This window comes from Pelodiscus sinensis, chromosome 11 (genome assembly GCF_052426305.1).
Source record: "Pelodiscus sinensis isolate ZL-2025 chromosome 11, ASM5242630v1, whole genome shotgun sequence".
NCBI lineage: Eukaryota > Metazoa > Chordata > Testudines > Trionychidae > Pelodiscus > Pelodiscus sinensis.
Genome location: NC_143062.1, coordinates 11902582 through 12402290, shown reverse-complemented (window position 1 = coordinate 12402290; position 499709 = coordinate 11902582). Strand labels below are relative to the sequence as shown.

At 43.6% G+C, this 499709-nt stretch overlaps 4 protein-coding genes and 1 long non-coding RNA gene across 15 annotated transcripts; 4 read left to right on the top strand and 1 right to left on the bottom strand.

Moving 5' to 3' along the window:
- The first annotated feature begins 19026 nt into the window (after nt 1-19026).
- LOC142831022 (uncharacterized) lies at nt 19027-38627 on the top strand. Its single transcript, XM_075939752.2, has 7 exons — nt 19027-19141; nt 19990-20173; nt 23697-23739; nt 24654-24801; nt 25637-25980; nt 35732-35828; nt 38347-38627. The coding sequence occupies exons 2-7, from the start codon at nt 20004-20006 to the stop codon at nt 38385-38387; spliced, it is 843 nt and encodes a 280-aa protein (XP_075795867.2). The 5' UTR covers nt 19027-19141; nt 19990-20003; the 3' UTR covers nt 38388-38627.
- A 9902-nt stretch (nt 38628-48529) lies between these two features.
- PFKFB4 (6-phosphofructo-2-kinase/fructose-2,6-biphosphatase 4) lies at nt 48530-150664 on the top strand. 5 transcript variants are annotated; one of them, XM_075939361.2, is made up of 15 exons: nt 91677-91884; nt 100319-100435; nt 105999-106095; nt 108746-108812; nt 111393-111467; nt 112384-112440; nt 112956-113077; nt 115767-115974; nt 116790-116936; nt 118726-118830; nt 121706-121835; nt 122284-122346; nt 131392-131456; nt 135594-135679; nt 147896-150664. In XM_075939361.2, the coding sequence occupies exons 1-14, from the start codon at nt 91782-91784 to the stop codon at nt 135651-135653; spliced, it is 1416 nt and encodes a 471-aa protein (XP_075795476.1). In that variant the 5' UTR covers nt 91677-91781; the 3' UTR covers nt 135654-135679; nt 147896-150664. The 5 variants fall into 5 exon arrangements, with proteins under 5 accessions (XP_089637204.1, XP_075795476.1, XP_075795475.1 ...); XM_075939360.2 differs by having other exon boundaries at nt 135594-135684; XM_089781079.1 differs by lacking the exon at nt 91677-91884 and adding an exon at nt 92178-92190 and having other exon boundaries at nt 135594-135684.
- Nucleotides 150665-154359: 3695 nt separating this feature from the next.
- LOC149523783 (uncharacterized) lies at nt 154360-167528 on the top strand. Its single transcript, XR_016350416.1, has 3 exons — nt 154360-154907; nt 156259-156317; nt 166927-167528. It is a non-coding gene; the product is annotated as an uncharacterized LOC149523783 (long non-coding RNA).
- On the bottom strand, nt 159251-287216 carry PRKCD (protein kinase C delta). Of its 5 annotated transcripts, none has more exons than XM_075939350.2 (19): nt 287080-287208; nt 228967-229086; nt 217059-217195; nt 203708-203907; nt 195795-195855; nt 186935-187091; nt 186286-186317; nt 185418-185503; nt 184464-184593; nt 183621-183721; nt 178011-178107; nt 173431-173558; nt 172238-172411; nt 171281-171372; nt 167522-167584; nt 164573-164711; nt 161472-161660; nt 161184-161312; nt 159251-159762 (listed from the first exon to the last, which is right to left on the bottom strand). In XM_075939350.2, the coding sequence occupies exons 3-19, from the start codon at nt 217171-217173 to the stop codon at nt 159604-159606; spliced, it is 2052 nt and encodes a 683-aa protein (XP_075795465.2). In that variant the 5' UTR covers nt 217174-217195; nt 228967-229086; nt 287080-287208; the 3' UTR covers nt 159251-159603. The 5 variants fall into 5 exon arrangements, with proteins under 5 accessions (XP_075795465.2, XP_075795464.2, XP_075795468.2 ...); XM_075939349.2 differs by lacking the exon at nt 287080-287208 and adding an exon at nt 286921-287018; XM_075939353.2 differs by lacking the exon at nt 287080-287208 and adding an exon at nt 286921-287018 and having other exon boundaries at nt 173431-173555.
- A 136178-nt stretch (nt 287217-423394) lies between these two features.
- On the top strand, nt 423395-455836 carry RFT1 (RFT1 glycolipid translocator homolog). Of its 3 annotated transcripts, none has more exons than XM_075939364.2 (14): nt 423395-423558; nt 425088-425173; nt 426280-426396; nt 429282-429471; nt 429751-429852; nt 431605-431739; nt 436413-436491; nt 438318-438368; nt 439185-439315; nt 441518-441662; nt 445680-445785; nt 450548-450797; nt 452543-452733; nt 453337-455836. In XM_075939364.2, exons 1-13 carry the CDS (start codon nt 423496-423498, stop codon nt 452705-452707), a joined length of 1620 nt encoding a protein of 539 aa, XP_075795479.2. In that variant the 5' UTR covers nt 423395-423495; the 3' UTR covers nt 452708-452733; nt 453337-455836. The 3 variants fall into 3 exon arrangements, with proteins under 3 accessions (XP_075795479.2, XP_089637203.1, XP_075795480.2); XM_089781077.1 differs by having other exon boundaries at nt 452543-452756; XM_075939365.2 differs by having other exon boundaries at nt 425088-425168; nt 452543-455836.
- The last annotated feature ends 43873 nt before the right edge of the window (nt 455837-499709 follow it).

Here is a 499709-nt window from a genome sequence, read left to right as displayed (position 1 = left end):
TAGACCTGTGATGTCCAATGCACTAGCCACATGTGGCTATTTGGCAGGTTGAATGTGGCTAGTTGGCTACTGTTTCAGAACTGGTTGGAGACCAGTTCTGGACACTAGAGAGCTTTCTAGGGCAAGTACATGCCAAAGGTAACCGATTTTTATTCATTCAAATCCATGCAAGAAAGGAGTTTCATTTTGAAAAATATTGAATCAAAACTGTCATGTGTAAATGTGTTCTTTAAATAGAAGTTAACTAATCTTGTTTCAAGGTGAAGTGGGTAACTGACACCCACGCCTGCAGTCATCTGAGTTGTCTGTAGAAAGTTACAGATCATAAGACGACTATGGAAGGAGAAAAATTTGTCCAACCCAGGGGTGAGGAACCTTTTTTGAGTCAGTGGCCCACCAAAATGTTTGGGATCAAGTAAGAAGCAAACCAAAAACCCCTCGCTGATGTGACCCCCCGCCTCCGAAGCAGAAGACCCCTCACTTCACTCACACTACTCAGGGCATCAGGTTCCTCTTGCACTCCAGCCCCACAAGGGGGTAGGTTGCTGAAGTTCAGGGCTCCCCCACCCGCAGTTCTGGATTAACCCAGGGCTAATAAATTGTGGGAGCCCCCAAGCCTTGGGATAGGGCCAAGAATGAGGGGTTCATTGTGAGGGAGAGGAGGGGATTGGTGCATTTACTTGGCACAGCTCTTGGGGAGGGAACACATGGCTCTGTGCAGCTCTGTTCTTGCAGGCACTGCCTCCTCCCCACACTGGCTGCGATTCCCAGCCACTGGGGACAGCAGAGAGAAAATGCCGCAGGCCTCTGCCCTAACCTCCCTGGCCTGGGGAGAGGGGGGAAAAGACAGCAGCAAGCAGAGCTACTTCCTCCTCCTCCTCTCCTTGTCCCCCAGAGCTGGCCACACAGTGGCTTTAGCTCTTACTCCTTGCTGCTTCCCCTCACCAGGGATGTGACGTTTCGCGCATACGCACATGTGCTTCAACTATAGATTTATGTAACAGTTGGATGAGCCCCTACTGCTAAATGTAGTTTTAACAATGTTAATGCCAACTTATTTGCATGTAGAGTTTTGCTTTCCTAACAGTTTCTGTGGTCCAACAAAGTAGCCTGTAGTTAGATGTTGATACATTGTAGGAAACAGCTTAGTGCAAGGGTGGCCAGCTCACAGCTCAAGCTGCATGTGGCTCTTCCTCCCTCAAAAGTGCGACTCACGAAGCCACCCCTGCCCTCCCCAACAGCCCCCAGCTCCCCTGTGCTGCTCCCCACCCCCAAGATGAATGGTGCGCTGATGCTACCTCCAGGGACCACAGAGGTAGCGCAGGCTTCCTATGGGGTAGGGAGAGTTGTGCAGCTGTGCACCAGGTCCCCGAAGTACGTGGGCTGCTCTCCCCCACCCAATGGCTGGTGCAGTACCTAAAATGCCAGTCCATCACACACTGCGGACTTTGTTCCTCTGCTGCTTTCTTGCACACAGGGGAGAGGGTGGGGATCCAGGACCGCACCAACTCCAGCAGCACACACTGTTGTGGGGAGTGGAGGGGCAAGACGCACGATGCCTGAGCACTTGTTGCTGGAATGGTCCAGGCCCCTCTCTCCCCCCATGCAGGAAGGCATCGGGCACACGACAGACCAGCATTTCAGGTACCGCGCTGCTGTTTGGGGGACGGGGGAGCAGCCTGCGCACTTCCTGTGCCTTGGTGCACAGCTACAGGATCCCCAGGTACCAGTGCCTGTCCCCCCCCCCCCCCAATCCCCAACAAGTACCCTGCCCCAGCACCCACTGGCATCCTGGCCCCTGCCCCCACCAGCACAGTTGGGGCCATACTAGTGAGGCTTAGGGGGTTTTGGACGGGTTGTTCTTTTACATCTCACTTGTGTGGCCCTGACTGACTTTTCTGTGGGTCAGTGACCCCTGACTCAAAACAGGTTCTCCATCCCTCTCAAATAAAGACAACGCTGAAACATTTTGTGTTTGACATTTTATTTAAAAATGAAGCCTGGCCAATTGGGGCCAAGCCCCCGTCTGGCCACAGCATCATAACACTCCTGAACCCACCCAGACTCCAAACCTGAGCCTATCATACACTGGAACCCCCCGTCCTGAGCTTCTCACATCCCCAAACTCCTGCACCCCCACATCCCCAGTCTTCTGCCACAACACTCCTGCACCATCCACACACTGCAAATCTGTGTCCTGAGCCCACCAGCCTCCCTGTCCTGAGCCCCTCATGTACCCCAGCCCAAACTCCTGCATCCTCACAGCCACAAGCCTGCAGCTTGCTCAGCACCCCAACCCTCCACCTGACCCCAACACTCTCCATCCTGGAGCCCCCTCCCTCTGCCAACATCTTCTTCTCTACTTCCTCCTGCACCCAAATTCCCTCCCAGAGCTTGCACCTCTCACCCCTTCCCAGTGCTTTTTTTGGTGATGGTATGCCCCGAGACCGTGTACCAGCACCTATTTTCCCCCTGAGCAACTTTTTTTGCGCTCAATTCTCTTGCCCCCCTCTCCGGTACATGGCTTTTTGCACTCTAGCCACTGCTATTTTGGCTCTTCATCTCCAACAGGTTGGCCACCCCGGCTTAGTGGGCAAAGGACAGCTCGCTTACTTACCACATCAGCAGTAATGTGATTCGATCAGGGATTCTCAACCTGCGGTGAATGAGCTCCATTTGGGAGGTCTGCACCAGTGCCCCTTTAACATAAGTACTATCCTCTGATGTGACTAATTTATGCATATTGGATTAAAACTTATCACAGATTGTCATTCTGACCTTATTTTTTAGGATGCATCAGTGGGTTCCTGTCCTTAGGGGGAATGTTTTTGTTCCATCCTTGATATCAGAATATTCTAGTATCATTTAATATTGGAAGGTGTTTAGATAAGTACGCTGACTTGCACTTTTGTTTTTTCCTTTAAGCCCTGTTTTTTCCAAATTCTATGAGCAGGTCTTGCCTTATACCAGGCCTCTAATACAAGGGCTTATGACTCAGGCTCACTTCCTATTACGCAACCTTTGGGCTAACATCAAATCCCCCATTTCTCATTCAATTTGCTATAGTTATCTGCATCGCTTCTATATGGCAGGTGGATCAAACAGTTCTACTGATATTCTTTAGAATGGCAAAGATTTTCATATTGTTTGCTTATTTTAATATTTTGCAAATGTATACTGATTATCAACTTTTGTAGATAATTTCAGTAAGTAGTTTCCAAAAAATTGAATGGGCATTAATTGCTTTGTTTCTTAAAAGGTGAGTACAGGCAGTCCCCGGGTTGCATACAAGATAGGGACTATAGGTTTGTTCTTAAGTTGAATTTGTATGTAAGTTGGAACTGGTACATATTGTAGGGAAAACTCTAGCCAAACACTTCTCCAGAGCTCACTTTTATTCTCCCACACCTCACTTCCCTCAGTCCTTTATTCTCAAGCTGAGGTGTCTGCTGAGAAAAGCCATTCCGCGTCTCCCTAGTCTGCTGGGGGGGGGGGCGCTAGCTTCGCGTCTCCTTGGTCTGCTGGGGGGAAGCAGCTAGTGCAGGGTTGCCTCACCCCGTTTGTAAGTAGGGATCCGATGTAAGTCGGATCCATGTAACCCGGGGATTGCCTGTATACCATTTACCAGTTTGCAGCGACTTTGATGTAAAGCAATGTGGTTCATAGAATCATATGGTTGGAAGAGACATCAGGATGTCACCTAGTCCAACCTCAACTAAATCATCCCAGCCAAGGCCTTGTCAAGCCAGGACTTTAAAAGGTTGAAGAGCTAGTCATTGCAAACCCTGTTGATGAAGTAGGCAGATAGTACTCTTCCCCACCCCTAGCCTATACTGTTTCCCTTCCTCTTTTTATCTTTGTCTGTAGGAGAGAAAAGCATGGCAGCAGCTTTAAATGCTCTTTCTTTAGAAATATAATTACAAAAAAGGAAAGATCTTTGTTCCCTGTCTGAACCTCACTGTAGTTTTGTGGTTTGAAAGGTTTCAGTTCTTGCTGCCCTATCCCTGAACTCTCAGGTTCCTAACCACCTGTGTACAAGGAAATACTGATGTAATGTCAGCAATTATACCAAGTTCTATTGAGCAGGGAAGCTAACTGAATTACTTAAGATACAGACTTCTTTTACTCAACATACTGTGGTTTACATTGCTATGTAAAAACAGGGGAAAAAAATTTACAGCTTCTCTTTAAAATGGGGGAGTTTTTTTGGATGCTGTACACACAAAACAACTGACCTTTTGTATATGGAACAATAACAATCTCACGAAATCTTAATCAACTTTTGCAGCACCTTAGAGACTAGCAAAACATGTAGATGATATCATGAGCTTTCGTGGGCACAACCCACTTCTTCAGATGAATGGAGTTAAAGGTCTAGTTTCTAAATAAATAGGGGATGGGGGGAAAGAATGAAAAGGAAGAAAAAAGAGGGAAGAAAATAGTCAATTAGAGTGTCCATGCTACATGAAGCAGATAAGAAACAGTTAGTATCTTCTCTAAATACCTATGGTTTGTTTTTTATGTTATTAGGATGTGGAATGTAGCTGGCCATCCAGTCAATGTCTTTATTCATACCTCTATTATAGGAATCAAACTTGTAAATCAAGTTAAGTTCCAAGGCTTTCTGTGGACTTGACTTGTGAAATTGGCTTGAAACAATATGGTGAATTTCAGATCCATTAGTGAGTGCCTAGGCACGTTAAAATGTTCTGTGTGTTATCTTTTGAATATCTGATTTGTGTCCATTAATCCTTTGTCAAAGACAGACTGTCCAGTTTGGCCAATATACATGGCAGAGGAGCACTGCTGGCACTTGATGGCACAGAACATATTGATGGATGCACAGTTATACAAGTCGCTGATGTGGTAGTTTGTGTGTTGTGATTTCACTAGTATAGCTGTGTGGAAAAAGTTGGTACCAGACTTGATGCAGGGGTGGGTTCCTGAATGAGTATGATGGAAGTGATTACTGGAAAGAATTTGTTTGAGGTTAAGGGCTTGTCTGTAGGTGAGGTTTGGCCTGTCCCCCAAGACCTGTGAGAGTAAGGGGTCATTTTCCAGGTTAGGTTGTAGATTGCTGATAGTGCGTAGGAGGGGTTTAAGTTGTGGTCTGTAGGTGATGACAAATGATGTCCTGTTTTCTTTTGTGACCCTGTCTTGAATTAGCTGATGTCTAGGTACTCTTCTGACTCTGTTGATCTGTTTTTTCACTTCTCTGGGTAGGTATTTCAGTTTTAAGAATGCTCTATATCGGGGTGGGGAAACTTTTTTGGGTCAGGGGCTGCTGAACCACAGAAAAATCAGCCAGGGGCCACAAGTAAGAAGCAAAGAAGCACTGACTGAGAAGGAGAAAGACACTCCCCACAGTCCCTTCTCACACCAAAGCCTACAGGAGCATACGTTAATAGATTGTGTGCTCTAGCCCTGTAGATTGGTAGTAGGGGGCTGGAGCACCAGCACGGGCTCCCCAATGCTGAGGTTTGGGGGTCACATCCAGGCCCCAGGACTGAGGTTCCCCACCCCTGCTCTATATAGATCCTGTAAGTGTTTGTCTCTGTCTGTGGGATTTGAGCAAATCTGGCTGTATCTTAGGGCATGGCAGTAAACAACAGAGGCATAAAGCTAGAGGCATGAAGGTAAGTAATGGTTGGTAGGTTTCTGGTATAAAGGTGGTAGAAATGTGTCCATCATGTAATTGTACTATAGTGTCAAGGAAGTGGATCTCTCATATGGACTGGTCCAGGCTGAGGTTGATGATGGGGTGGAAGTTGTTGAAATCCCTGTGAAATTCAAGAGTCTCTTTCCCATGACTCCATATGATGAAGATGTAGTGTAAGTAGAGTAAGAGGGCAAAAGCTGAGGAAACTTTGCTGAAGGTCAGCCATAACGATGTTGGCAGGTTGTGGGGCCCATGGCTGTGCCACTCATTGAAGATATAGTCTCCAAAATGGAAATAGTTGTGGGTGAAGACAAAATTGCAGATCTCTGTAACCGCGTGTGCAGCATCATCATCAGGGATGGTGTTCAACAGCCTGTAATCCATCTTCATGTGAAACAAAATATCCTGATTAATTTGAGCTTCGGGGGTAGCCGAGTTAGTCTGTTACAGGAAAACAACAACAACAATTTGTCTGGTAGCACTTTATAGACTAACAAAATATGTAGATGGTATCATGAGCTTTTGTGGTCATCTGAAGAAGTGGGCTGTGCCCACGAAAGCTCATGATACCATCTATGTGTTTTGTTAGTCTATAAAGTGCTACCAGACCATTTGTTGTTTTTTTTCTGATTAATTTGAACATTAGAAAGGACATTACCAATGTGGTGTAATTAAGTGGCGGTGATAACAGGCCCTTTTCCTCTAGGTATATTTTTAAAGCATTGTATTACAGAGAATTAGCTGAATCAAATAGATTTTACATAATCACACTGATGACAGGTACCTAACCTCAGAGGCAGCAAGGGGGTTAGGGACGTAGGAACTGGTACTAGTGACAAGCCAGCTTTTAAGTCAGCTCCCCACAAGCACCAGATCCTGTGGAGCTGCCCGTCTCCCCTCCCCCATTGTGCTGCTGCTTCTGATAGAGAGGCAGCAGCACAGAGTGTGAGGGGGGTAGGCGGGAGCCAGTACACGTGGGAAACAGGCTTTCAAGCCAGCTCCCCGCACTTATCAGCTTACGCAGAGCTGCTTGCCTCTCCCCACCCCCAACACTGCTACCTCTGTCTCAGTAATTGGCACAGTTATAATGCTGTGAAGTATTTTAATTAGAAATTAAAGGTTCAATACTCCTTTTAACACACTTCTTTGCATGGGAAGTGCACATGTCCTGAGATACAAATACTAGGCATATTAAATTGCGGTTAATTGACTAGTTGAGTAGTCGATGGCAAGGCACCTCCATTTTTCTCCAGCAGGGGCTGTTGTACATTCCAAAGGAGGAATGCTGAACTCTGCGTACAGCCCGGGGCGAGCACGAAGTCCCGCTGACTCCGGGCTGCACGCAGGTGCCTGCTTTGAAATGTACAAGAGTTCCCAGCGGCTCTTGTGCATTTCAAAGCCATGGAGCCCGGGGTCAACAGTGGACTCCCCAGTTGACCCTGGGTTCTGGGGAAATGCCACATGGAGCCCAAGATCAGCTGGGGAGTCTCCAGCTGACCCCGGGCTCCACAGCTCCCCTTTGAAATGTGGAGGCGGCTTTTCAAAGGGGCAGCCACTGCACAGCTGATCCCGGGCTCAGCTGTGCAGTGCTGCCCCTTTGAAGTAGCCCTTCCCTCCCCACCCTTTGCCACCTCTGATAGAGGCAGCAAAGGGAAGGGGGAATCGACTAGTTGACAGATATCTGATAAGCCAATACTTATCAGATAATCGACTAGTCCTTAACATCCCTAGCAAATACCCATTATACATTATCAGGAGGGGAGGGGAAAAGTGAAGGAAAATAATTATGCTGGGCAGTACTGCCAGGGGCTCTCTGGGGAGTGGGGCCGGAGAGCACCGGCTGCCAGCCCCGCCCCGGGGACTATCAAATTATTATTAAATTAATTGATATCTAACATCCCTGCTTTGACTCCACATCCCTCCATCAGCTAGTGGAGGGCTGCTGTCTCCTTCACCATGTAATGCAATAGAGAAGCAATATATCCCCTGCTTCTCAGGCGCCTAATGGGGAGGGAGAGTAAGTCAATGACATTGTGCAATGACATAGTCCACTGGAAAATATTGGTATCATCGTGGACTAATATGATCAGTCTCAGAGCATGTATCATCAAAATATTGTCTGCAATGGTGCTTTGTCCATCATTACAGGCATGGTAGAGAATTAATGAAAAATCATTTAAGGCTCGTCTATTGCAAAAGTCTGGTGTGCTAGAGAACCGTGAATTTAATTGGCCATCCTTGTTACTGCATAGCATTACTAAATAGATGGGAGCAAGAGGGAACCATATAAAAAAATCAGTACAGACTTTTGGCATTCATGAAACCCAGCACATCTCAAAGTAATCACCACTTTTGGGTTACAGATTCAATATCCACTCCACTACTTTCCTCAGGAAGGGGATTATGGGCTTGATTTGGGCCTCCATATGCAACTCCACTGATGCTAATGGGGCTGAGGGTAGTTCATTGCAAGATTAGGCACTAATGGCCCTTATTCTTCATTGAGTATTTCTGCAGAATTTCCTAGACATCACAGGAAACTTGTGATGGTAGCTTGGCTGAAGGTTGAGACATGCACTCTCTGAAATAGAAGGATAGAAGCTTAGCAGTGAAATAGAAGCTGTCCCACTTGTCTCATACTGAATGCAACTGAATAATTAAAGCCAGTTTGTGCTGTGGTGCAGGATACCAGCAAGTGTCATTTTCAAATGGATGTACAGGAAAAAAAGAAGCTGATGACAAAGCTGGTCCAGGGGTGTCTGAAGGGCATTTTCAGAGAACTTTCTTATGTGAAGCCTTTCAAAGATAGTCAATCAACGTAAGCCATTTGATCTTATGTAGTACACACAAGTCTAATATTTAACCAAAAAACCCAAAGATGTGGAAACTGCCCTCTCCACTCTAGAAGGTTACAAAAATATAATTATCCCTGCCACTGATGTACTCCCTACCCCAGGGGATATTTTTGTAGTCTTCCCGATAAGCGCCTCAGGTCAGTGACAGTGTCCTGCAATCTGCAAGCTTTCCATCCACACCAGAACTCTTAAAAATATTCTTCCTGGAGCATTTTAACAGTAATACAGCATTTTACTAATGCTCTGCACAGGTACGGCATCTTCCAGCTGGGGATATCCTTAGCACCCTCATGAGGAATGTTACTCCACTTTAGAGGCACAGTTAAGCAATTTTCCTTCCTCACAGCAATTTATTGGTACATTGGAGAAAGTTTAACTCAATGGCTGCGTCTAGACTGGCATGATTTTGCTCAAATACTTTTAACGGAAAAGTTTTTCCATTAAAAGTATTTGTGCAAGAGAGCGTCTATACTGGCATGTGCCTTTGGGCAAAAGATTTGCTTAAGAACAAACCTACAGTCCCTATCTTGTACGTAACCCGGGGACTGCCTGTAATAAGATTGTCCTTACAAGGAGAAACTGACACAGCCTACTAAATAGATGATTCATGTTGTGTATCCCTCAATCTTTTGGGCTTGCTGATCTAGGTTCTGTGAGTACTTCCAGGGACCAGCAAGGCTCCTTTTTATTAGGCTAAATAGTGAATACATTTTTGCATATGTGCAATAATTTTTCTGGGAGATCCATCATCAGCTATAAGTGTGTGACCATGTATCCTGAGACACTCCATTTGGTGTTTTGGTACTTCACTTTGGCTCATACAGTGTTCAGAATTTCAGCATCTGCCATTTGCATCTATCCAATTTATCAAGGAGAAATCAAACTGTTTACCTACACTGGACTGGAGACTCTTCAAACAATTTTTACACTTGCCCTTAACTTTAGTGGCATTAATCCTGATTTATAGTACTTTTAGGGTATGTCTAGACTACACGCTTCTTTCAAAAAGCTTTTTCAAAAGCTTCTTTTGAAAGAGGTCATCTAGACAGCTACAACTTTTTTCAAAAAAGCGAGAGCACCCAGGCAATCTGAATGCTCTTTCGAAAAAGCCCTGTTTGTGGTCAAGAATGCCTTTTTTCAAAAGATCTTTCAAAAAAAGGCATTCTTCCTTGTACAATAAGGTTTACCACTGTTGATTTAATTTTGAAAGAACGCAGGCGGCAGTCTAAATGCAGGTGAAATTTTTTCAAAAAAACCTGTAGTCTAGACATAGCCTAAGAGATCAAATCCACTTTATAGGATCCAGTGGGGTAAGGCACTAGACAACCTCTTTAATCCTGAAGCCCATCTAAGAGGAGGAGGTTCAGCACCTCAGAGGACTGGGTCAGTATGGACCTCAAAGTGCATATTCTGTAGGAATTTAAGACAATTCAAAGATTCTGTATTAAGGAACTAGCATAACCAGATCATGTCCATGAACAGAGGAATTCTGTGAAGTCCTTCACTGAATAGGTGAAAGGTCTAAAGGTCACTACTAGAACTCAGATGTACTCAGGTTCTGGAAGAGAGCAATACAACTCATACTCTACTCACTTTCAAAGTTTCACATTTTACAAAAATCTATGTACACTGTAAGACGATGCATTAGAGTACTTGGCTTTTTTTATTATTTCAATGGCATTTTTTATTTCTGGCATTCAAAACAAGATTGAGAATTTTCTGTTCTATAAAAACATGACTGATTTTTAATTTGTAACTAGTGTCACATGGACTTATAGTTTAAGTCTAATTAATGTAAAATGATTAGATGAGTCCTATACCAGATTGTTTAGAGAAGCTATAAAGAGTTCTTTTGTCACTAGTAGTGAAATATGTTTCACTTCACTGTTGATAATTGTTTAGTACTCGATGATGCACAGTAGTGTGTAAACTTTTAGCCTTATCTCAGGCTTAGCAGGTCACAAGGAAACATTTATATGTCTGGATCTTTGAAATCATGAAAGATTTGGGGGCAGTATGAATTATTCATTAAACTGGCAACTAACAGCAATTTCCATAAGCTCTATTCCCCTTTATGGGGTATTAGAGTCCTTTTATTTGAGCTATTCATAATCCTGGTCTTTTCAGGAAAATACATATTCTAGCTGCAGTTTTTCTATTTTTGTGTATTGCACATTTTCCCCACAAGAGGCCACCATATTCCTCAAAGTCAAGACATTATGTGGCCCAGATACAGGCAGTTCCTGGGTTATGTACAAGATAGGGACTGTAGGTTTGTTCTTAAGTTGAATTTGTTTGTAAGTCGGAACTGGTACATATTGTAGGGGAAACTCTAGCCAAACATTTCTCCAGAGCTCAGTTTTATTCTCCCACGCCTCACTTCCCTCAGTCCTTTATTCTCAAGCTGAGGTGTCTGCTGAGAAAAGCCGCTCCGCGTCTCCCTGGTCTGCTGGGGGGGGAGGGGGGCGCTAGCTTCGCGTCTCCCTGGTCTGCTGGGGGGGAAGCAGCTAGTGTAGGGTTGCCTCACCCCGTTTGTAAGTAGGGATCCGATGTAAGTCAGATCCATGTAACCCGGGGACTGCCTGTATATCATATAAAATGCTGATTTGCAGATTTTTTTAAGAGCCTTTCTAAAAGCAGTTATTGCTACTCACTTTGTGAGTTAGTCACACTGAAAAACAGATGCCCTTAACTCACACTGACAGACATCTACGGTAACTACAGTAACTGCAAATTCTTTTGTAATATTTATTAAAATACATACCTTGATTAACACAATTGCACATAATACTCTAGATGTGACCTCACCAGTGCCAAATAAAGGGAAATAATTACTTTCCTAGATCTGCCGACAGTGCTCCTCCTAATGCACCCTAATATGCCAGTAGCCTTCTTGACTATAAGGGCACACTGACTCATATCAGACCAGTATGCAGGGATTTCAGTGAGGGTGGTGTGAGCTCTGGGAGGGGCTGGTGACTGCCCTGCTCCCACAGTCCCACCCCACCCATGGCTTCTCTTCTGGGGGAGTGGCACTATACGTGAAAGAAAATGTAGAATCAAATGAAGTAAAAATCTTAAGTGAGCCAAAACGTTACATAGAATCTCTATGGATAACAATTCCATGCTCCAATAATAAGAATATAGCAGTAGGGATTTATTATCTACCACCTGATCAGGATAGTGATAGCGACTATGAAGTGCTAAGGGAGATTAGAAAGGCTATCAAATTAAAACAAACAAACTTGGTAATAGTGGGGGATTTCAACTATCTCCATATGATTGCGCACATGTTACCTCAGGACAGGATACAGAGATAAATTACTTGATACAGTAGAGTCCCAATTATCCGACCTAAACAGAACCAACAGGTGGTTGGATTAAAAAAAAATGTCAGATGACAGGGCCTCTACTGTAGCCGGAGCCACTTGGTCCCCATCCCTGCCTGGCCCTGGCCCCTTCCCTCCCTGCAGCTCCCGGGGACGAAGCGGCGCTGGCAAGAGCGGCATTAGCAGCTCCAGGAGAGCAACCAGGCAGCGAGCGGGGCCATTCTCCCAGCCCGCGCCCTGGAGTCGCTGATGCCTCTCTTGCAGGTGTTGCTTTGTCCCCGGGAGCTGCAGGGTCGGATAAAGCGGAATGTCGGATTACCGAAGGTCGGATAATCTGGACTCTACTGTACCTGAAATGACTGCTTCTTGGAGCAGCTGGTTCTGGAACACAAAAGGGGAGAGGCAATTCTTGATTTAGTCCTAAGAGGAGCGCAGGATCTGGTTCAAGAGCTAACTATAACTGGACTGCTTGGAAATAGTGACCATAATATAATAAAATGTAACATCTCTATGGTGGAAAAAACTCCTCAGCAGCCCCGTGGCATTTAATTTCAGAAAGGGGAACTACACAAACATGAGGAAGTTAGTTAAACAGAAATTAGAAGCTATAGTGCCAAAGGTAAAAATCTCTGCAAGTTGCATGGAAACTTTTCAGAGACACCGTAATAGAGGCCCAACTTAAATGTATTACTGTGCTTTTTAATTTGCAGTAGAGAACCAAAAAAGTGCCACTGTGGCGTAACCAGGTAAAAAGTGGAAGTCAAATCCTAGTGAGGAAAATCGAGAGGACCATAAACTTTGTCAAATTGAGTGTAAAAATATAATAAGCCAAAAAGGAATTTGAAGAACAGCTAGCCAAAAACTCAAAAAGCAATAGTAATATGTTTTTAAAAGTACATCAGAATCAGGACGCCAGCTAAACAACCAATGGGTCCCTTGGACATTTGAGATGCTAAAGGAGCACTCAAAGATGATAAAATCATAGTGGAGAAGCTAAATGAATTCTTTGCTTCGGTCTTCACAGCTGAGGATATTGGGGAGATTCCCAAACCGGAGCCATTCTTTTTAGGTGACAAATCTGAGGAGACAAATCTGAGGAGTTGTCCCAGATTGAGGTGTAATTAGAGGAGGTTTTGGAACAAATTGATAAACTTAACAGTAACAAGTCAAGAGCTAGATAAATTCATGGAGGTTAGGTCCATCAATGGTTATTGGCCAGGATAAGTAGGAATGGTGTCTCTAGCCTCTGTTTCTCTGGAGGTGGGTGACAGGGGAGGGATCATGTGAGGGTTACCTGTTGTGATCCCTCCCTCTGAGGCATCTGGTATTGGCCACTGTCGACAGGGTTCCATGGATCTTTGGTCTGACTCAGTATGTTCTTATTTCCATGGTGTGTCTCCCTCTCCCTGACCCTTGCTCTTCAGAGAGGGGATATAGGAGCAGAAGGACACCCTGAATTCTGCACTCCCTCCCCACCCCCACACAGCTAGTAGGAAGCTCCTGGGAATAGCTCAGCTGAAGGATGGAGCAAGATGCAGGGAGGGGTAGCTGAATACATGCTGCCAGCATGCTCTGCCAATCAGCTACATGGGTTACACCAGGGGTGGGTAATACGTTTTTGAAGTGGCCCCAGACTGCACCAGAAGGGGGCAGGGCCCGGATACTTCAATGCTTCCCCACCCACAGACCATGATTGGTCTGGGAGTTGGGCAGTATCTTGCCCCGCCGACCCCCGGCAGGTTCCCCTAGATGCCCATGCCCCTGGCGGTGGGAGGAGACTTCACGTACTGCCCCTCCTATCCCCAGGCCAATCAGGGTGTGGGGAGCAAAGTTTCCTCCCACCCTGCCAGGAGCATGTGGTGCTTAAGCACTGCAAGCTCCTTGCAGGATGGGAGCAGGGAAGAGGAAACTTCATGCGCTTCCCTCCCAGGTCCTAATTGGCCTGGGGGCAGGGGAGTGGCAGGGCCTCCGCGGGCTGATCTGGCCCACAGTGGCCCTTTTGCCCACCCCTGGGCTATACAGAAATACTGGGCAGCCGGATCCAGCCCACAGGCTGTGTTTTGCCCAACCCTGATTAAGAGGTGGAATGCGTAAGAAAAATTGACCTCCCAAGAAGGACTGTTTACCAGTAGCCTCCCCAGAAATTAAAATTGCGGAGGGGGGGGAGGGTGTTCGAATTTACAAGGGTGTGTCAGGGCTGATGAGGGGTGACACCGTGAGGGTGAAAGTGAGCTGTATGACACCATAGTTTACAAAATAAGGGGTGCTGGGGAAATTCAGGGGGGTATACACCCCCATAGGGGGAGCGTAGGGAAATCCCTGCTGGTAACATATGTTTCGACAGGGTAATTAGTCTCAGAGTTGGGCAAAATTCAAGAAAAACACGTAACATTGTCAAACATCTTTCTGTGCATAATTGCTATAGCCTGTACAAAATAAGGGTCTGATCGCTTGAGGTCCAGAGACCTCTCAACTTCCATGACTTCAACAATAGAGTTAGGGTTGCTCAGCATATCACCAAGATGTCTCATCTCAAGACAAACATATCACCAAGGGCACTCAGAATTTGGCAGGCTTGAGCTAACTAGGTTATGTAAAATGTATTTCACTGCACCAGGGGCAAAGCACGTTACTAGGAGTTTGATCTCACAGCCATTGAAGTCAGCAAGAGCATTGTCATTAACTACCTTCGGAGCAGGATTGGGCTCTTGATCTTCACAACTAAAGGTTTTGAGAGCAATTAAATGTAATGAATGCTGGTGAATTACCCTCCATTTTAATAGTCATGTCAGTAATTGTTACATGATACTATAGAGTAAAGAGTGTCAGTCTTTTATGCACAAAATCACTGATACTTTCAAGTTTACTGTAAGCACCACATCATTTTTACCAATACAGATTTAAGATTATACCCTCACTCCAGAAAATCTTCTCAGATTAACATAAAAAGAAAAGTCTGCATTAAAAATCTGGAACCCAATTTATCTCGACTCTGATAGTATATCTTCAGCCCTCACTGAGGTCAATGGGATTGCATGGCTAACAAGCAGAATGCAATCCTTAGAGTAGCTAAAAGCTATACTTGACCTACACTCACATGTGGGAAGGGCATCCCTGTATTTATCAGTACTGGGATGTGCAGACCTTAATGCAATCCAAATGAGGGCAGTTAATTTCTATCAACTGTGGGGAAGCAGGATTTCCATGCAGACTCCGTCAAGGATGGTCAGCCCAAGAATTGACCTTCCTTTAAAGCAATCCCCTATGAATGTACAGATGCATGTATTTTGAAGGGATGGGGTGTGAAAACCACCCCAAAAGCAAGTGTTGCTGTTCAGAAAAAACAAAATTAAACCCTAAACCCAAGACATTGTGACTTACTGTGATATATAATAGAAACACGAGAGCACGTGCATCATCATATGCATCTCACATTTGCGGGGGGGGGGGGGGGGGGGGGGGGGGGAGAGGAGAAGAGCAGGGAGAGAGGGAAGGGAAAGCCTGAAGAATTTTTCCCCTTTCTGAATTACTGCATGAAGAACTTAGAGGTGACATTTTTATTGAATCTGTGACAAGCTAGGACAATTTCAAGCTTGCTGACCAGACACTGTCTATTTACGACTCACGAAAATATCATTATTTATGTCTCTAGTGTCAGGAAATCGATAAGCTATACTTCTGGTGCAGTAATTGTTGAGATAATTGTATGCTAATAGATTATCAATCAGGCGATTTAAATTTTCTCATTCACTTTTGCATTGTCTGACCTCAAAACAAAGAAATGTTAACATTTTCAAACTTACCTAAGAAAGGATTTTCCATATCACAGGTCAGTGTGATTAACTATTTTAATTCCTCACAAACATTGCTGAGTCCACGAAAAATTAGGCACAAAAAATTAAGTCTTGTAATAAGAAATAGTCTAGGGGCTCGTCTACACTGGCCCCTTTTCCGGAAGGGGCATGTAAATTTCATGAGTCGTCGTAGGGAAATCCGCGGGGGATTTAAATATCCCCCGCGGCATTTAAATAAAAATGTCCGCCGCTTTTTTCCGGCTTTTAAAAAAGCCGGAAAAGAGCGTCTACACTGGCCCCGATCCTCCAGAAAAGGCGCCCTTTTCCAGAGGCTCTTATTCCTACTTTGAAGTAGGAATAAGAGCCTCCGGAAAAGGGTGCTTTTTCCGGAGGATCGGGGCCAGTGTAGACGCTCTTTTCCGGCTTTTTTAAAAGCCGGAAAAAAGCGGCGGACATTTTTATTTAAATGCCGCGGGGGATATTTAAATCCCCCGCGGATTTCCCTACGACGACTCATGAAATTTACATGCCCCTTCCGGAAAAGGGGCCAGTGTAGACATAGCCTAGGTGTGAAATAATTGTCCACTAGGGATGTAAAATCCTGGTTAATCAGTTAACTAGTTAACTGATTAAACAGGGGTAGGTGCAGAGACGAGGCTGGAGCAGTCCCCCTGCCTCAGATGGGGGCTGCTCTGGGTAGGCTGGAGCACCCCTGTGCACAGCAGGCCCACAGACCTGGAGCAGCCCCCTGCCTGCAAGCACCACCCAGTAAAGGTGATGCTTACCCGTTAACATTTATTCTTAGAATGTGAATGGTTATTTCCTGTACATATATTGTTACAGAGCTTGTATAATTAAGTTAAGGAATTATATGTAGGATATGCAGCGTATAGATCTAGGATCATACGTTAGCTATTAAGTAAGATACATTAGCATTTACAGACTAAAAATTATTATTTTGCTCTCTTCAAGATACAATACAATAAGGTTGGCTTAATAGACACTCTCATTCACTTCCTGACAGTTTAGGACACTGATAGAAGCCTCTGCCTTAAGAGGAACTATAGCATCTCTGCTAAAGATGCTCAGCTGTGGCATGAATCTTAGCACTGGGAGAATGTGAGGAACATACAAGCCATTGCACAACATCTCCATAACTAGTTTCATAATTTTCAAAAGCAAGCAAAAAGGAAACAGAGAGCTATTACCACAAAGGAAAACCATTAAAGCATGAAAATAGAGACACTGGCCTTTGGAAGCAACCTGTTGTGTTTACATAGCAGCTAGATACTTGATGGATTAATGTATTAGGATACCTTAGACTAAATTATGAATGACCTATATTTTGAGTACCTTTTTAAAATATAGCATTTGATAAATTATACATAAACCACAGCACTAAAACAGTCACTTATGGGGTGAAGTTTTCAATATGCTGTTTAGATTCTCATACCTAACATAGAACACTGGTGTTTCAAATAACAGGTTAGCACAATTTTGAAAAGTCCTTCTGATCTTTTCCATACATCTGGACACCTCTGCCACACTAATGAACATATATATCTCAATAGGCATGGCAGAGAGGAAGGGTAGCAGGTGTCTAATCAGTTTCTAGGTTTTAAATTTAAAATAGGAAATGATACTAGATTATATGGGGAAATAGATACAAAACAAAGATACTAAGTTATTAACATCGAGCAAATACAGTTTCTTACCTGTTACAAAAATCTGTTGTAAATTTTCTAACTAAACATGCTTTCAGCAAATAGAACTTAGCACTTCTCACAGCCAAAGGCTTTAAAGGGTTTAAACTCTTTCTTTTATAAGGCTTTGTTTCCTAATGAGGCCCAGCTGTGAACCTCTCTTTCTGTGATTGACAATTTCAACACTGTCTTTGCAGTGTAACAAAATTATCTTCCCTCTTTTCCTGAAAATGTCAGTAACTTTTCCTTCCTCTTTTTTTTAGGTACAGAGTATATACACCCTGCTGCTGGGTCACCCCAAAGGATTAAAACAAAAAGATCCATATTCTCCACCATGGTTAATAACTTTTTCTATAATATGTTGTAAATCAAAGTGCTGACTTTTTTTTTTGTAATTTATTAGCACAAATAACTTAGTCTCATGCTTAAAGTTAATCCTGTGTGTAGCTGTAGAATCAGGAACTTGTTTTGTATTCCTCCTACACAATAAATAGTTCTTTTCCTCTCTATTGTTTCAATTATTTACTAAAGTATTTATTTGAGCAGTTTCACAGCGTAGATCTTGTCTTTACTTTGATGTCTGAGCTGTTGTAAATGCTTCCTTGAAGGCCACTCAGCTATATACAAATGTGCATGGGATTAGAGATTTTATATTGAAGTCAGAAGAAGCTACAGGTTCTTAGTGCGTCTGATAATCAGGCACAAGCTGTTTCATTTTGGGCTCCCATAAACAGAGAATCATAAGATCAGTGTCCTCTTTTGTACCTTTGGGTCCTGATCTTCCAAACATTTATGCATACCTTTGTCTTTCAGTTGACTTTTAATTGGGATCACTTTTGTGTGTTAAGTTACTCAGGTACAGAAGAGTTTGCAAGCCTGGGTCTAGTTTGGATTGTTCATTATGCTTTTTGAAGGTTATTGTTCTAATATTGTCATGGCACATGGAAATGGCCCTCTGTATTTAGATTATAAATAATAATTGCCAAGAAGTCATTGAATCATAGAATCATAGAGCTGGAAGAGAACTCTGAAGGTCATCAAGTCCAGCCCCCTGCCCTAGGCAGGACCAATCCCAACATAAGTGATCCATATGTTACTGATATGAAGCTTCAGACCCTGCTTCCAAACTAAACCAGTCCATATATCATCTGGTGAGCCCAGATCTACCTACCATACCTGCCCCTGGTTGACATCTCCATACTTGGAAAGATGTGTGACATCTAGCACATCTCTAAGTATTTATGCAAGTCAGAAGGCCTGTTTATATGAGCAAAGTTAAAAATAGCCCCTTTCAGTAGAATACTGTGGTAACTTTTAGATTGGGTTCTAAAACTGTGATTGAAAGTGAGAGTATACTTATTATGTCGTAAGCCCCAAAGAACAAATATTTTGTCCATCCATCTAATACTTTATACCACACTAATGTACTGATTTTCTAAATGGAAACCACTTGTGCATGTGTAGTTTGCACCGCTTGCATATATTGGTTAGCCTCATTCCATGGGTTTATTTTACTTTTGACACCAATGTGGTATACACCAAAACTTCAGTCCTGCAAACACACAGATGATCAACTTTAAGCATTTGATGCCAATGAACTCTTCACTTGTTTAAAATTAAGAACACGTGTAAGTGATTGCAATATTAGGGCCTAAATTAACAATAGACAGAAATTTGTTATTACAGGAAATTGGCAGATTAGCATGTTTAGTTTTTTTCTATATAATGAAAATTGGGAAATAAAATGTTTCTGTTATTATAGAAAAGTAATAGTAAAGAAAACAAGAGTTTTAGAAACTTGGTATGGATTTAATGTTGTGACTATAGCATTTTAATTTTTTTTTCTGATAATTAAAAAATAGATAATGGATCACTCTGTGCTCTTAGCTTTGAGAATTGATAATAGGAAGAATATATTTTTTTGAAATTAGCTTTAGTCATTACATCTGCTGTTAAGACTCTATGCTGTGGAGAAAAATATGGTTAAGAATTACCCCTGTCTTTCCTTATGGAATAGTAGTTGTCTCTAACAAGTGTGTATTTAAACTGGGTTTATGTTAAGAATAGGCAGATAATTTTTGTTCTCCATAAAAATAAAACTGATAAGAGGCACTGGGGGGGGGGGGAAGAAGAGGAAACGGTGCTAGACTCATAATCTCTTGTATGTGTAGATTCCCTTCTATTAGATATACAGTATAGTAGACTATTATCTAAAAATATAGCTGGTAATTAGTAATAGTAACTGGCTAACCTTTCTTTAAAAAAAGTCTCAAATACTGAAAGCTGTATAGTCCTGTTGAAAGCAAACTTTTGTTACCACTGTTTTGAATCAGGCAACCAGGAATAATATTAATGATTATTCCTCACAAATTTGTATCTATAGGAATATATAGAACTAAGGAAACAGTTGAAAACTCAACATAGGTAATCTTGTTATTTTAAAGTTGGAGGTAGTCTTTTTACTTCTTAATAGATATTTAGTAAGACTACACTGGGTAATATGCTCTCAATGTGCTACAAGATAAAAATAATTCCTTAAGCAGACTTAGCAGGGATGTTAAAAATTAACAAAATTTCTTGATGTTGTATGAGGCAAATATTTATTCTGTACAAACACATTCACTAACTTTTTTTCTTCTATTGTTTCAGTATCTGTGTCTGAGATGCCTTCACCATTATCTGTGCCTCACACAAGTCTAACTTGTCCTGACCTTGGAATTTCACCTCCTCCACTTTATGTTTCTCAAATCACCCAAGAGAAAACTAAATGGAAAGGAAAATACAAAAGCAAAAAATTAAATAAAGATGACATTAGTTATCCGTGCAACTTCAGGTGAGTGAGAAAAGATCTCTTAATTATCTATGAAATGCTAAGTTGGCTTATGTTGGTCAGTGTAGAATCCAGTGGGACAAAAATAAGTATCTAACCTGCAAATTGCTTGGGTATCAAAGTTATTCAAGGAATCGAACAATTGTTTTTCAACAACTTTTGCATTGCTAATAAACATCCAAAATTTCCTTTCTTATTCTGTACTGGTCTTATGTATCCTAGGAAAGGATTAGGAATTAGTTTGACAAATTTTCAAATATTTTCACTGGGTTGCGAAGAGCTAAATGAGTATTTTACTACTAGCACCCAGTGTCTGCTCCAGCTATAATACAAGCAATCTCTGACTAAAAGTGAACATCAGCTTTTCATTTAGCTTTCAGAGTGCTTCACCACAGAGTGATGGGTGATTATGAAACTGCTGTTAAATAAATAATGTACACATGATACAGCAGTTAGGCATCTGTATGGGGCCATGGTATAAAGGCAACAGGCCAAAAAAAATCTGAAGTTCAACAAGGACAAGTGCAGAGTCCTGCACTTGGGACAGAAGAATCCCAAGCATTGTTACAGGCTGGGGACTGAATGGCTAAGTAGCAGTTCTGCAGAAAAGGACCTGGGGATTGCAGTGGCTGAGAAGCTGGATATAAGTCAACAGTGTGCCCTTGTAGCCAAGAAGGCTAATAGCATGTTGTTGTTGTTGTTGTTGTTCGTCCATCGTATTCGAAGAGGACCTTGACATCTAACGGGTTGTGGACTGTCCACGGTGTGTCTGCAAATGGCTGATAAGGCCGATACGGGCACGGAATGTTCTGCCACATGTCGGGCAGACATGTGTGGGCACCACTGTTGCAGCTTCTGCAACTCTGGCTTTATGGAGTGCTCGCTTCTCTTGTGCTATGGTTGTCCTTCTGGCTTCAGATGTTTGACAGCCTTGGTAGATCAGCGTGTGCCATGTTGATTAGTCTTGTGCCAGGGTCTCCCAGGAGGTGGTGTCAATATCCAGAGACTTGAGAGAGGCTTTAAGCGTATCTTTGTATCGCTTCTTTTGTCTCCCGTGCGATCGCTTCCCTTGAAACAGCTCACCATAGAAGAGCTGTTCATCAGCAGGGTGTAAACTGCTCTAGAAAGGACTTCTGTGTCTGGCACCTTATCCTGCCACTGGATCCTCAGAAGTCTGCGGAGGCAAATCGTGTGGAAGTGGTTCAGTTGCCTAGCGTGCCTCCTGTATACAGTCCAAGTCTCACTGGCATACATCAGGGTAGTTAACACTACTGCTCGATAGACTTTAAGCTTTGTAGCAAGGCTTATTCCACGGTGGTCCCACACTTTGGTCAGCAGTCTGCCGAATGCAGAGCTTGCCTTGGCGACTCTGCAGTTGACCTCGATGTCAATTGTCACTGAGCGGGAGAGGGTGCTGCCAAGATATGTAAATTGGTCTGCTGCTTGCAGCTTTTGGCCCTTCACTGTGATGGTGGGCACTTGATGTTGAGCTTTCGGAGCTGGCTGGTGCATCACTTCGGTTTTCTTTGTGTTGATGAGAAGGCCGAAGTTGTCGCATGCTGCTGCGAATTTGTCCATACTGGCTTGCATTTCCTGCTCTGATCCAGCATTCAGGGCGCAGTCATCTGCAAAAAGGAGATCTCGTAGCACAGTCTCCTTTATCTTGGTGACAGCCTGGAGTCTTCGCAGGTTAAACATATTAGGGTGCATTAGGAGGAGCATTGCCAGCAGATCCAGAGATGTCATTATTCCCCTTTATTTGGCTCTGAGGCCACATCTGGAGTATTGTGTCCAGTTCTGGGCCCCCTGCTATAGAAAGGATGTGGATGCATTGGAGAGGGTCCAGCGGAAGGCGCCCAAAATGATTAGGGGTCTGGAGCACATGACCTATGAGGAGAGACTGAGGGATTTGGGTTTTAGTTCACAGGAGAGAAGAGTAGGAGGGGGATTTGATAGCAGCCTTCAACTTCCTGAAGGCAGGTTCCAAAGAGGATGGAGACAGGTTGTTCTCAGTAGTGACACATGGCAGAACAAGGAACAATGGTCTCGTTACAGTGGGGGAGGTCTAGGTTGGCTATTAGTGAAACACTTTTTCCTAGGAGGGTGGTGAAGCACTGGAATGGGTTACCTAGGGAAGTAGTGGAGTCTCCATCCCTAGAGGTTTTTAAGTCCTGGCTTGACAGAGCCCTGGCTGGGTTGATTTAGTTGGGATTGGTCCTGCCTTGGGCAGGGGGCTGGACTTGATGACCTCCTGAGGTCTCTTCCAGTTTTATGATTCTAGCTGAAGGGGGGGGGGGGAATAGAATTTAGGATTCCTGAACCACAAGGGATGGCCCATCTGAAAATTGGGCCTCTTGGTGGCTTACCAGGTTGGACACCTAGAATCTACAGTTGCTCTTCAAAATCTTGGCCCTGAATTAGTTCTGATTGGACAAGAAGTAATATTTTTCTCAATATAAGGCAAAGTTAACTAGAAGATCAAATGCTACCAATAATACAAATATCTTGCTTTTAGAGATTTTTGCTTAAATCATTGTTAACACTACTTTTTGTACAAGCCCAAAGCTACTGATGTATTAGAGGAATGGTTGAAGTTGGAATACATTAATTTGGTCAAGCTTGTCTCCCTCCCCCCACACACTTATGCAAAATGAATTATCTTTAAAGGCCAATAAATTAGTCTTTCCTCTTCAACTTTTATTGGCTTTAGTTACTTCATATGGTAGGTGGCAAATAACACATCTGACTTCTCACATGAGTCCTATGATACAGTTGTTACTGAGTTCTTGAGCCCTTTTTAAGTTCCGGTTCTCTAATAAGAACCCCCTATAGGGCCAATACTGACTTAAGAGCTCTTAAGCATCTGTTTCTTCCAAAAGAGAATAGTTACTTGAGCTATAGGCCCTGTATAACTTCTGTGAAACCCCTCCTTGATCTGAGAGGGAGAACAGGGCTGAAGTTACTGTGGCTGTTTTGAATCTTTATAGCATGAGTGGTATGCAACAATGTGTGAGGACTGGCTTTCCAGAGTATCAAATACCAGAATGCATAAACACCACAGTACATGAAGTACTGCTGTTTGGCCAAGGATTTTTGTGTGACTCCTGCAATACAAGGCTCCAACAATGGAAAGTGTGAGGAAAGAGAAGGTGGGTCGTGTCAGTTTCCTCTTGGCCAGATGTTTCAAGAGGACATGCCTTAGTTACAACTAGTCAAAGGGAAACCACTAGAGACCCAAGAGCTCCTGACGCTTTTTGAATTGTTCTTTGTTTTTTGATAATGTGCCTAGAACATTACGGGGGTGGGGAGTGAGGAACATATCCATGCATGGGGCATGTGGTGAAGCTTCCATGATCACTTCAAATAAGGTTACCTTCAACATTCTAGAATTTGAGACTGACGTCTAGTATATTTCCAATATGCCTCAAACAAGGTGTATATGGTGGTGATTTGATTTACTTACAACTGTTACTAATCTCGTATCTTATGTATGTGGTGCTCAAATGAACAAATACTTTCTCCCTAGGCATTTGAGCCATTGGGGATGGACTCAGCCAACTGGATTTGCTGTAAGTATTTTCTGTCTTAGCTAACAATAGAACTGTCAAACATAACTGATAATACTTCTGCTTGTGTGGAACAACTTTTGAATCTAGAGTTAATGTTTGTTAACACTTAACGGTTCAATATTGTGATCATTAGTCTTGTATGGAATGGTCTTCAGCACCTGTAAGGAAGCGTGTGTGTGGAAAATGAAATGGAAAGGCCTTTTCTGTCTTGCTGAAAAGTGGCCAAAATGGACTGGCCGATGGGGGGTATATTGTTAAAGAAAGCTAATCCACTTAAGAGCTTTTAACTCTTCTTAGCAACATATATTTTAAAGGTACAAGAAACAGTAGATATCTATTACAAGTTAATGCATAAGACTTCAAAAAGCTTATTTCTCATACCTGGCTTTTAATAAAGATCTCTCGAAGACTGCATAGTCACTTGCACTATTTTATCCACTAATGTTTGACTCCTATGAAGCTACGAATAAATAAAAACTTGCTTCAGCATAAAGCTGCACTTACCTATCTTTAACATGAGTAATAGTGGAATGTGAACAAACTTCATCTACTGAAGGCTTTACACTAAATGCAATACAATTTGTGAACCTGGAGATTAATTGAAAATACTCAGTTTTCAAAGCCTGGTTTTTTAACCAGGGAGCTCCCCAACTTTTCTGTTAATTAGCTTAAATTTTGACTAATTTTCTGGAATCTAAAAAAATTGGTAGTCTGTTTCCAATAGTGTTGCTGAAATTTTCTCCTCACTACACTCCTTCCCTTCCAACCTCAGGAAGGGAAACCCAGATACATTAACCCTGCACTATTTAAGATCAGTGAGTGGAAAAATATCATCTGAAATAAGCTGGTCACGTGACAGCAAAAAAACAACCAAAAAAAACAACCTAAATTGACCCTTACCGATTGTCTTGCAGGCTATCTTGAATTCAGATCTGAAGAAGCTATTTGATCAGGCTGGTGTAACAGAAGATCATCTGAAAAACAAGAGAACCTCTGAAAAGATCTTCAAAATGATAGAGAGGAAAGGAGGAATAGAAGCTATACGGAAAGAGGCTCTGAGAGGTGCAAATAAAACTTTGATATAGCTTGAGTAAGCTACTACTTTGCCAATGTTTGAGCATTCACCTCATTACAGTAATACACTGGAATGAAGTAGACTCTACAAGCTTGCCTTGTTACAAAAGCAAGTAAGACATGACTTTGTAGATAAGGCTTGGAGGTGAGGGAAGGTTCGTTCCATGTTAATAGTGATTCTGTTGAGAGGCATTGCTAGTGCACAGGTAGTGCAAGTCTCAACGGTTGGGTTTGAGCTTGGCTAAAATACAAGGGTGCTCACATCTTCAGGTTTTGCTCTGGGCCTCAAGATGCGAGCTAACTATTGTAAAGATTAATAGCTAGATATCTGACCCTTTCTTTAGGGATGTGAATGGTTAACTGGTAAGCCTCACCCTTAATGGGTGTGGCTTACTGGTTCCAGTTAACTGGTGGGGCTGGAGCAGCTCCCCACTCACTGTGGGCAGAGGGCTGCTCTCACTCTGCAGGGCCCAGTGGGGGAGGGGAGGCATGCCAACCCAGCCAGAGCAACCTCTGATGTTGGCGTGCCTGACCTGGGTGTGCTGCAAGCTGGGGATGGGGGCAGGGTGGCCCCCCTGTGCAGCCCCCCCTTTAATCAGTTCACCAATTAAATGGGATTTTACATCCCTAGTATGTCTCATCCCTGTCCCCTTGCATCATACAACATGGTATGATATAAGTGCCTCGATTCTGCTTCTTTAAGATGTCTGATGTGCTTAAACTTTGCCAAACAAAGGGTAGTTGCTGAGGGATTGGTTGCGTAGAGGAGATCAATCTGAGAGCTCTGCTCTTAGACATTAAACTTAACTCTCTTTTTCTGCAGCGACATCTTCAAGATCTAGTTCTGCTCTGCTTCATTCTACATCCTCTTCAACTATCAGTCCTAGTATTGAACTTACTTCTAGCTCATCTCAAAGAGCTGATGGACTCAAATCAATTCAACTAGCATCTCCCTCTACATCAAATGCACTGTACCCTCCATGGAATGTCCCTTCAATTGTCATTGCACCGGCACTTCCAGTACTACCTCCCCTGTCTCCTAAGAGGACATCACCAGTGGATCTGCAAAGACAGACTCTTCATAAAATAAAGACTGAAAAGACCCCAACTACTCTGCATCAAAATGATCTAATGGGTCAGATCAGAAAGGGAATCCAGCTGAAATCGGCAAGTATATATTTTTTTAACCAGTACTAATTGATACTAATGAGTTGTGTTTCCCTGGAAGCTGTGTACTTGTGCAGCCACTTAGGAGAAATCATATGCCACCATAGCTATGTTCTGTGTTTCTCTTGCACATTCGCACATGCCTTGGTATACAAATATTTATTCTGCATGTGGATGGAAAAGATCCGAAGGAACATTGCAAATGAGTTTACAGGCTTTTCAGCAATAAGAGAAGCTAAGTGTGATGTATTGATATTAAGTGTGTAGAGGGGAGTATGGAATCTAAGGATGCAATTTAATACTTGGTATAGACCTACATTCCTGTTGTGCTACAATTAGGAAACTACATGTACATTGCACCATAGACCATCTCAGAATTTTCTTTTGAAAGGGTATCCAGTTTTCTATACCTTGAAAATAAGAATGTGAAAACTGCAAATAAGAAACTAAGCGTAGTATGGCATTTTATTGTGAAGTAGATGAACCCTTCCCCAGTCTTTGCCTCTAAGTGAAACTTGCTATGGAAGGTGTTGAGTAAGGAGAGCAGTGACTCCTCAGAACCTGAGTCAATGCAATGACAAGCAGTAAACTGATGTATTGAAAAGGTATCTTAGACAGAAATATAAAGTTAAACAATGAATGTGTTAGATCTCAATTGGCTAACACACAACAAAGGCAATTTTCCCTTTTGATATTCACATCTCCACATCAAATGTTGCAAATGAGAGGTGCCCACCCTGACTTAATGAGCCTTTTTAATAGTGGTCTTACAGTTGACAGAATTTCTTTTGCTGTTTATATACTCACCCCGGATTCTATAATTTCCACTCCAACTCATCTGAGGTAGGTTTTACTCACAAAAGCTCATGACCTACTAAATCTGCCAATTTCTAAGGTGCAACAAAACTCCTTATTTAATTTATAAATTGAAAATTATCAAAAAATGCTTGATGCGGAGTGGGACATTAGTCCCATAGTAGAGAACTGTCCCTAGAGTTAAGCAGTGAATTGTCATGTCCCCTATAGGGTTCTCTTACTTTAAATAACTCATGTTGACCATAAAGAAAAAACAAGGTTCATGCTAGCCAGTCTGTATGAGTACATTAAACAGCCTCTTGAGAAATGGCACATAGAATAGCCTAGGAGGGAATGCTTCCTAGAGACATGCCTCTTTTTCTGCTAAATGCATATATTAGTGATACGTGGACTTGCAATTGGTTACTCTAGAATTTTAGAAGATTAGGACTCAAACATCGGACTAGACCTTTTCTCACCCTGTTCAAATCAGGACCATCCTCAACTGGATCATTCAGCCATGGCTTAAAAACCACTAAGGATAGAGATTCTACCACCTCCCATTCCAGTGCGTCACCATTCTCCTAGTGAAGTAGTTTCTGAATATCCAACCTAGACCTTCCATGTTGCAACTGGAGAGCACTGCTCCTTGTTCTATCACTACTGAAAACAGCCTCTCTCCATCCTCCCTGGAACCCCCTTCAGGTTACTGAAGGCTGTTATCAAATTCCCCCTCACTCTCTCTGCACACTAAATAATCCTAGCTCCCTCAGTCTCTCCTCCTAAGTTGTACCCCAGCCCCCTAATTTTTATCCCATCCCCCTGCTGGGGACTCTAATTCCCCCACATCCTTTCTGTAATGGGGGACCCCAAACTGGATACGGACGGGAGGTCCTAGGCGTCCTAAGCAAACCGTGCAATCGGCACCCCCACCGGCAAACACCTCAGTGATATTGCGCCACCATTTGGCACCCCATTTAGCTTGGTGCCCTAGGAAACCGCCTAGTTCGCCTCTGTGGATGGGCTGCCCCTGGATATGGACAGATGTGGTGTCACTAGTGTTGAATAGAGGGGAATAATCATTTTCCTTGATCTGCTGGCAGTGCTCTTATAATGCAGCCCAATAATCCTTTTTGGCAACAAGGAGACCCTGACTCATATCCAGCTTCTCATCTACTGTAATCCCTGGGTCCTTTCTTAACCAGTTAGTTCCCAGCCTGGAGCAGTGCATGGGATTCTGCTGTCCTAAGTGCAGGACTCTGCTCTTATCTCGTTGAACCTCATCAGATTTCTTCTGACTCAATCCTCAAACGTGTCTAGGTTACTCTGAGCCCTCTGTCTACTCTCTAACATCATCTTCTCCTCCCTTCCCCCCATCTTAGTGTCCTCCACAACTTGCTGAGAATGCAATTCATGCCACCATCTAGATCAGGGCTTGACAAACCCCGGCTAGAGCTACTCGCCAGCCTCGCACCGTGCATGCGCCAGACTGGCACTGCGCATGCGTGAAGCGCCGGTGAATGGGGTGCACAGAGCGACTGGTTGAAATCTACTTGCCACGGGCGAGTAGATTCAGTGGTTTGTTTAGCTCTGCAGATGATGAAGATGTTGAACAAAGCCAGTCTCAGGACAGACTCCTGGAGTAATCCGTTTGATGCCAGCTGCCAACTAAACATCAAGTCGTTGATCACTTCCCATTGAATCTGACTAGCTAGCCAGCTTTCTAGTCACCTTCTAATCCATTTATCCAATCAATACTATTTTAATTGGCTGGCAAGAATACTATGTATCAAAGCTTTGCTAAAGTAAAGATATGTCCACTGTTTCCCTCCCCGCCGCCGCCAATTTCCACAGACTGTTCTCATCATAGAAGGCAATCAGTATGGTCAGGCATGGCTTCCCCTTAGGGAATCCATATTGACTTACTGATCACCTTCCTCTCCTTGAAAGTGTTTGCAAGTGGATTCCTTGAATACCTGGTCCATGGTGTGTTTTTTTTTTTTTTTTTTTTTTTTTTTCAGAGATTGAGGCTGAGTAGTTCCCCCAGACCCCTTTTTTTAAAGATAAGCACCATATTTATTATAATATATGGAAATATACCATCTCATAGAGCTGAAAAGAGTCCTTAGACCTGCTGTGAGGGCAGGAGACTGTACCATTCCTGACAGATTTGCCCCAGATCCCTAAATGGCCCCCCTGAAGGATTGAATTCACAACCCTGGGTTTAGCAGGCTAATGCTCAAACCACTGAGCTATCCTGCCCCCCTAGCGTCAGAGACCTCTCTGATCACCACGAGTTTTCAAAGATCGTGACCAGTGGCTTTGCAATCACGTTTGCCAACTCCCTTGGCACCTTCATATGCATTAGATCTGCCTCACAGAAAAGCTGGACATGCTCAAATCCATCATTTCACCACTAAGGATTGCTCACCTCCTCCATACTGTGCTGCAGTCTAGGAACTGACCGTGTTGAAGTACTTTGGCTTTTTCCACATTGATCCCTACTGAATGGGAAAGAGCCTCACGCTTTCCCTGACGTTGGGTTGGGTTGGTTTGTTTTGGGTTGGGGTGGGTGGGAGGGTTGGTTGGTTGGTTTGACAGACATAACCCTCCTTGTTATCCTTCACATCTCTTGCTGAGTGGGTAGGCTGACTTACAAAGGCACATTCTGAGTCAGAGGCAGAAGTGAAAAGAATACAGGAGTCCAAACTTCTGTTCTGCTTTGGTCTAAAGTTGAGCTGCACTTCCAAAACTGTTAGTGGAAATCTTGCAAAAGTAGGCTTTCTGCTGGTGCGCCAGGTGACGTTTTAGTCAGTACTCAAGCCCTGTCCACCAAACAGCCTCAGGCTGAAGATGTTTGGCAATGGCTGTACTATGCAGCTTACAGCCACACAGCTGCAGTCCTACAGCTGAGTTGCTCTAAGCTTTCTAGCATGGCACTCGGAGCTGATGGAAGGGAGCTCTCCCCCTGAGCACTAGTAGCATGTCAGTTGGAGAAGCTCTGCCATTGATACAGTGCTGCTTAAACTGGCTCTCAGGTTCATGTCACAGTCCCAGCACTAGTTTCTGAATTGCCATTACAAGCCAAGTACTACCTCCTCTGCAATTAATGCCCCCTCCCCCAGCAATAGAATTACACCAATCTAACAAGCATTATTGTAACTGCTCCATGTGTGTTTTTTTTGGGGGGGAGGAGGGTTGTTTTTGGGTTTTTTTGCATACGAAGCTCTTCGTTACATGGGAAAGCTTATGGCACAGCCATGTGTCCTAGGATGCCATGAGGTACCTCTGTCCCTCAGGGCACATGAGACAAGCCAGGTCCCCAAAGCGTTATGCGGCTGTGGGCTTTGCAGGGCTGCAGTCTGGTATGTTAAGTGAGAGACTCTGAAGACTGCTCCCACATTGTAACTGGAGCCAGAAGACACTGTGTTGGTGTAGGTGGAATCTTAACCCCCCTCACCCCGTTCTCAGCCAATTTCGGGATTATTAGATCGTGGCTGAATTGTCTTGCCTATTTGTTCTGCTCATGCACACTGATCAAAGTGCTACCGCAGAACTCTTCTGGGCAGCTGGGTGTTTAATGAGCCCACAGACCAGCTACAGGGCGAGTGCACCCGTCACTGGCTAAACTGAACACTTTCTACCAGTTTCCTGAAACTCGAGGGAAATAGTTCAGCTTGGGAAACATCTCCCCCCGCCCCCTCCTCTTCCCCCTGTATGACCTCAGGTGGCATGGATGCAGACCAGAGTCTCCACCTCTGCGATGGAGTCCTTTGCCCCAGATACTCCGTGCTTTTGAAATACGCACATTGTGCTCTGAACAGAGGCTTGTCTGTATCCCCTGCCTTGCCTTCTGGGAACTACAGGCACTTAACTCCACTCTTGCTGGAAGGATTTGACTGTCAGCTGTCATGTCTCACCCACAGTCTTGTGGGAAAGACAATTTACCTTCTAGCATGGAGCATGACTGCCCTTCACAGGAAGGAGAAGGAGTGACAGTTTGCATGGATTCCTTTGGCAAAAACCTCCCGAGACAGGCTCTTGAAGCTCGCTGCTAATAATTTTACCGACCCGAAATCTGTCAGCAACATTCACTTCACGGTCAAGCATGTGTCTGGGCTGAACAGCCATGTAGCTGATGGTCTCTCATTCTCTGAAAGCCATGGAAGTGCCAGAGAAGAGGTGGGCAGCATTGAGTCTTGGGTGCTGAAAACAGGCTCTACAGCCAAAGGAGCGTGTGCACCATCCACCTTTTTAGCTTACTCAGTGGCATTTGAGTTTTGGGATGGATGTTGAAGGTCGTCTGGTGCTTCTGGGATAGGCAAGTCCCTAACCTGGGTGGTTCATGGCCTTGCACAGGTAACTGGCTATTTGTGGTGGTCTTACTGAAGGTCACCTACACCCTCTCCTGGGAATTCATGACTCCTAGGATGCAGGAGGATTGAACCTAGGCTGCTGGGGGACAGGCCAGCATTAAACCAGTGACCTTGCTGATCCTTATGCAATTAATTCAGGTTCTTCCTTGGGTCTGGAGGTGAGGCTGTAGTATTTCTTCAGGGTCAGTAAGTTATTTTCCTAGTGCCAAAGGAGACTTTGGGACCAGCTCTTGAACGTGCAGTGGAGAGATGGCACCAATCACAAATGGGTCAAATTGGGGCTGGCTCTTGCTCTGCCCTGCCTTGAGGGTAACCTGTGTCCTGTCAGTACTGCTGGCATATGGGGCTCAGTGGCCACCTGGGGAGGGTTCCCTGCTCCTGCAAGGGGCCTCGGGAAGCGCGGGGCCCAGGGCAGCCGCCCCGCTTGCCTTGCCATAAATCCGCCGCTGGCCATAATCACGACTGGCTTTTCACAATGTCTGCTTTCCCTCCCTCCATCTCTACTGTAGAAAGTATCTGTGTGTGCCCACAGCTGGGGATATGGGAGCCCAGCATTGTGCACAGGGCTTAAAAGAAAGGGAATCTCCCAGCAAAGGGCTTGTCAGGACAAACCAGACATCCTTGTCTATCTAGGATGAACTGGGAATGTGCTATGGGCTCCAATTGATCTGGGAGGCTAATTGGGTTAGTGGACTTCTGACTGACTGGTTCCCTGCTGTGGGGATAGTATGGTTGGGCATTCTAGCCAACAGGGTTGAGTGGACAGTCAACCCAGGAAGCTGGATAAGGCCTAGAGGAAAGCCAGTTTGAAAGGATCAGTATGGCTGGAGTCCTGAGGTATCAGAGGTAGAGAGCAGCCGAGACTTATCATAGGGATGGTTGTTCCTGGATAACTTCAGTTTTGGGTTGGCAGAACTCTTAGGTAAGTATGGAGTGGGGTGGAGGCATCCAAGCTGATGCTGGTGTCGTCTTGTGACCAGTACCCAGGGCAGGAACTCACGGGTGTAGACACAAGGTAACAGCATTCTGAGGGCATGAGTGTTGTCTAACCCCAGGGGCAAATGGGAGCCCCGGGCTGGGGCTGTACTTCTGAAGGACCATCCCACTTGAGTGAGGCACTGGCTGGGGGATCAAAGTCCCGTCTTGCCACAACCCCTGAAAGCAGGAGGGATGCTAGTGGGCAAGTGGGGGCTCCCAGGGCCCCTTCCAGTGCTGTGATTGCTTCCCTTTGTGGTGGAAGCCCTCCGGAATCGGCAAAGGTCAATGGAGCTTGAGTGCTGTACTTCAGCTTTCCACCTGTACTGGAATGCAGTGGAGGAGCCGTGTAACTCTTGGATTAACTGTGCAAAATTGAAACTCTGAATATGGGATGAAGTCTACAATAATTCTATTCATCCTTAAGTGTTGCGTACTGCACCAGCCTGTGGACCACACGTGACCGAGCAGGGTTATCCGCTGGTGGGCATGAGACATCTTTGCTCAAGCTGAATGCCTGAAGGCACATTCCTCCCCCCTCCATCATCCTCCTAAGAGTTGTGATTTGCCAAACCCAGCCAATGGAAGCTGCAGGAAGTGATGGGCCACAGGGATATCCTGACCACCACTTCCCACAGCTCCTAGTGGCCAGGAATGATGACCCACGGCCACTGGAAGCTGCATAAGGCTGTGTCTGGGGATGGTCAATGTAAACAAAATACCTCGAGGCCACAAATGGATAACCCCAATGGAATTTCCATCGACTACTCGATCAGTAGATAAGGGGTGGGATGGGGTGCTTGCTCTCTCTGCTGTGCCTCTGCCTTGTAAATGTAGTGAGACCAGGCGGCTCTTACTACCACATTTAAAAGGCAGAAGACCAGCAGGGGCTCAAGCAGTCCCCTCTCGCCTGGGGTTCTGCCTCTCCCTTTGAAATGTAGGCAGTGCAGGGAACCCGGAGCCCGGGGGCTCTTGCTACATTTCAAAGGGAGAGGCCCAGCAGTCAGATGGGGGCAAGTGGGGACTGCTTCAATCCTGCTCACACTGTTTCCCTGCTATGCTTCTACCCCCATGGACAAGATGCTGGGGGGGAGGGGGAGCTGGCTTTTAAGATGGCTTCCCCCAGCGTGGGCTCCTGCTACTCCCATAGCTGCGGCTCTCTGATAGGGCCAGCATGCGGGAAGCAGGGGAGGAGTGACTAATCGAGTAACTACTTGACTAACCTGATAAGCATATGCTTAATTGGAAGTTGACCAGCGGCTTACATCCCTACTCTGCACCAAGGCAATTGCCACCTAATCCTAGAAGATTGTTGATTATATATTGGCTTTGGGTAGGTTTTTGCATTTAAACATCATGCATCTGTGATGGGTTGTGTTTATGCATCAGTATTTCAGTTTTTAAACTCGACTGTAGACTATGACTGTTTTGACTTTGAAAGAAATAACTAACCTCACAGTTGTAGGAACAAAACCTAAATTGGTAACATGTGTGAGATGCCCTTTTTTACTTTACTGCTGATGCTTGCTGAGTAGTGTCCAGTGAGCTCTGATGCTCTAGCAGTTACATAGCAAACATGTCTTGGCAGCTACAAGCTTGTTTTGATTCCCTTGTGGCAGAAAAAAATACAAATAAATCCTACTAAGCCTAGTGGCTGGCAACTATCAAAGCTGCTTCCTTGGAAAAAAGCTGGTTCTTGACCTACTCACTCTAGCTAGAGTGCCTGGAGCAACTGCAGCTCCCTTTCAGAGATAAAAGGTTTCTCTGATGATCCAAGCTCTTCACTGTGGTAGACCAATCAGTCTACAAAACTAGGTGGCTTTTCATAAATGCCTTTCCTTCTGGGAGGAATTGTTCCTTCCCATTGAAAAGGCTTTGTAATACCGGGAGGGTCGATAATTTATCTGCAAGCAGATCTGCGTCCCTCTTGTTACCGCTTTCTGCAGCGTTCCCTTGTGAATTGCCTGCACCAGATTCAGGTATGTCCTAAATACAAGTTCTTAGGGGCAAAGTATGAGCCTACTGCTCAAATCCCCCCAAGTGAGTAAAGTGTTTTTTTTTTTCCATCCTGCAGTTAAATTTGGACAAATAGTCTTATCTGTAATAGCTGAGGAAGTTTCATCCCTAACATGAAAAGGGTCAGGGCTGGGTCCTGTGAACTGACTGAGGCTTTACTTAAAGCATCTCTTCCGAATTTCCCAGAGTTTTTTTAGTGTAAAACTAAATAAACAGGGATTCCAAATGCTCATACTTGCATCATTTTTTTGGCCAGGTTTTTTTTCCTGTTAATAGTTTAAAGTAAACATATGCACATAGTATAATTACTTGCTCTGAAAACAACTTGAGTATTCCCACCTCACATCTGGAGATGACTTCCTCATATTAAAGCAAAACTTTCCCTGAAAAAATCATAAGATTGTTAATTCCTAGGTAAGTTATAGTCTAATAGCCATAAACCTCGATGCTAGTTTATTTATATACTCCTGTGAGGTATCTTTAGCAGAAGCTTGCTTATCTAATTGGGAAGCTCATTCAAATAGTCCTTAGCATAAAGATTTGTTCATGTCTGTGTAGACACTGCCTCGTAACACTAACCTCTTTCATGATAACTGTTAGTAGCACCTATTGCACTGGGTCAGACAAGACAACAAAAGCCAGGAGTTGCAGTGGCTTCTGTTTCAAAGCTTCTCTGGTCTCCTTCAAGGACAGTAACAAAGACTGTCTGTAAAAGGGAGACAGGAGTGAGCACCACATGGTGTTGTGGATGGAAAGTGCAGCCTTGCCAGGTCCTAACCTGGAATTCTGTCTCTTACCAGAGTGTCCATGTTCTTCGTCCAGTGTCCATTTATAGCACAGGACTGCAGATCAGGTTGATGAATGGCTGATGGATTGTAACTGAAGTCCGTGTTCTAAGGCAAGAGTCAAAGACTTAAGTCATTTTCTCACTGCCTATGCTGTGATAAGATAAACAGGCTTGGCATATCTGCATTTATAGTGAAGCTATCCCTCCTCCCTATATTACAAAGCTTTTTGTAGAGCAGGAAACTCCTGGGAGGAGAAACACTACTTAATTTTGTAGACAGATATTCAAAATAGTGAACATGTGGCTTGGAGCATCAAACAAACTATTATCTCTTGAAGAGCTGCAGCTGCTCCAAACACTCCACCTAAACTTAGTTTCCTTCCTTCTGCCCTTGTGTGGCTATTCAGAATATATTCAGTCCTTCTAGGTGGCTTTCTAAATGCATATATCTGAAGCTGTACTGAAATCATGGAGTAGCGAGGCAGAACTAGTTCTTCCACTATTGACCTGAAATAGCCAAAGAAGGGAATAAGTTATTGGCTAATACCAGACTGGCTTGAAATATGGTACCTGGTTTCTAGCTGTAACACTCTCCAAAGTTAATGCAGAGTTGAACTAAACAGATTTAATTCCTTTTGGCCAACTAGTTCATCCTGAAAACATATTGAATCTTCAGTAAATACATTCTTGCCCCACTTTGTAACTAGTAACTTCGTATTTCTGATCATGGTAGTTCCATCACTACAGTAAGAGCTTCGTTATACAAATCAAAATGATCACTCCTGTTAATCTATTTAAACAGGTGACTCCAACATCACCGCAGTCACCCAGTGACGGAGGAATAGTAGCTGCTCTTAGGGATGTTATTCAGAAGAGACATAAGGCCCTTTACTCTTCAGGTATGCTTATAAAATATTTTCTCTTTGCTTAGAAAGCTTGTTTTATGCATCTCTTGTTAAATTAGGGAACTTTACCAACATTTATTGGTATAATTGAATGAACCACTAGTGTGCTCAGCCAAACTTGTTTAAAACCCTTTCAGCTTGGTTCTAGAAAAGTTCATAGTCTCAATTTATTCTGGATCTCTGAGAGGTGAGCATGGATTTGGAGCATTACTTGTAGACTAGAATTTAATACAAAGTTTAAAATCTTAGTCTAGTATCTCTTACAGAGGAAACTTCATGAACTGGTGAGTAATACTGGAGTAAATGCAAAAATACCTTAGACTTCGCTCTGAATTACTTATTGCTGGAATGACACTGAGAGATGATGATAGCTTGCGTGTTTATAAGGAAAGTGGTCAAAACAAACTATCAACCAAGTACAGGCAAAGGAAAAAGGGGTGCAACAGAAAAGCAATTAATTATCTGTACCAGATTAATATTTCTGTTTTAAGACTATATAGGTAGCTTGCTTAATGATAGCTGAGTCTCTTTAGGACTTGCTCATCACTGTAAACCAAAACTCCTGGTTGCCCTAGCCAGGCTGAGAATGTTGTAGTAGCAGCAGCAAAGTTACTAATGAATTTACCCCAATTACTATCTTTCACCCCAGCTGCTCCTGGAGGGGGAAGGGGTTGGTAGGCTATTTGGACCATCTAGTATAATGCCTGCAATCACACTTGTATGCAGGTTTAATTGTTCTACTTATTTATACCCAAAAGTTAGAACTAGTTAAATATTGTTCTCCCCCGCCACCCGCAGCCTATCTTACATCTATGCAGTAATCACAACTTTATCATAACAGTTTAGAATTTTTTTCAAATCTCCCATACTGATAATTTTTCCCCTGCATTTGCCCTTCATATAATAATGGGGCTGTGCAGATTGGTAGGTAGGAGGAGAGATTAAGTCCTTAATCTCAGTATTTTTTTTTTTTTTTTTAATTTTTGGGAATGCAGCAATGTTGCAAGTATTAGTCTGATTTATAGAAGGGAAACATGCATGTGCCTTTTCGGATTCAAAACAAATTGAGCTACTGCTTTTGACCTGAAAATAGACTCTTTGTAGAAAGGCCTCTAAGGCTGTGTCTAGACTGCATCTCTTTTCCAGAAAAGGGAAGCAAATTAGACACATCGCAATTGCAAATGAAGCGGGGATTTAAATCCCCCTGCTTAATTTGCATAAAAATGGCTGCCACTTTTTTCCAGCTCTGAGCTTTGCCGTAAAAAAGCGCCAGTCTAGATGCGGATCTTTCGGAAAATAAAGCCTTTTCTGAAAGATCTTATTCCTTATTTTATTTTCCCGAAAGATCCGCGTCTAGACTGGCGCATTTTTCTGGCAAAGCTCCGAGCTGGAAAAAAGCGGCAGCCATTTTTATGCAAATGAAGCAGGAGGATTTAAATCCCTGCTTCAATTGCAATTGCGATGTGTCTAATTTGCTTCCCTTTTCTGGAAAAGGGATGCAGTCTGGACACAGCCTAAGGGTATATTTACACTGCATGCTTATTTAGAAATAGCATGTCTACACTGCAGGGAAGTCTAAGGCAGGTTTCCCTAATATAGATGTGCTATCTTGCTTTAGAGCCCCAGGAAGCACAGGGGAGGAATAACTTAGAATGGCCCTGCTGAGGGGCTATTTCAGAATAGCAGCAGTGGAGCATCTACATGCACCATATTTCAGAATAAGTGTTATTCCTAACAGAACAAGGTTTACGGATTTCAGAATTATTTCAAAACAATGGAATGGCTGTGCAGATGTTCACATGGTTATTTAGAAATAACTATCTTGAAATAACGGTGAAATGTAGATGAACCCTAAGTTAGTATCCCAATTTGTGTCTTATTACCCTCCTCCTTCCCTGCCTTTTGGATTGGTAACTTGATACTGTGATAGCTTACTCCCTTAATTCTATGGAATGCCACTCTTTGATGTGACTTTCAGGCTGACTTGCAGGAAGAATCTTCTGGAGATAAACTTGAAACCCTTAAAGTCCTAAAGGCCCTACATCACTCAAATCACTAAGTTTTATAAGTAGTTACTAAATGAGGAGGTATAAACTCTAATTTGAGTTGAGAGCTATGGGGAAAAATATGCCTGTCTTGTATTGTCCGCAAGCTAATCATCAAGCACTCTTAAGTGTGTGTCTACACACACATCGTGTGTGTCTACACTCCAAGCCTTTATTTCAAAATGTCAAGCTGGATGACTTCTTACTCCTCGTAAAATGAGGGTTACCATGAGTTGGATTAAGGTAAATCGGAGTGTTCTTCCTTCAACTTCCTGTGTTGATAGCTGAAGTCCAAACACCACCAAAAGCTGAAATAAGCTATGTCAATTGTGTAGCTTAAGTTGAATAGCTTATTCCAACTTTAGCCCTGTTTTGTAGATGTGCTCTTAATGAAGCTGATAAGAGGTTTTTTAGAATTTGCTTGCCTTGTATGGGACAGCAATACATTCTACAACTGATTTTTGCAGGTGAGGAGACTGAGTCAGAGAATGAAGAATGGAAAGACTGAAAGGTTACATTTCCTTGAGATATAAGAAAATCCCAAGCAAACATGGGTACCCCCCCCCATCTCCTCCAAGTGGAGAGTGCAAGTTTTTTCCCCATTCGGTTACTTTTGTGTAAATACATCTAACATTTTGAGATTTTTTTTTTCCCCCCTCGGGATTTTAAACCACTAGCTTTCAAATGTGCTAGTATGGTGTGTTAAATAAATAAATAATCTTTTTTTAAAGTGCTTTATTTTACTACATGATTAAAACAATACAGAAAACTCCATTGGAAAACAAACCCTTAAATTATTTACTTCAAATATTTATACTTCAACAGATGACTTTAGATACGTAAAATTAGTCATGAGCATCCATGCAATAGTTCTGTTTTGTTTGTTTTGTTTTAAAAGGCATGGGGGAGGGAAACTTTTCACTTAAACTTTTAAGGACTATTTTCTGCTTCCATTGAAGTAAATGTGCTTTCCACAGTCTTCAATGGATTGGAGGCAGAATTTAGCTCCAAATTATAGCAAAATACTCAGTAAGCTGTTGAACACTAATCTTAAAATACCTGGGATCTTCAATACTCAACTTCCTCTAGCTAACATGTTGTCCAGGACTGAAAATGAAGTTGACATTATAGTCATTTTACCCCTGCCCACCTGTTAAACTAAACACTCAAATAAGGCTGGATGTTGACATTCTGAGGCCCATACCATTAAAAATACTCCTTTTAGAAGAAAGGACATTGAATATCTTAACTTGAGAGCTTAGTCTCAAAGACAACTAGAAGTCTTGTGGCACCTCCAGAGTCTAATGTATTTTGTGACTGATGCTAATAAATCTTAGAACTGAAAGGGACTTCAAGAGGTCATCAAGTCAAGTCCCCTGCCGTCATGGCAGGACAAAGCACCATCTAAATCATCCCTGATAGAGCTTTCAAACCTGCTCCTGAATATCTCCAATGATGGAGATTCCACAACCTCCCTAGGCAACTTAGTCCAGTGTTTAATCAACCTGACGGTTAGGAACCTTTTCATAATGTCCAACTTAAACCTCTTTTGCTGCAACTTAGATAATAAGACACAAAGCAGAGATCAAGGAGAACAATTTTTCTCCTTCCTCCTTGTAACACCCTTTTAGGTACATAAACTGCTATCCTGTCCCTCTGTCTTCCCTTTTCCAGACTAAACAAAGTCATTTTTTTCCGACTTCCCTTGTAGGTCATATTTTCTGGACCTTTAATAATTTTTTTGGTCTTCTCTGGACATTCTCCAATTTCACCACATTTCTTGAAATGGTGCCCAGAACTGGACACAATACTCCAGTTGAGGCCTAATTAATACAGAGTAGAGCAGAAAAATTACTTCTCGTGTCTTTCTCACAATGCTACTGTTAATGCATCCCAGAATCATACTTGCTTTGTTTGCAGCAGCGTCACACTGACTCACATTTAGCTTGTGGTCCACTTAGACCCTTAGATCTTTCTGAAGTGCTCGTTCCTATACAGTCACTTCCCATTCTGTGTGGCAACTGATTGTTCCTTCCTAAGTGGAGTACTTCGTATTTGTCCTTATTAAACTTCATCCTATTTACTTCAGACCATAAAAAGTGGAAACTAGGTCAAATTACAAAGGATGAAAATAAGCAAATAACAAAAGATGGGCAAGATTAGAAAGATGAAGGCACAAAATGAGCTCAATCTAGCTAGAGACATAAAAGGTAACAAGAAAATATTCTACAAATACAAGCAAGAAGACCAAGGACAGGATACGCCCATTGCTCAATGAAGGTGGAAACAATAAGGCTATGTCTATACTGCAGGCTTCTTGCGCAAGAAGCCTTTTATGCAAGTGTTTTTGCATAGAAACTTCTTGTGCAAGAGAACGTCCATGCCTCAAAGTGCATCGCAAAAGTGATGTGCTTTTGCACAAGAGAGCATCCACACTGCATGGATGCTCTGATGGCCATTCTGCGAATGGCCATCAGAGCACCTGTGCTTTTCTCCAGTTGCCTTTTTGTGCAATAGCTATAACACAAGAGTTATGCCTCATAGGAGGTTTACCTACACTGGCAAAAGCCCTCCATTCTGCTGTTTTACTGCTGATTTACTTGTGCAAAAGCATATTTGAGGTGTGGACGCGCCACAGGTTTTTGCGTGAAAATGGCCATTTTTGTGCAAAAACCTTGCAGTGTAGACGTAGCCAAACGGAAGATGTGGAAATGGCAGAATTACTTAACGATTTCTTTGTTTCAGCCTTCACCAAGAAAGTTGGTAGCGATTGGATGCCTAGGATAGTGAATGCTAGTGGAAATAGGTTCAGAAGTTAAATAGGAAAAGAACAAGTTAAAAATTGCTAGATTTCTGTAATGGGGGGGGGGGGGGAGGGAGAGGGGACAGGGAGGCAGAATTGGAGTAAGTCCTGTAGAACAAAAATGATTAAGGGGCTGGGGCACATGACCGAGGATTTGGGCTTGTTTAGACTGCAGAAGAGGAGTGGGTGGGTGGGAATTTAATACAGGCAGTCCCCGGGTTACGTACAAGATAGGGACTGTAGGTTTGTTCTTAAGTTGAATCTGTATGTAAGTCGGAACTGGCGTCCAGATTCAGCCGCTGCTGAAACTGATCAGCGGCTAATTCCAGGAAGCCCGGGGCAGGGGCTTCCTGTAGTCAGTCACTGGTCAGTTTCAGCAGCGGCTGACTTGGGGACGCCTGGGGCAGAGCAGCTGGGGTGCTGCTGGGTTGGTCCAGTAGCGCCATCGCTCCTCGGCGCTATTGGACCAACCCAGCAGCACCCAAGCTGCTCTGCCCCAGGCGTCCTGATTCAGCCGCTGCTGAAACTGACCAGCAGTGGCTGAATCAGGATGCCTGGGGCAGAACAGCTGGGGTGCTGCCCGGTTGGTCCAGTAGCGCCCAGAGCGGCGCTACGGGACCAACTGGCAGCGCCCCAGCTGCTGTACCACAGGTGTCCGGAGCAAAGCCACGCAGCACGGGGGCAGCGGGACAGCCCAGACGCGCCGTGGCTGTCCTGCTGCCCTCGGGCTCCGTGGCTTTGCTCTGCTTTGCTCCCCGTCCCCCTGGTCTGCAGACCAGGGGGACGGGGAGCAAAGCGGCGGAACACGCGGGCAGCGGACAGCCCGGACGCGTCTGGGCTGTCAGCTGGCCGGGCGCTCCGCGGCTTGGCTCTGCTTTGCCCCCTCCTCCCCCGCGTCCCCCTGGTCTGCTTTGCCCCCCCCCTCCCCTGGGGGGCGGGGGGGGGGGCAAAGCAGAGCAAAGCAGAGCCAAGCCTCGGAGCGCGTGGGGAGCGGACAGCCCTGTCCGCTGCCCACGTGTTCCGCCGCTTTGCTTCCTCTCCCTGGTCTGCTGGAGACCAGGGAGAGGAACGGCCCCGTTCGTAACTGCGGATCTGACTTACGTCGGATCCGCGTAACTCGGGGACTGCCTGTAGTAGCCTTCAACTTCCTGAAGGGAGGTTCCAAAGAGGATGGAGAGAGGCTGTTTGCAGTGGTGACAGAACAGGGAGCAATTGATCTCAAGTTGCAGTGGGGGAGATCTAAGTTTTTCCCAATATCCAACCATTTCACCAGGAGGGTGGTGAAGCACTGGAATGGGTTATCTAGGGAGGGGATGGAATCTCCATTCCTAAAGGTTTTTAAATCCCAGCTTGACAAAGCCCTGGTTGGGATGATTAAGTTGGGGTTGGGCCTGCTTTGGGCAGGGGATTGGACTGTGACCTCCTGAGGTCTCTTCCAGCCCTAGGATCTGAGAGGACAGGGGGTCTGCAGGGCCTTGAATATGCTGCCTTGGAGATGCCACTTAAGCAGGCTCTACAGCTAGGTATTGCTAGGATAAAAGCTTTCGATAATCATATGTGCTGTGCATGCACATTTATTGGGATGGATATGAGCAATGAATCTTAAAGAAACTGTTATGAGAAGTAGGTAACTTTTTTGGCAGTGAGATTTAAGTTATGGGGTTTTTAAATTTTGGGTATACATTTAATTTGAGACTCTTATGTTTTTAAATAGTTTCCATGGCACTTGCAGGCACTTTCCTTTTAATTTCTAATTGAGGTAGCATCTTTGTTTTTATGTATTTCCTCTTTCTGAAATTATTACTATGATGAACTTTCTTTGGTATTTCTCCCCATCCCCAGGGATGATAAATTTGATTATTATGGGCACTAGTACTGAATGTTTTTGGAACAGACCCTATGCTCCACTTAAGATGTGGCAATTCTTGATTTAATCTTGTTGGTTCCTGGACCAACTGCCCCCAGAAACAGCCATTTATGATGTCTTATAGATGTTCTCTGCAGCCCAGCCAATGGTGATAGCTGAAATCCCTTTATTAATTTTGAGTCTTCTATTTTAATAGCCTCTTTAATTTCTAGGAGTATTTCACAATCACCATCAGCATTTTAGTCAGCTGACTGGTAGTATATTTCTACTACTACGTTCTTATTTTAGAAAGTACTCCTTTTTTAAAAAAAAAAAAGTATCCCAGTACCTACAGTTTTCAGACACACAATTTACAACTTTTTTTTTCTACCATTGCAACGCATTTGTTTAAACAACTTAATCATAGGTAGGTGGGTGAGTGAAATTTTTGGGTGTAAAGTACAAAATAATCACTGAAAAACAAATTCGGTTTTCTCCAAATTTTAGTAGTGTTGATATACCCCTCCTCCCCCAGATTTCTTTCTAGCACCCCTAAGGGTACACGTACCACTGGTTGAGAAACACTAGACTACCTGATATGCATATGTTTATTGGGTAGTCAAGTGACTACTCAACTAGTTGCTTCCATCCCCTTGCTGCCTCTGAGGCAGCAGAGGGGATGGACAGGAGCCAGTGTTGGGGGGGGGGGGGGGGAGAGCTAGCTTAAAAGCCATCCCCCCCAGCACTATCTGCACAGGGGAGGAAGAGGCATGTGTCTGAGACAGGGCATGAGCTGAGACAGCTGATTCCTGGCTCACGCCCAGTCCTCTGCTGCTGTTCCTCTGCCTTTTAAATGCAGTAAGAGCCAGGTGGCTGTTACTATGTTTAAAAGTTAGAACCGCAGTGGGGTTATGTCCCAGGGCTGGGAGCTAACCCTGCTGTGGCTCTGCAGTTTCCCCTCCTTATAGACTAATTGAGTAGCTGATGGAAATTCACTGACTACTTGATTAGCTGATTAAACAAAATTTAACATCCCTACTTCAAGCATGGAATTTCTATCTATGGAGATTCTGTGGTACAAGGATTCATTTAAGATTTTTAACAGGGCTCTTGATTATCATAGTTAGCTCATGCAACTAACTCTCATCAAATTTAAAAAACTCAATCACACTTTTAATCACACTTGTGTAACAGAATGCCTATTGGAATTTATTAAATATTTTGGATTTTTTCCTTTTTCAAATGTGTACAACACAGAATGCAAATTGTACAGTCCTCATTGTGTTGTAATAAAAAAACTTGCACTGTAAAATGTTTAACAGGATAGTATTTTTCAGCTCACCTCCTACAAGTACGTTGGTGAAATCTCTTCATAAAAGTGCAATTTGCAAATGTGGTGGTGGTTTTTTGTGGGGAAGGAGGGTTTTCGGTGTGACAACTGCAATGAGAAACCAAACAATGTAAGACTTTAGATCCTACATTCCTACTTTTGGTCAAACAATAGAAAAGACAGGGAGTTTGTTTGCATTTATGGGGGAGAATACTGCCCCTTATTTACAATGTCAACTGAAAGTGAGAACCGGCATTCTCATGGCACTCTTGTAGGTGTTTATGTGCCCAATGTGCTAAACATTTGTATGCTTCTTCATACTTCAGCCACCATTCCAAAGGACATGCTGCTGATGCTCTTTAATCACAAATTTCACAATTGTTTTTAAACAAGCATTCCGAGGTCTTAAAAGAGCAACCATGCCAATGCGGAAACTACAGAACCTAAACCTCCAACAAAGAAAATCAGCTTTTGGGTTTGTATCTGACTCAGATGAAATGTATCTGACTCAGGTGAAAATGACTTATCTGTCCACTCTACTTAGGTTCTGCTCGATAATGATCCAGTCATCAGCATGGACTCCCGTCCTCTAGAATAGTGGTTGGAGCATGAAGTGCCATATGAATCTTTAGTGCATCTGGCATATAAATATCTTGCAATTCTAGCTATGACAGTACCATGTGAACACCTGTTCTCACTTCCAGTTGACACTGTCAACAAGAAACAGGCAGCATCATCTCCTGCAAATAACCAGCCTTGTTTATCTGAGGAATTGACTGAACAAGAAGTAGGATTGTTGGATTTGAAGGCTCTAAAATTTTACAATTGTTCACTTTTTATACCTAATTCTACATTTGTATTGTCAACTTTCATGATAGAGATTGCATTACCATACTTGTATTAGGTGAACTGAAAAGTCTTTTTTGTTTTTTCAGTGCTCATACTTGCAATCAAAAATAAATTTAAAGTGAGCACAGGACACTAGATTTCAGTCCCTGCACTCTGTGTGCACGTCCATCCATCTCCCAATGGTGGCTGGCATGTCCCTGAAGCCCCTAGGAGGGTAGGCCCAGGGGGTCTCCATGTGCTGTCTTTGCCTGAGGCACTGCTCCTGCCCCTTACATCAGTGATGGAGAACCATGGCCAGTGGAGGCTGTGGGGTCAGGGCCTGTTGTGGATGAGGGGTAGTGCACGGAGCCACTGCTGTGCATGCCAGGTGCTTTCAGGGTTGGTAGGGGGCCAGGGCAGGAGTGGGCCTTGACTCTGTTGCTGACTCCCTGCTGTTCCCAGGGTTGGTGGGGCTTGAACCTACCACCCTGCATCCCCAGGGGAACGCCCTATCCCCTGGGAAAATATATATAATGAAAAGGTAGAAAATATTCTAACATGGTTTAACAGAAAGACTAATCTCCATTTTTAATCCTGTGATTCAAAATTGTGATTAATCACTTGACAGCTCTTAATTTATTCTGTGCTTTCTTTCACATATAGCGCCCCTCTCCCACCACTGTGACCCTACCCTAATATCAGGCTATAAAATATATAGGAATGGTAACTAATGTCCCATTGCTTATAATCATTCCACCAAGTTTCTGTGGTGCCTATCATAGAAATATCCTCATTTAATACTAGGCACTCAAGTTCACCCATCTTAGTATTTAGACTTCTCTGGGAGAGGCATAAAGGTGTTTTTTGCACAAAACGGAAGCGGTTACACTGCTTTTTGCGCAAAAACCCCTTGCGCAAAAAGAATGGGCAGAAAATATGCTAATGACATCATGACTCATGCCAATGAGTCCCTCATTAGCCTATTTTCTGCCATAACTTGTAGTGCAGACAAAGCCTCTGAGAACAGTTACTCAGCCAGTTATGCACCAACCTTGTAGTAGCCCCATCTAAGTTATATTTGCCTAGTTTTTTTATAAGAATGTCATGCAAGACTATCAAATGCCTTACTAAAGTCTAGGTATACCATGTCCACCACTTCTCCTTTATCCACAAGACTTGTTATCCTATCAAAACTATCAGATTGGTTTGATATATGTCCTTTACAAATCCATATTGTCTGTTGCCTATTGCCTTATTTTCTTCCAGATGTTTGCAGATGAATTCCTTAATTACTTGCTCCATCTTTCCTGGCATAGAAGTTAAACTGACTGGTCTGTAGGTTCCTGGGTTGGTCTTATTTCCCTGTTTATAGATGGGCACTATAGTTCCCCTTTTCAAGTCTTCTGGAATCTCTTTGGACTTCCATGACTTTTCAGAGATGATAGTTAAAGGCTCAGATACTCAAGAAGTTTATAAAGGAGGTATTATAGGATGCATTCCATCAGGCCCTGGTGACTTGCTGACAACTAACTTTTCTAAGTAATTTTTAACTTCTTCCTTTTTTAAAAATTATCTTCTAAACCTACCCCATTTCCACTAGTATTCACTGTTAAGCATTCCTTCATCAAACTTCTTGGTGAACACAAAAATGAAATTAAGCAATTCTGCCATATCCACATCTTCTGTTAGGCTACGTCGAGATTGCATCCTTTTTTCCTAAAAGGGATGCAAATTAGACATATCGCAATTGCTAATGAAGCGGGGATTTAAATCCCCCACTTCATTAGCATAAAAACGGCTGCCGCTTTTTTCAGCATGGAGCTTTGCTATTTATAACGTTATTTCCATCTATGCACACATCTGTGGATTGAATTCCGTGCTTCAGATAGCTGGAGGTGGGGCAGTTTGAAGCATTGATTGATGCAGTGAGGATGCAACAGACAGGTACAAGTCTTCAAGCAACTAATCAAGTTGCTGCTAACTTCAGTGTTGTGTTGAAGTGCACACTCAAGTGTACTAACATGAGCTAAGGCTTGCAGTGAAGACAAGACCCTTGTTGCAGCTGATTAGCTAGAAAAGACCTGAAGTGGTTTTCTGCAAAGCCCTTCTTCCTTTCATGTAACAAGCCTCCAGAGAATAGTTCAGAGAGAGAATACATTGACAGAGTAAAATTCTGCATTCTTCTCCAAATTCTGGCAGTAATTTTCTATATGACCAGCTCCAGATCTCACTGTGCATTGTTTTCCTCTTCTGTAACATTGGGGTGATGGTATGTTTTTATGTGAAGGAATGTAAAAAGGTTAAATTGGTGTACTCCTGCTTCCATTTAAATACGGTTTTATTTTATTGCACTTTCAGTGTCGATGCTTTTCATGGGAAGATCTTGACTAATGTTTGCCAAATTGTACATAACTTTTTTTCCTTTTTGTAGAAGGCACAATACCTGTGAACTAACTTTTCTCTTTCTAGACATTCACTTTACACAGTGTCAAAGTGAACTTGTGTGATTTATTTATGAACCACTGTGCATGTAACCAAACATTCCTAATAATCTATTTCAAGCAATAGTTAGTTCTCCAGTGAAATATCTATCTTCCAATGTGATTTAATAACATCATAGCACATGATAGATACACTAATACTATGGCCATGTTTGGAGATGCCTTAACTGAAGCACAAGAAATGTAAATAGATGTGGGTTTTGTAGTGGTTGCTCTGTTTAGGTTCTTGTACTGCTTTCATCAGCATGGTATCTGAGCCCTTCCCAATAGTGCATTAAATGAGGTGACTAACATTCATCAGTGTGGTTTGTTCAATTTGGCAAGGTACAGTAGAGCTACCACCTGGAATCTTTCCCAACACCCACATATCTGAATTCCCCTTTCCATGTTTGAGAACTAGTGAGCATTTCTTAACACTAGTCTCCTCTACATTAGGATTTTTCAGCAAGTCTCCTTTGAGCTACTACTACCGGATTACCAGAGGAAAAACACAGGGTGGAGGTAGGACCCAGCTGCTTCTACCAGTGGGGGCTAGAGTGCAGCCTGAATCCATCTTGCCCCACACATTCCCTGTGCTGCAGCAACTAGGGGAGGATTGCCTGAGAACTACCGGTACACAGCATCCTCCTTTCCCTAGTGGGCTCTGAGCCACTACTGTAAATCAGCATTAACGTAGTCGTGCAGAATCAGCTCGGATGGCCCCTTCGCGGGGTAGACTGTTTATTAATAAACTTGTCCCCATGCCATGCATACTTGTGCCTAAGAATAGGCAGGAGGCTGAGATGTTTGGGGGGAGGGGGAAGCTGACCATTACCTATAAAGAGGCACTAGTGCAGCTGGCTAGGAGAGAAAACCCAGTCTCTCCCAGATTGATCTACCCCTTGCTGGGGAGGTTCACGTTAGAAATGGAAAAAACGAGCGATCTTCCTCTGGGGTGATACTGTCCTTCCATGGTTTCTTCGCCGGCCTTTCTGTGTGTAGCTCTCTGGCCGCAGGCGAACAAAATATCCCCCAGCCGGAGCTCATGCGGCTGCTCGACATCCCGTTCAGCGGGGTCGAGCTCCAGGGGCCAATGCGTTTTGCAACATTTCCGGGGTAGCCCCAGGGAGCCGGGTGGTTTGGGGGCGGTGGTGAGAAAATACCTGCCTCGAATTTGTGTCTTTTGATTCGTGCTTCTCTGCGGGGCTCCAGTCGGCCTAGAGGGTAGAACATTAAACCTCGCCAGCCCCGGGCCCACCGCCTGGCTCCCCCGCCAAGCGCTTTGGGATCCCTCGGAAGGACGGGGCGCTCCGCCTCCTTCCCGGTCCCCACCTCCTGCCCGGCTCGCCAATCAGCGCGGGCGCGGCGGGCGCCCTGTGCCGCGGGCGCGCCGGGACCCGGCCGGGCTCTGCGCCCCAGCGCGATGCCGCCGCGCCCTGCCCGTGGCCGCAGCCCGGCGCCGTGAGCGGCGGGCGCCCCGCACCCTGCCCCTCCCGGCCGGCGCGGCGAGCGGGGCCGGGCGCCCCCGCCTGGCGCAGCTCGCAGCAGGGACGCGGCCGGCGCAGATGTCGGGCTCCAGGTGCGGCGGCGGCGAGGCGCGGCGGGACTGGCGAGGTGAGGGGCCCGGCTGCTCGCGCTGCACACACGGCCGCAGGCGGGGCCCCCGGCGCTGCCGAGCCGCTCTGCTGCCCGGCCGGCTCGGCCTCGCCCGCTCCGCTTGCCCCGGGGCCCTTGCCCGGGCTCCGCTGGCACGAGGGGCGGCCACGGCTCCTGCCCGGCGTGCGGCGCCGCCTCCCGTCCCGCTCGGGGGCTGGGGGAGCCGTGTGCCCTGCCCCGGGCGTCCCCTCCCGGCTCCCTCCGCCCGCGCCGCCTTGGGCGCCTTCTCCCGCCGCGCGGGCTGCTGCTTGTTTACCAGCGTTTGGCGGGGAGGGGGCAGCTCTGGCTCTGGAGCGGGGGCTGGGCTGAGGTGCGGGACGGGCGTGTGGCCGGGCCCTCTGCAGCCGGCAGCCCAGGTGCTGCAGGAGGAAGTGGCGCTGGTGACTCAGTAGGGAGCCTGAGTCAGGGCTGAGCGAGCAGGCGTCTGGGGGTTCTGGGAGGAGGACAAAGGTCGCTGCCTCTAGGGTGCAAGCTGGCAACCCAGCTCTGACCTCTCCAGCCCTGGCTCCCTTCCCCTGTGATCCCTTGGAGGCCGAGGGAGGGTTGTCTCATCTCTAGCATCCCTTTGAAGGGACAGTAGTTGAATTAACAATGAAGTGACCTCTGCTCCTCCTGGCACAGACCTAGAGACCAGGGGATAGGAAAGACCCAAGGGGCTTTATGGTGCAGAGTGGCTCCTGAAATGCTTTAGGAGATGACCCATTCCCACTCCTCAACCTATCCCTGATTTTGGGGGGATAAGGTGGGAGAACCCCTGGATAAAAAGGGGGAAATGATAAGCACAGACTCTGTTGGAATATGAGCAAGCTTAATACTCTGCCAGAATAGGAAATGTCAAACTGTCAGTTTCTGGTATCCTTTTAAAACCAGCAATTAATTCACCAGTGGTAGTGTTGTAATGCCTAAGATACCCACCAAGATGGGGGCATTGTTTGGTGTGGTACTGTATAAACATGGAAATAGGCTATCGATTTTAGTTACTTGGAGGTTCTTCCCTCTTTATTCAGTCCTCCACGGGCTTGGAGTTTGAAGGGAAATTATAACCCAGAAATTGCAGCAGAGGTTGTCAGATGAGGGAAGGAAACTAGGGTTTACAAGTCAGCGTGCTGAAGCCTGAGGAGAGATTGCAAGGTGGAAAGAAGGCATGATGTGCACACATGTATTAGAATGCTGGAGTCTGTTGCAGGTTCCAAAGTAGTTTTTAATATTGCTTCCCTACTGAAGTGTTTTGCTGCTGGAGGTGAGATCTTTGGAACAAAATGCTTACTTGTGGTAACCATAATCATTTTGGCAAGGGCAGGTTGCTAACTGCAATGTTATGGTAATTTTTTAGGTTGGTAACTATGTTATCTTTTGTTGTTTTTCTACTCTCACAAAGAGAGGCTGTTTTAACTTTCTGCCTTAAACTGTCATGTGATGCTACTAGAATTGGTGGTGATCTTCCCCAGAAAGGGCTGAATTTCAGTAATGCATTAAGTGCTCAGTGTATAAAAAGAGCGTCAAGAGTAACAATTCAGAATGAAAGATGCCACAGAAATTTAAAAGATAGTGAATGTTTTGAATGTTGTTTCTGTGAATAAGCCCAGCTGATTAAGCCTTTTTAAAGAAAAATGTGTCCATATAGACACCCCAAAAATCACCTCTTGCTTTGATGGAGGGGTGAGAATAGATTTGAATAGTATACACCAGTGGTGAGCAACCTGTAGCCCATGGGCCACAGGGACTTCACCCGCGGCCCGTGCACTCCCTCCCCCATACAACTCTTGTACCCTGGGGCCCTGGAGCCCTACACTTCCTATGCCTCAGACCTCCCTCCTACCACTTCAGGAAGAGCCAGAAATGGTCTGACTTGCATTCCATCCCTGCTCCTCCCCCTAAATCCCAGAGTTGGAGTGCCATGAAGCAGCTGTTCACGGTGTTCCAGCTCTGGGAGGGAGAGGGAAGAGTGGGGACAGAGAGTAAATCAGGCGATTTGAGTGCTTTGAAAGTGATGGGAGGGAAGGGGAGGAACAGTAAGAGGTTGGGGGGAGGGGAGAAGCAGATTGAGAGGGGGGGTTGCAGGGCTACAGGTGGAACTCAGTGGGCTGCTGTGGCCCACAGGGGTGAAGGAGGGCCACATGTGTGGTCCACCCACTATTTGTAGTTGCCCATCCCTGGTCCACCTGTATCATAAATCTCAACCTGTTAAGGCCTAACTAGGCATCAACCCAAAATGAGGGATCCTAGGTGATTGTGTATCCTAGTTATAATGATGTTTTAAAGATATAGGTAGATATTATAATAAAGGAAAAAACTTAAAAAAGCACAAGTCTCCCATGATTTTTAATATAAACATTTTCTATTACTCTTGTGTTTAGGTCTTTGCGGGTGTATTGCATATAAACACTTGGTATTTAATACTGGATAACAACAAGTTAGTGTGGGACAAAATTAGGGTAAATTGATTTGCATTCCATGTTATGGTCATTTGTTTTTACAGTGACAAGCCTGTGTAAAAAAGCTGAAAATGGAATTGAATAATAATGATTATCAGACTTTAAACACACTTCAGTATACTATTGAGCAGTTCTAATTATTTTCCAGTAAAAATTTGCAAATACAGTCTTAAGCTGTTAGATGCTACTTAATTATAGATGCAATTAAAATAGAGATTTAATGTAAATGAGAAATAATAACTTGAACAATGTTATTACTGCATTTATGTGTTCACACAATTTGTATAAGAGGCATATACTGAAATAGGACTAATCACATAGTGATTGTTGTGTATAACTGTGTTCAGACTCTGGCCCTAGATTTATAATAAATCTAACATCACTTCAGAATTAACATCTTGACATAATTCAGAAATTGTCTTTAAATTGCTGGCAAAGCAATACAAATGTGTGTCTAACCACTTACTAATATTGAATGAGCACTTGCTTTTGACTTTTACTGTCTTGAGGGTTAAATTTTCCACATGTGAGTGTGTGTATTTTTTTTCTCTTCTGTGGTCAGGATGACCATACAACATTTTTGTCTGCTGACCCTTTTTAGAAATCAAGAGGCTGTAAAATTCTGACTCATTTTTTGGGAGCGGGAAGGGGGATAAATTTTCTTCCAAAAATAAAGTAAATGCTTAAAAAAAAAACTTAACAGTTTTTTTTATGGGAGGTGCTCATTTTGACACTAGGAGGGGGAGGAGAATTCACTTGAGGTGAATTCAATATGAGTGTTTTATATGGTGGGGTTGCTTATGGTGGTAGGGGACAGGGCTCTGCAACTCTGGAGCAAACTTCTGGTTTGTCATTATGTTCCTAGAAGCTCATAGACTAGTCAGTTTCACGTTTTGTTTTTCGCCTATTGCTCTGAACTGCTGCGATATTACTATGATCGAGCAACAGAACAGCATATAACTAGGGATGTTAGCGTGTAGTAGTTTACATGATTAACTGATAAGCCTGGGCTTATCGGTTAATTTTAATGACTGTACTCCCCTCTGCAAGCCGGTGCCCGTGGGGAGCCAGTTTTTAGGCTGGCTCCCGTAGAGCCGTCTGCTGCCTCCGCACAGGCAGCAGTGCAGTGGGGAGGTAGGCAGGAACCGGTACATACGGGAAGCCAGCTCCCTGTGTGTACTGGCTCCTGTGGAGCCCCCTGCCTCCCCCCCTCCTTTGTGGGGAAGGGAGCACCAGCTCCCACTTACCCTCATCCCCCCATGAAAACATGTAACCGCTGAAGTTACACATTTACAAAAATAAATGTTTGCTAACATCCCCACCTATAACATAAGGAAATCATAGTGTTGTTCCTGAAGATTGTGAACTTCTTAAAAAAAAAACAAAAAACAACAACCCCCAAAACAAAAACAAAAAAAAACCAATGGAGTGGACTGTGCCTGGGCCTAGTTTTAGATAGCCTTTGAAACATTTTCCCTGATTAAAGTGCTGTTTCTGGGGGCCTGTAAGATCCTGGGCTTAAATGTCTCTGTCACATATTAATGTTGATGCAAGCCCATTAACCTTGTTTCTGAGTTAAGAAGTTGCAAAATAAACTCATGATCGTATGTTCAGTAATCCCAAGAGCCAAGCATCTGAATCTGCAAACCAAAATCCATATCAAAACCTTTACAAATTTAACAGGCTCTTGGACATGCTAAACACTGGTTTAGAGAACACTTTGCAATATAGTTCTAACATGGCAGCTAGAATCTCTGCCATATTTTTCCAGGAACCCATTCAGATGTGTTCCAGAGTACATAGTATTGTGTGAACAAAATACAGGACTATGTAGCACTTTAAAGTCTAACTTTAAAGCTCATCATTTAATAAACCATCTTGTTAGTCTTTAAAGTGCTACATAGTCCTGTATTTTGTTTCAGCTACACCAGACTAACATGGCTACATTTCTATTCTATAGTATTGTGTGACAGTTAAAGTGGTATTTCTCTTGTTGTTAGTTTGCATTTACAAAATAGGAAGAATGCTACCTGGCATCCCCCATGGAATGTATTGCATTTTATTTCTGTGTAGAGCTGTACTTGGGTTTTGGTGCTATAAGTGAATCACACAGTTGAAATGATACTAAGCCCTTGGGTGGTGCTGATACATTTCATACGTAACACTAGTAAATAAAAGAGGTGTGTTATAATTAGTTTCTCAAGTGCCCATTTCCTAGTAACATTATTTTTAGTTATCTAACCCATTTCTAAAACAAACAACATTTTCTACATACATTTTTCTGCATTCACTATATTCTAGCGTGAATATAATTTCCTATCCTACTCTGTAAAGTATGTTCTTCACTTAAATAGTTGACTTGCATTGTCAAATTACCTGAGAAGACCAACAGTCGGGATTATACATAATTCTCCTTGAGGTAAAATAATTACAGCAGATGCTAACTACTAATTCCTTGTTGTGTTTGTACATAGTTCGGTAATGTAATTGAAAAGCAATTTAGAGATGCACACTGTGGACACAGCAGTATTAGTCATTCTGAAAGTGGTATGACTTTCCTTTGAAATGGATTAAAATAGGTGATGTGACCAGGCCTTCAGTCTCACTGCTTGCAGATAATCACAAACTTTGTGTTTAGGTTAATCCCTGATATAACTCAATTGATTTCAGTTGAGTTGCATCTGGAATGATTTGGTCTACAATGTGGTCTAGATGGTAAATTCAGGATAATTTCCATTAGGTAATAAGAACATTTCTGCCCTCGTGTGGATTAAATACAGTCTCTGAATGTATAGTGGAAATCAGATGTGACAGACAAGGGATGGGACATTTGTGGTGATGTATTTTTAATTGATAAAGCCAAGCTTTAATATAATACATAAAGTCTTATCACATACTAATTCTCTGAGCTCAAATCACTGGAGGATTTTAATAGGCTTCAAATATACTTCCATCGTTTATCATCACCCAACATGATATTTGGCTCAGGATTGTCTCTTCCTCTTAAATTCTCTCTGTCTTAAATTTCCCTAAAGATTGGTTGATGTGGTTAGTGTAAAACATGTTAAGTTCATAGTTCATGGGTATCCTGATTTTTGTCCTTTTCGTTCCTTGAAGTCAGAGAATTTCATGGTATTTTTCTTCTACGTTATTTGAAATTTTTTTTAGAAGAGCTTTTGCAGTTTTTTCATCATTAATGTGAAACTAGTCTTCCCAAGACAATGGGGAATTTTACAGAGGTTCGTGACCTTTCTCAGTTAAAAAATTCCAAGTGGCCTGTCTGAGCAGTCCCGTGAGAACCAGGCTAGTGAAGAATGCAGGAACGCATCGTGTTGGAGTGAAATATTCCTGTTTGCACTTGCAGTTACCCTGACCCACATATGTGCCCATATTTCACTGTAAAGCAGCCTGGCTGAGAAACACTTCCTCTCTTGGTTTGGAGAAGGACAATTTAAATAACATCCCCTAAACTCTCATGTTTAATTGAAAGTGGCCAGTTGCCTGCATTGTCATAGGCTCATGAGCCTGTCTTAATTTACACATATGGTACACATGCTTATCTGGTGTACGTGTGTGTATATTGTACATAGCAGTGTTTTTTGGGTAGTCAGAATCACTGCGGCTGAGATTGGAATATGGATACTTTACCTTCTTAGGCTGGGGTTTTCAAAGAAGTGTATGTACCATTACTGCAGTGCATTGCATGTATACAAGTTACCATTTTCCATTCTGCTTGAATAACATATCAAAATAAATTGTTTAATTCAGGTGGCCTTGATTTAAATCACTAGTCAGGAAGACTCAATTTAATCATGCTTTTCTACATAAAAGTGCATTCTTGTTGGCGGTCAAAACTTAAATCATATTCTTCACAACTCAGAAATAGATGTAGGTTACATTTTTGAACAGTGATTTATTTTGAAAACTTTTCAGATTAGTTTTACAGTTGTATCAGAAAATGAATGATTGGTTATTTGATTCATCAAAGGTAATTGAAGCAGATATGTATGAAGTCATTGGGAGGTGAACTATCTCCAATTCAACAGGCAATTCATTAATATTTGTAGCATTTTCTTGCCATGCTGTATTAGAAGAACAACATCACCAGGCAGACATGTAAATTGTTATTTTAGTTAAACAGAACAATGTTATATATTTTGGATTTTTTTCTTCAACAGCAAACATGTAATAAAACAAACATAATAGTTTTTGAATTTAGCTAAATATTTAAGTTTTAATAAAATCAGTTTTGTTTGTTGTTAACATTGTTTTTAACTAAAAGAATTAAATTGACTATGTCAGCCAGGTAAACACGAGAAACTTAAAATACTGGCTTTTATTCATTGAACTTTTCAAAACTTTGTACTTTTAGAGAGAGGTAAGGGGTTGACTCTGTGTTCACAAATTTGCAAGGGGACAATAGGGTTGAGGTATGTTATTTCTCACTTCTAGATATTTATTTTATTTTATTAAAACATTTTTGCTGTTAACAAGCATGTTATCTCTGGGGAGACAGCCCCAGTTTGAGAACTGAGAAACTAACTTCTAGACTGAGCACTGTGTCCCACTGGATAGATAAAAAATTAACCCAAATAATCTCTACAGAAGTCTCTAGAACCCCATAAAATAGGGCCCCTAATCCATGAACCCTTGGAAATCATTTACACACACCTTCTTGAACATTACATTAATTAGAATTAGAATTAATAATCCTTATTTCATGATGAGAGAGCTTTGAGCTATGAGGTATATTAATTAAAACTATCTTTACATAGTTTTTCCTCAAAAAGCATTTTATCAAAACATCAGATTTAAATAAAAAATCCAATGTTTTTGATTTTTTTTATAAAAAAATCATTGTTTTTTAATCTACGCTTGTTTAATTTATCAACAGTTTTCAGAATGACACCATTTTCATTGTTGTGTCATCTGAACTATAAAGGTCTGCTATTCTAGCCTGCCTTGAGTTTGTATATTATAATTTGTGATATTGCAGTCGTTTCCATGTTCCAGAGAGATCTTTAATAGCAGAAGCAAAATGAAAGTTTGGTTCCTAGGATAAACAATAAGAAGTCCTGTGGCACCTTATAGACCAACAGGTTTATTGGAGCATAAGCTTTCGTGGGCAAAGATCCACTTCGTCCGATGCAAGTGGGTCTTTGCCTACAAAAGCTTATGCTCCAATAAATCTGTTAGTCTATAAGATGCCTCAGGACTTCTCTTTGTTTATGCAGATTAAGACTAACACGGTTACCCCTCTGATACTTGGTTCTTAGGAATTAGTCTTGTATTCAAACCAAAAAAATATTTTCAGTAGTAGTGAGAAAAATGCAGGGATATTATTGCTAGTATAGTCATTTGTCTAATTTTTGTTTGTTTTAGGTTTATTTTATAGTACTGTATCTCTTTGGGTAAATGTTTGCATTTGTCACAGCTCTGCTAATGTTATTGCTCTTGGTTAGTTTATCTGTGCTTGGTAAATTAGATTATTTTGGATTTTATAATTTTATTGTCCTTCCTTATTAAACTTATTCATCTTCTATATTGTGTTTTTGAAGAATTTCAGAAAGCTATATAGCTAGTCAGTGGGCTATGCTTGAAAAACACAGAAAGATGGAAAAAAATTTACCGTAAAGGCCATGAGAACAAGATTCCCAATCAGACCATGGTTTCTCAGCAGCTGTCTAGTCTAGTCATGTTTTCATGTTTTTTCATTGTGAAACTAGGTCTTAATAAAATACACGTTAGCATTACACCTCTTTAAATTCAGATTAAGTAAACTTCTCTTCAGAAACTGCAAATTGAAGAACGGGGTTCTGTTGAAATGTGAAAAACACAATGGTTAGAAAACCACCAGGATTTTAAAAATTATGATTCCTATGTGAATAGACTATTTTTCCTTTAACTTACTTTATTTTAAAAATATGTCCATGTAAGCCCACTGATGTTACTTTCCTTATGCTGTGTCTTATCTACTATTAAAATAACTAGGAAGTCAGCCTTGAAAACAGAAGCCATCTTTCTGTCTCAACTTCTTGTGAGGTACACATGATATTTGCCCCACAACAAGGATAGCCTATCTACACCTAAGAACTTAGAACTAATGGTTCCAATCCCTGGGGGCAGGTAACATTTGGCACTTCCATTGCCCCTGAGCTTACTCATTTTCTCAATTTCTTGTTGTCCTATGGCTCCTTCCCTATACAACGTGTGTACAAGATGTCATGGTGTATCCTACCCTGCAATACTTTTCCTTTAATGCCACCTGCATCTCCATCTCCCTCTTCTTCATTATGGAGTGTAGTGTTTCTCAAGCTCTCCATCTAAATGTTATCTTGGATCCCTTCCAATTTGGTTTCCTGTATCTCCAAGAAAGCCTGCTCTTGCTGAAACTGCTCTCGCTACAGTCTATGCTGCATTCTTATCCGTGGTGTATCTGTACTGCATTTGGCACTGTCAGTCATCCTCTTCTCCTTTCTAGTCTGTCATCAGTCTTTCATGATACAGTCCTCTCTTTCCTACTCTCCTTTCTCACTGTCTTTGTCACCCTTCTGATCTCATGGCTGTCAAATTCTTTGTCTGAGACAACTCCCAGATTTACGCTCCATCCTGGTCTGTCTCCTTCCCATCCGTCCTACATCTTGGTTTGTCTCTTCAGCTTCTATTCTTGCATGTTCTATCATCAGATCTAACTTACTATGTCCCGAACCAAACTCCTTCATCTTCTTTCTCAGTCCTCCCAAGTAGGCTTCCTTCTTGGGCCTCCCATCTGCAAGTTATTCTTCAGCTCTTCCTCTCAGCCTGCACCGCAAGTCCAGGCTATGTCTAAGTCCTGCATCATGTTCCTTCTCCTGAGTCTCTCGAGGGCCCACACTATGATCTTCCTAGCATCCTTTTTTACCTTTCTAAAGTCCACATTTTCCTTTTCAGTCTGTGCAAAAGTCTTTTTCCTTCTAGTTTTGGTCATGTCCCTCCCTTTTTCTGTTGCTCCTCTTGCACCTCATCAGCTGTTGCATCATGTCAGCTTCTTGTCACCCTTAAAGCTTTATATAACTCTGATGCTTCCTTCTTATATGAGCTTGTCCTATTACGAATCATACTCCGCTCTCTGGGTATGTCCATTCTTGACAGCCTCAATCAATTTTATATTTTTTACAGTGCTGTCCTTTTGTATGTAATGGCATTCCAGGGCTCTACTCTCTGCATATTAAAAGTCCTCCTTGAAGATCCACTTCTGCCATGATGACTACATTAAATCTTGACATTCATATTAAGTAAAAAGAAGCAGCATATTTTACTTTCCATTTCCTCTCAGCTCAATTTACTTGTCTGCCAGTTCCTAGATTGTCACTTCCTTAGGGAGCTAGTTGGTCTGGAAAATATCAAACACACAAAACCTCACCACCATAAATAACTAGAATTCTAGCTTGGGAAGCAATGCAACAGTCTTCATCTTCAAATTGGGTTGAATAAGTTTTAAAATGGATACGCTTTATTACTTGGAGAAGACATACAGATGGAATGTTATTATGGAAGGAAGAATGTGCGTCCTTTTGATACACATTCAATCTGTATTCTTGGTTTAGATGTGTTTGCTCTGAAATTAATGTCACCGAGGTCACATTTTCTTCTTTTTTTTTCTAATTAGTCATAGGTAGTTTTATTAAAAGCAGATCTTTTATTGTAAAAACGAATAAAAAGTGACCCTCTGTGACTTGATTGGCGAGAATTGGAATGTATGTTACGGTATCAAGATTTTGGGTATCTGTTGCATGACCCCCACAGCGAGGCTTCAACTTTGGGCTTTGTTAATCCATAAGTAGAAGGTTTATTGCCTCAAGTGTTTGGGATGCATATTGAATGTGTTATGTTTGGAAGTGAGTCTATTTGATATATCTCATTACTCCAAGAAGCAGCACGTGCTGAGATGTTTTATATGTTCTGCAGAAACAGTTTTTCAGGTCTGAAAGAATCTTACGGAAGCCTATTGCAGATCTCAGACTGCTACAGAGATGTTTATTTGTGATGTCGCATAAGAGATAAAACTGAAAAGAGATTAAAGAGAATCCTTCTAGAAATCCTTGCCCTTGACTTCCTACCATATGATGCTGTGATTAAGAAACTAGAATGATATAAAATCATGAGTCAGCTGACAAGGGATGGGTGTTTCTTTGCAAGGCCAGAGGGAACTGTTTATCATCTAGTTCAATTTCCTCTACAACGCAGCCCACAGAATGTCCCCGTAATTAGAAAAACATTCAGTCTGGATTTAAGAATTACCAGTGATGGAGAATCCACCACAACCCTTGAAAAATTGTTCCAATGGTTAATTACTCTCAACATCATAAATGTCTGTTTTATTTCTGGCCTGATTTTGTTTAGCTTCAGCTTCCAGACTTGAACAATGTTGTTATGCCTTTCTCTGCTGGACTAAAGGTAGGTCTGCACAACAATCTACGAATCATGTGGCCTGTCAGTCCTAAGGCTCTCGTTGTTGGTAAAGCCAATGGAGCTGAGCATGTTGGCAAGAGTAGGAAGTTTGAAAAATATGTAACAGAAAAAAATGTATAGGAGAACCCACTGTGTATTCAGGGTATACAGCAGGGGTGGCAATAATTTTTGATTGGGAGGGGAAGGCAATCCAAGAATTTGGAAAGTGGTTGAGGGCCGCACTCTTTCATGATATTAATGGAGGAGGTGCGGGGTCTGGGATGGAAGTGAAACCGCCCCACAACCGCATTTCTGAGTGGCATGCGGGTGGGGCAAGGCAAGCAGGGACCCTGCCTGGGTCTCCCCGCAGCATCCACAGGCCGGAGCCAGTGGCTTGGTGGGCTGAATGTGGCCTGCAGGCCATATTTTGCCCAGGCCTGGTAAAGAAGGCAGATTTCAATAACAATCCCAATCTCCGCATTCTTGCTGAAGCGAGAAGAGTATTGAAATTTTGGCGATTTGATGATCCTTTTCAATGTAATGTCCATAAATATAATATTTAGGTAGAGGATAATATTTGAGCTGATGGTGAATGATGGTTTCTTGACTGGTGTGTACATCCTCTAAGGTAAGGCACTGACAGTCAAAATCAGAAGTAGATGCTGTGCTTCTTCGCCACTGAGGAAGGACAGAACTCCAAAGCACAGGCTGTAGAACCAAGTGCTGCTAGCCCTACAGTCACTCCCTGAGCAATACTTGCCAAGATGCAAATGCGAAAACATAGGAAATAAAAATGCTCTGATTCTTGCTGTGTCAGAACTTTGAAGGAGTGACTTTTTAAAACATATTTTGATCACCAAAGAAGTTATATGTCCAGCAGGGATGTAAGCCAGTTGTTGCCTGCTCGCTTCCCTCCTCCCCCTTGCTGCCTATGTCAGAGGCAGTAAAGTTGGGGGGAGGAGACAGGAGCCTGTGCTGAGGGGAGCTGGCTTAAAAGCCAGTTCCCCACAGCACTGTCTCCGTGGTGTCACCTGCCCCCTCCACGTTGCTGCCTCTATCAAAGGCAGCGTGTGTGTGGGGGAGGGGGGGTGGTCGAGGGGAGGGAGGAGGCTGCTCCAAAGGTCTCTTCTGTTTCTTCTGCATTTTGTTGGTATTTAGGAAGTGAAGGTGGAAGGCAATTTGCAACCATCTTTCAGTCACAGAGGTCAGTCAGCATTGATAAACTAATATCAGCAGCTTTTGTGCAGGGCAGTGAAATAACTGTAGTTCACATGCCTACAGTCCCTGGCTTTTTAACAACAGGAGTTCTTCTAGTTTGTCCAGATGCAACAAGGTATACAAAGAAAGAGAAACAGTAGAAGTGGCTCTGAATTCATCCCTTGTAACTATTAGACTCTTACTATGTTGTGGCCATCCAGATCCATTAACTAGTGAGTTTCTAAATCAGAAACATGCAAATGGGGGGGTTAATTATTTCAAAGATTAAAAAAGAAATGTTTTACTTGACTGTCATGATGCTAATATCTTTAGCCCTAATCAATTTTTCCACAATTTAGCGTACTTCAAATGCCAACCCAAAAGGTGTGAAATTATTGCCTATCTTTGTCAACAAAAATCTAAGCAATGACTATCGACTGAAGCTGGGATTTTCAAAGGAGCCTAAGATGTTTACCTCCTGTTGAAACTGAATGGGACTGCATATGTGACTCCCATGGGGTCCTTTGAAAATCCATTGCTCAGTGTACCACAGATTAGTATGTTATGCTTAAAAGAAGCACACGGGACCTTTTTCAGGGAGATAAGGGAACGTGCTGCATTCATTGATAATATAACAAAGTAGCACACGCACACGCTGATGGACTAGTTACCAGTTTGTTGCTTGGCCCGACCTATTGGCCAGATAGGTCGGGTGCAAGGAAGCAACCAGGTTCTTGTCAGTCTGGACTGATGATCCATTTGGTCTTAGCAGGACAGAACCCGAGGAACCATATAAGATACCCTATCCTTTATAGGGGTTTTCTCCCATGCAAGTCTATGCATTTTGCCTTGTCAGGCCTTGATTAGTCACTCAGCATCACAATCAATCTTCCTATGACATATGCTTATCAGGAAGAAGTTGTTCTCACAGTCACTTGATATCCATATGCTGACAACCCCTCGTGGGTGTTGTCTTTCTGGTGAAAGTTGTTATCGATTCCCTGTCAAGGGGTGCTTGCCACTAACTTCAGAGTTCATCAGTCTGCCTCCGGTAATCTGCATCTTCAGTGTGCTTTCACTTAGTTGTTGATAATTATTTGGTGCTTCTGAATCTCTGGCCTCTCCTCTGACACTTGAGCATGAAGTGGCCTTCACACTTGTCTCTCCTAAAACATTCTCTCTCTCGTTCACACATACAATATGTTTACAGAATTGCAGCATGGAACAAAGGGTACTTCTAGTCACTTAAAAAAAGTTACAAAGTCTTTCAACATTAAACTTCTTTCTATCTACTACAAGGCCTTGCCTAATATCAACATCACTATGTATTATACCATTCCATTTCTTTACTTCAGTATGCTAACATCAAACAGAGCTGGAGCTAAGTTAGCAAAGCTGCCTGGCCTGTCTCAAAATGCAGGACAATGTAGCACTTTAAAGACTAACAAGATGGTTTATTAGATGATGAGCTTTCGTGGGCCAGACCCACTTCCTCAGATCAAATAGTGGAAGAAAGTAGTCACAACCATATATACCAAAGGATACAATTAAAAAAAATGAACAAATATGAAAAGGACAAATCACATTGCAGAACAGGAGGGGGATGCGGGGGCGGGGGGGGGGAAGGAAGGAAGGTAAGTGTCTGTGAATTGATATTAGAGGTAGGGAGAGTGGGATGTTTGTGAGTTAATGGTATTAGAGGTGATAATTGGGGAAACAGTTCAAATGTTTAAGTCCTTGTTGGAAAGTGTCGAATTTTAACATGAATGACAGTTCAGAGGATTCCCTTTCAAGTGCAGATGTAAAAGGTCTTTGTAGCAGAATGCAGGTGGTTAAGTCATTGAGAGAGTGTCCTTTCTGGTTAAAATGGCAAGAAACTGTTTTCTCTTTGTGATCTTGTCTGATATCTGTTTTGTTGGCATTAATCCTTTGGCGAAGTGTCTGAGATGTTTGTACAATGTACATAGCAGACGGACACTTTCGGCACATGATAGCATAGATTATATTTCTGGATGCGCAGGAATATGTGTTCTTGATCTTATAACTCACTTGGTTAGGTCCAATAATGGTATCAGCAGAATGAATATGTGGACAAAGCTGGCAACGGGGTTTGTTGCAAGGGAAGGTACCAGGGTTGGTATTAGTGTGGCCTGTCTCAGACCTACATCTTGTATTTAAGTTTAATCCAAACCTTTTGCTATAACATACATTTATTATAACTGACTTACTAGTTACAAAATTCCAATTTTAGTGCTACAAGTATGAACAAGCAACAAATATCAGTCCCCACAAGAAATGGCATTCAAAAACGGCATTCATTATATTTGAGCCAGAGCAGGAGTTCTCAAACTTTATTACAACAACACCTCCTTTTGATCGGGGCTGGCTCTAGGTTTTTTGCCGCCCCAAGCAAAAAAATTTTTGGCTGCCCTCTCCCCCCTTTTTTGTTGGAAGTGACCTGGGCCCGGAGCAGGTGCGGCTGCAGCTTAGGCCCCCTGGTGCAGAGGGAGGGGGCATTCTGCTCTGCGCTCTTGGCCCAGGCCGCAGGATCTAGCCCGGCATGGGGATAAGAGCTCGGCCTGAGACTAGGACCAGCCCCGAATGACCCAGAGTGCCAGTCGGGAGCCTGGATGCCTGGGTTCTGTCCCCGGCACTGCTGCTGGCTTGCCTGGGGAAAGTCGCTTCCCTGCTGCCTCAGTTTCCCCTTCAGGAGCCGGGGAGACGCTGCTGCCCTGAGCAGCCAAGCATGGTGACTGGGTGGGGAGGGGCTGGGGCTCCCTGGCCACCCCCTCCAGATGGATGCCTGCGCACCACAACCCCCCCACAGGGCCCCATGCCCCTTCCCCTCCTATTCCCTCCACAGGGCCCCGCCAGGTCCTGTGGATAACAGGAGAGGAATCACTTGATGATTCTTTGTTCTGTCCACTGCTTCTGAGGCATCTAGCATTGGACACTGTTGGAAGAGAGGACACTGGGCTAGATGGACCTTTGGTCTGACCAGTCTGGCCGTTCTTAGGTTCCTTTGGACAGGCTCCAGGGCTCCAGAACCCTGCCCTCCTTCACCAGCTGCAAGATGGGGGCCAGCTGAAGGCCAGGGTTGGCCCTTGGAGCCCTGCTCACCCCAGACAAACTTGAGGCCAGGCGCAGCCTATGCAGGAGCTGCTGACAGGAAAGCGAAGCTCTGTCTGCCCGGGAGAAGTCGTCAGCACAGCACTGTCACCCTCGTAAGCCTCGTAATCTCTTCCAGCTCCCTCCTCTGAGTTCTGCACTCTCTACCTCCTGCCCCACCTCCCTACTCTGAGCCCCCCCTCCACCAGACCCTGTGCCCTGAATCCACCCCTCCTGCCCTCACTCTATCACCTTCTGCCCTGAGCTGCCCCCATAGACCTTCCAGCCCCCTGCCCAAACATCTTAAACCCTACCCCTTACCAAGAGTCCCCCATATCTCTGCCCTGACTCCAGCCCTGCAGCCTTATACTCCTGCCCTAACTCCCTGCACCAAACCCTGTGCCCTCAGCCCCCCGGTCTCCTGCCTTCACTCCAGCACCCTTCAACCTCTGCCCCGAGTTTCCCAACTCTCCCAGCCCCCTGCCCTCACTCCTGTACCCTCACCCCTTTGTATTCTAGCAAAAGACAGAAAACGTGCAAATACTGTCCACCAAAAAACTATAGCTGAGTATGCACATAAGTGTAGCAGTTCATATGAGAGGAGTGATGATTAATCTTTGTCTTAATGACATTGCTGAAGTTAGATGCATGTTCCTATGCCTTGCATTAAAGCCACACGTATACTGGCAGAGATAGTGTAGTTTATTCAAGAAAAAATGTTTTTGTCTCTATAGCAAATTCCAGCCTCCTCTCTCCCTTTTCTACTGGATGAAGTAAGATAAACTGAGTCTAAGGCCTTCTGCTAGTACAGCTATGTCATTCAGGGATCACACCTCTTCAAATTCTGAACTGACTTTGTTACACTGGCAGTTGTGTAGTTTAGATATGGCCTAGTTAGCTAAAATTATCTCTTTTGCCTTAAGTCTACTGTTTTTAAGAAATCTGAGTTTCCTTTACTATAAATTCTATTGGAAACCAACTGCTTATTTGAGTAAGAATAAATCTGAGGATATGGTAGACGGAGCTGGAAAATGTAGATCTAATTCATGGTGATGATGATTGTTGTTTGTACTTTTGTAGCTTACTGAAGTCTTTACAACAAACTGACGATCTCATTGAGGATTTTTTAAAGCACTTTCTTTGTGAGCAGTTGGTAACAAAGATTCTAGATTTCAAATTATGAGTTAATCCTACTTTACATGTTGCAGTAGTTTTCTCTTTCAGGTTGAAAGGTGTGTGTGTGGGGGGGGGGTTGATAATTAAATGGCTGTCTTTTTTGGGGGGGATTGTGTGGGTGGCGGGGGGAAAGGGTAACTGAAAGGTCCACAGTAGTAAGAGAACAATCAGTAATATGTGCATAATGAGGTATGTATATATGCTTGCATATCATGACTTCAGAACTGATCACAGAAGAGTTGTTGAGGTATGTCCGATAGTATTACAGAAGCATTTGCAACTGCACCGAGTTGGAAAGAGTAACTTTTCATTTGTTTTATAAATCCGTTATGCAACAGTCTAGCGTGTATGTGCTGATATGCCTATTTAGATGAGATTTATAGAAGTTGATATTCAGAAGTGTTAAAATATCATGTTTTTCTCGCTACTTTTATAGGCATAAGAGAACGATATGTATAAGAACTGCCCAAGTGTATATATTACATACCTGCTGCATGCTTGTTTGTTAAATTACCCAAGGAAGTAGGCACTGAAACTAATGTGGCAGATATTTGCCTGAGGTGGAAAGATATTTTTGGACAAAGAGATTCAGATGATACCCTCCACATGCAAACAGGTGCAAAGGTATATTGAGAGGTCGGGCGGAGGAATGGAAATATGTCAGATCTGTAGGTCATTTATCATTTCAAGGTGTAGTTAGATTCTTGTGGAACTGTTACAAAGAATCAAGTAAGACCGATCTGAACAAATACAATCGTGTAAACTGTCAAAGGGAGTTGGTTGAGAAAGCTACCATTATGTACAAATATCGCTAGGGATAATATAGCTCAGACCTTTCAGAAAGTTCCATGTCACAAGTATCTAGAGGTATGGGAATATAAGGGTACTCAAACAACCTTAACTATGCTTTATAGAGCATACACTATCGATCCAAATGGTCAAAAATCCCTGAGTCTGCCTTTCTGAAATTATGATTAAAAATAATTAGTGGGGGGAGGTGGTTCTACTGGCCTCTCTGAGGCATGGGATTTACCTTCGAAGATTTTCTCTTTAACCATGAAGCTTAGAAATATTTGTAGAAAATGGAGAGTGTCACGTAGTAACAGGACTGCAGGAGCTGAGGATTTATGGACCCAGGGCTTCCCTCGCCCCAAAAACAACCACCCCCCAATGCAAATTGACAACAGGGCAGGGGCAGCCTTCTTCCCTCCCCCGCTCCTTAGTACTGGGGGGAGAGTCGCTGCGCAGCTACCCCAACTGTGCCCATCCCCGCGTTGCCCTGCAGGGTTCCCTCCCCTTGAGCCGGCACCTCCCACCATAACGTGCCCAGCACTGCCTTTGTGACCAGCTGACAGCCAAATGGTGCGACAGCTGCAGGGGACGGCCCCAGCCAGCAGCGGTGGAGGCGGCGGCAGAGCGCTGCCAGGGCCAAGCGAGGAGGAGCCAGGACAGGGCAGGGCAGGGCAGTGGGGCTTGGGCGGGCGACCAGCCGGAGAGCACAGCGCCCACGCCGACCCCCATGAGAGGGGGGTGCTTGCCCCGCCCGGATCCCCCAGCCTCCCACCCGGGCTGAGCGCTCAGCACCTCCTCCCCTAGATCGCTCCGGCCCCTCACCCGCCTCTCTCCCCTCCCCGGAGGCAGTGTCCAAGTGCAGAGTTCAACACGAGATTCCTCTGCATGGGGGGTGCATGGAAGGGGCAGCTGCTGGCAGGTGACGGTGGATCGGGGGCACAGTACACACAAGTTTGGCCGGAATGCCGCCCCTGGAAATGTGGGGCCCCAAGCACATGCTTGGTTTGCTGGTGCCTAGCGCCGGCCCTGCTTTTGATAACAAAAAGTTCTTCATGACCTGAGGGGGCGGGAAGGCACTGAAGCCTGAGCCCATCCAAACCCCATTGCCCTGGGTGAGAGGGGACAAAGTCTGAATCCTGCACTTGGGGCATTGGCCTCAGATAGGGGGAGCCTGTGCCCCACCCCTCAGGGCAGAAACCCTTGAGTTTTGCCTTTGGCCCTGGGCAGTGGGGCTCAGACTTCAGCCCCGCAGAGCCCCCAGCTGCTCCACCCACTGTCCCCCCTCCTCTCCTGATCCCCACATGTCACTGCCCCCACCCCCAGCACCTCACTCCCTACAAACCCTGGGTGTTGGCAGCAGCTTCCCTCTGTCCCAGGTGGGGACTCTCAGCCCTGGGGGAGCAGACTGGGGCAGTCCCTGCCCTGCGTACAGGCTGCCCAGGGAGCAGCGCTTCCTGTGGAAGCATGTCTCCCCTTCTCCTCATGGGGGGGGGGGGCGCTACCTGGGAGAGTCTCTTGGGGAGCAGTGCCACTGGCGGGTGCCACAGTGGTGCACAGCCAAACAAGCGCACGTGGCCTCGTTGTTGGCACACAAGATAACTCACTCCGCTCGTGGATGGAACATCTTAAGGGGAATGTTGCTGGCACAGAGGCCCGAGAGGGGCAACAGCTGGGTTTGGTGCCCGGTGTGCGCGCTCCAATAAACTCACCGGTGTGGAGAAGCAAAAAGAGTTTATTTGAACGCTCAAATAGGTGCCAGGAGACTAGACATCTCAGATCAAGCACACCAACGTAAGCAGTTTTCCCTCCTTATATACCCAGGTTGTTTACTTGCAGGAAAATAGTGAACTGTAGCAAGGTTCCCACGCTGGGACATCCTCCTCCTCCCCTCTACAGAAACGCATCTGAATTCTTCTTCTATACCACTGATAGTAACTAGGCTACCTCAAGGTCTGTCTGTCTTGTTCTTCCCAGCTATTAGCGAGCCAGAGAAAAGTTATGCCTGGGGGGAAGAGGCGGAAGCGGGGGGGGGCTTTTAGGGTGCTTGGGCCTAGAGCCCGGGGGCTTCATCGATCCTTGTGATCTTCCACTCCCCCAAGTTACCTAGGATCATGCCCAGTGACCCCAACAGGAACACTGGTCATGGCCCACTGTGGTGTCCCAGCCTGCAGTTTGAGAACTGCTGTCCTAGAGCCAGATTCCACTGTACATACTATACAGAATCTTGCATGATAGATCTGTTTCCAACACTCTCCTTGTGTTGTTGCATGAGCTCATGACATCTTACGACAAGCGGTTTGCATATCACTTGCATATTTTGTGCGATTGCAAAACAAGAGCTATATTTTCTATTATATTCACAGGCTTTTATGTGGATCATTATCTCCCCTCCCCCAAATACATGTAGGATTTTACAGTAGGTAAAAAGGAACATAGGACAGTCCGGTTGAAAAACAAATTCAATGTAAATATTTACACCAGGCACATAAGGCCAACACAGTGTTTTGGAACAATGCGTCTACGTCCTTTCTGTGATAGGGGGCCCAGAATGGCTTTTGCAGAAAAAGACTCCCCTAAGCCCTGCAACAGATATCTGTGGAAAAATTAAAATGCTGCTCATGCTAGATCTTTTAAGCAGTGGATCAGATGTAAACTTAAAATAATCTTTCTGTAGAAACAAAGGTCCTCGGCTAAATTAAATTCCAACATTTCTTTGTTTTCTTTCAGAAAAGTCAATGAATTTTCTTTCCTGATCAGTAGAAAATCTAGTCAGATGGAGACAGTGAGCTCTGATGTGAATTTTTCTACAAGTTTCATGTGTCTTTCCACCTTACTGAGTGGTTTGTTTTTACAAACAACTACTGTGTTTGGACCATGCATAGGAACCTTGTTCTCATCTCCCTCTTACAAAATCTTAGGGGCTTGCCACCAAATATACATCAGAGATTCATTCTAGTGCAGACCTTCTACTTCACAGGTTGGTAATGTAGGCTGTCCTATCTTTGCTATTATCCTTCAGGAAAGGACTCATTATTTAATTACATCTTCACATATGTCCTAAATAGTCCAGACTCTTGCTTTCTCTCCCCAACTCTGCATTTCCTCCCTCTCCCAAGCTGTACTTTACTCTGGACTGGTCTGTGCACCATTAGCAGTATAAATGTTTTGCTAATTTCTCACCTTTGTCTTGTGGTTCCTGAGGCACTGTTTTACTTCTTTTTCTCTGTCCAAATACATGTAATAAATCCTAATTATCACTCAGATTCCTGATCATAGCTTTGTTTTCTTTACAAAGGATTATTTTAGGAAGACCACATGAATAGAATTCCAAGACCACATAATTTCCTCATGCTTTTTTTAATATAGTAATGAAGAATTTTCCATTTTATTAGAAAAATTATTAGCGTGCCAAAAAATAAGTTTGGCCATGTTTGTACTTGCATTAAACTATACCCAGGCCACTGAATAATGTAGTAAATAAGACTGGGGATGAATATCTTAGTTATCTGATAGATAGTAGAGCTTCTATGATTTTTTTTTCTTGAAGCTTAACATTTTTGAGACCAAGAGATTCATTTTGTCCCTTGTACTATGCAAGCATCTTTCCATATATATATTTTTTTGACTTCATTCACGTGTGAGGCTTCCATGCTGGGGATGGAAAAAGTTTTATAGTGCTACAAAATCTGAAATGTGGGCCCCATAATGCAAGCTGCTGTGTGGTTTCAAATACCACAGAAGTTAGTGAAGGATGAAAATGTATTCATTACTTTGCTGGTCTTGAACTGAATTCTCAAATAAAATTCCTTCGTGTATTTATTTGAGTAGCTCTAGTTCTATAATCTGTTATAACTTTAGGTTTCAAAGAGATTTGTTTTTAGCATTTTTTAAAATATTATTTGATGTTGATCATTTTATGAACTTTTCTAATATTTATATCGCAGCCATGCATAGGGACCACCTGAGAATGTAGTGCTCTAGTATGTTAGGCACTTCACAAATGGAGAATAAGAGATGTTCTCTGCCCGGAAGTTCCTTCTATACAGAGATCTCAAAACATAACTCCACTTTAGGGATGTAATAGTGTAGTTGATTAACCGATAAGAAAAAAGCTGATAGGTCAATGCTATAGACTACATACATTTCCCTCCTCCTCCCTTGCTAGTAAATTTTTTAGCAGATTTACCCCTGCTGTGGCTCTGCATTTAAAGTGTATTTGGAGCCAGCTGGGCAGGCAGCCTGGCTCAGTTCCAGCTCGTGCCGGGTCAGGGAGCTCAGACCCTTCCTGGACACGGGATGCTGCCATCCCACACTGCTGCCTATGCATCAGAGGCAGCAGCACAGGGTGACAGGCTGGTCTGCACGGGGAGCTGGTTTTTAAACTGGCTCACCTCATGGACCATCTTTTGCCTGGCACCCCATGCTGCTGCCTCTGGTACAGAGGCAGCAGCATGGAGTAGCAGGGGGCTCCCTGGGAGTGGGGCCAGAGCGCACTGGGCTGCCAGCCTTGCCTCTAGGGACTGTAGAATAGTCACTGATAAGAATTCATGAGGTCAATCAACTAATATTTAATATTTCTACTCCTCTTATAAGTAATCAATTATTTACCACTATTTTTTTGTGATCACATCTTACATTTACAGCATCTTGGATGCATGGAATAAAGAGTATATGGAGCATGTGTGCTGAAAACTCATATTATATAATTTGTCAATTGAAAAAATTTCAAATGATGTTAACTGGATTTATTTAAAACCCTGTACGTTAAGGATGTAAGTGACTAGTCGACTATCCGATGAGCAAAAGCTTATCAGATAGTCGACACACTAGTCGACCAGTCACTTCCCCCCACTTGCTGCCTCTATTAGAAAGAGGCTTTCCCGCAAGGGGCAGGAAGAGGAGGGAGTGCTGGGGGAAGCCAGCTTAAAAGCAGTTCCCTCCAGCTATGTGGGAGGAGGTAGGGGTGCAGCGGTGGGGTTCCAACTTTGAAATGTACAAGAGTCTCCGCTGGGGCTTCAGTACATAGCAAAGTGGAAGTGCCGCATGGAGCCTGGGGCCAGCGAGGGAATCTCCACCGGCCCTGGGCTCCACACAGCATTTCAAAATGCCGCACTAGTCCTTATCGACTAATCGAAATTTCACAAGTAAAACCTGACTCTGAATTGTGGAAACCTCTTCTATCAAACATATCTTACCCGAATGGAATAACAATAAGAACATTTTCCAGGTCATAGGAGTTGATGTTGTTGTCATTTTAATCTGCCCAGAAAAGATGGAAACATCACAGTGACTAGGAGATTCCTCCTCTTCCACCCCCTTCTCTCTCCCCACTCCTCCTTCCTCAAATTTAATGAATGTTTTTAAGCACCAGGCCTTCTGACTTGCATCACAATTTCCAAACAGCTGAACCAACTGGCAAGTGAAACTGACAGCATTGTATCATAATTCCATGAAGGACAAAGAATGTTGTAAATGTTTCACAACACACCCACAGGCAGCCCAGAGATTGCATAATTTAGTACGTGCCGTTGCTGTAGTAACATGATTGGTTGCTACCCGAACAAGGCGTAGGTATGACAGTCCTCAACAGATTTACCATGCTGGAAATGGAGAGCATGTCCCTTAAAGAAATTGGGTAACTTCTGTAAATGTGATGTCATTTCTCTTTACTGTATGTTGGTACTTCTCTATATGCATGCCCCCACAGACATGTGCACACATCCCCACCCACACAAACCCATATTTAATTTGAACTCCTAAGTCTGTACAAAGTTATAGTTACAGGATTTAAACACTTAGATTTATAGAAACCTACACAATGAAAATCTTGTAATCAGCATGTGCTTTGGTCTAGTCTTCATCATATAATTGGCAGATTTAAACCAATATCCTACAGAAATTTATAAAATGTTGGATGGAAATCAGTTGAAGATATGGACTATTGTTTCCTCATTATGCATGAACTTGTTACAATGTTGTGCATGGGTTTTTGGGGGTGGGGTCTTGCCTGATCAGATTGCAAAATAGCTGTTGTTCTAACACTATTTCAACTTTAAAAGAAGGAGATGAGCTCAAGTGGACCAGCATATGTTTGTACAATATCTTATGCCTCTGTGAACATTAAAACTAAGATATTTTTATGAGTGCTTCAGCAGCTAATTGGTATACTTCCCTGTCTCCCCTCCCCCCTCAATATTTTATTGCTCTCTTTAGACATAAGTGCTGTTTCATTAAACTCTAAACCTGATTAACTGGAGTGCTCACTACCTGACTTTTTCATATATTAAAAAGGTGTTGAGCAGTAAAACTTAAGGTGAAGTTTCTGAGAATAGATGTGGGTTTACATAATCATCTCCTCCTTGGTTATCTTTGTGATAGTACAGCAATGAGTGACTCTTCATCTCTTTAAAAAATGAAAATATTCTTTGCTGTGTTGTGCTTCAACCACCTGGCTGTGCTTGAGAATCTCATGTAGTATCTATGCTGCTTTGCTATTACTCTTTTCTGATGAGGTGTACCCCAATCACGTTGATTGATTTATAATGCTTTCTTCTAGATTTTCAGTGGTCCCAAGAGACACATGCTCCAAATGGGCATTTCCAATCTGTTTTGGCATAATTTTCTTCTGTAATAACAATAAGCAAATCTTAAAGGCGGAGATGCAATGAATATTCCAATGTCCTGTTATCATTAGCTCTGATCGTAATTATGTAATTTGTTATACTGCACCTAATCATGAGCATCAACCCAGACATTCACAAAAGCTCCTTTTAAGGGCTACACCTCCATGGCCCGTCACTCATTGTCTGGGCAAGACGTGTCAGGATGTTTCCGTGAATGATTCTGGGAAACAACACACATGCAAATTCATTGGGCATTTACTTATAAGAGGTGTTGGGATGAGGTAATTGGATGAATAAACCCTGTCAACTCTTCCTTCATCAGCTATTGAGATGAGTTTTATTAGTGAGGATGTGAATGAGTTTCTCACTGGATGTATCTGCTACCAGTGTTTTACTGAGTACAGACTGAGAATAAGACCAATCTTGCTGTGAGGGAATGGAGAAAGGAGGGCCCAGCACCCCAAGGGAAAAGAAGGCTCCACTCTGATTTATCCGCAACCAATGCCAGGCCTGGAGGGGGGAGAACAGGACGGATCCTGGCTCAGTTTAGGGCTGACTGGCGAGGAGCCAGGAGCTTAGTTTGCCAGTTTGAGGGCACGAACCAAAGCCCAGCAGCTTTGGAAGAAGTCCTTATGCCACTCCTCTGGGGAAAAAAGGAGAAACCCCCAGTTAAGGGGAATCTGGACTCTTGGGGCCACACCCCAAATTTAAGGGCTGAAATAGGGAGTGGCTCAGAGTCCCTGAGCCAGGAACATGGGCACAAGATCCCAGCCTCCTCCCTCCATTCCTGCCCACCTACTCAGTGACCTAGCCACTAGGCTACTCAGCCTCCAGGGACCCGGTCACACTTGGCTTCAAATTTAAATAATGGACTACGAGCTAAATATGAATCAGTCGTGTGACACTGTTGCCAAAAATGCGAATGCCATTCTGAGATGCAGAAGCAGGAATATTGTAAGCAGGACATGAGAAGTAATTCTTCTGCTCTACTCCACACTGGTTAGGCTTCAACAGGGGAACAGTTTCCAGTTCTGAACACCACAGTTCAGAAAAGATGTGGCCAAATTGGAGGGTCCAGGGAAGAGCCACAAAAATAATGAAAAGTCTAGAAAATATGACCTATGATGGAAGATTGAAAGCACTGAATTTGTTTAGTCTGGAAAAAAGAAGACCGAGAGGGGACAGAATAACCGTTTTCAGGAACCTAAAAGTTTGTTACAAAGAGGAGGGAGAAAAATTATTCTCCTTAACGTTCTCAGGGTGGGAGAAGAAGCAAAGGGCTTCAATAGCAGCAAGGGAGATTTAGGTTGAACATTAGGGAAAACTTCCTGATTGTCAGGTAGGTTAACTACTAGGTTAGAATGCCTAGGGAAGTTGAGGAATCTCCATCGTTAGAGATTTTTAAAAGCAGGTTAGGCAAAGCCCGGTCAGGTGTGGTGTCTGGGGACTGGATGTGATGACCTCTCATGGTCCCCTCCAGTCCTGTGATTGTCTGAAAACAGATGATTTAGTTGTGCGAAACAGTATTATTATAATACAGGTTGGGACTCTCCTTACATTGTGCATTTGCGCAGCTTTGTGGATGCGTAGACTCTAGGCTGCTACAGGTTGAACCTTTGTAGTCTGGCACCCTCAGGACCTGACCAGTGCTGAACCAGAGAATTTGCCATACGACGGGCTGTCGATATTGTCTAGCACAGGGGTGGACAAAAGGGCCTTCGCAGGCCAGATCCAGCTCACGGAGGTCCTGCTGCTTCCCTGCCCCCAGGCTGGTCAGTGCCTAGGGACGGGGGAGCGTGCGGTGCTTTGAGTCAACCTTGAGTCTAAGTGCTGTGCGCCAGAGGGCAGGGAGTGAGAGACTGCGCTCTTCCCCCCCACCCCCAGGCCAATCAGGGCATGTGGGCAAGGAGATCGCGTGAAGTCTTCTCCCACCCTGCAAGGGGCTCGGCACTTAGAGTCAACTGCCAGCTGAGCAGCAGCTCTAAGCGCGGTGCTCCCTTGTAGGGCGGGGGCAGACTTTGCGTGCTCCCCCAAGTCCTGATTGACATGGGGGAAGGGAAGGAGTGCGTGAAGTCTCCTCCCACCACCAGGGATGCAGGTGCCTAGAGGGAATCACCTGCTATTCTTAACAGCTGGCGGTTCTCTAGGAGAAGCAGGGGCAAAAACTTCTCATGCTCCCGCACCTACAGATCAGTCAGGGTCTGTGGGTGGGGAAGCATGGAAGAGTCTTGGTCCCGGGTGGCCCCTGGTCAAAAATTATTGCCCTCCCCTGGTCTAGCAGCATCAACAGCACTTTCACTGCTTACTGGGTTCTCAGAAGACATTTAGGGTAAATTAGAGCTAAATGACAGCACAGAACACTGGGAGCTAGGACTGGTGGCTGTAAACAAACTTTATGGGACCATGGGAAACTTGGCCGCACCCATGATAAGACATTTGGCTAACTCAGATAATGCTGGACCACAGATGTCGCTGAACCAAAGAGTGCCAGACTAGAGAGCCAGACCTGTACTCACTTGTTGAGCACTGGACAGAATTCTTTTTTAATGGTTGCTCATTGTCAAATAATTGTTTTTCTTGTTGATTCACCCGTGCAATAGTCTGACTGACCATTAAATGTACATTGAAAAAATGGCTTCATTTTATAAAAAGTATGAATTATGAAAAGCTTATTTTTTCATGCGCTGACTCATGTATGGCTTTTAATGTTCATGCATTAACATCAACCATCTTTTGAAACGAAAACGATTGTGCTACAAAGACATGGCGGTTTATTTCTTTCTACATCAGCAGTTCCTAACCGGGCTGTGGCACACTGCCAGGCCATGCCGCTAGCTTTTGATTAGCTCTGCCTGCTGGGGATCCCCATAAGGGAATTCCCTTCCTGCTCACTTCCCCACACAGCAGCAGGGTGAGTGGCATGGTGGGCAGCTGGATTTGCTGTGGCTGGATTTGCTCCAGCAATCGCTATGTGGCCTGGCTGGCAGGGCCGCATGGAGAGTGGCTGAGGCCGGGTGGTGGGTGGCTGCTCTGGTGGGTGGCTGGGACCTGCTGCAGCCATGAGGTGGTGGGGGGGGCCTCTTCTGCTCTGGTGGCTGGGGCCTGCTGCGTGGCAGGAGGCTAGGATCTGCTGTGGCCACATGGTGCGGGACTGGGGCCTTCTCCTGGGGTAGGGGAGGGGGGAGAGGGGATCTACCATGGTCGGGGACCGGGGTCTGCTGTGACCGCATGGCGGTGGCGGGGTTGGGGCCTGCTCTAGGTGGGTGGCTGCTCTGGCAGCCAGGGCTAACTAACACAATATGGAGGGGCCACAGGAGTCAGGTTTGGAGAGTATGTGAGGCCTAGGGCTGGGTTATAAGTTTTGGCAAACTGGAAATATTTTATTTGCATATTCATTATTTGCGTAATAAAGTTTGTGAATGGGTTTGCTGGTTCCCAGTATAAAAAAGGTTGGAAGCCACGGCTCTAGATAATTTATAAAAGAGAGAGAATCCTAGAACTGGAAGGGCAGTGGAGAGGTCATTGAGTCCAGTCCCCTGACACAGAACTCGTGGTAACAGTATTGCACTAACTTGAAGTTCAAAACATGCTACTGTATTCAGAGCCTGATTGTGAAAGCTGTTCAGGAATCCTCAGTGTCCGTGAAGTTCAGTGTAAATAAGGGCTTGATATGTGACTCCCATTAACTTCAGTTGTCTTTGAAGCAGGCCCTAAGTTTGAAGGAACTACTGGGGAAAGGTCATAAGGAGACCCCACTGAAGTGCTTGCTTCCCCTGGAGCTTGTCATATTGGTAGTTTTGGATCGGGGTGGACAAAAGGACCTACGTGGGCTGGATCTGGCCCGCGGAGGCCCTGCTGCTCCGCCGTCCCCAGACCAATTAAGGCCTGGAGGTGGGGGAGTACCCGAAGCCTTCTCTGCTCTGCCCCCGCCCTGCCAGGAGCATGTGGCCTGGGGGTGGGGAAGCCAATCAGGGCCTGGGGTCTGGGGAGCTGCGTGAAGCTTCCTTTGCCCGACCCTGCGAGGAGCCCATAGCACTTCATAGTGCCACGGGCTCTTCGCAGGGCAGGAGACGGCTTCCCGCATTCCCCTGCCCCGAGGCCCTGATTGGCCTGGGGGTGGGGAGTGTGCCAAGCCTCTTCCAGGGCATGGTTGCCTAGTGGGAAGGGGGGTCAAAGGGGCTCCCCCGCCCCCAGACCAATCGTGGTCTGGGGGTAACCCCTCCCCTTCCTGTTTAGACCCCACCCCTTCTGGGGTGGCCCCGGGCTACTTCAAAATTTTTTGAAGTGCCCCCCAGGCAAAAATTATTGCCCACCCCTGTTTTGGATGCTTAAAATGTTGGGACATTTAACTTGACTGTTACTCACTTTCGGTGGAGAGACTGTTGGATAGGGTTCAGAGGGGTAACCGAGTTAGTCTGTTACTGGAAAAACTTTAACAACAAATAGTCTAGCAGCACCTTAAAGACTGACCAAACATGTCGATGGTAACATGAGCTTTCATGGGCAAAACCCACTTCTTCAGGTGAAGGGAATTATTAAAGGTCCAGTTCCAAAATAAATAGGGGATGGAGAGGAGGAGGGAAAAGGGGGGGGGGAAGTCGGAGTACATTAGAGTCATCTATTTTATTCCTTTTCCCCTTCTTTCCTCTCCCCCCCCCTCCCCCCCGCCATCTCTTATTTATTTTGGAACTGGACCTTTAATAACTCCATTCACCTGTTGAATGGGGTTTGGGCTACGTAAGTGAAGGAACAAATGAAGGCATTTCAAAATGGTGGGATGCAGATTAGGGCATCAGAGGTATTGGGAAGAAGGGAAATAGTTATATAATCAAAATGAGTGCAGAAATCAGACATGGACTCAACTTGAACTATGTCACTTTGCTGTTATGTGGCATCTGTTCCTTCTTTGAGTGATTTGCTCTTGTGAATTCTAAGTAGGTTTGTGCATGTCGTGTGCATGACCATTGAAAGGCTTTTCCCTGCTGGTATCCGTTGAGTCAGCTGTGGAGTCCCCTGGTATAGCACCTTCATGGCAGCATGAAGGTCCCTGCCCACCCACCACCTCATCAGTTGCTCTTACCACCAGTGCTGCTTCTTTCTTGCATTACTGAGCAATTCCCTAGTGGACTCTGTTTCTTCTCTTCTATAGAGAGTTTGAAGTTGTAGTTAGTGAAGTATAGTAAGTAAGTTTTAGATGCAGCTGCCTCCCCCCCCACACACACTTTTCCGGTCCCAGGGACCAGGGCATGCCTTAGTCTCAAGGCTTCGAGCTATGTGCTTCTGCATGAAGGCCATGCCGAAGGGAGACCCATATGACTTCTGTCTCGAGTGCCTGGAATGAGGGGCACCAATCAGCAGATTCCAAATTTGGAGGAGGTTTAAGCCCAGGACAAAGAAGGAGCAGGACTTGCATCTTAAACACCTCTTAAAGGAGTTTGCCCTTTGGTTCCACCTGGCCTAGGCGGTGTCTGACCTGCTGGTAGATGCTTCAGTGTGCCGCCCTCAGCACCAAGAAAGACTCATTTAAAGAACAGCCATTCCCCGGCACCCGGGATCAGCACCAGTCTGAGGCACTGATCAGTCACTGGCATCGCACGAGAAGATCCCCTGTCAGCTTTTACTCATGAAGTGGAACGTGGGCATCAGTGACGTGCATCCTGTGTTGGGACACCTGACTTTTGTGACCAACTATACCAGCACCACTGACTCCAGCTTCTCGAGTAAGCCGTGGAGGTGGACTCCCTGCTATGGGGGGATTTGGAGGAGGACTTGGATTCTCCCTCCATGCCAGACATATTCAAAGCAGCCAGGGATTTGATTGCCGGGTTAGTTCCCTGCTCCACTGGCCCATGGACCGGCACTGGAATCAATGTCCACACCAGCACTGATTCATTGTGGGGAGAAGCCACCATGATGTGGCACCAAGTGGTGCAGCACAGCTCGCTGGCACCGTTGCAGTCTGCACCGCCTGGGTCTCCAGGATCAGACTACTCTTTGGATTCAGAGATGGACTCCTATGTGTGCGGGTGGAGCTGGCACTGCTCCTGGCACCATCCATGGCAGGACAAAGGGCAACCATTGCCTGTCATGTCCTGCCCCTTATAGTGGCAGGGGCCATTTTGGACCCCATGGACCTACCACCAAGCCAGACTCCAGAGTCCCTGTCAGAGATGCAGATCACTCCTTCAGCTATCTTGTTGGCATAGAGGTCTGCCCTTGGACAGGATGGGGAAGCCCCTGTCAGTGCCAATACCAGCACGGGGCCCAGCACCAAAATGGCTGGACAGTACTGCTGTCCCCTGTACTGTCCAAGGCATTGCCATGCAAGGGGGCCCCTGCAAACCGGAGGCTTAAGAAGACCCAGTGCCATCAAGAGCCTTGTCTTTGTTCTCCCCAGATGAGGCAATGTCAGGGACCTCCTCCATTCTGCCAAGCATGGGCACACCAGGGACCTACTCAGGAGGGTGTCCCAGAACTCGAATATGCAGGTGGAGGAGACCAATCTGATGGTGGACATTCTGTGCCCCCCATCAAGACGCTCCCGAACCCCACGGAAGTGTTGTGGCACACACCTGCCTCTATTCCACCAACGACTGTACTTTGTGCCCTCTAAGGGGTCTGAGCACCTTTTTACCCACCACAGTCAGGTATTTTGGTGGAGGAGGCAGCCAACCACAAGGAGAGGCAGTCGGGACCTGCTCCCGAATCTAATGTTGCTAAAATGCTGGAGCTCTTTGGTCAGAAAGTGTACTCCGCTGGGGAGCTCTAGCTCTGCAGTGAACCAGGGGGCGATTCTCAGCCATTACTGCTATCATTGCTAGAGTGATTGAGCTAAGTTCCAGGAACCACTTCCTCCAGCCTCCGACTGCAAATTTGAGGCCAGAAGAGTGTCATGGAGGAGAGCAAGGTGGTGGTAAGGACCTTGCTCCAAGCCACCTTGGACTTGTCAGATTCAGCTATAAACCATGAGGCACAGCTCTTGGCTTCAGGTCATGTGGCTTCTGCATAACTTTTGACTGTTGAGGTTACTCTTCAGAGCAGCCAGACACTCTCTAGGCTCCATACATGAAGGACTCATGGGCAACCCTTTTATACTGTAGGGCCACACACCCCAGTGCCGCAGAGAGAACCTTTCAATCCCTAGCTTGCCCCACGCTTCTACTCTGCTCCTCCCATGCACAGAAAGTGGGACAGGAGTAACAGGAGGTGTCCATCTCAGACCAGACTTGATCACCCAGGACCAAGGCAGTCTTCAGCCACCCAACTCCGTTTCTCCACCTCACAGCAGGTAGGTAACTCTATAACTACAGTTGCTGGAGCTTCAGTGCTCCAGTTCTGAGGCAGGTCCTCCTTGGTAGTAGGAAGCATCCACTCATGCCACTTCTCTGGCTAAATGGAAGAGGTTCTCTCTTTGGCCCTTGGAAAAAGGGGACTCTGCTGTTGCAGCCATCAGTTCTCTTCATTCTGGACTTTCTCCTATGCCTGAAGCAGCAAGGACTGGCAGTGTCATCAGTTAAGCTGTATCTGGGTGTCTTCAGTTAGGCTGTATCTGGCTATTATGTCGGCTTTCCATCCTGGCTCAGTGTTTGCTAAGCCCGTGGTTGGCTGCTTCCTCCAAGAGCTAGAGAGATGGTACTCTCACAGTACAACTGCCTGTCCCCTCAGGGGATCTTAATCTGGTTTTCTTCAGGCTCATCGTTCCTCCCTTCAAGCCCCTGGCAATGTTCTCTCTGCTTTACCTTTCTTTGAGAGTGGCATTCCTACTGGCTCGACCATCAGCCAGAAAGGTGTCTGAGCTTAAGGTTCTGACATCTAAGCTGCTCTATACTATGTTTTATAAGGACATGGTACTATTGTGACTGCACCCAGCTTTCCTCTCAAAGGTAGTTTCACAATTTGATGCAAACAGGACCTCTTTCTGGCGGTGTTCTGCCCCAGTTTGCACAGTAATGAAAGGACGGGTAGTGCATGAGCAATCATTCAAAGAAGAAAAAATGGGTTCAGGCCTTTCTTAACTGTTGTTCTTTGAGATGTGTTGCTCTGCTTATGTCCATGCCAAGACCCACCCACCTCCTCTCTGTTGGAGTATCCTGAAAGAAGGAACTGAAGAGGTGGTGGGTAGGCAGGGACCTATATACGCTGCTAAGGAGGTGCCATGCCTTGGGGCTCCACAGCTGACCCCAAAGGTACCACTAGGTGCACACCTACTGGACAGCACATCTTGAACAACATCTTAAACCATCTTTTGTCTCATTTCTCATTCTCTTCTTTTGAAGCTCTTGAGGGCAGAGAACTGGTCTCATTATAATGCAATATGATTATAATATGTATAAATTGATGTTTCCATTTTATCCATCCATCCATCGGAAGATGGCATTTCCTTACTCACAGTGTGCTTTGTCATCGTTTAAGGGTGTTGGTTCATTGCTGACCCACAGGGAAGATTCCTGTTGAATCAGCAATATCACTTCCTGCCTTCAGTGCCTGGGATTTACCTGAACTTCCCCTCCAAAAACCAGTCTGGCTCCTTACCTTATAAATAGTGTAGTGTACCTGCATGTTTATTACTAAAGACATTACCTGTTGGATTCTCTCTTTCATCTTCAGTCTTCTCAGCATCAGCACTCCCTGTGGTTGTATCCTTTTTTGTCTTGGCTACCTTTCTCCTGTCTTGCTGGGACATTGTCACCCAGTTCTTGATCAGCAGCTGCTTCTTCACCCATGTTTGGGAGGTGTATTGTTGTGACGCATCAGCCACATGCATCTCTTAAACACAAGAGATGAACATTATCTGTGTTGTACATTTCCCACAAACATGGACAAAACTGTTTCTTCCATAACTGGTCCTTATGTGAAGATGCTGGTAGGGGGAGCATGTTTTTCCTTTGCTCCTGCTAACCTAGGTTTGACATGGCAGATGGCTGTTTTGGGGTTATGTTTGAGAGTTAAACATGGAGTGCTGGGTAGCTTGTGGTCTTATGGGTTTTTTTGTGTGTGTGGTGGTTTTTGCACCTTGTCATTCCATCCCCAAATCCAAATCTTGACGTTTAGAAAGTATGGTTTTCTCAGTGAAAATGTTTTTAAAAATTGTTGCTATGTCAATCACAGTGTCCCTTTGTCTATTGACGATGTCGTGGCATTGGTCAGTCGGAAGGTTGGTGACTTTATTTTCATGCTGAGTGTTGACCAGCTAGCACAGACGTCAGCCAACGATCTGCTACAGCATTGAGAAGCTGTTTGAGCTTTGTTTTACTAGTGGGGAGCCATCAAAGATTTTCTCTGCTACCTTGGCATTATTTGCAAATACATGGCATAAAACATAGAGTAGGGATTCTCACAAGTTTTTTTTTTTTGATGGCCTCAGAGTGCAGCCACCAACTCTTGTTAATACTTATTTAACTTTAGGAAAAACAAATATGCATATAATATGTATGTCCACATCATTGTCATTTATGTAGGCTTTTTATTTTGGACTCAGTAATAAAAATTCATTACGGAACAAACAAATATCAGGTGCGTTGCGTGTTCTTGTCTTGTATCTTTTGATTTTTTTTTGTTTAAAGACTTGCTAGCTAGTAAGTCTGCCTCTGTGAAAAATGGTGTTTGTATCTTTGTTAATCACTTTTTAGAATGGACATACTCAGCCCCAGCAGTCTGGGTCAAATTAAGCCCTGGATGGGGAGGTGGGCACAGAGGCAGCAGGGTGAAGGGACGTTAGTGGGGTTAGTGAGCATGGGATTGCAGGCTGGAACCATAGCCTGCCACTGCATGGGCCCCTGGGAAAGTGGGGAATTCATCAGCTGTCTGCACCTCCAATGTTTGTGTCTCTGGAGGGGGACTAGGGCTCAATCCCTGCTGGTGGTTCTGGGAGAAGGGCCATTGCTTTGCTCTTCCCCTTCTCAAATCACAGCCCCGGAGGTTTGCAAGAAAGGACACTGGTGGCTGCATTAGAGAAAACATGAGCATGTTAATACTTCTAAATTCCTTTGAATACAGAAATCTCTAATGCTGTGTATGAATGATGTATTTTCATTTAAAGCCTCTCCCGTCCTTTAAAAACATCATGCATTATTTAACCTGTTTGAAGGTTCTTCAAATTGGAATTTCATTTCATTCAAAAATAATTTTTATAATCTATTATTCATTTTAAAGGTTCTGAAATTTGGACTCTTTTCTAGTTGAAATCTATGGAAATGAGTGTATTTCAGGAAAGGGTTATTTAAACTAACTGGTGATATCCTGGTTGACAGTAGAAGTCTGACTGCTAATTGTTTTGGAAAGCAATGAGAATTTGAGTCTGTATTTTCACTAGGCACACTGCTTTGTGTATTTTTGTGTCTGAGGACTTAAAGATTTAAAGACTAAAGTATCATTTATACTTCAGGGATTCATTCTTTTGACCTTTAAACAGAACAGAAAATGATCTGCTTCAGAAAAGTATTAATTGCTCAGGCTAAATGTAATGACAAAAACTGATAAATTAGTATTTCACATTTTGAGAGATTGGCCTACTCGACCCCTCTCAGGAGGGGTGTGTGTGTAACAGTGATCACCTAGTTTTGTCAATAAAGTGAAGCAGAATATGGCAAACTTTTTTATTATGAGTTTATGATTGCAATGGAATGGTTCAGCAAATTGAGTAGGATTAATAGATTGTTTATGGAACTCAGGTGGGTAAAGTGTGAAGGAACAGATTTGTGTCCCCCCTCCCCCACTCCTCCCTCCCCATCGGAAACTAGACTTGTATAGTCCCATGATTTTTGTACTTGCAGTTTGGTGCATTTGAACATATATGAGGCTGTTGTGGGAGACTTTAGTTCCAATATCTGCGGCTGATGCATTTAATGCTAACTGTTTGTGAAGATTTAAAAGGGCTGTGCTTGGTATCTTGCTATCCAGAATGCTGCAAACTGTTATACACAAGTTACCTCTGAGGTTACTCACATGCAAATATCCCTACATCTGTGATTTCCATTCCATGCATCTGATGAAGTGGTTCTGACCCACAAAAGCTAATAGCCAAATAAATCTGTTAGCCTTTAAGGTGCCACAGGACTCCTCATTGTTTTCACATGCAAATATTTGTGGTATTGGGACTGAAGAAAATAAAATGCATTCTCTCTCCTCATTGCCCAGGTTTGGTTTGTGTGCAGTTTTCTGTTCTAAGTGAAATTAATTGTAAGAGATCTGTGAAGTGAAAACATGAAAGGAAGAAAAGAACCAACCGGTAGGAATTACGTAGTTAATATCTTTCTTTACGAAGCTAATCAGGTCAGTTAGAATTCTGCCAATGAGACTGTCTTTTGTAGAGCATTAGTGTGTTTGGTAGTGTGGTGGTGGTGGTTTTATATAATGGTGAATAATGTGTCTGATTCTGAATCTGAGTGTTTGATCAGAATCCCCTTGATTCTGGTTTGCATGCTTTGGATCTACTTTTCTTAGAACTTTTGTAACTGTTGTACGTAGAACATCTGAATATATACTAATCTAACAGAATTACACTAGTTAGTTTTCTGTTCTGATCTTCACTTGGCAACATTTTACCCAGCTTCAAACCCTTCTTTGAATATACCATTTGATCTGGAATAGGGATATAAGAGTTTAACCAGTTAACTGGTAAGCTGATGCATATTTGTTAGCCCCACTGATTAAACTCTTAATTGGGCTACCAGCAGCCCCACAAGTCTGACAGCTAGGGATGTGAAATCCTGTTTAATTGGTTAACCAGCTAAACATTACCTTTAACTGGTTAACCAATTAAAGGGGCAGGTGGGTGGGAGGGCAGAGGGTAGGGTACTTCAGCCCAGCTAGGCTGGAGCACCACCCCCTTCTCTCCTGCCGTGGCCAGACTGGAGTAGCATTCCCCCACCAGGAACAAGCTCTGGATGGAGCTGACCCTGCCTTTGGAGGGCCCTGTGGGGCTGGAGCTGCTCCAGCCCCTACCAGTTAACCAGAACTAATAAGCCTCACCTGTTAAGGGTGAGGCTTACCAGTTAACTGGTTAACCATTCACATTCCTAGCAGCAGCCCTGGCAGTCCCACGAAGCTTATACTGCAGATCCCACAGCATAGCCAGCTCCCCTTATAAGCTGGCTTCCAGTGCGCACTGGTTCCCAGCTGCTGGCCTGGTTCCTGAGGAGCCAGCTGCTCTGTGGGCCCTGCAGTATAAAAGCTTCATGTATATGCTTTATAATGCAGAGCCCACTGTGTGTAACCACTAGGATTTTTACCGGTTACACAATTACATTTTAACCATTTTTTTTACATCTCTGGTCTGTAACCTTTATTAACATTTGGCATGATACAGCCATATTTCATATTTAAAGAAATACTCCAGCCTTGTCTGTAAACCATTGGAAGACTGAAATGCTTACATAACAGTGTGATTTTTTTTTTAAAATTAAATATTGAGGGCTAACGTAATATAGTTTGGTGTGCTGGGTTCTTTTCCTTATGCACCTTTGCAAAATGAAAGCAGAAGTGCCACCTGCTGGGCAGTGTTTGTCCCAAAGCATCTTTTTATAATTTTTCCCATTTTTCAGAACTTAATTGTTCACCCTGCAATGGAAGGTGATCGGTTAAAACAAATCATTTCTTATATTTGGATATCTTACCCCTTCCAAGAATAAAAATGAAAGATCTTTGGTGGGGGGCGGGGGGAGGGAGAGTGAGTGTAGATGTAACAAACTTAGTAATGTGTCACCTTCACACACAGATTGCGTCTTGGCTTTTATTCTCCTTGTGATTCTTAAGACACTTGCTTACCATAGTGTGTGTGTGATATTAAAAAACCCTCACCCTTAATTCCAGTAGTTTTATCAATTAAACTGTTAGGTATTACTGTGTGATCATATAACTATGATTTTATATTCGTAACTTTTAAACTTGGCTGTAGAACAGAAAGTGGATTTCAAGATCCCAATCCAGCAACCATTTAAAGATGTGCATATTAAAACATGAGCTGCTTAGTTAAGGCCTTATACCAGAGCTCTCAAGCTCCAGTAGGGAACAGTCAAGCTTTCAGAAAACCAAATAGACTTTGCCCAGTAATTCTGTCAGCAGCCCTGGAAATAATGTTCAACACTTAAACCTATTTCATAAAATTAATACTGACCTCTAGTGAGATTGTGTTGTTCAGCTTGTATAATATACTAGCGTCCCAGAGCTCTTGTAGTGGTAGAATAGTATGAGTTTGTGCCTTGTTTTGAGAAAGTATAGTTCTACAAGTGGCACATATTTGTAATGCACTACTTCTTGGAATGTTTCCCATCTTGAAAGCATGACTAACTTAAAAAAACATGTTCTTTAAAATTTGGGAGATAATGGCACTTTAAGACAAATCTTGATCTTCAAAAATGATACAAAAAGAAAAATGAGTTTTATGTTGGCATTTCTTTCTTTCCATGTTTCCTCTTCTCAACTTGCAGGCTGTAGAGAAAGCTTTCTCTTGTTCTATTGAGGGGAAACATTGGTAGCGCTTCTTAGAATAGGATTGGGCATGGTCAGGTGGCAGCAACATCAAAATGTAATGCTTCAGTTGCTGTGATCTTCAAAAGCTGGTGCAGGGGATGCTTTTGCCTCCAATGCTCAGCTGTTCGAACCCTTTCTTTATGAGACTATAGATAGGAGAGAGGCATGCACAAGCCTAGGTAAGGTACTTTAAGGATTCTCTCCAAACTAATCAGCCCTTCAGAGGGGTAGCTGAGTTAGTCTGTAACAGGAAAAACTTAAACTACAAATGGTCTAGTAGCACCTTAAAGACTAACAAAACACGTAGATGGTGGTATGAGCTTTTGTGGGCACAATCCACTTCTTCAGACGACAGTCCACGAAAGCTCATGATACCATCTACATGTTTTGTTAGTCTTTATAGTGCTACTAGACTACTGGTTGTTTTTCAATTTTTTTCTAGGATAGGTTAATTTTGCTAACTCAGCTTGTATACCTAGAATTTGTGGGGGGTGCTAATTGAACCCTAGCAGCGCTTTGGATGCAGAGGGAGCACATGGCTCTCTATCAATGTTGTGTGCAATCAGCACACACCTCACTTCACATGCCTTTGTTTTTTTACCTGTGTGTCACTTGTTTTTTTCCTACTGATATTACTTACGTGGTGGGAAGCCAGCAGAATCTGGCAAACCTGGGGGGGCGGGCAACAGTAAACAAAATGTCATACGGGCTACACATAGAAAGAACCCTGGTGAGCCTGGTGATGACGATTTAATGAGATTTTTGACAAAGCTCTTTCTTGCTTTCAGTGATGCCTGGTGTCCTGTAGGTTGTCTGCTTCCAAGACTTCCTACCTAAAGTTTTGTTTTTCTAAGTTCTTGAGAGAATCTGCTACAGATGCATTTTTGTTATCTTGGTTGGGTGTCTTTCCCCTTCTCGGTATGTGAGCAGAAACGTGAGAGTTCGTGTATGCAGCATGAGAGATAACTAAGTATCCCTACATGTGGATGAACAGAAAAAATGGTGGTTCTTGGGGACAGGTTCTGAGATTTGTCCTTGCATGATGGAAGGGGCTCCGGTCAATTTGTAGTACTCTCTGCAGAAACCTTCTATAATCCCATCTGAGACCCCCCACCAGGTACACACTTGTATTGCACCTCCATGTGTGCTAGCTCCGTGAGAGCTAGTGTATGTACACCAGCTCGGCTGCGAATTACACCTCACAGCTGCAGTGTAGACACCTTCACTGGAGTCATGTGCTTTTGCTTTACTCTGGAATTTGCCTGAACCTTCAAGAATGTCTCTAGAAGCTGTCTTAGGTCCTGTCTGCTTTGTAATCTTTTATGTTAGGGAGCCTGATTAGAACATAGTTGTGCTCCAGTAATGTTAATGTGATTGTTTTTGCTTGTTCACTTGGAATCAGACCATGTTAAGTGAACCATGTTATGGCTTGTAATATAGTGTCCTTATGTTTCTAGTTTTGAAGTCTCATTTCAGAGTAAAGAGGTTCGTTTTCACTGTCAAAAATATTCCGTGTTAAATTTTCAAAAAGTTTTTTTTTTTTTTTTTTTTTTTTTTAATCTGCCAGTTTTGTAATCTCAATTTGGGATCTGGGAGTCAAGATAAAATCTTTATATCTTATTGCTTATCAGCTGTAATCAAGGTTCCTTAGTGCTTTCTTAGCACTATTGGCTTAGCATAATCATAAAAAACAATGAAATTTAGCTTTTGGGACACATTTTCAAAGGTATTTTGGCACTTTTTGAAAACCACACAGTGCACCTATCATAATCTTTAAGAAGGACCTCATTTACATGCATCTTTAATCATCTAAATACCTTTGTAAATCTGGTCTTTTGGTACTAAAACAAGACACTGCCTCTCTGGATGCATCTGTGTTTACAAATCTGCTGAGGGCAAGGTGTTCATCTTTGAAAACTGAGTATGGAAGAGTAACTGCAAAGGACTGGTGGAGAAATGTGACTTTTTGGTATTTCATAATTGTAATTGTCAAAAAGGCCTGAAAAGCATTTTGTGGTTTTTATTTTTAAGTAAAAAATATTATTTCTGTGTATATTAGTCTTTGGAGATATCAGGAATGTCCAATCTGGACATGCTTGGCTTTGCTGTAGCACTATTTGTCAGTTTTGGAGGATGTGTGTTGTGAAATTTTGCTCCATGGTTCAAGGAGTTAGGATGGTGCTGAATCTTTCACAAAAATGTATATTTTTCCAAAATGTTGATTACTCACTGGAATTAAACGCTTTAAAGACTAGTGCTACATAGTCCTGTTTTTTGTTTCAGCTAGACTAGACTAATATGGCTACATCTCTATTGGAATCAAACAGATATTAACAAATAAATTAATAGTTTTGGGCAGTTGAAAATTTCCTTCCTTTTTCACTTGCTTAGATTTCAATTGCTTGACACTTGTGACATATTTTTAACACATTCTCCCATTGCTATCAAGTCTCCTGGGATAGAGAAGATCAAAGACAAGTATTAAAGAATATTGTGGAGAGGGAAAGATACTGAATGTGATGGACCTGCAGGGAAGCAGAGGAATGGGAAATGAGATGGAAGAGGAGAGAGAAAGTAAGCAAACACTAGTGCTAAGGAGAGAGAAAAGACATGCAGTGTTGTCAACTCTTGCAGTTTTATCACGGGTCTTGTGATTTATAGTGTTTTTCCTAAAGCCCTAGTTTTGTGGTTATGTCGGAATCCTAGAACTGGAAGGAACCTTGAGAGGTCATAAAGTCCAGTCCCCTGCACTCACCGTAGGAAGAAGCACCGTCCCTAACAGGTGTTCATTTAACCTGCTCTTAAAAATCTCCAATGATGGAGATTTCACAGCCTCCCTAAGCAATTTATTCCAGTTCTTAACCACTCTGAAAGGCAGTTTTTTTTGATGTTCAACGTAAACCTCCCTTGCTGCTGCAATGTAAGCCCATTGAGTCTTTTCCTATCCTTGGAGGCTCAGGAGAATATTTTTTTCTCCCTCCTTTTAACAACCTTAGGTACTTGAAAGTTATCATGTCCCCGCTCAGTTTTCTCTTTTCCAGACTAAACAGACCCAGTTCTTTCAATCTTCCTTCATAGAGTCTCATTTTTCACTTAAAAATGTTTCCAGCCCTTGTGGTTAGGAAAACAACCTCTAAAGGCTCAAAACCTTTAAGGCAAATAAAAAGGGCCCACCATTTTTATTTTTCAATCCTCACAATTTTTGCATTAGTCTCATAATATTTGAACACTTATTGGAAATGGAAAAAGGTTAAAATGATTGAACAAATTTTTATTGCAAGTAGGTTATAAGTTAGAGAATTTTGAATATCTTATTTTGTAGAATTTTTCTGAAATCTTAATTTTTTCCTAAAAATGCACATTTCATATACTTTTTAAAAGGGACATTGAAAACAAGGTAACTCCTTGGAATGGTTTTAGCCTTTAGTGCAGAAGATGGCATTCACACAGTTGAAAAATATTGATAAGAAATAACTTCATTTCTATTTTATTATACTGCAGATGTGCAGTATTATGTAAATAATATTCTAAGGTACAGAGCTTGACATGCAGTCTAACAAAGTCTGATTGTACCTACTTGTAAGTTTCATTTTTTGCAAATTAAACTTCCATGTTTGCATATAATATTTTGTGTGGTTGTTAATGGCTTCATCTCAGTGGCTCCCAAGATTCCCATAACTAAGACAGTTTCCCGGGATAGAGTAGTTTTTGCTACCTGTGCTTGAATACCCTAAAATTCACATGGTGTGACGATTTGAACCATAGCAGCACTTTGATTTATTGCACAGGCATGGGCAGCAGGTAACTAGGCAAAACTGCCTACACTGCCCAGTTCCCCAGGAGGGGTTGGGGCTGCACTGGGGTTGGGTGGGCTTGACTGGGGGACAGGGAAGGGTTGTTGAAAGGCCAAGGTCTCAGGGATAGGGGTGTGGTTTTGGGTGGAAGGGGCAGGGCTTGGGCTGCCTTCTCAAGCTGGGTAATCATCCATGCCCATGTGCACAGGGCTTGGTTCTCGCTGTCCATGTAGTGTGCAGTCAGTATGCATCTCATTTCACGTGCCCTTGCTTTAAGTGCATGTTACATTAGTAATACCGATAGGAAAAAACTTACCTGGATGAAAACTAGCAGAAGCTGGCAATGCTGCTTGTGAGCAACAGTAAACAAAATACCTTGCGTTCTGCACGTAGAACCCCAATGGTGCGCTGGGGCCGCAGATTGCCCACCCCTGCTGCAGACACCTTGTCTGTGTCTACACTGGTGGGTTCTTGTGCAAGAACAGCCGTTCTTCCGCAGAGCGTCCACACAGCCCGTCTGCTCTTGCGCAAAACGTTTTACAGTATGGTGTTGAAAGAGAGGGCTTCTTGCACAAGAGCTACGCTCTTTTCTAACAAGTGTAAGCCCTCTTGAGTAAGAGGGCAGTGTGGATGTGCGGCTGGGGTTTCTTGCACAAGAAAGCCCTCTGGCTAAAATGGCCATCAGAGCTTTCTTTGGCAAGAGAGCGTCCACGCTGCCATGAATGCTCTTGCGCAAAAGCAAGTGGCAGTGTGGACATGTTCTTGCGCAAGAACCCGCCAGTGTAGACACAGCCCTTGAGCGCTGTGCACAGAATGTCCATATTTGGGGTCAGGAAGGAATTTTCCTGCAGGGTAGATTAGCAGAGGCCCTGGAGGTTTTTCGCCTTCCTCTGTAGCATGGGGTACAGATCACAGCTGGAGGATTCTCTGCATCTTGGGGTCTTCAAAGTATTTGAAGGCTTCAATATCTGAGAAGATTATTCTAGGAGGGAGTGGGTGAGATTCTGTGGCCTGCACTGTGCAGGGGGTCAGACTAGATGATCATAATGGTCCCTTCTGACCTTAAAGTCTATGGCTGTGTCTACACTGGGCCACTTATTCTGGAAAATCAGCTGCTTTTCCGGAATAAGCTGCAAGCTGTCTACACTGGCCCTTGAATTTCCGGAAAAGCAACAACGCTCTACTGTACAAAAATCAGCCGCTATTCCGGAAAAGCTACGCTGCTCCCGCTCGGGCATAAGTCCTTATTCCGGAACACTGTTCTGGAAAAGGGCCAGTATAGACAGCCCAGTAGTCTTTTCCGGAAAAAAGCCCCGATCGCGAAAATGACGATTGGGGCTCTTTTCCGGAAAAGCGCGTCTACATTAGCCACAGATGCTTTTCCGGAAAAAGGGCTTTTTCCAGAAAAGCAGCCTGCTAATGTAGACGCTCTTTTTCCGGAAATACTTATAACTAAAACTATTCTGTTTTAAGCATTTCCGGAAATTCATGCCAGTGTAGACACAGCCTGTGAGTCTGAGTCCATTTTTCAAAAGCTGTTGGTTCACAGTACCAGCGAGGAGCTGGCGGGAGGGCGCCCAGGGCTGCAGGCGGAGCTCTCGGGCTTAGGCATTGAACTGAGCCGAACACGCGCCCGGCGGGGGTCGCTGTGCACTGCGAGGCTCCGGGGGCGGATTCGGGCCGTAGCGCCCCCTGCTCGCTTGCAACCCGCCCACGCGCCGCAACAAAGCCCCCAGAGGCGCGTGCAGCGCGGGCTGGCTCGGGGCCCGCTCGTCGCCGCTGCGCTGCCCCGGGCCGGCGCTGGGGGCGCGTCCGCTCCTCGCCCCCTGCCCGGCGGCTGGTTCCGGGTCTCGCCGGCCCGAGGAGGCGGAGCCGCCGCTGCAGCGCGCCCGGCTCTGCCCGCCACTGCCCGGCGCAGCGGGCCCCGTGCGAGCATGGCGGCGTCGCCGGCCCGCGAGCTCACGCAGAACCCGCTGCAGAAGACCTGGGAGCCCTACAGCAACGGGCTGCCGGCCCGGCACAGCGCGCAGCGCGGCGGTGAGCGGCGCACAAAGGGCCTGGCGCGGGGCGGGGCCCTGCTTAGGGGGCCAGTGGGGGCGCTGGGGACAACGGTGCCTGGAGCCGCGGGGGGTGGGATGGGATGGGGGTCTGGGGGGGAGGATGCTGGAAGGGAGGCGGCGGAACTGGGGGTCCGAACAAGGCTGCGGGTGAAGATGAGGTGGGGGAGGCAGGCACGAGTTGTTGGAGTGACTATTCGGGGTAGCGTGGGAAGGGGGGACAGCAGGAGGTAGGGAGCATGGGTTGAGAGACATGGCACTTGCTGAGCGGGATATCATTTTCAAGGTGAGGGACAGCAGGGCATGTCCGATCTCTGATTGTAAGCTGCGCTGGGCATGTTGAGAAATGGAGAAAAATCTCTGCATGATTCCTGTCGTTTTTCTTCTTTTAGGAAGCATAAGGTGATGCATCTGGAAGGGGTCTCTGTTTTGTGGTATGGCTATTTCCATGAGATGTAGTTGTGAGGCTTGAGGTAGAAATCTGCAGGCTCTCTTGTACTTTGCACTTTTTGCTACACTTTTGCTTATAGAATTGATCATTGTGTCTGAATAATGTCCAGTAATGTCTTGAGCCTTTTACATTTTAAGAGCATGGGTTGGCTTTAGAATTCTCCAGCTTGCACTAAGGTCCCCTTTATACAAGATGCACTAGTGTGTTGTGGGATTTGATTAGAATGTTAGTCCTTGTCAACTATTGATCTTGTGTATATGAAACCAAATTGCATTCCAGATAAGGATGTTAAAAACTAGTCGACTATCCGATAAGCATTTGCTTATCAGATAGTAATGTCAACTAGTCAATTCCCCCCCCCCCCCCCCGCTACCTCTATGAAATAGAGACAGCAAAGTGTGGCATGCCACTTTGAAACCCCAAGGCGGCAGCTGCACAGCTGACCCCAGATTCCAGGGAAGTGCTGCGTGGACCCTGGGGTCAGTGGGGGACTCCCTAACTGACCCCGGGCTCCCCTGCCTCCCTCTGAATTGCGGGGAGGTGGCAGTTTCAAAGGGGCAGTCTCCTCACAGCTGATCAGCTGTGCTGCTGCTGCTGCCCCTTTGTAACTGCTGCCTTAGTGTGATTCAAAGGGCCAGGGGAGCCCGTAGCATGGAGCCCGGAAACAGTGGGGGATTGACATTAGTTGTTCTCTTATACTTTTATATGCATGGTCACCAACCTGTCAATAGTGATCGACTGGTCGCTCACAAGGCCTCGACCAGTCGATTGCGAGGCATTCCTGGCCCCCCATTTCCTCCCACCCCCAAGAAGCCCCACCACCTACCTTCAGTGACAATGGAGGTAGTGGCAGCTTCCCGTGGGGTAGACGGAAGTCCTGCTGCTGCGCTTCTCTTCTGGGGGTTCTGGAAATGTGCTGTCTGCTTCCTTGCCCCAGGTCTGTGGCAAGCCGGGAACTTACCCGGGGAGTCCCAGAGGCGCACGCTGGGACTTCTCTGCGGGAGGAGGGAGTTGGACCCAGAGGGGGCGCATGACAGGGGCTTCCCTGCTCCATGGGAGGCTCATGCTGGCAGCTCTGCCCCTGGCTTCCCGGAGTCAGCTCTTGGTCAATTTTAGCAGCGGCTGACTTGGGGACGCTTGGGACAGAGCAGCTGGGGTGCTGCTGTGTTGGTCCCTCCCCGTCGCTCCTCGGCGCTACTGGATCAACCCGGCAGCACCCCAGCTGCTCTGCCCCAGGCATCCCCAAGTCAGCCGCTGCTGAAATTGACCAAGAGCTGACTCCAGGAAGCCAGGGGCAGAGCTGCTCTGCCTCAGGCTTCCTGGAGTCAGCTCTTGGTCAATTTCAGCAGCGGCTGACTTGGAGATGCCTGGGGCAGAGAAGCTGGGGTGGTGTTGGGGTGATCCAGTAGCACCGAGGAGTGGTGCTGCGGGACCAACCCAGCAGCACCCCAGCTGCTCTGCCCCAGGCGTCCCCAAGAGCAGTTGGGGTGCTGCCTGGTTGGTCTCGCCGCGCCAAGGGTCGGCGTTACCCCGACCAACCCGGCAGCACTCCACAGGCGTCTCCGATTCAGCCGCTGCTGGTCAGTTTCAGCAGCGGCTGAATCAGGGACGCTTGGGGCAGAGCCGGACTATCGGAAGGGGGGGGCTATGAGGGGTCTGGGGTGGCACCCCCCTCCCACCCAGACCCCTCATAGCTCCCCCTTCCGATAGTCCAGCATATCTGATAATCCGGCACCCCCTGGGTCCCAAAGGTGCCGGATTATCGGAAGTTTACTGTAGTTCCTTTCTGTTTAACTGACTCAGTGTAGTGCCATATCATAAATCGTTTCTAGCTCAGCTCAGCACATTTCTAGCTCTTTACAAAGCTGTAGTTAAGGCTGCATGGAGCATATATCTGCATCAAACACAGGTCTGTTAAATAAAAGCAGTGGTGCATAATTTTTCACCAGATAGGCTTTTTATTCAGTTGTATGTCTTAACTGCAAGAAGGGATGTAAGAGGCAGCAGGAGCCAGTGCTGGCGGGTTTCCCCAAGAACCATCTCCACCGGAGGAAGGGGAGGCAGAGATGCAGCGAGGAAAACAGTTCCGGCTTGCACCGGGTCACAGATGCCGTGGCTCTGCTTTTTAAATGTAGTAAGAGCTAGGCTCTTGCTACATTTAAAAAGCAGAGCCACAGCGAATCCCCATCTCGACTAATTCCATTGACTACTCGATTAGCTTCCTAACTGCTATTTAACATCCTTAACTGTAAGATGGGGACTGGAACACATGAAGTATAAGGAGAGGCTGGGGGATTTGGGCTTATTTAGATTGCAGAAGAGACCAGTGAGGGGGGATTTGATAGCAGCCTTTGACTACTTAAAGGGGGGTTCCAAGAGGATGGAGAGAAGCTGTTCTCAGTAGTGACAGATGGCAGGAGGAGGAGCACTGGTCTCACGTTGCAGTGGGGAAGGTCTAGATTGGAGATTAGGAAAAACTATTTAGATGGAAAGGTGGTGAAGCACTGGAATGGGTTATCTAGGGAGGTGGTAGAATCTCCATCCCTAGAGGTTTTTAAATCCTGGCTTAAAAAAAAGTCCAGATCTGAGTTGGTCCTCATTTGGGCAGGGGGCTGGACTCAATGACCTCCTGAGCTCTCTTCCAAGCCTGATTCTATGTCTTAAAACAGTGGTCTGAACTCAGAGCTGAGATAAGCAGATCTGATTCTATGAAGTTAATGGAGTTGCACCTTGCTAGGCCTAAGTTTGGCCTAAGGAGTTTAACAATTCTGCATGATTTAGGTGCATAATTAGATTATTCTAAAACAAATAATTAAACATTTCACTTTTAAAAATTTAAGTTACATGGTTTAATACATCTTTTTTTGAGGTCCAGTCACTGAATTATCAGGCATTAGGACTTCTGATTTCTGGCTTTTTAACGTTATTGTAGTCAGTTTTGTAAAAGTTTTTATCACAGAAACTTTGTCTAAGTTTGATTAAACCCGCCAAGCTTAAGTCATAGCAACCTTCTTGGGCCAGTGGGTTTCAGCAGTACAGGTACTCCCCAAGTTACAAACATCTCATTTGCGTACACCCGCACATACAAACAGGAGCTCACTTGCAGCCTCGGGAGGAGGCAAGAGGCATGGGTGCTGGTCAGCAGCACCAGTGCTGGCAGGAGGATGCTGGAGGAGCAGGGGTCAGTTGTGCAGCAAGCCGCTGAAGAGCAATGGCGCTTTGAAGGGGAAACTGTTGCATTTTCCAGCCAAAAGCTGCATGGCTGCCCCCTGCTCCTCCGGAGTCCTGTGACCCGTGCTTGCTTCATACACTGCCTCCTGGTGAGAGTGGGTTGGGTGCAGTCCACAGGGTAGGTGGGACTGGCCCTGGAGCGAGTGCAGAGCTTGCGGAGTAGGGGTTGGCAGTATCCAGGGGATGCCCAGAAGTCCCCTTCAGAATCTCGACCTACCTCCTCATCCTTCTTGAATTAAACCTGTCATTCCTCACACACCAGAATTCAAAGTTAAATAAAATACAATTTCTACGATTTTTATTGCCATTATACAATATTACAGCTACATTATGGATTAAATAGGCTTTCGTGGGCTAGCCTGGGAACCTAACTACCATTTATAACAGTGTTTCTGTGGGAAAATGTGTTCCGAGTTCCAAACAACTGATTTAACACCAACTTTTGGAACACAGCCCATTTATAGCTTGGGGACTTCCTGCACTGAATTCATGTGTGGATAGACTGCAGTTATTATGGACTTGTATGGCAAATATTTGCGATCATGTTTCCATGATCTAAAGTATTACATTTGTCCATCCATTAAAAATGCTCCTAAACATTGATTTCTCAAATTATTAAACTAATTTTTGTGTATGAAATAAAACTCTCAATTTTAAAAAAAATTTGTAATAGCAATTGAATATGGAAAAAATGCAAAAGTACCTAAATATGAATTGCTGCAGTAAAAAAGCGCTTTGGAGGACTCTGTTTTCATCAGGTGATAATTTGTTATAGAGACAGCTTTTACACAGTTTAAGTGCTTCTTAAAAAAGGCCCGATGAAACTAAAATTTAATGTATGCAATGGAAATGTATATTAGATACCTGTGAACTGATGATCTGCTTGAATCTTCTCAACAAAAATAAGTGGCTTCTGATGGTTTTAAATAATGGTAACTAGCTTAGACCTTTAACATCTTAACAGGGATGTTAAGAGGTGGGTAATTGACTAATTGTGTCGTCAATACAATTTGTATTGACTACATGATTAGTCGATAAGGGAATGTGCTCTGTCCCAGTCGCGCTGATCCAGGAGCTACCCCTGCTGCGACTTTGCAGTTTAAATGTAGTAGGAGCTGGTTTAAATGTAGCGGGAGCCTTGATCAAAGCTACTTTTAGGTTCACCTGTCAGATTGCTTTAAATTCTGTGTATCTAGGAATCAAATCCAAGCATAAGATTTAATTGAGAACAGTGAAATATATTAAAGCTAAACACTTGCTTTGGGAGAGCTGGAAGGCTGAATGCTTTAGGTTGTAAAGCCGAGATGAAAAATAAAGGCCATGTTTCCTGCAGTTAAAAATTTATTTTCCTGGAACTGTCTGCATTGGTGATGGTTGTTAAAAATAGAATTTGGACAAGTTGAGTAACTTTTTTTATGTGAGGTCCATATAGCTATCCTGGAGAACTTACTTCAGAAGTGTGTGGGGCCTTGATGTACAGTGATCTATATAACACCATAGAGGAGCTTAAATGGGAGAAAGGGATGATGATGAGCAGAGCAGCTGAGGATGACTACCGCAGTATCTTGGATAAGTGAGAGGAGGGAAAACAAATTAGTGAGAGGCAGATAGTTCAGAGAAGGGAAGGTTAAAGTAATAAAAATGTTAGATGATCAAGCTGTAGATGAGGAAAGGTTGGTGAGTTAATTTCCTTTATTGGACCAACTTCTGTTGGTGAGAGAGACAAGCTTTAGACTAGAGCTACACAGAGCTCCTCTTCAGCTCTGGGGAGGGAGCTGTCAGAGGCAGCAGCTGGAATGGGGCAAGTGACAACCAATACGCTTGGGGAGCTGACTTTGTGGGGCCGCCTGCTTCCCCCTTGCTGCTTTGAGCACTGGCCCCAGTGTGAAGTGTGTGTGGGGGGGATCGGGGAGGCTGCCACAAAGCAGCCTCTGTCCGTGGTGGGCCCAGGGTCGCTGCGGACAGAGGCTGCTTCATGGGATGCTGGCGCATCCTCTGTCCACAGGGATCTCAGGCTTCCTTTAAACGGGCTCCTTTTTCAGACCAGTTCCTGTCTGCCATCCTGCACTGTTGCTTCTGTATGGGGTGGCAGGGGGCTCCCCAGGATTGGAGCCAGGAACACACTGGATGCCAGCCCCGCCTCCGGGGACTATCGAATAGTCATGTAAGTGCTAAGATTTCATGCGGTTACATGACTCTTCGGTTATGCACTATCTAATATCCCTACCGCGATGTCTTACTGGGAGAAGCAACGGGATTTGGGAAGAGCGGCGATGGGAATGTGGGAGTTAAAAATCTGAGCAAGATTACAAGGCTGGTTCCAGAAGGATCCTGGATTAGCCAAGGCTGGCAGAGAGGAGAGGATTGAAAGCAAGGATGGGTGTTGGGTGTCCAGGAGATATCTGGCAAAGAGTTGGAAATGTAAAACCAGTTGGAAAGCAGAAATGAATTAGGAATCCCCCACACAGAGGTGATAATTGAACGTGATATGAAAGAGAACAGGCAGATGAATACACCGAAAGGCTTCCACAGATTTGGGAGCAGGGAGGGTGATCAGTAAAGTGATGAGAGAAGCGGAGGCATGAAGGAGAATGACCACAAGCATCTGTAAAGGATGCATATGGCTCTAGAACAGGGCAGAGCAGGGCTTCCTCCCCTTACTAGGTTGTTAGTCACTTTGATCAGGAGCCTTTTGATGAAATAAGAAGGGCAAAAGGACTAGACAGGAGCGAAAATACGCCTCAGCAGGAGGCATGAACAGTGCACACAAGAATTTTGGTGACAAAGGGAGGGAAAGGTGGGAGGAGAGTAGGTGATAATCAGAGACACAGATGAGGCTAAGTGAAGTTTTCTGGTTATTTGTGCTGACTGGAGACAATTGTGGTTGGAGCAGCTGTTATGTGTAAGGGAGAGGGCACAAGGTGGGTCAAAGAGCAGTATAGTGTAACCCTCTTACTTAATGTCCTGGTAATGAAAATGGAAGGCTTCAAAGACAAAGTAAGTCGTCAGAAGTGCTGGGCTGGATTAACATACACAAACTGAAGCAGCACCAGTGTATGTACAATTTTATAAAGTTTGCTGCATACCTGGCTTATCTTCTAACCTGCAGGGCACTCCTAATTTTCATTTGCTTTTCTAAGCACTTAGAGATGCAGCTACTGTGTATTGTTGGAGGAGAATCAGGCTACGGTTACTGCTTCTCTGTTCTTTGGTCTTGAAGACAATGTGAGTTTACAAAGCACTGATGCACAGGTAGTTAAATGTGACAAAATATAGGACAGGATGGGACATAATATGTAGAACCATCTTATTTGGGAGAGGTTATTTTCTCCCCTCTGGGGTTGTGTATTCTAGTTAGAGGATGGTATGGGCCTGTCTGAATTAAAGAGTACTTTAATTTCAGAGACTAAGGGCTTTATATAAAGCCCATTGAAGTTAATGGAAACTTCTTGTATTCGGTGTGCTTTGGGTGATACCCTAATTAATACTTCTGCTGAGTGCTGACCATAAAAGTTCATTTAAATACCAAATACAGATTGTACCTCCCTGGTCTGGCACCCTCGGGACCTGACTGGCCCTAGATGAGGGATTTTGCTGAAGTAGGAGAGGTCATTTCTGGCCCCCCTGCTGCTGTCCATGCCCAGCTGAGAGGCCGCCTCCCCAACCCAGCTGAGCCATGAGGCTCCCTGAGGGTACGTCTATACTTGCTCCCTAGTTCGAACTAGGGACTCAAATGTAGCCGACTGAAATTGCTAATGAAGTGGGGATTTAAATATCCCACGCTTCATTAGCATAATCTCACCCACGCGCTATTCCGCTCACCAGCTGATTCGAACCAAGAAGTGCGTTACTCCTCATTAATTATTAATATGTTTTAGGTATATGGAAGGAGAGGAACAGTTTCATATATGTAAGTGAAACATTTTTAGGCAGTGTGTAAACTTAAATTTATGGTCTTAAATTTCACAAGATCACTTGTTAAATATTCTGATCTGATGTCAAAATATTGGCAAAGCATGAGCACATTTATTGTGAAATAGTGCAAGAAATAGGAAATAAAAACATTTCTTGGTTTTTCTCAGTCTTCAGAGGTATTAACTCATTTATGCTTGCTATTGCTTTAAAAGACTAGACAATCCTGATTTTTCTTTATTGTGGGGAACCAATTTTTTTTTCCTTTTCTAAAATTTGTATGGAATCTAAAACCAAACATTTGCTAGGGAGTACCTAGTTGGTACAAACAATGTTGTTCCACGTAGTCACATTTGCTATCCTGATGAAAATTACATTTATGTTTCTCTCAGTTGTGTTGTAACTTGTGGCTCTGTGGCAATGTGTGTTGCTTGGTAGTAGGAGAATGATTTGGCAAGTTGAATACACAATACCTTTCTTGGTGTGCTTGTTTTTATAAGCTTCTGGCTATTTGGTGTCAGATGTGTAAGTTTCCTGTTTGTTATTCAAATAGCAATGATAAATGTCCAGAGTCTCACTTTTCCCACTGACTCTCACTGCTAAAGCTGTGCACAAAGTAGAACACAGTTCAGTTGCACTGCACTTGCTCAGGAACACTTGGGAAGTAGTGCAAATGGAATGCTGTAATGGAATAACACAAAGTGCATGACCTGCCTGACCAGCCACTTCCTAGAGGCTTATGCTCCTTAATTTCCTGCTGTTGAGCTTTTGCTTGGCATCATGTTAATTGTAAACATCATTTTCTTTTTCTCTCTTTCAGTCTGTATGACCAATTGCCCTACGCTGATTGTCATGGTGGGCCTCCCAGCCAGAGGGAAAACTTACATCTCCAAGAAATTGACGCGCTACTTAAACTGGATTGGAGTGCCTACAAAAGGTTCTGTTCTGTTTTCGTTTACATCACGAGGTTTCTCTTGGGATTGTTAGGGCTTTTGTGCTTCTCTATTTCTTCCAACACTCTTGTCAATGTTCTTTTGTCAGTGTATACTTTCTTTCCACTTAAATTTCACTCTACATCGTATATCTCGTCTGATCATTTCTTCTCTTTTTCTATACAGAGTCCTGAACAAACTCCCTGTGTTTATCTTCTGCGTATTGCTTTGTACAGTTGTCTGACTAGTTTGGTATCTGAGAAGAGATCTTGTTTACTGGATGGGTCTGAATTAGCACTCCTGGAACCAATTCCTAATTTTATCATTGTCTCTCGTTGTGACCTTTGAGCAAATAAATCTCTTAACTGCTCTAAGCTAGTCTTTATCCTTATTATGTAAAATGGGTGCAATGGTATCTGCTCGCTGTTGCTCATTCGATAACGTTGATAAAGCACTTTAAGAGCCCTGATAAAGGGCAGTAGGTAAAAATAAAGTCAGAGTTCCTGCCCACTCCTCAAATGAACTATTAATCTTTAGAGATGACTAAATATTTAAGGTGTGGAAGATTTAACCAACTTTTGTGGATTTTGCACCTGCATTTAGATTGCACACAAATGGTTCGTCGGGCTAGCCTGGCACTTGGGAGATCTGGATTCAGTATCTTCCTCTGCCATATATTGTGCCTTGTATCTCCATCTGTACAATGGAATAATAGTACTTCCCTGCCTCACAGAAGTTTGAGAGGATAAATACATCACTAAATGTGAAGACTCAGTATGTTACTACAGTAATGAGGGCAATATAAATACTGTAGATAAATACATGTCATGCAGTAAAACAATATAGTGAATGTGAAAGGTCAAATTGCTGACTGCGTATGTTGAGATCAAATTCTTAACTACTTTTGAAGGAGAAATATGGAAAACGTGTTCCGGGCTGTATGTAGACTGCCATTTGACTTTGTCTCAACCTTCCTATTTAGTTTAGAATGGAGCTTTAAACATTATTATTTATAAATAATTATCAAACATTATTTGCATCAGGTAGATGATTATGGAGAGGGCATGTGGCTTATTGGTGGTTGATAAAAACTAAAACAGTGAATAATCCTACAGCACCTTAGAGCAGGGCTACTCAACTTTGGAAGACCCGGGGGCCACAGTGATCATCACAGAACATGCCGAGGGCCACAACTTAAGCATGGTTGCATATATATGCAAATATGTATGCAAATAGCTGTTCACACTGATGCACACAAATACAAAGATTAATGCAAGACTACACAATATGCAGGCCTCATATAAGTCAGTTCTGCTGATATTAATAAAATGCAATATTTACCCAATTTCCAACGATTTGCACTTTTAATGAGCAATGACAGTCCAGGAATTTAAGTACTAAAATGCATATCAACAGAAGACCATTCTATTGACTTGCTGTTGTGGAGCGTGTTCCCAGGGGAGGCCACGTTCAAAGGATCCCACCTGTGGACTGCGTGTTGAGCCCTGCATCAACCCAAACTGCACCGTAGGTCACATGTTGAGTAGCCCTGCCTAAGAGACTAACAAAAAATGTAGATGGTATCATGAGCTTTCATCGGTACAACCCACTTCTTCAGCTGAAACTGGTGGTTGATAGAAGCTTAGTATTCTTATAGTGGGGCATATATATATATAGTTCTAATGTCCATTGTCCTCTTTCTAAGTGGTAGCAAAAATCCAGGGCCTTGCAATCTGGTTTTCAGCGGCAGAGAAATCATTGATTGAGGACACCTTTTAAAGTGTAACCTGCTTTATTTTAAATACACATGCAGCACTCATGAAATGAGACTGTCATGCAGGCCATTGCCTTCTTACAGGTATCTCAGACCAGCACTATTGTCTAGTTTTAAGAGAGAAGCTCTTGTCAAGAATTGTTCCTAATCAGAGCCCAAGGCAGAGAGCAAACTCTCCTGCTCATGCAATTTTTTTTCTCTCTCTCTCTGTCTCCCCATCCCTCCCCATTGCTCCCCCTGCAGCTCCTTCTAACCAAAATTAACATCCCCTTAGTATGTCTTCCTGAGAGTCAAAACTTGCACATAAAGAAAAAAGAGCTTGGAAGGCAATGGAACAGTGCCCCGGTGACATCGCCTGTTCAGAGGATGGGCACATTAGCCATTTCACCACTTCACTGACTTTTTAAAAGAAACTTTTTTTTTTAAAAGGTATCTAAGCTAAATGTCGCTCAGCAAGCTATTTCAGTAGCCTGAATTCCTCTGCTGCCTTACCACACTCCACAGTGGGATGGTTATTGAGCTCAAAGAGGTAAATGCTGGACATTCAACTTTGAGAAGCAAAAATCCTGTGTTGGACAAGAGCACTGTCTTATGTATTGTCCCAGACTTGAGGGAGTAGATTGTGGGGCTCATCCACAGGCACTGGCTTCCAGCGGCTGCTCAGTTCTGGCTCAGCCCCAGCTCTACCCCCAGTTCACCCTTTCCTCAAGCTCCTACCTTGCCTCTCCTTTCTCGCCCCCTTTCCCAAGCTTGCCTTGGCTAGGGTTGCGAGTTTTGGTTGGATGTGTTCCTGGAGGTTTCATCGCATGACACATTAGATTAAAGATTAATCTGTAATTCCAGAAAAGCCCAGGAAAATTGTGGAGGGTAGGCAACATTGCCCTGCTCTTTCCCCTTCCCAGCGCCTCCTGCACACAGCTCTTCTGTGGTGCACAGGCGAAGTTGATTGGGGCTTAGGGATGTGGGGAGCTTGGCTGGCAGTGGGTGCTAAGCACCTGTTGATTCCAGTTGCAGTAAGCAGGGACAATTGGCTTGTGTTGGGGTAAAAACTCCACAGACTGTCTTAGGTAACTGATCTGTAAATTTAGATATTTGTTTTCTAAAAAATTAAATTGTAAAACGAGCTAGATGCTCAGGAAGGTGCACTCCCCTCTGTATACACTCTAGTATAAACCTTGTACTTTGCACGGTTCAACTGCTGTCTCTAACTCCTGCCTTAGATGGTCAGTGAGGGTTGTCCGGCTTGTGGCTGCTAGGGGTTTACAGTCATAGGCCTGTAGTGTAGTCCTCTCTGCCGCTGCTGCAAAACACATCTTGCATTTAATCTTTAGCTTTAGGGTGAACACCTTGTTATGTGGTAATCATGAAGGCAATTTCATCACAGCTGAATCAGTTTAAAATACCGGTCCTGTAATCGAGTTGAGCGTCCTCACCCCATTTTCATGGAATCACCAGGGCTGGTGTTTAGACTTGCTGGGGCCTGATGCCAAAGCCTAAACTCCACCCACCTGGAGCAAAAGCTGAAACCCAACAGCTTCAGTCCTTAATGGTGGAGCTCAGGTTATAGCCCCCCCCCCCCCTTTCCAATCTGCAGCGCACATATTTTGGGCTTTGCCCTCTCCTCGCACCTGGGGTGTGGGACTTGGGTTAGCTTATGCTTTGGTCCCACCTTCTGAAGTCATGTAGTGATTTTTGTTGTGAGAATGGGGTTGTAGTGAAATGACATTTGAGAACCCCTAGAGAAGATAGATAATGCATTGTCTATTTGTCACAGGTTAACGTAGATGATCTTTTGTGTAATAAATGTCTGGCCTTGTATGCTTTTCACCCTGAGGTTTCTTAATATCATTGAAAAATAGCAGAATGTACCCAGTATAGTAAGATTTTAAAGCCTTTGATGTAGGTATTAAAGTTATTAGATTATCAAAAATCCAGAGGCTAGGTGGGTGGCATCTTCTCACGTAGAGTCTAAGAACATTGAGACAAGTAGCCGGAGGATCCCATAATGAGAATTATTTAAAGATACCTTCTCTAATTCTTTCTGATCAAATCAAATCCAAGTAGCCCAATGTTGCTGAGTGCTCATATTCAATTGAATTTCAGTGAAATTTCATTAGGCTTCTTTGGATAATCCCAAATTGTGTATCACAGTTGGAGCACAAGGTGTGAAACTAAATTGGGTTGCTTCAGTGAGATTTATGTCTTGAGTAAATACTAATCATAAAGAAAAGGGAGAAGTAAAATATAATCGTTTTTTTTCTTTTAGAAAATTTCATGTATTGCTGATCTTGCTAAACTATTTTTGGTAGTTCTGCATTTTAAAGGGCTTGGACATGAAGAAGCGGCCTGTTTCTAACCGTTCTTTTCCCTCATCAGAATATTCTTCTTTTTGGTTCTTAAATGTTTCATGGTGGCATCATGACTAGTTTGTGTGGAAAGTGTCTTGATGCCATGCAGTTGGTTACTAAAGTTTTCATCGACCATACTAGTTAATTTATTGCAATGACTGTTCAAATTCAGCTGTATGTTTTGCCAAGGATTAAACTACTATTAATTTCATAGTTTGTATCCCTTTTCAGTGCACATTTTTATGCTGTTGTCAGGACAATCTGAACATCAGCTCAGTAATTAATTTCTCCTAATTCTTTGTCTTCTGGAAATGAAGACTGGCAAGTACAGATGCTTCAGGAATGGTCTTTGTCAGTAGTTCCTCATATAGAATGTTCAATCCAGGTTACTTTAAACAATATTCTCAAGCAAAGAAAACCATAAACACAAAAGAAGTTAAACATTTGTTACTGTACTTGGATCTCTATTTTATGAACTTAATAATGGTACAATTCCATTATCTTGTTTGCAAAGTTACTGCTTACTTTGATCACCTGTGCTGTGATGCTGCTGCTGGCATAGACCTTTGTCCAGACACAAGACACTTCACCTTTGATTAGTGATACATTTTATTCAATACATGTGCAATAAATGCATTGTACTTTGTACCTCTCTCTGAGTTTTTAATATAGTATGTTTTTCAGGATGATATAAATGCCTATTACTACTTTCAGTCCATGGGGGGGGGGGGGCCTGGGGGGGAAGGGGGAGAGAAGATGGAGAGAATGTAAGGTGTATTTAGCTAAAATCTAAGATGGCTAATTCCACATATAACACTTTTCTCTTTATGTGATAATTAGTCTTTGGATATTAAATTGCAGCAAGGGAGGTTTAGGTTGGACATTAGGAAAAATTTCCTGACTGTCTGGGTTGTTAAACACTGGAATATATTGCCTACGGGGGTTGTGGAATCTCCATCACTGAAGATATTGAAGAGCAGGTTAGACAGACATCTATCAGGTATGATATAGACCGTGCTTGGGCCTGCTGTGACCTCTTGAGGTCTATTCTGGTTCTGTGATTAGGTGCTATAGAAATACAGTTTTATGAAAACAATTTATGGAAGGAAAAAACTATCTGTAAAGTGCTTACAAAAATATAAATTAACTTGCATCTCTGTGAGGAAGGAAGCAACTTACCCCACTTTAAAGGTGGAGAAACTGAGGCACAGAAAGAAGTGATTTGCCCAAAGGTGTACACTACACTGTTAAATAGAACCTATATTTTCTCACACTCAGTCCTGTTCTTCAACCACAAGGCTTTTCTTTACTGAAATGAGAAGTATAACTAGCTTTGTTGTCCTGATATAAACCAGACTGATCTGTTCCTGGAGATGAATTTGTTTCAGAATTGTCATTGAATTTGATTTTTAAAGATGCCCAACTAATAGTGACTCTTTTCCACAGAATTTAATGTTGGTCAGTACCGTCGAGATTTGGTAAAAACATACAAATCCTTTGAGTTCTTCTTGCCAGACAATGAAGAGGGCTTGAAAATAAGAAAGTAAGTTGGAATATTTTTAGCTTTACGGAATGCCTGTTTAATTCTAATGATTTGTTATAATTTTCTATTCAAAATGCTGTAAATTTTGATTTTGTATGTCCCGGAGACCTCTGTAGGGCTATGGCATCAGATAGCAAAGAAGTGAAACCTTAGAGTAAGTTCATGGATGACACTAAGCTAGGGGGAGAGGTAGATATGCTGGAGGGCAGGGAGAGGCTCAAGAGTGACCCAGACCAATTGGAGGATTGGGCCAATAGAAATCTGAGGTTTAATAAAGACAAGTGCAGCGTCTTGTACTTGGGATGAAAGAATCTCAAGCACGGTTACAGGCTGAGAACCAATTGGTTAAGCAGCAGTTCTGCCGAAAAAGACCTGGGGATTATAGTGGATGAGAAGCTGGATATGAGTCGTCAATGTGCTCTTGTAGCCAACTAGGCTAATGGTATGTTAGGGTGCATTAGGAGGAACATTGCCAGCAGATCTAGGTACGTGATTATTCCCCTTTTATTTCCCCCACTATAGAAGGGACGTGGACGCATTGGAGAGGATCCAGTGGAGGGCAACAAAAATGATTAGGGGGCTGGAGCCCATGATTTATGAGGAGAGGCTGAGGGATTTGGGCTTAGTCAGTCTGCAGAAGAGAAGAGTGAGGGGGGGATCTAATAGCAGCCTTCAGTCACATGAAGGGAGGGGGGTTTCCAAAGAGGGTGGAGAGAAGCTGTTTTTAGTGGTGAGAAATGAGGATTATTTGATGAATTTGTAATAGCTTGATAGCCCTAATTTTGAATATGTTCCAATTAGTGGTTCAGGTGAGTTGGAGCTGCTCTGTCTCCATCTGACAGTTTGAGAACTGCTTTGTACTTTGTGTGTGCAGTAAAAATCTACTGGTGAATTGCACCGATTAGCTTTCTGTTTGTTGTGTTTGGGAATTAGGCATAGGGAGTGAAGCACCAGCGGTGAATACTGTGGGCAAAGAAAGCAGATGGAATGCCTCCAAACTGCAAGGAGGGAAGGCTGCTGCTCATGCTGAGAGAACCACTGGTATGGAGTGCAGGGAGGGTTTCTGTTTCGCAGAAGCAGAGATGAGGGAGGCAGGTGGGCAGCATGAGAAGAGCGAACCAAAGTCTCTCTCTGAAATGTGTATCTTTCTTTTCTTATCACTGAAACCTTCAGTTCATAATTTTGTATTTCTCTTGCAATGAGCAATATTCTAATACCAGGAACAGGGCAGTTTGCAGAAGAACCTGCTGTATGGTCGTGGCATGAGATAGACGGTGCATTTCATTGATCTTTTACTTATAGATAAAATTCAGGCTTTGTGTGTTTCCAAAGTCTGATGGTTATTAGAATATATGGCTGGAATTACAATAGTCGATAAGCTACGTGATCAGATCAGCCTTTTTGGCTGAGAGTCAGTTATTGTAGGAGTGATTGATTCATCTTAACTTCCAAACCCTATTAAGTAGCTGTGTATGTAGAAATGTATGCAAAATATAAGTTGTAATGAAAAAAACATTTTTTTTTCTTTTAAGACACAAGTTTTTACCCAAAGCACAGAATATAGCTTTCACTTGGTGGAATTTCATTCCGGAACTTAAAGAATAGCAATATCACTAAAACCTATTGTAGGATATTGATCCAGATGTGGTTCAAATCCAGCCTGTTTGGTAGCTATTATATGTCATTTTGGCTGGTAGCAAAAATTGTTGCTATCTGATGATCCATGTAACATATGCCATTTCCTAGTAGATTACTACTCTTTGTGAAATGGACAATTTAACAGACATTATCAACAGGATTATTTAGGCATTGAAAATATTATTTCACTTTGAGATTATTACTAGATCTGGTTAAATAATTGAATGGAAGGAAATTGGTCTGAATGTTTGTCCATTTTAAATCAAAATGGCAAGGTTTTCTTTGTTTTTTTTTTTAGCTTTCTCTAAATATTGCGTAGTTTCATTTGTAATTTAGTTTTGTACTGATGGCTTTGGTCGTGCTAATTTACATTAAAATGAATGCACACTGCATTTAAGACAAAATGAATCGGACATGCTGAAGACAATAGAAAAAAAACATAAGAAATCCCAGCATAGATGTCCAAAACACGTAGACTACTGAGAAATATCTTGAAGCATATATCTGCAACAGTTATTCATTTGAACTTAAGAAAATGAGGCCACAGTTCAAAACACTGAGCAGCCGTGTCATCTTACTAGAAAAACAAGTTAAGAGTCAATCACACATGGATAAGTGTTCGGGGGGCGGGGGGGGGAGGGGAATGGGACTGGACATTCATTTTTAGTGGCATTTTAAAAAGAGTATTTATATTATGGATCTGTGAACACTGAGCTAGGGTTGTACACTAGGCAGTAGAACATTCAGAATGTTACCTGCTGACCTGGGCAGTGTTAAAAGGCCTGCTTTTGTTTTCGTCCAACGCTGTGTGGCTATGATCTATGGCCTTGGGTGAGTCAGTTGACCTTTCTACCTATTTCCCCACCTGTATTGTGGAGATAGTATAGAATAGATCTAGTATATTGATGTATGACCAATGTTTCTGCAGCACTTCGAAAGCAAAGAGCTATGTAGTTCTAAGCGCAATTATGGATGATTAAATTAAACTAGCATATGTCTTTTTCCCTTTAAGACAGTGTGCCTTAGCAGCGCTGAATGATGTCCAACAGTACCTCAGTGAAGAAAATGGGCATGTGGCTGTAAGTTTTCTGCCTTTTTGAAGGCAAAGTTTTGGGGTGTGGTCTCTGCAAAATGATCAACCTGTACTGGTTTATACATAATCATATTCCATCCACAATCATTTCATTATGTGTGTTAAGTAGCAGTGAGAAAATGTAACTGTGAAAACATTTAACTGATGAGCCTTCATGGTACCAGAAGAAGCCGCATGGGGGAGGTAGGTGGGAATCACCTGTCTCCCACCCCTCCTCCATGCTTCTGCCTCTGATACAGAGGCAGCAGTGTGGAGGTGGGGGGCAGGCGGGAGCTGGTTCATGGGGAGTCCCATGTGTAACCATTTCAGCGGTTAAGTAAACGCATTTTAACATCCCTAGCCTTAAGTTTTCTTTATAAATGGAAACTGGATTTATGTTGCTACTGCAGTGGTTGTCATGTGAAGGAAAACATGATATTTTTATAATTAAAACCTGAAACAGCCCTTAGAAATGTCTGGATGATGTCTAATGCTACCAGTCTGTGCTAGCGCTGAGGGAAATGCCTGTGTACCTATGGTAAGATATCCTATTGAATTGTAATATAGATGCATCCAGAGCCATTTGGTATCCTACTCCAATGTTTAAATCAACGTTTAAAATGTTTTTAAAATTCTCCTAAAGAAGTGTCTTTATACTAGTGTTGTTGACTCTCTAAAAATGTCTGGGAGAAGTAGTAGAACAAAATTATGTTTAACCTGCTGAACATTTTCTTCCCTAGTGAAAATAAAATCCAGTGGGGCACAATGAATAGGTTGACAAATGTGCAACGCTGGTGGCAGTACGTCAGTGTTTTAAATTTTGCTGGCATTTTTGCTGCAAACTCCCATTGGAATGCCATATAACTGTTAATGAAAAACTACACACACACACACACACACACGCCGTTTCTTTCTGCTAAGTTTATAACTTAATTGGCTTATTTTTTGAGATTTGCATCTTCAGTGCAAAATTTGGCTGTTAGAATCTCTGCTCATCTAGTGTCAAGATTGAAAACAGCTGTTCATCAAATGTCATTTTAATTCTGTTTCCTCTGGAGGGTTAAGTTTTTTGCACAACTTGAACTCTGTTTTTTAGAATCTGTTGACATGTGAAGCTGTTACTCAGCATTCAACGAGTTAGTCAAACTAGCATTTTGTTGTAAGGTTAAGCCATGCTGTCAGACTCAAAAGAACATTTTATATCTTATGTACTATTTAAATGTCAGCTTATGAAGAAATGAATGCCTGTTTCACTATTAGGAAAACCTACAATTCTTGGGTATGATTTATAAGTTATGTAGCACTCTTGCTATCTGTTTAGATCATTACACCTTACTGTACATTTTAATGTTTTGACTAATATAGTGCTTGTTTATATACAATAAGGTCTATAGTTACCTGCCAAAGAAGTTTTTCTATTAGACTATATAAGGATCTCGGTGTAAAATATGCATTTATTTCAAAACTCAATCTGTCTGTGAGCTCATAGTAGTGCAGATATCTCTTTATTTCTTAGTGTTTAGACACCTAAGACAGATCAGTAAAATAAAACATTAGAGCTAAATTTTTTCCTATTATTTGGAGTATTGAAAAATAAAGACATGTTATTTAAAGGATTCTTTTTATTTTTATGCTCAATTTTAAAAATAAAAATACATTGCAAAATGCAGTTCATTTCATAGATATTTTAACTAACACGAAAGTTTGCATAATAGAATTTGTGGCTGAAAATATTTGCATCTAGTCCCATTTTGCAATATGCCCCAGATATGTGCAGTTATTGCCCAACAGTGTTCACTTTGTACATTCTGCTTATGAATAGGAATATTATGAATGACTTCTAAAGTCACTATAAATGAAGTATAATTCTTGCCATTTATTATAGTCAGACTCTCTCATTAGCTCATGCTTCTCCATTTTTATGTGGATAATCACATACTATTATGGAGGCTTTCCCATTTTATCTAGTTTCTGAAAGCTTTTGACAGCTGAAAAACTTCTATAGAGAAATCCAATAAGTTTATCTCTTTTGTACTGGTCTGACGAGTTTGACTATATGCAGCTATTTAAATGTCTGGGAGGTACATGGCGTAATAACAAAAGAGCAAAACAGGATCTCATGAGATCATGCTCATCATGTTTGTTCTTGAAGTGAATACTACTGAGACTTTTATTTTCTAAAAGTTTGGTGTGTTAAATTAGGTGAGTTTGAAAATTCTAGCTTTAATAATCAGGAGTGCTGAACTAGTTTGTCTTTCTCTGTGGGGCATTTACTTTTTGAAAATGGAGACCACTGTAAAAATGAAACTTGATATTTTCATTGATGCATACTGCTAGGACAAGTGAAAATGCTTCAGAAAAGTAGGCTCTGAACCCAATATTAATTTATTTGTTCAGAATTCTTATGGTCATTTTTGCCATTGCTTCTGCGAATGGTTCATTCCTAGGAGTTTATGAGATTTTGTTTGTTGTTTTTTAGGTTAAAGGACATGGAAACTTTTATTGATAGTTTGATACTTTTGTCAGTATAGTATGTGGCAATATTTTAACGCTATTCTGATATGTTTTTCTCTCTCATTTGTCTTAGGTTTTTGATGCTACTAACACAACACGAGAACGCAGAGAAACAATCTTCAGATTTGGTGAGGACAATGGCTATAAGGTGAGTCAATAACTAAGATGTTTGGAATATGACTCTGGATTTGTTCGTTTTGACTTATGCTCTAGTCACTTTCTGATCAGAATTGTGCTCACACCGGCTAAGTTTTTAAATGGTGTTAGCCAATTGAGATCTAGCACATTTTTCCTGACAAGTTTAGAAAGGTGGGGGTTTTTTTCCCTGAGACTCATGCTGTTTGCACCCTATTGAAATTAATCAGTAGGCCTCTTTTATGTTATGGCTCCTGTAGACTGTTGCTTGCCATGCTATTCAGGTAGCAATAACTGTATCAAACATGGTTGTCATTAGTCCAGTTCTGATTCTGATCAAGGTTCTGTCACTGTCTTCCTTAGTAACTTTGATACATGGAGAGAGAATTTCTGTCTTGGTTAGAGTTTTGTACAGATAAGAAGTTTTATATTTGAGCATAGGAATTTTTGGCATTCGGCATTTTCCTAGCGGGCTTTGTTTTCCCTGATCTGTTTCTTCATGCATGTTTGGGAAAACATGCCATGTACATCTCATCTGTAAGAGCTGCTCTATTGGTTAGAGAACATTTTAACACCAAAATGCTTTTATCTCAAAGGCATCAGTGACTTTGAGGGGTGTTGAATTCACTTCTTTCCACCTTCCAACCATAAATTTCCTGCCACAGAAGTTCTCTGATAATGAATGTTGCTCAGGAAAAATATAGAGTCTAATGCTGCAAAGTGCAGAGCACCTTCAACTTTCAATGGAGCATTGAGCACCGTTAATAACCAATTCTTAATCAGCGTAGGAATGTTTTAAGCATGGCATAATTGCCAAAGATGGGTACATGAACTGATGGAATCTGTGTTTGTGTCAATTACTGGAGCAGTTTTAATGTCTCTTCTTTCTTCCCTCTTACTTCACATGTGATTTCCTGTTTGGATTATAGACATTCTTTGTTGAATCAGTATGCGTAGATCCGGAGGTCATTGCTGCAAACATCGTGGTGAGTTATAGGAAGGTTTTCTTAAATTGAAGATAGGAGTTATTGTTGCTTCTCTAAAATCAGCCATATTATGAAGATGGCTTTTTCTTACCTTTCATTTAGTCTCATTTTCTCTCTCCTTTCGCATTAGTCTTGCTGAAGCACAGAGCAAGAATATCTTTTCATGGCAGTAATATAAAATTGTGCCCTTTCATTTTAAGAGGAAAAATTATTAGCAGTTGGGTCATGCTTCGTATTGCTTCTGTTTTTTCTTTAATCTGCCTTTAACCAGGCTGTGCTTTGGATGGCTTATTTTACCAGGACTCCTAAAATAAAAGAAACATCAGCTCATTTTCCATTGGATTTGTTTTCTAACCCATCTATCAAATAAATATGGACTTTAGTTTTTGATTAAAAGCAGCCATCTACTGCTACACACATCTTCAATGTTCAGAAATTTAAATTTGGTTCAAATTTCTTTAAACTTTAAAATGGGAAAGAAAATGCATGTGCTTTTTTATCTTTATTTTAAATAGCAAGTGAAACTTGGCAGTCCAGATTATGTTGATTGTAGTAATGATGAAGCTACAGAAGACTTCATGAAAAGAATAGAGTGCTACAAGAACACATACGAGATGCTAGATGAAACTCTTGACAAGTAAGTGGCAGCATAATACTGTGGTCATAGCCACTTTATTTTATGACATGGCATTAGGGAATGTGTACTCAGTCTGCTTCTCAAGGAAACATCACTTTTTTTTACTTTCTCAATTTGTTGGCAATTTAGAGAAACTTTCTAATGCTCTAGCAGCTTGCCTACATGCGGAAGTGACTATCATAACTATTCCACCATAGCTGTCCCTGAGTGGACTCTCTCTCTTGAAACAGAAGTGCTTTAATTACTTGACTCACAATTTGCTAGAATCAGAATAAAGTTACTTTTATTTCAGAATACTGCCCACGTGGGAGACGTGCAGGCAGTCCCCGAGTTACGTGGATCCGACTTATGTCGGATCCCTACATGTGAACGGGGCTTTTCTCGCCGCGGAGGACGGGGGCGGCAGCACTGCCCAGATGCGCCGCAGTCCCGCCGCACGCGTCCTCTGCGGCGAGAAAAGCCGCTCCGCGTCTCCCTGGTCTGCTGGGGGGGGCCACCCCAGCAGACCAGGGAGATGCAGAGCAAAGCCGCGGAGGACACGGGCGGCGGGACCGCCCGCGTCCTCCGCGGTGAGAAAAGGGACCTACCCAGCAGCGCCCGAGCTACTCTGTCCCAGGTGTCCAGATTCAGGTGCTGATTCCAGGAAGCCCGGAGCAAAGCAGCTCTGCCCCGGACTTCCTGGAATCAGCCGCTGATCAGTTTCAGCAGCGGCTGACTTGGGAACACCTGGGAGAGAGAAGCTGGGGTGCTGCCGGGTTGGTCCCTGCAGCCCCGAGGTGTGGCGCTGCGGGGACCTACCCGGCAGCGCCCTAGCTGCTCTGTCCCAGGCGTCTAGATTCAGCCGCTGTTGAAACTGACCAGCGGCTGATTCCAGGAAGCCTGGGGCAGAGCAGCTCTGCCTCGGGCTTCCTGTAGTCAGCTGCTGGTCAGTTTCAGCAGCGGCTGAATCTGGACGCCAGTTCCGACTTACATACAAATTCAACTTAAGAACAAACCTACAGTCCCTATCTTGTACGTAACCCGGGGACTGCCTGTATTCCTGAATAGCTGATTCAAGGGTAGCTATAGAAGAATTGCTATTCCGGAATATTTTTATTAGTCAGTTTCCTGTGGGCCCACAAGGCTTAAGGGATTTAAGGACACAAGTCACGTTGACTCTTAAATCTCATGCTTCAGCCTCAGTAAATTTGACTTCCAAACTAGGGATGTAAAGGAGTAGTTGACTATATAATTAACCAATAAGCCTAGGCTTATTGGTTAATCTAGTCGAATACTCGCATCCTCCCGCCCCCGCCTCTGTATCAGAGGCAGCAAGGAGCAGGGGGAGCTGGCTTAAAAGCTGGTTCCCCCCAGCACCGGTTCTGTGGTGCCGCATGCCCCCTCCCCTGTAATACTGCCCCTATCCGAGGCAGCAGCATCATGGGGGCGGGGTATGGGAGGCTGCCGCAAAGCAGCCTCTGCCCATGGTGAACCCAGGCGGACCCAGGCTCACCGTGGGCAGAGGCTGTTGCACATCTGTAGTGAGCAGAGTGGCGTGTCGGGGCTCCCCAGGGGTGGGGCTGGAACGCACTTAGAGATTAAGGTAGGGTCTGGAAACCATGGGAAGAACTCTTCCTTTGTCATCCAAGCACCAACATTCAATGTTGTCTTCCTAGGCTTTGGTGCTGTACTCCTCCCCTAGATAAATTTCTCATTGTTTGTTTTGTGGCTCTTGCTGTGCTGAAAAATACATTTTAGTGTAATTGACCATGAGCGGCAACAAGCTGTTTGTCAGAGCCATCAGTGCATGTCGATTCTTTAAGAGCCGTGACATTTGTGCTTGTGCAGATCAGTAATGATTAACATTAGCGATGCTTGCAGAGATTAAGTGATGGTGTCTGTCTTGTTTTTTTTATCATGTGCTTTCTCAATTCAAAGTGCAAAACACAGCAAGGCTCATTTTAGGCTTAGCAGTCCCAACACACTTTTTTGCCAAGTTGAATATTGCTCAAAATTGTTAGCTTAGTTGTATAAGCTGGTGGTGATGGGAGTGGGGAGGAAAAGAACTAGACAAAACAAGTCAGATTTGCACCTTACCCTATGTTGGTGGGTAGAACAAAGGTTGGCCAAAGACAGCTTCACAATGTGGCTGGGATTGCTAACTTTTTTGATCACCATTGCCTTTTTAGAAGGGGTCAAGTGAGGCATGTGGATTTGACCGTGGCTCCAATCCCTTTTTGTATTGAACATCTGTTAGCTTTGGGAAGCAGCAGCTGCGATTTGCAGAATGATGTCAGCAAATCAGAATTTCTCCTAGGACTGCTCCTGAATCTGCTTTTCAGTAACAGGCTGTGCCTTTGAGGCATGATTTAGCTGGAGAAGAGTGCACAAGTGAAGTGGAACCATGAGAGAGGGGAGAGTTTTGTGTGTGAGGAGAAAATAAATTTGTTAGTATGAGTTCCTTGCACCTCTGCTCACAATACTCTGCTACCAGGCATCAAGGCTGAGATTCTGTAGTGAAGTTTAGTATAAATCTTCAGCTATATGATACATATATTCATATATATGAAGATTTATCCAATTTCTGGTCATTTTGGAAGTGGCCTTTTTGTTTTTTGAATGGTGATGTTTATTGGGGGTGTATGGTGCAGATTAGAGGAGAGAGGAAACCAAATGCTAACTTATGAGTCTCATTTGTTTGCCATAAAAGGGATCTTTCCTATATTAAAATCATGGATGTTGGAAGGAGTTACCTTGTGAATAGAGTAATGGACCATATCCAAAGCCGGATCGTCTACTACCTCATGAATATCCACGTAACTCCTCGCTCTATCTACCTCTGTCGACATGGAGAAAGTGAACTGAATCTGAAAGGGCGAATAGGAGGCGATACTGGACTATCCTTTAGGGGGAAAGAGGTAAGATAATTTTTATTAAGTGGCTTCAAACAATTCATTGCCTTGTGTGCATGGGTGTTGACGTTGTTCGTGGAGGATTGGTGCATCTCTGATGGGTAGCCAGTATGGTCAGGGATGCAACAGATCCAGATGTCCTTAAACCTCCGACTTCCAGAACCTGGGATTGAATGACCGGGGGATGCATCACTTAAAACTGCCCTGTTCTGCTCATTCCCTCTAAAAGCATTTGTCACTGGCCACTGTCAGACAGGATATTGGGTTAGATGAGCCCTGAGTCTGATCCAGTCTGGGTGTTATGTTGTTGACTATCTCTTACTGTTTCCTTTCTTTCTTCTATCCTTTCCTTATAACACATATAAATAGCCCTTTTCCCTGGACTGTAATTTCATGCAAATGGGTAAGAGGTTTGGGTGGGCAAGCTGGGTTGTAGTTTGATGCTAGCTTTTTATATACGACTTCTCTTTCCATTCTTCACTTTGTTTAACTTGAGCTCAAAGCACTTATTTTAAGTTGGGTTTTGGTTTTTAAAACCGGTAGGACTCCTTAGTTAATGGGTGCCTGTGAACCTTGTATTAAGGTGAAGATGGAAGAAGAAGCTATTTTGGGGCTGGCGTGGGGTACTAAAGAGGATTGTTTTCATCTTTGTATAATTTTTTTTCTTTTTCTGAACAGGAATTGTCATATTCTTAGGGAAAGTCTAAAGAGCCTTTTTAAAGTAACATAATGAATTTGTAGTGAGGGGCTTTTGGGTTCCAACTCAAGCACAGAATGTCAGCACTGGTGGTCCCTCACCCAGCCTCTAATGTGTTTTTCAGTTTGCCAAGTATTTGGCGCAGTTCATTAATGAGCAAAACATCAAGGATCTGAAAGTTTGGACCAGTCAGATGAAAAGGACAATTCAGACTGCGGAGGCTTTGGGTGTGCCTTATGAACAGTGGAAGGTTTTGAATGAAATAGATGCGGTAAGTGCTCCTGGGTTTCTTTTTTTGTAACTGTTTGAGAAAGTGATTCTGTTTTGGGTGAAGGATGGGGAGTACTTTATTGTGCAATAGTAGGCCTTGTGTGGATTAGAAAATATCTACACTACGCAACTTTTATGACAAAGGTGTGTCAACACAGCCCTGGTGCTAAAGGACAGCATGTGTGGACGCTATTTGTTGGTTGCTGACAAAATACTTCTGCTTCCAAGGAGTGGCTTTCGCTTTGTTGGCAGAAGAGTGCTTCTGCCAATGAAGTAGTGTTCACACTTGCTTTGGCGCTTTATGGGGTGGAAGAGGGTAAAGCACCCATGAACAACAAAAGTTTTGTCAATCAGGTGCAAGTGCAGACATAGCCAATTAACATTATGGTTCTGGGGATTGGAAGGTTTATGGCTTTTCCTCATTAGTGGTTTTAAATGTTTTGAAAGGTGCCCTAATGAATTTAGACCTGGTCTGTCTTCCTCATTTAAATAATATGCAACTACAGAGTTGCACATTTCATATCTTCTGTAGGCGGAGCAAGGACACTTTATTCCCCACCCTCACAAGCTCCCTCTCAGTTGATAGGGACTCTGCAGTGTTCTCTCCTCTCTCCCACCCCACTCAAACTCCTCTTCCTCCTCACCACTTTTAAAATCCCCTCTCCCCCTTTCAGGGAGATAAGTCATTTAGGGTGTCTGCATTTTGAATTGTGCAGAGCTAAGAGGTGAGGAAGAGATGAAGATGTTAATGGCTGTTCTTTGATATGTAGACAGTTGCAGTCTTTTTGAAGCTAGAAACTCTTGCGTGTTCCCTCATTTCACACTGCTGATTTTCTGACTTTCCACAAATCAATAGCATTCTGCTCATTGATATCTAGAATGTTCCCTGAATTTTTGCAGTGAATCATATGCAACATTCAAAGCTTATTTCATTATAGGCAAGCAAAGAAATGCTCCCCAGTTGTGTGTTGGACCTGGCTAATTAAAAGGATGCCCATTAGAATTCTAGGTCCAAAGTTTCAGGAGTGCTCTTAGGAGAGAGAATAATTGTTAATATTTGAGACTTCTCGCTTATTTACCTTTTGTAAGGCATATTATAAGTTTTGAATCTGCTTTGGAGACTACAGGTAGGGTCCTTGAAACTGATAGTTTTCCCGGGTGTCTGTCAACTGTATGCTGGTATGGTATTATCTGGTATGGTATTATGGTCACCATTGTGATGACAGCTAGGGGTGTGATAGTGTAGATGGTTAACTCATCAGTTAACCTTTGTGGTTACATGCAGCTTTCCCTCCCCTGCTTTGCCATATCTGTATCCGAGGCAGCAGGGTGGGGGACAGGCAGGACCTGGTGTGCTTGGGGAGCCAGTTTTCCTGCCCACCCCCATGCTTCTGCTTCCGTATCAGAGGCAACAGTGGGGTGGGAAGGGCGGCTGCTCCACAGGAGCTGGTGCAAAAACGGCTCTCCACAACACAGGGAGCCGCCTCAACCCTGTGTGTAAACATATAACCACTGAGATTTTCAGCAGGTACATGTTTACCTGAGTAAACACGTTTTAACATCCCTAATCTCTAGAAAAAAGGGATTTTATATGTAAAATGTTTCTCTACATTAGTAAGACTGACATTGTTGAAGTCTGTGTGAATGACTAGGTCACCTATAGGTTTAATAAATTACATAGATGCTTCAAGTCTGCCACTGTGGATATGGGAGATAAAGATCTACTGTTGTGCCCATGGGTCTGAGGGCTTCCTTACGTCTTCTGTGTCTTTTGTTTTTATTACCCTTAGGGAGTCTGTGAAGAAATGACATATGAAGAAATTCAGGAAAACTTTCCTCTTGAATTTGCTTTGAGAGACCAAGACAAATACAGATACAGATACCCCAAGGGGGAGGTACGTGTCTTTCTTTTTATTGAGAAGTTAAGGAAGCATCATGTTTTCTTAGGTATAGGTGCCAGCTTCATCCAGGCCCAGAGGAGGGAGGGTGCTCAACCGCCTTCTCTGCGCAATTCCACCCCACTCCAACCCCTCTCCAAGCTTCCACTCCCACTCCTACCCCACCTCTTTGCTACCCCCTCCTGAGCGGGCTTCATCCCTGCTGCTCCTCCTTCCTCCCTGAGCCTGCTGCACACAGCGAAATAGTTGATTGCAGCAGGTGCTTGGGAGGAATGGTGAGGAGTTAATCCACTGGGCTCCTGGGAGGATTGGCGGGGCATGTGTGGGGAGTGGGGGGAGGGGGAGTAGAGGGGTGCTATGCACTTGCTATTTTTTTCCATCAGTGCTCCAGGCCCGGAGCACCTTGGAGTCCGTGCTTACAATGCTAGATATCTTGAAGAAAATTAAGCAATATGTTGTTGTCCTTTTCACGCAGAAGGACTACAGGAGCTTGTCTATCTTATTTACCCAAAACATTTTAGCTGAATATTATACCCTTTGTGTACGTTTATGGGGTTTTTGATTTTTTTAATAAATGCCATATTTGGAAATATGCCTGGAAGGATTTTCTTGTTACCATGGATTTTATATTGATATTCTGGTTGTTTCACAAGGTGATTGAGCAGGTTTTATTATTATTAGACATGCAGGTGTGTGCGTATCAACAGTGCCATTTATAATTGTCCTTTTTGTGTGTGATAAATGTCACCTATAACATGCATTTTTGGTTCAGTGCTGTGCAGCACTGTAGATGTATTGGCTTCCCTTGTAAGCTAGCAAAAGTTGTCCTGCATTTCAGAAACAAGTGAACCTGCTTGCAGCTTTACGAGGAGACTAATATCAAGTCATTAAACTGAGTCAATTAATGCATAGTCACATGGTCTGTCTTTGTAGGAATCATAGTGGCAGTGAATTGAGCTAATTAGAACACCTGTTTTGATGTTTGTGCAGCGGCCTCCATTGGTGCACAAACAAACCTTTAATTCTCTCTGCCATCAATAGCGTAGTCCAGAATAGGTGAGTGATAAAATGTTTTCATGTAGTGATGACATGGTCACTAAATTGAAACGTGTTGAATGTATTCAAACAAGAATTGTTGGTTTTTTACATCAGTGCTAGCTCCAAACGATTCACACACATTTCAGACTATTCCATTGCTTGTAGTGATTTTTGTTAATTTCTCAAAATAAATATATTTGTTGGTGATGACAGCAAAGCTGAGTCATTCAGCGTTAGTGTTGTCAAATCAAAATAAATTAAGCTTTGGACCGTTCATGCCATTTATATTTTGGCTTTAACATACATGCAAGAACTATTTAAGGTTGCTTGAGAAAGCGGCAGGTACAAAGTGGGCAGTGGCAATGGAAGTTTCCTTTTAGTATCTTGTCAGTGTCCTTGAAAGTCAGCTGGAGAGACAACTTTTTGGAGTTGACAAGGTAGCCTCTGTGAAAAAGGTATATAGAGTTTGTTAGAGAATGTTACCTTCTCTGTAGCGTTTGCAAACCAATAAGCAGAATTAGGGCTGTTAAGCTGAGAAATTACTTGAAGGGTTTTTTTAGAAATTAATATAAAATCCTATTCAACTTCATATACATTTTTTGTGCAGTACCCAGGCTCTTGCTTATCTCTGTAGAGTGGAAGTTATTGCAGTAATAAAGTAAATTTACTATTTTTATTGTTGTTGTTGTGTGTAATATGGATAGCGGATAAACAGATGGACATTACATGAGGACCAGTTTTAGTAACTTTCGTGCTGAAAGCTATATGTTTTTGTTTAAATAATAATTTAGACATGGTAATCTTAAACAACAACAAAAAATGTTTAGAATCTGACCTCGATATAAAAAGTCAGTATAGAGCAGCTATCTAAATGTGAGCCCACTCACGATCATCTTGCTGAAGTTAAATAGTTGTGCATAAGATGACCCAAACAGGAAGGGTTATGGTGTTAATTGACAAATGTTAGGTCTATCCTAGAGACATGCACAGTTGTACCGTTGCAGCTGTGTCACTATAAGATCTCCCAGGTAGATGCTCTGTGCCGAGGAGAGAGTTTTCCTGTCGGCATAATTAAAACATCCCCCACAAGCAGCGTTTATGTTGGTCCTTCTGTTGGAGAAGCTTATGTTGGGCAGAGGTGTATTTTCTTTCACACCCCAATTGACAATAGTTTTCTGGACAAAAGTGCAGTATAGAAACTGCCTAAAATGGGACAATGAGTTAAGGTTTTTATTTTTTATTTAATTTTTAGTTTAATCAAGCAGGCATAATCTAGAAACTTGGAAAATAACTAAGAAACAAAAAATATCCTTAGACAAGGAAAAAAGTATGAATAAGTGATATCCGAGCATAGAAGTTTACGAAAATAAAGGAATGGCAGGCTAAATATTAATCGTATAATTGTGAGAGGGCTAAAGGATAATTGGGCTGCAGAGATGATGACTAAGGAGCAAGGCACTTCCTCTACAGAGTGTGTGTGTGTGTGTGTGTGTGTGTGTGTGTGTGTGAAGTTTATATATAATTTTTTTTAGTGTGTGCTGTACAAATGTATGACCTCCTTTCTAGTCAATATCGTGTCTTAATAAATTGTTTATAAGGTAACTAGTATTAGTTGTTTCCTCTGAATATGTAGTTGGGGCGGATATAGGGCAGGGCGAGCGGGGCGGCCGCCCCGGGCCCTGCACTTCAAAAAGCCCCGCGCGTGCGCCGTGGCAAAGGGGGGCCCCACAAGATTATGCTGCCCTGGGCCCCGCAAAACGGTCATCTTCCCCTGTATGTAGTAATTCCTGCCTAAGTGAGCCTCTGACTGCGCTGTATGCTGTTGCTTTTCCAGTCATATGAAGATCTCGTTCAGCGACTGGAGCCAGTAATTATGGAGCTGGAAAGGCAGGAAAATGTGCTTGTTATATGTCACCAAGCAGTTATGCGCTGTCTGCTTGCCTACTTTCTGGATAAGACTGCAGGTATGTGTCCATAATCAGTATTGATGTTATGATACAGTGGGACCACCTTAGCCTTGTAAATGGTCTTAGCAACTTATGAAGCCCCAAGCACAACTTATGAAGCCCCAAGCACACTCATCCCTTGACAAGATGTTAATATGACAGTAAATTCTAACGATAACTTGCTTGCACATCAAGGATTACTTCTCTTGGGTGAATGGAAAAGTAGAATTTTTTTTCATGGCTGACCTTCCTATATTTCTGCATGCCAGGTTTGTCATTTATATTTAACAGTTCCTGTCTTGGAATAAACAAATGTTATTCTGCCCAACCAAAAAACTGGTCTCTTAGGAAGAAAAGTTTTTTTTTTTTTTTTTTTTTAAATAGTTTTAATATAAAAAACATTCCAGGTAAGTGAACTTTCTTGTCCTCAGTGTTTCATATGTATTTTTGTCTTTTAATTTCTCAGAACAACTGCCTTATCTCAAGTGCCCACTCCATAGTGTCTTAAAGCTAACCCCAGTGGCTTATGGTAAGTTAATTTTGTTTTGTAAACATGGTATTATCAATGTCATCCTTAACTTTATGTACCTTTAATAAAATAAAGTCCTTTCCAATATAACTTTCCCAATATCAATACAGTTATTTAGTCAAAACACTTTTTCATTAAATATCTTTACAAAACAAATATTTAAATTGATCTAACTGCTGAGGGCCAAAATCTTGGTGTTGATTATATCAGAAAACTGTATGATAATGGAGAGAGAAAGTACCAGTTAGTGAGAGAGAATTCACTTTCTCTCATGTAGTCATTAATTTAGTCAAAATGATGTATTGCTAATTCCACCAGCAAAGGCCTCTTGATTGTGTGTGTACAGGGCCAGCTCTATGGGACCCCAATTCTGGTTGCCTCCTGTGGGCGCTGTTTTTAATACCACTGCTAATGAAAAATAATCAAGTGACATTCTGAAGGTTGTGCATAAAATGGAAGTGTGGTAATTGTCAAACTTTTACTCCCAAAGAGGCTGCTGATTGTTTTTTTCTGAAGCATTTATTTGTGGTACATCTTTTTTAAAACAATGGATTAGGTTTTTAATTTTTTTAATTAATTTTATTTCCTTTTTTCCTGGCTGTCTCCCCACTTTCTGCAAAACTTTTTATTAATAGTTATTATTGTTGGATTTGTTTTCTGTAAATGTGAATATTTAATTTGTTAGAAATCTGCAGCATACAAAAATAAAACTTTGAATACTTACTAGAATGGTTTTCACACATCATTCATAAACTCATCACTATTTAGATTCTGAAGTGCATCTAATTCAGGTGTCTTATCTTTAACATGCTTCATTGTCCTTGAATTGTTTAATTTTACACTGTGATGGTTAATCAATCTTCAGAAGGTTAACTGTAGAGGAAGACAAACATCTCATAATTTATCTGGGAATTGGTTACAAATAGCTTCTGTTCAGATCTAAATAAGACTTAGGAAATTATTGTTAAAATCTGTCGGAATGCATACCTGAAAAAAATATTTCTATAGACTTGAAATGATCTCCAGAAGTAGTCTTGCTTTTTAAACCAGCCAACAGAACTCTTCACGGTAATGACACCTGGTGTTCAAAATCATTTACAACAAGCTGGGAATTCCGGTATTTAAAAATATCTCTGAGAAGCCAGAAGATCTCCCAGTTCCAAGCTATTCTAGAGTTTCACATAGAAATTGTACTGGGATATTAAATGATTTCAAGTACTTTATAGTGTGTAGTTTGACATTGGGGCCCAAATGCCATTAACAGTATTTTAAGACATTAGATATAAAAATAGAGTTAATGAGGCCCCCTCTAACACTGATTGACTAAAACCGGGGGAGGGGAGTGTTTGTGAGGAAGGATTTTTGTATTTGTGTGATAGGTTTACACTGCAGCTACCAATTATTTAGTAATCTCATCAACTGAAACCATGACATTTGACAAAGTCGTTGTCCTCAAGAAGTTTGGCTTTAGAAGTTAAAATTTATACATATTTTAATTTGCTAATATTTCTATGAAACTCTTTAATATTGCTGTGTCACTTAGATTCATGAGACAAAAGGTGAAAAAACATGAGATATTAAATACCCATATGTGTTCCATGTGTCTGGGAGACCTGTGTCCTCTAGTCAGTTGCTATTATCTGCTGCTTTGAGCTTAACATATCTTAGTCCTTTTGTTATGCATATAACTGTTGTATTTTAGTTCCTGTAAGTATCTGCTGTGTGTCAGATTATTCCCCAAGAACCTACTTGGCAGGGTGTTCATCCTTAGTGACTGGTAGGGAAGGACAGATGGGCTCTGTTTGTTATCTTAGCACTCCCCTAGCAGCCCACGCTGAGACATCAGCTTCAGAGTTAACCCTCTGATGCTGTATAAACTTTTATATGAAACTTGTGCTTTTGGAGCTCCCCTTGAGGAGACAAGGCAAGGAGTTGGGGAAGTTTTTCTTCTAAGATTTTCCATCCATGAGCAGAGTGAGTGTTGTGTTGTGCACCAATATTGAGGTCATGTGCGCTTGTTCAGGTGTGTGACGCCCACCAGTGGTGCTGCTCCCTGAGAGACCCCAGCCCGGCCCCCATTGCTGGGACCCTGAGCCCTGCTCCCAGGCAACACCCCCATCCCTGACCTTGTGCACCGCACCACAGGCTCTGGCCCCAGCTCCTGCAGTTGCCATGCGACCTCGCTGTGGCCACAAGCTTCAGCCCTGGGAAAGGGCTAAAGCTGGGGCCGGGGCTGGGTGGTGGCGGCCTAGCTGCTTCCCCAGGTGGGGCCGCGTAGTGGGAGGCTGTCCTGTGTGCTAGGGGTGGAGCTGACCCTGGTTCTGGTCCCAGCACACAGGACAGCCGCCTGCCACGCTTCCCCGCTCTGGGGGCAGCTGGGCTTCCACCATGCAGACCTGCCCCTCTTTCCCTCTTACCACCAACAGCTTACCCGCCAGGAAGGGGAGTGCTGCTGTGTGCCTCTGCTGAGGAGGTGGGTGGGATTCAAGTTCTTTTTGCGCCTGCGCAGGCGCACACCCTAGGGGGAACCTAGGTCAGGGCCCTAAGAGACACTTTTTCAGTTAATGGCTAAGGGATAGACGGCTCAGAAGCTTGTGTGGAAATAGTTTGAGTCCAGCAGTTCCCCATTAGCTAGACAGTTTACTCAGAATAACACAGTGATCACAATACAGGACTATGTAGCACTTTAAAGACTAACAAGATGGTTTATTAGATGATGAGCTTTCGTGGGCCAGACCCACTTCCTCAGATCAAATAGTGGAAGAAAGTAGTCACAACCATATATACCAAAGGATACAATTTAAAAAAAAAATGAACACATATGAAAAGGACAAATCAAATTTCAGAACAGAAGGGGGGTGGGGGTGGGCATGTGGGCAAGATTCACCAGCCAGACACCCAGAAAGTTCTCTATAGTAACTCCTATCATCCCTCCATTGACCTATTTCCCACTGATAATGAATGGTCAATTAGTTACCAAGATCATGTTACTTCATCAAACCATCCCCTTCATAAACCCATCTAGTTTAATCTTGAAGCCAGATAGATCTTTTGCCCCCACTACTTCCCTTGGAAGGCTGTTCTAGAACCTCACTCCTCTAATGGTTAGAAACCTTCGTCTAATCTCAAGTCTAAACTTCCTACTAGCCAGCTTATATCCATTTATTCTTGTGTCCACATTGGTATTAAGCTTAAATAATTCCTCTCCCTCCCTGGTATTTATCCCTCTAATATATTTAAAGAGTGCAATCATGTCCCCCCTCAGCCTTCTTTTGGTTAAGGTAAACAAGCCAAGCTCCCTGAGTCTCCTTTCATAAGACAGGTTTTCCATTCCTCGGATCATCCTAGTGGCCCTTCTTTGTACCTGTTCCAGTTTGAATTCATCCTTCTTAAACATGGGAGACCAGAACTGCACACAGTATTCCAAATGGGGTCTCACCAATGCCTTGTGTAATGGCACTAACACCTCCTTATCCCTACTGGAAATACCTCGCCTAATACATCCCAAGATCGTATTAGCCTTTTTCACGGCCATGTCACAATGGCGGCTCATAGTCATTCTATAATCAACCAGGACTCCGAGGTCCTTTTCCTCCTCCGTTACTTCCAACTGATGTGTCCCCAGCTTATAACTAAAATTCTTGTTTTAATCCCTAAATGCATAACCTTAAACTTCTCACTATTAAATTTCATCCTATTGCTATCACTCCAATTTACAAGGTCATCCAGATCTTCCTGTATGATATCCCGATCCTTTTCTGAATTGGCAATACCTCCCAACTTTGTGTCATCCGCAGATTTTATCAGGACACTTCCACTTTTGGTGCCAAGGTCAGCGATATAAAGATTAAATAAAATTGATCCCTGAGGAACTCCACTAGTAACCTTTCTCCAACCTGATAGTTCACCTTTCAATATGACCCGCTGTAGTCTCCCCTTTAACCAGTTGCTTATCCATCTCTTAACTTTCATATTAATCCCTATCTTTTCCAATTTAACCAATAATTCCCCATGTGGTACTGTATCAAATGCCTTATTAAAGTTGAGGAAGATTAGATCCACTGCATTTCCTTTATCTAAAAAAACTGTTACTTTCTCAAAAAAGGAGATCAGGTTGGTTTGGCATGATGTACCTTTTGTAAAACCGTGTTGTAATTTGTCCCAATTGCCATTAGCCTCAATGTCTCTAACTACTTTCTCCTTCAAAATTTTTTCCAAGATCTTGCATACTACAGATGTCAAACTTAACAGGCCTATAGTTACCCAGGTCGCTTTTTTTCCCTTTCTTAAAAATAGGAACTATATTAGCAATTCTCCAGTCAAATGGTACAACCCCTGAGTTTAGAGATTTATTAAAATTTTTTGCTAATGGACTTGCAATTTCATGTGCCAGTTCCTTTAATATTCTTGGATGAAGATTATCTGGGCCCCCCGATTTACTCCCATTAAGCTGTTCAAGTTTGGCTTTTACCTCGGATATGGTAATATCTACCTCCACATCCTTAGTCCCATTTGGTATGTTACCATTATTCCTAAGGTCTTCATTAGCCACATTAAAGACTGAAGCAAAGTATTTGTTTAGATATTGGGCCATTCCTAGATTATCCTTAACCTCCACTCCATCTTTAGTAATTAGCAGTCCTACTTCTTCTTTTTTTGTTTTTTTCCTATTTATATGGCTATAAAACCTTTTATTATTGGTTTTAATTCCCTTTGCAAGGTCAAACTCCACCTGACTTTTAGCCTTTCTCACTTTGTCCCTACATGCTCTAATCTCAATAAGGTAGCTTTCTTTACTGATCCCTCCCATTTTCCACTCCTTATATGCTTTCTGCTTTTTCTTAATCACCTCTCAGATGCTTGCTCATCCAGCTTGGTCACCTGCCTATAGACACCTGCCTATAAATTTTTTCCTTTTTCTTGGGATACAGGCTTCTGACAGCTTCTGCAACTTTAATTTAAAATAATTCCAGGCCTCCTCCACCTCAAGATCCATAATTTCTTTAGTCCAATCAACTTCCCTAACTAATTTCCTTAATTTATTAAAGTTAGCCCTTTGAAATCAAAAACCTAGTCTCAGCTTTATTTTTGTTTATCCTTCCATTTAATTTGAACTGAATTAGCTCATGATCACTCGAGCCAAAGTTGTCCCCTACAACTGTTTCATCTATGAGGTCCTCGCTACTCACCAAAACCAAATCTAAAATAGCATCCCCCCTTGTTGGTTCAGCTATCACATCTAGGAAAATCTGAGCCCTATTATTATTACTAGCACTTGTTCTCCAGTCTATATCTGGAAAGTTGAAATCTCCCATGATTACGCAGTTTCCATGAGTATTTACTTAATTAAAAACATTAAAGAGGTCTCTATCCATATCCAAATTGGATCCTGGTGGTCTGTAACACACCCCAAGCACTATCCCAGGGGAGGATCTGATAGTTGTCTTTCCCAATGTGATTTTTGTCCAAACAGACTGTCTTCTCCATTCCATCACTTTTTATTTCTTTACAGTCTACCTCATCTTTGATATACAATGTGACTCCACCACCTTTACCCTTATTTCTATCTTTCCTAAACAGCACATACCCTTCAATACCTGTACTCCAGTCATGCCTAGTATTCCACCATGTTTCTGTTATTCCTATAATATCTGGTTTCACTTCCTGGACCAATAGCTCTAGTTCCTCCATTTTGTTACCTAGGCTCCTTGCATTGGTTTACAAACATCTTAATTTTTGCTGGTTGGCCTCACTCACATTCTTTACCCAATTTGGCATGGACGTTGTACCTCCAATATGACCTATTAGACTAGTATCCACCCTACCCTTCCTCATGTACATTCTCCTACCCCCAACTATATCCTTTCTTACTTCGTTTTCCTCCCTCTCAGTATTGAAATCCGGCTTAGAGATTACCTGGACATCTCCCAACCGTCTCTCCCAAATTCCTAGTTTAAAGCTCTCTTAATCAGTTGAGCCAGCCTCCATCCTAGAAGTCTATTTCCCTCCCTACTTAGGTGAAGTCCATCCCGAGAGAACAGTCCTCTGTCCATAAATGCCTCCCAGTGACCATACATCCCAAAGCCCTCCTTATAGCACCATTGCCTAAGCCATCTATTGATCATCATAATCCTGTCACATTTTAGTTGCCCTTCTCTAGGAACAGGCAGAATCCTACTACAGATCACCTGAGCCTCATTTCCTTGAGCGTCCTCCCCAGGCTAGCATAGTCTCCCTTAATTCGTTCCAGCAAGAATCTAGCCGTATCATTTGTTCCTACATGAAGGATGATCAATGGATTCCTTCCTGCTCCCTTAATAATCCTCTTCAACCTCAGTTCCACATCCCGTATCTTAGCACCTGGCAGACAACACACCTCTCATCAAGTGTGTTTGTAATAATGGGGACGACAAAAATTCAGAAATGTTTGCAGGCAAATTGACTCCTTACTAGTTCCGTTAATTCAGAACGTTAAATAATAATTCATTTGAACTGCAACACTGAAACGTGTTTTCTGCACCCTTCAGAAGCATTGTGAAGGCTTGTGGGAGTCAGGAGTAATGGAGAAGCTGATGGAGAAGGAAGTGATTGCTGGAAAGAAACCTGGGAATGAGCGTGGGGGGCTGTTGGGTGTGGGTGTGAGAAGTATGGAACAGTTCGGGTTTCGGGGGCAGAGATTTTTAGGGAGCCTCACCCATGCAGATCTTGGCTGACTTCTCATCTCTCCCATTGGCTCAGGTATATCTGCCCTATCCCCTTGTGCCCATGCATCTCTCTGTCGCCATTTGGCCTTCACCCTCACTCAGTCACCCCTCCTCATGCCCCATGTGGCCCTGCACCTTCTTTTAGCCACTCCCTCCCTGTAACCTGTGTGGCCCTGCATCCCTACTCAGCCATCCCCTTCCACACCCCTGTGTCCTTACACCAGGGTCCGGCAAAAATATGGCCTGAGGGCTGGATCCAGCTTGCCAAATGTTTGCCTCCAGCCTGCCATGGATTTCTGGGCCGCTAAAAGTCCTATGCCTGCTGTGTCCCTGGCTGCTCTGGTCCTGGAAGACGCAGATGCGAGATACAGGGTCTGACGGCGAGGTCTTTACCATAGGAAACTCCGACCATTGGGACACTCAGGCAGGCAGGCTCCCTGCTTGTCATGGTGGCCCCATGCTGCTCAAAGCAGCTGGCTGCTACTGGCAGGCAGGTCTCTGGGCACCACTTGGAGACAGAGGAGGGGAAGTTGGTCTCCACATGCCTCTCCTGCCCCAGAACTATTGTCACCTATCCCATTGGCTGATTTCTGGCCAATGGGAGCTGCAGGGGTGGTGCTTGCAGTCATGGGAAGTGCACAGACGCACTGCTCCTTTCCCCCAGTATGTGCGCACAGACATGTTTGTCAGCAGCAGCCACCCACTTTGAGCAGCGTAGGGCCACCATGAGTGTCCAGCTGTGCTCATGGTTGGGAGCTGCCTATGGTAAGTGCCTCGCAGCCAGAGCCTACATCTTGCACCCCCGTCTGCCCCTTCCCCAACACCCTGCCCCAAGCCTGGGGCTTTGAACCTTTAAGCACTGGAATGGGTTACCTAGGGAAGTAGTGGAGTCTCCATCCCTAGAGGTGTTTAAGTCTCAGCTTGACAAAGCCCTGGCCGGGTTGATTTAGTTGGAATTGGTCCTGCCTAGAGCAGGGGGCTGGACTTGATGACCTTCTGAGGTCTCTTCCAGCTCTATAATTCTATGGTTCCTGTGTACGGGGATAAGTGCCAGTGGGAAAACTAGTAGGGTTCTTCTTTAGGGACTGTTTCTCATCTCTGGGTCCCTTTTATGGGTGTGTCTGCAGGATATAGCCATCTGGTGTAGTATTTGCTCTCATTGCTAGTTGCTATTGGCTATCTCAGTCAGAAAAGATCCGCCTCTAAGGAATGTAACACACTTGTATCATCCTGACTGTTGATGTAGCTCTAATTTTCGGAAGTATGGCAGATTTCTGCTTGATTTGCATTTGGAAAAGAATGTGCGACTGATTCACAGTAATTAGTAAGTGAACTGACTAATTAGAAAACACATAATGTATCACAAATGATACTTTGCTGTAATGTCGCATGAGGTTTCAGAGCATGTACTAGTCAGTAGGTATTTTGTAGTGTACTTTATAAAAAATAATGGTGTATTAATATGAAACCTGAACTACAGCCCTTGGTTATTAAACATTGCTAAGGAGTTAGGACAGACCACCAAATTTCAGAGAATGCAGATTAGTGGCAAGTGCTTTGGATGAACTTCTTCTGTGTTTTGAGATGATGAAGAGAGGGGGGTAAATTCTTTCTCCATTCCAAGCTGTAGCAGTTTTGCACTCTGCAAACAATCATTTCATTTTAAGTGAACTGGATAGTCACTACTCTGTAAATGGATCCGCTTTTGCAGGAGGCCCCTGTTAAAGCTAAGTATAGCTTTCCTGCTTTCTCTGAGCTTGCTGACTTATCCACTGGGGAAAAAGTGGCTTCTCCCCAGAAGTTAGTTTTAGATTTTGATTTGTTAAAATGTTAGGTAAATGTTAATATCCTTACCTGTGCCAGCCTTAGTAATGGGGGATTTTAAAAATCTGAAATATACAGGTTTTTGTTCGTATTCAACATTATTAAAAATCTGAGGCCAGTACTTTCCTTCTGCATAACAATGTGGTGCTAAGGCTAAAATAGCCTACAAAACAGAAGTGGGTATGAAATATTATGATTGTGTGTATGCCCGGCATCATTTTGGTGGGTTTTTAGAAAAAGTGAATTACTTATCTTCCGAGTTTTACTGAAAGTACTGAGAATGTGAGGTTGAAGATAATGAGACCTGGATTCATCACCAAACTGAGATAAATACTGATCCCTTTGGTACTGGTACATTGTGAGGTCAACGACAGTCAGAACTTAGCAAAGCAATCCAAGTGAAAGCCAAGAGCTGAAAGGGAAAAAAAAAAAAAAAAAGGGTGATACAATATGTTGCTTTAAAAAAAAAAAAGTTACAATATAAGTGAGTGCTAATCAGGTTAATTTCTGTCGACAGGCTGTAAGGTGGAATCTATATTCCTGAATGTCGAAGCAGTAAACACGCACAGAGATAAACCAGAGGTAGGACAAGTCTTGAACACAAATATCTTACTTAACGCATTGCATTTTCCGAAGTGATTTTTTTATGATGATGTCTATTACCCAGATGTAGAATTGAATTGCTAGAAATGTTGAGCATATTTAATTTTACACACCAACTTTGTGTAACCAGTAAGTTCCTCATCTGCATACGTATTGTCTGCTAGATATGTTTGTGAAGAGAAATTTTCTGTCTGACATTTTCTAAAATGGTATGATTTCAGAAAGCCAGAATTTACCTCTTACAGAAATATAAACCATGTGTTTCTAACTCAATGTCCTTTTTATTTTTATGTTAGACAGCACAAACACCAAAGATTTAGTAACAAATAGAGCAATGAATAAGCTATTTAGTCTGTTGGGAGCTAGTTTGTATCTATTTCCTTTTACAAGTGCATAATAATGTATATTAAACTTTAGAGGAAAATTATTGAGCCCTTTTCCATTGTGGAATTGGCATAATCCACTATGCATTTCCAAAATGTGCAAGAGGTGTTGTTAGGAAGCATTAATGAAGTCTGTCTTGCTTTACGCTGCCTGCAATTACAAGGCTTTGTCTATCCTGAGAATGTTTAGCAATGCCAGCTATTGTGGGAACACTGGCTCAGAAGAGGAACAGGTGATTTTATATCTGGCTTCTAGGCCACCTCAAAGCAAGCCCAGCCAATTCAGACTTCATCTCTTCACTTCAAAAGATAGCAGTGTGTTTACACTGAGATACTGAAATACCTCAACTGTAGCTAGTCAAAGTAAACCTATACACACCCCACCTAGGGGGCCTAATGGCTTAGAAAAAAGAGATGGAATGTGTGTAAGAAGAGTTAGGAAGTCAGGCTCCTGGTAACTTACTACATTCTTGCTGTATCAGAGTATGAGATGCTGTGTGTGGTGCCACACTATTCTGTAGTAACATGAGTTTGGTTTGCCCATATTACTCCAAAAGTCTCTGCCACTCGTGTATTATAAAAGTTTGGTAAGCTTGCTTCTTGTGCCTCTAGCTTTTGTATCTACAGTCCTTAAGTCTTCCTTGAAGTGAGCTGGCTACCATTACAAAGAATAGTATGGGCAGAGTTAAAGCAAATCGATTAGTGCAGTAAAGTTAATTTATATTTTAGTGAGAAGTTGGGATTTGTGGTGGTGGCTGAAGTTGTTTGTATGAAGATACGAGTTTTTGAATGTTTGTGTGTATGAAAATGATATGGGTGTGTGTGTAAGTGTAATATGGCATATGTTTGCATATATGTGGCATTTTAACAGGGCTTTGCAAGAAGTTTATCGTCTTAGTTCAGGGATGGACAACCTAAAGCTTGCCTGGATCTGGCCCCATGGGGTGGGAGCACACACAGTCTATTAGCATGGGCCTGGCTAATTTTTCTGTGGGTCAGCAGCCCCGACCCAAAAAAGGTTCCACACCCTGTCTTAGTGTCTTAGTTATATTTAGTTGACCAAACTTTGGCTTCCATAGCGGTTATAGTCAAGTGCTTTCATTATGTGTGGGTACTTTTACTATGTTTAAACTTTATCACTTTCTTCTTTTCCTTCATACATTATATTTTGCCACATTTTTAATCGATTCCACTTAAACCCACTTAATAGGAACAGCATAAATAATGGGAAGCTTTCTGTGGGAACTTGTATCAAAGTAGTAGCCGTGTTAGTTTGTATCTGCAAAAACTATGAGTAGTCATGTGGCACCCTAAAGACTAACAAATCTATTTGGGCATAAGCTTTCATGGGTAAAAATCTACCTTGTCGGATGTGTCTACTGCTGATAAACCTGAGTTTGCCACTGTGTCTTATAGCAGGCCATGTATTTCCAGGGAATTGCTATTAGGAATATTCATTATGATGTTAGCTTATTAAAAATGTTTGTTTGGGAAGAGAACCTGTTGAGGCACTGCATTAGCTCTGAGTGTTACGCAAGCGTTACTGAGCACCTAAAGCTGTTACTTCTCACTTTTTTACCTGACGTGCGTCACAAACTGTAACATATGGCAATGCTAAAATGTAATAATGTTTGGGAAGAAAGGCAACAACTGTGTACAGTAATGGAGCTAGTTAAAAGTTTTGGCCAAGGTTAGCAGGTCAAACTCAGGTTTTTCAGGGAAGACCTATGTGGATTTTGTTACCGATAAAGAGTCACAAACGACCTGTACTGAAGATGTCTTCTGAAAGACCCACTATGAATAAACTAATGAGGCATGATGAAATGCTAAGTTGATTAGGCTAGGATTAGAGTGTGGTATTAGAGTATAAACTGTTTATTTTATACTCTGTGTGTCGATGGTAACAGCTTCTGTAAAATCTAATTTTAAAATACTCTTTATTAATGCTGAACATCTATAATATTTCATTTTTTTTAAAGTTACCAATTTATAAAATATAAATCAGACTATTTGCCTAAGAACTGTACAAGGTGTACTCATCAACATAAATTCCATCTTAATATATAAGGCACGCTACTGTCCATAGCAGAAGTTGAAAATATTGTTTTAAAATACTTTTTATGCACTCTTTAAAAAAAATCAACTATCCTTTTTACGTTGCAGAAATAAATATAAAGGAGTAGAATAACTGACCTTTCCTGTGTTTTCTATAAAAACTATAATCCATCTGAATTTGGACCACAGATCTGGCTGTTCATGTACAGTAGCATCAGATTTGTAATGACTTTAGTCTTGGGGCACGTCTAAACTACATTCCTCTTCTGAAAGAGGAATGTAAATGAGCCTGATGGAAAATGCAAATGAAGTGCAGATTTACAAATCTCGCACTTCATTTGCACAATCGCATGAGAGCGCTTTTTCGAAAAAGAAACTGCACTCTAGATGGGGTTCTTTTGGGGAAAAAAATCCTTTTTGAAAGAACCCAAACTCCTGAAAAAATGAGGTGTACGGGTTCTTTCGAAAAAGTTTTTTGTTTTTTTTTCTAATGAAACCCTGTCTAGACTGCGGTTTCTTTTTTGAAAAAGCGCGCTATGTGATTATGCAAATGAAGTACGAGATTTGTAAATCCATGTTTCATTTGCATTTTCGTTCAGGCTCATTTACATTCCTCTTTCAGAAGAGCAATCTAGTTTAGACATAGCCTTTCTAGGATGAAGGAAGGAATATCTTGGGGAATAAATCTTATGGAGCTGTTTCAACAATTATTTGAGTTCTGTCTGTGATGTTTTGAATTTTATTTCTGAAAGGAAGTTTAATGTATGACAGTAAAATATCTTTTTTTTACTACATATCGTAGTGCACACATTAGCAAAAACCTGGTCGTTCATTGCAAAAACTCATTTTAGACTGAGTTCATTCAGGTTTTTATCATAAAGAAAAGTAAAATTTGCTCACTCACACAGAATTTGGGAGGAGAACCAAGCAAAACATGTCACCCAACCCCTTTTGTGAAATGGGAAATATATTTTTGAATTGGAATGGTTTGATTTGAATAGCATTTGGCTTTGTAGAGTAATAGGTAGGGGACCAAGTTAGCAGGTATTTTGTTTGAATTTGATGGTAATATTGTAGGCCTCCAACTTGAGCTGCATGGGTTCAGCCATCATCCAGCTTAGCAGCTGTACTGTCTAACGTGTGCTGCGTTGAATGTGGTCAATACTGTGTAACTTCTGCAAACTAATCAGAGGTCTTCTCACCATTTTTAGTTTTGGAGGAGGGATTTTCTCTGGTGTAGTTTTTTTTTTTTTTAAACTATATTAGCTGTATTACAGGTAAAGTGGAGATCATGGTATATAAATGCTGTGAACGGTCCCAGTTCAGGATGGCAGAGAAAGCAGTTTATAGTCACCACCCATTGAAATCAAGTATGTGCTCAGCTGCTTTTCTCAGTAGAAATGTTTTTAGGCACATGCGAAAGAGTTCTCCTGATTGGAACCTATAATAGGCATCCTCTACAAGTGAGTAATTGCAGTATTGGCAGAAAATTGTATGTAGGATTGATAGTTGTTTTATGTAAGCTGTGTTGCTGTATGAACTAATGCACTAAAAAGCTGTTACTTCACTGAATTGGAGTGAAAAATCTTTTGTCAGAGTGCAGCTGTGTACTTGTGAAGGATGGATATTTTGTTGCTGCATGATAAATATTCTCCTCTGTATTTTTATTATTATACAGAATGTAGACATTTCCAGACCTCCTGAGGAAGCTCTTGTAACAGTCCCTGCTCACCAGTGAACCCGTGTCCAGATCAGCTATCAAACGTGTGGTGCTGTTTCATCCTATTACTTTAAAATACATTTTTAAAAAATCATTCCAATCACTTTTAAATCAATTACAAAAAAATACTTAAATCATTGTACAGCACATAACCTCAACTTGTCCGGATATAGTGAAACTGTAGCCTACTAATTTGCTGTGGATGAATTGTTGAACGTTAATTGGCTGTTTAAATACTGATTTTTTTTTTAAGATTGCTGTAATCCTGTGATCTCACATCTTTAATTTTTAAATTGATTTTTTCATAGCTTCAGTGACCACTGGACACTAGTTGAAGTCTGAAAGCAATGAGGCTTAACATACGCACAAGCAGCACTTGTTTCTCTGACCTTGGGAGTGATTGGACTGTAACTGTAGCAGAAAATAACATTTCCATAGTTAGCAAAAAAGTGTAGTTCTACTCACCCATAGTGCTAGTGTGGTACATAAGCACATTTTAATGGACGTATTTGTGGAGGAGGTGAGCAAATTGAAGTTTAATTTGTTCCAGACTTCAGATATAATTAGGAGAAGTATATGAATAGTTTAATGTGTGTGGTTTCTCTTAAAATATATTTTTTCCATTGAGTGGACGGCGGAGTTCCCTGTGTATACAGTAACAATTTTAATTTGTTTTTTTATTTAGGAATTAAGATAGAAACACAGAATCTTAAAGTTCCCTATTCATGGCTTGGCATGCAGCAGCCACACCAATTCTTAGAAGTATGCTGGTCATATGTAGATGACCTTATCAGAGCTTACTTTGGCTACAGTACAAAGAGCATTGGCCATTTCAGATTCTTCGTATTTAGATTTTAATTTGTACTTAAAAAAATAAAAGGGTTGGACAGAGGTTTTCCTGGCACACTCCACCAGAAGTGTTATTAAAACACTTGTATGAAAGACATCACAGGGTTACTACTGGTTGTCAAGCACTCGTTCACCAAGACAATGCCCTTGTCTACAATCCTTAATGCTGCGCAAAAAGAGACTGCAGCTCATTGGACAGCTGAGCATCACTTTGGCCAGCCTAATTGCTTTTGGTGATAGAGATGAAATACAATGTAGAAGTGTCTGAGTGACAGGGACAGCTTTGTTTATATTGCATTAGATCTTGGATAATTGGCTGTTTCATAAGCAATTACTTTTCATGGAAAAGAATAGCACAAGTCCCTTTCTGCTTAAATTGCTTGTTCAGTTAATGTCTGTTTCTCCAGCTTGTGTATCTTTATGAAAATTTTCATTTTGGTGAAACTAAGAATTTTGCTTTTGGATATAAAAATAACTAGAACATTTACCCGGCATCGCTCGGGTTCTTAACTCAATTAATTTTGGTCTTCTTTTCCCTTTCATTGCTCTGGGATGGAGCTGGGGATGAGGGATTCCATATGCAGGCTTCCCCAGGGAGACAGAACAACCCTCTCTCACCCAGCCCTCTCTCACTGCAGCAGCTTGGGGCCAGGTGAGAAGCACCTCTCCATGGCCACTACAGCTCCAGTGGGCAGAGCCAGGGGACAGGGGAATGTCTCCCAGTGAGGGCAGGTTCATCTATCCCCTGCGCTTCCCAGCCAGAGTGAGGAATGCAGCAAACTCTGCATATTCCCCTCACTCCCTGATGAAGGGGGAACAGCCAGCAATATCTCTGTAAGAATCAGAGGGTGATGAGGCATCAGCAAAGCCTTAAGATACAAGTGGATTTGCTCCAGTCCCTCAGAGTAAACAGCTACAAGATCCTTACCAAGCATTCTTAAAACTTAAATACCCACCTGGGGACATGAGGAAACAGATTGACAGAGCCAGACGAGTACCCAGAAATCACCTACTTCAAGACAGGCCCAGGAAGGAAAATAACAGAACACCACTGGTCATCACCTACAGTCCCCAGCTAAATCCCCTCCAGTGCATCATTGGCAATCTACAGCCTGTCCTGGAAAACGACGCCCCACTGTCTCAGATCTTGGGAGACATGCCAGTCCTCGCCTACAGACAGCCACCCCTCTCCCTGCCCAACCTGAAGAAATACTCACCAGCCGCCGCACACCACACCATAGAAACGCTTACCCAGGAACCTACCTCTGTAACAAATTCCATTACCAACTCTGTCCACAGAGTTATACTAGCGACACCAACCCAGGACCTAACCACATAAGCAGCACCATCAGGGGCTCATGCATCTGCACATCCACTAACATGATATATGCCATCAAGTGCCAACAATGCCCCTCTGCAATGTATATTGGCCAAATCAGTCAGACTCTGCACCAAAGGATAAATGGACGCAAATCAGACATCAGGAATGGTAACACACAAGCCTGAAGGGAAACATTCAGTGATGGATTTAAAAGTAGTCATTCTTTTACAAAGGAATTTTATCACCTAATTACAAAGGCAGACAGCTGAACTGCTGTTAATTTGCCAATTCAGTTCAAATTCAATTTAGGCTTAAATAAAGATCTTAACTGGTAAACATGATACAAGGGCAATTTCCCTGCCTTTGCTATTCACGTTTCCATATCAAACACTATGACTGAGACACATCCAGCCTGATTGAATTAGCAGAATTAACACTGGCCCTACAATTGACAGGTAACTTCTTTTGCAGTTATAATACCCTGGATTCTGTAATTTCCACTCCACCTCTGATGAAGTGGCTTTTTCCCACGAAAGCTCATGATCTAATAATTTGCTAGTCTCTAAGGGTATGTCTACACTACCACCCTAGTTCGAACTAGGGTGGTAATGTAGGCAACCGGAGTTGCAAATGAAGCCCGGGATTTGAATTTCCCGGGCTTCATTTGCATGAAGCTGGGCACAGCCGTGAAATGAGGAGTAACGGTAGTTCGGACTAGGAAGCCTAGTCCAAACTACCTAGTCCGTGCCGCGTGTAAATGCACTAGCGGACATTTAAAAATGGTGGCGCCCGGCTTTATGCAAATGAAGCCCGGGAAATTCAAATCCCGGGCTTCATTTGCAACTCCGGTTGCCTACATTACCACCCTAGTTCGAACTAGGATGGTAGTGTAGACATACCCTAAGGGTGTGTCTAAACTACATGGCTCCATCGATGGAGCCATGTAGATTAGACTGATCGGCAAAGGGAAATGAAGCTGCGATTTAAATAATCGTGGTTTAATTTTAATTTAAATGGCTGCTGCGCTGAGCCGACAAACAGCTGATCAGCTGTTTGTCGGCTCAGCGCGCTAGTCTGGATGCTCTCACGCCAACCTGAAAGCCCTTTATCGACCTCCCCGTTACGTCTCGTAGGATGAGGTTTACTGGAGAGGACGATAAAGGGCTTTCATATCGGCAGGGGAGCATCCAGACTGCCCCGATCTGCCGACAAACAGCTGATCGGCAGAGCGGGGCAGCCATTTAAATTTAAATGAAGCCGTGATTATTTAAATCGTGGCTTCATTTCCCTTTGCCGAACAAACAAATCTACATGGCTCCGTCGACGGAGCCATGTAGTCTAGACGTACCCTAATGTGCCACAGCACTGTTTGTTTTTAAAGTTACAGACTACCATGACTTACTTCTCTGAGACTAGTTTTTATTGTTTAGGAGTTCTTAACAGACAGACACACAAACTCAAATATATAGTAGACTGCTATCTCATTAAGAGATCCTGTATAGTACAGTGAGAGGGATTCATTGATAGCTAGCTGATTCCTGCAAATAACCTATTGTACAGATACAATTCTAGTATCAAATTTAAGGTTTCAAGTGATGTTATGTGTCACTGGACAGGACATTAGATTGGGAGTCTGTGTCTGTTGCTGCCATTGGTATTGCAGGGAAGTTGGTTATGTAAACCAGAGAAGTGGGAAAGTAACAAGATAGTGAGTAAGGCTATGTCTACACTGAGAAGGTTTGGCAGCAAAGGTGCTATTGTCATGTAAAAGTCGCCAAAGTGAAAACAAATCAGACAGGTTTTTATGACTCCTATTTTTGACATTTCATGGCTCCATTGCTAGCACCCTGTCAACAAAGCAAAGCAATGTGGGTAAGCATCCCACAGTGCAGTGTTGTGGGAAAGCAGAGCTGATCCCTGCGCACAGGGAGAAAAGCCTGTTGAGAGTCTTTGGTTTAAGTTTAGAGGCAGGAGCAACAGAGGTAGTAGGGGTGGTAGGGTGTCTGCTATAGACCACCAGATCAGGTGTATGTGGTAGATGAGACTTTCTTCAGACAATTAAGAGAAGCTTCCAGATCACAGGCCCTGGTTCTCATGGGGGACTTGAACCACCCTGACATCTGCTGGGAGACCAATACAGCAGGACACAGACAATCCAGGAAGTTTTTGGAGAATGTTGGGGATAACTTCCTGGTGCAAGTGCCGAAGGAACCGACCAGGGACCATGCAGAGCTTGACCTGCTGCTCACAAACAGGGAGGAGCTAGTAGGAGAAGAAGATGTGGATGGCACCGTGGGCAGCAGTGATCATGAGATGGTTGAGTTCAGGATCCTGACAAAAGGAGGAAAGAGAAGCAAAATACACACCCTGGATTTCAGAAAAGCAGACATTGAGTCCCTCAGAGAAATGATGGGAAGGATCTCCTGGGATGCTAACATGAAGGGGAAAAGAGTCCAGGAGAGCTGGCAGTATTTTAAAGAAGCCTTATTGAAAGCACAGGAACAAACCATCCCAATGCACAGTAAGAAAAGCAAATATGATTGCCTTACCAGGGAAATCCTTGGCAAGCTTAAGCACAAAAAGGAAGCTTATAAGAAGTGGAAACTTGGACAGATGACTAGGGAGAAGTTTAAATATATTGCTCGAGAATACAGGGGAATAATCAGGAATGCAAAAGCACAATTGGAATGGCAGCTAGCAAGGGATGTGAAGGGTAACAAGAAAGGTTTCTACCTTAGCAATTACAGGGTGATCAGAGGGAGTGTGGGGCCCTTACTGGATGAGAGAGGTAACCTAGTGACAGATGATGTTGGAAAAGCTGAAGTACTCAATGCTTTTTTGCCTTTGTCTTTGGCAGCCCTCAGTGGAGAAAGAACAGGTTAAGAACTATTTAGAAGAGCTAAACATATACAAATCCATGGGCCTGGATTTAATGCACCTGAGGTTATTGAGGGAGTTGGGCAGATGTCATTGCAGAGCCTTTGGCCATTATCTTTGAAAACTCGTGGAGATTGGGAGAGGTCCCGGATGACTGGAAAAAGGCTAATGTAGTGCCTATCTTTAAAAAAGGGAAGAAGGACAATCTAGGGAACTACAGACTCAGTCCTTGGAAAAATCATGGTGGGGCTCCTCAAGGAATCCATTTTGAAGCACTTGGAAGAGGGGAAAGTGATCAGGAATAGTCAACATGGATTCACGAAGGGCAAGTTGTGCCTGACCATTCTGATGAGCTTTTATGATGAGGTAACTGGCTCTGGACATGGGAAAGTCAGTGGATGTGATATACCTTGATTTTAGTAAAGCTTTTGTTACCATCTCCCACAGTATTTTTGCCAGAAAGTTAAGGAAGTATTGATTGGATAAATGGGCTGTAAAGCGGATAGAAAGCTGGCTAGATTGTCGGGCCCAATGGGTAGTAATCAATGGTTAAATGTCTGGCTGGCAGTTGACTTAATGAGAAATGCTCCAAGGATCTGTTCTAGGACTGGTTTTGTTCAATATCTTTATGAATTACCTGGATGAGGGGATGGATTGCACCCTCAGCAAGTTTGCAGATGACACTAAGCTAAGAGGAGAGGTATGATATGTTGGAGGGCAGGGATAAGGTCCAGAGTGACCTAGATTAATTGGAGAATTGGGCCAAAAGAAATCTGATGAGATTCAAGAAGGACAAGTGCAGAATCCTGCGCTTGGGACGGGATGGAAGAGTCCCAAGCACAGATAAAGGCTGGGGATGGAGTGTCTAAGCAGCAGTTGGGCAGTAAAGGACCTGGGGATTGCAGTGAATGAGAAGCTGGATATGAGTTAACAGTGTGTCCTTGTAGCCAAGAAGCCTAATGGCATATTGGGGTGCATTAGGAGGAGCATTTCTAGCAGATCTACACAAGTGATTATTCCCTTATATTCAGCACTGGGGAGACCACATATAGAGTATTGCATCCAGTTGTGGGCCCCCTACTATAAAAAGGATGTGGACGCATTGGAGAGGGTCCAGTGGAGGGCAACCAAAATGATTAGCGGGTTGGAGCACATGACCTACGAGGAGGGCTGTGGGCTTATTTAATCTGCAGAAGAGAAGAGTGAGGGGGGATTTGATAGCAGCCTTCAACTTCCTGAAGGGAGGTTCCAAAGAGGATGGAGAGAGGCTGTTCTCAGTGGTGACAGATGGCAGAACAAGGAGCAATGGTCTTAAGTTCTAGTGGGGGTGGTCTAGATTGGATATTATGAGAAGCTATTTCACTAGGAGGGTGGTGAAGTACTCGAATGGGTTACCTGGGGAGGTGGTGGAGTCTCCATCCCTGGAGGTTTTTAAGTCCCGGCTTGACACAGCCCTGGCTGGGATGATTTAGTTGGGGTTGGTCCTGCTTTGGGCGGGGGGGTTGGATTCGATGATCTCCTGAGATCTCTTTCAGCCTTAGAATTCTATGATCTTGGAATTCCCTCATATCCCTGTGAGCCTCTCATGCTAAGGAATGTCAAAGCAGCAGACCAGTCTCTCCAGCCCTCCCCCCTGAAGCAGCAGTCTGCCTATCACTGTGTTCCTAGCAGGACAGAACAAAAGCATTCTAATGATTTGTTCCCCAAATGGAGCTGAGTTCTATAACTTTGAAAAGGGAGGAGCACATGCCTGCAGGGCAGCAGAGATTATACAAAACTGAGCACAACCATCATGGCAGGCATTGTGGAATACTGGTGGAAGCCAATTCTTCTGACAAACAACAGAGTCCACATTGGCTCTTGTCAACCATAAAGGGAGAAGAAAAGACACAAGATTCTTGCAGGGCTGGAATTTTTTTTCGCCAAAACTGGGTGTTTTCCTAACAAAAGTTGCATTGTCATGTGTACATGCTCGCTTTTTTGTTGCCAAGAACTGCCTTTTGGTAACAAAACATGCCATTGTAGACAAGGCCTAAGTCTTAGAGAGAAAGAGACAGTGCAACCCATTGCTAAGGAGATCCCATTCAATTGTAAATATATATTCAAAGTTAATTTAAAGTTTCTTCTGCTGTCTGAGGCTCTAATACCTGTATCCTGCAGGCCTAGTAGGTAAGAGTTGGTTAGCAGTTCTAAGATGTCTCTTTCAGTTTGTGTAATTGCCTGAATGTGGCAATGGAGTAAGTGGTTCAATAACAGCTTACAGCAGTTGTAGCACTAGAGAATCCCTAGTAGAGGACAGAATGGATTTTTAACTCTGAGCTTGTTATACAGCGCCCCAAAGGAAATCTGCTAGCAATAGTGCCTCAGGTGCCAGAGGATACTGATTTATTCTTGTGTATTACATTATCTTTTTAGTTTTGAACATGAATGCTCTTCGTGAATTTAGTCTTTTGGGCAATTGGCCATGTCTGCATTCAGCATATTTAATAATTCCACATCTGGCTTCTTTCTGAAAGATACTGTCCTCCCTACTTCATTTCTTCCAGATTTGTTTTTCTTGTAAGCCAAGGGTATCCTGGAGACAGGCTGACCCCTAGTTTGGTCTTCTCAAGACTTACGCAATTCCTGTCAGTAAAAAGACACTTACTGTTAAACTCTCTCTCTTATCCTAGTTCCATCTACTCTCACAGACATGCTTGCTGTAGGTATCTGAGATTTAGGGGTGTGATCAGAACTTCTCATTACCAGACAGTGTAGTTAGGCCATCCTTCCCCTCCCTGCCCAAATCCTTTTTTCTGCATTGTACTCTTTCTGATAAGGATCTCTCTCTCCCCACTTTAGGCCTCTATCATGGCATATCGTTTATTCCCACTACTACTTGGTCTCTTACTTTCCTTGAGCTTGCCTGGAATTTGGCTTCTTGCCTTCCATCTTTTTGGATCAACAGCAAATATCCAGCTTCCCCAAGATGCTGCAGCCAATTCTGCGGGCTCTCCAAGAACCCGCATAGACAACCCTTCAATAACTCAGAGCAAGGAGCGTACTGGATTCGTTATTTTGGTCCCGGAGTTGCACAAGTTATTCTCAAAAATATGGAGAGAGAGAGAGAGAGAACAGCCACCACCACCATTGCTCCTTGTTGCCATTCAGGGCTTGGCTTGCTAAAAGCCAAATATCCATAGGTGGGTGTTGATTCCAAATCCCTTATAGTCTTTCCCAAAACAGGACCGTGACTCAACTCCAGCATTTGGCCTCTGCTGGCTTGTTGCATAAAAGATTATTGCCCCAAGAAAAAGGAGTGTCTGAAAAGATCATAAGTGCTCTCTTCAACTCTTGGAACCCTGTTGATCAGAGTTCCCTCTAAGGTGTGGGCACACATGAAAAATTTGAGTTCCACTCACTTCCTTAGCAGAGTAGCAGCCACAGTTCCAGCTGCTCCTAGGGGCAGGGTCATGTGGCGGGTGGCTGCCCTGCCCCAGGAACAGCTGGGTCACATCCTGGAAGTTGGAGGCTGGCCCGTGGTACTAAAAATAGCATCATGGCCCCAACTGTCCTATCAGCTGCCACACAGCCATAGCTGCTCCCACAGGTGGGGCCGCATGCTGGGTGGCTGCCCCATGTTCCGGGACTGTGGCTGGGGCTATGGTGTAGCTGTTCCTGTGCCACAGCAGGGGTGCTAAAAATAGCACCATGGCCCTACCCCAGTGCAGCTATCACATTTCCCAGCCATCACATGGGAGTTCCACGCTGTAGCAGGTCTGCTGGGGAGAGTCCCTGGTGGCAGAGGGGGTCAGCTTGGTGGGGGCGATGATCTGGTGGCTAGGGGCTGCTCTGGCAGCCCAGGCTGCCTGGTGGGGGGGCACCCCCTGTGCTGCAGCTGGAGCCAGGCTGCGGTGAGTCTGTGCACATGACATTAATATTGGTGCACAAGGCACAACTCACTCCACTCATGAATGGAAAGTCTGAGAGGGAACACTACTCTTGATCCCATGAAGAGTTTGAAAGACATCCTGAATTTGCTGCGTGCCCAGAGAAAATTCAGCTTTGGGTGTAATCAGAATGACCTCTTGCATATCCTCTGGAGGGATTCTATGAGGGCTGAGTCTGTGGCAGTGCAGGCTTCCAGGTTTGGTTTCAGAGTGGGGTTTCCATAATTCTCTCTCAAGGCTCAAATCTCCTGCAAGATACATTCTCTTAGCCTGGAATTTTAACCTAGTTTTAATAACATTATTGGAACCAGTTCCTTGAGCCTGTTGGCACATCCCTGATTATTCTGTCAACTCTTCAGGGCCTGCTTGCTTGCTTACTGTTTCAGCAAGGAGAGTCGGTGAGCTAACAGTCGTAACTTACCTCTCTCTTGCAGTTGTCTTCCAGCTTTATGATGGTTTCCCAAACTGAAACACCCTCCAGTAACAGGCCTGTCACCCAGTTTTATTGAAGTGAAAAGTGGTTCTGTTCTGGTTTTTCTGTTGGGTAGAGGAACAGTTTCACGGCCTGGAGGTCAAAAGGCCTGCAATGACTCATCAGTCTTCCCGCATTTAGTCTTAAGAAACCTTAGCTGTGTGTGTAAATAAAGATCTCAGGCCCGAACGCAGGAATTTCTGTGGGGGGCTCTTTTTTGTTAATGTGGACTGCAAAGGGTGTGAATCCCTCTCCCCCCACCCAAATAAGTTTGCTCTGGCCGCAGGAAGACAGGAGCAACATGCTGCCAAAGCCTCCCCACCCCACGCTCTGGCTGGCCTGGGGAAGGCTGGGACTGATTTCCCCTCCTACCTCTCTCAGGAGCGAGCCCCAGCCCTGGCCTTGCTCCTAGGAGAGGGGGGAGAAATCAGCCCCAGCCTTCCCCCTAGTGGCCGGAGCATGGGGGAGGAAGGCTTGAGCAGATCATGCTTACTGGAGAACCATGGGGGGTGGGTTTGCACCCTTCACCCCCACCCCCTACTTAGAGGCCTGGATCTCCATATTTATCCAAGGCTCTACATGCTGATTTGAAAGAAATTGAATGAATTAAAATAGAGAGGATTATCAGAAGAAAAAGCGAGGGCACCCTCAAGTGAAGAAAAATTGCAGGCTTTTTTCTACATATGATTTTCATAAGCAAGAGCTGGATTTCTGTTACAGAAATAGGGTTAAGGAAAAATGGATTTCTCTGTTTTTCAGTTACTTTTCTTTGTTTGCTTTTGACTGCACTTGATATGTAGTCAGTTTTGCTGTTTCCTCTGTGTATAAATCAGTGTATGTTGTCTTATTAATGTAGGTTTTTCCAGATCAACAAGAATATTTTTAAAGGCAAATATGAGAATAAAACCACAAAAATGAACTAGCACTTATGGTTGTGGGGCATATTGGCACGGGTAGAACCTTGAAACATGTTTAAACTTATTTTTGAAGCTAAAGTTGTTTCCAGTGACTTTATAGCATCCCATTGAATATGATAAAACCCTGAGTTGCTTGCAACTAATCATCCCAAAATAATGTTTTTAACTCACTTCTTAAATTTTTACTAAATCAAGTCATTGCCTGGTTTCTGCTGTAGAAGAGGAACTTGAGAAACTTACTAAAATGACCGGCTCTCATTATTTAATTTTTGTACTGAAGTAGCTTTGCCCCTTTATAGTGCTTCAGACCAATACAGAATCAGAAAAGAAATTCAGATTCTTTTGAGGCTACATAGAATGGTTAGGGGAGGGAGCGTTCTGGGGAAATTTTTGCAGTTCATGAAAACCTGAGGTGCAGCAATAAAAGCAAATTCTGAGAGAATTTGCAGGAAAGGCAGCTTGCAGTGTTGATAGTAAAAGAACAGTTTTGTGGTGAAAGCACAGAACTGGGAGACGGTCTGTGGCAACATCAGGAATAGATTCTGTATCTCAAGCTGGCTTTGCATCAGGCCCATTATCAACAGGAGATTTTCTTGTAATACCAATGGTCTTTGCAGCTGGGGTTTCCTCTTGTTGCTAAACAGGAACTGTGCTAGAAAGAAAGTGCTGTGCGTTCTGCAACACCCTTCTTCCCCAAGATCTGTAGACTCATTACTTCTCCGTTAATGTTTGTATGGTTTCTGAGTGAGTGAAACTAGTCTGTGATATACAGGAGGCCCCCAACTTGCAACTGCCCAACACCTCCCGCCCCTCCCCCCCGCACTGACAACCATTTTTGTAAGTGCGTAAGGGGCCGGAAACCCCTGACTTATGTCCTCAGCCCGCATGTACAATGGTGCACGGCGCCTATTGTAAATGAGGGTTCGAGTAACAATGCCCCTGACTTGCGATGCTTCCCGTGGAACCAATCGTGTTGCAAGTTGGGGGCCTCCTGTAGAAACTTCAGCTGCCATACAAGCTGGTTTGGGGTGGTATTGAGGTCAGATGGTAGAAAAGGTGGTTTTAAAATTACATCTAATGGCACCTATTCCTGTAACATGCATGCTAGACACCCTATGCCCTAACAGTAATTATGTGTGTGAAGGGAGGGGAGAATAGACCCTTCAGTTTTATTTACATTTTGCTTGTTCAAATAAACTTCAGGGTAAGTCTTTTGCTTCATTTTGAGGGACCAGAAAAGATAGTCAATGAAAAACACTTTCTCTAAGGCTGCAGAAATCAACAAAAATGAATTCTCCCCACTTCAGTCTGCTACTAGTTAATAAAACTTGAAATATGAGCAGTTAGTGTTTTGGGGACCTGATTCATGTTTGCCTTTTAGTCACGTAGGGCCTAATGCCCAGGGCTCTGTGACAGCTACTGCTCAGTACACAGGCCGCCTCATTTTCCTATGCAGTCTTTGCAAGCTGGTATCTTAGATTATGCTCGTACAAGGGGTACAGTTCCCACTAAACTGACATAGAACACAGTGCGGATAAGGAACCACATTTTAAAGATAAACTTAATAGGACTATATGAGAGTGTTTTAACAGCTGGCATAATCGACTTCCTAACTGATGCAGCAAAGAAGACCTGTGATCTGATAGTAGAGAGTTGGCTTTGTAGAGAACTTAATAGCTGGCATGAAGTTTTAATCATGGTTTCCAAGCTCTGGCTGGTGTAGGCTGAGCCTTATGTCTCATTTCAAATCTTCTGAGGAAAATGAGCATTCAAGGTGCTGTGTAAGAAAAGAAAGTTCCATCTCTTACCCTTTGTGATGTAGGCTTTTGCTCAGTCTGACGCATCAAAGCAGGGAGAAACTTTGCTTAAATCTCCTTTCTGTCTTTGGCTTACAGAATGTAGATGTAGATCGCTCGAGAGAGGAAGCCTTGAGGACAGTACCTAATCACCTATAACTCCCGTGGACCATGACAACATCCCCTGCCTGCTAGAGAAGCACTAAGGAAATACCTCAGGTACATGAGACTGGAGAAGACATCCAAGGAGATCAAGCAATGTCAAATGCACACACTTCCCCTCTCTGTAAGGCTTTTAGAATGTGCTTCAATGACTTGTGGGAAAATCCATGTTTCTGGAGGATTTTTAATGCTGCAAGATGAAATGTGCAAGTCTGGAAATATTTATGGGAAACCCAGTGAAGTTGCTTATAATTTTCCTTCTGTGAATATGCAGTTTTTCAACTGTTTTATTCTTCATCTGTGGATCATGCAAGATTAATTGCTCTTGTCAGCTTACTGTCAAGTTTTAACTGAACTTTTTACTTGTTTCAGTAGTGGCTTTTCTAAGAGTACCTCTTATTTTTACTGTGAATGCCTGCCTAGAATGAGATGACTTTTTTTAGTATGTATATATTCTTTTGAATATAATGTGAAATTCTGCATTTAATGCATTGGAAGCTCCATTTGATGTAAAACCACTTGATATGGGAGGCCCCAACGCAGTTTCTCAAGTACCCCTTTTTTCTTTCATCCTCCATCTGTGTTTTAGCATAGTTCAGGGGTTGCAAAGCACCCATGTGTGTGTATTTGGAAGTGGGGTTACTTTCCCCTTTGCCTAAAAATCTACTTGATATTATATTGACAGGGGGCTTTGCTATCACAGCAAGTTCCTTTATATTCTCTGTGCAAAATGGTATTTTTGTACCATTGTACCCTGTTGATTGTTATGGAAGGATGGTTTTAAGTACAGATAGCTGGCTTGTTAACAGTCCAAATTACTCTAGATAGCAATTATTAAAGGGTAAGATGGCAGATACCTTTCAGAATATCTCTACTGCCCAGGTTAAGCAAACTTTCCAGGAGAGGATACAACTTCCACATTCAGGGTGAAATATACTCCCATGTATTGGGCTCTCAAAAGATCCAATACATTTTACCCTAAAAATGTTTATCTATGAAGGAGCATTAAATCAATAGGGGAGAATGTTAAAATAGGATTTTAGCCTCCTGAGATTTGTATAAATACAAAAACCCTTGAGCGAATTTGGAAATTGATTTTTTTTTTTTTAAAGAATGTCATCTCTGTATTTTGATTTTAAAATCTTTACACTTCAGTGAAATTGCAAGTGCATTTATGTCTGATGCTAAAAAGTGGTAGAATTTTCTATGCATGTCAAGGCCATACACTACCTTCTTCATTGTCTCAAGCCATTATATAGTGTCCATGTTGTGTTGGAGATAGAATTTAGCTGGCAATACAATAGGTATCTCCTAATAGTTAATGAAATTAAGAAAGCTGCCCATGAGTTATCAGAGTATCTCTTTGATAACTGTATTATCTGGGTGGTTAATCCAACCCTGGTATTTATCTGTTAATACATTTTAGTTGAATCTGTCTTGAGAATTGGGTTCTGCCAAGGTAGCTTTGCAGGCAAGGGCTAAATGGTACGGTTTTAAGCAGGGTTGGGGACACCAATATAATGCACTGCGGCTGTGATTTGTTTTCTTAAGGTAATCTTAGCAATATAGTCAATGTACTGGAAGTAAGCCATATTGCTAGAGTTCATTTCAGAAAATTAATGCCTTGGATATCAAAACCACTTGCTTAGAACCTTAGCATCAAAAGCTTTTTGTCTGTAATCCATACAACCAGTAATATGCATTGAAAAGTATATAATTTATTATATCTATTAATAGTTACTGTCTAAAGTTAGAGCACAAAGCACTACTAAGACATTTGTTGGTGCACAGCAAAATAAACCCTAAAGATGTTTGTGTTGAAGAGGGAAGAGATGCTGGAAGGCAGATTCCCTTCTGACCACCTATTAGTTAATAAATCAGAAAAACAGCCCTATCCTTTAACTTGTCCTGTTTCCTCTGGACCTGGGCCACACAACATTAGGGGTTATTTATGTTTAATGATGGTAAATTGAGGAAACTTAGCTTTTATCCATAGTTATCTAAGAGCAAATTCCCAAGTATTTTTTCTTAATGTGCTTTGAAAAGCAGAGGTTTACCAAAATAGCATTTGGACTACTATAGTTTTGAGCCTGTTCTCTGTGTGTTTTTGGTCTCAGAACTTTCAGAGGTGCTGTTAAATTCTATATGGCTAAATGTTTTATGTATAGTAGATATTTTTATAGACTGCTTTTAAATATACAGTGATCAGAGCAGTTTCTCATTTGCAAGATGGCTGCATAGTAAAAAAATCATTGTGTAAAAGTATGAATAAATTGTATGTCAGTATTTAAAAATAAAAAGGAGAATCTGTAGCTGCCAATTCTGTTTTAATTTACAAATAATGTCATTGACTGCATCTGACCTGCCGAATTAGTAAAACACAAAAAGACTAGAATGTAAAAATAAGTAAATGATCACCTCCATCTCTCCTGTTAAAAAAATAATAATAGTGAGCTCTGGAAATACATTGTACAAGAATTGCTCATTACTATCTAAAAACTGTACACGTTCCCTTTGGTTTCACAAAAGTGAGTCATTATTCAGAGGGGTTAATTACTAAACATGGCTTACTATGTTTGTGTTACAGTTCTTAGATGATTTAAACTAACCTTTCTGACGTGGCTAGCTTTCAGCTTAATCTTCTAGGCAAAATGAATCTTATGTGACCTTTGAGCAAAGTAATAAAGATCAAATGCGAAAACTCAAGATGTTTGTGTTTCTTTCCTGGTCCCCTTAGACCAACTATGCTACAGGAGCATGAAGAGTTGTGTAATATCTCCTCAGGTCAACACGCTTTATGGGTTTGTCCACGTTGGAAGGCTGTGAAATACATTTCAGATGCATGAGAGTAAAGATGAGGAAGGATTAAGTTCTTCTTTGAGGAGTGTCCCTCTGGGTGCTCCACTCCAGGAATCTAAGCACTCCTCTAGTCAGAGATTTGTGGTAGTGCTGCACTCAGTAGGCTGTGCATGTGAAGCAGATGACTCGAACCATTCCAAGCAGCAGTCGTGCATGCGCAGCCACCTGTCCCCTCAGTGCCTTCTCTGTCACCTTTGGCTTTGGGTGGAACAAGAGAAGTGCCCTCAGAAAACTTTTCAGTCCCTCTTTTTGCCTACAGTTACCCTTTTTATTATTTTGCCGCCTTTTCTCCTCACCCATTTTGGCGGTCATTGGCTGGCCTCATGGCCATGCCTGGATCCCCAAGCTTTAAGCATTGGTTAACCAGCAGGTTCTTATGTATGCTCAGTTTCTACTCAGACTCAACCTGGTTACCCTTGCTACTACAGTCCGTGCATTGGACAGGTGAGATTGGCTATCGACCCTCGAACTCTAGGACTTACCAACTTGCGACTGCTAGTTAAGGAAACTGCTTCTATCTCTTCACTCGACTGGGCCTGCAACTCAACCCTCAAAAATGCAACTTAACAGCTTGAATTTATAGGCACCCATCTCCACTATACCATGGGATCAGTAATCTTGCTTCAACACTCTGACGAATCTCATTCTGTAATACAAAGTAGTTCTCAAACAACTGCCAAACATGTGGTAGATGCCATGTTTGTCCAATATGCTTGACTCCTTGAGACCCCGCTAGACTTGTCTCTGAACTGTACTCTCCACAAACAAAGGCTATCCATGCCTTTCAGAATCAGACATCCTTGACTTGATGGACAAACCCAGACAATGTCTATACCAAAATCCTTTCAAATGCAGCCCTCCATCTTTAACAATAACTACAGATGCCTCACTCATGAGGTGGGGAGCCCAGTTCTCACAACACTTTGTTCAGGGTGAATGGTTACCCACAGAGTCTACGCTGCATATCAACCTCCTGGAGCTGCGAGTGGTCTGCAATGCATGCCATCACTTCCTGCTGCACATCCGCAGCAAGATCGTTCAGATTCTCATGGACAACCTTAGATGGTGTTTTAGATTGCCTGGGTCCGGTCCATATGATGAAGACATCATCTGCATTCCCTACAACACAGAAGACCTCATAGTAGCCTATTTACTGGGCACAACGTGACCTGGTTTCCTTACCTCAGTTGCATTATCACCAAACCGCCATGGTCCTTGCCTCTGGTACCTTGCCTCCTCACGCGGGATGCGGGTCATCTCTACCATCCACACATTCAGATACTGCAGCTCAAGGCAAGGCTGTTCTCTGGCTAATGCCTGCTCTATTGAAGTCCCGGAGGTTCTGCTCAACAGCCGTCAACCATCTACACAGATAACCTACACGCATAAGTGGTAGCATTTCTGTACATGGTGTCAAATCTGTCATGTTTCCTCATGAATAGTTCCACTCCCCACGATCCTGGACTAGATGCTGTCCCTTAAGCTCTCAGGCCTCTCCCTCAGCTCTCTCCGAGACCGTCTTTCTGCAATAGCCACCATCCACACCACTATTGATGGGTTTAGTATATTTGTTCACCCAATCATGAAATGATTTCTCGGGGGTATATACAGAACTACTGACCTACCTCACATCCGAGAGCCTATACAGAACTCCTGACCTACCTCACATCCGAGAGCCTATCCAGAACTCCTGACCTACCCCACATCCGGGAGCCTACCCCCATGTGGGGCCTCAACCTAGTCATCTGCACCCTCATGGGCAAACCCTGTGAGCCCTTTGCCACTTGCTCGCTTTTGCACTTGTCTATGAAACTTGCATTTTAGTTGCAATCACTTCAGCTAGAGGAGTGGGGAAATTGGGAGCCCTCATAGTAATCCCATGTCCATGTACAAAGAAAGTACATGACATTCTTCAAGTAGCTTTGTCCACACTCAAAATTAATACTAAAGTAGCCTCCTGTTTCTACTTTAACTGACCCATATACATACTTGTATTTTCCCCCTAAACTGCATGCAGACAATAGGGAAACAGCCTTGAATAGGGATGTTAAATATCAGTTAGTCGACTATTCTATAGTCCCTGGGGACGAGGCTGTTGCCCTGTGCTGCTGCCTCTGATAAAGAGGCAGCAGCGTGGGGTGGCAGCAGCTCCTGTCTAGGGGGTGTGTCTGAGCTCCTAGAACTGGTGCAAGCAGGAACTGAGCCAGACTGCCTGCATGCCTGGCTCCCAATATGTTTTAAATGAAGAGCCACAGTGGGGTAAGTCCCGGACCCGGCGCGAGCCAGGACTGAGTCAGGTTGCTGGCCAGCCTGCTGTTAAATTCACTGGCAAGGGAGAGGGGAGGGAAAATGCATGTAGTCTATAGCATTAACCTATAAGCTTTTGCTTATCGGTTAATCGACTATACCAGTGTTTCCCAATTTTATTTGGCCATGGAACTCTTTTCAGCTTTTCAGAATTTCAAGGAACCCCTAGGTTTATCAAGCCAAAAAAAAAAAAAAAAAAAAGGGGAACCCAGCAATGCATGAAAATCACATTCCTTCCCCAAGACCCCATCCTCTCTTCCCCTCCTCTCCATCACTTGCTATTCCCAGCCCTTATACATTCTCACTGGGTTGAGACAGGAGGTGCGGGCTCTGGGGTGGGAATGAGGGATTTGGGTGTGGGAAGTGGTGAGAAGTGCAAGCTCTGGGAGAGAATGTGGATGCAGGAGAAGGGGATGCTGGCTCGGGGAGGAGGCTCCAGGCTGGGGACTGTTGGGCTCAGGTGGAAGGTTGAGGTGCCGAGCAAGTCACGGGCTTGTGGATGTGAGGGTGCAGGAGTTGGGTTGGATAAGTGAGGGACTCAAGGTAAGGAGACTGTGAGTATGATGGACTCAGGACACAGATTTGCAGTGTGTGTAAGGTGGAGGAATGTTGTGGCAGAAGACTTATTTGCAGTGTGGAGGGGATGCAGGAGTTTGGGGATGTAAGAGGCTCAGGACGGGGGTTCCAGTGTATGATAGGCTCAGGTTTGGGGTCAGGTGGTGCAGGAGTGTTATGATGCTGCAATGAAATGGGGATTTGGCCCCAATTGGGGGCTTGTTGGCCTGGCTTCATTTTTTAAATAAAATATTATTAAAACTCAAAAGGTTTTAGCATTGTCTTTATATGTGAGAGGGGTGAGGAACCTGTTTTGAGTCAAAGGTCACTGACCTGCAGAAAAGTCACACAAGTGAGATGGAAAAAAAAATCCACGCCACATGCCCAAGCCTCACTAATGTGATCCCAACTGTGCTGGTGCAGGCTGGGCACAGGGTAGTGGGTGCTGGGGCTGGGGAGAGGGTGCTGCTGGGTGGCAGGATGCTTGCATAGGTGGCAGGGTGCTGGAGCAGGATGCTGGGGTCAGGGACATGGTCCTGCTGGGCACGGTGGTGGGTGGGTGGGTGCTGCGTTGGGTGGCAGACTGCTGGGACTCGGGACAGGGTGGTGCGGGGTGCTGGGGTGAGTGGCAGGGTGCTGGGGCCAGGGCCAAGGTTCTGGGGTAGGTGGCAGGGTGCTGGGACTGGTGACAGGGTGGTGCTGGGGCTGGGACAGGGTGCTGGGGATAGTGCTGGTTGGGGCAAGGGACAGGGTACTTGTGGGGGGTCTGGGCAGGGGACAGGGGCAGCCAGGATCAGTACCTGGCAATCCTGCAGCACCTCTGGGTCCTGGGAAGTGTATGACTGCACTTCCCCTCCCCAAACAGCTGGCATGCATGTTGCCTGAGTGGCAGGGGCTCTTGCACTCCAGCAACTTAGCTTAAATGACTGCTGCTTGGAGCAGCTGGTACAGGAACCCACAAGGGGAGAGGCTCCTTGAAGTAGAAGAGATTGCTTGCCTGAGTGGTAACTGAGGTTCTTCTGAGATGGTTGCTCCCTATCGGTGCTTCCCCCCTCTCCTCCCTCCTCACTTTGGAGTATACTTGTCAATCCTCTGTGGCAGAGAAGGAACTGAGGGGGTGGTTGCATGGCTGCCCTGCCTGCACAGCCTACTGAGGGTCCTGTTACGACAAATCTCCGATGAGGCACAGAAGGGCAACCATCTTGAAGAACCTCAGTTACTGCATAAGGTGAGTCACTTTCTCTTCACTTCATTATCACCTACTTCATGGAGGTGAGGGACACGGGCTATCTTACTTGTAGTGTGTGGCAGAAGCTGAGATTTGCTCAGGTTGGCAAAAATCTTTTGCAGCTGCAAAGAAGCAGCCATAGTTTAGATTTAAAATAGAAGAGCTTATCAACATACACATGAAATTATGATTGTAAAGTGATGCTTTCTAAATTTCAATGAAAATTAACTGCTTTTGTCATTTTAAATGTTTAGAATTTATGACCTTCTAAAATATAATTTTGATTCCTTTTTTTCCTTAAAAAAAAAAAAAAAAAAAAAAAGATTAATTTTCATCTACCTGATAATCATCAGTACCAGTAGCTGCAAATTAGTAAGTAAAAGGTTGTTCTGCTATAGCGTTTGGATTTAAATGGTCCATTTGTGCAAGTATAAGTAAGCTAGATGTAACAGTGTCAGTAATGCTTTTTCTATTTATGTTGCGGTATATGAGAATGCAAACCCAGCCGTCATTAATCTAGACTAGGGGTTCTCAGACGTGTTCATATCGGGAACCACAACTTACTGTGTTGTAGACAGCCTTGCCAGGCACACGGCCTTTTTGGAAAATGTTGATTGCTAGTAGCTTTAGTTCCCCTTAGTGTGATGACTTATCTACCACAGCAATTGCGATACCCTCTTCCTCCTCAAATGTAGCACCATGGTTTATTAAAAGTAACTCATTTCCAGTTGCCTTTTTTTCTAAACGGCCTTAAAACGGCTCTTTGCAGTGAATTGTATGGCCACTTTTAGCAGCAGCTGGAACTAAGCCCTTGTGGCCAGTCCAGACCAGTTTGGATAGACTATAGCTGTAATCTGCTGTCTTCCACAAGGTGGCTCTCTCGCACAATGGTTACAGGGTTTGTATTTAATTGTTGGCTAATGGTAGTGATCAAATACTTAGTTCCATTTATCAGTGGGGAATTAGACTGTCACTTGAACAGCAGTACAGAAAATATTTGTAATGTCTAAAATCTGAAATGTGTATTGTGTTGATGCCGATAAAAATTGCAGTGTGTGTCCGGTTACTCATTGGAGGATATATTAACTCTTCCTACATGTTAAGTAAGCCTCTTGATGGACACCGATTAGCTGAGTCAGGAACTCCCAGTAAATCATTTCAGCATCCCCTACCAGCTAGAGGGATGTGCAAGCTTTGTAAAATTCCTTCTTTCTTTGGTTAAAGCAGATACACATTTTCCCTTCTTGAAGTCCTGGTCTCAAAAAGACATCTGAGTGTGTTGAGAGCCTGATTTGAAACTATATTTGTAATTACTTGTAATCTTGGAGTAATCTCTGCCATTCTATTGCAGAAGGATGAAGCATCCTTAGGCACAACAATCTCAAATGTAAAGGACAAGAGTGTAGCCAGGTAAGTCAGACCTAAGCCTTCTTAGTTCTGGTGACGTCTCCCCCTTCCCCTTTCAGCCATTGGTTGGCATCTCTGGTTAGGTTACCTTTGCTTGAAACCACAAACTGTGTGTTAATATTTATTTTTTGTTCTGCCTATGCTGAGAGTTTGCAATTAGGCAGCTGATTTTGGGGCAGATCCCCAGTGTGTAGGGACCCTTTTATCTGAAACAAAATGCCAAACTGGGTCTGCCTGTATAAACCTGAACTTACTATGAGAACACTGATGCTTCAGCTGGAGGTCCCAGCTTTATAAAGTAATGCTGCTTTTCTAAAACACAAAACCAAGAAAGTGATATGATTGAATCTACAATTTAAAAAGCCAGAGCAGTCTTCCTGACCGAGGTTTCATCTGCCTGAGGCTTACGGCATGTCTGCACTTTGAGCTAGAGATGTGAATTCCAGTTTGCGGAGACATACCCAGGCTAGAGGGCTCAAAACTACGCACCAAGCGTGTATCTGTTTCAGCTGCTACATCTGTACTGGGGGCAGCTAGCTCTCCTGCTGCTGTGGCTACATTCTTCTTAGCTTGATCAACACGAGTGCGGGTGTGTCTCCTTGAGCCATCATGTACACATCCAGGTGAAACCTCCTGTGCTATGAAGTATTCTATCAAAATTATGTTTGTCAAATTAACCAGTGTAGGTTTCGTGGTTAGTTCTTTGTGTCTGCTTACCCACTGATTTGCAAAATTAAATCTTTCTGCACTGGATTTGCCAGCGATAGCAAGGTTTTATTGTAGTTCAATGAACTATACTAACCTTCTGCCAAATATTCCATGTTTGAGCATCACACTTAGTAGAAAGTTCTTCTGAAACTAACTGGCCTTGTCTTAGCATAGATCTGTGGTTTATTTCAGTACCTCAGGAAGGATTTCAGTAGGATGTTCTCATGCTCAGAAACAACAGCTCCTAATTCTAAATTCTTAAAGAACCCCCTCAATTTTTTAGTGTACCTTGGATAAAGAAATCCCAAGAAGGAATTAATTCTCTTCTGATCTCAACATTGTAGCTTCTAGCCGTTTAAATTGTATATGCAGGGTACACTTGATTGTTGAGTTAATGAGCAATTCTGATTTATGAAATTTAAAAAATCCTCTTCTCCCCAGAAGCTAAATAAACATTAAACGTAATGGACCCTAGGATAGCAAATATTCTGAAGCAGCTACACTTAATGGTTGTGACACCCACACCCACACACCCACCCACCCACCACCTGTGTGTTGTCTTGCTGTGTAGCACCATTTGCTAGCCCACTGCCAGTTACATAGTTGTGGAATTTTCTGACCAGTTAGCAATTTAGGGCCCTATTTTATGCAGTAAACTTGTAGAACAGCAGCACTTCAGTATCATTTTTTATCTATCTATTAGTTTAAGGTGCTCAGTTGAAGTGTAAGACTAATTCCATAGTGCCAGATGGATATTTAATGTTGGTTCTGAGCCAAATAGAGATTATACTTTGAGTAAGTCAACTCTCTGTACTTGGAAGTAGGCTTGTGTAATGTAAGTGGTTTAACCTGTCCTAGATGGAATTATTTTTCTCCCTTTCAGGTACAGATGGTGTTGAACAGTATAAAGTTCACAGGTGGCTATAAGCTATTAAGTGGAAGCAGGATTTTGTTTTAGCAAGAGTTACACTGAAAAGACATGGGCTACGTCTAGACTGGCATGATTTTCCGCAAATGCTTTTAACAGAAAAGTTTTCCATTAAAAGCATTTGTGAAAAAGAGCGTCTAGATTGGCACGGACGCTTTTCCACAAAAGCGCTTTTTGCGGAAAAGCATCCGTGCCAATCTAGACATGCTTTTGTGCAAAAAAGCCCCGATCGCCATTTTCGCAATCGGGGCTTTTTTTGCGCAAAACAAATCTGAGCTGTCTACACTGGACCTTTTGCGCAAAAGGACTTTTGCCCGAACGGGAGCAGTATATTATTTTTGCAAGAAGCACTGATTTCTTACATGAGATCGTCAGTGTTCTTGCGGAAATTCAAGCGGCCAGTGTAGATAGCTGGCAAGTTTTTCTGCAAAAGCAAGTGCTTTTGCGGAAAAACTTGCCAGTCTAGACGCAGCCATGGGGTTCATAGAGTCTATTGTGAAAACTGGTGGCAGTTCAGTGGAAATGTTCTCTCTGTGACAGGTCCGGTAAGTGGATTATATTCCATATAATCGCTGAACCAGGTCATTTTTGTAAGAGGCAGTGATCTTTTTGCTCCCATGTATTAGTAAATGCATTTAATACATTATAGCAGTGGAAACTTGTCTTTCAGCCTCTAAAAATTTACTCCTAGGAAGTGGGCTGTTGCCAGATACTTGGGCCAGAACATCTGATGCTTATGTTTGCCAAGGATAAATATTTAGAGTAACCAGTGAAGCATAGCACATGGAAAAAATGTCACACAGTGAATTGAGACTAATTTCTTTTTTCATAATATAACCCCATCCCTTTAAGCTACATTGCAGGTGGAAGATTGTAACTATTACATTAGTGGCTGGAGGAGAGAAATCAGTTAAGTTTAGCAGTACTTAGTCATTCTTGTGTGTCAAAAACTAAAGAGACGCTGAGGCTAAACTTAAGAGAATAGTCACAAATAGCAGCCACAGATGGCCAACACATTTGTTAGCTGTGGCATGAAACTATTTAGCCTAGAACAATCTGGAGTCACCGCACTTATGAGAGGTCTTAAAATATTAGTTTGTAATGATGCAAAGTTGTTTGGTCAGAATGAGCAAACAGGCAAGTCTCTGACACTAAGAGAGAAACTAGTCCTGGGTGGAGTATCCTTTCAAGTCATTGCTTTTTAGATGAGGAAAGTTTCTATAATCTCAATTTCCCTTTAACAGTAGCGTGCAAGTAAATGAGTGTCATTTTGGAGGGGAAAAAATGGCTAAAGTCAAAGTTTAATATAACTTCAAATTATTTTATTGAAGATGGATAAAAGGTTCAACCATAGTTTAAAAAAGACACTGTTCTCTAATGTCTTGTTTCCAGAGCAAAATATACAGCATATATATAATTATATTCAAGTAACCAAACACAAAATTTACATTTTCCCAATTAATACACACATGATTTTTAATACCTTAAGCCTAACCATGCAAAAGACCACTGCCAGTGAATCAGCAGTAAGAAATAATTCACGCTACTGTATATTATTTTGAAGGAAAGGTATCAGGACAATATTGCTGGACCACATGTCACTTAGCATTTGGAAGCCTCTGTTCACAATGTTTAATTCCGAATGTTCAGAGACTATTTATCCAGGATCTGTTCAAACTTAGGGTTAATAAAAGAGAATCCAGCAAATGCAGACTGATCCATAGACTCAATCAAGTTTTTGTCACTGTAAGATAACCGGGCCTTCTCACTCAGAAACTCTCGGTCAAAGTTGTTGTAGTCACTTGCTGATTTCTGTTAAAGAAAGAGGGTAGAAATAGTTAGGCTGCAATGCTCTTGGATGTAGAAAGCCTCTGTCCTAACCCTTGTTCTCGCTCAGCAGCCCAGCTTCACAGGCAACTAACCAGCATGGAGCTGACTGACTTGGGGGAAGAGGGCTGATGAATCCCCTGTGAACCTGGACTGCCATGCAGCTTAGAGGGAACGCTGGTCCTAATCATGGAATATAAGTGATAAAATCACAGGGGCCTGGGTTACAAGGCTCCCCATGCTTTCCTCAGAGAACTTAACTATTAAACAGTGCATGTGAAGAAGAGAAACCCTTCCTTCCCCCTAGGGACTGAGTTGATCTGAGGTGGTGTGGAGCAGATAGGTACTTTTCTTTCCAAGATTAGGGATGGAAAAGAGATTGCCTCATTGGTTACTGTTTCATTATGGGAAAGCAGCATCTGGTGCTAAATGAAGTGCTTTACATGTGCTTCTGGAAGATTCCTAATCCAGGTGCAAATGACTGTATGCCAAGACGGATTATAGTGGAAGTTCTCTTGAAACAGATATTCAGACTTGTAATCTTCATTCAGATGGTTTGGTTTGAATGGTGGTAGTTCTCAGTGATTACATATACCGTCTTTTAGTGAATATACCCCACGGTTTTTGCTTTTGAGTTAAAAAATCTTGTATACTCACGCACGAGCATAACCCGCGGGGTATATAAGGCTGTGCTGGGGGTATATCTATGGTGCGGGGAAGGATGGGGGGGAATTCGCCAGCTACTCACTGCCCGGTTCCTGCGCAGCCACCAGCTTCCAGGCCGGGGAGCGCTCGCTGCCCGGTTCCTGTACAGCCAGATGAGCGCCCCTTCCTACGACTGCAGAGGAACCAGGCGGTGAGATGGTGTGTTAAAAATTTTTGTATGCCCCGCACCCGAGTATACCCCGCGGGGGGGTTTGTAAAAACGAATATAACCCACGGGTTATATTTGCTAAATTACGGTAAATTGCATGCTATTTGAAAGTTTCATCTCACGCAGTAGGAGTCGATTGATCACAAGATTATTAATAAATCCTACACTATGCTTGATAACATGTAAGAATAGGATGCTCTTCAATGGAAAAAGCTACAGCTAGTCCAACTCTTTCACTGAAGAATTCTTGCATCCAATTGTAGTTCATTTCCCCCAAATTAGCTTTAACTAATGAATGGTTCACATTCCTTTCCCCCTGTTGGAAATTGTCCAGCTTTTCTGACACACTGTTTCTTCAACAATCATCTTTACTAGTGGTATCCTCATAAGCAAGTACTGTCAGACAGTTAGGCTAAAGTACCACTGGTCTCTAGCTTCAGGAATGAGAATTGGGAAAATCAGAATGACAATAAGTGCTCTCTGGCTTTTACAGTAAATATGAAGCATCTGGCTGTGTCGGAAGGATACGTACCACTTTGGGTTTGAATGGAGGCTCTACCTCCTTCTTCTCTAGTGCAGTCCAGTTGATCGTTTTGAAGAAAGAGTGCTCCTTGATGTTCCCAGTAATTCCTAGTCTCTTCGTTGGGTCCCTTTCAAAGAGCTACGAAACACAACATGTATAAGAGAGAGCTCTGATTCCTTACATCTCCTCAGTGGGAAAGGGAACATGGGGCTGTAAGCTAGATCTGGGGGTATCACAACATGAGTGGAATTGAGTCACCCACTGCCACCTACCACCTGTGTCATGGCCAACATCTACCTTCTCTAATATATCTTTTGATTCCTTGGTAATCCACCGGGGGTAGTGAGGTGTGTCCATGCGGATTGACTCAAACAACTCATCCTCATCGTCACCATGGAAAGGAGACTGTCCAATAAGCATCTCATATAGCAAGACTCCAAATGACCACCAGTCCACCGAAAACGTGTACTTCAAGCCCTGAAGGATCTGTTGTCATGACAGGACGTGGACGAGAGAGAGAAACAAATTCTTACAAGGAAATGCTACTTCCAGAAGCTCACTGACCCAGGTCTTTCAAAAATAACTTTTCCGTCAAGTCTAAAAGTCTCACTTTAAAAAGTTAAATCAGGCTCCATAGCACATCATAAGTTCTTTAATCATGACCAGTGTTCTGTTTATCTGATTAAGTAGTTGCAGTGTCTCTTCCTCACAATGACAGGTGTGCCAGGCACTTCCTCTGCTGATGTCAGGGTGCCCCTCCCCCCACCCTGTATCCCATCTCCACAGAGCAGGGGTGGGAGAGAGTTTGCTGGCTGCTTTTGGGAGGGGTGCAGGGCCACCGGAGGGGTGAGTCTGCTTTCCCCCCCTAGACCACCACCCGGCAGCCACCTGTGATAAGCAGTGTTCAGCTAGAGCCCACATTCTGAACCATGGCCCCAGTCCTGCCCCCAACCTCCCTCCCAGAGCCTGCACCCCCTCCTGCACCTCAACTCCATGCCCCAGGCTCAGCTCAGAGCCCATCCCCCACTCCAAATCCTTTAGCCCAAGATCAGAGCCTGTATCCCCTTTCCCTGCATCCCAAAGTGAGTGAGGCAGGGAGGGGGAATGAAGTGATCCGTGGCGGGAAGGAGGCGGGGCAAGGGCATTTGGGTTTGAAGTAGATGCTGGATTGCACTTAAATTCAAAAAGTGATCTCATGCGTAAGAAGGTTGGAGACCCCTGAACTGGATAAATGTGTTTCTTTGATCACAATCTATTATCTGAAATCTAGTTACAGCTAATATCTATTGGTTAGCTCAGTCGGGACTGTATTAGAGATGAGTTTTTAAAAGCCCCTAGGTAACTTAAGAGCACAAGCCCTCTTGTATTTCAGTTGGATTTATGCTAAGTCACTTGATTTGAGGGTGGTCTACTAAAATGCATCTGTCACCTACACACTATCTGTGTGTGTGGTGCACTGTCCCATCGAGTGGCACTTGGACCACTTACAGAGAGAGAGAATGAGTTTGCTCTACAATCTGCACTGAGTGCCAGCTGGCTTTTAGCTCAAGCAGGAGAGGCTCATGTACTAAGCTCCAGAGGTCCCAGGTTTGATTCCAACTGTCAGCATTACAGACACAACCTAGTTTCACTTTGAATTTCACAATGCAGGAGAAGGAAAAATGACCAGCTTTGAATTTTGACCAAGTTAATGTTTTAAATAAAGAATATGATTATGCCAATAGTGTTGTAGTGGTGTCTCTGCAATCCTGACTCGTTAAATGTCAGGACAAGCCAAGATCTACACCACCCCTTTCTTTTTTTTTTTTCAATCCTTCTGTTGGAATTTTTTTTTCTGACACTTGGCTCATCTGGACTGGGCCAAATGTCAGAAACCCCCCTTTTTTTGGAAGCCCCCTTGTTCCTCATGGAACAAGGAATACAGGAGCTGCCAGAAGAGCATGTCTGCCAGAAAAACTCCTGCAGTCTAGCCTCACTGGGTTGAGACAGGAGATACAGGCACTGGGGGGTGAATGAGGGATTTAGATGTGGGAAAGAGTGAGAGGTGCAAGCTCGGGGAAGGAATTTGAATGCAGGAGGATGTGGAGAACGGGATGCTGGCTCAGGGAGGGGGCTCCAGGCTGAGGGGGAGTCCCGGACTGTGCCCGCTCCAGCAGCACACGCCTTGCTCTTTCACTCCCCACAGACCAGCGGTTTAGGTATTGTGCCAGCTGTTGGGGGCAGGGAGGAAGAGCAGCCCACACGCTTCTAGGACCTGGCTGCAGCTGCAGAACTCCCCACCACCCTACCTCCATTGTTCCTGGAGGTAGCATGAGTGCAAAGTTCATCTTGGGTATGGAGGCAGCGAGGGGGGGCCCCTGAAAGCCTTGTGATCAACTGGTTGGCCCCCCAGGATCGACCAGTCGATCGCGATCGACGGGTTGGTGACCACGGTTCTAAGGTGTCCAGTGAAAGCCTGTGTCACAATAGCACTGAAAAACCTATGTAAGCAGTTGTGTGTGTATATACCGATAATTACATTCTTGGGATCTGTGACTAGTGATTGGTCCCCACAAGGATAAAAAGCAGGGTTTTTTCAGGCACTATAAATTAAGTAGCATACGGACCTCCATTTCCTGTCTGAGCTCAATGCTAAGGAAGGATTGTGAAATCTTCCAAGTGGAAAACAGGACAAAGTTAACTAGCACTTCATAATAAGGGCAATGAACCATTTGGGGTAAAGTGTGGAACACTGAGTATATGATCCTCGTTCACTGCAGCTATGAAGGCAAGGTGATAGGAGGCTTGTTCTTATGAGACATGGTCTTAGTCCCACTGCTTGAAAATGCTGAGGAAAGAACTTGTAGGAACTAGGGGAAAGCCTTGTTAAGTTTTAGTCTGGGAGACACTTGACTGCCCAGCAGATGGCATGTGCCTACCATTGCCTGTAGAGAGAGTGGGAAGTCTGCAAGGGTAATGATTTTTAGGAGCTGATCCACAGCAGACACGGACCAGACCCCCCCCCTCACATGAAGGGCAGGCAAGTGTCAAGGTCCCTCACAATCAAGGAGACACACCTGTGTTCTTTGGGCACTAGGGCATTTTTCAGATTTAAATCTATCCAGTTAGTGAACTGATATTTCAAAAAAAAAAAAAAAACGATGCATGCGTTAGTTCTGCAGGTACTCGTAAGGCTGCAGTAGTTTTAGGGCAGTGTCTGGACTAATTTTCTAACTGGAGTACTATCGTTCAGGAATAAATATTTTTAGAATGCTAATTTAAGTACAATTCAGCCATTTCCCCTTACTCTGTGAAAGGAAGGATAATTATCTGTTGGTGTGCGCCAAAGGAGGCTTTCTAAGCAAATTCCCCAGAGCACAACTTTGCTCTTCGAAGCACTTGACTGGGTCTGTGCTTACCTCAGGGGCTATGTAATCTGGGGTACCACAGAAAGTGCTTGCCCTGTTCTCTCCAACCACATTTTCTTTGCACATCCCGAAGTCAGCGATTTTGATGTGACCTTCTTTATCAAGCATCACATTGTCCAGTTTGAGGTCTCTAGATGGGAACGGGAAAAAAATCCCCCAAATCAGTACACTGCTTTGTTGAAAACAAGTAACCGACCTTTCCTGGCAGTAATGAGTAACTATCTCTCACCCAGTTAACACTTTCAGCAAATAAGAGAAGTTTTCTCATTTACATTTCTGGAACTGTAGCAAATCGGTTTCTGTTGAAATCTCAACGGGCTGAAAATGTGAATCTAAGAGACAATTTTGTTGTGCTCCCCTCTTCTTCCCACATTGACAATACCTGCGTAGTAAGCGCGGTGAAAGGGAAGTTTTTGCAAGCTTAAACACAGGAGCCATGGCTAGGTGCTGCATTCCTATCCTTGCTTGCATCTTTTAGAATAAGTTCTCCCCTTTCCCTGAAAGCGCATGGCTAGTTACCCTCGTGTTCACCTACCCTTACCACCTGTACCTTTTGCCACTGTGATGATATCCCCTAGAAGGAAACAGACGTGTGTTCAGGACAATCACTCCTGGTCCCCATTTTCAGGGGTGGTCGAAGGGAAGACGTTAAGTAATTCTGTACCAAGGGTTTCATTCTAGATCTAAGTCCCCCCCTAAGCTGTGCAGCTTTCTATTAAGGCCCGGGCAGAGGCTCAGGGCTGCACTGGGGAGAAATCTCTGGCCCCACTATGGAGCTGCTGGGATGGCCAATGTAGAGATGCTTGCCCTAGGCTGGAACTGCCACAGCTCTGGGAAGGGGCCCTTCCTTGCTGTCCCCAGCAGTGAGCCACCTACATAACCCTGAATCCCAACCTTGAGCCTCGTCCCACGCTCCCCCCAATGTGAATTTTTTTTTTTGCGCACGCCTGTTCAGGGATGGAAGCCATAGAGGGAACGCTGTCCTAGATACTCACAATTTGCAAGAACTAAACCCCTGAAAACAGCTGCCTTTTACAAATGGCTCTCGACTGTTTTGCAAGCGTTCCTGCCAGCGCCTCAGACTTTTTCCCTTCAAGCTATGAGGGCTTTGGGACAGCAGTGTGCACCCGCCACCAAGTGCCCCCATGAGAAGCTACTGCCATGGGGCAGACACTTGCACCCTGATTAAGGGAAACATCCCAGCTCTTCCCTACCCATGTTGCAAAGATGGCATTTGTCCTGAACAAAACTAATTTCTAATTTCTTGTACTAGTATCCTCTGTGGAAATCCTTAGGTGCCAATGAACCACAGCCCAGACTTGCTGCTTCTCCTCAATTTGGATTCTACCCCTCTGTTTTGCAGCAAGTGCAAGAGTTTTTGAAAGTTGCTTGGTGATTGGGGAACCCAGTTCCTTCTGCAAGCTGAATTCTTTTCTTCAGTTGTTTTCTTTCAGGGGTAAAAATTGTTCCAATTACCCTGCCCATTGCTGCATGCAAGTGGTAGTTCATATTCTACTTGCCCAGAGTCATTTGTATTCAGTTGTGTTTTTGGAAGTTTGGCACCAACAGAATGAGATTTCATCCAAAGGTCAATCAAGTTGCACAGTCAGCTGAGACAAGATGCTAAGGCTGCGCCATTAATCCTCTCTCCAAGATTTGCCATCATGCCTGCCCCAGTAGATTTTAGTGGTTGACACAAACAGAAACGTCACCCTCATGTATAGGATTGTTTACTCCATGAAAATCAAATAACCTTTCAAAATTCACCTGGAACATGTTCATTCCAGCATCGCAACCATTTGCAAACATTTAAAGTTTCTATTGATTTTTAGGGCTTGTCTACATGGGAAAATTACAGAACTCCCTTGCAAATGGAGGCACATCCTCTAGTTTCCACCATTTGTTTGCTGGTAGATGTCCTCATGTAGGTAAATGAGGACAGTTAAACAAGAGATTTTCATTTGTCGTGTGGTTCCACTTGTGTCTTCTAAGCCAAATGTACATTAGAGCCTGTATAAAGATGCAGTGTGGGCTGCCTTTAGCAGCTCTATCCACCACCCACTTTCAGAAATTTGCTTGTAGCTGGATGTACACCAGAGGTGCACCCCAAATATTGACAGGAAAGATGTGGAACACCTGCCTCTCTAAGAAGAGAGGGCCTATCCCATCTGTTTCACACAAGGGCTAGTGTTACCAGAACTACGGAATTGCAGGACTGCAGCCAGCACCAAAGCATAGAGTTAGTGGTCTTTGTCCTAGGCACACTACTAACCATGTACATATATGCTGAGCCAGGGTAACTTAAATCTTAACTTCTGCCACCTCTGACTTTTATGTTTCAATAGGGAAAAGAACGGACAATGTTTGAGCGCAAGAACAACCAGCGATGGCATGACGCTATATTTACCCAACTGCACTAGAGATCGGAATGTGCCCTGCCAGGTCTAAACAGTGGGAAGCATTTCCATCTCTGCAAGCGCATTTCCGATTTGGAGTTACAGCCCAGGAAACAATGTGTCTCTCCTAATTTCCTACAGAAGGCAGCACCATAGAGTTTTAGCTTTTGTGCTTTTCACACAATCATCGGCAGGAATAAACACAGCCTCAGGGAACCTCTAAATCTCCATTACCACTAACCTACAGTCAAACTGTTTCAGTCTGAACACGGCGCTTGTCAATAACTAATGTGAAACAAAGACACGTCTGTGTAACACAATATTTCATTATTCTTATTGCAAAGGGGAAAACACAAGAGACGACCTATAACTGTTCTCAGGTATATACTGAATTGCATTTTAAAGCCCTTGGAATAAAATCAAATGTTTAATAAAGAATTGCTCCTTGTATGTGTCCTACTTGTAAATTATTTGCAGACTCCATTAATACAGCACAAGAAATATACCAACTCATAAAGGCCCCGTATTTGAGGCACTCACTCACCTATAAATAATGCCTTTGCTGTGAAGAAACTGTAAGCCACACACTATTTCAGCTCCATAAAACCTGAAATAAGAGCAACAACATTTCAAACTGGCTTGCTTAATTAAATGACATTTTTCTACATAGTGAATGCAACCCAGAAAGGTGTTTGTTTATTAGAGACTAATAGTATTGCAAGTTTACAAAATTGTTAGTTGTTTGGGGGGAAAATCCCATATACTTAGATGTTGCATCATTAACCCGTATTGCTTACAATATGGACATAATGCAGTGTTGAATACTACTACTTGTGAGTTATGGTATGTAGTAAGACTGCAGGTAAAATTAATCTCTCATATCCTTACTCTGCCATATCTTTCCAACGAGCGTGGCTTGGCAGTTTACAGTATCACTTTGATGCCTCTCCTGACAGCTACAAGGGATTAGTTTTGTTTAACACTCCTGTTGAGTTCTATACACAGCTCCAAGCATTCAAGGAGACAGCAGCTTTCTTTTCTTGATGCTTTGCTACCTCTACGGAACATTCTCCCAAATCTAATCTTTACTCTCCCTTTATACACTTGGGCTACGTCTACACTGGCACCCTGTTCCAGAAATGCTTAAAACGGAACAGTTTTCCGTTATAAGTATTTCCGGAAAAAGCATGTCTACATTGGCAGGATGCTTTTCCGGAAAAGCACTTTTTCTGGAAAAGCGTCCGTGGCCAATGTAGACTTGCTTTTCCGGAAAAAAGCCCCGATGGTCATTTTTGCGATCGGGGTTTTTTTGCGGAAAAGACTACTATGCTGTCTACACTGGCCCTTTTCTGGAACAGTTTTTCCGGAAAAGGACTTTTGCCTGAATGGGAGCAGCATAGTTTTTCCGGAAAAACACTGACAATTTTACAGTAGATTGTCATTGCTTTTCCGGAAAAGCAAGCAGCCAGTGTAGACAGCTGGCAAGTTATTCCGGAAAAGCAGCTACTTTTCCGGAATAAGTGGCCTAGTGTAGACACAGCCATGGGCTGTGTCTAAACTGGCGAGTTTTTCCGGAAAATCAGCCGCTTTTCCGGAAAAACTTGCCAGCTGTCTACACTGGCCACTTGAATTTCCACAAAAGCACTGACTTCCTACTGTAAGAAATCAGTGCTTTTTGCGGAAATACTATGCTGCTCCCGTTCGGGCAAAAGTCCCTTTTGCGCAAAACTTTTGCGCAAAAAGGCCAGTGTAGACAGCTGACATTTGTTTTGCACAAAAAAGCCCCGATTGCAAAAATGGCGATCGGAGCTTTTTTGCACAAAAGCGCATTTAGATTGGCCACGGACGCTTTTCCAGAAAAAGTGCTTTTGCGGAAGAGTGTCCGTGCCAATCTAGACACTCTTTTCCAAAAATGCTTTTAATGGAAAAGTTTTCCGTTAAAAGCATTTCTGAAAAATCATGCCAATCTAGACGTAGCCTTGCAGAGAGCTGCACAGCTGAGCTTCAAAAGGCAACAGTAACGGGTCAGACTACTAGGAATCTCACAGGATCATCTTAAAATGGATAGAATTCTTCGTGTCTAGAGAACATTACATCCCATCTTTTAATAGTAAACCTGACCATAGAAAAGTCAGAGACACAAAGGTAGAGCTGATCACACCTGAACACCTTCCTTCAGCATTCACCAAAGTTTACACTGAAAATCAGACGTAAGACGTTACACTACAGGCTGTGGTTTAACAGAGGTTGGTCTAACCGTAGGCTGTTCGGTGATTCCAGAGCGTGTTCTAATGCAAGTGGCCTCCTTGTAAAGATTGTTGGGAGGGATCACTGCTGTTTAGGGGAATTGGAGTCCAATCAAACTCTGCTCCGAGCACGGCTCTCTGCATCCAGACAGGAGGGAGCTGTTCCTTGCTGCCTATACGACCCTTCTGTGACAGAACCTAAACTGGGATTTTCCCGTCTGACATGGCATATTTGAAGGGGGAGGAAGGAAGTAAAGGGAACCCTTCAAATCTCCCATATCACCACCCATTTGTGAAGAGCTACACTGAAAAATGTTAAAACCCAAATGCCAGCTCGTTCCCATTCCCGGAACAAGATGCATTTGGTAAACAATCCAGAACGCCTGAAAAACATAATGTGGAGAGAGAAACTCTCCAAGTCCCCCACACTAACCTACAGTTCAAGTAAAAGTAATCTGAGAAGCTTTTTTACTGAAAGCAATACCAGAGACATGACTGGATAGCTGGCCCTCTCCTATAGCGCATGAGAGTGGATGCTGCAAGGTGGGGATTCATTTTAGACATGTTAACATTTTTCCACACTAAATTTAATGAAGACAACAAAAGGCTAGTTAGGGATGTAAGCGACTCGTTGGCCAGTCGACTACCTGAGAAGCATATGCTGTCCTGGCAGCTCTTAATACATTTAATAAGCAGAGGCTGAATCCCGGCTTGCACCCAGTCCCCCTGCTATGCCTTCCGGCTCTTAATACATTTAAAAGGCAAAGATGGACCAGGGTTAGCACCCAAGCTCATGAGCTAACCCTGCTGCAGCTCTGCAGTTTCCCCCCTTATTGACTAATCAAGTAGTCAATGGAAGTGCTTTTAAAAACTATTTCACAGAAGGCATCTTATAGCTACCAAATCCTGCTGTCTGAAGTTGAATTCCTTCTAATCACATGATTAGTTGCTCAATGTGTCCATAAATAATCCATAATCCTTACTACTAAACTTTGAACAAGTTCATTTTTTGTGATTTGTTTTATTGCTACTCTCAGCTAAGAGAAGAGGAAGCGGATCAGTCATTTTTTGCCAAACATTCAGAAAACTAATTATTTTGATAGTGTTTAAATAAAGAATAAGTATATAGTGTACTTTGATGTACCAGCCAGTTAACAAGGTGGTTTTATTCTGCTAATTTTTGGACCTTGAGAAAATAAATGAAGCTTGCACTTTAAATTTGGTTTGGACTACGAGGTAAACTATGGGAAAGTGACATCTCTTTTCACTCCAAATGAGGACAAGAAGTTGAAATTTGTTGTCAATTTTCAGAACAGGAGGTGGTTTTTTTTAATTGAATTGATTCTAAATGAACCATTGCAGGTCTGTTCAACACAACAATATTCATTTTTATGTTGAACCAACCTGAAAAGAAAACGTTTCATTTTGATTTTCCCAATGGAAATGCTTGAAGGGTTGGCAGAAAACATTTGGATTCTGATCTGCAAAATAAGTAGAGCGTCTCTGTGTACAATATCAAGACACCCTAATTTGCTGATGGTTACTCATTTTTACTATGCCAAAAAATTGGAAACCCAAGGGAAGGGAATACGTTTCTCACATCTTGGAGTTCCATATATAGAGAAGAGGGGTCAGAGTCTTGCAGAAGACATGGCTAAGAGGAAAACTCATCTCAATCACTGCTAAGAAACATTTCACGTTCTACAACTTCTTTCCTGTCTCATTAAGTTCCTCAGGCTATTTAAAGTAATCAAACCCAACCCTACAAAGGAAATGAAAACAAGGCTGAGAGAACATTTCCTTGTGTCACCCACTTCTTATTACAGAAGGTCGTGCAGTGGATGGAAGAAACGCTTTCAAATACATCTTGAATATTCAGCCAATCAAACAGATTGGCTCAACATCATTAGGTGCTTTAGGATGATGAGCAGCAAAAAGAAAGACAAAATTGACAACCTGTTCTCGCAGCACAGCTTGTCCAAGAGCCATTTTTTATGTTTAAATCTTATTTTAACCCCCCCCAAGAAAAGCAAACTGCTCACTGATTTGGGACTTACGTTGCTCTGTAGAGATCAAAGCGCCCCTTGTCCTGTATGTGGAACATCAGGTCCCCTCCATTCAAGAACTCCATCACAAAAAACAGATGATCCTATTCACAAAGCAGGAGAGAACACAAAATTAACTTGCTTTCGTAACTCTGACCCAGCGTGGGTGTGCTGCTTCCCTCTGACCAAGAAAAGGAATAAGATGAGGCGAGCGAGAGAGGAAGCTGGTAAATGGCTTTTATAAAAGGCTCTTTTGAATTTTTTAGCTTTTCTCTCCTGCTCAGACCTTCACCAAAATCAAGAGTCCCATTGCTACAGATTTCATTAGCTCAGTGACATCCTCTGTATCTTACGGTGTGTCTAGACTACATGGCTCCGTCTATGTGAAACGAGGTTTACCGGAGCGGTCGATGAAGGCTTCCCTTGTTGACCGCGCCGTGTCTAGACTACTGCGCTGTGCCAGATCAGCTGATCGTCGGCATAGCGTGGCTGCCATTTTTATTTTAATGAAGCGGGGATTATTTAAATCCCCCCTTCTTTGCCTATGCCGAGTAAACTACTTTACATGGCTCTGTCAACGGAACCATGTAGTCTAGATGTACTCTTATTGTCATGCGCTTACAAGTCAGCTGTGAATGTACATTTGAATGGATCATCCATTTGGGCTTCCCTTGTGTGAGTCGTCATAAAGATACTGTCAGCCAGGATGAAACCAGTAATTGAAATATCAACCACACCTTGCTCTGGACACAGAGTTGTAAATGTTGTTCTTTGCCAGGCTTAGTGGCATTTTGCACCCACTTTGCACAAACCAGTGCAAGGGAGGAACAATCAGAACCAGTTCCTCCAGGCAATGAAAACATATTTCAACCCATGCAAAGAAACAGTGTGTGCCTAGTCACACATCCATTTTGCTTTGCTATGGACACCAGTATTCCCATAAAGGCAAAAGTGAAATCAGTACTATACCTTTGTCTGAAATGTGCAGTAGAGGTGAGTAAGAAATGGGTTCTCCCACGCAAGTGCAAGGACCCGCTTTTCCACCATGGTACATTCCACGTCATCATCGATTAGCACCACATCCTTTTTCAGAGCTTTGATAGCAAAGTATTCATTCTTCCCTTTCAGTTCAGCCAGGAGAACCTGCAAACACAGGAAGACTTCAGGGCATTCATAAGAGAAGCTGACTTGGCTAATGCTGTAAAGCAGCAGAGGAGAATTTCAGGCCAAGGAATTGAAAGAAGGTTGCAAAGCACTACAAGAAAGTTATTCAAAAATGTGGTGATTCACACCATCCCTCAATGGCCCCCCAGCCCAAAAGCAAAGCAAAAGATTTTATGACAGGGTACAACATAGAATTTGGACCCGCCCAAACAGATGGTAAAATGTAGGACATCTGTGCAGCTCTTCGGTTGCTCATGGACTAGAAGAAAGGACATGAACCCTGTTCATCCCTTCAGGGTGATTTCAGTGCACTGGGCCACTGCTATGTCGTACATATGAGTGCACAACATCATGTTATACTTTAGAGCATAAAGGCTTTTGCGTATTAAAGGACAAAATCCAGAAAGAAAGCTACAATGGGTACGTCAATGTGGATCCTCTGAGTTCCAACTCGGCTCGTCATTCGTTGCTTTTTAATGCCTCAGGCTCAGATGATCGCATTCCATTAGCAGTAACACGTTCACAACCTGGGTTTATACAATTCTCTTCCCCATAGAGGTGTGTCTAGATTACAGGGTTTTTTCAAAAAAAGTGGCCTTTTTTTGAAAAAACTTCCCCTGCATCTAGACTGCTGCCGTGTTCTTTCGAAAGTAAATCGAAAGAAAGTGGCAGTTTTTTTTACCGCGGAAAACTTCTTTTTATGAGGAATAATGCCTTTTTTCAAAAGTGCTCTTTTGAAAAAAGGCTCTATGTAATGCAAACTGCTTTTTCGAAAGAGAGCATCCAGACAGCCTGGGTGCTCTTTCGAAAACGTGTCTTGCTTTTTTGAAAGTACTGGTTGCAGTCTAGATGCTCTTTTTCAAAAGAGGCTTTTTTGAAAGTATCTTTCGAAAAAGCCTCTTTCAAAAGAGGCTTGCAGTCTAGACGTAGCCAGAATGTTTACTTATTACTAAGAATAAAATGTAAATCAAAGTAAGCACTTCATGCTTGTTACGCACCTTTCCAAAGCTCCCTTTCCCGAGTACTTTGTGAAAGATAAAGCTGTCTATGGTGAATTTTCTCCTGGTTCGTGAAGCTGGTCGTGGTGTAGTACCCTCCCAAAGCTTATCATATTCGCTGTAATCTGCTAATGCAAGCCAGGATTTTAACATTCAGCAGAGTCAAGGAATTTTCACGTTGGAGATGGCCGTAGGCAGGGCCGGCTTTAGGCCGATTTGGCCGATTACCCGGTATGGGGCCTCGCGCTTAAGGGGGCCCCGCTCCCGGGTGCGCGACGCATGCTCAGTGCTCCCCCCCCAGGCGCGCAATGCATGCACGCTGCCATCCCGGGCACGCGACACATGCGCAGTGCTCCCCCCCAGGAGTGCGAAGCATGCGCACTGCCGTCCTGGGCGTGTAATGCAGCCGCACAGCCGTCCTGGGTGCACAGCGCACGTGCAGTGTTCCCCCGCGCGACGCATGCACAGTACTGTCCCGGGCGCATGCAGGGCCCCGCCCCCAGAATTGGGCCCCGCGCTTCTTAAAGCCAACCCTGGCTGTAGGTTGACTTGTGAGTGCTAATATGCCAAGAGTTCAGCAAATATGCTGCTGACAATGGTGACCACAAACCTGAGGACCTTATAAAACTAAATCATTGAAATGGAGTTAAAATTGTGAGCATAGCCTGCTGTAGGGGGAGGGTATGTTTTGAAGGCTGCTTTAAGCCACCTTCTCAGATCCTAGGTCAGTTGGGCGCTGGTTTAGAGCCTACTCCCTTAAGGTGTGTCTGAACTACACCCCACTGCCGACAGAGGGATGTAGATTAGGCACATCGCTATTGCAAATGAAGCTGGGATTTAAATATCCCACCTTTCATTTGAATAGAAATGGCCGCCGCTTTTTGCCAACACGGCACTTTGCCAGCAAAAAGCGGCCGTCTAGACGGGGATCGGTTGACAAGGAAAACCTTTTCCAACCAATCCCTCATGCCTCCTGCTTCATTTGCAATAGTGATGTGCCTAATCTACATCCCTCTGTTGGCAGAGGGGTGTAGTTTAGACACACCCTTACACTGGGGGAATGAAGTGGGGGTGGCAAAGGCCCATTGAAACAGCTAGGGGCTGCCAGGAGGCAAAGCAATCTTGGCTACCTCCGCTTCAGGGGGGAGCCGAGTTAGTCTGTAACAAGAAAAACTTAAAAAAACAACAAATAGTCTAGTAGCACTTTAAAGACTAACAAAACATGTAGATGGTATCATGAGCTTTTGTGGGTACAACCCACTTCTTCAGATGAATGGAATATTAAAAGTCCAGTTCTAAAATAAACAGTGTCCGGGGGAGAATAGTGAATAAGGGTATGTATACTCTACCGAGTTTTGTTGACAAAGCCTGAGTTACGTCCACACTACAGTAGCATTCTTCCAAAAGTAATTCAAAAGAACAGAGGGGTTTTTCCAGTTTTGGTAATCCTCTTTCTATGAGGAAAAAGCCTTTTTCCGCATGTGTGGACGGGGAAGAGGGAGTTCTTTCAAAAAAAAAAAAAAAAAAAAAAAAAAAAGGAAAAAGCACAGGTGCTCTGGTGGCCACTCCGCCCATAGTATTAACAGCTTAGATGCAAGATAGCGTCCATTCAGTGTGGACACTCTCTTTCGGATGTTTTCTCGGAAGATCTCTTCTAGAAAGAAGGTTCTTCTGAAAGAATCCTGCAGTCTAGCCTTAGAGCAGTGGTCTCCACCCTTTTTACACCCAAGATCACTTTTTAAATCTCATAACAGGTGAAGATCTATCGCCCGGCCCCTTCCTTGAAGCCCCGCCCTCTCTATTCTCCTCCTGTCCATCACTTGCTATCCCCAGCCCTTACTTACACACACTGATAAACAGTTTATTTTTAAATTATGCGATACATAAAATTAAAATCAGGTGTTTATAGTTATGAAATAAATGGTCTGTTTTTTATTCATGCTATTTAAATCTATATGAAGCATTTATAATTATAGATTTTGTGGGGACAGAGTTTTGCAACTAGGGGCAGGGGAGAGGGAACAGGGTGCTGGGAGGGCAGAGGACAGGGTTGTGCAGCAGGGGACAGGGTGCCAGTGGGGACAGAGTTCAGGGAGTGGGGACGGGAGTACGGACAGATTTCTGTGCCTGGGGACAGGGGAGTGGGGACAGAGTTCGGAGAGTGGGGACAGGAGAGTGGGGACAGCGTTCTGTGGCTGGGGAGTGGGGTGCCAGTGGAGGTGGAGAGTCCCCTGTATATCCCTCCTCCAAGGATTCTCCCCTCCCCCCAGGGAAACCAGCCCGTACCTGCCCCGGGTCCAGGCCCCTCCCCCCCCCGCGTAGGGAAGCCCCACCCGTGCGCGCCTGTCCAGGGGGCCGAACCCCCACCCGCGCAGAAAAACCCCGTGCACGCCTGCCCTGGGGCCAACCGCCCCGCCCCCACAGGCGTTTGTCCCAGTGCCAACCCCCCCCCGTGCAGGGAAACCCCGCATGCACCTGCCCCAGGGTCAACCAGTGTAGGGGAGCCCTGCGCGCGTGCGTGCCTGCCCAGGGGGCCGACCCCCCCGGCGCAGGGAAACCCTGCGCGTGCTTGCCCTGGCGCCAACCTCCCGCGCAGGGAAGCCCTGCGTGCACGCCTGCCCCGGGGCCAAGCCCGCCCCCTCCCATGCGCGCGTGCCGGGAAACCCCCTGTGCGCCTCCCACGGGGCTGACTCATAGGGATTACCTTACCTTGAGGTAAGTAGTGGGGCTTCTTGGGGGTGGGAGGGAAATGGGGGCGGGGCAGACAGGACGCCTCGCGAGCGACTGGTCGAGGCCTCGTGATCGACCAGTAGCTTGTGATCGACCTGTTGGTGACCATGGCCTTAGAGTGTTCATGTTACATGAAGCTGATAGAGAAGGTGCAAATTGTTCTTAAGTATCCATTGTTTGGTTGGTTAAGTCATGAGGATGTGGAAGGGAGTGTGCTAGCCAGTAATGTCTTTATTCATACCTTTGTGATGGGTCCCAAACTTGTAAATGAAGTTAAATTCCAATGCTTCCCTGTGTATTGGCTTGTGGAATTGGCCTCAAAGGACTCGGTTTCTTTGAGATCTATTAATGAGTGCCTGGGCAGGCTAAAACACTCTTGAACAGGTTTCTGTGTGTTGCCTTTTTGGATATCTGATTTATGTCCATTAATTCTTTCCCATACAGACTATCCAGTTTGGCCAATATACATGGCAGAGGGGCATTGCTGGCATTTGCTGGTTGTACCCACAAAAGCTCATGATACCATCTACATGTTTTGTTAGTCTTTAAGGTGCTGCTAGATTATCTGAAGAGAGTACCTAGATAAGCAAAATAGCTGCTATAGTGCCAGTGGCTGTAATGTAAGAAAGAATCTGATCCTATGTGCCTTTACTATATGCTTTAGATTTTCTTTTGCTAGGAATTAGTATGGGAAATTGGAAAGATATATTAGGAATGATCAAGCGATTCAATAAAATCAGCTCCATACACAAGAAAAAATACCACCTATAAACCTTGGATTATCATCTCTTACTTGATCCTAGTAGCTACTATCAGACTTCATGGAACCACCCACATTGGTATAAGACACTTTGAATTTTCCTTCCAATATTCTGATCTGTGTTACTGAAGATTTCTTCCCTCGATTACCCTATCTGTTTTCACACTCTACAAATACTATAATGATCACATTAATGGAATAATAATTACTTTGAGAGAATTGATACAACCCTGTCAATAAGATTATAGTAAATGTGTTCTAAAATGACATCCAGTTATCTTACTTTTGAACAGAACTGCATGCATGGAATTAGTGTTTGTGGGGAATTTTAAGTAGTTTTTCCATTTAGTCCCAACTCATATATTTTAGTTGATGCCAGTTTTTCAGATGAACAGCCTGCTTGTCATTTCACAAAGGTTTCGACATGCTGAGAGTCAGTCAAGCTCTTCAGACTGCGTACTGTACATTTTTCAATTACAATATGCTGAATATTTATATGCGCACCTCTCCAATGAACATTCCTTTCCCAAATTCTGTTAGGGAAATTATTCTAGAATGAGAATAGAGCAAAAGCTGCAGGAATTTGATCCTGTTCTCATTTATTTCAATACTTCTGTGGTTACTTTTGGACAGATCAACCCACACATCTTCATAAATTCACATTTTTTTTCACAATATTCTGTGTTTCTGAAGAAAAAAGTGTCTGAGGAATAAAATCTTACTAATGTTTTCGATGTTCTGGGGATAATTAGTTTCAGACAACAAACTATTAAATATAATATTTTTAAAATTAATTCAATTACTGTATTAAATGAATTATAAATTTAAATGATTAAAATAGCAAATGATGTGTTATTGATATTCAATGTTCAAAATATTTGTAAAGTTATAAATATTATTTATCTGAACATAGTCACAGAGTTGTGCAGCAATTATCTTTGTATATTAAAGCTGCCTTTGTGTTAGAAAAATAAGAAAACATTGTTTTCAAGGTATAGTAATAGCAAGTAACTGCCCATGATTAACATTTCAATATAGGTATCAGTCTGGTAATTATCTCTACATAATTAAGTGAAAATTAATTTCTTACCAGTTGTATCTCCACCCAAAGCTTTAGGTTTCTTATCAAAATCCTGGTAAATACCAACATTTTCTAATGACCCAGAATCAGATTTTCTGGTCGATTTCTGTACAGGAACAAGAGACATTTCAGGTTATTCTTGCACTGTAATTTGTAATGTTTATCACAGCAAGATATTATTCAAGCTTTTGTTACAGTAGGTATTAACTAAGAGAGTTTTATTTATTGCTTTGTCTTTATTTTAAGCAAAGCCCACTCCTGTGCGAAAGAGGAGGTTACTCACCTGTGCAGTAACTGATGTTCATCGAGTAACCCTGTGGATGTGCCATTCCATTGCTGGCGTGGCCCTGTGCCCTCACTCGGAGATTTTTACAGCAGTCTCTGTGCAGGCTGCGTATGTGTGGTGCCTGCCTTGCATACAGACAGTGCCCTAACATTGCGTGTGCATGGCCTATCTCCTCAGTTACTTCTCTACAACAGACCACAAGAAACTCTGAAGTAGAGGGGAGGAGGGTGGCAGTGGAGCACCCACAGGGATACTCATCTCAAAGAACATCAGTTATCACACAGGTGAGTAATCTCAGAGGGGGGGGGGGGGTTGCTGTGGCTGCTCCACTCCAGGTGACTAGAAAGCAGTTCATTAAGGAGGTAGGTTCTTCAGGTCTGGTAGGAAGGCTGTGGAAAGTACAGTTCTGTCCATTCTAGTATCAGACAGTGGCCCCTGAATGAGAGCATTGTGCTTAGCAAAGGTATCTTTCGAAGCCCATGTGAGAGTTTGTGCAAGAATACTGCAGAGGCAGATATCGATCTTTCGGAGTGCTCCCTACTAGAAGAATTTTTTGTTGGTGGTGGTGTTGGTAGCATGTATGAATGTAATCAGATATCCAGTGGGAAAGCCTCTGGGAAGAGACAGATTTTCCCTAGGAGTGGTCCACAACGGGTATGAAAAGTTTAAGTGATTCTCTAAATGGTTTTGTTCTATTGAGGAAAAGGAGAGAGCCCTGTGCACGTCGAGAGTGTGCATGGTGGATTCAAAGGTGTTTGCATGTGGTTTTGGGAAGAATGTTGGCAGGTGGATGGGTTCATTGCAATGGAAAGAGGAATGGACTTTTGGAAGAAATGTGGGGAGTTGCAAAAAGCGACTTTAAAAAATATAGTGCCTAGTGGGTTCACCACGAGTGCTCCAATTTTGAAAGGTTGACGCTTTAAGCAGCTAGGGCCAAGTGCAGGTCCTGTGGATGGGCAGGCGGTTTAATATCTGGGGTAGAGAGCTGGTCGTCTCTTAAGGAATCCCCATCACTGGGGGTGCAAATATGGAGGTGTCATCACTCTTGAGTTGAAATCTGTGATTGCTGCAAGGAGAACCTTTACGGAGACAAGGGAGAGGCTGGACGTTTTAAGGTGTAAGAGGTAATCAAGGATTAAGGGAAGAGGTGCAAAGGAATCAGTTTGTTAAAGCACCAGTGGGAAACCCTTGACCATTTGTGAAGATAGGTTGTGTGTGTAGACTGCATCCTACTGGGTAAAAGTAATCTTTGGACATGCTCAGAGTATTCTAGCTCCTAAGCAGAGAACCATGGAGCAGCCACGCTTGGAGGTGAAATATCTGTAGGTTGGAGTGTTGCATCTGTCTGTTGTGAATAGGTCGATTCTTGGAAACCCCCAGAGACTGAAGACTCTCTGCACTGCTTTGTTGTTTATCTCCCCCTTGTGTTCCCAGGGAAAAGGCCTGCTGAGTTTATCTGTGATAGCATTTAGTACCTGGGGAAATAAGCCCTTCAGTTTTATGACCAGGGCCTTAATAGTGTTGAATCTGTCATGTGGGAGAGCAGTGATCACAGTTTGGAGTTGAGCTGAACTCCTATAAACTCTGATTGCCAGGTAGGCATCACTGTGGATTTGCTTATGTTTATTTGCAGGCCGAGGGAACGGAAGTAGTGGATGGTTATGAATGTAATTAACAATGTGTCCTAAAGAGAATATACCTTTATTAGGTATAATCTTCCAGGTAAGGGAAGATGACGGCAACTTCCGTCCTAAGGTGTGCCATTACTACTACCAGGACCTCTGGGTGCTATGGAGAGGCCAAAAGGTAATACTCTGAATTGGTAGTGGTTGTGACCTAAGAAAACACCTGTGAGCTGGATGTATAGTTAAGTGGAAATAGGTAACTTGAGGATTGAGAGGAAAACAAATCCTCCTGCTCCAGCACTGGAATGATGGTGGTGAGGGTCACCATTTTGAATCTTTGCTTTTGATATACCTGTTCAGCCTCCTGAAGTCGAAAATGGGATGCCATCCTCCCATTTTTCTTTTGTCAGAAAGTAATGGGAATAGAATCCCTTCCCCCTCTGTTGGGCAGGTATGGTTATACTTCTCTGAGTCAAAAGAGATGCCGTACCTCTTGGTGGAGCAATTGGTCATGAGAGAGATCCCTGAAGAGGGATGAGATGGTTAAAGGGCATTGTAGGGATGGTGTAGCCCAGTCCAACGATATGCAGGACCCATCTGTCTGAGGTGACAGCTTGCAAATTATTATAAAAAGTCTGCAAGTGATGACCAAAAGGTGTAACAGAAGTTGGAAGCACTGGAGAGAGTGGAAGGTCTTCTCAATCCTCAATTCATCTCTCAAATTTGTTTATTAGATTGAGAAGGCTGGGACTCGATTGACATAAGGGGACGCTGGCACTGAGACCTGTTTCTGTGCCACTGAGATTAATGTTGCTCATATGGTCTTTGCTGCTGCTGCTCTGCGTACAAAGCATATTGTGGTTGTGGGTAAGGCTAAGTGCCAGTGTGCAGATGCCAAGGGCTCTTTGCAGTGAAGAGTTTCTCACCATCAAATGGGAGGTCCTCTACAGTGGCTTATATCGCCTGTGGAAAGGAGGTGTTGAACCATGACACGTGGCACACAATGACAGCAATACCTGTGGATCAAGTCGCAGTGTCTGCCACATCAAGAGCAGCCTAAAGTGCAGGCCAGGAGATTGCATGGTCTCCTGCGATGACAGCTTTGATTTGTCATCTTTTTACCTCAGGAATGTCATTAATAAAGTCAGTAAACTTTATGGTTGTATTGGAAAGGAGAGTTGCATAGTTGGCCACCCTAAATTGTAGGGTGGATGAGGCATAAACTTTGTGGCTGAATAGATGTGGTCTTCTGCTGTCGCAACTAGGGAAATAGACTGGAAATCATGTTTAGGTTTTTTTTTTCTTTTTGGTGCTCTGCTTACACCATGAGTGCATTTGAGGTAGGATAGCCCCTCAATGGAACACAATATTTCCAGTCCTGTCTTTTGCAAGTGGGCAGGATAGTGGCTGTGGTTTGCCGGATAGCCGTGGTGGGGGTCCAACACCACAGAGTTAATGAGAAGAGCAATCTTGGAAGATGTTGCCGATGCAAGATATCAGTGAGCTCTTGTTTGTTCTCAAAGACCTCTTCCAGGGTAATATCGAGCTCATAAGTTACGCTCATAAAGAGATCCTGAAAATGGGTAAAACCATCAGCTGACATAGGTGGAGATGACATGGTGGCCTCGTCAAATGAGGCAAAATTGGTGTTCTCTGGCAAGGTGTCTGGTGCCACTTGTTCTGTGTCTGATGGTGCCTGTTCCTCCACTGTGGCCAAGGAGTGATGGGGTTGGGTTGGAGACCCGTTGGCTACTGTGCAGGGGTGGTGTCTGTTGCAGTGATGCATGTGTTACGGGCCCCAGGGCCTTTAATACTGCCATAGGGCGTGGGTGGTCCCATCCACAGGAGACTGTACCATGAGGAGAAATCCATGGCATAAGACGACCGAGGTCAGATTGGTGGTGAGGCAGTGGGTGTATTGATGGGGGAGGAGTGCTGTGGTGAGAAGACTCCCTCTGTCGTCCTCATCCTCACTGAAAAAGTGAAGCTGGCAATAAATGATGGCACGGTGCTGATGTTCCCGGGGGATGTCGGTACGGAGCAGTAGACTATCAAGCATCAGGAGGACGATCGTCTGGTGGGAGAATCGTGGTGATATAGGACAGGGCCGGGGTGTTCTGCACAGCGGTTGACCGCAGTGCGGTCAGATTGATCAGTGCCTTGGAGAGTCGATAGGGGAGATTTCTTGAGGAATGTGGGATTCCCCCAAACAACAGACACATCAGAAATGGGAAGGATATCCTTGCACATAGTGCACCTTTTAAACCCTGGTGAGCCATGCAAAACTGAAACCTATCTGAGTAACTACAGGGAATGGCGTGAGGGAAAACTTGGGAGGGCGGGAGGAAAAAGAGGGCAACAGAAACTTATCTGAATAAACCAGAAAAACTAATCTAAAACTAATGTAACTATTGGGGATAGCAAAGAAAAAATGTTAGCAACACTGCTGAGCTCTGTCTCAGCCTGGGGACAGTAGAGAATAACAGGCTGCACATGTGCAAGACAGGTACTGTCTACGTGTGACTCATGAGGATGCTGCTGTAAAAATCACCAAAGACACACCAGCACCTGGAGTGAAGCACGCACGGGGACATCTCTCGAAGAAGAATATGAATTTACTCCTTTGCCTAGAAAGACTTTGGTAGTGGAAAGCTGAAGTATTACATACTTTCCCTTTTATAGCAGCTGAACTTTCCACTGTCATAGGTTGGAAGAAAATAAACAATTCAAAATGGTGCTAAAAATGCTTGAGTACTCTGCACTACACCACACCTCTGCCAGCGTAATCCACTGAGAATTATGGGTTCAAAATATATCTTCATTTTAATGATAGGGTGGAAGAAACAAACAAAAAACCCATGGCTGGATGGTGGTGGGAGAAGTGTGTATTATTTTAACTGACAGGTGTCCTAGACATAAAAAAGAATCACAAGTTTACTGGTGTTTATCACATGTAAAGCAACTTGTATTGCTGTTCCTTACACAACTGCAGTGTTAATTCCATGTACTAAAAATATTGTTCTATCAGCCCTAAGGGTTTTTTTAAAGCAAATATCGCATAAAAGCTTCGGAAGAGTAGCTTAAGATGGAATTCTGAGATGTATTTCATGTTGTTCAGCATGTTGTTTTTCATTTATGCTGTTCTTTCACAGCCAGTACACAGTTTTCTGCTTCTAAATGAAAGTCCGTGCTATCAAGCTGGAACAGAAGCAACCACCAGGCACAGAAGCCCAAGAAGTTAATCCTGAGCATGTGTTAGTTCCAGCACACAGAACCTCTGATCAGCTAAAAACATGGAGTACAACGTCTGTGTTTTCCACATGGTGTGAAAAGCTACAGAGATTATTAACAACAACATTTTGAAAAATCTGATTTGTTTTTCACCATTTATACCAAACACTGCAGAAGAAAGTTTTAATGCAACAAAAAAGAAAAAATGTTTTTCCTGAGATAAAACAAAAACACATTTCAGTGGAATGAGTTTGAATACATCACAGTTTTTGGGTTTTAAAAAAAAACCAAAAACTTAACATTTAAGACAACACTGACTTGCAGATTCCCTTTAAAGCCTCAAAAGGGCCTTCACCACTTACACAGAGGCCCCCAGCAGCCTATTTCACTTGATGACTGAAGGGGTAATGGAAGGAAAAACCTCCTTCCTGTGCTTGTCATACAACTAGATGGACGACAAAAATCAGTGCAACATACCTGGCTAACTTGATTTAAAGCTTCTGCTAATAGCTTCTGGTTGATTCCACAGAGATTTGCCACTTTCTTTTGACATTTGTGGTGCACATTCATCCCACACTCTAAAAGAAAGGGAAGGACAGTAATGTGAACTTTATGCAAAATCCTGTGAAACAGCAGATCCATCAGAAAGACTTTTTCATTCAATACTTCTGTTCAGAAACTTGGATAGCCTGGATTTGGGATATGAACAAATTGCTCTTTTAATTGATTACAGTCTTTAATAAAAATGCAATTCAAATTTTATCTTGTTTTCCCCAATGCACTTAAATTGCAAGTTGCCAAAATCCTGGCAGGAGAAGACAGATAAATCTCTGCTCACCTGTTTGACTCAGTTCTAATTTTGGCCCATTCTTTTACAAACTGGAAAGAATACTTTAACTTAAATTTGATCTTTCTGGTTGAAGAATTATGATGAGATGGATTTATAGTATATATAACATTTGGAAAATGCATCTTCAGTCTCAGAGTACGTACTCAGATACGGTATAACAAATACATTCAGCTGAATCGCATCCGGGAACTGCCGGTCCCTATTGGTTCCAAAGAAACAATTTTTCTTGCTCTCGACTTCTCTACAGCACCACAATAATCAAAATGCACTTTAAACAGACCAAGCCTGTTTTTGAAGTGTGATTTTTGTTACTCACAAGATGTCATATAAAACTCAAGCACACCCACAAACAAGATCTGGGCACATTTCACCACAAATTAGTTTTTCCACAGAAAATACCCTGACAAGTCTTTTTTCCCCCCATTCTCCATAAAGCAGAAACTCAAATAGCACAGAAGCTTTTAAATTACCTTCACACTTTAATCCTTGTTTAACTAATCCCCAGAGAAGACTGCCGCAATGATCACAAAAGGTGGGACTCATGTAATTGTAAATTTTAAATCGATGAGGCATGTCAATGTTGAAGCGCTCCTTCTGAAACTGAAGACAAATTTACACAAATAAATAACCTTGTCGGACATCAGGGGGCTGATTGCTCTCTCACACACAGATTTACAATTTAAAAATCACATTTAAAAAGCACTCACAAATTATCCAAAACTGAATACTTTAAGTGTACAGTCTCTGAAGATAGTTAACAGGCTGAATTTGGGTGAAATGTGAGTCTAACCAAGAGGAAATGAGATGCCAACTGGCAAATTAAAGTTATTTCAGTCAAAAAGTTGACTCTGGTCACTATTCTACCTCAGCAGACAGATCTCTCTTGTGTCACATATTTAAAAGCTATTATGGATGTGAAGCCATTGTTATATGCATTTATTTTGTTTTCAAAATGCTTGTAGGTCTAGGTACCCTGACAACAATGAAAACTTACAATCACATGAAGAATATAGCCCATCAGCTTAACAAAGTCAGAAGAATTCCCATAGTACACAGTATGCCTTGCAGGAAAATATACCCCTATAAGAGATAGGCCATGCTTCAAAACCCTTATGTTCAACAAATTGGAGCTATTTTGTATTTTAAAAGCTTGCAAAACCTGTCTCTGTTACTGCATGATTTATTACACTCTTAAAGAATTACATTTTTACTTGGGAAAAAAAATGTGTGAAGCAATTGTAACTGCTCTTCTTTCTCCAAAGTTTCACTCACGTTCCAGCTTCATACCATGTCTAATATCTAGAGGGGGCAGTATACAGTCATTTCTATGCAGCAAAGTACCTCTCAGGTGGATCCTATGGTTCCATCACAGTCTTGCTACTTTTGCAATCATACATGCTTAGAGAAAATGTTTGATTTCTTACCATTGTGTCTCTGCTGTTGGCTGCGGTACCAGTACATCTCCCAATGATTTTATCAATGCATTTCTTATGAATAGCAGCATTGCATTCTTCAAGAGAGAAATAAAAAGAAAATGACCCACCCGTTAGTTGAGGCAGAGGATTAGGTGTTCCTCTTTGGAAACGTCTAACAAGAAACATGCTTTCCCTAAAAATTACAATTGTCAATCCATATTTCTCACGTGAAAGTGTCTCTCTCTAAACAAGAGAGAGGATGCTCTAGCTTCTATTTTGGAATTGTGTGTCTTGACTTCTAAGCCACCAGTCTCTCTTGCAGGTGATGCCACTGGCATTGGAGGGTGATGTGGGGGGAGGGTAGCATTACTATAGTTGCACATTTTGGAAACAAATGTACTTTGGCATTAGCTGGTGCTACCATACAGATGTACTATGACTCCAAGGTACTGCTATCACTAACTACATAAGGGAAGCATCAAGGGTTTCTTCTGGTTGGAAAAATGGCAATTCTCAAACTCTATTTAGAAAAGATTTCCCATGTGTTCCAATATTGTTCCAAAATGGAACAACTGGGCCCAATTTTTTGCTGTTGTATATGGGTGCAGCTGTTATCTTCAAGGATGTTTCACCCATTTACACCAGCAGAGAATATGGACCATTAACTTATTACTCAATGCTCAAAGATGGGTTAGTCATTTCACACTGAATTATAGAGCCCTATGTTAGCATCAAACACTTTATAATTAACATTCTTGTTTAAAGACTGATTATGTGATGAATGTTTACACAGTGTATTATCCATGTTACATATATACCTATCGACAGAATAATATTAAAAAGTTTATCATAGTTACAAAATGCATAGTCAACTCACGTCTACATTTGTATCCTTGCTTGTTAAGTCCCCTGAAAAACAAACAATACAAAAAGAAAATCACAAATGCAGAAGGTGTAGCATTAAATGTCTGTCTTGTTCAAAACAAAATTTTTAGTTGCTTTCACATGCCAGAGATTCAAAGTTTAAATCACAAGAATATTTGTACTGATTAATATCAGTCCGGGTCCCTGTTATTCTCAATGAAGTAGATCGAAAGGTTCCTCTTTAGGGAAACCTTTCCATCATTCCACCAACCCTCCATAAAAGGTTTGAACATCACCACTTTATGCCCTCAGCAGTTATCAGACATATTCCTTTGAGAAGGTTTTGCCAGGTAAGGACCAGATCTTGCTCCCACTGAGATTGATGGAAGTTTTGCCAATTACCTTAGAAGGGTCAGGATCCATACTAAAATCATTACCATGGCATAATGTGGAAAAAATTTATATGTAGGACTTCTAAGGGCAACAGTACTGCAAAATATAATGTATTGTTCCCATCCGATGTGATGTATAACATGCAAGATCAAGGAATGAAGGCTGATTTACATTTTCCATCATTACTCAGGACATCTGAAGCAAATTGTTTTGTAATTATTGCACTCCTAAGAATATACCTGAGTTTACATATATTGTTTCCTTCTTACCAGACAAAGTCTTTACAGACAGAGCAAAATGTGGGTTGTCCAAAGAAGGTGGCAATAAATTCATGGTTTTTGATGTAGTGGATTTTAGCTTGCTTGATAGCTCCTCTCCTATTGATCGTCACAATGCCCTCATCTTCCCTCATTGACTGCTTGCAATCTAGGGGAAACAAAGAAAGAAACTGTTTTAAAGTGAAACCAAGTTGTAGTGAAAATGAATTGCTATCCCTGCCCCAAAGTTATAATTTAATCTCATTATGTGTATATATATTATTAATTCTAATTCTCTCTCACACACACACGTCTCAATCCAGTGATCAGGAGGTGCACACATTTGTGCTCATATCATGCACTTGTTAGTGTTTCTACCTGTAGGACATGGGGTGATGATGCTGGGGGGGGGGGGGGGGGGGGGGGAGGGGAGAAGGTGGATAATGAACTCCAAAGAAAAGCTGGTCTCTAAGCTTCAGAAGTCAACACATACAGTGTAGTGGGATGTATCATTTGAAACTAATGAAACAGTCACTGTCCTTAATCTTACCATTCCACTTTTGGCCTAAGAATCCTTGCACACAGTATCAATGTCAAAATCTGTGTTCCAGAATAACCCGCTTCCACGCCTGACTGCCTTATGGATCTGCACTGCTTTGGCCAAAGCCAACCAATATCTCAAACTATTATTGAAAAGAATATTTTCACCTCTGTGCCCCAGAGGAAATCATAGAGTTGGAAGAGACCTCGGCGGTCACTGAGTACAACCCCCTGCCCAAAGCAGGACCAACCCTAACTAATCAGCCACACCCGGGCTTTGTCAAGCCAGGACTTAAAAACCTCCCTGGGGAACCCATCCCAGTGCTTCACCACCTCCTTGGGAAATAGGGAAGTTTGAACAGCGGCCATTGCTTGGCTGCATCTGAGAAGCAAAGACTGCTTTCAAATGATACCGAAAGTGAATTACATTAAGATTACAAAAACAAAGAGGTGTCCTCTGCCACCTTAGGGTATGTCTACACTACCACCCTAGTTCGAACTAGGGTGGTAATGTAGGCAACCAGAGTTGCAAATGAAGGCCGGGATTTGAATTTCCCGGGCTTCATTTGCATCTTGCTGGGCGCCGACATTTTTAAATAACAGATAACAAAGGACAATAAAAGAAAGAGGGTACTTGTGTAAAGGTGCCAGAGGATTCCTTGTTGTTTTGCAGCTACAGGCTAATACAGCTTCCCCTCCGAGACTAAGATTACAGTATTTTTCATTTCCATTTTGTATACAAATGTCTACAATTTCCAGAAACCATTTCAGAAAGTGGAGCCATCATCGGGTCAAGAGGGAAGAAAGATTTTATTTTTGAGCTGAGATTCAGATGGCCTTCGGGGTTGGAATAAGCAGGCTGAGGAAATGAGTCAGAATGCCAAATAGATGGGGGCAGCACACAAGAATGGGAAACTTTGTCCTTCCCCAAAAGCGTGAAGTCATGGAAAGTTCAACAGAGATTGGCAGGATTTTTACAGACAGTTTCTTGTGCTATGCATGGTCAACACGCCTGGAAACAACACACTTGGAAATGGTAAGATAACAACTGCACAAACAACAATTATGTTGCTCACAGTGTCAGAAAATCCCCCATGGCCACAACTGTAGTTCCCATCAAGATTTTAGTCCTAGAACACAAGCTAACATTTTGCTTTTCTAAATGTTTCCTGCTTAGTAAATAACGAGAAATTTGAAAAATATTTAACACTAACTTATTATTCAAATATTTCCTTTTCTCATCCTAAAATCCAGATCCTTTTCTCAAACCTGTTCTTTTAATACATCTAAAACTTCCTCCCAATATTTATACATTAAGATAGGGGGTAAAATCAGTCTCCAAATCATGACTCTGTAATCATGACACAAGCACTGCAGCTATGTGAACATGCAGATTTTATTTAAATTCTTCAGTGCTATTCCTGCTTCTGCATGTATACAGTAATTATACAAGCAGCATTTCATACCTCTAGAACGGGGTGGGCAATAATTTTAGAAGGGGGGGCCACTTCACATATTTTTTAAGGGGCCCCAGAGCCATCCTGTAAGGGGTGGGGCCAGGATACTTCCATGCTCCCCCGTCCACAGGCCCTGATTGGCCTGGGGGATGGGGAGCAAGTGAAGTCTTTGCCCCCACCCCGCCCCGAGAGAGAACTGCAAGCTGTTCTGAACAGCTGGCGGGTGCTTGTGCCTCTGGCATCGGGAAGAGACTTTGTGTGGTCCCCCCCACCTCCAGGCCAATCAGGGCTTGAGGGCAGGGGGAAGCGTGAAGTCTCTTGCTCCCTGCCCCCAACCTGCATGGGGCGCGTGGTGCTTAGAGTGAACCGCCAGCTGCTCAGCTAGTAGTTCACTAAGCGATGTGCACCCCTGGCAGGGGAGGAGACTTTGCGCGCTCCCACACCCCCAGGCCCTGATTGGCCTGGGGCTGGGGGAGTGGCAGGGTGTCCGCAGGCCTAATCAATAAGCTTGGCAGGCCAGATGTGGTCTGTGGAGGCTCTCTTGCCCATCCCTGCTCTAGAATATATTTTATGGAGTGACCCAAACTATATTACTAGAAGTAGTCTAACCACAATGGTAACATGCCAAGAGCACTCCCTCCTTCAGCTTAATAAGCCCATTCATTCCCCACTCCTAAGGAAAAGTCTTTACCAGAAGCTGACAAACGTCTATGCATTCACAGAGAGATGCATATAAATGTGGGATCTGAACCCACAAGATATTAATTAATTTATTCAGTACACAATATGGGGCAGTTGGTTTTCTGAAAGCTTAGACAAGGGAAAGCAAATTGTGGGATCTGACTAAAAGGCGAGCTTGCCATGGCGGAGATTTGTGTGGATAGGCCAAATCCAGTTTTGTCCTAAGTGTCTGACCCACTAAAGAAACACTTGCAAAGTAAAATGAACATGTTGCAGACATACTTCCCCCCATGTTAATACCACCACTTCTGATTTTAAAATTTACTAAAGCTGAAGTTCACAGTGTCCTTTTAAATATTCTATTGCATTGCCATTAGTTTGTTAGAATGTTAACAAAGCCCTGTGGGCCAAATACAATAAAAACGTCCATCTAGACCCTTTGCACAGCAATACACATTTTCCCTAAACACGATTTCTTGCGTTGCACAGACAAAGCAGTTATTCTACCAAGCCTTACAGTTTGCATGCACGCTACAGACACGTCTCACACACACACACACACACTCACACACTCTCACTCTCACCCACACACACACACACACACACACACAAATCACCTGTATAAAAGCTACTTTAAAAGGGAAAACTTTCCAGAACTCTACATTTAATAATAAATCTAAACATATATGTGCTACTCTCAATTATTTTCTTCACTTTTGTTTACTATGTTTTTGCCAAAACAGTACATTTTGTTCACGTTTACTGCATCACCATCATGTATATTCTGTTCTGGGTATTTTAATTGTTTATTTTACTGAATTGTTTGTTCTGAGAGTATTGTGGATTTGGCTTTGATGACATATTTTAGGTTTCAATACCACTAACATTCTGCATTTGTTTACTAACATGAGTAGTACACTCTTGATAGTGATTTTGCATATAACATTCGCTCTCAAGCTACACCAACCCTAGCTAGTTATGTTAAAACCTTTTACATGAGTAACTAATCAAATATCCCTCCTCCCCATGGAACCGTTTAACAGAATACATATGTAGAAGTTTCTGCTCTTCAAACAGAGTTAGTTGTAATCGTATTTTCCTAAAGACGGCCAGGGCACCTTGCCTTATAGATGACATACTCTTCTCCTGTGTAGGGTGCTGTAAGTAAATAAATAAAATAAGTGCCAGGCCAAGAATTCAGCTGACCTACCACTGCTTTGACTTGGACATGGCATCATAGTATTACGGGACCACTATATTTACACCTGCCTTTGCGTGTGCTCTTGAGATCCTGGTTTGGTGAAAGTTAATGATGCCGAAGCACTCTTAGGACAAAGAGAAAGTAAGGACACCTGTGTTTTAGACGGGGGAGGTGGAAATTGATTCAGATGGACAACTCTGCAGATTGTGTATTGAACATCACAGCCAGCACAAGTTTCTAACACAAAAATGGTAGAGGATCACATTGAGCAAAGGAGTAAATAGATAAGCTCCTTCTCATTTAAAAAACTGCAGCTAATGCTCATTCTTGAGAGATACGACTGGCCTTTCTCTCATCACGCTATATCCTAAGTGGTCTAGGACTTTATCCTCATCATTAGAGCGAATAGAAATTTTTCCATGGACTTGACTGGGAGAAGGGTCAAGTCCTAAATTCTATTGTCCTTTTCCTGGCATACCTTGCTAAGATGCAAGGGAGGAACTCAGGATTTCCAGCTGTGATGGTCTGCTATGCATAGTGGTTGCCTGGCAAATGGCAATATAAAAAAAATGTCACCTCCCAAATCCACCCACCTACTGCCACAACAAGACACTGAGGTAGGAAGTGAGGAGAATTTGAAGGGTGAAATCTTGATCCCATTGATCTCAAAGTGAGTTTTTTCACTGATGTTAATGGAACCAAGACTTCACCCTAAATGTTTTCATAGAATTAACATGTGTGCATAGAAATGCTTGCTAGCTCTCGCTCGCTGTAAACAAAGGAACGCTGTTTTAAAGCACAAGGCGAGCCAGTTCATTGTAATATCTGTAAATGCATTATCTACCTCCTGTACATTGGGAAAACCAAATTCAGTTCCCTCTGCCTGGTGCTTTATGGTACTTGGCTGACCATTTACATTGCTAGCTTAACATCTGCAGTGTAACGTGTGGCTATATGACAGAATACAATTTAATACTTCATTTGCTTTTCAAAAAATTTCACCTTTTAAGAGTTAAGTCCACATATGTTCATGTATATAAACCATCTACTTACCTGAAGAAAACTAAAAGTTCAGTTTAGTACTGGAAACATCACAATATGGCATCTCTAAGAGATATTATTCTTCCCCTTGTTCACTGGTTTATATATATTCTCCCTCTCCCATATACATTATAGGGCCATCTTCTGACTTTAATTTGCCATTCTGATTTATTATTTGTATACGGAGACAAGAATGCCAAACATGCTTTGAACATCAGAGATTGTACTCTATTGTAATTTAGCCCTACCCAGCAGGCAGATGGTGTAAGCTGAACACCTGTAAATCTGTCTCTTAGCATGAAAATGAGCTAAGCCAGCTCTCCCCCTTTAAAAGTCTCATGCTTAGTTACCCAGCACTCCCCACACAACATGCAGAGGAAGACACACTACATATGAACAATTCATATTCCCAACCTCCAGAAAGACCAGATAATTTGCTGGAAGTGACTTGTGAAGCATTTGTCTTCTGATAGAACTGAGAACTCGGAAAAGAAAAATAATTCACTAACCCCTTTTCCTAGAAGCTGAAGTGAGCAGCATGACAAGGCAGAGTCCAGAAACAAACAAAGAAAAAAAACCCAAAACAAAATACAATCTGTTCCAACTGCTTCCAAAGCTGCTTTCACACAGAGTGAGAGGCGCTAGCGTGAACCATTCACTGTGATGCTGGGGTTTCTTACTGGATAAGGTCATTAACTACATTTGAATAAACAAGGGTAAGCCAGACATAAAATGCATTGCATCTGCACACTATTAAGCTGCAGCTGCTTTTCAAGAGCATCTCTTTATTTCCAATGACACAATATGAGAGTGGGGGAGAAAGTTCTTAACATTATAGTGTGAGGCAGAGTTCCATTTTCTGTTGCAGGAAGAAAAGTCTCTTCAGGCTCATCCCCAGTATTTCTGCTTAAAGAAGGGCAATAGGGAATGCAAGAAGAAATTTTCATTCTGGGTCAATCTGAGGCCCTAAAGTTAGGGCTCTGTAGCCACTGTTTTAAAGAGTCCCTGAGAAAGGACCTTCAAAGACCAGGAAGGAGACCTCTTTCTATGACCAAATTACCTAGCAGGCTTCCTGTCAGACCCTAACCTGCAACAAATAAACATAGGGTTGCCAGGTGTCTGAACCGGACAGTCCAGCATCTGAGCTTTCTGTTCGGGAAACAAATTGAGAAAATATAAATGTCCGGTATTTTCTAAATAAGATGTAATGTAGATTGTGATGTAACATCAAGTGTGTCCAATATTTTTGTTGAAACCATCTGGCAATCCTAAATGAACAAGAGTGAAGTGCTATTACTGTATCTCAAGACAGACATCTTAGCAATATTGTTAAAAAAAAAAACCCACAACCTGCTAGACACTTAAAATATGGAACTCTAAACTAATCCTGTTTTACGATATCTTAGAGAAATGAGCAAATAAATTTTGAAGATTTTCATAGAAATATATAAGCCTGTGAGGTAAAAAGAAAACCTTGTCTACACGGTGATGTTGCTAAATATAATCTCATTTCTCCTTTACATTGCCTGTAACTTTTATTGCAATAGCCAATGGTTATAGCACCAATAAGAAAAGTAAAGATGAGTGCACAGACATTTCTCAGATGCACTAACAAACTTTTCTGCTTCAAAAAGTTAACTGCAGTTCTACCTGTACCATTAAAATATGATAATACATTGTTCTGCAGAATACTGTTTCTGCAGAACTGAAGTTATTATGCTATTTTCCCATAAGATGACAAAATGGTTTGTTTTCTTCTATTATTTTTTAGTTTGATTCCCTCAAAAATCCCTTATTGTTTCTTATAAAACACTTCTGATATCATTTGAAATGAATTGTCAGTGCATGAATGGCCAATTCCTTTTATAAAATGTGCCTTTAAAAAAGCACTTAAGTGCAGGTCAATATTGAGCCTGTTTAAAAAACTGACCTACTTAAATTTTGAATTGTTTAGTTTATATATACGTCAAACAGATGTAATCCCATGTTCTCTCATCAAATCAGCAGCCTAAGAGCCCTCTCTCAACACAGCTAATGGGCATATACATCTTTTTTATAGCAAGGAGCATAGATTCCTATTGGTTAGAGCAAAACATTGTCTGTGTTGAACACTGAAGCCCCTTATGCAGTGTCTTCTATGCATCTACTCTCTTTTAGCTATTAATAACCAGAGCCTCTGATTTTCTGTTATGACACAGAGTTAAACTCACAAGGAAAAAACAGTAGTTAGCGCTCCTTTTTTAGAAACACACTCTGGCAGGATGGCAAAATGCCTTACCACTTAAACTGAGATTGTAAGTGAGAATTTTGTAAGTCTTTTACCATTTTTGCTTCTGAATTGATCTGTTCTGTTGAGACAAGTTCAAGAAAAAGTTGTCCGAGCTGTGATAATTAGACGCTTTGCTTTTAATTAAAACTACTGCCATCTAATAGGGCATTTAGGCATAGCTCTTATAGTGCATAGCCTTCAACGCTCAGCTTTCAAATGTTTAAATGTCAGTCTTTCTGAAATGATGGTTCTGCAATTTTCGTTCTCATTTTGGTCCTTTTGGCTATCACTCATTCCTGGCCAACACACTCAAAAGTACATAGCAATCCTGAAGATGTATTAAGCAACTCTCATGCACAGCACAAAGATAACTACAGAGCATAGCAACCTTTTGCTTTTCTTACAATAAATGGTAGCCTTTCTTTGGGTTCACAGATAGGGTGTGAATTGAAAGCAGATTAACTATTCCTGATCAACTTCCTATGTAGATGAAGAAAATCTGGAGCAAGGCACATTTATTGCAGAATAAGAGCCTCCATATATGAAGTTAATCTGGAGTAGCTATTCTGGAATAATTTTCCTATGTAGATAAGTCATCAGTATTATCCCATCGACATGAGTGAAAACCTTCTGTACTAATTCAAACTGAACACTATAAACTGATGATACTTTTAGGACACATTCCTGTCTCACGAAAGGTTTTAGGGTTCTTTGCTGTTTTTTGTATATGGGGGGGCACAAGGAGTGGTTGGCATTTACACCTATGCATATTTTATAGTCAGCCATAGGAGACCAGTGCCTGACAGCCTTAGACTCCCTACCCTCAGCTGATGCCATCACTGCATTAGTCTGTCTGAGATTTAACCAGTTTGGCTTTCAGTGATGGCACAGATTATGGATGCCTACCGCTCCATTCTACTTCCTGCAGTTTTTTTTACCTGACTCTAAAAAACTTCCCCCGAAGTACTTGACTGTCAGCTTTCCTTCCTTTCCAGTTCTCTCCTGAGCTCCAGCCTTCTACAGCGGCGTGAGCAAAGTCTGGCCCGTAGGTCATATGCAGCACAGCACATATTTTTTGTCTGGCCTTTGAACGCCCGCTGGGGAGCAGGGTTGGTGGCAAGGATGATGTTCTGTGGGAGGTCCATACACTATACTGACTCTTTCCCAATACATATACAATTTACAGCATTTAAAATGAAATGTTACAGCACTGACGTTATTCACATGCTGACACACATTCAATTACTTCACTCAATCACACGGTTTTTAGCTTCATTGGTTAAGATACTAGCATGAGACTTGGAAGATGAGCGACCAATTCTTTGCTCTGCCACTAATTTCTTTTGTGACCATGGACAAGTCACTTAACTTCCCCATGCCTCAACTCCCCAACAATGAAATGGAGAGACTAGCACTTCCTTACTTCACAGGGGTGTTATCAGCCAAGATACAGTAAAGACTGTGAGGTGCTTAAATACTACAGCAGTAGAGGCTGTAGTATAACTATCTAAGCTAGATACATTAGATTCTGATGAAGTCATAACTTCATACATTACAAGAGTCCACTGAGTATAACTTTTCCTGGAATAATGTACTTTCCACAATGTGATTTCATTTGTAGAAAACAAAATATAAGAAAATGTTACAAATGTTGGTACTTGACTAAATTAAAATTTACTTTACCTGCATCTTCTAGAAAATATTGCACAGCCATCAGTATTTTCCCTTGAGGTTGTAAGTCAAGCTGTAAGAGGAAAGATACCAAGAGTGAATTACTGGGCTGATAGGAAACATACCGTGATTTAGTTTAATTGATATTTCTCAATGGAATTAGAAAGTGTCATTTAAGTAAAATGACAGAATGACATCTTGGGAGACAGGGATCTTTCACTGCTGTGACAATGCCAACTTTATCCTTTTTTTAAAATCTCTTCTTGCCTCCTCCATTACTTTGATGTAGCAGTGTCAGCCAGACTGTGAAATGCAGTCAACTTGTTGTTGGGTTTTTTAAATTTTGTTTTATGCGCTCTCTGCTGTACTCAAGACCACTGATGGAGTGCTTACTTTTTTGTCTTAATTTTGATTTTCCCTCATCTTCCTGCTGACATAATACACCAATATGATAAACAGCGAGGGACTTCGGCCAACTCCTGGTGCAATGTGACTTAAACTTCAAAGGGACTTATTTTTCCAGAACTTGGTCTGATCGCTCTTGGTGCTATACAGAGCATGCACCATAGTTACTAAATCCTTACACTAGTGTGGGTGTCCTTTGGGTCCATGCAAGCCCATAAGCTATTCCACTGGGACTCTATTTTCCTATTCCTTGCTGAATTACAAAGATGGCACCTCATCCTTTTCTAAAGCTGAACTTTTCTTGTTCCAGGAGGGGTTCCGCCATTCATGTAATCCTGGATACTTTTCAGTATTTTCATTCCATGCAACAACAATTTTATCCCCCACTCTTTTCCACGTTAATGAATGCTTCCCTTTGTATGTATTGGGACCGGGATCAACTGGCCTCTGCCTTGAAGTATTCTCTTGTCTTGCCACATGGTTTTATGCCACTCTCGCCCAAGATTTTCACCAGATCTACAATCACTTTATCTGGTCACAGTGCCTTGCCTCTCCATTTCTGGGACAGCATTTCTGACATCTCTATTATGTCAGGGCCAGGCACCACAGTAGGATCACTAGGGAGCTGGAGGATAGAAGGAAATGTTGTGGAAGAACAGAGCTTTTCATCCCTCAGTCACTGGTTAAAACAGACAATGGCTGTTAACGACCAAAAGTCATTTGTGATGAATGCTTGCTTGTCTAGGTAAAGTTAGTGGCAAACAAGGATTCACACCATAACTGCCTTTAGTTGTCAGTACCCATAGGCAGACCTAAGACAGAGTTATGGAAACTGAACTACCTTCTTGTCCCAAGATATGGACTCTTCGAGTCAGGATTGAAGCAATATGGAGGAAGCTTGCACAGCTGATGCCTGCACTGAACCTGCTGTGTAGGTAATAGAGAACTTCAGTTTAGAACACTATCTATACAGAACCATTTGCCTGTTCTCAATTCACCCTTTGTTAATTTTTAATGTCCAAAAAACTAAACGTGCAGGCCTGAAGAACTGTAGGGAAACCAAGGTCACTATGCAAAGTTTGAAAATGTTACATTGACACACAAAGGGTGAACCAATTACCTAATATTGTATCCCAGCAATACACGTAAATTAAATCAGAATTAAGCACGTTTGAATAAAGTTGTTCTCTAAAATGTGCTTGGCCCATTATTGTCTATGCACCTGTAAGTTTTAAGTGCATACTGCTACAATGTAGGATCCATCAGGCATCATGAGATGGACTTACTTGACTTGCTGAGAGACACCCCCACTCTCTCCTTACTCCATTTTTCATGTTATCATTTGTTACTACTCATAGCATGATAGTTTTCAAAAGCCACTACCGAGATCAGAGCCTGAACAGTGGTCAGTACAGTGCAAATGCAAATACACACTGTGACAGACCCAGTGCAGCTGGCTACAATAGTTTGATGGAGGGCAGACATACCAGGAGCTGGGTGAATGCTTTTCTGTTTCCTGCAGCTGCCACATAATCAAGGCAGGCAGGCACCTGAGGTAAGTTAAGAGCCTGTCTGAAGCAACAGACTAATCAGGCACCTGCAACCAATTAAGGCCTGTGGATCTTAAAAGGCTTCCCTCAAGTAAGGGAGAGGGGAAAGAGAAGAGGAAGTGTGTTGCTGAGAGCTAAGAAGGAAAGATTTGCTCAGGTACCAGGGAGAAGTTAGTAGGAGCATTTGGGGAAGTAGCCCAGGGAAAAGGCTGCTGTATTGTAATGAGGGAAAACCCTGTCACTTCCTGCTGCCTAGAGTTCGTGGGCCGGAACCCAGAGTAGTGGGTGGGCCTGGGTCTACCCCCCCCCCCCCAGTCTTCCCCACAACACTAAAAAGTTGGTTCCTGGAAAAAAGGAGGCCCAGGATTACAGAGGGGTCACCCCCTAATCATTTGACATTGCCAGTGATGAGACTGGCTCAGTAAGCTGTGACTCTGGCCTCTAGAAAAGACAAACGGCAGTGTGGAGAGTCACAGCGAGACTCTGAGGCACAGAACCAATGCCTAGAGGCACAGGACCCACAGGGCATGGCCAGAGCTTTGACATGGTCAAGAATGTCATTTTCCTTTTCATTGCTCTTCACTGGCCTTTACTGTTTTTCTGGGTGGTCAGTCTGGGTTGGAGAAGAACCTAATGGTTAAGGCTCTCTCCTCCCTGCAGCAAGAAGAAGAGAGGCCTTCAAGTGGAGGAGCATCCAATTCTGAACATTAGTGGACCAGTACAATTAAGCGTCATCCTGTGGTGAAATATTCTGAGCTGCATGATGTAGACATTGCTATGTCTGTATTGCTGAATGCAGTTAAAATATTTGTTGCCGCACTGATTGGTATTTGCTGAGAGCCAAATCCTGCTCTGTGCTGCAGAAATGTACCTGTAAAAGGTGCAGAAGGCCTTTCCGTATCCAATGACAACCTACATTGCAGCCCGTGGCATGCACCAAGAAACGATGCACTCCATTCAATTTTTTTTTTATCAAAGCAGCAACAAGAACACTCCCCACTACGCTTCTCTACTGACTGTCCTGAGCCTTCCGGCTCTGCAACACACTGTGCAAGTTGGCACTCATTTGCCAGCTCTCCTTCTGCCAAAGCACCCACTGGCATGTTCTCTCTGAGCACCCGACCTCTGGAAAAGCAAACTATTTTGATGCACATGCTGGTTTCCTAAAAGCTTTAGGTGTCAGAATAACAGAGCTTATAAGGAGGTCAAGTTAGTCTACTCTCGTTGAACAACTTTCCTCTATGCTCACCCCACTAGCCATGGTATGAAAGGCAGAGACCTATCAAATGGATATTACACTCTATCAAGACTATCCCTAAGTGAAACTTAACTCTCCAAACTCTCCAAGGGACTACACTTCTTCTGAACCAGATACCGTACTAACATGTGGAGAGCTACAAATGTTCCTCTGTCAACTCTGCCTCAAGGAATTCTCTCTCAACAAAGACAACATCCTCCCCACAATCATGTCCCCACCGACGATCACAAGAGACAAGAACAGTTTGATTAGACCCTCCCCCCCAGCAGACAAAAGCACGACAATCACCACAATCTCTCCACCACTGACAGCACAGCTATATCATCCCTGAAATCCAGTCAGCAGATAGAGACCAAACCAGCAAACAAATTACGAGCGATTGCAGTACTTACTCAGATGGTCATGCCAATGAGGTAAACAGATACTCTCTGATCTTACCTCCTATAAAGAACTCAGACCAATCCACCCCCCACAATTTACACAGGAATTTGAAGACACCATCAAATCCTTCCCCAAACATTTTTTTTTAAAAAACCCTACCATCCTATACCCCAGGATCCACCCAAGGGACATACTACTTGCTTCTTAAGATACACAAACGAGGGAACCAGGCAGGCCCAGACCTTGCTATGGCACCCTTACACACAGCCATTTCCAAACTACTCTCCACATCCAGGGCCACTTCCTCAAAGGCACCGCAATTTCCTACAGAAACTTCATAAACTTCCATAGAACACCATCCTGGCCACAGAGATCTCCCTTTACATCAGTGTCCCTTTCCATTCCAGTACCCGTGCCTGCCTCAAATATCTCCAAGATGATGTACAAGGCTCAGAAATCCACTCTCAGCAAACATCCGTCACCAAACTCATCCATTTCATCCTTCACATTTAACAACAATTATTTTGTCCAAACCATGGGAACAGCCAGGGGTATTAGGATGGCTCCTCAATATTCCAATCTTTTCAATGGCAAGGAAGAATTTCTGGAAAAATGCACCATAAAACCAAAGACATGCCTGAGATCCATTAATGGCATCTTCATCCTCTGGAGAGACGGCTTAAACTTTCTTATAAAGTTGTGAAGGAAATCTAAACCACAACCCATCCATCCCATTCACTCTAAGATTCCCACACTAGTACTGACTCCTTGGACACCAACACCAGATTCAAAAATGTAATCCTACAATTGACTATATAGAAGAACCTCAAGGATCCCTCCAGAGATACAGTGACCGACGTACACACGCCAAGAAATTTGTTTTCTACAGCCAGGCACTCAAATACCACAGAATTTACTCCAAAGAGGAAGTCTGGGATACACTACATGCACTTGAAACTGCCTTCACTTTTCCCCAACAAAGAAATAGATTGCATCATGGAACAGGCAACCCAAATACCTTGAGAGAACCTACTTTAATACTGATAAAATACAATACAAACTGACTGCAAACCACTATTTGTCACCTACCCCTTCACACCGGAACCCATATGGGGTATCATCGAACAATTATAACCCATACTTGATGGAGACCACATCTCAGTCCCCTGATATCTGGACTTTGAACACCCACCCCCAACCTCACCAAGGTCAAATTACAAGCAAGCGCCCCATAGACCAAGATATACCATTGACTGCCAGAACAGCTGATGCAGAGTAGATGTAGCTCCACTATTTTGATGATCAATGTGCAGTACAACACACCTTTCAGGGTCAATAGGTCCCATATATACCGATCACAGCATGCAACAGTATACTTCATCCAGTACAACAAATGCCCCAACTACTGTGTGGATGCAGCAAGACGATCACTACGCTCTTGAAAGAACTCACACGGAAAAATGAGGGAAAAAAACATGATACTACCGGTGGGCGAATATTTTCCACAAAGCAACACTCCATATCTGACCCTGCAGCCCTAGTCCTGAAAAGAAACCTGCATCAGACCTTCACAAGGTGCACATGGAAACTTAAATTTATAACTCTGCTAGTTACTAAAAAAAATGGACTTTCCGGAGACACTGGTTTTATGGTTCTTATAATGTGACGCCAGCTAACCCTTAATTCCTCACTTCATTTTAAGTGGACTCCTACCACACTTGCGCACCCCTTAGGCTTCAAGAGTTGTCCTACCTTGTATTTAGTTTAGACATGTTGGTTACCTTCCCCAGACCCGAAGAAGAGCTCTGTGAAGTGCAAAAACTTGTCTCTTCCATCACCACAAGTTGAACCAATAAAAGAGATAATCTGGCATTGGCCACTGTTGGAAGACAGGATATTGGACTTGATGGAGCTTTGGTCTGACCCAGTATGGCCGCTCTTATGTTACTACTCAATTTGTCTCTCTCAAGCAGAGATGGACATTTTCCTGTGTTATCATACACAGCAGCATTCTGGTAGAGCTCTCTGGAGTCCACTTTTACATGCATATCGGTGAGGCGATATATATTCATACTTGCTTACCGGGTATGATCATAAACTGGGTGCCCCCAACCATATAAATTGAGAGACCTCATCCAAATTTTGGTAAGCATAAGCATTTCCCTCTGGTTGTAGAATTAACCATGTATTTTTGCACAGCAGACTGGTGATTTAATATGCAGAGACTCGCTAACATTTTAAACAGAGATTATACTACTGTTGTAAGTAATGAGAACAAGCACTTCAAAGTGCCATAAAATTTTATGGGATGCTGCTAAGTCATCTTGCCCTGAAGTGATACAGAAGCTCTGTTTTATGGAACAAGGATCTTGTTTACGTTAGTAAATGAGGAAAAGGGGAAAATAAAATACACCGGAAAAATATTTCTGTTTTCACTTCACGTGAATGAAGCCACGAAAGCAGAGAAGTTGACGGGGAAACAATTTTGTAATAAGACATAAGTTCGGATTTTAGTTAATGAAAAATCAATAAAGCCAAATTAATCAAGTGAAAGCATTAATATATTAAATGTCGAGATGGACCCAGGCTACAAAGGTTGAATTCTCATTTGCATTTCACCAGAGGTTTGGATGTTCAATCCAGGGTTCTGATTCTATTTCTATTGGGAACATGATTTTGAACATTTACATCAGTGGTCCCCAACCATTTGAGGCTACCGGGTAACGGGGGCATGGCCGTTCGCCTGCCGGGCGCCAGAGGGCGGGGCTCCCCCCAGAGCCGTGCCGCGCGCCCAGAGCCGCCCTCCACCCGCCCAAGCGCCGCGCGTCCAGAGCCAGCCCCCCCCTCCAAGCGCCATGCGGGCACCATGCTGGGGACCACTGATTTACATCTTTTTGTCACTGGAGGTTTTCAGTGTCTATCCAGAATAATTTCCAATGACCAATTTAGGAATGCTTAGGAAATTTGCAAAATGTCATGAAACAACTGTAACCCACACACCTAGTGTGGTTCACTGTCCCATGTAGTGGCACTTAGACCGCTTTCAGTAATAGATAAGAACAAGGGAGCTCTCCAGCTTAAGCCAAGCGCCAGCTGTCTTTCAGCACAAGTGGTAAAGACTCCTGCACTAAGCTCCAGAAGTCCCAGGTTCAAATCTGCCCAGTGGTGGTTACACAACCACAAACTTTGTACTGAATTTCATATTGCCTAATTTGAAGAGATTGTAAACACAAGGTTCCCTATGTTGTTTTCCTATGCTTGAGTCAAGGTTTTATGGGAGAGTCAAGGTAGTATGTACGGAGACCACTAGACTACCAAGACACCCTTCAGCTGTTTGAGGTAAACCCAATTCGTGTCCTGTAAGACAGGCTGTGTCTAGACTACATGCCTCTGTTGTCAGAGGCATGTAGATTTGTCGTTTTGGCAAAGGCAAATGAAGCCGCGATTTAAATGATCGCGATTTCATTTAAATTTACATGGCTGCCGCACTGAGCCGACAAACAGCTGATCAGCCGTTTGTCGGCTCAGTGCGGCAACCATGTAAATGTAAATGAAGCCGCGATCATTTAAATCGCGGCTTCATTTGCCTTTGCCAAAACAACAAATCTACATGCCTCTGACGACAGAGGCATGTAGTTTAGACGTACCCACAGAGCTGCTCTTTACTCAAGGGCAAGATGAGACAATGACACATTTTTTTATCATTTATGTCATGAGGAAGTTTTAAGAGATTTGCAAACCATATGCCATGTAAATAGAACAGGCAGAATGATAATCATTACAACAGTGAGCTTTTGTTTAGAAGCAAAGCATTCAAAACACATTTGTAAACAGAAATGTTCATGTGTCACAGGACATGAAGGCAAGAAAGGGTGATAGATGAGTAGGGGGTTAGGAAGGAAGGACGCTACATACTGAAGCACGAGTAGAAATTATTTTTGAAAAGCAAAATAAAAAAATCAAATAGACTTAGAATTAGCTTCACTTTTTTATCATGTACAAGCTAATTGTGATAATCCAGCTCTATTAACATACATGCTGACCATACTCATGTCTGCGATACTTGACACGATAAGATTTTAGTGTAATACAGGTCGTTATTTTCAGATATTGAAGTCCAGGGTTTTACTGTCAACTTTGTGGACATTGACATTCCATTATTCAATCATTAGCAATTCTAAAATAATTGTCTCACTTGGACTGCCATGCACATCAAAAGGGAGCAGACATTCTTTTTAGAAGCTACATGGCATGTCTGGTCAGCTTGAGTGAAATCTAACAAGACAAACACACAGTTGAATGATTTTGAACAGATTCCTCTTCACACTTACCCAGAATTCTGATTTGCCGTTGCCCTTCTTGCATCTCTCTGCCAAGACGGATACCCCTACGGTCACCTCGGACAGCGGCTCTTCTGCTGCCTTCATGAGCACAATTTGAATGACACGTCCTTCATAGATGTGGGCATCAAAGGAAGACTTCCATTCAGGATACATGGTGGGTTTCTTCTGAATCAAAGTTTTCCCCCTCTCTGAAAACCGCATGGAAAGTGGGATAAGTAGGAAGTGACGGCTCTACATAGGACAGTATCTGATTTGATTTCCAATGGATGAACAACATTGAGATGCCCCCCTCACTATGAAATAAGCAGGAGAGAACCTTGGAAAACCTGGGGTTGTGGTTGCCACCCAGGTGAACAGCAACATACTCAAACCTTGGTAAAGTCCCTGATCCTAGAGAGTAACATTTATCCACAATCAGTTATTGTATAGAGACCAGCTATAGCCCAGTGACAGTGTAACTGTGTACATGGTAAACTGATGAACCTGCTCATCGATTAACCATCACGATTACACACAGGTCCCCCAATACGCATGGTGCACACCGGCTCCCGGGGATCCAAGCCCTCCCTCCCCCGCACTGCTGCCTCTGTATCACAGGCAGCAGGAGAAGGCAGGCTGGAGCCAGTACACATGGGGAGCCAGCTTAAAAGCTCCTGGAGAGGGGGCAGGTGGCTCCCCTCCATGTAACCACTGCAATTTTCAGTGGTTACATAGTTAAACACATTTTAACATCTCTAGTTCATAGGGTAGTTCAGTGTCCAGGATAGTCACTAAGCTGTTTGCTGAAAATGCCTAGAGGGCACTAGGATAGAGTGTGATGGGATTAGATCACCAGCTTCTCATGTCAGGCATCCACCACTAGATAAGTTAAGAAATGTTGAATGCTGGCCTAGTTTGTATTCATACTGGTGACCTACAGCAGAACATTCTCATTAACCTGTCTCCTAACCTATGCTGACATTCTTCTTGCAGTTCTGTTGAGAGGCAGCATAGGGAAAGTCACCTGTAACATAGTTGTGGTCTGACCCAGTCATGATTTCTATAGCTTTCAACGTATTGCAAGATCTCTCTCCGGCTGTACAGCACACATGGACTTCAATGATTATCATCCTCTGTATTATCGTGTGCCATTGAGCCTGCATTACCAACCAAGACTCTCCTGTGCTAGATGCTCTACAAACCAACAAGAGCACCGCCCAGTCCCACTGGAGCGAGGCCACGATCTTTCTCCCATAGAAGTCATTGGTAGAATTTCTGTTTACTCCAATTGTCTAAACAGCTTTCTGAGGCATGAATTCCAAGGTAAGTTTATATTAACTCAATAGCCGTTTGTTTGATGCACTCTGCTCAGCGTGATGAGCTGTCCAAACAGCAGTAAAGAATAACCTGCCCGTATTTCTTTATTAGGAAATGCCTGCCGAGAACAGCGTTACAAATTACAGCTTTGACAAGTAGCTTAAGGCTGCTGGCCAAAAGGCCTTCTCAGAATGTTCACAAACAGCCCCCTGAGGATCTCCTGCATTTTGTTATGACCTTCTGATTCTTCTCCTTTCCTTGTATTACCTGGGATTCAAAGAGTCTTGTAGGAAGCAAAGGTTTCAATTACTCCAAAGTTCCTTCCAGCATTCAGCCCTCTCTATAATTACTAGGAAGGCTTTTAGATAAACAGATGGTAAGAATAACTACAGAAAGCCATAAATTAGACAGCTTCCAGATCGCAGGCCCTGGTTCTCATGGGGGACTTTAATCACCCTGACATCTGTTGGGAAACCAATACGGCAGTACACAGGCAATCCAGGAAGTTTTTGGAGAATGTTGGGGATAACTTCTTGGTACAAGTGCTGAAGGATCCGACCAGGGGCCGTGCACAGCTTGACCTTCTCCTCACAAACAGGGAGGAACTAATAGGGGACGTAGAGGTGGGTGACAACCTGGGAAGCAGTGATCATGAGATGGTAGATTTCAGGATCCTGACCAAAGGAAGGAAAGAGAGTAGTAAAATACACACCTTGGACTTCAAAAAAGCAGATTTTGACTCCCTCAGAGATCTGATGGAAAGAATCCCCTGGGAAGTTAACATGAAGGGGAAAGGAGTCCAGGACAGCTGGCAGTATTTTAAAGAAGCCTTATTGAAGGCACAGAAAGAAACCATCCCGACACGTAGCAAGAGAGGCAAACCTGGTAGGAGACCGGATTGGCTTACAGGGGAAATCCTTGGTGTACTTAAGCACAAAAAGGAAGCTTACAGAAAGTGGAAACTTGGACAAATGACTAGGGAGGAGCTTAAATGTATAGTTCGAGAATGCCGGGGGGTTATCAGGAAGGCGAAAGCGCAAATGGAGTTGCGACTGGCTAAGGATGTGAAGGATAACAAGAAAGGTTTCTACAGGCATGTCAACAAGAAGGTGATCAGAGAGGGTGTGCAGTCCCTAATGGATGAAGGAGGTAACCTAGTGACAGAGGATGTGGGGAAAGCTGAAGTACTCAATGCTTTCTTTGCCTCTGTATTCACGGACAAGGTCGGCTCCTGGACTTCTGTGCTAAGCGACGCAAGATGGGAAGAAGATGGACAGCCCTTGGTGGGTAAAGAACAGGTTAGGAACTATTTAGAAAAACTAAACGTACACAAATCTATGGGTCCAGACTTAATGCACCCAAGGGTACTGAAGGAGTTGGCAAATGTCATTGAGGAGCCTTTGGCCATTATCTTTGAAAAGTCGTGGAGATCGGGCGAAATCCCGGATGATTGGAAAAAGGCAAATGTAGTGCCCATCTTCAAAAAAGGGAAGAAGGACGATCCAGGGAACTATAGGCCGGTCAGTCTTACCTCGGTTCCTGGAAAAATCATGGAAGGGATCATAAAGGAATCCATTTTGAGACACTTGAATGAGAGGAAAGTGATCAGGAATAGTCAGCATGGATTCACAAAGGGCAAGTCGTGCTTGACCAATCTGATTAGCTTCTATGATGAGGTAACTGGCTCAGTGGACATGGGAAAGTCAGTGGATGTTATATACCTTGACTTTAGCAAGGCTTTTGATACGGTCTCCCACAATATTCTTGCCAGCAAGTTAAGGGAATGCGGATTGGATAAATGGACGGTAAGATGGATAGAAAGATGGCTAGAAGGCCGGGCCCAGCAGGTAGTGATCAACGGTTCAATGTCAGGATGGCGGTCAGTTTCTAGTGGAGTGCCCCAAGGTTCGGTTCTAGGACCGGTTTTGTTCAATATCTTTATTAATGACCTGGATGAGGGGATAGATTGCACCCTCAGCAAGTTTGCAGATGACACTAAGCTAGGGGGAGAGGTAGATACGCTTAAGGGCAGAGATAGGGTCCAGAGTGACTTAGACAAATTGGAGGATTGGGCCACTAGAAATCTCATGAGATTCAACAAAGACAAGTGTAGAGTCCTGCACTTGGGACGGAAGAATCCCAAGCATAGTTACAGGCTGGGGACCAACCAGTTAAGTAGTAGTTCTGCAGAAAAGGACCTGGGGGTTACAGTGGATGAGAAGCTAGATATGAGTCAACAGTGTGCCCTTGTAGCCAAGAAGGCTAATGGCATATTAGGATGCATTAAGAGGAGCATTGCCAGCAGATCCAGAGATGTCATTATTCCCCTTTATTCGGCTTTGGTGAGGCCACATCTGGAGTACTGTGTCCAGTTCTGGGCCCCCCACTACAAAAAGGATGCGGACGCATTGGAGAGGGTCCAGCGGAGGGCAACCAAAATGATTAGGGGTCTGGAGCATATGACCTACGAGGAGAGGCTGAGGGACTTGGGTCTGTTTAGTCTGCAGAAGCGAAGAGTGAGGGGGGACTTGATAGCAGCCTTCAACTTCCTGAAGGGAGGTTCCAAAGAGGATGGAGAGAGGCTGTTCTCAGTAGTGACAGATGGCAGAACAAGGAGCAATGGTCTCAAGTTGTGGTGGGAGAGGTCCAGATTGGATATTAGGAAAAACTATTTTACTAGGAGGGTAGTGAAGCATTGGAATGGGTTACCTAGGGAAGTAGTGGAGTCTCCATCCCTAGAGGTGTTTAAGTCTCGGCTTGACAAAGCCCTGGCCGGGTTGATTTAGATGGGATTGGTCCTGCCTAGAGCGGAGGGCTGGACTTGATGACCTTCTGAGGTCTCTTCCAGTTCTGATTCTATGATAAGGGGATGGTTGGATGAAATAACATGATCTTGGTAACTAATTGACCATTCATTTCCAGTTGGAAATAGGTCAATGGAGGGATGATAGGAGTTGCTATAGGGAACTTTCTGGGTGTCTGGCTGGTGAGTCTTGCCCACATGCTCAGGGTTTAGCTGATCGCCATATTTGGGGTCAGGAAGGAATTTTCCTCCAGGGTAGATTGGCAGAGGCCCTGGAGGTTTTTCGCCTTCCTCTGTAGCATTGGGCACAGATCACAGCTGAAGTACTCTCTGCATGTTGGGGCCTTCAAAGTATTGGAAGGCTTCAATAACTGAGACATAGGTGAGAGGATTATTCTAAGAGGGGTGGGCGAGATTCTGTGGCCTGCACTGTGCAGGGGGTCAGACTAGATGATCATAATGGTCCCTTCTGACCTTAAAGTCTATGAGTCTATGAGACAGAACTTTTATTATAATTCTAAAGGATCTTCTCCTCCCTATAAGTTTTTCTCCTCCTTCTAAATCCTCTCCTATCCCAATAATCTTTCAAAGAAAAGGCAGGAATAGCTAACTGGTGATATGACTGGACTTGATTAGTTGTGTGGGTGTCTGTTGAACCACAAGCCTATGGAATGAGTGTGCTATCTTCTCATTGCTTGAAGTGTGTTATTGCCCAGTGCAGCAGAAACAGGCCCTCAAAACCAAATCTTCTGCATGGCACAGCCACTAGACTGGCCTTGTCCTTTGATTGGTAAAAATGGACCCACAGAAAGCTACTGAATGTTGCCCTTGGAACATCAGAAAGAGTAATTAATGGAAAGCGCCTTCTACAAAAAGAGAAATATTCACATCCAATCCTGTCTTTTCATGTCTGCTATATTGGTCTTATAAACCCCATTAAAAGGTGCTCTGACCAGGCAGAAGATACAACATTATATATGGGGAAAACATTCCACAGAACAAAGAAGGTTCCCAGACGTCTAGAAACCTTTTAACTAAACAAAAGTCTATTAAGCACTAGCAGGGGTCCATTTCCTGTGGGAATCAGCATGTAAATTATAAACAAGTTTCCACTTAGAAATACATATTTTACAGACGTACCTATTCTTTAAAAATGCTCAAGACTGAAGAAACAGCCAGAGTTGCTAGAACAGATTCCACTCAGCCACACTGCTTTTATTGTTTATGCATCTATTTCAGTATAACTCATACTAGTCAGGACTTGCCACTGATCAAGTTACCTGCTTACAAATACAGACATCAATGTCCCCAAAGAACAGCGATGGAGAAGAATGTTGAAAGGTTCTCTCACTACCCTTTTAGTCATTTTGTGTATTTACGAGTACGACTTTACATTACGTTTTAATGCTTGAGAATCTGCTTAACCCCAAACCATGCACGAATTTCCTTTTCCCAGGGTTTCTATCTCTGGCCCAAGAGATGATCTTTTCCCTACTCAGGATGCAGTAGCAACAAGTTGAAACAGAATTATTGGTGACACTCTCCAGGTCAGCCATGAAAATGGGAAATGAAGGCTGTGTCAAGACCATTCCTTACTCCTGCTACAAAGGCCCCATCTCTACCATCTCTCCAAAAGACGAGGGGAAGGGAAAGCTGATACACTTCCTGCTTTCTCCCCCTTGCCTCACTAGGCTGTCTGGACTTTCTATCCCAGAAGGGGTGTGTACGTTCATGCATATTGACTGTGTGAGACTTGGCCAGAGGGCTGGGCCACTGAAGACACATCTGACAAGGGCAACAGCTGACCGGGGGTGAGAGGGCAAAGAGGGAGGGTGCATGTTTGCACTCACTGGGCAGGAGGTGCTCAGATCCCCCCATGAGCCTCGTTTCCCCAATCCCATTAAAAACAGGATTTTTAGCGTGAGGTTGCTGGATCGTGTTCTGAGCCACCTTACTGCCTGGGACCCTAAGGGCCACTCAGTGCCACATGACAAAAGGGTTCATTGCTCGGTCACTACACCCACCACATTGCTACCATAATATTTATGCAAAGACCCTCAAATGAGGTCTCTGCTAAAAGCCTGTTACATGATCCTTGTGAGATATATGCAGGGTTGATATTTACAGAACTGTACGTGTACGTACACACACACACACACACACACACACACACAGACTGAATGAGCACTGACTACCAAGCAGGTTTCTGACCAAACATCTGCCTTCATTCACATGTAAAATGAGCATCATAAGCCAACACAGTGGACACCTGTTTGCATATGACACTGACATGAGGATGTGAAGGCAATATGGGGCCATCATACATGGGACTAAACCACAAATGCCCCTCCTTCTGCGGACAAAACAATGAACTTTGGTGACACAAGGAGAGAGCAAAGAGGACGTCTCATCCTTCATGGAAGATGCTATAAGGTCAGCACTTTTTGCATGAAAGAAGGATTTTCAGCCATGCTGGCTGGGGACAGCAAGAGATTACTTCATCTGAGAAACTACTCTAGATGTTAGCTTGCTGAAGATCCATTTAGACTTTACGAAGTGCGTTATACTGTGTTTTATATACACACATTTCTGTTTCCATTGTTACCGTTACTCACTAAATCTTAGCTTTTTAATAAAAAACTTATGTTTTCACTATAAATATACCTCTGTGCTATGATGTTATAGCTCAGTCAAACAGGCTCATGTGTGCACTGTTCCTCTGGGGCAGCTTGCCTGGTAATTTCTGTGAGTGTCCAGGGCTAAGGGCTGAACATGCAGGGGACTTTGGGACTGGCATGCCTTATGCACAGCAAGAGCTGGCAGAGCCCTTAGGAAATACTTTGTTTAGGTAGCTAAAGACTCAGTACAGGGAGCCTTGTCCCAGTTCAGCACAAGCAAGTCTCTCTCTTGCTGAGGCAGGCAAGTAAATTGACTCACCGCCCTAGGCACAATGAAAAAGCAAAATACTATCCCACCGTGGTGTATCCTTACTTTGCCCTACAGCAGAGCAGCTGGGTAAGAACACACTCTGCAGAACCAGTCATTTTATCTAAAAAAAATATTGCAGAGTTAGAGAGGGTTCAAAGAGGAACATTGAGACTGACCAGGCCTGGAAAAAAAGCCATCTCATATGAAGAGAGACAGATGATTGGAACTGTTTATCTTAAAATGGAGACAAGTAAGAGGTAGGGCAATCATAAATAAAAGAAGGAACGGCGTAGAGGGAGATCAAGAGCGCCTGTTCTCCTTTTCACCGAACAGGAACAAGGGCTGTGCGAAGAACTGGAACGGCTGAGAGGGGGAAACCGTATCCTAAAGCACATGGAATTTAGTGCCACAGAAAAACACAGAGGCCAAGGATTTAGCAAGACTCCAAAAGGGACTGGATATTTATACAGGTAACAAGACTATTCAGAGTAATAGTTAGTGCTAACAGGTTTTGGGAGAGACGTAAAGGCTCATGCATCAGATCTTAAGACCATCTCTACCTATTATAGATTGGAGAGATCATCCCATGTCTGCCTACTGTAGTGTTTCTTGCTATTTGTCTGAAGCACCTGGTAAGGGCAACTGTCAGAGATAGAATAATAGCCCTTGGTCTGATATTGCATGGCAATTCCTACAATTTTACTGATCATGCAATTTCATAGGAAGAAATGGGTCTAAATTCTTGCTATGGGAAGACAATTTTTAGAAGCCTCTAAATCCTTCAAAACTGTTACTTGCTTTAGTGCAGCCATACTCTTTGAGCCTTTGTTCTTCTGATCACCCTTGATCAGCCTCAATCAACCTTGTGATCACCCTCCCCTTGTGTGGTTAAGATGGAAGAGGAGTCACATATCCCCAAGGTTGAAAGGTCTGCAGCCACCACTCCCAGGAAGACTGAGGTTGATATGCAAATAGGAGACAGATTGGTTGAGAGTCTCTGGGGTCAAAAACAAGGCTGATGTCATGCTAGGGGTCTACTAGAGACCACCTAAACAGAAGGAAGAAGTGGATGAGGCTTTTTTCAAACAGCGAAAAATGTCATCCAAAGCACAGGACTTGGTGGTGACAGGGGACTTCAAGTTTCCAGACACCTGTTGGGAAAGTAACACTGCATAGATTATCCAACGAGTTCTTGGAATACATTGGAGATAAATTTTTATTTCAGAAGCTGGAGAAAGCTACTTGGCGAGATGCTGTTCTAGATCTGATTTTAACAAATAGGGAGGAACTGGTTGAAAATTTGAAAATGAAAGTCACCATGAAATGACGGTTCATGATTCCAAGGAATGGTAGAAGGGAGAACAGGAAAATAAAGACAGTGGATTTCAAGAAGGCAGACTTTAGCAAACTCAACGAGTTAATAGGTCCGGTCCCTTTGGAAACAAGAGTAAGAGGAAAAGCAATTGAAGACAGTTGGAAGTTTTTCAAACATATTATTAAGGGCGCAAGAACAAACTATTCCATTGTGTAGAAAATATAGGAAGTCTGGCAAGAGAGCACTGTGACTTAACCAGGAGATCTTTAATGACCTAAAAATCATAAAAAAGGAATCCTACAAAAAATGGAAACTTGGTCAAATCACTAAGGATGAATATAAATAAATAACACAAGTATGTAAGGACAAAATTAGAAAGGCAAAGGCACAAAATGAGCTCCAATTCACTAGAAACAGAACGTGTAACAAGGCCACATTCTACAAATATATTAGAAGCAAGAGGAAGACCGAGGACAGGGTAGGCCCATTTCTCAATGAAGAGGGAAAAACAATAACAGAAAATGTGGAAATGGCAGAGGTGCTTAATGATTTCTTTGTTTCGGTTTTCAGCACGAAGGTTGGTGGTGATTGAATGCCTACCATAGCAAATGCTGGAGAAAATCAGGTAGGTTCAGAAGTTAAAGTTAAAAATTACTTTGAAAAGTTACATGTCTTCAAGTCACCAGGGCCTGGTCAAATGCATCCTAGAACACTCAAGGAGCTCATAGAGGAGCTATGTGAGCCATTAGCTTTCACCTTTTAAAAGTCATGGAAGACAAGAGAGATTCTAGTAGACTGGACAAGGGCATATATAGTGCCCATCTATAAAAAGGGAAATAAGGACAACCCAGGAAATTACAAACCAGTCACTTTATTTCTGTGCCAGGAAAGATCAGGGAGCAAGTAATTAACAAATCCATTTGCAAATATCTGGAAGATAACAAGGTGATAAGTAATAATCAGCATGAATTTAGCAAGAAGAAATCATGTCAAACTAACCTGATAGCTTTCTGGGATAGGATAACAAGCCTTGTGGATAAAGGGGAAATGGAAGATATGGTAACCCTAGACTTCAGTAAAGATTTGATACAGTCTTGCATAACCTTCTTATAAACAAGCTAGGGAAACACAATCTATATGGGGCTTCTATAAGATGGGTACATAACTGGTAGGACAAGCATTCTGAGAGAGTGTTATCAATGGTTCACCGTCAAACAGGAAGAATATAACGAGTGGCATTCAGCAAGGATCAGTTTTGGGACCAGTTCGATATCTTCATCAACAATTTAGATAATGGCATAGAGAGTATGCTTATAAAGTTTGCAGATGATACCAAGCTGAGAGTGTTGCAAATTCTTTGGAGGGGAGGAAGCTGGAGGGGAGGAAGAGCTGGATTGTATGTAAAAGAGCAGTAGGATTGGTCAGAGCTCCAGTATTTAGAGGGAGAAAAGACTGTTGAGAGTCTATGGGTTAAATTTAGAGGTGGAAGCAACAGGCGTGATGTTGTGGTTGGTGTGTGCTATAGACTACCGGATTAGGTGGATGAGGCAACTAAAAGAAGCTTCCAGATCACAGGCCCAGGTTCTCATGGGGGACTTTAATCACCCTGATATCTGTTGGGAGACCAATACAGCAGTACACAGACAACCCAGGAAGTTTTTGGAGAATGCTGGGGATAATTTCTTGGTACAAGTGCTGAAGGAACTGACCGGGGCCATGCACAGCTTGACCTTCTGCTCACAAACAGGGAGGAACTAGTAGGGGAAGCAGAGGTGGGTGACAACCTGGGAAGAAGTGATCATGAGATGGTAGATTTCAGGATCCTGACCAAAAGAAGAAAGGAAAGTAGCAAAATATACACCCTGGACTTCAGAAAAGCAGACTTTGACTACCTCAGAGAACTGATGGGCAGGATTCCCTGGGATGCTTACATGAAGGGGAAAGGAGTCCAGGACAGCTGGCAGTATTTTAAAGAAGCCTTATTAAAGGCACAGGAAGAAACCATCCCGATGAGCAGCAAGAAAAGCAAATATGGTAGGCGACCAGATTGGCTTACCGGAGAACAAACACAAAAAGGAAGCTTACAAGAAGTGGAAACTTGGATAGATGACTAGGGAGGAGTATAAATATATTGCTCGAGAATGCAGGGGAGTTATCAGGAAGGAGAAAGCGCAACTGGAATTGCAGCTAGCAAGGGATGTGAAGGATAACAAGAAAGGTTTCTATAGGCATGTTAGCCATAAGAGGGTGATCAGAGAGGGTGTGGGGCCCTTACTGGATGAAGGAGGTAACCTAGTGACAGATGATGTGGGAAAAGCTGAAGTACTCAATGCTTTCTTTGCCTCTGTCTTCATGGACAAGGTCAGCTTCCAGACAAATGCACTAGGCAACGAACGCAGTATGGGAAGGAGGTGGACAAACCCTGGTGGGGAAAGGACAAGTTAGGAACTATTTACAAAACCTAAACATACACAAATCCATGGGCCCAGATTTAATGCATACAAGAGTACTGGGGGAGTTGGCAAATGTCATTGTGGAGCCTTTGGCCATTAACTCTGAAAACTTGTGCAGATCGGGAGAGATCCCAGGTGATTGGAAAAAGGCAAATGTAGTGCTCATCTTTAAAAAAGGGAAGAAGGACAATCCAGGGAACAAGAGACCAGTCAGCCTTACCTTAGTCCCTGGAAACGTTATGGAGGGGATCCTCAAGGAATCCAATTTAAAGCACTTGGAAGAGGGGAAAGTGATCAGGAATAGTCAACATGGATTCACGAAGGGCAAGTCGTGCCTAACCAATCTGATTAGCTTCTATGATGAGGTAAATGTTTCTGTAACTGGATATACCTTGACTTTACAAAGCTCTTGATATAGTCTCGCACAATATTCTTGCCAGCAAGTTAAGGGAATATGGATTGGGTAAATGGACTGTAAGATGGATAGAAAGCTGGCTAGAGTGTCGCACCCAACGGGTAGTGATCAACCGCTCGATGTCAGGTTGGAGGTCGGTTTTTAGCGGAGTGCCCCAAGGATCTGTTCTAGGACCAGTTTTGTTCAACATCTCTATTAATGACCTGGATGAGGGGATGGATTGCACCTTCAGCAAGTTTGCAGATGACACTAAGCTAGGGAGTGAGGTAGATATGCTGGAGGGCAGGGATAGGGTCCAGAGTGACCTGGACAGATTAGAGGATTGGGCCACAAGAAATTTGATGAGGTTCAACAAGGACAAGTGCAGAGTCCTGCACTTGGGACGGAAGAATCCCAAGCATTGTTACAGGCTGGGGACTTAATGGCTAAGTAGCAGTTCTGCAGAAAAGGGCCTGGGGGTTACAGTGGATGAGAAGCTGGATATGAGTCAATAGTGTGCCCTTGTAGCCAAGAAGGCGAATGGCATATCAGGGTGCATTAGGAGGAGCACTGCCAGCAGATCTAGAGAAGTGATTATTCCCCTTTATTCGGCTCTAGTGAGGCCACATGTGGAGTACTGTGTCCAGTTCTGGCCCCCCAGTACAGAAAGGATGTGGATGCCTTGGAGAGGGTCCAGCGGAGGGCGACCAAAATTATTAGAGGGCTGGAGCGCATGACCTATGATGAGAGACTGCGGGATTTGGGTTTGTTTAGTCTGCAGAAGAGATTTGATAGCAGCCTTCAACTTCCTGAAGGGAGGTTCCAAAGAGGACAGAGAAAGGCTGTTCACAGTAGTGACTGATGGCAGAACAAGGAGCAATGGTCTCAAGTTACAGTGGGAGAGGTCTACGTTGGATATTAGGAAAAACTATAGCAGGGTGGTGAAGCACTGGAACGGGCTACCTAGGAAGGTGGTGGAATCTCCATCCCTAGAGGTTTTTAATTCTCGGCTGGACAAATCCCTGTCCGGGTTGATTTAGTTGGGATTGGTCCTGCCTTGGGCAGGGGGCTGGACTTGATGTCCTTCTGAGGTCTCTTCCAGCTCTATGATTCTATGAAGCTGACTAGCTACACTCAACTGGCCAAATAGCCCCCTGGGTCTAGATGGTGCTTGGTTCTGCCATGAGTGCAGGAGACTAGACTCTATGACCTCTCGAGGTTCCTTCCACTTTTAGGATTATGAGACTCCATGAATTTTATTTTGAAAAGAAGTTCAAAGAACTTGTCTCCACTGACCCCATAGGTAATTATTATTGTTTATGTTACATTAAACCCCAAGTAAATATAGTACATGCACTCATAGGGACATGTTTACTTAGAGTATAGGTTGTTCCAAACAAATTAATTGCCATCAAAAAACCTTGGTGATCATAATAAATCAAATTTCCCACTGATATATGTTTCATTTAACACAATGCAGCCATTTACTGTCCTGCAACTGAAAAAAAGTGTTCTCATCCTCAAGGCAATTTCGAATGCTTTTATAAGACACTCCAAGTTCTCCCCATGCTTTCAGATAAGCACATTTTACCAATTTAGGCAGCACATCAACAGCTGATTTACAAATGCTAACTCATCAGGCAGTTACCCCCACACCCCATGCAAATAGGACAAGTAGACAGTTTTGCCAAATGCATCTCTTTTTTGCAGAGAAAGAGGAAATTAATAAGGACGGATTTGATCCGGTAAAGCGCTGAGCAATTGGGGCTGGATCTATCAAAGCACTAATGCATGAGCTCCGTGGAATCAATGAAACTTGTCACGTTTCTTTAAGAGAAGCCAACACTATTAAGTGCTTTGCAGAATCAGGACAAGAGTCCGCAGCACCTTGCACTACAGGTAATTTGTGGTAGTGCTCAGGAGGTGCACTGCCCCATGGAACTCCTGCCAAAAGCTTCAATGCTAAATGGGATGCTGTCTCCCTGTTCCTCTGGGTGACCTTCCTTGTACTCCCTCGTTGTAGGCACCAGTTACCTATGCACTTGTAGGATGGAGTCTTGATACCTGCAATCCCGCCAGAGCATGCGGGTAGAAAAGGTAATTTCTAATAAGCACATTCCAGTCCAGAAGCATGCCAGTCATTTTTGTACCTGTTGTCAAGGCTTCTTTCATCTTTATAGCACAGAAGGGCTGCAGTTGGTCCCCTTCATTCTGCATAGGTCCAACTTCAAAGGAGTTGAAAGATATCCGTAAGAAGGGAGCCATTGCTCACCACAGTGGCACAAACCTAGGCAAACAAACAAACAAACAGATTATATATGTATACACATATATAAACCCTAAAATAAAAAAAATTGGGCCGAGACAAATACAGTAAAACTCCGATGGTCCGGCATCTGACGGTCCGGCACTCCTGATGATCCGGCACCATCAGGAACCCGGAAGTGCTCCGGGCAGCCGGACCGATGGAGCTGCTCTGCCCCCAGCTTCCCCTATTCAGTCACTGCTAAAACTGACCAGCGCCTGAATCGAGGAACCTGGAGGCAGAGCAGCTGGGACGCTGCCGGGTAGGTCCCCTAGCGCTGCCCCTCGGGGCTGCGGGACCAACCAGGCAGCACCCCAGGTGTCCCCGATTAAGCTGCTGCTGAAACTGACCAGTGGCTGACTACAGGAAGCCCGAGGCATTGATGCTCTGCCCCGGGCTTCCTGGAATCAGCCGCTCAGTTTCAGCAGCAGCTGGCTTGGGGACACCTGGGGTATAGCAGTTGGGGTGCTGCCAGGTTGGTCCCCGCAGCACCGAGGTGCGGTGCTGTGGGGACCAACCCGGCAGCGCCCCAGCTGCTCTGTCCCAGGCATCCAGATTCAGCTGCTGTTGAAACTGACCAGCAGCGGCTGACTCGGAGTCGCCTGGGGCAGAGCAGCTGTAGTGCTGCCAGGTTGGTCCGGTAGCGCCGACCCTTGGTGCGGCGGGACCAACCCGGCAGCACCCCAGCTGCTCTGCCCCAGGCGGCTCCAAGTAAGACGCTGCTGATACTGATCAGTGGCTGATTCCAGGAAGCCTGGGGCAGAGCTGCTCTGCCTCGGGCCTACTGGAGTCAGCCGCTGGTCAGTTTCAACAGCGGCTGAATCTGGATGCCTGGGACAGAGCAGCTGGGGTGCTGCCGGGTTGGTGCCCACAGTGCTGCACCTCGGCGCTGCGGGGACCAACCTGGCAGCACCCCAGCTGCTCTACCCCAGGTGTCCCCAAGTCAGCCGCTGCTGAAACTGATCAGCGGCTGATTCCAGGAAGCCCGGGGCAGAGCAGCTCTGCCTTGGGCTTCCTGTAGTCAGCCGCTGGTCAGTTTCAGCAGTGGCTGACTTGGGGACACCTGGGGTAGAGCAGCTGGGGTGCTGCCGGGTTGGTCCAGTAGCACCGAGGAGCAACCCGGCAGGACCCCAGCTGCTCTGCCCCAGGCGTCCCCAAGAGCAGCTGGGATGCTGCCGGGTTGGTCCCGCATCACCAAGGGTCGGCGCTACGGGACCAACCCAGCAGCACTCCAGCTGCTCTGCCCCAGGCGTCTCTGATTCAGCCGCTGCTGGTCAGTTTCAGCAGTGGCTGAATCAGGGCCGCCTGGGGCAGAGCCGGATTATCGGAAGGGGGGGCTATGAGGGGTCTAGGGTGGCATCCCCCCCCACCCCAGACACCTCATAGCCCCCCCTTCCGATAGTCCGGCATATTTGATAATCCGGCACCCCCTGGGTCCCAAAGGTGCCGGATTATCGGAAGTTTACTGTAAAACCAAAATCTAACATGAGTGTCCTTCAATCAAAGTGATCCCAAATCCAGTCTCTAAATTTGCCCTTACTACTTTTGCCAATGCATCTATGTCAATGTGCAAAACTCGCATGGTAAAAATGTATGGGCCATTTTTGAGAGTATGACATTACACTCTAATTTTAATGAAACCAAACTATTACGTATGACAAAGAGGATATTTTAGTCACAGACGCACGTTTGAAGAGACTATCTCCCCCAATATATCCAAATCATAGTTACAACCTCTTTGTGGCCCTTTGAAATACATAAGGCTGTGCAACATACTGTCACTTAAGTCAATAGATTAACTTTGGTGTTAAACTCCATACCAACAGAAGCCTTTAGTCGAAGGCTTCGTCTAGTCTAGACTCTCTCTTTCGAAAGAGGCTTTTTTGAAAGAATCTTTCGGAAAAGCCTCTTTCGAAAGAGAGCGTCTAGACTACAAGCAGTTTTTTCAAAAAAGTTAGCCGCTTCCTTGTAAAAGCACAATTTGCATTCAATAGCGCCTTTTTTTGAAAGAGTACTTTTGAAAAAGGCGTTATTCCTTGTAAAATGACATTTACTGCAATCAAAAAAACCTGCCGCATTCTTTCGATTTACTTTCAAAAGAACATGGCTGCAGTCTAGATGCAGGTAAAGTTTTTTTTTTTGGAAAAAAGGCTACTTTTTCAAAAAAAAACCTGTAGTCTAGACACATCCTTAGTGCTTCTAAGAGATTCGGTTGGTATGGAGTTTAACATCAAAGTGACAGAAATCATGGGAGTACAGAATGTCTTGTCTTCTATTTGCTATGAGGTCCTGCCAAGACACAGCTACATTGTCAACTCTCTGAGCAACTTCAAGAGGTAGGTAATCAAAGTAGAAAGAAACACAACTTCTGTCCTTTAATACACTGCCATTGGTTTTCAGAAGCACCTGGAGAACTACTGAATCTACAATAGATTTTTCCAAAACAATGCAGAAAATCTTGTCTTGACTAGTCAGGATAACTCCCCTCCCCCCATCAGTGTTAAGTAATCACTACATACGGGTGCATTTTCAACTTCAACAACATGCTGCTTGAAAAAGTAGCCCATACATCGCTAGTCCATGTTTGTTTACTTACTTTGTTACATGCTTAATATAGAAATATTTTCTTCACACTTTTGCTTTCATCTTTTTGAGCAATGCTCATTTGTTCATTATTATTCCAAGACTTTCCTCCTATTCAGTGATCACTATTGGCAGCTTTGCATAAGGTACTTTTAAATAGAGATGCCAGACTATCCACGCCTTTCTATCATTTTCTTTGTATCAAAGCTAGTTCTGAGGCGTTTAGAACATTGCAACTTCTTCAGTAAAAGTCTTGCCATCAGCTTAACTGCAATATGACTAAAACAGGGATTTTAATTCATCTCCTCTCTCGATCACTAGAAGCCATCATTATTTACCTGTCACTCAGGCTCATAGTCTGGGTGTAATCTTGGACTTGCACCTCTTTCTCTCTAGGCCCTCACACACAAGCAGTTTCTAAATCTTGCTGTTTCTTTCTTCATAACATTGCTACAGTACAGTCTTTTCTAGCTATCTACTCAGCTAAAACTCTAATCCAGTTTCTTATCTCATGTCACAATTATTGCTACATCCTTTTCTCTGTCCACCAACAACGTCACAACTAATCCTTGAGAACTCAATGTTTGTTTTGCCATTCACAGAGACACTGAATGCTTTTGATCCATTCTCACTGATAAAAATCAAATACAACCACGAATTGTTTGGAAATAATGGCGAGACGAAGAATCCAAAACCATAAACACTCCTCTGAATAAGAAAATAAATCTAAGATTAATTTATGGTACTGAGGTCAAAACTTTGATAATACAGTGGAATACCAGGCTATCAACAGAAGGTTCTAGCTAAGTAATTATAGAAAAGTTCTGCTTGTCTAATTCTATTGTTAAATGGGGTTTCCTTTCTAATGGGACATTTGAGAACATGACAAGAAAAGTCATTTATTGGTCTGGACTGAAGTGTCATGACATTTTAAATATTTTCTTTTAGGGAATTTAGATCTGATTTTGATCTCACCTACACTATTCTAAATTGGGAATGGCTCCATTATGTAAAACTGGAGTGAACAAGATTAGAACCACACCCTTCATATTTGAAGTCTAGAACTTTTAATGAACTAGTGAGCATTCTGACTTTCTAATTAAAACAGGGTTCTGTAGATTGTAGGTCAGGACACCTGTGTTCTATTCATGACTCTGTTGCTGACCTGTTAGATAACCTTGTGCAAGTTATTACCCCTCTCTGTGCCTTAGTTTCCCCAATATGTAAAATGGGAACAATACAGCCTTCCTTTAAAAGTGGCATATAAGCGTTCAGGGTTCTAAATTTCAGATGTCAGCTGCTCAGCTTCTGAAAAAGTCAGACATGAGAAGATTTTTTTTTCAAAACATTGAGTCGTCCAAAATTAGGTCACTTTTGAAAGTTTAGCCTAGGATTTAACAAAGCTTGGAAAATAAGGCATTGACTGAATTACCTTCTCTCACAGGTCACAGTAACTGAATAAATATGCTGGTCGATATTCACTTTATACCATCATTATATGTTGAATGGTTTCAAATCCTCAGAAATACGCTTAAATGTCAAAGTGGTTTATCTTTCTAGATTAGGAAACAACCCAATTTTTTAAAAATTGAGCAACACAGTGTTTGCCAGACAAGATCTAACAACTGTTCAAGTTTCATATCCTGTCTCAAGCAGCAGCCACTAACAGATGCCTCAGAAAAAAAAAGTGTGTATGTGTAAAAGCCATAACCCACTTAGCCAATTGGGCACGTGTGTAATGTGTGAGGGGAATTTCTTCCTGGATCATGCAATTATGAGCAGATTACTTTCATTTGCACAAGCCTACTAAAGTTATCACTCATCACGTTATCCAGTTCTTTTTTAAATTTAGCTCTAGTAGAAGAGTTTGATTTCCTGGAGCTCTAAATCTCACAGGCTGTGAAGAATTATTCCGTTATTGGCTTTAAAATTTCCCCAATATTAATTTCAGGAAGTGACTCCCTTGTTCAAGTGTGCCAGCAGAGAACTGATAATATTTCAACTATACACATACACACACCATTTTCTCACCTTTCTCTCTCCTCTCCCTTCAAAATGCATCCCACCACTCTGTTCTGCTGAGCCAGAAGTTCTGGTCTTTCCAGCCAATCCACAGAGTTGGCGTAACAGCCCCCAGCAGAGTAACACAGACACTGTTAACAGCTCAGATCTAGGAAGTCTCGGTTACAAGGATTTGATAGCACCCAGGAGCACAGCCCTCACAAGAGACTAAACCCCGAAATGAATCTATCTTACTCTGTATAAAAGTTTTACATAGAGAAAGCTCTCTATCAATGAGAGACATGCATAGCTGGTCCTCCTCCCCACCACCCCGCATGTGCACGTGCGCACACGCACACACACAAAACCAGGTGGTAATTATTTACACTAGACTTGATAATAAACACGATGATTTAATTAAATATAAAAATGTGATTTAAGTGCTTTCAAGTGATAACACACAGATTAAAGTAAATTACTAAGTTAAAATAAATAAAACACACCAGCTATGCCAAATAACATTAAAGCCAGGTCTACACTAGACCTGGAAGGTCAGCTTAAATATGCAACTCCAGCTATGTAGAATACATACGCTGGAGTTGGCATACCTTAAGCTGAGCTTGGTGGTGTCCACAGAGCAGGAGGCCCACGGGAGAAGACACTCCCATTGGCTTCTCTTACTCCTCGTGACTGCTAGACCTACTAAATTGAACACCAGGAGATCGACTTCTGGAGCGTTGATTCACCGGTAAATATAGATATGGCCTAAGCGAATTTGTTACAAATTATAATTTTTCACCCTAGTCCTTCAGGCCACAGCTGATTTTTTTTCTGACCAGAGCCCACCTGCTTCCTCTCCTCATAAGAGTTCTTTGTTTCCTAGTGTCTTCATTTGTCCTCTTGTGATGGGAGGGCAGTCTGTGAAGCCAACTAAAGAACATCATTGTTTGCTCCCCATCTCTTAAAAGAAAATTTCCCCAGGATGAAAATCCTTTTCTCAATTCTCCCCCATCTGGAAGAGTACAAAATTCAAGACTGATTCCAATACCAGGTGGCATGGTTACCGATTTTTGTAGGACCAACCATAATCCTGGTTTACTGGAAAAAACAAGACCATTCACAGATTATTGTCTTGAGCACATAGCCATTAAGTTCATTAAGTACCACTAAATGGCTTTCACTAGAAGACCTAAATTAACAAATAGGTTTCCACTTCATATTTCTAACTACACATACAAGAATGTTACATGCACACAAATAGAACATACACTGTCAGCAGACTGCAAGCTTTTCCACAAGAGGCTACATGTGGTATTTTGCATAAAGCATTTTCAAGTTATGCATACTCATATTCAAAACATATTTTCATAAAAATATGGGGGCATAGTATCACATATTTGTCTTCTCTAGTAAGGCTCTCTGCCCCTAAAACAATGGCCTGCATGCAATGTCCAATTAGCCACCCTGGCCACCTGCTAACATGCACATCTGTCCCCTTGCCTCCTCCCCTGTTGAGCTGATGTTGTAACTTTGGTGGATGCAGCATTCAGGTGCCCATTTTCCTCTTCAGTGTGACCTCCATTCTGGTCCAGACTACAGGAGCTGGGGCGCACAAGCACTGAGCCAAGCAGCTACACGAGGACCCTGGGTACTAGGGCATTTGCTGACTTGCTGTTACTGCATAGAGACAACAGTAAAGTCCATACCAGTGATACTGGCGAGCTGCAAATGGCTCTACTGAATTTCCTGCAGCTCTTTGACGCATATGATACTAAAACACTGTGTGATATAATTATCCACCAGTCTAAGTTATTAACCAATGCGATAATACTAACCAATTATTGTAGTTGATTATATATTTTATCAACTACAACTGGTTAATAACATTGTAATATACAAAAACTAAATATTTCCCCTGCCATATTGTTCAAATATGAGTATCTAGTACTATTGGAATTGGAACAATGAATTTGCACTATGGTAACTCTTTTGGGTAATTCTGATGGCTTATTTGGCTCCTCAGTCACAGCAGTCTGAGTATCACTGGCCTATACCATGTCCAGATGTTCATGGCTGCAAAGGAGAGTTCATGGCTGCAAAGGAGATGTTCATAGCTGCCTGGAGCAAGAGGCTGTCCTCTTGATTATCTGAGCTCTCAATTATCCTAATTATCTGTGTCCACCTCCTCGTCTATTTGGTTAAACAGGAGTATACTGTATTCTAAAATGCAATCACTTAGAATACTAATGATGTTTCTCCAAACCATTCCTAGATATATGGTTCTGTTAATGGAACAGTTATTATTGCCCATTACAGTATTATTTTACCAAAAAAATACTGCAACTTGCATATAATGGAATCTTGGTCATTAGCCTGCAAAATACCTCTTTGAATTATGATAGTATTTCAGTTAAGTGCAATTTGTAACCAAATAAACTCCACTGACTGATTATTTTCCACTATGGAATTTTAGCATAATTATACAATGCATATCTTTTACAACTAATGCAACCACTTCAGTTTTGCAAATTATCCTGTTTAAGTAGGATCCAAGAATCTTTTATCTCTCTGAGCCCTCATTCTCCTAATCTACTATATATTTGAGAGAGTTTGTCAGTCTGTGCTTGTCTGTCAGTCTGTACAAGAATGCCTTCTAAATGGCAAGAGCTAGGAACACCAGTTTCCATATACAGCTTCCTCCTACCATAACTTAAAGCAAGGTCAGGGTTTGGTTGTGCCAGGAAAATGGGAAGTGCCAGGAATAGGATTGCTTCTCAGAAAACCATACAGAAAAGAGACAGAATCACCAAGCAGATAAAAGGGGCTGGCTGGGGGCACCCCCACCATTTGGGACTTCCCCAGCTCAGAGCCTCCCATCTCCCAGGCATCCTTTGGGGAGAGTGGGGAGGCTGAAGCCACACTTCCTTCTGATTTAAATAGGTACATTGCTGGCTATTCCCCTGCACCAGGGAGCCAGGGGAAAGTGCACAGTTTGCTGCATTCCTCACTCTGGCTGGGGAGTACAGGAGGCAGACAAACCTGGACCTGTCACAGCTGGCAGAGATGCACCTCTCCCCCAGCTGTGCCCAATGGAGCTGCAGCAGCCATGGAGAGGTGCTTACCACCTGGCTCCAAGCGGCTGCGTTGAAAGAGGGCTGAGGTAGTCTTCTCTCCCCAGGGCAGTCTGCACACTGAACCCCTCATGCCCAGCCCCATCCCAGAACAAGGATTTAAATGAAGCATGTATTAAGGATGTGAAAGTGTAAACTTAAAAAAAATTAATCAAGTTAAGGAGCCTAGCAACGCCGGGTAAATCTTCTAGTACATTTCTAAAATGAAAATGTGGCTGATACCTTTGGCTTCACAAAGGTGACATCTCTCTTTGTCTTGGTCTGAACCTCTTGATTTAACATAAAGGTGATTATATTTCTAACAGAAGGCCCATGGTTATCACTAGCCTCATTCAATTGAAAATTTGTGTCTGTACCTTATTTGATATTTTACTGTGAAATATAATAGTCCAGAAGGTAAAAAAATGGTCAATTAATTTATTGCCTTTTCTTCAAATCAGTCAAAAATATTAACCAGTTCTTCTGAATTACTAATTTGCGCAAACAAAATGTTTCCTCTTGTAGAAACAAGCTAGTAAGCTAACACTGAAGATTCAAAATTTGTACCCAGGGGGAGGGACTCATTTTTCATATTTTGTCTGGAAAACAAAGTTAGTAAATTGAAAAGTATTACTACTAGGAGAGGAAGGATGTTTAGTTATGTTTTTACATGACAATTAGTGATTTAAGCTAGTAGCTATGGAGCTGGGAAAGTGTGAACCTGGAAGGGGGGGGGAAGTAATCAAAGATCAAAGGCACCACTCTGATACCTCACTCTCTCTTCACTTTAAAAAAGCCTGGTAAGTCATTTTGCAGCAGATTTCAATTTATAATTCTCAGTAATAAGAGCTATGAAATGATATCCAATGACTACACCAAGTGCTGTACTACATCAATTCTATTTAATTAGGCATCAAATTACTTAATAGTTAAATTAAGCAGCTATTTGGTAGTGCTGCCATTAGCTACAGAAACCGGGAAGTAATGAAGAGAATAAAAAGGAGATATGCTCTGATACAAGAAGGTGAAGGGCTAAGATAAATAGTGGGGGAAAGTAAAAGGATGATGGCACAGGAATTAAAAATGAGATCAACCTGCTTTTTACTGTAAATAGTTTTAGAAACCGCAGATGAGACAATCAACGGGTCTGTGTTCTAATCCACGACAGAGCTAAGTAAGGGAGATGCACAGGAAACCTGACTCTGCATTTGCCAGGGTAGCATCCTGGAATTAGCCCACATGAACCAGGATTTCCTAATGACAGTTTATAACCAAATTCATTGTTTACAAGCTTCTGGGATGTACAATGAACACCAGCCTTCTCATTTTGTTATTTTAACACTAGTATTTTGATATTTAATCAATCACCTTCTAACAAGGAAACAAGGCTTCAACCACACATAGTGACTCCGTTAATTTTCTTAAGTCACTGTAGGATGCCAGACTTGCCCTAGATTAACTGTTTTTGCAAGCAGGTAGCACAGGTGTGTCCCAGACTTTCCACCACCATTTTCAATAATTTATTAGATCTACCTTTGCCCTTCCTCACCTCTCCAAGCTAGCTAACCTCTCTTTTCCAAAATACAGGACTATGTAGCACTTTAAAGACTAACAAGATGGTTTATTAGATGATGTGCTTTCGTGGGCCAGACCCACTTCCTCAGATCAAATAGTGATTGATCAAATATTTGATCTGAGGAAGTGGGTCTGGCCCACAAAAGCTCATCATCCAATAAACCATCTTGTTAGTCTTTAAAGTGCTACGTAGTCCTGTATTTTGTTTCAGCTACACCAGACTAACACGGCTACATTTCTATCTCTCTTTTCCAGTGGAACATAGTTTTGCTCTTCTTTCTGGGAGAAGAGCATGGAGAACTATTCAAAATCCTTCATGGAGCCAAGACAATTTGACCGATCCAACTTCAGAGTCTCCACATCACATGACTAGCATCATTCTATGATTAGGTTCTCTTCAGAGCTTATCAGCATAGTTATTTAAATTACTCAGAAGCATCACTGTTGAGTGACAGCAAAAATTTCTCACCAACCCCTTGAGGCTTTGTGATTTAGACAAAGGATTGTGACATTTGAGACAAATCAGTGCATTGCAAGGGATATATTTGTTAGTACTCTCTTTTTGTGTGCCATACAGCTACTATAAATGGAATGCGCCCAACAACAACAACAAGAAACAGGAATATTTTACAAATCTCTAAAATAAAATAGTCTATGTTAATTTTGATCAATGGCCTGTTCCTCTCCACAACAAGAAAAAGCTGAAAGGCTATGATTTAATCAGCTTTGCAATTACCTGGTGACACTTTATTCCATTGGACAACTGAGAAGCAGCCCTATATAATGCTAATTTACACACTATGTCATCTGGTCTCTAATAAGGCAACTCTCCCCCACAGAACCTTAAGCTGATGGAGCTGAAGCTCCATTTGACCGGATTAGGGATTCAAATGACCTCCTCATGGGAAAAAAACCCTGCTTTATCAAAGAAACATTCCCCAGCCATAGCTCTCACCACCAAATGCAATGTAAATATAATGCTAATCAAAACCTATAATGAGAAACACATTCTATTGCTAGAAAGGCTCTTTGTTCACTAAGACTAGGATTCTTAAAGGACTACCCAAATCTATCAACACAAGCCCACTGATAGCAAGTAACATGCAGTACACGAGGGTAACTAGGAACCAAATGCTGTGGATTTTCACCTCTGGACAGAGGGATTCATTGGCAAGACTGGATGAAAATTTGCCCTGCATTTGCTCATGTGTCTTGTTCAAACTAGTATGAGTCCCTAAAGTGAACATTAAGTCCCATTGCATGAACTTTCAGAGAACTACTTTCATATGTACAATGTAAAGATATTGATGTAGTATGTGTTTGCTAAATGAACCAGTGCGATCTTTCCCCTTCCTGATAGTCAGGTACAAAACTGGCCTTTCAAGCTCCAGATGTAGTTACATCTTCCGAAACACTGTGGCTGTGTCTAGATTGCACCCCTTTTCTGTAAAAGGGATGCAAATTAGACACAGCACAATTGCAAATGAAGCGGGGATTTAAATCTTCCCCGCTTCATTTGCATAAACATGGCTGCCGCTTTTTTCTGGCTCGGGGCTTTGCCGACAAAAAGCACCAGTCTAGACGGGGATCTTTCGGAAAATAAAGCTTTTTCTGAAAGATCCCTTATTTCTCTTAAAATCAGGAATAAGGGATCTTTTGGAAAAGGTTTATTTTCCAAAAGATCCCCGTCTAGACTGGCGCTTTTTGCCAGCAAAGCCCCGAGCCGGAAAAAAGCAGCAGCCATGTTTATGCAAATGAAGTGGGGAAGATTTAAATCCCCGCTTCATTTGCAATTGCGCTGTGTCTAATTTGCATTCCTTTTATGGAAAAGGGGTGCAATCTAGACACAGCCTGTGGGTTTTTTCCCCTCATGACAGCTTCACTGGTGAGTTCAAACATTTACCTACATGTAACCAGCTTGCTAAAAACATACACATGGGGACAGCAAGAGTCCCCCACACTCTGATTGTGCTGGGAAGAGCTAGGTCAGTTCAAGGCTGCAGGCAAGAAAAGAATAATAGAATCATAGAGCTGGAAAAACCTCAGGTCGTCAAGTCCAGCCCCCTGCCCAAGGCAGGACCAATCACAACTACCTCTGCTTTTTTATTACCAATAAAATGAATTACTCTGGAAGTTAACTTGCTCCCACAACAACAACAACAAAAAAGCAACTCAGTTTTCCTAATGTACACAGGCTATGTCTTCAGTGCCACAAAGCATGAGTGTTTACTGCAAGGTAAGGAATATGTGTTAGCTATCTTGCTGTGAAATCAATTCAGATTCTACAGTAAGATATCTGATGTGCCTTAACTATCTTGCTGTAAAAATACCGACCTTTTTTGGCAGTGAAGACATAGCTACAGAGATTCATTCTAATCAGCAAAAATTCCTCCAAACCCCTAAAGAATAACCAGTCATCTGAAGTTCAGTCACATTTTAAAAAAACACCACCACATGCACATCTAGCCAATACACACAACTCACTCCTAGTGTTCTCAGGAACGGAGATCCTGCCAATCCCAGCTTCACAATGGATCACAAATGCTGACTCAGGCTTTTACAGGATTTCACAAGAAGTCAAAAGGTGTTGCAAAAAGCCCAGCTCTGAAATAAAAAAAGAGGATCACATTCATCTCATGAGAAATTTGTTACCTTTATGAAATATGACAGCCAAATGGCTTTCCTTAAAGCCCTTAATTTCAATCATACCTAATAGTGGGGAAATGGAGATGTAAGCCCCTAAAAACAGGACCAATGCAAGTTACAAGTTCAATAGTCCAAATAGTTAAAAGCTTCATGTTTCTCTTATCTAAAACTAAGGGGGGAAATCTTTCCCAACATCACTCTAGAGAAAATTGCACAGAAACTGCCATGCTACAGACTACAGAGCCAAACGGGGACCAGTACCACTTTTCACTGCAAAAGGAGAGCCAAAAGCAACAACTCACATGCTGTACAGCCACGTCTATGAATTCTGCAGTGCTCTGGCAGATATTCTGAAAATTCTACAGCAGCTTCAGGTTAGTTTTAGAAGTTGGAAGTTCTTAGTGAATTAAACTGGAAAGCAATCCATACAATCATTTTTGAATTATTAAACTTAAGGAGGTTGCCAAAAATCTGCTCACTAATGAGGACTGTTTGTGTGTGTTTGAAAATCCTCATAGGAAAATAAAAATAAATCGGTTCAGTCTCAAACATTCAAACCCCCAAAATATTGCTAGGTTCCTTGTTACAAAGTTCAGCTAGTGCAGAAAAGTGTCTCAACCAACAGCAGCTGGTGGGGTGAAAGACAAAGGGTTCATTTTTTATCTTCTCTCACTCCCCAAAATCTTTCACAGCTATCTGGAGCTCATAAACAGCAGCACTCAAGTCAGCGCTGCAGACTTGTTCAAGTGCCTTTGTTACTACTGAGGCAATTATTTCTTCTTGTAAAATAGTAGCCCATGTCTATAGTGATCCAAAAACAAAGACACAGTTGCATCTCTTCTGCATCAAAGTAACATCAAAGCTGTGAGATACACTATTCACAGGAAACAATGACAACAAGCCAGAAAACCAGAGCTCTGTGGTCTAGAGCAGTGTTTCTCAACCTTTTTTTTTAAGTACCCCTTTAAAAAAGAGTTTAAGTACCCCCAGTACCTACTGTTGTCAGACCCACCATTTTGTTTTCTACCATTGTGTGACAGAGTGCTGGCTAAGCCAGAGCTCTGCCACTGTATCCTGGCTGAAGAGGCTGATGGCCACAGCTGAGTAAGCCCAGGCCTGAAGGGCTATTAGAAACAGTTGTGGGCCTCACTGGGAGAGGGCTATATAAGGAAGGGGGCAAGGAGGAGCAAGAAGCCAGGGTGTGGCTGAGTGTGCTCCCAGGTAGACAGAGGAGCTGGCTGACTTGATTGTAAACTCTGTAAATAGAAGGTGTTGGGAACTGACAAAGACAGGGGTGATGGCTCCAGAAGTCCCTCGGGCTGATTTGTGGACCAGAAGGTGTCCCAGACCACAGGGCTGAGCGGGGACTCCATCACACATTGCAACATATTTGTTTAAACAACTTCATCGTGGCCAGCAGACTATGAAATTTTGGGGTGTAAAAAGTACAAAAATAATAAAGCATTGTAAAACTTTAAACAAAAATTCAGTTTTCTCCAAATTTCAGTTGTGTTGACGTATCCCCCAGACTTCTCTCAAGTACCCTTAAGGGCACTCGTACCACACTGGCCTAGAGAACCAATGGGTCCAAATAGCGGAAACAATATTCGTTCACTGACAGACACAATGTTTAAGAAAAGCTTCTGGTGTTCATATTTCTTATTTCTTAGCAGCCCCCAGAGAGGCACCTGCATTTCTGCATTTCGCAACATGGACGTAGAGCTGCACGCACTAAAAGGGTGACGATCTTTTCCATGCTGTCTGGAATGTATGAGGTTGCATAAAAAAGCTGTTTTCTCCCAACAGCAAAGAATGCCCTTTCCTTGGCTGTTAACTGGTGGTGTGCTTGCAAGGCAGCACAAAAATCAGAAGCAAAGCCCCTTTGGCACTTACTGTCTTCAGAGCTGTTTTATTATTGCTTTGTTTCCCACTCTATGTAAAATGTCTGTAAATTATAAAGAAATAACCATCTAGAAACATTTTTAAGACACTAACAAGATTAATAATTAAAAAAGGACAACTGCTTTTAAAACGGTCCCTCTTCACACGATTGGCTTTTTAAAATCCTGCTCTCTGGGGATAACTTCAGAGAGCAGCCTGAAGTACCCTCCCACCATACCCACCCCAGAAGTGAAACTTGGTTAAGGTCCTCGTGGCTCCCCAAATAGTTTTTTCTTTAACATGCATTCATCATTCTAGTAGTAGTACCTTTAAACAATGTGAATAGTCTCTCCCACGTCTTCCATTTCACATCGTCTCCCCAGTGGAGGGTTTTGTTTGGGAATTTTGTTTATGCACACACATTGTTACAGGTTTGTTAGAGAAGGCAACATTACAGTATGCACTGTGCACTCACAGGGGAAGATGGTGAGGTCTGTGATCATCATTATTTCCCAAAGGAGTTCTTTCCAAAGGCTCTGAGCAAGCCGTCTCCTGCACAGATGAGTTTTACCCTTATTGCAGAGAGTTCCATGCATAGAAAAGCTGCCAACAAATTTCCAACCCAGAGCTATCCTTTCGATACCCTTGGACCAGGGCATGGAGTGCACTGAGCATAAGGAACGTGACCTGGATCCTGAGTCAATACTCTGTCAGAAACCCGTGCAGGGAGCAGAACAGTTTTGATGTGCTCACGGTAGCTAATACTGGCAAGCAGATGCATTGCAGCATTTTGCAACAGCTGGAGTTTTAGGTGACCTACCATTACCTACCTTCCCAGTTATATTGCAAGTGCTGTAATCCAGCTGAGAGGTGATAAAGGCTTCAGTAATTGAGGGCAGAACATCATATGCCAACATGGGACAGAATTTCCTATCTAGTAGGTCTCAATCAGAGATCTGGGGCCCTTGGGAGGCTGTGAGCAGGTCTCAGGGGGTGCACCAAGGATGGCTTGCATTAGATTTGCTTCCCATGGAAGTTCAAATCAAGTTTAAAGTCTCAAACCCAGTCTTCAAAGCACTCCATGGCATGGGCCGGAGATCGGTAAAAGATCATCTAAAGCAGTGGGACAGAGATCATGGCTGAACACTTTCCTTCTCTGGCACAATGGGACTTGCAACAATAAAAATAAAGCTTGTCTGTGGGGGTGCCAGAACTTTCTCTGTGGGTGCCCAAAAAAGTGGAACAAACAAACAGCTCCAGAGATTTGGGGCCATCACAAACCGCCCTTTCCACTTCAAGGACAAGCATATTTCTTTGACACTGATTGCTCTAATAGAAACACCTAGCAACAGGTACATTTATTTAATAATAATAATAAAAAAACCTAACAAAACAAGCCATGGCACTGCACATGCCTCTTGCTCTGCAGAAAAGATTAAAGACACATGCACATACACACTACTTAATGCACAACTGGAAGAGGCTCACATACATTAGTGAGAAGCAGAATAGAAAAACCTATATAGAACAGAACTGGCCCTACCATTCCATTGCAGGTCCCATTTGTGAACGTGTCCTTTAACCTGGGCCTCAGCCACTAACAGGTTATGTGCAGGACTTCCAAAGCCCAGGACCCAATAGAAAAAATAACTGCTACTGGGTTTCACAGCAGGATGTGAAAATGTGAATGAAGGACAGGGTTTTTTTTTTTGCAGGTACAGGAAAGAAATAGTGAAGTGAATCACAAACAGGCATAGTCTCTATCCTCACAATCATTCATATTGACAGGGGAAAGGGTCTATAGGATCAGTCCCAAAATACGAAAAATTGAAGAATACATCCCTAAAACTCACATTTCAATTTTTTGAAATGTAGGATTATTTTAAAAATATGGGCTTCTCTTACACATTTAATCTTTTATTTCCAATTAAACTAGATTCTTCTGTAGAGTAATTTGCTACAGCAAATTTAAGTGTTTAATTTCCCCATTTCTGGTGAAGTACTGGAGGTGAAGGCTAATGTGTCTGCACATAAAAGATTAGTGATGCAGGGGACCTTTGTACAGTTTCAGGGATTTTGCAAAACTTTCTGAAGAACTTTTCATTTGAAAATATTAGTTCAACTTTTTCAAGCACAGTATATTTTTGAAGACCCAGGACAGGCTGTGTAATTTCCCTAAAACTTAGCTGCCATGAAATGGTTCCCTAGATTTATTTTACTCTTTAGATTTTTCTCCTTCTCCATTTTTAAGTTTGCTTTCCCAAACAGACTTAGGAATACTGTACTTCATTGTGTCAGCCAGCTTTTCCATTAGAGCCTCTGACTTAAGTATTTATTACTCAAAAGAAAAAAATTCATTCCAGCTCAAAGAATGAACATCACTGTAAGTGTAAAAAAAGACTCATTATTTAAAGAAACTATAGTTAAACTTAATAGGATTTCAGCACATTTAGATGCTACTTTCTTCTCCGAGAGTTTGATTTTCAGAGGTACTAAGAATTATAGTTTCCTGATACGTCAATGGGAGTTATTGTAGGTATGCAGCATAGCCTGGAACCAGCCCTTAAAACTTTACCTTAGTGGAGAATAAAAGTCAGGAAGATTGCTTACGTCAACTGATGATAACGAATGAATCCCATTAATATTAAAATCACTAAATAGCTGAAAAAATTAGATTAAAGCAGACAATGGCACATATAGAGTAACTACACGTGTGGGGGCTTTTAATACACACAGAGTTTCACACATGCTTTCCCTTTTTTATCCCTACTTGCAGAATTACCCAGCATTGCTCAGCTGTGTAAGGGCACACCCAGGTCCCATAAGCACATGGGGTGGGGGATCCCCAGACCCCAAAAGGAGCAGCGCGGGGGAGGGGAGGGGAGAGAGGGTGAAGGGAATCTCCATTCTCTGGGTAAAGTGTGGGGGTGGGGGAAGGGGAGAGAATTGCCCGTAGGAGCCTCACAGCAGGGGGCAGCGGGGATGGACACCACATGCCCATGTGGAGCAGTGGGGGAGGGGGAGAGTGCAGCCCCCCTGTAGCAGGATGGGTGACAATGCCCAGGCCTTGTAGCTGTTGTGGGGGAAGGGGACCTTACCAGTAGAAGGTAGCCTGGCCAGCACCATGCATGATCCATGTTGTGGAAAACAGACCCATTCCCACCACTTCCCCTGTACACAGCACAACCAAGCCCTATATATATATTCACTTCCTAATTCCCCTTTGGAAATTCCTTCAGTCTTGTCAAAGAGTGAGCTACAGACTGACCCAAGATTGTATCAATCTCTTGCACAGCAACACAGGCCGATATTAATACAGGCAAAGACAGACACTGAAGCTAAGAGTTACTGTACCAGGGTGTTGTGATGTCGATGGCGTGAGGGCCAGGACTTTAACAGGGTTCAAAAAAGAACTAGATACATTCACGGATGTTATGTCCATCGGTGGCTATTAGCCAGGATGGGTAGAGTTGGTGTCTTAGTCCTCTATCATTTTGAAGTCAACAGCCAACTTCTGTTAACTTTAACCCAATGACAGGTTTAGGGTGAGAGAAGGTAATTTTCTCTTCTGATTCTGCCTTACTCTGTCTAGTCAATTAGAAGTCCAGCATTTTGCATAAGCTTTTCCATTAAAACAAAATATCACAATGGCATGAGATTTTCCAGGACATGATATTTACAGCTGAGTCTCACATACACTTGGATTATCTATTTACATTGGACTGGATCCTAATAGCTCACAGGAACTGTGGCTATAATAATAAATAACAGTTCTGATTTACCTTAAATGTGAAACTAAAAAAGAATTGTATGCTGAAGGAGGGCAAGGATGCCGACGCAGAGTAAAATAAGAAAGGTATGACTGCCTCCTATAGACAAGTATTTATTTGCTGCAATTATTGGATTCATTTGCACCTATAAAGGGATCCTGCACTCTCAATCAGAAATATGAAGGTTTCCAAAAATAGTTTTGATAAAATGCCACATGGAGTAACTATTAGAAAGAAAGAATAAAAGATTTTCACAACTGCAGATATAAGAATAAGAGCTGCTAAATACTCACACAAACGCACTGTATCCTTGAGGAGTTTTTTTTTAAATTATTATTATGTTTTAAGAACAGAGAAGCTGGAACAACCACCACTGCATGAAAACAACAGAGAGCTGAAAAGTAAGGTCTCACCCCATACAGATACTGGTCATATATTTTCAAAAATGTACATCCATAATAATTTTACACATGGCAGAATACTAAAATGAAGGAAAGAGATAAGAAATTTAACACCACAATTTGTAAGACTTGATTGCCAGGGCCCATAGAGTTCTTCAGATTACTTTGCAATTTTCAGTTTATTCTTAGGAATTGGGGACTCTTTAAAAATGTAATGTAATTTTTAAAAAATCCAGAAGATATGAAATAACGGTAAAGGAAATTGGTCTAGAAAATTCTTGACCAAACAAAATATACCGGAAACATAACCCAAACCCTTCTGAATCTGAAAAAAAAATACTGTTCATATTTCTCTCTAATTCCACATTATTTTCGTTTGTGTATGCCTGCTTTTCCTCATTCAGGCCTAGACTAGTAACAAAAGCAACACCGTATTAAAGAGTTCTGTTATTCATTATTTGTATTACAGTAGCACTGACTGCCTCTAACTCATTCTGCTAGGTATGTCATATGTAACAGACAATTTTTAGCTCCAAAGATATTCTTGCCATACTCTTTCCAATCTAACCAGAAGCACTGGAAATGCCCCCAGCTTCTATGTTTTGCAGATCCAACATATAATGAAAGCCATCCAAAATATGGCTTCCTGTGCAGATTATTAATGTGAAACACCTCAGAACTGCTAAGAGTCAAAAGCCCTTTTCCAAAAATAAAAAACAAAAAAAACCACACACCCATCCTCCATGAGGGTGAGAACAGTAAAGAAGTTATGGATGAGTGAAGTTACTTTCATACACAAATCACAAGCAAGCAATAAAATGTCCAAGTTGTTTAAGTATTAACTCAAATTTGAATGAGCAGCCAATGACACGTGATTAGTCTAATAATCAAATTTAGCTATTTTAAAATTGCCTGAATGCAAGTGTGTGGAAGATAAGATTTTAGTCCTGAAAGTACTGACTTCCTGATAGAAATGTAGCCGTGTTAGTCTGGTGTAGCTGAAACAAAAAACGGGACTATGTAGCACTTTAAAGACTAACAAGATGGTTTACTAAGTGATGAGCTTTCGTGGGCCAGACCCACTTCCTCAGATCAAATAGTGGAAGAAAATTATCACAACCATATATACCAAAGGATACAATTTAAAAAAAATGAACACATATGAAAGGGACAGATCAAACTTCAGAACAGAAGGGAGATGGGGGGGAGGGAGGAGGGTAAATGTCTGTGAGCTAATGATATTAGACTTCCTGAGTGGGAGGCAAATCTAAGGCAGCATCTTAGGTTGGAGATGTAAAAGATCTGATAGGAACAAGGTAGAAAATACCTTGTAAACAGAATTTTTCTATTACAGGATGGTGTGGATGAAAACTGAATTTGCCAGAGTTCAACACAGAGTTCTTTAATAAGGTATTTGTTTTGCTTTGAGGGAAAAGTAATTTACCACACTTTGGGGTCTAATGAAGTCTCTCTTCGTTTTGAAAGCACAGGACTAACTGGTAGATAGAAACAATTTAGAACTATGATAGTTTCCCACTGTTGTTATAACCATGTTTGAAGCAGATGCAGAATGAAATTCTGCCTAATAACGTAAAGCATAATTCCAGATATTAAAAAGATCTTTCTGCAGCCCATGGAGTTTGCTCATTGTTTATTTTATTAGAGACTGTGCAAGCCAATGCAACTTGACAAGCAGTAAAAACACCAGCATGGAAAGATTAAAATGTCTAGTTTGACAGGACCTAAATGCAACTCTGTATTTTAACAATTCAAAATGGGACTTGTTTTTAATTAATTAAAATTCAACCCCAAACTGTCCTGAAAAATATTTCCCAAATGACATTTTCTACATTTTACAGATCAATATTACATGTTAATCCCCTGCAGTTTCAGGTTTGGTTTACTCAACCTCAGGACCACAAATAGGATGGGTATTGACAGGAATAGCCATCAGCCAAAAAAAGCCAATTAGGAGATGGGTCTGTGCTCAGCATCAGAATAGCCATACTTGGTCTGCCACCTGTTCCAGCTCTGTGGTTCATTCCTGTCTGATAGAACCCATCCCCCACCTGCTCCCACTGCACGAGCTTCTCCTGGCTGGATTCAGCTCTCTGCAGTTCAGTTTTGAAGCAATGTTCTCGTTGTAAGAAGTGTAGACCTCACGTATCCACAAATCAGACAGGAGACAAACCAAGAACCAAGGGTACCATTTATGGGGGACTAGGGTAGATTTCAAAATGATCACCAGGCAAGATACAGGCAGGTAGAATTCAGTGTTAATAAATGCAGAGTAATGCACATGGGAAAATGTAATGCCAACATTAAATACAAAAGTGATGGGGTCTAAATTAGCTGTTACCACTTTGGATCTTTGTGGTTAGTTCCCTGAGACCATCTACTCAATGTGCAGTGGCAGTCTAAAAAGCTAAAATAATTTTGAGAATCATTAGGAAAGGATAATGAAACAGAAAATATCATATTGCCTCTATATAAGTCATGGTATTCCCACATCTTGAATACTGCATGCAGATCTGGTCACCCCATCTAAAAAAATAGATATAGTGGATTTGGAAAAGGTACAGAAAGGGCAACAGAAATTATTAGAGGTAAGGAACAGCTACCCTATGAGGCGAGATTAACAAAACAGGAACTTTTCAGCTTGAAATGAAATGACTAAGGTGCGCACAGATATGTGAGAGGTCTATAAAATCATGAATGGTCTGGAAAAGCTGAATAAGGAAATGTTATTTATTACTTCACTAACATAACACAAGATGCTCACCCAATGAAATTTATAGGCAACAGATTTAAAACAAAACGAATTATTTCTTCACAGCCTCTAGAACTCTTTTCCAGGAGATGGTGAAAAGGCCCAAACCGTATCAGGATTCCAATAAGAACAAAAGATAGGTCTATCAATGGCTATTCGCCGGAAATGGGCAGGGATGGTGTCCCTAGCCTCTGTTTGCCAGAAGGTGGGAATGGGCAACAGGGGATGTATCGCTTGCTTCTTCCGTTCACGCCTTCTGAAGCGCCTGGCATTGGTCACTGTTGGAAGACAAGACACTGGGCTAGATGGACCCAGTCTGACCCCAGTATGGTAATTCTGATGTTCTTATATAGAGCCCTGCTGTAACACACTAGGCCCTACTCTTCAGAGCTGAGGTAGAGACCAGGAGTCCTCACAGTCTCTTTCTCTGCAGAGTTAGTAACAAAGTAAGAATATATAATAAAATTTTAAGGCTACCAATGTCCCGTAAATTGCTACAAGATGTCAGAATATGTTAGTATAGAGCTGAGTGGGTCTAATATTTATTTAATTTTCTCTTTTTTTATAAAGGAATTAAATGCAGAGTTTCTGTCATCTAATTGCTAAGCTATCTGTCAAAAAAGCCCTAGATTTTTCCAGTGCTTTAGGAGACCCTGGAAAGAGGTGATTATGTGCGTGTGTGGGTTGGTGAAGGGGGGAACAGCTGGGGCCAATCCTGCACAATTTGCTGCTTGACTTGTACTGAACATGCATGGGCCACTTGTTAAATAGCCCTGTTCTATACAAGTATAGATTTGGGGTGGTTTTCAGATATCCCCCCCCTTTCTCACTATGGAACTCAGCAATATCTACAGTTCATTGTCCCCCATAATTGAGACCTAGATCTCTCTTCACCAGAAGGTCAAAAAACATTATTCTTTGGAAACAGGCATATATTGCATTGGTTATGAACTGTACCAGTTTCCAGTTGTTCTGGTGCCTTGACTAATCAAAAGTAAAGGTACTGTAAGGAGCTGATTTCTTTAAACCCATCTTCACAATTCAATTATTTAAAACACTGGAGTAAACACAAATACATGGATCAACCGTACATTTTTCTAAAGCCTCAGAGGGGTAGCCAAGTTAGTCCATAACTGGAAAAACTTAAGAAACAATGAATAGTCTTGGCGCACATTAGAAACTAACAAAGCATGTAGATGGTATCATGAGCTTTCAGAAGAAGAACTGGGTTGTGCCCATGAAAGCTCATGATAACAAGTACATGTTTTGTTAGTCTCTAAGGTGCTGCAAGACTATTCATTGTTTTATAGATTTTTCTTTTCTTCATTATAGTAAATGGAGTAACAAGAAACATCACATTTACTTCCTACATGCTTCCATCACCAATTGTCCATTGTCAGCTCTACATTTTCATCAGCCTCTGTCCATAGCTAGGCACTAGGCAGAATGCCTACCTTGCACACTCAGGCTGTGTCTACACTATATGCCTCTGTCGGCAGAGGCATGTAGATTAGGGTTGTAGGCAAAGGTAAATGAAGCCGCGATTTAAATGATCGCGGCTTCATTTACATTTACATGGCTGCCGCGCTGAGCCGACAAACAGCTGATCAGCTGTTTGTCGGCTCACCGCTAGTCTGGACGTTCCCCCGTCGACATCAAAGCCCTTTGTCGGCAGCCCCGTTATTCCTCGTGGAATGAGGTTTACCGAGGCTGCCGACAAAGGGCTTTGATGTCAACAGGGGGAACGTCCAGACTAGCGGCCAGCCGACAAACAGCTGATCAGCTGTTTGTCAGCTCAGCGCGGCAGCCATGTAAATGTAAATGAAGCTGCGATCATTTAAATCGCGGCTTCATTTACCTTTGCTGAATAAACAAATCTACATGCCTCTGCCGACAGAGGCATGTAGTGTAGACGTACCCTCAGAGCCCAATAGCTCTAGGATTTGAAAATACAGCAAGATACATTTGCTGTACAACCTTTACCATTAAAAAAAGACAAGTAAAAGCCAAAGAGCTAAGGAGGCAAACAGTCAGACATTCTGAAGGAATCCATTTTGAATCCCTTGGCAGAGGGGAAAATGGTCAGGAATAGAACTATGGATTGGATAAATGGACTGTAAGATGGCTAGCTAGACTGTGAGGGTAGTGATCAACAGCTCGACGTCTGGATGGCAGTTGGTTTCAAGTGGAATACACAAAGGATCAGTTCCAAGTCTGGTTTTGTTCAAAATCTTTATTAATGACCGGAATGAGGGGATGGATTGCACCCTCAGCAAGTTTGTGGATGACACTAAGCTAGGGGGAGAGGTAGATATGCTGGAGGGCAGAGATAGGGTCCAGAGTGACCTAGATAAATTAGAGGATTGGGCCAAAAGAAATCTCATGAGGTTCAACAAGCACTAGTGCAGAGCCCTGAACTTGGGACAGAAGAATCCCAAGCATTGTTATAGGCTAGGGATCGACTGGCTAAATAGCTGTTCTGCAGAAAAGGACCTGGGGATTACAGTGGATGAGAAGCTGCATATGAGTCAACAGTGTGCCCTTGTAGCCAAGGAGGCTAATGGCATATTAGGGGTCATTAGGAGGAGCATTTCCAGCAGATCAAGTGATTATTCACCTTTATTTGGCTCTGGTGAGGTCACATCTGCAGTATTGCATCCAGTTCTGGATCCCCCACTATAGAAAGGATTTGGATGCATTGGAGAGGGCCAGTGGAGGGCAACCAAAATTATTAGTGGGCTGGAGCACATGACCTACGAGGAAAGGCTGAGGGATTTGGGCTTATTTAGTCTGCAGAAGAGAAGAGTGAGGGGGGATTTGATAGCAGCCTTCAACTTCCTGAAGGGAGGTTCCAAAGAGGACGGAGAGGGGCTGTTCTCAGTAGTGACAGATGGCAGAACCAGGAGCAATAGTCACAAGTTACAGTGGGGGAGGTCTAGGTTGGATATTAGGAAAAACTATTTCACTAGGAGGGTGGTGAAGCACTGGAATGGGTTCCCTAGGGAGGTGTTGGAATCTCCATCCTTAGAGGTTTTTAAGTGCCGACTTGACAAAGCCCTGGCTGAGATGATTTTGTTGTGGTTGGTCCTGCCTTGGGCAGGGGGCTGGACTCGATGACCTCCTGAAGTCTCTTCTGGGCCTAGGATACTATAATTCTATGATTTTGAACAAAGGCACTCCTGGGCGCTCCATGAGTTGAAGACTGAACTTAGTGCAGAGTTTCTGATAAAGTTATATTTAGGAAAGTCTATCCCACCCCTTTAACTCCATTCTCAATCAATATTTTAGGCCGAATATCTTGATATTCAGGATACAGTACACAATTCCAGATTTTGATTTTAAACAGGAACATATTTCTCAGGTGGTTGATTAAACCTCTGATTCCCGCCAAAATTCAAATATATAATTCGGAAGTCCTGGCACCAAACTTACATAAATACAACATGAAAGCATTTCAGGGCAAATATTTAAAATATCAGATGCTGATCTCTGTCTCTTTCTTTGTATTCTATGATATTTGTAATATCTTGTTGAGGAGAAAAAACCCACCTATTTCCCCTTAAAACGGAAACAATTCCACACCAGAGAGGTTGTGTGCAAATTGTTTTAATAGTGAATGCAATTGGAAATCTCCTTCATTTCCCTGTTAGGAGGCATCACCCATCCCTACGAAGGAACTAAAAGCAATAAATAAATAAAAAGAAAGAGAGAACAAAACTGACATCAAATCAACAAGAGCTAAAAACAGATCAGATGCCTTCTAAAATGTTGGAATTAAAAGGCACTTTTGAAACATACTTTCCAAAACACCAGGGCTGTGTCCAGACTCAGGGGTTTTTTCGGGAAAAGTAGCCTTTTTCCGAAAAAACTTCCCCTGCGTCCAGACTCAAGCCACGTTCTTTCGAAATTAAATCGAAAGAACACGGCTTTTCTTTCGATGGCGGTAAACCTCATTTCACGAGGAAGAACGCCTTCTTTCGAAAGTTCCTCTTTCGAAAGAAGGCGTTCTTCAATGTAAATAGGGCTTCTTCGAAAGAGAGCATCCAGACTCACTGGATGCTTTCTTTCGAAAAAGCAAACCGCTTTTTCGAAAGTTCAACGTGCAGTCTAGACGCTCTCTTTCGAAAGAGGCTCTTTCGAAAGTATCTTTCGAAAGAGCCTCTTTCGAAAGAGGCTTGCAGTCTAGACATAGCCCAGGAGACCATCCAGCTGAAGTGACTCTTCGTGAGTGTGTCCACACAGGGTTAAGAGATATGTGGCATAGCAGCAGCAGGGTCCAACACCTTGAGCTCCCTGCCCAGCCCAGGAGCCTACACTGCATCCACAAACAACGTACAGGCAGTCCCCGGGTTACGTACAAGATAGGGACTGTAGGTTTGTTCTTAAGTTGAATTTGTATGTAAGTCGGAACTGGTACATACTGTAGGGGAAACTCTAGCCAAACATTTCTCCAGAGCTCAGTTTTATTCTCCCACACCTCACTTCCCTTAGTCCTTTATTCTCAAGCTGATGTGTCTGCTGAGAAAAGCCGCTCCGCGTCTTCCTGGTCTGCTGGGGGAGGTGGGGGGACGGGCGCTAGCTTCGCATCTCCCTGGTCTGCTGGGGGGAAGCAGCTAGTGCGGGGTTGCCTCACCCCGTTTGTAAGTAGAGATCCGATGTAAGTCGGTTCCATGTAACCCGGGGACTGCCTGTACTTATGATGGCACTCAAATGAAGGAAAAAAAATAGTGCCTTGGACAGGCAAAGCTGAAAAAATAAGCCTGCAACGTGCCTTGAATATTAGCTAGTTAAAAATTTGATAGACTTGGATGGATTGAGTTTGGGACTCGATTGAAAATGTCCCTCTGAAGTCTCTAGGATTCTGGAGACCAAGAAGAAACATGACCCTTTTTCCAGGAAGAATGCCACCACATCCCCCTTGCAACGAGAAAACTGTAGAAGAGATAAATGTGAATAACACACACATACAGTTACAGAAATAAATAGAAAAATAAATTGCATACATAAGAACTCCACTTAAAAGCTTGTCCAATCTCCATTTGTTCTGCAGCTCTTCCTGATCATTTTAGTACAGGTTAGACCTCCCTAATCCGGCACTCTTGGAACCTGACCGGACCCAGATGAGGGATTTTCCAGACCAGAGGAGGTTATTTCTGGCCCCCTCTGCTACTGCCCCAGTGCTACACCGGCTGTGGGCCCTGCTGTTTTGCCGGGCCCTGCCATCATGCCAGGCAACCCAGCTCACAGCACTCAGGGCTCCTGCCCCACCGAGCAGCCAGGTGGGATGAGCTGCTCCCAAGCCCTCCAGGCAGCTCTTTGGCAGTGTGACGGGCTTCCGGCCCTTCTGGACAGCCCAGCTGGGAAGCACTGAGCAGCCTCACTGAGAAGGCCAGCTGTGGCGCGCTGGGCTCCCAACCCCACCAGGCAGCCCCCACTGGGGCACATCTGGCTTCTCAGCTGTGGCGATTTAGGCTCCTGCCACAATCCTGCCAGTCCACAGGGCTCCTAGGGACCAGCCCCTCTACCGGGATTTTCTGGTCCTGGAACATCCATGGTCCTCCCAGACCACAGATGTTGCCGGACCAGAGAGTCCCGGTTTACAGAGGTTCAACCTGTACTGTAATATGGTTTGTCTCAAAAAGAAGACAGGGTTTGCAGTATCTGTATAAAATGTATTGTTAGAATGGGAATAAGAGTAAAATAACCAACTTGCCCAAGTACTCGCACATTACCTACAAGTAAGTAAGCTAGTATCACTTCACTACAATTCGGTCTCATTGCCACCAGGCCTCCAAGACATCCACAAAAGCAGGACAGTATTAAATAGTGTCACTAGAATTTTCCTTCCTCAATGTTTCCTATACAGGCTGAATCTCTCTAGTTGGGCACACTCGGAACCTGACCGGTTCTGTACAAGAGAATTTTCTGGACCGTGGGAGGTCAGTATTGTTTAGTAGCATCACCAACACTTCCACTGTTTAGTGGGCTGTTAGAGGACATTTAGGGGTAAATTAGAGCTAAGTAACAGCACACGACACTGAGAGATAGGACTGTTGGCTGTAAACAAACTTTATGGGACCATGGGAAATTTGGCCACACCTTGAAAAGTGGATATCTGGCCAACTAAAATCATTCCGGGTGACAGATGTTTCTGGACCAGAGAATTGTGGCTTAAAGAAGTTCAACCTGTAGTTTGCTCTGCCATAAAATATTAACACAATCCCTTTCATAAATAGGCTGAAAGTCTGGATAGTTTTACTGCAACTTTTTTCAAATACTTCTGTTTCCTTTTCTACAGTGTTATTTTGTAATGATCCACAGCAATTTTCTGTAGTCCTTTAGAAATCACAACAGACTTTTTTTCCACTTATGTATCTCTTCCTGGCCTGCAGCCATGCCATTATAAGCTGTGATTCTATTGGATTTTAAGTTAAGAAGGATCGGACATCATTAGCACTGACATAAGACAGTCTTTACAGGAAAAGGTAGACACTATAAGCAACAGTGTTGGCAAATCAGTAGATGGCACCCTTCCCTCTGAATCAGTATCTGAATCTCCACAGGTGCTCTACTGCTGCTTAAGTTGCTCCTTATGATTTTTCATGCAAATCAGAAAGAGTAAGGTGCTTGGCTCCTGTGTCCCAGGCAAATTCTGTCTCAAATAATCAAAATTCCCACTGTAGTTTCAAATGAACGAAGACATTTTTTTGCCCTGCAGTGTTCTGTTTCGCTGCACTATTAAACAAGTGCACCACATCATCCCAGAAGGCAGCTGCATTTTATGTTATATTATACACACTTTTCCCTCTAACTGTTAATTTCTCCTTTTCCAATGTTCCAACATATTCTTCATAACCTCTTTGATACAAACTGATCTATAGCTGTATTTTAGCGTGCATCTGTCTGTGAGTCCATTTGTTCAAGAATTCCATTTGTTTGGTAGGCAGCTTCTTCTTCTCTTAACTTAAAGCAAGGTCAGGGTTTGGTTGTGCCAAAACAACCACAGGCCCCGGGAAAGGGACAGTGTTCTGTAACATGCACAGGGAGGAGCTGCTGTTCCAAGGGATGCAACATATGTGGCCATGGGGGGCAGTGAGCCCACAGGGGAGAGCTATATACAGAGTGTCCACTGGGGGCAGCCACACCACCAGAAGTGAGGCCAGGAGGGATGAGGCTCCATCTTCTTGCCTGCCAGCACACTGGGTAAATAGTCCCCCACTCCAAACCCCTGACCACATGGGAGGCAGGGGGGAGGCTCCGGTGGGTTGGCCCTGGGGGGATATTGGTGTGTGTGGGGGGGAGAACAGGATCCAGGCAGGCTGGAGGGGGGGGGGGGGGGAGGAGAGGCCTATCAGGAGAGAAAAAATGGCCCTGCCTCCTCCCCACATTCCGAAGGCCCCGCCCTGAAGGGCCAGAGCAATGCCGGCTTAGTCTGCTAGTATAATATATTTTGTGGACTATACCGTATATAGCATTAAATGCTAAAAGATCTGTAATTGGTTTGATTAATGTTAGCTGAGTGCTTTTTAGACAAATGACTACAGTATGGAAGTATTTTATCTTTTAATGGAAGAGCCTACATAAAAACATCTCTCTCGTATCACTTTCCCTCATACATCTACCAGAAACCACAGCGAGAAAGGAAAACAATATTCCAACTCTGAAAAGCATAGATTGCACATTATAAGAATTGCACTAACCCACGCTATATAGATAGCAAAAAGGCCTACTCACTGACTCACGATTGCAACAGGGGAACTGAAATGAGCTGTCTGTGCTGCAATATGGTTAAATGTCAAAGAAGCTTGTTGTGATGGGGTGAAATGACAATGATTGTGTATGAAGCCAGCTATACCAGAATGGAACCATAAAAGATTAGCTTTAACAGGTCATCAGTAGCATCCTTTTTCCATACCTCCCAAGTTTTCAAATCTGCCACCTTTTCATTTATTATCAACATGTGAATTTAGTGTTCACATGGGTTCCAGACACCCACATTGGGTACGTACAGATGCACCAAAATTATTCTAATGAAAGCCATGCTTTTGCATGGACCCTCTTAGCCAACGTATGGGCAAGTGATGCTACCAATGAATTCTTGAAGAAAAAAAAAAAACCACACTTGTAACCTTTACCTCAGGAAAAGACTGCAGGAAAATCCATTCATGAATGAGTCGAAACAGTATTTGCCCATGTTCTAGTGCAGTGTTTCTTAAACTTTTTAAGACCAAGGAATACCAAACAATTTTTTAAAATGAGGAACACCAAGGACTTTTTGTTGAGAAAATAAAAAGGTGGGGAGGGGAAGGGGGGGAAGTAATTGAGAAAAAAAAAAAAAAAAAAGACGGTCATTTTGAACTCTGTTGTTCTCCGCAGTACACCTCCCACTGCCTTGCGGCACACTGGTGTTCCCCAGAACACAGTTTAAGAAACACTGATCTAGAGGGCAACAGTAACTCTGCAACACTTTTAAAAAACACCGTTTAATCCTTGCATTTTGGAACATCTCCATTCCTCCAGTTAGTATCACTTTTCCTTCTCCTTTTCTATTTCTCTCGCCTCAGCTTTCATGCTTTGAACCCTGGCATAAGGAAGTCAAGTTTCTCTTAAGTTTTTGGGTGTGTGGGGAGGAATGGCCAGAACAGAAGGCTTATGTGGAAATCAACTACCATTCAACAGCCCTAATATGCAAAACTGCTAATAAGCACTTGTCTCTCTTGGGTAGACAGGTAGCTGCCAAAAGGTACCAAGCTAAAGAGTAGTCCAGATCCTCTATTCTCTGATTTAAACAAAGGAACGATTTTAAAAAACTTGAACATTTTATGATTGTGTTTCTTGTTGCTTAGCTTGTATTAGTTTATATTTAGCATCATACGGCCCTCTCCCTACTTCCCCTTCCTCACATTTAGGCTGTCAGAACCTGTTAATTTTTTTCCATAGATTTTTAAGGCCAGAAAGTATTGTTACAACATGAAGTCTGTGATACACTGGAGGTCAGACTACAGAATTCCACCCAGTTATTCCTGCCTTCAGCCCACTAATTTGAGTTTCAGAGTATATTCCAGAAAGGCATCCATCAGTCTTGATTTGAAGACTTTAAGGGATGAAGAATCCATTATTCCCCTCAGTAGGTTTCTCTGTTTAAAATTTGCAACTTATTTCTAATTTGAAAATTTCTGGCTTTAGCTACCAGGACTTTTTATGCCCCTCCTTGCTAAATTAAAGAGCCCTTTAATACTCAGTGAACCTATTTATAATATCGTAGGTAAGCCACCTCTTGGTCTTTTTGAGAAAAAGCTCAATATCTTTAAGTCGCACTCAAGGCATTGTCCCTCTCTTCTCACATCACTCTTCTTCAATCCACTATAACGTTGCTACTCCTTCCCTTGGCTTGTTCACTTGACTCCAGTCCTTTTACATCAAGAATAAATTCTGCCTCCTGATCTTTAAAGTGCAATTCTATTCTTAAAAGGGTATTTGTAACAACCCTATGTACTTCCCCGTGGATTCTCTCGTCAGTGTCCTCAGATCAAATGTGTCCACTTTTCAAGCAAAGACGAATTTGTTTTAGATTGCCACATCTGTATGACTTTGAATAGGTGCTGTCAGCCATTTAAAAAAAGTTACTCTTCAGACTAGATGTGTATTTTAAGGCTCTTCTCAACTCTCCACTCACCTGTATCTTGTTACTCCTGCAATTCCCAAACCTGTTCCACTTCTATCTTCCTCCTTTTTGCTTCGACCACCCACTCCATGCTGCCTGATAACTTGCCTGGAGTGGAAAGGCACTGTAAGTAACTTTTCCCAAATCCTTTCTTCCTCCATGTAGCCAATTTTATGGTGTCCCCTCAGATTTCAGTGAATCTCTATCCAGGTCAATCAGAGCTTTGTATACCTGAATTGCCTTGTCTTTTACACTGTAAACTCCATGGAGCATGGACTAGGTCCCTCTTTTTGTTTCATACATCAGCACCTCTCATAGTAAATCTTTGTATGTTGCTCTGGTACCTCTCGGTCTGCCCATGTAAAACCAACCATTACCACAGCATAACATCATTTGATCCAGGAAGCTTAAAGAGGGCTTCCCTATTCACAATAATCCCCAGGCACAGTGATCCCCAGCCAGGTGGTGTTGGCTGTCCTCCACATCTCCAGCTGCTTCATTGCACTAACTCTGCTGTCAGCACAATATGGAAAATGAATACAAGGGCAGAATTTAAGTAACCGCTGTGGTAGCCACAGAGATGTTATGTAATCAGGAACCTGAGGTGGTTCACATGATCAAAACGTGGTGGGAAGTGTCCATGAGAGACACTATTAAGTTATGGCCTACACTATGAAAAAGCTTCAGAATCCCTTCTTGAAGGGCACAATAAGGAAATCACTTTTTTCCACTAAGAACTAGGGATGTAAAACATCATGTTATAGGGTAATCTCAGCTGTTACATAGTTACCCGCAGCAAAGCGTCCACAGGAGCACTGCCTTTCCGGTAGCGGAGCGGGCAGCCTCTGTCTGCTGGACTCCTGGGAAGGAGGCTTCTCTGCCCAGCCACAGTGAAGCCGCCTCTCTGGGAACTGGCTGAGTGTAACCGAGACCATTAACCGATAAGCATTAGCTTATCAGTGAAATGGTTGCTCAGTAATACTCTAACATCCCTACTAAAAACGGTAATTCCGTGGAATAGTCTGTGGAAAGCTGTTGATTTTGCACTGCTGTATTTAATACTCTAGTACACAATGTTAGTTATGAGGGATTTAAAACTTTAAATCTAAATATTTACTTGGTGCTGAATCAAGACTATGTTGGAGCATTTGCTTCAGCAATTTTTATTTAGCTCCCTAAAAAGTGGTGCTGTAATTCAAAATGTGACTTCTTAAAGTGGCACAGTGGTAGATTGCCATAATCCAGAGGCCCCCAAAGAAACAGTATTTTTCTTATTGACCATCCTGAAAAGAAACCGAATTATTAAAAAAAACAAAACCCAGCAGCTGGGGGTATTTACTTCTTTCACAAAACACGAAGAAGGGGGCAGAGGAAGACTCAGAACTCAAAATGTGGCTCATGATGTACAACACAGAATAGAATCCACATCACCCTCTTAGACTGTAGCTGCTCTGGGGGATTAACAGCAGAAAAAGGAAATAAATATGGAGAAATGTATGGGTAAAATACACGTGACTGGTATGCACAAGGAGCTGATAGGCTGAACTAGAAGAGTTACACGGGATTGCCAGGGCGGGCAGGAGGGTGGTGATGTGTGTGGTGCAGGAGTCAGGGCACGGCCTTGGGGATTGGAGGGGCAGGAGTTGGAATGGTGGGCTGAGGAGGGCCTTACAGCAGGGGGTTTGGGGATGTTGGGGGGTGCAAGAGTGAGAACTGGGGGGTAAGGAGCTCAGAGCAGATTAGACCCATACAAATAGGTACACTAAGGCTACAAGAGATTAAGTCTCTGGGTTGCTCAAGGCCTTCCTAAAATTTCCCCTAGTGGAACGGAAGTGGCCAGAGTGATGGGAAATTTGGGGGCAATAATGCTCAGTGTAGCGTCACTTCCCAAGAATGACCTTTCTTCTAAATTAGATGTGAAGCTGTCAGGCTTGAGTTTCTCTCTCTCTCTCTCTTTTTTTTTTTTTAAATACATATGATGCAGAGTGAAACTTTAAACAAGAGTTAGATATTTGCAGAGTGAAACTTTAAGCAAGAATTAGACACTTCTGGAATATTCGAAAAGACCTATTCAAACGAACGAAGCAATCAAAAGCAGCACATAATGGATGCCACAATTACAATTTACACACCCCACAGCCATGTGGAAAACTTAGTAGGAACCGCATATAATGCACTGTATTGTGATTGGCTGTGGGAGACTGGTATTTTTAGTTTTGTTTTTCATGTCAGTTATTAATTATTACTACCACCACCACCTCTTGGTTGAAACAAAATACATTCTCTGCATGTTGTGCAACTCAAACTAAATTACTGTGTTCTCCAAATGTAACTTTCGCTATTATCTCATGTTAAAATACATTAGATTAAAAAAAAAGAGTCCATTCGAAGTATACTAAGAGCTGTAGAAGAGATGACAGCAGGGTAGCAGGTTCTTTCTTTTTTCATAGGCCCCCCAACACAAGAATTACAATTTACAGTGGGGTAGGAATAGCTTCTTGTTAAGTGATTAGCTTCTTGGCTTGAAAGTTTCATAGCCGCATTGCAGAAGATCATGTTTTAAAACAAAGACTTGAAAAATAGTTGTAAGTACCGATGGCCTTCAGGAGCAGATGTTACCTAGCAGAGTTACAAAGAGACAAGATCAATGGATTGTGGTACAGAGCCTCGCACAATGAGTTACTGTCTATGGTTAGATCCCCAAAGCACTGCTGCAACACAAATAATGAACACCACCAAATACACAGATCAAAAAGTGGAAGAAGAGACTTATCATTAAGGTATGTGATTGTAGTAAGAAAAGGGCCTGAAACAAAACTCCATGTAGCACAGCCTGGTTTGAGGCCTGAGGCCTAGCTAACATTGGACAAAACCTGGCTAATAAGAATCAAAGCTAAGCTGTCAGCAAGAGGCAGAAGGGCCCTGCTCACAGAAATTGGTACAAATGGGTGAGAGTATAAAACACTCATTGGGAATAGGCCCACGTGTAGAACAGTAATTGGTACTAGGTACCAACTGTAAAACAGTATTTGGTACTGGTCACAAGTGGAAAGCACATTCCCAAAGGAGGGTACCATCAGCCCATTAAAAAAGACCCTGGGACCCACATTCCACACAGATGCCCATCCAGGTTCAGGAAAGGGTAAAAAATGACAGGACGGTGGATAGAGATGTTCTAATTGAACCATGCAGTGCAGGGTGATGGGTGGTATCTAAGTAACGTCAGAAGGTGGTAACCTGATGTCAGGAGTGATGTGCAACTTGTTTGTACCTTTATATAAAGTGGTGTCTTAGAAAGGCAGCCTTTGTCTGGCATAGCAGGCAGTGATGGATTCCCGTACCATCCCATATCACTGACTGAGTCGGTCCATTGTAGGGGGTACCTAGGCATAATGGTTCAGTAGAATCTACTAACATCTATTACTGTGCTTCGTTTAACAATAAACCTGACTGGGCGCCATCAATCCTTATCTGATTTGTGGTCTATGGGGGCTCTCTCGGAGTCTGCTGTGTTGACTACTTATACAGGTCCACACAGCACACGATTGAGCACACACGCACACAGATGACTGGTTATCATCACTGCCAGAGCATGAGCTATGCCAGGACACCACGCCAGTAAATCCTGCAGCAACACTGGTTCCAATGCAATGTTAATTTCAACTGCCTTTTATACTTGTGAGCACGTACGCAACCATATAAAAAACTCATTAAAATTCTCAGAGGGAGGGGTACTAACAGCCCATGCTATTTTAAAGCAGTGGGCCTGTCTGTTAGCCCCCTGGCTTGGGGTGTAAAATTGCAAAACTGCAAAGTGCCAAGAGAAGATGCTATCAATGCATTATAAACCGTGCTGTTGACAAGCTATTGCCATTTTATTTCATATTCTTTTTGATTATTTCATCAAATCTACTGCTAGTCAATTAAAAGACTGAACATTGTACTTATAAAGGAGAGGTTAGCTCATTTTAGTAGTAATTAATCTCTCCTCTGAAAGACTGTTCCTTTATCCTTTTTAAAACCATGGGCCATGAAACTCATCATTCAAGACTCTCAGACCCTCCATAGCTGTATAGAGCCATCTAGGAGGAGGCATAGCTGGAATCAACACAATCATTTAGCAATTTTGGGAGAAGCCACATGGTGACCAAATGGACTACTCTACTTCAGCAGCTCAGAGACACTGAAAGGGATGGGATTTCTCTCATACACTACCCTCTCTTCCCCTGGAAACCGGACTTCCTTAGTCACTTATAATCCACACACTGAGACCCATATCTGAGCATCTGGATCAGGTTACTTTATTATTCTGAAGATTATTACTACCAGCATCTTGAATTTCTAAAATCGAAACTTGGGACTGTAACATTTAATATGCAATAATCTTCTCCAGCTTAAACTTGATTTAACAAATCTTTAGGGTCACTGCTCCTTTCAAAAGCTAATGACCAAGTGGCTCTGAACAATCATTAAAACGGACATTGATAACGTGACTATGGCACAAGAGCCGCTTCCCAGTCAGAGAGACTCCAGATTACTTAGAATGCGATAGGTCAAACCAACACTTCAATCACCGTTCTGAAACCCCACGGACAGCCAGTGTCGATCCCAAGTACAATGCAGTATTACTCATAGTGAGTTATCCTAATAAACAAGTGAGCTGCTGCATTCTGCATTGTAATCAGTTTCTTAAATGGGTTTAATATAAACTCCAAAATAGAGCACAATGTATGAATGCAGTCTAGAAATGCAGAGGTCCCCCAGTTTCATAACGGCGGACCAGGAAAACAGGTTACATGCCTCAGCGTGATTGAGAGGACCTGGGTGTGTGCTTTTGTGGACAATTGTATATTGGAACGGAAAGAAATTCTGCTGTAGAGCCAATAAGTATGAGTGAATTTGAACACTGTCATGTTTGGATGAGAAGTATGCAAGCTCAGCCTGGTCTTAGTGCTGCCTTAATTGGTGATTTCCTTGACTTTTAGTGATTGTGCTGATAAGTAATACACTTGATGGACCTTAGCTGTAAGTTTGGCGTATAAACACCTACACAAAAAACAATCGGTATAAGCCAGATCACATAAAAACAGCCAAACCTGCTGACTGATGAAGACTGAATGAAACAGGGAGGTAGAACTAGAAGTATCAAAAAATGTTATTCAATTCACTATATTTTCCTATAAACCTAATTGAATTTTATGATAAGAGTAATACCTCCTAACTGGATGACTAGCAGAACTTTTCTCAAAGGCAGATTTTACACAGCAAAAGTAGGAGAACAACGAGAATGTCTTTAATCTAGTCCACTTAGAAAAGGAAAGAGAATTATTTCCAACAGAAGAGCACAAACACTTTTCCAAAGCACAAAAGCAATATCTTTCTCCTTGGCTGTGTCTACACTGGCATGAATTTCTGGAAATGCTTAAAGCAGAATAGTTTTCATTATAAGTATTTCCAGAAAAAGAGCGTCTACATTGGCAGGCTGCTTTTCCGGAAAAGCCCTTTTTCCGGAAAAGCATCTGTAGCCAATGTAGAAGCGCTTTTCCGGAAAAGAGCCCCGATCGTCATTTTCGCGATGGGGGCTTTTTTCCGGAAAAGACTACTGGGCTGTCTATACTGGCCCTTTTCCGGAGCAGTGTTCCGGAATAAGGACTTATGCCCGAGCGGGAGCAGCGTAGCTTTTCCGGAATAGCGGCTGATTTTGTACAGTAGAGCGTCGTTGCTTTTCCAGAAATTCAAGGGCCAGTGTAGACAGCTCGCAGCTTATTCCGGAAAAGCGGCTGATTTTCCGGAATAAGTGGTCCAGTGTAGACACAGCCCTTCTCTCTGCAAAAACCTTTATTAATGAAGAAAAACAAAATGCACAAGTTAATGCCATGTATTCTTACTTCAATACAAAAGTGCAGCATCACACCATGATTCACAAGCACTTATAAAGGGGAAAAGTTTTACTGTCCCCAAGAAACATTTTTTTACTATAATATGAATGACTGAATTTTCCTTTTCAACAATGAAATATAATAAAGGCAAGAATAATTTAGATTTGTAACAGAAGCTGTATTGCTTGTTAAACCTGGGCAAAATTTTTCAATTTCCTTGCTGAAACATGCAGTCTGGGTCAATCTGAAACCATGAATTTGACATGAATACTTTTGCTCAAGCAGCTGTCCTTGCCCTGCCCTCTCTATTTATAATCTTTAGCCCACTCCCTGAGATGACAACCCAGGTTTGAATCCCTGCTCTGAAACAGATCCAAAATGGACCTTTTTGATTAATCAAAATTCTGAATATTTCAGATTTAGTTTGACTCAAGTGGAGTTTGAAAAACTGCCACTGAACCGAAAAATTAGTAATTCTCCTCATTCTATGCTCTATCTGTGCACATTCTGTGTGTACGACTCTAGCAGTGGGGTCTAGTAGTTAGACAAGAAAATGGGGTGAGAAGAATAGGATTCTACTCCCAACCTTGTCATTGACTATATTATGACACTGGGCTAGCCATTTAACTTTTCTGTGCTTCAGTTAACCCTGATAAATTAGGGATAGTGATATTTACCAGGTTTGATCAACTGTTCGAAATAATCTGATAAGAGGTTCAAAAAACAGCATTAAAGGCAAGGAATGGAATGTTAATCAATAGGAAAAACTGTTCTTAGACACAGATTCACACCAGAATTTGGAGCTAGGAGTTGACATTGTAGCCAACATCTAAAAAAGAAAGCAAAATAATTGGCAGGAAGGGAGCTGCACTAGGGAGCCTGCAAATTCCAATCAATATCAGCTGCAGCTGTCTCCATGGAACACGAAACATACACGAAAAGCATCAGCCACCAGATGCTACAATGTCTTTCCAGAGAGACTTCCTGGAAACAACTCTCTCTCAGAATATCATTTGACTTTAGGGCTACATCAGCCATTCACACCAACTGCTCCTATAGGCTTCTGAAAACACAGACAACTCACAGTAACACACTTGGTCGTTTAATATGCGGAAGACAAAAGTGATGAGCAGGAGCCACGGGAATGTGTGTGAGGGGTGCAACCGCTATCGCTGCACGGCACCAGCCCTTTCTCCCCCAGTGATCCTCAAAGTCATGCTCAGGAGGTGAGGTGCGGATGATGGCAGGTGCGGATGATGGCAGGTACGGGTGGGGCTGGGGGACTGGTAATGGACTCTCCTCCACAGCCCACTGAGAGTCCCGGTCTGGCCTGGCTGGGACTGGCCCACAAGCTGGGAGTTTGAGACCCTGGAACTAGATAGAAGGAGTTCTACTCCATTCTGCTGTACAAGAATGGTGATAGCGAAGCTCTAAAAACTAGCATCCAACATGCTTGCTCTCACAATCTGTTCACCAGAACAACAGCCACCAACTGACTCTCTCAGACTCTGGACCAGCAGCAGCTGAGAGAGTGTAACACTGGCAGACTCTGGTTGTCTGTGGATAAAATTGAACCTGGAACCTCCAGAGTTTAGTATGTGAGCCTGTACCACCTGAGCTAAAGCTGGTAACTAAAGATGTAGATGAGACTCATTATTCTCTCTGCTCAGTGCCACTAGATGGGACAGTACACCACACCTAGGAAGGGGGTCAGTAATAACAGCAGGCAGACTTTTCAAGGAATTTCAGCACGATGGACCATATTTTCACTATCAACGAGATATTGGAACGCTCAAGGAAATACAAATTTCCTTTATCTATTGCCTTCACTGACTATGAAAAATCATTTGACAGAGTTGAGATCAAAACAGTGTTGAGAGCTCTTGCAGAGTAGGGCATCAATACAAGCTACATCAAACTATTAAGGAAACAAATTCTGACTGTACTACAGATGTAACTTTGATACTCTGATTTGCATCACAGTTAAAGAAGGTGTGAAACAAGGGGAACGGTTTTACCGAAACTCTTTATAGCCTCTCTCAAAATGGTAGTAAGGTGGATGAAATGGAAGGGTAGAGTCAACAGAAAAGCAGTTAAACTATCTCAGATTCGCAGATCTTGTGTTGATCGCTTTAAATAATATCAAACTACAGAAAATGCTGCAAGCACTCAACACGAGAAGCAGACAACTTATGTCGTGTGACACCTTGCCAAAAGCCCAAACAACAATCAAAGGAGAAAAAAATAGAGAAAGCTGAGCAATGTCTATTTGGGCAAAGAAACTAACATGCACCTCAATCAAGAAGATGAACTCTCGTGAAGAAAGAAAGCAGGTTGGTGTGCATTCAATTATATCAAGGATGCCTTCCAAGGAAAAATCAGCAAGGCACCAGCCTCTTCAACTCAACAGCCGTGCCAGCAAAGCTCTATAGCAGTGAAGACAGAGGAGCAGCAATTGCCTGTCACAGAAAGGGCAATGGAAAGAATTTCAATCCACAACTGAGTCCGCAGTGAAGTGATCAGACAGAAGAGTGGCATTCAGTGTGGGTGTGTCTAGACTACAGGGTTTTGTCGACAAAAGTGGACTTTTGTTGACAAAACTAAACCTGCGTCTACACTACCGCTGAGTTCTGTCGACATAACGTCGACAGAACTCAGCAGTTTTGTCAACCCTGGTAAACCTCATTTTATGAGGAATAACGCCTTCTGTTGACAGAGTCCTGTCGACAGAAAGCGTTATTGCATCCAAACTGTCCTTTGCGTCTACACTGCCAAAAAGACTGTAGTCTAGACGTACCCTTAGTCATTGTTGAAGGGGGGGTGTAATAAAATGTGAAGGGCTGGGCATAGAGTGAGGCTCCCTGATAATCAACGGACTGCAGCTGCCACCGAGCAGTATGTGCAGGAACTGAAATGACCATTCAGCTGAATGAAAATACATGGCAACACATGGAGAAGAAAGGCCAGGATATGAGAAGAAAGGAAGATGTGCTGTGGCTGGTGCAATCTACATGACGGCTGAAGGACCAATCAGTCAAGGTGAAGGTGACTGCAAATGCAACCATGTCCCAATTCTAACAGTCCAGCTCCCAATTCTAACAGACATATATGCCTGGGTTCTGAGGCTATGTCTATACTGCATCATTTTTGCAGAAGAGGAAATGCAAACGCAGCGCTCTCTAGCATTTCTCACACTCTTATTTGCACAGTCTCTTCCGATCCTTTTTGCAGAAAAGGTTTTTGCAAAAAAACAAACAACCCTCAGTGTAGATGGGGTCATTTTTCGCAAAAAAAAAAAAAGAGCTTTTGTGCAAGATTCTGTAAACCTAATTTTTTGAGGAATAAGGGATCTTGTGCAAAAGGGTGGGGTTTTGTGTGGAAAAATAGCCCCGTCTACACGGTGTTTTTTCCCTCAAAAACCTCTTCTGCAAAAAGGATCAGAAGAGACTATGCAAATGAGAGCACGAGAAATGCTAATGAGTGCTTCGTTTGCATTTCCTCATCTGCAAAAATGATGCAATGTAGATGTAGCCTAAGAGGGAAGGGCAGCACACTGCCCTTTCAGAAGTTTTCTGGTGGTTACTACTATGAGCACCACAGTTTGTTTTTTCACCCTGCTGCCATCACACCTCTGTTATTTCATAAGAATGATCATACTTGGTCAGACCAATGGTCCCATCTATCCTATTTCAGACTGTGGCCAATGCCAGGTGCCTAGAAAGGAAAGAACAGAACGAGATGGAATAAACAAACAACACCAGAATACACTGCTTGGGGAGGTTGTGGAATCTCCATCTCTGGAGATATTTAAGAGCAGATTAGACAGACATCTATCAGGGATGCTCTAGAATGGCACTGGATCCTGCCAGGAGGGCAGAGGACTGGATTCAATGACCTCTCAAGGTCCCTTCCAGTTCTAGTGTTCTATGATTCTATGAAGCAATCATCAAGTGATCCATCCCTATCAACCACTCTCAGCTCCTGGCAATCACCAGTTAGGGCAGGGGTGGGCAAAAAAATGTTGGAGGTTCAGCAGGATTAGGCCCTGGTGGGCTGCTGCCGCTATATTTACCTTTGCCTCCACAGGTATGGGTAATGGCAGATCCCATTGGCCATAAATTGCCATTCCCACCCAATGGGAACTATGGGAAGCGTCACAGACCAGGACACAACTTCTCACAGCTCTCATTGGTCATGAGCCCAAATCTGCAGCCAATGGGAGCTGCAGTCACCCAAACCACAGGTAAATATGGCAGCGGTGGCCTGCCAGGGGCTAACCCTGGTGACCCTGATCCAGCCTGGCCATCTCTGGGTTAGGGACACCCATGGCACACGGTTGGCTGATGGACCTATCCTTTATGAACTTATTTAATTATTTTTTAAATTATTTTATAGTTTTGGCCTTCTCAACATTCCCTGGCAAAGAGGTCCACAGGTTGTCTATGCAGTGTATGAAGAGTGGTCATGGGTATTTTTAGTAAAGTCATGGACTGGTCCTGGGCAATCAACAAAAGTGACCTGCTCCTGACTTTTACCCCAGTTAAATCTTAGATGCTGGGGATGGAGGGTGCTCAAGTGGCTGCTGTTACTCTGGGGTCTGGCCCAAAGCCATGCCAAATCCACTCCTCCTTCAGGCGGGGGAGGGGTGTGTGATGGGGTGAGGTCACAGAACACCCCTGGGGGGTGCTTCCCGGGAGGCTGACACGGCCACTGCCACTCACCTTCCTGCACTCTGGGGCGTCTCACTACCCTGTCCTGCTGGGCTAGCTCCCTGGTCTCCCCAAACCAAAGCACAGAGCTGAAACCCCCGCTCCACAAGCAGAGTACAGACACTGAAACTCTCCAAGTCCAAGGAAAAGGCAGTTTGGGGCCCAGCTTCCCAGGATACCACTCCCCAAATGGGTTATTTAGGCAAGCAACCTCTACCAACCAAAGGAAGCTGTACACACTGATTGCTCCCCCAGGTAACAATTATTTACACTGAGTCTGACAGTAAATAGGAGTGATTTTACTACGTACCCGCAGTAGGCTTTAAGTGGTTATAAGTGAAAACAGGCAGAGCAAGGTAGATTACAAACTTAAAATAACAGAAAATGTTTAGCTACTTCTAACACTAAAACCTCATTACAAACTGATTACAAACTCACCCTAAAACTGTTCTTGTTCCAGCTCAGCCTTCAAGCCAGGGAAGTTTTCTCTTTTCTGAGGGTCTCTGGTTCACTTTCCCGGGTGTGCCAGCCCAAGACCCAGAAACTCCAAGCTCCCTGTTGCTTTATAAATTCCCACTTTGGGTGGGAATTCTCTTTCAGAAATCACCCTCAGATGGGAAGTGACCTGGCTAGCCCCTACCAATTAGGGAGGTCCCATGACTTCGCAGGACCAGCCACTGCTAAGACTTAAAGGACAAAAGGCTGTTTACATAGGATTGCCCAAACTTTGAGGCATCCCAGCATTGCAAACACCTTTGATGGCTTTCCCTTGCACATTTAAAACCATAAACCATTCCGTGCTCCATATGTCTAATTGAACACACTAGAATGATCCGCACACCAAAGTGAGATATAGAGACCCAGCGGATTAAGATGTGAAGATTGATAAGTTACATGTCCCAAGCATCTTTCTGAATTGGGTCCATAGGTCCATTTCGTAAAACATGGGAAGGGCCCCTTGACAGCCGGCATGAGACACCAGCAACGCTGCTCCTAGATTGCTGCTTCGGGATGGTGCCAACGACCAACTGCCTGGGGCTGCCTGAGCAGTGGCTGGCCTGGCTCCAGAATCAGCCGTACCAGCTGCTGCAACTGAGGAAGTCACAGAAGTTCCGGAAAGTCACAGAATCTGTGACCTCCGTGAAAGATTTGTGGCCTTAATCATACCCCTCCCGCCCCATCAGCTCTTTTCCAAGCTGGAAAGTCTCAGTCTTTTTAATCTCTTCCCTTAAGAGGCTGTTCCAGACCCTTCCGTACTTTTGTTGCCCTTCTCTGTACCTTTGCCAATGCTAATGTATCTCGTGGGAGACTGAGTCACTGAATCTGCACACAGTATTCAAGATGTGGGCATACCAGGAATCTCTGTAGTGTCATTATGATAGTCTCTGTCTTATGATCTATCCCTTTCCTAATGGTTCCTAACATGGTTAGTTTTTTGGCCCACCACTGCACATTGGACAGATTTTTCAGAGACCTACCCACAATGACTCCAAGACCTTTTTCTTGAATAGTAGCAGCTAATTTAGATCCAGTCATTTTGTATGTATTTGCATTTATCAACATGGAATTTCATCCACCGCTTTGTTGCCCCATTGTATGAGATCCCTTTAAAGCTCTTCACAGTCATCTTTGGGGTGGGAGCAGAAGCAGACTTTCTCTCCCATGCTTACATAAACGAACTGAGCATGCTCTGTAACATCTGCTGAAACCATTGCCTTTCAGCCTTCCTTCTTAGGTGTACAAAGTGTTAAAAAAACATGAACGGGGCAAATCGGAGGAGATGTATGGCCAGGGTCTGAAAAGGGGGTGGAAAATGATTGATTGCAAGGGCGGGGGGAAGGGAGTCAAGCAGATGGGGGCAGAGTTAGGGCAAGTGCTGAAGCCAGGGCAAAATGAGGTATGGGGGTGGGATTACTATCCTGAGTAATTCTATGTTGTCTACAAATTTTGCCACCTCACTTTCACCCCTTTTTCCAGATCATTTATGAATATGTTGAACAGCATTGTTACCAGTATAGCACTCTTAGGGACACTTATTTACCTCTGCATTCTGAAAACTGACCTTTATTTCTACCCTTTGGGTCCTGTTTTGATCAGTTACCAATCCATTAGAGGACTTTCACTTTTATCCCATGACTGCTTACTTTGCTTAAAAACCTTTGGTGAGAGACTTTGTCAAAGGCTTGCTGAGACCATAAGTACACTATATCCACTGGATTCCCCCTTGTGTGCATGATTGTTGAATCCTTGAAGAATTCTTATAGATTGGTAAGGCACGATTTCCCTTTACAAACACCATGTTGACTCCCCCCCCCCCCCCCCCCCCCAAGAAACTGTGTTCATCTATGTGTTTGATAATTCTGTGCTTTAGTATAAATTCCAACCAATTTGACAGGTACTAATGTTAGGCATACTGGCCTGTGATTGCCAGGCTTGATTCTGGAGCCTTTTAAAAAAATTAGCATATTAGCACTCTCCAGTCATCTTGTACAGAAATTGATTTAAGTGAGAGATTATCACAATTAGTAATTCTGCAATATCATATTTGAGTTCCTTCAGAACTCCCAGATATTCTTCATGTGAGTGGACATTTCTCCGCCCATATGAGTAAATAAACTCCTATAAATCTTTCAAACATCAAAATTGTTACTCAAATTGTTGGACCATACGGGCGCAGGCAATGCAATACAGAAATTTTATGAGGAATGAAGTAAAATAAGGCCACACATGGGTTGACAGCAAGGCTTGAAAAACATTTATTGGCACCTACTAGACCAAGTGCTAAGTCCTCTATATACGGTATAAAAACACCCTCTGACACAACCTCAATAGCCAGGAACTCCACATTGGAAAGGAACTAAGAGTTGTGAGCTGTTTGTTGTGTAATATAGTTAAATGGAATTAAGTCTCAGTTTTACGTTTATTTCAAGACTGGGGATAGATGCTGGGATTCCTATCAGGATGCAGTCCAGGGACCACTTTTCATGATAAACCCAAATATTAGAAAAGTGTCCAGATCCTGAAACAAAAGAAATGTAAAATCTTTGTTTCCCTTACTTAACTGAAGTGCCCTGCCTAATGCAATTGACTGCCATGAGGGGCTGCATACTTGTATCTAGCTGTAATACACTGAATTCTTTTCTAACAGAGCTCTGTGTAAGCTCCAAAGCCCGTCTCTTTCACCCACAGAAGTTGGCCTTCACCCACCTTGTCTATTTTGTTCTGCTCCTTCCAGTTTAAGTTTTTGAGTTCTCCCCGGCAACTAGCTCTAACACCTGTTTCTGTTGCTTTTTAGAGCTTTTGTAAGTAGCACAACATCAAAATGACCCAATTCTTGTCACTTTCGCTGCTGCCAGCAAAGTTTTGAAAAGACTTGGCAGCTTCAGAATATTGTAAATAGCAGTGAAGACTCTGGAACTATCCATCTTCAGACATGCTTAGTTCCTGGTTGGAAACATTTTCTTTATAACTAGAAAGACTAGATTTTTATTTTTATTTTTATTTTTAAACAAAGGCTTAGATGCTACACAAATTCTATGGCACTGCTCTGGGAAAATTTTCAACTCCCTTCAGGCACATAAGTAGATTTTTCCAAGCCTGTGGTGACAATTTTTCAAAATGCAGGGCCTACACATCACCAGACATGGTACAATTTACAAGGTATAGGAGCACCTGGAGAAAGCAGTGGTGGTCAGGGTCAGGGGAGCTGGAGAGGCACTCCAGCCTTTTACCTCCAAGGCTGTAGGCCAGAGTGGGGAACCTTTTTTGGGTCGGGGGCCACACACAAGTGAGAAGCTGACCTCATCACTGACGTGGTCCCTAACTGAGAAGGAGAAAGACTCTCCCCACATTACCCTCACATACCAGAGCCTATGGGGACCCAGGCTAGTAGATTTTGTGTGCTCCAGTCCTGTGGTGGGGCAGCAGGCTCCCCAATGCTGGGGCAGAGCCTTGAGACTCGGGGCCAGATCCAGGCAAGCCAGGGGCTGCATCCAGTCCCTGGGCCTGAGGATCCCCACCCCTGCTGTAGGCCTTGATACATGGGCAGAGAAGGTGCAAGGGTCCCAGGGAACATGAGCAGTAAAGGGAGAGTGAAGGAGGGCAGGACAAGGCTACTGCACGAGGGTCCCTGGGTTAGGACACAGTAGTGGAGAGCCTGGGTCCCTGCTTTCCCCTTTGTGCTCCATCTAGCCACCACAGAGAATGGCCTATACAGATTGACGCTTGCCCCGGAGGCAAGGGTCTAGACCAGTGTTTCTTAAACTTCTTAACAGTGAGGACCACCAAGGATTTTTTGTTGAGCAGAAAAAGGGGGGGGGAGGTGGCGGGGAAAGTTATTTAACACCCCCCCCCCCAAAAAAAGATCGCCTGCTCCTTTAAGGGTGGCCATTTTATTCTCTGTGGCACACCTCCGACTGCCTCACGGCACACAGTTTAAAAAACACTGGTCTAGACTTTGGCACTGCAGTTGGCTGCTATGGCAGGTGTAAGGGCTGGGGATTGCAGATACCCCCAGAAGGGAGTAAGAACGGACTAGTGGATACTGCCAGAGATTGACTTGCATCTGCAGAGAAACAGTGGAGCGGAGCGACAAGCGAGACATCAGCCAGAAGTGGGTGCCCTGCTAAGGGTCATAGCCAATTCCCAGTGTGACCAGGAGGAAGCGTGGCAGCAGCACGCCATCCGAGCTACAAGACTGATTTTAGCAGCTAAAATTGGGCACCCAAAATTAGTGGAAATTTTACTTGAATTTCTCTGAGTCTCGGTTCTCCATCTATAGAACAGAAATATATCCTACCTTACTACACAATTTTGTTGGGAAGATTAATGTTTGTAAAGCACTTTTCTAGCATTTTAGAAACGCTCATGAAGAAATTACTCTTTGTTCAGAGCCCCGTTTGAATAGTGTGTGGTAAAGAAGACTGGAACCACACACTGAACAAGGAAAACAACAAAACACAGAATAGCTGGAAAAACTGCACCGTAACACATGCGCACAAGAAAAGTAACAAAGTTGCACATGCAATCTTTATTGTGGAATCCATAACTTTTGAGTGCTTAACTTTGCAAGCTTAATGATATTCTTGTGTGCGTGCCTGGGTGATCTCTACTAAATTACTTCAGTAGAGATAAAACCAGTCCACGTGATCCTCTGCATTTTGTAGAAATGGCCTATGACTGGATATCCTATATTGCAATTTATTCGTTTCCTTCATGATCAGACACAATCATAAGTAATTATTCTATCTTTTACATGGCAGTTTGAATGTTTGCCAGCTGGTGCAGCTGCAGTTATAAGCAAGATGGTTCAACATGCAGGACTTTTCACCTACTATGATTTTAACTCCTTGAAGTGCCACTCAGGTTGCACTATGTTAGCTTTCAGCATCTAGCTACATTTACTCAGGATGTCCAACAAAACAGCTTTGGCCTTCCATTTTGAAATTAACTTGAAATAAGCTATGCAATTTGCATAGTTGAAATTGTGTAGCTTATTTTAAGATAAGGGTGCAGAGTAGACCCATCCTTCGAGTAACAAAAATATATAGCATCATGCATGAGCTTTTCTGGGGAAGACCCACTTCATCAGATGAGCTGGAATAGAAATAACAGAATCCAAGATATATAGAACAGCAAAGGTAGTACCTGTCATTTGTAGGACCCGTGTTAATGAAGCTAATTAAATGGGCTGGATATGTCCCCTTCATAGCTTTTGATGTGAAAATACGGCTTTCAAAGGCAGGGGAAATTGGCTTTGTAATGTGTTAACCTGTTAATGTCTTAGTTCAAGCCCAGGTTAACGTGTCAAATTTGTAGATGAATTCCAGTTCTGCAGTTTCTTTATAGAACAATGGCTACATTTAAATCCATGATTGAGTGACCAGGTATGTTAAAATGTCAACTTGATTTGAATTAGTACACATGATTCATAATAAAGATGAACGATTTCCAAATAATAATAAAGAGGAGAGATTCCCAGAATATTACAATTACCTAACCATGACTAGCACAACATACTGTAATGAGCTAGAACATGAACACCACCATAATTCATTCTATGAGAGAATGAGAACAATACCATTTTCTCTATATTCTGAGGGACACTGTGGAATTCTTTCAAGTGCCTTTCCTTGGCAGACAGACAGCTAAATGTTTCCTATGGTACATCTTTTCGGAAGTTAAGACCCAATTAAAACTGTTCAGAAATTTCAAAAGTTCCAAAACACCAACATTGCAATATTACATTCACAGAAATTCTTACCCCATACAGAAAAGGGAAGGTAATAGTTTCTTGTCCTAAAACAATTTCTGAGGCAGAACATAGGAACAGGTAACAATTTCCTGTCCTAAAACAGGTTTTAAGACTATACTATAAACTACAGGGAGTCTTTGGGGAAGCTATTAAATATTCTTTCTACATGATGTATTTGTGTTACATGTAGGATATAAGATTATACTGAATCAGATTGTGTTGCATGTAGGATATAAGATTATACTGTATCAGATTTCATTTTACATTTTTGGAAGTGCCTTTCTAGCCCTCATGGTTGCCAAGAAAACCTTTCAAGTGGACAGCAATGTCAGTCTGTAGGCAATAATTCAGTGGTGTAACCTCCCATACCGCTATTTATTTCATTAAATTATCAGCTCTAAAGCCTAGGGATGTTGCTTCAGCATCAAAATTAGATATTTCCTTGCTGATCATTTTAGCAGATGGACTGAAGAATCAAGCAACGGTAAAGCTCAAGGGATGCTGGAATCTGGATTTTTGACAGGAAAGGAAATGTCAGAGAAAGAACAGAGGATAAGCAAACAGGGAAGAAGGGTAAAAAAAGTAAGGAAGACGTGGGAAGGAAGAGAAATAAAGCAGTGGTGCAAAGGAATTGTTTTACTCACTTAGTGAGGACGAAAGCGACAGTGAGGTATAGAAAAAATAAAAATACCTAAAAGAAGTGTTATTACATAAAGTGAAAGTTCTCCTCGTGGTCCCTTCAGAACCTTCAGCGTTCTCAGTAGCTGACAGCTGAGGCATCAACACTTTTCACTGCACCCGGAATTTCCTTGCATTCCCCCATGCAAACCACATCGTAATACAACTGTACTTAATAGGGAAGATTTTACTGAAATGCAGCCAAAAGAGAACTTTGGTTTGTTTCTGTAAATGCACGAAAGGACCCAGCTGAGTGGTTAAAGGAAACTTATAGATGGTGAACTCTAGAACAAGGCAATTTTTGGTCACCTGTCCAAAGTGGTTTTGTGCATTTATTTATCATATGACCATGCAAAATTATATGCAAACTAGGAACAATTCTTCGATTCAGCACAGTGACCATTAAGAGATATGTCATAAAAAGGCTGGGCAATATTGTCCTTGATGTCACCTACCAAGACGATGCTATAGCTGTAGTATATACTCTGGGAGGGGTTCCAAGGACAAGCATCCATTATAGCCGCTCAGCACTGGGTCACATGGTTTTTCTTCACTGATTCTCTATCCATAAAAAGATTAATGGTTTATTTGCAGCTACCTCTGATGAAAAGAGGCATGAAAAGAGATAGTCTGACTGGTTAAGTTAAAATGTAGTTGTTGTCTTTTGCAAATGTTAGTATCCATAGATCTAAAAAAAAAATTCTTCCAAAGTTTTCATGAGAGCTGTATTTCATTTTGATTTTAATATTCCCCAACTGATTGTAATCCAAATGTAACACTTCCCTCTTGCACAAAAAAATAGGATTACTACTCTGTTTTTTTCATTGTTCTGTTCAAACCATGAAAAATAAACAGCACAAATGTTTAAAAGTTTAAAAAAGAAGGAACTTTCAACAATTTAAAATATTCCCACCACATATAGACATGTTTTTAATTTTGTTTTCCTGATAGCATCCATTTAAATTAATAATTACCAACAAAAAAATTGAAACGTTAAGTGTACGTGGTCCAATTCATGGAAAAATTGTTGGTTTTTCTGTTTGTCCCTGGAACCACTCAATACATTTTGAGGGAAAAAAAGTGTTCAGAATATCTGACAGACACCTAGTTAATCGGAGGCTTAAATTTATGACAAGACGGTAATAAAATCAAACCACTGATGGAAACAGGAGCAAGCAAAAGATACTAGATACCTTTTGCAAAAGTCAGAAGCAAGTTACATTTTCACCACTGTGTAACCCAGACAACTTTTTGTAAGATTTAAGTTGCACTCTTTCCTGAGAAAGTTTGGGCCATAGTTCAACTGTGCCTCTTCCACAGGGAAGAAAACACCATAGAAAACAAGGCTTAGTACTTACAGAGAAGTTGCAGTCATAATACGGACTACATAATCTCTGAACCATTAAATGATTACTGTTTGTTCACTATTTCCATCAGGCTGAGTGAGACAGAGATAACCAGGAACACGTTAAAGGTTCAAATTTACCAGCTGAATAAAACCCAGTCTGTTTCCATTTCTCACGACCAGGTCTGTTTTAGTTCAGAATTGCATTACACCAAGCAAATCCAAGCTAGCCACCTTCCTCTTAACAGGAAATCTTAGCCCTGTGTATCAACTGCAAGAAAAGAGCCACAGAGCACAACAAAGACTCTTTTATATGAAGGAAAAATTAGCTACAAGGACAAAACAGATTCTGTACAAGAACCAGTATTTACATACCCAAATTGTGAGACTGTAGAAGAATGCATTAGATTTCTCCACAAATTTGGCACTGATCTAATATCGGTATTGTATTACCTTTTCCTAAGCAATGTGAGTGATGACAAGCAGAATTAATTACATTAAGAACTATATGTACTCGCAGAACAGGTTTACTAAGTTATGGTATCATTCTCTAGAATTTTATGCTGAGTAGTCACATCTTTGTTGACTTCACTTTAAGAAAGTCAAAAAGAAAATGTTCACACTTTAATGAGAGTTAGATTACTGTAATCATGCAATATTAAGAGAAAATTGTTTTACTGGACTCAGAGACATTGGGAATGTGTAGTACAAGAAATGGGTGACAAAATTTAAAAGCTGTATTTATTTTTTTTAAATGAAATGATCCAGTTCAATGGACAGTACATGTTGCTGTCTTCAGTGAACAGATGAAGCGCAACAAATATAAGACAGACAGACATGACAGGTGTTTGGAAAGTCTGAGCTAAAAAACTGCATGTGGGATGGCATAGAAAGGATTCCGGGACATAGACAGATAAATAGGTAGCTTTAGTGTGATGAGAGAAAACCCTGTCCACAATAAGGCCTCTGAAGATCACAAACCTACCAGAGATTTTTCTTGTATCACTGATCATTTCTGCACGGTTTATATACTGAGATTAAGGAATGACATTGGATTCACGGCAACGTAATTTTTGACCTGGCATCCCTGACGTCAAGATGCTGATAGTGGAAACATTCACAATCAGCACTTCAGATATACCAGGAACATCAGCTTTAGAAGTGGATCACCAAGATGAGCAATTTGGTGCATTTTATATTAATTTCTGCAAACAATTCTTCAAACAGCTTTCTGCTGACATTTCCTTTAACAAACTGGGTTTTTAATAAAGTAGAACACCTACAAAGGAAAAGAAGAATATGCTGGACAAAGAGGGAAGTAAAATACATGAATTGTGTGTGTCTGGATTATATACAGTCTGAACTCTGAACCTGTGAAAAGGATAAAATGGATGAAATCCAGGAAAGTTTCTTAAAGCAGCTATTCACTAGCTGTTTATTATATCTTGTGCAGCACACAAAAACTAATTCCAAACAATTCTGGAATGTCTCGATTTAAGGATTAAATGCAACTCTTTCCACAAAAAGTCATTTGGAGAAAGAAAGGTTGATCTAAAACAATTTGGAGCTAGTTCATGCATAAGAACACAACGTTACAAAATAAAGAATGAGTGCAGTAAACACAAGGAGAATTAGAAGAGGGTTTAATACAATTTCCTAAAATAATAAACTTAAGTCTCAGCTTCTCACCAATTTAGGATGTTAATCACATGGAAAATAGAAATAGCAAAACTATATTAGCAATTACATCCATATGTTTACGTTTCTTTCTTAAATTAAAACGGACTCAGAATTGTGCTTTCCTTCTCAGTGAAACTTTCTCTACACTAGGATTTTCAGATGTGAAACTTCACCTAGGTGCTATTCCACTGACAGAAGACATCACAGCGCAGAAAAAGCACAGGTGTGTTTAACACACATTGTCATATAGTCTTAGCCTATCCATGGTGTAGGGATGTTAGCGACTAGTCGACTATCCAATAAGCACATTGGATAGTCGACTAGTCGCTTCTCCCCACCTTGCTGCCTCTATCAGCAGTCTGCAGTCCCTGCTTACGCTGCTCCCACTGCGGGTGCTTCTGCTTTTGAAATGTACAGTTTTCAAAAGCAGAAGTGCCGCAGGGAGCACGAGGCAAGCAGGCACTCAAGCATTCCCTGCTCACCCCATGCTCTCTGTGGAATGACCCCCCACCCCGCTGCCTCTATGAGAGGCAGGAGCCGGTGGAAGCCGACTTAAAACCTGGTTACCCTCAGCACCATCTCCGTGGATAGGAGGATAGGGGACACTGGCCCCCTTCGTAGACAGGGGCTGTTGCCACCAAGCAGTCCCTGTTCCTGGCTAGTGCCTATCGCTGTTCCTCTGCATTTTAAATGTAGTAAAAGCCCAGTGGCTCTTCTTCATCATCAACTACCAGGGGTTCAATACCCGTTGGTGTCTGATGCCTCCCTCACTATTTCCTTCCTTCTTTCCCTGTCCACTGTGGAGTGGCTTAGTTTGTGTAGACTAGCTCCACACCAATCTACTATATCATCTACCCATTCTCTGAGGGGTCTGCCTCTTCTATTCGGACCATCCATTATGCCGAATACCAGGGTCTTAACTTTTCGCTCGTCGTAAACGCAGAGCCGCAGCACAGGTGACTCCGGAGCCGGCAAGAGCTAGGACTGCTCATTCTCAGCTGGAGTCAGCTCCCGAAGCTACCCCTGCTGCATCTCTGCACAGCAGCGCTTATTAATTGTACAGTCGATGCAAACTGTATCGACTACACGATTAGCCAGATAATCGCATTTTAACACCCTTACCACGGTGATGAAAATACAAGCCCTGCCTTTATCACATTTTCCTCTACAATGCTGTCATGGAGCGCACCTATTGGTAATACCATACCTAAAACTGTTAGTGAAACACAGCCGTCTGGCTTGTCTAAGCACAGATTTATACCAGTTTATCTTAAGCTTTGGTATTTCAAAACTAGTTAAAACCTTCCAAGTGACTATGTGGACACGCTTATTTTGGTTTGACTCGGTTCACCAGGGTCAGCACCTCATGCGCCTCCAGATGCTTTATTTACCTGAGGATGCTCAGGTATGGCCACTTACAGTTCCTGTTGGCCATGGTTCACCATTCTCGGCCAATGGAAACTGCAAGTGTTGGCTGTGGACCTGTTAAGCCATGTGCCCATACTGATTCCTTAGTGTGCCTATCTCTAGTAGGAAAAAAAAAATTAAACATTACTAGCGGGTTGCGCCCTGTGCTCGCTATGGTCCAACATGCCCTCCTCCCCCTTCTGTGCCTTTCCTGGCCAGAGAGGGTAAGAGTGTGATTACATCATTCTGTGGCCCAGGAGAAAAACTTTTTTATATACAGGGAGAAATTAAACTCTGGTTTTGCTCAAAACTATTTTAAAAGACCTATACAACTGAGATAGATTAATTTGGGCTATGTCATTACATGCTGCCATCCAGACAGGCTGGACCAACTGGGTATTAGAATACATTTGGGCAAAAACAAAGTTTAACGAAAGAAGTTAAATTTGGCTGCATCTGCAGCTTGAATAGGGTCTCTCAAGCCTAACCGCAGGACAGAGTTATCTGGTGTTGGCTGTGCTGTGAAGTTATAAAACATTGCTTAAGACACCAATGACTTGTATACACTAGCACGCCTACTCATTAAAGGATTAGTGGATCCAAACCGGTGGTAGCAAAAATCTGAAATTTTATGAAAAAAATCTCTCTCAGACTCCTCCTTACATCCCGGGACATCCGTCCCCTTGGCTACACCACACATCCTGCTGTTCTCCACTGTCCCACTATGTAACATGATGTCATGGTTACTGATTCAGTCTCATCTGCAGGAGTCTGAAGATTTGCACAGCAAGAACACATAACCAAACATCTAAACCTTATATTTCAAAACAGATGTTTATATTCTTGGCTATTCAGCAACATCTGTGGAAAGCCTGTGAACAGACAAATTGCACAGATTGCCAGCAATCTGCTCAATATACTCAATCCAATGTCCGATTTGACAATGATAGCACAGACAGAATTAGATGCATTTTGAAACCACCACACATTAATCTGTTGAATTCAGTCAGCACCTAGATTCTAGGACTTACCTAAAAGGAACAAAAGCTACAAACTCACTCCTGTGTCCTAACATGCTCCTCACTAAGAAAACAAATTAACCACAACTCTTATTGGCTTCTATAATGAACAGATTTTCTTCCAAAGCATATTTAAAGAACATTCTCTGTTTCATGAAATAACGTTCATTACAAGAACTTTGTAAAGAACTAGAACCTGCTAATGGGTGACATTATGGGGAAGTGCCACTACAATACCGGATTTCCAGCTATGTGCAGTTCATACTGCAGATAAATTCCATCTCTGTAAACATGTGACATAGAAGGGACCATTGTGATCATCTAATTTGTCCTTTGTATAGCACAGACCATAGAAATTCCCCAAAAAAATTCCTTGACCATATCCTGGCTACTAGTTTGTGTGTATGCACAAAGAGAAACTATACATAGAAAACAAGTTAAAAACTCCTATTTCAATACAGTCTAATATCTTCTTTATGCACCATAAAGCAGCAAAAATATCCTGGAACCAACATAACTAGCTAACATTGCAAATATTTAGTAACAATATCCTTCTTAAAAGGCTTCTGCTCTAGTGACTGACGTATCTGGAAAATCCATCCAGGATTCCTGGGAAACAATAAAGTTCACCTATTTATAGATGAATTTTCTCAAACATCTGTGCCATTTAGGTGGCAAAGGTAATGTGATCTAGCATGTAATCTGACATAGCAGGTTAGAACCTTCATAGCATCCATGTGAAAAGAAAACCCGCAATTTGTTAAGCCAGTACTGCTGCAGCCTCTTATAGTGACAGCAGCTTTTGGGATGAGAACAACTGTTGTAATAAGAATTGCAACACCTTTTTATTCTGGCTGGAAGTTCAATGAATAAATGGATGACTGACACAAGGCGCTTCCAAAATCCAATGATACACCTGAATGAGCTTAATATATAACTTCGGGATGTAGGGCTAGATCTTACTCATATTGAAGTCGATAACATTTTTACTGCTAACTTCACTCAGAATAAGATCAGGCCCACAGCTGCTAACAAATAAGAGAATAAAGAAAAACAAAACACCACATACACAAACATGGGAATTACAATAAGAAGTCACAATAAACCCATGCTTTCTTTGTCCTTCCCCAGCTGGGACACCAGCGTAAATTCCAAGACTTCAGAACATGATGAGGTACAACTGCCATAAAATATTTTATCTGTGGGAATATTTTGTAACATTGTCTCTGTTTTAAAGAAATGCTTCTCTCAAGCAAAGCCACATTTCTTATCTTTGCCCACAGGAAAAGGAAATTAGATAGACCTAACCCAACTGATCAGGCAAGCAGTCCAGAAGATACATGTAATTAAAACTCTGGGATTACCTTTGGAGACTGTTAAGGACATCAGGGGCCACTTGCTCTGGCACAGGGCTCCACAGCAAGGTCCACCTCTGACTCCATAGGGTGGAAGTGCAGGGGTAGTCTCCCTGTGCACTGTGAAATAAACTACAGACTCTCCCCTACCCCAACATGCCCCCAGGGACCTGCAGCCCGGTTTTCTCACAGGATGTGCTAACACAGTTTGGGCTCTAGTGTTTTTTCTTCTGAACTTCTGCTGGGCCAGAGTGGGCATGATAGGAGTTGCCTACAGCCCCTCTGCTCCATTCATTCCCACCCCTTCCATCTGTGCTGGGTTTGGAGAAGGGATGTTAAATATCGGTGAATTGAATAATCGAGTAACTTCATGAATTCTTATTGGTTGTGCGACTAGTCTACAGTCCCCGGGGGTTGGGCTGGCAGCCAGTACACTCCAAGGAACCCCTGCCACTCCGTGCTGCTGCCTCTGAGTCAGGGGTAGCAGGACAGGGTGGCAGGCAGGAGCTGGTCTGTGAGGGGAGCCAGATACAGAGGCAGCAGCATAGGGTGGAAACAGCCTCTGTCCGGGGGTGGTGGGGTTGAGCTCCTGGACCTGGCAGGAGCCAGAACTGAACCAGGCTGCCTGCCCTCCCAGCTCCTAATACACTTTAAATGCAGAGCCGAAGCAGGGGTAAGTCCCAGATCCGGCGCGTGCCAGGAGTAAGCTGGGCTGCTGGCCAGCCTGCTAAAAAATTTACTGGCAGAGGAGAGGAAGAAATGTGTGTAGTCTATAGCATTAATTTATAAGCTTTAGCTTATCGGTTAGTTGGTTAATCGACTGCATATCCCTAATTTGGAGAAGTGGTGAGACAAAGTCCCCCTTTTTGTAGCGGTGTAATTGGGAGGGGGGAAGACCCCAGCACAGGGCTAACCCCTCCTTCTGATCCCTATACACTGGGCCGTGAGCTCACTTCCAAGTTTGGGCCAGCTCTTAGCATATCAAAGTCAGCTGAGATGTGCCCTTATGCACCTGAGCCACATAATCCTGTGTGAACCAGGATAAACTTGCTGAACGAAAATGACAGGTCAACTTCAGACAGCTGCTAAGGAATGCAAGCAAATAACAGTATTAATGAACTCTCTGAATGTCGTGATGAGATCTTATCTTAGCAAGAATTTTTTAGTACACTAAAAGTTCTCAGCCAACAGATGCATAAGCGCACAGATAAGCTTTTATGAAGCCCCTGGAAATTCTGCATTAACAGAACTCTAATGGATAAAACTAAATGATAAAGCATTAAGTGATGTGTCCACAGACCCACACATTTAAAATCTTACAGCAGTGATACACTGACTGAGGATTGCAAGCTACCAAGTGGATCTTTAACATGTCTCCTGCAGCTCTTTTCAGGGTTGGTATTGAAAACTGTGTGATTTAATTATTAATCGAAATGTTAAGCAAATAGGCTATTTTACTATATTATTAACAATTGTCATTGATAAAGCAATAGTCAGTCAACTTACTGTGAGAATATTTTACACACACACACACACACACACACACACACACACACACACACACACACACACACACACAAATTTCAGGCTGCCCTGGGGAGAGAGGACAACCCCAGCCCTCTCTCGCCTGTCCGTGATCTCTGTCACTGCAGCTGGCACAGCCAGGGGAGGGGTGCATACTCCCTAGCTGCGGGACAGACAGACACACTAACAGGTAAACTCTCTGAAATATACAGTAGATAGCTGTCCCTTTCTCCATCTCTGCCCCTGCTGGCCCAATGGGATTATAGCTGTCCTCGTCCCCATCTTTGGCCCCTTGCTGCCCCCCTGTGGTTATTCTGCAGTATAACTCCCTTCTACCAGACCCCACCCTTTCCATTGTACGAGAAACAATTGAATTCTACGCACACCCCATTATCCTGGCACAATAAAATCCTGAACTTGCTTTAAGTTATAAGGGGAAGCTCCACACTAACTCTTACTGCTTATAAGGAGTTCTTAAACAAATAGAATCACAGATGGACAGACAGATGCATATTTCTAAAATATATAGTAATCTATATAATTTCCATCATACTGTTTAAATATCAATATATAGCATATGAAAAATGAATTCTCACTGTGGTGCTTGTGTAATGCCAGTTGTTAATTTGGCCCCTGACGCACTGAAGTCTGAGTATCACCAAAAAAGAGAGTATGAGAAATGTTTTATTTTTTCAGCAACGATCTCCAGGTGCTTTTGAAGAGTTTTCTGTCACATTTAAAGCGTTTTTAGTCAAATCAACTCCTACTCTGTCACATGCACACATACTTGTATGACTGTTTGGGGTTTAGATCTTATTGTAGTAATTACAACTCAGATCTATAAAGGAAGCAAAGTTCACTGTCAAAAGCATGAGCTTTTAACAGGAAAATACATCCAGCCTACCCTGAAATAAATACATTCACTGTATTCTTTTCTTACATCTATTTAAATGAATCAGAAACTGTTAAAAATAAGCAATAAGTTCTACTTCGGCAAAAGGTTTTCAATGAAAATATCATCTGTCATTGCCACAAGTCAGCATTTACAGTAGTACAAGCCAAGTAACACTACAAAAATGTAGTTATTTCCTTCTTTAGTTACTTAGTTGAGCCAACCAAATGCAGTCACCAGGAGGCATTACAAAAGGTATCATATAATTATGAGAATCTCACCATTAAAACAGGTAGTTTAATTTTAACACAAAAATCTTTTGAAAGTCCATCTCTAACTTTTTTTTAACAGCAAATCAAAGGCATAGGGCAGAGGGTGGGAGAGAGGAATCTTCATACCTGTATTTTATGAGGATGGCACTATGGAAGAATTTAGCCCTGAGTTTCTCTGTTATTAATTTCTCATGCAGCAAGTTATCTTTAAATGAAAAAGCTTCATGCCTCACCCTGCTTCCCAACCAGTTCAAAGCAATTCCCAGACAAATGTTTCTATGCACATTTCCTGGGAAGTTTAGTTTTAAAAAACATCACCAAATTGCTCTGTTAGCAATAAACTAATTAAGCTTCATTGAAATAAGTGGGTGTTTTGAATAAGTCATAGTCTTGAAGGGTCTAGTCCATAATATTTGACTAAGGGCCAGATTTTTAAAGGTATCTAGGCATATGGAGGTATTTTCAGAGCACCTAGATGCCCAAGTCCCATTGATTTCAGTGAATTAGGTGCTTTTGAAATCCCACTAAAGCGCCTAGCTGCATCTTTAGAAATCTAGATGCCCTGAAATATATTTCTGGACTCTGGTGGCCAAATATTTAAATCAGCAAACAAAAAGATAAGTCTGATATCACAGCAAACAATAAGACTCGCCACTTTCTGTAACTCTGTCCAAATTGCATCTTGACACAAAGTGTATCAGGTGCATTGACATAAACGAGCTGCCACAGGCAAGAATAGGAGGAAACTCTGTAATCACTGAGTGTTCAGGTTTAGCAAGTTCCTTAGTTAGGCAGAAAAATGTGGTAGCAAAGATAAACTGCACTTGCACAAGAAACCGTGAATTTTAAAATGATAGGAAATGCAAAAAATCAACATTCAAAAATATTACTTTTAACAGGTTTGCAACACAAAGCTACTTGGGAAAAATTAGGTTCTAAATGAGGTTTAAGCTTGACCTTTAATACAAGTGTCCTAAAATTAAGTGTCACTTTTTTGTTCTGTCATCTGATGAAACAAACACATAATAAAAAACTAGGTTAAACCAGCACTGGACTAGATGTCTGTCTCCCAACAAACACCATGTATAACTTTTTATGTTGCAGGGGCGAAAGAGGGGAAGGGGAAAATCCATTGTTTTTGCTGGATACGCTGCAAGATATATCAGTGTTTACCATCACACAGTCAGGATTATGGTCACAGTGTGATCCCTCAATCAGCTCTGCAAACCAAGGAAGGATGATACTTTTGATTATGGTATTATAATGAAAAAAAGTGGCCTGTGCATAAACAAAGCCATTTTTAAGTTTGCTGTTAAAACAGAAACAGGACATTATTTCATGCAACCCATCTAACACACACTGATATGAATAAACACGTATATACCATCAGTGAACACATATTTCTGCTCCCAAAACAAATACTCATCTATAGTGAGCTGTTTGGGGCATATCCTAGAACAGATTTTTGCTATATGTATGTGCAATGTCTAGAATAATGGGAACTTGGTCCATGATTGGGGGGCTCACAGAAGCTACCAAATAAATAATACAACTATCAGTGAAGTATAAAAGTACTTAGGTTACATGATTAATTAGATGACATACCAACTAAGCAAACAACCTACACCATACTTTGCCCATGATTAATGCCATCCAAATTAATCTCTTGTTCTCCTTGGTACTTCGCCCATCTGCCTTGTTCTTGCATATAGGTAACATCAGAATCTACAATAATCCTTTTCTGAGCCAAATTTTTAAAGATCTGATTCTCTGTCCCCTCAGAAAGACCCCCCACAACCCTACACACACACACACACACACACACACACACACACACACACCACAACATATCTGAACGTGTACAATTTAAGGCCTAGCAACTTTGAGCATATCCCTTTCCAGTTAAATCCATTATGGTGCAGTTATTCATACTACAGTTCAGTGTTCCCTCTAAGCCAGCGTTTTCCAAACTATGGTCCGCGGCGCGTTACTGGGCCGTGGAAAAAAAATGCCGGGCCTCAGCGTGCCTGGTGGCTGCCGGCCCTTAGGCCAATTCGACCCATTTGGCCTGCCATCCATGCGCGGCGTTGCACGTGGGTGGGGAGGATGCCCGGGCGTGACGTGACGTCAAGGCCTGGGGTTTTGAAACCTGCGGGAGGCACGTTGCAGGGCCTGGCTGGCTCCGGGTTCGGCCTCCAGAGCCTGAGCGTAGACCCCGGCCCTGCAACGTGGAAGGAGAAGGTGGGGAACCTCCTCATGCAGCGGCAAAGGCGAGGCGAGGCTGCGGGGGGGGAGGAAGGGGTGGAAGGAGAAGGGGCTTGGGCGGGAGAGGGGAAGGCACCAAGGTACAGGGGTGCAGGAGAGAGAGACAAATGGCAGGGGGGGCAAGTGCAGACCATGAGGGAAAGGGCAGGAGGGGAGGTGTCAGTGGGAGGGGGGACAGGGTGATGCTGGGAGAGGAGAGGAGAGGAGAGGAGAGGAGAGGAGAGGAGAGGGGAGGGGTATTGGGAGCTAGAGGGGGAGGTGCTGGGAGAAGGCTTGAGAGAAGGGTGGGGCATGAGGAAGGTCAGGATGGAGCAAATCGTGTGTGAGGGCCCAGAGGGTCAGGAGGGGATGGGGCAGAGACTGGTGAGGGGGTGGGTGTTAGGGAAAAAGAGGGCAAAGGGAGGCACCAGGAGGGTGCAGGGCTAAGGGAAGGTGCAGGTGCCAGGGGATTCTGGGGTGAGGAGGAGAGGAGAGCTAGCCACCGGAAGCAGAACTGGATGGGGGAATCGGGGCAGGCTGGAGAGATTGGGGGGCTGGTGGAAGCAGGGCTGCCAGGGGGTGTGAGGTTGGGGGCAGGGAGCTGGCCGGGGAAGATGTGGGTGGGGTGGGAGAAGAGGCCGCTGGAAGGAGCTGGCCAAGGGAGATTGGGAGGAGAAGCGGGGGAGAACTGGATGCCTGGGAGGGGGTTGGGGGAAGTGGGGCTGGCCAGAGGCGCAGCAAGGGGAGCAGGGGGGAGGAATGAATTGGCCTGCAAGGAGTGGGACTGACCCGACTCTGTTCTCCCCTTCCCCCCCACCCACAAAGCACAAAGCACGAGTTAGTCCGGTACAGGGATTCTACTGTCGTCCCCCCCCCCACACACACACACACTCCCCTCAAGTAGTTGCGAACTGTCTGGCTGGTAGACACACTCATGCAGCCTGAGCACATTTACCAGCCAGGCAGTTCGAAACTACAAACCGATACATCTAGTAATAATACAACCTACCTACTGAGAAAATACCAGACATGTTATATGTCTGGTATTTTCTCAGTTTGTTTTTCATGTGTTTATATTTTTGGGCTGCAAAAAGCAGAACTGAAAAAAAAGGGTTCCAATTAAAGTAAAAAGTTTGGGAAACCCTGGTCTAACCAGCTTTCTGTCTGTCTTACAGCCCATTTATCCAATCCATATTCCTTAACTTGCTGGCAAGAATATTGTGAGTGACCATATCAAAAGCTTGCTAAAGCTGGCACTGGGAGATTTGGGAGGACCAGAAACAACTTATTTGACTATTCATCATTTGATTACTGAATATGCAAATGAACATTTACTGGTCCTCCAAAAGTTCGTGAATGGATTTACTGATCCCCGTGTCAAAAAGTTTGGGAACCCCTGCTCTAAGCTGCCCCCCACAGCTGATTCATCAGCCCCACCAAGTCAGAGGCTCAGGACTCCATGCAGGGAACTGAGTGGGTGGGGTTGATGAATCAGCTGCGCACCTTAGAGGGACCACTGCTACAGTTCTATGAAATGATCTGAGACAGTCACACAGAAACACACCCAACTGTTTATTAAGCAGTTATCACTGCGTGAATGCCACTCCAGTGTGCTTGAGAAAGCGTCCTTACACTTTTCAACACTCAGCAATGCTCACAACAGCAAACTACCTGAATGTTAACCCAGATTTATAGGAATTGAAATACTGGGGGCTGGAATCTTTTTTTTTTTTTTTTTATAGTGAGGGTGCTGAGACACATTGAATCAAACTGTAAATCCTGTATATAATGAAAACCACTTCCATCCAAGGGGTGCTGCAACAATCCCCCTTCCCTCCCCTGTAATTCCAGCCCTCGACTGCAATACCTAACATTATTTTCTAGTTATGTAGATTTGTTCTGAAATTGTGTTTATAGAAACTGGGTTTACATTATAGTGCCAGATACTGACCACACAAAAACAATTTTAGTTTGTCATCATGTGCTGCAGCCATATTGATACAGCATCCTCATGCTGGATGTCTTTTTGCAGCAGAACGTGTTTAAATATGTATCCTGGGATATTTAAACAAGTACTTAACTCCCATTGAATCTCAATCTTTTGAAAGCTTCAGCCTTAAGCATTAAGTGAAAATAAAATATCTTTTTATTTGAAAGGCTTGACAAATCTATCATCAGAAATACACACACACACTCACACTCCAGCCCTTCAAATCGCTCAGCACCAGTACTGTGACAATTCGTAAAGGCCCTTTATTTCTGAGATGGATCAAGGACATTCCCAAGTTTCCTGAACTTTTAACTCTTCCCATAATCCCCAAAGATTTGCATCCTATCATCATGGACCTGCTGACAAAGGAGGAATAGCTAGCTGGCTCTCTATTGCGGTTGCTGGTTGCTCAGCATGAGACATTCTCTCCAGTAAACAGAGTGTCAAGCTACTGCTTTGCTCCTTGTTCCCATTTCCACACCTACCGAAAAATACTGGACTGGGATTCAACAATGCATACTCTATCATGTATTTTGTGCAGCTGCCCTTCCCTGTAACTGAAGAAACATTTTATAAAATATTTATTTTTAGAGTCTGGCACCTCAGTTTATGCCTTTGGGTCTTTTCCTGCTTCTCCCTCTTCCTAGCTAGAACAGCATCAATTCTAAGGGTACGTCTAGACTATATGCCTCTGGCGACAGAGGCATGTAGATTAGACTACCCGGCATAGGAAAATGAAGCGGCGACTTAAATAATCGCTGCTTCATTTACATTTAAATGGCTGCCTCGCTGAGCCGATCAGCTGTTTGTCGGCTCAGCGCGCTAGTCTGGACACTCCGTGGTTGACATCAAAGGCATTTGTTGACCTCCTCATCCCAGGAGGCATACCTGGGAGGTCAACAAATGCCGCTGATGTCGACCGCGGAGCGTCCAGACTACCACGCTGAGCCGACAAACAGCTGATGGCTCAGCGCAGCAGCCATTTAAATTTAAATGTAGCGGCGATTATTTAAATCGCCTCTTCATTTTCCTATGCTGGGTAGTCTAATCTACATGCCTCTGTCGCCAGAGGCATATAGTCTAGACGTACTCTTACTGAATTTTGTCAGTTGAAAGAAAGGCAACAAGTGACAGAAAATTTGGTGCAAAAGCTAACTCGGTCTAGTGGAAAAATATATTGTCTTGCCACTGCCCGGTGGAAGCCTTTCCTGGCAAGTGGGCTTCAAAACCTCTGTTTCTGCATAACCTAACACATGTATTTAAATAAATGGCCATATTGATATGAGAACTGAGAACATTCATACTTATCAGGCATCTACTAGTCAGAAGCCAATATCCAAGATGGAAGCCCAGAGTAAAGTCCAGGGAGACCATCATTCTGGTAGGAATCCCAGCACTCATCTCAGCAGCAGCAAAGAATAGCAGGGCAGCTGGTCTTCTCATAGCAAGTGGGTTGCCCCAGGATTTCACTCTTGTTTCCCTCCTTTTCTGTCTCCTTTTCTAACTGCCCTTGATTAGTGTCTGATGTTTCAAGCCCTGGTCTACTGATTTTGTTTGTTCTTTTGGCTCAGTTGCTGCGGGACAGGTCTCAGACTACTTCACATCAGACAAACAATGACCCTATCCTGCATTTAACAACTACATTTGTCTTACTTCAACACAGCTTTGTAAAAGATGACAGTTGTCATATTAAGCCATTCATTGCCATTAAGCAGCAGTAATAACTTGACAGCTAATTTCTAGAATTAGATTGGTAGTATTAGCAGTGGTTAATCCCTTCCATTTATCATTATACAAAGCCATTTAATTCATGCTTAACTGAGTAATATTTCTCGTGTTGTAGAGAAATGCAAAATTTTGATTTAAAAGTACAGTTCCAATATGTGCATTTTTAACCCTTTTCCATCTTTTTGCCCTTTAGAAATATCAGTATTTTAAATTTTATGAAAAGGTAATACATAACTGGAGACCATCATAAAAAGATTTTGAGAGAAGACAATCACTGAACCTTCGTGTTAAGAATTTATTATAAAAAGAATAAGATATAGAGAAGGTACCGGGTTTTTTTACATTTCAGCATAAGAATACATTTGTGGAACTCAGAGATTGTTCTGTAACTAGAGCTGTCAAGTGATTAAAAAATTAATCATGTGATTAATCATGTTAAACATAATAGAATATCATTTAAGTACTTTTGGATATTTTCTACACTTTCAAATGTTGATTTCAATTACAGCATAGAATACCAAAGGGTTCACTTTATATTTTATTACTAATATTTGCACTGCAACAAATAGTATTTTCAATTCATCCAATACAAGTGCTGTAGTGCAACCTATTTATCATGCAAGCTGAACTTGCAAATGTAGAAGTAGGTACAAAAATAACTGCATTTAAAAGTAAAACAGGGTATAAAACTTTAGATACTAAAGTCCGCTCCGTCTACTTATTGTTCACTCAGACAAACACATTTTGTTACAATTTGCAGGAGATGCTGCTGCCTGCTTCTTGTTTACAATGTCACCTGAAAGCGAAAACAAGCATTCACATGGCACTGCTGCAGTCACCGACACTAGATGCCAGACATACTTTTTAGTATGTCCCTTCATGCTTCAACCACCATTCCAGAAGACCTGAATCCATGCTGATGACAAGCTCTGGTCGATAATAATCCAAAGCAGAGCAAACCAAGACATGTTCATTTTCATCAGCTGAATCAGATACCACCAGCAGAAGAAGGGTGATTTTCTTTTTTTGGAGGTTCAGGTTCCTTTGTTTCCACAGCACATTGCTCTTTTAAGACAGCTGAAAGCAAGTTCCACACTGTGTTCCTTGATTTTTGGAAGGCACTTCAGCTTCCTAAATCTTGAGCCCAGTGCTGTAGCTATTTTTAGAAATCTCATACTGGTACCTTTTTTGATTGTCAAATCTCCAGTGAATGTGTTCTTAAAACAAACATGTGCTGAGTCATCATCCAAGACTGCCAGGACATGAAACATATAGCAGAATGCGGGTAAAACAGAGCAAGAGACATACAATTCTCCTCCAATGAGTTGAGTCACAAATTTCAATAAAGCATAATTTTATTAATGAGCATCAGCAGCATGGAAGCATGTCCTCTGGCATGGTGGATGAAGCACGAAGGGGCATACAAATGTTTAATATATCTGTCAGTAAATACGTTCCAATGATGGCCACAAAAGTGCCAGGCCAACACCTGTTGTCACTTTCAGGTGACACTGCAAACAAGAAGCAGGCAGCATTACCTCTCCTGCAAATTGTAACCAAACTTGTTTGTCTGAGCAATTGGACTTGTAGGCACATTGTTAAATAACTGCATACAAAAACAAAACAATCTATCTATCTAAGTCACACTTAGATGAGAAAGAGACTGCGCTACAGTACTTGTATGAAGTAAATTGAAAAATACAATTTCTTTTGATTATCATTTTTACAGTGCAGATATTTGTAATAAAAATTATATAAAGTGACAACTGTACTGTGCTTTAATATAAACCAATGCATTTGAAAATATAGAAAACAGCCAAAATATTTAATACCTTTCGATTGATATTCTACTGTTTAACAGTGCAATTAATCACAATTACCTTTTAAGTGTGATTAAATTTTTGAGTTAATCATGTGAGTTAACTGCAATTTATCAACAGACCTACTTTGAACATATGATTCGAGGTAAGAAGAAGAAACAGAAAAAGAAGATAATGTTCTGAAGTTAGTGTGTTGCCATCTGCAGTGTTTAACTCTGTCCCAAAGTTTGTAGACTTTCCATTGTGGCTTCGGGTAACTGATAATGTATCAGGCAGAACATTAGATACTAGTTCATTATACATTTTTGTAACAGATATTTTCAGGAACTACTCTAAACAGGAAATGCTGAACATATTTTTTAATTACTGAAGTAGCTGATGGGCAGTTAAGGAACATTTCATGAAAACTACAATGTTGCTGCTGTCACTTTAAAACTCAGTGGCATTGTTTTCTTTGGTTGTTTCTTTTGATGCTGCATACAACAGACCTTACATATGAATGCATTCACTAGTAGGTTAGCATGCAGAGTGAGAGAAGCAGTTGGGTTATGCCTTCCTTGCAAATGGAGGTGTGATTTGCATTAATTGTCATGAAGGCATATCCACAGTAGCTTTAATCTAGTCAACTCACTAAAATAGCAGCGAAGATGCAGCAGCGCAGCCTTCAGTGAGGACTAGCAACCTGAATACGTAGCTGCGGGGAGATTGTGCAGACTTGAAAGGCCCATGCCTGCACTGCTATCTTAGCAGGTTAGCTAGACTAAAGCAAGCATGTGCATGCCCACAAACTGGAAATCTCACCCCTGGCTGCAGTGTAGACATGCCCTAAATGTGCACAGGGGGCCAAGAATCTACTAAATTTCAAAACAAATTGAACATTTATCTGAATAACTAGAATATCCAGAGTTATGAAAATTAAATGTTAACAGTGTTTCGTTAGAGACAGGGATGTTAAATATCGGTTAATTGAATAGTTGAGTAACCTCATCAATTCGTATTGGTTTCTCGACTATTCTATAGTCACCAGGCTTAGAGCCAGCAGCCAGCTGTGCCCCACTCCCGAGGCAGAGGCAGCAGCGCAGGGTGTCAGGTGGGAGCTGCTCTGCGAAAGGAGCCGGTTTAAAAAACAGCTTCCCTCGCAGACTGGTTGCATGTCGCCTTGTGCTGCTGCCTCAGAAGCAGCAGAGTGGGGTGGTAGCAGCCCCTGTCCATGGGAGGCACTGAGCTCCTGGACCTGGCGCGAGCCAGAACTGAGCTGGGTTACCTGCCCGTCTGGCTGTTAATGCACTTTAAATGTAGAGCCGCAGCAGGGGTAGATCCTGGACCTGGTGCATGGAAGAAATGAGCCAGCCTGCGAAAAAATGTAGTGATGGGGGAGGAGGCAGAATGCGTGTATTCTATAGCATTAATTTATACACTTTTGCTTATTTGTTAATTGACTACACCAGTGTTTCCCAAATAGTGCTCTGCAGAACCCTGTGGTTCCACAAAGTGAAAGTAAGGGTTCCGTGAGAACCCGATCACTTCCTCCCTCCTGCCCCCCACCCCACCGAGAGAGTCTTAGGAGTGGGCGAGCCAGGCGGTCTCCCGGGTCTGCCACTTTCAAGGGGCCGCCAGGCACAGTGGTGTTAGGGGAAAGCCGGTGTTTTGGTTCTTTTTTTGCTTGACAGTCGCCCCACCCCCTTTTTTTTGGTCAACCAGTTTTTCCTGGCCGTTTCTTTTAAAAGAGGGTTCCGTGGCCAAATAAAATTGGGAAACACCGGACTACACTATTACATCCCTACTTTAAACCTCATGTTTCAGATTAAACCAAACTCTTAGTTATTTGAGATTAACAAAGTGAGACAACATGGGTTGCAGATAATCTCCCCTCTGTCTTCAGTGGGATTCTTATAATTTCCCCAGGTACTGCCCACTATCAACTGAGAGTATATTAGACTAGATGAAGTTTGGGGCTTTGAAGTTCCTAGGTGCAAACCAATATTACTTTCTTTGGGCTAGCTAGGTAATTTAGGAGAGACGCTTCACAACCTGTAAATTCAGCTATGAATACAAAATGCTATATTTCAAGAATGGTAATGGCTCAAACTCCAATATAGTATTCTCATTGGGGAATCCTGACGTTTCCTGAACTCACACATATAGTAGTGATTATGTGTGTACACATATAGCATGTATATCAAAAGGGGAGATCAAACAGGTACATTCCTTAAAGTTTACTCTGTTTTCTAACTGCTTTTAAAAGATCCATTTTTGATCACATGGTGAGGAATTTTATAGCTGGACATGCTGAGCACTTACACTTCCAATTCGAATGTGCTGCATATCCAATAGTGTTTCTTGAGAAACAAAAACTGATTATATGTGTTTCTGGGCTGAAAAGATTAACTGTACCCTACTGAAGATTTACGTGCAAGTGTGACCATATCCTCTTGGCTGATGTGAAAGGATTTGAACCAACGACCTCAAAAGCTCACACCATGAGTTTGAATGAAAGGGCCAAGGCACTACAGTCAGACACTGTAATAACTCATATTCTCCATGGATCAAAACAAAGGGACCTGTGAAACCAACCAACCAACGCATGCATGCACACACACACAGTGGGTTACACATGTGCCAGATATTTGAATAAGGTCTGAAGACAAGAAGAATTACCTTGTATGTCATACAGTTACAATTTGCTTAGCTCATTAAAAACTCTGCTTTGCTCCCATTTGCTTATGGGTGGGTGAAGGTGTGAGTGTCTCATAATCAACAGAAACTAAGACTATTTTATAATCAAACTTGTAGCTGACCTATGGATAAATAGATGAGCTCATACAACTTGAGGAATGCTACTGAATAAAGTAAATTATGACTCCTCCCTGAACGCAAAGTTTCCCTGTCCAGGTTACCTATACTTCCTGGAGGTAATGAGCACTATTATTACAGTGAAACTGCAAGATATGCTAAGGACAAAGTCCACAACAAGAAGAAAAAGTCTCATTCAGGAAATGAGGCATCATACACACAGGGATACAACTACTACCAGGGAGGAGAGTCAGCCTCCTTACCTCTTAGTGCCTGGTACCTGAAACAAAAACATCACTGAAAGTCCCTAAGGAACTAAAAGCTGCATGACTTACGGTCATCATTTGTTCCAAGGACCATTTGATTGGCATCAACTGTCATGCTGACTATACTTCAGCAACAATAATGACACATTTCAATAACAAATGGTCTGGTAGTAAGAGAGATGTAGCCGTGTTAGTCTGGTCTTGATGAATCAAAAAAAAAAAAAAAAAAAAAGACTATGCGGCACTTTAAAGACTAACAAGATGGTTTATTAAGTGATGAGCTTTCGTGGGCCAGACCCACTTCCTCAGATCAAAATGTGGAAGAAAATTGGCACAACCATATATACCAAAGGGATACAATCAAAAAAGTGAACACATATAAAACTGACAAATCGGATTTTAGAACAGAGGGGAGGTGAGGGGGGGAGGTCAGTGTCTATGAGATAACGATATTAGGGGGTGATAATTGGGGAAGCTATCTTTGTCTGGTAGCACTTTATAGACTGACAAAACATGTAGATGGCATCATGAGCTTTTGTGGGCACAGCCCATTTATTCAGATGACCGGAGGTTTGAGTTTAGGATGTTCAGACCCAAAATAAATAGGAAAGGAGGAGGGGGGGGGGGGGGGGGACAGAGGGGAGGAGAGACAAGGAGCTAGAGGGAATAAGTATCTGAAGATTGGGTAGTTAAAACGAAGCAGATAAGAATCAAAGTCAATTGATAGCATCCTTCCTGACATAGGCGTCTACACACTTGTTTAAGTTTTTCCTGTTTCAATGTTTACTGACCTGACCCATAACTATTCTGTCAACGATTTCATAAATATCGCTTGCTGATTTACAAACTTTCCCACTCAAAAGTTCAGCACGTCCCCAGCGAAGGCTCCAGACAACAGGGTCAGAGGCAAGTTCAGCCAGGCAGAAAAAGAGGCTCCGCAATCAGCAAACGAAAGTGCCGAGCCAACTTGGCAGAAATCAAGAAAACTCGCGGGTCTCGCTCCTCGGGTCGCGGAGCCTCCCCCTGCCCAGAGTCACGGCGCAAAATATGGAGGCGGGCAGAACAAGGAAGCCGAGGGGAGCCCTCTCTCCGGCAAAGGATGCCAGAGGCAACCTCGGCTCACCCCAGGGGGCGGGCTCGGCTCGCGGGACAGGCAGGGCTCCCCTCGCGGCTCACACGCCGGCGCCCAGCCCAGACACCCCGCCGCCCTGGCAGGGGGAGTGAAGCGGCCGCTGGAGAGGGCGCCCAGGCGCAGGCAGCCCGAGCGCAGCGCACCCCGGCCAGGGGCCCCCAGCTCGCCCCGGGACTCCAGCGCCGGGCGGGGGCGGCAGCGCCGGTGCCGCTTCCTCCTTCGGCCGGCGGGCGGGGCAGGAACTGGGCGCGTCGCGGGGATCCCCAGCCCGGCCGCCGCAGGTACCCGCCCGGCGCGCCCCCCGCGGAGCCGCCACTCACCTCTCCCGGGCGCCGAGCCCCGCACACGGCGCGGAGCTGCCGCAGCTCCCAGGCCGAGCGCTCCCCGAGCGAGTCCCAGCCCGGCCCGCCTGCCCGCCCGCCCCGCCCCGCGCTCCGCCCCCGGCAGCCACCGAGCCCTGCGCCCCGCCTGGCGCTCACCTGCCCGCCGGCTCCGGAGCCCCTGTGCCGGCAGAGCGCGGGACAGAGCCGCCCTGCGGGCCGCTCGCTCCTTCGCCCGGGTCGCCTCCCTTCTCTCCTCCCTCCGTCCTGCCCTGCCGCCTCCCTCCCCCTCCTCCGTCCTGCCGCCTCCCTCCGTCCTGCCCCTTCTCTCCCTCCCTCCCCCGCCTGCCGCCTCCCTCCGTCCTGCCCCTTCTCTCCCTCCCTCCCCCGTCCTGCCGCCTCCCTCCGTCCTGCCCCTTCTCTCCCTCCCCCCCCCTCCCCTGCCGCCTCCCTCCGTCCTGCCCCTTCTCTCCCTCCCTCCTCCCTCCGTCCTGCCCTGCCGCCTCCCTCCGTCCTGCCCCTTCTCTCCCTCCCTCCCCCCGCCTGCCCCTCCTCCGTCCTGCCCCTTCTCTCCTCCCCCCTCCCTCCTCCGTCCTGCCGCCTCCCTCCGTCCTGCCCCTTCTCTCCCTCCCCCCTTCCTCCCTCCCCTCCCTCCCTCCTGCCCCTTCTCTCCCTCCCTCTCCCCCCCCCGCCTGCCGCCTCCCTCCTCCTCCTGCCCCTTCTCTCCCTCCCTCTCCCCCCCCCGCCTGCCGCCTCCCTCCGTCCTGCCCCTTCTCTCCCTCCCTCCTCCACCTGCCGCCTCCCTCCCCGTCCTGCCCCTTCTCTCCCTTCCTCCTCCGTCCTGCCCCTTGCTTCCCTCCCCCTACCCTCCTTCTCCGTCCTTCCCCTTCTCTCCTGCGCCTCTCTGCCTCCCCTGTCCTGCCTCTTCTCTCCCTCCCAGCGCCTACCCCTTCTGCTGCTCTGTCCTCCCTTCTCTCCTCCTCCCTACTCCTTCCCCCATGCTCCTTCTCCCTCTTTTGCTCGTCTCTCTTCCTTTGCCTTCCCTCCTCCCCTTCCTCTCCACTGTTGCCTTCCCCTTCTCTTTTACTCGCCTACCTCATGTTTGCCTTCTTCTGTGACCAGGTAGCTGGATCCAGGAGTTCAACTCCACGTCGGCATCAAAGGCAAAGGCTCCAGTATGGGACAAGCAAACTCATCCAGTCTTAGTGTATGCAGCAACTCTTTGGGAGCTTACTTTATCTGGACAGGTGGTTTTAATGTTCGCTCTAGTTATTTAATAACTCTGGCTCCATTATGGGGTTTTGGCAGCAAGGCCCCACCTCACTGTTTTTCTTGTTTGGGGCACTTATCCACCAGAAATTGGACAGAAGACTCCAAAATAATTTTAGGTGGCTTATGATGTTCAACCACTGGTGATGTACATTTGAATTCCTTCCATCTGTGCTAAAGCTTGGGATATGTTCTTAATCCTCTGGGAAAGCTTGTCTAATGTTTACAGAGTTTTTTTAAAGGGGAAAAATAGGTTTTTTTAATGGCTTTTAACATGTAAGTTGTGTTATAAAAGGATGGTAAAAACTCAGCAGTAAACACTTTCCACATGTCTAACTTTATGCATGGGAGCAGTCATTGGGACTATTCATGTGCATGATGCTAAGCATGTGCATCAAATGTCTGCAGGATCAGGGAGTTGTGTTAACTCAGGACAGAAGCTGTGTCTTCCTGCCTGGTCTTACAATGCCCTCCTGAGGGCCTGGATTTAGGCCCCTGGATGGAGTTACCCAATGTCCCTCCCTTTATCCAGTTTTAAAATATAGGCTATGAAGATGATGAATCAGTCTGGGGTTGATCTTCCTTTACTGGAAAGCAGCATTTCCAATGATAATATTAGACCTTTATTTATAATTGTTAAAAAAAAAAACATAAAACGTATGCCCAGAACAATTGATAACAGAGAAATACAAGTCTCATCCTTGGTATGGAAGAGAGAAACATTTCTAACAGAGGATGTAACAGAGGATTCTTAGCGTAGGCTATAGAATTCCCTTGTTCTTATCTCTAGTTGTAAGTGATCTAAGTGCCACTACATGGGACAGTGAACCACGCTAGGTGTGTGGGTTACAGTACCGCATAGAATTCCAATGCAATTTATAAAGAATATATGATAGCAATTTATAGATATATTTTCTGTAAAGTAAAATTGTAAGGATTAAATGGAAAGTGAAAGTGAAAATAAATTCAGGAGCCATGATTCAAATCTGTCCAAATGAGGCTTTCCTGATGTCAGAACTTCCAAAGAGCTTAATCTAAATGAGTAACATTTTATAATGGATGTCATATAATTTCTTATTAATTTGGTGTTTAAAACAGTATAAAATATACAAGGAGAATCCATTTTGTTATATGGTGGCACAAAAACTTGATTGCTATCTCTGTTAGCGTCCATGACTTTAAAATAAGTCTCTCTAAAAAAAACAGCTTCTTAAGCTTTGGACTATAAGATTTTCACAAGGGTTATAAGAGAAGAGATTTTCATGTCCCTGTGAATATAAATCTTCATGTCTTTACTCAGTCAGAGCTCTCTAAAGTCAATGGGAAGTTTGCCTACATTTGGTTCATAGAGAGTTCAGTGTAGACTCTTTCCTGCTTGATAAAGCAGAGTCTTGGCTTTAGCAACTTGATATTCCTTCCAGTCCAATCACCAATGTTTCTAAAACTCTAGTTTTGTTTTCAGCTGCCTTTTCCTAATGACTTTGGTTTGCTTCTCTCGCTTGAAACATGAGGAGCCCGACTGGTGGATCAGGATCCCATTGTCAGTGATGGGCAACCTAGGCTAGTGAGTGGGCCACCCTCCATCTCAATGGGCCGCAAGATTGTCATCACCATTGTCATCTGCTGGCCTAGAGTAATTTTGCAAACTGTGCCTGCATACCTAGAATTTGCAGGAGATATTGTGTGAACAGTAACAGCGCTGTGATTGGATGCAGAGGGAGTGTTATGTGCAATCAGTATGCACCTTACTGCATGTACCCTTTCTTTACCTGTGTGTCACTTTAGTAATACACCCATAGGAAAAAAAACCTATGTGGATGGAAACCAGAGGAATCTGGCTGCCCTGTTTATGTAGGAAAGTCATCTCTGCAACAGCACTCTGAGTGAATGTGAGTAGAGCAAGACTGCACTTGCCAAAGCTAGTGAAAAGGATTTTAAAGTAATGAAGATGCAAAAGGATGAGAGGCTGGCTGGCTGGATGGATGGACGGGTGGGAGGGAAACACTCTGTTTTAGAAATGTGACGTAGAAAGAACCAGAAAGATTTAGACATAACCTGGATGTGGGGACCGAAAGAGGTGTGAGTGGAAGTGGATGTTGAGGTTATGGAACTGAGAGACAGGTGATGTTGCCTACTGTCACTGAGAAAGGAGGTAACAGGACACGTTTGGGGACAGAACAAAACCTGTGTTTTAGCCATGTTGATTTGGGGCGATGGTAATATGTCTACAAAGTGATAACAGAGAGACAGGCCAAAATTTTAATTCAGACAGGAGATGGGCCTGGAGGAAACATAGACCCATAAATTGTTGAATTTGTGGTTATTTATGAGATTACCCACAAGTCAGGTATAGAAAGGAGACCAAGAACAGAGTCCTGAGGAACTCCCACCAAAACCTGAAAGGCAGAAGAGGAGGATCCTCCAAAGCACATGTTGGAGGAGTGATGAAAGTGGTAGGAGGAGAACACGGAGAGGACAGAGTAGATAGTGTCTCATCTGGATAGATACCTAAGCACATCATTTTGCTAACCACAGATGGCTATTCAGCTATGGTGTGAAAGCCAGTAGCTATTGAACAGTGAGTCAGCAGTCAAGCACGCTGTATATAACTGAGAATACAGGGGGAAATCAGCAAGGTAAAATGGAAACATACAAGCAGAAATTTGGTCAAGACACTGGGGCTAAATAGTTTTGCTCTTGTGAAGTATATTGTGGGACTTTCCCACCTTAAGTGGTGACAATTGTGCTTTTATATTGCTTCTGTCAGACTGCACCATAGGTAGCACAATGCCCCTCCCCACCCTGCTGAGGTATTGATTTAATACTGAAAATATTTGGGTTTTCTTTAGAGATCTCACATCTAAAATACCTTGCCTGAGGCTGCTTCGTGTGTGAAATCTGACAGGATCACAGTAGAAAGTGGTATGACTACAAGCCATTTTACAAGTAGATGAAAAGAAGTGAGCAATTAATTTAGCTACAGTGAAGTTGACAGCAAAAGATTCACAGTTGAGAAACCGAATAAAAAAAGAGTATCAATACCTAGCACTTTCCCAAGGGGTTGTGTGATTAACTTCCATGAGTTGTACTAATGCTGTACCTGTTTCACGGGAACAAGGCAGGAAGTCAAATTAAGGAAAGGTGTTTTACTGATACACGATGATACATAGACAAGCATCAATTCACAACAAAGAAATAAACAGCAGTTACAATTATACTTTTATTCACCAAGCCATGTTGCAGCTGGAGGTTGAGTGTCTGTTGATCTGTTTCCCAAGTCTAAGCAACACTTAGTCTCACTTCCCTTTTGCTCACAGAGACAGGGGAAGAGAGTGATAGAGGGAGGAGCCTGCTCAATCTAATATAAAAATTATGGGGATTTCCATTAATGAGAACAGCAAAGGTAGAGAGGCTGAATTCTGCCTGCACTAATTGGTTTCTATCTTGTCTTTCTATTTTGGAAATGTTCAGAATGTTGATTATGGTTTTAACAGCTGGCTTTAGAATGTTGGTGTCTTCCCTGGGAGCCGCCTCTTACGGCACACAAACTTTTCCTTCAGTTTCTCATATGTTTTACCTCCAGAAGCGTGTTTTTTGGTTAGTAATGAGAGTTAGATACATAATGGGCAAGATTAATTTATTTAATAAAGTCTGCCTGCCTTATCCCTTTGAGAGACTGAAGGATGCTGAACTCGGCTTTAGGGGATCTTTCCATGGCAATATGATTTTTTTAATCGTTTTAATTTTGATATTGACTTATGAAGGTGTTTTTCTTTGTATTAGTCAGCATTTCATTTTTCTGCACCTGTGACAGTCGTTTCTGTCTTTTGTAACCCTTCTGCCAGTTGGAGTCAGCAGCAGAAAGGACCAGGTTAAATATCTAGGGGTTCCTCATCCATCCATCCAACTCAGAACTGGCTCGAGTCCCCACCCAGTAACCTGGAAATTCTCCCACCACCCCGGATGCCTCTGAGAGGCAATGCTTCCCCACTCGCACACACAGAAAAGGGAAAGAAGTGACTTGACATTCATTTGGAAAAAGCACGACAAACAGAGCTCATAACCAAAACCATGAATACAAGTCCCACCCCAGCTAGACTGGGCAGTGTCCTTTTTCTCTCAGGTTTTTAATTCCAGCAACCTGAATGTCCCTTTTACATGCCCTACTCTCTGCAGTCCTCTCTGCCTTGGTCAGGGCAGACCCAGAGTTCAGAAGTCCATCCAAACAGCCACTCCACTTTTTGGCGCTCAACTGATTTCAGCTCCCACTGATTTCAACTCTTAGCAGGCGGAGTAGGAAAAAACACAAATGCAACACAATTAACATAAGGAGAGAGGCACCTACTGATGCCTGTTTAACTTTGTTCTATGAACAATTGGGAAGGGGAAAAGATCAAACTAGTCTAAGCAGGGGAAGCCAAATAGCCTTCAGACCAGAATAGCCTTCCCGTATGTCCATAGAGCTCTGGAAAGTCAAGCCCCTGCTTGATTCTTGCAAGATTCTTTCTGCTAACTGTGAGCCCTTTCATTTGGCACAACGTAGCACAGTCCTACTTTTCTGTGTTCCCACAAAATTACAAACATTGGTATCAATATTTCTGCAATCCCTGCATTTAATACAAACCTAGCTGGTGTTGGGTCACAAATTAAGTTGATTGCAATGAGCAAATTACTACTCCATTTGCTGAATATCTAACACATCTAAGCAAAGCAGGGGGAAACTGTATTTACATAGACACACCCAGGGTTTTTCTTCCATTTCGGCTAGCTGTAGTGCAAGCAGTCCTTCAGACCATGCTTACGCTTTGTAGGCCTTCTTGTGCCACGTGTAGATTGATGGCAGCTGATGTCACCATGGATCTCCATAGGTCAGTGTATCTCAAAGTGGCCCACGGACTCTCTCGGAGAAAGCTGCTTCCGGGCATCTCCAATTTGTTTATTTACCAGCTCTGCAGCCACAGAGCCTTGTGGCTTCTATTGGCTTTGGTTCACCGTTTGCGGCCAAGGGGAGCCGCGGGAAGAGCAGCCCAGGCCACGCTGCTTGCCGCAGCTCCTCTTGGTTGCAAACAGCAAACCATAGTCAATGGGAGTCACGAGGATTCAGAGCCGGTGCATAAACAAAGCACAGCTGCCCTGTAGCAGCTTTCTCAGGGTGAGTCCGTGGACCACGTTCAGAAACACTGCCATAGGTGGAGGCATGTTACGTTTTGCTACATATTTCAGAATCAGACGTAATCTTCGTATTTTAGCTTATGTTTACATACATGTTTTCAATTGTATACAGTTCAGTAGATAATGGCAAGTAAAACACTATGGCTGCATCTACACTGGCATGATTTTGCGCAAATACTTTTAATGGAAGAGTTTTTCCGTTAAAAGTATTTGTGCAAGAGAGTGTCTACACTGGCATATGCCTTTGCGCAAAAGCATCTGTGCCAGTGTAGGTACTCTTTTGCGCAAGAAAGCTCTGATGGCCATTTTAGCCATCGGACTTTCTTGCGCAAGAAATTGATCTTACCTGTCTACACTGGCCTCTTGATCTTACCTGTCTACACTGGCCTCTTGCGCAAGAACACCTGTGCAAGAGGACTTATCCCTGAGCAGGAGCGTCAGAGTATTTGTGCAAGAAGCACTGATTTTGTACATTACAACGTCAGTGTTCTTGCGCAAATACTCGTGGCCAGTGTAGACAGGCGGCAAGATTTTGTGCAAAAGAGGCTGCTTTTGCGCAAAATCTTGCCCAGGTAGACACAGCCTATAGCTTTGACTGGTCAGGTATAGAGATCAAGAGTTAAGAGATTCTTCATTTCAAATCCAAGCATTATATATGAGCATTTTTGTATTTTGGGAAACTACCTGTCTTGCCTTTGAGATTGGGGGAGGGGAAGGTCGAAAACATGACCCATGTGGATCATACAGGTTCAAAATCCAGGAAGACAATCCAAAGAACCCACAATGTTGTGTTATTTAAAAGCTGATTGTTTTAGGTTCTGTTTCATGAGCACAGAATGTTGGGGCTGGCGATAGTGCACCTGTGTTTAATCCATATTAATGAAAAAATTTTAATACGAAAAAAGACTTGCGGGTACAATTAAAACTCCCACTGGGCTTCTGCTAGGTCTGACCCTGCCAGGAGTGAATCTGTTTGTGTCTGTGATGACCAACATTGCTGTGTCACTTCCACATAGTTCAATGCTAGTTCGCAAAGAAAGTAAGAAGTGGGGAAAGTGATAGTACAACAATGAAGAGTGTGTGTGGGTGCAGTTCTGCAGTTGGCAACAGTCCTATTCCTAGTTGTCTTTACATTGCTATGACTGGTGCAGGAGGGGCTATAGTACCATGTGCAGGAATGTAAACTGTCCTCTTTTGCTTGCTTGTCTTATAACATTTCTCTTTGATCTTAATTCAGCTGAAAGGAGATGAAAAATGAATTCCTATTTATCTACAGTGAGGCTGTCTCTACACTGGGCCACTTATTTCGGAAAATCAGCCGCTTTTCCGGAATAAGCTGCGAGCTGTCTACACTAGCCCTTGAATTTCCAGAAAAGCAACGACGCTCTACTGTACAAAATCAGCCGCTATTCCGGAAAAACTATTCTGCTCCCACTTGGACATAAGTCCTTATTCCGGAACACTGTTCCGGAAAAGGGCTAGTGTAGACAGCCCAGTAGTCTTTTCCGGAAAAAAGCCCTGATCACGAAAATGGCGATCGGGGCTCTTTTCCGGAAAAGCGTGTCTACATTGGCCACAAACGCTTTCCCGGAAAAGCAGCCTGCCAATGTAGACGCTCCTTTTCCGGAAAAACTGAAAACGGAATAGTATTCTGGAAATTCATGCCAGTGTAGAGACAGCCTGAGATTTCACACTTCATGGAATCCCAGAATCCTAGGGTTGGAAGAGACCTCAGGAGGTCATCGGGTCCAGACCCCTGCCCAAAGCAGGACCAACCCCAACTCAAACAACCCAGCCAGGACTTTGTCAAGCTGGGACTTAAAAACTTTCAGAGATGGAGATTCCACAACGTCCTTATGTGCATTATGGCCTCTGTTGTCCATAGCTGATCACCAATTCCCACCCACCCTGGGTACTTTTTTTTAAATAAATTAAGAATGAACTGCCACACATCAAGGGTGCCAGCCGTCAGGGGACTGCTGCTGATTGATGATGTCCGATTAAATAATAAGGCTGTTCAAATAGCGAGAAGGAAAAAAAACCCGACACGCCAAATTTATCTAATTCACAAATTATTTTTATAGATGAGAGTTGTATTCTGTTCACTGTGATTCATGGTACCATATGTGTTGTTCATTAATATACAGACTACTACTTGGTGTTTATGAACATTTTGAGGAATCTTTGTTAATGTTAGCACAAGTTATTATTTAACTGAACATCCATCCTGGATAGTAGTCTTTTTGTCCCATTTAAAATGTTTTAGCCATTCACTCAGAATGTGGAAACAATATTAGGGACCAATCATACTCCTCAGTTTGAATAAGGGATTGTTTAAATCAGCAGTTCACAGCTGTGTAACCTTAACAAATAGTTCCGACCCTGCGTAATGCCCAGCTTAATTTATGCATCATATGCTTTCAACTGAAATGTCTTTCCTAATACTAGTTCTGTGTCCCATTTGTTTGCTATTACTTCGGGCTCTAGGCCTGACTTAAAAGGGTTGTGGGGTTAGATGTAACCACATCTTTTTCATAGCATATTTGTGACGAATAACATTGTTCTCAGTTTTTATGTTCTCTGTGCTGTCTCAGTTTAGCCTGTTCCCCAGGCAGAAACACAGTGGTAGTCTAATTTCTTTTTAGTAAATACTATTTTATGATGATGGTAGCTGAGTCATGAAAAGTATATTAGGGTTTTATTAAGCTGGCAGTAGATGTACTGATATTTAAAGCTTAGTATCAGTAAAACAAGGTAACACATGCAAAGTACATTCGAATCGGCCTATTAGTCAGCAGGAACAATGGTTTTGAAACTTCATTCTGTGTAAGTTTGCACAGTAAGAAGGGCGGGGCAGAAAGCTGGAACAGCCTGCTGTGGCCTTGTTTGAGTTTGCTGAACTTATCCCTACAAGTTCAGCTTAGCAGATGGATTTATGTGTTCAAAATGTCAGGAGTCTGTGATGGGTTTAATCACAAAGGTCCCTTTGAGGCTGTCACCCGGTGTGCTGATCATACCACTGGGGTACCTCAACACCCTGTCCTGTGGGACCAGAAACTCTTGTCTCCCCTAGCCAAGGCACAGAGTTGGGGTAACAGCCCCCCAGCAGAGCAGCATGGATACTGACAGGGCCGTCCTTAGGATTTATGGTGCCCTACGTGAGATTATTAAACTGGTGCCCCTATGACTGACTTGCTCTTCCACCCCCTACTCCCTGTCCTTCCCAGAGACCCCAGGAGCCAATCCCCTCCCTCAGACTGTGCTGCAGGCAGTGCATTAGGCTCTCTCTAGGACCCAGCCCTGCTGTTACATGCTCCACTGCTTCCCGTCGTAGGCATGCACAGCACATTTCATTAGGGTGTGCACCCAAAGCATTTTTTTAAAAGGTACTTTGACCCCCATTAGCCACAGCCCTGACCCCCATTAGCCAGGCCTGTGGAGGCAACACTCTCGGGGCAAGATGGACACATGACCAAAAGTAAAGGTGTCATGTGACCCTCCCCCACCCAAGGACTTTTCCCACCATCCTCCTACCAATAGGGATTAGTTTGGCCCCCACCAACCCCCCCTCATGCAACTATCCTGCAATTGCATTAACCCAACGTGTGTGACATTAACTCGGGGGCGGAGAGGCTGGGGGAAGTGTTCCCTCTAAGAGTTTCCTCCCGTGAGCAGAATGAATTTTGTGTTGTGCACCAGTACTGAGTTCATGGGGCTTGTTTGGACGTGCCACTGTGGCACCCAAGTTATTAATAAATATCTTATACACCTCTGCCTTTTCCCTCTGCTGCCATGTCTCCTCCCCTTGCTCCATCAGCTCCTCTGGTGCCTGCTGCCCCACAACCCTCACCCTCCTCTGCTGTCCTGACTCCTGCCCTTCTCACTGCCCTCAGCCCTCCTGAGACCTGCCCCCCTCCACCAGCCCTTCTCTCCCCCCTGTGCCCACTCCTCCAGTAGCCCCACTCTGATCATGTGAGCTACCCCTCCTCATCCCCTCTCCTAACACCTCCCTCTACACACCTGCCCTGCCTCTCTCTGCTGGTGTTGGTCCCTCCCTTGCAGGTGTCTGCCCTTCTGCTTCACCCCCAGAATCCCCTGGCACCTGCACCTTCCCTTAGCCCTGCACCCTCCTCGTGCCTCCCCCTTCCCTCACTGCCTCTGCCCCGCCCCCTTTGCCCTCTTTTCCCCTGATGCCCACCCCCTCACCACTCTCTGCCCCTGTTCCCCTCACGCTCCTCTGTGCCCTCGCACATGACTTGCTCCATCCCCACCCCTTCTTTCATGCCTTCTCCCAGCACCTCCCCCTCCCCTCTCTTGCTCCCAGTACCCTTCCCCTCTCCTCTCCTCTCCCAGCATCACCCTGTCCCCCTCCCACTGACACCTCCCCTCCTGCCCTTTTCCTCATTGTCTGCACTTGCCCCCCTCGGCATTTGTCTCTCCTCCACCCCTCCCTTGGTGCCTTCCCCTTGCTTCTCCTCCTGACCTGCCCCCCTCCCATCAGCACAAGCCCCTTCCTCTCCCACCTCTTCCCCCTATTTTCCACCTCGCCCTCGCCCTCACCTACCTTCTGCCTTCCCGTTTGCAGGGCTGGAGTCTGCTGCGATTGGGCCCCAGAAGTCCCTGCAGCCCAGGCTCCAGACCACATGCTAGAGCCGGAGCCGGAGCTGTGCTGCTCGGCACTTGCAACCCCAGCCCATCACAACACGGCCGGTCCCACCCTAGCAAGGCTCTGCTCCCCCACGCCCTGCTTGGCGCGTCTCCTGCCGAGGCACGGCTTGGCCATTTTTTAAAACAACGCCGCAACGCCAAGCCGCGCTTGACCCTGCCCCCTCCGGCTCGCTGTGCGTGACCCTACCCCCGGCGCAGCCCCGGCTCCTCCTGATGCTGCTGCCCGGGCTGACAGCGTCCCTTCCCCAGCCGGGGTCAGCTTGCCGGCCTCCTTGCCGGAGTCCTTCGGCCTGGTGGGGTCTTCTGGCAGGGCCCTAAGTGCCAGCAGTGCCCCTACTGGCTCCGTGCAGAGCGCACACCTATGCTTCCCCTCCGTACCGGGCTGGCAGAGAGATGCCCCAGAAAGCGTGGTGCCCTTCACGACTGCGTACTCCACGTATGCCTAAGGACGGCCCCGGATACTGAATCAGGTCAGCTCTGGGAGGGGTCATCTAGTAGGACTTGAGAGCATCCAAGAGCACAGCCCTCAAAAGGGACCAAAACCCCAGATAAATTCATCTCACTCTGGATAAAAGTTTTTGCAGGGTCTTTGCTTCCCCAGTGCTACTTGTACTTAGGTGAAACACAAGATTTGGATCCTCCTTTAAAACACGTGATCGTTACTGAGAGAGCTCACTGAGAAAACAGACTAGCTTTGTGAAAGACGATAAGAAGGAAGACACTTTCTTTCTAAATGTTCATTTATGGATAGGGATGAAAGGAGCCCAGAAGCAGAAGTGAGGAGGTCTACTCACCTCAAAGCCCACTTGCAGATGGCCCCTTAAATGCGGTCTATTGGTCCTAAGAGCAGAATGTAGTTAAAGCTGGTGTTTCTTATTCCCACTTTATAAATGAGGGTCCACTACTGTTGGCCACCCTCTGATTCCCCCATCCCCAAAATAATTAATTTTTCATGTTGCTCCCCTTTTGTTCATGCTTGTGTGTAACCCCACTGTTCTAAATTTTTCTCCACGTTGTGGGATTGGGGCATTACAGGCTCAGGCCCTTAACCATGGTCCTCCTGTTCTAAACACTTTTTGAAAGTTCAGCTCTGATTAAACAGAATGCGTCTACTTTGGGTGTTCGAGTTAGCGTTAAGTCTTTTGTTTAAAGGCTTTGGAGTACAGAAATGCCTTTCGGCATGGTCAAACATTGTATTTAATGCTTACAACAAAACTGCTCTTTTAAAATATGACTTTACTAGACATTTACTGGGTGTTGCTTGGGTCCTTCAGGGCAGGGGGCAGAGAGCATGGGGAGTGCAGGAGTCAGGGCAGACCACGGGGGTGGAGAGTTGTGGCAGGGAGTTGGAAGGTGTAGGGAAGCTCAGAAGAGGGGGTAGGGATTCAGGTTATGGGGTGGGGGTAGCCAGCAGCTGTTCCCTTGGTTTGGCCCAGGGCACCAGGGACCACGCTGCCCTGGGGCTGGCCCTGGACGATGAGGGCTGTGCTGTCTGGGCAGTGGTATCGCTGCCCTAGGCCCGGCCAGGTTGGCAGAGGCTGCTCTGCCTGGCTAGCAGCTGTTCCACAGCTCTTCAGGGCCATCAGGGCAGCGCTGCACGGCCGACAGCTGCTTCTCGGCTCTTTGGGGCGGTTGGGGCAGCGGAGACATGCTTGCTTGGTGCCCCCGGGGTCATTCTGGAGTATAACTGTCCCTTCTATCACCGCCCTCCCTTTCCATTTGATGAGAAACAATTGCTCTCCAGGCACATCCCATTATCCTGAGACAATCAAACCCTGACCGGGCTTTAAGTTATGCGAAGAGGAAGCTGCGTACCCAATTTGGTGGTCCTAGCTCTGACCGTTCAGGAGGAGTTCTTGAACAAACAGACTCACAGACAGAAGCACAGACTCTCTCAAATAAATAATAGATAAGAAGAGTGGTTTTCCAATAGGCACCACCACTCACTACTCCTTCGTGTGCCCTCGGATAGTAAGTACAGTCTCCAGTTCCACCAGTCAGCTTTGAACGCTGACATGATAGAAACTTGCCCAAGCACTGTTGGCATACACAGAGAATGGAAGAACTAATCCAATTTCTAAATATTAGCTAAAGTATTGCTCTTTTCACCCTCCCAACACAGCAAATAAAGTATTCCTACAAACAAAATACTTGAGCTTATATTTTAATGATCCACTTCTTTCCAAACATGTTTGCAAAACATAGAACAGAGTTTTAGATGGTGCAGTTTTTTGTTTCTCACTTCTTTCTTCGTGCCCAATCCCCTTTAAGGGTATATCTACACTTGCACTCTCTTTCGAGATAGGAATGCAAATGAAGACAATCGAAATTGAAAATGAAGCCGGGATATAAATATCTCGAGCTTCATTTGCATATTCACATTATGGCGCTATTTCGAAATAACAGACGCTGTTAAGATGTGGTTATTTCAAGAGAAAACCTTTCTTTCAAAATAACTGGTAAACCTCATTGTATGAGGAGATAGTGCTATTTCGAAATAGCACCATAACGCGATTATGCAAACGAAGCGCGGGATATTTAAATCCTGGCTTCATTTGCAATTTCGAATGTCTTCATTTGCATCCCTCTCTCAAAAGAGGGTGCAAGTATAGACATACCCTAAGTTATTAGATGCTTTGATTTACGAGTTCAAATACAAAGCTATGCAAAAGATGTAGCTGAAATTGGTGGGTTTAGTGCTCTACTGGGTAGCACCTGGTGTAGTCATTTACCCACAACCAAAGCAGTTATAAAAATCAGTCCCATTATGAGTGGGTAGCATTTTGCACACTATTTGCACAGGTGTGCATAACTGCGGAAGTGTCTGAGCTTGTTTATGCTTGTGCAACTCTCTTTGAACGCACTGGGACTTAGCATATATATCTTGAGGGCAGAGTTTAGTGCCCTGACCTCGTCATAACTAATGGCTGCAGCAAATGTGTGGCCAACCCATAGATTGATGGCCATATTGTGGCTGGAAAGATGGATATAGCCAATTTTAGAGAGTAAGAGTGACTCAAGATATTTGGAAGTGGGAAAGGATTGATAATTTTCTATTGTATTTATCTAGCCATGCTATTTTCAGCCTAGCCCTCGAATTGAGAGTCATTCTTGCTCTAAGGAGCATTCCATTCCAGCTAAGGGAGAAGAATGGCAGTTCAGAGCAAGACAGCTTTTTCTTTTAAACTTCTAATATTGCAAAAGCACCTGGAAAGGTGTGTCATTCACATTTATTTTTCCACAGAAAGAATTAGCTCATCATTAGTTGCAGAATTTTTTGAAGCAATCCTTTGGGGGTGGGGTAGGGGGGTGAAAGAAGAACCCAACAGAGATAATGTGTTGACTGTAATCTTCCTGTGCTTACAGTTAGAGCAAACAAGTCAATGTATGGAGGAAGCAGTGAATATTATCTTTTGACTGGAAGTATGATGTAAACCACCCATGTGTCCATTTTGAGGAAATGCAGCACAAAATCCAAACTGTACCATTTTAGTCAATGTGCAACCGAAACAAGTGACTGAGCAGATGCAAGCGAACATGAATTGCTTTAGCTAATCTTTTTAAAAGTAACCCCGGGTCGCCATCTACACTGCATGTTTTTCATGTCTATTTCTTGAGGATTAGGATCCAAGTAAAGCAGTTTTCTTTTTGGGTGCTTTTTGTGGTACTTGCTTATAGTCTTGGAGATGTAATAAGCTCTCTGTGCTGCAATTCCCAGCCCAATTTGGCATTGCTGAGAATAACTGATTAACATCCACATTTTGAAGCACTTATCTGAAATTGACCCGCTCACAAAGTTTTTGCATTGGGCCTCTAATAAGAAAAAAGATACTGTGGGCAAAAGGATTCTATTTTCATAGAGGTGTGCCACTTGCATTTTTCTGGTAAATGCCTGATTGGGTCTTTGCTAGGAAATTGCACTTAATTAAGTCCATTATGCAGCATGCATGAAACAGGACAATAAGCACGTTGGAGTAGGAAACCAGTTGTTCCACAGCCCTTGTTTTCTGTAATATAATATAATTGTCCTGCTTTTCTTCTCTTTTATTCATTATACATTATGGCTTTCACTTTGAAAACGCAGATTTTCCCCCTTGTTTTCTAAAGACTAGATTACCACTCAAAACAAAAAACACAAGTTTCAGTTTCTTCTGCAAAAATTGCTTGTGTAACTTGAACTCTGCACTCCAATGCATTTAAAAAGAGATTGCTTTAGAGTGGAGTCTTAACAGCATTTCCAGACATTCTAACATTATTTCTCAGAATAGATACAAAATTACCCCTGTTTACCTCTCCCTGTGAAGTGATATTTTCCCTTCCGCAAATGGTAAACGGAGGCATATGCATCAATTAGGGATTAATGCAGAGCAAACTCTAACTAATGGTTCTGAAGCAGATACCCGTGGAGCGCAATGTTCAACGAAACATTTATTTCTGTTGTTTATTCTTCTTCTTATATTTCTGTATCATTAAAAAATTTTCATTATGCCCAATTAGTTCAGTTTAGGAAAAGAGTTGATATATGAATGACTAAATCATGGGCAGAATTTTCAAAAGCACCCAAGTTCCACTGACTTTCAGTGAGACTTAGGCACCGAGGAACCTAAGTCACTTTTGGAAATGGCACTCAGGCTGAAAGTTTTGAAAGAACCCATCTGGTTACAGTGACTTCATTTGATTTCACATGACTTCTCCCATTCTTTTCTGAAAAATGTCAGAGGAAAGCGATCATTTAAAAAAAGACAGTAAAGGTGGAGGCAACTTGGACTCTATTTTTGAATCAGTTAATTTTGCAACTACATGGATAGGCCTCACCATATTGTGCAGTGCAGGAGGAAATCCATCAGAGGATTTGGAAAACCATTGAAAATAAGCGTTTCATTTATTTACAGAACAGAGCAGCAAGACCGACACAAATCATTTGTATGAACATAACATGGGTAAAAACCAAGGAGGGAAAAATTGCTATTTAAGCTACAGGACAAAAATGGCACAAGAACAAATGGGTAGAAACTTGCCATAGACACATTTATCCTGAAAATTACATAAAGATTTCTAAGCATCAGAGGAGTAGGGGCAGCCTTGCAAGAGGAGTAGGATGGGGAGCAAATAACCTAACTAGTTTAATAGTGAAATTTGTTAAGTTTCTGAATAGGATCGTATGACAGGATTACCAGTCATAGCAGGGGGCTGGTGTTAGTGTCCCAGGGGGGCCCTTCTAGTCCTATGTCAATAACATTTTATGCCTCCTATGGGTTAACTTCGTGCAAATAAAAATTCACCCTGTGGAGGAAGAGGGAGTTATCAATACAAGTTGGACCTCCCTGGTCTGGCACCCTTGGGACCTGAGTAGTCCCAAATCAGGGATCAGAAGAGGTCAAGGCTCCCCTCCCAGCTGTCTGCCCTGCTCTCAGGTGCCAGACCTGGCCGCTGGGCTCAGACAGCGCTCCCCGCCGCTGGCCTGACTGCCTCCAGCCTTGGATAGGGCTGCACTCCTGACCCTGGCCAGCCAGGGCTCTTTGGTCCAACAATCTCCTTGGTCCTGCCAGACCCCAGATGTTGCCGGACCAGAGAATCCCAAATTTTAGAGCTTCATCTTGTATTATTTTCATGATTATCATTAGCACCTTGCTTTACTTACTTGACATTACCATGCCTGATTGGAGGGTATTAAATCAAAGGGTTCAATTCTGTGCACATGAAAGGCTTGTCTGCCTATAGTTGTCCCCCTAGTTTGAAGGTGTAACTTTAAGCCTAGTGATAGAAATGTAGCCGTGTTAGTCTGGTGTAGCTGAAACAAATAACAGGACTATGTAGCACTTTAAAGACTAACAAGATGGTTTATTAGATGATGAGCTTTCGTGGGTCAGACCCACTTCCTCAGATCAAATAGTGGAAGAAAATAGTCACTATGGTATATATGGTTAGTCTTTAAAGTGCTACATAGTCCTGTATTTAGTTTTAACTTTAAGCCTGTCATTGAACAGGTGGAAATCTCTGGTATGGACACTTTTATAACAGTTTAAACCTGGTGTTTACAGGTTTAGGCAAGCACTTGTATCAGTTTGGCTTGTCCCTGTAATCTACAAGCGTCCACTCATAAAATTGTGGGTAAATACAGTGTTGGCAACACTATAGATTTTCTGGAAAATAAATAGCAGTTCTATTGGAAGCAGAGAACATATATACATTGTATCTCCCGAGCAATCATTTACACCCTGAGCTCACCATTCACTTACTGAGGGCGCGTTTTCACTTGTTGTGCCAGAGATTGACGTTATGGTGTATGATTTAGCAGGTCTAGTATAGACCCGTAAATGGAACACTGAGGGCAACTCTGGTCAGCATCTGTACTCCTTGCAGTCACATGGATTAAGGGAAGCTGATGGGAACATTTACTCCCGTTGGCCTCCTGTAGTGGATATGGTGCCAAGCTCGGCGTAAGGTAAGCCAACTCCAGCTACGTATTCTGTCTGGCTGGAGTTGTGTACCTTAAGCTGACCTTCCAAGTCTAGTGTAGACCTGGCCTGAATGTGTTAACGGGGCAGCCCGAGGAGGCTAGTGATGTATAGATGCGTGATATTCCAATGCATAATGATAAGGGTAACATTACAATAGACTCAGCTCCTGTTGAGTTTCTAGTTATAGGATGTATAAACAGCACTGGAACTGAGCTGGGTTTGGGCCAGTTTTTCTTAACTAGAGTTAGATTCAGTTTTCTGTCCTGGGGCCCAAATCCCATATTTATTAGGATCCAAACTTCACAGCCCAGGCGGATCCATTCTTGACATCCCTAGTCTGTCTCATGGCTTCAGTCCTTTCAATAAATTTGCCCTTTTCTTTCCTGTCATCCCACCTCTTCCCTTTCAATTTTCTGTACTTTTCCCTTCCCCTTCACACTCTTACCCCACTCCTCCTGCCTCATTCTCCCTTCTAACTCTGCTCCCTCTCTGCCCCCTCTCCACTCTGTATTACTATCTGTGCAATAAGTCCAGTTTCTAGTGGACAAGTAACCATATCACAAAGCCACTCTCACTAATGGGCCTTTTGAACATTCATGTCAGCAGGCTGGACAAAGCAGCCAAAGACTTACCTGTTCTCTCATCCCAAGAAATGGTCACTCCAATTCAGGGTTATCCCTTTAGCAGGATGGTGCTCGGGATGTTTGTAGTACGGCTTCCTACGGTGTACTTTACTCAGTGGGAAGGAGTCTGACTTATTCCCAATAAAGGTGTCATGAAGAAAACGTCTGCCAAATAAAAACCTAGTTCAAACATGGTAACATGGACAATATGGATATACCTAGACTACAGGGTTTTTTTTAAAAAAAGTGGCCTTTTTTCCGAAAAAAAACTAAACCTGCGTCTAGATTACCACCGTGTTCTGTCGACTGTAAATCGACCGAACACGGCAGTTATGTTGACAGTGGTAAACCTCGTTTTACGAGGAAAACACCTTTTTTACAGAGATCTGTCGACAAAAGGTGTGTGTGGCGCAGGGAGCCTGTTCTGTCGGGAAAAAAAGGCCTCCAGGAAGAAGCCCTGGTGGACAGTCCAGCCTTTCCATGTAGAGCACCTCTGTGGTTCCTGGCCACAGCCTCTTAAAGGCACAGGCACCCAGACAGGCCTTGCTGTCCAGCAGCTAGCCAGAGCACCCGTGCCAGCTGTGCTAGCCATATCCCAGCCTCAAGGCCCTCCTGGCCCTTCTCGGGACAGAGAGGAGAACCCACCCAGGGGCAGCAAAAGACGGGCACCAGCCTGGTCAGGGACAGAAATAAAAAACCTGCTAGAGCTCTGGTCCTAGGAAGAGGCCCTGCAAACACACCGCAGGAATGCAGACATATATGGGCGCATGGCCCAGAGACTGGCCACCAAAGGGCATCACCCCCACTCCATGGCACAAATGAGGGCCAAGGTCAAAGAGCTGTGGCAGGGATATGCCAAGGCCCAGGACCAGAGCTCCCGCTCCAGGGCAGCCCCAGAGAGCTTACTACCAGGAATTGGAGCAGATCCTGGGCGTGGGGGGGGGGCCCAGACTCCACTGCGTGTGGTGGAGTCCGGGTTACCCCACCACATCATGGACCGACCCCTGAGGGAGGAAGATGAGGCAGGAGAGGCGGGAGAGCTGCACCGGGAGGAGGAAGAGGAGGCAGCAGGGACCCTCTCCCAGGAGCTGGTCCTCGTGACCCCAGAGGCCTCTCAGGCGTCCGTGGACATCAGGGAGGGATCATCAGGTGAGTGCTTTGAGGGGTCACCACACAGGGGCGGGTTGGCAGTGCGGGGGGCCATCTAGTCCCATTGCCACCATGGGGCCCCTGTGAGGCTTTCAGGCTGCTGCCCAACTCACATGCGGTGTCACGTGTAACACCCCTGAGTCTCCAGTCCAAAGGAGAGTCCCTGACAGCCACAGCATGCCCTCAGGGACAGCAGGGGTGCATACAGACATTGATTGTCTCCTCTTTTCCTCCACAGCCGGACCCTCCACCCAACAAGGGAGCACCACACCCACCCCACCCCCATCCCGGACCCGTGGCACCCGCAGTCACTGGCGGGTCTACACAGATCTGCTGAGGGAAGGGCCCTGCAGGACCTGAACAGGACCCTCCAGCAGAGGACGGAGGCAGAGGCTGAGTTGCACAACAGGCTGCTGGATGAGCTGGTCCAGCAGCGCACTTCTGTCTGTGCCACAGTGCGAGAGGTCCTTGGCTTGCCTGCCCCTGTCATGGGCACCGCTCCTCCTGCACGCCAGGCTCCTGCTCCCCCTGCTCCTCCAGCCCCCTCTGCTCTTCCAGCCCCCCTTCCCCCAGCCTCTCCTTCCCCCTCAGCCCCTCCTGCTCTTCCAACTCCCCTTCCCCCCAGCCCCTCCTGCTCCTGAGCCACAACAGCTGCCCCCCTCCTGCCCAGGCCAGTTCTGACTCTCGCTCCACCCGATCCCAAGGCTGTGGCGATGCCAGGATGCAGGAAGGTGGAGGACGCTGTGATCAGGGGAGCAGTGGCCTACTTGAGCCCCCTCCTCCATCCAGGTTTTCAGTCCCCTACCATCCCAGTTAAAGGACATTTCAGTTATGGAACAAAATCTTTATTTTTGACTGACAGATTTACTTTGTTTATAAACAGTTGAGCAGTGAGAAGAGAAAGGTGCTTTATACCTGTTCTGTACTGCCAGTGTTTCTAATCAAAAAAATTCTGTTTACAAAGAAAACCGGGTCTATGTCTTCTTAATGGGAAGAGAGGGAGGGTTGTGGAGGGGAAGGTAGAGTGGGCAAGGCCAACCCCCATGGGGGAGGCCCTGGGGAGAGTGAGTGGGCTCCTTCTGAGAATCTTTACCTCAGGGCCTCTCAGATTTGGACACCAGCCTGGTGAGCCTGGCAGCCATCTGGGGCTGCTGAAATTGCCTGTCCTCGCCATCAGCACCTGTCCCCCATCCTGGCAGGAAGGCCTCCCCTTTCCTCTCCACCAGGCTATGGAGGGTGCAACATGCGACCACCATCCCAGGGTGTTGCGTTTGCCTATCTCCAGGTGTGTGAGTAGGCAACGGAATCTCCCTTTCAGCCGGCCAAAGACGCATTCCACCTGAATGCGAGCCTGGCGAACATGCGTGTTGAAAAGCTCCTTGTTCGCATCCAGGTGGCCAGTGTAGGGCTTCATGAGCCATGGCATCATGGGATAGGCCGCGTCGGCCACTATGCACACCTGCATCTGCACGTCCCCGAGTACAAGGTGCCACTGGGGGAAAAATGTTCCTGCTTGCAACCTGCGGTACAGGTAGGAGTTCCGGAATATGCGGCATCACGTGCCCGCCCCGACCAGCCGACACAAATGTCCGTAAAGTGTCCCTGGTGGTCAACCAGGGCCTGCAGCACCATGGAACAGTAGCCCTTTCTGTTTATAAGCTGGGCTGCTCGATGGGCGGTGCGCGGATTGCGATGTGTGTCCCATCGAGGGCTCCTCTGCAGTTCTGTAAGCCAAGGGCGGCAAACCCGGCAAGGATGTAGTCCAGGTCCCCGAGATGGACGAGCCTCTTCAGCAGCTCCTCACCACCTGCAGCATGAGACAAATAGACAGACAGAAACCAGGGAGTTAGACAGGTTACCTAAGCGCTTGGGAGGAGAACCCTTCCCCCCACACCCAACCCTCCCCTTGTCAGGACGCTCCCCTCCCCCGCATCAGTGCAGGGGTGGCCGAGAAGCAGCCTCCAAGTGCCACTTCATCCCCCACTCCCTCTTGCCCTTGCCTGGCAGTCCCCCTTTCTCAACACCCCTACTCAGCAGGGCCTGTCCCCTGACAGTGACTTACCTCCATCAAGACGGCCCCGACGGTAGACCTCCCCATGCCAAACTGGTGTCCCACAGAGTGGTAGCTGTCAAGGGTGACCAGCTTCCACAAGATGGTGGGCCGCAGGATGGGTGTCCTGGTGTTCCAGAACAGGGACGAGCCAGGCACACAGCTCCAGGAATGTGGCCTTCTGCATCCAGAAGTTGCGGAGCCAGTGGTTGGCATCCCAGAGCTGCATGACGAGCCGATCCCACAAGTCCGAATTCATCTCATGCCTCCAAATCTGCCTGTCTCCAAAAAAGTTTGGGGGCAAGGACAGAGCTCTTGCATCCCGGAGGAGAGTCTCCTTGGTGCGGTCTGGGTCCATATGGGGCAGGAACTTCATGACAGAGTGATGAAGCTGCAGCAGAAGCTGCAGCATGGCAGCGTGGGGCCATCGCCTGTCCAGGGGCAGTTCAGGCTCCATGTCCAAAAAGAGTGAAAAGCAGAAAAAAACCCTCAGAAAATAAACTGCTGTGATGTCCGAGGAAGCAGGGCAACCAGAGCAAAAACTGTAGCAGCTTTGCTTTCCCACTAGGAGGTAGGCAAGCCAGAAGCAGGAGCAGAGCAACGGCTGTCCAGGGGGATCCCTTTAAGCACATGTCTCTGCAAAGGGCATGCAGCAGCACCTGGAAATAAAGGCTGTCCCCATGTCCTGCCAGAAGCACTTCCGGGTGCCTTCTTTTTTCGACAGAGCAGCTGGTAGTCTGGACGCTCTTTTTCAAAAAAGCAGATTGATTTTTCGATCCGCATAATGTAATCTAGACGTTCTTTTTCGACAGAAGCTTTTTCGAAAGATACTGTCAAAAAAGCCTCTGCCAAAAAAGGCATGCAGTCGAGACGTAGCCTATGTAAGGTACCGATGAGAAATCAGGCTCTCTCAGCATACACTATGACTATGTTAAAGGCTATGTCTATACTACAGAGTTTTTTCAGAAAACAGCCATTTTTCCGAAAAAACTTCACACTGCAATCATGTTCTTTCAAAAGAAAATCGAAAGAACAGAAGGTTTTTTCCAACATTGGTAACCCTTTTTTTACAAGGAAGATGCCTTTTTCTGAAAGAGCTCTTTCGGAAAAAGGTGTGTGTGGATGGGGAAGAAAAAAAATGAGTACAGGATCTTTCGAAAAAAGCTTTTCTTTTTGAAAGAACTGCTTCTAGACCACGTTTTCACTTTCGAAATAGCATTTTTCGACAGAATGCCATGAAGCAATTATGCAAATGAAGCACGGGAAATTCAAATCCTGGCTTCATTTGCTTCCTTTGTCGTTTAGACGTATCCTTCCAGAAAAGCTTCTTCCGAAAGAAACCTGCAGTCTAGACATAGCCATGGTCTTCTGGATCTTCCGTAGTATGTGATGTTTAGCTAGGTGTGGGGAATTAGAGGTTAGTCAGTAAATAAGATGTCAGATTTCTGCTTTTAATAAAAAACTAACATGAAAATCAATTGTGAGTTAAGACATTCAAAGGGGGAAATATTTTTTATTGCAGAGTTTTATTGTTTGAAAGCAAAAACATCATTTGTGCAAGTGGGTCTACCAATGAGTTTGTTTCTCCCTCCGACTTAAATGAGGACATTTTGATTAAATATTGTAATATTCTTAGTTTCAATTTAGACAGCCAAGTCATTTTATATAACTATTAGTAACAAAATATCTAAGTAAAAATAGAAGCATATGGAAATTCAATATTAAATCAACACTTACAAAAATAAGAACAATTCTTCTTAAGTGCTTCTGAAATGGTATATAAGTTAGGTTTTCTATCTGGAACTGCTGCTTTAAGTATTAGTCAAATACTGACAGTGTAGCAAGAGTGTAGGTGCTATAGAAACTCCATGTATACCACCTGGTGAATCAAATGATGCTAAATTATAATGGTATTTTTCTGCAAGTATATATTCTACCCACATTAATGCAAAATAATTCAAAAGGATTCACAGCATTGCAGCAAATATCAAAAGTAGTAAGTACAATGTGCAATTTATTGTGAAGTATGACTTGTTAAATATGTCTAAATCATCATCATCTCGAAGTAGTCCTTTGAGATTTTATTATGTATTATGATCTGGTACACCAGCTGTTGAGTAAAAGAAGTCATTTAAAAGGTTTTCATTGCCCCGAGTGTCTAGGCTAGAAGTATTTCAGTTTAGAGTATGTGATGTGTATACAAGGGAAAACATGTTTAATGATTGCTACGTGTGATTCATGATATAATGAATCATATCTATTGCGCATGACCAGTATACACCAGGTAGTACCTTTTCCATGGTAAATGACAAAACTCAATATTTAAAAAAAAGTAAATCAGGAACAGTTTGGTGTTCAATGTGAGGACACTACAATAAAATGAAGGAAAGCTATTTTCTGCTTTGACAAAGGAGAATATATTGGTCACAGTGCCATGAGAAGCTTCTTGAAAAACAAAAGGGAATGGGAATTCTTTGTCCATGGAACTTCTCCGTTCCTATAAGATAGTGGTGTGTACACAAATAGCATGGGAATGTGAAAGGATCCAAATGGATCCAGAGGGCATATTGTTTTTGGTGAAGTGCTGTGCATAGTATAAACTTGTTACAATATATAATGTGTCATTTTAAAATAGTAATTTTGGAATAATTTCACTAGTCCCAAATTCACAGGTAACAATAGGTTAGTTTATTACCCATCAGGTTAAAACAAGAAGCTCAGTTAAAAAAAACAAAACTTATCTTCACACAATGTGATCAGCATATAAAACATAGGACATGATATATAGCTGGAGTGTCCTACATCCTAATGCAAGTGCATCACTTGTTTTCCTCTCTGACACTGCCAAAATTTACACTGGAATAAATCTAGTTTTGAAAGCAAAATTTCTTTTAGGTGTGGCTCAAAGTTAGAATCAGAATAATGCATCTCATACCATGTTCTTGAAAATGAAGTCCTATTAAAGAATAAGAGAAAGAGATTTAGGAATACATTGCTAGAAGACAAATATTCTGAATAAAATGGTAAACCATTTCCCGGTCAGTCCTATTAATAATTATATTAGACATTATCCCTACAGGATATATGCCTAGAAACTAGGTGGGAGTCCTGTAAAGCAGTAATAAGGGGATCTTTCTCATAAAAGAGAAAGGAAAAATACATCAGCAAAAAACAAGTAGACAGAAACAAGTTTGCAGTAGCAATATTATTTGAATAATAATGAAGATGTGCGCCAAAACTTTAAGAATTCAAGAACAGCATTAGAAGCACTAGAAGGAAAAAAATCAAAATAGCTCTTATTTGTGAACAAAGGTTTTTTGAATGGGGAGAAGAAATCTGACAGATGACTCACATGACTGATTTTCAGCAGAAGACCAGAACAGCCATACCAAACAAAGCAGAACATATCAAAACTAAAGGATAAAAAAACCCAGAATATTCCACAAACAAAGGGATTAAGAAAATACTAGCAGAAATTTTGAAAAGATGAATATTAGCAAATACATAAACATGGAAGAAGCGAGAGCTATACTGCAGGATTTGAAAATGCTGAGACTGGCATGTTATGTGTAAAGCAGGGACTGAAGGAATGCTTTCCTTACAGCTAGCTGGAATGGGAGAGAGAACCTGGGTGTGTCTATGTAAATATAGTTTACCCCTGCTTTGCTTAGATATGTATGGATTGGTGTTTTGCTCATTGTAATCGACTTGGCTGGTGTTGGGTCATAAATTATGTTAACACTAATTACAATGTCTGTAATTAGTGTGGAAATACAAAAGAAGAAAGTCTGTGCTTACGCTGGCATGAAGGAGAGAGACACTGGCAGTGAAAATAAACTTGGATGGACAGAAGCTCTACTTCCAGAGCCCTGTGAGGTTAAGCTGGGGAGAGTAGGACTCTGAGTCAGCAGGCTACATGCCCGCTAGGCATGAACTGTAAGACTGGTTCAATCCCCCCTGTTTCAATGACAGAGCTAGAGACAGGTTCCACAAGGAGTCTTTTTTATTATTTAAATTTACTCCAGTGGATGCTGGAATTTCTTGTGGCTGGACTCTGCTTTGTGCCAAGAGCCAAATCTACCACCAGTCAGCAGACACAGCAAGTGGATGGCAGCAGCATGATGAGCAGTAAGCAGCACAGATGCAAGTGAACTCTGCAGATGCACTGCTGAGCGCTTGGTCTGCCCTGATCAAGGGCTGCAACTGTGAGTGGGGAGCAGAGAAGGGTTGGGCTTGTGAAGGGGACGTTTACATTGCTAGACTTAAAAATCGGAGAGAAAAGGGACGTTGCCCAACCTACGTGGGGTGGGACTTTTACTTGTGGTTTTGGTTATGAACTCTGTCTGTGGTGTTTTCCCAAATTAATGCCAAGTTACTTCCCTCACCTTTTATTAAAAGTTTCTTTTCTAAGTGCTTGCACACCTGTCAGAAGCGCCCAGGGGTGTGAATTTCCCAGGTTGCTGGGTGGGGCTGGAGCCAGTTCTGTATTGGATGGATGGATGGATGGATGGAGAGGAACCCCTCGTTATTGAACCTGGGCCTGGCTGCTGCTGGCTTCTCCTGGCAAAAAGGTTACAAATGCAAGAAGTGCTAGATTGTCTGTACAGAAATGGGCTCCTCAGGGGTGGCCCCTCACAACCTCAGGACAGGGTGGCAAGTGACCCTCTCACCCAGGGGTGGCCCATGAGCATAGGCAGACTCGACGGTCACTTAGGGTGCCACCGGCCCGGGGCGCCTGATGACCGGGTGCCCGATGATTACGTCATGGCCATTAATGGCCGTGCAGGCGGGGGCACCAATCATGCCTTCCAACTGTGGCACCAGCTGCCGCAGCCGGCCTCGGGCTGCTCCTGCTCTCACCTTGTTCATTTTTAAGTCTCCACTAACCACATTCACATTTACAGTCCCAAGTTACTTCCCTCCCCTTTTATTAAAAGTTTGTTTATTAACCAAACAACCAACCATATCACTCCCAATGCACTTGATTTTTAAAACCCAACGTGGTTCTCCCCATACTTGGGCTCTTTGTCAGTCTTCCTCAGTCCCTCTGCCAGGACCACAGGCCCAGCCCTTTCTACTGGGATGAAATGCCTCTCTTCACACAGCCGCTCTGCTGGGAGCCTCCTTGCCAGGGAGTGAGCTTCCTTCACTCTCTGTGGCCCTCTCATGGCCCCTTAAGAATTCTAGCAAGGAGACAGCAGCAGATAAGCCCCTCCATAGCTCCATCGTCCAGCCCTCTCTGGACCTTGAATCCTACTCTGCAGTTTAGAGTCAGTACACGTCTCCTGCTTCCACTGCCACCTCCACTGCTGCCTTCTGCCCTGACATCTAGCATGGAACCCCAGCTAGCAACCCCCTCTTGCCAATTTCTTGCCTTCAGCCCTCTCCCAGAAATCACATTCGCTCTGTCTAGTGGCTCCTATCAGCTGCTTTGCCTAACTGAACCAGCCTCTTCTGGCTTGTGCTCTCATCAGCCTTCATAGTCCCTGGGTGCTGCCTGACCTCTTTATTGGCCCACGTGGGAGCACTTGGATTGCAACAGCTCATTCAATGAGCTAGCTGCCCTGTGACATACCCTCTTTTCCCTGTGTCATAGGGCTAATTGGGAAAAGTCCTGGATCAGCTAGCCACATCTCCAAATTATAATGTTCAAAACACAGGTAATTTTGACAGCCTACCAAATACCTTACATCAAGCAGATGGGGTTGTAACACCTAAACTAAATAATGGACTTACTAGATCCAGTGTCTTATAGGCTCATGTCATTAATAAATATAGATAATAAGATTTTAACTCAAATACTAGAATCCAAATTAAAGTCAGGAACACCTCAATTAGTGCCCCAGAACCAATCTGGCTTTGTGAAATGCAGAAGCTCCTTAATTAACATACAAAAATGTCTACATTTAGTCCAGCATTCCAAGAGTAGCCTGCATTCTAACGATAGATGCAGAAAAGGCTTTTGACGCCGTTGAATGGCCATTTTTCTTCAAATATAAGAGAAATATGGTTTGGGGATATTTTCAGAAGTAGGTTAAAATAATCTACAAAGGTCTATGTCATGTATGTGTCACATTATACAAAAGAATGAGACCAGGGTATCCCTTATCACCTCTATGATGTGATTTAATTTTCAAATTACTAGTTGAAAAGGTTAGAGATACTGAAGACATTCAGAGAATTAATGTTGGAAATAAAAAACAAAGTTTATTTTAAAGTACAAAGTTATTCTAAATTGCGTTGGGTCGAATAAAAAGAGAACATCCACTTGTGATCAGAGGCATGGCGCTACTAGATTTTGTTCATTATAAAATTATTAGCAAGCTACAACCTGTGTTCGCTACACTTGCTAATCCCCCTCTCTCTGGTGGGCTTTTGTAGCTAGAAAGCATGAGAGCGTGATGATGTCATTCTGTCACTAGCAGGAAAAACTTTTTTATATGTATGGAGAGATGTGTGGGACTCAAATCCCAGAATTCTACTCTCCATGAAATACCATCTGATAGTAGGGTTTCCAACAGCCCCATGTCACGTGGGATTTCCCTTATTTAAATAGAAAATGCCGTGACCCTTGATAATTTAGTGTGAGAGGCCTTTTTTCAGGGGGGCAATATTCGTTGGTGTATCTTTCCACTCCCATCTTGAGCAGATGGAGCTGTGCTCAAGGGCCAGGGTCAGGGGTGAGGTAGAAAGATACACCCATGAGTGCTGGTCCCCTGCTACACAAGGTCTGCTGCCTACCCCAGCCCTTGGTGTGTCTTATCTTCTTTCCTGTGCAGGCTCTCTCTGGCAGTACAAATGGTCAGGGCTGTTCATCATGGGGCTGTGTTAGGGGGCCAGTGCCAGGGAGGAGTTTTGTATGGCAGGGGGATCAGTGCTCCTAGGTGTAGCCTCCCTGCCTGCAGAGTCTCTGCCAACATCCCAGAAGGTGCACAGTGCAAGGGCAGTTTCTGACCCCATGCACATTTTGAGCAAGAGTTGCAGAGTCGTCTGCCCAGCACCTGAGGCCCTGGATTCTCTGCAGTATCCAGAGCTGGAGAGAGAGAGAATCATAGACTCATAGGGCTGGAAGAGACCTCAGGAGTCACTGAGTCCAGGCCCCTGCCCAAAGCAGGACCAATCCCAACTAAATCAACCGAGCCAGGGCTTTGTCAAGCCAGGACTTAAAATCCTCTAAGGATGGAAATGCCACCCACTTCCTAGGAAACCCATTCCAGTGCTTCACCACCCTCCAATCATTTTTCTTAATATCCAACCTAGACCTCCTCCACTGCAACTTGAGACCATTGCTCCCTGTTCTGCCATCTGTCACCACTGAGAACAACCTCTCTCAATTCTCTTTGGAACCTCTCTTTAGGTAGTTGAAACCTTATGAAACACCAGGGGGTGGGGGACAGAGAGGGAAGGGAAAGGAGAGGGCAAGGGACTTCACCCTGAAGGTTCAGTCAAGATCGGGGACATGTGAAGCCATATTGTCATCCCTACTTGCTACTTAAAAGTGCTTTTACTAACTGGGCGTATGTGAGGCACCTAACCAAACAAAAAGAGCAGATCATGCTAATTTCAAAGTACAAAATAACAGGGTCTTCAATCACAGTCTCAATACATTTTTTTTTTTGGAGCAAATATCACTATGATAAAGGGAAGCATTTCCTTAGGATTGTCCAAGCAGATGTAACTGATATAGTAAAAATTATGTGTACTATGAGTTTATAGAGATTACTTACTTTATTAAAAATGCTTTTAGTGAAGACATTAATGAATGAAATTATCAGTTTTAGAAAATAGTATGCACAGACTTGACGTTTCTGCAACCGAAAGTATGTCTAGAATATATAATCTCAGGATTATGGTTTTAAACCCCAAACTGCATAAGCGATTAATTTATGTAAACATGAAAGAACAGCAAAATAATGAAATGGGACAATGCAGAGACATATCACCTGTAAATCTAACCAACTGGTGCAAGTTCACAACTATTTAGTTTACAGAAAGTATGGTGTGTCATTTCTATGGAATAAAATGCATAATATTGCCCAAAAGATCTACATGAAATGCAACACAGCCAGACCATGCTTTGTTCACTTGATAGGTGACTGCTGTAGTAGGTGGATGGTAGCAATTTTCTGGAAAGCCACCCTGAAAGAAATTAAAAAGAGAGCGAGATCAACCAAAACTGAAAAACATGTATATTGGGATGTGTCCTGTTAAAAAGATTAAAACCAGAAATAATGCCTATTCTTGCTCTTCATAGAAAATGAAAAGAATTTTTGCTTTCCTTTCTTTCTACTTTATTATACATATAAATACAAAATCAATTATATATGTGTGTGTGTATGTGTGTGTGTATATATATATATATATATATATACAAACATACACACACACCCTATATTAAATTGTGCTTAAATAAAAAAATTTTGGGAGGGGGAAGAAAAGAAAATGTTTATGCTAGAGCAATGTATCATCAATATGCAATATGTTGCTTAATATGATTAATTCTATATTATTATATGTACCTATACATGTCAATACAATATAATTGTAATGTCTTACTCTAATATGAATAAATCAAATCTCCCTCCCCCTCATATCGTCAGAGAGAGATTTGAAAGAGATGTGCACACACATTCAGAGTAAAAACGTTCAAAGCCATTTAAGGGATTTGGATATTTACTCTCAATTCATTTTAAAATGGGACTTAGGGTAAGATTTTCAAAGTTGCATTAATGCTTTTCATGTCTACATTTGGCGATCAGCGTATGAACGCAATTCCTGTTATTAATGGGAATTATACAAAGAAATCAAAGTACAAATTTACTTTATAGTGTAAATTATTATCGGTATGGCATTTGCTTTACAGAAATTGGGTACATATTTTAGAGCATGAATACTGGATATAATGTAACATTTATCAAGTATGGTTACTGGATACAATATAACTAATGCTGATCACATAAAAGTGTAAGGGAACATCTACACCAGGCATGTCAAACTCAAAACCTACTGAGGGCGGCACAAACGAAAACTAATAGCTTTCAGGGCCACCTAGGGTTCCCAGATGGTTTATTGCAAAAAAAAAAAAAAAAAAAAAAAAAGCATTTTAGGTGCCAGGCAGAAGGCACCAATACCGGACACCTGGCAATCTTAGGGCCACCAAAGAAAATGTACTTTGTTGGAAAGTCATAGCTATTTATTATTATAGATTATGTTTTAGGTATATTTTATAATATTACAATAATTTGATGTGTAAAGTTATTTGCTCATATTACATACATTTTAAATTACTACTACATACTTTTTAATTTAAATATAAAATTAAGGTACTTTTAAATTTTGTATATGACACATAACTTGTTTTGTTGAAATAAAAACAAGTATAGACCATGGTTAATCAAATAGAACAGGCTTCTGTGAACATTTCAGATACTCTGTAAGTTTGACATTTTGCATAAAGATATAATTATTCATGCAATTGCAAAAAAATTGACATATTTATTGATATAAATGTAATATACATTTTGTGATTTTATTTAGGAAAAACAAAATATTAACAAAATAACCCCTTCCTTTCCCCCAGAGCTCAGCACTCCCATATCCCTGTTGTACCCAACCCTCCTCTGCTCTCCCACAGCCAGCCCCTCCAACCTAATGCCTCGCTTCTCCCCCAGAGCCAGCTCCCCCACAACCTAAAGCCTCCTCCCTCCCCCAGAGTCAGGCTCTCCCAGCGGCCCCCCAACCTAATACCTGGGTCCTGGAGTTGACATTGCCGCCTGAGGCACTGGGGTGGCGTGAGCACAGTGGCCAGCTGTGAGCACTTGCTGGAGTGCCCACCTGGCCGTGAGCATGTGCACAGAGTGGCCCGGCCATCTGTGAGCGCCTGCTGAAGAACCCAGTGCAGAGCAGCCCAGCCGTCCATGAGCAGTTGCTGCGGCGCAGAGCGGCCCTGGCCAGCTGTGATCTACACTCGGCCACGTGCTCCGAGCGGCCAGCAGGCCACAGTTCATTCTTTTATAACAGTGTTCTGGTGGGCCGCAATAAAATTTGATCAGGCCGCACGCAGCCCTCCAAATGCCAGTTGGACATGCCTGATCTACACAGTAGGGCCAAAGTCAAACTAAGCTACGCGACGGTACGCCAATTGCCTAGCTGAAGTCAAAATAGCTTAACTTGGCTTTTGGCACTGTCTATACAGCAAGAAGTTGAAAGAGGAACACTCTTCCTTTGGCTTCCCTTACTCCTCATAAAATGAGCGTTACCATGAGTTGGAGTAAGAACTCCTCCAGCTCGACATTAAGTCGAAATAAGGCTTGACGGGTAGACGCACATTTTGTTATTTTGGAATAACTTCAGTTATTTCAAAATAATGCTGCTATGTAGACGTACCCTAACATTGTAGCACTTTATGTAAGTAATAGTGACTACATGTAAGAGATTTTAATGCCTGAGCCTGCAAGTTGTTAAATTCTCTCAACTTAGCCCTCAACGTGGGAGCTAAAGGCACTCAGCACTCCAACATGAGATCCATTATAGTTTTGGTTAACACTGTTTTATTGGCTGGTTGAAAGCATTTCATTAGCTAACACAAGTTATTAGTAATAGCTTATTATTTCAGCACATGACGTGTGTGAATGTTAAAGGAATGTGACTTCCCATAAATTCCCGTACAAACATTTTGGTGAATGTACCAAATGCATTAACTGCAGTGGACTGGAAGGAAAATCAGTTTGCCTATTTGTTTGTTCCTGAGCAATAATAAAACTGAAAAAATCCCCAACCTTTTACAAAAAGAGTTGACAGAATATGACGTAATTCAGACTATTGTGAAAAATATGAAAGCCAATGGTCTGAATTAACGGAAGAGAGACAGATTTAAAATTGTGCTTTTCTTTTTGGTAACCTTAACACTGTTGTTTTAAACCACAAACTTCTCTTTATAAAAGAGTTTAAAGGAAGTGCAGAAAATGCGAATCTGCTCCATAAATCCATATTTAGCACCACGTCAGTCTACAGCCTGGGTAATTCAGCACCACAAAAGAGCTTGTTTTCAATGTTTTTCCATGGCAAAATAGAAACTCTCATAAGTATGTATGTCAGATGGTGAATGGGACATTGAAAACAATTCACATAGTCTGATTGACTGTCCTGGGAACCAATTCTCCTTTACAGATCAGTTGAAGCTTCTTCACCTTCTAACAGCAGTAACAATCTCTTTGTGACATGTACGTTTATGCCTGGCGGGAGACTGGGAATGAACATATTTGGAACTCAGATTTATTTATCGAAGTGGAAATAAAGTTATTCCAATGTGACATTGGTTTTTGCCTTTTTAACTTAAAAATACCAAGTTTCAGAGTAGATTATACTTGTGCAGTATAGTTATAAACCCGGAATGCTGACATTTATCATAGAAGTGTTATGGCAACTCGAAGAGTGGCCCAATTAGCAGCATTGTTATAGTGTAATGTTGTTGTAAAGAGATAGCCCCATGTGGCCAATGGCTTAGGTTGCTGAGAACCATCAAACCAATGGGGACTGTGAGCTTACAGCATCAGTGCATGGTCATTTGCTTCCCAGATTCACTTTGAACTTGCAGCTGAACGCCTTGTGTTTTAGCTGCGGTTCCTTGTGAATGTTGACAGGGAGCCATCTTCCTCCAGACACACAATTTCCAATTGTGTCTCCTGGTCCCAACTTACAGCTCCATCCCGTAAGTTTCTGAATATATGCAACCTGATGTAGCAAAGCACTTGTCCCCACCCAGAATTTCACAGCTACTTTCAGCTGAGCCTAAGTTTTTTTTGGCCATGCTGATGTTGTTCATAGTTGCAGGAAGGCTAGTTAAGACCGAGATACATAAGTAGTTAGGCACAATAAGACACTGTTCATGTTTCAGACATATGCTGATGACCTGCAAGGTCAGAAAGGATTTCTTATCTCCACCTTCTGAACTACATTATGGGCTAAGTGGATCTGGGGGGCAGGGCTCCTCTTTCTCTGAAGCGTTGGATAGTGATCACTGTTAGAAGCAGGGTGGTGGCCTAATCTAATCTAGCAGGTTGACTCTTGTGACTTTTCCAAATGCAACTTTGTCTACACTGGGAGATTTTGCACCACTGCACTGGTGTGAGAAACAACTTGCACCACTGTCCTGCCTCTGTTTACTCTGAGTTAATTCTGGTCACTTAACGCCACACGAAGGGCAAAGTACTGTTCAGCTGATTTGGAAAATTTGCAGACACAGACACAATGCTTTTTCCCTAGTGCAGATGAGGCCAATTTATCCAGGTTTATATATTTACCAATACAACTAAACCATTCTGACCCACGGCTGAGAGAAATTTAATAGACTGAGCTCATTAGTATTTCTATGAAGAGTCTAATAATGAGACTCATTAAGAAGAAGATCAGTTAAGATTTGTGGGCCAGTCTTCTATTTTACCATGTCATGGTCTAATGTGGCTTTTAGGAATTACTGGTATTGCAAAACAGGGCTAGAGGAAGACACATAAATGTCTTACTTTTACCTCTAGTTGTTTCCCAGATTCAGCAAGGGTCAGTTCAGCCTTTGATCCAGATTTTCTTTCATACCAACCGTGTAGCAGAAATTGGTTCCTCCTAAAGTCACACTGATGGCTTGGGAATGGGGAAATATAGGTACCTTTTCTAGTTTTTGTGAGCAAGTGTGTTCTGGTGGGAAGATCACAGGACTGAAAGTCAGAATAATTGCTTTGTGGCCATGGGAATTCATGGCATCTTGGTGTGACTCACTGTAAAATGGGAATAAGAAGTTATCCCTCTTTCTTAAGTGTACTAAAGTCTCTGGATTTTAAAAAGCCCTCTATTCAAGGTAATGGACTAAGTTCAGCAGGTCAAGTGAATGCAACCGGAAGTGACCACAACACCGATGAAAGAGGAGCCAAGCCCATAACTACGGTGTCTGAATTTGGCCCACCATTATCGAGTTTATTTAGTGCTGTTCTGAAAAGCTCACTTTAGAAAACAGCTAGGGCACATATACCCTATCAAATCCCACCCAAGATGGGTGCCCAGGAAGGGAATCCTTTGACTTTGCCTATTTCAGTGTTTCCCAATTGGTGCTCTGCGGAACCCTGGGCTTCCACGAAGTGAAAGGAAGGGTTCCGCGAGAAAGTGGCACTTCCCCACCCACTCTTAAAGAGACAGTTTATTTTGCTAATTTTTATTTTTTTGCTCTACAAATTCAGGCTGTTCTTTTCTTTTTTTTTTTTTTTTGCTTGACAAATGGCAACCCTAAGGGTTCCTTGAAAGTTGAAAAGGGTTCCATGGCCAAATAAAATTGTGAAACATTGGCCTATTTGATGAAGTGATTTGGCCTTTTCAGATTAGCTCAATCTGTCTATTTTAAGGCATTGCAATTTATTGTCACTGGCGACGTGTATTACATACAGACCAGCGGTTCTCAAACTGCAGGGCAGGACCCCATTTTAATGGGCTCACCATGGCTGACTCAGGCTGGCAGGGGGCCACGGCCAAAGCTGGAGCCTTACCACCTGAGGCTGAAGCAGAAGCCCCTTGGGTTGTGGGGCTTAGGTTACAGGCCTGCTTGGCACTGAAGCCCTTGGGTGTTGTCTCCCCCATGGTTGGAGGGGCTCAGGCGGGCTCATGCTCTGGTCCCTCCCCCTGAGGTATAATGTTTGATGCCAGAAGGGGGTCATGATGAAGTGAAGTTTGAGAACCCCTGATGTATATTAGAGAGCTGAAGCGATACCAGCGTTGTATGTGCCAAACGCTCTTTGGCTGGCTGCACACAAATGGTGTCCTTGATTCCCACTTGTTCCCATTGTATGCTCTGTTGTCATTCATAATGGTAGCCATTTAAAACACTGCTTTGGACCACGGATTTTCCAAACCAAAGGATGATAAAATACAGCTTGTTTCAGGTGGGGGCTTGGAATGACTTCGTCCCAGGTTTTAAGCCTGAAAGCTGCAAGATATGGAGCAAGGTTTGAAAAGCACACCAGGAGGAACAGATTTTACTAATGTGTTAGATACAAATGAGAGCTGCAGAGCACAATGCAAAGTGCCCCAAGGAAACACATGATAAAGCCCTTGAACTGGTTTACCTTTCAGTGCCTTTGTTACCCAGCACAATACGTTGTAAAGAATAGGTCAGGGTGGAGAACACTGGGCTGTATCAGTTCTCATAGTTCTTTTGAAATCATCAATTGAAAGAGTCTGGATTAAGGGAACAAGAGAAGAGCAATTGACTAAACTATTCTGGGCTGGATAATGAGACCTGAGAGACACTTATGCTCAAGGAACCTGAAGCAAATTAATTCATCTAAACTGAGGTCAGTGAACACGGGAGTGTGCACTCTGCCTGGTGAAACTTTTACCTCTAGAAACCGGGTTTGCTACAGAAGTGTAATCATCATCCAAGTGGTTTTCTTATTTTTTGTATTTAGTACCCTCTCAGACACTAGCTATCTAGTATTCACTTGGAATGTAAAAATATATATACAAATATTAACTGGGTAATGATAAAAATTCTATCGGTTACACTGCTAACCATGGGGCTAGGCCAGGGCTGGCCCTACCATGAAGTGAACTGAGGCGGCTGCATCCGGCACCAGACTGGGGGGTGGGGGAGAGGCACCACTAGGGCCCAGAGTGTAGAAAATTGTGTCTGCTGCTGGTGCATATGTAGGTGGCAGAGCGGTCCCTTGAGAGGAGTAGAACAGGAAGAAGGCAGAATTGAGACCTTTCAAAGTTTGGGCCCAAGCAAGGGGATATGGGGCCGTCATTTGAGCTCCCCGCCTCAGGTGCCAAAATGTTGTGGGCTGGCCCTGGACTAGGCTGCCAGCTACTGGCTCCCAGCCCTGCAGAGCTGCCAGTTCTTGGCCCCATGGGGCTGCCAGATGCCAGTACTGGCCCGTGACATGGCATGGTGGGCCCAGCTACACTGGAGCAGCCCCCTGCCTGAGCACCGGTTAACTGGTTACCCATTTATATCCCTAGTATTCTCCCTCAGAGCCTTTTTTCAACTGTAACTTCAAGCAACCACACTAAGATTTTTGTGATTCTTGTTTATTTTCCTGCAAAGGTAGCAATAGCTAAAATTGTATTCACTCTAGACGAACACACTTTTGTAAGATAGGGAAAGGAGAAGTATATGAACAGATCCAGATCTCACTTAATACATCTATCCACAGGGAAGTCTTAAGCACGTAGACTGGAAATAGACTACAAAATCTGGCCAGTTCTCTGATTCAGGGTCAGACCCTGTAAAGTGCTGACTTTCTGCCATTGGGACTTAAACTGGCAATGGCACGTTACACATTGTTCTCGCTTGCCTAGAAAGATTTTCTTGCAAAATAAAGACAACCTCCCCCAGGAAAACAGCTGTTAGATTGTGTGTCCCAAGAAATTACTCGAGCACATGGTTCTGTTTTCATCTCTTCCAGAGGGACAGTGTTGCATATAAGGCTGCAGGAAAAATGCTTTCAAGTTTGTCTTTGGGACAAAGTTTGCAGCAATATAACAAAAGGAACTGCAAAAGGCATTATTCCGAATTCATCAGGGTAATTGTGCACTTTGTAGTCTCATTGAAGAGGACTCACGGGATTGCAGCTAGGCATGTGCCTGAAACCTTGCTGAATCAAGCCCTTAAGTATTTCTTAAATATGTGGACTTTCTCCCACCATGAACCTTCTACCACAGCTCTGCCTGCTCTCCTTGCTGTTTTGGCTGTTTCCGTTTTCTGGGTTTTCTTCTTCCAGCCTTTTGGCAGGGCTTTCCTACACACTGAGAGTTTTTGTTAGAGTTTGGCAGATATGTGGACCAACAAAGGTTGCCAGTTTCCATGAGAAACTTACTTTTAAAATGTTGATTCCTTCTGTAGCTGTGTGGGCTTACTATTGAAACAGGTTATTTTGAGGTAGTAGGGGAAGATATGCTTCTTCTCAGTGAACTACAGTTAGTGAAGCTTTCTGTCTGTCTGTCTGTCTATCTATCTATCTATCTATCTATCTATCTATCTATCTATCTATCTATCTATCTATCTACAGGGAATCTGCCATATGTCCTGCATACAGTAAGGAACATAGTCTCATGTTCCATTCCTCTCTGACCTACTAGTGATCAGCAATTGTTGCATAAGATGCTTTCCTGAATGGGTTATGTAAAACTAAACCCCTCAGAAACTGGGAACATGGTGAATGTTTAACAAAGAGAGCTACTGTTCCTCTCAATCCTATTATAGCTTTCATAAAGTACACTGTTCCCCTCAGTGCTCACTGGGTCTTCCATGTATGTCCTTAATTTTCTTAAAAATATATCCATACCCTATGTGCTTTGTTGTAACCCAGTAAAAGGGAAAGCTGGGAGTCTGTTTGATGAGAGAAAGTTAAGGAGGTCTGTTTGGAATCTGACTTCAAGCCTAGTACACCTTGGAACAAAGCCGAGGAACAAATGACTTCATCAAGTGGCATTTCCACAGGGGATTGGAGGTAGCAGTCACTGCCAAGTGCCATAGCTACAATGTGGAAGAGCCACAGCATTACGACTACAGACAACAACTCACAGGATTACCTGTCTGGAGCATTCAAAGGTCAGGATCCCCAAAACAATGACACTGGATTAAAATGAGGTTTTGTTTTAAACTTTTTAAAATTGAGGATTTTGAACAAGGGGACTCTCCCCCTTAACAGGTATTAGGGACGAGAGGTTACTCAACCCCTGTTCCAGGGCATGTCCCTTTAAGATTCCTGCAAGGTTTGGAGTAGATGAAAGCCCAAAGAGGAAGGTGCTAGGAAAGGGAGCTGGTTCCTGGGGGACTAGTTGGTGCTTAGAGGAAAAACCCAGGCGATTGTTTCTTTAAGAAGCTAGGTCCTGGTGCCTTGGAGTATAGGTGGGACAATGCTACTGTCTGTCCTAGCAACTGGGAGGAGCCCTGAGAAGAAAGGCAGCATAGGTTCTGTCTTCTGGCTTATGACAGAGCAGACACTAGCAGGGCTGCAGGACAGCTGTCCTGCCTCAGTTCAGCAAGGCAAGCCGGTGAGTTACAAAGGAGACTAACTGGGAAGGAAGCTGGTGCAATGAACCTGGATTAGCTCAGCCCTAAGCAAGAGACGGTGGGACTCTTGAGCTCAGAAGGGGAAGACTGAGTAAATCGTTGCAGCCCCCCAGGAGGGCTGGGGACCCCTGAATAAAGAAGGAGCGGGCCTGAGGGTAAAAGTCTCTGGTTTTGGAAAGGATTAAGTAACACAAAACCCCACAACCCACGTACTGTGGCCAGAGGTTGTCATCAGGGTTGCCAGGTGTCCCTTACTGAACCAGACAGGCTGTTATTTTCGCCTCCTATCCGGTAAAAAAAATCAGAAAATACCAGACACATAAAATTCTGGTACTTTCTGGTTTTTTCCCAGCCAGGAGGTGAAAATCCCGGACTGTCCAGCTCAATATGGAAGCAGCCTGGCAACTCTAATGCTTAACAGGAGCTGTCCGGCCCGGTGCAGGGAGGCAAGATGGCTGGTGACCATGTTAGGGCCAAAAAGCCTCACCATGTGGTTTTTAAAGGGGCCACGGTGTTTGTTCAACTTTTTTTTTTGCTTAACAATTCTCGGGGGCCTGGTTTGTTTGTTTTTTATTATTTTTTTGATCAACAAACTTTTTCCTGGCGTGCTTTTATTGTTGGTGTGCAGTATTTTTTCTGAAACCATCTGGCAACCTTATATTATCATTGCAAGGAAAGGTAGAGTGGGGAATCAGCAGGGTTGTCTCAGGCCCTGAGGAGGTGGCTTAGGATGGTACCAGTCCACAGGGTTGCTTGTTATTTGACTGCTGCTTTCTGAGCTTTTAGTGTGTATTGTGGTCATGTTTTCATGCTTTCCACACAGCCATGAGGACAAGATTTTTTTTTTCTAAATAGAAAGTGAGGTTCTCATGTAATTACATGAATCTTGGAGGTGGGGCTTAAAAAATCTAACAAACATGTGTTTTGTTGTAAGTCATAAGAGTTGGCAACATTGAAGAGTATTGGTGTTTTTTAAAGGTGGATGTTTTAAAAGAATGGACTTGTGTCCTTTTCTGATTAGTTTTTCTGCACATTTTCCCCCTTTGGTAGTACCCAAAAATGTAAACTTTGGCCTTCCTGGAGAATGAACAGAATGTTCTAGAATATGTCGATTGTTAGTTCTCATGCTTTAATTGAAAGTCTGGGGTATAGAATTTTCTACAAAGACATCCTTTCTCCAGTGTGTTTACTAAACAAAGCTGACTAGGTTTTTTAAAAAAAATATTTAAAATAGTGACTAAAAATCTCTTCTGTTCACAATTACTCTGCTTTCAATCAATTCTTTTGTTACCACAGGGTTTTCCAGTAGAATACATTTGTGAAATGACCAACCAACAAACAAACAAACCTACCTTTCATTCCTGTTTTATACTTCCTGGAGAAGTAAGGGAGGGTACAAGTAGAATATTGTGCAATATTCTGAGGGTTTGGTGGCTTGTTTTGTTTTGTTTTTAATTCTGTGAGGAATTTTAAAAACAGGGAACTTAAATCGAATGAAATAAGCTCACGAGCACAGTAGAAAACTAAGGTAAAATAACTTTATAGAAGTGTGACTAACCTTTTATGGTGAAGTCATAGAATCCGATGACGTTTTCAGTGCTCATTTCCCATCCGATTGAATTGGAAAGGTGAGGCTATAACCCGGAGCAAGGGCTAGAAAATACCTTATGTGGAATGAGTTACCGGCGACTGAGTTTAATGAAATAAAAGGAGATCAAGATTTTTTTTAGAGGAGGAGACAGATTTACAAAGGGTGAGAAGTTTGAGTCATGAGGATGACCTTTTGGGTGACATTTCATGAATAAAGTCTCCAGAATTTAACACAGGTTACAGGCAGCCTAATCCATAACAACTCATCTGATGAAGTAGATTTTGCCCATGAAAGCTAATGACACTACATATATTATTGATAGTCTCTGAGGTACCACGGGACTACGGGTTGTTTTTAAAGTTACAAGCTAACACAGCTCCCCCTCTGAGATATTCCTATGAAAAAGAAGACAAAGGTCTATAGCAAAATCAGATAAATGCAGCTATGACTATGGCACTCTGAGCAAAATTCCAGGGCCTTTGAAGAGTAAGGAACAGAAGTCAACAGCAGGACTCTGACTAAGTCTCACTGCAGGCAACTGTGGACAGCACTGCTTTCCTAAATTCCTTCCCTTGAGATACCACTTGCATATTGTTGTTCAGGTCTCCAATTCTGAGTTGTGCAACATTGCTTTGGGCTGTGTAGCAGCTGGCCTATTTTACCAGAGATAGGTTGCTTCAACTACCACTGAAATGTAGCTCTCTCTCTATTTTATTCCTCATCGATTGCAGACCCTTTAGGATGAAAAGTTACATTCCTTAGGCAATTATTACTACTACCACGTTTAACTTAAGCTTTTCTGTAGCTTGTGGTGTAAAACTAGTTTAAAGGAAATTTAATGTGTCAGAATCTGAACAAATAACCACTCTGAAAGCTTGAAGTATTGCCCCTGCAGAACAGATGTTTTGCATGAGTAGTGAGCAAAGAATCACAGTCAGATACCCATAAAAAGTATCCAATGTTATTGCTATTGTTTGGACTGTATTAAAGATAGATGTAACAATGCAGTATTGGATAGTTCAGTAGCTATGAGATAGGGTTAGAGTACGTGATGTTGACTTGGCAGCGTACATTTCCCATAGAATGATATTACATTTGTTACATAAACAGTGGTTTCAGAAAGTTTCTTTGAAATGACTTGAGCAGCAAAGAAAATTACTTGAATTATTCCAAGTTAATGCAAATGAGGAAATTCCCGGTGAGAGGTGATTTATATCAATTACGCTGGGTTTCTTCTTTGACTTCCTGGTTGGTCTAGCAGTGACTCATTATGCAGGAGCATACCAGCTCAGCATGAACTTGGTGTTTTCTTGTTTTTCTTGTCACCTTGCATAACTGGAATGCTCCGTGTTTTGGTGTTTTGTGTTTTGGTGCGTGTTTGTGATTGAAGGGAGTTATTCAGGAGTCAGTTTCTGTGTTATGCAGGGTAATGTGAGCAGTATAACTACAGATAAACATTTTACGGGCGTTATGCTTTGACACACGAGAGAGTACTCAGTGTCTCAAAAGTAAACTGAGCATAAAAGTTAGCAAGGGAGACCCTTTAGAACAGGAGTGGGCGATAATTTTTAAGGGGGGGCCACTCCAAGATTTTGGCAAGTGGTCTAGGGCCACACTTCTATGGAGGGGGGTGTAGTCTGAGACGCAGATTAGGTGCAGAAGGGAACTTGAGGTAGGGGCTGGGGCACAGGAAGGGGTGAGGGGTCTGAGAAGGAGTTTGGGTGAAAGAGGGTACTGTGACCTGGGGCAAGGGTCTGGGGTGCACTCTCCAGTAGGGAGCATGGGTGCAGGAGAGTATTTTGTCTTGGAAGAGGGGCTCTAGGAGGGGGTGCAGTGTCTGGGAGGGAGTTGTGACCAGGGAGAAGGGGGTGCAGAGGGTTTGGGTGGTGACCTGAGGCAGGGGAATGTGGTGCAGGGTTGGGGGGGGGGTATGAGTGCAGGAGAGTATTCTGGCCTGTGGGAGGGGTGTAGGGGATGCGGGGTCTAGGAGGGAGTTGTGACCTGGGAGAAGTTTGAAAATGGATACAGAGAGTTTGCATAGTGGCTCGGGGCAGTAGTCAGAGGAGAGAGAGGGGCTGGGTTGCCAGAGGTAGGCTGTGGCTGGGAGGCACTTACCTGCAGAAACCTGAGGCAAACTATCTGCTGCATGCTGCTCGCTGCACCATGTGGCTCCACTTCGGGCATGATGGGGACAGGGAGGGAGGGAAAAGCCTTCCCACACTGCCCCTGCTCCAGCAAAAATTCTCAGCTTCAATTGGCTGGAGACTGAGAAATTGGCCAATGGGAGCTGAGCTAGTTTGCTGGGGGATGGGAACAGCATGAGACATCTCCCTCCTCCCTCCCCAGCCATCCAGAGTGGAGAGCAGCTTGCTTTTAAAGTGTGAGCCGCTCTCTACCTAAGGGTTCCGGGGAGGCAGCCATGGCTAGATGGTGTGGCAGGCCGGATTTGGTCCGCTGCCAGCCTCTTGCCCACCCCTGCTTTAGAAGGTCTCATTTGGGTGCTACTCTTGACTGCTTCCTGGAGACCTTAATGGAAATGAAACAACACCATGCAGACCACGTATCGTGAGCAGCTGGCATTCTCCCAGCACAGCCTGCCCTGGGGCAAGTGTTTGGTTCGGCGTGATGAGCACCCGAGAAGCAAGGCACAGCCCAACATCCATAGCAACTGAACAGAAGCCGCAGGCACAGTCCATAGCAGACTTTGTGGAGATCTCACGGCAGCTGCTAGACTTGTATCTCCAGCACTCTCCTCCCCTGGGTCCTGCTCATCTTTAGCACTCGTGTTGTGTGGAATGTAGCAATGGGTGCTGATGATATGCCTTCAGTCCAACCCAATGTTGCAACAGCCTATAGCATCTCCCTTAGATAAGCCTTTATGTTCTCCCCAAGGCCAGTCCGCTTGATACTAACTCACAGCAACGCCCCATCACTAGTCGTTGGAGGGTGATACAAGCCTGTATTTGGCATTTTCAGGTGCCACCAGCCCACTCTAGCTAAATGCACATAGAAAAGCCCTCAACCAGTAGCCTCAGTTGGGCATTCTATCATAGCATCTTCTTTCCTTTGGTCTCCTTATTATCAAACACTCTCACTAACTGCATTGCCTAAAAAGTACATTTCCCCCCATATCCATGTTTAGTCTGTCTTCTAAGCATGTTTCCCTTCTAGTTCAAGAGTCCAGTTGGTGGCCTACAGCCTAGCTCTCCAGGGCTGTGTCTAAACTACATGGCTCCATCGATGGAGCCATGTAGATTAGGGTTGTAGGCAAAGGGAAATGAAGCCGTGATTTAAATAATCGCGGCTTCATTTAAATTTACATGGCTGCCGCGCTGAGCCAACACAGCTGATCAGCTGTTTGTTGGCTCAGCGCGCTAGTCTGGATGCTCCCGCGCCGACCTGAAAGCCTTTTATCGACATCCCTGTTATGCCTCGTAGGATGAGGTTTACCGGGGATGTCGATAAAAGGCTTTCAGGTCGGTGCGGGAGCGTCCAGACTAGCACGCTGAGCCGACAAACAGCTGATCAGCTGTTTGTCGGCTCAGCGCGGCAGCCATGTAAATTTAAATGAAGCCGCGATTATTTAAATCGCGGCTTCATTTCCCTTTGCCAAAAAAAAAAAATCTACATGGCTCCATCGACGGAGCCATGTATTTTAGACTTACCCCAGGATTATGGCTCTCGGTCGGCTCTCTCTATCTAAGGGCACATGACTGCAGGAAACCCAATGAAATGCGGCTGCCAAGGCACCCCCAAGGGTTTCACCTAAGTTCCAAGCACCTCAAGCTGCCTTTGTGCTGTTTTGAAAATGCTGTGCAAAGCAGGGATAAAATCCTAGAATCCTAGAACTGGAAGGGATCTTGAGAGGTCATTGAGTCCAGTTCCCTGCCCTTGCAGCAGCACCAAACACCATCTATCCTCCCTAAACAACGAGAAGTCCTGTGGCATCTTATAGACTAACAGATTTATTGGAGCATAAGCTTTCATGAGCAAAGACCCACTTTGTCAGATGCATGTAGTAGAAACTCCAGAGGCTGGTATAAATATATAGGCACATGAAAAGAAGGGAGTACCAGTCAAGAGGAAGGCCAGAGATAATGAGGTCAATTCAGTCAGGGAGGCTGTGGCCCACTTCTAGTAGCTCATGTTGAGGTGTGAACACCAAGGGTATGTTTAGACTATGTGGCTCCATCGACAGAGCCATGTAAAATAGTTCATTCGGCATAGTCAAAGAAGCGGAGATTTAAATAATCCCCGCATCATTAAAATAAAAATGGCCGCCGTGCTGTGTCGACGATCAGCTGATCTGGCATAGCGCGGCAGTCTAGACGCGGCGCGGTCGACAAGGGAAGCCTTTGTCGACCGCTCTGGTAAACCTCATTTCATCTAGACTGCCGTGCTGTGCCGGATCAGCTGATCGTTGGCACAGCGTGGTGGCCATTTTTATTTTAATGAAGCGGGGATTATTTAAATCCCCACTTCTTTGACTATGCCAAATAAACTATTTTACATGGCTCCATCGACAGAGCCATGTAGTCTAGACGTACCCCAAGAGAGAAGAAACTGCTTTTGTAGTTGGCTAGCCATTCACAGTCTTTGTTCTATCCTAGATTGTTTATACAGATTCAGACTAACACGCCTACACCTCTGATATTAGATCCTCCCTGACAGGTGTCTGCCTAACCTGCTCTTAAATATCTTCAGTGATGGAGATTCCACAACACTCCTAGGCAATTTATTCCAGTATTTAACCACCCTGACAGATAGGAAGTTTTTCCTAATGTCCAACCTAAACCGCCCTTGCTGCAGTGCAACTCCATTGCTTCTTGTCCTATCATCAGAGGCCAAGGAGAACCATTTTTCTCCCTCCACCTTGTAACACCCTTTTAGATTCTTGAAAACTGCTATCATGTTCCCTCTCAGTCTTCTCTTTTCCAAACTAAACAAGCCCAATTCTTTCAATCTCCCTTCATAGCTCATGTTTTCTAGACCTTTAAACATTTTTTTGCTCTTCTCCCGTCCTTCTCCAAATCTTTCGTGAAATGTGGTGCCCAGAACTGAACACAATACTCCAGTTGAGGCCTAATCAGTGCAGAGTAGAGTGGAAGAATGACTTCTTGTGTCTTGCTCACAACACTTCCGTTAATGCATTCCAGAATCATATTTGCTTTTTTTGCAACAGCGTCACACTGTTGACTCATGTTTAACTTGTGGTCCACTATGACCCCTAAATCCTTTTCAGCAGTGATATGAAAGTGTAACCGGTTACACGGTTAACCAGTGAGCCTGGACCCATCAGTTAATATGCCTGGTTACACAGCGCCCCCATCCTGCACACTGCTGCCTCGGTGTTAGAGGCAGCAGCACAGGGGCATGCGGGAGCCAGGGTGTGTGGGAAGCCTTTTTTAAACTGGCCCCTCATGCTCACCAGCTCCTGTGGAGCCACCTGTCGCTTCCCCTGCTGCCTGATACAGAGGCAGCAGTGGGTGGGGGTTTGGGGGGAGAGCCAGTGCACACAGGGATCTCCTCCGTGTGTAATCCCTCCCACAACCTTCCCCCCACATGTAACCATGTAACGGCTGAAATTTTCAGCCCTTACATGATTACATAATTAAACACATTTTAACATCCCTAGTGCAGAGACCTGCATCCTTCAGAACACTTACTCCTTTGTAGTGTGTGGTTTCTGGTGTACTGTTTACACATCTGCAGCTAACCCAATTCCCAGCTTCAGAAATTCCCACGTTGCAAAAGTTATGTCCCAGCTGGACACCGTGTTATTTGAAGTGACTCCTTCTGAATCAATGTGTGATTCAGAAGTGAACCTCAGCTTGAACCGTAGGATACCAGCTTCAGGCGGTAATGGCAGAACATCAGAGGTGAGACTTTTCTCATTTGAACCAACCCACGTCTGGAATAATTAATGGAATCAATTGAGTTATTCTGGATTTACACAAATGAAAGAGAACAGTTTTGCTCCATTTCTAGTTTATCTCTAGACTGGTCCATGGCGAATCTGTATAGTTTTGATATGACGGAGATAAGGGTAAAAAGAACTGTTCTCAGAGACAGGAAAATTCCTTCTCTCCCTTTGGGGAAAGAACCTTTTCCAGCAATCTGCAATGCAGTGTAGGGTTTATCTGAGATGTTCAGCAATGCCTTTTATCAGTTGGGGACTCCTATCAATGCAATGCCTTCTATCAGAAGTGTATGGGGACTCAAGGAGTCTTTCATCACATTTCTTCACTGACCAATTCAATGCTCATGATTAAGGGTGGGTCAGGAACCAAAAAGAAACACCATTACCTGAATAAATGGTTTCCTAACATCTTCCTTTATTTTGTTTAGTAGGATAGTTTTTCTCTTTCTGCACCATACGCAGTGGACTCTGCAGTACAGAAGAAATTTACATGCCAGTGGCCTGGAGCTGTATCAAGCAAACCACATGTAGTTTGTAATTTGAATGCTAAAAGTGAGATTTGCCCAAGTGTCTGAAAACTGGACCGAGGAGCAGTGTTGAGAGGTTTTGTAAAATTTGCCCCCTCCAGCATCCTTATTTTAGAAGATTTGGGGCTTTTCTGCAAAGTATGAATTTGTTGAAAACTGTCTTTTTTTTTGTCAGAAATTGGAGCCAATTCATAACAGGAAAACTTAACATTTACTCTTCTGCACATATGATAACTCGAGAATTGCAAGTAACAAAATGTTTTGCTTTCTCATGCGCCTGCTGCACAGTGATTCTTCACTGGGATAAAAACATGTGTTTACAGAGCTGTCACCTTTTGCCCCCGAAACTATTCTCTTCTGTGGTCAGGAGGCGTTTCCTAATAGTCGGTCTGACCACAGTCCTGGAAAAGACACACCTGGTGCCCTTCAGGCAGAGAGCTGCACTCCAGAAAATCTCCATTTCAAAACATTGTTTCTCTCTGAGAGAGTCTATATAAAATTCCCAATTCATCTTCTAAGACTCAAGCAGTTGAATTAGGAATAGAGAGATGATCAGATGAAAAAACCCCAGATACCTTGCAAAGTTCATCTAGTCAGATGAATACTAAAAAAGAATCTAGAACTAGCTGGATCTCTGGTCTGGTCCAGTCCAGCAATTCCTAAACAGTTTCCAGACCTCAGATGCATTTGCCTTATTCCATGCTGATGGTCTCTCATTGTCTGTTGGAAACCCATCACATTGGTTCCCGGCCCCTTGCAAGTTCCCTTCACAGCTGTGTTATATCTTTAGGGTTTTTTTTTTTAATGTGGTTGAATGATTTTCAGCGCAAGTTGATTCCTCCCCTCCAAGCCTCAGTGATGTTCTTGGGGCTGCAGACTGTTATTGGGAGGTCAGGGAAGGGGCAAAGGGAGGGGTTGTGGTAGGGAAGGGATAGAACAGCAAGCCAGAGGCCCCTATTGGAAAGCCCTGGGGAGAGTTACTGGGGTGCTTGAGAGAATCTCTCCCTCAGGGCCTCCTGGATGCGCATCCCGGCCTGATGGACCTGCCGGATGGCAGCTGTCCACAGGTGCTGAAAGGCTCTCCCCTCGCGGCCGGTGTCTGCCCCCTACCCTGGGAAGAAGGCATTCCCCTTCCTCTCCAAAATATTGTGGAGGATACAACATGCTGCCACCACCTCAGGGATGTTGTGCTCCCCTACATCCAGGTGGGTGAAGAGGCACCGGAAACGTGCCTTGGGGTGGCTGAATGTGCACTCCTCCTGGATCCTGGCTCGGTTCGGGTGCACATTGAATTGCTCCATGCTGGGATCCAGGTGGCCGGTGTACGGTTTCATTAACCACAGCATGAGGGGGTATGCTGCATCCCGCACTATGCACAGAGACATGTGCACATCCTTGACTGCAAAGTCCCAGCGGGGGAAAAATGTGCCCACCTCCAGCTTGTGGTACAGGCTTGAATTTTGGAATACTTGGGCATAGCGTGCCCTCCCCGACCACCCTACAAAAATGTCTGTAAATTGTCCCCATGGTCCACTAGGGCCTACAGGACAATGGAAAAGTAGCCCTTTCAATTAATATATTGGGCCACTCGATGGTCCAGTGCTCAGATGGGGATGTGTGTCCCATCAATGGCTCCCCCACAGTTGAGGAACCCCAGAGCAGCAAATCCGGCCACAGTCATGTCCAGGTCTCTGAGACTGATGACCTTCTGCAGCAGGAGGGAGTTGATGGCCCTCATCAGCTGCACAAGGAGACACAGGAACACACAAAAAAAGAGAATGAGACAGAGAGGGTGCCTGAGTCCTTGGGAGGTGGCTGCCCTCCTCCCCTCCCCTGCCCCCCCAAACACCCCAGGAGCCACTCCCTATGAGCATCCCCCCACCCCCACTCCAATCTCCACAGCCCCCAGCCTCCCTTTCCCGAGGGGCCACCTTATGCAACACTCTCCCGCCCCCCACCCCTGCAGGGACTGCAGCCCGGAATTGCCTTACCTCCATGAAGAGGGCCCCGACGGTGGACTTCCCCATGCCGAACTGGTTGCCCACCGAACGGTAGCTGTTGGGGGTGGCCAGCCTCCACAGGGAGATGGCGACCTGCTTCTTCATGGGGATAGTGGGCTGCAGGTGGGTGTCGTGTCTCTGGAGGGCAGGGGTGAGCCAGGCACACAGTTTGAGAACGGAGGCCTTCTGCACGCGGAAGTTGTTGAGCCACTGCTGGTTGTCCTACCACTCCAGGACCAGCTGGTCTCACCAGTCCGAATTGGTGTTCAGCCTCCAGAACCTTCTCTTGACTGTGGGGTGCGGTAGCCAGAGTGAAGCAACCACAGCCACAGAAAGGGTCCCCGGAATGAGCTCGGGGTCCATGTCCTGCAGGACCAGGAAGGCAGCTACTGTAAGTGCTGCAAGAACTGCAGCATGGCCATGTGGGGCCATCGCATGCCCAGGGGCAGCCCCAGCACCATGGCACAAAAGAACAAAGCTGTGGCATCCAAAAAAAGAACAAGGCAACCACAGCGGGCACTGCGAGAGCTTTGCTGTCCCTCAGAGAGGTAGCAAGCACACAGCAGCAGCAGAGAAACAGCTGTCCAGCGGGGTCCCTTTAAGTACGTGTCTCTACAAGGGCTCCGGCACCAGCACTCAGAAGCAACTGGAGACCTAAAGCCCTGACTGAAGTGGTTCCGGGTGGCCTTGTATGCAAGAGAGCGTCCAATCAGTCTGGACACTCTCTTGCGCAAAAGCACATTGCTTTTCCGATGCGTTTTTGTGTGTGAGAAGCCTGCAGTCTAGATGTAACCTCAGACTCAAGCCTAACCCCGTTTCCATCCAGAGTCATATATTACGGAATATCGAGCAACTAGGAAGGACTAGGTGAGTTTCACAAATTAGAGTTAAAACTCAGTTTTGCCACATGGTCTTATTAATGAATCCTTCAGCCTGAAAGTCCGGGATTGATTCTTTTTTTCTAGTTCACCTTCTTCAGGTGTGTAGCTCACTCCCACTTGGACGCTGTAGCCTAATTAGCCACTGGTGTCATATTTCAGGGACTTCCGTTTTTCAGGAAAACCCGTATATGGACATTTTCTGTTTACACAGAGAGCATATGACATAGTGACTGAAACATTGCCACATCAGAGTATGCAAAAATGAAACTGACCTGCCACTGCCTTTCCTACAAGAGTTTTATGCGGAAAAACTGTGTCTTTGAGGGGCTGGAAAAGCATTTTAGCAATCTTAAAAGTCAATGGTTATATAGATTAATCATGTAATAATTTGCTATGATTGATCTGGTTTGCAAGGGAGATACAGTCACTTACCTGTTTATTGCTGGGCAAATAATTGCTGCAAAAACTGAGCCAATAAAGTTTCTCTGACACCAGGTGTAGTACTGTTACGTCATTCAGTAAAGCTGGTTTCAGTACGCTTTACCCGGTCCTATTTTTAGTCCTGAGGGGTGTGGTCACAGTCACACACTGATGACTAAACCGTGTAGTGTTTTGTGGAGGTATAAATACAGTGTGCACTATTTCAGTAGCAGTACCTCTCACATGAACCTGAGAGACTCAGAGAGAAAGCAAAAGGCTGCCAGGAAAAGTAGTGCTTCAGTGAGATACCTGAACCCTCTGGCTTGCTTGGCTGCTCTGCGAAGTACAGTGCTGAACTGTATTTAATCACAGTGCGCTCTCTCAAAACCTGCCAAGGTTATTTTCATTTTTAAATTGTTAGTTCTGAGGCAAATGATAGCCAGTGAGAGGTTCTAAGGAGATTCATTTGAGCCTGGAGCCAGACGGCTTATAACCAGTCCTGCTCCAAATGTTGCTGTTGTTCTCCCTGCATGATATTTGCATGGTTTCTGTTGCACTTTTAGCAGCTGCACACATCAGTTACCTTTCCCATGTTTGCAGCATGCAGAATTTGAGAACACAGAGGGAAACTGAGTTTCTTTAGATACGAGAGGGGTCTGAAAATGCTGAACAAATTGGAATAAATGTGTTTAACCCCAGGTGTAGGGATAGACTACTACCTTTTTATGGTGGTTAATTTACCAACCAATATTTTACATTACATTATCTTATTTCTCTGGATTAGCTGTACAGAAAAAAAATTAAGGGGTAGTAGTGTCTCTCTTGCTTGTTGAGCTTTCAGGTTACCACTTCAGCACAAGTGGCAGCACACTTCAGCGAAAGGCATGAGTCCTTATGTTCTCCCACTTTAATTCTCCTTTGCAGTGTTTTCCCTACCAAGGTCTTCAAAGTTCATTGCCTGCTCTTGGAGACACTCCTTTCTGGAGCTAATTAGACTTCCACCTCCCCATGTGGCCAATTTTGTAATAAACTTAGATTCATTTTGAAAGTGTGTGCTTTGGATCTTACTCTGAAACACCCACTGGTGCGCCATAGTTTCTGAAGTTAGCAGCAGAGCACATGCTGTAGTGTCAGCTAGAACTGGGAGAATAACGTGAACAGGTAATGTTCGTAAATCTCAGAGGAGTAGCCATGTTAGTCTATAACTTTAAAAACGAGTAGTCCTGTGCCACCTTAGAGACAAAGCAAAGTATATAGAATCATGATCTTTTGTGGGTAAAACCCACTTCCTCAGGTGACTATTAACTTGACATTTTAAAATAAACATGCCATGCCAATGCACGCTTTCCTGGTTGTTTTTGCTTGAACAGTCGAGTTTGACTGACTGGCAAAATATTAATGATTAGGTGAATTTCAGAGCCCTATGCACAATTAGTTGCAGAAACTAAAATTTGGTGTAAAAGTGCTTGCACACTCATTCAGTTAGGCAACAGAAACAGTAAGCCATGTGGCTTGTCTGACTAGTCATGGCAAATCGACACAATTTAAGTTTAAAATTTGCCTTGGATCAGTGGAGCAAAACATGTAGACGACAGAATGGCCATACGAGGTCAGAGCAGTGATCCATGTAGCCTAGTTCCCTGTCTTTCAACAGTGGCCAGATACTTCAGAGGGAATAAACAGAACTGGGCACTTTTGAATGGTTCAGCCTTGGCATCCAGCCTAGTGTCTGACAGTTTGAGGCTTAGGGGAAACCCTGAGCATGGGTTTGCATCCCTGATCATCTTGGCTAATAGCCATTGATGGATCTATCCATCACGAGCATGTCTAATTACTTTTTGGCCTTCACAACATCCCCTGGCAACAAGTTCCACAGGTTGGTTCTGCATTGTGTGAATAAGTACTTCCTTTTTTTGGTTTTGTTTTAAATGTGCTGCCTATTAATTTCATTGGGCAACCCCTTGTTCTTGTGTTACGTGAAGAACAAATATCACTTCCCTATTCACTTTCTTCACACTATTCATGGATTTTATACACCTCGATTGTAGTTCCCATGTAGCTGTCTCTTTCCCAAACTGAACAGTCTTAGCCTTTTCAGTCTCTCCTCTTACGGATGCTGTTCCTTGACAATAATAACAAGGAACAATGTCAATTGCTGCCCTTCTCTCTACATTTCCAAATTCTAATTTTTTAGATGGGGCCATCAGAACCATTGGCACTTCTGAGGGTGTGGGTGTACCATGGTTTTACATAGTGATACTGTCTTATTAGTGCAGACTGTTAGTTTGATTTGGTGGTGGTGTGATAACTGGACCAAGAGGTTTATCCTGTTTGTGAGCTCAGCTATAAAAAGTGAGTGTGCATTTCAAAAGAGAGCACAGTCAACCATTGCACAAGTGTTGGTGGGAAAAGGTGCAAAACTTAGTCCGAACAAAAAAAGACTGACAAGATCACTTTTTATCGGCAGGGTTCAATCCAAAGACTGTAGTAAGATCAGGCTTGGAAAATAAGGAAAGTGTGGTGCCAGAAATCAGTCTCACAATTGATTTGTTGGACAGCCATCATGCAGTTCTAGCCCCAGATCCAGCCCCCTTGCTCCAACAGAAACAAGTGGAGACAGAACTAGATCCACAAAAGGACTTAAGTGGCACAGTCAACATTCCATTGATATTATTAATCATCACATCAATGATCAATAATGTTAACTTGTATATTTGCAGTCATGCAAATGGGCATTCTTATACGGCTCTTCAATGACCATTTGTTCTGAGTTTTGCTGTAGTTTGGCTCTTTGGTTTGCAAAGGTTGCCGACCGTTGAAACAGTCCACGTCGGTACAAGTTTGCAAGGTCTTCCTCCTGCCGTGCCTGCAATTTCCCTGAAGGGAGATGGCAAGTGAGAGCCAATGCCAGCGACAGAGGCTGCATTTTCTGTCAGTCTTTTCTCTCCCCTTTTGTGTGCACTTGTCTTTTGTCTTCTAGGAAACGGGACCAGCTGCAGCCCATTTCAGCGAACTTCTCTTTTCCTCAAAAAGATAGTCATTGTCGTCGATGTCATCTAAGAGACTGTCAAACAAACAATTTTTTTTCGCTTCTAAAACCAATCTCCAGCAAAAGGGAAAAGGAACAAAGAATGTTAAAATGAAACATTTCAAATGCTTGGACTGCTTTTCCTTCTTTTCCTGTGACTGTATCGAAAGGTTAACAGGATTTTACTGAGATGTTTGCCATGGCTCTCAGCAGGCTGATCAGCAAAGCCGGATCCTTGTTTAACCCTGTTTAATGGTGGACACTTTCACGGACATGTTAACTGCTTTGACCCTTTCAGACACGTCACGTCTCGCTCACAGGGCATGAGACTTGTTCATGAGCATGCTAATTCACTCTCCCCCATGTTCCTCAACCTATCTCCCTCATTCTGAGGAAAAGGATGTGAGATTTTTTTTACTCGGAGTTGGAAGAGACAACAGTACACGCAGGGCCTCCAGCACAGGGCTTGGAAAGCTGCTTTCCAAGCTTGTGTACTGTGGTAACCATGGAGTCTCCCAGCCTGAGAGCGATAGGTGGGGGAGAGGGAAATATGTGGGATTTTTTCAGGCCTGTAAATACTTGACAGCCAAAACCCCCTGAGTTTGCCTTTTTCTGCCCATTTATGGGAAACCCTTGTGGTGGGGGGAGGAAGGCTGTGAATTTTCTGACCCTCCCTCCCACAAAGGCTTCTCCAGGGATTTTCTCCTGGATACTGGCAATTCTCTGCCCCAAAGGCCGTCAGGGAAGAGACGTCACTGAGGTTGCTGCTCAGCTCTTGTACTGAGCCTGTGAGAGTGGCAGCCGAGTGCTGGCTGGGGATGGCTGCAGGAGGGAGACCAGTGCTGAGAGAAGGCACAGCCCTGCAGTCAAGATAATTAGTCCACAGAGATACCTGGACTTGCCATGCTCATTAGCATGGACCGAGGGGGAGCTGCTGCTTGGGGAGGCAGGCTCCCGAGCCTGTGGCCCTGCCCGTACCCCACCCCTGCTCTTCCTCACTTCACCCCCCTCTTCACTGTCTCCCTCTTCTCTCTGCTCACCCATTCCAGGCACACCCCTGAACCCAAATGGTGCAAATGCCGTAAGGGGCAGGGTCGGAGGCGGGGACAACCTCTTCTAAAATTTCTTTTTAAAAGAAAATGGAGCATGTTTTGCACTGCATGCCAGATTGTAAAGACTGGGCGTGCAGAAAGAATGCTAATTAAAAACATTCACTTTGGGAATAAAACAAGTAAGTCACGGGTTTTTTGATCGACTCTGAATTTTGTCAGATTTATTTGCAAAAACTTTATAGTATGGGAAAATCAGTTGTCCTGCTGAATACAACATTAAATATTATGGAATACATGCTGCAGCCCTTCTCTGTTTCACATTTTCTTCATTAGTATTTCTAAGCTGATTTTATATTTTAAATATACTCTTAAACTTCATAAAGTCATCACTCCAGACTACTACATGTTTAAACTCACTGAAACCAAGTTATTATTGTAAATAAATCATTTAGAGCAAGTTAGTGTTGTCATAACAAAGTTCGTTGTTTTTAGAAAAAGGGAAAACTAATTTATTTTGTGTGATTTTCATAACAAGACATGTTTGTGAAATTTCACTATATGTTTGTTAAAATATGTTTCCAGAGATTTTAGGCATAACAAAGGATTTTATATCTTAGTAAGGTCCTGAGTTTGGTGGAGAAGTCTCTTAAAATAGGTTCATCAAATAGTCACAAGGAAAGGAAAACTCATTTGTTCAGCTGTCTGGAAGAAAGGGCATGTTGTCCCTTTAAGGGCTCTCTTCAACAGGGAGGTGAAAAAAGTGTAGGGATGGACAGGAAGACTTTAGAAACAAGTATTTGTACTACAGTAATTAAAATTAAAATGTGTATTTTAGATAAAGCTGGTCTTTTGAAGAATTTATCAAAAACCTATGTGTCTGAAGAGCCAAGCATTTAAGCTGAATACTCAGGTTGTGCATCTAAATAGCTGTGTGAGGATTTTTAGAGATACAATTTATAACCATCAGCAACAACTGAAATATTTAAAGCAAAATGTAAGGTCCTGGAGAGACAGGTCCTGTTTTTGTCAGTAAGTTCAAGGTTGGCACATGCTTCTTAAATGGTTTCATTACCACTGCATGGCTCTTTCACAGGTTCAATGTTATGCTAATAGGTCTGGCAAACTGGAAGGCTTTTCACTTTTAAGTTAACAGATCCACTTCCAGGCAGTCTGCAACAACTTCCTATAGGAGCCTTCAAGACTAGTCAGAAAAGAGATAGGTAGGGGGGTAAGGTTGAGCACTAAGACCCAGGGAAGGTGTTGCCTCTTATACCGGCTGCCCATGCTCATTAGAAAAGGAGATGTGGAAGGATAGCTTGAGATCACCAGGGAGAACAATGAAAACCTCCTTGACTGTGTCCTTACATAGATAGACTCTTATTTGTGCTCTCAGCCTTGTGCAGGTAGCACCCAGAATTTAGAGAGGGAACTGCCTACAGTAGAATCATGGGAGCAACTTTTCCAACACCAAATCATCTCCATCCAAGCATGGCTGTGAATGCTTGGTCTGTGCCTTTATCAGACTCCTGCAATCTGAATTAGAAAGACTTGTCTTTGTTTCTAGCCACTGCGTTGTGAAAGGTGATTTCTGGCGGTGCTGTCTTATGAGAGATGGGAGCAATTGCAAGACAGGGAAATCACCTGTAGTCTAATGCTGGCTTAAATACAACTGTGTGACTTGCTGGGCTTGACGAGGAGTCAGCCATTATTCTTTGAAGAGTGAGAGCTACAGGATATTCAAGGCACTGAGGGCCAAGGGATTGCTGGGAACGGCACTCTGGCAAATACAGCTGCATAAACATGAAGCAACATCTCCCTGAAGATTTAGAAGAAAAATGTACACTTCCTCTCATGGCAAAGCTAATGATTTGCAAATTGAAAAGGAGAGTCAAGGGAGCACCTACCCTTCCCAAGAATGCTTTTCCAAGGGACACATGTGGCAGCATATCAATTAAGCAACAGGAACCGCATATTTAAAAAAATATTCTCTTTATTTTCTGCTTGGAGAAGGTTAAGCCTGAATGGGCAGATTTTTGTCTCCTGTGGTCCAAAATGGCGACGTGGAAAAAAATGGCTAGTTTAGCAAGAGTTTACATTTCTACTCTAACCTGTGCATGAAAGACCTCCTCTCTTGAGTGCCTCAGAATCTCGGCAGCTTTCTATGGCTCACACCTGAACAGCCTCGTAATTCCAAATTTTTTGAATAAAGGAACTGGCGATTTCTGTGGTGCATAAGAGATTCAAGTGCACGCTGCCCTACAGTATCTATACCCAGTATTTTCTTCTCTTTATAACACCTAGTGCATTGTGTAAGAGACAGTGTCTATGTACCTCAGATTCCAGATCGCTTAAGTCTGTCATGTTTTACAGTTACCAGCTTTTCCAAACTTCCTGTGCCACCCTGAGCAAGTCACCAAGGCCAAAACTTTCTGAAGCCGCCAGTGATTTCAGGACCTCAACTCCATTGATCTGTACCTGGAATTATTGGTTCTCTGCTTCTGAAGAGAAATCCATAAATAAAACTGCATACAGATTAGTTCCTCACTGAAACACTCAGGGTAGCTGGGCTTGATAATACAAACGGTTTTTGTATTTGTGCCAGCTACAGTAACCTTTCCATGTATAATATTCCCACTCTCCGTGGGGAGTGGAAAAGCTGTGAATAGGGTAACTAGTCTACACTAATAGATCTAATGTACACTAACACTGGAAGTCAATCTAGAGTTACGCTACTTCAGTTACGTAAACTACATAATGAAGTCAATATAACTTTGGTTGACTTACAGTGATGTCTACATCATGCTCTGTCAAAGGGGATGCTTTCCCATTGACATAACTTCCACCTCTCAGGGAGGAGTACAGGCTTCAATGAGAGAGCACTCTCAAATCAATGTAGCATGTCTTCATTAGACCTGCTAAATCAACACTACTTCATCAATTGCAGCAGTCTAGTGTAGACGTGGCCTTAGTTAGCTATAGTCCAACTGCCATTTCCTTCTGAGGAGCAGTGTGATGGGAAACTAGGGACATTAACATTAGATCTGATAAGGGCGCTTCCACTTTGAAATGTAGCAAGAGTCTGCCTGGCTGTTGCTACATTTCAAAAGCGGAAGAGCCCTGCAGCATTCCACCTTTGAAATGTTCAAAATCCCCAGTGGGGACAATAACCTTTCAAAGGTGGAACACCGCCGCTGCACCTCTGCTCCCTCCTTTGGAGCTGGAGCTGGGGGGAACCGGCTTTTAAGCTGGCTCCCCCCAGCACTCCTCCTCTTCCCCCTACTTGCTGCCTCTTTCTGGTAGAGGCAGCGGGGGAGGCAGTGACTAGTTGGCTAGCATGTCGACTAGGGTAGCCAACTAGTCAATTAGTCGCTTACATCCCTATGGGAAACCATCAGTGCTGATGGCTTCATACACACACTCCTCAAACCCTGCATCACCCCATTGCAAGGTGCTCTTTCCTTTATACGAGGGCCAAGCACACTACCCACAAAAAAGTTTCAATGTCTGACAGATTTAATCAAGCGTCTTAAGTTCTCTTTCTGGTTAGCTTTGTCCCTGAATCTTTTCTACAAGAAAACCTGAGTTTTCTTGACTTCGTATGTAATGAAAGCAATTTTCAGCCAGTTCCATCTGCTGTTGCCACTCACAGAGCAAAACAGACTCCATTCCTAGAGGAGGAAATATAATTGAAAACAAAAGCATGCTCTCAAATTCCATAGCGTTTTGAAGCAAAGGGCCAGTGACTGAGCCACACTCAATATCATTTGTTGGAGCATCAGACTAAAAGCAAAACAAGAGACATACATTGAATAGTAGTCCTCTGACCACAGTATTATTGCAATGGTTGGTTTGGGGTTTTTAAAGGTTGGGTATGTCTACACTACAGAGTAATTTCGAAATACCTTATTTCAAAATAGGTATTTTGAAATAGCTTATTTCGAAATAATGCATCTGCACACAAAATGCATTTCAAAATAGCGCATCCACCCACACTGAGTAGACACTGAATCGCATTTAAGGCTGGCTGGAACCAGGTCCGGCAGGGCATCAGGTCAGGAGTTACATTGTGTGGCTGCTGCCTGAGGCTATCTGAGGCCTGTGCTTAAAGGGACCCCCCCAGACAGCTGGTTCTCAGGTTTCCCTGCTTGCTTACCTCGCTGAGGGACAGCAAAGCATTTTGTCTCTGCGTGTTCTGGTTGCCCTCACTTGGGGCACCACAGCACTCTGCAACATGGAGCCAGAGCTGCCCCTGGGCACTCTGGTGCTTCTAGGGGACATGTTGCTGTGCGCCTGGCTGCATTTTCTGCAGGCTGCCATCTAGGAGGTCCATTGGGGGGCTGTCAGTATCCAGGAGGCCCTGTGGGAGAGCTTCCACCCTGAGGAGCATTAAGAGCCTCCCTGGTCTGCCCTATGGGGGGCTTGTGCCTCATTCCTCCCTCATATCCTTCCCCTTACCCCTCCCTAATCCCCCTTCCTGATGGGAAAAAAAATACATGTATTTTCATGAACACAAACTCTTTATTTAACCAAACTGGGGGTGGGGGCGGAATTGAAACTCTGATGAGACTAGGGAAAGGAGATGGGAGAGAGGCTCTGGGGAGCTGGCAGACTGCTCCTGGGGAGTGGTGGAGGGCTGGCTGCCAGTGGGTTGCTGGCTCATGTTTGGGGCCACTGGGTCGGGGCAGTGACTGCTGGCTCTGGGCTGGCAGGCTTGGAGCTAGCACAGGCACTGTGTCCAGAGCCAAACCCTTTAAGGGCTCTAGGGAGGGGGGAGGGAGAGGAGAGTTCTTGGTTGAGGCTGGAGTAACCACCAGGGCACCCTGGGAAAGCTGGAGTCCCCCTATTTCCAGAAGACTGGAAAAGGGCAAATATTGTGCCCATCTATAAAAAGGGGAATAAGAACCCAGGAAACTACAGACCGGTCAGTTTAACGTCTGTCCCAGGGAAGATAATGGAGCAGGTAATTAAGGAAATCATATGCAAACACTTGGAAGGTAATAAAGTGATAGGGAATAGCCAGCATGGGTTTGTGAAGAACAAGTCATGCCAAACTAATCTGATAGCTTTCTTTGATAGGATAACGAGCCTTGTGGATAAGGGAGAAGCGGTGGATGTCATATACCTAGACTTTAGTAAGGCATTTGATACGGTCTCGCATGATATTCTTATTGATAAACTAGGCAAATATAACTTAGATTGGGCCACGATAAGGTGGGTGCATAATTGGCTGGATAACCGTAGTCAGAGAGTTGTTGTTAACGGTGCTAAATCCTGCTGGAAAGGGATAACAAGTGGAGTTCCGCAAGGGTCTGTTTTGGGACCCGTACTGTTCAATATCTTCATCAATGATTTAGATATTGGGCTAGAGAGTACGCTTATTAAGTTTGCAGATGATACCAAACTGGGTGGGGTTGCAACTTCTTTGGAGGATAGGGACATAATTCAAAATGACCTTAGCAAGTTAGAGAAATGGTCAGAGGTAAACAGGATGAAGATTAATAAAGAGAAATGCAAAGTGCTCCACTTAAGAAGGAACACTCGGTTCCATACATACAAGATGGGAAGCGACTGTCTAGGAAGGAGCATGGCGGAAAGGGATCTAGGGGTCATAGTGGACCACAAGTTGAATATGAGTCAACAGGGTGATGCTGTTGCAAAAGAGCAAATATGTTTCTAGGTTGTATCAACAGGTGTTTTGTAAGCAAAACTCGTGAAGTCATTCTGCTGCTCTACTCTGCACTAGTTAGGCTTCAGCTGGAATACTGTGTCCAGTTCTGGGCACCACATTTCAAGAAAGATGTGGAGAAATTGGAAAGGGTACAGAGAAGAGCGACAAGAATGATTAAAGGTCTAGAGAACATGACCTATAGAGCCAGGCTTCATGAACTGGGCTTGTTTAGTTTGGAAAAAAGATTAAGGGGGGACATGATAGCGGTTTTCAAATATCTAAAAGGGTGTCACAAGGAGGAAGGCGAAAATTTGTTCCTCTTGGTTTCTGAGGACAGGACAAGGAGTAATGGGCTTAAAGTGCAGCAAGGGAGGTTTAGATTGGACATTAGGAAAAAATTCCTAACTGTCAGGGTGGTCAAATATTGGAATAAATTGCCAAGGGAGGTGGTGGAATCTCCCTCTCTGGAGGTATTTAAGAACAGGTTAGATAGACATCTGTCAGGGATGGTGTAGACAGAGCTTGGTCCTGCCTTGAGGGCGGGGGGCTGGACTTGATGACCTCTTGAGGTCCCTTCCAGTCCTATAATTCTATTTCGATGTAAGTGTCTACACAGCACTTATTTCGAAATAGCTATTTCAGATTTGGCTTTATTCCTCGTGGAATGAGGTTTACCAAATTCGAAATAAGCACTCCGCTATTTTGAATTAATTTTGAAATAGCCGTTTGGCTGTGTAGATGCTAGGAAAGTTATTTCAAAATAACTTTGCTGTGTAGACATACCTGTAGGGATTAAGAGATTATTTTTATGGCACTGGGATTTTTCTCAAACACCAAGGTCCCCACTTGGGGATGGTTTCTCTATGATTAACAGTGAACCTATTTTTTTTTTTTAAATATATTATTAATGGATCCATTCTTTATAATTTTCTGCTTTGGATTGCCTTTTAATGGGGATAGATTGCAAAAGGTCTCTTATTAGGGTTGATGTTATACAGTACAGTAAATATCTGATCTGACTAGCTTGATGGTAGTGCTTGGTGAAGCTAGTTCTTTCCCCATGGCCTTTGAAACCCTAGGTATCTCATTTTCCCAAATTTCCATTGATCCTAGGACTAAAATCAGGAGTGTTTGGAAAAGGAAATGAATTTTGGGTAACAAATTTCAAGCTCTGAAAATATGCAGCTTAAGTAGAAATATAATAAATACATGGATGATAACTGGATCCGCACTTCTTACACTTCTCCAGGAGCATGACATGAAAGGGTAGCAGCAGTTGTTATATGCACCTTTCCAATTAAAGAATATATAGGTCTATCCTTTGAGTGGGTACTAATGTAGACTTTGTGTCTTTGAGTAGGAGCCCCAAAGGACTGACCTAATCAAAGGCATCTGTTGAGCCACCATGTGGTCCTTGGTCCACACAGTCATGTCTCACTGTACCATCACTGAGTAGGCCAGAAACAATGCTGGGTTTGACAGAGCTGTACTTCAGTCAACATGGCCACGAACTCTTATCTGCCTCCGTGGATACTGCTTGGAGAGATCTACTGTGGAATGGACATGAGCAATCACTCGAAGGAGAAAGGACAGTCACCTGTTCCACAGCTGAGGTTCAAGATGGGTTGTTCATGTCCATTCCATGACCCATCCTCCTTCCCTGCTATTGGAGATTCTGGCAAGAAGGAACTGCCCGAGCATGCAACACCCCTTATGCCTCATTATGGAAGCACCACTCCAGGGGTTGCCAGAGCCACTCCCTTACGGATAGTGCTGAGGGAAAAACTTCTAGCACAGGTGCATGTGGTGAGCACACACACCTATTTTTTTTTTTAATGTGAAATGGACAGGACCACCACATCTCACAGAACACAAGTTACAGAAACAGATGACTGTCTTCTCTCTCACACGCTGCTTTCCAAGCCACTCACTCTAACCCTTCACTGAGATCTGCCTCGATTCATCCAATTTGGCATCTATAATGCCAACATTTTTAGAGCACTAAATTTGCTCCTCAAAATGTACTGCAGACACAGGGATCCCTTTCTCTTTCTCCCTTCTTCCCATGAGGCACCTAGACCCAGCAGCTGCCATCTTGGCTTTTTCTAGCTCAGCCTTTTCTTGCTGCCTCTTGAGTTCTTCTTCTGGAAATAATTCTTCAGAATGATCTCTTTATATGGCATATCCACCTAAAAAGACCCCCCTTTCTTTGGGAGTCATGGAGGGCCAGGAACCAGCCATGTCTACAGATTCTGCCAGCTTCAACATAACTAAAGATAAAGCAGCCGTTCAGCTCTGGTGATTTTTCTCCCCCTCATATGCATTGTTCTTATGCTATTGGCCAGAATTGGGACTGCAGACCACAGGCTGTTAACCACTAACTAATCAATAGGCTGCATCAGTTCAGTATTTCTTCATATATAGAAAGGGCATTTCACAATACTTCCTGTTTTGCCATCCACTGTGTATCTCAGTGTATAGCTGTTTAAAATGCAACAAAGGCTCACAAAGAAGGAACACTGAGGCAGCAGAGAGTGAAGCCTTTTTTTAAAGGCAAAAGATAGATTTCAGACATGACTATTGCAGATTGGCCAAAGACCTAATCTTGGTCAGCAATAGTAGCATTAGCACTGCAGTGATACTCTAGACAAGCCCTTCCTGTTCCCAATACTACTGCTGCATTCAGTTTGCTTGGCTGCTCTATGCTATTATACTAACTATAGGTACTATCTGCAGCATACATGTCTGTCTGTCCGCCCATCTGTCCGTTTGGGTGTCTGTTCAAGAACTCCTCCTAAACTGTATGAGCTAGGACCACCAAATTCGGTACACAGCTTCCTCTTATAACTTAAAGCAACATAAGCTTTGGTTGTGCCAGGAAAATGGGATGTGCCCAGATTGAGATTGCTTCTCATAAAACCAAATGGACAAGAGAGAATCAAGCCAGTGAAAGGTAAGGATATTAGATAGCATGTAACTGAATAATTGCGTAACTGCATCAAATTTTAGCAGTTTCATGACTATTCAATAGTCTGCAGGGATGGGCTGGCAGCCAATGGGTCCCAGTCCTACTGTCAGGGACCCTTCGCCACCCTGTTCTGCTGCTGCTGTATCAGAAACAGCAGCGCGGGGTGGCAGGTGGGAACCGGTCTGTGAAAGAAGGTAGTTTAACAACAGAGGCATGATACAGAGGCAGCAGTGGGGGTGGAGGCAGTAGCCCCTGTCTGTGAGGGGCCGGAGCTCTCCATGGTCAGAGGCTGCACCTGCATTCTATGGAGCAGCCTCTGTCCATGGCGAGCCTGGGCCCACTGCAGACAGAGGCTGCTTCATGGCAGCTTCCCCGCTCCCTGCTCTGTGCTGTTATCTCTGATAGAGGCAGCAGCATGGGGGCGGGAAGCCAGTTCTCTGTGGGAGGCAGCAAGAGAGGGACAAGCAGTTTATGTGGGCTCATACATGTGGGGAGCCAGCTTGAAAGCCAGCTTTCTGTGTGTACTGACTTCGACTGCCTTCCCTCACCCTCCATGCTGCTGCCTCTCTATCAGAGGCTTATCGGTTAATTGTGTAGGCAACTGCACACTGACATCCCTAATGAAAGGGGCTGGCTGGGGGCATGCTGTCTATCCAAGAGTATACCGGCCTTGAGGTAACCCTTTAGGGGAACTGAAGATCCTTCCCTAATTCATATGGGGACGTTGCTGGCTGTTCATCAGGGAGCAAGGGGAAAATGCACAGTTTGAACAGTTTCCTCACTGTGGCTGGGAGTGCGGGGGGCAGACAAAGCTGTCCTTGCACTGGCTGGCGTACACGCACCCCGCCCCCGGCTCTGCCCGCTGGAGCTGCAGTAGCTATGGAGAGGCGCTTCTCACCTGGTCCCAATAAGCGGCAGTGAGAGAGGGCTGAGGTAGTCCTCTCTCCCAAGGGCAGCCTGCAAATTGGACCCCTCATCCCCAGCCGCACTCTGCAGCAATGATTTAAATGAAGCATGGACATTTTCATTTTATTTTAAAAACATCGAGTTAAAGAAAGGAGTAACACTGGGTAAATCTTCTAGTTCATGTATAAAGCACAAATAGCATTAGGCATCAAAACTACAACAGTTATATAGCCTAAATTGGCCTGTACCTTTACTATACTTCTATTCGCTTATGCCAAGTATCCCGTAACACCTTGCATCAGCTGAAGTACGCTTTGTCTTAAATAGAATGGAAAGGGTTCAAGATCTGGAGTAGGGACAGGTAGGTTGTTCTTTTCACATTCCAGTAGTGGACTGAGCGTCCCAAAGGAAAAGGAGAAGACATAGGACTGTTTTATTGCACTACACATTGCTGAGGTACCTTCGTGTCCTTTGGTACCTGGAATTCATGTTTTCAGAACAAAGATAAAGGGAATATCGTGGTGCCAGAAAAGCGACTGGTTAACTCAAGTTTTGGATGATGTACAGAGTATCTTTTACTCGTAAACAGGTAGGCTACGTCTACACTGGCACCTTTTTCCGGAAATGCTTAAAGCGGAACAGTTTTCCGTGATAAGTATTTCCGGAAAAAGAGCGTCTACATTGGCAGGATGCTTTTCCAGAAAAGCCCTTTTCCGGAAAAGCGTCCGTGGCCAATGTAGACGCGCTTTTCCGGAAAAAAGCCCTGATTGTCATTTTCACGATCAGGGCTTTTTTGCGGAAAAGACTACTGTGCTGTCTACATTGGCCCTTTTCTGGAACAGTTTTCTGGAAAAAGGACTTTTGCCCGAGCGGGAGCAGCATAGTTTTTTGCGATCAGGGCTTTTTTTGCGGAAAAGACTACTGTGCTGTCTACACTGGCCCTTTTCTGGAACAGTTTTCTGGAAAAAGGACTTTTGCCCGAGCGGGAGCAGCATAGTTTTTCCGGAAAAGCAGCTGATTTCTTACAGTAAATTGTCACTGCTTTTCCGGAAATTCAAGGAGCCAGTGTAGACAGCTCGCAGCTTATTCTGGAAAAGCGGCTGATTTTCCAGAATAAGTGGCCCAGTGTAGACACAGCTGTAGGGTATTAAAAGGTGGCTTGAGGAGAATATCTCTTGGAGCATTGCTGGATAAGATGCCTGGAACAACTCTGCATGCGACAGCTTCAGAGACTGATATTGTATGGAAGTTTCTTCCTGTTACACATTATTACTGGTTAATAGCAATTAACCTGACTGATACTGGTTAAAAACAATGAGTAGTCCTGTGGCACTTTAGAAGGGTGTGTCGACACTGCACCTGTAACTCAAAATAAGATATGCAATTTGCACAGCTTATTTCAATCTTATTTCAAAATAGCTTATTTAGAATGACAGTGCCACATTTTGAAATAAAGTGCTATCCTGAAACGTCCCTTAATCCTCATGCAGTGAGGGTTACAGGGATGCTGAAATAGTGAGCCTGTGATATTTCAATATAATGGACCTGCTCTTAGGATGTGGAATAGCTATTTCGGGATACCGGAGGTATCCCAAAATGGTTCTGCAGTGTAGACGTAGCCTTAGAGACTAAAAAAAGATACATAGAACCATGAGAGAGTGCATGATATTATCTATATATTTGTTAGTCTCTTGGGTGCCATAGGACGTCTTGTTGTTTTAAGAGTTGCAGACTAACACGATGACCTATCTGATATTGGTTATTTGGTCTGTGAATATATTTCCTAATGAACTGAAGTGGTCAAGCAACTGATCAACAGTTTGCTATTTAAGAGCTTGTTTTAGTCCACAGGCTTAGCAAATAGGGTTTTTTCTGGTCTTAACAATACATATTGTTAATCAAGCAGAAGACACAAGCCACAGGCTAGGGGTGTCAGTAGTAGCAGGGCTCACTTCTGCAATAAAATGACCAAAATTCCTACAGTTGCTTTTCTGTGGCACACTTAAAATGTCACTGGAATTGCCCGCAGCTTTATGGTTTTACAGTTTTCTGAAATGTTTACTCAGATGAGCAGATCCCACTCAGCTCGCAGTATGAGATTTCAAAATAAACAACGTGCAGCTGCTTTTGTGGCACTGAAACTCTCCCCACCCATAGGCAGACTTATATCCACTTCACAGGATTGGCATCTAGTTCTGATAAAACCAGGCACCCTAGCAGCCATTCCCTGGACTGGAAGTGGTGATGCCAAGCGTTCTGCACAGGTTGCTGGTCAGTGCTTTTGTTCCCGCATCTGATCTGACGCAATGTTCTTTGGTCAGCCACTTGCAGCGGGGGAAGCTTCCTTTGAAGAGCTAGTTTACATTGACAAACCAGGAGAACTAACAACATTTGAAGAGAACCTGGTGCAAGGGACTGAAAGGGGTAGTGGGAGAAAAAAATCGTTCATCTGCTAATTTTTTTTATAAATGTGACTTTTCCTGGCCTGCAGTAAGTTTGGTCATCCACATGAGGGAATACTAGAGAGCATGCATCTCAGCTTTTGAGCTGATTGGAAGTTGCAATATACTTTTGCAAAGTATATTAGATGCTTCTATTCTAGAAAAAAAAAGGATTCTTACACAAATGGAGAACAGCAACCACCACAAAGCCTTAACCACACATCTGTTTCCGGAGATAAACTACTGAAGAGGTTTCCATCATTATTGGCTTTTATACACCTACTAGATTAGATTAAAAAGATACTTTAACAATGTCAATGCGTTTGGCTTTTTTAGTACTTTTAAAACAGGGAGAATTAGGGGTTGTTTTCTGGTGGTTTTCAACTGCTCTCGTGCTGCAACATACTCCCTCTATAAAAGGCAACATGATCATAGTAGTGTGGGGCAAGCTATACCATATTTGACCTTTAGTCCAGCATTTCTCAAACTGTGGGTCCCGACCCCCTGGGGGGTTGTGACCAACTGACAGGGTGGTTGCAACAATGGAGAGGGGGGTTGTGAGCAACTGAGAGGTGGGTTGCGATATCACAAGTTTGAGAACCCCTGCTTTAGTCTATAGAATCTGGTACCTTGTTTTAAATAGTAGCCAGTAACATATACTTCCAGGACCTTTCATGGACAATTATGAAATACCCTGTCCACAGAAGAAGTGTCTTCATAATATCAAGTAGTTAGTAGTGACAGTTTTGCCAATCCCAAATAGTTTAAAAAAAAATTAACCCCCGCCCCCAAACCTTGAGCTCTTTGTATTTATTGTCTGGTTTCTAGTTTTAGGATACACAAGGTTTAGCTGATCGCCATATTTGGGGTTGGGAAGGAATTTTCCTCCAGGGTAGATTGGCAGAGGCTCTGGAGGTTTTTTGCCTTCCTCTGTAGCATGGGGTACAGATCACAGCTGGAGGATTCTCTGCATCTTGGGGTCTTCAAAGTATTTGAAGGCTTCAATATCTGAGATATAGGCGAGAGGATTATTCTAGAAGGGGGTGGGTGACATTCTGCGGCCTGCGTTGTGCAGGGGGTCAGACTAGATGATCATAATGGTCCCTTCTGACCTTAAAGTCTATGAGTCATGTTTTCAAATATTTCTCTGAAAGTGCAGGGGCTAGGATCTTATTTTGAAATGAAAGCTGAGAAAGGGATGTATTCATGTGCCTTTAGCACCTGGACCTTTAAGAAATTTACTAATCACTGAAAGACACCCAATCAAATTGCAAGAGTTGGCAACACTTTGGATGCCTCTGACGTGACAGAAGCTGTTGCCCAATATGCTAGAGATGACATTTGCAAGTTGATATGTTACTCTAGAACATCAGTGCTTGAAAATTGATGAACGTAGCAGCAGTACAGAAACCTCAAATGGAATTCCTTAAAAGAGAAATATAACAAGCTTCATGGGCTATTCCTGCCACTGGGCTCCAGCCCTGAGCAAACAAGCTGAGACAAAAATAGATTAGACTAGGAAGCATTAGGCATTATTGCAGCTGGACTAGTATTCAGGCAGGAGAAAGGAAAAGATACTGCAACATACCACTTTGTCCTGGTTCACTCAGGCACAACTTACTATGGCACGAGTGATTAACAGAGTGCATCTGACCAGGGTCAGGAATTGACTGGAACCTATATAATATATGAGCATTGGTACTGCAGTTGCTGCTAATACTAACCAATGAAGGAGAGTTACTTTTAAGTTACATGATTGCTTTTATTGCACATTTTGTTTTTAGCATTATTTTCATACAATCATAGAATATTAGCACTGGAAGGGACCATCAAGGGGTCACCAAGTCCAGTTCCCTGCCCTGACAGCAGGACCGAGAACCATTTAGCTCATCCCTGACAGATGTTTATCTAATCTGCTCTTAAATGTCTCCAATTATGGAGATTCCATAATCTTCCAAAGAGGCTGGAGAGAGGCTGTTCTCAGTAGTGACGGATGGCAGAACAAGGAGCAATGGTCTTAAATTGCAGTGTGGGCGGTTTAGGTTGGATTTCAGGAAAAACGAGTTCCCTAGGAGAGTGGTGAAGCACTGGGATGGGTTCCTTAGGGAAGGGGTGGAATCTCCAGCCCTAGAGGTTTTTAAGTCCCGCCTTGACAAAGCCCTGGCTAGGATGATTTCGTTTGGGTTGGTCCTGCTTTGGGCAGGGAGCTGGACTTGATGACTCCTGAGGTCTCCCCCAGCTCTGATTCTATGATTCCCTAGGCAATTTATTCTAGGGCTTACTTCCTGACTATCAGGAAGGTTTTTCTCTAATGTCCAGCCTAAACTCCCTTGCTGCAATTTATGCATACATTAACATTTTGGTTTCCTGTCTTCTACTGGAGATAAGCAATTCTTTCACAATCCCAAAGCAAGGGGAGGGCTTGGAGCTGCTTCAAGTGTGGGGAAACTGGCCAACCATAGGGGAATCCTTGCCATCCCCAAAGTGATGGAGAGGACGGTCGAGAACTTTGAGTCTTGACGATTGTTGAGAGGTTTTTCTGCATGGGTGCACTTGTATTCATCCTGCCACCCTCCCCAAACACAACTTAAGGTTCTAAGAAACGGAATCTTATTCTACTTTTGAGGAATGGTAAAAACCACCCAGACAACTCATTAGCATGCCTATTTCTCAGGACCAGAAAGAGCCTTTGATAATTGAAAACCTCTGTCAGGAAGAACCAAAAGGAAAGTCAGGGCTGTAATATTAAAGTGCAACAATGTTGCCCCTAGACTGTCTCAAACATTGCTCTGTGAACTCGTGAAAGGCAAACCCACATGTGAAGCATTTGCTGAGGTATTGTGCATAAAGGAAGCTACCACTAATAGTTTTCACACAGAGCAAATAGTTTTGCAAATAGTTTCAGAACTGTTTAGTTTAAGGATAAACAAAACCTAACCCCCCCCAAAGCAAAATCTCCCTCCCTACATCTGTCCCTCCTGATAGCAGGCTCCATGAAATTTCAAGATTCAATACGTCAACATTCCTATGTTACAGACAAATGTACACTTCAATTGTACCCTACAATTACCTTGAACACTGGCGAGACTGTACAAACTTAAATTAAACATCTAATTAAATTCTAGCCTTGAAACTATAAATACAGAGCAGAGTACCTATTATTGGTTGAAACTAAAATTTCAAGATGGGTTCCAATGTGTTAGGCGTTATCCTCCTTGAACTTCAGGGAAATTCATATTTGAATGAGACGCTGAGGGTATGTCTACACTAGCCACCCTAATTCGAACTAGGGTGGCTAATGTAGTCATTCGAACTAGCAAGTGAGGCCCGGGATTAAAATATCCCGGGTTTTATTTGCATGTTCCCGGGCGCCGCCATTTTTAAATGCCCGGTAGTTCGGACTCCCTGCCCGCGGCGACACGCGGCACGGGCTAGGTAGTTCAAACTAAAGCCCCTAATTCGGATTACCGTTACTCCTCATTGCAGGAGGAGTAACGTCAGTCCGAATTAGGGGCTTTAGTTCGAACTACCTAGGCCATGTAGCCGCGGGCAGGGAGTCCGAACTACTGGGCATTTAAAAATGGCGGCACGCGGGAACATGCAAATAAAACCCGGGATATTTTAATCCTGGGCTTCATTTGTAAGTTCGAATGACTACATTAGCCACTCTAGTTCGAACTAGGGTGGCTAGTGTAGACATACCCTGAGTCTGTTAGCGTGCATTGAAACCTACCTCTAGTTAAGACTGAGTTTTAACTAAAGGACAAATAGGTTATATTTTCAGAATTTGCGTTTGTCTGGTCCTAGCCTCTTCTAATCCATCACTCTACCCTTCATATGTTGAATTTACATAGGCTGCCCCCAACACTTCCCAATGCTATCAGTCTGTAAGTTAACACCTTGTTTTACAATACATCTGAATCTGTCAAGAGAGACATCTGGTACCCTTCAAATTAGTGGCCTGAAAATCATGGTAAAGCAGCATGAAATTCAATTCTAGTACAATGCAAACAGTATGCTTGCAGCATGACATATAAGTAAACTTTTCTTTAAATCTACCTATTTAAACTTGTCAAAGCAGTTCTCCACTTAGGCACTGGTTACAAAAGCTTCCCCGCAAAATCCTAATACCCAGATTTGGCATTTGCTGTAGACAGCACCAAATGATGAAATAAGCTATTTCGAAATAGCCTCAAAACAAGATATGCAATTTGAGCTACCCAAATTGTGTATCTTATTTTGAGTTACAGTGCAGTGTAGATGCACCCTTGATGAGCCAAATTTAGCTACATCAAATCCAGTTTAGGTGGGCTGCTTAGTCCATGGTCCAGTTTGTCCCTCATGTGTATAGTGTGTATTTATTCAACTACAAATTATATGCATTACTGTTAATAGCCCAAAGTATCTTCAATCTACCTTTCTAAACCTGAAGAGACACAACACAGTTGCAAAGAAGAAGATACAAGAGGTGATGTGCAGGCTATTGAATAGAAACAAGTTAATTCTTGGCATGAGACAGAAATAGCCCCCAGATATGTTCAAACTGCGCTTTGTGATTTTATTTCTACTACTCTTTTGAAATAAGTGTCATTCATTAGTGAGGAGACCTACTCTAAGAAAAGGATTTTGGTTACATTTCAAGTGTCTTAAAATATGTTTTGCTAGCACAATGATGCTACCACACATTGAGACTTCATTCCTTGGGACACCTCCTGACTTCAATATTTAAGCCTGTCTCACGCCAAACAATTCTGGGGTCACGTAGTACATGGCTGAAAACGGACCCTGCCCCTTCATACAGATTTCATGACTATTTAATATGACTCTTTAACTAGCCCTTGACCCTAGGAAGGGCTAATTGGCAGAAGCTGGGTAAACTGGCCGAACCGTAGGAGCTGGGTTGGAAATGCAGCTCCCTCTGCCCCCAATGAACTCTGATCTACCAGCTCCACTGTAGTGCTATACATGAAACACCTTAGCATGGTGCTATGACCCCCTCCTACAAATACTTGCTTTGCTGCTACCACAAATTACAGGGTCCCAACTGACCAAGATGGGCAGGGCTTGGTTTCTTGGGCCTTTTTATGGCATTGTAAATAGCTATGCAGTTCTCCTGCAGTGACCATGCAAATTACAGAGTAACTCAGCATATCAGTGTCTCCGTCTAGGGCCTCGCTGTTTATTATAGACTCCCAATTTTAATCAGATGACAAAAGGCAGCTGGATATCGAGGGAATGTTCAAGTGTCCAATAAGATACCTCACGCTTAGATAGGGCCTTTCTTCTTAAAATAGCTTATGAAACTGTCAAACTACACATAGACTAGACATCACTGCAACCACCCATAACACAACCCACCCAGGAGTAACTTGGCAACGTAACAGGTCAGGCGGGGAGTGGGAGGTCCCCGATGCTATGGAAACTGCAGCATAAATATAGAGAGATCAGGATCAGAGCTGGAGTCTGGGCAGTGCACAGGAACACCTTATGCATGCAGACATTGCCACAGACATTCACCGGCAAATCCAGAGAAAAGACAAGAATTACATCTGTCTTGCTAGGCTCCCCATGTGCACTGAACGTCCCCTGCAGTCCCCTGAAGGCCCTGAATAAAGGAGTTGCAGGCCACCTCCCCTTAGTCTGCACTAGTGAAAGGATTAATCTGGACCAGAGCATGAGACTGAATGTGAAGTCCATTTGTTACCAGTTTATCCTTAATCTCTGGCCACCTGGATTACGCCGTGCAATGGCCATTGCCAATGTAGATTGTCATTTGAGTGTAACACTTTAGAAATGTTATTACTCTTAGCAATTGTAGAACAATAATATTTGTGTGTTCTGCCTCCCTAAGCAACCCTGTCAATCTCCTGGCTGAAAACATTTATTCCATCTGCTGAAAAATCTGCCTTCTCTCAGCTCCTGCTTTAACGTGGGTTTGACAGGTTCTGCATCCCAGCATTGCTCTGCTGCACTTCAATTTTTTTTGGAAGTGGCAAGAAAGCAGGTCCCACGGAAATCATTTAGGTGGCAGCTAGCCAAGTTTTCTTTCCTGATGGTACTAGCTATGGTCTAGGGTGCCCATTCTTGCTGTATGGAAATAAGGGGAAAACAGATGAAAAAGAAGGGGCAATGCTTTATTTTAAGGGACATTTTAGGGAAACACCATTTTCCTATGCATGGGACTTTTTGAAAAAAATAGCCTTTTTTTGAAAAATCTTTACCTGCGTCTAGACTGCTGCTGCGTTCGGTCACTAGTAAATCGACAGAATGCAGCAGTAAACCTCGTTTTACGAGGAATAATGCTATTTTCGACAGAGATCTGTTGAAAAAAGGGAAGTGTGGACGCATGTGTTGGGGGCTTCCCCCTGACTTGGGGTTGCCACCCCCATCCAGGGTCTAGTTCGGCCCACCTGAGCCTAGCCCTCAAAGTACAATGCCCCCCTCTCAGGGGAAATATGGCCCACTGGCCTAGTTCCAAAGTATAATGTCCCTCTCTTAGGGGAAATACAGCCTCCTGGCCTAGTCCTCCGGCTGAGCTTCCCACTCGCCGGGGGTCAGGGAAGGACGGGTGGGGGGCCCGGGCCCTCCCTCTCCACCAGGCCCTGACCCAGGGCCCTGTCAGTGGCAGGTGGCTCCCACCACTGGCTCGGCAGGGGGTCCTCCCCGCAACACACCGAGCTTTTCCAGCTCCCTGCCCTGGGTCGCTTCCTACCCCCTGCCCCCGGCCAGCAGTGGTCCCACCTGTTGGCATTGGGCGGGTGGCTGTAGCGGCACTTCCCCAGTCAGCGTCGGGGTTGGCAGTGTCCGGCTCGGTGCCTGGGTCCCGGGGTGTTGGCCGGCGGCTCCTTCGTTGGGGTGGGGTCGGGCCCGGCTTGGGCCTGGCAGCAGCGCGTTCAGCCGTCCCGTCGACTCCCTCCTCGGCAGTTGGGTGCTCCCTCCACCTCTAGCCATAGTCTGCCCCTTCTGAGCAGGCCAACAGCCTTTTATACCTATGCTCCCCTTGAAGCATGCCCAGTAGGGCTGTGTGGGTGGGGCCCTCTCCGCCCCCGGCACCAGGTGGTTTCCCTGGGCTTGAGTGCGGGGCGGGGTTGTCCGTCACAGCGGGGAAGATTTTTTTTGTCGAAAATAAAGGAAGAAGCCCTGGTGGACACTCCTGCCAGACCTTTCATCTCTATTGTTCCTGCCTGTAGCCATCTTTTAAAGCCACAGGCACCCAGGAGTAGCGTTGTGTCAGCAAGGTAGCTCCAAACAGGACCCTGACTGCTCAGCTCTTCCTGGTAGGGCCATTCAGAGCCATGTCCCAGGGACAAGCCCCCCGAATCTCCCCTGGCCCTTCCAGGGACACATCATCACAAGAAGCCAGGGGCACCAAACACCAGGCACCCTCCTGGTCTGGCCCTGAGATCAAAGCCCTCTTGGGACTCTGGTCTGAGGCGGAGTCTCTTCAGGCCCCGCAGTCCAAGAGGAGGAATGCGGACAACTACGCCAGAATGGCTGATGGCTTTGCCAAAAAAGGTCACCGCCCCCGCACACTGGAGCAGGTCAGGGCTAAGGTGAAGGAGCTGTGGCAGGGGTATGTTAGGGCCCGTGAGTGCAGCTCCCGCTCTGGGGAAACACTACACTACTGTGCCTATTATGAGGACCTGGACCAGATCCTGGGGGCAGGGGAAGCCCCATCTCCCGAGAGGGATGTGGAGTCTGGGGTGGAGACCCCTGTGCAGCAGCGGCTGCAGCTCCAGGGTGAGACCCCATAGGACCAGCAGCTCCAAGAGGAGGAGGACACCAGCAGGAGCACAGCAACCCGGACACCCAGATGCAGGAGGCCTCCCAGACAACTTTGGACACCGGGGAGACATCATCAGGTGAGAGCTGTGAGGGCCCAACATGCACAGGGCAGGGCAGGCGGGAGCAAAGTGGACGGTGCAGTATTGTGATGTGTCATGCTGATCACAGCCTGGGAGGGGGCACACACCTCAGGGAGGGCCGTCCTACCCCTGCACCCACATGGCTGAGAGGAACCACCCGCTCCTGCAGACACTGATGCCAGGTACAGGCATGGGTTGGGGACCCTGGGATTGCCACACAGGTTCAGGACTCTCAGCAACCTATGGGAACCCCAACTGTGGCCTGACACTTGTCTATGCTGCCTGGCCATGGGATGTGTGAGTGTGGGGGGGAGGGGCAGGATGGTAGCCAGTATACCTTCTGGGCTCCAGAAACACAGTGAAAACAGAAAAAACCCTGAAAATAAACTGCTGTGGTGTCTGAGGAAGCAGGGCAACCAGAACAAGCACTGCAGCAGCTCCAGGAGGTAGGCAAGCCAGAAGCAGGAGCAGAGCAATGGCTGTCCAGGGGGATCCCTTTAAGCACGCATCTCTGCAAAGGGCAGGCAGCAGCTCCTGGAAATAAAGGCTGCCCCCCTGCCCTGCCAGAAGCACTTCCAGGAGCCTTTTTTTTCCAAAAGAGTGACCGGCAGTCTGGACGCTCTTTTTCGAAAAAGTGGATCGATTTTTCGATCCACATCATGCAATCTAGATGCTCTTTTTCGACAGAGGCTTTTTTGAAAGATACCTTCGAAAAAGCCTCTGTCAAAAAACGCATGTAGTCTAGAGGTACCCATAATGTATTTTTCTCTCCAGCATACATTTCTATTGCCCTCAAGTATACAAAGCAATTACCATAAACTTCAATTAGATGCTTAAAATTGTATTTATTAATCTGAATACATCTCACAATAAGGCACAGGTGGTCATCCAATGGTACAAATCAATGAAACAAAGGGTGGGTGGTAAAAATAAAGGTTTGGGTGGTTACCCGATGATCCGCTTGGCCATCAAGAATTTAAGCAGTAAAGACCCTGCAGGAAATCTAAGCCAAAAGCTTTGTAGCCTTTGATGCCCTGCAACTGGTTGAAGTCAGAGAAGATGGGATTTTCTTCTGGCCACAGAGTTGAACCCACAGGACCTGATTTCCTCTTACATCACACATAAACCCATTCAAGTCAGTATAGCAACAGTAGCTTAGCACTATTGGGGTTCGTCTAGACTACAGGCTTTTGTCGACAGAAGCTTTGTCGACCGATACAAAGAGCGTATAGACTACATCCAGTTCCATCGAAAAAGCAAGCCGCTTTGTCGACATGACAGTGTAGACGCAAAGGACAGTGTAGCTACAATAACGCCTTCTGGTGACAGAACTCTGTTGACAAAAGGCATTATTCCTCGTAGAATGAGGTTTACAGCCGTTGACAAAACTGCTGAGTTCTGTTGATGTTATGTCGACAGAACTCAGCAGGAGTGTAGACGCAGGTATAGTTTTGTCGCCAAAAGTCCACTTTTGGTGACAAAACCTTGTAGTCTAGATACACCCTTGTAAATAGGAGGACCCAATTCAAAGAGATTTGGCTACTAATAAAACCAGCAAGAAGTATTCATGTTTTGAAGTCTGGAGCTTGCCCATTGTCACCTTCTTGTTACATTAGCGGAAAAGTGTGTCAGATGGCACAAAAAAAATATAAATCCAACATCCTCCTTTCTAGGTCTCCCATTATTTCCGGTTTTGGACCGCAAGCTTGTCAGAACAGTTTTTCTGATTTCTACAGCCCACAGCACTGACTTTTCTGTTATTAGGGGTCTTTTCAATGACAGTAACCAAGATGGGGATTTCCTACAATTATAACTTCTCATCCATGCATTTCTGGAGGGTTACATGAGGAATTCAATGCACCTGACAGGAAGAACTCTATAGATTAATTACAGGTGTACCTCTACTCTGAAAAGTCACCATGTACATAGAGCACTTTTCTAAGACTATGCCACTAATTCCCTAGAACTATTTTCAGGCCTGGCCCTTGGACAACTCGAGTGAGGCAGTCACCTTGGGCCCCACACATTGAGGGCCCCATGTTGCCCAGCTCCCTGCCCCACCCACCCGGCTGGGAGCCACGCAGCTGTGCTACCTGGGACCCTGTTCACTCTTCGGCCGGGCCTGGCTATTTTACATGGCGTTTTACATTGCAAACCAACAGTGGAGGAAAGAATCGATTCTAGTTTGTGCAACAAATCGTAACGGCAGGGTTGAGATGGTTTGATTTACACCAGTGCACCCCAACTCAAGGCTGCCGGGGTGTAAGCGATGGGACAACCCGGCATCTGCGCCAGGGACGAATCTAGGCGCCAACGTGGAAAGAGAACGCTGGTGAGTCTCCGGGCCCTGCACCCCCATCCGCAGCCAGATGGGACTCTCAGCCGGCAGGTAGACCAGAAGGGTTATTGGTTCACAGGGACACCACGTAACATAGGACTGATGTGAACACAGGGACCAAGAGCAGGCAGGATAATTCCTCTCAGGAAGAAGGGGTCCCAGCCCTTCTCCCCCCTTTTCTGCTCTGAGCCCCCTTCTCTCATCCTAACTCAGCCAAGACTGACCCATCCCCCAGACCCTAGGCCCCAGCCTGATGTCAGCCCCGCCTACCCTTTGTCTCCCTTCCTGGGCAGGAGTTGTTATCTCCTATGCCTGGTCCTCAGGTGGGAGAGGCTGAATACACTTCCGAGGGAGTCATTTCCCCCTCCTCCAGACAGTGTTGCCGTGCCCAGGACAGTAGGAACCACACACAGCACAACAAAGCACCACAGCAATGCAATTCCCACTATGTCACAGTCATTTTTTGCTGTCAGCCCATTTGTCCAGGAAACCAGTAAGGCCGTGTCCAGACTCAGGGGTTTTTTCGGGAAAAGTAGCCTTTTCCCGAAAAAACTTCCCCTGCGTCCAGACTCAAGCCACGTTCTTTCGAAATTATTTTGAAAGAACGCGGCTTTTCTTTCGATGGCGGTAAACCTCAATTTACGAGGAAGAACGCCTTCTTTCGAAAGTTCCTCTTTCGAAAGAAGGCGTTCTTCAATGTAAAGAGGCCGTCTTTGAAAGAGAGCATCCAGACTCGCTGGGTGCTCTCTTTCGAAAAAGCGGATTTCTCTTTCGAAAGATCCGCCTGCAGTCTAGACGCAATCTTTCGAAAGAGGCTCTTTCGAAAGATGCTTTCGAAAGAGCCTCTTTCGAAAGAAGCCTGCAGTCTAGACATAGCCTAAGACACATACCGAGCTTTGCAATGTCTTTTTACAGCGTCATTTTCTTGTGGACTTTCTCCTGGCTTTGTGTAGCTACATAGTCGGCATGTAAAGTCATGGACTTGAACGGCACTGGACATGTATAACAATAGAAACTAACCCAGCCCTGTCTTTTTTCACAGCTATCTTCTCTAAGAATTCGATGGAAGTGGAGAGAGAATTAGAAATATTGAAACATTAAAACTCCCTAGCAATGAATCTTTTATAGGTGTGCTGAATTTTCCCACCTAACACTAACTAGTAATAGTCATGGGTAATAGTAATGACTTTCCTTAGCTTTTAAACCGATGTATACTCTTTTCACCCTTCCCCCCACCAATAGTTGCTTGGGGCATTGTGTTTCCTGGAGAACAAGTGTTTTTATAAAGCACTCAGTGGCGTCTGTGTGACTTCCATGTGTTGCTTGAAACAGTAATCAACCGTAACATTGCTGCTAGGCTGGCTTGTGCTTGCTGTCTGCTTATGATCATAGGGTTAAATCAGTCTCCTTTTCTCTCATTTCATCTTCTGTTTCTCTTTTCCAAATCCTCCCTAGGCAGTAAGTTCCCCTTAGCAATCATACTTTCAGCGATGCATTTTATCAAGCCATTGAAATCTGTTAGTCTATAAGGTGCCACAGGACTCCTTGTCACTTTTGCAGATCTTGACTAACACGGCTGGGATGCTGTAGTGGAAGTATCCCAGCTGGTGACACTAGCCAAACAGAATCATTGAAAAATCTTGTCCTGTAACCAATATAGATATTTCCTTACCATGGTTTCAAAACCAAATGCCGCCTATAGCAATGTGGCTGGGCAGAGTTGGAGGCAAGAGAGCAAGGACTACATTTGTAATAGAACTGAACTTCCGACAAGAAGTGGGCCAAATGTGATGAAATGACACAACACCACTGATAGCTTACTCTCAGGAACTGAAGGCTGCAGTTAGCTCTGCTGTATTCTTATCTTTTATGTTGGTCACCCTCTTAATTCTTACACAAGACATTAAATTTTATGGTCAACAATTCTGTACATCCATTCTGGCTATGTTCTGTTAAATACAAGGCACAACACATTAACAAGAATTCCACATTTAGCTCAGGAATAGTCTATTTTAGCTCTTAAGCGAGTTATTTCCCGGGACATTCATCTTGTCCATCTTGGGAGCATGGCTTTATCTTCTCAGCTCAGACTTGTAGAGTTATAATAACGCTGGTTAAATGGGCAATTACTTCTCTGGTCATTGTAATTCAGTATGGAGCCCGAATTTCCTAAAAATGAAGAGATCGCACCACTAGCTGCTTTTGTTTTGAGTTGGGTCATCCCAATCTGGCTCATAGGTGGCAGGATCACCCACCCCTTCCCTTTTGTGCATGCCTAGTGCTGGATCACTGTGGTCCAAAGCTTTTTGAGTGATAAGATGATTTCAGGTCTTTCCTCCCGAGATTCGATTTTATAATTGCAATGTGTGTTTGCCACAAGGGCTGTGTCTACACTGGCATGAATTTCCGGAAATGCTTAAAACAGAATAGTTTTCGTTATAAGTATTTCCGGAAAAGGAGTGTCTACATTGGCAGGCTACTTTTCCGGAAAAGCCCTTTTAGACGCGCTTTTCCGGAAAAGAGCCCCGAGCGTCATTTTCGCAATCGGGGCTTTTTTCCAGAAAAGACTACTGGGCTGTCTACACTGGCCCTTTTCCGGAACAGTGTTCCGGAATAAGGACTTATGCCCAAGCGGGAGCAGAATAGTTTTTCCGGAATAGTGGCTAATTTTGTACAGTAGAGCATCGTTGCTTTTCTGGAAATTCAAGGGCCAGTGTAGACAGCTCGCAGCTTATTCCGGAAAATCAGCTGATTTTCCGGAATAAGTGGCCCAGTGTAGACACAGCCATGGGGTTACACTCAAAATACAAGGGAAAGGGCCAGGTCAGAGGCCATGCAGGAGCCTTTTGAAGAAGACCCACATCATGCTGCTCAGTCATTACATGGTATGATTCCTCCAATCCATACTGAACCAATGTCACTGCTCCGTGTTAGACACACAGCTCCTGAAGGTGCCGTATTTCAGAGGGAACAAAACTCAGGCTCTGAGTACTTGTGGTCATCCAGGAAAGTTTCCACAAGAGGCCATGTGGTAAACCAAGATTTGGACCAAATTTTAACTGCTGTCATTATTTTCTGCCCACGTTTGAATGCAGTTGGCAACAGCATTCTCTTCTTGGCACAAATCGTTTAGCCGCACAGGAAGATTAATGTCAGCGCAGAACTGGCTGCAAGAGTCCAGCTATCAGTTTGTAAAGCTGCATGCACGCACACCCATATTATCTGTTTACAAACAGCTGACTCAACAGCAGCTAGCCATTGAACAGCCAGGGCATTTTTTAATCCTTAAAACTAAATTGAATAAATAACCAGTTCTTAACCAAAGCCAGTTGTTTCTAAGTTTCTGATAGACCTCCTAGGACAAGAAGCAATAAACTGCAGCAAGAGAGGTTTAGGCTGGACATTAGGAAAAACTTCCTGTCAGGGTGGTTAAACACTGGAATAAATTGCCCAGGGAGGTCATGGAATCTCCATGTCTGGAGATATTGAAGAGCAGGTTGGATAGACATCTTTCGGGGGTGGTCTAGACGGTGCTGGGTTCTGCCATGAGGGCAGGGGACTGGACTCGATGACCTCTCGAGGTCCCTTCCAGTTCTAGGATTCTAGGATTCTTTCACTGCAGTTCAAACATTGCTTCATATTAAAAGTAACACATCTATAAACTGGAACCCTCTGGTTCTGCAACTGCTGGAATTCGGTGGCTTGTACAGAATGGCTCCAGAGAGCCAGGATGCTTCTGGGCAGCCAGGGGCGGGGGGTGCAGGAAGTCCAGCATGTGGCTCAGCTAGGCTGATGTGTGGGGGGGACTAGGGAGCCTGGTGTGTGGCTCAGCTGGACTGTGGGGGGTGGTGGTGGGAAGTCCAGCATGTGACCTAGCTAGGTTGCATGGGGATCCTGGAAGCCCGGTGGGGTGGCGGGGCAAGGAGGTGGGGCCAGCAGCAGGGGGCCCAGAAATGGCCTCCCTTGGACAGGCAAAATCCCTCATCCGGGATCAGTCAGGTCCTTTCGGGAGTATGGCATTGATGCTCAGCACACTCGCCTCTTCAGAAGTCCGGTGTTCCTGTCTGCGTTGGCCACAAGCAGAGATGGATCTCCAAAGCCACCAGAGAATCTACTAGGTTTATCTCTTGCAAAAGCTTCTTTGTCCTTGTCTCCGGAGCCCACAAGCCTGCTACAAGGGCAGCGAGAGATATGATATAATGCAGGGTGATCAAGTTCCCAGGCTTTTATTGAAAAGCCAAGTGACAAGTCATGAAGTTGCCCTTTCCCTGCCCATCTCATGTCATCAATTTTGCAGCAGGTTTCTTTCTGAGTTTGTGCTGATGTCCATTTGGAGCACCACAGCCCCATTACTGGCTGGACGTGCGCCAGAGCTTCTGAGAAGGCCGGACATTCCTCAAGCGCTTCTCCTCTGTGAGGAGAGATGGTCATTAATAAGTAACGTGGATAATTCCCGACAAATGCCCATCACAGGCCATCAATTATTTATGAGTGGCTCCATTCCGTTCTCTTTGTTGGCAGCATGATCTTGGACAGAGATGTTTTCAGCAAGAAGGAATTCGTTCTGGCATTTTCTGTCTCAGGGTGGCTGTTATCTGGGTCTGTTTCTGTCCAGTATCTTCATCGATGATTTAGATCTGTTGTTCCCAAACTTTAGCAACCCAAGGGTCCCATTTTGATTTACATTTTTGGGGGGACCCCCTGCCTTGCCCCTTCTCTGAGTCCACCCCCGCATTCATTCCATCTCTCCTTCCTCTGTTGCTTGCTCTCCTCCAGCCTCACTCACTTTCATCAGGCTGTGGCAGTGGTCTGGGGTGCAGAAGAGGGGTGGGGGTAAAGGCTCTGGGGTGAAGGCAGCGATGAGGGATGTGGGGTGTACCCACAGTGACATATGTCTCAAAGAACCTGTTACTGCACTATGTAACTTCCTCTTGTAGTGAATCAAAAGCTAAATAGGAGTCAACACTGTGACACTGTTGCAAAAAGGCAAAGATCATTCTCACATGTACTAGGAGCTCTGTAAGTAAGAGACTAGAAGTAATTCTTCTGCTGTACTCTGCACTGATTAGACCGCAACTGGAATATTCTGCCCATTTCTGAAAACCACATTTCAGAAAAGATGGGAACAAATTGGAGAAATTCCAGGGAAGAGCAACAAAAATGATTAAAGGTCTAGAAAACATGACCTATGAGGCAAGATTGAAAAAAAATGGGTGTGTTTAGTCTGGAGAAGAGAAGACTGAGAAGGGACATGATATCAGCTTAAGTACATAAAAGGTTGTTACAAGGAGGAGGGAGAAAATTCTTCTTAACTTCAGGGGGTAGGGCGAGAAGCAATGAGCTTAAATTACAGCAAGGGAGACTTAGGCACTGGAATAAGTTGCCTAGAGAGATAGTGGAACTGGCAATATTGTTTAACTTGCTCTTAAAAATCCCGTGGGGATTTTTAAGAGCAAGTTAATGAACATATGTCAGGGATGGTCTAGATAATATTTAGTCCTGCCATGAGTGGTTCTTTAGGCTCCCCCTTTCTGTCCATTTGATAAAGGTCTTATACTAAAGGACCTACTAAACTGCTACTGCAGCTGTTGTGCTCCAACCTACAAATACAGTATTATTTGAATCACTCCAAGCCCTACTCTGAGTCTCATAGACTCATAGACTTTAAGGTCAGAAGGGACCATTATGATCATCTAGTCTGACCCCCTGCACAGTACAGGCCACAGAATCTCACCCACCCCTCCTAGAATAATCCTCTCACCTATATCACAGATATTGAAGCCTTCAAATACTTTGAAGACCCCAACATGCAGAGAATCCTCCAGCTGTGATCTGTACCCCATGCTACAGAGGAAGGCAAAAAACCTCCAGGGCCTCTGCCAATCTACCCTGGAGGAAAATTCCTTCCCGATCCCAAATATGGCCATCAGCTGAACCCTGAGCATGTGGGCAAGACTCACCAGCCAGACACCCAGAAAGTTCTCTATAGTAACTCCTATCATCCCTCCATTGACCTATTTCCCACTGATAATGAATGGTCAATTAGTTACCAAGATCATGTTCTCATCAAACCATCCCCTTCATAAACCCATCTAGTTTAATCTTGAAACCAGATAGATCTTTTGCCCCCACTACTTCCCTTGGACGGCTGTTCCAGAACTTCACTCCTCTAATGGTTAGAAACCTTCGTCTAATCTCAAGTTTAAACTTCCTACTAGCCAGCTTATATCCATTTGTTCTTGTGTCCACATTGGTATTAAGCTTAAATAATTCCTCTGGGTGCTAACCAGCTGACAGAGATGTCCTTGTGGTCAAAAGGATAATGTCAGGCTACATCTAGACTGCCCTCTCTTGTGCAAGAGAATATGCAAAAGAGGCGAAGCAGTGAATATCGCCGCACCTCATTTGCATACTTAATAAGATGCAATGTTTGTGCAAGGGGCTTTTGCACAAAAAGGAGCTGTCTACACTGCTCCTTTTTGCACAACTCCCCACTCTTGAGCAAGAGCCGTTCATCCTAAAAAGAAGTGGCAGAACGGCTCTTGCGCAAAAGCCTGTTGCGCAAAATGGTGGCTCGTTAAGTATGCAAATGAGGCTTGGCAATAGTCACCACTTTGCCTTATTTGCATATTCTCTCACGCAAGAGGGGGCAGTCTAGACATAGCCTCAGAGGAAAACATTGGGAATCCGTTATCTAGAATAAAGGCCTGTTACTGCTTCCAGAGAAGAGATGGGAAATACCAAAAGACCACATCTTTCATGGACCTGAAATATCTTATGGGAAAATTCAGATTATGGTACCAACCCGTAGCATTTTCTCATAATTAAACTTGATGCTGAAACATGACTGTAGCAGCTGATCTGATCCTCCTCTTCCTCCGCTCCAAGGAAAGGAAAAGAGAAAGGAAATTCATTTCCAAGCTGGATGCCAATTTTGCAGACGATGCTCCTCTCTATTTAAAGTGCGAGAAGTGTATCCCTGAGATGCATATAATTTCCTGACATCTCTTCATGTTTAATAGAAACAGTAACTTGAGGCAACATGTCATTTTTACATTTACTTCTGCTTAGATTTGACTGTGCCATTCTCCTCACATTTAAAAGTTTTCTCTCTGAAACTGAAACACAAGACAGGCAGCAGTATCGGGGCTGGGACAAGACCATCGGTAGTAGACAGCAGCGGCAGCCCGCAAACACAGCGAAATAATGTTTTTAATTCTGTAGGGGGCTGGGTACATTTTTGGACTGTGTCTTTGGAGCCTAAGGGAAGAGCCCGAGTTTCCCTCCCACACTCTCCATTAACATAACGCTCTTCGACATGCTCCTTGTAACATGAACAAAGAGCAGCAGGCATGTCCTGTGTGGAGGCTGAGGAGAAGCACACAACAGCATTCCATGGCTCCATTCAGGCTGAGAGACCAGGCAAGCCTTGGACGATGTGTAAGCTGTGCAGATGGTGTTTAGAATTTGGTGATTCCTGAGCAGGGTACCAAAGTCAGGGGGAACAGGGCGGGTAACTAAGAAGCCTTCATGCATCTATGTGCAGGGTCTAGGAAGAATCCTTGGCCCTCACACTCCCAGCAGATACGGTTCAGGATAGAGTCTAATGTTGCAGGCTTCATTACAGCCCAAACGTAGGAGTTTAATACATTGCCTATGGAAACCTAAAATCTATCTTTGGAAGTTGATGACGAAGGGGACACAGGGACAAGGCTTGCCTTGGGGCGGGCAATTTCTTACTTGTGGGACAGTGGCCCATATCTGGTTCCTTGCTGCATCCATTATCCCAAGCAGTCATAGAAAGGGAATAGCTGGCGGCATCATTTCTTTTTGTTTCTCAATAGCGTACATAGCACTGGATGAATTTGTGAGAGGGTCTAATTCTGCTCCACGTGACATGGGCATATGAACTCCCAGTTACTTCAATAGGAGCAGGTTCTAGCCCAGCGGTGGGCAAATATCAGCCTGTGGGTTGGATCCAGTTCGCTATGATTAGCTCCTGGTGGGCTACCTCCACTGTATTTACCTGTGCCTCTGAAGACAGGGGCCCTTGCATCTCCCATTGGTGGCAGATCGCTGTTCTCCGCCAATGGGAGCTGTGCACTGGTCTGTGCTGGTTCCCACAGGTCCTATTGGCTGGGAATGGTGATCCACAGCCAATGGGAACTGAAGGCACCTGTTCCCACCAGAGGCTAACCTTGGCAAACCTTCACCATTTTATTGCTCACCCCTGTTCTAGGCTAGGGCCCTAGCTGTGAATACTGTGGTCACTGGCCATTAAAATTATCTCCTTTATAACACTGGGGCTATGTCTAGACTACACCTCTCTGTCAACAGAGAGATGTAGATTAGGCACGTTGAAATTGCTAATGAAGCAGGGATTTAAATATCTCGTGCTTCATTAGCATAACCATGGCCACTGCTTTTTTTGAAACGGAGCTTTTTTTAAAAAAAAATGGCAGTTTAGACACAGATCTGTTGAAAATAAATCCTTTTTCAACAGATCCTGAATTCCTCTAAAAATGATGGTTCCTCCATCGATCTAATGTTGATCTAGGCTAGGGGGAAGATTGGCTTAATACATTTCTCAGGGATGTGGATTTTTCCTATCCCTGAGAGATGTACTCTGCTGATGTCACTTTTCAATGTAGACCAGTCCATAGTGTAAATCCGCATGGCACTGGCAGCTTCCATATGGCCAGTAAAATGAATCTTCGAGATTAATTTTGTCCACAGACTGAGAAGAGTTAAGAGTTAATCCAGCCAATTCTTTTCCTTATTGTCAAAGTCAGTGTAATGCAACTTGAACTATTCTGTTGTTTTTTTAGTTTTTCCTTTTACAGACTAACTTGGCTACCCCTCTGAAGCGTATGTACTCACTGTCTCTCTTTTTTTTCTTCCCCCTCTTCTTTTTTTCCTTTCCCGTCCCCCCTTTTCCTTATTTATTCTTGGATCTGGACTTCTAATACTACAGTCATCTAAAGAAGTGGGATGTGCCCAGGAAAGCTCATCTACATCTACATGTTTTGTTAGAGTTTAAGGTACTGCTAGACTCTTTATTTTTTTGTTTTTTTTAAACTATTCTGAGATGCCATTTTCAGAAGCTGAGCAAGTTATGTCAGTATAAGTCACTTATTATATGCTGACATAACTGCATTCACACTGGGCTTTATAGCAATATAAATGCCAGTAAAACACACTCATCTAACTGACATAGTTACATTGGTAAATCTTTCTGATGTAGACCAGCCCTCAGAGGTTTAAATTACCACTTCCTAGCAGAGGAAAAAAAATGTAAAAGAAAGAAAGAAATACACCCACTGCCTGCTTTGATCAGCTACCTGAGGTCTCTATTGAAGAGAGCTGGCTTATTTGCTAAGCTGTGATTTTTGACTAATTTTGGAAATCGTGTAGGCTCTGAATTATCACAGTCAAAGTCTTAATGTTCCAACTGCACGTACATACATGGAGGCAGCAGCCTGTTGTGGGGATCCGTAGCAGCATATGGCATTCAGAGGCCAGAACAGGTACACGGAATGCTCCTGTTGAAGCGAATGGAGGTTGCACTAACCATACAGGAATGAACCCCCTGGCAACTTTGTATTGTTGTATTTACTGTGGAAAGAGGTTAAACAAGTTCAGAAGCCTCTGTTCATGGCCCATAATTCCATGAAAACCATCGTTGGAATGTGTTAAGAACTTGGTGAACTATGAACCAGAAACAGAGCTGAGCAGCGTGCATACTCATGCATAGCGAGACTAAACAAGATACAGCCATCACAAAATGTGCCAGGCTATTAGTACACTAGAACTTCTGGACTCCAGGTGTCACTAATTTGGGAACACTTGTGGTAGGAACCCCAGCAGGGGGAGGAGGAAGTGGCTTTGCATGCTGCTGCTTCCTCCCCCACCTCCCCCCGAAGCGATGTATCTTCTGCCAGAGACTTTTCCCTGCCTCTCCCACAGTAGCGGGGGCGGGGAGAAGTGGGGATGGAGGCAGTGCTGGGGAGCAGCAGAGGACGCAGAGCAGCAGGTAAGCACCCTGCCCCTATTCCCCTCACTCCCTCTCTGGCCCAGCAAAACCTTTAATCCGACAAACCCTGCTCCCCAGGGTTGCCAAATTAAAGGGGTTCACTTGTAATTCCATCTCACTTCTGAAAAAAAATCTCATGGAGCGCTAGTCAACATGGGAACGGTGGAGGAGACTAAACATTTTCAATAAACGTACTAATAAAAGCTTGAGACATGGGTCCTGTCAGGTTTATAAAAACAACGTCTTGCAGGGTGAGCTCATTGCTTGGTTCCCTGCTGTGCAGTATTCCAGCGGCGTGTCTGCACAACTGGCAGCCAGTCAAGTATTTATTCCCTTCCAGTAGGTCTAACATGCCTTTCCAGGAAAGGACAATTTTTCACTTTCAACGGATGCAGTTGTCTTGGGATCAGGGACCATTTTCAACATGAAAAGTTTATGCTGTGGAAAGCCAAGAATAAAACTGAATATATTTTCACCACAGGTTTTCTGGCGCATACCTCTTTCTGAGCCTGTCTGTATGACGTACGTAACTTACCATCAGTTGCTACATCAGTGTTTAAGGATCATGGGGTCACTCAAGGAGTCAGGCTCTGCACTGATGCCAATGGAAATGCACACATTTGGTCTGGTATGTGAAGTTCATTAGAGTCCCGGTTCTGGCACACCAAGTGGAAACATACCCCACGTGCGTTAGCTCATAAGCTTACTGGAGTACGTTGCAAAAGAGGGGTAGGTCAAGGCGGTGGCCTTTCAAATGGAGGGACTAATTATATTAGTGTCGCTACAGGCTGTACCTCTGTGGCCTGGGACTCTCTGTCTGGCAACGTCCACGGTCCAGCAGAACCATGGAGCTTGCTGGACCAGAGAGCCCCAGCACCAGAGGTTGCTGGTGGCTAGGAGCAGAGCTGGCCAGTGACAGCAGGGACCAAACTTGTGGGGCAGCAGAGCCTGCAGCTGGTGGGCAGCAAATCTGGCATGGCAGCGGAGTCCGTGGGGCTGGCAGGGCTGCTGGAGCTTGTGAGGCTGCAGAGCCAGCATTTGGTGGGACAGGAAAGCCTAGTGGGGCTGCCAGAGCCTGGAAGGGCTGTAGGACTGGCAGGGATGCTGGAGCTGTTGAGGCCCGGGGAAGAAGCAGAGCCTGGTGGCCTGGCAGAGGAGCCCAGAACCGAGGCTTGAGCCCCCCCTCCTTTTCCTCTGGTCCAGAAAACTCCCTTGTCCAGGGGTCAGGTCCCGAGAGTGCTGGACCAGGGAGGTCCGACCTGGGCTATGTGATTGTGCAGTAAGCAGTACTTGTGGCAAGCATTGTGAAGCACAGCAGTGTCACGATATCATTGTGTGGATTCGACATACAACCATGCAGGGACCACAAAGTGAGCACCATGCAGGGACCACAAAGTGAGCCGTGCCTTGCCGGTGGGAGCTGTATGTGTCTTCAGTGTTTGCAGGGGCCCCTTGGTTTAGCAAATCGGCAACATTATATTCTGTGTAGATGAAGGGATGCCATCAATGTGTCATTGACTTTTGGAAAACAACCAGTGCCTTAGCTGATTTGGCAGCGAGATCGAAGCAGTAGGTGGAGCAGATCTGCATGGCAGGTAGGCGGTGTTTGATAAGGGTGGCGTTTAGCACAAAGGGACATGGGGATAGTCAGTCTGCTCCATACTGTCTGTAAACAAGGGAGGCTGCAGTAGAATGACCAGGACCACTGGTGGGAGGACAAAGGGGACGATTGCCCTGGGCCCCAAGATTCAAACCATCCTGGAGCTACTGCCCCAAGCGCCCTTGAATTATTGCAGGAGTCCCTGAGTGCCACTCTGTGCAGTTCTGAGGGCTGACGGGGCTTTGCCCCATGGTCTGGGCAGTGCTAAAGGCTGACTGCCCTCAGCCCCGCCCCTTCCACCCTGGGCCCCACCCCTTCCACGGGCGTAGAGCCACCTTTGCCACACACGCCTCGCCCCAGGTCCTGCAGTGGCTGTCGCCCTGCTGAGAGTCCACATGGTTCATTTTTTTATCCTGAGTGACAAATGCTCTTTCTGAAGGTGGATCATGCAGGTTGCTTAACTGAGAACACATCTGATTAGCTATGTTTGAGATATCATCTGCCCATCGGCAGAGCCAAACACGTGGTAGCAGTGATGGGACATTTTTACCTGTATTTGGGTGGGGAAACAGCCACCTTTCAAAATGATTTAACTGCATCGCTCATTTCCTAGCATGACAGCGATACCTAGTCTTCGTCCTTTTTTTTTTAAGTTGCCTTAATACTTTTACTTGGTCCACACAAATTTAGAGCAGCCCTCATGGTTCCTTTAGCGAGCGTATATATTTGGACAGCCCTCACCTTGCTTCTGTGCAATTATAGTGGGTACAACAAAGTATTATTTATCCTAAAATCATGGAACACTGCCCAGTCTTGTGTGTCCTTAGCCTACATTTCCATGTGAAGAAAGGTACAATTTTGTTTCACAGAAAAAGGGACTAATTCACTATATTGTACGCTGAGACTGTACTACCATCACTACAGTGAAAAAGAATGCAACATTTAAGTTTGATGACTGGAGCTACTCAGTCACAGTTGCTTCACTATGACTTTTGAGATTCCTTCAGTTAAGTTGAAAACTTTTATTAAGACTCCCTTATTGTTAGAAAGAGCCTTCTGAATTATTATTGTTCGGGGGGGAAAACATGTAGTAAATAAATGCTCCCTTGGAAAGTTATATCCCTCAGTCCGTCTCTGGGGCAGCATTGTGGTTTAGTCTGACAAGGGATTGTTGAGGGGACTCGAGGGTGGGAGCATTTCACTCTAGTATTTCTGTGGCTACTCACTTGTGAGATTCAGAGTAGTTTAGAATCTTCACTTTAGACAAATGCTGAGCCTTTTGTCCATGGCAAATTGAGCAGAGCTCTGTTCAGATGAAAGGAGCTGGACTGCATCTGAAAGGCTGCCAATATCAGCCTGCTTTTTCTGCAGAGGTTGCAAGTGTGTACCTTTGGCATTCAGAAAGGCAGTGTTCTTTTCCTTTCTGTCCTGTTGACTGCAGTACTTTTCCTGGCCTTTTGTAGAAAGATCAGACTTGCGCATCCGCCAACACCTATCGCTGAATTCATTTCCCCACAAAACCGAATCACTTCTCTTCCAAAAAGGAAGTAGAGTCTTGTGCTGCTCCTGTTTCCACTCGTGCTTGCTTTGCTGGTGTTGACCCCAATCCTGGCTGCCTCGAATATTTTAAATAGAGAGGTGGGGTAAAAATATGCAAATAAATACATAAATAAAATCTAGGTGCTAGCAGTGCTAGGTCAGAATCCAGTCTTTGGTGAGTTCACCAAGAGGTATGTGCCAGCCTAATGCGCCAGGTGCAGTGTTAACATTTCATTAAAATGTAGAAACAGTTATCCCTGCAGAGGAAACTCTTCAGGGAGGACATGGGAGCTTGTTTTCCCTCTTAACATAGCTGTTTGTCTCAACTTGCTGTGCCATTACTTCTGTCAAGGGGCACCACAATTCACACTTGCTTTTGCAACACCAACTGGTGAAATCAAAACTGGGACCTCTGGCGCTTGGTGCATGAGCCTCTCTACTGCATAAGCCAAAAGCACACTCGTTAGTCTCTCGGTAAGCCACCTCAGTGCCACTCAATGGGACGGTGCAGCACACCCCGGAGCTGTGTGGGTTGCACTTTTGCAGTGTAGGTTAGGAAACCTGGGTGTGCCATGCACAACACCAGATGTTAGGAAAATCCAGCCTGCCCCACCTAGAATTAGGGAGCCTCGATAAAATTAGGCTGACAGAAATTCTAGGCCCAGGACGAGATCTGCCTGACATTTGGGTGGTGCTGCTCTTGAGCTGTTGGTATGTTCCCTCTGACTCCATGTGAGCAATACATGCCGCTATGCGCACCCAGCCCTGTGCAGACGTGCACCGCCACTAGAAACAAATAACCTAGGCATTGTAGAAAGAGATGTAAAAATTACCCCAGGGATAATTATTCTGGCTAGGCAAAGAGATGGGGGAGAGATAGCTCAGTGGTTTGAGCACTGGCCTGTTAACCCATAGTTGTGAGTTCAGTCCTTGAGGAGGCCATTTAGGGATGTGGGGCAAATGTGTTAGGAATGGTCCTTGATCCTACTGTGAGGGCAGGGGACTGGACTTAAGGTCCCTTCCAGCTCTATGAGATGGTATATCTCCTGATTATTATTATTATAGGGAGTGTAACACAGACTGTGTGTATGTAAGGCTGTCTACACTGGCATGAATTTCCAGAAATGCTTAAAACAGAATACAATTCCATTTTCAGTTTTTCTGGAAAAGGAGCATCTACATTGGCAGGCTGCTTTTCCAGAAAAGCCCTTTTTCCGGAAAAGCGTCTGTGGCCAATGTAGACATGCTTTTCTGGAAAAGACTACTGGGCTATCTACACTGGCCCTTTTCTGGAACAGTGTTCCGGAATAAGGACTTATGCCCGAGCGGGAGCAGAATAGTTTTTCCAGAATAGCGGCTGATTTTGTACAGTAGAGCATCGTTGCTTTTCCGGAAATTCAAGGGCCAGTGTAGACAGCTCGCAGCTTATTCCGGAAAAGCGGCTGATTTTCCAGAATAAGTGGCACAGTGTAGACACAGCCTGAGAGAGAGAGACTGTGTGAGCTGGCTGTGGGAGAAATCTCAAAGCTGCATACTGTCTCTTTAAGAGAGAGAGAGAGAGAGACACACACACACCATTCAGAGTAGAAGGAAACAGCTCCAACCCAAGACCTCCTGAGTCAGAGCCTCCTGTGTTCCTTGTCCCACATTCTGCAGAGGTGGGGGACAGGGACAGGGGGATCCCCTGCTCTGCACAGCTAGCAGGAGGGCCCTAAGAGCTCTGAGATGCATCCGGACAGAGCAACATGAGGGGGAGGGGCACCTGCCACCTCTCTTCTAGAGGACTCATGAATCCGAGTAACAGAGATGACCTGACTGGCCGCTGCTCCAAAACTTGATCCTGACTCTAGCTCTTTTCCCAGCCCCTGGCTTGGACTCTGGTTCTGACCAATAGGTCTGACCACTGTATTTGCATTAAACACACATGAATACTGTATTACTCTTGCCTCTAGAGGAGGTCCTTTTAGGTCAGAATTGAGTCACTTTCTTAGGATGAGCAGTGTGGGATAAAAGTTGTATTAAATACAGAGTGGCCAATATGTGCAATTTGATCAATCCAGCTACATATTTATAATACACAAACAAATGATAACAGCATAGGAAGTGGGCAGACTGTTCCCCATCCCTTCCTGTTCAATTCCATTTGGGGTATTGTAATGGGGCTAGGCCCTAAGGCCGGAAAGGCCATAGTGAAGTCCTCCAGGAAGCTAGAGAGTCTCTGGAGGAACCGGCCAATCAGGGGGCAGGGTGGACTACAAAATGATCTGGTGGCCTAGCAGAAGCTCAGCTGCTGCCCAGACCTGAAGAGAGAAGGTCAAGCGGGTTGGCTGGCAGAACCAGTGACAGCTCAGAGTAGGGAGCTGTTCCGCACACTATCTCCAGGAGGAGAAGCCCTGGAGGCACCACTCTCCTACTGAGTGAGGAAAATGACCAAGGGGAAACAGACTGAGAGATCGGACTCAGCGGGACACTGCAGAGGGTACTGGGATGGGCCCCTGTTAGAGTTGTACCCTGGAAGGGGGTTGTGAATTCACATGAGGCTGTGTGACTCGCTGGAGGGCTGAGTAGCTGCAAGGCTTTTAAAAGATGGAGGCCGTGTAGTAAGCTGCACTAGGCCAAATGGGGGGAAGGACGGGGCTGGTGGGAGGTGAGTGCCATCCAGTTACAGGTATACTTTTATTTTGTATGTTATTTCCCTCTTTTCTCATGCAGTGTGTCTACACATAGTACTTCTTAGGCTGATATAATAGGAATTCAATTGCAGAGAGAATTCTTCTGTCTGTCACTACATGTACTAAGATATCTGCTGGTAGGGGATCTGTGAAAAGCAGAGTTGCTATCCAGCTGAGGTAAAAAGGAAGCTGCTCTGGAGCTTTTGTCAGGGCCTGAGAAATGGCAGCATTCTGAAATGTCAGTTTACTAATGCAAATAAAGTTATTAGTGAGCCTGAGGCAAGGGCAATTGTCCCCCGGATCAGCACATCTGGCTATTGTTAACAAAGTAATCAGTATTTCCACCTTCAATGCACGACCTCACCTCCATTTAAACAGTTGTAATACCTCTTGTTTCTGATCAGGGCAGCTGAGCCTGCCTACAAGGAAAGCCGTGGCCACATTGTTCTAGGTATGCCTATCTATTAGGAAATAGTACAAGACCACCCACATCATGCTCCTATCAGTTCCCAATCTGGTTCAGATTTGAACCAGTGACCTTTCATCTGTAACATCTATCTGTGAAACAGTTCAATCACCTGTATAACTGTCAGAGTGAATTTACAAAATGTCCACTAATCACTCCCACGTTACAGTTCTCTGAATCAATAGCAACTCATGTGTGGCATATATTAGCACACAATATTTTTTTACTAAGCTCTGAATCAGCACTTTCCCAGCCTGAAACAACTTGTGACCTCAGGGAGAAACTGGAAGTTAAACAGAGGTGGACTCAATGAAATCCAAGGCATACTGCATTTTTGGGAATATCTGATCTCTTCTGTGTTGCAGTTAGACTCTTCTGGTAGCATTGTTTGTTATCAATCTGACAGTCTTTAAGTAGCAGTAATATAAGTTAATAGTAACTCTTCTGTTTTTCCCCCAGGAATGTGGCAAGCCTCATTCTTCAGCCAGTTTTCCCCCTTGGTTTAAGTCTATTGACAATTGTTTCAGTGGAGTAATCTAGGAATGAATAAGGTCCGTTGTTTAAACATTAGGACAAAATTTACTGCGGAAACTGACTGTTATCAGAGTAATCAAAGCAAAATGTGTGGGAATTTGTCTCTGTACCTCTGCCTTCTTTCACAAAGCAGCATAAACATGTCGCGTTTTATTTATCACTCCTGCACCACCTACTGTTTCTAAAGTATTTTATTCCACACTTTGTGTGGACTGTTCCTCTCAGAGGAAAAAATCAGATCAATTTCACACATTTTGGGAAACAGTGTCTTAGGTTTATTTGTAAAATTAATTGGAATCACAGCTTCCTATATTACCTTCTTTCCTAATTTTCCAGTAGTATAAAAAAGCCACCATCTTTATTGCGTATACTTTATAAAACTGGCTGTTTATTGGTCATGACTAATTCGCCAGAATTGAAGAGTTATTCCTTTCGACTCCTCCACACTAACTCATGGCACATGTTTACTGCCATCCTCTGTTACCTGAAAACCTCTGTTTTCTTCTCTCCCCTTTTCCGACATCATTGTATCGAGTCATTTACTCTCAAGTTGTTTTGTGGCTCTTCGTGAAGCCTTATTAACTCACAACTCAATGCTCGTCCTCTCTGGAGGAAGTAATCTCATGTTTATTATCTTCGCAACATTCTCCAACTTCTTTTTCCCATACAAATCAATTGTAATACCTTCTCCTATAGCACCCACCCACCAAGTTTCTTACTGACATTTTCTTGAAATCGAACACTCTTGAACTAGTCTACTCAGTGTAACTATTTTTCCTTTACAGTATGCTGAATTCAGCTTGTTCATGAACACAGGTCCTGGCTTCCCTATGACTCAGTTATTTTTTTAAAGCTATTGAAGTAGAATCAGAAGGTTTAAAGTGTGTAATTTCATGTCCAAAGAGAACAGTGCATAGATTTATGGTAATTCCACATAGAGTAATGGCTGGCTGTCCCCCATTATTTTTGAGACCTGGGTTTTAGTTGAGCCTGTGCTACCAACCTGCTCCATGACATTAGTGAGTTGCTTCAATTTCCTCATCCATAAAGTAGGGCCAATTCTGTTCATCTTCCTTTATGAAGACTTTGAGAGCTTGAGTTGAAAGGCATTTCAAGTGTTGCAGTGAGACATGATCATATTTAATAAAGTTGAAGATGAATCTTCAAAGGTTTCCCATGGCCACTAGTTAGCTTGATCTACATTTCGTTTTTCCTTACTTTCCCCTCCTTACCGAAGGCAGAATATGTGTTTCAGTTTTATATAGTGACTAGATCCATTAGTCAAAGAAAGAGGGGTAGAATCTTCAAATACCTAGCAAGAGGCAGAAGTAGTCATATCCGCAGGAGGTAAATGTTACCCCGAAAATATTCTCACTGGAGACCACCCAGGGTTACTAGTATGGGTTTATTTCCACTAGGTAAAACTAAAGAGGAGTAAGCAGCCACCAAAGGTTTAAACTAAAGAAGATAGAACTCACTCACACACACACCCCTCCATTCATTCACACCCATTCATTCCTGCCCTTAGGCACTCACACATTTACACAGACATATGGGTTGCAGAAGGAGCCATGGCATGTGGATCCTGAAGGGTCTGTCTGCTCATCATGGCTGGGGAAGCTGGCCAGGAGGAGAGACACTGGAGAGGAGCTTCTCAGGAGCAGGGGAAGGAAAAAAGAGAGAGTCTCGCATGTGCTCCTTCTCTTTATATAGTGTCTGAATGGCTCCTGTGACTCATTCACGGCATCATTAGGAGCACACCCAGACTTTCCTTTATCTAGCAGGGAGTATGCCCAGACTGTGATGACACATTGAAATGTGCTCCATTGTTCCAAGCCTTCTTCAAACACACTCTCATACTCTTTCTCCATTCACTCAGGGGAGAATGCATCTTAGGGAAAGTTACAAGTAAGGTGGCTGAGAGTTACAAAGATTACAAAATTGCAGTTTACAGTAAATTTGAGTTACACAGATTACAAAATCTGACAAAGATCACAATGAGTTGCAGTTTAAAACCTTCGACCCTACAGTTTGGTGTAGCTTTGCAAGTAAGCTCAGGCGGAGGCTTTTTTATGTAACAGCAAATGCATCTTATTCACACCTCATGTGGTAAGATCCACCTGACAGGCAGGTTGCGGTGTGACTGAGAAAATTCCCCTCCCTTTTTTTTAATTTGTCTTTCATCACAGTTGGATGATGTTAAGTAGTGGAGACAAGATACAAGGACAGCAGAAAATCTATGCCCGAGAAATGTTTAGACTGATTGAGCCTAACATCTTGAATGCAGTGAATGTGATAGTAAAGAAACTGCACTGGCCAGGGCTGGCTTTAGGAAGTGCGGGGCCCAATTCGAACCATTTTGGCAGGGCCCCCCATCCCCCATCCAGGATTTTTTTGTTGAGTTTAATTTTTAAAAAGTTACCAGAGAGCGCTGCAGTTTTCTGTTACATTGATTTATTTTTTAAATAGCAAAAATGGAGTCTTTGTTAAGAAAGTGTCAGTTCTGTGGTCAAATTCCAGTCCTCAGTGATTTCAGCACCAATGATTTCACTAGGTAATATGGTACCTCACCACACCATTACCTCCTTTGCACTGCCTTTCAACGTATTGCTGGCATGTTGAGTCCAAAGTCAGTCTACACAAGATTTTTATCAATGATTTTTGCTCAAGCGATCACTGAGACAAGACAAGGACTCTCAATTGATTCTAGTCAGCTCTGCCTTTAAACACTTGGGCTGTGTCTATACTGGGCCACTTATTCCGGAAAATCAGCCGCTTTTCCGGAATAAGCTGAGAGCTGTCTACACTGGCCACTTGAATTTCCGGAAAAGTAACGACGCTCTACTGTACAAAATCAGCCGCTATTCCGGAAAAGCTACGCTGCTCCCGCTCTGGCACAAGTCCTTATTCCGGAAAAGCTTTTCTGGAAAAGGGCCAGTGTAGACAGCCCAGTAGTCTTTTCCGGAAAAAAGCCCCGATCATAAAAATGGCGATTGGGGCTCTTTTCCAGAAAAGCGCGTCTACATTGGCCACAGACGCTTTTCCAGAAAAAGGGCTTTTCCGGAAAAGCAGCCTGCCAATGTAGACGCTCCTTTTCCTGAAAAACTGAAAACGGAATAGTATTCCATTTTAAGCAGTTCCGGAAATTCATGCCAGTGTAGACACAGCCTTGGATGTAAAGGGTCAGATATAATTGAGGATTCCCAAATAGACTCTACACCACCAGAAATAAAACCTGTTTCCATCTTCTGTGACTTTCAGTTAGTTGTGACAGTTGATTAACAGATGACAGTAGATAGCTCATTCAGACCACTGGCTGATAATAGTTAGTCACCCTGACCAGTCATTAACCAGAGTCATGGACTCACCCTACTCTCCATTGTCTCTATGATTCGCTGATGACCTGTGACAAAAAAGGAGGGTGGAAAGGGAAACTGAAGGGAGAGACCTCTCTGAATTCACTAATCAAAGAGCAGTATTGCTAACCCAAACTACAGAAAGTTATGAGATTGGTCTACAAATCATAAGATTTTTTTAAGAATAAAACATGTTGGATTTTTATTGGCCTTTTGTTTGAGTATTTAGGGTTCATGTTTTAAAGCTTTCCTCCTTAGCTGTAAGGCCCAGAAGTATAGAGAACTTTTTTTAAATGAAAGCTGAGATTCCTACATAATCAATTGACTCCAGGTCTTTAGAAAGACACCAAGGGCTCGTCTACACTGGCCCCTTTTCCGGAAGGGGCATGTTAATTTCAGCTATCGTAGTAGGGAAATCCGCGGGGGATTTAAATATCCCCCGCGGCATTTAAATAAAAATGTCCGCTGCTTTTTTCCGGCTTTTAGAAAAGCCGGAAAAGAGCGTCTACACTGGCCCCGATCCTCCGGAAAAAGCGCCCTTTTCCGGAGGCTCTTATTCCTACTTCCTACTATTCCTTATTCCCACATCAAAGTAGGAATAAGAGCCTCCGGAAAGGGGCGCTTTTTCCGGAGGATCGGGGCCAGTGTAGACGCTCTTTTCTGGCTTTTCTAAAAGCCGGAAAAAAGCGGCGGACATTTTTATTTAAATGCCGCGGGGGATATCCCTACTACGATAGCTGAAATTAACATGCCCCTTCCGGAAAAGGGGCCAGTGTAGACGTAGCCCAAATGTTTTGAGACTCATGGTAAAACAATAGAGGAATTCTTGTGAGCCCATACTTTGCCCACAGTATAAATACATACCCCCCCCTACACACACATACACACACACACACACACACACACACACACACAATGGCTACATCTAGACTGGCATGATTTTCCGCACATGTTTTTAATGGAAAAATTTTTGCAGAAAAGCGTCCGTGCCAATCTAGATGTGCTTTTGAGCAAAAAAGCCCCGATCACCATTTTCGCAATCGGGGCTTTTTCGCGGAAAACAAATCTGAGCTGTCTACACTGGCCCTTTTGCGCAAAAGGACTTTTGCCCAAACAGGAACAGCATAGTATTTCCGCAAGAACACTGACAATCTTACATGAGATCGTCAGTGCTTTTGCGGAAATTCAAGCGGCCAGTGTAGACAGCTGGCGAGTTTTTCCGGAAAAGTGGCTGATTTTCCGGAAAAACTGGCCGGTCTAGACACAGCCAATATCTTCTCCACTAAACATCCTAGTGAGATACTGCAAATGAGGAACTGAATTCACATGAGGAAATGAGCTCCTGATATGAACAGGTATCAACCTAGGTTTTCATATTTGAGATGGGTTACCAGGAGTCATACATGACAATATGAAATCTTTCCACTTTCAAGTCAGCATAGTCACAAAACACCTATAATTTTGATCCATGCATTTATTGGATAGTGAAAGAGAAAGGAGGGGAATTAGTGTAGATAAATGTTCAAATTAAAAAAAAAAAAAGAAAAGCCGGAAGGAATTAGGACTGGGCTCCTACTTCTCACATTCAGAACTGACCAGGACACTTATGACCAGATTTTCAAAGGTGTGTAAAGATCAGATAGCTATCTTTGAAGATCCGAGTTGGCAACTGTCTCTTTAGGAGCTTAATTGCCTTTGAAAATCTGAGCTTAGATTTCCAAGTCCAATTTTCAAAAATGACTTTAGTCACTCAAGTGCTTTTGAAAATTTTAACTGGGGGCCTAAAGCGACAAAAATAGACAAAAGGCAGGAGATATGGTATTCCTTTAAAAAATGTGTGACATCTATTTTTAACTAAATTTTATATTATTTTTCTCCCAGGGACAACTGACACCTCCGGCCCCCTCACTACCGCACTTTCCCCCACCCCCGCCTCCTTCCTGCAGATCTATCATCTTAGGCATGTGCAAGATCTGTGATGACTCTGCAGTTGGTGTCTGCCCGTTTCTGGGTGGTGTCTCAATGCTGCCACATTCACCTCCAAAGAGGGGGCTTCCGAAAGCAGGACCTTGCTGCAGACCCCCAAGGCATCCACAGGTCCAGTCTCCTTTCAATGGGCCCACTGCCCAGGGCTCATTGATCTTGGATCTGGCTTCCAGCCCCTCGCCAACCTTTGCAACTGCCCAGAGGTGCTCACCTTCCGCCTTCTCCATTCCCACCTCATTCACCCCACAGGGCCAGTCTCTGCCTCACTTGTCCTAGGGAATATTCTACTGAGATGCAATACAAAGTTTCTATGTAAAAGGACTCAATACAAAGCTAAAAACTTCAGAGAGAGAATGATTAATACAGAGACGTGTCTACATCTGCTGCAGGGAGACACCTCTGCCTGCCTCCACCCCTCTCCCCCAGAGTCTACAGCCCCATTGCAAAGCAGGGGAGTGGAAGGAAAGAGGTTGAGGCCCATCAATGGGACTGAAGCAGTCATGAGCAAGCCATGCCCGGGAGCCATTCTCCTGTCCATTGCTGGTGCAGTGTTGCTTCAGGTACGCTGAAATGCAGTCACCTCTAGGGTGGGCTGGATAGCTGTTTAACACCAGCACACGGTTTCAGGCAGAGGGCAGTGCGGGCTGCCTTCCTGCAGAGCCTCCATCAGAACTACCATTCCCTCCTGGCTTAGGAAAAGAATAAACAGGAGGATTGGAAATTAACCCGCCCAGTCTCATGTCCTCTAAGCACAGAATGAGCCATCTACATAAGGCCCCAGCTGAAGTATCATGTCCAGTTCTGGGCGCCACATTTCAGGAAACGTGGAGAAACTCGAGAAAGTCCAGAGAAGATCAACACAAATGATGAAAGGTCTAGAGAACATGAGATATGAGGCAAGGCTGAAGAAATTGGCCTTGTTTACCTTGGAAAAGAGAAGACCGAAAAGGGACATGAGAGCAGCTTTCAAGTATCTAAAAGAGTATCATAAGGAGGAGGAAGAAAAATTGTTCTGCTTGACCTCTGAGGTTAGGATGAGAAGCAATGGGCTTAAATTGCAGCAAGGGAGGTTTAGGTTGGATATTAGGAAAAAACTTCCTGACTGTCAGGGTGGTTAAACACTGGAATAAATTGCCTACGGAGATTGCGGAATCTCCATTACTGGAGATATTTAAAACCAGGTTAGATAGACACCTGTCAGGGATGAGCGAGGGCAACTCAACTTTGGAAGCCCCAGGGGCCACACTGACACTTACAGAACATGCTGAGGGCCTCAACTTAAGTGTGGTTGCATATGCAAGCAAATAAATACAAATAGCTTCTCTCACACTGACAGGCATGAATACAAAGATTAAGGCACGATTACACAACACACAGGCCCCATTTAAGTCAGCTCTGCTGATATTAAGAAAATGCAACATTTACCCGATTTCTACCCATGTGACAGCACTTTTCATGAGCAATGACAGTCCAAGAATTTAACTACTGAAACACATCTCAACAAAAGATCATTACACAGACTACTTTTTTGTTTCAGCTCCCACTCGCCGGCCACGTGTTGATCCCCACATAAACCCAAACTGCACCGTGGGGCGCAAACAAACTGGCCGTGGGCAGGATACCAAGTTATTAATAAATATTTTATAAACCTTGACCTTTTCTCTCTGCTGCCATGTCTCCTCTCCTTGTGCCATCAACTCCCCTGGTGCCTGCTGCCCCCCAACTCCTCACCCTCCTTTGCTGTCCTGACTCCGGGTGCAGGGGCGCGGGGCCCCCTTAGGCGCAGGGCCTGATTTGGCTGAATCGGTTGAATCGGCCTAAGGCCGGCCCTGGCACTGACATTAACCCAGTTAAGCTTTATTCATTTGTGTGAAGCAGTTACAAAGTAAGTGAGGACAACACAAAAACTCTTCTGAAAACTGAAGTACACAGCAAAATTCACAGTGTGCAAGTCAGCAGCGGATGTTCCTCAGCTATGAATAGAGTTTCACAATATAATCAATGTCTCACTAAAATGACTGAGATTTGACTGTATTCATGTTTAACATCCTATTTTGCTTCTTGCAGCCTTTTACGCCAACACATTGTTAATACATTGTCTGTGGACCTAAGGAGACTTTTGTTTGAAGAGGCTACTAATACAAACCTTTCTGTTTGTTCATCATCACTTCCAGATTACTCTACCTATAACCCTTCAATATAGCATGTGAAACATTGTATGAAGCATGTGGCCAAGCAGATTTCATGGGAAAGTACTATTGCTGAGACTGGGAAGACATGTTACATAGTCGATCTTAGGGCTAATCGTGTAGCTAAAACAGTCTCTCAAAAGCAAGAGCCACCAGTTGTTTTAATTCAGGAGACACCAAAATATAATCTGAAAACAGTTTAGAGTTGGTGTATATTTCATTTTGAAAAATTAGAATGAATATATGAAAAATTCCTGCTGAAAGATTTAGCAAGTGAATAAAAATACAGTATGAGCCACTTAGGAATTAGTAAGAAATCTACATAATTTGCTTATAGAACAGTGACAGCTTCTTCCGACTTTTCAGTAAGGATTTAAGAGCTGGATGGTCTAATGTGATTGGATATGTAAAACCTCATGGCTTTCACAAAGCAATCTACAAGTTATTTACTAGTGTTTTATGAAGTGTAAGCACAGCTGTACTGTTGTCTCAGTATTTCACACTTGGTCTTTCATTCACTACTATTAGCAACTTTCTACTCTACTTTGCCCTTCTACAGCATTTTTTATCTTGTGATATCACACCCCTATGAGCTGTGGAGTCCAACATGCTAGTCACATGTGGCTATTTGGCTGGTTGTGTGTGCCTAATTTGCTATTCAGAACTGGTTGGACACCACAGCCTATGAGGCAAGGAATTACTTTACATATGGTTGAAAATGAGGCACAGAGAAGTTAATTTCCCAAGGTCAAAAGTCTCTGGCAGAGCTGAGAATAAAATAGGAAAGTCTTAGCTCTCAATGACCTGCTTTATCCACTAAATCAAATTCCATTTTAAACAGTAATTTCTGCTTTGCAGACACAGAATATTGAAATAACTGGAGAGCTGTAAGTCTAGAAACTGATCAATTTGCACAGGTGTAATGGGAAACTTGCTTTGCACTGGCCATTTCATGCTGGCGAGTACACTTGAAAAGAAATGGAATTTCATGGGTCATACTCAGTAAAGAAAATTGCGAGAAATCCTTCTGATGGTCAAATCACTCCAAATAAATAAATGTTTAGGAGAGTGCCCTGGCATAATGCAAATAACAGTAGTTTCTAAAATGTCTAAGGCTACATCTTCACCGCAAAAAAGGTTTTGGTTTTCAATAGGAGGATAACGAATGTACATCAGCCATCCCTCTGTAAAACCCTAGGGAAGACAAGGCATTTGTAGATTTTGCTGTGAGATGTTAGGTCAATACTATACCTCCTGCCTGTAGTTGATCTCACCTTGCAGTAAAAATGACAGGTGCTTGGTCTCCCTACCATAGCTATTGCACTTGAGTTATCCCACAGAACAGAACCAAACAACAAACAAATGCCTTCTTTTGTCAGTGAAGTAAAAGCCTAAAAGAAAAGATTCAATTATGCATCTACGCCAATGGGTGCACAATTCTGCTTTTCATGTCTAATCCCTTAATCTAATCAATTTGTGCACACTGATTCCAAGAACATTATTGGATTAACAGCAAAACCAAGTCTTTATCCATTCACAGGATAAAGTAATACGCTGAGGTGTTAGGACAGCCATTGAATTAGGACACAGATTGTAGTGTGCTTCTCCCAATTTGCTTCTGTTTGTCTCTCTACGGGAAATTTCAGACCGTCCATAGCTAGTGTAGGGTGCTGGAAGCTAGTCTTCACTAAGCAAAAAGAATTGTTCCTTTCCCTCTCCCCTACACCCTTTTTTTTCTCCCAGTGATGAGCTGTAATAATACTTTACCTGGAGGCTGGAAAGAGACCATCTTGGCTGGCTGCTGTACCCAGGGGCTACGTCTACACTGGCCCCTTTTCCGGAAGGGGCATGTAAATTTCACTAGTCGTCGTAGGGAAATCCGCGGGGGATTTAAATATCCCCCGCGGCATTTAAATAAAAATGTCCGCCGCTTTTTTCCAGCTTTTAAAAAAGCCGGAAAAGAGCGTCTAGACTGGCCCCGATCCTCCGGAAAAAGTGCCCTTTTCCGGAGGCTCTTATTCTTACTTTGAAGTAGGAATAAGAGCCTCCGGAAAAGGGCACTTTTTCCGGAGGATCGGGGCCAGTCTAGACGCTCTTTTCCGGCTTTTTTAAAAGCCGGAAAAAAGCGGCGGACATTTTTATTTAAATGCCGCGGGGGATATTTAAATCCCCTGCGGATTTCCCTACGACGACTAGTGAAATTTACATGCCCCTTCCGGAAAAGGGGCCAGTGTAGACGTAGCCAGGTTCTGTAGTCTGTGTAAGCCTATCAGGATCGTAGGAACTTGTTTTCTTTTAGGTTGGAAAAGATAGGCACTGAAGAACGCTAACAGCTGTTTTATTTCTCATACTTGTTACCCCATCTGCAGGGCTACGTCTAGACTGGCATGATTTTCCGGAAATGCTTTTAACAGAAAAGTTTTCCGTTAAAAGCATTTTCAGAAAAGCGCGTCTAGATTGGTAGGACGCTTTTCCGCAAAAGCACTTTTTGCGGAAAAGCGTCTGTGGCCAATCTAGATGCGCTTTTCCGCAAAAAAGCCCCGATCGCCATTTTTGCGATCGGGGCTTTTTTGCGGAAAACTAATCTGAGCTGTCTACACTGGCCCTTTTGCGCAAAAGTCTTTCGGAAAAAGACTTTTTCCCTAATGAGAGCAGCATGGTATTTCCGGAAAAGCACTGACAATCTTACATGAGGTCGTCAGTGCTTTTACAGAAATTCAAGCGGCCCGTGTAGACAGCTGGCAAGTTTTTCCGGAAAAGCTGCTGATTTTCCGGAAAAACTTGCCAGTCTAGACACAGCCCAGATGTCTTTGCAGAAAGTTTCTGAACGTGTTCCTGAGTCACAGAGCTGTGCATCTATGCTGGCACTGGGCACACGAACGTCTGTACCTATCCAAGGGCTGGCAGTGTGTCCCTCCCACAAATACTCTACAGTTATGTCCAGTAATACGCTGACCTTCCTGTAGCTCCCAGAATAGCAGCATTGCTGTTAACATGGTAAGGTTCTCTGTGATGGAAAGAGCAACCTCCCTCCCAAATGAATGGGAGCTAAGAATCATAGAACCATAGACCTGGAAGAGACCTCAGAAGGTCATCAAGTCCAGCCCCCTGCCCAAGGCAGGACCAATCCAGCTAAATGTTCAGCATATCATGGGATCGAGCACTCAATCCAATAAAGCCTCAGTGAAGATGGAAAGTAGTGAGGGGCTAATTATGCTCATGTCAAAGTTAATGAGAGACTTGACGTGGACTTCACTGGACGAAGGATCTGGCCCTTAGATTTTAAGGCTGGAGGCAACAGATGTCTTGGAAGGACACGCAGTACTTTGTTTAACTACATGCTGAAATACGTACAAGGGCTGTTACCTTCCCTATTTAAAGTGAATATTATATTTTTAGTAATATATAAGTTAATCAAACGTGTTTGAACATATTTACTACAATACGTGCTCCTGTTTAAAAATTAACGAGTACTTCTCGATCTCCTTTTGTGTGCATATATATCTGATTTTACCTGTGAATGCAATCTCCCACAGAGAGCACAGCACCCAGAACTTGAGACAGCTAAAGAGATCAAGCAGTTTTAATTCCCACCCACTGAGCAGAAAGTAGATTTCCACAAACAGCTAAGCTGAAAGTGGAGTCTTCAATATATTTAAACTTCATTTTGGATTAAAATGTAGATGCTTTTGCCAGCAACAAGCTACATAATTTGCTGTCCTCTGCATATATGACAGCCTTAGCTCGTAAAACTGATGTATACATCAAGAATTAGGGCATCACAAACATTAGTTGGGAGCCACATATGTTTGCCTGTTGCTTTTATGATGCAATTAGATTGGCCAGTCAGCACTTTAAGTGAAAACTAACTTGCTTCCCCCTAGTAGTACGTTCCTCCAGAGTCTGCCCTATGACTGATTTCCTGCAAATCCATCAAAAGGGTGTGATATGAATGACCTAGTGGTTAGTGCATGCAAATGGAGTTAGACAAGCTGGATTTCATTCACCAACTCTTGGAAGTCAGGCAAATAACAGGCCTGACAACCACACTTTTATTTTATTCCCAAAGACCTCAGCTCCCATTTAAACACCAAATTGCCAGATTTTCAGAAAGACCTCAGCACACTGGCAGTCTCTAGCCAGCCAAAGTTAGAGGCTTCCCTCTAGTTTTGTTTCTTATCAAATAAAGGCACGACAAGTACAATGGAAAACACTGCCAGGAAAACTGGGGAATGAGCCAGGGATATCCAAATCCAAAAGCATGAGCTGCTACAGCTTGAGTTAATACTCTGTGGCTGTGACTAAACTGGCAAGTTTTTCCGCAAAAGCAGCCGCTTTTGCAGAAGAACTTGCCAGCTGTCTACACTGGCCGCTTGAATTTCTGCAAGAACACTGATGATCTCATGTAAGAAATCAGTGCTTCTTGCGGAAATACTATGCTGCTCCCGTTTGGGCAAAAGTCCTTTTGCGCAAAGCTTTTGTGTAGACAGCTCAGATTTGATTTGTGCTAAAAAGCCCCGATCACGAAAATGGCGATCGGGGCTTTTTTGTGCAAAAGCGCATCTAGATTGGCACGGACACTTTTCTGCAAAAAGTGCTTTTGCGGAAAAGCGTCTGTGCCAATCTAGATGCTCTTTTCCGCAAATGCTTTTAACGGAAAACTTTTCCGTTAAAAGCATTTGAGGAAAATCATGCCAGTCTAGATGTAGCCTGTATGTTGGAGCTATACTAATTCATTCTCTATAGACTGACAGAGAGGAGGCCCTTTAATACCCTCTCAGAGATGGTCAACATAAGTAGACACTTATTCCCAGGGAAAGCATAGCCTTGATTGTGCAGCAGCAACCACACTTTTATTTTATTCAAAAAGAAGTTCTCTCCTAACAAGAGAGTTTAACTGTATTTGACCGCTTCATTTTTTATTTGGAGTGTAGTAGCCAGGTTGGTCCCAGGATATTAGAGAGGCAGAGTGGGTGAAGTAATATCTTTTATTGAACCAGCTTTTCTGTTGGTGAAACAGACAAGCTTTTAAGTTTACACAGCGATCTCAAAAATCATGTTCCTTCCACCAGGAGTTGATCCAATAAAAAGATATTATCTCACCTCCGTTTTCTTTTTGGCCTCTTTAGACATACTCAGGGGAGGGGGTGGTGGCAGCTTTTGACAGTATCAGCCACACAGTATCAGACCCTTGTCTACTTTTATGTTCAAGTTAACAAACCATCGCTGCTTCCTTAGATGAGATATTCCAGCTTCCTAAGGCCAAGCAACCCTGAGAGAAAGCCAAGCAGGTTTTCTGTGTAAGGTAACAGCATCCCTCTTCCATAGCAGGAGAGCAGGTAAAAATCCCTGAAGAGGAAGTCCATTAGTGCCTCCAACCCAGTGTACGAGCTGACAAATGTCCCTGGGGAAAGGTGGGGTTCAGGACAGAATCACAGACACTGGAAATGGAATGAAGGTTACTAGTCGCTGTCATCCCTGGGCTGCCAACATGGAAGTGGACCTTTGTGCCATGCAGTAATGCTACCAGCTTGTTCCATTAGCTGTGAATTGGAAACCTCTGCCCACTTGAAACTGAGTATCTGACTCATAATGTCAGCAAGCCATTGAAACTCCCATCAAAAGTAGAGAATAGAGTGGGACAGATTATGTAGATGAGACAGGTAAACATGAAAAAGAGGAACACAGGAGGGCTGGTTTTATGGAAGACCTGCTGGACTTTCTACACCATGCAGCCTGGAAAATCATCGACTGAAAACTGAAATACAGAAAAGCAGAAGGAGCAAAAGAGTGAAAAAGCATTTTCGGGGTAATAACTCTCTGTTACAATTATTTGCCTTTCTATAGTCCTTCCCAGGATCTCCCGGGCTTCATAATCATTACTAAACCAACTCTCAAAAAACCTTTCCTGGAAAGAGCATTAGCTGCATTTTACAGATGCAGCAATTGAAAAAGTTTGCCGCCTCTGAAACATTTTGTATGAACTGTCCCCCAAAGTAATACAGAAGCTCTTGGAATGTAAATCCAGTGCACAGATAAATGACAGAGCTACATATGTAATCTTAAAAGGGTGTTACATCATCTTCCAGCATGACTACTTCCAGAAGTGATGAAAGTGTCACATGGTGTAGCAACAGCCTATAGCACTTGTGATCAGATGTACGTTGTGGTTGGCGCTATCTCACTCTTTGCAGTCATGCGTGAAATAGCTCATGACTGCAGCTGTAAGGCACATGATTGAAAAGAGGTAAAGAGTTATTGTGCGTGGGTTAAGAGTAGCAATCTGAATCAGTCAAGACAGCTGTCTTCTTTGAAATGAAACCATCGCTGGCTAGTTTCATGAACAGCAAACTAAAGATACCACTCAGGAAATCACTCATGTTGATCTGGCACATGAAGATGTGTCCCCACTCGTTTCTCAAACAATACATGGAGAGATCCATTAGTAATGATTCCCTCGGTCCAGATAAGAGGAACATGACAATGGCATAAAGGACTGTCTGGTGTAGGTAATTCAGCAACTATTTCAATAGGCAACACAATAGATCTTCATTTCTTGTCCGAACCAGTTAAGCAGTATTATTTGCCCTGTGGATCAGCAGTGGTCCAACCCAAGGTGGATGACCCCAGCGGGGCATCAGGCACTCAGCCCACCTGTGACAGGCTTGGTTAAGGAGAATGAGCCAACACAGTAAGCCCAGATGTATCTTACCTACTCAATTAACTATCCACTGGTGGATCTGAGTCGGCTATTCTCCTTAAGCAGGCTGATGAGAGGTGGGCTGGGTATCTAATGCCCCACTGGAGCCAGCTCCTGTGACAAAGAACAAAATGATTTAAGACAACATACAAAGAAAGGGTCTAGGATCCTTTGGGATGAAAGTGATTTATGAAATACAGGGCATGACTTTGATATATATACACAAGTCTAATCCAAAAATACTAGCTATGGTAAAGGACTTGTCTTTTCTATTTGTCAGTTGCAGCCAGTACACTGGGTTGTGCTTCCAAAGCTGGACAGCTCTTATTAAAACATCCCACCTGAGAACACTATTTTAAAAAGCAACAACCAGGACAAGATCAAGACTGAACAGGGACACAGCACGGAAGGAGGAATTTCTGTACAAAGGTTCTCTCTCAGCAACGCACTTGCACACACTTGTAACTACAATGGTGTTCAGGTCTATGGATGAGATGTAAGCAATTATTTCAGACTCAGCATGTATTTAACACCATAGCTGAATAGCGATGGACTTGAAGAATTTTTTAAAATGCTTTAGAAAAAGTCATCTTTTAGGCTGAATCACACTTTGTTGCCCAATTTAACATAGTTTGGTTTAGTCAGTACATCTACACAGCAACATTATAGCTAGCTTTATTTCAAAATAACATAGTCTGCCTCTACATAGCAGGCAGTTATTTCGACATAATGTCGAAATACTGTCAAGCTCGAGGACTTCTTACTCTGACTCCTGTAACCCACATTTTATGAGGAATAAGGGAAGTCAGAGGAAGAGTGCTCTATTTCGAAGTAAGCGCTGTGTAGCTCAATTTGAGTAGCTTATTTCGAATTACGCCCTGCTGTGTAGACACGCCCTTTGAGTGATAGCAACAAACTGCTTCGTAATTCATCTCACAGCCTATGTTCTGCACAGTACAGTGGCAGTCACTAAAAGTAGTGCAGGGTACTGCTTTCAATGCATTCATGTCAGAACCAATATGCATACAACTCTCCAACTAATAGCATATGTCACTGCACCCCAAGGATAGCTTAAGAATATAAAGATTTATATGAAGCTTCACTCCTGGAATATCTAAAAAGTAGGTACAAATGCTCTGAGTTTCTCATTGCAAATCTTCATCCTCCTGTCCTGGTTGGTAAAAGAATGCTGTAAAGTAGTTGAAGTAAACAATTATGTTAAGTTTGTTGCATAAAAGGGATTTTTGTTAAATTCATGCTGCAAAGATTTTTAGTCTGCAAGCCTTTGTCATGAGAAATGCCTAAAGAAGACATCCTGAAAGCCTTGTGGTTGAAATGTTCTTATGAACATTGGCTGGGATTTTCAATGGAGCCTGCAGTCTAGACATAGTCTTAGTCTAATATCACTTTACAAAAGGAGAAAAGTTTTATTACCCCCATTTCACAGAGGAGGCAATTGAGGCAGAGGGCAATTAACATAAGAACGGTCATACTGGGTCAGACCAAAGGTCCATCCAGCCCAGTATCCTGTCTACCGACAGTGGCCAATACCAGGTGTCCCAGAGGAAGTGAACTGAACAGGTACTGATCAAGCGATCTCTCTCCTGCCATCCATCTCCACCCTCTGACAAACAGAAGCTAGGGACACCATTCCTTACCCACACTGGCTACTAGCCATTAGTGGACTTAACCTCCATGAATGTATCTAGTTCTCTTTTAAACCTTGTTATAGTCCTAGCCTTCACAAACTCCTCAAGAAAGGGGTTCCACAGATTGACTAGGCGCTGTGTGAAGAAGAACTTTCTTTTATTTGTTTTAAACCTGCTGCCCATTAGTTTCATTTGGTGGCCCCTAGTTCTTATATTATGGGAACAAGTAAATAACTTTTCCTTATTCACTTTCTCCACACCACTCATGCTTTTATATACCTCTATCATATCCCCTCTTAGTCTCCTCTTTTCCAAGCTGAAAAGTCCCAGTCTCTTTAATCTCTCCTCATATGGGATCCCTTCCAAGCCCCTAATCATTTTAGTTGTCCTTCGCTGAACCTTTTCTAATGCCAGTCTATCTTTTTTGAAGTGAGACAACCACATCCGTACACAGTATTCAAGATGTGGGCATACCATGGATTTATATAAGGGCAATAAGATATTCACCATCTTATTCTCTATCCCTTTTTAAATTATTCCTAACATCTTGTTTGCTTTTTTGACTGCCGCTGCACACTGCGTGGATGTCTTCAGAGAACTAGCCACAATGATTCTAAGATCTCTTTCCTGATTAGTTGTAGCTAAATTACCCCCATCATATTATATGTATAGTTGGGGTTATTTTTTCCAATGTGCATTACTTTACATTTATCAACATTAAATTTCATTTGCCATTTTGTTGCCCAATCACTTAGTTTTGTGAGATCTTTTTGAAGTTCTTCACAATCTGCTTTGGTCTTAACTACCTTGAGCAGTTTAGTATGGTCTGCAAACTTTGCCGCCTCGCTGTTTACCCCTTTCTCCAGGATCATTTATGAATAAGTTGAATAGGATTGGTTCTAGGACTGGCCCTTGGGGAACCACTAGTTACCCCACTCCATTCTGAAAATTTACCATTTATTCCTACACTTTGTTTCCTGTCTTTTAACCAGCTCTCAGTCCATAAAAGGATCTTCTCTCTTATCCCATGACATCTTAATTTACGTAAGAAACAAAATACAGGACTATGTAGCACTTTAAAGACTAACAAGATGGTTTATTAGATGATGAGCTTTCGTGGGCCAGACCCACTTCCTCAGATCAAATAGTGGAAGAAAATAGTCACAACCATATATACCAAAGGATACAATTTTAAAAAATGAACACATATGAAAAGGACAAATCACATTTCAGAACAGAAGGAGGATGCGGGGGGCGGGGCAAGGAAGGTAAATGTCTGTGAGTTACAAACCATAGTTAATAGTTCTGCAATTTCACATCTGAGTTCTTTCAGAAGTCTTAGGTGAATGCCATCTGGTCCCGGTGACTTGTTACTGTTAAGTTTATCAATTAATTCCAAAACCTCCTCCAATGACACTTCAAACTGTGACAAGTCCTCAGATTTGTCACCTACAAAGCAAGGTTCAGGTTTGGGAATCTCCCTAACATCTTCAGCCGTGAAGACTGAAGCAAAGAAATCATTTAATTTCTCCGCAATTACTTTATCATCTTTAAGTGCTCCTTTTGTATCTCGTCCAGGGGCCCCACTGGTTGTTTAGCAGGCTTCCTGCTTCTGATGTACTTAAAACATTTTATTATTACCTTTTGAGTTTTTGGCTAGCTGTTCTTCAAACTCCTTTTTGGTTTTTCTTATTACATTTTTACACTTAATTTGGCAGTGTTTATGCTCCTTTCTATTTACCTCACTAGGATTTGACTTCCACTTTTTAAAAGATGCCTTTTTATCTCTCACTGCTTCTTTTACATGGTTGTTAAGCCATGGTGGCTTTTTTTTAGTTCTTCTACTATGTTTTTTAATTTGGGGTATACATTTAAGTTGGGCCTCTATTATGGTGTCTTTGAAAAGTGTCCATGTAGCTTGCAGTGATTTTACTTTAGTCACTGTACCTTTTAATTTTTGTTTAACTAACCTCCTTATTTTTGCATAGTTCCCCTTTTTGAAATTAAATGCCAAAGTGTTGGGCTGCTGAGGTGTTCTTCCTACCACAGGAATGTTAAATGTTATTTGTTAATTAAGTGACTTCAAGGTCTCCCAGCAAGTCAGTGGCATAGCCAGGAATCCAATCCAGTTCTCCCGTGTCCCAATCCACTGCTCTATCCATGATCCTTTTCACAAGGATGGGGCTCTCATGAAAGTTTGAATGGGAGCAGAATTGATGCTAATTTTTAATTAATTTATGCTTCAAGTTTCACCTCCTTCTTTCTATGAGTTGTCCATGATGAGCTTATCAGGGCTTCAGATTCATTCTTTGTAACATTTGTTTTATGAATACTAAAAACAGTCTGTAGTTTTTCAGGAGCAGTTTATCTTAGTGTTGTTAGCCTATTTGATCCAAGCAGCTAACCAAAAATCAGCAGTCTTGTAGCTTTTTACAGATGAGAGGCAAAACTTGAGATGACATCTGGTATCTTTGATGCAATCTTGTTTATTTACAAAGCATATGAAAAAAATCAGTTTCTTTGGACAGGGTACACATCACATAGGAGGACACAGTTCCTTTGCTTGTTTTTCTGAGCTTGCTTTTCCAGACAGCACTCTGGACCCCAAAGTTTTCTCTCTCAGCTTGGCCTGCTCTTTCAGGCTGTATCTGCTTGGCTTCCCACCTCCTGCTTCTGACTCCCCTCCCAGGTCCTTGTGTGTTCTCTGTGCTTCTGTCTGCACTTCAGCTTGTCTGTCTCTCAAATGTGCATCTGTCATCAAACAACACCTGGTGGAACCCTCCACCCACATGGTGCTAACTTCAGTATGGGTGCACATATGTTTGGCTTACATGAGCGTATGTGATTAACGCTTTTTTAAAAATGAAAGGTGGCAGTTAAGCTTGTAACAATTCTCGGTATGCAAAATTTGAGCTATATTAATACATTTTGTTTGTACGCGGGTCTGATTGTGTTGTGTCTTTCCCCATTAGATAAAACACACTCTTACTATTAAGTTTGAAATGGGATTATTTAAATTTACCAGTATAACAGTATCCATGAGTGTGCTCTAAGAGAGGCTTAAAAGTTGCTTTTCCTACCAATATTTTTGTTTACTGGTTATTTATAAAATCAAAACAGCACTTACAGCTGTTGCTGTATCAAATTTATTTAACTTGTAGTTGACTTGTTTGGTCATTTTAACCTCCTCCACTTGAATATGGATAGAGCCCTGTAAATCATTCCAGGTTGCCCATGAATATAGTTAACTGAATTAATTTTTAACAGGCTGTCTTAAGGTCACTAATTTTTAAGTATGTTTATTTCTAGCATAGAGGGGAAAATGACTGAATATAATGCTGGTTCAGAGAAGACACCACATTTAGTGAAATGTAGTTTGGTTTTGGCCATCCATTAAGTATTTGTATTGTTCAAATAGGACGCCGAATGCAGCATGTGGTTATTTGTTAATATATGCTTGAGACAAAATACTGTTTTTCCCCACTTTCATATGGTAGTGTTTTCTATTGTCAAATTTATAATTACTGATTACATAACTGTCCAGTCGCAATTCTGTCACTATAGATTTCAGATTTAGAGACTTATAACTTCTGCAGACTGCATTCATTCTTTCGACGCTTGGCAACACAACAGTAAGAAAGCAAATCAGTAACTGGCACTGTAAAAGCAAATAGCTTATCGAAAAGGAAAGGCAATTACACAAGCCTGTAATTAGCAGTCACAATTGATGACAGCCTTAAAAGAGCAGACGGTTTCTTTCTTGGAAAAAAAGTCAGATGTAAAGAGTTTCAAGCTCCTTTGAAGTTGCCCACAGAAAGTCAGATTTACTGACAGATTCCATCCTAATCTTGTACTTCAACAAGAGAATTTTGCTTGCTCCGCCCTATCCCTCTTTTTTCCTGACAACTAAACATAAAGTAACTAGATACCAAATAGTCCTGAGTAGGTTATGTGACAAACAGGGCAGTAAAGCCTTCAGTGCTCTTGCTAGGAAGTCCTAGTAAAAGAGAATAATTTATGCTGCTCACTGTCTCACTTGAATAGCAGACAGCTCTGTATCCCGATGAAAGCAGAGTACCATGGGCTAAACTATGTAAAAATTATCCCCATTCTGTGGCCTGACCAAAAACTATCCTGAATCCCTGTGTATAAAAGTAAAGAGCTCTGCATTAAGATGATGCAATGAGTAGCAGAATTTGGAGCCAAGAGTAAACCTGTAGGGAATTAAAACAATGTTCACCTATTGAAGGCCAGGGACTTGTCAGAATCTGAGCAGCGGTTGTTGCAGGTTATATGCGCTCTCGGTGTGTAATGCAGCCAGTTTGGTTATTTTGGCTGGGAACTGGGAGAAGATTCTTGTCTCTCCAGAAATAATTTTGCCAGCATCTCACAGCTAACATTGAAAAAAAGTGTATTGGGCAATAAATGGCAAAACTGTGGGAGCTATTGCCAGACTATCAAGATCAGGGTGACTTGCTGGGTGAGAGGTACAACATAACTCCCCCTAAATATGTATAGTAATGATGCCAACTAACCAATGACTTTATGGATTAAAGCATACTGAGAAATCAGGAGCCATGCTGCACTTTGTGCTCTGTTTTGCTCCTTGAGTTTCTTCCAGGATAATCAGCCAACCAGGAGCTAAGAGATGGTGAGGAAATTAAAAATCTATGAAAGTCCTTGGTAAGGTGTTAGTGGAATACGGTGGGCCAGAAGCAGAAGAAATTAGTCTGAGCTAAGTTGTGATTGTGATACTTTCTCTGTGGATTCCTGATGGCAAAGATGGCAAGAGCTAGTTTGCTGTGCCAGAACGGCTTTTATGTTGGGTTCCCAAAATGCCTGGGTCAAATAAAAAGTTGCTATGAGTGAAATATTGGTATTCGTTGAGTTAAAAGCTGATTCAAACTAATGTGAGAACAAGTCCTCCATTTAAGACAGTTGTAAGAGACAGTTAAGGGACCACACCTAAAACAAAGCCTAACAGAGTCTGCCCCCAAACTAGAACTATGTGGGGTTCGATAGGGTATTGTGACGATGCATGAGGATGTGAGAGGAGACACATAGAAATGGAGGACATACAATAACAAAGGCACAGAGGCAAAAAAGAAAGAGAGAGCAAGCTCTTGGGTCTGTTAGCGAGAGTCTTGGGACTATACGCTTGGGCCTTCTCTTCACATAGAGCACTACAACAGCTCAGCTGGCCTGGTGCGGCTGTGTCACTGTGATGGTTTATGGAAGACGGTACTATGCCAAGGCAAAAGGACAGCTTCTCCCCTCAGCATAATTAATCCACTTCCCCGAGAGGTGGTAGCAGAAGCTCTTCCACCATCATAGTACTTATACATGGGTGGATAGGTTGGTGTTATTACATCATAGTGCTTATATACGTGTGGATAGGTTGGTATTGTTACATCATAGTGCTTATACACGTGTGGATAGGTTGGTGTTGTTTCATCATAGTGCTTATACATGGGTGGATAGGTTGGTATTGTTACATCATAGTGCTTATACACGGGTGGATAGGTTGGTATTGTTACATCATAGTGCTTATACACAGGTGGATAGGTTGGTATTGTTACATCATAGTGCTTATATACGGGTGGATAGGTTGGTATTGTTACATCATAGTGCTTATACACGTGTGGATAGGTTGGTATTGTTACATCATAGTGCTTATACACGTGTGGATAGGTTGGTATTGTTACATCATAGTGCTTATACATGGGTGGATAGGTTAGTATTGTTACATCATAGTGCTTATACACCGGTGGATAGGTTGGTGTTGTTATATCACTTGGGGGTGTGGGTTTTTCAGAACCCTGAGTGACATAGTTACACTGATATAAGTCTGCAGTGTAGACCTAGCTTAATAAATCAGAGGATTTCATACACTCTGTTAATAAACAACTGCATCAGGGGAGTGCTGGCCCATATTCTGCTCCCAGTTGGAATGTCTCCAGGGTACGAAAACTGGATTAGCTGCTTAGGACTAACAGGGACAGAAATACTGTGAAATCCACATGCATGCTGAAGTCCATTTACTTCATACTAGGTGTTTGGTGGAGCATGTTGTGTATAGGAGAGGATATTCACTGCTGATCTACTCTAAGGCATTTGGTCAAATCCTGTTGTTTCAATTGTTCCAGATTCTCTTAGTTGTGAATGAGATTAATCGGTTGTGTGAAGACTTAAGTGACCCCGACAAGGTATCTTGGAAGGCATTGTGCCCTCACTGGTCTCCAGGAAAAGACTTTGAGAGGTCCTGTTTTAGGTCGGAAGTGAGTGGAGGGTTTCTCAAATGTGGCCACCGGGGCTTTTCTTACAGCCTTCTGGGTGGTGACTGGGGTGGGGTAAAGCAGCAGATGAGTATCTCAGCTGAGTATGATTATGAGTGGGTTATGACTGAGTTGTGGGCTAAGGAAGAAAAGGGGCACATGTTCACAATGGTGTGAGGGTGGTTTGAGTTTCCAGGTTTCTAGCAGCGTCATGCTGATTAGAAGTGCACTTGGAGGGGAGGGAGAGTTAGTTAGATGGCAACCCAAAGGGTGAACCAATGTGGAATCAAATTGTGAAGATGAAGTTTCTTTCAATAAATGAAGCCTTCCTTTGGACACAAACAGTGGCCATAGAGGCCATGGGAAAATTCTGGTGGCCCTTAACACAGCCTATTATCTTCTCTAAGAGTATGTCTACACTGCAATGCTATTTCGGGATACCAGGGTATCCTGAAATAGCTATCCCGTATCTTCACAGCAAGCCCGTTATTTTGGACTTACTATTCTGACATCCCTGTAAACCTCATTCTACAAGGAGTAAGGCACATTTTTGAATAGCACTTTATTTTGAAATTTGGTGCTGTGTAGACAGTGCCAAATGACGACATAAGCTATTTTGAAATAGCATTGAAAGAAGATATGCAATTTGCATAGCTCAAATTGAGTATCTTATTTCGAGTCATGATACTGTGTAGACACAAAGACCTAGCAGGAACATATGCCCCTCACAGTCTCTAAGCCAGGGGTTCTCAAGCTGGTGGTTGGGAACACTTAGGGGATCACAGGATTACTACATGGGGGGCTTGTAAGCTGTTAGCCTCCACCCCAAACCCTTTTTTGCCTCCACTCTCAATCCCTCTTTTTCCCCATCATTTATAAGGGTGTTAAATATATAAAAAATGTTTTCAATTTACATTTACTCTCAGAGGTTTGCTATGTGATAGAGGGTTACCAATGTGAAGGGCCCTGCAGACAAAGATCAAGGAGTTGGTGGCCAAGGCCAGAGATGCATTAGGGTAGGTCATCTGAAGTACACTCAGATAGGTGAGACCATAGACCAGGCCAATGCCAAATATCCAAAGGCACTGAACTAGGCGGTGGAAGTTAAAACAATGATTATGGGCAATGCCATCTCAGGTGACAAAATCTCCAGGGGATGGATCTGTGTGCTATTCTGCCAGATAATGTGGGGAGTGTCCATTCTGACATTCCTGCCAGTGTTAGTGCTTTACCAGTGCTTCTGAAGTAAGCTAAAAATGTTAAAATTGTTGTATTTGACCAGGCGGGTTAGGGATCCCTAGGGTCAAGAGGAGGGACTGAAGAGCCAAAATCTCAATAATGTGTATGCAAGGTTCTGACCACAGCCTTTGTTAAGAATCTTTCACATATGTGCAAATGGGACAGGCAGATGCCTGAGAACTAGCTAACAATGGACAAAACATTGGATGGCTAATGGAAAGCAAAGATAAGCAGGAAACAAACCTTGTTTGTACAACTACACATAAAACAAAGCTGAGACAGCATAACCCCAGTGCAGAGCAGTAATCGGGGCCTTGTCGTGAGTTATAGGCACATAACTCACTAAGAGGGGCTTCGAAGTCTGCTCCCCAGTTCAGGAAGAGATAACAATGCATCCGCCCCAAATACCAACCGCGTTCAGGGAGAAGGCTAACATGTCAGTATGAGTAATGATATCTGCCCCTCTCAGCTGCCAATTCAAGTCCAAAGGGGCGTGTTGATAAACTATATACAATTGCCAATGCTGTGTACTGTTTCCTGTTCTTTTTGTTTTAAGACCATATAGGAATGTACGTGTGGGCAAACCTGTTGAGAGGTGCCACCCGTCATTTCTAAGGACCTGCAAGAGGAAAACTTGTATACTAGCAAACATGTAAACGTGAGTTATGGGCAGAGTGTTCATGTAATCTTTTAGACTATTCGCTTATTGTGCTCATTATGTCTTGCTGCTAGAACCTATCTAGGGGCTCAGGAACTCCTACCCCGTTGCTTCTCTCCGCCTATCGGCGCCCGGTATAATCCACTGTAATCAGCTGTTTGTCAGTGTCACTGAGCCTCGCAAGCAAAGTGACATTCCACCAGCTGTGTGTAATAAAGGCCTTGTGCTTGAACCTGCACGGTGTCAGACTTGTGTTCCTTCACAATGCAAATGGTTGAGAACCACGGCTCTTAGTAGTGTCTGATGGAAAAAATGGTGCCCACCCAGATTTTTATTTTGGTAAGGTCCCCCTCCTGTAATAAAGTCACCTTAGTTATGATATTTTCCGTATTTGGTGGGTCTTATTTTTCTGCATGTTTCATGAAAAGTTTATTTCTCACATTAATCGATCAATAATCATCCTTTCTGGTCATTGTGCTAAAAGTATGTGGTGCTCAGATCATGCATGTATGTTAGCTCTTGGAAGTTTTATGCACCTAACCCATGTAGCATGATCCAAAAGAATACAGTAAAAGGATATCTCTAGTGTCTAGTAGAGTTAACTGCCTTGTCATAACTTAGAAAACAGCAAGTAGTCCTGCAGCACCTTAGAGACTAAGGCTACATCTAGACTGCATCCCTCTGTCAACAGAAGGATGCAAACCAACCTGATAGAAATTGCTAATAAAGCAGGGATTTAAATATCCCACGCTTCATTAGCATAAAGATGGCCGCTGCTTTTTTTTTTTAAACGGAGCTTTTAAAAAAAAATGGCAGTCTAGATGCAGATCTGTCAAAAATAAACACTTGATGGCATAGATCACATTGATGGATGTGCAGTGAGTCTCTGATGCGGTGGCTTATGTGGTTAGGTCCTATGATGATGTCACTTGTATAGATGTGTGGACAGAGTTGGCACTGGAGTTGACTGCAGGTGGGGTTCCTGGGTGAGTATATTTGAGGTGTGATGCGTGATTGCTGGAAGGAATTTGTTTGAGGTTAGGGGGTTGTCTGTTGGCAAGGATTGGCCTGTTCCCCAAGGCCTTTGAGAGTGAGGGGTTATTTTCCAGGATAGGTTGTAGATTGTTGATAATGTGTTGGAGGGGCTTAAGTAGGCGGCTGTAGGTATTCTGTTGTTTTATTTGTTGAGCCTGTCTTCAAGTAGCTGATGTCTGCGTACTCTTCTGGCATTGTCAATCTGTTTTTTCACTTCGCCGGTGGGTATTTCAGTTTTAAGAATGCCTGATAGAAATCCTGTAGGTGTTTGTCTCTGTCTGTGGGATTGGAGCAAATTTGGTTGTATTTTAGGGCCTGACTGTAAACAAGTTATTGGGAAATGTGTCTTGGATGGAAGCTAGAGGCAGGTAGGTAAGTGTAACAATCGGTAGGCTTCCAGTATAAGGTGGTGGAAATGTGGCCATCATTTAATTGTACTGTGGTTTCAAGGAAGTGGATCTCTTGTGTGGACTGGTCTAGACTAAGGTTGAGGGTGAGGTGGAAGTTCTTGAAATCCCTGTGGAATTCTTCAAGTGTCTCCCTCCTGTGGGTCCATATGGTGAAAATGTTGTCAATGTAGCATAAGTAGAGGAAGGCTATGTCTACACAGCAGTGTTATTTCAGAATAACCCAGGTTATTCTAAAATAACATAGTCTGCATCTACACAAAAGCAGTTATTTCGACATAACGTCGAAATAATGTTGAGATGGAGGACTTCTTACTCCAACACCTGTAACCTTCATTGTATGAAGAGTAAGGGAAGTCGGGGAAGAGTGCTCTATCTCGAAATAACTGCTCTGTAGACAGCGCCAAAAGTTGAAATAAGCTATTTTGACTTAAGCTACGCAATTAGCGTAGCTCAAGTTGCGTAGCTTATTTTGAGTTTAGTCCTGTGTGTAGACTTGCCCTAAAGATACTGAGGGTGAGAGCTGAGGAAACATTGTTCGAGGTCAACCATAAAGACGTTGGCATATTGTCTTGTCATAAGTGTCCTCTAGTTCCCTGGGACATGGGTTTAGGAGTTCTGTCCCCAGGGAAGAGAGAAGGCAGTGGGAAGGCAGTGAGAAAAGGCAGATTTTGTGAACAGTTCAATAGGGACGCCCTATCGCTAGGATGCAGTTATATTTTCCAACAGCATAAGCTCCGATACAGGAGGATATGGGATTGTACAGAATGAAGGCTTATTGGGTTGAGGTGCTAGCGTGGACCAGGTAGAGAAGAGAGGTCCCAAGAAATGAGCTGAAGATCTTAGTGCTGTACCGGTACAAGTTACAACAGAAAAGCCACAAACCAATATCCATTCATCTGAAGGGGGGCTTCTTAGCAATGCAGGAGAGTGTACCAACTCCTGCTGCAATATAGCCAGTTCTCTGTCTACAACACGGAGCAGGCATGGCAAAGAGTGTAACAACAAAAATCTGTGGCTATAGGAGAACTTTGCCCTGAAACTCACTGACTATGAACTTGCAGGATGAAAAGGCAGAAGTAAAAAGTGGAACAACCAGTAGTATTGACTCAGCTAAATCCATTCCTGCTGTAATTCTCTCACCTTCAAGGGGCTTCCCCCAGGGATCATTTTGGCCTAATATACCTGTTGCTCTGAGTAGTGTCTGTGTTTGTGAGGTACACAAGGATGGAGTGAACATTCTTGCTTCATCAGTTATAGCCAGACTCTTAACATTTTGACATTGTGGTTTATCTGTGGTTTAGTCATATTTGAGTGCAGAAAGGGAAGTATGTCTTTTTACTTGATTGCTTTAACTGCCTTGATGGAGCACAAACTTTTTCAAGTGAGAGGTAAGCTGTATAAAGGAAGTGTGTGTTTGAAAGGAGATATACTGTAACAGCTTATTTTATGGAGAAACAAGAGGGGGAAATTTATTTGAAGCCTTTAAGCAAATAAGGGACACGTCTGGGGAAATCCCATAATAATCCCATAATAATAATGAGCACTGCTTTCGTTTGTTATTTTTGTTTTTCCACCCGCTTTGTGTAACTCCTGTAACTCTTTGTGAGTCAGGCAGATAGCATTACATTACAGGCCTCACAACAGGCCATACAGTGCTGCTCCCTTTGATCTCATGAGACAAACAAAAGTGGCCGTCTGTATTTGTGTAAGTGTCTTTCAAATAATACCTGAACACTACAGGAGTATCGGTAGTACAACACATGACAATGACTGAAATGTTAACACATCTGCATTGCATGGGAAAGATGCATTTTCTTGTAGGCCATCTGTAATATTACTGTGTGGTAGTAGGCCATCTGCAATATTACTGTGTGGTAGTAAATAGATAACATGTCTCGCTCTTTCGATACCCTCATTTCAGCAATGACAAATAATCCAATGTAGAGTTTGTATAATTTTAAATAGATCAAATACTGTTAGATCCTCCTAGGTGAAAGGTGCTACAGCACCATTTGATATTACACATCATTTTTCTAGTGTGGCTGTACAGTACAGCTGTCAAGCATAGTCTGAAGTGAACACATTTTCTGTGGAATTCTGGAAGCTAATGATACCTGAATGACAGGAAATTTTTTCCCATTTAACACATCTTGCCAGAAAATATATATGATATGATAAATGGTATCGCAATTCATTTTGGGGTCCCGACCTGCAGTTTGAGAACGGTTGGAGTAGAGTATCCATGTTATAGACAGAGTGTTACACCATGCAGAAAGTCTGTGTCTGGGGAGCTGTGACCAAGCCATAATGGATCATCAAGGTTAAATGATTTTCCTACTGTAACTATTTTTTTTTTTTTTTTTGCTGGGAGGGCCACTAAGTTTGAATGACTATACACAAACTTATGCAGACTTGTGTGTATGTGTCCATGAAAACTCCCCCAGTAAATACCCCAAGGGCATAAATCTGTGATAATTTATACCCTTGGGTACGTCTAAACTACATGCCTCTGTCGACGGAGGCATGTAGATTAGCCAGATCGGCAGAGGGAAATGAAGCCGCGATTAAAATAATCGCGGCTTCATTTAAATTTAAATGGCTGCCCCGCTCTGCCGATCAGCTGTTTGTCGGCAGATCGGGGCAGTCTGGACGCGCCGCGCCGACAAAGAAGCCTTTCTTGATTGGCACAGGTAAACCTGGTTTCACGAGGCATACCTGTGCCGATCAAGAAAGGCTTCTTTGTCGGCGCGTCGCGTCCAGACTGCCCCGATCTGCCGACAAACAGCTGATCAGCAGAGCGGGGCAGCCATTTAAATTTAAATGAAGCCGCGATTATTTTAATCGCGGCTTCATTTCCCTCTGCCGATCTGGCTAATCTACATGCCTCCGTCGACGGAGGCATGTAGTTTAGACGTACCCCTTATGTTCACCCCTTTTTCAAGGCTGAAACACATTTTGTGCAAAGTATGCCTTGAGAAGTATAATTGAAAACTCATAATTTGATGATCATTATTGTCTTGGTAAAATATGCATGGCAATACTATATGTAAAATTATAAAGTTCTATTGTATGTCATATATGAGACATGCTCCCAGTTTAGAAAAGGAGACACAAACCAGTTCCTCAAAGGCAAGAAGCAAGCTGATGCCTCAGCCGGTTGTCAACAAAATCAGATGGACGAACACCTGGGTAAATGGCCGTTCTTTGGCAAGAAAAATGGTGAGGGTAAGAATTCTATATTGGCAAAGAAAGAGCTGAAGGTTCCAATCCCCATGCTGTCTCCTGAACCGATGATTTTCAAAGGAAAAATTATTATACGAATGGGGAACAAAAACCCCAAACCAACTTTCTTCCTTCATCTCTATTCGTGGCATTGACAAAACTTGCAGGACAAAGGAAGTATCACTGGGGATCCTGGCAGAAAGGAGTTCCACCAGAAAGACTGCTAAAACATGTAGGGAGAAACTTTTGCTTTGAATTCATTTAGCTTGCTAAGTTAGGTGTTAGTTTCATTTTACCATTTCTTTGTAACAAATTCTAACTCTTACGCTTCAATACTTCTCTCTCTCTCTGTATATATAAAAACCCTTTTCCTGTGGGATGACAGAGTGACGTCAGTAAGTCACTCTGCGTCCCGCCACCCTTTCCCCCTCAGCTGCCTGGCATCTTTTCTCCCTCCCTCCCTGCCCAGTGCTCTCTGGGGTGAGGGGTGAGCCGCGTGGCTTCCCCAGTGCTCTGGGATGGCGGGGAGGGAGCTGCACAGTCTCCCTGGTGCTTGTGGGCAGGGGGATTGGGAGCCCTGTGGCCTCCCTGCTGCTCTGGGCGTGTGGGGCATGAGAACTGCATGACCTCCCTGGTGCTCTGGGGAGAAGTGAGGGGGGTTGGCGTAGCCCCCTCCAGTTACAGACTAACCTGGCTACCCCTCTGAAGCTTTTGAACATTCAAAGCACTGCATTCCGCTGTATGGAGTGGAGATCCATCGAAGTGGGTTGTACCCACGAAAGATCATGTGATACCATCTACATGTTTTGTTAGTCTTTAAGGTGCTGCTATACTACATTGTTTTTTAAGTTTTTCCACTTAAAATAAATCTTTCTGTAGTTCATATGCTTGTTTTATACTTGTGCTTTGGCTGAATTATTTGGGATAACAAGATTTCTGCATATCATGTCTATTAATAAAGCTATGGACTTTATATGAGCTTGTGTTGTCCAGGAGAGGGCTGGGAAGAACAAGAAGCAACTTTCTGGGCAGAAAGTCTGGGGCTGAGAATTTGCTGGTGTTGCTTTGCAGTGCAGTTCAAGCGTGTCTGGCCATAGCACTCATATTCGGAGTAATTTATATGCTAGAGGCTGTGAGTGAGCAGCGCAGGAGTGGTTGCTTTCACAGTGTGGCCACGTAAAAGGCACCCACGCTGGAGACCTGAGGGGACACATCCGTTCAACACTCCGAATTGCAGCCTGGGACACGTCACAAGTCTGCTTTTAAAACAGTCTGCTTTTCTAAGCAGCAGGCCAGATGATGACCAGGCCAAGGAGGCAGGACATGCTGCCTAGCTTAAGGGTGCTGACCAAACCAGGACTGCTAGGAAAAGTGATATCAAATTTGGAGGGGTGTATTCAGGATTGTTGTTTTCTGATGATCTATAACCCTCTAGAGCAGTTTAAAAATAGAAGTGCTCAGAGAGAAGAAATTCCACTGCTAATCTTTTCTTCCTTGCTTGACTGCTATGTTATCCCTGCTAAGGTGTCAAAAAACTCAGAGTTCTCACTGCAAAGTGGAACTCCGAGGGAGCTTCTGGGTGCATCTATACTGCACCGTAGGTCAAAATAAGATACACAAATTGAGCTACGCAAATTGGGTATCTTATTTTGATATTATTTCGAAATAGCTTATTTCAAAATTTGGCTCGTGGAATGAGATTTATAGGGACATGGAATAGCGAGTCCATTATATTTCGAAATAACGGGCTTGCTGTGAAGATGTGGGATAGCTATTTCAGGATATTCCAGTAACCCAAAATTGTGTTGCAGTATAGACGTGTCCTCTCTGAGCAAATAGAAGCTCAGGAGGACTGGGGCATTGGTTGAGTCTAAAGATGCCAGATTGCCAAGAAAGGTGTCAGACAAGGGTTGTGAACCTGGAAGTGTGTTGGAGAGGTGCAGAGTGAGGAACAGTGACCAGTCAGTTACCAAACCCAGAAGGCTTAGATGCACCTGGGATCCAGCTGTTGGGTCCATTAATAACAGAGGGTATGTCTACACTACCCCGCTAGTTCGAACTAGCGGGGTAATGTAGGCATACCGCACTTGCAAATGAAGCCCGGGATTTGAATTTCCCGGGCTTCATTTGCATAAGCGGGGAGCCACCATTTTTAAAACCCCGCTGGTTCGAACCTCGTGCAGCGCGGCTACACGGGGTTTGAACTAGGTAGTTCGAACTAGGCTTCCTATTCCGAACTACCGGTACACCTCCACGAGGCCGCGCTGCCCGGGGTTCGAACCAGCGGGGTTTTAAAAATGGCAGCTCTCCGCTTATGCAAATGAAGCCCGGGAAATTCAAATCCCGGGCTTCATTTGCAAGTGCGGTATGCCTACATTACCCTCCTAGTTCAAACTAGGAGGGTAGTGTAGACATACCCAGACTGGTGTCCAGTGAGAGAAGGAGACTGGGCCAGCAGACAAGTCTCCAACATGGATAGAAACCTCCTAAGACAGTGGAATGGGTTTATGTCTGTATGGTTTCATGACAACAGCTCATTTGTGATGCCACACCAGAGAAGTAATGAATAGATAAATTAAATGATTTTGTGGTCCAGGACACTATTGAGGGGACTAAAATATGACTAACGGGGCATGCTAGCCATAGGAAAATGTTGAGCATAAGTAGTGATTTGTAATAAAAAAAACTGGTCAAAAAGAGTCCAGGTCACAGCAGGTTTTAAGATAGGTATGTTTCTGTAAATATTTCCTGTTTGTCTTTTGGAATGATTTGGCCATCAGCTCATGAAGTAACAATGCTGCCCTCTATCTGTCTGCAACAGAATGGAGTGAAAGTAGAAGAATGATTTAAAACTCTGCCAAGCATGAGAAAATATCTTGAGTCGGAGCTCAAAACGATTTACTAAAAATCAGGAGGTTAGAAATAATTCGTTCTGGATTCTTTTTATTTAACTTCTAGTCTGAGACTTTAGGACACATTCGTTCATGGGTTTGACAGTTTCTCCACAACTGTGAGGGCTAGCTTCCCTTAGAAGCTAAGTTTTCACATAAGGTGATTACAAGAGCTGGGGATTTAAGGAAAGCACCAAATATAGTAAGAACTGCAAAGAAGAGGCAAGAAGGCCCACTGACGGGGGATGAATGCGGCAATTGCCCTGGGGCCTGGTGATTCTACAGGTCTCGGGACTCCCAGCTGCTGCTGTTATTACTGCAGCCATGGTGGCAGGGAGAGCCCTGGGCCCTTTAAATTACCGCGGGGGCTCAGTGTGGCCTGCTTTAGAGCTCCATGCCACACATTCTGGGCCGCTCAGAGGTCTGGCATGAGGAGGGAGGGTGCTGCATGGTCCAGGCAGCGCTGGGGGCTGGCTGCCCAAGCTCTGCCCCTTCCTCACGAGGTGCTGCTCCTTTTGGGAGTGCAGAGCCACTCTCCTCCCAATTGCCCATGGGCCTGGCAATCCTTTCAGCCCCACTGGTGGCAAGAATTGGTCACACGGAGTATGACAGAGTGGTTTTATGGTACTGCTGTATTTAGGGTTGCCAGATGGTCTCCCCAAAAATACCGGACACCTGGTATTTTTTGGTCAGGCAAAAAAAAAAAAAAGTGGGATAAGCAATGATCGTGACCCCGCCTCCCGGCTGGGACTCCCAGGCTGAGAGGCGGGGCCACGATTGGCGCTGGGAGCCTGTGATTGCCCAGAAGCCTGGTGGGGGTGGGGAAAGTGGCGGGGACTCCCAGCAAAAAAAGGAACCCCAGAGTTGTTAAGCAAAAACATAAAAAAAAATTAAAAAAACCAGTGTGGCCCCTTTAAGAAATGCTTTTGAGGCTTTTTGGCCCTAACAGGCTAATGGTGGCTGTCCGCCATCTAGTCTGGCCTGGAGCAGGAAGACAGCTCCCCTGCGGAACCAGGTAAGCACTCGGTATTTTTGCCTCCTGGCCAGGAAAAAAACAGAAAATACCAGACATTTTAAGTGTCCAGCATTTTCTGAATTTTTTTACCGACAGGAGGAAAAAATACCGGAGTGTATGGGTCAATACCGGATACCTGGCAACCCTAGATCTCACCTCAGCAGCACACCTGACCGTGAACGCCCAGGGTCACAGATGAACTCCAGCACGGAGCATGCAGGAGATCCAGCAGACAAAGGAGGCAGACGGATGGTTTGGGTCAGAGCTGCAAACATGCTGCTTCTATAAGTAACTGCATGAGATTCTGGGAAAAGGGAGAACCCGACCAGTTTCCCAAGCCAGTCCATGGATTCCTGACAAGATTCTCCTTTGGCAGCCTCGGGCAGCAGCAGGGTGGACAGTGTAGATGAGGAAGAGGAGGAGGAAGAGGAAGAGATCGGTTAGCAGGCGAGCAGAACATCCGATTTCACAGCCAGCCAGGACCGTTTTATAATTTTGGAGACAATCCTGTCTTCCCAGAATGTCTCACTGCTGAGCCCTGGTGGCAAAAGAGGGCACTTTTGGTGAGTTCACATTTTTAATCATGCTATGCTTGGGTTAAGGCAATGGGTGGGGTGGGTGGGGGAGGCACTACGCTGAACTCTTGCGCACAGTTGGGACATGCACCTTTGACTTTACAAAATGGGGCGCTAGAAAACAGACCTTAATAAATTCGTTCTTGTCTCATAGTATAGACAAGGCCTTAGCTGTCAACTCTTCAGCAGCCCAGCTGTGGTTCTGCTCCCAAATCCAGCCTCAGCCCCTGGCCGCAGCACTGCTCCCGGGCCCCAGACCCACCTCTAGCTACAGCCCCAACCTCAGCTCCTTCTCCCATAGGTGTTTTCCCTACCCATCAGCCGCGGCCCTGTTCTTGACTCCAAGGGAGCAAAGATCTGGGTAAAGGGGAGCATAACTTAAAAGTTTAGGGACCTCTTCCCTGGAATGTAGTATTCGGTACATATGAGAAGTGTTCTTGTGCTTTGCATTCATTTCATGGAAAACTCTGCTGTGTGCAGCTAGCTACTTGTGCCTTTCTTCCAGCTACTGATTTGTGTAACAGGATTTACTGTACTGGGAGAGATGTTAGTTTACAGGTAATGGTAATGTTGGCCTTTCCTGAGCATAAGTTTGGGACTATTTTGACTGTCTGTTGACTCTTTTAGGAAATAGACTCCTTGTTTGTGACTAGGGAATAAGGAGAATCCAAAAACTGTAATTCATGTCAAACAGATTAGATAAAACAGAGGGTGCTAGTAGGGACATGTTGATATTGTACTAAGTTAATTTTTCATATTGATAATTGCTTTCTACAATGGGAAATATCCTAATAGAGAATGGAAGTAAAGTTGATATGGGTGCGTCTACACTGCACTGTTATTTCGGATTAACTAGCATTATTCCAAAATAACAATGCGAGTGTCTACACAGCAATTCCGTTATTTTAAAATAATATCAAAGTAATGGGTGGCTTATTCTGAATTCTGTAAACCTCATTCTATGAGGAATAACTCCTCTTCTGAAATAGCTATTTCAAAATAGCTGCAGTGTGGACATTCCACTGCTGCTATTTTGAAATAGCTCCTCACCAGGGCTATTCTAAGTAATTTCTCCCCAGTGCTTCCTAGGGCTCTAAATTGAGATAGCACATCCTCATTAGGGCAACCTGCCTTGGACTAATTTTGAGGCTTCCCTGTGGTGTGGATGCTCTATTTCAAAATAAGCTTTTTCAGAATATATCTTCTGGAAAAGCTTATTCTGAAATAAGCGTTCAGTACCATAAAATACTCTGACATTCAAAGATACTTGACTTCTATTTCACTTTGTTTTGCAGGCTAGCAGTTACAATATTTTATAATAGGAAAACACGAACGAGGTCATTGGTTTATTAAAAATATAAAACATATAATCATTCTATTTTAAGAGAATCCAGAGTTTCCAGACAAAAGCTATTTTCTTTTTACATATATGGTAACAAAACATTTCTGATGTTCCACAGATGTTCCTTACGGTTCTTAACTGTGACTTTGACATATCTGTAGCCACTTAAAAATACATATCATTTAGTATATTAAGCAACTCAAAGGAAGAAGCAGAGGAGAAATTAGGATGAACCCAAGATTTTACATCAAACCCATTTTCAGGGGGCCAAATTCCATTAGAATTAATCGTGCCTAACCCATTTGGGGAACTTTTACTGGCATCAAAAGTGTCTTTAAAATATTTTTGGTACAACTCAAATATAATAGGTGCATTCTGAACAATTTAAGTTATCACGCCTCCAGTTCTGTTTTGTGATTACTACTGGCAATCGCTTAACAGAAGATATATATAACAAATACTAGTTTGGATTAAACATTTTCCAGCCCTTCTGTTTCTCCACTAGCACACGACTCAACTACACAATCCTATTTGTTGTTCCCATAAACGCATTTTATTAATTCCAATTTACACTAAGCCCCCACTATTGGTTTGCTCTTGATAACCAGGGAAGGAGACAGAAATGATCTTACGGTCCAGTATGAATTCAGTATTCAACTAGATGAACTCCTTTACAAACGGCAGGCATACAGGAAACGCCATTACCCCTATATATGCCAAAGTAGGGTGCTCCTCCAACCAGTATGAATTCAGTATTCAACTAGATGAACTCCTTTACAAATGGCAGGCATACAGGAAACGCCATTACCCCTATATATGCCAAAGTAGGGTGCTCCTCCAACCTGCTACGGCCATGGGTGTGTAGAGTTTGGGGACTGGATGGTTCTGGGATTACCCATGGACTTGAATAGACTGCGGAAGGGCTGAGGAGCTGACCTCTACTCTGTCCATAAAGTCGGGTGTCCATTCCCAACAGAGCGCAAAGCCTACTTAGGGTGAATTTTACAATAAGATTTTTCACATTAAACTATAGTCACGCAATTTCATTTTGTTACCCTTATTTAATTAATCGTCAGACTCTATTACACCTCCATTTGTAAAGCACCAATGACTTAAGACTATAACAGGAACTGGGAAGAACAGAAGTCCCTCTGTTCTTTGGATAATCAATGCAACATAATCAAACCAGGAAACCTAACATGTTCCCATATCACACTGTTTAAACCTGATGGGACAGAATTCAATCCAAGGCTCACAAGGCCAATGGTTTGTTGTTGAAAATTGCCTTTTGGTGACAAAATAAAGAGAGTTTACACACTGCCATGTGACTTTTGTCAGGAAAAATGCCCAGTTTTGGCAATAAAAAAATTCCATTGCATGAGAGACTCTCCCGCCACTTTTATAGTGGAGAAGGAGTCAGCTTAGACTAGAGATGTAAAAAATTCATTTAGAAAGGTAGCTGCTAAAAATTGTAGCAGTTACATAGTTACACACTGACTACAGGCTCTGCAGTATAAAGCTTAAATACACTGAGGGCAATGGCACATATTTCTGCACGAGGCATAAGGGATCGGTCGGAAAAGGCTTTCCTTGTCGACCGATCCCTGTCTAGACTGACGCTTTTTGCTAGCAAAGTGCCACGTCAGCAAAAAGCGTCGGCCATTTTTATTCTAATGAAACTCGGGATATTTAAATCCCTGCTTCATTAGCAATTTTGGTATGTCTACCTCTTCCCTGGTCCATGGCACAAAGGCTTTACTCTGTATACAAGACATGCACAGCTTTCAGCCTTTCCACCGCTTATTCATGCTGTGGAACCAATATGAAGTTCTCTGCAGCCAGGGATGATGAGGCTGGATTTGTGTATTTCCCTCATATACAGAATTTTAAAAGAATTACAAATTCTAATGTAACCCAGACTACAAAGAATGTGTATGTTGCAAAGCAAGAGGCACATTCAACTCCTGTAAGAAATCCACAACTTGAGCTTATGGCCTATTCAGTTAATGTTGTGCAATATATACAAGATTTAATAAAACTGTTACAGCTCCAACCTCTGTTTCTTGAGGACTCTTCGTTTTTTACAGGAAAGATAATTTTCCATGTTCTTTATGCTTGTAGACTTTATACTACTAATTGTGAAGCACAGTGTTAATTTGAGTTAATAAAACACTAAGATTTCTCTTCTGATATTGCTCATTAATCTGCCCTGGCTTTGATTCTAGGAAGAAACCTTTGTATCAGAGTAGATGAAAAATGTCAGCCGTTCAGATTCCACGCAGGGTTTGGCTGCTGGTTTAACAGATTCCTATTTCCCAACTCTTTCTGTGTCATTAGCATTATTTTGCGAATGCTTGCACCCTAGGAAATTAGCTGTAATATTTTAGTTAAAGCTGATTTCCCCTCTGAGGAAGTGAGATGACTGAACAGACCTTTAACTGCACTTAGCACATTTTAAAGCTTTCTGTAGTACTTTCATGTGCTTTGTTATCTGAACCATTTAAACCACCAAATGCTCTTTCCCTTTAATCGGCTGAAGCCAGAAATAAGTATAAAAGAAAAAAGCTTTAATAAGCGAATAATTCTGCTGGCAAGTGTTATAATAATTTGCATTTATAATGTCCCTTTCATGCTGAAATACGTCACTAACAGTAGCACTGAATTGCAGTTATTTTAGATTGTCATAGCTATTAAATGCCACAAAGTCCTACAGGCAAAAAGAAATTTTGGCTTGGGACAATCTGCTGTTCTTACAAAAGCCCCTGAGAGACACAGAACAGAGAAGCTCTGTTTCAGGTCTAGACAGTGCAAAGAAGGCAAACAGCGCATGGACTGATATTACCTTCAAAGAATTAAGTTAGGAGCTCACCCTACCAAGTTTCATATGCAACTCTGATTAACTTAGGAAAATTACAGACTGCTCTTCAAAGACTTAGGCTGGTTAGGCTGACAAAACCTTTTCCAGATCGTCGTTCCAATTCAGTATCTTTGTCCTAAATGAAATGCTTGATAGCCTCAAATAACATTAACAGATACATGAAGAAGCTCACTTTCCCAAGGGAGTTACAAACCCATGGTTCAAATGTCAAAATGTCAAATGTCAAAAAAGTATTCAAGAAGACACTTATGCTGCGTTTGACCAGCTGTTGTGTGTTCCACTGCTTTAGCAAGCAGATCTAGTTTAACTGTTGCTCAGACATAAGCATGTAAGAGCAGCAGTGGTGATGCTAAAGGGCTAAAGTTATTCATTTTAAACATGAGGGGTGCGTCTAGACTGGCAAGATTTTGTGCAAAAGCACTTGCTTTTGCGCAAAAACTTGCCAGCTGTCTACACTGGCCGCTTGAATTTGCACAAGAACACTGACGTTCTAATGTAAGAATTCAGTGCTTCTTGCGCAAATACTTTGACGCTCCCGCTCAGGGATAAGCCCTCTTGCGCAAGAATACTTGTGCAAGAGGGCCAGTGTAGACAGGCACCTTAATTTTTTGCGCAAGAAAGCCTGATGGCTAAAATGGCCATCGGAGCTTTCTTGCGCAAAAGCGCGTCTATACTGGGCACGGATGCTTTTGCGCAAAAGCACTTTTTGCGCAAAAGCATCCGTGCCAATCTAGACGCTCTTTTGCGGAAATACTTTTAACTGAAAAACTTTTCCGTTAAAAGTATTTCCGCACAATCATGCCAGTCTAGACGCAGCTGACCTGTCAAATAATGCTTTGTGGACTTAACAGTGTTCCCTGTTTGATGCCTTAAGGAAAGCTTGCCATCTAGTGGTTCAGATGCATTAACAGAAAAAGGAAGCAGGTGCTTGAAATAATTCCAGCTAAAACCAGTGTTACTAATTTCTCTTTAGCTAGCTTCTACCGCTTCAAGTTTATGAGGTGGCAAGTCAAACTCCCCAGAAAGACATCAGCAGCTCACAGTAGGTGCCTGTAAAAGACCAAACAATGGCCTTCAGTGAGCACAGATTTCTCCCCTTCCTAATTCTAGGCCTCCACTTTATTTACATATGCAAAGAAAAGTGGAGGGCATGTAAATCATTGTCACTCTGTTTGTAGATATGCCTTGCTTTCCATTTATTAAGTGATCTTTTCTTTCCCTTTGTGGTATACTAGATAATTTGTGGTTTTGCCCATAATGGAAGAGTTCAGACCCATAATTCTCCACCATTGCAGATAAAGCAGAGTGTACCTCAGGTCATCTATGATACAGCTTCCACCACTAGAGATCTGTTGAATCTGACACATCTTGACACTTCTGATTGCACTTCCCTTCTAGGACTTGGTTGGAGAGCAGTGAAAGGGGAGAATAAGGTGAAGGGAGACAGTGTATCCTAGGGGCTCATGAGACTTGGATTCTCCTTTAAAAGAAATAACCAAGTAAGGTCCCAAATACTGGCTAACTGCTCAGGAGAAAAGGAGCAATACTGCAGTAGATTTTAAGGCAGTCTTCATATTGCTTGAATTCGGATCTTCCCAACTCAAAGGACGTAATTCAAAGCTGGGTGGGGAACCTGCGACTCCTGGCTTGTTTGGATCCGACCCCTGAGGCTCAGGGTGTGTCCCCACCCCAGCATTCAGGAGCCTGTGCTGGCATTCCAGCCCTCCGGACCCCTGCTATACCATCATTATCGCTGGAGCACACAAAATCTACTTGTTGTGAGAGTGTTAAATGATGTTCAACACTGTAGAGGCGTTTCAATATATACTTTAAAAAAAGAAATGAGGCTTCAGGGCTATATTTTCAATGCCATGTGCTTAGTGTATTTATAAAATACCAGAAAATAAGCATGCATATGCAATCTCTTACCTACAAAATTAGATGCAACTATACATCTGCCTATTTCAGCTCTGCAAAGACACTGAATGCTCCAGGCTACAATCATCGTTACCTATTATTAATCTTCATAGGAAATCTTACAACATCCCTGACCAAATCTACAGGGATTCTTCAGTCTTCTCAACTATAATTGAATCATTCTTTTCTCTCTTAGCTACAGAAAGACATGTAGTTCTTAACTACCACAAATTACAATTCAGAAAAAATTCTTTCCTGAGTCAGACCTCAGAACTGCACTCCTTAAATATACCTGTTCAGTTTTTATATTATGCTGGAGTCTCAAAGGCTACGACTACACTCTAGCCTTCTTGCACAAAAGCTTATGCGAATGAAGCTTGGCGTGGAATATCTTTTTGAGGAAGAACGGCTCTTGCACAAGAGGGGGGTTATCCTCAAAAAGGAACCGTCTATACTGCTCTTTTTTGTGCAAAAGCCTCTTGTGCAAAAATGGCTGCTAATTAATTATGCAAATGAAGCACGGCGATATTCCACGCCGAGCTTCATTTGCATAAGCTTTTCCACAAGAAGACTACAGTGTAGACGTAGCCAAAATGTCCATGCTTAAAGGAATAAGGCCCATAACAGGAATGCTGCCTTGAGGAGGGCAGCCTACTCTTACCAAATTGACTTGCAATTATTCTCTTTTGTGGGGAACAGATACATGAACTCCAGCCAGACAGAAAACACATGTTGAAAGCAGAAAGTAAAGGCAGAGCCCATATATAGATGAGCCTTTGTTCTATGAAGCATTTGAAGCATCTTATGCTCATGAGATTTGGGATAACACTTGTGGGCAGGGTTGGAATATATAAACAACTGATTAAAAAACCTGGGGAAATATTGCTTATTTAAAGACACTTGAGTATCGATATTTGACACATGTAATTGTCACTCCGTAAGCCATGAAGTTAATACAGCACGAATGCAGCTGATCTATAAAGAAATGTATAATGAAATGTTAGATAAATGTGTATTAAATAATGGTAGAGAAATAGATAGTATATATTTAACAGTATTACAAGAAAATATAAAAGAGATCTTTCTGTGTGTCATGTTGACACAGCTCTCAAAACTCTATTAAAACAACTTCATAATTTGTAAAAAATCAGAAAGCTGATATATGTTTAGTTGGTTCTCGGTCTGCGTACATGATGGGGCAAAAAAACCCAGATAAATGTGTGATTTCTCTGCTAGGTGCAACTCTTCCAAGACAGACAGAAAAGAGAGGATTGGATAAGAGAGAACCAGTGGATGTGGTATACCGAGAATTTAGTAAAAGATTTGATAAGATCTTACATGACCTTCTTATCAATAAACTAGGGAAATACAACCTACATGCGGCGACTATAGGGTGGGTGCATAACTGGCTGGATATCTGTTCTCATAGAGTAGTTACTAACAGTTCACAGTCATGGTGGAAAGGCATGACAAGTGGGGTTCTGCAGGGGTCTGTTTTGGGACTGGTTCTGTTCAATATCTTCATCAATGATTTAGATGATGGCATAGAGAGTACGCTTATTAAGTCTGCAGATGACACCAAGATGGGAGAGGTTGCAAGGAGGACAGGGTCATAATACAAAATGATCTGGACAAATTGGAGAAATGGTCTGAGGTAAAGAGGATGATGTTTATTGAAGACAAATTCAAAGCACTCCACTTAGAAAGGAACAATCAGTTTCACACACACACAATGGGAAGTGATTGTCTTGGAAAGAGAAAGGAGTATAGGGGTCACAGTGGACCACAAACTAAATATGAGTCAGCAATGTGACACTGTTGTAAAAAAAAGCCAACATGATTCTGGGATGCATTGACAGGAGTGTTGTGACCAAGACACAAGAAGTGATTCTTCCGCTGTGCTGTGCACTGATTAGGCCTCAGTTGGAATATTGTGTCCAGTTCTGGGCACCACATTTCAAGAAAGATGTGGAGAAATTGGGGAAGGTTCTGAGAAGAACAACAAAAATGATTAAAGCTCTACAAAACATGACCTATGAGGAAAGACGAAAGAATTGGGCTTGTTTAGAAAAGAGAAGACTGAGTGGGGATATGATAGCGGTTTTCAAGTATCTAAAAGGGTGTTACAAAGAGGAGGGAGAAAAATCATTCTCCTTGGCCTCTGAGGATAGGACAAGAAGCTATGGGGCTTAAATTGCAGCAAGGAAGGTTTAGGTTGGACACTAGGAAACGCTTACTAACTGTCAGGGTTGTTAAACACTGGAATAAATTGCCTAGAGAGATTGTGGAATCTCCATTACTGGAGATATGTAAAAGCAGGTTGGATAGACATCTCTGAGGGATGTTGCTTGGTCCTGCTTGTGGGCTGGGGATTGGACTTGATGGTCTCTTGAGGGCCTTTCCAGTTCTAGTGTCATAGAATCACAGAATACTATCTGGACAGGACTAACCAACTAATAACTCCAATGCCACAACAAGTAAATAAGTAAGATTAAGACAAATGTAAAAAACAATGGAACACATGAAAGTAATGAAAAGACAACTAGGCTGAGTAAGGAGAAGGGCAGTAATGGTTAGATAAGGAAGTATCAATTAGAGTTTTAGGAAGCTATATAAAAATGTAGTAGAACTATTATGATATATGTATATTTGAAATAGAATGATAATAGATAAGGTAGTTTTAATAAACTGTGCTTGCATGATATTATGAGATGTCCATAATACTGTACTGGGACCAATTCTATTCAAACTATTTATAAATGATCTGGAGAAAGAGGTAAACAGCGAGATGGCAAAATTTGCAGATGATACTAAACTGCTCAAGCTTCAAAAAGCTCTCACAAAACTAAGTGATTGGGCAATAAAATGGCAAATGAAATTTATTGTTGGTAAATGTGAAGTAATGCACAGTAGAAAAAATAATCCCAACTATACATACAATATGATGGAGATTAATTTAGCTACAACTACTCAAGAGAGAGGTCTTGGAGACATTGTGGATAGTTCTCTGAAAATATCCACTCAATATGCAGTGGCAGACAAAAAAGCAAACAGAATGTTAGGAATCATTAGAAAAGGGATAGAGAATAAGGCTGCAGGGTTTTTTCAAACTAACTGTCTAGACTACAGCCGCATTCTTTTGAAATTAAATAGAAAAAACGCGGCTTTTCTTTCGACGGCGGTACTCCTCATTTCACGAGGAAGAATGCCTTTTTTCAAAAGTGCTCTTTCGAAAAAAGGCGTTCTTGAGTGCAAACAGGGCTTTTTCGAAAGAGAGCATCCAGACTGCCAGGGTGCTCTCTTTTGAAAAAGCGGCTCACTTTTTCAAAAGAAGAGGTTGCAGTCTAGACGCTCTCTTTCAAAAGAGGCTTTTTCGAAAGATTCTTTCAAAAAAGCCTCTTTCAAAAGAGGCTTGTAGTATAGACGTACCCTAAGATAGAGAACATCTTATTGCCTCTATATAAAACCATGGTCCACCCACATCTTGAATACTGCATACAGATGTGGTCACCTCATCTCAAAAATATATATTGGCATTGGAAAAGGTTCAGAAAAAGGCAACGAAAATGATTAGGGGTTTGAAACACATCCTATAGAAGAGAGATTTAAAAAGACTAGGACTTTTCAGCTTAGAAAATAAAAGACTCGGGGGGATATGTTTGAAGTCTATAAAATCATGATTGGGGTGCAAAAAGTGAATAAGGAAAAGTTATTTGCTAGTTCCCATAACATAAGAACTAGGGGTCACCAAATGAAATTAATAGGTAACAGGTTTAAAATAAACAAAAGGAAGTTTTTCTTCATACAGTGCACAGTCAACCTGTGGAACTCTGCAGAGGAGGTTGCGAAGACCAGGACTTTTAACAGGATTCAAGAAAGAACTAGACGAATTCGTGGAGGTGAGGTCCATCAATGGCTATTAGCCAGGATGGGTAGGAACGGTGTCCCTGCCCTCTGTCAGAGGCTGGGAATGGATGACAGGAAAGGGATTGCCTGAAGATTCCCTGTTCTGTTCACTGCCTCTGGGGCATCTGGCATTGGCCATTGCCGGAAGACAGGATACTGGGCTAGACGGACCTTTGGTATGAGCCAGTGCGGCCGTTCTTATGCTCAGATGTCTACATTTATTCTAGCACATGTATGCCCATTGTAATGGACCAGGTCGCCCCTCCCGCGCGGGGAGGCGGTTCTGCGCCCGCTCGCCCCGCCTCACGCAGGGCGGGGAGGGGGGTCTCAGGCTTGGCCCGCGGGCGGGCAGAGCCCCACGCCCCGCCCCGGCCGGCTGACGGGATCGGAGCGCGCCCGCCGCTTCCCGCTCCGCGAGGGGCCGCCGCGCGCGCCATGGGCTCCCGGGACGTGCTGCGCGAGACGGCGCGGCTGGCCTCCTCCAGCGCCCTGCTGCAGGTACCCGCGCCGCGCGCCAGGCCCGTCCGGCTGAGCGCGGCCTCCCCCGCGCGCCGCGTCCCGCCCTCGCGCCCCCGCCTCCCCCAGAGCCGCGCTCTGCCCCCTGCGGCCACTGGAGCGTCAGTCCCGTGTCCCTGGGCCCGGCCTGCTGCAGTGCCAGGCCCCCCCGGCCCCAGGCGGGAGAGCACCGGCACCAGCAGCTCGCACCTTGGCCCCTGCTCGGGGGGGGGGCGAGGCTCTTGGTAGCGGAGCCGCACCCCTGCTGGGGCTTCTTCCTCAGAAGCCGCATCTGGGAAGCAGAGCAATGCTTCCCGCCTTAGTCCGTTTGTGCTTCCAGTGCATGCAAGGTGCCATTGCCCCTCGGGGCGTTTCTTCCCTAGACGTAATCCCCCCCTTTCCCGATGAGCACTGTGAGTTGTTTCCAGTATATCAGTGCTAGGAATTGGTGGTTCTCAGCCTTTCCAGGTGACTGGACGCTTTGAGGAATCCAAGGCTTGACCCCACTGCCTGGGCCCCAATTCCTGCCACCTGGGGCTAAAGCTTGTAATTTAGCTTCACAGGCTCCCTGTTGTGTAAGGCCATAGGCAGTTGTCCTGGTTGCCACTTCTTAATGCCGGCCCTGCACAGACACTGCCCTTAACTCCACCCTTGACCCCATTGAGAGTCACAGCCTCTATAATGAAAAACAGTGGGGCAGATAAGTTGACATAGGGGTGGTTGAGAACCACTCATTTAGATAGCAAATAGTAAAAATTGTTGCCTGTGGCAGAGTCGTCCTTACGGTACAGGGAATTGGGTGACTGCTCTGGGGCTGGAGCAGCCACTGGCAGCCTTCATGCCAGAACCTCCCCCTGCTATCACCTAGTTTAGTGATGGGCAATGTAGCCTATGACTGGCATGGTCAATGTTGTGTGCAGTCAGCATGCACCTCCGTTCACATGCATGTCATTTTAGGGAAAAAACCCTACGTAGATGGAAAATAGTGGAATTTGCCAGCACTGCATGTGGGCAGTGATACATAAAATATCTCTCAGGCTGCACATGATGGGTCACGTGGGCTTCAGGTTGCCTACTACTATCCTGCTGCCTGTTGTGGATCAGCTGTTTTGCGGCCTCAGGAGGCATTGGGAGGAGGGAAGAGGAGTGAGGGCAAAGTGTGCTTGGTAGGGGGTGGAACTGGGCATGGAAGGGGTAGGGCAGGTGTAGGGTGGAGCTTTGGTGGGAAGGAGTGGAGTGGTGGTGGGGCTTCGGCGGAGTTTGAGGGGGGGAGAAGAAGAAACTCGGCACCTATGTCCTGGGTCCTGCACCCTCCTAGGGGTCGCCCTGGTCCATGGGCTTAATCCTGTGAGATACTGGACACCTGGTGTTAGCTGAGTGCACATACTCATCAATTTCAGTGGGAGTTGAAAGAATTCAGTGCCTTTCAGAAGGTGCTTGGACCTGTGCAGGATCTGGTTGCTTTTTAAGATTGATCTTGGCCTGTATGTGAAAACAACTAATACAACTTATTCTGTGTGTTTTCTTGACAGATATTGTTTCGAGTGATTACTTTTGGCTTAAATGCATTTACTCTCCGCTATGTATCGAAAGAAATTATTGGCCTTGTGAATGTAAGGTAATGAAGAATAGAATTCATGGTAGATGATTCCAAAATAGAAGTTTGTCACATTGTTCCTTTTCTAAATATAAATAAGTACCTGGGCGTCAAAAGTAAATATTACTAGTAACACTTCAGACTTTTAAAATCTAATTTATAATACTTTTTGATATTAATGCTGTTTGCTCCTTGGATTTCTCTATCCATTTTACTTTCTGCTTCATGGACTAGCAGACTAAGTTAAATATTTAGAGCTATTTTCAGTGATATTAGAAAGAGTTCTGTGTGAATTTTGATCTATACAATGATATGCCTGTAATCTTGTGATAAGAGTAGCCAGAATGTTCAGTTTTGAAGTTATAAATGAATAACTATCTAATAGATTCTTAATATTCAATATTTATAGGTACACAAATCTTAAACCAGTTAGGTGAAATATTCCCTTTCCTCCCAACTTGCTTAAAACTTATCTGGTTAAGATTGGATTATCCATTTGAAAAACACTGCTGTACCCTTATTCTTTTCCTGCCCTTCAGGAGAACTGTAGGTTAACTATATATCACATCTAGGCAAACTGTATGTTAACAATATATCACAGCTAGGGAAATTGTATTTTCTTTTCCTCATCTATATTAAAATGTATGGTATCACCACATTTTCCCTCACTGTTGGTCAACCCTCTGTTAGAAATAAGTTTTGCTCCACATATGTTTATGGATAATTACATAACATAGCTTTATCTGCTTTTGTGCTGGGGTGAGGTAGAATGTTTACATTGCTTTGTGTACCTGAAAGAATGAAACTGAAGAAGTTTTTCTACCAAGCAGTTTATGTTTTTACTCAGTGTTTTATCATTCTCAGTACTGTCTCAGACCTGTTTAAGGCTGGGTCTACACTACAGACCTATACTGGCATAACTACATCGGTCCAGGGGGTAAAAAATCCATATCGCTGAGTGACCTAGAGATACTGACCTAACGCCCATGTACACAGTGCTATGTTGATGGGACAGAGCTTCTCCCGTAAACATCTTGGGGAAGTGGATTAACTACACTGTCAGGAGAAGCAGCATCTTCGCTAAAGTGCTATAGGAATCACTTTCTCTTTTTATTCCCTTTCTTTAGGCTAACACTGCTTTATTCAACAGTTGTTTTCTTAGCCAGAGAGGCATTTCGTAGAGCTTGTTTGAGTGGCAGCACAAAGCAAAATTGGACCAAAACTATTAATCTTTTGTGGCTGGCGTAAGTTTCCTTTCAAGATTCTTATTAATTCCAATCTGTGTGTAAAAGCATTCACTTCAGATATCCGAGTACTTATAAAGATGAAAATATGTCTTTACCTAGCTAGATTACTGTTCCATTATGTAGCACGTTATGATCTCCTCAGCTGCAGCCCCAGGACAAAGAATCAAGGAATTAGATTAAATGGGGTTAATGATTCTTACCTCCTCTTTAAAAGGATTTTGAAAGCTACTGATGAAAAGTGCTGTATGAGTTAAGTTGTAATGTTTATACTGTGCTATGAGTACCCATGGACTTGGCTTCTTTTGGAGCTATACTGGGGATGTAAATTCCATAGTCAAGATACACACAAGGGAAAATTTGATTATTTAGGAATATGTTGTTAGAACTAAAAGTATTAGACCTAAACTCTGTAGAGGTTCTTATTGCTCATCACTGTTCTACCTAAACACCTTCTCATAGTGCCTTAAGCTCTGTGCCTAACATCTGTCACGTGTGTTTGCTTAACCTCTTCCCATGTGGAGAAGTAAAACCAAAAAAAATGAAGGTTTTAATTTATGTGGAAGATTCAAGCAAAAGTAGGAGCCTAGCCTACATGCCTAGCAGCCAAAATGGAGTGTGTGTTGTTTCTTATTACTTAGATTCTTCAGGCTTGTCTATACAGACTATTAGTTTATGGCAAGATGAGGTGTGAATCTAGCCAGCACAAACCTACTGTGCACTAAGTGTCCATGTGGACCTTGCTGACACTCCGTGACACTTCCTTAGCGTTCCTTACTTTATTTGCCCTGCTTTGAAATGGAAGTAGATTAAAGCACACTAAAGAATTGCTAGTGTGTGTTAGTAATGTCCACATGAGCATGTAGTGTGCCCTCCAGCTTGTTGTGAACCAAGTGCTGCTGTAGATAAGCTTTTTATTAATTAATTAATTTTATTATTGTTTAACTTATATTGTGTTAGTAGCTGAAGCCAGCCAATCAGGGCCCTGTTGTATTAAATGATGTAAAAATATTGTTACTGTCCATATCGCTTAAATTTAATTACAGATTGTTTTTTCAGATATGGTAAAACACATAGCTAAAAAGGCCTCTATTTGTATAAAATAAATAGTGCAGTCATCCATAATTGAAATTATGATGGTAATTATAATTTGGTTTACATTGTTAATACTAAATCTCTAAGACTACGTCTACACTACATGGTTATTTCAGAATAAGCTATTCCGGAATAGTTATTCCGAAATAGCGTATTTTGAAATGGCATGTCTATGCTGCAGGGAAGCCTCAAAATTAGTCCGAGGCAGGCTTTCCTAATGTAAACGTGGTAATTATAATTTGGTTTACATTGTTAATACTAAATCTCTAAGACTACGTCTACACTACATGGTTATTTCAGAATAAGCTATTCCGGAATAGTTATTCCGAAATAGCGTATTTTGAAATGGCATGTCTACGCTGCAGGGAAGCCTCAAAATTAGTCCGAGGCAGGCTTTCCTAATGTAAACGTGCTATCTCGATTTACAGCCCCAGAAGGAATAACTTAAAATTGCACTGGTGAGGGGCTATTTCGAAATAGCAGAAGTGGAATGTTTACACATGCCTTATTTTGAAATAGCTATTTTGGAATAGGTGGTGTTCTTCGTAGTTTGAAGTTCCCAGAAGTTGGATTAAGCCGTCCATTATTTCAAAATTATTTTGAAATGATGGAATTGCTGTGTAGATGCTCGCATATTTATTTTGGAATAATGGCCGTTATTCCAAAATAACTTTGCTGTGTAGATACACCCTAAGAGAAAGCAGTTTTTCCTACTTGCCTGTGTGTTTCAGGGGCTTTTAATACGGCTTTGTTTCCAGTCCATGTTATCACAGGGCAAGATAAATTGTACCGTAATTCCTATTTCTATACTTTTATTTTACTAGCAGGATAATGCAATATTCATTAGTATATTGTAACTTATTAAAAGATTTAGTGTCTTTTTCTCTAGTCTTACTGAAGACTTGCTTTTTCAGAAAGAAGGCTCAGTCTTGCATGGTTGTACGTAGGGATGTGAAAGGTTAACTGGTTAACCGGTAAGCATCATCCTAGTTAACTGGTAACTGGTGGGGGCTGGAGCAGCTTCCCGCCTGCTGCAGGCAGGGGTTTGCTCCAGCTCGGCCTGCTGCAGACAGAGGCTGCTTTCCTCTGGAACAGCTTCTGTCTGCGGTGGGCTAGGGCACCCTGCAGGCAGGAGCTGCTCCCTGTCTATACTGGCAAGTTACCATGCTGACACTTTCTTGCTCAGAAGGGTGAAAAATCACCCTCTGAGCACAGCAAGTTTCTGGCACAGTAACTTGCCAGTGTAGACAGCCTCCCAGTGGTGGGAGCTACACCCCTTGTGGAGGTGATTTTTTCCTAAAGTGCTTGGAGAGCTTTCTCCTAGTGCTGGCACTGTAACCACACTGTCACATTAAACTAAGTGTGGAAGCACTTCAATGCTGCAGGTGTAGACAGAGTCTAAGTTGGATAAGCCTGTAAAAAGAGATGAACAGAATTTTAAAAAGAGCTATTTAAAATAACAGCAACAAGGGGCAGGTTTGAGTTTTTGAGGGGTTTTTTTGAGGGGGAGAGGTTGGAGCAGTTAAAAAGTGGGTTGAATGGTTGTTTTGAACATTTTCTTTTAGAATGTTTAACATGTTTATGTAAATATAATCATAAAAAATGGAATATATATACTTGCATCCTGTAGTATCTATTTGAATATTTTAGTTTTAAATAGCAAAATAAAAACTTCATGTTTTCCTTCTCTTTTACTTGCAATATGTGATCACTTAATTTTTTTCCTGTTTAGAGAAGCACCTCTGTAACACAGAAAAACAACTTATTTGACTTTATTTATTTATTTAAAGAGTTCCTTTGGGGGTGTGTTGGTCACTATTCCTGGGCTGGATCTGGCTACGGTTACTTGAAGTTCCTGATCCTAATGTGGTTCCCTACTATCAGATTGGAGTAGTTGCATTTGGTCTTTCTGCAGTGGTTGAACTTCTAGGAGAACCATTCTGGGTTTTGGCACAAGCACATTTGTTTGTAAGGCTTAAGGTTAGTAAAGTGAGCACTATACTTACGTGTACTGAGCAATGATAGATAAAGTGTTGATTGAGGTAGCCAAAGATGACTGGAGGACTTAACCATATACCTCTGAATGAAGTTAGACTAGTGTGATAAAAACCTTTGGCTTTGAATGTCTAATACTTAATATTTAGCATATGTATTTAAATGTACATACACAGAAAAAGTCACTATGCTGTTTTTGTACACTTTAGGTCTTCTGACTCATGCAGTTGGTAGTGAATCTGTTTTTTTTTTCTCTTTTTTAAGGTAATTGCTGAAAGTCTTTCGGTAATCTCAAAATGCGTGTTCACAATTATTTTAGTAGTTCTATATCCACAATGGGGGCTTTACATTTTTTCTTTGGCTCAGGTAAGTTTTTTCTTTGTTCTCGTCTGTATATTTGTAATTCACTGCTGCTGCCTCTTGGACTTAGCCATTAACTAATTCTGAAAGTAAGAGGAAGAAGCTTTTGCAATATTGTACGGAATACTGTTCTTGTATATAGATGTCTGCTACAGACTTAGCATTGTGACTGATCAATTTAGTGCTAGCGAAAACACATGACATGTTTAATGTATGCATGTACATTATCCAAATTAGGGCCACAAGTCGCTGCCCTTCCTTCCCTTCCCCCTGCCTCCCCAGCACTCCCAGTCCCACCACCAGACCACCTTGTCCTGGGCTCTGTGTCCCAGTTTTGTGAAGTACAACATATATACATTTAAAAGATAACTATAAATTTGGCTGCAAATTTCAACTGTTTGAATAGTTTATAAGCCTCTTTCCCCTATGTAAGTACTTGTGGCACAGAACAACACAATAAAAGAAAATATTCTGTACATTAAATTAAAGTCTGTAAATAAATTAAAGCTTTATAATTGGATATCTGCCAGGTAGGACAAATGACTTGGACAACACAAGAGGAAAACACTGCAGTGAAAGACTTGTGGGGTCTCAGAGCCTTGGCTCCAGACATCTACACTGCACTTTTTAGCCTTGCAGCCTGAGACCTGCGAGCATGAATCATTTGACCAGTTACAGCCATGCTGTAAATCTTTCATTGCAGTGGTGAGGAATCTCTTCTGGGTCGGGGGCCTCTGACACACAGAGTAATCAGTTGGGGGCCACACACAAATGAAAAGCAAAGAAAACAAAACAAAAACCCTGCATGGACGTGGCCCCCAGATGATAAGCAGCAAAGAAAAGACACTCCCCTCACTAATGCAGTTCAAGGTGCCAGGGTTCCCCTCTCACTCTAGCACTGTGACAAGGCTCAGGGCTTCACCCCAGGGCTGGATTAACTCTTCTGAAGGGCCTGGGCTAGTAGATTTTTGTAGGCTCCTCCTGGGCTCTGGGGAGAGGTTAAAAAGAAGGGATTCAGTTTTTGGGAGGAAGCTGCTGGGGATGAGGATGCAGGGTCTGGCAGGTGATAGGGTGCAGGAGAGGGGTGGGGAACAGAGTGTGGGCACGAGTGGAAGCAAGAGTGGGATGGGTCGTGGGGTCTGGACAGGATGGGGTGTGGAAGAGGTCCGGATGGGAGGAGGGTGCGGGGGGGCGGAGGGGGACAGGTGATTGGAGCTCCTACCTGGCATAGCTACCGAGGAGGGAGGGACTGCGGGTGCCTCCATGCTATCTTACACTGGCAGGCACCACCCCCTGTCACTCTCACTGGCTGTGATTCTCCGCCAATGGTAGCAACAGGGGTGGAGCCTGTAAGTCAGCACAGGGGGACAAAAGTTCCCTGCACTGCCATTCCCAGCTCAGAGCTGCTTCCTTCCCTCTCCCACCAGGTAGAGCCTGTGGGCTGTAGGTTCCCTATCCCTGTTTTATTGTAATGTAAGCACAACCAATCGTAAGGTAGAGTGACACAGATTGGGGCTAGTAATGCTAAAAAGTGCTAATTTAAAAAAAAGTTATGAGATTTTTGTGCGTTAAGATTATTATTGATAGTAGTCATTTGGTTTAGAATATTTGTTCGCTGTTCCTTCACCCAGACATTTGACATGTTAGAATAATTGTGCTGTATTTTATTCAATTATTGTTTAGCTAGAAATACTAGTTCATAGTTCTAAATATGTAGTTTATATTGATGATGTTGATAGTTTATATCTTTTCTTTCAGCTTTTGTACACCAGTATTCTGGTGCTGTGCTATGTAATATATTTCATGAAGTTTTTGGGCTCTCCTGAAGCAACAAAGGAATCATTTCCAGTTTCTAAAATGACAGACCTGTTACCCAGCTTGACTGAAGGCCAGGTATATGACAGAGCTTAATGTTTGTAATATTGCAGTCTTTCATGCATGGGGGAATTTCAGTTGGTTTTGCTGAATGAGAATCTACTTGAGCAACACCCACCTTAAGTGTAATTTTGCAGGATGTAGCCTCCCTGCAGAGGAAACAGTTGAGCAAGAATCCCAATTTTCCCAACAGTAGGGAGGCAGAAGTGGGCATCCGTACACGCTAGTTTTCTGCTTGTTTCAGCTTGTAACATTCAGCAGTGGCATGTTGGAGCAGCAATTTCAAGTGGCGATGGTGTTGCCTCTCATAAAACTGCTTGCTGAGTCTCCTCCCAAACTGATGTAATTAATTCTGGCTGCTGCAGGTTTTTTCCACCCTCTCATCCTGTCTCCTCCTTGATGTTCACCTGCCTGCCATGCTGGTTTACCTGCTGCAGACTCAATGGTCATTTTTATGTGAGGCAGCACTGCTGCTCTTTCGCGTATATCAGCAGGGAGGTGTAAGTGTGCAGAGACTGCTGAGTCCCCTCTCCCTGAGCTCCTGTCCAAAATAAGGATGTTAAATTGCAGTTAATTGACTAGTTGAGTAGTAGATGGAATTTCCATTGACTACTCGACTAGTCAATAGGCCCTTCCGCATTCCTCCTTTGAAATATATAGGCTCTTGTACATTTCGGAGGAGGAATGTGGACCTCCGCGTGCAGCTCAGGGCCAGCGGGAAGTCCCGCTGACTCTGGGCTGCATGTGGGTTCTTGCTTTGAAATGTACAAGAGTCCCCAGTGGGGGCTCTTGTGAATTTGAAAGCCACAGTGCCCTCATGGAGCCTCAGAGTCCCCCACTGACCCCGGGCTCCATGCTGCGCTGCATGCCTTATGGAGCCCAGGGTCAGCTGGGGACTCCTCAGCTGATCTTGAGTTCCACTGAAATGCTGTGTGGAGCCCAGGACCAGCTGGGGGTCCCCAGCTGACCCCGGACTCCATGGTGCTTTGAAATGCCGAGGGGCAGCCGCCGCACAGCTGATCCCCGGCTCTGCGTGCTTTTCAATAGCGGAGCCGGGGGTCAGTCCCCAGCTGATCCTTGGCTCCGCTTGCACGGCCCCTTTGAAGTGCCGTTTTGGTCGTTTTCAATCCACTTGTGGCCTTAGTAAATAGTTGGGCTGTCAATTGACCTGCGTTAACGCCTGCAATTAACACAGGACAGGATTAACGCATTAAAAAAATGAACGTGATACTCACAGGCCTTAATACTGTGCTGCCACTCCGGCACTTCAAAGGGGCAGTGCAACATTAAGTCCTGCAATTAACACGTTAATTTTTATAACGCATTCATCCTGTCCTGTGTTAATTGCGTTAATGCAGGTCAATTGATAGCCCAACTATTTACTAAGGCCACAAGTGGATTGAAAACTACTAAGCTAAAGGCACCTGTTTAGATACACAGTAAAGTAATGATGGTTGTTTATTACAGATCTGCACTGCTGATGCTATTGGCATTGCTACTTGCTGTTCCTCTGCAAATAAGAGAATTTTCCTATTATTAATATTGGCAGTTTTTATGTACTGTAGTAGGTAACCAGAAACACTACTGAGTCAGACACAACTTCACTAGTAGCAACAATACATGCATTATCAATACTGCTGACAGCGTCTGAGTTGATGCATTCTAGAATGTTGTAAAATAGAAAAATCTGATTAGTGAGATACTTACATTTTACAATTAGACTGATCAAAGTATAAGGTAGGGAAAAACTTGCATTACTACTGGGGGGAACGGACTAGAGAACTTAAGAAGTCTTTACCATATGTCTTTTTAATTTGAATTTATGAAGAATCATAAGTAAACGTTTCTGTATGTTTGAAATTCATTTTTAATAACTAGAAACTATTTTACTTTGAAACAAGGCCATCTCTTTAAGGATGTTATAACTTCAGTTGCAGAAATTTGTAACAGAATTTTTGTACAAAGCCTTTTTTGGTTCAAGCCCTGCAAATGTATTCAAGAAGTCAATGGAATGTGAAATAACACCCATTAACTTTTAGCCTAAAATGGTACTGCCAGTACATCTAAGCCATAGTGTAAGCTATAGACGCTAACTACATTTTTTTTATGTCAGTCACAATTATTACAAACCATTTCATGCTACCTCACTTGATGAGCTATAAGGGACAGCTAAATCTGTTATTACTAAGAAAGTGCTCATAAACAATATAGAACACTGTAGCTGTGTTGTTCCCTGGATATTTGAGAGACAAGGTGGATGAGATCATATCTTTTATGGGACCAATTTCTGTTCAGCTTTGGACTGAAAAGAGCTCTGTGTAAGCTCAAAAGCTTGACTCTTTCACCAACAGAAGAGAAGTTGGTCCAATAAAAGATATTGTCTCATTCACTATATTTCTAATCTACACATCCAGCCTGACTTAATTAGCTTAATTAACACTTGTCCTTCAGTTCACAGGTAGATTCTTTTGCTGTTGTATATACCCTGGATTCTGTAATATCTCTTTCAACTCATATGAAGTGGGTTTTACCTATGAAAGCTCATGACCTAATATATTTGTTAGTCTCTAAGGGTACGTCTACACTGCATCCCCAGTTCGGGCTAGGGATGCAAATGGAGACGACCGGAGTAGTTAATGAAGTGGGGATTTAAATATCCCGCGCTTCATTAACATGATCTCGCCGGCGCACTAGTTCGACTCACAGCTGATTTGAACCAGGAAGTGCACGCCGGGACTCCTCATTTTTTGGTTTAAGCCCTGCAAATGTATTCAGGGCTTAATACATTTTTTGAGGAGTAACGTTCGGACTAAGGGCTTTAGTCCAAACTAACGCGTCCCGGCACACACTTCCTGGTTCAAATCAGCTGTGATTCGAACTAGTGCGCCGGCGAGATCATGTTAATGAAGCGCGGGATATTTAAATCCCCACTTCATTAACTACTTTGGTCGTCTCCATTTGCATCCCTAGTCCAAACTAGGGATGCAGTGTAGACGTACCCTAAGGTACCACAGGACAACTAATTGTTATTAACAGAAATGGTGTTTCTCATCTCAAAATTAAATACCACAATTTTAAGAAATACATTTACAGTTAAGCAAAAGGGGGCCAAATCAGAGTTTGTCTGCTTTGTAAACACAAGAGCTCAGAGTGGGAATCTTTGTTCCAACTTGTCCTTTGGCTATGATTAAGTTAACCAGGGTTGATTTGCCACAAATCTCAATATATTAAATGGTTCATTGTTCACTATTACTGCACTAGGCAACCCCTTCTTAACTAGAGGAGCATTAAATATTAATATTTTGCTTCCTTGGACTTGGAGCAGTTGCATTTGTTCCAATTGGATGTAGAACTTGTTTCTAAATATGGGAAGCATAGTCATCAGCTCACTTTCTCCATGCCTACTACTGCCCCTACAGCTGCACTGCGCCCTCCCTCTTTTCAGCCTTTTCCAGTCATATCCAAGGCAGACTTCATTGAGAACAACTTCCTCAATCTGCTCAGGACTGGCATTCAATTCAAAAGCAACAGAAAACAGAAAGAAAGCTGATTCTTCTTAATGTTTCAGCAGGCCTCATGGTAGAGGGTTAGCAGAGTAATAGTGATGGTGTAGAGAAAAATCTCTTTTGTGGACAGTATACTATAGACTATTACAGGGATGGGCAAAGCCTCTTAGTGGGCCAAATCCGGCCTGCCTAGGGCTTTGACTTGGCCTGTGAGGCAGTTCCAGGCCACACCCCCTAATGTGTTGTCTCAGAGCAGGAAAGGGGCGCGAGCCCTTCTAACTACTGCTATTTAAAGGGTTCACGCCTTCTGCGCCTTGCCTAGCAGCCACAGGGAAGGTGCAAGCCCTTTAAATAGAAACAATTGAAAGGGCTCACTTCTCTTTCTCCCTAACAATACACTAGAGGCGCTGGGAGCTGCATGCCCTTTCAGCTGTTTCTATTTAAAGGGCTCTTGTGTTCCCTGCATCTGCTAGATAATGCATTGCTCAACAGGTGCAGGGAAGGTGCCAGCTCTTTAAATAGAAACACTTAAATAGAAATACTTAAAACACTCTAGCGCATTGCTAGGGAGCCAGAGACACGAGCCCTTTCAACTACTTCTATTTAAAGGGCTCGCCTGCTGGTCCTCCCATCTGCTCCAGGTTCCCTTCCATTGGTCAGGGGGCAGGGACCCCAGGCCCAGCAAAGCTCCTGGTAGGGTAGCTCTTCACACTGCCCCTTCCACCCGAGGACCCACCCCTTCTAGCTTGGCCTGTGGCCACTTGCAAAATTTGTGAAGTGCTCTGCATTAAAAAATTATTGCCCATCCCTGGACTATTATGTTGCATCTGTTCTTAGTGTGTATCAAGGGAATCAGCTGCAATATATTGCTCGGTCCCTTCTTGTGCTGTGCGAAGAAGAATCTTTCAACTATTCTTGTTCATTTTGTTTCTGTGCGGTGCAATGCCATGAACACAGATGTTGATCTGTCAGCTTGCAGTAATTAGGTCTACCCTTGTGTTCAGGAATATTTTAGATTAGTCATTAGTGGCAATAACTGAGAGTTTTCCAGGTTAGTACAGGGGGTTAGAGTAGATGGAGGTGGCCTTGATTATCAGAACAATGTATTCATGTGTCACCTTGCAATTCAGATTCTCAAAATGCATTGTCAATGGTTAAATCACAATACTTATGTCTTTCTTGCAGAATGTGATTGACTGGAAAGAAGCTAAGTTGACTTGGAGTTTCTTTAAACAATCATTCTTGAAACAGATGTTGACCGAGGGTGAGTGTGATGTGCACTTTTTGTACCTGTCCAGGATTGTAAGCAAAGAATATGGTTGGTCCTGCCAAGACATGTGGGCAGGTCACCTGATGCTGGAACCCATTTTAGATGTGGTACTTCTCCTTGGGGTAGGGGAAAGAGTTGAAGCTGAACACAAAGGATTGCTGCCATGGGCAAAATCTATTTATAGGCAGGGAGTCAAACTATAGGGGGAGTTGGTAGAGGTCAGACACCAAGACACTTCCTGCTTACCACCAAGATGGCTACTAGAGACATTTAAAACTGAACAGTGGGAAGGATCGAGCCCAAGCTAGTAGGATGCTTAGTTTGTAAGAAAAGATAATTAAAACTACTGTTATGGTAAGAAATTGCATGTAACAAGTTTCTTAGAGCATTAAGCTTAGTTGGTGTATTTTTGCCTAGTGACTGACTTTGATCTGCCTGTTATCATTTGCAACCACTTAAATGCTACTTTTTATTTTTAATAATCACTTGTGCTTGTTATTAAACCCAGTGTAAATAACTGTTACCTGATGGGGACAATAGCTGTGCATCTCTCTCTTTTGTTAATAAAGGGAGTGAACAATTTATGAGCTTGCTCTGTATAAAACTTTTATACAGAGTAAGGTGGATTTATCTGGGGTTCTGGTCCCATTGGGGCTGTGCACCCGGGTGCCATGTCAAGTCCCTGTGACTGAGCTTTCCCAGAGCGGAGCTGCTTTCCATGCCTGTGTTGCTGTGCCTTGGGGTATGACCCCAACTCTGCGGTGCCCCAGAAGGTAGGTGGGTGGGCTCAGTGGTATGATCAGCCCATCAGGTGAAAATCTCAAGGCGATCTCGGTGTCCAAACCTGTCACAAAGGTGGTGTTTAAAAATGAATAACTTGCTGATCAGGCTGTGTTTACACTACAGATAGGATTGAAGCAGCTGCAGTTGATCTTCTGGGGTTCAAATTAGCAGCTCTTGTGAAGACAGGCTAATTCAAACTGAGAGGGCACTCCCGTTGATGCTGATAGTCCTGATTCTATGGGAAGTAAGGGCAGGTGAAGGGAGAGTCTTCCCCTTTGACTTCCCGCAGTGTGCACAGAGCCAAAATTCGAGTTAAGATACTTCGACTTCAGCTACGCAATTAACATAGCTGAAGTTGCATATCTTAATTCAAACTTATCCCCTAGTGTAGACCAGGATTCAGAGCACAAGACCATTTTGGCTCCATCAACACTGTAGATCAATAGGGCTTGAAGCCTGGGTCCTAGCTTAACTCAGGATCAGACCCTTCACCCGTAGGTCAAGCATTAGTATAAACATTAACATCTACCATAGTATATGAGTGTCCAGCATCTGCTGCATTGACAAGAGGAAGCGAATCTTAAAAGACTAATGGATGACTGGAAATTAAGGTTGATCTAATGCTTGAGAAATCTGTGTCATGTTTGATCCATTTTGGAAGTTTTATATTAGTTACACTGCTGATGATTTCTGGGATGCAGTAGACATGATAGATTTAATTCAAGAGAAGTTATGTTTCTTTACTGATCAGTGAGGACAAAATGTTCTTAAAGTGGCCACAGATTTGTTGTTTCTGTTTCTGGCTGTCCAGTTCAACACTTTGGGCCAGAGTTGCTCATCTCTTCAACTCCAGTTGACTTCACTTCACTTCATGTCAAATCAAGGGTGCAAATAGTAGCTATACTTCAAGCCAAAAGAAAAGGTGAAAAATCCTCCTCACTACATTGCCTGCTAGAAATGTATGAATAAAAACTGGAAAAGGACCTAAATAGTAACGTTAATTGTTAGTTTTTAATGTCCTTGTTTTTAATTTATAGGTGAACGATATGTGATGACTTTTTTGAATGTGCTAAATTTTGGAGACCAAGGTAAGCATGGTGTATTACCAAGTGGTAAAACAAATTTGTTATGTAAAAACTAATGCTTTCACATAAACTTTGAAATTAAGATACCATGTTGAAAAGGTACTTTGAAATTTTAGAGATTATCTGAAAGCCTTCTTGACTTAATCATAAAAGGAATTGAGGAATTGCACTATATCTATCGAGAGAGAGAACGCAATCGATTGATCTTGACCAAAGACTGTAATTTTCCCCATAGTATTTGAAAAGTCTAGAACATTACATATTTTATAATGTATCTTGATTAGCATTTTTAAAGCTGTCTTTGCCTTCTTTTGGGGCTTTTGCTGCCTTCAGATCTCTTTTTGAATGTGAACAAAAAAGAGCCTTGCATTTGAAGATGGCTGTTCCCCTTTCCTTAAGTTTATTAAAGTCCTCATATCATACCCGTTAAGCGAAACAACATTTGTTCTACAGTATCAGCTGATCTTAGCAAGTTTTTCCTACAGTGATCCTCTGCTAATGTCAATGTAATATGAGGGGCAGTTACACATAAATTAAATCTTGTTTAAACTTTTCTGTCTATCCAAAATTGAGATTTGTTGTTCCAGTGGCTTACTGCTGTCAATATGTTTAGGTCCAAAATCCCTTTGGATAGGAATATTACTTCTTTAAAAAGTGTTCTTCTATATATTGTGAGACAAGGAGCTTTTTTTAAATGACCATTCACCAGAAATGTCATCTCAAGAAAAGTTTACATGCACATAACTTTTAATGATCTAGATCTAGGAAGCTGACAGTATTTTATAAAAGTTAATATACTGTTTCTTTATTTTGTTTAAGGTGTGTATGACATAGTGAATAACCTTGGTTCTCTGGTACCTAGACTTATCTTTTTGCCAGTAGAGGAGAGTTTTTACATTTTCTTTGCTAAAGTGCTGGAAAGAGGGACAGCTGTAAAGCTACAGAAACAAGTAGGTTGAGTGTAATTCTAAATTTGTAAATATATGCTATAGAACTATGTTTTAAGATGAATAAAGAACTAATAATAAAAAATCTACCAATTTCTACAGTGGTAAGTTTTCCTTCAATATTTATTATGGATATGGAACAGCTTCCATATAAAGAAAGATGGAAAAAGACCCGGACACTTCAGTTTAGAAAAGAAATGATTAAGGAAGAGTATAAAATCATGAATGAGATGGAGAAAAGGAAGACTAAGTGTTGTTTACCTCTACACTTAACACAAGAACAAGGGGGTCAGCTGATGAAATTAATAGGCAGCAGGTTTAAAACGTAAGTCTTTCTGCGCACAATGCTCTATCAAGCTGTGAAACTCATTGCCAAGGGATGTTGTGAAGTGCAAGAGTATACATGGGTTTAAAAAGGAATTAGATAAGACTATGGGGGTAGGTCCATCAATGGATAGAAATGAAGCCCCAGAAGCTGGAACTGGATGACGGGATGAATCACTCAATAATTGTCCTTCTCTCTTCATTCCTTTAGAAGCATCTGACATTGGCCATTATGAGAAGACAGGATACTGGGATAGATGGATCATTAGTTTGGCCCAATATGATCACTCTTTTCTCTTCAGTAAAAAATGTATAAGGGGAACAAAACTCCATAGCATGGAATTTCCCAGAATGTTAGCTTCAGTGTTAATAGACAGCAAAATAATTTTACGTAAACCTCACCCAATGCATTTTCACATAGCATAGGTTCTCTTAATATAGGTTAATTCTCACACACATGAAAATATTCTATACCACCTGAAATGAATGCTCCTACTTACTTTGTGCAATGCTTGGAAAATATATGGAACAGAGCAGATACTCTAGTTGTACTGACATTTACTCCATTAAAACATGATTTTTTTTTTAATTTTGAAAGGAGAAGAATCAGGTGGGAATTTAACTATTTGAGTTTATGAAATGCATAGTAAAAATTGCATTGTACTCCCTTTTCATGGAGGTAAATAACAATAGAACAAGAGGATTACTCCAGGAAGTGAATTACAGATACAATCCTATGTAAGGAATACAGGTTGGACCTCCCTGGTCTGGCACCCTTGGGATTTTGCCAGACCAAGAGAGGTCATTTCTGAACCCCACCCACTGACTGCTTTGTCCTGGCCAGCTGGATTCTTGGCCACCTTCCCACCTTCTGGCCCCATTGCCCTGCCAACCCGTTGAACAACCATTGCTGCTGCAGCTCTGGGACCTGCCAGGCAGCTGCATGCCACATCTCCGGGACCTGCTGGACAGCTGCCACCGAGCACTGGGGCTCCGGGACCACAGGGCAGCCGTACACTGGGGTCCGGGACTGCTGGGCAGCTGCACAGTGCGGCTCTCTGTCCCATCCAGCCATCACCTCTGCAGCTCCCAACCCTCGCTGCCCTGCCGGCCTCACAGGGGCCTTTGCTGCTAACCCTCCACCGGAGCTCTCTGCTCCTGCAGCATCTGTGCCGGACCATGGATGTTGCTAGACCAGAGAATCACAGTTGAGAGTTTCAACCTGCACTTAATAAATATAAAGTTTAGTTCCTGGAATTTACAAATAATCTATTTGGGTATTTTATTTTCAACAATACTTGTTACACGATACAACAGGGTTAGTGAAATCTCTTGCTACAAGGCTTTGGTTGATTGGTGAAGAGTAAAATAGATACTTTCTCATGTTCTGCATTGCATAATAGGCCAGCGTTATAAATTTTCACATTTCAGTCACGTATATAGGATAGGCCACTGTTACAGATGGAAAACTAGCATTAATAGACTGTTCTGGATTGGAAAATCCTGTGTTGCTGCACAGCAGTAAAAATCATGCCTTTGATTTTGCCACTCAGTTACTGTGGCCTTAGGAAAATATTTTACCCTTCAGTTTACCACTATATCCACTTACTTTAACAGTGGGTTGTCAGGCTTGATGTAGAATACAGAGCTGTGAACACAGAAAACACTAGGTAAATTACAAGTGTGTTCAGACTGAAATATATTTGTGCATACAAAATGTATAAGGATAACTCAAAACTTAAGGAAAACTTTACCAGTTCTCCAAAAAAGAATAGTATTTATCTATTGCTTTGAAGTAATTCTTTGTGAAAATGTCCATTAAAATAAACTGCAGAATTCTAAAGCTTCTTATTCATGTAGATCATAAAATTCTTTTCCCAGGATGACATTGCAATGGCTGCAGCAGTGTTAGAATCACTTTTAAAACTCGTGCTTCTGGTTGGCCTAAGCATTACAGTTTTTGGCTACGCATATTCTCAACTGGCTCTGGATATTTATGGAAGCTCAATGTTGAGTTCCGGATCAGGTAACTAATCACTTTTTGCTAGTTTTAGAAAACTTTCTGAACAAATCCTATGTCAGTCAAGGGCAAATTATGTGATAAGTGGAAAAGCACCTTTGTTTAACTTGATCGTGAGAAACAGAAGTCCTTAAAATCCTGCAGCATTTCTGCATTGCAGTCTGCAGTATCACGCTCTGACCTCATTTGGATAATCTGCTTCATCCGTTTGTTCAGTAGTAAACACCTAACTTCAAAATGTAATGGCTCTAGGGAACTGATATCAAACCAGGTAGCTTCTGGGAACTGCCATGGAAGATGGACCATTGTGCAGAAGCACTGTGGAACTTGACATATTTGAAGTTAACATTTTGTAGAGTTCAATTTTATTCTTTTTGCATAGTAATACTTTGGTAGGGGGCATTATGTAGTGATTAAATGGTATGTTTCTAATAATATTTTTATGTGCATGGTGTTACAGGTATATTTCATATAAAATTTTATGTGTGTCCAGCTCATCAGTGCACCTGTAGATTTCCATTATTCTGTTGTTGGGAGGTTTTGGTTTCCTTCATTTCATATCACATTTGACACATATCTAGCTCCCATGGAGACCTATGCGATAGTTTGTCTACTTGAGTCAAAACTTTGGTTTTTAGTATTCAGCCTCTTCATATAAATGGTTATCTTCAGTTTTAATTTGCCAGAGAGTTTAATTAGTGATCACATAATTTTTTTCCTATTGTTGAAAGGCAGTTTAAAAGATAATATGCATTTAGTTATAAAGCAATATTACCAACCCCCAGAGATAAATAATCATGAGTCAGTCCTTCCCAATCCCTACAAAAAGATGCTGAGGGTTCTTTTTGTCTTCCAGCTCCTAAGTCTTTAGGGTCATGTTTCAAGCTGTTTTTTGCAACCATGAGTGTACAAACTTACTGATTTTTGAAAGTGGAAAACTGAGATGCTTGCTTAATTACATGATTGCAGGAGCCAAGGACTGAAGAAAATATTATGAAAGTACAGTAAACTTCCGATAATCTGGCACCTTTAGGACCCAGGGGGTGCCGGATTATCAGATATGCCGGACTATCAGAAGGGGGGGCTATGAGGGGTCTGGAGTGGGGTGGGAGGGGATGCCACCCCAGACCCCTCATAGCCCCCCCTTACGATAGTCCGGCTCTGCCCCAGGTGTCCCTGATTCAGCCGCTGCTTGTCAGTTTCAGCAACAGCTGAATCGGGGATGCCTGCAATAGAGCATCTGGGGTGCTGCCGGGTTGGTCCCGCAGCGCCGAGGGGTGGCGCTACGGCAGCACCCCAGCTGCTCTTGGCGATGCCTGGGGCAGAGCAGCTGGAGTGCTGCCGGGTTGGTCCCGCAGCGCCAAAGGACGGCTCTGCGGGACCAACCCGGCAGGACCCCAGCTGCTCTGCCCCAGGGGTCCCCGATTCAGCCGCTGCTGAAACAGATCAGCGGCTGATTCCAGGAAGCCCCGGGCAGAGCTGCTCTGCCCGGGGCTTCCTGGAATCAGCCGCTGATCTGTTTCAGCAGTGGCTGACTTGGGGACCCCGGGGGCAGAGCAGCTGGGGTCCTTCTGGGTTGGTCCCGCAGCGCCGAGGGGTGGCGCTATGAGACCAACCCCGCAGCACCCCAGCTGCTCTGCCACAGGTGTCCGGATTCAGCCTGCTGGTGAAATTGACGCTACTGTTCAGTTTCAGCAGCAGCTGAATCCCGACGCCTGGGGCAAAGCTGCTGGGGTGCTGCCTGGTTGGTCCCGTAGCGCCGCCCCTCGGCGCTGCGGGACCAACCCGGCAGCACTCCAGCTGCTCTGCCCCAGGCATCGCCAAGAGCAGCTGGGGTGCTGCCGGGTTGGTCCTGCAGCCCCGAGAGGCAGCGTACGAGACCAACCCGGCAGCACCCCAGCTGCTCTGCTCCCGGCTTCCCCGATTCAGCTGCTGGTCAGTTTCAGCAGCAGCTGAATGGGGGAAGCCTGTCCGGCTGCCCCAGCACTTCCGGGTTCCTGATGGTGCCGGACCATCAGGAGTCCCGGAGCATTGGATGCCGGACTAATGGAGTTTTACTGTATTATGATACTTTCCATTTCTGGCAAAGAAACCAAAGAGGACAGTATGGGATCATTCACCCCTTTCTGAAAACAGCAAAGAATGAGCATAGATGTCACTCTGTCCCCCTCGGGCTCACTGGGCCCGGCTCTGTGTCTCTTTTCTAGGCTATGAGCTGGACCCTGAGTCACATTCAGGTGCCCTCCACGTCGGAGACCCTGTTGGCCAAGAAAGTGATACTGACTCTGCCGGTACCTGCCACTGAGGCTTGGTTCAGCTGGCTCCCCACCTCAATGGCACCGGACTCTGTCGAGGGAAGAGTCCAGGCACCTCTTTGAGGCATGCCGCTGCTGGGAGTCAACCTGGGGCAAGCCAACTCCGCTAACTAGACTACATTTGTTGGGCTGGGAACCACATCTCAGAGGCTCACAGCATGACTCTCCAGCATAAGAACCAGCTCTTTGGAGACACATGCCCGCGCCAAGAACAGGGACAGCGACACCAAAGATGGATGAATCCTTGGTACTGTCGTTGCACCAGCCTGTGCGAATGGTGTGGCCCCTCACGTGGGGGCCCCTCCCCATAGCAGTCGACTTGTTACAGGTACCAACCACACTCTGCCTTACAGTCCAGATTGCAGTTGTGGCACCACTCACGAAGCGCAAGACATTGATCTCTGGCCACCGGCCACCGCAGATCCACTGGACACAACTTCTCCAGGAGAAGTTGATCCCTGAGGGAATCTAGGTCCTTGATGCTGGACTAGTCTCAAGCCTGGTACCAATCCCAACATGTCTTCATGGGCTCCTAGCCACCGAGTGGTGGCTGCTTAAGCACTAACCCTGCTTCTGTCCAAGGCTCCCAGACAGTACCAGACCGACCCTTCCCACTAGGAACACCCTTGACCTTCAGGACACACACTTCCTAGAATAGCAGCAATTAGCCCACTTTATCAAGGGAATGTTTTCTGTCCCCTCGATTGTATCACTTGCTATGCTATTTCCCCCTGTAAAATGTAAGGAGTTAGTAAAGGGAAAATGAAAAAAAGGTGTTACTCTCTGTGGGCCCAATCTGTCAAACATTAACTGTATTTATGGGCCAAGCTTGTTCAATTCAGGAGAACTATTCGCTCCTTTAGTCATTCTCAAGTATAGTCACAAAATTGGATCCTAAACATAACACACTGGCACTTGTATCCACTCTGATTTTCCTTGAGTATACATTAGTTGTTTTAAATTATTAAATTTTCTTACTTTCTTGAGTGCTTGTAGTCTGATTCTGATTGCCTCCATGTGCATCTTCATAGTTGAATATTTCCTCTTCCATGTGCTAAGGACTTGATACAGAGGGAGAGTGCATAGTGTAATAATCTTCCTGATTAATTAAGTCCTGGGAGATGAGTTCATTTGTCAACATTCATTTTTTTGCTACCAGAGCAAATTGAAGTGTTTGCTGCCATTTTGTAATTTTCTCATCTTTAATGTCTTTTAAAATACTCCCATGTGAATTTTTAAACTTCCAAAGCTAGGTGTAGAATTTTTAACTCATTTATAAATTATCTGTGCCATAAAATATGCATATAACTTGTAGTTTAGTACTGTTTTACTGTCTGTTTCTTATGACAATATGTTCTGGGTTGACTGTATATTCTCCCTTGCTTTCTGTTCTTGAGGATTGGGCTCAGACCTTACAAAAGACAATGCTGGATGTAACAAGCTTTCATCCTTATTAAATAAATCTCTTCTATTAAAATATACTTTTGGCCATGGGGAAAGAAAAGGTCCGAGTTACAAGTGGTGTCCTTGGCTTTTTGTTCAGTCTGCTTATGGTCTCATAATAGTATGGATAGGAACGTGCCTGTGTGATTTAGACTGCAGATTGAATTTTAAAGTATCTGTAATGGTTTGTAGAATTGGTCTATGAGAAGTATGTTCAGAGGCGTTATAGGCATGTTGGTTCATTTATTGTCTTATTGCTCTTTAGGTCCAGGTCTCCTGCGCTGCTATTCTTTATATGTCCTACTTCTTGCTGTAAATGGAGTAACAGAATGTTTTACATTTGCCTCTATGTGCAAAGAAGAGGTAGACAGGTAAGCAAAAAGATGTATGGATCTGTAAGCAACCCCTAAAGTGTTAACAAATTTATTGCAGGTGTGATTCTGTCAGTCTACAGTGCATCTGTACCTAGAGGGAGGGATCAAGGGTCGTAGGGGAAGAAAAACACTGGAAATTGATTCCTTTTTACATACTCTTGTTTTACCACTTACGCTTCAGTTTTGAGGTTTATATCTTCCATGCCAATTCTAAAGCAGTAATTCATTCTTAACTAATATAAATATGGTCAAAATGTTCAGACTCTGGTTCCTAAGATTACATATCTAAATCCATATAGGTTCTTTCAGTAAGTGACTTGATTTACACTTTGCAGCCAGCAATCCTCCCTTTGAGGTGAAAGCTTAAAAACAGGCTAAATATAGATTTGGTGGATAATCCTGGCACATAGAAGTTTTAACATTATGTACACAGAATACACATCTGGTCAAAATATGAAAAAAATGCTAAACCTTAGTTTCTGTACTTGTGTCCATTGAGTAGTTTTAAAAGTAATTATCAATAATATCAATATTTTTATTATAAAGTATATTGCTTTAATAGTACAGTGAAAGCTTTGCTATTCAGCACCCATGGGAAATGGGGATTGCCAGTTAAATGAATGTGACTGATAACAAAGCATATTGCTCCGTCCCTGCCCCCTACCCGATCCGACTCCTTGCAGCTCAAGGCAGGCTAAAGGGGAAGGAGGTGCTTACTGATGATGTAAGCTGGCAGTACTGGCTGCCAGAAGCCCTGCAACAGCCGGCTGGGCAGCCAGGAGTCAAGTGTGTGCACCTGAAGATGCGTGCTCCTAAAGAAACGTCGGTATTGTGACTGAAGGCAATGCCAGTTTACAAAAATTTCTGGTTAACCGAGTGCCGGATACATCGCTTTCACTGTATGTCTTATGTAAGAGAGTAGTTGACTAGTCCCCCTTCCCTTCCCCACTGCCTCTATGAGAGGCAGCAAGGGTGGGGGGAACAGAAGCTGGTTCTGGAGACGCCAGCTTAAAAGCTGATTCTGCCTAGCACCTCCTCTGTGGTGCTGCCCATCCCCATTGCATCTATCTGAGGCAGCGGGACAGGGGGATGAGGGAGGCTGCTGCTAAGCAGCCTCTGCCTACAGTGGGCTGAGGCTCGCCATGGGCAGAACAGCAGCCCCTGTTCGCAGCAGCCTGAACTGTCCACGGCCAGGGGCTGCTGCTGGAACAGGAGCTGTTGCTGGAGTAGCCCCTATTTGTGGCAGATCAGCATAAGTCAGGACGGAGCAGTTCCTGCTCCCGCTGATCCGGGATGCTGAGCCTCTGCATTTTAAATATAGTAAGAGCCCGGCGATTCTTACTACATTTAAAATGCAAAGCCACAGCGCGGGTGCCTCCCAGAACTGGCACAAGCTGGAACTGCTCAGTCCCAGCTGGAGCTGGCCCCACTGCGACTCTGCATAGCGGTCCTTATCAACTAGTTGCGTAGTCGATACAAATTGTATCGACCACATGATTATTTAGATAACTGCAATTTAACATCCTTAATTTCATGTATTTTTCTGAATAAATGTTTACAATACACCACAAAATAGCTGTCTTATTAAATAATATATATAAAGCAGATTAAACAAGATTTTTCAAAAAAAATTTGATGGACAAACTTAGTCTCTTTTTTTCTCTGATCAGCTCTACTTCTGTGGCATATTGTTGAGTTTAAGAATGAAATGATTAGCAATATAATAGGAGTGTCAAACTAATGGAAGCAGTAGTATAAGAATATTCATCAGACTATTTTTGGATTGGCAAGCATCCAGTATTGAGGAAACAGATTTTTATAACATATGACTTGGCACAGAAAATTTTCACATTATGTTTTAGACATGTGTACTGTTTAGACCAAAGTCTTTTTTGGATTATATTACTTGACTTTACAGGTCCGAATTCTGAGACACTGGTCTATTTCAAGTATGTCATTTTAATTAACGTAATGTTCCAATTGTGATTTCTTTTTTATTTCAGTTCATCAAAATAATTCCAAAATTTGTATTTTTAAAATGAGTTGATATTAGATTTAAAAGCTAACTTTTAACATGTTAGATTAATTGCCTGCCTTAGTGGGACTGTATACCTATCCTGTCTTTTTAGCAATCTAAGTATCTTGCAGAGATGGCATGTTTCAAACTGAATTTCACTCCAGAGCATCAAGAGCAGAGCAATGAAAATATGGCAGCATATACTGCATTTTAACCACAGCCTTATAGCAGAATAATTACTGTTATGGTATAATAATTTTCTCTTGATTTGAAAAAGTGTTGTATTAACTTTGCCTCGCTTTAAATTTTCAGTTTTTGTCACATGTATAATGTGCCTTTAAGGCTGCAGATTTTTGATCTATGCTTAATTGGGAAATGCAACAGATGCAGTGTTCATGTAATGGAAGAGACAGCTGGACTTGTCATTATCAACTGTACCAATGGTGCATTGAAGTGGTTCACTATACAGGCAGTCCCCGAGTTACGTACAAGATAGGGACTGTAGGTTTGTTCTTAAGTTGAATCTGTATGTGTCGGAACTGGCGTCCAGATTCAGCCGCTGCTTGACAGTTTCAACAGCGGCTGAATCTGGACGCCAGTTCTGACTTACATACAGATTCAACTTAAGAACCCCAGGCATCCCCAAGTCAGCTGCTGCTGAAACTGATCAGCGGCTGATTCCAGGAAGCGGCAGGGGCTTCCTGTAGTCAGCCACTGGTTAGTTTCAGCAGCGGCTGACTTGGGGACGCCTGGGGCAGAGCAGCTGGGGTGCTGCTGGGTTGGTCCAGTAGCGCCGCCGCTCCTCGGCGCTACTGGACCAACCCAGCAGCACCCAAGCTGCTCTGCCCCAGGCGTCCTGATTCAGCCGCTGAATCAGGACGCCTGAGGCAGAACAGCTGGGGTGCTGCCCGGTTGGTCCAGTAGCACCCAGAGTGGCGCTACGGGACCATCTGGCAGCGCCCCAGCTGCTGTACCACAGGTGTCTGGCGCAAAGCCACGGAGCACGGGGGCAGCGGGACAGCCCAGACGCGCCGTGGCTGTCTGCTGCCCCCGTGCTCCGCGGCTTTGCTCTGCGTCCCCCCCCCCCCCCCCGTCCTCCTGGTCTGACGCGTCTGGGCTGTCAGCTGATCCCGTGCTCCGCGGCTTGGCTCCGCTTGGCTCTGCTTTGCCCCCCCCTCCCGTCCCCCCCCAGTCCGCGGTGCATCTCGGTCTGCCGCCCGCGTCTCCCTGGTGTGCTGGGGGGGGGGGGCGCAGCTAGTGCGCGCCCCCTTCCCCCCCAGCAGACCAGGCTTTTCTCTGGACGCCTGTGGTAGAGCAGCTGGGGCGCTGCCAGTTGGCCCCGTAGTGCCGCTCTGGACTCTACTGGACCAACCCGGCAGCACCCCAGCTGCTCTGCCCCAGGCATCCTGATTCAGCCGCTGCTGGTCAGTTTCAGCAGCGGCTGACTTGGGGATGCCTGGGGCAGAGCAGCTTGGGTGCTGCTGGGTTGCTCCAGTAGCGCCGAGGAGCGGCACTACTGGAGCAACCCAGCAGCACCCCAGCTGCTCTGCCCCAGGCGTCCCCAAGTCAGCCGTTGCTGAAACTGACCAGCGCTGACTACAGGAAGCCCGAGGCAGAGTTGCTCTGCCCCGGGCTTCCTGGAATCAGCCACTGATCAATTTCAGCAGCAGCTGACTTGGGGACGCCTGAGGTTCTTAAGTTGAATCTGTATGTAAGAATTGGCGACCAGATTCAGCCTGTTGAAACTGATCAGCGGCTGATTCCAGGAAGCCCTGCTGGTCGGTTTCAGCAGCAGCTGTATCTGGATGCCAGTTCCGACTTACATACAGATTCAACTTAAGAACAAACCTACAGTCCCTATCTTGTATGTAACCCGGGGACTGCCTGTACTCTTTTAGACTTGGTCTGTAATGTTGAATTAATTTCTATTTTCATGAATTCTTTATTAGTTCATATCAATTTTATCTTCAGGGGCATAACTTTATTGAACTACTGAACTTGTTGCAATTCAGGATGATCATGTATGATCTAAATATTTTTCTATTGATACTGTAAAATAAATAGAAATTGGATCAAGTGAAGTGAATTTTTGTCTAAATTTATGTCTAGCTCTCTGCATACTGATTGCAGGTATACTTCATGTTGTACCAAATGTCCAGCAAGCGAGGAGACTGTGTGCTCACTTTTACTTACTTACTTACTTACACACACACACACACACACACACACACACACACACACACACACACACACACACAATAAACTGTGCATAGTAAATCACCACTGCACTTAAGTTCAAATAAAATAGATTAATATTGCTTAACAAAACGTGTTTTTATTTAAACTCTATCCCTTTCCCAGTATTAGCTGTGTTTGAAAACTGTTTAGTCTCAGAAATTAAGTAGGCTACAATTATCCACTTCCATATTAGGTTTTAATGACCATCTGGCTCTGTGTTTTTTTTTTTTTTTTTTTTTTTTAAATCGGAATATTTTTCTGCTTTGCTAAGAGCTGGTCTTTCTCTCCCAAACCTTTATTTAGTAATGTGAACAACAAAACGTTTCCACTCTTGCTTTTTCATATGCAGAAATTTTGGACTGCACCTTACTGTTAATGTTCAAAATTAATCAGTTTGGTTTCTTATTTTAAGGGGAAAAATGTGGGATTCTTTCTGACAGAGATGTAAATTGATATATCTTCCCTGCATACATTGCTTAATTTGTTTCTCTTTTTTCCCTTTAGGTTCAGTTTTGTTATGCTGGCCTTGTCCTTCACATTCTTGTGTGTGTCTTATTTCTTGACTCAGTGGCAAGGCAGTGTAGGCTTTATCCTTGCAAACTGTTTCAATATGAGTATTCGAATAGCACACAGCATTCGCTATATCTACAATTACTTCAAAGAGAGCCCTTACAGGCCTTTGAAAGGGCTGCTACTCTCAACATCTCTAATCTTTGTTTATATCTTAAGTGCAGTAATCACTGTTTTTTCAGAGGTGAGTGTGTGTCAGATTTCACTATTGATCTATTAAAAGTTTGCTCATATCAGATCATTTCATTATCAGAATCTCACTAAAAGGCATACATTATTATTATGATTATGAGCATATGCTGTTAAATTGTCATTACAATTTTGCAAGGCTGATTATATTGCATATATGTATATATGAGACATGTGAAAATAGTTTTTTCTAAGTGTATATACATAAGGTACATAAGTTCTACCATGCACAGTGCGGGGGTGTGTGTGTGTGTGTGTGTGTGTGTGTGTGTGTGTGTGTGTGTGTGTAATATTTATCACTGACATGTGGCAGGAGTCTGATAGTTTAATTAATCATACCATTTTTTACCAGAGCTCCTGTGCTCTGCCTACTGATCAGTCTTCTTGGATTTTATTTCAATATCTCAAATTTCCCAACAGCTTCAAACAGCTACCCACCCCCCAAAAAACAACAACAACTTACCACGAAAATGTTCCCCTCTCTGTCTGTGGGCCTCCCTTCTCAGTATGTGGCATTCCTTCTCTGTTCACACTTATCCAGGGTAGAAGATAGGCAAGGTTCCATCCTGACTAACTACAGATCTTCTATTGTAACAATTACATGAATTAAGTCATGACTCTGAAAGGCTAGAAACCACAGCTTTATATTGTAAAAGGTGGTCCAGTAGGGCCTCCTTTTAAACATCGGTTGATATATGGTTGCAGAAATGAAGGAATGATGTGCAGCTTTAGTCGTAACGCATAACAAGAAAATAGTTTTCCTAAGTATATCATTTAACTTCATGTGTGCACAGTGAAGATGTATGATGGCATATAACTTCTACAGTGATCAAATATTTACCAAATGCTTAGTTGTGTATACTGTATTCATAGAAGTCTACTGTAAATTTGAGAGGCTTTGCTCTGTCTGTTTGTTCAAAAACTCTTCCTATGTGGGAAGAACTAGAACCACCAAATTCCATATAAAGCTTCCTCTTATAACTTAAAGCAAGGTCAGGATTTGGTTGTGCCAGGAAAACGGGATATGCCCAGAATGGGATTACTTCTCATAAAACCACACAGAAAAGAGGCAGAATCACCAGGCAGGTGAAAGAGGCTGGCTGGAAGTGCAACCCCTCTGCCCTCCACTCTCTATGTCTAGGACAGCACAGCTTTGAGCCTCCCACCCCCCAGGTGTCCTTTAGGAAGTGCGGTGGGGGGATGGGAAGTCCCCCAGATTCATTCAGGGACATTGCTGGCTTTTCCCCTTCATTAGGGACTGAGGAGAAAGTGCACAGTTTGCTGCATTCCTCACTCTGGCTAGGGAACTCGGGGCAAATGAGCAATGCACTTTGCTCTCTCCCTGACAGGAAAGAGAGGAGCAAAACACTTCCATCCCCTCCTCCCTTCTTTCTTTCTCCCTCTGTCTGTCTCCTCTGCCCAGAGCCCCTCCTCCCCTTCCACCCCCAACTCCTGCATTCCCCCCCACTTCCAGTCCCCTGCCTTAAGGTCCTAAGCAACACTGAGAAAATGTGCTAATAGTATTATAAAAATATAAACATGGCCATTATGAGCCATTTTTTGCAAGTTTAAGTTACACTAGATGAATCTATCTGATTGCCTTGCATGAGGACTGGCTGCCAGTAGTGCTGCTATTGTGGTCAAGAGACATACCAAATCATACTTATAAATAATGTAGAGTATTCACCTCTCTACCAGTAATCTTTCTACAACTGCTTGCTTACTTTGTTTTCTTTGTAGGCATTCTTGTGCTGTGATAAAGGCTGGCTGGCAAGGCTGATCCACATCACTGTGGGAGCTCTCTGCTTCGCTGCAACACTCATCACTATATTCTTCGCAGAGACCAAGCTGGTTAACTTTGTTAGAACTCAGTTCCTGTCGCGGTATACCAAGAAAGAAACCTAAATGACCATGTACACAATAATTCTTATGTATGTGTATGTTTGCTACACAGGTATATTTTATATATAAAATATATATAGGATAAGTTATAATGATATTTTGTAAGGTTTCTTTTTTTTAAAAGATTCCTATTGAATATTTATGACACTGTGGAGCTTAAATGGAAATATTTGGCAACCAGATATTATTTCCATTTTCAAATCATTTAAATTCATATTCCAGCCTAGTACACAAATTATAACAACCCGGAGCTAGGTAATTCTCGTTATCATTCTTATCAGCTCCCTTTCCTTCATAAGAGTATTGCCTAACTTTGGGTACCTCTACACAGCAGACTATATTTACATCACTGCTACTTCAGCAAAATGTCATGGATTTGAGAGAGAGACCTTAACAGACCTAAAAATGTGTTCTTGAAGAAACTTGGGTATGCAACGTCTTCCCTTATGATGTTGATATTTTAAATTCTTAGGTGGAGGGCAGTAGAAACCTGGTTCTGTGCTGCTCAAATTTCTGATAAAAATGAACCCAGCATCTTCATTGAAATGTCTTGAGTCCCTTTGAATAGGTTTGCCTTTTTTTGTTTTGTTTCCATGCTTTATTCTCTTACCATTTTTTTTCTTGACTTCTAGCTGATTATGATTGCATTGTGGAGCACATGGCCTTGGATTGCAGCAGGTCTAGATCTTTTTCCATTTTGTTATCTACTTGTATAGTTTTATTATCTGGGGGTATTACTTCATCATCTAAAAGGACAAGACAGGAGTCAGACTTTAGGATTCTGTTCCAGGCACTGTCTCTCTTTATTGTTGTATGTTTTGAGACTTTGTTGTGTTTTCGGCATCTTACTCTATAAAGTATAACTACCTCACACAGTACTGTGAAGTTTGAAAAATTCATGTTTATGTAAAGTGTTTTTGAGTGTCTCTGAAAAAAGATGTTTTAAAAGTATGAAGAAGATTTTTACCCTACTCTAGCCTGCCTTTTTCACTGTCATGAAAGCTTTTCTTTGTATCTGGTATTTTACCTTTGCTACTAACCATTTTAGTACATGAGAACGGCCATATAGGTTAGATCAAAGGTCCATCTAGCCCAGTATCCTGTCTTCTGACAGTGATCAATGCCTAGTGCACCAGAGGAAATGAACAGAACCAGTAATCATCAAGTGATCCATCCCCTGTTGCCCATTCCCAGCTTCTGACCAACATTACTGCCCATCTTGGCTAATAGCCATTGATGGACCTAACTTCCATGAATTTATCTAGCTCTTTTTTGAAGCCTGTTATGGTCCTGGAAGTCACAACATCGTCTGGCAGGGAATTCCATAGGTCGACTGCACATTGTGTAAATAAATACTTCCTTTTGTTTGTTTCTTTTTTAAACTGGCTATCAATTTCATTTGGTGACCCCTACTACTGGTGTTATGGGAAGGAGTAAATAACTTTTCCTTATTTACCTTCTCCACACCAATCTTGATTTTGCAGACCATATTCACACGTAGTTAGTTGTTTGTTTTCCAAGCTGAAAAGTCCCAGTCTTACTAATTACTCCTCGTATGGCAGCTATTCCATACCCCTAATAATTTTTGTTACCCTTTCAAAAACTTTTTCCATTGCTAAGATACCTTTTTTTCTTTAAGATGAGATGACCACATCTGCACACAGTATTCAGGATCTGGGCATGTCTAAACTACATCCCTCTTTTGAAAGCGGGATGTAAATTAGGCAGATGGAAAGTGCAAAAGAAGTGGGGATTTAAATATCCTGCGCTTCATTTGCATAATCGTGTCACAGCATTCTTTCGAAAAAAGGTATTTCGAAAGTGAAACTGCCGTCCGCAAATGAAGCATGGGATATTTAAATCCCTGCTTCATTTGCATTTTCGATCTGCCTAGTTTACATCCCTCTTTTGAAAGTGGGATGAAGTTTAGACGTAGCCACTATGAATTTATAGAGAGGCAATAAGATATTCTGTGTCTTATTCTATATCCCTTTTTTAAATATTCCTAACATTCTGGTTGCTTTTTTGATTATTGCACATTGAATGGATTTTCCCATTGACCTATGTGAGGGTGAGAAATCTTAACATTTTTGAGGAGAGATTATATGCCATTTCTAACAATTTTGCCTTTAAGTGGTATATGGTTTGTAGTTGAATTCTGAGTTTTATTTTCTTAAAATGAATCATTACTTTGATTTCCTAGTGAAAAGGCTTTGGAAGGGTCTGAACATGATTGCCTCCCAGTTAAGCAGTTCAGGTGCTGACTATAAATAATTATTGCAGGTTTAACCCCTACTGCTGGTCAAATCAGAGGGTCTCTACTTTTGTGAATTAGCTTTGATCAGTCATTCTTGTGTGTTTTTATTACAGTATTTCAGATTTTTTTTTTCAAAAAAGGACAAATAAAAGGTCATCTGGTCCCTGCCTCCATCAAAGAACATTTGATTTGTAATTCTTTAATTCTTTGTTCAGTCTTTTTAAAAAAACCCGCTCATCTTCATAGGTTTTGATGTGGGGAAAAATACTGTGATGCATAAATGGGACTAACTTAGAGAAGAATAGATTAATATTAATCAGCCAGTTGCCTTTTGGAAAATATTAATATGGTTCAATAAACTGTTGCACCGTTATAGGGTTGGAATACATTCCTTTTTAAGTTAAAATTGTGACTATGGTTTTCTAACATGTAGTTTGGGCTGTGAAAGACTGAGAGATAGAAAGTGTACAGCTTAGAAATTGTTGCAGCTTTTAACGTGAATGTTGTTTTTAGCTTTCCTAAGGTAAATTATCAATTTTTGTTTCAAAAGATGTTGATTAAAATTTCAACCCGTTGTTGTTTGTCACGATTTTTCCCCTAACAACTGCAACTTATTTTGAGTCCCCATGTTGTGGATCCCTAGTGCTTCAGACACTCATAAAACCTGTCTTTAGTTCACTGACTTTAGAGAGGCTCAAATTCTTTTGCAGATGTACTGGAAAGACTTGAGACTGAGTCTGGAGGAGGGTTAGTTTGCCTCTTTCTTCTGTGTGTTGATGTCAGATTACACTGAGAGGCATAAAGTTGAAGCAGTTGTTGCATTTTAAGGGTGAATGTAAGGATACTATCAAATAAAATGTATTTTTTTTATTGTTTGTGTGCCTTTTTTATTTAGAAAGTCCATATACTAAAGAGCTTACAACTTCTTAAAATGTATATGTGCACCTTGTAAAAAGAAGGCCTGAATGTAGTTGAGATATTTGGGTGCTGTAATACAGATGAATCCATTTTCACACATGAGATCATCTCACAAACCTGGAAACTTGCATGATGTTTCCTGTTGAATTCAATGGAAACATACATTTTTTGGTATTCCTGCGAGAAATATGTTGTGAATATTGGCTCTTTTCTACCCTTTTCTTCTGCCTAACTTAATGGATTTGTAAATTGGATTTATTTTTAGTTTATGAAAATATTAGATTTTTAATTAAATCCTTGCTTAATGTTTTTAGCAAGAATCGTATATAAAGTCATCTTTATTTACGTAACTGGTAATGAGTTGCATACTCTAAGAAATTTGCAGTTGCTAACATGTTTCAACTGGATTACACAGAAATCTCTGATATGCAGCAGAGCCCAGTCCTGTTGACTAAAGGGGCAGGACGCTTCCCAGATTTGAAACTGTTTTCTAGTGTTTGCTTTTGTATTTTACCCATAACAGGTTGGATGCTTCTTGTCTTGCTCCCAATGAAATCGTGCGTTGTGATGAAAGTGTTCAAGATTTGTCCTTGTATAAGTTAAACATGAAAGCCCCAAACTGTTGGGAATTAGCCTTCTGAGCCGGTCAGATGCACACTAAATATTATTCCTATTGCTGTACACATAGTTGAATTGCCAGACTCTTTTCTTTGTGACATATGTATGCAGATGAATTAGTCCTTAATATTATAAATATCTCATTTGCTAATTAAATCTCAGAGATAGCACAAAATATGTTGTTTACAAGAATGTGAAATTAAGGCGGAAAAATTCATAATATTGATTTGCATCATCAGTCAGTGCTCCCATTACTTCAGTGTAATCAGTTCCACTACTTAATATTCATTTTTAACTGAAAAATCATAGTATATCAGAACTGTGTAATATTAATGGAATAAATGGATTCATTAATGAAGCGCTCTCTCATTTTTGTACCTAATCAGTGATGTTACGGAAGTCACATTAAGGCTTTTAATAATCTTCAAGATAAATGGACAGAAATTATCTTTACATTTTATATCAAATGCTGCCCATTATTTTTTTCTTATACAGTGCATTTTTTTTGGCATTTAAATCTCACTGAAATAGCTGTCGTTAGTGCACAAATTTGCTTTTGGGGGAGGGAGCGGAGATAGGACTGTGAGATCCAAGGAAATGCCTGCTGGTTGTGCCAGGCACGCTTCATTCTTTTTAAAATTTCACTAAATACAGTCAATTAGGCGATTACATGTATTTAGTGTTTGCTTTTCTGTATTGGACAGTAAGTGCCTCCATGGGCACATGTCCTGTTTGTACAGTGCTGAGCACACTTGGTGATCAAATAGTGATAATTCAGGTACAGTAGGAATAAATACAAAGTAATACAAAGAAGCACTTGCCATGAAAAATGGAAGTCCTGAAGGCAGGACAGGTTCATAATTTTTATATTCTAGTAGATGTACCCGGCGTTGCTCGGGAACAGGCGGGTGGGAAGTATGTGGAGGGCTTGTGGCAGGGAGTGGGGGGTGCTGGAGTCAGGGAAGGGAGAGGGGGGGCTCAGCGCAGGGGGTTGAGTGTGTATGGAGGCTCAGGAAAGAGGGTGCATTGAATTAGGACAGTGGGTGGAGGACTCAGGGTAGGGGTGGGTGATGAAGGGGGTGGAGGACTAAGGGAGGGGAGTTTGGTGGGGAGCGAGGTGGGAATGGGGTAAGGCCAAGAGTTTGGATGAAAGGGGGCTCAGGGAAGGGACAGGTGTAGGAGTGAGGGAAGGAGGCTGAGAGGACTGGGGGCACAGGATTCTCTGTGTGTGTGGGGGGGGGGCTCCGCAGGGAGCGGGGGTGCAGAAGTGTAAGTAGTGGGAGGGAGATGCAGGATTCGGAGGAAGGGGTTGGAAGGGGAGGGAGCTTACTGGCAGCTGCCCAGGGCAGCTAAGGTAGTGCTGCTGTGGTGGTGGCTCTTCCCAGGGGGTCAGGGCTGAGGAGGCCTGGCTTGTCTGTGGTGAGCGGGGCCCTGTGGGCTGGCCCCAGCCTCCTGTTGCCTCTCCGGCCTTGCAGCTGGTCTAGAGGGGGCCTGGCCTGCAGCTGGTCCAAGGCTTGGCCATGATTCCCGGCCCCACTGCCTCCTTGGGAGGGGTCCCCTCCGGGGTGGGGAGGGGCCAGGCTGCAGTTCCGGGCCCTAGCCTCCCTTTGCAAGAGGGTCTACTGGGTGGGGGCTGGTCCTGGTCCCAGGGGGCTGCAACGGCAAGGCCAGTGGGAGGGCAGACTCCCCCCTCTCTGATCAGGCACTGTTTGGGGCTAAGAATGTGAAAGTTTAACCATATAAATGGTTAACCGATAAGCTTGGGCTTATCAGTAATTGTTCATGGTTACGCACAGGCTCCTGCCCTGCTCCTGGGGAGCCAGCTGCTATCCCTGCGATGCTGCAGCAGAGAGCTGGTGCATTCCAGAAGCCACGTTAAAAGCTGGTGGCTCCCAGGAGGTTGCCACTGAAATTTTCAGCGGTTATAAGGTTACTCAATTGCATACATTTTCACATCCCTATTTGGGGCAAAGGAGCCACTTGCCTTGTCTAGTGGCTAGCAACATGGAGGGGCCCGGCCCCAGCTGGAGACTCTCCTGATGGTGTGGCTGCCCCCTAGTGCTCACCCTGCAGTATAGCTTAACCTCCAATCAGTTTTCTTCCTTTCCATGTTATGGAAAACAATCCTGGTCCAGGCACTTCCTGTTTTCCTGGCACAACCAAACTTTGATCTTGCTTTACGTTAAGATAAGAAGACACTACATACCAAACTTGGTAGTCCTAGTTTTTACAGTGTAGGAGGAGTTCTTGAACAAACAGACTCACAGAAAAACACTCTCTAAAATACACAGAACTTTATACTGCCTTTTAAGAGACATTTTTTTCATAGGTACACATCCAAATTTTACCATTTGGTATGGAGATTGATGAAAATGATCTAAGAAGCTACATGTACAGATGACTATTGTACCAAAAGAAGTAGTGCGACTGCTATTACAGTTAAGAACAGGTAATTGGTGCATCATTGAAATGTCTTTGTGAGAAAGCAAACTTTTGGTGTAGAAATAGGTAAAAATCACAGTGTAGAGAGGCCTTTTGAAATTATTTTTTTCTACAAAAAAATCGACCGTATGTTCCAGAATGTATGTTTTAGTGTGTATAATAGAGCTATTCATTGTGTGCAGTTATCATCGAATATGGGTCTTTGTTCAATTGCTCTTACTTTTGTCATTAAAATTAGAATATTAGCTAAAATCCAGTGGTGTTTGAACTGAATGTGGAGCTGTCAGATTCAGTGATTAAGAGCCATGTTGTTTCATTGCATGGAGCAGAAAGGGAAATGGTGTTCCAGAGACAAAGCGACTTTCCCAGGGTCATAAAGAAGGTCAGTAGCAGAGCTGGAGAGTACATCCTCTCTCCCAAGTCCTAATCCAAAGTTCTGCTCACTAGATCATGCTGTCACTACTCTGGGCAGTGTTTGAATAACTTGTTTCCAGACCATGACTTATGGCTGTGGTCACCAGCCAGTTGATTGCAATCGACTGGTTGATTGTGGGGCACGACCACTTGATTGCGAGGTGTTCCCAGCTTCCTCTTGCTTCCCCTCCACCCCCAATAGGAGCCCGCATCAGCACTCCAAAATGGAGGTGGGGAAAGTCCTGCGGCTGTGTGCCAGATCTGATGTCTCAGGAAGTGGGTGCTGCTCCTCCCTTCCCCACAGCAGCGGATGCACTTCCTGAGATGCTGGCTCTGACACTCAGCCGTGGGACTTCTCCTCCCTCCACAGCACAGGCAGGCAGCATGGGGGAAAAAAGGGAAGACAAGAAAATGCGTGCCTCTCCCCCGCCCACAACAGCAGACGGGCTTTCTTGTCTTCCCTTTCTTCCCCGGGCTTTGGTAGGGTGGTGGTGGTGGTGAAGATGTCAGAGCAGAATCCAGAGCGGCATCTTCCAGCGCTACCCAGAAATCCTCATCCCTAGAGACTGTCCCTGCCCCCTCTCTCTACCCCGGCCCCTCCGGTCAGACCCCCGCCAGCACCCTGCCCAAACCCCCACGAGCACCCTGGTCCCTGGCTAGATCCCCATCAGCACCCAGCCACCATAGCCAAACATGCATCAACACCATGCTCCTGCCCCCTCCCTCCTGGCTAGACACCTATCCCCAGCTTTCTCCTGTACCCTATTTTCCACCCAGATTCTGTACCTCCATCCCTATCCCATTCACTGTCAGCCCTGTCCCACACATCAGATCCCTCATTTTTGGCCCCACTTCAGAGTGTAGAGGGGCCCACAAAATCCACTAATCCTGGAACCCAGAAGAGTTAATCTGGCCTGAGGCCTTGAACCTCAGTCCTAGCTACTCCCCCACCATGGGGCTGGAGTGGCAGGGGAGGAAGGTGTCTCCATTGGGGCCACATCAGTGAGGCTTGGGGATTTTTTTTGGAGGGGTTGGTTTTTTGCATCTCACTTTTGTGGTCCCTGACTGCTTTTTCTGTGGGTCAGTGGCCCCTGACCCAAAACAGGTTCCCTGCCCCTCTCATAAAGAAAGACAATGTTGCAACATTTTGTATTGGACATAATATTTTATTTAAAAATGAAACCTGACCAGCAAGCCCCCAGTTGGGGCCACGCCCCCATCTGGACACAGCATCACAACGCTCCTGCACCTCCCACACATCCCAATCCTGAGCCTATTATGCACCTGAACCCCCTGTCCCGAGCTCTTCACTCACCCCAACCGAAACAACAAGCCTGTGGCTTGCTCAGCACCCCAACCCTCCACCTGACTCCAACACTCTCTAGCCTGGAGCCCCCTCCCTGAGCCAGCAGCTGCTTTTCCATCTCCTCCTGCACCCAAATTCCCTCCCAGAACTCGCACCTCTTACCTCTTCCCACACCTAAATCTCTCATTCCCAGCCCAGAGCCCGCACCTCCCATCTCAACCCAGTGAGAGTAAGGGCTGGGGACAGCAAGTGATGGAGATGAGGGGAATCGAGAGGGCAGGGTCTCAAGATAGGGGGTGGAGTCGTGAGGAAGGGATGGGGTAGATCTTGGCTTGCCCTGACATTTAAAAAAGTGATCTTGGGTGTAAAAAGGTTGGAGACGCCTGACCTACGGGATCATGACACACATGACACCCCCTTAAGGGTGTTGGTGTAATGACCACAGAATAATTTAAGCAGTCAGGTTCATGCTACATATTATTCTTTTTGCCTCTATCATTTACTTTTCTGTGGACACCTGCTGAGGGTGCAGTCATTGGGCTAAGGAGGCTCTTTCATTCTGGACTTCAGTAGACTTAGCAAAGGTTTTAATTCAGCCTCAAAGGGGTGGCCGTGTTAGCCTGTAACTTTAAAATCCAAGAGTAGGGTTTTTTTCCCCACAAAAGCTTATGATAGTATATATATTTTTGTTAGTCTCTAAGGTGCTACAAGACTACTTTTTAAATTCAAGAGCTTGGGGCGAATGTCCTAATACCATTACAGGAATCTGATTTCTGTAACTGTAAACTCCTTCGCCATTTAAGCCAGTGTCCTTTCGATAATTGAGGAGCCACAGGAGATAAAGTTTAAGGTTTTGGTGAAAGCAAGTTTCAGAAAGGTTGACTGAAGTAGATAATTAACCTGTCATTCAGGTACTTTAGCATAAGTGATTGTCAGTACCTTGTGTTTATAATCACAGATGCTGCCAGTGGAGTTAGTGGCAATAGAGTTGTGATTTTAAGAAAGGACTGAAGTAGAAACCCTTCTTACAATGGCTTTGCTAAATATGAAGTCCGTCCAGAAAAATCTTGCTCTTCTGTTGGGGAGTAGCAAGGCAGAAACATGCTCCTGTGTACACTTACTTTCCCTGCTTTGCATTCCATATGGTCATTTAAATTTCTCCTGTACAAACTGGATATATAGTAGTTATGCAACTTCCAAAATAAGAACCAGTGGCACAAGTCTATTCTACCATGTAAAAGACAGACACATTATTACCTGAGTGTCTTTTTCTTCAGGAAGTTTCTGGTTCTGTCTGGTTTGTAAGTTGTTCTGTTGAGCAGACCTGTATATTTAATCATAGAATAATCATAGAATAATAGGACTGGAAGGGACCCCAAGAGGTCATCGAGTCCAGCCCCCCGCCGTCAAGGCAGGACCAAGCTCCACCTACACCATCCCTGACAGATGTCTATCTAACCTGTTCTTAAATATCTCCAGAGAGGGAGATTCCACCACCTCCCTTGGCAATTTATTCCAATATTTGACCACCCTGACAGTTAGGAATTTTTTCCTAATGTCTAATCTAAACCTCCCTTGCTGCACTTTAAGCCCATTACTCCTTGTCCTGTCCTCAGAAACCAAGAGGAACAAATTTTCTCCTTCCTCCTTGTGACACCCTTTTAGATATTTGAAAACCGCTATCATGTCCCCCCTTAATCTTCTTTTTTCCAAACTAAACAAGCCCAGTTCATGAAGCCTGGCTTCATAGGTCATGTTCTCTAGACCTTTAATCATTCTTGTCGCTCTTCTCTGTACCCTTTCCAATTTCTCCACATCTTTCTTGAAATGTGGCGCCCAGAACTGGACACAGTACTCCAGCTGAGGCCTAACTAGTGCAGAGTAGAGCGGCAGAATGACTTCACGAGTTTTGCTTACAACACACCTGTTGATACAACCTAGAATCATATTTGCTTTTTTGGCAACAGCATCACACTGTTGACTCATATTCAACTTGTGGTCCACTATGACCCCTAGATCCCTTTCCGCCATGCTCCTTCCTAGACAGTCGCTTCCCATCTTGTATGTATGGAACTGATTGTTCCTTCCTAAGTGGAGCACTTTGCATTTCTCTTTATTAAACCTCATCCTGTTTACCTCTGACCATTTCTCTAACTTGCTAAGGTCATTTTGAATTATGTCCCTATCCTCCAAAGAAGTCGCAACCCCACCCAGTTTGGTATCATCCGCAAACTTAATAAGCGTACTCTCTATCCCAATATCTACATCATTGATGAAGATATTGAACAGTACGGGTCCCAAAACAGACCCTTGCGGAACTCCACTTGTTATCCCTTTCCAGCAGGATTTAGAACCGTTAACAACAACTCTCTGACTACGGTTATCCAGCCAATTATGCACCCACCTTATCGTGGCCCTATCTAAGTTATATTTGCCTAGTTTATCAATAAGAATATCATGCGAGACCGTATCAAATGCCTTACTAAAGTCTAGGTATATGACATCCACCGCTTCTCCCTTATCCACAAGGCTCGTTATCTTATCAAAGAATTTGTTGAACTTCGTAGTCAGGGAAGGAAATATTGGAATGTGCTGGGTCTGGGACCCGGGTTTTAGGGAAGGGTGCACCCCAGAGAAGATGGGAAGAGGTAGCATGCGGCTTCATGAAGCCTTAGTGCCTCTACTCCTTGTGGGCATTCAAGCTGAAGTCCCTCTTTCTGCTGCTGTCTTGCCTACAGCCTATGCTGCCAGTCTGTGGTGCTAGATTCTAGCAAGGGCTCCCCTCTTGATGGGGATGTGGGTTCCCAAGCCCCTTACATGCTTGTGTGGTGGGAGGACTGTAGGACTGCAGCCAGGGAAGAAACATGCCAGCACTTCCTTCTATGGCTGCAGCGGTGAAAACCTGCCTATGGCAAAGGCCTTTTTTCAAAACGAAGTTACTGTGGAGTATCATGCCAATGGCCAATATTCAAGTTCCAATACAGTGAAGAGGCTGGGTCGTTTCTGGGCCAATTGCTGCTATTAAAGGAAAGTAGTTGACATCAGGATTGCTATTGAATGGTCTGCATGGTACCTAAGGGTATGTCTACACTAGCTTGGTAGTTCTAGGTAGGCAAATGAGGGCAACCAGAGTAGCAAATGAAGCCCGGGATTTAAATATTCCGGGCTTCGTTTGCAACTTCCCAGGCGCCGCCATTTTTAAATCCCCCTTAGTCCGAATGCCGTGCCCGCGGCTACACGCGGCATGGAGTAAGTAGTTCGAATTAGGATCTCTAATTCGAACTACCGGTACACCTCGTTCCATAGATACTGAATAGCACACAGCTGTCCAAGTCATCAAAGTAAAGGCCAAAATATAAATATTTTGCACTGATAATTGAAAGCCAGGTTTTACTGTCTATGCAAAATAACTGAAAAAAGTAATTGTGCAAAACAAGGACAGCTATTTTAAGCATAAGGAAAGTGTTAAGATGTTAGCTGTGTTAGCACAGAAGCAAATCAATACATGTTGAACCTCCCTGGTCCAGCACCCTCAGGACTGCAGTGGTCCTGAATAAGGGAATTTGCCGGACCAGGGAAGGTCAGGCATCTGGGCTCTTCTGAGGCTCCCCTCCTGGCTGCTCCTGGTCCAAAGGTCTGACCTCCTCCAGCCTACCCTGCCTGGCTCTGCTGCCCCCAGCCAGCTCCCAGGGCTCTGCTACCTGTCTCCAGCCCTGCGCAGGGTGGCAGCTGCTCCTGTGGCTCCTTAACCCCATATCAGTGGTTCTGCAGGCTGCCACCAACCAGACTTGCTCTGCTCCTAACCACTGTCAACCTCTTCGGCTGGGGCTCTCTGGTCTAGCAACATTTGTGGTCCTGCCAGCCCATGGATATTGATGGACCACAGAATCCTGGACAAGAGAGGTACAATCTGTACTAATAGCTACTATTTGGTATTTAACTTATTTTCATTTCTTTTTTCTTTTCATTTTGTAACCTAGTCTGCTTGGCTTCTATTATGAGTGAGTGACAAATGCATGATTCTGTGCTACATCAGTTATTATGACTCTATTGTGACATATTGGGATTCAACTGATCCCAAAAGACCGAGCTGATGCCTTGGAAGCAATTAATTTTTGATTGATCTAACTCATTCCAGTACTGCATGTAAAATGTTCAGAGACATTTGAATAATTCTGTTATATGTGGGAGATGACTGCATGAAGATCATTTCAAATTAATTGCAGTTATTTTCAGTAAATGTAATTCACTATTCCAGTTCTAGTGTGGTAACAGTTATGTAATTGCTTTATGAAGTAAACTAATGAAGTAAAGGGACTTTGACTAAACTGAAAGGGAGAGCGAGAAAGGAGAGAGTGCAATGTACATTTCTTTTCAAATAGTAGGTTACAGTTCCCATTTCCAAACTGAACATGTGATATAAGTGAACTAGAAAAAATATAGAAAAATAACATCCTTTAGATGAATTGAAATACATATAAAAGACTTCAGGTATTGGATGCTTTTTGTGGTGCGAAAGGATCAAGAAATCATCACTATTATTCCAATCACTCTTTTTACAGCCAAATATATCAGTTATATTTACCGAGTATAGGATTTTGCCCTTATTTTTCAAAATCTAGTGGTTATTCCACGTTATTCATTTTACTGAAAAACAGCAACATTTACACTTACGGTTTTAAATGTGTAATTTGTAGATTGTGGTCAGGTGCCATACAAGCATGCACTTCAGTCAGTCTTTATACAAATTATGGATTTAGTAATGGCATCCAGTTACAGGAATACTGGTGTTAAAGTTCAGTGAAAGCCATCTCATATCCCACTTCCATCCCACTCCTCAATAGCTGCTCCTACCCACTCTTACATTGTTTCTTGTTTTTTCCTACTTGAAAAAACCGTAGGTCCTTGAAGGGGGACAGATTTCCTTCTGCTAATAAAAATAGCCAGTTCATATTTTTAATATAAATAAATAACATGGCATTCAGGCACAATTTTTACTGCTAAAGATGAAACAGATCTTGCTTAAACCATGTCAAAATACTTTAACTTCTATTATATTTAACATTAAACCTCTTTCAGTCTCTCATTTAAATTTTAGTTGGTCACAGGACTTTCTCCTGGCGGTGATGTCCCAGAGCATAATCCTTGCAACACAATGCTTCCCTGGACTATCAGATAATTCACCTGTGTAAAATTACTCTTATGGGTAATATATGCAGGATCCAGGCTTAGTTGTTTACTACATAATTTACAGCTTTCTACATTAATTTTTTCAGTTTATGTATATTCAGATTATTTTCAATACTGTTTAACAGTGACTAACCAATTTTAGTTTTTTTTACAGTTAGCATTTTATATTTAATTTGAGGAATGAATGCCTTTTACAGTTACTTAATTCTTTGTTATTGTTTGTGTGAAATGTATAGTACTTGGAATTAAGTTAGCAATTTGCTTATATTTTATTCATTACTCGCTATTGTTTCTTCATTTAAAATGGTGAATATGGTAACTAATTCTCCTTAGAAAATCTTTGTGTGACTTTCAGAAGCCTGCCTTTAGAGTAATGTTATAGACACTGCAATCTGACACTGCACACTAAGCTCTTTTTTGTGAAACTTTTCAGCTGTCCAGATAGGGAGCCAGAATTGTCTGTCATGTATATCCATAAACTTATTCTCAGAGGTTCCAGAAGATAGTGCTTCTTTCCAAGAGCTGCTACTGCTGTTGTACCAAGAAAGCAGAAATAATTAATGTGTATGCTATTCACACTGTTGATTTCTAGAGGTAAATTTCACTCTCGACCCTACCCGGAGGATTGCTTTAGAGCAGGGGTCTCCAAACTTTTCAGCCCGAGGGCCACATTAACTATCAAACAGCAGTTCGGGAGCCGACTACACACTTGAGGTCCAAATAAAAAACAATCAAAACATGGATGTTGTTTTTAATTATTTATTTAATATTATTTTATTCAGTTATTATTTAATAACACATTGATACACTACACATGAACACCTGTATTAGTGTGAATGGTGAAATTGTTTCCTGGATGCCAAAATAGCAGACATTTCTGGCTTTAGATTTGTTGTCCCTAACATCAACAGTGACCTGAGATTATCATCGGACAAGTTTGTTCTCAAATTGTTCTTCACGTATTTCATTCTTGAAAATGTTTGTTCACACAGGTATGTTGTTCCAAAGATTGAAAGGTACCTTGATGCAAAAGTTTTGACATTAGGAAAGTCTTCCTTGGGCAAAAACTGGTAAAAACCCACCAGTCCTATTTTGAACTTGTCCCTAAGGAGGTCATTTGCTTGCAACTCAATGACTTCCAGCTGCAGTTCATCTGGGCAACTGGCCACATCTGCTTCAAATGGGTTTTGAAACAATCTCACTTCTTCTGCCTTTGAATCCAAGTCAGAAAACTGCTGCTGAAACTGCAGCTGGAGGTCTTTGATGATCTCGCATGCAAATGACGTGGGGAACTCAGCTGTTGCTTCAGCCATGAAGACCTTGCACTGCTGAAAGTGCTTCAAGTTGTTGGCCTGTACTGTGATCAAAATAATCAAGTCTTGAACCAGCAGCAAACCATTTAAAAACTCCGCCACTAGATGGCGTTATATCATCTCATTGACTGTGAACGGAAGTAGAAAAAGTAAGCAGCGAATAAGGTTTTGCAATGTAATGATCGGTTGGAAAACATAACGCACTACTGCGTGCCTCTATTTTAATTCGGTAAAAACATAACGTCCACGTAAGCGGCGGCTGATCTTGGCAGGATACACGTAAATTTCCGTAATTTTTTTTCCGTAGACAAAAAGGTCTCCACGGGCCGGATGAGAGGGCCTCGCGGGCCGCATCCGGCCCGCGGGCCGTAGTTTGGAGACCCCTGCTTTAGAGGGTGAATAAGGGCAAAAGTTAGGATGCACATAGAATCATAGAATACTAGGACCGGAAGGGACCTCAAGAGGTCATTGAGTCCAGTCCCCTGCCCTCATGGCAGGACCAAATACTGTCTAGACCATCCCTGAGAGACATTTATCTAACCTACTCTTAAATATCTCCAGAGATGGGGATTCCACAACCTCCCTGGGCAATTTATTCCAGTGTTTGACCACCCTGACAGTTAGGAACTTTTTCCTAATGTCCAACCTAAACCTCCCTTGCTGCAGTTTAAGCCCATTGCTTCTTGTTCTATCCTCAGAGGCCAAGATGAACAAGTTTTCTCCCTCCTCCTTATGACACCCTTTTAGATATCTGAAAACTGCTATCATGTCCCTCCTCAGTCTTCTCTTTTCTAAACTAAACAGACCCAATTCCTTCAGCGTTCTCTCATAGGTCATGTTCTCTAGACCTTTAATCGTTCTTGTTGCTCTTCTCTGGACCCTCTCCAATTTTCCCACATCTTTCTTGAAATGCAGTGCCCAGAACTGGACACACTACTCCAACTGAGGCCTAACCAGCGCAGAGTAGAGCGGAAGAATGACTTCTCATGTCTTGCTCACAACACACCTGTTAATACATCCCAGAATCATGTTTGCTTTCTTTGCAACAGCATCACACTGCTGACTCATATTTAACTTCTGGTCCACTATAACCCCTAGATCCCTTTCTGCCATACTCCTTCCCAGACAGTCGCTTCCCATTCTGTATGTGTGAAACTGATTGTTCATTCCTAAGTGGAGCACTTTGCATTTGTCTTTCTTAAACTTCATCCTATTTGTCTCAGACCATTTCTCCAATTTGTCCAGGTCATTTTGAATTATGACCCTATCCTCCAGATTAGTCGCAATCACTCCTAGCTTGGTATCATCTGCAAACTTAATAAGTGAACTTTCTATACCAATATCTATGTTGATGAAGATATTGAACAGAGCCGGTCCCAAAACAGACCCCTGCGGAACCCCACTTGTTATGCCTTCCAGCAGGATTGTGAACCGTTAATAACTACTCTCTGAGTACGGTTATCCAGCCAGTTATGCACCCACCTTATAGTAGCCCCATCTAAGTTGTATTTACCTAGTTTATTGATAAGAATATCATGCGAGACCGTATCAAACGCCTTTCTAAAGTCTAGGTATACCACATCCACCGCTTCTCCCTTATCCACAAGACTCATTATCCTATTAAAGCAAGCTATCAGATTGGTTTGACATGATTTGTTCTTTACAAATCCATGCTGGCTGTTACCTGTCACCTTGCCACTTTCCAAGTGTTTACAGATGATTTCCTTAATTACTTGCTCCATTATCTTCCCTGGCACAGAAGTTAAACTAACTGGTCTGTAGTTTCCTGGGTTGTTCTTTTTATAGACGGGCACTATATTTGCCCTTTTCCAGTCCTCTGGAATCTCTCCTGTCTCCCAAGACATGGCAGAGTCCTTTACAGGGCTCTGTGTAACTTAAGAATTACTATGCAAGGGGCAGCAGAGATGAATGTGGTTACAGAGTTAAATTAATTTTTGGGGAGACCATTGTGTTGCACTGGAACATACATTCTCATAACTAGTCAAACTAGTCAGATCAAATAAGGCAAAACAAATGGCAGAGTATGTACCTGTATTAAAAGGTAATGGAATGAGAAGGATTGGAAATGAGTACAGATTTGGGAATCAAGAGGACCCGAGCCCTAATGATGGTCTTGTCATCAATTTACCTATGATCTTGACCGAATCATAGTATTTTCTGTCTCAGTTTATCTTCACTTTTAACTGGAGATAAGAGGGAGTTATCCACTTTGTGCAGGTGTGTCCTAGGTTTCTCCACTTCAGGTGTTGGGGTGTCCCCATGCTGCAGATCAGAGATTTTCAGAGCAGTGCTTCCTTGGGGCACATTTGCACAGTGGTTGTCTGAGTTGTTGGTGTCTGATGCATTGCAGACACAACACAACTCATTGACATCCTTCTCTACCATAGAACTTGAATCATAGAATCCTGGGTCTGGAAGAGACTTTAGGCAGTCATCAAGTCCATCCCCCTGCCCAAAGCAGGACCAACTCCAACTAAATCATCCCAGCCAGGGCTTTGTCAAGCCAAGATTTAAAAACCTCTAGGGATGGAGATTCCATCACCTCCCTAGGTAACCCATTCCAAAGCTTCCTCACCCCTGTGAAATAGTTTTTCCTAATATCCAGCTTACATCAGGCCCACAGTAACTTGAGACCATTGCTCCTTGTTCTGCCATCCAGCACTAGTGAGAACAGCCTCTTTGGAACCTCCCTTCAGGAAGTTGAAGGCTGCTATCAAATCCCCCCTCACTCTTCTTCTCTGCAGACTAAACAAGCCCAAATCCCTCAGCCTCTCCTCATAGGTCAAGTACTCCAGTCCCCTAATCATTTTAGTTGCCCCCCGCTGGACCCTCTCCAATGTGTCCACATCCTTTCTGTAGTGGGGGGCCCAGAATTGGACGCAATTCTCAGATGTGGCCTCACTAGTGCTGAATAACGGGGAATAATCACGTCTCTAGATCTGCTGGCAATGCTCCTCCTAATGCAACCTAATATGCCATTAGCCTTCTTGTCTACAAGGGCACACTGTTGACTCGTATCCAATGCAGGACTCTACACTTGTGCTTGATGAACTTCATCAGATTTCTTTTAGCCCAATCCTCTAATCTGTCTAGGTCAGGCTGCTGTCCAATATCTACCTCTCCCCCTAGAGTGGTGCATCACAAACTCCAAAGTAGAGTGGCGTGTCACAAGGAAACATCCCAAAGAACCCTCATTACTCCCCAATGTGAATAACTCCCTCCTCTTGTTCAAGCAGTGCCCCTGTCGATGTCTGAAGAGCATTGCCTCCCCTGTGGTTGACAGGGACTTTGAGTCACGTGGTTTGTTTCAAAGAGCACAGCAAGGTCCAATATAACATCGGCCAGAGCATGGGGTGATAGTGTAGTGTTTTGCAGGGTGAGCTTGGAGGACCTTGCGTAGGGTGACCACATTTCCCAATACTAAATATGGAACACCTGATAAATTTACTTCTCTTCAAGCATGTTCAACACCAATCAGATATTTGTACAAATGTTCAGTTTACCCTCAAGTGGATTGAGCCATTGTTAAAAGGAAAGACTGTGATTGGATTCTTTTTATTTACCTTCATCTTTAAGGCTTTAGGATTCAAGCGAGTGCACATGCGCGCACTCCCATACACCTCTCTCACATAGAGGGAGAGGGCTACTGACTGACCCAACCCTTCCTGCCTGACACTCTCTGTCCTCCACACCTGAAAGGGCTCCCAGGGAACACCCTGTGCCTTTTGTGGTACCTGGCACAGTGTGTTTCCAGGGTGACGTGTGGGTGGGGAATGCAGGGTCACATGCCCCCTCCCCAGACTTCTGCCAGGGTTCTCACAAGAATGTGGCCAGCAGCAGTGTTTTGGAACTATTTGGAAAGGAAAGGATGTGACTGCTTCCAGCTGCAGGGGAGGAGGGGATGGGAGGATATGGCAGAGCTCCTCTCTTCTCCCTTCCACTGCTCCGATGTGGCTGGAAGCAGCTTGTTCCTTCCTGCCGCATAATATCAAAAGGCAGCTAACATCCCCGGGCTGCTGCTGGCCACAAAGATAACCCAGCCTCCTCCTGTCCCCTGGTTACAGTATATGCAGGAAGGGGGTAAGCCCTAAGCATGCATCGTGCACCAGGGTCCAAGGAACCTGACTGCAGGGGCTTCAGCAAACTCAGAGCTGGCTCAGCAGAGGAAGGTACCCTTGGGAACATAGAAGGACCAAGGGCTGGGGATAGAAGTGGGTGAAGAGGGTGCTAAGCCTCTGGCCCAGGGACTGCTGTGGAGCCAGCAAGTTAAGGGTATGAACAGGATTGAAATTGCTCCCTCTTCCTGCTGCTCCAGTGGGGCTGGCATTACCAGCTGCAGAGGGGCTGGCGTTACCAGCGCTGCGCAGGACTTTGGCACATGCAGGACTTGGCTCTTCCTGGGCCAGAGGGTCTTGGGGTTTCCTGAAGCACTGGCCCAGCCAGAGGCATGGGGGAAGGAAGGAGCCTGCCGGCCTTGCTGTTAGTGAGCTCAGTGCTTGGCTCAGGGGCTGGTTCTCCCTGCAGTTCTGGGAGCAGGATGTGCCCCACTAGCGGGGATATGGAGGAGCAGCAGGGCTTGAGGGAGGAAGCAGATTGAAGGGCCAAAGCAGGGAGAGCTAAGGAATGGGGAAGCACACAGGGCTCATGGATGGGCAGCGGAGGTGACATGTAACTGGCCGCCATCTGGTGCCTGCCTACACTCACCAACTGCTGCAGCCAGTACGCGCTAGACACAGGACAGGAGCAGGGGGCTGTTGCCTGAGAGCAACAGTGGCTGCACTGACAGACCAGCAGGGGATGCTGCTGACCCCAGGTGCTGCATTTTCCTCCACCACCAGGCTTGCACACATTATCTCCACTCAGTGCTGGTGGGCAGGTGGGTGGTGAGCAGGGATCTGGCCAGCAGTAGGACCCACCAAGATGATGGGCAGGATGATGAGTTGTGGGCTGATGAGTTGCTTTCATGATCCATGTCATTTTCCTCCTTTGCAACACCCTCATCTGCCTCCAATTCTCCCTGCTCAGAGCTGGAGGAGAAAAATGGATTTTTTCCAGTTGAGGGTCTGGTATGCAGCCCAGGAATCCCAAGATGGCCATCTGAGAGTACAGGAACAAACCATCCCGGTGTGCAGGAGGAGTAGCAATTATGGCAGAAAATCTCCTTGGCTTAACAGAGAAATCTTCTTGTAAGCTTCCTTTTTGTGTTTAAGCTCACTCAAGAGGAAATGTAGGGAGGAGTATAAAAACATTGCACAATCATGCACGAGTGTAATCAGGAAGGCCAAAGTTCACCTGGAGTGGCAGCTAGCAAGGGATATGAAGGGTAACAAGAAAGGTTTCTACAGGTTTGTTAGCAGCAAGCAGGCCAAAGAAAGTTCTCCACTTACTGAATGGAGAAGGCAACCTAGTGACAGGTGGTGTAGAAAAATGAGGTGATGTCCTCAATGCTTTTTTGCCTCAGTCTTCACAGACAAGGTCAGCTCCTGGACTGCTGCACTGGGCAGACCAGTATGGGAGGGAGGTGAACGGCCCTCAGTGGAGAATGAACAGGTTAAGTGCCATTTAGAAAAGCTAGACATACACAAGTTCATGGCACCAGCTCTAATCTATCCAAGGGTGCTGGCAGTGTTGGCTGATGTGATTGCTAAGCCACTGGCCATTCTCTTTGAAAACTTGCAGTGATTTGGGGAGGTCCTGGACAACTGGAAAAAGGCAAATGTAGGGCCCATCCTTAAAAAGGGGAAGGAGGAGGATCTAGGGAACTATAGACTGCTCAGCCTCACCTCAGTCCCTGGAAAAATCGTGAAGCAGGTCCTCAAGGAATCCTTTCTGGAATACTTGAAGGAGAAAGGGATCAGGAACAGTCAACAAGGATCCACCAAGGGCAAGTCCTGCCTGACCAGCCTGATTGCCTTCTATGACGGAATAATTGGTTCTGTGAATAGGGGGAAAGTGGTGGATGTGATATACCTAGACTTTAGATACACAGGATTTTAATACACAGTATTCTTGCCAGCAAGTTAAAAGTTAAAGCTCATCAAAATAGTGCTTGGCTATTGCAAAATAGAGCATCCACACTAACTGCACGCTGAATTGCATTTAAGGCCACCCAGAACCACTTCAGGCAGGGCATCAGGACAGCAGTTACTTCCAGGAGCTGCTCCTGAGGCTATCTGAGACTCATGCTTAAAGGGACTCCCCTGTACAGCTGTTTCTCAGGTTCTTCACCTTTGCCTACCTTCTTGAGGGACAGCTAAGCCTTTGCTCTGACTGCTGTGATTGCCCTTGCAGATACCTCAGCATGCCAGTTACGAAGCCAGAGCTGCCTCTGGGCAGGTGACAGCCCTTATCTGTCGTGCTGCAGTTTCTTCAGCAGTTTCTGCAGGCTGCCCTCCTTGTCCTGCAGGAATGCAACCCCCAGCTGATCTATGAGACCCTCACCATCTGTCTGGGAGTGCAGCTGTTCCAGCTGCACCCCACCATGCACGGTCACTTCTGGCATCTGGACACCAATTCTGACTGGTGGGACCGGCTTGTTATGGAATGGTGGGACGACCAGCAGTGGCTCCAGAATTTCCACATACAGCTGGAGCTATGTGCCTGGCTCGCCCCTGCTCTCATGCAACAGGACACACACATGCGACCTGCCATCCCCCTGGAGAAGCAGGTTGCCATCGCTGTGTGGAAGCTCACCACGCCAGACAGCTACCGATCCATCGGCAACCAGTTTGGCATGGGGAAGTCGACGGTCAGGGCCTTCATCATGCAGGTATGGCACACTCGGGTCCCAGGAGAATGGGGTGAAGTGCTGTAATGGGGAACTCTAGGGGAAAGGGTGTTGGTGGTGGGGGGGAAGCTCCCTTCCCCAGGCGGTTTTTGAGTCCCGCCCTAACACAGCCCTTCCAGGGGATGGGCTACATGGCAGGTTGCTCCTGGTGTGCGTGTGGAGGGGGACAGTGGGGAGAGAAGGGAGGAGAGGGCGAGGGGAGGCTTGGGGACCTCCCGAGGACTCAGGCATCCCAGTGATTCTCTGTTTGTCTCCTTCCACAGGTGTTGAGGGCCATCAACACCATCCTGCTGTGCAGGGTCATCCACCTCGGTGACATGGACCCCGTCATCGCCTGCTTTGCTGCCATGAGCTTCCCCAACTGCAGGGGGCTGTTGATGGCACCCACATCCTCATCCAGGCCCCCGACCATTGGGCATCTGTCTATATCAACCACAAGGGCTTCTTCTTAATGGTTCTACAGGCCCTCATTGACCACTGTGGCCAGTTTACCGACACATCTTTGTCTTCCGCAACTCCAGTGTTTCCAGAAGCTGGAGGCTGGCACCTTCTTCCCTAACCACACCGTCAGGGTCGGGGATGGGACGTGCCACTCTGCATTGTGGGGAATGCGTCCTACCCTCTCTTGCCCTGGCTCATGAAGCCCTTCACCGGCCACCTTAACCCCAGCAAGGAACACTTCAATGCCCAGCTCAGGTGGGCCCAATTGTGGTGGTGGAGGGCGCCTTTGGGCATCTCAAGGCAAGGTTCAGATGCTTCCTCACCTGGCTGGATGTTGGGGAGCAGAACAGAGAGGTGGGACAGGACCAGGCATGGGAAGTGGAGCAGGGACTGGCATGGGAGGTGGGGCAGGACCAAGAGCTGGGGCTGGGGCAGGAGCAGCAGCAGGGGCAGGAGCTGGCTCTGTGCCGGTGAAGAGAGACTGGATGGCCTTGCACATAGTGCGTCCCTACTGCAGCAACTACCTCCAGGTCTCTCTCCTCAATTGCATGTTCTCCCGGAGCCTCTGGTCCATCATCTCATGCAGGGCCTGGAGCATGGAGATGGGTTCCTGCAGCAGTTCCTCCTGTGTTCTCCAGCACCTGTGGGTCCCCCGGTGTCGGGCAGCTGCCCTGCGTGGTGTGGCCCATCCCCCTCTCGCAGCTGGTCCATCTGTGGAGAAAAGAGAAATGGTCAGTCATCCCTGGAGACACTGTCCCTGCAGCCTTTCCCTCGTCTCTGAGCTGAGGCAGACTGTTTTCAGGTCAGATGAAGGTGATGTACTGGGAGCAAGGCCATCTGTGGCCTGGACAACGGACCCTTTCCTACAGAGGCCCAGATGTCCCTGTGGGTGGGGAGCTTCACTACCCCCACATCCCAGGTACAAGCAGGCATGGGAAGTTGCCGGCCGCACTGGGATCCTGTGGGCGAGAGGGGGGCCTCTGACCGCCTGGACTTACCTCGGTGCCAAACGCACACTGGGTCCGGCAGTGGTGTGTCCCAAGGGGTAAGGGGGTCAGGGTGTAGGAGGGAAGGGGTGTGTGAGCCACAGATGCTTCTGTGCCTGGCAGCACTGTCCCCGGGAGTGGGTGCTGCCACTAGTGTGCAGGCATGGCTGTGTGCTGAGTGCCGCAATCCTGTGTGTGTGGGGGCACAGGGGGGCATGTCCCCAGCCTCCTCCTAGTAACATAAGAACGGCTGTACTGGGTCAGACCAAAGGTCCATCTAGCCCAGTATCCTGTCTGCCGACAGTGGCCAATGCCAGATGCTCTGGAGGGAAGGGACACAATCCCTCATGTGATCCCCCCCATCACCCATAGTAGTGGCTTGTGGTGGGATGGTGTCCCACCTGGGTGTCAGAAGTGTGGCTGGCCTTCCCAGGCCCTGTGAGCAAGAGCCTAGGGATGCTCTGGTGCAGCCTCCTGGGGCTGTGTGGCCCAGGCTGGTGCTGCACGTGCCTCCGTGTGCACCTACTGCAGCGTGATCCCCTTGCTTAGAAGGCCGTGCGAGAAGCGCACCCAGCCCCTTGTCGCCCACAACCTCTACTCACTCACTTGATGTTCCCTCCCTGGTCTCAGAGAATGCCTGGGACACATCCAGGCCGTGGGGTACCGGCTCATATCGAGGTCCTTCTCCTCCTCCACATCCTCCTCCCCATGTCCGGCTCTGCCCTCCAGATAGGCGACGACAGGCGTCTCCAGCCCTAAGTCAACCACCAGGGGTGGGGAAGAGACTGCGCCGCCCCCCAAGATGTGGTGCAGGTCCTGATAATAGGGGCAGGAGTGTGGTTCTGCCTGGAGCAGGAGCTGCCCTCTTGGGCCCTGGTGTACGCCTGTCAGAGCTCCTTCACTTTCATCTAGACCTGCTCCTGGCTCCGGATGTGGCCCTTTGAAGTCAGGCTGTCGGCCATGCGGCTGTAGATTTTGGTGTTGCGCTGTCTGGTGCAGAGATCCTGGTGGTTTTCCTCCTCGACCCAAACCTCAATGAGGGCCAGGATCTCCGCCCCGACCAGGATGGCACGCACCTCTTGTGGTGCCTGGCAGGCTCCTGGGAGCTGTCAGATCGTTACCTAGGAGTGGAAAGGGGGGGGACTTGAGGGTTGTTCATGCTGGCCTGATGACGTGCTGTGACAGCTGCCGTGTGGCTGTGAGGGTCAGCTTCCTGCCACAAGCCCTTTCCCCTGCGGCTGCAGCTTTAAAGGCTGCAGGGGAAGAGGAACTATAGAGCCCTGATGAATGTGGACAGAGTGGCCAGCAGGGCACCTGTGGGATTTCCTGGAGGCCCCTTATTTCAAAATAACTCCAGCTGCCATGTCTACACATGCCCTATTCCGAAATTGGAGCTTGTGAAATGAGGCTTACAGAAGTCGGAATAAGCCGTCCGTTATTTTGAATTTTTTTCCGAAATAATGGAATTGCTGTGTAGATGATCGCATTGTTATTTCGAAATAATGTCAGTTACTTCGAAATAACTCTGCTGTGTAGATGCACCCTAGGAGGGTGGTGAAGCACTGGAATGGGTTAGCTAGGAAGGGGGAATCTCCATCGTTTAGGGGTTTTTAAGTCCCGGCTTGACAAAATCCTGGCTGGAATGATTTAGTTGGGATTGGTCCTGCTTTGAGTGAGAGGTTGAACTGGGTACATGCAGCATCAGCTTTGTAAAATCAGAGGCTAACCACTGATTAATTTGACCTAATTTCGTAGTGTAGATATACCCTCATATTTGAGCGTTTTATCCAAAAGTTGTTTCCTACACTGTGTCTGGGAGCAATCTTGTCAAAATGCAATCTACAGAGCAACTCTAAAACGTATTGTTACTAGGAGCTAAACTCTGGAGTTATTTTTTCCACTCCCAGTGTTCACTGTATTACTATGTTCTCCACAAAGCAGATGCGGAGTCATGACCTCTTTACTTTTCCAGGCTGGACACCCTGCCAATAGTGAGTGCTCTTCTGACAAAGCAACATTATGTTCAGCTGCACTATTTTTCAACCTAATTCACAGCTGCGGGAAAATCTAAACAACTGGCCAAAGTAATTTACAAAACTGTTCAAAACTATTAGGCTAACATTTTTAAGCATCGTATTTCAATCCAGGTGACTGAATCAACTTGCTTTTGGGGAAGTATGTTTGGTTAGTACTTAGTGGCTTAAGTTATGTAGTTTTCAGAGTTCATATTTCAGCACCAGAGAAGAGATGTGCTAAAATGTCATACAAATCATGAGCTGGAGTTACACTAGCAATAGGGAAACTACCTTTAAAAAAAGGTAACTGACTTTGCTTTTATTTTATCAATGACTGGATAAAGTGGCTCCACCCTTCTGAAAGATGGCACAAAGAAACTGATGTTAGGTCCCCCTCCCAGCCCCCGCCCAATCACAAAAGAAAGGGAGTATGGAGGAATATATGAACAGTTTTAAGCATGTGGTGGCAACAAAATAACTTCAGCACTAATCAGCAAAGAAATTTATCATTTGACCCATCAATGATTGGCTATGATTGGTAGGGGCTGTGATTGACAGGTGGAAACTGTTGGCTTCTAATTAAAGTTTGAATTCTAGAAGCCTCTGCTGATTGGCTGAGCCTTGGTAGGGGGAGGGGCTTTCAGGCACTCCAGGGCTTTATAAGGCAGTGGGCAAGCGACCAAGGAGCTTGCGAACACGTGAGTGCTAACGGAGTTTAGAGAGGGAGTTGGGAAGGGGAGAGGGAAGGGCGGGAGGTTCTCTTGCCTTTCTTTTAAATCCCTTCTCCAGGACAGCAGTGATGGATGGTGATGGGTCTGCTGCTGTTACCTGCACAGCGTGTGCCATTTTTGTCTTCCTCCCGGAAGAAAGAACAGATTTCATCTGCACGAAGTGCAAGCTGGTCGACATTTTGGAAGAAAAAATTAGAGGACTGGAGGCACAAGTGTCGACCCTACGCTCGATCAGAGAGGATGAAGACTTCCTCAATAGAAGGCAGTGTTTAATCCTTCAAGCACGGAAAGCAGAGGAACCAGAGAGGGCAGAACGTGACCAAGAAGAGAACTGGCAGCATGTAACTTCTAGAAGGGGAAAAAGGCCAACATGGGAATCCCCCAATGCTATAGAGGTAAGCAATCGCTTTCAAGCTCTCTCTACAGGCTCTGCAGAGGTGAATTCTTTGGAAGGGACCTCACAAGGAAGAAACCAGAAGCGAACACCATCTACTGGAAGGCATGGGATGCGTAGTCCTCGGGATGGGGGTTCCTCGGCCACCACCCCCAAAAGAAAACGACGGGTGGTGGTGGTCGGGGACTCCCTCCTAAGAGGGACTGAACCATCCTTCTGCCGTCTGGACCTGGAATCTCGAGAGGTGTGCTGCTTACCGGGAGCTCGCATTCAGGATGTGACTGAGAGGCTTACCAAACTGATCAAACCTTCGGATCGCTACCCCTTCCTGTTTCTCCACGTAGGAACTAATGACCTTGAGCGGGTTACTGTGGATTATGTAGCGCTGGGAAGAAGGATCCAAGAATTTGGAGTGCAAGTGGTGTTCTCGTCCATCCTTCCTGTTGAAGGGAAAGGACTGGGCAGGGGTCGTCGAATTGAGGACGTAAATGCGTGGTTGCGCAGGTGGTGTCGCAGAGAGGGCTTTGGTTTCTTCGACCATGGGACTCTTTTCCGGGCACAAGGATTGTTAGGAAGAGATGAGATCCACCTAACGAAGAGAGGAAGGAGCATATTCGCAGGAAGGCTTGCAAACCTAGTGAGGAGGGCTTTAAACTAGGTTCGTCGGGGGACGGTGACCAAAACCCTGAGGGGAGAGGGAAAGTTGGATACCGGGAAGAAATGCAGAGAGGAAGGAGCAAGAAACGAGGACCCCTGTCTCAAATGGAGAAGATAGGGCAATCAGCTGGTTATCTGAAGTGTTTGTACACTAATGCGAGAAGCCTGGGCAACAAACAGGAAGAACCGGAGGCCCTGGCCCAGTCCAAGAAATATGACTTACTTGGGATAACAGAGACTTGGTGGGATGACTCGCATGACTGGAGCGCTGTCATGGAAGGGTATAGACTGTTCAGGAAGAACAGGAAGGGGAGAAAAGGAGGAGGAGTTGCGCTATATGTAAGAGAGCACTACGATTGCTCTGAACTCCAGTATAAAGAGGGAGAAAAACCTGTTGAGAGTCTATGGGTTAAGTTTAAAGGAGCAAACAACAGCAGTGATGTTGTGGTTGGTGTCTGCTACAGGCCACCGAATCAGGTGGATGAGGTAGATGAGGTTTTCTTTGGACAACTGAGCGAAGCTGCCAGATCGCAGGCCCTGGTTCTCGTGGGGGACTTTAATCACCCTGACATCTGTTGGGAAACCAATACGGCAGTACACAGGCAATCCAGGAAGTTTTTGGAGAATGTTGGGGATAACTTCTTGACACAAGTGCTGAAGGATCTGACCTGGGGCCGTGCGCAGCTTGACCTTCTGCTCACAAACAGGGAGGAACTATTAGGGGAAGTAGAGGTGGGTGACAACCTGGGAAGCAGTGATCATGAGATGGTAGATTTCAGGATCCTGACCAAAGGAAGAGAAGAGAGTAGTAAAATACACACCTTGGACTTCAGAAAAGCAGATTTTGACTCCCTCAGAGATCTGATGGGCAGAATCCCATGGAATGCTTACATGAAGGGGACAGGAGCCCAGGACAGCTGTCAGTATTTTAAAGAAGCCTTATTGAAGGCACAGAACGAAACCATCCCGACGTGTAGCAAGAGAGGCAAACATGGTAGGAGACCTGATTGACTTACAGGGGAAATCCTTGGTGAATTTAAGCACAAAAAGGAAGCTTACAAAAAGTGGAAACTTGGACAAATAACCAGGGAGGAGTTTAAATGTATAGCTTGAGAATGCCGGGGGGTTATCAGGAAGGCAAAAGCGCAAATGGAATTGCGACTGGCTAAGGATGTAAAGGATAACAAGAAAGGTTTCTACAGGCATGTTAACAAGAAGAAGGTGATCAGAGAGGGTGTGCAGCCCCTAATAGATGAAGGAGGTAACCTAGTGACAGATGATGTGGGGAAAGCTGAAGTACTCAATGCTTTCTTTGCCTCTGTATTCACGGACAAGGTCGGCTCCTGGATTTCTGCGCTAAGTGACACAAGATGGGATGAAGATGGACAGCCCATGGTGGGTAAAGAACAAGTTAGGAACTACTTAGAAAAGCTAAACGTACACAAATCCATGGGTCCGGACTTAATGCATCCGAGGGTACTGAGGGAGTTGGCAACTGTCATTGAGGAGCCTTTGGCCATTATCTTTGAAAAGTCGTGGAGATCGGGAGAAATCCCGGATGATTGGAAAAAGGCAAATGTAGTGCCCATCTTCAAAAAAGGAAAGAAGGACGATCCAGGGAACTATAGGCCGGTGAGTCTTACCTCGGTTCCTGGAAAAATCATGGAAGGGATCCTTAAGGAATCCATTTTGAGACACTTGGATGAGAGGAAAGTGATTAGGAATAGTCAGCATGAATTCACAAAGGGCAAGTCGTGCCTGACCAATCTGATTAGCTTCTATGATGAGGTAACTGGCTCGGTGGACGTGGGAAAGTCAGTGGATGTTATATACCTTGACTTTAGCAAGGCTTTTGATACGGTCTCCCACAATATTCTTGCCAGCAAGTTAAGGGAATGTGGATTGGATACATGGACGGTAAGATGGATAGAAAGATGGCTAGAAGGCTGGGCCCAGCTGGTAGTGATCAACGGCTCGATGTCAGGATGGCGGTCAGTTTCTAGCGGAGTGCCCCAAGGTTCGGTTCTAGGACTGGTTTTGTTCAATATCTTTATTAATGACCTGGATGAGGGGATGGATTGCACCCTCAGCAAGTTTGCATATGACACTAAGCTAGGGGGAGAGGTAGATACGCTTGAGGGCAGAGATAGGGTCCAGAGTGACTTAGACAAATTGGAGGATTAGGCCACAAGAAATCTGATGAGGTTCAACAAGGACAAGTGTAGAGTCCTGCACTTTGGACGGAAGAATCCCAAGCATTGTTACAAGCTGGGGACCAACCAGCTAAGTAGTAGTTCTGCAGAAAAGGACCTGGGCGTTACAGTGGATGAGAAGCTGGATATGAGTCAACAGTGCGCCCTTGTAGCCAAGAAGGCTAATGGCATATTAGGTTGCATAAAGAGGAGCATTGCCAGCAGATCCAGAGATGTCATTATTCCCCTTTATTCGGCACTGGTGAGGCCACATCTGGAGTATTGTGTCCAGTTCTGGGCCCCCCACTACAAAAAGGATGTGGACGCATTGGAGAGGGTCCAGTGGAGGGCAACCAAAATGATTAGGGGGCTGGAGCATATGATGTATGAGGATAGGCTGAGGGAGTTGGGTCTGTTTAGTCTGGAGAAGCGAAGAGTTAGGGGGGATTTGATAACAGCCTTCAACTTCCAGAAGGGAGGTTCCAAAGAGGATGGAGGAAGGCTGTTCTCAGTAGTGACAGATGGCAGAACAAGGAGCAATGGTCTCAAGTTATGGTGGGAGAGGTCCAGGTTGGATATTAGGAAAAACTATTTCACTAGGAGAGTTGTGAAGCACTGGAATGGGTTACCTAGGGAATTAGTAGAACACCACACAATTAGAGAGAGTAATGGACTGTTGCTTCCTCAAAGTTGTCTGTGGGGGAAGCTGTACCATCCTCCCTCTCAACATTAAGGCCCCTCATTAGTACACTGTTGAAGCTGCACCTAGAGTTCTGCTTTCAGTCAGGGGTGCCTCTGTTCCAGAAAGTTGACAAGATGGGGGGAATTCATAGAAGAGCAGCTAGAGTTAATTATGGGCTAAGAGAAAATGACTTGAAAGATTTAAAAAGAAACTATAAGTGTCTCAGTGCTTGGATTGTCTGTCACATAATGAGCAAACTGGCACTTACAGGAAAGGATCAGACCAAAAATGCCAGATGAGAGAACAGCAGTTTCATTTTTTTTCTTGACTTGGAACTTTGACCAGAATATACTTGATCAGCGTTGTTGATCAGTTTAATTGTGTAGAGTAAGTCTTATTACTTGTATATTCTTGAGAATATCTCCTCTCGCATTTGTAAACCCAAAATATCCTTATGACATCTATCACAATTGCTTATTAGAAAAGCAGCAGCTGTAAATATTGGCCTTTTTTAAGTGGTTACTTTTCTTTTCGTCTCCTCTGCCCATCTGTTCTGTTTCCATCTTCCTTATTTATAACCTTCCCCTCATTCTTTTACCCCTCTCTCTTAGCCTACCCCTTTCTTTACAGCTGAATATATTTGTCAGACACTTAATTCCCCTGTCTCCGTACATTTTGCATTGCTTTCTTGTTCTAATAATAATAGAGATTGCCTATCTCCTAGAACTGGAAGGGACCTTGATAGGTCATCGAGTCCAGTCCCCTGCCTTCTCAGCAGGACCAAGTACCATCCCTGATGAACTTTTGCTTCAAATCCCTAAATGGCCTCCGCAAGGATTGAACTCACAACCCTGGGTTTAGCAGGCCAATGCTCAAACCACTGAGCTATCCCTCTAAGTTCTTGTCTGACCTTGTTGTTAAGGAGTTATTGCAGAGCTGTAACCTGCCTGTGATATAATGGTTTTAATAATTGTAATTAAAAATTAAAATTTAACAAACATTTAATAATGTTTCTGACTTCTGTATAACTATGATGGGTTCAACTTGTTTATTGGTTACTGTTTTCACGTTAGTCTGAAAATCGACATGGTCTTCATTGATTTCATATATATGGCATGGCTGAATGATTTACCTGTGCTGTATCACCACTATTTTTTTTTAAATGTACATTCTGCTGCACAGTTTTAGCAGGAAAATCTTTTGAGACCTTGCTTGATATTTATTTATTTTATGGACTGAGGTGGTCTGATCTATAGCTATAAAATTCAGAGTGTTTCATCAGAAATCCTTGTTTTGAGTCAACAAATGTCACTATTTAAAGAGAAGGCCTAAATTTGGACCTTCTGTTTACCTTGCAGAATTAAAGTTACCAGTGAAGCCTACCATACTTTCTTAGGGTAGGGTAGTCTGCTGTGAAAGTTTAAGGTTTGCAAAGAAGGCACAAACAAGCATTGTAATGCAGATCAGTACTGAAATGGTGTAGATAACAACTCTGTTTCTGCTACTGCTGCAGTCAGAGTTTTGTTCCTGGTTTCCATGGTACATAATTAAGGATATCTGAATTTAGTGGACTCTGAAGTTTTGTGGCCCTGATTAATGAAAATGGAACTTAATTGAAACCTAAAATAATCAATGTTTTTATCACTCTGTAAAAGAAACATGTTTATTTTTTACACATGTGATTAACAAAAATGTTTTTGACTTTTGTAACTAGGATTTGTAAACAGCTATTGTGCCAGACAAACAATGAACGATGCTGATATATATTGTTTATTTACTATGGAGGATTATAAATTCTATAAATATAACCTGATGCCAAAAAGAATACAATAAAATGTGATGTTAATATCCATATTAAAGTATTTCCTGTGATTGTGAAAGGAGAAATTTTTCTCTCTCTCCTTGGATTTTTTCTAATTTTACTGACTTTTTTTTATAACTCAATTTTTTGAATGTCTACAAAATTTAAAATTTTATAATGATGATTTTTAAAGCTGCCAAATATTTTTTTTCAATTGTTTGCATCTTTTTTTTTTTTTTTTTTTAAAAAAAGCATTACTGCAAATATTTCTGCATCTTTGGATTTTCTTTACAGGGTGGACTCTGATATATTGCACAGCGGCTCTTATTGCACAGCGGCTCTTATAAGTGACTTGCTAGTGAAAAATAAAAACTTCTCTTTAGGAAAGATTGATATTCATGGACAGTGTTGTTTCCTTTGCCTCTGACACTATATTTTTCTATCTATTACTTCATTTAATCCTCTTTCAAATTGTGCCCGGTAAGTACTGAGACAATTTCCTGCAATATCTTTGCAAGATCTTATAGAATTAAATCAAAATAGCTCAGGAGTCAATTGTATTATAAATGCAAAGTTTCTGTATTATTGTGGGGTGACCTATCATTTCTCTAGGGGAGAGAGGTGGCCAGTGTGAAATGTGGAAAGTCATGAACAAGTGATGAACAAGAAAGAACTTTTGGGACAAACAAAATTAAGTGGTTTTAGAAAAATACTTCAGGAAATACCTAGGAGATCATGAATGCAAATTTCCATCTACATAGACCTAATCTTTTCAAGCTATGACCTGAGGAGACAATCATTCTCGGACTGATTACCTATTTACTGTTTCTGAATACTAAATACTCCACCTGTATTTGGTATGCATATGTATTTTTGTTGAGCAAAAATTGTTATGAAATTGTGGCTACAGAAAACCCCATTGTTCAATTGGAATTGCAGCTAGCAAGGGACGTGAAGGGGAACAAGAAAGGTATTTACAGGCATGTTAGCAATCCGAGGGTGATCAGAGAGGGTGTGAGGCTCTTACTGGATGAGGGAGGTAACCTAATGACAGATGATGTGGGAAAAGCTGAAATACTCAATGCTTTTTTTGCCTCTGTCTTCACATGTGAAGCATGTAGAAGAACATCATTTGTTGGACAAAAGTCAACATGGTTTCTGTAAAGGGAAATCCTGTCTTACTAATCTATTAGAGTTCTTTGAAGGGGTTAACAAGCATGCGGATAAGGGGGATCCAGTAGATATAGTATACTTGGATTTTCAGAAAGCCTTTGACAAGGTCCTTCACCAAAGGGTTTTGTGTAAATTACGTGGCCATGGGATAAGAGGGAAGGTCCTTTCTTCAATTGAGAACTGGTTAAAAGACAGGAAACAAAGGGTAGGAATAAATGGTAAATTTTCAGATTGGAGAGGGGTAACTAGTGGTGTCCCCCAAGGGTCAGTACTGGGACCAATCCTTTTCAACTTATTCATAAATGATCTGGAGAAAGGGGTAAGCAGTGAGGTGGTAAAGTTTGCAGATGATACAAAACTGTTTAGGATAGTCAAGACAGAAGCAGACTGTGAGGGACTCCAAGATGATCTCACCAAACTCAGTGATTGGGCAGCAAAATGGCAAATGAAATTTAATGTGGATAAGTGTAAAGTAAGGCACATTGGGAAAAATAACCCCAACTATACGTACAGTATGATGGGGACTAATTTGGCTACGACAAATCAGGAAAGGGATCTTGGAGTTATCGTGGACAGTTCTCTGAAAACTTCCACGCAGTGTGCAGCGGCGGTCAAAAAGGCAAATAGGATGCTAGGAATTATTAGGAAAGGGATAGAAAATAAGACACAGAATATCTTACTGCCCCTGTATAAAACTATGGTACGCCCACATCTGGAATACTGTGTACAGATGTGGTCTCCTCACCTCAAAAAAGATATTTTGGCCTTGGAAAGGGTTCAGAAAAGAGCAATTAAAATGATTAGGGGTTTGGAACGGGTCCCATATGAGGAGAGGTTAAAGCGACTGGGACTTTTCAGTTTAGAAAAAAGGAGACGGAGGGGGGATATGATAGAGGTATATAAAATCATGAGTGGTGTGGAGAGGGCTGATAAAGAAAAGTTATTTATTAGTTCCCATAATAGAAGAACTAGAGGTCACCAAATGAAATTAATGGGTAGCAGGTTTAAAACGAATAAAAGAAAGTTCTTCTTCACACAGCGTGTAGTCAACCTGTGGAACTCCTTGCCAGAGGAGGCTGTGAAGGCTAGAACTATAATAGAGTTTAAAGAGAAGCTAGATAATTTCATGGAGGTTAGGTCCATAAAAGGCTATTAACCAGGGGATAAAATGGTGTCCTTGGCCTCTGTTTGTCAGAGGCTGGAGAGAGATGGCAGGAGACAAATCGCTTGATCATTGTCTTCTGTCCACCCTCTCTGGGGCACCTGGTGCTGGCCACTGTCGGTAGACAGGATACTGGGCTAGAAGGACCTTTGGTCTGACCCAGTACGGCCGTTCTTATGTTCTTATGTTCTTAAAGTTCTTAATGAGTTTTCTCTGTGATACCTTCACCTCAAGAATCAACATGCTTGCTAAAAATGGCTGGGTGTCCTTGCTGGACCCACAGAGGGGGAATAGAGGTGCAGTTTTCTAAACAGTGACAATGATGTTTGTGGCTTTTCCTTTCAGATGTGGACCTGTCACAACTATGAGCTACTGCAACGTGCTGCCTTTTGATCTAGATCAGCAGTTCTCTTACTGTGGGTTGGGACCCCAAAGTGGGTCATGACCCTATTTTAATGGGGTCACCATGTTTGCTGTTAATCTTACTGGGACCTGAGGCCAAGACTGCTTGGACAATTTTTACAGAGGAGACACTGAGAGCCATTGAACCAAACTGTAAACTCCGTAAATAATGGAAACCACTTCAAACCAGGAGATGTGGCAACATCCCTAGTTCCAGCACCTTGCCCGGAGCCTAAGTACAAGTCCCACCACTTAGGGGTCACGTAGTAATTTTTGTTTTCAGAAGGGGCTCGCAGTGCAATGGCGTTTGAGAACCCCTGATCTAGAGCAAAGACCACTCTGGAAACTGCAGTTGGTGCAGAATGTGGAAGTACATTGTGGAGGGAACACATCACATCTATACCATAGAAACTACCCTGGCTTCTGAGTGGAGTTCAAGATGTTTTTATCTTGGTGAAATCCTCTAGGATGCTGAGACTGCCATCTCATTGTCCTGTCAAAAATCCTTAGACGTGGCCTGGACGCTGTTTTAAAGAGACGGTAATAGTGTTAGACGCCATGTGTGCTGCTAAAGAAAAGGGGACAGAGTGGCAAGAAGTAAACAAGTACTGCTAATTCGCAAGGCAGCATATGCAAACCACATGGAGAGCCTTCAGAATTTGGTCGTTTACACTTAAGTGTGTAAATGGCAGCTGGCAATATGTGAAGGGGAAACTCAGAGTCAGTAGTGGCATGTATAAGAAAAATGATTTGTTTAACTATAGCAGAAGCAGGAAGCCTATGAAAGAGTCAGAGGGTCTGCTCCATCATTGTTTAAGGATAAATACGTGGCTGGGAAGTTAAATGAATTCTCTGTATCACTCTTTGCCACATAGGATTTTGAGGAAATTCTAGCCTGGATTTATATATTTCTGACAATAGCATCAGATATTATGAGGAACTGAGGTGTACTAGGATGACTTGATGTACTAAACTCATAATTTAAAAAAGTCCATGGGCTCACATGGTATACATGTAAATATTTTAAAAGAAGGTGAGAATGAAGTGACTGAGGTGCCAATAAAAATAGGCAGCCTTTCAAAAACTGTTACTGCATTTGAGGATTGAAGGATACAAATATTAAATTAATTTAAAAACGCTCTAGGTGTGATGATAGAGAATTACTGACCAGAAGCTTTACATTTGTACTAACAGATTGCTCAAAATTATAATTAAACGATAATAAAACACCTAAGATAAGTATAAGACTGGATCTAAAGGGGCACAAAATAACTTTTTTTCCTGATTGTACACGTTTCTTTTGACCGACATGCCTGCCATAGTTCTCAGTATTGTACAAAGACACTGAATCAGAAATAAGAAAAAATGTTAATGTGGAAAGACTGAAGGTGTGTGACAACGGTCCATCAAATTCTCTGGTTTGACACTGGTCACGTCCTGAGGGTGCTGGACTAGAGGGATATAACCTGTAGTGAATACAAGTACCTGGTAAAATATTCCATTAGAATTGTCAAAATAATATAAAATGTGTTTTGTCTAGAGCTCTGTCTTTGTGCATTTGTTTGCTAAATCCCAAATGTAAATAATTGCCGGGGGATCTCCCAACTGTGACTTATCGATGTGCAAATTTATTTTGTAATTGTTTCTAGTCTCAGGGAAGGACTGGAGTGGCCAGTAACAGTGGGATAAAGATTAATATTATCTGTTACTTTTATTTGTAAATTAATTATATGCCTTATGTGTCTCAATGGGAACACATTTCTGTATCCTGTGCTTGAATGACAGCTGCCTGACTCAGCAGTAATCAGTTTGATGCTCTGTGTTTTATAGCTGCTATTGTTCACTATAATCAGAGCAAATTAAGTGATTTTTGATTAGCTTTCCAATGAATGTTGGCATTTTTGAATAATTATTCATGAATAAATGCTTTGACTAACTGTGCCTATACTAATGCAGATAGGCGCAAACCCTGCACACCTAATTTTCTTTCCTTAGTATGACACACAAGGTGTTGAGTGCTAAGCTTGTGAACGGTAGAACTAGCATTGCCATTGTATCTTTTGTAAATCACACCAGGCTTCCTTTCCAACAGCTGTTAGAGAGAATAGGGAAATATAATAGAGCTGCTGTCCTTCCTTTTGCCGAAACGTGGAGCTAGTGATCCATAGGAGAGTCTGTGTTGCTAATTGGTTTTCTAGGTAACTGGGACTAGTCTCCTACAGACATAGGCTTTCTGTGGGCTTCTGTTTTTAAGTGTTTTGGTATTTTTCATGTGTGGCAGAGATATGTGACCAGTCATCTTAATGAAGTGGCCAAACTGATTAGTGACAAATGGGTTAAATAAGAGTCTATTGGTTTCTTTTACTTAAATTATTTTGTGTGGTGTTTTGTTTTTTTGAGGTTTTTTAAAATTTTTATTTATTTATTTTGGAAGGTCAGGGAGACTTTCCCATGGAGAAAAAAAGAACACATGTTGCTGGAAAAATAAGCTGTCTCTTGTGCTAATACTACATTTTGGGACACTATTCTACTATTGAATATTGTATTTCTTTAACAAGGAAAATTATTCATTTGCCGTAAATGCTGTTGCACAGACATAGACTTTCTCTGAAAAGTTTTACATTTCCTTCATTTATTTTTTGACCTATCAGACTTTGGCAAGTATCTTTGCATGAAAGAAACGGGCTTCTCTCTTCTCTTGACTTGTAAAGATCTTGTTCATCTTATTTAATGCCTTTGTGTGATGGAAGTGTATCCAATGACTTTTCTCAGGTGTGTCAAAATGGGACTGCCATCGGCAGAAGCTTTTTAGTCAGCTGCTCCCATTTTGAAGCAGTGGGCTATGAATGATAAGAAGGCAAAGCAAGATTAGTTGAATTGGGGAAATCACTTGGAAGAGGCTGGGTATTTTATATGTTTTAATGCAAACAAACTAGGCTCTGGCATGCTTTGTGTTATGGGTAAGATAGGCCTTAGGATCCCTTTCAGCTCTGCAGGGCTACTTCTGTATTTCAGAAGAGCATGAGCGTGGAGCTGCAGTGGTGGGAAGTAGTTTACAGTGCTGTTTGGAATATGCATTGTATAAAATCCTTCCCCCTCGCAATGCTGTGGACAATAAATTGAATGAACAGATGATGGTGAATGACTGACTGTGACATTCAGGGAGTTTTATGCATTATAGTTGTAGCTGTGTCCTTTAAGCTCCTGCCCATCGTGTGGGGCTGCTCCAACCCAGCGGACTGGAATGGCCCCCTCATCTGCCCCATTTAAACAGTTAATTGGTTAAATTTAATGTTTAACTAGCTTACTAATTGAACAGGATTTTACACTTCTAGTTAATAGTGTAATGTATACATCAAATGACTTCTAAACTGGATTTTTATTTTGATATCTGTCTGAACAGTATTCAAGCGGCCTTTGAGATGGTTCTGTTAATACATAAATAAGCAAAATCTTTGCATTAGTTTGTAAAACATGGTCTTGGCTGGTTTTAAAGAGGCCAGTGGCATAGCGAGGGGGGACAATTGCCCCCAGGCACCACACTAGGGGGGAGTGCCAATTTAGTCCCCCTCCATTCCTCCTGTCATCCCTTGGCTTGTCTGCTCCTTCTCCACCCACTGGCACCAGCTGGAGCATCCTCCCTGCCTCTCCGACCCCAGCCCGACCCTCCTCCATCTCCTCTGGCAGGCTAGTGCTTGCGGGGGACCAGCCCCAAACTAGAGAGGGCGGGAGAAGACACGGTATAAGCTCCCTCCACCTCGCTCCCAGGATCGGGCTCAGCCGTGTGTCAGGTTCAGCACCCCTCCACATGGGGGCGGGGATGGGGTGGGACACACACATTTTTCCTTTGAGCCCTGGGCGTATAACACCCTTGAAACAGGGAAACTAAAAACCCTTCTGCCTAGCAATGTCGGGGGAGGAAGGGAAATAGATTTATAGAAAAACCCAACCAAAAACTTATCCGTGAAGTTAACCATTTTGTGTGACTTCACAAAATTGTCAGGGATGATTTCAAAGCCCCAGAATCCATGAAGTGGTATATTCCTAATTCCAATTCCCCCCTTTTCCTTGCATATTTTTGTGTTTTATATAGGTGCATGGGAACTGTTCACCTGAAGAAAGAGAGAAACGATATAGTACATTTGACATAGAGGTGATAATCATTGCAAATCTAGAAAAAAATACAGTAAAAGCTCTGTTATCTGACATGTTGGGGGAATAAAGGGTGCTGGATAATAAAATATTCTGGTTCACTGAGAGTTGAACTTTACCAATGGTATACCAATTTTCAAAGAATTAGAATACAATACAATCAATAAAGTATAAAATATTCTACAGGTATTCCCCAACCCGGTAGTAGTACTACATTGCAGAGTGTTTTGATTTCTTGGAGCACCTATGTGTATACAGGTAAAGTTTTCTATACGGTATGACACCTTGTGACACTACACATCACTACAGGCAGTGCATGGTGTGTATACCAGTGATGGGTAACGTAGGCTGAGTGGGCCACATGAATAGCCCTCCTTCATCTTAGTGGGCTACAAGATTGAAATTGGGTACATGCACTAACCATGACCCCATGAATAAGATTTAATACATTTGCTATATGCCAAATATTTTATAACAGGTTATATAAATGCTTAATCATACAAATATTAATAGCACAGTCCTCAACTTTAAATAGTACAAATAAGAACGGCCGTACTGGGTCAGACCAAAGGTCCATCTAGCCCAGTATCCTGTCTGCTGACAGTGGCCAGTGCCAGGTGTCCCAGAGGGGGTGGACCGAAGACAATGACCAAGCAATTTGTTTCCTGCCATCCTTCTTCAGCCTTTTGCAAATAGAGGACAAGGGCACCATTCCTTACCCCCTGGCTAATAGCCTTTTATGGACCTATGCGCCATGAATTTATCTAGCTCTTTTTTAAACTCTGTTATTGGCCTAACCTTCACAGCCTCATCTGGCAAGGAGTTCCACAGGTTGACTGTACGCTGTGTGAAGAAGAACTTTCTTTTATTAGTTTTAAACCTGATACCCATTAATTTCAATTTGTGTCTTCTAATTCTTACATTTTGGGAACAAGTAAATAACTTTTCTTTATTCACTCTCTCCACTCCACCCATGATTTTATAGACCTCTATCATATCCCCCCTCAATCTCGTCTTTTCTAAACTGAAAAGTCCCAGTCGCTTTAGCCTTTCCTCATAGGACCTGTTCCAAACCCTCTAATCATTTTAGTTGCTCTTTTCTGAACCTTTTCTAATGCCAAAATATCTTTTTTGAGGTGAGGAGACCACATCTGTGCGCAGTATTCAAGATGTGGGCGTACTATCTAATATATAAAGGAAAACATTTGTATGTTTGTGCACTACTAACTTGGACAGTATAAGAGCTACCACAACCAAACTTTCCATGGGATAACCTTTCCTCCAGGAGAAGGTTTTAAGGTACTTTTGGGCCCGATCTCAACCCTGTAAAAATAAAACATAACCCTCTGCACTGCGCTGCAGGGGCAGCCCTGCCCACCCTAGGTCACGTGCCTGCTGTCTGTGGCCCCCAGCACCATCTGGGACTCATCCCACCCTCACACACACCATGGCTTGGGCACCCGCCCTGCCCCCCATGGCTACGGTTACCAGATAGTCTAAAAAAACCCCGGACACACTTGATCGGGCGTGGAGGGGGGGAAGGAAAGGAGGAGCCAGGAAGCAGAGCTGGCGGGGGGTGGGGGGGCCAAGGTCGGGGGCAGCGGGGCTGGCTGGGGGAGATCGGGGAGGGTGGCCGGTGGGAAGCAGAGCTGCTGGGGTGGGGAGGTTAGGGGCAGCTTTTGGCCTCTCAAACATTGTAGTGGTAAAGCCACTTAGTTACTGTAAGCAGCATATCAGAAATCACATATGAGTGTATGGATGCAATGGGAAGGATAATACCCTAACTTTCTTCACATACATTGAGATGAAGATTTAACTCCTTGTGCTTCATCAACTTCCAATTTCTGCCTCAGTGGGTATGTTTGGAAGCTGACCTGAAGGTTTGTCAAGACATGTAGAAATGATGTGACTGAAAAGTGGTTATGAAATCTTCCCCTGCAAAGAATTTCATACCCCACAGATAGATAAATGTGCCTTCGACATAAAACTAGGATGTGGAAGTTCAGAACTGGAGTTTAGATTAACAGCCAAATTCAGATCTTGACCCCCAGGTTGAGTTCTGAACATCCCTCCCTTACAAAAATAAAAGAATGTTTGAGGCAAAGTTTTTAGTTTGGGTCTATGATATGTAGATAAAAATTTACCGCTGATACATAGCTAGGTCTTGGCGTTGTGAGGAGGGGAGGGAAAGGAAAGTGATTTATCATCACCCAGGAACATTTTACCATGATATATGGACCTGATCCTGCCATCATTGTAACTTTGCCTTTGAATTAAAGCAGGATTAGACCAAAAGAAAATTAAATGTTAAATATGGCATGTCTTGTGTATGTATAAAATGTACTGTAGAGACAAAAGGTCATATTGTTAGCATCTGGTTTTTTTTAAGAGATGTGGCAATATTTATGGTGCAATTTAATATGTGGTGTTTGTTTTGTAGTAAGGATGTGAATTAATGTCCAAGTCTTTCTTTTAACGCTAAATATTGACAATGTAATCACAATCCTTATCTTTTATAGCAGGTTTCCTGAAGTTATCCCTCTGAAACCTATTAAATGTTAATAAGAATTGAGTCTCACAGGATTGAGTTAAAGGGCTCTGCACAATTTAACTCTCTGTTGAACATCTTCCTCTTCTCAGACATGCAGCCATCACAGGTAGTTTGAGATCCTTCGGGTTTCTCACTTTTCTGTGTGCTTACTTTCCTGATTTTTTTTAAGAAATTTGGATATTTGTTATTGGTGTGTAGTGGGCAGCAGAAAGAAGTATTACACGGAATCTATCAACAAAGATAGTCTCCATTGACACACACGGATCTGGCAGAGAATCTGGATTAGCCTAAACCAGAAAGGTCACACTGATATAACCATACAATGATAGAACCCTAGGGTTGGAAGAGACTTCAGGAGGTCATTGAGTCCAGCCCCCTACCCAAAGCAGGACCAACCCCAACTAAACCATCCCAGCCAGGGCTCTATTGAGCCAGGACATGCAATAAGGTTCCCTCCTTGGGAACCTGTTCCAGTGCTTCACCACCCTCCTAGTGAAATAGCTTTTCCTAATATCCAACCTAGAGATCCCCCCAAACCTGATGAAATTATGCTTGTTAAAAACAGATGAGGAATTGAAATTCATGGACCAGAACTGATGTATAGAATATTAGTGCTAATTGGTGGACAAAATAATGAGGGGATGGGCTATCTCACCCATCACTTCCTTTCTGGGACTTTAAAAGAAAGAGATGTTGTGAGAAAAGTAGGAAAGAACATAGGGAGGGTGTGAGAGCAAGCTTTACAATCATGGCTGCTAGCCCCATATAAACTAGAGAAATACAACTTAGATGAGTCTACTACCATAAGGCAGGTGCATAACTGGCTGGATAAGCATTCTCAGAGGCTGTGTCTACACTGGCATGAATTTCCGGAAATGCTTAAAATGGAATACTATTCTGTTTTCAGTTTTTCCGGAAAAGGAGCGTCTACATTGGCAGGCTGCTTTTCCGGAAAAGCCCTTTTCCGGAAAAGCGTCTGTGGCCAATGTAGATGCGCTTTTCTGGAAAAGAGCCCCAATCGCCATTTTCGCGATCGGGGCTTTTTTCCGGAAAAGACTACTGGGCTGTCTACACTGGTCCTTTTCCGGAATAGTGTTCCGGAATAAAGACTTATGCCCGAGCGGGAGCAGAATAGTTTTTCCGGAATAGCGGCTGATTTTGTACAGTAGAGCATCGTTGCTTTTCCGGAAATTCAAGGGCCACTGTAGACAGCTTGCAGCTTATTCCAGAAAAGCAGCTGATTTTCCGGAATAAGTGGCCCAGTGTAGACACAGCCAGAGAGTAGTTCTTAACGGTTCACAGTAATGCTGGAAGGGCATAACATTTGGGGTACTGCAGGGGTCTGTTTTGGTACCGGTTCTGTTCAATATCTTCATCAGTGGTTTTGATATTGGCATAGAGAGGATGCTTATCATAGAATCATAGAATAATAGGAATGGAAGGGACCTCAAGAGGTCATCGAGTCCAGCCCCAAGCCCTCAAGGCAGGACCAAGCTCCGTCTACACCATCCCTGACAGATGTCTATCTAACCTGTTCTTAAATATCTCCAGAGAGGGAGATTCCACCACCTCCCTTGGCAATTTATTCCAATATTTGACCACCCTGACAGTTAGGAATTTTTTCCTAATGTCCAATCTAAACCTCCCCTGCTGCACTTTAAGCTCATTACTCCTTGTCCTGTCCTCAGAAACCAAGAGGAACAAATTTTCTCCTTCCTCCTTGTGACACCCTTTTAGATATTTGAAAACCGCTATCATGTCCCCCCTTAATCTTCTTTTTTCCAAACTAAACAAGCCCAGTTCATGAAGCCTGGCTTCATAGGTCATGTTCTCTAGACCTTTAATCATTCTTGTCGCTCTTCTCTGTACCCTTTCCAATTTCTCCACATCTTTCTTGAAATGTGGCACCCAGAACTGGACACAGTACTCCAGCTGAGGCCTAACTAGTGCAAAGTAGAGCGGCAGAATGACTTCACGAGTTTTGCTTACAACACACCTGTTGATATAACCTAGAATCATATTTGCTTTTTTTGCAACAGCATCACACTGTTGACTCATATTCAACTTGTGGTCCATTATGACCCCTAGATCCCTTTCCGCCATGCTCCTTCCTAGACAGTCGCTTCCCATCTTGTATGTATGGAACTGATTGTTCCTTCCTAAGTGGAGCACTTTGCATTTCTCTTTATTAAACCTCATCCTGTTTACCTCTGACCATTTCTCTAACTTGCTAAGGTCATTTTGAATTATGTCCCTATCCTCCAAAGAAGTTGCAACCCCACCCAGTTTGGTATCATCTTATTAAGTTTGCAGATGATACCAAGTTAGCAGGGGTTGCAAGTACTTTGGAGGATAGGGTCATAATTCAAAATGATCTGAACAAATTGGAGAAATGATCTGAGGTAAATAGGATGAAGTTTATTAAGGACAAATGCAAAGTATTCCACTTAGGAAGGAACAATAAATTTCACACATACACAATGGGAAGTGTGTGTCTAGGAAGGAGTACTGCAGAAATTGATCTAGGGGTCATGGTGGACCACAAGCTGAATGTGAGTCAGCAATATGACACTATTGTTTAAAAAAAAAAAGTGCAGCAAACATTATTCTGGGATGATTAACAGGAGTGTTGTGACCAAGACACAAAAAGTCATTCTTCTGCACTACTCTGCACTGGTTTGGCCTCAGTTGGAGTATTGTGTCCAGTTCTGGGCCCCACATTTCAAGAAAGATGTGGAGAAATTGGAGAAGGTCCAGAGAAGAGCAACAAAAATCATTAAATGAGCTACGAGTGAAGACTAAAAGAATTGGGCTTGTTTAGTTTAGAAAAGAGAAGTCTGGGAGGGGAGATGACAGTGGTTTTCAAGTATTTAAAAGGATGTTACAAGGAGGAGGGAGAGAAATAGTTCTCCTTGGCCTCTGAGGATAGGAAAAGAAGAAATGGGCTTAAATTGCAGCAAGGAAGGTTTAGGTTGGACATTAGGAAAAACTTCCTAACTCTCAGGGTTGTTCAACTTTGGAATAAATTGCCTGGGGGAGGTTGTGGAATCTCCATCACCGGAGATATTTAAGAGCAGGTTAGAGAAACACCTGTCAGGGATGCTCTAAACGGTTCTTGGTCCTGCCGGGAGAGCAGGGGACTGGACTCGATGACCTCTCAAGGTCCCTTCCAGTTCTAGTGTTCTATGATTCCATGTTTCTAAGTTCCTGGGAACTCAGGCCTTTATCATATTGATCCTGAGAAATGTTCTGGCCAGACCCACTGCAATTTTTTTTTATTTTTTTTTTTAGTTTAGCTGTTCTATTCATTTATAGAATATAAATGCTTTGCTTTGTATTACCTGAGATAATTCCCATTCTTGTATCTAGCTCCTTCTGATTCTATTTAATGGGCTTTAATGCATTTCTGATTTGTATGTATATGAAAAAGTATTATATTTAGTTTTTCAATTGGTCTTCTGATAACTGAGTGTTATCCTCATTCTTTGTATGTTGAAGCTGTGTTAACATTTTTTCCAGTCTTAAAAATACTCATACATTTAGGCAGAGCGGGGTTATCTGACAGCAGCATATTACAGGTTGCCATCTGTGTTACTGTCAGCCTACTCAGTAATGTGTGCAAATTTAATTACAAACAGAAATGCGGTTTCTAAGTCAAGACTTCAAACGTTAGAAAATGCCAGATTCTCAGTTGTCTATGCAACTTTCATTTTGCCCCTTATGCAGCCACATTGTGCATTGAATGAAGCAGAAGCCCTGTTGAAAATAAGAAGTGATCACGTAACTGAAGACTGTCATAATGTATTAACACAATGTGACAGAATTAAGGTTGCACAGACCTTACTGTACATTACCTGACTTGGGTGCTTAACTTTAATCCATCTTTTTGAAATGTAGTTTTGGGATGTAGTTTCCTAGATTTTTCCCCAAAGGAAATAAGTAAAGATACCCTCTCTTGTACAGATTTAGTAACCCCCCGTCCTATCATGGGGCAACATGAGACTTCCCTCCTTTGCGTTATTAGACTGACTTCATTAAGTGACAGCAGTGGAAGAGGAAGAGGTTGTGAATGAGCTGTCAGCGCCATGTGTTGACTATAGAGCACAGGTAGAAATCCAGCCCCACCTGGGAAGGGGATGTCTCCCTGGGATGTAGGAATGAAGGCATGGGAGGAGTCCTACCCAGGGTATTTCCCAGGTACTTTCAGTGCAGTGTGCGCTTGTGCTGCATGAGCCCACATCTTTTCCAGGACTTTAAGATCAAAAGTTTGTCTCACCAGCAGAAGTCAGTACAGTAAAAGATACTATTTCACCCACCTTGTCTCTCAGGCTATATCTAGACTGCAGGCTTCTTTTGGAAGCTTTTCTGGAAGAGATCTTCTGAAAAAACTTCTTCAGAAACAGAGCGTCAAAAGCTCATTGAAAAAGCGATCTGCTTTTTCGACAGATAGCGTCTACACTGAATGGACGCTATCTTGCGTGTAAGCTGTGATTACCAGGGCTTGACAAGCGGCGGCGAGCCCCGCTCACCAGCTGTGCAGTTTGGCACGCTGTGCATGCGCAGACCGTGCTGTGCATGCGCTGACTGTGCTGCGCGGCCGCACCGGGCTAAAATCTACTCACCACGGGCAAGTAGATTGCCCTAATTGTTGAGATCTGGTGATTACCATGGGTGGAATGGCCACCAGGTATCTGTGCTTTTTCCTCTTTCCTCTTCTTGTGAAAGAACTCCCTCTTCCCCATCCACACATGCCTTTCGGAAGAGCTCCTTCAGAAAAAGGCTTCTTCCTCGTAGACAGAGGATTACCAATGCCGGAAAAACCCCTCTGTTTTTTGATTTCCTTTTGAAAGAACACAGTTGCAGTGTGGACGTAACTCAGGTTTTGTCAGAAAAATGGCCGTTTTTCTGACAAAACTCTGAAGTGTAGACATACCCTCAGATTTATGTTGCTAGTTGAGAGTTGTAGTTACCACAATCTTGTCATAGCATAGAGAGTGGTAACTATTATTTTTAATAAAGGTTTTTATATATGTATTAGCCTAAATTTAAAAGGATACTTGGAAGATAAGGAAAGAGGCTGGCTAGCTCATTCAGGGAATTAATTCCAACTCTAGAGCAGTGGTGGGCAACCTGTGGCCCACAGGCTGCATGTGGCCCGTTTGGTTTCTATGTGTGGTCTGCAAGACATTTTGTTTACTGTTGCCAACAAGCAAGGTTGCCAGAATCCGCTGGTTTCCGTCCACAGAGGTTTTTTTCTACTCGTATTACTAAAGTGACACGCATGCAAAGCAAGCGCACAGAGGTGAGGTGCATGCTGATGGCACACAGCACTGACTGTGAGAGCCGTGCGCTCCCTCTTCACCCCATCAAAGCGCTGCTGTGGTTCAGTCGACACCCCCCTCAAATTGTAGGTGTGCAAGTGCTGTTAACAAAACTACCCTATCCCAGGACACCCTCTTGGTTACCACAGTCTTGTAGTCCACTGAGATGGAGGGCTACTCATGCACCCACTCCCTACCCAAGGTTGCCCATCCCTGCTCTAGAGCCTTTCAACTTCTACCTCACCAGGTTGGACATAGGCCTGCTTTATATGAGTGAACGTCATTAGCAGCTTCTGGCCTGTGCGAAATCTGGAGTTACAGTCCACAAGTGGTATGAACGGGACCTTTTCGGGGAGTGCAGCAGAGTCTAATGGATGAAATTGGAACTGAGAATAACAATTGTTCTCCTTCCATTATAGTATAGCAAAGATATTACTCATCCAACAGGGAAGCATGTACCTGTTCTGGAGTGTGTGGGTCTTTGTCTTCAATGTTGTCAATTTCAAATGCTTCACTAGCACTACATTAGATTGAGGCTATTGAAAGCACAGTGAGTAGTAGCAATAGAAGTAAGCTATACATGATTTTAATAGGTGTTACTATGAATATACAAGAGGTAAAATTTCAGGTGACACGTGTTATTAACAAGTATCAGAGGGGTAGCCGTGTTAGTCTGAATCTGCAAAAGCGACGAGGAGTCCTGTGGCACCTTATAGACTAACTGAAGTGTAGGAGCATAAGCTTTCGTGGGCAAAGACCCACTTCGTCAGATGCATGTGTTATTAACAGAAATTCTGCAGTTAATTCTTTGCAATGTCATGCTTTTTAAATTCACCTCTAATATAAACATAAATTAGTGGAACCTAAATGTGAAGTGTACATAATTGCTGCTGGAATTTGAGTTGATGGTAGGACCCTACTTTTTAACAATAAAAATGCAGCATAGGTCAGAATCCACTTCTCTACACAGTCAGGATAGATCCTCTTGTTAGCTGAAGTTAGATGATGATACACTAATTTTATTCATAAATGAAAGTGAAACTCACCTTGCTATTATCTAATTCATTTGTTGTATTGTT

Excerpts from the sequence above, each read along its gene's own strand:
- LOC142831022 (XM_075939752.2), top strand. The coding sequence starts at position 20,004 with ATGCCTTCACCATTATCTGTGCCTCACACAAGTCTAACTTGTCCTGAC. Across the intron at positions 20,174-23,696 it reads AGTTATCCGTGCAACTTCAG|GCATTTGAGCCATTGGGGAT; the intron begins GTGAGTGAGAAA and ends CTTTCTCCCTAG. Across the intron at positions 35,829-38,346 it reads TAAGGCCCTTTACTCTTCAG|GTGAGGAGACTGAGTCAGAG; the intron begins GTATGCTTATAA and ends TGATTTTTGCAG.
- PFKFB4 (XM_075939361.2), top strand. The coding sequence starts at position 91,782 with ATGGCGGCGTCGCCGGCCCGCGAGCTCACGCAGAACCCGCTGCAGAAG. Across the intron at positions 91,885-100,318 it reads GCACAGCGCGCAGCGCGGCG|TCTGTATGACCAATTGCCCT; the intron begins GTGAGCGGCGCA and ends TCTCTCTTTCAG. Across the intron at positions 116,937-118,725 it reads TTTTGAATGAAATAGATGCG|GGAGTCTGTGAAGAAATGAC; the intron begins GTAAGTGCTCCT and ends TATTACCCTTAG.
- PRKCD (XM_075939352.2), bottom strand. The coding sequence starts at position 217,173 with ATGGCTCCCTTCTTACGGATATCTTTCAACTCCTTTGAAGTTGGACCT. Across the intron at positions 161,313-161,471 it reads CAAAAGATATATTAGAGAAG|CTCTTTGAAAGGGACCCAAC; the intron begins GTAGATGTTGGC and ends TGTGTTTCGTAG. Across the intron at positions 159,763-161,183 it reads CTCCATTCAAACCCAAAGTG|AAATCAGCAAGTGACTACAA; the intron begins GTACGTATCCTT and ends TTTCTTTAACAG.
- RFT1 (XM_075939364.2), top strand. The coding sequence starts at position 423,496 with ATGGGCTCCCGGGACGTGCTGCGCGAGACGGCGCGGCTGGCCTCCTCC. Across the intron at positions 439,316-441,517 it reads CTGTAAAGCTACAGAAACAA|GATGACATTGCAATGGCTGC; the intron begins GTAGGTTGAGTG and ends TTCTTTTCCCAG. Across the intron at positions 445,786-450,547 it reads TGCAAAGAAGAGGTAGACAG|GTTCAGTTTTGTTATGCTGG; the intron begins GTAAGCAAAAAG and ends TTTTCCCTTTAG.